At 38.5% G+C, this 489354-nt stretch overlaps 4 protein-coding genes and 3 pseudogenes across 19 annotated transcripts; 1 reads left to right on the forward strand and 6 right to left on the reverse strand.

Moving 5' to 3' along the window:
- Positions 1-10150: 10150 nt before the first annotated feature.
- CAMLG (calcium modulating ligand) lies at positions 10151-27058 on the reverse strand. The gene is made up of 4 exons (XM_074213533.1): positions 26798-27058; positions 23761-24218; positions 21555-21620; positions 10151-12992 (listed from the first exon to the last, which is right to left on the reverse strand). The coding sequence occupies exons 1-4, from the start codon at positions 26982-26984 to the stop codon at positions 12801-12803; spliced, it is 903 nt and encodes a 300-aa protein (XP_074069634.1). The 5' UTR covers positions 26985-27058; the 3' UTR covers positions 10151-12800.
- Positions 25497-25583, reverse strand: LOC141510590 (U6 spliceosomal RNA; annotated as a pseudogene).
- Positions 27059-34170: 7112 nt separating the features above from the next.
- Positions 34171-89773, reverse strand: SEC24A (SEC24 homolog A, COPII coat complex component). The gene is made up of 23 exons (XM_074213534.1): positions 89666-89773; positions 84036-84536; positions 75374-75550; positions 71910-71984; positions 70259-70419; positions 69782-69954; positions 67756-67858; positions 66319-66445; positions 64091-64200; positions 63020-63132; positions 60442-60560; positions 58825-58880; positions 55929-56135; positions 53419-53539; positions 52960-53118; positions 51117-51290; positions 47547-47657; positions 46747-46922; positions 45169-45306; positions 42801-42905; positions 42564-42656; positions 37996-38099; positions 34171-37172 (listed from the first exon to the last, which is right to left on the reverse strand). The coding sequence occupies exons 1-23, from the start codon at positions 89745-89747 to the stop codon at positions 37058-37060; spliced, it is 3300 nt and encodes a 1099-aa protein (XP_074069635.1). The 5' UTR covers positions 89748-89773; the 3' UTR covers positions 34171-37057.
- A 21358-nt stretch (positions 89774-111131) lies between these two features.
- Positions 111132-111856, reverse strand: LOC141506619 (non-histone chromosomal protein HMG-17 pseudogene; annotated as a pseudogene).
- A 24952-nt stretch (positions 111857-136808) lies between these two features.
- On the forward strand, positions 136809-253176 carry SAR1B (secretion associated Ras related GTPase 1B). Of its 3 annotated transcripts, none has more exons than XM_074213551.1 (7): positions 136809-136942; positions 152535-152610; positions 155908-156027; positions 158229-158294; positions 164607-164710; positions 165521-165652; positions 189928-196724. In XM_074213551.1, exons 2-7 carry the CDS (start codon positions 152553-152555, stop codon positions 190141-190143), a joined length of 696 nt encoding a protein of 231 aa, XP_074069652.1. In that variant the 5' UTR covers positions 136809-136942; positions 152535-152552; the 3' UTR covers positions 190144-196724. The 3 variants fall into 3 exon arrangements, with proteins under 3 accessions (XP_074069652.1, XP_074069654.1, XP_074069653.1); XM_074213553.1 differs by lacking the exon at positions 189928-196724 and adding an exon at positions 252557-253176 and having other exon boundaries at positions 136812-136942; XM_074213552.1 differs by lacking the exon at positions 189928-196724 and adding an exon at positions 167128-171757 and having other exon boundaries at positions 136814-136942.
- Positions 246432-431771, reverse strand: JADE2 (jade family PHD finger 2). Of its 14 annotated transcripts, none has more exons than XM_074213539.1 (14): positions 430271-430527; positions 414662-414825; positions 411329-411386; positions 407356-407441; positions 353418-353575; positions 320691-320848; positions 299283-299494; positions 298390-298557; positions 292343-292459; positions 283492-283980; positions 269105-269222; positions 261970-262098; positions 260035-260106; positions 246883-255513 (listed from the first exon to the last, which is right to left on the reverse strand). In XM_074213539.1, the coding sequence occupies exons 2-14, from the start codon at positions 414683-414685 to the stop codon at positions 254642-254644; spliced, it is 2661 nt and encodes an 886-aa protein (XP_074069640.1). In that variant the 5' UTR covers positions 414686-414825; positions 430271-430527; the 3' UTR covers positions 246883-254641. The 14 variants fall into 14 exon arrangements, with proteins under 14 accessions (XP_074069649.1, XP_074069650.1, XP_074069640.1 ...); XM_074213537.1 differs by lacking the exon at positions 430271-430527 and adding an exon at positions 430005-430264; XM_074213538.1 differs by lacking the exon at positions 430271-430527 and adding an exon at positions 429580-429691.
- Positions 431772-488961: 57190 nt separating this feature from the next.
- The window catches only part of LOC141519348 (cytosolic Fe-S cluster assembly factor NUBP2-like), a 4247-nt pseudogene continuing 3854 nt past the window's right edge, over positions 488962-489354 (reverse strand).

Raw genomic sequence — 489354 nt, forward strand, 5'->3', positions numbered from 1 at the left:
AAAGGAGGAAAAATCGAGAGAAAGAAAGAAAGAAAAAAACATAAAAGAAGTTTTAAAATGTGGAAATAACATGCTTTACTCTGCATTCAGACTCCGTAATTTTTTTCTCTGAATGTGGATGGCATTTTCCATCACAAATCTTTTAGGATTGTCCTTGATTGCTGAACTGTCAACAGCAGCTGAGTTCATCTTTGCTGATCATCTCATAACATGAAGACACTTCTCAAAGACCAAAACAGGGAGTTTCCACAACAGAAATTTCCCATGCCAAGAAATTGCAGGTCATGAATTTTTTATTTATAACAGTAATTAAATGATTCACATTTTATAGTGGCTTAAGGTTTCCAAAATGCTTTCTTCACAAAAGCCCTATGAGATAATGTGAACATTTTCAGTTCCATTTTAGAGATTTAGAAAACTGAAGCGCAGCGCGTGTCTGAGGGAGACTGTACCTAAGAGTATTACACTTTGCTATTTCCCTAAACAGTTCCTAAGCGCTGAGCAGGATATAGGAGAAACTTGATAAATGTCTACTGCAATGAATTTTTGTATCTTTGCCACCTTTCTTACCCTCCCCCAGAAAACATAAAGATGGCTAAAGAGCCTAGATTTCATTTTTCAAGAAGTAGTACAGCAAAATTGCCCTGAGATCCTAGAAGCAGAGGGTAAAATAGAAATCAAGAGAATTCACAGGTCACCTCCTGAAAGCGATCCCAAATGAAAAACTTCCAGGAATATTATAGCCAAATTCCAAAACTCCCAAATCAAAGAGAAAATTCTAAAAGCTGCCAGAAACAAACAATTCAACTATCATGGCTCCATAGTCAGGATTACACAGCATCTGGCAGGATCTACATTAAGGGCTTTTAGGGATTGGAATATGATATTCTGGAAGGCAAAGGATCTTGGTTTACAACTGAAAATCAACTACCCAGCAATACTAAACATCCTCTTTCAGAGGAAAAGATGAACTTTCAATGAAACAGGGGACTTTCAAACTTTCCTATTGAAACAACCAGAGCTGTACAGAAAGTTTGATCTCCAAGTACAGGACTCTGGTGAACTATCGAGTATCGAGGGGGTGGAAGAGAAGGGCTAACTATGAGGAGCTTAATGATATTGAACTGTTTGTATTCCTTCATGGGAAGAAGAAATTGATAATTCATATGAACTTTCTCATTTATAAGAGCTGGTAGAAGGAGCATATATAGAGAAGGCACAGGAAGGAGCAGAATATAATGGTATAATATAGTAAAAAGATGGAGTCAATGGGTGATAAAGGAAAGTACTGGGAGGAAGGGAAAGGAGATGAAGAAGAAGAAGCTAAGAAATTTCACATAAGACTCAAGAAAAGGCTTTTTCAATGGAGTGGGATGGGGGAAGGCAAGGGGGAATGAGTGAGCCTTTATTCACATCAGAGATGGTTTAGAGAGGAAATAACATACACACTTAATAGGGTGAGGAAATCTATCTTGCCCTAGAGAAAAATGAGAATAAAGGGATGGGATAAGAGGAAATGGGGTGGGGGGAATAGGTGATAGAAGAGAGGGAAGATCAAGGGAGAGGGTACTCCAATACAACACACTTTTGGACAGGGCCAGGATAAAGGGAAAGAGAGAGTAGAATAAATGACAGTGGAGAGGAATAGAGTAGAAGTACAGCTAGTAATAGCAACTGAGGGAAAAATATTGAAGCAACTTATCTGGTGGACTTATGATAAAGAAAGCAACTCACCCCAGAGACAGAGCCATTGAAATCTGAACACAGACTGAAGTAATTTTTTTTCTCTCTATTTTTGAGGTTTCTCATCTTCTGGGGGCAGGGGGGAAATCTATGTTTACTCTTATAATACATTCAATTTACATCAATGTATGACATGAAAACAATGTAGAGACTATCAGACAGCCTTCTGGGGGTAGGGAAGGGAGGGTGGGGGAAAAAACTGTAAAATTCAAAGCCTTTCAAAAAATGATAGGTAGATATTACTAGTATAAATAATTGGAAAACAAATAAAATGTTTAAAAAAATTCCCTTGTAAATTTATCTGGTCCTGGGTTTTTTCCCTTAGGGAGCTCATTCAAGACTTGTTCAATTTCTTTTTTTCTAAGACAGGTTATTTAAGTAGTCTACTTCTGCTGTTAATCTGGATAATCTACATTTTTGTAAACATTTAATTTATCAGTTTTATTGCATTGTAGTTATTTAATCTTCATTGGTTGTGAATTAGCCCTTTTTCTTTTTGATACTATTAATTAGCCTATAGTTTACCTATTGTTTGGTTCTTTTAAAAAACTACTTGTTTGGGAAAAAACACCATAAATGGTAAGACTCTAGAGAAGCATGCAATGATTTATGGGATCTGATGCTGATCAAAGGGAATAGAACAAAGAGAACAATCACCAACATTATGAGATGAACAACCTTGATGGAAGCAACTCCTCTCAGCAGTCCAGAGAGCTAGGACAACTGTATTAGACTGTATTAGTCTATATTATCCCCCAAGCAGAGGAAGAAAAAAACAAAGCAAAACAAAACACACAGGACAAAAAAACACCCCTACCCAATCTGATGAACACTTTATAAAAATTATCTTTTATGTGTCTTTCCCTTAATCCTAATTCCTCATGCCAAAAATTACTAATTTGTAAATATGCTTAACAAAATATGTATGTAAAATGCTAACCTGAATGTTCCCTAGTGAGGGGAGGGGGGGTAGGAAGGAAGGGTGGAGGGAAATTTTGTAGCTTGGAAATATGCATGTACAAATGGATGAAAATAAAAATAAATAAGAAAATAAAAAAAGAACTGGATTTTTGGACATAGAAAATGTAGAAATTGGTATTGCTTGGTTAACCATTTTTATTTTTTATTTACATTTTTATTTATTTACATACTACTAAAATAGTATTGTTGTAAGAATAAACATAATCCTCCTCCCCCCCACAAAAATAAAAAAACTTCACAAGAAATAAAGTGAAAGAAAGATAAAAAAAAAAAACAGCCAGCATCTCACCATCCAAATGTGGAACCAAAACAGCAAATGGAGAGGTTTTTAAATGTTTGGCAACATACTTTCCAGGGATGTGTACACAGATGAGATGATAGATACCCCCCCATAATGATAATGAAGCAAAGTGTGGGAGAGAGAAGTCTAATGACTGCCAACCAAACTGAAGGTCTGTAGAACCCTTGTGCTGACCTTATTGTAATGTGTGTGAAACCTGGGCAGTTTACCAGTGCCATGCCAGCAACTGGGTCAATTCCATTTTAATAGTCTTAGGAAGATTCTGAAGATCACCTGGCGGGACAATAGACCAGCCACTGAGGTTCTTCTTCCAGGTCAATTATCAAACATTCACACTCTACTGCAGAGATTGCAGTCCAGTGGGTTGACCACATTGTACAAATGCCCATGTACATTTGCCCAAAAAGATTATTTTACACAGAACTCTCACACAAGGAAAGCACTTACATGTGGAACAGAAGAAGCAATACAAGGATATTCTCAAGGTTTCTCTGAAGAACTTTGAAATCTATTGTAATACATAGGAGACCCTGGCACATGTCCATGTCCAGCATGGTATGTCCTCATTAAAAAAGACTTGATTCTCTATGAGCAAAGTAGATCTGAAGTAGTTCAAAAGAAACATGAGATGAGGGCAGCTAGGTGGTGCAGTGGATAGAGCATTGGCCCTGGAGTCAGGAGTACCTGAGTTTAAATCTGGCCTCATACACTTAATAATTACCTAGCTGTGTGGCCTTGGGCAAGCCACTTAACCCCACTGCCTTGCCAAAGAAAGAAAGAAAGAAAGAAAGAAAGAAAGAAAGAAAGAAAGAAAGAAAGAAAGAAAGAAAGAAAGAAAGAAAGAAAGAAAGAAAAGAAAAAAAGAAACATGAGATGGAAAAAATTTAGAGACATCTCCACTCCAAATGTTCAAATAGATTATTTGTGCCAGACCTATGGTAGAGCCATCAGAGCATATATTTGCTAACAGCCACAGTTGGGCACACTATGTACAAATTGACCCTATGATCATTATGTTATTTTGTTCCTCTTCAAGTAGAGCATGAAGTTCAACAACCAACAATCAACCATATAGCTAATACGTATACAGTTTATTCCATGTTGTATCTCCCATTGCGTTGTGAACCTTTTGAAGGAAAAGACCATGTGTTTTCCTTTCTTTGTATTTCCAGAGTTTAACATAATACTTGGTACATAGAAAGCTCTTGATAAATGCTATTTTGCTCTTATTATCAGGAATAAATTTGATAGTCTAGAATGAATAAATATAGATTATTCTCAAAATTGTGCAAATGCACAAAAGGGAGAATAGATATAAGTTTAAGAACTTTTAATAAAACTAAAAACATTAAGAATAATATTCTTTGAATTCTTTTTTTTAATTTTTTCTGATATTTCATTTATTTGTCTTTCCAACTACATGCAATGGCAGTTTTTAACCAATATTTTTTTTCTAGGTTTTGAGTTTTATGTTTTTCTTCCTCCCTTCCTTCCCTACCCCTCCCCCAACAAGAATTTAGTTACTATGTTTTCTAGCTCACTAAAGTAATTTTTGGCAGTTTGATTAGTATGGCACTAAATGATAATTTAATTTAGAATTGTCATTTTTATTATAGCTGCTTGGTCTACCCATGAGTAATTGATATTTGCCCAGTTATTTAGTCCTGATTTTATTTGTGTGAAAAGTGTTTTATAACTGTTTTCATAAAGTTTCTGAGTATGCCTTGATAGGTAGACTCCCAATTATTTTGTTATTTTAAAGGAGACGTCTTTTTCTATCTTCTGCTGCTATGTCTTGTTAATAATATATAGAAATGGGAACAGCTAGGTGATTCACTGGATAGAGCCCCAGCCCTGGGGTCAGGAGGACCTGAGTTCAACTATGACCTCAGACATTTAATACTCACTTAGCTATGTGGTCTTGGGTAAGCCACTTAATTCCATTGCCTTAATCAAAAAAAAAAAAGAACAGATAGGTTATCAATGGAATAAAATTGTTTCTGGCAGAAAACAAGGAAATGAATTCTAATAATAATATGACCTCTGTGAGTAGTATGAACAAACACAGCCATGACTGTCAGGCCATTTCATGTGGTCCAGACAGCCCAGGATGAGGGAAGCAAATAAAGAGAAGATAAAGACTTGGGACAGAAATATCAAATAAGATCTTTCAATATTTGTTGAGGTAAAAAGTGATGAAGGCTTGATCACTACTGAAATTCAACAAAGGTAAACTTAGGCACATTTTTCTCCAAGCAAGATAACAGTTTATTAGCAAGGTATAAACCTGTTGACAAAGAGGGTCAAATGGATGTCCCTCTTAGGCCAAAAGACCCTGAAGAGAAAATACAGCTCCTAAGCATTGAGCAAAGAACAAAACAGGGTAGGTAAGGAAATGATAAAATTGGTTATAAGGTTGGCAGCATTATGAGAGTGAGAACAGCATGATTGCTTACATTAAGAAAAGAGGGAAAATATCCATGTTTGGTCATCATTCTCCTTCTCTGTCTTAAAGGATTCTTGGATTATTTTATGGGGCTTATATGAATTTTTGATAGTGGACCCAGGATAGCAGGTTCTAACTTATGGGAGTAAGTTAAGACTCTTTTGAATTGGCATGGATGAGTCACAATGGCCAACATATCTTGAGAGAATGTACCAGGTCAGCTTGGGCCTTGAAAACTAGCACACATGCCAGGGAAATTTTCCAGAGCTGAAGTTATGAGGGATAACAAGTTTCCTTTGCATGTAGTGAAGGTGGTGCTGAGGCAATTCCCTCAGAATTAATGCTAATTGTAACTCAGAGTTTTTCTCTTATTAAAAGTGAACAAAATATTCCTGGCAGCTTTTTTGATGGTGGCAAAGAATTGGAAATTGAGGGGATGCCCATCAATTGAGGAATGACTGAACAAATTGTGTTATAGAATGTGGGGAAACACCACTGTTCTATGAGAAATCATGAGGGATGGGACTTCAGAAAAGCCTGGAAAAAACTTGCATGAACTGATGTTGAATAAGATAAATGGAACCAAAAGAACATTATGCAAACTAACAACATGGGGTGATGATCAGCCATGAGGGACTTGTTCATTTCACTAGTACAACAATCAAAGACACTTATAAAACTTGTGAGGGAAAATACCATTCATGTCCAGAGAGGCAACTATGGAGCTTAAATAAAGACCAAAGCTTACTATCTTCAATTTTTAAAAGTTATCTTATGTATTATGTTGGTTTTTCTCTCTTTTTTTCTTAAATTTGGTTTGATTCTTTAACAACATGATTGATATGGATCTGTGTTTAGCTTAATTACATATTTAGAGCCAATATTAGATTACTTTCTATTGGGGGAGGGGAAGAAAAGGGAGGGGAGAGAAGAATGTAAAACTCAAAATCTTGCAAAAAAAATGATTGGTGAAAACTACCATTGCATATAATTGGGAAAAAAATAAATAAAAATATTTAAATTGGAAAAAAAAATCAGTGGGGAAAACTAAATTTTTGTATCTAACTTGAGAGAGGAAGACTAAACATTTGTGAACTTCATTCAGAGACAGAAAAGTTTTGGTTGTTTATAAAGTACAGAATAGAATCAACTATAGAATGGAATCAAATATAAAATACCAAATCAATGTTTAATTTTTCTCAATCCAATCTAGACTGATAGCTATGTGCATGGAGAGCAGGAGATGTATTTGTGTTGATAGAAAGGGACATGATTTGGCAATCTGTTAGATGTACGATCCTTTGATTGCTAAACATAATGGCTTTTTCTCAAAACTTCTTTCTTGATCTTTTAGGTAGTTTCATCTTCTTCAACTTGATATTCTCCTTTGTAAGACCCAAACCAACCATCCCTCACACTCTAAACTTAAGCACCTCTACTTCCAAAACCTCCTCACTCTGTTCCCGTAGGTCTTTTCTCTCACTGGTGTGTTCTTCCATCAACTTTCATTTTGGAAAAAGGCAAAGACCAGCATTTTCTCATTCTCCAGACTTAGTCCATCATGGCCTCACTTGTAATCCTCCTCTTCCTTGTTTTGACTTCCCTTTTATGTGCTGTAAGTTCTTTGTGGTAGCTATTATCTTTTGGTTTTTGTTCCAGGACAGTGCTGGCACTCAGTAATCACTTAATAAATACTTTTTAACTTGTCAATTTGATATTTCATGACATTGTCTCTCTTGGTTCTTCTACCTGATTATTAACTTCTCAGACTCCTTTTGGCTTGTTCATCATGGCATAACCAGAAACACAGGTAGACACCAAAGTGCTTTCTTAGGCTCTCTTCCCTCAGTTTTTCTATCTGTTGCTATGGATTTAATAAAGAAGAAATTTTCATCTTTATGCTGATGACTCTAATATCCTAGCAAATTCCCTAATACACAACAGGTGTTTAATAAATGCTTGCTGATTAATTGATTAACTAGCCCAAGTCCTGCCCTGATTTAAACTATTTAAACAGGAAAATGATAACAAAAATTAGTAAAGGAAAATAGAAAATATATTAATATCTACTGCTTGATCATTGGTTTTAAATTTTTCAAAGTTATGTCTTTACATTATTGTTATTAATGTATAAACTGTTCTGATTCTGCTCATTTGATTCAACATCTGTACCTTTGAGTCTTCCCAAGTTTCTCTGAAATTGTGACTTTCATAATTTCTTACACAATAATATTCTATTATATTCTTATATCATAATTTGTTCAGCCATTCCATAACAAAGGGTACCCCTTAGTTTCTGGCTCTTTGCCACTGCCAAAAAACCTGAACAATACTGCTATAAATATTTTTGTACATTAATTTCTTTCTTTTTTTTTGCAAGGCAATGGGGTAAAATGACTTGCCCAAGGTCTGGATTTGAATTCAGGTCCTCCTGACTCCAGGGCTGTTCTCTATCCACTGCACCACCTAGTTGCCCCTTGTACATTAATTTTTACACAAAATAAATTTTGTACTTTTCCTTTTTCTTTGATCTCTTACAAGTAATATGTGAGATGGGGCAAAGAGTATAACTTTGGGGATATTGTTTCAAATTGCTTTTCAGAATAGTTGTTCTAATCCCAAGTTACATCTTCAATATTCCTGTTTTGCCTACTGAGTGAACTGCAACATCAGAGTTGCTTTAATTTCTAATTTGTATTTTCTAATTAATGATTAGAAACATTTTAAAATTTGTTGGTACTTGAATTTTATCCTTTGAAAAGAGACTATTGGGAGGGCTAGGTGGCACAGTGGAGTCAGGAGTACCTAAATTCAAATCCAGCCTCAGACATTTAATAATTACCTAGCTGTGTGGCCTTGGGCAAGCCACTTAACCCCATTGTCTTGCAAAAACTTAAAAAAAAAAGAGCCTATTCACATTTTTGAACATTTATTAATTAAGAATGACTTTTATTTTCCTAAATTTGAATAATTTCCTTAAATATCTTGGAAAGGGGAACTTTTATCAGAAAAACTTGCTCCACCTAGCTGTGTGGGCTTGGGCAAGCCACTTAACCCCATTTGCCTTGCAAAAAAAAAAAAATGGAAAAAAAAACTTGCTGCACAAATTTTCCCCCAGTTCAGTTTCCTTTCTGATTTTAACTTCATTGATTTTGATTTTGTAAAAGGAATTTTATTTTTATGTAATCAAAAATGTGCATTTTGCCTTCTGAAAGCCTCTATCCCTTTTTTTGCAAGTCATAAATTTCTGTTTATAGCTCTGAAAGATAACTTCTTAAATCCTCTAATTTGTGACTTTTTATGATCTAAATTTTTTATCTTTTTGGCATTGTCTTGGCATGTAGTATGAATTGTTGACCTATACTTAATTTCTGCTGGTTTTTTTTTTTTTGTTTTTTTTTTTTAGTTTTCCCCACCAGCAATGTTGAATAGAATCCTTATCCCATAGCTTGGGTTTTGGGGCATTAAGTAGGGCAGTAGATAAGACTTGGAGATAGACCTGAGCTTAATTAAATTCAGTCTCAGATACTGTGTGACTGTGGGCAAATCATTTAATTTGTGTTTTTCCTCATCTGTAAAGTGGGGATAACCATAACACCTATCCCCCAAGGCTGCTGTGAGAATAAAATGAGGTCTCTATTAAAGTGTTATGCAAATCTTAAAGTACCATATAAAACTATTGTAACTGAACATTAGGTTACCTAGGTTCATTTTTTTTTGACATAAACCTAATTTGTTTCATGGATTAACCTATTTTTAAATTAGTAGCAAATGGTTTTGGTTATTGCTGTTTTGTAGTACAATTTAAAATGTACCAGGAACCTTTCCTTCCTGCTCTTTTTCATTGTTTCCCTTGAAATTTTGATTTGTTTCTTTAGATTTGAAACAATACTTTAATATTTTGATTAGTATCACAGAATAATTTAGTCAATATTTTCATTATATTAACGTGGACTACGCATGAACTAACATTTTCTATTTATTTAGGTATGTATTTCTGTAAAAAGTTCATACATACATACATATATGTGTGTGTGTGTGTATTCGAGTTCCCATATCTAAATAGGTAAACTCTCAAATATTTTATAGATTCTGTAGTTATCTTGAAGTTTTCCTATCCCTTCTTGCTGGGTTTTGCTGATATTCAGAAATATTTGTGATTTATAAGGATTTTCTTTACATACTACAATTATGATGGCTGTTTATTTGACCATAAAGTTTCTGTAAGTATATCCTCATAACATCTGCAAAAAGCAATATTATTACTTTGCCTAAATGTATTCCTTCGATTTTTTCCTTATTATAAGTAACATTTCTAGTACTATATCAAATAATAATGAGTGATAATATCCTTGCCTTATTCCAGATCTTTTATTTCTCTTGGGTAGCTAGATGGTGCTGTAGAGCAAGCACCTGCCCTGGAGTCAGGAGGACCTGAGTTCAAATGTGACCTCTTGGGCAGGCCACTTAACACTATTTTTGTTGCCCTATGTCCAGGGCCACCTCCAGTTATACTGGTTCATAACTGACCACTAAACCCAGATGGCTCTGGAGGAGAAAGTGAGGCTGGTAACCTTAGCACACCACCCCATCATTCAAATCTAATTCACCTATTTGCTATGGCATCACTTCCTTCATGTCATGGTCTTTGTTGAGAATAAAGGACAAACATCTCTTGATTTTAGATATATATTATTTTTTAAATGTTTTATTTTCACAAAGCCTCACATTCACTCCCTCCAATTACCCCCTTCAATCAACATCAATGAGATAAGACTACATATAAAAAAAGTATCGATTTGCACTGAATTTATCACCATTTTACAAGAATAGCATCCATTTCCCTTGTCATTGGTGTTTATTGGAATATAGTTGGACACATTTCTAATAATTTCTTTCATTTTCTAGAATTATGGTTGTTGTTCTTAAAGTTCTTGCTTTCTAAGTTATCTTTACAATATTTTCATTATTTAACTTGTTTTACATCTGCTTTACTCTGTAACAATCCTTATGAATCTTACCATGTCTCCCTAAAATCATATTCATTATATCCTAATTTACCATTAAGGAAAGCACCATTAATTTTTTTTTAACAAAATTAGTGTTGAATTTTGTCAAAAGCATCCATTTATATATGACCATGTTGGCTTTATTCTTATTAATAAAGTCTATTATGTTTATAGTTCTACTGTTGTAAACTTTGCAAATATTGTCAGAATTTTACTTCAGCATTCAGTAGGGATATTTGTCTGTTTTTTTCTTACTAGTTATTCAGACCATACTTGCAGAAATGTGGTAGGAGATATTTCCATTTTTATAATTTATTGGAATTGTTCTTTAAATATTTGAATTTGCATGTAAATAAATTTGGTCCAAAGATCTTTATTTTGGAGTTCGTTTATGGTTTCTTCAATTCTTGCTCTAGTAATACACACACACACACACACACACACATATATTTGTAAATAGTTCATTTCCTTTAAGTTGTTTTTATTGGATTCTTAATAGCTCACCCAGTGTGTCAATAATTTTATCTGTTCTAAGTTTATCATTTTTCATTCTTGATACTTAATTTTCCTTTCTCAAAAGAAAAATGAGCTATAGATAATATATTTTGTTTCTCCTCTTGAAAAAAAGTACTATTTTTAGTCAGCGTTTTTTTTGTTTTCTTTAGATTTTATTAATTTCTTCTCATTTAAAGATTTTCATTTGGTGTTTGATATTTTAAAGTTTTGTTTTCTTCTTTTAGATGTATAATCAACTCATTGACCTTTTTATTCTCTGGATGAAAATATTTAAGATATAAATTTATCCTTAAGGATAGCTAAGAACTGTTATATCCCATAAATTTGGAGCTCATTGTCATTTTTTGATTAAATTTATTATTTCTATATTTTTTCTGACCCACCAATTCTTTAGTATTGTTATATTTAACTTCTGTTCAAGTCTTAATCTATTTTCAATGCTTATGTCTTGAATATAATTTCTACTGCATGATTGATTAGTCATAGGTAGTTGCCGTTATGATCTCTATTGTGGCCTTTAGAGAGGTGACATGGGAGAATGACAAAGAAAATCTGAATTGAGAGACTCAAAGAGAAGTATTAGAGCTATTTTGCCTGGGTTCCAAGGAGAGAAACCTCTCATATTTGCTCCATGAGAGGAGACAACTACATGACCCCAAAGAAGGGCAGTGGTTGGAAGTAATGGCTGAATGGTATAGAATCCCTGGCAAAGCTGGGAGCTTCAGGGATTGAAACTAGCCTCAGGTGAGCAAAGTCAAGGTTTTGAGACAATGACAAATTCTGATAACAAGGTTCTTATAAAGAAATTCCTAAACATAGATAAATTCTTGAAGCTGGAACCAAGGAGCAAAGGATTGAAATAAAGGGATGGCCCCATCACTTTATTAACTTTATTTAGGGCATGTGAAGCAAGATAAAATTGGACAAGGAAAAAAAAAGTTTCTAGATTTGAATTAATGAATTGTTCTAATATATTAACCTCATAAAAATAATAAAATATACTAAATAATTTTTCATGTTTTACAATCTTTTAAAGAAAATCAGCCTTCCTCAAATGAGGAAACTTATCAAGTCATTAAGACCTGAGTCAATAAGCTAAAAAATAGAAATCATCTTCCCATTCAGATGAAAGAAAATAAGACCACTAAATAAATGAGTTAAGGTAGATTTAAATGTCATGTTTGTGATTGTACAAAACAAAATATTTTTCAATTAAGCAATTAGAAACACAACAGATAATTTCTCAAGTCTTCTCCAATTTTATTTGTACAAATGGACTCTTTTATTTGATTAATTAAGGGATAGAATGAAAATAAAAAATTGTTTTCAACAAAGAAAAGTGAGGAAATTGTCTAATGTTTAATTACTTCCATTACTGTATACAAGGTTATAAAACACAGTTAATTTAATTTTATGTATTAGATGGACTCCTTTATTTTAAGAGAAGGAAAAACAAATACCAGAAGCAGTTCTTAGGTATGGCTAGGACAGTGTTCAACAGTTCTGCAAAGAGCAGAAAGACCTTAGTTAAATTCTCATACACCAGAAAAAAAGAATACAACCTGAAGGGAATGTAGGCAAGAGCAGTAGACACACCTTCTAAATGAGTAAGACTATTCTTCACATCAGGACTAGTACAATTGCAAAACTTTTAAACTGGGGATCTTATTCCATTCATAATCCAGTGGTTTTATAACTCCTAGCAAGTAAGAATGCTATAAAAGTATAAACTGGTTTCTTTCCCTTAGACTAGTAGAGAACAGAAAATTGGCTTTGTAAGATACTTTTATGGATTCTATAGCCTTCATGGAACTTCAGAGCCCCAAAAAATAAGCAGTTCATGGCAAAAGATGAAAGTGAAAAAGTAGACACAAAGGTCTGTGAAAACATCTCCCATTTTGCTATAGGTATCCATGGAACGACTGATTACTTCAGCTGGGATTCCAGACAATAAAAGTGCAGCAGTTAGTACAGTTGTCTTCACCTTCTTTTCACTCTAAATAGAGAAAAAGGATAAATAAGTTTAAGCACGACTTTCAGCAAATGACATCATAAATCCTATGAGAAGTTTTTAGTTGTGACATTTTTTAGCAAGATTATATAAACTGCTAGTTTAGTTTTAAAGCATTGATAAAAAAATCAAATCAACAAATGTTTACTGAGCAAGGTGGATTCTGTGTCATGTATTAGAAATAACCATTATTGTGGATATTTATAGATCATATATATTTCTATCTGAGGATGTTAATATTTTTGAAATACATTACTATTCTTTATACTCTACATTCTAGTCAAATTGATTTAATTACTTTTGCTTGAATTTGGTATTCCATTTTCAGCCTCCATGTTTTTTGAAGAGCTAATGCTTTTTAAGCCTACAATGAATCCTCTCATTTTCCATTTTTAACGTCCCTATCTTCCCTTAAAGTTCAGTTCAAATAGAACATCACCAAAGAAAATTTTCTGAATACTCCAGTTATTTTTCTCTTTCCTCAATAATCAAACATAAGCTTTTGATTACATGTTGTGTATTCCTAATTGAAGTAAGCTCAACATTAGATACTATTTTTCCTTTTGCATTTTCTAGTACCTATTTGAGCAGTGATTACACTGAATTCATAATATAATTATCCTCACAGATGAATAAATTCAATATGGGTGAACTGTTTAGTCTCACAACTAGAAAGCAACAGAATAAACTGAAATTAGTGATTGCTATAGTCTTAATTAGGACTGAAAGAAGAGTCAAAGATGACTGAAATTTCAAATCTGCGTAAGTAGGAGAAATTTAGGAAAACAAAGAATATTTGCTGGGGAACTTGAGGCCCTTCATCCCATATAGCCCTTTCCAGTTGTTTTATTAAATTGTTTATTATATATTATTTGAGCTTTACAATTTTCCCCCAAATCTTACTTCCCTCCCCGCACCCCCCTATGGAAAGCAATCTGTCAGTCTATACTTTGTTTAGCCCTTTCCATTTCTACAGTTAACAAAGGCAAGCAAAGGTGAAAAGAATTATTTTGAACTTTCCACACTTTTTTTTTTGTAAGGCAGTGGGGTTAAATGACTTTCCCAAGATCACACAGCTAGGTAATTATTAAGTGTATGAAGTCAGGTTTGAACTCAGGTCCTCCTGACACCAGGGCCGGTACTCTATCCACTAAGCCACCTAGCTGCCCCCTCCACAGACTTTTGATTGTTAAGTTTCTAATTGTGAGATCATTATTCAATGGCCTGAGAGTATACTGCTGAGATCCAAATTACTACAGTCTTGACCTAGGATAATATATGCAAAAGAAAACCATTAGAAAGATTAAGTTGAATCTAAATATAAGGATGGTTTAGAGACTCACTGAATAGGAAGTTTTCAGATGAAGAAATTAGGGCTATTTTTAGTCCTATGAAAAAATGCTCTATAGCGTCTATGATTGGAGAAATGCAAATTGTGAGGTGCTACCTCACACCCATCAGATTGGCTAAAATGACAGAAAAGAAAAATGGTAAATATTGGAGAAGAAGAAAAATTGGGACACTAATGCATTGTTGGTGGAGTTGTGAACTAAACCAATCATTCTGGAGACCAATTTGGAATATGCTGAAGGGCAATCAAACTATGCATTCCCTTTGATTCAACAAAACCATTACTAGGTTTGTATCCCAGAGATCACAAAAAAAGGGAAAAAGACTTACATGTACAAAATTATTTATAGTACTTCTTTTTGTGGTGGCAAAGAATTGAAAGTTAAGAGGATACCCATCGATTGGGGAATGACTGAACAAATTGTGATATATGAATATAATGGAATACTCTTTAAGAAATGAACCAGCAGATTTCAGAAAAACCTATATAAACTGATGCTGAGTGAAGTGCACAGAACCAGAACAATGTACATAGTAACAGCAACATTGTGTTATGATCAACTCTAATAGACTTGGCTGTTCTCAGCAATATAGTGATCCAAGACAAATCCCAAAGATTCCTAAGAGAAAATAGTATCCACATCTAAGGAAAAAATAGGAAAAAATATGGAGTCTGAATGCAGATTGAAATAAAGTATTTTTTTCCCCTTTCCTGGTTTTTCCCCTTATGTTCTGATTCTTCTTTCTGAAAAAGCTTTCTGAAACTGACTTATGTGGAAATGTGTTTAACATGGAGTACACATGTATAATATGTATCAGATTACTTGCCATTTTAGGGAAGCAGAAAAATTTGGAACTCAAAATTTTATTTAAAAATGAATGTTGAAGGGCATCAAGGTGGTGCAGTGGAGGCAGGAGGGTCTGAGTTCAAATCCAGCCTCAAATACTTACTTAGCTGTATGACCTGGGTAAAAGTCACTTAATCCCAATGTCTTGCAAAAACCAAAACCAAGGGGTGGCTAGGTGGTGCAGTGGATAGAGCACCAGCCCTGGAATCAGGAGTCCCTGAGTTCAAATCCGGCCTCAGACACTTAATAATAGCTGTGTGGCCTTGGGCAAGCCACTTAACCCCATTTGCCTTGCAAAAACATAAAAAAAAAAACCCCAAACGAAAATGAAAACAAAAAAAATACAAATGAATTTTGAAAACTATATCTGTAATTAAAAATAAACTACTTGCAAAAAAATAAAGAAAATTTAACAAGACAGCGAAATAAGTCGTTTTGAAGGCATTTATTTATTTATTTGAGTTGTATGTGGAAAGTCAACAAACTGAAGAAAAATGGAAAACGTCTACAAATATTTTTATATTAAACTACTAATGTCATCACACTTGGAATCTTAGTCCCAAATCTGTTTTCAGAGAAAGCAGAAATAAATAGCACTCAAGAATAAAGATGGGGAGGGGCAGCTAGGTGGTGCAGTGGATAGGCCTCGGAGTGAGGAGTACTTGAGTTCAAATCCGGCCTCAGACACTTAATTACCTAGCTGAGTGACCTTGGGCAAGCCACTTAACTCCATTGCCTTGCAAAAAAAATTATAAAAAAAACAAAAAAATTTTTAAAAAAGAATAAAGATGGGAAAAGCATCTAGAAAAGAATCACATATATAGTTTAGATCCTTTTGGAGGTAACAAAGTTTTGAGGGATTGATGCATGGGTGTCTGAAGAAGAAAAAGATGCCAAAGAAATGGGAGGAAAAAATTCCCTAGACTTTATTAATATTTAAAAAAGTGATAAAAAAACATTAACAACTAATGCTACTTTTGCATGCAAATAAAATCCTTAATGAGAATCACCTATTTATGCATCAGAGGGTATCTTTGATAAAGGTATTAATAGAAAAGGTTAAGTTCTTTTATAGATTACGTCTTCAGTGGACTGTATCTTAACACTATGCAAATGACATATATAGCAATATGTTCTCATATATTACAAAAAAGGAAGATGCTAATTTAAAGGCTTTTCTGACAAGGTTTCTCTCATATACATAAATAAACTCTTTCAAAATTTCTTGAAAAATATAACAGAGGTAGACTTTTTTTTAAATAACCCCCTTACAGAAAACAAGGCATAAAACAGGCAAACATGTTTACCAGAGGTATTTGCCAATGTGATGGAAAGTCAGTCCAGAATAAAAATTAATGAGGGATTCTCTGAGAATGGTGAACCTCTTCTAGATGCTTTTTTGCAGAAAATATTGTAGTGATTGCACTGAACTAACAATGCAAAATAAATTAACGTTTATATATTGCTTAAAGACTTACAAAGATTTAGAAAGCATTGAGTATACATATATATATTATATACATAATATATAATATATATATATTATCTCATATATATGATCCTTCTAAGTCATGAGGCAGGAGCTATTATTATTCCCATTCTATGGATGAGAAAACTGAAGTTGAGAGAGGTTAAAGGACTTGTTCAAAAATCAGAGTTAAAAAGGCTGGAATCTTCCTGATTCTAAGGTTTCTGTCCTATCTAAACTTTTGAGTAATTATATATGGACCGGCTGTGTTTATACAAATGATAAATTTTAGGCTCAGGTGCTCTAACAATACACTCATGATGTTAGGAGAAAGGAAGGTTTCTAATTATTATAAGAGGACATGAAGTTTATTCAGGAATGTATAGGTTCAAACTTCTATTGTTAGAGGAAAATAATGAAACCACAAATCCATTTAAGTATCTGAATATGAAATAAGCTGTTTTTTTTAATGGCAATGGAGTTGAGTAACTTGTCCAAGGTCACAGCTAGATAATTATTAAGTGTCTGAGGCCAGATTTGAACTCAGGTCGTCCTGACTCCAGGGTCGGTGCTCTGTCCACTGTGTCACCTAAGCTGCCCCCAAGATGAGTTCTAAGACATGAGTTGAAAAATAACCTGAGTGGAAATGTCAGAGTCAAGTGAAAAATTGAGGATATCAGGTTTGAAGATGGAGAAGCCTATACGTAAGTGATTGTTTCTAATGTCTTTGACAAGACAGTGATCTTTAGACTAGGAAGAACAGAACAAGCTTGGTCAATAGAAAAATGATACCAAATGAGATGTAGAGAGATGTATACTAAGAGAGCTCCTAGCTATACTTAATGGAAGTCTAATAGAAAAATATCTCAGGACATTTTACAAACGAAAGAATGAATTTGTTTAAACTACTTTCAATGATTATTAAAAGATTATGGAGACGGGGCGACTAGGTGGCATAGTGGACAAAGCACCAGCCCTGGAGTCAGGAGTACCTGGGTTCAAATCCGGTCTCAGACACTTAATAATTACCTAGCTGTGTGGCCTTGGGCAAGTCACTTAACCCCATTCGCCTTACAAAAAAAAATTATGGAGAAAAGAGAGATGGAATAAGAATGTAAAGGGCAAATATTCTAATTTTCAAAAGGAAAGAAAATCGAATATTGGTTGGCAAGTTTGCCTTTGAGTCATGGCAAAATTCTGGAATGTATTATTAAAGGGATGGTTAATGAATAGATTAAAAAGGAAATGCTAATCACATAGGACCAATAAAGCTCCATCAAGAATACAGTGTCATCTACAGAGCAGAAAAACAGTGGACAACTGGATACTATGCTTCTTTTGATGTCATCTAAGATATTAGCTGAAAGAGATCTTGAACCCCTCTGAGATTTGAAGAAAAGTTCTGGACTTGGAATCAATAAGACTTGATTTCAAATAGTCCCTCAGATACTTGCTGCTTATGTTACCCTGGTAGTCAATTCATCAGACTAGTCTCATTCACTATTTTGACAAGGTTGGAAGGTCTGGTAATTTAGGGGAAGATGGTAAATATAGCTTTATCCAGATTTTAGTTAAATATTGAAAGTCACTTAAGACTGACTAGTCATCCACAAACTTGCGATGTGAACTAAATAACATAAATATGAAAACTGTAAATAGTTGGATGATCAAGTGCAAAGTACAATAATTAAAGATTTGATAACAACTTGGAAGATCTCCAATTAGTGCTTGTGGCTTCTAAGTCCAGGATATTAGCCATTTTAAACCAATAATTTGTCTAAAAGTATGGATAATACAAAGCTAAGAGGGGGTGGGGAAGGAGTAAACAAGCTGGGTGACAGGATCTAAAAAGATCTTGACAAGAAAATCATTGAACTGAATCTAAAGAAGTAAAATTTAATTGGGATAAACTAAGTACGTTAAGGAAAAAAACAATATATACAAGAAGAGAAAGGAGGAGGGGAGACTCATAGTGATTAATCTCTTAAAAAATCACAGCTTTTTAGGGGATAAGTTAAACATGAGTCAAGAGTATGATGTTATTATCTCTATATATTATATATAAAAATAGAAAAGTTATTATAATCGTAGCCTTCATTAAGAGAAACGCAGTATCCAATTGCATGAACTATTTTTCTGCCATGGTCAAATTATAAAGGTAGGCAGTGACAGGTTAAAATGCTATCTCCTCGGTCTTTTAGGTTTCTTGTAAAAAAGGGAAAAAAAAAATCACACCATACTTTTATTATTTAGTTTTCAATTTCTCACTGAAGAATTGAACAAAGCCATCTGCTTTGATCATACAGGAACTTTGGCCTCAAACAGCTTTGTTTGATTCTAGGTGTAACATATTAAGAAGGACATTGATAATTTGAAGAATAACCAGAGGAAAGAGGCCAGGATGGTGAAGGGCACTGAAATTATGCAATGTGAGAACTGTCTGAAACAGAGTTTGCTAGTAATCAAGAGAAGAAGAAAATCTGAGGGGCCATAATAGCCATCTTCAAATATCAGAAGTGGAAAACTGTTAAAGACTGTTCTCCTTGGCTCTAAAAGTAGAATGAGAACTAGGAAAAATGGGTAGAAATTATAAAGGTTTGTAATGAGTAAAGAAACCTTAACAAATGAGCTATTTTTTTTTTTATTTTTATGAGGCAATTGGAGTTAAGTGACTTGACTAGGAATCTGAGGCTGGATTTGATCTCAGGTCCTCCTGACTCCAGGGCTGTATTCTATCTACCATGCCATCTACTGCCTCATAAATAAGCTCTTCTAATAGTGTAATGAGCTGTTTTCAGAAGCAATGTTTTTTCCCCTAAGAAAAAAGTCATCAAAGCAAATCTGAATGACCACTAGTTGGATATATCATAGAAGGAGTTTATGTTGAGGGATTTTTAAAACTAGTTGGTCTTTGAAGCCCCTTCTAACTCTGAGGCTTTATAAATAAAGATAATAAGGAGCACAAAAGTTAACAATTTTAAGAAGGCACCCAACAATATCAAATGATATAGAAGGCTCAAGAAGAATAAGGGTTGAAGTTTTTTTTTGTTCAAACATTTGTTTCTTCAGTGATGATCTTCACTTTATCCTCATAGAAAACTCATTGGTTTTTACCTTAATATTTCATTTTCATAGATCTTTCCACTTATTTACAAATAGCCTGACAATTTACAATTGTCTGACAGAAACCAACTGTCACTGCTCAAGAAAATTAGATTAGCAGACACTCCAGTGGTAAAATTGTTTTTATATTGATAAAATATTGCCCTCCTTTCTCCTGTACTCCAAACCACAATATATTTAATACAAATGAATTACTATGGGTCTAAATCGGCTTGATTCAGCTATCAGTCAAAACCTTTTTTTATAGCAAAGATATACTCTTTGTCTCTGTGTACAAACTCATGAACATAACGCACATACAAAGGACAATTATAAATAATCTAAGTTGGGGGTAGGGATTCTTTTTTCTGCCAAGGGACATTTGTTTATAACACATTCATGGAATATATTTGGTCAAATATTTAATAAATTCACTCCCCCAAAATGCCTATATTTATTGCTTTTAATTCCTGCCTGCAGTTGCCTTGGCAATGCCAGACCAATAGTCAGGCCAAAGTTCCCTGTTTGATCTAAGCAGTTGACTCAAAATGAGAAGCAAAAGTTCAATTCTAAAACTAAATAATAAAAGTATGGTGTGATATTTTCTTTTTTAAAAGAAGAACCTACGAGACTGGGTAGATAGCATCTTAACCTGTCACTATTAGTCATTCTAACAAATGAAACAAAATACCGTATTTACCAAATTCTGAAAAAATGACTTCATTGAAAAACTTTAGAGTAAAAAGATTAAACATAATCAACTTATGCAGATGTATCCTAGACCAGAAATAATATTTAATTGTTGTAAAAATAATTCTCAGTATCCTGAGTTATTTAAAATTCAATTTTTGAAAAATGCTTAAGAGAAACTGTGTATCTCTTTTCTTTTTACTTTCTATATTTACAAAATATGAAATAAAATTTCATATAAAACCCCTAACATTTAACAGGTTAGAAAATAACAAATCAGCAGGTAACAAACTAGAAATGTCTGTTTGATGTTTCTTTCAATGTCTGAAGTTCAGCTGTTTTAACCTTCATTTTTATGTTTTAATTTAGCTATAGTTGATTTGTATAAAATTCTGGTTTTGCTAATCTTCCCTTATCATTCCTCAATAGTTATTTCTAGTGAAAAAAGGAAAAAAGGTAGCAAAATCAATCAACACAATGGTTGTGTCTTATGTAAATTCAACATTCTACTATCATCTCCTACCTCATATGAAAGAGGGGAAATAAATTTTTTCCTTTTTATCTTTTGGTCCAACCCTTGTATGAAAATTAATTTTTGAGATAATTTTAGTCATTGAATACCAGTGCCTGATTTAGTAAGTATTGACTTAGCTGTAGAATTTTAATTCCCTGAACACAAGGATCATTTTCAGTTTTATCTTTGTATTCTTTGTGCCTATTTCAGTTTGTAGCATAAAGTAGGTGTTCAATAAATGTTTGTTGAATTAAATTACTGATTCTGAAGAACATGATTCATTTCCCAGAGTTCTTATTAAGAAGGTGTTATGAACACCTTCATAGTCTGGTAAAGTCTATAGATTTCCATCTCAGGATGTTTTTAAAATGTATAAAATAAAATATAAGCTTACAAAGAAAAACAATTATGTTGAAAAAGTTATCAATTTTTTTTTTAAATTTACAGACTGGAGTGTAAGAATTACAATTTAGAACATCTTGCAACATTAGCTTTTTAATATTACTTATTTTTGAACATACTTCCAAAAAAGTAAATTAAAAGACTTGTACTCATTTCAGGTGTAACTAACTTACCTTTGGGAAATACTTAGATAATCCCATGAATGCAAGTTGCAAAGTAAGAAATGGAGCAAATATGGACTATAAAGACAAAAAGAGAAAATTAGCTGCTAATGTACAAATTATCCAGCAATTATATAAAGTCAAATTATAACAACTACAAAGTTCAACTTAAAAATCACATAAAATGTTTAGTTTTAGGTAGTTTTAAAGAATATTGTTCCTAGAAAAGCAAAGGTTGAGAAAGACAAGGAAATTTTATATAATTTTTGTTGCAAAATCTCTAAGTCAACATTTGAACAAATGTCAATTTTTTAAATAAATTTCCACTTTGACTTAAAGAAAGTTTTCTCTTATGAGATGGTTTAAAAATTGGGGCAGCTAGGTGGTGCAGTGGATAGAGTGCTGGTCCTGGAGTCAGGAAGACCCGAATTCAAATCCAGCCTCAGACACTTAATAATTACCTAGCTGTGTGACCTTCGGCAAGTCACTTAACCCCACTGCCTTGTAACAAATAAATAAATAACTTTAAAAAATATTTATGTGGAGATATACACATAAATACTCTTGTGTACAAATCTATATGTATATACAATATGGTTATCAGTGTATATTATGTTTTATGTGTATATATACAAACATATATGTATGTGTATACACACACACACACACATATAGGGAGTGAAGAGGGAGGTGTTGTAAATATATTTTATGCAAGTCTTTTTTCAAAAATGTAAAAATTTCAATCAGAATTTATTTTCTTCTTTTTTGGTTGTTTGCCAGACAATGGGGTTAAGTGACTTGTCCAAGGTCACATAGCTAATATTAAGTGTCTGAGGTTGGATTTGAATTTAGGTCCTCCTGACTCTAGGGTTGGTGCTCTATCCACTGGGCCACCTAGTTGCCTCTCAATCCAAATTTATATCCTTACAAAGTCATAATTTAAAAATAGCATATCTCATCAGGTCTCAAAGCCTATTTATTCTTATTTCTGACATAATTTTAGCAAAGTTGGTTATCTGGTTTTCTAGCCCATAGAAGATTAGAAGGGGATTATAGAAATACTAAAACAATAAGATTTAAGAACTTTAAAAACAGAGGAATCTGGAAAGTTAATTTAATGATTAATATCCCTACATATTGCAATACCTTCTAAAGATACCACTACCACTAGATTATAGATATACAATCAAGGATAGTGAGTAATTACATATTAGCTGCTGTTTACAAATTTAGCCAACTACATTGTCATTTCTTACTGGGGAACAATCAACACTCCTAACTAAAAAGGATTTAAAATAGAAAATTCACATTTTAAAGAGAGGCAGACCAAATATAGAAATTATGTTCATGGGATTAGTTCCTAATTAAAAAAATGAATTATCAAGAAAAATTACATTCAAAATATTTAAGAACATAAACAATTCCATAAAAATCTTTTTTTAAAAAAAAAAAGGATGCAATGCTTAAAAGGCATATTCAATTATCTAGAAAATTAATTTATTCGAAAAATCTTGTTCTCTAGTTATTCCAGATGCAACTTTTTTAAGGAAGCAACACAGAAGATATGATCTTACAAAGACCCAAAAGTTTTGAAAATAGTTCTAACATAGCTATTGTAGAAAAGCTATTCATTCCCTCTTGTTAAATTTTAGAGTCGTGTAGAGTACAAAAATATTAATATTTCTGTTCCATTTATAGCAATATACTTCATCTTTAATATTTATAATAATCAGATGACTTTCTAACTGAATACACATAATCTCAGGTATAGGGAATGTTAATTAAGAAACACCAATATTTCCTAGCTTCTCTGCATTTGCTCTTTCACTGTAGAACATAATTACCACAGTAGATTTCATTATCCAGCATTCTGTCAATTTAAACTATTGAGTAACAAGATCTCAGATACTTCACAGTAAAAGATAACTGATAATCAAGAGAAAAATAGTTTATGTAATACTCAAAATAGTATGGTTTCAATACATTTGAAAAATGGTTTTTAACATATGGCACACATGATCTCTATTTAGAAAGAATATTTCATTATGCAGAGCAGTGCCATACTATATAACTCTTGAATAACAGAATTTATTTCTCATTAATAACCACAAAGTTGGTAATATTATTTTACTAATATTAGTAAAGAACTCTAAAACGGATCTTAGTTTTAGATTTGAAATATCTGGTAATTGCTAATATTTGAGTGTTCTTTTCTTACCAAATATTTGCATACAAAAGCCCGAACTCCAAGGGCAAGAAAAGCACATCCCACCAATCTGAAAATTCGAAAAGTATCAAATTCTTCCCCTGTATTTCCATTCTCTTGACTAGGTTTCTCACTAATCAATTGTTTTCTTAACTTCATTGCTTCATCAAATCTGGAAAGATACTGGTCTAAGCCATGCTGGGAGCTTCTCTGGACAGTTTCAGTTGTAAGATCTCTTTTTCGATGTCGGAGTTCAAGGTTACCTTCATTACTACCCTCAGGTGGATTGATTAAAGAGTCCTTTTGATCTACAAGTTGGGTTCCCTTGATCTCTGTAATGCCACCCTGGTGGTCCACTGTTCCTGTGCCAGTTGAATCACCCAGCACCACTCGCTTTGAAACCGAAGGAACAGGGAGGGAGTTCAGCTTATCAGTGTCACGCTGCTTTGATTCTGTGTTCATGTCTTCTTCTAAGGAAAAAAAATAAAGTATGCATGCTATGTGACTGTAAACACAATATATGTTAATATATATAAAGGGCTTGTCGCTGAGACAGGGAGCCATTAAATATATTAAAAAAATATGACTGAATCCAATTTATTAAAGACTTTGCAAAGAGGACATAAAACAAATCCTCAGATACAACATCTAAGAAAATTAAAACAAGACTGAAAAGTTATGTTCTTTTAGAGGATGAACTACAAGCTTCATGGGAATGGATTTCTGTTCTTTTTCATCTAAAATTTAAAATAATTATTGAATTTGGATTTCAAATTATACAGGGTGTGGCTAAATCAAACAGTACTTACTTATGTGATCTTCCTGTTGCAGAATTATATATTCTGACATATTCTTAAAGATTTTAAAATGCTAGTCTTTCCAAAAAAGACATGGAAAGATATTTCAGATTTGTCAAGTAAAAAAATGGGTGTAACAAAATAGTAGTAATTTAATAAAGGGGGAAAAATACAATTAAAAACGAAGTTTCATCAATTGACAAAAAAGTATTTTTACTTCTGACAATTTTTATATAGTACTTTAAAGTTTACATATGCTATCTTATTTAATCTTCACAACAGACTTGGGAGAGAAGTGTGTTAAAGTATTATTCTTGTTTTGGAACTAATTCAATTTCTGAGCTTCAATTAGATTATTTCCAATACAAGAGATACATTTATTGCCTTGGGTACAATGAATAGGCCTTTCTGAAGATTTGAGTTCAAATCCATGTGTCAGACACTTACTAGCTGTATGACCCTGGGTACATTGTTTAACTGTTAGCCTTAGTTTCCTCATCTGTAAAATGAGCTGGAGAAGGAAATGGCAAACCATACTAGTCTCTTTGCCAGGAAAACCTCAACTGGGGTCATGAAAAGTTGAACATGACTGAAATGGACAAACAGCAACAAACTTTATTGCCTTAAATTTTGTAAGGCTATGTTTTATGGTTCTATAACTGAGTCTACCCAAAGTACTGTTACTTTTTCACAAAAACACATAAATCTAAAAAAAAAAACCACATACACATAAATCTATCATCAGTTTGCAGGTGGTGATAAAGACCAGGTCATTTCTTTTCTTTTTTTTTTTCAGGTTTTTGCAAGGCAAACGGGGTTAAGTGGCTTGCCCAAGGCCACACAGCTAGGTAATTATTAAGTGTCTGAGACTGGATTTGAACCCAGGTACTCCTGACTCCAGGGCTGGTGCTTTATCCACTACCGCCACCTAGCCGCCCCATCTTTTTTTTTTTTTTTAAGGAACGCTTCTCGAATTTGTTGTCATCCTTGCACAGGGGCCATGCTAATTTTCTCTGTATAGTTGCAATTTTTTTTTTTTTTTTTTTTTTTAGTATATGTGCTGTAGCTAGCACCAGGTCTTCTTAAAGGAAATGTTTAATGCAATGTGAAGTACAAACTGGGGGAAATATGGATTAAAATTAGTTTTTAAATTTGGTTTGTAAATTACTAACTTCTAAGTTTCTAAAGAGTAAAGACCACGTCTATTTTTTCTTTATTTTTACAAGGCAATGGAGTTAAGTAAATTGCCCAGGGTCACAGTTAAGTATACAAAGTTATCATTCACAGCTATTCCAACTGAAGAGAATTATTTCATTAAGTATCATTATAACATACATGCCTTGCTAACTGATGCCTGTCCTAACTTCTGGAAGAGGACCATGACATCAGGGAAGTGATGTCATGACATGCCCATGAATTCACTCTGAGTGAGGGGATGCTGTGCTGAGTCACCAGCCTCACTTTCTCCTCCAGAGACATCTGGGTCCAGTGGCCAGATGTGAATCAGGATGACCGGAGATGGCCCTGGGTGGGGGGCTGTCAGGGTTGAGTGACTCGCCCAAGGTCACACGGTTAGTGTCTGGGGCCAGGTTCTCTTTCCCAGGGCCTGCACTCGGATGTCATACAAGAGAACACGCCTTTTAAGATTTGTGGCATCCACAATAACAACTCTGACTCAGTAAGACAGGTTTTAGGCTGGGTGGTCTGGAGCCGAAAAAGCACAATAACTGCCAGGCTTTGTTCTCCACTGCCCAACCGAGTGGGAGAAAAGGGAACGAGAAGAACACAGGCATCTCCCACAGCTACTAGGGAAGAAGAGGCCAGCTGAACAGCAGCCCGCCCCATGCCAGCACTCCCGCCCCATGCCACCACTCCGCCCCATGCCAGCACGCCCGCCCCACGCAGCAGGCTCGCGGCTCGCGGGGTGATAAACGCAAGGGGCAAAGAGGAGCCGGGGAGGAGGAGAGGCTGCAAACAACAACCGCGGAGGAAGGGGGGAGACGCGGGCGCCGGCCGCGGTCCCGAAAGGCTCCGGGGCCGGCCGCGCCGTCGGCCCGCCGGGGGGGGCTCCGCCGGGGAGGCCCGGGAAGCGGCTCCGCTGGGGCGGGCGAGGCGGCAGGCTGCCCGCGGGAGAGGGCATGGGAGGCCGGAGGCCTCGGTGCCGCCGGGGCGGGGCGGGGCGGGCCCTCAGGGCGCAGGGGGCGCCTCCCGCGGGCTCTCGCCGGGGCCGGGGCCCGGGCCCGGCTTCTCACCCGTGCTGCTCCCGCTCCGGTGGAAGCCCATGATGCGGTTGATTCGCTGCTCCGAGTTCATCAGCAGCTTCCTTCGCCTCAACTCCGCCCGGCGCTGGGAAGCAGACAGACCGCCGGCCTCCGAGGCTCCGGAGGGCCCGGGGGGTCCGGGCCCGTCGTCCCCGGAAGCCACGGCCAACGGCTCCATCCCGGCCCGAAGCGGCGCCGCGCAGAGCGGCGGCAACGCTCCGCGGCTCCCCTCGCACAATGGGCCCCGGCCCCCGCCCCCGCCCCCGCCCCCGGGCCCGCGCATGCCCCATTCTGCCCGGGCCTCGCGCGCGGCGGGCGCCGCGGCGGCGCAGCCCCGCCCCCCGCCCCCCGCCCCGCCCCGCCCCGCGCGCGAGCGCACACGGACGCCTCCAACGCCTTTCCTCGGAGGAGCCTCGAGACCGCTCCCCGGCCCCGGGCCACGTGACGCAGAGCCGTCTCCGGCACCGCCCTTCCTCCGGCTTCCGGACCTGAGGCCTGGTCCCTAGAGCTGCTCCTGCGCACGTGGCCGCCGTCTCCGGGCCGCGGGAGGGGCGTGGAGCCCGGAGGCAGCTTGTCAGTCAGGCCTGGGGGCGGAGGCCCGGCCCTTGGGCGCTGCGGGCGGGCTGGACCCTCTGCCCTGCCCGAAGACCCGGGGTCCCGCCGGGGCGCACAGTGGCCCTATGGGGAAATCGGGAAGAAGACGCTACTTCTGACCTGGGACAAGCCAGTTGGATGAGAAACTCTTAATGTGGCCTCGCGTGCTGTCTTTAGGGGTTTTTTTTGCAGGGCAATGGGGTTAAGTGACTTGCTCAAGGTCACACAGTTGGGTCATTAGAGTGTCCGAGGCCACATTGGAACGCAGGTCCTCCAGACTGCAGGGCCGGTGCTCTGGCCACTGCCCTGTGCGGCCTAGTTTTTTAAGAAATTCAATACACTCCAATCAATCCGCGGGTCCTTCAACCCTTAGGAGCTCAGGAATTGTATAAACTCCAAAGAAGCCATTAGTTAAAATGGTAAAAATGAGATAAAGGCCAAATTTGGATGCATCCTGTAATAATCATTTTAAGAGATTTTCTTAAGATTGCACAACTCTGTTGATCTAGGTAAAGTAATTTGAGGAAGAAACAAGAACGTCCCAGCTTTATGATGTGAGCAATTATAGAATTTGTCTGGAGAGCCAACTACTTCAAGCCCCTCGCTCAAATCTCCCCTGATGGTCTTTTTCTAGAGATTCTCTCTAGAATCATCTTTAACTACATTGGATGAAAAGAAAATCAGACTTGAGTTTTAGTTAATGAGCCTCTGAGACTGAGATCCTGGATATTAATTACATCTTTCAGTTATTTGTCAGTGCTAAATTTAATAAGAGAGTATCAAAAAACAGTTTAGATGTGATTCCTTGCAAAGTGGAGAAACTGGGAAGGAAGCAAAATCTTCTATTGACTACTTGGAAAAAATTAACCATCCTCAAGAGTTGAAATCTAGGTGTCATTCTCAATTCTCTGTTTCCAGCTATCAATTCTGCCTTCTCAATATTTCTCCTTTATGCCCCTTCTTTCCTCTGACACTGCCACATCTTGATGTAGGACCATTACCTATACCTAACTCCTGCATAGTAATCCTATGGCTGGCCTCCCTGCCTAAAATCTCTCCCCACCTCACTTCATATTCCACTCAGCAAAGTGATCTTCATAAAACACAACTCATATCTTTTCATTTCCTTATATTCTACAAACTCCAGTGGCTCTTTGCCTCCAGAGTCAAATATGAAATCCCAAGTTTACAAAGGGGAAAAAATCTGTTAACAACTTAGAGAAGTGGTGCTATGAATAGGTTCCAGAAAACTTAATATGACAATTGTTAAACTACAGAGGTGAAGTTAAGTAGTCTTCTAATACTATCAAGATTGGTCAATTCAATTTCAAGATTAGTTCATTGTTCAGTTTATAGATATGAAGCATCACAACACAAAAAAACTTACAATAGCCGCACCAAACGAAAACTTTACAATCTTGAGAGATCAGAGTCATACACAAATTTGGCAACCAAAATATTAAACACATGCAAAAGCAGCATAATTTTTTGCATGACAAAAGTATTTAAAGTTTTAATTTGATTTATCTTTTATATTTGTGTATGTTTAATAGGGTAGCAGTCATGACTTAATGTAATCATGTCCCTTATATAAAATCTGAAAAACTTAGAAGAATTTTGTATACTATCTGATCCAATTCAGCATTTTACATATGAGGAAACCGAAGCCCAATGAAGTGAAATGCATTTGCCCCAGATTATATAGCTAAATACATGGCATAATCAGGATTCAAACCTATGACCTTTGACTTCAAAGGCCATGTACAGTCATTTCACAACCCCGTGTTATTTTTATTTTAAAAGTTTTTATATATATCTTTTGGTTTTTAGGGGCAACTAAGTGGAGCAATAGTTCTGGCCCTGGAGTCAGAAAAATTCATCTCAGTTCAAATCTGATATCAAAAAAAGCCCCCCAAAATAAAAAACCTGATCTCAGACACTTAATTGTGTAATTCTGGGCAAGTCACTTAACCCTGTTTACCTCAGTTTCCTTTCTGGTAAAATGAGCTGGAGAAGGAAATGACAAATCACTCCAGTACCTTTGCCAAGAAAACTCCAAATGAAGTACAAGGAATTGGACACATCTGAAAAAGAATTGAATGTTTGTTTTCTGTCACCATAATTTTCCCCAAAAGTCCTGCTTTGTCCCAGAAAGCCACCACATAACAATATTTTTAAAGACAAAAGAAAAATTAAACATGGAAAAAAAGCTGAAAATATGTGTAAATGTGGATTATGGACCTCTCACTTTAGGAAAGGTAGAAGTGTCTTCTTCTAAACTCCTCTTTTGAGCCATACTTATCTTTTAATATTTTATACCATTCACTTTTGATTGTGTATTTGTTTTGATAACTGTAGTCAATTTGTGTATTTTTTCCTTGGCTTTCTTTACCCTGTATCAATTCCTGTAGGTCTTTTCATGCATCTCTTTATTCACTCATCATTTTTTTTTAATAATTTTTTTTTAGTTTTTTTGCAAGGCAAATGGGGTTAAGTGGCTTGCCCAAGGCCACACAGCTAGGTAATTATTAAGTGTCAGAGACCATATTTGAACCCAGGTACTCCTGACTCCAGGCTCGTGCTTTATCCACTGCGCCACCTAACCTCCCCCATCATTTCTTATAGCACAAAAATATTCCATTACTTTCATATACTGTAATTTGTTTAGTCACTCCCATTTGATAGTTTCCTACTTGTGTCTAATTCTTTGCTATCATAATTATAGTACTTCTATATTTTGTTATATATATGGTACATTCTTCTTATCAATGGACCATTAAAGGAATCTTTAGATCAAAGGATGTGGGAATTGCACTTTACTTGTATAATTCCAAATTAATTTCCAAAAGGGTTATGCTTATTCACAACACTACCAATATGTATGTATATATATATTCCTACAAGCACCCCCCCCATACAAATTAGTCACGCCTATCTTTGGTGTTCTTTAACAATTTGCAGGATGTGAGGTGAAATCTCAAGGTTATTTTGCTTTGCATTTTTTCTTAATAGTGTTTGAGAGCATTATTTTTATATATTGTTGCTCATTACTTTTGGGTTAATTGGTGATTCCAAATTGACTGCAAAGTCACATAATTTTAGTACTTGTTTTTGTCTTTTCAAATTGTTCTGCAGTAAGTGGAAAGGTTACTTGAACTATTATGCAGCTTTGACCAAGTTACCTCTGGCAGATAAGTGGATTACAACTTAAACTACTCTTTACTGACCATTTAAAAAAAATTTATTAAGGCAATGGGGTTAAGTGACTTGCCCAAGGTCACACAGCTAGGCAATTAAGTCAGAGTTCACATTTGAACTCAAGTCCTCTTGCGTCCAGGGCTAGTGCTCAATCCACTGTGTTACCTAGCTGCCCCCTGATCATTTTTTTCATTTTAAATTTATTTTCAATCTTACAATTTTCCCCCTAATCTCACTTCTCTCCCCCCAGCCTACTCAGAAGGCAGTCTGTTAGTCTTTACATTGCTTCCATGGTACACATTGCTGATCATTCATTTTTAATGAATGACATAACTTAAAAAAAATGTTTTGTTATTGGGTTTATCTTTTTTTAAAAGATCATCAAAACATTTAGATTTGATAGTCTAGTTAGACTAATACACACACACACACACACACACACACACACACCTCACTTAAATGTAACTTGAGCTTTAATTAATCTGACATTATAGCCATTAACAAATGTTAGAAACAGGCACAGAAATTATTTTCAGAGCTACAAAAACTATTGCTCCCATACTGACAAAAATCAGAGTGATTGGATATGGGATATTTTCATCTCGCAGAACAATACTACCCTTTATCAAAAACAACCTTGTACAACAAATAAGTACACTTCAAACCTGCCTTTGCCATAAATGCTTTTTTTTGCTCAAATTCCCTCCTCTTCATAAAAACTTCAGTTGCCTAATTATCTCCTATCTTTAGAAAATCTTAGTCTTCCCAAAGAAAACTGCTAGGGTGGTAGTTGTACTTTCATTACTAATTGGTAAAACATATTAGTGATGTGTTTAAGCAGAAATACCTAACTGGTATCCCTTTATCCACTTGGCAGAGTTGGGCTAGGTTCTTTGCAAGGCAAGAATAAGGGAATGATGGGCCATATGAGTCTTCTCTCATAGGCTCACACATGAGTTATAACCTAGCAGCAAAACGGAATATTGCATTAGAAATGGCAGTTTGTTTTTACTTAATCTTTTTCAGTTTGCACTCCATTTAAAAATTTTTCTATCTTAATTCATACTCTAGTGAGGGAGGCTAGGCCAAAAACCTGATATAGGTTTCTTTCCACCTCTTGACAGACCACCTACTCCTTGGTCGCCTAGTAAGTCTGTAAATTCCAAGTATATGGTCCATGGCCAATTCAATACAAAATGGTTCACATTAACAGTTTAATGTTGACAGTATCTTCTTTATACTAATCTTGAAAAGTACTCTAGTTTTTTTTGGGGGGGGGTTCTTGTTTTTTTTTTTTTTTGTTTTGTTTTTAGGTTTTTGCAAGGCAAATGGGGTTAAGTGGCTTGCCCAAGGCCACACAGCTAGGTAATTAAGTGTCTGAGAGCAGATTTGAACTCAGGTACTCCTGACTCCAGGGCCGGTGCTCTATCCACTGCGCCACCTAGCTGATCCTCTAGTTTTGTTTTTATAGATCTAAGAATTTGAGGTTAGATGCTATGTATATTGTTCCAAAACTACTATCAGAAATGTGATTCAAACCCCAAGTTTCCTGAGCCCAGTTCTGGTGCCCTTATTACTAGTCTTCCCAATTAAACAATCCAAAGCTATTCCACATCTTCATTCCTTCCTAGTAACTCACTCCTGTTAAATGGCATCTGAATTCATGTCTCCTGCACTCTAATAGTATCTAGTAGCAAGGTACTAAATATCATGAGGAAATTGACACATATACAGAAGTCCAATAACATACTGCATGTGGAATTTCTTCAGCTTTCTAAAGCAGTGTTTTTCTAAAGTCTAATGATCCCTAGGTCAAATAATTCTTGGATCTAGATATACTTATGCAAAGAAAATATGTCATTAAAATTATTTTAAATTTTATCTCTAACAGAATTTAAAGTGTGGTAGGCATGATATAGTCAACATTTTAGAGATAGAAAGACATGGTTAAATCAGGCCTCAATACTTTGTAACTTGAGTGAGTTACAAACTTGCCAGTGGTCTGGAAAACAGACTGTTACCAATTAATTGGAAGTCTCTACTAGTGAAAAGAGTTTATGGGGCGGCTAGGTGGCGTAGTGGATAGAGCACCGGCCCTGGAGTCAGGAGCATCTGAGTTCAAATCCGGCCTCAGACACATATTACCTGTGTGGCCTTGGGCAAGCCACTTTAACCCCATTGCCTTGCAAAAATTAAAAAAAAAATAATCTAGGAAAAGAGCTTACACACTATATACACTTGTAGTCTAGACCAACACCACAAAAAAAAAAATTAGTATGGTTAAGTATAATAGATAAGAACATGAAGATTTTGCAGATCATATCACATATATGTACTTTTTATTACTTTGAATTTAAGCCTCAGGCAAAATGAGCATTTCTGTATATTCTCACATATGAAGTACTATTTTTCAAATGTATATAGATGCTATAACAAATACAAATTCATTTTAAAAGGTTATTGGATTCATATCAATTCCTCAAGGGACTGATTTCATGGGGTCCTATAAATATAACACCAAAAGGTGTTCTCCATTTAAAAAGTTTGAGACCCATCAAAATATTCATAATTAAAACTTTGCCTCAAAAATAAGGACTATAACTAAGAGCTGATGCAATAGGTTCTAAGCCATTCACCCTAAATCTAAGTTTAAAAGTACATATATGTAGATATTTTTTGAGTTCCACAATGATTATTTCACAAAAAGTATGGAATATAGAAAGGTATCTTTCTCTCTCAAATATGCAAAGCCTGGATAAGAATTCTAATTGCTTTAAGAATAAAATAGGGGGTGGCTAGGTGGTACAGTGGATAGAGCACCGCTCCTGGAGTCAGGAGTACCTGAGTTCAAATCCTGCCTCAGATACTTAATAATTACCTAGCTGTGTGGCCTTGGGCAAGCCACTTAACCACATTGCTTTGTTTAAAAAGAAAAAGGAGTAAAATAGATGTTTTGTATTTTAATTTTGTTGTCCCAACCTGCAATTTTCTTGCTATAAGATGATCTCAGTGAAGAAATTTCCTCTACCACAGTTCAATAGCTTCTCAGCAGTGCATAATCTTAGAGATTAACTCAGACTCTTGAGAGTATGAGTGATTTAATATGATCCACAGCCACTCTGTGGGTGTGGGGAGTATGCGTGGTGTGGTGGGATGGGCAGAAAGTCCTTGAATTTAGGTCTTCTTGAGGGGGATCTATCCACTATGTAAGTTCTTTACCAAGAGTGGATAGATGGATGGCTCAATGGATCCATTTAAGGGGGAAAAAAAAAGCCATACTGTCACACTACTCACAATCTCTTTTCAGTGCACTTTAGCATACAATTTTTATTTGATTCCAACATTCCTGAGGTAGCTTAGTGTTTTACAAATGAAATTTAGACATGAAGATTCAATGTACTCAGTGACTATGGGAAGTAACAGTCTAACTCTCAAACCTAGATGTGGGACTCAAAGTTCCTTCAGTTTTACTATTTCCCATAAATATATAAAGTATAGTACATACTGCAATATAATTCAGATTTATTTGTTTTACAGTATGGTGCATCTGAGTTCAAATGATTGGTCATCTGTTATAAGATCTTTCAAGTAACTTTATTGAGTAGCCAAATTGATGTTAGTACAGATAAAATAAGAATCTGCATGTGTTACAAATGACTCTTCTTTTTACAGTGAAAATTACAAACTATAAAAAAAGAGAACAAGTAAATCTTGGCTCTTAATGTTTCAAAGGGGCAAGATTTAACACATCACACTGAAGAACAATACATATTTAGATTTGAGAACAAGAATTTAATGTTACAATATTATACACTACTTTACAAAATTAAAATTTACTAAAACTTACTATAAAGATTACATTTTAATATGGAACAAAAACATAAAATCACATTTGATGGTCCCCTAGATAATAGCTGTTATGCATCTTTGATTACTGTTAAATGAATAAAATAAATTTTATTCTAATTATTGCAGAACAGTCTATTAGACTCAATATATTAAATTAAAAAATAAGGAAAATATATGCAAATTAAGATTACTACTTTTGAATGAATACTAGTAAGTCAAACTTATATATTATTTTAAAAATCCCAGAAACTAGAAAAATAGAGTGCATTTGCTGTGGTAGGACTGTCATTACTCAGGAATAGGTAACAAACTTGCTTTGCTTGTTACTTTTTGCAGTTGTAGAGCTATAGAAAATGCAAGCATTTCTAATAGTTTACAGCTACACTGAAAAATATGGCATTGTATAAATATTAGTCTGTTTTACAAGATCAAAATGTAATAGAAGATGAGACAGCAGGTCATGTGTCCACCACTGGGAATAAAATTAAAAAAGAAAACTTCATATTGCAAAGAATAATTAAATATCAACATTTTCAAAAGCATTCTAGTTCCAAATGGTTCATTCATTCACTGTTATAGAAATTACAGACGAAACATGGGAGAATCCTAAATCCATCATTACCCTTGGATTGAAAGTTATAATTATTCTAGTCCACACATAAATTAGACAATATCTAAGATATAAATTAAAAAAAATAAGTAGATTTGTGAAATATGCTAACAAAGCAGGTTGAGCAAATAAGAACCATTCCCACCATAGGGATGTTTGAGGAATGAGGAGGATTTCTCTCCCTGGATGGGAATATCTCCTACCCCAGAAACTTTTTCCTTTAACTTCTCAAGGGGCTTAAGAATTGAAATAATATGCAATTCTTATTTTTATAAGAATTTTAGTTCTTTTGAGAAATGTCAACACATGATATGGTGAAATAAATTTTGTTACAGAAAAAAATACCTAGTTAGTTATAATTTGGAAGTACTACAGATCAAATGAACAAAATCATAAATTACACATTAGTAACAACTGTCATAAAGCTTCCAGTACAATGGACTTGAATACTGAAAATAGAGACTGACACTGCTTAGGGAATAGCATAGATCTCTTTAGAAATAAAACCTATTTTTTCCTTATATCAAAGCAATTCAGTTAAATTTAATTCATACTGATATAAAGCTTAACTACTACTATTCATCTGGGGATCAATCTAGGTCAATATTGTAAACACATTTATACTGCATACTCTGCTGGGTATTAATAAAAGCAAATATCATTTACTAAAGAGTTGTTACAAGGAAGATGAATTTATGAAAAATCCTCGAGCCAAATTCTTTAATTTTTATCACTGCATTTTAATTTTGTTAACTAAATAAGTAAACAAAATGCCTTGAATAGTTTTGACTTTAACATTTCCTTTGCTGAACTGAAACCCATTATTCCGAGTAAGTCCTGAAACCAGATTTTTAAAAAAAATTAACCTCAGCAAATGAAATTTATGAAAACTTTAAAAAATATCCACTGAGTTATACAGCTAATTCGTGCTTTAACAGATTTTAATTTCCAAGAATAAGATTATTTATGCAATATTTCCAATTTCTTCATTCAAACTTCCAAAAATCACCTTAAGTTTCTGGTGTAGATGAAACAATATTAAACATTCTATTAATTTCACCAAAATAGTATTTTTATTATTCATTTTAGGTCAAAATGTTGATGAAATAAAAGGGACAGACCAGAACCATATCAAATAAGTCACAAAGGATCAAGAGCATTCAAGATTCACACCTCCCTAATATACAGGCATTACTCCTTCCCATTATTAGGAAAAAAAAAATCACAAGAGTATTTATGCCTACAGAGCTCAGATTATTTTCAATGCAGAACAAGGTTGAATATAGAGTCCAGTCTTACTGCAGTCAAATCAGATAAACACTTAATTATAGTTTTTGCTGCATCAGGGCTTTGTCCTTTAAGTATAAAGAATACTGATGGATTTAAAAGCTTGAATGTACTACTTCACATTTTCCCCTTGAACTAAGAAAAAGTTAACATTAGTTCTATTTAACATGATAACCCTTTTTTTTGCCTTTCAAAAAAAGGAGGGAGTATCAGATTTTCAAATATCCATTTACTTATAACTGGATTAAACTTTTCATTTTTTAAAAGGTCTTTTCAGTGGATATAACTTCCCTGCAACACTTATTAGTCATGTGAGGTTTTAATTGTAGCAGCAAAAAATTCAGCAAAAATAAAAAATAAGAATATACATTTTGAGCAACAAAGAAATCTTTATTTTACAAAATGTACTTTGTCTCAATATTATCTTTAACTTATTTCAGTCTACAACCACTCAAACATAATTGGCAGCAAATAAAAAGTGCCCAATCATATTTAGCTATATTTTGATTTGAAAAATACAGTATCTTTAGATACATGTTCGATTTTCTTTTGTGGTCCATTATTTGCTGTAGTTTCACAGTGAAAACATCTTAATCACCACTCTAGGCCACAAAATTAATAAAAAAGTTTTTTAAAAGAGGGCATTACAAGCTCAAGTATTCTCCAATCTAATGATTTTCCTTGGGAAAAGATGATCCACATTCCTCATTTGTTCATTTATTCACTTGCTGTTGTATATGTAGGAGAAACTCATAATATGATAAGGTAGATTCTGTTCTATCTTCTACCATATACTGAAGGAAAGTTGCTTTCATCGGACTCTCATCCCTAAGGAATAAAATGAGAATATATTTATGTGACTTCATTTAATAATGCTAACAAAAGTAATAATAATATAAAATATAACAATAATTACAAATAAGTCCTTCATCAGAATAAACCATAAGTACTATTATTATATCTTGTGTACAATTATTTCAAGATTTTCTTCCTGAGTAACAATTCCATGTTAATGAAAATCCCATGACTTGAAGAAATAGATATCAGAATGGTCAGACCTAAAATACTAGCAAAAATGTTGAGTGTAAAGTTCTTTTTTTCAGTTTGTTGTTTTTTTTTTTTAGGTTTTTTCAAGGCAAATGGGGTTAAGTGGCTTGCCCAAGGCCACACAGCTAGGTAATTATTAAGTGTCTGAGACCGGATTTGAACCCAGGTACTCCTGACTCCAAGGCCGGTGCTCTATCCACTACGACACCTAGTCGCCCCTGAGTGTAAAGTTCTTTAAACACTAAAGAATTCTTAAAATTTAATTTTTTTAAACTACTTTATAACTATTCTATATACACCATGTTTCAATTTTCTCACTTTTTGAAATGGAAGGTTCTTGCAAGTAGGGATTGTTTCATTCAATGTAATCATATCCCCAGAGCCTAGCATATACTAACTACATGCTTAATAAATACTTATTATTGATATAAAAATTAAGGTAATATTTATCTTCTACAGGATAATTTTCTTCCTCATTGTCTTTTTTACTCTAAATATATTTCTGCAGCCATCTATTAAAAGTAACAACTATGACTTAAAATTCAAGCTCTTATACATTTTCCATGCTCAAATGATAAAAAGGAATAAAAGAAATCCAACTTACCTTATTATATAAAGTATTGGAAAGAATGGCCTATGTTCTCTAAGCCATGAAATAAAATTTCCCATTCTGGCAGATTCTGCTGTATCAAGGTCTGGAAGATATGTCTGTTGAATAAAGATCAAACAATCAATTGATCCAAATTACATATAACAAACTCCTATGTTCCATGTACAATGTACTAACACAATACTGTGAACTAAACACTAGGCAATGAAGAAAGACAAAAACACAGTTCTCACTCATAGTTAATAAAGGAGACAACATATAAATGACTGTTAAAAATATATACACAGGATAAACTGGACACTTGAGAAAGGACTTGTTAGCTTAAGGAGGACTGGGAAAGTCTTCCTGTAAAACGGGGAATGTTAGTTGAGACTTGAAGGAAGCCAAACAAATCAGGAAGTAAAGATGAGAATGGAAGGAATTCTAGGCATGGGAACAGCCAGTAAAATGCATGAAGTCAGGAGACAAGAGTATTTTGTTTGAGGACAAACAAGGTCAGTGTTAATGGACTGAAAATTGTGTATGTCTACATATATGTATATATACATATATGAAGAAGACTGAAAACATGGGGGGAAGAGAAAATTGTAAAGAGCTTTGAATACTCAACAGAAAATCTTCTATTTGATCCGGGAGGTGATAGGAAACCACTGACATTCAGTGAATAAGGTGCCACTGGTTCTTGTTAAAGAGGGATGGTTTGGAAAGATCAATTTGACACTTGAGTAGAGCATGGTGTGAGAAATAGACCACACAAAGGGTTATTCTAATGATATAGGTGATGCCTATTCCAGAGTGCTGAAGTGTCAGAGAAAAGAAGGAAGCTTATCTTATTAAGAGTGATAGATGTTCACTAAAAACAAACTAGATGATTTTGATTATTAAATTAAAAAGCTTTTGCACAGACAAAAACCACTGTAACCAAGATCAAAAGAAATGTAGTAAACTGGGAAACAATCTTTACAACTAGTATTTCTGACAAAGGACTCATTTTTTTTTAAGGTTTTTGTCAGGCAAATGGGGGTTAAGTGGCTTGCTCAAGGCCACACAGCTAGGTAATTATTAAGTGTCTGAGCCCAGATGTGAACTCAGGTACTCTTGACTCTAGGGTCAGTGCTCTATCTGCTGCGCCACCTAGCCACCCCAGAAAGGACTCATTTCTAAAATATACAGAGAACCGAGTCAAATTTGGAAAAAAAAAAAGCCATTCCCCAATTGAGAAATGGTCAAAGGCTATGCAAAGGAAATTTACAGATAAGGAGATTAAAGCAATCCATAGTCATATGAAAAACTGCTCTAAATCATTACTTATTGGAAAAATGCAAATTAAAGCACCTCTGAGATAGCACCTCACACCTCTCAGACTGGCCAATAAGACCAGAAAGGACAATGATCATTGTTGGAAGGGTTGTGGGAAATCTGGGACACTAATACATTGTTGGTGCAGCTGTGAACTCATCCAACCTTTCTGGAGAGCTATTTGGAACTATGCCCAAAGGGCAACAAAAATGTGCATACCCTTTGACCCAGCAATACCACTACTGAGTCTATACCCCGAAGAGATGAGGAAAAAGGGTAAAAACATCATTTGTACAAAAATATTCATAGCAGCCCTGTTTGTGGTGACAAAGAATTTGAAAGCAAGTAAATGTCCTTCAACTGGGGAATGGCTTAGCAAACTATGGTATATGTATGTCATGGAACACTATTCTATTAGAAACCAGGAGGGACACAGATGGCTAGGTGGCGCAGTGGATAGAGCACTGGGCCTGGAGTCAGGAGTACCTGGCCTCAGACACTTAAAAAAGAGGGACAGGAATTCAGGAGAGATTTGCATGAATTGATGCTGAGTGAGATGAGCAGAATCAAAAAAACATTGTACACCCTAACAGCAACATGGGGGGTGATAATCAACCTTGATGGACTTGCTCATTTCATCAGTGCAACAATCGGACAATTTGGGGCTGTCTGAGATGAAGAATACCATCTGTATCCAAAGAAAGAACTGGAGTTTGAACAAAGACCAAGGATTATTATCTTTAATTTAGAAAAAAAACCTGGTATCATATTGTCTGATCATGCTATCTCTTTAATTTTATGTTTCTTCCTTAAGGATATGATTTCTCTCTCATCACATTCAATTTGGATCAAGGTATACCATGGAAACAATATAAAGACTGGCAAACTGCCTTTTGTGGGGGGTGGGGGGAGGGAAATAAGATTGGGGGAAAAATTATAAAACAAAATAAAATCTTAAAAAAAAAGATAGATGTTGTTACTAAAGTAAAATAGATTGGTTTTGGCAACTGATTATATATGGAGGAGTCACCTAGGTTGTAAACCTGGATGACTAGGAGGATGGTGATATTCTTGACAATAAGAGGGACCCTGAATAAACTTTTCATGTATATTCACATATGTGTCTGTGTGTGTGTGTATGTATATATATATATACACACACACATATATGTATATATATAAAACATTTACATTAAAGAATACTAATTATTGATCTATTAAAGCTATTAAATCTAGAACAAGTTATTCATTCAGTAAGTATCTTCTTCATAATGCCATATATTACAAATAGGATCACTATTCTCAAATTTTTGAGTGGGTTTTTTTTATTTTTCTTTTTTTAAAAAATTATTTAAGGCAATTGGGGTTAAGTGACCTGCCCAAAGTCACACAGCTAGGTAATTGTTAAGTCAAATTTGAGGTCAAATTTGAACTCAGGTCCTCCTGACCACAGCATTGGTGCTCTATCCAATGTGCCACCTAGCTGCCCCCATGTTTTTCAATATACACAATACCTTTAGTTGTTTTGTCCAGGGACTGGAAATACTAGTACATATTACCTTTCTGGACGATTTTGTTATTGTTTCTTTCACTGCAAAGAGGATCAATGATATCATGGATAACTTGAGAGTGAAATGGATTTAAATGAGGCAGAGTTGCACAAATTCATCAGTCTTTTTTTTTTTTAAGGTTTTTGCAAGGCAAATGGGGTTAAGTGGCTTGCCCAAGGTCACACAGTTAAGTAATTATTAAGTGTCTGAGACTGGATTTGAACCCAGGTACTCCAGACTCCAGGGCCAGTGCTTTATCCACTGTGCCACCTAGCTGCCCCCATCAGTCTCTTTTTAAAAAATGTTTTATTTATTTCAGGGAATGGGGTTAAGAGTGACTTGCCCAAGCTCACACAGCTAGGCAGTTATTAAGTATCTGAGGTCAAATTTGAACTTGGGTCCTCCTGACTCCAGGGCTGGTGCTCTATCCCATGCACCACCTAGCTGCCTCAGTCTTTCTCTTTCAAAGCAACTGAAATTCGATGGTAAGGAAAAAAGTAAAAATTACTGGTAATGGCCTGAGATGCAGTGAATAACCATGGTGTATTTGATATTGGCCCAAACTCTAAGGACTTTTCAGTGCCTGCTTCAGCCACCTTCATGGCCATTGGAGCAAACCGTTCTCATCACCCATTCTGCTGGTGAAAATCTTTATATGCTTAGGGTAGATATCCCTCTAACCTATGATTATCCTCAACTTGGTTTAATGTGACTGCCAATACAGTTTGCCAGGGTGTGGTTGCTGTGCATGCTACAGCTTCTTAGAGCCAATGGTGAGAGTTGGGTGAATCAAGTGAATATCAAAGGTAAATGAGAAGTCCTGAAAAAGGCTTGGTAAGAACTCACACTAGAGGATCCAGTCCTACTGAATACCCACTACACCCCTGGAGGACTTAATATATCATCTATCACTCATGTTTCAATAATAAAATAGTGATGGTGAAATCATCCAGGTTCCACAATGATGGGATTTTTATATATACATATATAATATATATATACATAAACTTGAAAATACTAAAGAGATTCAAAGATTCTAAAGTATCTAAATTAAAACACAATTTGATGTACTATCTCTCTCTCTCTTCCTAATATCCTCTGAAGTTTTAGTTGCATAACTGCTTCAAATTTTAATTAGTAACTTTGGGATAATATTTACTTGTGCCAATTACCCAATTTCTTTCCCTCAAAGAGGAAGTAACATGAGCTACTGAAAGAGATGATAACAGTACAAGACTCCCCTTATAATTCTCCCCACAAATTAGGAATTTCAAGATATATAATCTTACTAGATATAATGATAGAAGTTCTGCATAAATACTGACTACTTATTTTAAATATATGAAAAACAGTTAAATATCAGCTAAGGAGAGGCAATTAGGTGGTGCAGTAGGGCACCGGCCCTGGAGTCAGAAGGACCTGAGTTCAAATCTAGCCTCAGGCACTTAATAATTACCTAGCTGTGTGACCTTGGGCAAGTCATTTAATCCCATTGCCTTGCCCCCCAAAAATAACCTAATTAAAAAAATATCAGCTAAGGAAAATGATCTAAAGAATGCATTTAAATTTTCATCAACCTGGATTGTTAAGACCATTTAAAATACAAACATTTAATATTAGGAGAGAAGCATGATAATTTTTAAATTTCAAAATAGACAAATATGGCATAATTTTGAATTGCTCTGTTACAACACTACACTGAGACATTCTTACCATATTCAATGGTAGAGATGCATAGTTTGGAACTCCAAGGACTTGGCTGAGAAAATTTTGTCCACAATTTTTCCCAACCCACAGCATCATTATCTGGCAATCAGAAAGAAGATTCAATTGGTATCTATTAGAATATTGAATCTGCTCATTCAAACATTTAACCGTTTAAGATATATGACCAAAATACATGAAAGTATAACTATTCTATTCCGAATATGTGCCAATCGGACTACTCACAGAGCCTGCATCCATAAGGAAAGCTCCATCCCTGCTCAATTTCTCCACGGATAGCTGCAGAATAGGTGGCTGAGGTATAGTTTTATCATTGATGTTGAGGGCTCCCTAAAAGGGTTGAAAAACCCCAATACTGTCAGTAGGAAAAGATTCTAAATCAATTAATCAAAAGACACTTTGTTAAACATCTACTTAACGTACCAGGACTATGTTAGATCTTAGGGAGAAAATGACAAAAATCAAAGAGTTTCTGACTTTAAGGAACAGGAGACAGGACAACATGACATGACAACACACACACACACACACACACACACATACCCTCTCTTACCCTTATTCAATAAACTCCAGTGCATATGAATACACAGTAATTGGGCTGGGGGTACTAGTCTATAGTGATGAAAGACTTCATGTAGAAAGTGGTGCTTTAACAAAGTTTTGCATTAAGCAAGAGATTCTAAGAAGAGTAAGGAATCAGTTCATTTTAGTTATGTGTGATCACTACTTCAAAAGAGTAGCGACAGAAGATGGAGATGAATGTGATATGGATTTTATTAACCTCTCCCTCACTTTTCTATTAGCAGAGGTGTGTGTGTGGGGGGTACAGACTTGGTTTCTGTGTTAAATTTGCTGAAATGCCCCTTTCACCTTTTTTTTTATTCTTTGTTTCAATACAGAAATGGCCTATAGAGAAAGGGACTTAGAAGAGTGTTAAGATTTAGAAAAAAATGTGACATGATAAAACTTTCAAATCAGTATAAAAGGCCACATCAATAAGCAAATCAGAGGAATACGAAAGTATCTTTTCCCACTACAGATATAAGAATTAATGATTAGACATAGACTGATCTATTATAGATTTACATATCCATTTATAACATAAAACAGATGGAACTGATTAAAAAATTAAAAAGTTTTTACAGAGACAAAATCAGTTCAGATAAAATTAGACAAGAAACTGCTAAATGGGAAAAATAATCTTTGTAGCAAGTTTCTCTGATAAAAGGCTTGATATCTAGAATATATATAAGAGCTAATTCAAATCTTTAAAAATGACAAGAATTCCTCAATAATTAAAAGATGTGAATAAACTGTTAGTAAAGGAGGAAATATAAGCAAGCATAGTCTTCAAATTATTAATAATTATAGAAACACAAAACAACTTTGGTGCATGTCAAAAAAAAATTCTAATTGTTGGAAGGACTGTGAGAAAAGAGCTATGAATTGGCTCAATGATTCCTTAAAGCAATTTGGAACTATGTTACATTAGTAACAATTTAGTGTCTATTCTTTTAACCCAGTAATAACAGTATTTAGATTATACTCCTAAGAGATTCTAGAGAAAGAGAAAAGACCCACAGGTACAAAAATCTTTGCAACTACTTTCTGTTGAAGCAAAAAATGGAACAAAGGGAATGCCCATGATTAAGGAATAGCTGAATAAATTATTGCATACAAATATGAAACATTATTATTGTGCTGGAAACGAAGGTGATATAAAAGCCAAAATAAACTAATAAAAGTTTAAAATTTAAAAAATTCCACTACTAATATCCTTAGCTCCTCTCATCTTAAAATCTCATGAGCATTAATAAATATTTACATTGTGACATTCAGTTAGCAAACCAGAAGTGGTAGTTTTTCATTCATTTCTAAATTATTAAATTATAAGGACAAAATTGTATATATACAGCTTAAAGATACTAGTATTATACAACAAAGGATAAAAATTTATTAAATATAAAAAAAAACAATTTATAAAAGTCAATATCTCTCTACAAATATAAGTAAGCCTAGTTAATTAAAACTAATAAATTTGAATAACAAGATTGACTAATGGTTACCATTTTGACAAATTCTACAAAAAGTATCATTAGTGTTTTCTGATTCTTAATAATTTTATTCAAGTTTACTACCCCTTCCTTCTTCCTCTAATTACACAGAAAAGAAATAGTTTACTAAAAATATCTGGTTTAGAGTTAGGGATTCTTTATAAACATTAATAACATTAATCACAGATATCCTATTTTTGTTAATGGAAATTAATTCCTTAGCCTCTGTAATAGATTTTCCTTAATTCATAGATACTATTATAACAACCTACAAGAGTTGACCTTACCTTACCAATTAAATAACTGGATAATGAATGAATGTACATTTCAAATCAACTTTTTTTGGGGGGAATTCTTAAATTACAATTATAATCTGAAATGAACTAAATGAGTCACTAAACCAAATTCTGAGTCTTCAGAATTCTGAAAACAGAAGTTCTAAGTTTAAAATAAAAGGAATGAAAACCTTTTCATTTCTTCTTTAGATTCATTATTAAGACTTCTGAATGCATGGATTAAAGTAATAAAGGCAAACTTACCTCATCAGAGAGATTGTCAACTCTGTACAGATTGGGGTGGGTCATGAGCATTAGGTAAACCAGGGGTTGATTTTTTACTTGACACATGGCAAAAATACGTTCATCTAGACGAGCTGTAGTCCCAGCTTGAAATGACTTCTGTGAGCAAAACATTTCAAACCCCGCCACACACCAAAAATTAAAAATTACTTACATTTGTTAAATACAGATGAAAGAGATATTTTCCAAGATTTACCAATGATAAGACCATCAGAAAGGACTGGTCATTTATTTTTTTACTTATTTGCATAATCTTTATCAGTAAGTCAAATCTAACCATCACTTATAGTCATTCTTATAACTGCTATGAATTACATATTTTGACAGCAGACAAATAATGTGACTTGTCTCCATTTCCTCATCTGTAAAATATCTACTATAAATCATTTTACCTGACCCACTATGAGGAGTTTTCATAGCTCCTGATAGAACTGACAGAAGAAAATGTGAAGGTGAAGAAAAGAAAGCAATTTAGATTTCAGGTAATGGATTTAAAATAAGATTGTGAATAGGAAAATGGACAGTTAATGCATATATAAGACATGTACAACTGTTTGTATTTACATACAAACATATATTTATACAAAGAAGTCAGTAGAACTTGGTATATAATTATAGGAGTCTTTTAGGGCAGAAGGGAAGAGAGAGGTACAGAGAATTTTAAAATTAATCTAAAGAACTGAGTCTAAGGGTATAAGAAGATAACTCACTGATAAAAGAGAAAGTGAAAAGAATAATGATTTGAGGCAAAGTAAAGACAATGAACATAGACTGCTATATATTAAATACCACCAGGTGATGGCAAAACATCCAATTATAGTCTACAAACAAATATAAATATCAATCTGGGAAAATGTAAGAAATCAAGAAAGAGCACATGGATTCTCACAGGATAAAAAGTTTAATTCAGATGAGCAGATCAACTTTAAATATTAATGTACAAAGAGAGGCTCCAGAAATGAATGCTGTACACAAGATGGTTTGATAGATGAGAGGGGAAGCAAAAAGGAGGCATAAAGTGTTGCCATAGGAGAAGCAAACCTGTAAAGTATCATATAAGATAAAAAAAGATGCAAAGAATCAAATGGGGGAAATGGGAGAGGGTGGGTGAGGGAAAGGTATCAACAGTGGCAAAATACTAAGGTTAAAGAAGGATGAGAACAGAAGGAACTCCAGATTGGTTAGACCTGATGATCAATGATCTAAGCTAATTGGTTCAAGCAGGCTGAACACATAGAAGTGACAAGCAAGAAAATTATGGTCTGAGAAGAGTATCACAATACTGAAGACAAGAAGAAAAAATAAAAGGGCTTTAGAAATACAAAGTGTCAAAGATTGTTAAGATAAAATAATCTTTTATTTTTAGTAGGTTAAGAACTGCTAATTTGAAAATTATAGTCAGTGATGAGGCTCCTTATACTTGGCACAGAACTTCTTAAGAAAAAGTAAGAGTAGAAATAAAGACACAATAGAAATTAAGAAAATTTTCTATACTAAAAAATCACTTTCTATATTAAATATCTGTCCCCTTGAACTTACCTGTTTAAGAAGAGCTAACACGAAAAGTGGGAAGAGACGTAAAGAAAAGGGAACCAAGAGACCAGGTTGTTGACTACTTAAGACTGAAGAACGGTAAGCAGACAGAGAATCTATTATGGCATTTACTAGGGCATCACGAGCATCACTTAGACTGGCAGTAACAGACCTGTCAACAGCTGGGGAAAATAAAGAAATGGAAATGATTATGGCAATTACAAAATCGGTGTTAAGGGTGATCATTAAAAAATTAAATTACCAAAAAAAATTCCTAAAGAGTATCTTCTGCAGAGGAGGCTTTTTAAAAAAAATATTTTATTTTGTTTTCCAATTATATACAACAGTAGTTTCTACCTATCATTTTCTGTAAGGTTTTGAATCTTACAACCCCCCCCCCCCCGCCCAAGGCAGTCTGATAATCTTTACATTGTAAAAGAGAAAAACACTTTTAAAAGTAATAAAATTAGGGGAAAAATAACCATCTTCTACTATATGTAGAGGTGAATGCAAATTAGTCAGTCTTTCCCACATTAGAAAAGAAAAATAAAAAAAATTACACTATGGAGGAGGAGGAAAATAGAGTAGGTAGATGTCTAGACCACTGTCTTTTTCTACTACCATTAACAAAATGTGGAACTTTGCAAAAAAAAAAAAGTTTCATAACAACAAATATGTCTATGGAGCGAACTGTTAAAAAGGGTTTCAAAATTTGTTAATAAGTTATCTATGGAAGGTACTATGATCTGGTGATATAAAATAATGTCACTAGAAAATTATTAGAGTAGTTTATCAACTACTCTTACCCATATTAGCCAATAATCCTGAAATTGCTTGAACATCAGCTCCAAGGTAGACTTCATTCAGTGTTGAAACTACTGGTAAACACATAGTATGTACACGAATCCTCCTTTCACCTTTGGGAAAGAAAAGCAAATAAAGGTATAAGACTTAAAACTTAAAAATATGATAATGGGAATGAAATTAATTCTCATGTTTAGAATTAGAGCCCATCCTGAAATGTACTACTCATATTTTCTTTTTTTAGGTTTTTGCAAGGCAAACAGGGTTAAGTGGCTTGCCCAAGGCCACACAGATAGGTAATTATTAAGTGTCTGAGGTCGGATTTGAACCCAGGTACTCCTGACTCCAGGGCCAGTTTTTTATCCACTGCGCCACCTAGCCACCCCCTGAAATGTACTACTGATCTTTAATAAGAAGAAAATTAATTACAATTAATTACAATCCTTAATTACAATGTGTTGTTTATCCACTGTGAAGTTAAGCTGATTTCTATAGATTTTATCGAGTGTACAAAGTTCAGTGCAATTACAACACAAATGATGGCATTTAGAGGATTCACTAGTAGAGTTCTACTTGGATATCATTTGGGATATTTTCCACAATCCAAGTGAACTCTTTAAATAAGTATATATTTCTCTTTTTCATTCCTTGCCTGTGGTTGATACTCAGCAGATTAATGAAGAAAGCTCTCTTGATGGACACATCTGTCATATAATCTTATATAATTATAATGTTATGTGTGGAAAAAATTCTTGTCTTGCTTGATCTATTAATTGGTCTACAGCAATACTCTGTCAAATCTATGGAAAAGGGAGAAATTTATGACCAAGCAATAAACAGAGTACATTACAAATTTCAAAATGGATAATTTTAACTATATTAAATTAAAAGATTTTGCACCAATAAAACTAATGGTGCCAAAATTAGAAGGAAAACAGAAAGTTGGGAAACAATTTTCACAGTGAGGGGTTCTGATAAAGATCTCATTCTAAAATATATAGAGAATAGCATTAAATTTATAAGATTACAAGTTATTCCCCAAGTAATAGTCAAAGGACATGAAGTTTTCAAATGAAAATTTTGAAGTTTTATATACATATATATATATATATATATATATATGAAAAATTGCTCCAAATCATTACTGATTAGAGAAATGTAAATTAAAACAACTATGATGTCCCACCTCACATCTATCAGATTGGTTAAGATGACAAAAAGGGAAAATGATCAATGTTGGGACATCAAGGATTGGGACTTTAATGTATGGTTGGTGTGGTGAATTAATCCAACCATTCTGGAGAATAATATGGAATTATGTCCAAAAAGCAATAAAACTAATCAGCAATACCAACACTAGGCCTATATCCAGAAAAAAAAAAATCACAAAAAAATGGAAAAATTACTTCGTGTTCCAAAACATTCATAGTAATTCTTTTTTGAAGTAGCAAAGAATTGGAAATTGAGGGGGATGCCCATCAATTGGGGAATGGCTGAACAAGTTATGGTATGAATGTTATGGAGTACTATAGTTTTATAAAAAAATCATGAATGGTCAGACTCTAGAGAAGCATGGAATGAATTACAGGAACTGATGTTGAACAAAGGAAGCAGAATCAAGATGACATTGTACACATTAACACAATTCCCTTGAGCTGATCAACCTTGATGGATGCAGCATTCAGGGAGCTAGAACAACCCAAGGAGACTTGCTATGGACAGACCTGCTATCCACATCCAGAGGAAGAAAAACAAAGCAAAACAAAAAAAAATCCAACAGTATCAGAATGAACATCACATTCACTTTTTAAAAAATTTCTCTTATGTTTTTCTTTACTATCTCATGGTTTTCTTTCTTTTCCTTTAATCCTAATTCCTCATACAGAAAATGACTAATCCATAAACAAGTTAACACAAATGTGTATGTACAATATTCATCAGACTGTCTGTTGCTGAGGGGATGGGGGTAGGAAGGAAATTATGTAACTTAAAAATATGCATTTGCATGTGGATGAATTTTGGAAAAGCTTTCATAAACTGTAATTAGAAAAATAAAATGAAAAACCAATTTAAAAAAAAGAATGCCTTGAAGAAGCAATGAAAATTACTAAATATTGACTCTTGGATACATGTCTTTTTAACATTTTCTATGACAAAATAAAAAGTATATATATAAAGCTCCTCTGCTACATACCAAGGTATGATGCTATCTTGAGAAAAAGCATTCGTTTGATGATTTGAGTTGCAAGATGAAACAAGCCACTTTATCAAGAAATCCCACAGTGAAAGAAAAACTATGATTATTCATATGAATTTGACAGATACTTTCATGAAAATGAATGAAATAAGTCTGTCATTACAAGGAGAGCATTCATCAGTATTTGTTACCAATAACAAAACTTGAGCCTTCAAGTACCAATTAAAATTTTGGAAAATCTGTACCCACCACTGTGAGCTAGACAGCTTGCCAATACTTAAGAGATTTTTCTGATGAGATCAGAAGTAATATTAATGAATGTGATCTTTTAAAAACTGCATTCTGAAATGTGGCAATATTTTGCATTGAATCAATATTTTTCAAATGACCAAATGAATGTTACAAAATCATCTTGGTAATCCACTGAAAGTATAAGATAGGGGATGAAAATAAGTGGTGCAGTAGATAGAGCACCGGCCCTGGAATCAGGAGGACCCGAGTTCAAATCTCATCTCAGACACTTAATAATTACCTAACCGTGTGACCTAGGGCAAGTCACTTAACCCCACTGCCTTGCAAAAAAAAAAAAAGTATATTTTGGTATAGTATCAAAGAATAACCACAATTATCTGAAAAGCTTATTAAAGTACTCCTTTTTCCAACATATCTTTGTAAGACCAGACTTTATTATTATACTTCAACCAAAACAGTATCACAATAAATTGAATGCAGGAGTAGATATGAGTCTCCAGCAGTCTTCTATTAAAGCCAAACAACAGAGCTTTGCAAATAAGCAAAACTTAACCGCTATTCTCATTATATGCTTATTTTTTAAAAAAGAAACCAGTTATTCTTTTAAAATAACAATGTTATTTATGTTAACACATAATGGGCTTATTGTTATTTTAATGAATTTTTCAATTTTAATTTTTTTTAAAATTTTGCAAGGTTTTTGCAAGGCAAGAGGGTTAAGTGGCTTGCCCAAGGCCACACGGCTAGGTAATTATTATTAAGTGTCTGAGGCTGGATTGAAACTCAGGTACTCCTGACTCCAGGGCCAGTGCTCTATCCACTGCCTCACTTAGCCACCCCTTATTTTCCTTAATTTTTTACAATTTTTTTCAGGTTTCTTAATTTCTAGCCAATGTCAACTCTAGGACTACTTGAGAAGAAGAAATTAAAATTTTTTAAAAAGAAGCTCTCACCTACTCTACCCCTTCCATTTCAAGCACGAACCTCAAGTAGTATGGAAATAATCTAAATATGCTAACTTTGTCAAAAACAGAATTACCTAGAATTCAGCAAATTTTTTGTTTCAGAAACTCCAGAGTCAGGAACAATTTTCAGAACTCTATAGTCCTTTCAGTTTGCTCACCTTTGCTCGATGTATATAACAGTGCTGACTGAAAAGAAACCATTTGAATGTCAGTAAGATTTTCTTCCACTGACATCTGTACTGCATATCCAGCATCTGGGTTTACATTGGGTAAGGACAGCAAATCTGTTGATCTTACAAAGAAATTGCCATGGAAGGTGTGAATGGAAAGACCTAGGTGGGAAAAATTTTAATTTAGTAGAATTATCATTAAAATAATTTCCATACTATTATGTGACTATTTAAATCTTATTCTATAATAAAATTTGAATATAAGCTTTTTTTAAAGTTTAAGATGCATTAGTAACATTTTTTTTAAATTAAAGATTTATTTATCTTGAGTTTTACAATTCCCCCCCAATCTTACTTCCCTCCCCCCACCCCACCCACAGAAGGCAATTTGTCAGTCTTTACATTGTTTCCATGTTGTACACTGATCCAAATTGAGTGTGATGAGAGAGAACTCTATATCCTTAAGGAAGAAACGTAAAGTATAAGACATAACAAGATCAGACAATAAGATATCAGTTTTTTTTCTAAATTAAAGGGAATAGTCCTTGAACTTTATTCAAACTCCACATTTCTTTATCTGGATACAGATGATATTCTCCATTGCAGACAGCCTAAAATTGTCCCTAATTGTTGTACTGATGGAATGAGCAAGTCCATCAGGGTTGTTCATCACTCCCATGTTGCTGTTAGGTTATATAGTGTTTATCTGGTTCTGTTCATCTTGCTCAGCATCAGTTCATACAAATCTTTCCAGGTTTCCCTTGAATTCCCATCCCTCCTGGTTTCTAATAGAACAATAGTGTTCCATGACATACATATACCACAGTTTGCTAAGCCATTCCCCAACTGAAGGATATTCACTTGATTTCCAATTCTTTGCCACCACAAACAGGGCTGCTATGAATATTTTTGTACAAGTGATATTTTTACCTTTTTTTCATCATCTTTTCAGGGTATAGACTCAATAGTGGTATTGCTGGGTCAAAGGGTATGCACATTTTTGTTGTTTGGGCACAGTTCCAAATTTCTCTCCACAAAGGTTGGATGAGTTCACAGGTCCACCAACAATGTATTGGTGTCCCAGATTTCCCACAACCCTTCCAACAATGATGATTGTCCTTTCTGTTCATATTGGCCAGTCTGAGAGGTGTGAGGTGGTACCTCAGAGAGGTTTTAATTTGCATTTCTCTGATAAGTTTAGATTTAGATTTAGAGCAATTTTTCAAATGACTTTGGATTGCTTTGATCTCCTCATCCGTAAATTGCCTTTGCATATCCTTTGACCATTTGTCAACTGGGGAATGGCTTTTTTTTTTAAAATATGACTCAGTTCTCTGTATATTTTAGAAATCAGTCCTTTGTCTGAAACATTAGTTGTAAAGTTTGTTTCCCAGTTTACCACATTTCCTTTGATCTTAGTTACAGTGGTTTTATCTGTGCAAAAGCTTTTTAATTTAATGTAATCAAAATCATCTAGTTTATTTTTGGTGATATTCTCCATCTCTTCCTTAGTCATAAACTGCTCCCCTTTCCATAGATCTGACAGGTAAATTAGTCCTTGATCTTCTAATCTGCTTATGAATATAAGCTTTTGAAAAAAGATCAGGCTGTTTCTGAAAGATTTTAGGAATTTATTAGCAAAAAAAAAGAATGATATAAATTAACAGCTGTAATAAGAAACTGCCATTAAAATCAACAACTAAAGGAAGCACAACACGTCACATTTATGCAAGTGCACGCGCGCGTGCGCACACACGCACGCACACACACACACACACACACACACACACAGAGTAAAAGTTCTTTTCCAAGTTAAATGTTATTTCCTGACCTTTGGTACATCTTATTCTCATGACAGCCTCAAAACCAATCTTCCTGGTTAGATATCGTTTCAACTCCTTCTGTAACTTCTCTACTTGAACTGGGTTATGTTGATGATGATAAGATGGATAGTAGTAGACACTACCTGCTGAATATCTTGAAATACAACCTTGAAAATATAAAACACAATCATAAATTTTTAGAATGTAAGCTTATTGCTACTGTGATTACTGGTCACAAATCTTAATCCAAGGCTGTTCCACCTTCCCATTTAACAGAATTTTCTTCTATGACTTTAAATTATAAGATAGAAATTTCTTTCCCTTAAATTACCACACAAGTAAAATAAGAAAACAGGTCATTAAAATCTGAATAGTAAAATTTTTATAGCATGTTTATATTCCTTTCTATTACACTTAATCCCCATTACAAAAATCTACAGTAATTTAGATAATTTTAAATAACCTACCTAATGAAGCCAAGTCAGAAAACTGCCCACTGAGAAGAAACAAATCCACTGCTACTTGTTGACCAGAACAATCCAAGGCTAACTTCTTATAGAAGTCAGTAGATGGTGTAAGATGTATTTCCTGTTAAGTTATTAAATAAAAATGATTATATCATTCTAAATAATAACACAATTCTTGTTCTAGATAATCTCTCCCTAAATAATTTTAGGCTGTTAATCTAAAACACACAAATCTACCTTCATAAAAGTAAATTATATTATTAATAAAAATAATACTATGCATAGCACTTTTTAAGTTGGGCGAAATGCCTTGAATTATTATTCCCACATTACGGAAAAAAGAAAGTCAGGTTCAAAGCAATTGAGACTATAACAAGAATGATTTAAACCAGGACTGACTAGCAATATAAAATTTCAAACTGTATTATGGTTATAATCATCAAAACAATTGGGAGTAGAGAAGAAAAAGAGAGACTGGATAGTGGAACAGTTTAGGAACACAATGGAATATATAGAAGCAAACAAGCACAGTGACATAATATTTGATAAACTCAAAGATCCCAGCTATTGGAGCAATAATTCATTATTTGACAAAATTAGTGGTAAACTGGAAAGTAGTCTAGTAGAAACTAGGTATAAACCAACACTTTACAACAAGAAAAGCTTGTACCAAGACAAGCTCAAAATGAATACATGATTTAGATAAAAAGGGTGATAACTTTATTATTATTATTATCATCATTATTATTATTATTCTTAGATCATGGAAGAAATCTATCAGAGCTAAGGATAGGAGAAGAGTTTATGAACAAACAAGACACAGAAGGATTCACAGGAGGTAAAATGGTTACCTTTGATTATATAAAATTAAAAAGGTTTTGTGTAAGCAAAACTAACGCAACTAAATTTGAAGGCAGGAGACTAGGAAAAAAGTCTTGCAGAAAGTTTCTCTGATAAAGGTCTCATTTCCCCAGTTGAAAAATGGCCAAAAGATATGACTAAGCAGTTTTCAGAGGAAGGAACCCAAGCTATCAATAGTTATGGAAAGAGTTCTAAATCAGTAATAATCAGAGAAATGTTAATTAAGACAAGCAGAGGTACCAGCTCGTACTCAAATTGACTGGTATGACAAAAAAATAAGAAAATGATAAATGCTGGAGGGGCTGGTGGGAAAACACTAACATAATGTTGGTGAAAATGTGGACTAATTTAACCATTCTGGAAAGCAATGTAAAATTCTGCCACAAAAGCTATTAACCTTACTTTCAAGTAAGAGATATCACTACTAGATCTTTATCCCAAAGAGACCAAAGAAGAAGGAAAAGGGACCATATGTATAAAAATATTTATATCAGTTCTTTTTGTGGTGGCAAAGAATTAAAATATGAGGCGATGCCCCTTAAATGAGGAATGGCCAAATAAGTTATGGTTCATGAATGCAATGGAATACTACTGTGCTGTTAGAAATGATGAGGAGAATAGCTTTAGAAAAACCTCAGAAGACTTGTATGAAGTGATACATAGGGAAATGAACAGAACCAAGAGAACAATGTACACAAATTACAGTAATATTATAACTTTGAAAGACTTAGTAACTCTGATCTACATAACGAACCAAAATAGTTTCAAAGGACTATTGATGAAACATGTTATCCACCTCCAAAAAGAGAATAGATAGATACAGAGTGAAGGATGAAGTATCTTTTCTTTACTTGTATGTCTCCCCCCCCCCCGCAGGGGAAGAAGATAGCTAATATGAGTAAATATTTTACTTGTCTACATATTTGTAATTGGTTTCATTTTTCTTGCCTTCCCAATAGGTAGGTTCAAAGGGGGAGTAAGAAAGGTGAGAATTTGGAACTGAAAAATAAAATAAAAAAGGATTTAAAAAATAAATCCAGATCTGTCTAACTCTAAGTTTAGTATTCTTTTGTCATTCTATCTTTCAATAGCTTAGCAAAAATATTAGCACCACATCCTTTTCACAATGCATTACACAGTAGTAAACATATCAGAATCTAAGATTTGATTTGTCTCTGGTCTCTGTACAGGTTTCTCTTTCTGGGCAAGCATCTGAAGCATCCTCAGCCTATGTCACTTTGGGGAAAGGACTTCTCTATAGCTTATTGGAAGCTTAATGAAGTAGGCAGGGAAGATTAGGTTGAATAAAATCCTACAGGTTTTTTTTGTTTTTTAGGTTTTTGCAAGGCAGTGGGGTTAAGTGACTTGCCCAAGGTCACAAAGCTAAGTAATTATTAAGTGTCCCAGGCTGAATTTGAACTCAGGACCTCCTGACTCCAGGGCCAGTGCTCTATTCACTGCACCACCCAGCTGCCCCCAAAATCCTAAGCTTTTTAAAAGGAATTCAATGAGTATACTCAAATCCAAAGAAATAGTGTACCTACCATCCCTCCCTCAAATGATGGGGGGAAAAATAAGCCCCACATTGAAAGGTATAATACATGAGCACAAATGTGACAATGGAAAATAAGAATTGCCAATTTTCTAACCTTAGCAGATGATCTTTGGTTGGGTTCTTCTCGGGATTTTAATGCTCCTGCTCCAATTGACGGAAGCTGTGTTTGGAAAACAGAGATTCGACCACCAGTAGGAGACATCAACTTAAAGGCACTCTGAAGGGCAGGTCCCAGAGCACTCTGTGTTTCCAAAGATTTGGTAAACATTTGTGGTAATGTTTTCAGTAAGTCTTGAATAAGCTGGAGAAATGAAGAACACACTGGAATTTCATTACATTTTTAAAAATTCACTAGTTAATAAAATAGGTAAGACAATCATTGAAGAAAGCAAGAGAATCTGCAAGTGGAACATCAAATGAAGAGCTTGTCTTAGGTCAACATCATACAACTATCAAGTGATACAAATTATGTTTAAAAGTTCTTGCAAATGGGGTGGCTAGGTGGCGCAGTGGATAAAGCACTGGTCCTGGAGTAAGGAGTACTTGGGTTCAAATCCGGTCTCAGACACTTAATAATTACCTAGCTGTGTGGCCTTGGGCAAGCCACTTAACCCCATTTGCCTTGCAAAAACCTACCCCCCCCCCGATAATGTAATACACATATAATAGATAAATCCCATGGATTCAATTTCTACCTTAGATCTGATGATTCTCAAAATCTATCTCTCCTGCTACAATCTCTCTGTTGACCTCTAATCTTGAAACAACTACCTTTCACACAACCTCAAATTATATGTTTATAACATGTCTACAGTGGCAATCCTTACTTTACCCCTAAACCCTTCCCACCTAGTTTCCTTACTGTTGCCTTTTTTGGGGGGGCTTTTTTTTTCTTTTACAAGGCAATGGTGTTAAGGGACTTGCCCAAAGTTACACAGCTAGGTAATTATTAAATGTCTGAGACTGAATTTGAACTCAGGTCCTCCCGATTTCAGGGCCAGTACTCTAACCATTGCAACACCTAGTCTCCCCCCCACCCTTTACCTTCAAGGGCAATACCATTCTCTCAGTACCTCAGGTTCACATGGCTCTTCAGTTTCCCACATCTCTCATTTTCAATCAGATGCTGAGGCCTGTGGATTTTACCTTTGTAAAATATCTGAACCAAGTCCTCTTTTCTCTTGATACTGCCACCACTTTGATGCATGTAGCCCTCATCATCTTAAATCTGGTCTATTCCTAAGTAACTACTAACTACTCCTAACTATTCTAACCTACTAGTGGGTCTGCTTTCCTCAAGTCTGACCCGATTCTAATCCATCTTTTATTCAGCCATTAAAATGATTTTTTAAAACTGCAGATTCAACTGTTGTACTCTAACCCCACCCCAAAACTCCAGGAGCTCCCTATTGCTTTCAGAATCAAGTACAAAATCCTCATTTGGCATCCAAACCCCTTAACAATCTAGTCCCTTCCTTCCTTTTCAGGACTTATTGTTCCATGAACTCTAAGACACTCTCAGTCTTGGGCATTTTCTCTGGCTTGTCCCCCAAGCCTGGAATGCTTTCCCTCAACTACCAACTTCCCCAAGCTTCTTTTAAAGTCAATTAAAATCCTATCTTCTATAGGAAGCTTGTTCCAAAGTCTCCCAACTCTAATACTTTCCCTCTCTTACTTCCTACTTCTATACAGAGCTTGTTTGTACATATTTGCTGTTACAATCTCTCCCATTAGATTGTAAAGTGTTTGAGGGCAGGAATTATCTTTTGTCTCTTTTTGTATCCCCAGCATCTGGCACACACTACGCACTGAATAAATGCTATCAGATATGATACTCTAAAGAATGCCAGGAAATATAAACATTTATCCCCTCATAAACATAAATAGCAAGTCACCTCTAAAATAGCTTTCACTGATTTAAGATAGCAAATTTGAAAGCTAGCAATTTCAAATTTTAAAAGTGCAAGTTCAGCTACATAAGTGATAGGAGAAGAATTATGATAATCGTAATAGCAAGTATTTTTACAGTGCAGTTAAGTTTTACAAAGAAATTTATGTTATTTCATTCAGTCCTCCCAACATTACCAAGGAGGGGCTTCATTTTACAGATGAGAAACTGAGGCAAAAAGATTAAGTGATTTGCCTGAGGTCAGACATAGTGACTTGTGCAGTCTGTTTAACTCCCTCATTTGATTTTCAAAGTCTTTTTTGAGCTCTGTCATAGCCTGAGCCCAATTTCTGTTTTTCTTGGTGTCTTTAGATGCAGGAGCTTGTGCTTCCTCATTTTCAGACTGAGTGTTTTGATACTTCTTGGGCTCATAGACAAAATATTTCTCAATGGTGTTCCTCTTGTTTCTCTGCTTGCTCATTTTCCCAGGCTTAGCCTGTTTTGGGGGTGCTTCCTGAGCTTTTGGGACACTCCCACAAGGGTCTCAGTGTGTGAAGCTCTGTCCGCCCTCCTAGTCTGTGAATGACCACAAGCAGACCCCTCTGCCATGGGGCTGAGTTGGGGGGGGGGGGGGGCCTGCTGTTCTATGGGGGGGCCTAGACTGCGATCTGGATCTGAATATGGTCAGAACCCCAGAGTCCTGTTCCAGGGGCAGAGGACAGAGCTCTGCAGTGTTTTTCTGATTTGTAAAATGCACAAAGAAAACAGTATGACTGGGGTGCTTTTTAAAACAAACCAATACCTTAACTCAAGAGATCCTTTGGTTCTCAAATGGCTGGTGAAGCATGAAATATTCTATTTATTTATCAGGAAACATATCCACCTGTCACTATAAAAAGAACTACTTTGTTATGCAATAGTTCTACTATATCAATCTAAATACAAGTATGATATATGATAAATTTTATCCACTAAACACTTTAATATAAGAAAGACATCTGTTTCAGAAATGTTAAAGTCAATATTTTATCACTCCTCTTAAATTTCTTATTGCTTTAAAATGTTATCATAAAATATATACTGATATAAAAATGATTCTTACCTCTTTATTTTCATTTAAATTTACAAGTAAGTTTTCTGGCATCGGTATGAACACATCTGAAAATACAAAAGTTTCTTTTTTAAAATTAATGATTTCTAAGCTACATAAAAATGATGAAATGATTCATCCTTAAAACTCAAGGATGCAACATTTCTGTATTTGTCAAAATATGACAACATGAGGACTAAATTTTTACTTTCTGTATTTTTAAACTTCTCTGATATTAATAAAGCCCTGAAATTGAATAATTTTTGAAATTGCAAAGAAGCTGGGCCTATGATTTGCTTTTGATTTGCCAAGAAGTGACTACTGATTCACCTAAAGAACTGTTTCTAAGGTCTAAGGAAGTATTTTGCAATAAAATGCTACTCATCTCTGCCTGCTCCTTAGAAGCCAGTCATAGGCATGTTCTTGGCACATACAATAAGCAAATGTGAAATAACCAGAAACAGGTGGATGTTATGTCACTGCACTGAAGTGCTGCTGTTTCCCAACAGCTGTGTAATTCAAAAAGTACTCACATCTCTCAATAAGAACATTGCTATCGTAGTTTCTAAAAATTATATTGCTCAACATAGCAAACTGTAGGGCAAGGTCCAAGGATAAAAAACTGTTTACCACATCACGTGTGATACTTTTGATTAAAGCTTTAAAGCTTTGTAATAAAAAAAATAAAACGTAGCACTTTAGCTTTCATCAATTTAAATTCAAAAACATTAATTTAAACTTTTGGTAAAGTGATATCTTTAATGTATAACAAGCATTTCACATAGGAAGCATTTATGTTGCCTTTTATCTTAAATTCTATAATCTCCAGCACTACTTTTCAGGCATCAAAATATAAATTCTCTACATTTTTATTTTGCTAAGAGCTAAAATATTGTCTACATTCTTAGAGCTTGAAGGGACCTTAGAGAACTTCTAGGCAAACTCTTTCATTTTACAGATATGAAAATTAAAATTCTGAATTTTTACTAATGAGATCATATTTATCTTGAAAAGATCAGATGACTAGAAATTAAACAATGAATATCAATTCCCAAAAGCTCTTATAATTTACATCCTGTTAAATTCTCACCTCTTCAATATATTGTCTTAATATATTCACAATACATTCAATATACTGTCTCACTATAGAGGGTTTTAAACATGATTCTAATGAATTGAGAGTCCATTGTTAATTTATGCTAATTTATTAGAAAGGGTTAGCATGGTACAACAGAAAAAGGAAGGTTGATATCAGCAAGACTGTTCCTAATCCCAGGTCACTTTCCCCAGTTACACAAATTATCACTAGTCAGCATGTCACTATCTTAATAGGATAAGTAACATCAAATAACAGCTGTGATGCCAAGGTATATTGCATGAATTCTACACTGACTAGCTCAGGGTGTGCCTTCTCCCACATAAAGGAGACTTGGGTAACCTGCTGACTCCCATTCACCATTTGTCAAATAAAGGAGGTTGGATTAAAGGATCATCAAGATCCCCTTTAGCATGACATATTATATGATTTACATGCAAAATTTAGCATTTAATGCTCAGTATAATATCCTATGTAACTGATTAATATTTTTCAAGAAATATTATTTTTAACCTTTAAATTCATAAATATACCTTCAATATCTGAAACTATTAGCATCTGAGGTTGAGAGAGACCTTCTTGAAGACTGTAGAAGTGGATTGTACTGTCAAATGTTATAAAGCCAATTTTTGTTCGAGTGTTACCAGGAAGCCTAAAAAGAAGTTCATAAGGTTAAAATTTCTATCATAACTTTGCACCCAAATAGTTCAATGACAGGAGATTAAATACCTGTTATGAATTTCAGAAACTTGTGGTGGGCAACTTAGCATACTAGAAGAACACTAGGCCTGGATCAGAATACATTGTTTTAGTCCTAAATCTTGATACTCATTTGTAAAATCCTTGGTAAATCACAACTTTTAAAGTTCATTTTTTTTTTTAGGTTTTTACAAGGCAATAGGGTTAAAGTGGCTTGCCCAAGGCCACACAGCTAGGTAATTATTAAGTGTCTGAGGCCAGACCTAAACTCAGATACTCCTGACTCCAGTGCCGGCGCTCTATCCACTGCACCATCTAGCCACCCCTAAAGTTCATTTTTTGACTGTTAAAATGGGAGTAAAATATTTGTACTATTTATCTTACATAGTTTTATGAAAAAAAGTGATTTGTGAGAATTATAAAGCTCTGCAAAGGCAACAAAGCACAGAGGGTTGACTTTGGATTCAGATCACTTCAATTCAAGCCTGTTCCATATACATAACTGTGTGATTGGGCAAGTCAATTAACCTCTAAATTCACTGAGAACTATTTAAGGCTATAAATTTCAGATAAGCTGATTTGCACTGATAGAAGGAGTTTCCATAATGGAAGTTAATGAAAATCACAGGTCAAGTACAAAACAATCTCCATTCCCCCAATAAAAACTATAAATATGAAGCATTATTATAAATACATAACAAATATGATTTTGGAGATAAATCATAGTCATACAGCATTACTACTACAGTACTATTGTAGCTCTACTATTTAGTTCAAGTCGTATACTCAATCTGTTAGCCAGAATTCTTAAAAGTTTGATAACATATCTTTTTCAAAATAGCAAATATATTTTAACTCTACAAAGTAATAATCTACATACAAAAAATTGTTTCAAATCATTTATTCCTTTTGTTTAGCTGCATCTGACTCTTTGTGACCCTATTTGGGGTTCTCTTGGCAAAGATACTAGAGTAGTTTGCCATTTCCTTCTCTGGTTCATTTTGCAAATGAGGAAACAGGCAAACAGGATTAAGCTACTTGGCCTGAGACCATAGCTAAAAAGCTCCTGAGGCCATATTTGAACTCAGGAAGTCTTCCTGCCTTCAGGTTCAGTACTCTATCAACACCACTTAGTTGTTCTATTCTAAATAATATTGATTTAGGGGTAGCTAGGTGGCTTAGTGGATAAAGCACAGGCCTTGGAGTCAGGAGTACCTGGGTTCAAATCCGGTCTCAGACACTTAATAATTACTTAGCTGTGTGGCCTTGGGCAAGCCACTTAACCCCATTTGCCTTGCAAAAAACCTAAAAAAAAATATTGATTTGATTTATGATAACATTTTTAAAATTTCAGATAAATATATTCTTTTTTGATTATATACTATATTTTTATGTCCAAGGTAATAGAATGTTGTCTTTTAAAGCATTTCTTTTATGTGATTATTGATAGTTATCAATTGCTTTGATTTCTTTTTTCTTAAACTTTTTAAATTTTTAAAAAATTTTATTTATTTAAGGCAATGGGGTTAAGTGACTTGCCCAAGATCATACAGTTAGGCAATTATTAAGTGTCTGAGGCCAGAATTGAACTCAAGTCCTCCTGATTCTAGGACCAGTGTTCTATCAAACTGTGTCACCTAGCAGTTCCTTGAATGTTATCTTTTAAAAATAGCAACTTTCTTATTTTTAAAAGATTTCCCTAAAAAGCCTAACAATGTCTAAAATCAATTAATAGAAAATAAAACCTTTTATTTAGATTTCCTGCACTAGAGAAAGACTGTAAATTAACAGTAAATGAAAGAAAGTATATAAGCCTGTGCATGTGCATTTGTGTATATAAATAAACTCTAATATAGTACTATACTTAGGATAGTTCCCCTTATTTCTCATGTGTATATGACATAGATACCATATATCTTGAATATTAATTAAACAAAAGTGCTACTGAAAAAAAATTCCAACAATGAAGAATAAAATTGAACTTCCATATGTTGCTCATCCATAAATGGTGGCAATGGTGCTTCCTGTTTCCACTTCTCTCTCCCTCTGCACAGGATCATTATGTTCTCTTGTTCTATCATATATTGGAGCTGTACTATATTACTGTATAATTACTGTATAATATTATGGTCTGGCTGAGGAACCTGACCAATATCTGAAACACTGTTTCAACAAGGAAAAAAATTCTGAGTTTCAGACAAATGGGTAAGTCACTTAATTTCTGAGTCTCTGTTTCCTCAGCTGTAAAAGAAAGGAGTTAGAACAGATGAACTCTACTGTCCCTTCCAGCTTTAAGTCCTATGATCCTGTGACAACAATGAACTTTTGGAACCCAACCAGTAAACTGAGGGATTAACACTTAACACATCTCAGGTTTGGGTTAAAATTCTATTGGCAAAACTAAAAACTTACGAATCTAGATTGTCCAGCAAACTCTGGCAAACTGAATTCAAATATCCAGTTTCAATTGCATTGTGAGACACATCAAACACAAAGAGATACACAGGAGGCTGAGGGGGACGTAACTAAGGAAAGGAAAAAAAACGGTTTTACTAAAATATATCCTCATTTCTAAAGAAAATTAGCTTATAATTATTTCAATTATAACTTTATTATATCTTTATATAATAGAGCTTCATATAGAATCATTTTTTAAACAGAGAATGTAGATAATTTAATAAGTCATGAAAAAGAAACATGAAAATAGTAGAATAACTACATAATTTAGTGTTGAATCGTTAAAGTAAAAATTCTTGTGTCCACAATTGGTTTTGTAGTTAAATCTATTTCAGCTATGGGTTCAATTAAGTTTACATGGAACTTCTTGGAACTCAGATCCAGGTGCTGGTGCTCTATGAGCAAAGTAAAACTGATCAGTTTAAAAGAAACATGACATATCCAAGTTTAGAGAATTCACCCCAAATGTTCACATGGATTATCATGTGCAACCTGTGGTAGAGTATTACAAGCTTGAATTGGTTTGATCAGCCATAGTCAGACATACTAATTTGACTCCAAACACACTAAGGTCATTTTGGTCCTCTTTAAGAACAAATTGAGAACAACAACCAAGCAATGCAACTTCTTAATTCAAATGAAATTATAATGTAGTTCTATTCACCTCCAACAATTTTATTAATGAGGATAGACATGAAATATTCAAATTAATCATTACATTTAAAAAATTAAGTGAGAACAAAAAGACAGGCTTTCTAGTCTATCTCTTAGATAATAACTACCAGTTTTAGTTAAGCATCTCCATCAACACTTGGCAGATAAAATCCTATCATTAAATAGGAGAAGAAATTATAGATTACTCTTGAAAACTACATAGCAAGATGGTTCAAGTTAAATAGGGATTAGATAAACTAAATAGTATTATAATAAATATGAATTAAAACTGTTAATTCAAAACCCAATACAACATTTGTTAGAACCTAACAACCAAATATAGTAATTAAGTTAGAAAAAATAAAAACTTACCATATATTCTGAAGGAGCCATAAACTCAATAGTAGCATTTTGAACTTCAGGTCTTCTAAGAGGATCTCCATATACTCTGGTCACAGGATTGAACATAAATTCTTCAGGAACTGTATATAATGATTAAATGATAAATCAATGTGTAAATCTCATTTGTCCTAATGTTAATTCAAATTTAGAATAAAAAAAAATACCAAAGATTTAATGATTATCTATATACAAATGATTCTATCTAAATCTCCAAACCTACTCTTCTCCTGTGCTCCAGTCCCACATCACCAAAATGTTTGCTGTGTATTTCCAACTGAATGACCTATATGTTCCATAAACTCAGCATGTTCAAAAGAAGAACTCATAATCTTTCTCCTAAAATTCTCCCTTCTTCTTAACTTCCCTAAATTTGTTGAGGGTTCCACTATAGTCCTCATCATCCATATTCAGTTTTAGTCATCCTAGACTAGTCTCTCTTCCTTATATCTTATTATTGGATCAATTATCAAGTTGAATAGCTACTACCTTCAAAATATTTCTCATATTTAACCTTTTCTCTCCACTCATGTGGTTACCAGTCTTATTCAAGTCCATATCACCTCCCACATGGTCTCTTGTACTCTTTCCAGTCCAACACCTAAAACACTGCCAGCTTTGCATATCGCTCCCTTGCTTAATGAAGCTCCACTCCTTAAAGTCCTAGATGATGTGATTTTCACTCATCTTTCTAGACTTAGAGCACATGATGCATCTTCATGCAATCTACATTTTCACCATGCTGTCCTACCTGCTACTCCCCATAAACAAAATTCTATCTCCTTGCCATAGGATGCTATCCATGGGTGGGGAGAAGGGAGATGCATTCCCTCCTTACTTCTGGTTCATAGAATCCCTAGTTTCTTTCAGGATACAGTTCAAATGCTTATCTCCAGCAGAATGTAAACTCTTTGCTTCATTTTTTGTCCATTGTATCCCCAGTTTGTAGCAAGGCGCCAAATAAATTCTTGCAGAATGAGTGAATAAAGGTTCAAAGTTCAACTTCACATTTTCCAAATGTTAAATAATTACCTAAAATTTATGTATTACATTAAGATATACAAAAAAACTTTTCATTTATTTACAAAGAATCTCAAAATAAAACTGAAAGGTAGATACTATAGGGCTATAAAACTGTGTATACTCTTTGACCCCAAAATATCACTACTGGGTTTGTAACCACAAAAAAATCAAAGAAAAAGGAGGACTTACATGTTCAAAAATACTTATAATACCTCTTTTTGTGGTAGAAAGGAATTGGAAATTGAGGGGATGTTCATCAATTGGGGAAAAGCTGAACAAGCTGTAACATGATTGTGATGGAATATATATGGAATATATAAGAAATGTTGACGGGGGGGTTTCAGGAAAAATATGAAAAGACTTATATGATGCATCATAAAGTGAGAAAAACCAGGAGATCATTAAGTATAGTAATAGAAACGCTGTAATGATGACAACTGTGAAAGATGTGAATATCCTGAGCAATACAATGATCTGAGACAATTCCAAAGGATTCATGATTTTAAAATGCTATCCACCTCCAAAGGAAGAACTGTGAACTCTGAATGCAACCTGAAGTGTTATTTTCTCACTTTCTTTATTGCTTTTGCAGTTTTTTGAAATAGGCTAATATAGGAACACGCTTTTTTTTTTTTTAGGTTTTCTTCAAGGCAATGTGTTTAAGTGATTTGCCCAAGGCTACACAACTAGGTAATTATTAAGTAGCTGAGGCCAGATTTGAACTTAGGTACTCCTGACTCCAGGGCTGGTGCTTTATCCACTGCACCACCTAGCCACCCCTACAAAAGTTCTGGTGCTATCCTATCACTTACATTTAAGCCAAGTGTGTGTGTGTGTGTGTGTGTGTGTGTGTGTGTGTGTGAAATCCTTTTGAGTTGTTGAAATTATAATGGATGACATCAATTAATAAAGACTAAGGAAGATGATTATCAGTAGGTAGCAGGAACTCAATAATGAATTTTTAAAAATTACATAATCTTTGTCTTATTGTTTTGGCAGAAGCAGAGACAACATGGAAAGAAAAAAGACGAAAGCTTTCTCTGAAGATTATATTCAATAAATTGTTCTCACACCTCTCTTCTTTCTCAATATGTGTCTTAATCAGTGACTAAGTAAAAAGGCATGGGGACAGCTTTTGAATAAAAAACATTTAAGAACCAGTATTTTAAAAGACATACCATCATTGACTCTATAACACAAATTGCACTTCCATCTCCTTTGGTCAAGAAAACTGACAAAAGGGTTGATGTATGTCCTACAAGAACGGCATCTCACAATTGTACTGGAGGTAACAACAGGCAATTGCTGAAACAAAACAAAAAATCAGTTTTTTTTTTAAAGAACAAGAGTTCTTCATTTTTAAAGGTCAAATTATTACTCTCTGAGTAATACATTTCTTCGCATTAACAGTTGTGAATACTCAAGAAATATAAATAAAAAGTACAAGAAATTTAAAAGCATCTTCCAAATAAATTTTCATACCCATATAAAGCAGAAAAAATATTTAACAGTAAAATTTTAAAATCCTAAATACAAAGTCTAAGAGTAAATATTTGTCCTTCATTCTCGAAGAAGACCATGACATCAGGGAGGTGATGCCATGACAAGCACATGAATTGGATTTGAGTGAGGGGTGCTGCACCAAGTCACCAGCCTCACTTTCTCCTTCAAAGCCAGTGACCAGATATGAATCAGGATGACTGGATGTGGGGCAGAGTTTAAGTGACTTGCCCAAGATTATACATAGCTAGTAAGTGTCAGAGGTTGGATTTGAACTCCTGTTCTGATTCCAAGGCCAGTGCTCTAGCCACTGTACCATCTGGCAGCTAGGTGGTGCAGTGGATAGAGAACACACTTTGGAATCAGGAGGATGGGAGTTCGACTCTTACTAGTGGTGTGACCATGGGCAAATCACTTAACCCTGATTTCCTCACATCCAGAGCCATCTCCAGTAGTCCTAATTCATATCTGCCCACTGGTCCCAGATGGTTCTGGAGGAGAAAGTGAGGCTTGTAACCTAGTATAGAACCCTCTCACTCAAATCCAATTCATGTGCTTGTCATGGCATCACCTCCCTGATGTCATGGTCTTCTTCAAAAACGAAGGATAAACATTATTATTATTATCTAAGAGCAAATATCAAGTTTCTAAATGTGTCCTAAGTGAAAAGATTGATTTAATTCTTATGAAAGTATTTTAATGAAATCAAAATTTTTCTTATTAACATGCAATTTAATTCTATAATTTTCCAATTTTATGTCTTTTCTACATATTATATAGTCAAAAGTCAGACTAAGCTAAAGAAGAATCCACTGAAATAGTCAAAAAGAGAAAACTGACATGTGTACCCATAATTAAGTTTAACCCTCCCATGGTTTAGTTGTAAAACCACATGCCACAATACTCCTTAGGCTTTCCAATAATTTATTTATCCCCTAAATGGGATTAAATTTTGAAAGAATAGCAAAAGGCAATTAAAAGTTATCACCCAAGTTAATGGAATTATAATTAACAAAACTCAACACAGTATTTCAGATATTATCAAGAAAAACACTAACACATCATCCATATAACTGCTTAACATACCATCAGTCACTTTTAAAAGTTTAACATACCAATAAATCCTTGAAAGGATGTAGCAGTAGCCCTAAAGGAAGTTTGGCTTTGTTCAATAAGGCCTGAGTCTGAGGAATATTAGTCAAAGTACATCGAAACAACCTGTGTGAAAGTATATAACATGTAGTTGCTTTAAATATTTCTATAAAAATATAATTAAATATTAAGAATAAAACATTTTTTATTTTTCTTTTGATGACCGATTGAATAATATTAAGCAAATCCTCTCCAATTTCACTAAATATTTAAAGAGGGCATACAATTTATATTCTCATGGTCTTGCTTCTATTTGGCTTAAACAACTCTCTATCAGGTGCAGAATCAGGTGAATTGATACCATTTATTTTTTGATATCTCTGTATACATTATTGGGGGAGGGGAAGGATGGACCTAAGAAAGGAATTCCTAGGGTAGAAACTTTATGATTAGCAATTCATTTGGTAATATTATTATAGTCTTGGGAAAGCTGCTTGGGGAAAATTAAGAAATCGCCCATGGTCATATCAAACAAGAGAATGTGCATATGCTAGCTTGTCCATGGTCACAACGGACAAGAGTCTATGTCAGAAGCAGGAGTTGAATACAGGACTTCTTGACTATTAAAGTTAGCTTTTTTTAAATTTTAATGTCACTTTTTACTTATATAATTACAGATAATATTTGAATTTTAAGCAGCTCAGACACAAGTCTCCTCTTATTACCTACAGGATCTTGCGTAGGTCAATAAGCTTCTCCCAGTATCCTATTTGTCAAATAGGGATAATAGTACCTATACTACACACATGTCACATATGACAATGTTATTGTAGCAATCAGATGAGATATTGTATGTAAAATATTTGAATTATAAATGCATATTAACATTATTTAATAAGTATTACACAGAAGACCTACTCTGATGATTCATCATGGTGGCCTCTGGATGGAATAGTAAATAAAAAAATTGGACTAGGTTTCAGGGGGACCTGAGTTTGAATCTTGACTGAACTTCAATCTTCTTATCTTAAAAAAAGGGGTTCAGATAAAAAAGCAACCACCTTCCAGAGTTTTCTGAAGATCAAATGAGATAACAAAGGTGAAGTGTTTTGCTAACTATTGTGAAGGGGGAATGACCTAATTAAGAGTCAAAGGCTCATCAGTGAAAGTTGATCATGGCAACTCATGAAACTATTTAAAGCAGGAAGAAGAGGAGTGGGGGATTTGTGTCAATTAACATTATTGAAAAGAATATACACACTGATGAAAATAAAAATATTTTGAAACTCAAGTATATCATACTCCAATTTAGTCAACTTTTGATAAAATTATTTTAAACACTTAAATTATCTGATTTCTATAAAACAGAAATAAAGAAAAAACAGGTCTAACATTTTTAATAACTAAAATTTATAGAGCACTTATTATGTGCCAGGCATTGTGCTAAGTATTTTATTTGGGTCATCATAATCCCAGTTAACATTCTCTTAGATGAAATAATTTTTTTTTTAAAGACAGGATCTCTCCATCCTACTCAGACTGAAAATGTAGGGGCCCACTCACAGACCCAATTCCAATACTAATCAGTATAAGAACTTTTATGGACTTGTTTTTGGCTTAGGCTGGTCTGACCTTTATTACATCACTCAGTCTCCAATTCCTGGGGCTAACATATCAATGATGAAATTTATGTGGACATTTGATCATCATAGTTCACTGCATTTCAGAATTTTTGAGCTCCCCAGTAGCTGGGAATAAAGATGCATGCCACCTTATCTGGCTGATTAAAATGATATTAATATTAACAGCAAACCTAACAAAAGGCAAGGTTTGACATGTTTTTAGATGAACTGATACTAATAGATAGTGGCAACTTGGTTTTACATTATGTTTGTTTCATAATTGAATGCAACACATAACAAAATGTATCTTTCTTAAATAAAAACTACTTAAAGAAAAGCTTTATAATGATGCATATTACATCTAAGAAGTCAGCACTGAAGCTTACTGTAAGTTACCTTTCATAAGAAATATTGTTAAAAGTCTTACTCTGGGTTACAGTTAAGTTTCTGTATATCTTCATGCAAGTTTGGGACAGGAGCCTTCAAAGGGGTTGTAGGAAGCATATTTCTTTCTTGAAGAAGATTGATGATTCGTAGTCCTTCTGGATGTAGACTTAGCCCACCCATGCTTGTGGTTAAATGATTAGCACCTAAGGGAGACTAAAAATATAATTTCAGAATAAGTAAGTTTTATTAAGTGTTCAATTTAAGGTAAAAGTGGATATAATGCAATGTTAAAGGGTTTGGCTATTTAATTCCTCTGACAAATAAAAGTGATTTTTTTCCAGGTCAATATTTTAGCTCTGGAGAAAACAAATATAAAAATGAAAAAGTAAAAGAAGTTAATTACCCTAACCAATTAGACAAATAGAAAATATGGAAAGTTATTCTGAAATTTGCCAAAATATAAAATTCTTCAAGCTAAAAAAGAGAAATGGGGAAAAGAAAGAAAAAAGCAATTTACCTGAGAAAATGGCTGAAGCCCACTAGTGTATTGCAAGGCTGTGGACGGTTTTCCTGTCATATTAGGGGTGGATGTATTTTGATATCCAGGTGGTAAGGAGGGATATGAATAGCCAACATTTCGACTCATTTTGGGATTCTGATTGGTAAGTTGTGGGGTTGCTAAAAGAAAAAATAATAATTTTGATATAGAAATAATAATTTATTAAATAAGTCAAAGAATCCTTACTTCTGTCAAAATCAAAACAAGGAACCAAAGTTATAAAGTTATAGATTTACCCATGAGTACTTTGCTCCCATGAGTTTAAAAATTTGATTTTGTGAATTAAGTCAAATAACAAACATCTTCTACATCAGACTAAAATAACTAAAAGTAACTTCAGTATAATATATACTTTAGCTGTCACACAGAAACATACAATATTTAATAGTCAATTTAGAACTGACATACATAACTAAGGTAAATGGATTTCCTCTCCTCTCCTATATTCTCTCGCCCGTTTGCTCTTGCTATTCCTTTCCATCTAATTTTTCACCTCACTAGGTTCAAGGAAGCAAGGCAGGGCTCTCAGTGGCAGTGAAGAACAAAGAAGGATGAACTCGATACTGCTACTTTCCCATTCCTGTCCAATTTTCCCCACATATCTGAGAGGCTGATTCTATCCCTGTGATGAAATGCCCAGGAAAAAGTGAGATTACTTTTCCTTTGAAAAACAGATGTACCCAAGTATTCCATTTAACCTTTAAATATAGTTTCCATTATAGGCTAAAGGAAGGGAAGAGAAGAGAGAAAGAGAAAAGGGAAATGACTGAAACAAAATCCTTAATCCCATATTTCCTTCAGTTGCTAGCATAGAGATACCAGGAAAACTTCAGAAAGTAGTGCTCACTTTATCATATTTTAAATTTTATTTATTTATTTTTTTACATTTTTAAGTTCTGAACTGTCACCCTCTCTCCCTTCCAACTCTGTGGTAGGATAGGCCACCATTTCTCTCTCTCTTTCTTGCACATGTGTACACACACACACACACACACACACACACACACACACACACATACTCTCTCTCTCTCTCTCTCTCTCTCCTTACACCTCTTTTCCCTACCTTGGGAATATTGAGAACATTTTAAAAAATCTGTCCTGAATTAAAATCTTGAATAAATTCCTCCCATAGGAACTTAATTTTTTATAACATTTTTGCATAGAATTTAAGAATTTGATTTCTTGAAATAAGTCAAATGACAAACATCTCTCTATCCAATTAAAATAAATGCAGTAACTTCAGCATAATGTATGTTACAAGTATATTATGAATTAAATAGGCTTTTCTAAAGCTTGTCTAAGACTACCCACAACCATTTAGAACATTATTTCTATGAGCAAAAACCCATTTATTAAGCATTTACCATGTTCCAGACACTGGAGATACAAATACAAAAGCCAAAGAACCATCTTGCCCTTAGGGAACTTAGAATCTAATAGGAGAGACACTGATCAGCAAAGGCACATATTTTCTGCTATAGATACTCATCTTTCAAATGACCATTAGTAAGTTGGAAACAACTTGAAAATTCAACTGATTTTCATACAATCTATTAAGTTTCTATTCAAGAGAAATTTTTTACAGTAGGCAATTTAAATTGTACCTTACCCATGAAGCCACCTCCTTCAAGTGTATCATAACTGTTCTCAACCACAGAGCCATTATTAGTAGTTGATATATCACCTAGAAAAGGAGTTCACTGAAATCATTTAATGGCTCAATATCAAAAATGATTATTCACAATTTTCCCCAAGATTTGAACCATTAATTAAAATATAAGAACTAAATAGTTTTGTAAGAGAATTTCATAAGACTGTGTCATCACCTACATAAAATAGTTTGCTGAGCAAACTATTAGTTATATATCAAACTAAACAGCTATGCCAAATATATTAAATAAAATTGATATTCCATTTTTTTTAGACTTTTTCAAGGCAATGGGGTTAAGTGGCTTGCCCAAGGCCACACGGCTAGGTAATTATTAAGTGTTTGAGGTCAGATTTGAACCCAGGTACTCCTGACTCCAAGGCCAGTGCTCTATTCACTGCGCCACCTAGCCACCCTGATATTGAATTCTTTCAAAGATTTAAATATTTGCAATCTTATGTAGTAAAATGCCTAAATAACTAAGTAGTTTGCTTTTTAGCTTAAATTTTTTTTTAAAGTCTAGATCATTTAGACCAGATTTGGCAGTGGCCCTTGGGGTCCAAACAAGAGGCCCAGTTGCATTTGTTTTTGTGATTCTCAGTGGTGTTAGCTATGCTGTATTTCTGAACATATACTGAATTCTATATGTGGGATTTTTGTTGGGCAAAGTGGCCCAGAAGAGTTAAAAGGTGGGACACTCCTGATTTAAACAATACCTCAGTGGAAGAAAAAATAAGTTCTCTGAAGGCAAAAATCCTATTTTCTCAGAATACATATTGATAATGCAATTCTAAAACAAGTAGGCACTTAAAGAACTATATCAACAACTCCCAAGGAGTTTCAAGAAGAAATATTATCAAAATTATTAAATACTATGTGGTGAAAGAAACAAAATGGTAAAAAGATAAAGCTAAATAAACTGAAATTCAAGGCTCAACCATCTGAGAGATCATACCTTTCAAAGCTGGAAGGAGCCAACAGAAGCTAATGAATGCAATATTCTTATTTTATAAAGAAACAGATCCAGAGAAGTTAAATGACTAAATTATGAAGAATCATATACTATATAATTATGACCAAAGAGCATGTTATTCTGAGCTAAAACTGTCAGATTAAGTCTTTTTATTTTTTCAAAGTACAGTACACAATCAAAACAAAATTTCATAAGAGTATAAGAAGCATTACATTAATCATAAACAAGGATACCTGGTTTGAAAAGTAAAGTTTCTTTAAAAAGTCGCCTGACAGTACTCAAGTTCCTAAGGTGTTAAATTAAGCAGAACAACCTAAAACTACCCCTATATCTGGAAATATACTGATTGAAGTGTGATCTTTCCAATTAGTAAAATCCCCCCTTGGATTTAGTCATGTCAGATATAATTAATAAAAAAAAATCAATTCCAACAATAAAGTTGGGAAATTGTAAATCTTTTTCAATTTGAATGAAAATTTTTATTTAACTGAGTGCTGAGATTATAAAATTCTTTTTTTATTACATAGCACCTACTTTCAAGAACAAGGGTTCTTAATCTAAGTTCCACAGATGCCAAAGGGATTTTGTGTGGAGATGTCATGGAACTTGTGAATAATGGGGAAAAAAAACTGAATCTTTATTTTCCTTAGCATCAAAATGAAAATTAGAATTTCCTTCAATTATGAATTTAGGCAACAAACTATCATTATAAGAAGCTGTCCATAGGTTTAATTTAATCATTAAAGGGGTTCAGGAGACAAAAAGTTAAGAACTCTTGTTCTACAGCAATTGTGACAATTATTACTTCCTTTGCTGGTTTTAAATTACAACACATCCTCATAATAGTCTTTTTTTTTAAGTTTTTTTGCGAGGCAAATGGGGTTAAGTGGCTTGCCCAAGACCACACGGCTAAGTAATTATTAAGCGTCTGAGGCCGGATTTGAACTCAGGTACTCCTGACTCCAGGGCCCGTGCTCTATCCACTGTGCCACCTAGCCACCCCTCATAATAGTCTTTTAAATCTATTTGCAAGTTTTGCTTCCCCAAATCATAATGCTTTAAAATAACATTATTTAGATTCATAATTTTACCTGTAGTAATTGCTGCCTCAAGGAAGCTGGAAAAATATCTGATGCAATTCACAAAATACAAGTATTTATTAAGAACTAAGCAATGCAGATATATTTTTAAATGCTATATAACAGAAAGCATATAAATTACTAGTAGTAATTACATAAAAAACATAACTGCAGGTTATTTTTTTAATATTTTTTTTCTCTCCTAATCTTTTTTACTTTTTTCCTCTCCTAATCTTTTTTTATTTTGGAAATAAAAGTGAAATAAAAAACAAACTGCATCCATAAAAATAAAATTAAAAAAATAAAAAACAACAATACAATACCCTAAAAATCAGTAAAACGTACCTGGCCATAGTATAGACTTACTTTGCATGATTATGCTTATCTATTAAAAGGATTTTTTCTCTTTTTAATAAGGATAAGGAAGAGAGGTTAGAGTAATAAGAAGGTACAATGATGATGCTAAAAGAAAAAATAAAAATTTTTTTAAAAGTGCACAGAGAAGGGGCAGCTAGGTGGCGCAATGGATAAAGCACCGGCCCTGGACTCAGGAGTACCTGGTTCAAATCTGGTCTCAGATGCTTAATAATTACCTAGCCGTGTGGCCTTGGGCAAGCCACTTAACCCCATTTTCCTTGCAAAAAAAAAACCCTTAAAAACCCTTAAAAGTACACAGAGAACAAAATGAAATCCAGAAGAAAAAACAGCCAAGTGGGGGAGTTTTGTACATTTTTTTTTAGATTTTTTTTTCCAAGGCAATGGGGTTAACTGGCTTGCCCAAGGCCACATGGCTAGGTAATTATTAAGTGTCTGAGGTCAGATTTGAACCCAGGTACTCCTGACTCCAAGGTCAGTGCTCTATTCAGTGCGCCACCTAGCCGCCCCCAAGTAAGGGAGTTTTGAAAGCAATGTGCTAATTTACTAAATAAGTTTAAAAAAAAGAGATAAGCAGTACATATTCATGGTTTGAAATAAAAATCTTTTTTTCTCATGTTCCACTTTGCATATGGAAATGCTCATAATTTTGGTGACTATTAGATTTAGAATTTTACACACTAAATTAAAAAAACAATCTTACCCCTCAGACCCAAAATAATTCTAGATAAGTTGTATAATGGTAGAATATGTACTAATGAACTAACTCATCTCAAAGAAATAAAGGTTTGGAATAAGTTCATTCTTCTAAATGAGATAGTATATGTAAAAAAAATGTGTCGAATAAATAGGTCTATAAAAGCATAAAATTTTATTATTATTCCACAAAGAGTCAAATTATGAGCTTCACAAACTTAATATGGACAAGACAAAAATACCAAAATGTTACTTCAGAACTTGCTGTTTTAAAAAAGCTATTTCTGTTATGATTTGCTTACCTTCTTGGTTAACAGGTGAGTTAAGCTGTGGTTGGGGTGGAACACTGTTCGATGTTTTCCTCTGGGGATCTAATGATTTTACTGGAGGTGGGCCTCCTGATGGAGGAGGTCCAAGTGGAGCTCGAGTAGGTTGATAAATTGTAGGTAAAGGTTGATTTGTTGGTGGAGGTACAGACCCTATAGAAATATTGGTTTTTCACATTACTTGCATTACATGTAAAAGAAACATAAATCAATAGGAATAGTTTTCCTTTATGAAATCTGGAACTATTCCTTCTCTCAATTTTCAAGTAGTAACTAATTACAGAAATATAAACCTCTACATACAAGACCAATTTGTTAATTTAATGTTGACCATTCTATTTCATTATACTCTAAGTATTCGAAGTATATTTAACCATTTAAAGTATATCACACCTTACAATTCAGAATGAAATCTAGGTAGTCAGTACAATCAACTTCTTTGTCCTACATGCTTTAACCTATTTTCAGTTATAATTCATTAATAACCCTGTGAACTTATCAAGTCTTTACTAAATATTCTTAGTGGAAGTCAACATTGTTTTTGCTAATGTTAAAAAAAAAAGCTTAGCAAATACTTAAATTTAATAACAAGGCTCTATGTAAAATTTCTAAGAAATACTGTCATTATTCAAAAACTTTCTAATGTTTTTCCTATAAACTAAAACAGACTCATGAATTTGCAGTTTTCATTTATCATTTTCCTAAGTCATTAAAGTTTACTTATGATATAGAATATATTTAAATGGTTTTAATCTAGATTATAGTTCTCATTATTGTATCCTCATGGTCCTGTCCTTATACAGATTCTATTCAATGTTTTTATAAATAACTTGCATAAAGACATACTTTATCAAATATGAGGATGACATAAACAGGTATGATAGCTAATAGTCTGGAAAATAATATGGAGACTCAAAAGATGTCAATAGGTTAGCTCAATCAACTGAATTTATATATGTAAAAGTAAATACAATCTTAAGCTTGGGTTACAAAAATCAGGCACATAAGTGCAACATTGTTTAGTTGTGACTAGCATGTTATCATATGGAAAAAACCTGGGATGTTATAGGAAGGAAGGTTGGTAGAAGGACAGAGGAATATGAATAATAACTATTCTTCTCTCTCCCCTGCCCCTGCAACCACTGGGAAAAGAAAGGAAAGAATTTCATTACATTATTTTAAACATAAAAAAGAAGTTCAGAAAGACATAGACAAGCAGGATAGTTTGGGAAGTACAATGCCAAATTTATTAAATGCTTTCTAAAAAACAATGAAGTTGTATGTAGGAGATTCATGATTTCATACACAATCCTTTTTCTATTCTTTATGGAGATGATCATTTTGAAAAATTCATAAAAAACAAGAAAAAGAAAAAGATCTAGTATTTTTAGTAGACTGTAATCTGGATAATAACATAACATTAAAGCTCAAGTAGTCACAATATATTTTATCTAGTCAGACCACACCAAGAGTGGTCCGATCAATTTTGATGAACACATTTTAGGAAGGCTTGATAGAAATATGTGTAACATGATAGTACATGTTTAACCTCTATCAGATTACTTGCTATTTTAGGGCAGGAGGAAGAAAACTTTACAAAAATGAATGTTGAAAACTATCTTTACACATAATTGCAAGAATAAATAAGGGCTGATAAGCTGAAGTACATCTATAGATGAGTAATTGAGATAGTGAGATAACTTGAAATCACATCACAGAGGAGCCGTCTAAGAAGTTAAGGATGTTTTGCCTGAAGAAGAATTGAAGAAATGGAGAACATAATAAGTGTCTAAAAATCTGAATGCTTGTCATATGGAAGAAGGGTTTTATTTGTTTTCTTTGGTCTTAGAACATTCAAGCAAAATATGCACACATTAAAAAGGGCTACCTCAGAAGACAGCAGAGGTCTTCAAGTGGCAGTTGAAGGTCAAACATACTGAAAAGGATTCCAGCTCAGGTACAGGTTACCTCTGCAGTTCAATTCAATTTTGAGATTTTATGGTTTTATGAAACTGGAATCAATATCTCACAAACTTGAGGTTTCTAACTGGGATTTAGGAACAAAGGTTTTAGTCCCATGTCAGCTTTAAGCCCTTGGGAAAATCAATTTTCTTCTCTGAGATTCATTTTCTTCCTTTGTAAAATGAGGGTAAAAGATGAGATTATCTGTGATTTTAAAATGTTCTTGCTATTATCAATTACTTTGATGCAAAGAATTTTCTTAAAAACTAAATCAAGAAAAATGCTGCATTCCTCCCCCCCCACACACATGTAAGTTAATCAATTGTTTCTCTCCCACAAGGCATTAGGAGATATGAGGAAGGAGGGTAGAGGGAGGTCAATTACAAAGCACATTATTCAGCAACCTTTGTGGCTCAAATAGACTTGATTTTTTTCCCCTATCACTGATGATCAATGGTTTACCCAGGATATATTCTATGTGTATCAAACATAGTTTCTAATTCATTACTAATCTATATAATTAAATTTTAAAATTCTACGTAATGTTAAACACAAACATGTATGTATAATATTTACCTGACTATTCATTGCTGAGGGGAGTGTGTGTGTGTGAGAAGGGAGGGTTGAAGGAAATTAGGTAATTTGAAAATATACATATGCATGTGAATGAATGTTGAAAAACTTTCATAATATGTAATTGAAAAAATAAAAGACTAATTGAAAAACAATTCTATGCAAAAATAATGAAAATGATTTTTTAAAATAAAGTGACTAAAGAATTTATATTTAAAATCTTTCAATATGCCTGTTTAACTCTGGAAAAAACTCAGAAACTACAAAAAGATGAATATAAAACATTATTTCATTAATAAATTTGTAGCTACTTACAAGGTTAATGAGTCTCATTGGCAAAAACTAAGACAAAACCTACTTCCATTTAATTCTCTTATCTGTGACAGTACTCGCATGTTATCTTTGGCAATACAAATAAAAAAAGAACAAAGGGGTAAGGTCCATGGCCAACTCAGCAAAGCCTACTTGAACAAGAATTTAAAATACGGTCATAAAAATGTAACAAACTTACATTTAATATAGAGTATATTAAACTAATTAATATCTGAAAGTGGAAAATGCACTCACTTTTATTCAGAAGTCCTAGTTTCAAATCCTAGTTCTGCCATTCTCTACATCTACAACTTTGAGTAAATCATTTAACTTTTCTGATGCTCAGTTTCCTCATTTGTAAAATGTGAGGGCTAAATTTCTAAGATCTTTTCCAACTCTAAATTCCCAAGATTTATCCATAGCAATGCAATGAAAGAATTCTATTACATTGTGTACACAGAAAAACCAAGATATAGAATATTCTATATTTTGTCTAAATTTTGTCCACTATCTTAAGATAAATCATTATAGTGTGGAAATAACCTTGGATACAAAAAGGCAGGTAATATCAATTAGGAAAGGTTTCAAGTACAAGTGTGATAATGACATTTAATCTTCATCATGGACCAATCTAGATAAGTTCCAAGAGGCTTATCAAGAGGTATAATACTAGGTGATTAATTTTATTATCCAAAGTTATTCTCAAAGACTAACAAAGGAATTCAAATCCAGATCAAAGATTCAATAGCCAAAGTTTGGAAAAAGAATATTTTGTGTCTTCCAGTCTTTAAAACTTTCATAGAGTAACAGAGTATACACAGAAGCCAGTGGAAAAGAAGGGGGGGAGGGGGACAGGAGTTCAAAGAGGAATGAATGGCTTTCTGATGGAAACAACAGAAGTCTAGGAATATTAGCAACATGGAGAAAAAAATGAACTTTTTTTGTTTTGTTTCTGCAAGGGTTAAGTGATTTGCCCAAGATCACAGCTGGGTAATTATTAAATGCCTGAAGCTAGATTTGAACTCAGGTCCTCCTGATTCCAAGGTCGGTGTTCTATCTACTGTACAACTTAGCTGGCCAAAGAATGAACTTTTTAAAAAGGATATTACTTCAAAAAAAAGGGATACTTTTTAAAAAGTATGACATTTATATTCTAAAAGAAGTCTCACAGAATTAAAAATGGATTAACGAGTAGAGCTGATTCATCTATCACTACTAGCCACTGTTCTATCTCTTCTATACCTCTCCTTCCTTTTATTGCCAAATTCTTTGAGAAGGCTTAATTCTGCAAATGATTTCCAACCTCATCATTTAACTGCAACAGTTCTCTACAAAGTTACCAATGATCTCATAATTGCCAAATCTGATAGCCTTTTCTCAAGTCTAAATTTCTTGACCTCTTTGCAGCATTTAATACTCTTTCCTTTTGAGGCTTTTCTAATACTGCTCTTCTGCTGGTTTTCTTCCTAGCTGGGTGATTATTCCTTTTCAGTTTCATTTGCTAGATCTCTATCCAGGTCAGGTTTGCTAAATGTAGGTTTCCCCAGAGTTCTGTCCTGGCCCTTCTCTTCTTCTATATTATTACTTTACTAAATGATCTCATCAGTTCTAATGAATTCATCAATCACATCTAGGTAGATGAGTTTCAGATCTATAGATAAGCCCTAATCTCTTTGCTGATCTCCAACTGCCTACTTGTCACAACCAGATGCCCCCTGGATTTAAATTCAGCACGTCCAAATTCATTATCTTTCTCATAAAATTTTCCTTTCTTCTTAATTTCCCAATCCCTATTGTAAATATCAGTATCCCTTCTGTTATCAAAATCCAGGTAATCATCTATAATTCTTCATTTTCTCTCACCCATATATCCAATCAGTTGCCAAATTCTGCTGTTTCTATCTTTATTACATCTCTAATGGACCTCCCTCTTATAACATTTGTCTACTACCTGATGCAGGGTCTCATTAATTCCTAACTATATTATTGCAATAGCCTTTTCATTGGTCTCCCTGCTTCAAATCTCTTCCCACTCCAATTAATCCTCAGCTGCCACATTACATTGATGTTCCTTAATCATATGTCTAAGCATGCAAATCCCTCTCCCCTCCAATTCAATAAATTCTAGTAGCTCCTTCTAACTCCCAGAATCAAACATAAAATTCGATCTGGCTTTTGAAATCTCTTATAACCTAACCACTACCAACCTTTCTTATACCTTACTCCACATACACTGCTATCCAATGACAATAGCTTCCTGCAGTTCCTCACACAATACACTCCACCTCCCAATTTCATGTATTTTTACTGGCTATTTCCCCATGCCTGGAACTCCCCTCCTTGCCATCTCCAGCTTTCTCTGGATTCCTGCAAGTCTCAGATAAAGTTTTATCTTCTATAAGAAGTCTTTCCTTATGCTCCTTAATCTTAGCATCTTTCCTCTGAGATCAAAATCAGTTTTTCTTATATTTATCTTATTTGTATATTCTTGTTTGCATGTCATCTCATCTCATTTGACTGTGGGATCTTTGAGAGCAGTTTTGTTTTGCTTTTTTTTTTTTGATAAGGGAGTCTTTCTTTATATCCCTAATACTTAACACAGTATCGTGTGCATAGTAGGCATTTAAGAAACATTTGCTGCCCACAGACTTATGTATTTCTTCATCTCCCTCCCTTTAGTGCTTAAAAATGTATTCACTGGGCAAGAAGCAATCTATTATTCTGAATCTCAAAATTTTAAAGTTGAAAGGGACCTTAAAGGTCATCTAAGCCATCAGAGGCAGTTAATTGGTGCAATGATGGAGAGCTGGGACTTGAGTTGGGAAAAATCTAAGCTCAAATCCAGCTGTATGACACTGAGCAATCACTTAACCTCTCTCTGCCTCAGTTTTGCTACCTCCCAGGGTTAGTTCTAACAAGCAATTAGCATATGGTCTGACACACAGTGAGTGTTTTATGAGCACTTATTCCCTCCTGCTATCTAATACAGACACATGGCTTGGAGGGCCTTGCAGAACTTGGTGGTGTGGGTTGCTTTGTTGTTATCAATGGATATTGAAATTTCATGTGTACCCTTGAGGGGCTATTGCTGGGTGATGTGGCCGGGACATCCCTGATCTGATTGGTTTTTGTTTTGTTTTTTGTAAGGCAAATGGGGTTAAGTGGCTTGTCCAAGGCCACACAGCTAGGTAAATATTAAGTGTCTGAGACCGGATCTGAACCCAGGTCCTCCTGACTCCAGGGCCAATACTTTATCCACTAGCCACCTAGCCACCCCAGTCTACTGGTTTAATTAAAATATGCATTATTAGGATCAAGGAGGAACAAAAAAGTAGGATAGAAGTAGCCCAGGGAGATTTCTGACACTTGACAGAGCTATCCTCGGAGTATTAAGGATTCTAAAACTACATTTTGTTGGAATCCATTTTGGCTTTTACAAAAAAAGGGCCTAAACTTTAAAAAAAAAGGCAAAAAAAAAGACTACACAAGAGTCTGCCCATCAAAAAGCTTCTTAGTAGCTCTTCTCAACTAAATGCTATCAATTTTTTTTTTAGATTTTTATAAGGCAAATGGGGTTAAGTGGCTTGTCCAAGGCCACACAGCTAAGTAATTAATTATTAAGTGTCTGAGACCGGATTTGAACCCAGGTACTCCTGACTCCAGGGCCAGTGCTTTATCCACTGCGCCACCTAGCCGCCCCCCCTTGAATGCTTTTTAAAAAAAACTTACAATAAATTTTCTTTCAGGTGCCTTATAGTTTGATATGGATACAACCTAATGAGTCCTATAACAATGCAAAGTGATATTCAATCTTCATTTGAAGAATGCAACAATAATAAATGCTTTTGAGTCACAACAAAAGAAAATCACTATCACATATCAGTAATAGCTTCAATCTACCCAGTAGATTGTAAAAGAAGTATCCATTATAATAAAATTAGTGGTCTGTGATGCATTTAAATAATAAAAGAAACAAGGGGGCTCGGCTAGGTGGCGCAGTGGATAAAGCACTGGCCCTGGAGTCAGGAGTATCTGGGTTCAAATGTGGTCTCAGACACTTAATAATTACCTAGCTGTGTCCTTGGGCAACCCACTTAACGCCATTTGCCTTGCAAAAACCTAATAATAATTATAATAATAATAATAAAAGAAACTTTAAAATTCAGGAGGCTAGACATTCAAAGACTGCTTGTGGCAGTTTCTGAGAAATGGCAGCATGAAACCAACAACAAGGAACTATTACTTTGATATTTGAAAGTAGCAAAGGAATTCTTAACCTGGGATCTGTAAACTTTGGTTTTTCTAAAAAAAGAATTTCTTGACTAAATGTAGTTTTTTTTTGATAATTAGTTTCCTTTGTAATCTTCTGTATCTTATTTTATGCATTCTGAAAAGGGGTCTATAAGCTTTACTAGATTCCAAAGGGAGCCATGATTCACAAAAAAGTTTAAGAATCCCTAGTTTCATCCAATACCCTCCAAGAACAAAGAACATAACTCCTCTTTGATTTAATAGTCTTTAAGAGTTGCTCTAGCCAGGAGCCATTAGGTGGCACAGTAGATAGAACACTGTCCCTTACTGACACTCTGATTCCACAAGGAGTCAGGAGGGCAATTTCATCCTCAAGACACTTGACACTAACTGTGTGACTCTGGGAAAGTCATTTAGCCCTGACTGCCTCAGAGAAAAAAAAGAGTTGTTATAGCCAAAAATTGCAACATTCTGTTATCAAATTGCTTATAAACCTCTTCAAATTTACTACGGTTGAGTCTCAGATAAAAGATGTACATCTGTCACTACGCCTATAACAAAAACATTTCCAGCTCTATTAGACCTCTTCTGCTTGGCTAAACCTTTAAGAACCAATGGTCTCCTGAAACCACAGCTATCAGAAGAATTATTAAGGATAACACCATTCAGTAAATTAAGACTAAAAATGAAAACCAAGTGTTCTAAAGGAAAAATTCAGCCTTGCCAATAATCAAACCTATAATTAATTTCCTTCCAATTTATTTCTTGTACAAGACCTTGGTCTACCTATGCTTTAGAGTTTTCATCACTCTTCTGAGGTTCAGGATAAAACAATGGCTAAATTAACATAGTACAGAACAAAAGGTAATTGTTCTTCTATGCAGAAAATAATGATGGTGCTTCAGGACTCTAGAGAAACTAGATAGACCCTTATTGTGCTTTATCCCTCTCTGTATAAGAGACAGAATTGGAGTTCAAAAATATCCTTTCAACTTAACTACTCTCAAACTAATTTTGTCAGAATATACTAATTAAAATTATTCTCCATCATAGAGTAGATAGAAAGAATATAAAGCAGAAGGAAATTTACTATTTTCGTGTAAAAAAGAGTTGGGAGGTATTTGAAATGTATCAGAATGAGGATACAGTTTTGATCATTGAAGAATGCCAATTACATTGTTTCCCCTTTAGAAAGAAGTCACCCCTACTGATACTTATTTCAAAGTAACATTAATATATAGAATCTGTATGACAGGCTTATTCTAATAGAACATTTTAGGAACATGTTAATCTCAAAAAAGAAGCAGCATGAATTAAAAATTCATGTCCTAGAGAGAAAAAAATTATTGTATAAGTTATCTGTTTGGTAGATTTTTCTCAATTACTTGATATAAATTGGATTCTTAAGTAGTTTTTTGACTGAATCTAATTAACACGAAAAATAATTTTCAGATTTTTTTAAAAGAGTAGGTATTTGAATTTAAATAATCCTATTAATAATATTACTTTTTAAAAGTCCAAATGCTTCTATAAGAACTACCTGTTTTCATGTAGTTGTTTTGAAGTGAAGGAGCTCCAAGAGAAACATACTGATTATTTCTTGACAGATTCGTACTCCCGGATAAGGATGGTTGGGTCGATGCAGGAACAAAGTGATTTGTTTTTGATTCCACTGTTGGGTTACTATACTGCCAGTTTGAAGATAGGGAGGGATCAGATCCATAAAGAAAGTTATTAGAAGATGCTGGTACAGCAGCTGGGGTTTGAGATGAAGGCGGTGGTGGCACTCGGGGACCAGAGACAGTAGACTGCAAAGGTACTACTGGATTAGGTTCCAAAGGAAGTCTATTGAGAGTCTGCCTAGGTCCCTGAAAACTATTTAATGAAGAAACATTCTGAGAACCACCATAATTATATGGTCCAGAAGTTGGGTTCAAAGGAGTCTTTGCTGGTATCTGATGAGGGTAAGATCCTGGAAATGGAGAACTGTATCCTTGGCTCACTGAAACTTGTGAATTCATCAGTGGGTTTTGTACAGGACCTTCAGAGAAGAAAAAAGAAAAAAAAATCAAACGTAATATATTCCTGCAAAAAGATAGTTTTCATGTTTTAAGAAAACTTTTATACAAATAACACAAAATTCAATACAATAAAAATCAATATTCCTGAAGTCTAAATATTTATAAACTGAATATTATAAAGATTTTTAAAGGTTTTTTTTTAAATCTTAGAAATAAAAATACTTATTTCAGTTTGGATGTAGGCATTAGTCTTATTGACCTTGGAAATGCATCTCCCAAAGTATTTTTCCTACAATGAAGGTATTTCTTATATCCATCTACAAACTCTGATTTATAGTTTAAGAAAAGATAACCTCAGACAGAGTTCTTCAGCCTATAATTGGAAGGAATTTCCAAAAGGCAAAAATTGACTACCTCTTAGGTTACTCTATTAAAGAACTCTGATATTTAAATGTAATGAGGTATTTTGATTATGAAATGTTATTTGGGCTAATCAAAGGTCTTTTTTTGCTTACACCTTGGTTTGGGTCCATTTTCCAAATAAAAGTGGATACTGGATTGCCCAGAAGATGAACAATAACCATAAAAAAATTCATGTAGTAATGCAAATCTTTCTCACAACAAACAAAATAATGTAACTAATCATCAACATTCAGAACTAATAGTAACTTATTTTATTCACAAATCTAACAAGTTTGGATATTTGACTCCTAAATCAATAGAGATTAGAAATACATTTTTAAAGGAAAAAAGGGCATTTATGTAGCATTAAAGGCTGAAACTATGAATTATAAAATGACTTCATTAAGATCAACTAGAACTACAAAGATACAACCAGTTTTAAATTTTCTTTGCATATCTGGAGAGCCAGGTTAACATGTTTTCTTCCAGTCTTTAAATTTTCTCAGTTTTTTTTTAAGAGGAATAAGATTTCTCCCCCATGGATTAAATAGTATGATTAAGAGAAAGACAGATAATGCACTGAATAGTTCTAACACTGGACCTGGAGTCAGGAAGATATAAGTTCAAATTTGGCCTCAGGTATTGCTAGTTATGTGCCCCCGAGAAAGTTACTTAATTTTTTCCTCAGTTACCTCATCTATGAAATGTGAAGAATTATTATAACATCTATCTCACAGGGTTGATGTGATCAAATGGACATTTTAGGGTTTTTTTGGGTTTTTTTAGGTTTTTTGCTAGGCAAATGGGGTTAAGTGGCTTGCCCAAGGCCACACAGCTAGGTAATTTCAAATGGACATTTTAAAAATGCTTTACAAAACTCAAAAGTACTACAAAAGGCTAGTTGTGATCATTAATTCATATATTATTATTAATTCATATTTTACAGTGGTCATTCTGTCACAGTCACAACAGTAGCAACTTCAATTCTTCTATATTGTCATTCTATATTGAATTACATCCCATTGAAATGTGGAGTTTTTACTAAAATTCTTGGTTAGCAAATGCTTAATTAATTGGAAATTAATATCATTGACATCTAAGCCAAATCAGAATTAACACAGTCTGCTTTTTTCTTTATCTAAAGAAACACCTTTTCAGTACTGTGGTTACAATCACAAAATAAAAAAACAGTAACAACAAAAAAATCTATTGTCTTCATTGTCAATGAGAGAGTTAGATACTAAAGGGATCCCAAAAATCTCAATTAGAATCTCATGGAAGTTCAAACTTCTAAATATTTTGGAGATCTTGGAACCATATAGTTTTCAAAGAGAATATAAACTAAAGAGGGTATTTATTATGATTTAATATATTTGTGCATAATGTATACAAATATCTTCAATTCTGTCACTAACACTTTAAAAATGTTTTAAAATAATTATAATAGTTTTGTATTCTTAAAGTTTACAAATGCATTAATAGATTTTTGCTTCTTATATTAATTCTAATTATAGATTATAACAAAAGCAACAAGCTTTTTTTATAAGCAAGGAAGTGTATTATTCTTGAAACCTGAGAAACTTAAAAGTGAGAACCTTTAATTATTCCAACTTCACTTAAGAAAATAAGTAGCCTAGAGATAAACCCAATTTACATAATCTTTGCTTCCCTTAGTTTAATGAAATGAACATATTGTTCAATTTAGCTCAAGATGTTGTTGCCTTTTCTTCCACTTTTCTTGCTTCTGCCTACACACTACCCTACACACAAAAGGACAATTTGTTTTTGTAGTAAATGTCACTGTATTACTTACAATGTATAACAAATTATACATTATTACAAAACATATTACAATTATACATGATTATAAATTATGATAAAATCATAATTTTAAAATTATCAATATTTTATATATTGTAAGTGAATTCCTCTTCAAATCCTACCTTATAATATTAAACTCCTTTTTAATCAGAGGTGATACAAAGTCTAGAAAGCACAATACTAGGACTATTAAATTTTTGCAAACAATATATTAAAACAGTTCAAATACCAAAGATCAACTATTAAGTTAGAAAGGAATTACCAATTGTCTTCTCTCAAGTACATTCAACTTAGTCACATTTGAGGTCAATTCTGGGAATCCAACACAAGCTATAAAATGACAAGATATCCCCATTCCAAAGGACAAATCTATCAAACTTATGGTGCCACATATATACTTTAAGCAGAAAGGTTAGGGAGTTGATTATAATTATTTTCCAATCTGCTTCTAGGAACTCTCCTCACAAACTAACAAGGGCCTTTAGACGTGTCTCTGGATTTCTCTACTTCGTTCATAAATTAAGCAGTATGTCTGGAGAGGATTCTCAGTCTGGAGAGGATTCTCAATCTCTTGGAATTCTTATCCTCCTTTGATGTTGATTTCCCTAGCTACTAGTGCTCTCCAGTCTCAGAATACTTTGTACTTACTATTTTCATACTGTATTTCTTAGTAAAATTAATCCATCAGCAAGTACTAAGCACCCAGTATATTCCAGGCACTATGCTGTAGGGGGGATACAAGTACAAAGAATAAAAGAACCACTTAGGGAGTGAGTTTACACCAAATGGTGAATTAAGTTATATAGAAAAACAGATATAAAGTTGTTAAATACAAAATAGTCTGGAAGGGAAGGTACTAGCAAATGGGAGGTCAGGATGAGGAAAGGCTTCAAATGCTAAGGTTATTTCAGAATCTGCAAAAGATGGTGGGCCTAAGTGCAACTCCAATCTCCAAGAGACCATGAAGATGGAGTTTCCAGCTTGCAGAAAGGATAGAAGTCCAATGAGAACTGCATCTAGAAAAGTGGGAGGAAGAAATAATGTCTACTGAGGCTGGAGACATAGACTGAAGCCAGGCTCTGTAGGATTTGAAAGATAAGCACAGTAGATCCTAGAGGCAACAGGAAGTCAATGGAATTGATCGATCATGAGAGTCCTGCATTTTTTTTAGGGTTTGTTGTTTTTGTAAGGCAAACGGGGTTAAGGTGGCTTGCCCAAGGCCACACAGCTAGGCAATTATTAAGTGTCTGAGACCGGATCTGAACCCAGGTACCCCTGACTCCAGGGCCGGTGCTTTATCCACTATGACACCTAGCCACCCCCAGATCTGCATTTTCAAGAAAAAAATTATTTTGGCATTAATGTTTGTTTATAGCATGGTCTGGTTGTGGGAAGTGACTTATAGGCAGGTTGACCAAATAGTATCTGTTGCAATAATCTAGGCAAGGGGTAATACAAAGAAAACCTTAACTATGGTTATATGTGAGAAAAATAGCCAGATATGAAAGATATTATGAAGATTAAAAATGATCAGATTTGGCATTGTCAATGCCAAATGACCATCCTTCCAAATCACTCAGTTTCATAAACCCTGTATTTTTCCCGGACTGCTTTCTCTTCCTAGCTCTACACATCAGGAGAGTGGATTTAACAATGTCAATTGAAGCAAACTGGATCAGGAAGTTTGGAACAGAGAAAAGACCATCAGTTCTGGCAATTAAGATAATATTGAGGGGGCGGCTAGGTGGCGTAGTGAGTACCTGGGTTCAAATCCGGTCTCATACACTTAATAATATTGCCTAGCTGTGTGGCCTGGGGCAAGCCACTTAATCCCATTTGCTTTGCAAAAAAAAAAAAAACCCTAATACATATATATATATATATATATATATATATATATATATATAATATTGATAACGCGAGAGACAACAGTTTCAGTGTGTAAGTTCCTGGTTTCATTTTTGCCTCAGTATCCCCAAGGGCCCCGAGGCGCTGGTGACTTGAGAGCTAGTCACAAAATGGGTAAGATCTGGGTTCCGTGTGACCCCGCCCCCCCCCCAGTTCCTGGAGCTCTCAGTGCCCCAGGGAACTATGACAAAGAGGTTGCTCCTCTCTCCGGATAAAGTTTCCATAACCACAGTCCAACATATAGATGAAATGCCTGGCCTCAAAGCTATCTCCTCCTTCACTTCATAAGAAACAACCCAAAGTCTAGCCCAGTGCCGCGGAGATAACAGGCACTTAAATATTTGTTTAACCGAACTGGAAAAAAACAAAAACAAATCCGCAGCTGAAGTGCCGACAAATTGAAATCTCTGAGGGCCTCAGTTTCCTCTTCCAAAAGCATCTCAAAACTTTCTTCCAACTGGAAACCCAATAATGCTATTAATTCTAGGCAGGTCCTTAAGAGTAGCACCAGCAAGGTGTACCCTTGGAATCTCGACTATTTACCATCCAATTCGTTTCTTAAAGGAAAACCGGCGGTCGGCGTGCTCGGCCGCCGGGCAAGCCTGCCTGCGAAGCCGGGGGCGCAGGTCCACACAGCACCTGGGGAATGCGAGCAGCTAATCCCCAGGCGTGCGGGACGAGAACCGGAGACTTCCCCCGGCGGCGTCCCCGGGGCTCAGGTCTGGACGAGAAGGGTGCCCAGCCTCGCCCGGGATGGGGCGCATTCCGGGCTGGGCAAGCAGCGGGGGGCGGCGCCGCCGCCCCGGGCCGGGAACCAGGGGCACTTGGGGGCGAAGAGTCAAGGATGGCATCCCAGGCTCTCGCACCGGGGGCCGGGGCCCCGGGGGAGGGCTCGGAGCCCCAGGCCCGGTCCCCGGGACCTCCAGCTCCGACCCCCGGGCAGGCGCGGGGGTCTCGGGGCCGCGGCGCGGCGGGCGCACGCATCCTCCCTTCGCGCCCGACCGGACGGGGCACTCACCGTTGCTGCAGGGCGGCCCCGCGGCGCCGACGGCCCCATTCTGCGCCGGACAACTGGGGCCGAGCCTCGCCGGCTGGGCCATGGTGGCCGCGAGGGCTGCTCCGGCCGGGCCCGGAGGCGAAGGTCAGCGAGGGAACGGGCGGCGGCGGCGCCTTCACAGCTCCGTCCTGCGGCCCGCGGCCTCCCGGCCCCGGGGCCCGCGCCGTCGGAGAGGGGAGCGGGGTGAGGGGGTTGGGGGAGGACTAGGGGAAGGGAGGGGGACGGAAAAGTAGAGGAAGAGGAGGCGGGGAGGGGACCGGGGAGAAGGGAGGCCCCGCCGGAAGTGCCTGTCAGCCGCCTGGCCGCGCAGGCGCACCACGTACACGTGGCACTTCCTGCTGGTGGGCTGGGACTCGGTGGGAGGCGCCCGGGGCTCCTTCACCTACCTCGCCCGTTCGCCCCGTGCTCCGTGCGTCACGCGTGGATCGAGAGGCGGAGGGAGAGAGAGAGGACTCTGGCCGCCACATCACGGAGCCGAGCCCTTTGCCAGCTCATCTGGTTGTGCTGCGGACGGAACTTTTTGGCACCAGCTCCCTGTGTGGGCCACTTCCTTTCATAGGTCAGAAGTTGGAGAGGGCATCCGGAGCCGCCCAGCCCAACCCCATTTTATAGTGAGGGAAACTGAGACCCAAGGCAGCTTGCTGGCGTTCCTGGCAGTTTGGAGAGTCGGGGAATGGGGAGAGGCGCAAGTGCAGTATGCCAAATGCTCTGGACTTTCACCCGGCCACCCACCCCTTTTCACGTAGATAAATCATTCTGGTTTTGTGCCTTGTGTCTCCATAGACTAAAACGTTTGTGAAGTTCTTTGAAATCTTTGTATGCACAGCATTCCAGAAGTAGATTTTATATTTTGTTTTTAAGCTTAGTATAGCAATGTCTAACCTTGAAGGATGGCAGAGAGTCACAATAGGGGATATGGGTATTGAGACCACTCTCTGACACTACAGACTCAGACATCTGACTTGGGCCAGGTTCAGAGCTGGTGGAACCTGTTTTCAAAAGGTCTAGACCTCTCTGTTCTTATATTCTTTGCATCTTTAACTCCACTCCCCTTCCCCTGGACAGTTTTTGTTATTGTCTCACATCTAGAGTTCCCATAAAAGGAGACAATTTTTTAAAAATACCTAATATACATTATTAATCAGAGATAGGACAGTTAATTTATTCCTGCCTATAAAAGAAATGCCAAACACAGAAAACTCACAGGGCATGTTTGATAAAAACAAACTTAAGGAGCAGCTAGCTGGCAGTGGATAGAGCGCCAGTCCTGGAGACAGGAGTACCTGAGTTCAAATGTGGCCTCAGACACTTAATTTACCTAGCTGTGTGGCCTTGGGCAAGCCACTTAACCCCATTGTCTTGCAAAAACCTAAAAAATTTAAAAAAAATTAAAAAAAAACAAACTTAAGGCACAATGTAATTATATAATTCTGTGAAGCTAATACTTAAACTCCATGAAATCATAAAGTAGTTTGTAGTATAACTAATCAGGCATTTTATATTTCCTCTTGGCATCGCACCATATAATTTATTTCTGGTATATTTGTTTGCTTTTTGCTGTCACAAGCACAAGTTCTCATTGGAACCAAGACATTGGAACCTCATAAACTTGACTCTAAACCTGAACACCATCTACCTGAAGAATCATATTTGGTCATCCACTTTGGAAAACAAATGAATAAAACCAGCAGAAACCCAAGTGCAGATTCAAAGTAAGTCTATGCTCTTCACAGAGAATTGTAAAAGGATCATCTTGTATAAGAGAGCCAAATGTATAGGAGAGCCAAAAGAAAGAATACAATACTTCCTAAAAGGAAGAGATGCAACCAAGACCCTAAACAGGAAGCTTTTTGTTCTTTGAACTCTGGCAGACCCTACCCAACCTGAAAAATCCTTTCAGGGCTGGATCACCACATGGTCAGGTGTTATCATTGTTCAGTAGCATCTAACTCTTTGTGATCCCATGGACCATAATACACAGACCTTTCTATCCTTCACTGTCTCCTGAGTCTGTTTAAACTCACGTTCCTTGACCCTATCAATCTCATCCTCTTCCTCTTTTCCTTTTGCCTTCAGACTTTCTCAACTGGGTCTTTTCCAGAGAGTCCAGTCTTCCCATTATGTAACCAAAGTATTTAAGTTTCAGTTTTAGTATATGACAGTTCAGTGAATAGTCTTAATTACTTTAAGTACTGATTGATTTATTATCCATGCTGTCCAAAGAGAAGACAAAAATCTTCTTTAGCAACTACAATTCAAAAGCATCAATTCCGTGCCACTCAGTCTAATTCTCATACATCTCTAATAGAATAATCCTATATTTGACTATTTGGAACTTTGTCAACAAAATGAGATCTCTGTTTTTTTAGTATACTGTCCAAATTTGCCTTTTTCTTCCAAGAAACAAGTGTCTTTTAATTTCATGGCTACAGTTGCCATCTGCAGAGATCTTTAAGCCCAAGAATATAAAATCTGACATGTTTCCATTTCTTCTCCCTCTATTTGCCAGGAAGTGATGGGACCAGTTGTCAAGATCTTAGTTTTATTTTTTTTTTATGTTAAACTTCAAAATAGCTTTTACTCTCATTAAGAGGTTTCTTGGGGGCCGCTAGGTGGCGCAGTGGATAGAGCACCGGCCCTGGAGTCAGGAGTACCTGGGTTCAAATCCAATCTCAGACACTTGATAATTACCTAGCTGTGTGGCCTTGGGCAAGCCCCTTAACCCCATTTGCTTTGCAAAAACAAAACAAAACAAAACCAAAGGGAAAAAAAAAGATGTTTCTTAATTCTTCTTGCCATCAGATCCATATTGTCTGCATATCTGAGATTGGTGATATTCCTTACAGCAACCTTAAATCCCACTTTTAATTTATCCAATCTGGCTTTGTATGATGTACTCTATATAGAAGTTAAATGAATAAAGTGAACATATACAGCCTTGACATACTACTTTCCCAATCTTAAACCAATCAGTTGTTCCATGCCCAGCTCCGTTATTTCTTGCCCCACATAAGTTCCTTAGGAGACAGGATGATTTGGTACTTCCATCTTTTTTGAGGACTTGCTATATTTTGTTGTGATCCACAGAGTCAAGGATTTTACTGTAGTTAATGAAACAGATGTAGATGTTTTTTTCTTGAGCTCCCTTGCTTTTTCCAAAATCCAGCAAATATTTCAAATTACATGTCTAGTTCCTCTGCCTCTTTGAAAACCAGTTCACACTTCTGGTAATTATCAGTTCATATATTGCCAAAACCTAGCTTATAGAATCTTAAGTGTAACCTTGTTGGCATGTGGAATGAATGCAGTTGTTCAATAATTTGAACATTCTTTGGCATTGCTCTTTCTTGGATTGGGACATAAATTGAGCTTTTATAATCCAGGGGCTACTGTTGAGTTTTCCTAATTTGCTGGCATTTTTAGTGCCACACTTTATTTTTTTATTTTTTAGGTTTTTTTGGTAAGGCAGTGGGGTTAAGTGGCTTGCCCAAGGCCACACAGCTAGGTAATTATCAAGTGTCTGAGGCGGGATTTGAACCCAGGTACTCCTGACTCCAGGGCCGGTGCTCTATCCACTGCGCCACCTAGCCGCCCCCAGTGCCACACGTTAATAACTTCATCTTTTAGGATTTTAAATTGCTCAGCTAGAATTCCATCACCTGCAAATAACCAGAAGCAGGCCTCAAAGCATATAATGCTGATTACATTGAAACAGAGACACACATACATAGAGTAAAGGTAAAGGGCTGGAGGAGAATCAGTTAGGCTTTAGAGAAGTAAAAAAAAAAAGCAGGAATAGCAATTATGATCTCAGACAAAATAAAAAGCAAAAATAAACCTAATTAAAAGTGATAAGTAGAGAAACTGCATTTTGCTAGAAAGTAGCAATGACAATGAAGTAATATCAATATTAAATGTGTGCATCAAATATTATAACATCCAAATTCTTAAAGAAAAAGTTAAATGAGTTACAGGAAGAAATAGTGAAACTACTAGTGGAGCATCTCAACTTTCCCCTTTTAGTATTAGATAAATCTAACAATAACAGCAACAAGAAAGAAGTTAAGAAAATGAGTAAAATATTTGAAAAATTAAATATGACATACATCTGGAAAAAACTGAATGAGAATAGAAAGGAATCTATTTTTTTTCTCAGCGGTTCAGGGATCCTATATAAAAATTGACCATAAGGGCACTAAAATCTCACAACCAACTGCAGAAAAACAGAAATATTAAATGCAGGCTTTTGCAGATTATAATGCATTCAGTAGAGGTCTGTAAAAATATAGACTGAAGGGGCAGCTAGGTGGCGGAGTGGATAGAGCACCGGCCCTGGAGTCAGGAGTACCTGAGTTCAAATCCTGCCTCAGACACTTCATAATTACCTAGCTGTCTGGCCTTGGGCAAGCCACTTAACCCCATTGCCTTGCAAAAAAAAAAAAGCAAAAAACTAAAAAAAAATATATGGACTGAAAATTAATTGGAAACTAAGTAATTTAATCCTAAAGAATGATCAAAGAACAAATTATAGAAACAATAATTTTATTAGAGAGAATGACAACAATAAGAAAATATATCAAAATTTATAAGATGCAATCAAAGTAATAGAAATTGTATGTATCTAAACTCATATCAATAAAATCAACTTAAAAATTAGAAAATAACAAATTGAAAATTCTGAAGATCAAAGGAGAGGTTAATAAAGTTGAAAGCAAGAAAACCGATCAACTATTAAGTAAAACTAAGTACTAGTTTTATGTAAAAAAGCAATAAAATAGTTTAACTTGGTTAAAAAGGAAACCCAAATTACCAATATCAAAAATGAAAAGGGTGAATTTTACCACCAAGGAAGATTAAAGCAAGTATTTAGAGCTATTTTGTCAAATTATATGTCAATAAATCTTTAAAATTTTGCTAAATTGGATGAATATTTACAAAATTATCAATTTCTGGATTAACAAAAGAGGAAACAGAATGCCAAATATTAAAAGAATAATTCCAATACCATATAAATAGAATAGGCAAAAAAAATGAATCCTGCCAAATTCCCTTTATGTCACAAATATGTTGCTGATACCTAAACTAGGAAGAGAAAAACAAAGAAAAATGATGAAATAAAGCATATGAGATGTAAAATTTAGAAAATCCTAGAGAATCAATTAAAACACTAATTGAAAGAACTAAAAACTCTGGTCAAATTACAGGATATAAAACAAAAGCTCCACATAAATTATCAGCATTTCTATATATTACTAACAAAACACAAAAGGAAGAAATAGAAAGAAAAATTTTAAATTGTAGACAAACTGTAGACAATATAAACCACTTGAAAGTCAGCCTGCCAAGACAAATCCAGAAACTATATGAACACAATTAGAAAATATTATTCACACAAAATCATATCTGAGAAATTATAAAAATATTAACTGGGGCAGTTTAGGTAGTACAGTGGATAGAGCAGTGGCCCTGGACAATTAATAATTACCTAGCTATGTGACCTTGGGTAAGTCACTTAACTCCATTGCCTTGAAAACAAAACAAAACAAAACAAACTGCTCATAGGTAGGTTGAACCAATATAATAATAACGACAATTCTATCGCAATTAATTTACTTATTCAGTGCCATACCAATACAACCACTGAAAAACTATTCTATAGAACTAGAAAAAAATAATAACATATTTTATTTGGAGGAACAAAAGGGAAGAATATAAAAGGAATTTATGAGGAAAAATGTGAAGGAAGTGACCTAGCTATATGAAATCTCAAACTATTATAAAATGATAATCATCAAAATAAGCCGGTACTAAGAAATAGAATAGTACATTAGTGAAATAGATTAGATACACAACACAAAGTAGTAAATTGCTATGGTAATCTAGTGATTAAACACCCAAATGCAAGCTTTTGGGAGAAGAATTTACTATTTGACTAAAACTGATGGGAAAACTAGAAAACAATTTGACAGAAATTAGTTATAGAGCACCATCTCACATTGTATACCTAGATAAGGTCAAAATGGATACATGGTTTAGAAATAAAGGGTGAGGGACAGCTAGGTGGCATAATGGATAAAGCACCTGCCTTGGAGTCAGGAGTACCTGGGTTCAAATCCAGTCTCAGACACTTAATAATTATCTAGCTGTGTGGCCTTGGGCAAGCCACTTAACCCCATTTGCCTTGAAAAAAACCTGAAAAAAAAAGTAAAGAAATAAAGGGTGATACCTAAACAAATTAGGGGAGCATGGAATAGTTAACTGTTAGATCTATGAATAAGGGAAGACTTTATAATCCAACAAGAGATAGAGAGCATTACAAGATATAAATGGATAATTTTGATTATATTAAATTAAGAAGTTTTTGCACAATCAAAATCAATGCAGCAAAAATCAAAAGAAAAGCTGGGAAATTTATCTCTGATAAAGATCTATATATTTCTGAAATATATAGAGAACTGAGGCAAATTTATATGCATACATGTCATTCCCCAGTTGATAATGGTCAAGGAATATGAACCAGAAGTTTTTAGATGAAGATATCAAAGCTATCCATAGTTACATAAAAAGTACTCTATATTACTTTTAATTAGAGGAATATAAATTAAAACTACTCTTGAAATCACCTCACACCTATCAGATTGGCTAATATGGCAGAAAAGGGAAATGACAAATATTGGAGGGATTGTGGAAAAATTGGGACATTGATTCAATGTTTTTGGAGTTGCAAACTTCAATCATTCTGGAGAGCAATTTGGAACTATGCACAAAAGGCTTTCACATAGATCAGTGATTCTTAATTATTTTCTCTTCAATCTGTCTTTCAAGACAGTTCATTTTGCAATGAGAGATCTTATATTTTCTTTTCTTTTATTGTTTCAACTTTGCTTTAATTTTTCTTGTAATGTCATTATGGGAGAGATGGCCTTGGTGAAGTTTCCTCATTAAAACACTCTTATACACAGTTGTGAGAAGTGACCTTTGGTAAAGCTTCTTCATGAATATATTCTTGTCTCACCTTATCTTTATTTTTTTTTATAAGCTAAAACTGATTTCCATATCATACCTTCTTGAAATGAGGTAATTTCAAGAAGAATTGGATTGGCTCTGTTTCTGATTGGATGTCTCCAAATTTGTTCAGAGGAAATGAATAGTGAGGTTTTGTAAAGCATCACTTTTGATAGGTATAGATTAGCTATGAATAATTATGGTAATAAGTGATTGAAAACTCTAACTTTCTAATAGGATAGAGATTAGTTATGAATAATTAGAATAATAAAGATTGAATTTGCTTTGCTCCAGTTGGGTAGTATTATTAAGAAGATAGTGAGCTTGTTTTCCAGCCAATGGTGGGATAAGACAGAATGTAGAGGTACGGTTAGTATCATTATAAAAGAGACCTGTGAGCTTCTATTTTTGGACACTTCCTAGCTAATGCTGCTTGAGCAGCTGGGGGCTGTGTCCCCTTCTCATGAGAAGAAAAATAAAAAGACTCTTTCCTACCTTTGACTCAGATTCCAAACTCCTTGATTCCTGTGGTCATTATCCCACCCAATTAAATTCTATTTGATCCATTCTAATATTTCAGGAGTTTGTTGCCTGGGCAAAGTTTTGTACCTCTTGTTCCAAGTTATCAATTCTCTTTCCAGATTCTTTCTTCCATACCTCTCATTTCTCCTCAATTTTCCCACTCATTTACAAAAAAATATTTTAAGATTAATTTTTTGTACTCTTGTATTTTCCTTTTCAGAAATTTTAGTTAAGTTTGTGCTCAAGCTGTGGTTTCCCTTGAGATTTTGTTTGTAGATATTTTGGAGTCATTCTCTATTGTTTGTGTCTTGAACATCCTCATCACTAAAAAGACTCCTTGGAGTAAGTTTTTTTGTCTGTATTCTTCTAGTCTATTTTCTGATTTCATATTGTATGTTAGGACTGGACTCTGCAATACTTCTGGAGGAAAGGTGATCCTGCTGCTGCTTTCTTAGGGACATTGTGTATGGGGACCTACAATAATAAAGCAAAAAGAAAGGAAGTTCAATACTTTTGCTAGCTCTTATATAAGGAACTGAAACTGATATTTAATATAAACAACTAATCTGTTATTGAGCTGCTGCTTAAGACAACATGTGACTCATGAAATTGTGTTGAAAGTTAGAAAATATTGTTAATAATTTCTCAATTCTATTCTTCTGTCTATTCAAGAGCATGATTTTTAACATACATAGATTTCTTCTAAATTTTAATTTTCTTTGGTGTGAGAAATTGTTTAAAACCTAAAGCAATAACAAATTTGAAAATAATATAATTTTTTAATATATGTGTAGAATAAACTTGCACTTTGTATGTGGCAGGATAGATATTTGATCTGAGAGGTCCAAGGTGAAATTTCTACCTCTTCAGAGAATGGGCTGCCAAGTATTAAGCAGGCTCATCAGGATCCAGTGCCATAGTAACTGGGCAATCTTTACTGGACTAACTTTGGTTTCCTGCTAGAATAATTTGTCTATTACACATCAAATATTTTTAGTCTAAGAATTACCAGGTATTAAGAATAAAAGGAACTTTACTCAGTACTGTCGAGGGGGCATACACTTTGTAATCTCCACTAAAAGGCTGATTACATAAAAGACCCATCATGAGTAGCTAGTAACCTTCCTTATCAAAGTAAGCAGTAAACAAAATTGGGGGAGTTATACAGATTAGAATAGACCAAAAAATAAAGAAAAGTAAACAGACTCTTCAGTTTGGGAGAAAGATAAAATAAAATAAACAATCTGAGAGGGGGTAAGAGAGTTCTCAACAGTCTCTAGGGATTCAAGCTATGAGAATCAAGGGAACAAGATAGTGACTGACTTCTCCATATTTCTACCTGGAAAATCTTCATTCTGCCCTTTAAAAGTTCATTCTGATCCCTTTCCAGTGCCTTCCCTAAATTTCTGTCCCTTATACAGGTACATAAGCATTGTCAGTGTAGCAGTTTCTGAATTAATTGGGTCCCAAGTCAATCTGCATATATGGCATCACAGAGCAGTCTCTCAGAAAATACTTGAATAAAAGTGGAGATTGCATTCTAAAGGTCCCCATAGCTAATGTTCTTCAAGCATCTACTAGTAAACACTTGATAAGTCACAAAGTTTGTATGATTGCATTTAAAATTCTCACATGTAGTTGGTACATCAAAATCTTAGCCAGTTCATCAGTGTAGGTACCAGAGAGCCCCAGAAATCTCCACAGTGGGTGGCTGACAAAATAGAGTGGGGGGTACTTTGAAATAAGACTCCTCCATCTTCTTTAGGACACAGAGAAGATAGGAAAATAGTGCTGCTCTCAGTTGTATATAGGCTGGTATACAGGACTGGTTCAGCTGAATTTCCAAGAGGCAGAAAGAAATTGGTAGTACTACTCCTTTTTTTTTCTTTTTTCTTTAATTTTTTTAAATTTATTTTTTATTAAAGATATTATATGAATTTTACAATTTCCCCACCAATCTTGCTGGTAGTACTACTCCTAAGGTGGCTACTAGTAATATTGCAGCTGCTACCTGATATTAAAGTGGATAGAGGGGGACAGCTAAGTGGGGCAGTGAATAGAGCACCAGCCCAGGAAATAAATAAAAATAAATAAAGTGAATGTAGGCTGAGATTGCTGGAGACTAGCAGTATTCTAAGTTTTGTAAGAAATGGGGGGTGGGGTGGAGCCAAGATGGTGATAAGAACAGATCTTGTCTTAGGCGCTCTCTCATAAAACTTATGGGCTAAGGACTCTAACTAAATTTTCGAGAGACAGAACACACATAGGGACCCAGTGAGGCAGTTCTCCTACTCAAAGTAACCTGGAAAAGAGGAGAAAGGCTCTGCTCCCCAGGGTTGGAAGGGCAGTCCGCCAGAGGGGTGGCCTGCCAGAGCTAAAGAATTTCAGCCTCCTGGAGGCAGCCCCAGAGCGCTGGGAGCTGGGGCTCACAGCAGCAGGGGAGTTACCTGAGCTACGCCCCGGGGAGCACCAGGCACAAATTGGGGGAGCAGCTAGGGGGGTACCTCCGCCAGAGTGAGTACATGAAGCCCAGCTTTTAGGGCACACAGAGAGCAGCTTGGCCAGTAAATGCTGTTCGAGGAAACAGAAGCAGGCAGAGCCAGTAAGCAGGAGCCCACAGGGCATGAGCCCATTGAACCTAGGGAGGGGAAGTGAAGAGAGAGACTGCCGAGCTCTGCCCCTGGAACAGGATTCTGGGGCTCTGACCACATTCAGATCCTGATTGCAGTCTAGGCCCCCCCCATAGAACAGCAGCCCCCCCCCACCTCAGCCCCATAGCAGAGGGGGGCTCATATGGTCATTCACAGACCAGGAGGGAGGACAGAGCCTTACACACTGAGACCCTTGTGGAAGCATCCCAAAAGCTCAGGAAGCACACCAAAACCAGGCTCAGGCTGGGAAAATGAGCAAGCAGAGAAACAAGAAGAACACTATTGAGAAATATTTTGCATGTGAGCCCAAGAAGGATCAAAATACTCAGTCTGAAGATGAGGAAGCACAAGCTCCTGCATCTAAAGACTTCAAGAAAAACAGAAATTTGGCTCAGGCTATGACAGAGCTCAAAAAGACTTTGAAAATCAAATGAGGGAGTTAGAAGAAAAACTGGGGAAAGAAATGAGAGAAATGCAGGAAAAACATGAAAATGAAGTCAGCAGCCTAGTCAAGGAAATCCAAAAAAATGCTGAAGAAAATAGCATGCTAAAAACCAGCTTAGGTCAAATGGATAAAAACAATTCAAGAAGTTACTAAGGAGAAGAATGCTTTAAAAAGCAAAATTGGCCAGATGGAAAAAGAGATAAGAAAACTCTCTGAGGAGAACAAATCCTTCAGACAAAGAATAGAATTCAGGGAGATTGATGAATTTACCAGAAATCAGGAATCAATACTTCAAAACCAAAAAAATGAAAAATTAGAAGAAAATGTGAAACATCTCATTGAAAAACAACTGATATGGAAAACAGACTTAGGAAAGATAATTTAAAGATTATTGGAATACCTGAAAGTCATGATCAGGAAAAGAGCCTTGACATCATTTTCAAAGAATTACTACAGGAAAATTTCCCTGATATTCTAGAAGCAGAGGGCAAAATAGACATGGAGAGAATCCACCGATCCCCCCGAGAAGAAGATCCCAAAAAACCAACCCTTAGGAATATTATAGCCAAGTTCCAGAACTCCCAAGTCAAAGAGAAAATATTACAAGCAGCCAGAAGGACACAGTTCAAATATCATGGAGCTGCAGTCAGGATCACACAGGACTTAGCAGCAACTACATTGGAAGCTCGTAGGGCTTGGAATATAATATACTGGAAGGCAAAAGAGCTTAGAATGCAGCCAAGAATGAACTACCCAGCAAGGCTGAATGTCCTCTTCCAGGGAAAAAGATGGACTTTCAATGAATTAGGGAATTTCAAACGTTCCTGTTGGAATGGCCAGAGCTGAACAGAAGGTTTGATCTTCAGATACAGGACTCAGGTGAAGCATGGAGACTGGAGGAGAGGGAGAAAATATGAGGGGCTTGATGATGAACTGCATGTATTCCTGCATAGAAAAATGACACTGATAATACTCATATGAACCTTCTCAGTTAATAGAGCAGGTAGAGGGAGCTTTTATAGTTGAAGCACAGGAGAAAGCTGAATTTGAAGATAAAATATGGTATAAAAATGGAGTCAATAGAAAAAAGGGAAATGTAATGGGAGAAAGAAAAAGGAGAGGGGGGGGAATAGGCCAAGATATTTCACATAATAAGATTTTTCTTTATTACAATGAACTACTGCAATGATATGGAAGGGGGGAGGCAAGGGAGAATGAGGGAATCTTTGCCTTCATCAGAGGTGGCTAGGAGAGGAAACAGCATATATACTCAATGGGGTATAGGCATCTGGAGTAAGAAGGGGGGGGACTGGGGGAAGTGGGGTGATGTGAGTGATGGAGGAGAGGATGGACCATGGGGGGAGAGTGGTCAGATATAACACATTTTCTTTTTGACTTCTTACAAGGGGCTGGGATTGGATGGCCCGTCCGGGACCATAGGGCCTGGTGGATGCTGGGTAAGGGGTGGTATGTGGGTTCAGGGCCTCTTGGCCCCAGAGCTGGGGATCTGTCTGCTGTGCCATTCAGCTACCCTACAGCAGAGTCAGAGTGAAAGGAGAGAGAAAATATAGTACATGGTAGTGGAGAAATACAAAAGGAGGGAGTTACAATCAGCAATGGCAACGGTGGAAAAATATGGAAGTAACTTTTGTGATAGATTTATCATAAAGAATGTGATTCACCCGCAACAGAGTTGTTGGTGTTAGAACAAAGACTCAAGCACATTTTTTATTATTATTGTTATTTTTTGGGGGGTGCAGGGCAAATGTGGCTGGGTGGCCTACCTGGGGCTGCATAGTAGGGTGATGGTTGAGTGTCTGAGGCCGGATTTGGACCCGGGTGCTCTTGGCTCAAGGGCCAATTCTCTGTCCGCCACCCAGCCGCTCCTACTATTACTACTATTTTATTTTATTTGGGGTCTTTTTTTTCTTTTTTTTTGTTTTTTTGCAAGGCAGTGGGGTTTGGGTGGCTTGCATGTCATGCAGCTGGGTGATTGTTGGGTGTATGGGGCCGGATGTGGGCTCTGGTGCTCATGGCTCCAGGGCTGGTGCTCCGTCCATTGTGCCACTTGGCCATACCTACAATTATTACTATTATGTTTTTTAATTTGAATTTTTTCTCTCCCCTTTACTTTATCGCTCAAGTGTGTCTATATTTATGGGGGGAGGGGTATTGCATTTACTCTTTTTTTTTTTTTTAGGTTTTTGCAAGGCAAATGGGGTTAAGTGGCTTGCCCAAGGCCACACAGCTAGGTAATTATTAAGTGTCTGAGACCAGATTTGAACCCAGGTACTCCTGACTCTAAGGCTGGTGCTTTATCCACTACGCCACCTAGACGCCCCCTCATTTACTCTTAAACAAGAATATTTTATTAATGTATAAAAAAACATTATTTGTACAAGATGAGAATAAATATTAAATAAAATAAATAAACTATCAACCTAATCCCCTCCCCTCTCTAGAGGCTGAGATGGTGCATTGGGGAGGAGAAGGAATAAAATAGCCTACCATGTGTTGGAAAACAAAAAAAAAAAAGGAAATTCTTTCTGAAGAGTGAAAACAGCTGCTACTTTTGAAAGATTTCTTCAAAAGTAAACTGGACAAAATTTCAGGAATAATCAATGTAAATCATACAGTATATTTACTAGACAAATCTATTGGAAGTACACAGTCCAGAATGTGGGCTACTTGAGGGCAGATCGTATATTTCTCATTTTTCTTTGTATCCCCAAGTGTCTACCATATCACCTCACCTGTCCTTGATAGATGCTTAATAAACGTTCTTTGAATTAAAAAAACAATGGAACCTGGAGCCACAGAAAGGAAGGATGCTTAATTCTGACACTGTTAACTCTTGTAACTCCCCTTTGGTTGTTGAGCTGGAGAGCAAGCCCATTTTCTCTCATTGTTCTTCCTCATGTTTTCTTCCTTATCAACTGTTCATGATCTAAATATGAGGTTCTGAATACACATACCCTATTTTCTTTATTACTTAACAAAATCACTAGTTTGAATGGTTCTGTAATTATCCCTGCCACCTGTCAAAGATCAGGAAGGGAATAAGCATTTATGTAATGCCTACTGTGGGCTAGGTATTGTGCTAATCACTTTACAAATATTATCTCATTTGATCCTGACAACAACCCAGCCAAGTAAGTGATATTATTATAACCCATTTTATAAATGAAGAAACTAAGGCAAACAGAGTACCAGATTTCCCCATGGATAAAATGCAACTTAATTTGGAGGCCCAAAATTTGAAAAAAAGTGGGTGACATAAAGTTATTGAACTCAAGTTTTATTCATCATAAAATTCATTCAACTCCTCACACTGTCAAAACTCTCATCCATTAGCTTGTCCTCAACTATGTTGATGAGGAATCTTAAGGGAGGCTCTGCCTGCTCTCTTGCCTGTGCTCTGATCTGGGGTTGACCACAAACTCTCTCTGGGCAAGTGGGCAAGTCTAGTGTGTGAACATTTGCTCAGTTCATTCTGGTTCATGAACCTGAAACACCATTTGTGTCCTCCTTTGAGATCAGTCACTTCTTTTTCATCAGCATTTCTTCAGGCCTCCTACTGAACCATCTTTGGGGACACAGGAATTCCCTTTGCTCTTCAATCCCATCTCTTCAATTCCCTCTCTAACTCAGGCTATTTGGCTGCCTTGCCTCTCATGGACTTCTTCTGCCAGAGTGTTTTCAGTAGGGGTTCTTCTTCCAGTAGCCAGGATCAGATTGTTTTCTCAGTTGGAGGACGGCCAAACTGACCTGCAGCAGCACGATTTCCATTCACTTTTGCAAACTGGATCACTCTTAACTTGAATTCAGCACTGTACAAAAATCTTTTCTGAGCCATTTCTGGGCAGAATGGGGAAATGTAACCTAATATATTGGTAGCAAATGTGAAACAATGAGTGCAAAGACAACAAGTATGAAAAAGCAGAAAATACAAGTAAAAAAAATCTACAGCAATGGGCATAAAGTATGAAAAAAATGAGAAACGCAAGTAAAAATATCTACAACCACTGTATAAGACAGTCCCAGTTTTTAGACCCCAGATTTTTCTAAAAAGAGTGCACCTTATACATGGGGACATACAGTAAGTGACTTGCCCAGACTCTCATACCTAATAAATGTCTGAGGTTGAATTTCAGTTTAGGTCTTCTTGACTCTAAGCCCAATATGCTTATCCACTGTGCCACCTAGCAGCTTAGAGGAAATTTACAAGATGGCAAAAAGTTCCATATGTGGGCATGATCTATTTCCTTTCATTTTTGCTGATATTTAGTAAAATATATAGTCAGAATACAAGTGCTGTGTATAATGAAGAAAGTGATGACCAGAGAAGAACCCAAATAGACAGAATAGGGGTTCATGAGCTGAATATAAATTGAAGACTTCATATTTTATTAGTTTGAGTAATATTCTTTGCCATCCCATAGCTTAATTCTAGGACTGTCATTGAAGCTGTGAGATCAGGCAAATGAAGCAGACCAGGTATTTTCAGGTTAAAAGTCCCTGAGGTGAATAGGAATATTACATCCAACCTTTTAGAAAGACTGACTCATGCATGTACCAAAGTCTGATAGGACCCCGAGGCAGGTGACTCAAGTGGATTTCTGAACACTCACATCTTATACTTACTTACTGGAGAACTAATTATGTGTCATATTGCTTTTCTTCAGACTTAAGAAATTCAACACTAGACCAAGTGACTCGAAGACACTGGTGTGGGGACCAAAAAAGGTTACAAGTGTTCTTTTACACACAGTGATCTATTTAAAACACAGATTGTGTTTCGAACACAAAACATATTTTCCTAATGTCTAGAAGACAGGTTTCACTTCTCCCCCATTATTCTTTGGTACACTTGATGGGGGATGGGAGGTAGCTAGACTTTCCAAATGACTCTCTCTTTGATGATGTCCCCTTAGATGTAAAGGTGAGTTTCCTGTACATCATTTAACATTAATATTTGTGTTAACTTTTACAAATATTTACTTCAAAGGTGTAAATACAAACATACAAACTTATTCCCCCCAATACTCCCCCTACCCCTTTTTACCACTCAGTCTCTGGAGAATATTTTAGGTTCAACTCCAATAAAGCACAGTCCTAAGTTCCAAGTCCAAAGTCAGGCTTGAATCCAAGGTACCTCAACTTCTCTAGACTTCCTGCCAGGTTACATAGCCACAACAGCTTATTTGTATTACTGATTCCAAAGTCACCGGGCTCTAATTCCCATATCCAGTGAGGATCACTACTCTACCTGAAACTCAGAAGCACAAAGAAAACCAAATGGCAACAAACAATCCCATCAGATTAGTAGGGATCCCTTCTCTGTCCCATTGAGTATCCATCATATACTGCCAGAAAGGACTACTATGTTTATATAACTGGTCACCTAGTCCTTTCCTCACTTCAACCATCATGGTCACAAGGTTATACCAGTCTAATAAAACTAATTAATACTAAATATAAACATGATTTAGGATTTTCTGATAGTTCAAGTTTGGAATTGTAATAAAATGAGACTGGTAAACTAACTTGACAAAAATAAATTTCCTTAACAGCTGAGCTGGTTTACCTTCTTTATTTTTTAAAAAATTTTTTCCCATTTATTTATTCTTATTTTGTACAAGTAATGTTTTTTTATACATTACTAAAATATTCTTGTTTAAGAGTAAAGACAATACCCCCTCCCCCCAAGAAAATATAGACCCCCACATAAGCGATAAAGGGGAGAGAAAAAAATTAAAATTAATAATAATAATAATAATAATTGTAGGTATGGCCAGGTGGCGCAGAGGACGGAGCACCCTGGAGCCAGGAGCACCTAAGCCCAATTCTGGCCCCAGACACCCAACAATCACCCAGGTGTGGCCCCATGCAAGCCACCCCGACCCCATTACCTTACAAAAACCAAAAAAAAAAAAGACCCAAAATAAAATAAAATAGTAATAATGATAATAATAGTAGGGGTGGTTAGGTGGCAGACAGATCACTGGCACTTGAACCAGGAGCACCCGGGTCCAAATCTGGCCTCAGACACTCAACAATCACCCAGCTGTGCGGCCCCAGGCAGGTCACCCAGTCCCATTTGCCCTGCAACACACCCCATAAAATAATAATAATAATAATAATAATAATAATAATAATAATAATAATGTGCTTCAGTCTGTGTTTCAACACCACCAGCTCTGTCACAGGTGGATCACATTCTTTAGGATAAGTCCATCACAAAAGTTACTTCCATTTTTTTCCACCGTTGCCATTGCTGATCTCAACTCCTTCCATTCATACTTCTCTACTACCATGAAATATATTTTCTTTCTCCTTTTACTCTGTGTCTGCTGTAGGGTAGTTGAGTGGCACAGCAGACAGATCACCAGCCCTGGGGTCAAGAGGCCCCGAACCCACATACCACCCCTTACCCAGCATCCACCTCGCCCTATGGTCCCGGACGGGCCATCCAATCCCAGCCCCTTGTAAGAAGTCAAAAAGAAAATGTGTTATATCTGACCACTCTCCCCCCATGGTCCATTCTCTCCTCCATCACTCACATTCCCCCCCTTCCCCCTGTCCCCCTTCTCTCCTTCTTACTCCAGATGTCTATACCCTATTGAGTATATATGTTGTTTCCTCTCCTAGCCACCTCTGATGAAGGCAAAGATTCCCTCATTCCCCCTTGCCTTCCCCCCTTCCATATCATTGCAATAACTCGTTGTAATAAAGAAAAATCTTATTATATGAAATATCTTAGCCTATCCCTCCTCTCCTTTTTCTTTCTCCCATTACATTTCCCTTTTATCTATTGACTCCATTTTTATACCACAATATATCTTCAAATTCAGTTTTCTCCTGTGCTTCATCTATAAAAGCTCCTTCTACCTGTTCTCTTAAATGAGAAGGTTCATGTAAGTATTATCAGTATCCTTTTTCTATACAGGAATACATGTAGTTCATCATCAAGTCCCTCATATTTTCCCCTTCTCCTCCAATCTCTATGCTTCACCTGAGTCCTGTATTTGAAGATCAAACCTTCTGTTAAGCTCTGGCTATTCCAACAGGAGCATTTGAAATTCCCCTGGTTCATTGAAAGTCCATCTTTTTCCCTGGAAGAGGACATTCAGTTTTTCCTGGGTAGTTGATTCTCGGTTGCATTCTAAGCTCTTTTGCCTTCCATTATTATATTCCAAGCCCTACAAGTTTTTAATGTAGTTGCTGTTAACTCCTGTGTGATCCTGACTACAGCTCCATGATATTTGAATTGTGTCCTTCTGGCTACTTATAATATTTTCTCTTTGACTTGGGAGTTCTGGAACTTGGCTATAATATTCCTGGGGTTTTTTTTTTTTTTTTGGATCTCTTTCTTGGGGAGATCAGTGGATTCTCTCAATTTCTATTTTGCTCTCTGCTTCTAGGATATCAGGGAAGTTTTTCTGAAATAATTCTTTGAAAATGATGTCAAGGCTCTTTTCCTGGTCATGACTTTCAGGTATTCCAATAATTTTTAAATTATCTTTTCTAAATCTGTTTTCCATATCAGTTGTTTTTTCAATGAGATGTTTCACATTTTTTCTAATTTTTCATTCTTTTGGTTTTGAAGTATTGAGTCCTGATTTCTAGTAAAATTAGCAATCTCCCTGAGTTCTATTCTTTGTCTGAAGGATTTGTTCTCCTCAGAGAGCTTTCTTATCTCCTTTTCCATCTGGCCAATTTTGCTTTTTAAAGCATTCTTTTCCTCAATAACGTTTTGAACTGTTTTATCCATTTGACCTATGCTTGTTTTTAACATGTTATTTTCTTCAGCGTTTTTTTTGGATCTCCTTGACTAGGTTGCTGACTTAATTTTCATGTTTTTCCTGCATCTCTCTCATTTCTTTTCCCACTTTTTCCTCTATCTCCCTCACTTGATTTTCAAAGTCTTTTTTGAGCTCTGTCATGGCCTGAGCCCAATTTCTGTTTTTCTTGGAGTCTTTAGATTCAGGAGCTTGTACCTCCTCATCTTCAGATTGAGTATTTTGATCCTTCTTGGGGTCACAGGCAAAATATCTCTCAATCGTGGTCCTCTTTTTTCTCTGCTTACTCATTTCCCCAGCCAGTGCCTGGTTTCAGGGGTGCTTCCTGAGGTTTTGGAACACCACCACATGGATCTCTGTATGTGAGGCTCTGTCCTCCCTCCTGGTCTTTGAATGACCATAGGTGTCCCCCTCTGCCATGGGGCTGAGGTGGGGGTCCCTGCTGTTATATGGGGGGGCCTAGACTGCAATCAGGATCTGAATGTGGTCAGAACCCCAGAGTCCTGTTCCAGTGGCAGAGGATAGAGCTCTGCAGTCTCTCTCTTCACTCCCCTCCCTGGACTCAATGGGCTCATGCCCTGGGGGCTTACTGGCTCTGCCTGTTTCTGTTTCTTGGATCTGGGCTGCCTTGGCCAAGCTGCTCGCTGTGTGCCCTGGGGGTTGGGCTTCACGTGCTCGCTCTTGCAGAGGTCCCCCACTGTTCCCCCAAGTTTTGCCTGGTGCTCCCCGGGGTGTAGGTCAGGAAACTGCCCCCACTGCTGTGAGCCTGGCTCCCAGTGCCCTGGGGCTGCCTGTGGGAGGCTGAAGTTCATTTGCTCTGGCGGGCCACCCCTCTGACCCCATGGAGCGGAGCCTTTCCTCTCTTTTCCAGGTTACCTTGGGTTGGAGAATTGCCTCATTCGATCCCTCTGTGGGTTCTGTCTCTCGAAAATGTGGAGTCCTTAGTTTATAAGTTTTGCTCCAGAGCAAGTGAGAAAAGGTCCTCTACTGTTGCCATCTTGGCCCTGCCCCCTGCTTTCCACCTCTATTTTTTTCCCATTTATTTATTTATTCAGGTTTTTGCAAGGCAAATGGGGTTAAGTAGCTTGCCCAAGGCCACACAGCTAGGTAATTATTAAGTGTCTGAGGCTGGATTTGAACTCAGGTACTCCTGACTCCAGGGCTGGTGCTCTGTCCACTGCACCACCTAGCTGCCGTTTGGTCTTCTTTAGACCAGTTACCCCCTACCCCACCATCTCTTCGAGGGTCACCAAACTCGCCAAACTTAGGAGTGAGTCAGTTGACTTAACCTACTGCAACTCAGAACTCCAGAGTTCAAGTGAACTGCCTCCTGTGTGGCAAGGATTACAAGTATGGGATTACAAACCTGACCTATTAAATATTACTAAAGGAAAAAGAAGTGAGGTTTCAGATGTGAGGTAGGATACATGTCCCTTGTCATAATGTTTGAAAATCAAAGAGAAAGGCAAATGTGAGAGGACTAGGGTTTGTTTGGGGTTTTTTTAGATTTTTTTCAAGGCAATGGGGTTAAGTGGCTTGCCCAAGGCCACACAGCTAGGTAATTATTAAGTGTCTGAGGTCGGATTTGAACCCAGGTACTACTGACTCCAAGGCTGGTTCTCTATCCACTGTGTCACCTATCCACCTCTGGACAAGGGTTTTTTGAAACAACTTTCTTGGACTACAGATTCCTTGTTTTAGCTTCCTTACCTAGAGGCAAAAGAAATACCTGCCAAGGGTAGTAGAACTTGCTAAGTGTCTGAGACCATTCAAGTCCCCATATGTCCATGATTTACTAGTTAGGAAAGTTTTCATATTAAGGTAAGGAGTCCTGCCTCCAGAGAAGCTACTTATATATCCTGCTGTATAAGGGAAAAAATAAATCCCTTCTTTGTAAAATGTTTAGCAACTTATCCCTTCATCAAACCAGAACTAAAGATTCGACTTGTACTTCCAACAAGAAGGAAAAGGATACCTTACAATTAGATGAAAAAAAATTTAGTTTTTTATTTTTCCCCAGTTACATGTATAAAAAATTTGAACATTCATTTTTAAAACTTTGAATTCCAAATTCTCTCCCTTCCTCCTGCCCTACTCTATCCCTTTAATAAGAAAGCAAGCAATTTGATTTAGGGTATAAATATGTAGTCATATAAAACATTGCCATAATAGTCATGTTATGAAAGAAAACATAGAACCCTCTCATAAAAAAAGAAACCTCAAGAAAAATAAAGTAAAAATAGTATGCTTCAATATGTATTCAGATATAATCAACTCTCTCTGGGGATGGATAGCATTTTTCATCAAAAGTCCTTCAGAATTATTTTGGGTCACTGTGTTGCTGAGAAAAACTATAATTCACAGCTGATCATCCTATAATTTTGTTGTTATTTTGTACACATTACATTTCACTATGCAACAGCTGATGTAAGTTTTTCGATTTTTTTTTCTGAGAGCATCATTTCTTTTATTTATTTATCTATTATTTATTTTATATTTTACAAGTTTTTCTAATCTCGCTTCCCTCCCCCTATCCCCCACAGGGGCAGTCTGTTAGTCTTTACATTGTTTCCATGGTATATATATATATATATTTTTTTTCAAAGTATCCAGCTTTATTAAAGATGCTTTTCATAAACAATCATGGTAATTCAGGCAGGACATGGGCTACGATCTGCAACAGTATACAACAACTTTCAAACTCCCCTCCTCCATGGACTACCAAAACATAAAGTCACTATAAAACCCAATGAAGAGTCTTTATTTTATACTTTAAACAGGGAAAGTTTAGAGTGAGGGTGGACACTTTCACATTTAGCCTATGTTGTTTAACAACTTTTCACTACTCTGACTTTGAGGAAATGAAAACTGTAGAATTCTTAATTGGAAAAGATCCCCAATATGAAAGGAACTTCGGCTCTTTTGGGGAGGCCTCCTCGGGGCCATAATTCAAGTCCAGATTACCTGAAAGACTGGTATCAAACACAATTAATTTGGGGGGTAGGGAAAGGAGAGAAAAAGGGGCAGATCCTGATAGGACCCTAGGTTTAGAGGAGTCAAGTTGATGCTTATGGCAGACAGGGAAGAAGTACAAATTTTTGAAGTTATCCATTGAGGGTATCAGTGATCTTATCTATGTATCTGGGGTATGTGTGAACCTCCTCTTGGTATTCAAGAGAAGTCCTCTCAAAAACTAGGAGGGGAAAAACACCCCACCTATTTCAACCCAGCTTCTGAAACATCCTATCTGTAACATCTGCCCCATCCCCTCAAAACAACAACAAAGCCTTCTGTGAGCTAACAACATAGCTTAAAAAAAAAGTAAAACAAAATTCTGCATTTTTATAAAACTTGATAAAAAATAGTATTTCAAACTGTACAGTCACCAGAAGTACACAGTTACAAAAATTCACACAATTCACTTGGCATCTCCAGCACCTTCAGCTTTCTGTGCCTGGTCTGTTTTGGCATCTCCATTCTCTGCAGGGTTGTTCCCATCCTTACCGGAGTCAGCCTTTGCCTTTTTCCCTTTGGGTAACTTCTCTCCCTTCTTTGCAGGTGCCTTTTTTGGTTTGGGCTCTGGCTTCGGAGGAGCAGGTTTGGCGGACAACCGCGCGGATTTCCTCTGTGGTTCGTCCTTCACCTTGGTCTTGTCCCCCTTAGCAGCTCCTTCGGCCTTTCTCTTGGGCATGGCGGCGGCGGCGGAGGGGCAGTAGTGGCGGAGTCTGGCGCGGGATGCAGCGGCGGTGGCGGGGGTCGCTCCCGTCTCCTCTTCCTCCTCCATGGTATATATTGATCTAAGTTGAATGTGATGAAAGAGAAATCATGTCCTTAAGGGAAAAAAATAAAGCATAAGAGATAGAAAAATTATATTAAAGATAGAGGATTTTTTAATTAAAGGTAATAATAGTCTTTGGTTTTTGTTCAAATTCCACAATTCTTTCTCTGGATACAGATGGTATTCTCCCCCAAAATTGGGCCTGATTGTTGCACTGATGGAATGAGCAAGTCCATTAAGGTTGATCATCACCCCCATGTTCATGCAAATCCTTCCAGGCTTCCCTGAATTCCCATCCCTCCTGGTTTTTAATAGAACAATGTTCCATAATGTACATATACCACAATTTGTTCAGCCATTCCCCAGTTGATGGACATTCACTCAATTTCCAATTCTTTGCCAGCACAAACAGGGCTGCTTTGAATATTTTTTGAACAAGTGATGTTTTTTACCCTTTTTCATGCTCTCTTCAAGGTATAGACCTAGGAGTAGTATTGCTGGATCAAAGGGTATGCACATTTTAATTGCCCTTTGGGCATGATTCTAAATTGGAGAACATCATTTCTTATAGCAGAATAGCATTCCATCATAATCACATACTACATTTTGTTCAACTATTTCCCAAGTGATGGACATCCCTTAAACTTCCCATTCCTTGCCCCCCCGAAAATAGGTACTATAAATATTCTTGCATATATAGGTACTTTTCCTTTTTTGTTTTTCATCTTTTTGGGGGGTACAGACTTAGTAATGACATTGGTAGCTCAAAGGGTAGAGGCCTTACAATTAGCCATTAATAAAAATTTGTGGATCTTGTTTCTCTGAAGAGAAAGAAGCTGTTTGTCTTCTAAAGAATGGTAGAGTGGACCTACAGAGCTATTGGGTAAGAGGTCATTCAGTAAAAGTCAGAAGAAGATTTGAAAATTATTAATAGTCATTTCTAGCTCAATGATACTGAGTCAGCTGTTTGTCATTCTGATCACAGTAACAGGGCATGTACCCAAGACATAACATAGAACCTCCTAGGACTTATCAAAATGAATGACAACTACCCACTTTGGGAGACTCATGAATTGATATTGTCAGAAGGAACATTAAAAGTGTTCCTCATATTTATGAAATTTTGGACAAAAATCAGAAGACTACAAAGACACAGACTGTTTTCCTCACTGTTATTCATTCAAGGCAAGGGATAAAGAAAAGAAAAATTAATTTGAAAAGTTGAATACCTGCTTAATAAAATGGTAGTTGAGAACAGGACTTGGATTTTTTGGACAAAAGCTTAAAATATAAGGATGGAGTACACTTAATTCACATCTAACTATAGAATTATTCTACCCACTCCCCACCCCCACCATGACCCATGGCCTCTTTAGGTTACATATTGCAAAATAATATTAGGATAGACTTTAGTCTGAAGTCCTTAGTCTAATCTAAATGAGAAAGCTTATCAGTTTTTAACTATCAATTGAGACACAATGACTTGCATTGAAATTTTTTTTTAGTTTTTTTCAAGGCAATGGGGTTAAGTGGCTTGCCCAAGGCCACACAGCTAGGTAATAATTGTCTGAGGCCGGATTTGAACTCAGGTACTCCTGACTCCAGGGCCAGTGCTCTATCCACTGCACCACCTAGCTGCCCAAAATTTTTAAAAATTATCTTTATCGAACACATAAATATTTTTGCCCAGATCAGTTCAAGAAGTACTATCCCCTGTAATCAACTGATTAAGAGCAAGAGTTTTTTTTAAACAAAAATATTGATTCAGTTAATAGACGAGTTCAACTTTTGCCAGGAAAAACAAAATCCTTCAAGTGAGTGGTTAAAAAAGGGATTGAATAGTTTCAGAAAAATCCTGTAGGTTTAAAAAAAAAGTCACAATTGTGCTGCCTGACAAATCAAAGCCATTTACTAGTCTTTGTTTGCTTGTGTGATATAATATTTATTATGGAATTTGTCTTTGTTCTTGAAACATACATTGTATCTCAAGCATGGCTGGCCTAGAGAGATTTTCAAAGGCAGAATGCATTTCTGCCCCTTCGGATTTCCTCTCAACAGAGATGATTGAAATGATTTAATCAATAAATTTGTCTCTGGAAAATTTATGCCCCAATCACATGATATTGAATTTTTCTTTATTATAATAAAGGTTAGTAAAAATGCATTTGTGACTTACACATTTAATCAAAAAGACTTTAAATTCAAAAGGATGGGGGGAAGACAAAAATCCAAGAGAGAAGATAATAGTCAAACTTTCAGCCCCAAAGATCTATACAAAAATATCAAAGTTTAGGCAACAAGCAAGAGGAACTTGAAGTCCAGAAGCAAGGAAGTAAAGTTGACCCATATGGATCATTGAGACTTGATGGGAGTATGAAACTTACAATTTGATTGTTTCTGACTCTAGATAGGTATAGTTCATACAAAAGAAACAGTATAAGTAAAAGAGAAACAGATGATGGAACATTGTATAAATATAGGGGTGTAAGTCTGGTGCATTTGTATAAGACTCTACTTATTAGCAGAGAGAGTGATTACTCAATGTTCTTTGTGTGATATAATTCTAGTATTCTATCTATGGAGAGAAGAAAAGGTCAGCCTTGTGACCTCTAAATCTTGTTCCACTCAAGTGGAGAATCGAACTGAGAGGGATTGGCAATATTACAGAGGTAACTGTTCACACTGTCCTGCTAGTCACATTTAGACAAACCTGGTAGATATATAAGGCAGCTGGGTGACTAGATAGATAGAATGGAATCAGGAAGACATGAGTTCAAATTTGACTTCAGACACTTACTAGCTATGCAATTCTGGGCATAGAAACTGCTAGTCACATGACCCTGACAGTATAAAACTGGAGGAGGAAATGGCACTCTTTGCCAAGAAAATCCCATGAATATATGGTCCATGAGGTCACAAAGAGTCTGACAAGACTGAACAACAGCAACAACAGCAACAATATGGATACATAAATAACTAACATAGGCAACATACACACCCTACATAAAGAAGGCATATTTGTCAACCAGTTAAAACCAGTTTGATTGGTATGGCCTCAACCCTCCAGGATGATATTGCACCAAGGCTATTAAATGTTTGGATCCTTTAAGTGGAGTGTGGATTCTTCTTCTATCTCTCCTCCATGCCACCCAATATGGTCTTGGAAGCTGCAGAATCCCTTGCTAGTAGCTGTTCTCCTTCCCTTGGGAGTAGCGATCAGTAGGTTCTCTGTGGGATGCTGCTTTTCACTTGAACTCCCCTGAATTACATTACTCATGAGTGAAAATCTAACAATCAAGAGAATATTTGAGTAAGTTCATTGAATGGAGAAACAAAAGCAAATATATTTCCAGATCATACTACAGTTCACCTGGATAGAAAAAAAGATCAACAAAGAAACTGAGAAATATCTCAAAACTTTTATAGAGGCATGATTTTAGGAGGGATGTGAGATTTTTAATTATCCAGATATCTGCTGAAGTTCTTTCTGCCAAAAGCAGAAGAGTTGGCTTCTTGGTTTGTTTTAGTGAAAAAAGTTATCTCTCATAAAAAGATTGAGGAAACAATGAAATTCTATTCTGAATTCTTATTTAACAGGAAAGAGAAGGATTAGAAATGATGGGAACCCTGTGGGAAATGGGAGTGACCTCTCCCTCTGAATTATGTGACAGAGGATAGGCAGTCTGACATGCATAGATTTCAAATGTTTACAAGTGAAAATAGGGAATAGCCTATGACTACAGTTCCTCAGGGCAAGTCAGCCAAGGAGGAGTGGGAAATGCCCAAGAATGAAACTAAAGAGGGGAGGCTAGGTAGCGTAGTGGATAAAGCACTGGCCCTGGAGTCAGGAGTACCTGGGTTCAAATCCAGTATCTGGGTTCAAATCTGGTCTCAGACACTTAATAATTACCTAGCTGTGTGGCCTTGGGCAAGCCACTTAACCCTGTTTGCCTTGCAAAAACCTAAAGAAAAAAAAGAATGAAACTAAAGAGATGAATATCTGGAAAGGGAAGAAGTGATACAAATAGCCAATATTTTTATAAATAACTTGGATAAAGACATAGATGGAATTAAATTTTCAGATGGCAACAAAGCTTACAAAGATGGTCAATATACTGCTCAACTGAGGGAGGATCCCAAAAGATCATGACAAATGAGAGGATTGGAACTAGGAAGATGAAATATGGTAGGTGTAAATTTAAGGTTTTACACTCAGATACGAAAATCAACTTCACAAGTAAAATACAGAGAAAGTATGGTTAGAAAGTAGTTTGTTTGAAAAAAGATCTCTAGGTTCTAGTGTTTTGCCAGCATATGAATTTCAATATGAATTATCAATGTGATAAGGGAACCAAAAAAACTCATATCTTGGGCTACATTAAGAGAGTCATTAGCTTCCAGGAAGAGGGAATTTATACTCCCCCTGTACCCTGCCCTGGCCAGGCAGCTTGTTATGTTCAATTGTGGGAGGCAGAGTTTAAGAAGGACACTGATAAGATAGTGTCCAGAGGAGGAAAAGTAGGATGGCAAAGGACCTTTAGTCCATGACATATGGATTAAAGTGTTACAAGGTTTGTAAAACACTTTAGGCTAACAAGTCTGTGAGGAAGATGCTTTTATTATCCTCCTTTTATGGGTGAAGAGATTAAGACAAATAGGTTAAATGACTTGCTCAGGGTCACACAAATGTGTCTGAAGTTGATTTGAATTTAGGTCTTCTTGTCTCATCAAGCCCTCTATCCACTGTAGTCTCTGCTGAAATAACTGGAGAAGTCTAGCTTGGAGAAAAGACCTTAGAAGACTTGATAGATGTCTTCAAGTATATGAAGGGTTGACATAGAGAGGAGAAGTTTGTTCCCTTGGGTTGCAGAGGTAAGAAATAGGAGAAATGGAGGGGAAGCTGCATAGAAGCAACCAGGCTTCAGTCAGGAAAAACTTCCCTTCAGTAATAGGAGTTCCAAACTAGACATCATATTGGGCTGCCTCCAAGGTGATATGTCTCCTCCTTGGGGGGTCTTCAAGCAAATTCCTTTGAGGACTAGATGGCCACTGAATTCCTTCCCATTCTTCAAATTCTGTGATTTTTATGATTCTTTGATGAATGTATTAGATTGATTGGAAGAATCTGAAAGCTAAAACTGTCCATTAATCAGTGCCAGTGTTTCAGTACATTTTTTTTTAGGTTTTTGCAAGGCAAACAGGGTTAAGTGGCTTGCCCAAGGCCACACAGCTAGGTAATTATTAAGTGTCTGAGACCAGATTTGAACCCAGGTACTCCTGACTCCAGGGACAGTGCTTTATCCACTACGCCACCTAGCCGCCCCCAGAACATTTGTTGAGTATGTGAATATGCATAATAGGTTAGAGTATTAAGCCAAAAAAATAAAAAAGTTCTGGTGCCATCCTAAGAATGTTTAAGAACTAATGAAGTTTTAGGGTTTTATTTTCTATTCTTGGAAATGCTATAATTGTTAAGTCATTCCAGTGACTTCCCCCTCCCCCCCCCCCCCCCCCCCCCCGCCTTTAAAAGTATATAGCTGGAAAGATGTAAAACTAGAGGGTAAAAAAGGCAAAATGACCTGGTGTCTTTGGAAGTCATTCAGACAAGAAGTAAAAACAAATTTTTAGCATTTAGCCAACTACCTCACTTGTAGCAGTGTTGGCTTTTGCATTTTCAAACAAGACCTTTGTGCTGTAGGCTGATAGTGAGAGCCAGGCTGGAAGGTTTAGGAACACTAAGAAAGTGATAAAACACTAGAAACTTACTACATTTGATAGTGAGATTTGTAATTACATACCCAAAGCAGAGATCTTGGTGTAAGATATATTGGCCTTTTAAGGCCATTTTCCAATGAAGTAGCTTAATGATGAAAGGAGCCTAGAAGTTATTCCTTTGTAAAGGAAAAGATTTATATTCCTTGTTAAATGATGTAAGATATTGTTACCACTAGAGAGGAACACTGATACCTAAAAGAAGTAGAAAGGGAACTTGGTTTTTAATAAAAACAACATATATATATATATGTGTAGAAAGATGCAGCTTTCAAATGTAATTTGGACAGTTTTGAACATAAAAATGAACTGTTATAAAATGTAAAGACAAGAACATGGAACTCATTACCTGTCAGACATATGGATAGGTGAAGAATTTATGAATAAAACAAGAGACAGAGAGCATTGTGAGATGGAAAATGGATCATTTTGATTACATTAAACCAAAAAAAGGGTTTCTACAAATAAAACTAATGTAGCCAAGCTCAGAAGGAAAGTGGAAAATTAGGAAATCATTAGACAGTTTCTCATATAAAGGTCTCATATCTCAAATATATAGAGAACTATGTCAAATTTACAATATATCATGCCCTAATATGAATAAGCAGTCTTTCAATGTAGAAATCAAAATTCTACATAAAAATGCTCTAAAACATTATTGATTAAAGAAATGCAAATTAGCGGTGGGTAGGTGGCGCAATGGATAGAGCACTGGCCCTTGTAGTCAGGAGTACCTGAGTTCAAATCCGGCCTCAGACATTTATTAATTACCTAGCTGTGTGGCCTTGGGCAAGCCACTTAATCCCATCGCCTTGCAAAAACTAAAAAAAAAAATGCAAATTAAAACAATATTAAGATATTTCATACCTATTAGATTGGCTAAAATGATAGAATGGGAAAATATCAAATATTGGAGAAGATATGGAAAACCTGGAACACTAATATGCTGTTGGTATAACTGCTTCAACAATTTTGGAGAACAATCTGAAATTATACCCAAAGAGTTATAAAACTGCGTATATCCTTTGACCTAGTAATACCACTACTAGGTCTGCTTTCCAAGGTGATCAGGGAAGATAAAAAGAATGTTTCTGTTCTTAAATATTTATAGTAACTCTCATTGTGGTGGCAAAGAGCTGGAAATTGAGATATACCCACAAATTGGAGAATGACTAAAAAGTTATAGCACATGATTGTTATGCAAAACTATTGTGCTGTAAGAAATGATGAGCAGATTGATTTTAGAAAAAACTTCGTAAGACATGCATGAAATAATAAAAAGTAAAATGAGCAGAACCAAGAGATTATTATATACAATAACAGCAATATTACTTGAAGAACAACTGGGAATAACCTCGTTATTTTGAGTATTATAAATACTCAAATCAAGTACAAAAGATATGTGAAAGAAGCTGTTATCCATCTTCAGAGAAGAAATGATAAATAGAAGTATGTGTAGTATGTTTTTACATAAATTTATAAATCAGCAACAAAGAGTGGCCTTTTCTAGTGAGAGCTGAGGAGGAAAGGGAGGAGGAAAGGGGATATTCAGTTTATAAATTAAAATGAACAAAATTAAATTTAAGAAAAATATGAAGACTCAAATTTCCTTCTGAACAATGAAACCATGATGCCTCACTTGTGTGGAAACAGTTTAACAGGCAGAGAGTAAAGAAGTAGTTTCAAAAACACAAATAAATAGTGGAATATGTTGAAACCTTCAGAAATATAAACATCATGGATACCTCAACTCATTTACTTCTGACAGGGTTCAAAAGGATAAAAACCTTTAAAAAATTAGATATAAAAATTTAGAAACTGGAATGATTAAAGAATTCTTGATTTGGTAGGGAAATTTGGAGGTGATGTCACTTTTTTTTTTTTTTTAGATTTTTCAAGGCAATGGGGTTAAGTGGCTTGCCCAAGGCCACACGTCTAGGTAATTTGTGATGTCACTTTTTAAGTGAAAGGCTAGTAGTCACTGAGAATCAGGAACCTTTCATTTAAACTACTGAAATGCAGGAGAGCTGAGCAAAGGAACTCAAGGACAATTGAAGACCCAGGAGGGACATAGAAAAGTGCTGGGGCAGTTCAAAGCAAATGACTCCTAAACTAGTGAAGACAGAGTTGATTTCATTGGTTACAATTTTCCATAATAGTCAAATTCATCTAGAATTAGAGAGAGGTGAAGCTTCTTAGGGTTTGTAGGGCCAGAGTAAAGCAAAGGGGGGGGGTTTACAGTTTTGGCATCTCATTATACTGGTTTAAAAAAATTGCATTTCGATATATATAGGATGGAATGATGGGACCCCATTTGGTCTCAGTAACTGAGGTCCTGTCAAAAAAATCAATTTGAATTGTGTTGTGAACTCCACTCTGATTGGCTAAAAGAACATTTAGGTTAGTGAATAGCTGTCTGGGCTGATCTGTATAATCCAGATATTGCCAGTTTGATAAACCTCATGGTTCTTTCTTTGACTTACAGGGATTGCTATTCATAATAAAAACTAAGACTTTCTAAACACCCATTTAAGAGTGATAATAAATTGGAAAAGCTTATAAATGCTATGTTTGAGTAGAGAAAAGAATGATAAAGAATGGTGAGGATAAGCAGGAATCAGAAAATTATATGTGGTACAGCTATTCCTTGAAAAGTCTGATAACATTGATATCCTGTCCAGACTTGTGAGCTACCCTTAGCATATGATTCACCATCACCCCAGTCTGCTTCTTGCCAAGTTCTTTTTAAGTGTGTGTGTCCCTTTTTCACCATAGATAATAAGTTCATTTTTCTAAGAGTATGATTTGGGTTTATGTATATATTTGAGATGTATTTTATTTTATATAAATATTTGTATATATACAGTATATTAATTACCTACAATTAAATATTAGTATCTATAATATTATTTCTTTGGCTCATCATTAAATAAATGAGTATATTTAAAATCTAAAATGTCATTTTGTGGGTGATTTGCTGAATAGGTAGAAATTTCATTACATCATAGTTCAAGAGTTAAAATGATGTTTAGTTTTCCTAATAATTATCTGACCCAGAAATTTATACCTACATTTCTGGTATGCATCCAATCTTATCAAAGGGTACAATTTTAAAAATTGTTGTAGCATATGTGTTAATATTTTATCAGTAATTTTTAGGGATGTTGGTTTATGGTTTTCTTCTGTTTTTTGGTCTCTTTCTGGTTTAGGTTCTAGGGACATATTTGTCTGAAGAAGACTTTGGTCAGATTCCTTTTTTTCTTACATTGTGCAAAAAGTTCTTGTGTTTGATAGAATTTACTTGGGAAAAATCTGGTTCTGTGGCTTTTTTAGTTTGGAAGCTTATTTATGTCTTATTCAATTTATTTTTCTGAAATTAAGTTATTTCAGTTCTCTATTTCTTGCTCTGTTAATCTGGGTATTTTATATATTTTTTAAAAATATTGATCCGTTTTATCTAAGATATCCATTTTTTGGAGTACAATTAGGTAAAACAAATTTTGATATTTTCCTTTATTTCAATTTCCTTTAGTGCAAATTCTCCACATTTTGTGCATTTTTAAAGAGACTTCTCTAAAAAATTTAGATTATTTATTTAATTAGCTCCCCACCCCTGGCAAAAAAAAAAAAAAGCTCCTAGTTGCCAATTCAGTGGGGTTTTTTACTTTCAATTTTCTTTTTTTGATTTTCAAAATGTTTTGTTTTGCTGTTTAAGATGGAGCTTTTTGAAGTGCTGCATTCATAGGGATTTTTTTAAGTTGTATGCCCAATTCATTGACATGTTCTTTTTATGTTTTGTTGAAAAAGATATTTATGATGTAAACAATTACCCTAAGGACTGTCTTGGCCCTAACCCAAGTTTTGGTAGGTTGTCTCACTCTTGTAATTTTCTTTAGTGAAATTATTTATTTTTCGTATGATTTGGTCTTTGATCCATTACATCTTTAGGATTAAATTTAATTTTAGGGTTTTAGAAGCCCTAAATGAATTGCTACAAAATTTAATCCTAAAATGTAGTGGATCAAAGTGTTCAGTGGATTTTTTGCATACTGCTTTTAATAGATCTGGGCATTTTTTACTAGGGATATTTTGAAATAAGGTATTCAGACTTTTTTTGAGGGGGGAAGAGATTATGGTTAATAGTCCAGTGATTTTTAGAATTTCTTTCCTTGGCTCATTTTCTAAATCACTTAAATTTTCTTCCTTTTTTCAGTCTTTTGATCTTGTTCTTATGTTTCTTGTATTACTGGTCTATTCAAATGTTCATGGAGTCCCTACTTAAGTAAGATTTTGATCCCTCTTTACTAAGTTTTATTGTCTTACCACTTCTTAAGAGCTCTCATTTTATTTATAATATATGTTTGATCTTCTTATTTCACTTCTTTCAGGAATTCTAGCAGACATTTTAGAGAAACCATATTTTTATCTGAGTTTCTGTCCATAGTGGCTGTGGAGTTAGTGTTATTCTCCAGATCTGAATCCTGGACATCCTTACATTCATAAAAATTTCTTTATGGTCAGTATCATCTTTTTATTCGTATTTCCAGCTTTCCTTCCAAAATTATGAGTTTTTGTCTAGAACAGGTATTGATAGTACCCTACGATGGGATGATGGGTCCCCATTTGGTCTCAGTCTATCTGAGGTCCTGTCAATGGTTCGCCTTTCTGCTGCTGTCCATGTTGAACAAAATATGGGCAGGTCCCTGTCTTACCTGTATCCTGTAGGTATGTTATGTTGAGCTGTTCAAGGATCTCAAGAGTGGCTCAGAACAGCAGTTCTAAACTTTCAGAGCTCCTAAGGTTTGCCAATTGATTATTTCCCAGAGTAGGAACTTTATCTACTTAGTCAACTCCCATCCCTGCATTTTGTCCCAGAGCTCATTAAGCCTTGACTGCCTAGAGGCTTTCTGAGTTGAGTACTCTGAAGCAGTGAAAACTGGAAGGCCTCCCAGTCCTGTACTTGTTTCATCTTCATCCCTATGCTTGGACCCCCTCCTTAACGCCTGAAAGATTTTTTAGTTCCTCCCCTTGCTACTTGAAAGTACTTATTATAATTTTCTTCTTTATTTTTATTTTATTTTTTTTTTAGATTTTTCAAGGCAATGGGGTTAAGTGGCTTGCCCAAGGCCACACAGTTAGGTAATTATTAAGTGTCTGAGGTCAGATTTGAACCCAGGTACTCCTGACTCCAAGGCCAGTACTCTATCCACTGTGCCACCTAGCCATCCCCTTCTTCTTTATTTCTTAATCATTCAATCTGGAATTCTCTTATCTTTTATATGTGATTCTCCTTTCTAGCATTTTGACCAGAAGAATAGGATTTTTTAAAAATAAAACTAGTCTTCCTATCTTAAATGATTTCTATTGACTTTATCTTTGCTTTATCAAGTCAATATTACTGCTTTAGTTCAGACCTCAGATACTAATCTTGGAGGCAGAAATATTAAAAAATTCTTTCTTTCTTTTTTTTTAAGGCATTTTTTTTTAGATTTTTTTCAAGGCAATGGGGTTAAGTGGCTTACCCAAGGCCACACAGCTAGGTAATTATCAAGTGTCTGAGGTCAGATTTGAACTCGGGTACTCCTGACTTCAGAGCCAGTGCTCTATCCACTGCACCACCTAGCTGCCCCAGAAATATTAAAAAATTCAAGGAAATATCTAGTACTTCCTTGACTAGGGCCTCTTACCAGACTGAAGAACCAAACTTAAATATCAGTCCTGATGCAGTTATGTGCTCCAGGTATAAAATATCGTCTGTCATACTAAATAATTGGGTCTAGTTTTGGGGACCCAAGCCTCTAGTTTGTACTCCCTGCCAATTCACCACCTTCCCCTGACTACCCACTCTCTATTGTTGGTGGAGAAGGAATGATACAGGGAATTATGGGCATAGGAAAACACTTCCTCTTGACTTTCACCTTTCAATTTGGCCAAACTTGATGATGTAGGTGTGACAATCATCTTCCACAGGAAATGATGTATTGGACTTAAGGGTCACACACATGGAGACAAGAAGGACTGGCTGCCCATGAGCAATGAGTGCTGGCTGTCTTGGCCCCTCCTTGGAGGATCCCCCCACCACCCCACCACCACTGTGGCATGTGTATTGGAGAGTACCTGGGGTCAGGTGCTAAACCACTCCCAAAGCACCACCTCGTCCAACCCACTATGGGAATGAATTTAAGTCTGGGGACTCAGAAGAGAAGCTCTTTTCTCTCCTTTTTTCCTTAGAAGGATAGACCTTTTCTTCCTCTCTCTAAGCTAGAACCATGTGTTTCTGGCCTAGTGAACTATGGGCCTCTATTCCTTAAATGGTGGCACAAATTTCTCTAGCAACAGGAAAACAGCACCAATATTGTCCTAATACCACAAGCTCCTACAAGGTAGAAACCCCAAACCCCAAACAACTTATATCTATGGTTATCAAATATTTACAATTATTCTTCACATTCCAATGATTCAGAATAGATTTCCTCAGAGAAAAATCCCAATTTTACTACTATTTCTTCCCATTAATTTCTTTCATTCAGTTAGAAACTCTCATTCCTAAGTCCCTTTTCTTCTCTGCCTTCTTTTTCCTTTGTTTTCCTTTCATCCCAAACTTATTTTTTTCCACATTCTTTTTACCTACATTTTGAAAGGTGTTCTTGATGCTATTTTTATATTGCTGTTACCTCTTCTCCTGCCCCCAAACTTCTAGAGGCTTCAAAATTATTTCTCTCTTGAAGCAAGTACAGTTAAGCTAAACAAATGAACACATCTGAAACTGTATTATTCCCTATTCTGCTCATATTGCCCATCACATTTTTGTCAAAAGGCAAGTCCTCTGAATTACAATTGGTCATTGAACTGGTAAGAAGTCTAAAGTCTTTAAATCTTCATTATTTTCTTATATTCATATGATTTTCTTGGGTTCATTAAAACTTGGCTCTTTTCAGAAGATGGCATCACTAACGCACTCTCATCAGTACTGATTATTTTCTCTTAAGAGTCCTGACACACTAAGGCAGGAGAACGAATTGGCATGCTTTTTGCTTCCCATGATTACTTCTAGAACCTACATCTATCACCACCACTCAACAATCTCTCTCTAAAGCTAACTTCATTCTGCTTTATCACCATGTTCAAATCCTTTTTTGTTGCATGGGGGGGGGATGGGAAGGGTTTAGGTCAATCTGTTTTCTTTCTGAAGGAGTTCAGAAATTGACTCATAGTCTTTTTCTTCAGATCAACAATTTTGTCTTCATACTTGGAGACTTAAATATATGTATTGATATCTTTTCTTAAATTTGGTATCACAGTTCATCAGTTTACCTAATTTCCATGCCCTACGATCAGCTCCAGGGATTATTATACCCTATCTGCAGTGATCATTCATAACAATTCCACCTTTGTAATTTTAAATTCAGAAAATTCTCCTGTCTAATCACAGTCCTTTGTTCTTATAACTATCACTCAGTCTCATTATTTGTAACCATCTATCATCACTACAATCTCTAATCCCTCCTTACTTTTCTATGAATGAGAGAGAGAGAGAAAAGGTCAGCTGACAAAATATAAGTAGATGAATAAATATGAAACATATAGAATTAAGATAGAGTGATGTCTGGATCGGGGAACAGTACTAACAACTTTGGGGAAAGGAGAAGAAAGATTTGTTTTGCAGGAGATAGCACTTGAACTGACTTTTGAAGAGTGTGCTAAGGGCTCCAGAAGTGAAGGAGAGAGAGAAGACAATAAGTATTTATATAGTGTCTACCATGAGTCAAGTACTGTGCTAAGTTCTTGAAAATTAATATCTCATTTGATCTTTACAACAACCCTGGGAGAGTAGGTCCTATTTATTTCCCCCACTTTTACAATTAAGGAAACTGAGGAAAACAAAAGTTAAAGACTTTCCCCAAAGTCACATAGCTAGTAAGCATCTGAGGCCAAATTTGAACCCAGGTTTTCCTGTCTCCAGGCCTAATGCTCTATAATACTGTGCCTCTTAGCTGCCTCCAAGCTGAGGGGGAAGAACAATTCAGAACTAGGGGACACTGCAAAGGCACAGAGAAGGGAGAAAAGATAACATGTATAGGCAATATCAAGGAGTTTGACTGGAATATGAAAGGAAGTCATATTGTAATTATTCTGGATTTTTTTTTAAATAGGTAAGGAGTAGTTTCTTGCTTAGAAGTATCTGGTTATTTTTTATCCTTGATGCCATAAGCAGGAGATGCCAGGTATTGGTCTGAGGTTTATCCAGTTGCACCAAATAAGAAGTAAGAGCATGAGGTGAGAAAGTTTCTGCAAGAGATCCATCATGCCCAGAAGAGATAGACTAATCAGCTCTAGGGGGTCAGAATCCATAAACTACTGGATTTCTGAATTTTCACAAATCATTACATTTCTAAGTTAAAACCCTCTGAAATATGTTTCCCATCTATATTTGAAGGCTTATTTCATGCCTTTTTCTTTCACAAGCTTTCCATTCAAACCAAACTGGACAATTAGTTATTCTATGAGCTTGGTATTCTCTTTCCTGCCTTCACTCACACACACCCCTTCAAACTTTCTGCTTTTCCATCTCAGATTCTTGCTTTCTTTCTTTTTTTTTCTTTGCAAGGCAAGGGGGTTAAATGGCTTGCCCAAGGCCACACGGCTAGGTAATTAAGTGTCTGAAGTCACATTTGAACTCAGGTACTCCTGACTCCAAGGCCAGTGCTCTATCCACTGCACCACCTAGCCGCCCCTCTTGCTTTCTTTTAAAGCTCAACTCAGATCCAACTCTTCTGTGAAACTTACATGGTTCCCCCCTCTTCAATTTTCCTTTTAATATTATACTTATTTGTGTATTAGTCACACATGAGGTTCTTGAAGACAGGGACTGTTTCACCTTTGTTTTTATATCTCGAACTCCTAACATAGTTCCTTTTAGGTAGTAGGGATAAGGCTTAGTTCTCTTACTCTGCAACTTAAGTTTTAGAGAATCAACTAAGAGCAATGAGAAGTTAAATTACTGGCCTAGAGTCACATAGTAGGTATCAGAGGTAAGACTTGAACCCAGATATTCCTGGCTTTGAGACTGGCTCTCTATTTTCTAAAATATATTGATTGACTTTGGAGGGTTTTACCAGTTCTTCACAAAATTACTATAATATATTCTCTATAACTGATCATAAAGACATAGAATCATAGAGCTAGAGATAGAAGGGTCTTCAGACTGGGTTCATTAAACACTTTTCAATTTGGCCAAGTATGAAGACAAAATTGTTGATCTGAAGAAAAAGACTATGAGTCAATTTCTAAACTCCTTCAGAAAGAAAACAGATTGACCTAAACCCTTCCCATCCCCCCCCCATGCAACAAAAAAGGATTTGAACATGGTGATAAAGCAGAATGAAGTTAGCTTTAGAGAGAGATTGTTGAGTGGTGGTGATAGATGTAGGTTCTAGAAGTAATCATGGGAAGCAAAAAGCATGCCAATTCGTTCTCCTGCCTTAGTGTGTCAGGACTCTTAAGAGAAAATAATCAGTACTGATGAGAGTGCGTTAGTGATGCCATCTTCTGAAAAGAGCCAAGTTTTAATGAACCCTCAGACTAGTTTAATTTAACAGATGAAGAAAATCCTATGGAGTATAGTAAGGTAATAGAGGTGATAAGTGTTAGAAGTTGTACTTGAACTTAGTTCTTTTGACTACAGAGTCAGTGCTTTTTATGTTACAGATTTCAATTATCTTCATGGTAAATTTTTTTTGCAAATATTTATTTTAGGCATTACAATATGAGATGACTACAGAAATTAGTAAATGAGACCTATAATCATCAATAGACAACCTATAATCCACTTAGTAAAAATCAAGTGGATAAAGAATGCCTATGGTTTATATGATAATATGTGTGTAGAATTTGACAATTTGGTCTTTTATCTTCAAAAGTCATTGTGCATGCATGATTCAAGAGGACTCATGATGAGACATCCATTTGATAGATTCAGACTATAGACTGAGACATTTTTTGGACATGGTTAATGCAAGAATTTGTTTACTTGGCTACACATGTTTACAACAAGGGTATTATTTTTCTTGATTTCTCATTGGGGGAGGAAGGTAGAGAAGTGAAAGAGAGAGGTGAATCTTTGAAAATAAAATAAAATTTAATTAAGAAAAAGACATTGTGGATGAGCAATGAGCTCAGTCCAGAATTTAATAGATGGAGAAGAACAAATGTGATTGCTTTGGGGAAATTGCATTGTACTTTTTCTTTTTATAAATTTTCTTAATTTGAAATTTAAACAACAAAATCTAAATATCAAAACATTTTTATATATACAATGTAACATAAAAAGATAATTCATTATGAAACTGCTGATCTTTATTTTATACCACTTGTTTTTTCCCCCAAGTATATAATAAATTATACCTATTTCTTTTTTCCTTTTTAGGTTTTTGTAAGGCAAATGGGGTTAAGTGGCTTGCCCAAGGCCACACAGCTAGGTAATTATTGTCTGAGACCGGATTTGAACCCAGGTACTCCTGACTCCAGGGCTGGTGCTTTATCCATTACACCACCTAGCCACCCCTACCTATTTCTTTCAAAACATTCCTATTTGAACTTGGAGGTTCTATATCATATTCATCAACTTGGAAAGGGTGATAAAAAAGGAAAATAAACAATATTGGAGGAGTTTTAGAAAAATAGGCATATTAATGTCCCATTGGTCTAATTCTGAAAAGCAATTTGGAAATAATATGCCCCCAATTTTATCATACCCTTTGACTCAGTGATACTATTACTTGGCCCCTACCCTGAAGAGATTAAAAAAATAATAAAAGGACCCAGTGCTTTTTGTAGTAGTGAAGAACTGGAAACAAAATGCCTATCAATGAGGAATGACAGAACAAATTTTTTTATATTAATGTAGTGGAATACAGTACTATAAGAAATGATGAAAAAGACAGTTTCAGAGAAACTTGAAAAGACTTGTATGAACTGATGTATAGTGAATGAGGAGAACCAGCAGAACAATTTATACTACATTAATAACATCATAAAAATAAACATCTTTGAAGGACTTAAGATCTCTGATTAATATGTTATTATGATTCCAAAGGGACTGATAATAAATCATACTACTTACCTCCTGACAGAAAGATGGTGGACTCTGGATACAGAATATTTTTTGGACATGGCCTGGATGGGAATTTGCTTTGTTAAAATATGGGAACAATTTTATTTATTCAAAGACTTTTTGAAAACACAGATTTCAATAACATTCTTTTTTCCTTTCTTTTTAAAAAAATTTTTCCATTTACATGCAAAAATAGTTTTCAACATTCATCCTCTTGCCAACTTTGAGTTCCACATTTTTCTATCTCCTTTCTCTACCCCCTCTCCCTGGCATCAGGCAATCTGATATAGGTTGTACATGTACAATTGTGTTTAACATATTTTCGTAATAGTCATGTTGTGAAAGAAGATTAGAGCAAAGAGGGAAAAACCATGAGAAAAAAAGAAAAAAAGCACAAAAGAAGTTTTAAAAAGTGAACATAGTATAAAGAACAGACTTTTAAAAATGTTTTTATTTTTAACATTAATTTTTAAAAATTTAGTTCAAATTCTCCCTCTTCCTCTAATTGCTCCCCCATTCATTGAGGAGGCAAGTAATATGATATCAAATATGTATATGAAATCATGCAGTAGATATTTCTATACTAGCCATGTTGCAAAAAAAAGACAGAAAAGTAAAGAATGTGACAAAAATATACTTCAATTTGCATTCAAAGTTCATCAGCTCTTTCTCTGAGGTGAATAGCATTTTTTATTCTGAGTCTTTTGAATTGTCTTGAATCATTATATTGATTAGAGTAGCTAAATCTTTCACAGTTGATTATCATTATATTATTCTTACTGTATACAATGTTCTGGTTCTGTTCATTTCACTTTGCAACAAGTGTTTTCAGGTTTATCATAAACCATCTCCTAGACAATCTTACTAGTATACCACAAGCAGTTTGATGGCAAGAAATTACCATTTTTCATCTTTACAGGCCTAGGTACTAGCTCAGTGTTTTATACATGGTAGGCACTTAATAAATTTTTTTTAACTTAAATTAAATTGGTTAAATAAGGAAATAGAAATGAGAGAAACTGTAACTTATAGGATCATAGATTTAGAGTTAGAAAGCAATTTAGAAATCATCTATTCCAACTGCTTAATTTTATGGATTAAAAAACTAAGTCTAAGACAGTTAAATTACTTGTCTAAGGTCATGCAGGCAACAGCTAAGAGATCTAACCTCTTTGAACCCAGAACTTCTGACTCCAGATCTATAATGCTCTTTCCACTGCACCAAGCTGACTAAGTCAGCAAAGGTTAAGTGGTAAATTAGTCAATAACTCCAAACAGATTACATTTCTAGTCCTGTTCTCAGATGTCTGTTCTTGGTAGAGTTTTCTCTTTTCTATAACAGACTTCCAATGTTGGTTTGTATGTTGACATTGATCTAGGAAAAAAAGATTTAATTCTTGACTTTTTTCTTTCTAAAAATAGGGATTGATTTATTCAAGTTTTCTTTGGACATTGTTTTGGTGTAATCAACATCACTGAGTGTTTAGAGAACACTGATGGGGGAAGATGAGATATTTAAAAATAACCTGAAGACTAGCTGAACCAATGTAAAATAATAATTATTAATATATTATAATATATTATATTAATATATTATATATCATGTAATATGCAATATATATGATATAATATATTATATATATAGACTTGCTTGAGTGATAAAGGGGAGAGAAAAAAATTAAAATTAAAAAATAATAGTAATAATTGTAGGTATGGCCAGGTTGCTCAATGGATGGAGCACCAGACCTGGAGCCAGGAGCACCTGAGTCCATATCCAGCCCCATACACCCAACAATCACCCAGCCGTGTGATATGCAAGCCACCCCAACCCCACTGCCCTGCAAAAACCAAAAAAAGAAAATAAAGACCCCAAATAAAATAAAATAGTAATAATAGTAGGGGTGGCTGGGTGGTGGACAGAGCACTGGCCCTTAAGCCAGGAGCACCTGGGTCCAAATCCAGACTCAGACACCCAACGATCACCCTGCTATGTGGCCCCAGGCAGGCCACACATCCCCATTTAACCTGCACCCCCCAAAAAAAACCAAATAATAATAATAATAATAAAAAGTGTGCTTGAGTCTTTGTTCCAACACCAACAACTCTGTTGTGGGTAGATCACATTCTTTATGATAAGTCCATCACAAAAGTTACTTCCATATTTTTCCACCATTGCCATTGCTGATCGCAACTCCCTCCTTTCATATTTCTCCACTACCATGTACTATATTTTCTCTCTCCTTTCACTCTGACTCTGCTGACAGATCCCTGGTTCTGGGGCCAAGAGGCCCCAAGCCCCCTTACCACCCCTTAGGCCCAGCATCCACCTGGCCCTGTGGTCCCAGACAGGCCATCCAATCCTAGCCCCTTGCAAGAAGTAAAAAAGAAAATGTGTTATATCTGACCACTCTCCTACCATGGTCCATCTTCTCCTCCATCACTCACATCACCCCCCTTCCCCCTGTCCCCCCCTTTTCTTATTACTCCAGATGTCTATACCCCATTCAGTATATATGCTGTTTCCTCTCCTAGCCACCTCTGATGAGAGCAAAGATTCCCTCATTCCCCCTTGCCTTCCCCCCCTTCCATATCATTGAAATAGCTCATTGTAATAATGAAAAATCTTATTATCTGACATATCTTGGCCTATTCCCCCTCTCCTTTTTCTTTCTCCCATTACATTTCCCTTTTTTCTATTGACTACATTTTTACACCACATTTTATCTTCAAATTCAGCTTTCTCCTGTGCTTCATCTATAAAAGCTCCTTCTACCTGCTCTGTTAATTGAGAAGGTTCATATGAGTATTATCAGTGTCATTTTTCTATACAGGAATATATGCAGCTCATCATCATTAAGTCTCTCATAGTTTCCCCTTCTCCAATCTCTATGCTTCACCTGAGTCCTGTATTTGAAGATCAAACCTTCTGTTCAGCTCTGGCCATTCCATCAGGAACATTTGAAATTCCCCTGGTTAATTGAAAGTCCATCTTTTTCCCTGGAAGAGGAGATTCATTTTTTCTGGGTAGTTGATTCTCAGTTGCATTCCAAGCTCTTTTGCCTTCCAGTATATTGTATTGCAAGCCCTATGAGCTTTTTTTTTGCAAGGCAAATGGGGTTAAGTGGCTTGCCCAAGGCCACACAGCTAGGTAATTATTAAGTGTCTGAGACTGGATTTGAACCCAGGTATTCCTGACTCCAGGGCTGGTGCTTTATCCACTACCGCCACCTAGCCGCCCCAACCGCTACGAGCTTTTAATGTAGTTGCTAAGTCCTTTGTGATCCTGATTACAGCTCCATGATTTTTGAACTGTGTCCTTCTGGCTGCTTGTAATATTTTCTCTTTGACTTGGGAGTTCTGGAACTTGGCTATAATATTCTTAGGGGTTGGTTTTTTAGGGTCTCTTTCTCGGGGGGGGGGGGAATCAGTAGATTCTTTCCATTTCTATTTTGCCCTCTACTTCTAGGATATCAGGGAAATTTTCCTGTAGTAATTCTTTGAAAATGATGTCAAGGCTCTTTTCCTGATCATGACTTTCAGGTATTCCAATAATTTTTAAATTATCTTTCCTAAATCTGTTTTTCATATCAGTTGTTTTTTCAATGAGATGTTTCACATTTTCTTCTAATTTTTCATTTTTTTGGTTTTGAAGTAATGAGTCCTGATTTCTTGTAAATTCATCAATCTCCCTGAGTTCTATTCTCTGTCTGAAGGATTTGTTTTCCTTAGAGAGCTTTCTTATCTCTTTTTCCATCTGGCCAATTCTGCTTTTTAAAGCATTCTTCTCCTCAATAACTTTTTGAACTGTTTTATCCCTTTGACCTAAGCTGGTTTTTAGCATGCTATTTTCTTCAGCAATTTTTTGGATTTCCTTGACTAAGCTACTGACTTCATTTTCATGTTTTTCCTGTATCTCTCTCATTTCTTTTCCCAGTTTTTTTTTCTAACTCCCTCATTCGATTTTCAAAGTCTTTTTTTGAGGTCTGTCATAGCCTGAGCCCAATTTCTATTTTTCTTGGAGTCTTTAGATACAGGAGCTTGTGCTTCCTCATCTTCAGACTGAGTATATTGATCCTTCTTGGGATCATAGATAATGCATTTCTCAATGGTGTTCTTCTTGTTTTCCTGCTTGCTCATTTTCCCAGCCTTAGCTTGTTTTGGGGGTGCTTCCTGAGCTTTTGGGACACTCCCACAAGCGTCTCAGTGTGTGAGACTCTGTCCTCCCTCCTGGTCTGTGACTGACCATATGTGCCCCCATCTGCTACAGGGCTGAGGTGGAGGGGGCCCCTGCTGTTCTATGAGGGGGCCTAGACTAGGATCAGGATCTGAATGTGTTCAGAGCCCCAGAGTCCTGTTCCAGGGGTAGAGGACAGAGCTCTGCAGTCTCTCTTCCCTCCCTCAGCTCAATGGGCTCATGCTCCTGCTTACTGGCTCCACCTGCTTCTGTTCCTGGATTGAGACTGCCTTGGCAGCTGCTTTCTGTGTTCCCTGAGGGCTGGGCTTCAAGTGCTCACTCTGGCAGAGGTCCCCCCCCCCCCAGCTGTTCCTCCTATTTGTGCCTGGTGCTCCCCAGGGCGTAGCTCAGGTAACTCCCCTGCTGCTGAGAACCAAGGCTCCCAGCGCCCTGGGGCTGCCTCCAGGAAGCTGAAGTTCTTTCGCTCTGGCAGGCCGCCCCTCCAACCCCGGGGAGCAGAGTCTTTCTGATCTTTTCCAGGTTACCTTGAATAGGAGAACGGCCTCATTGGGTCCTTCTGTGGGTTCTGTCTCTTGAAAATAAGTTCCTTGGTTTCGAAGATTTATGAGAGAGTGCCTAAGACACAATCTGCTCTTGTTGCCATCTTGGCTCTGCCAGTAGTGATATTGCTGGATCAAAGGGTATGCACAGTTTTCATAAAACTTCTTTTTCCTGGTTCTCCTATTTTCTGTCTGATTGCTTCTCTCCAAATTTCCCATTGCTTCTCTCCAAATCAGGCCCATTCACTCTGGGGGTCACTTCTTTTCTTCCTTTTTTTTTTTTTTTATAATTTTGCTCGGTCATCTTATTAGCTCCCATGGATTTTATTATCTCTTTGCAGATTGACCATTTATCCAGCCCTAAGCTTTCTCCGTATCTCCATTCTCATATCTCCAACTCTCTATTAGACATCTGAAACTGAATGCCTCATAGATACCTTAAACTCAATATATCCAAAACTGAACTCATTAACTTTTCCCTCTTCTGTGGAGGGTGCCATCATGCATCCAGTCTCCCAACCTGGATATTATTTCTGACTACTCATTCTTTCTCAATCCTTATCCAATCTGTTGCCAAGTACTATTGTTTCAGTCTCTTCTGACATTGCTACCATCCTGGAGCAAGCCCTTATCATCTCACCTGGACTACTGAAATAGTCTGCTGGTTGATTTTCTTATCTCAAATTTCTCTCTACTCCAGTCTTTCATTCAGTCATCAAACTATTCTTTCTAAAGCACAACTCTAACCATGTCATCCTCCTGTTCAATCAACTCCACTGACTTTCTATTATCTTCAGTGTTAAGTACAAATCTCTGTTGGTTCTTAAAGTCCTTAACAACCTGGTCTCTTTCTACCTTTCCAGTCTTTTTAAACCTTATTTCCTTTTATGAAATCTAAGATTGTGTGTGTTCTTTTTTACTGTTCCTACCATAAGACAGGTCAATTTCCAACTTCATTTATTTTTTAAGTGACTGTATCCTATGCCTGATATTATTTTTTTCCTGTCTGTGCTTCTTGGTTTTCCAGGCTTCCTTCAAGTCTCAACTAAAATCCTATCTTTCACAAGAAACCTTTCCTGGACTCTTTTAATTTTAGTTCCTTCTCTCTATTGATTATCTCCAATTTATCCTATAAACATCTTATTTGTACCTAGTTGTGTGCATGATGTCTCTCTCATTAGATTGTAAACCTCTGAAAGTAGGGATTGTTTTTGTCCTATTTAATTCCAGAACTTATATTTGCAAATCTTACCTTTTTTTTCTCTGATGTTCTCCTTCCAGTTTTATCTTTAAATGTCCTTGGGATATTTTTGCTAAGTTAGATCTCTCACTATGTTTTCTTCAGACTGGCTTTTTTACTCTAATTCTTTCTTAGTGTTTTACAAGCCACAAAACTATAAAATTATATAACTCATCTATTATATAATAGATTTTGGATAGACACTGCAAATAGACAATGAGTTGAGCCTAGAATTTAGTAGGGAGAAGAACCAGGCAAGCTGCACTGAATTTGAAAAATTTGAAAATTGTTTTAAGGTACCTAAACTTTTGTTTGTGAAACAAATGCTTGTATTTTAAATGTTAATATTATATTATCATTGTCTATGAGTCTTGGAATACCATAGCTTCTGAAGACAGGTATTAGCAGACTTCAAGAATATTACAAACAGAAATTTGGAAGGGAAAGTAGAGTAGAATGTATCAACTAACAAATGTATGAATGGGAACATGGTCCAAGATGGTAGAATAGGGAATGCTCATTTTTCCAGAGTTACTGATAACCAATGGATAGCACGTATCATTAGTATTTTCTAGATAGCAAGAGACATAGAGGAAGGACATTTGGGTAGATTTCCTAAGTTGAATTTATGGTAGGATATGGAAAATTATTGCAGAAGCTGTTAGATCCCTATGATGAGGTCACAGATTCATCCTAACTTGGGAGTCATAAACTAATTTTTAAAAATTGATAACTATATTTCAGTGCTATTGGTTTGCTTTGAAATTCTATTTTATTTTTATGTATTCACAAACATCATTCTGAGGAGGTTCATTGATTGCTCAAAGACACACACAAAAGTTTAGAATTCTTACTACTATCTCATTAAGTATGAATGTTAAAAATAAGTTCAAGGCACTGTTCTGGCACAAATATACAAAAAGACCTCTACCATTTTGTAGTGTTGGACAGTATTAAGTCATCTTTATATATGGTTCATTATAGTCTACAAAACACTTTCTGACTTTCTCTATTCCTGACTACTATTCCACCTACTATGAGGGGTGGAGTAGATCAAGGTATACAGACCTAATACAAAAGTTTTTCTGACCTCTCTTAACACATTTAGTTGGAAGGAAACACACTTTTATAAACTGAAAGGATTTTAAAGCACAGGAGATATTCCTGAGATAATTATTTCAAGTACTGCTATATCTTATTTCTGAATTAAGGAAACTGGAATCCAAGGACTTACTCAGGGTCACACCCCAATTAATATCAGAGCCAGAACTCCAGGTTTCTTGATTACAATCAACTGCCTTATTTCTTCAATCTTAAGTTAATTTGTGCAAAATGTTGTTGTTGTTGTCGTTGTTTTAGGTTTTTGCAAGGCAAAAGTGATTAAGTGGCCCGCCCAAGGTCACACAGCTAGGTAATTATTAAGTGAACTCAGGTACTCCTGACTCCAGGGCCTGTGCTCTTATCCACTTCCCCACCTAGGCGCCCCGAAATTTTTTTTTTTTTTTAGTTTTTTTCAAGGCAATGGGGTTAAGTGGCTTCCCTAAGGCCACACAGCTAGGTAAGAAAATTCTTTTTTTAAAAAAAGAAATTCAAAAAGTTCTTATCATTAATTCAGTTATACTGTTTCCATGAGAGGCAGAGTGGTGCGATGGAGTGTCCTGAATCCTCTCGGTTAGATAATCTCTAAAGTTTCTAGGGTTTCCAAAAGCCCAGCCCAACAGCACCACGAAGACGACCACCACCCGCTCACGGCTGGCATTTATTTATACAGCACAAAGTGCTTTGCAAATTTTATCCCATTTTATTCTTTCTAAAACCCTATTGTATCCGTTTAGTAGATAGAGAAGAAGCCGAGGTGAGGCGATTTGCTCACACCCGGCCTTCAGGTGGCGCGCTAGAGAGCGTGGCCGCTACTTGAATCTCCCAGGAAAGAGGGGGTCGGAGAGCAGCTCGGGTTGGAGGCGGGGCCGGGCAGGCGTCCTGCGTCGGGATTGGTGGTGGAAACGAGGCCGCGGAACGGATGTCGCAGCGGCTCCGGGCGTCCGTCCGGCGGAAGGCAGCGGGTTGCACCCCAGGCAGGTCGGAAGGCGCTGAGCGAGTGGCGGGGCTGCCATCGGGCTGTGCTGCTGGCTGATTCTCCGAGGCCGAGGCCGGGAACCGCGTTTTCCGCTTACAGGTGAGGGAACGGCTTTGCCCGATCGGAAGACCGCGTGTCCGTTAGCGCCGGCTCCCGGGGCCGAGGCCGCGGCCCGCCCGACACGCCTCGGACCCTCGGCCGCCCGGGGCTCTGGCCCTCGCCCGTGGGCCGGTGCGTGCCTTGGCGCCAGGCGCGCCTGTCGGAGCGGCGGACAGTTCGGCCTGGGCAGCCGCGGCTTTTGGGCGGCCCCGAATCCCGAGCCCGGGGGCAGCGGTGTTCGGCGCGGGTAGGGAGGCCTCAGCCCCTGCCCGAGGGTTGGGGGGAGTCCTAATTACGGCAAGCGGCCTCCCTCTCCTGTGTAAAAGAGGGCTCAGCTAACAGTCCCTGCACTGCCCGTCCGGCAGGACTGGTGCGAGGCGCGTCCTGGGCATTGCTGAGCTCTAGACGCGATACTAATAAGCGTATCTGACCCCGACGCAAGGTTTCCAGACCTTTAATAACAAGGACTTAACCTTCCCTTGATTCCATTTATTGTTAGTTGTAGAGTACGAATTCCATACAGAGCGAGAAAGGACCTTAGAGATTGTCTAACCTTTTTATTTTACAGGAAATTAAGGATCTGAATGATTTACCTAAGATCATACAGGTGGTGTAGCATCTCTCTTCTCACCATTCCAAATCCACGATTTCCTACTTCACCACCCATTTTTGTCTTGTCTCGTAATATTAGTTTTTTTTTTAAGATTATTAGGTGGATTGAGGGGTGGCAAGGTATTCAGACCTAATACAAAAGTTTTCCTGACCTCCCTTAACACATCTAATTGGAAGGAAACACTTTCATAAAAACTGCTATAAAGATTTTAAAGTACACGAGCAGTTGTAGAATTGTTTTGAAACATGTTCTAATGCTCTAAAGCGATGACATTTTTTTCAGAAATGAACCTAGTTGGGAATTTGGGTGTTTTACAAAAAATTATTTGAATTGATGACACCTGAAATCCTTTTCGATGGTCCCATAGTAAGGATTTTATTTCCAATGCTTTTCTCCACCTGAGGAAAAGCATATTCATTTGAAGGGGGGGGAATTCAATTTGTATCAGTATAATAAATCTCATTAAAACATTTATAGGAGGGGGCGGCTTAGGTGGCGTAGTGGATAAAGCACCGGCCTTGGAGTCAGGAGTACCTGGGTTCAAATCCGGTCTCAGACACTTAATAATAAAAAACATTTATAGGGATGAAGTAATTTGAAGTTAAGACTCAATGTCTCTGTGTATGTATGGGTGTGTATTCTAGGCTGTGTCTGGTAGATCAATTTTTCCATAGTTCATTTTATCAGTGACCATCTACCTCCAACCCCCAAGAATGCCCATTTTAACAAACCCAATAAATTTTCCTTAGTCTACAGTTAATAACAGCATGTTTTGAATGAAAAGGACCAGTTTTTAATTTGTAAAGTAGTATAAAATTGAAGCAAATAATGCTTTCTGAAATTTTATTGTTTAATTAGTCCTTGTAGTTTTATGTTGTAGTAGAAATTTAGGTATGAAATATGACTCTAGAATTCAACTTTTGTAAATTCTACTTCATTAGCATTTGAAATAGTGGTGCTGTTTTGAATCTAAGAATCAGAATTTCATAGTTTGATTCAGTTTCTCTTTTCTACATACTTGCCTAGAATTCTTTAAAAATTTTCTCTGCATAGGAAAAAAAAATCTTCCAGTAAGAAATTTTAAATCATTTTTAGAGATACTTTTCCTGATTCATAGTTTTGTAATACATTTCTAATTGGAAAGTTTTCAGACATTGTGTAACTTTTTTTCATTCAGCATGAACAAGTACTCAGGAACAGTAATAATGATAACATATTTTTGTAAGGCTTTAAAGTTTTCAAAGGGCTTTATATATAATATTTCATTTGAGATGGACACCAACACTGTGAGGTTAGTACTTCATGTATTTATAGATAAGGAAACTGAGACAGAAAGTTCAAATGACAGTCATTCAGCTAGTTAAGTCTTAAGAGTCATGCATGAACCTGTGAGCTCTACTGACTCTCAATTCCAGCATTCCATTTACTCTATCATAGAGTAACTCTGCAGAAATAGGCAGTTTATTTTTAAAAATTATTTCTTTAAGTTGCTATTTGCATTTATAGTTTGTTTTTTCCTTTGTACCTATTTTGTAAAAAAAAGTAAATTTTTTAACAAACATTTACTAAGCACTTTGTATACAACTTTGTGCTAGGTATCTATGGGGATGGATACTAAGTTTGGCTAAAACTTAGTGTTTCCTGGATTTTACAGACTAGTTGGGGTACATACAATATTATATGAAAAGGAAATCAGATAGTATTGATTACTTTATCATATATACATATATAATTATGTATTTTTGATTATAGTATTAAACTCCCTTCCTTAAAAAAAACTGCCTTAGCTGCTAAGCCAAACTAGCATAGTCTCATAAGTCTGGGTTGCCTGTATATTTACTAAATAGATAGAATGATAAGACTTTATCATTTGGTAGGGGATAATTTAGAGTAAGACAGATCTTTGTGGGAATAAAGTAATCATATGATTATAAGACTTTTTAAAGGCTAAGGTCCCCTTTCTAGCAGCTGGAAAAAGGGAGTTAGCTAAAGGTTAAGTTCCCTTTACCATTTTAGTGGATAAACTCTCATTTTTTCTTGAGAGACCAAATTGAGTAATGAGATCTTCTAAGGCTGGTAATTAGAAGAAGGGGCTCCCACTAAGCTTTCTAGTTACAAAAGTTACCTGTAGAACAAGGACTTCTGGGGTAATCTCACTTTGACAGCTAGATGCTTAGGAGAAATGCATTTATCAGATGACCTATCTAGTCCAGTTGAATTATGTTAAAAAATATTTTGTAATATTTTTATTCCTCTTTTCTGTTATAAAAATAAACTCTAACAATCACTCCTTTTCTCTGACATCTGAGGAATTAGATAATTTGGTTTGATATGCAAATGCTAATTTTGCAAATTAAATCATAAATGTTTGTTAACTTTGTACCTCAGTTTCTTTTTATTTCAGATAATTAATTTTAACATATAGTTAAATTAGAGTTAGAATTACAAAGCTAAGTACTTTGAATACTGATAGATTAATACCCCAAAGAAAAAAGGACTTTTATATATTGTTTTTATATGTAAGTACTTTACATAGTTCTGTTTATATTGTCAGATTCTTCTGTTCTTTCATATGAGAAATAATCTTGATTTAATTTCTTTAAAACTAAGTTGCAGATTGGGTACTGATCTACTTTATTAGAAGTTGTTTCTTAATGGAAGTTTCCTTTACTGATGAAATGATAGGTCTGGTCCAAAAAAGAATCTCAATATTTAAGTATGCTACAGGAAGAATATTGTTGGAGTTTGATATTGAGACAAACTAGTTGAGCTAAGGCAGTTCAGTTGCATTCAGTCACAGTTTCTCTTTAAGGTTGAACACAGTTTCTTTGAGTAATTTTAGGAAAACTAACTTCCTTATTCCTAGGCACTCTACCTTAGCTATGACAGTCTTGGCTGTCATAGCACATTGTTGATTTATGTTGAGATTATAGTACACTAAAAACTCCTAAATACTTTTCCCATTATCTTTCTAGCTGTTCCTGCTTTTTCATATTAATTTGTGAAATTAATTTTTTTGAATTGAAATGTAATGTTTTACATTTATCCCTACTAAAATTCATTCTAATAAATTTGGTTAAACATTTAGTTTGTCAAAAATATTTTTGAAATTTGACTTATCCAGATTTTAGCTATCTCTTTGGATTATCTGCATATCTGATAAGTATGTCATTATGTATTTTTATCCATATCATTGTTAAAAATGTATCTGTCTAGTTCATGTCTCCACCTTTATCCACAACAATAGTATGAAATGCTTTTTTAAATGCTTGATTAAAATATTGCAAAACTATTTATGGCAATCCTTTCTTCTATCAGTTTAGTAATCCTGTCTAGAAAGGAAATAAGGTAAATTTGGCATGACCTTTTTTTTTTTTTTTTTTTTTTTTTTTAGTTTTTGCAAGGCAATGGGGTTAAGTGGTTTGCCCAAGGCCACAAGTTTAGGTAATTATTAAGTGTCTGAGGTTGGATTTGAACTCAGGTACTCCTGACTCCAAGGCCAGTGCTCTATCCACTGTGCCCCCTAGCCACCCCCTGGCATGACCTTTTCTTGCTGAAACCATGCTGGTTTTTTGTTATTACTGTTTTCTTTTTTAGAAGTTCATTAATCATGTCTTTTATAATATATTCTAAATTTGCCAGAAATCAAAGTCAAATTCACTGGCCTGCAATTTGTAGACTCCATTCTCTTTCCTTTTTTGAAAATTGAGACATTTATTTTTTCTAGTCCATTGGCCATATCTGTTCTCTTATAAACATTTATTTTTTAATGCTATTTTTCCTATTACATGCAAAAATAACTTTCAACATTCATCTTTTTTTTTAATTTTTTTAGTTTTTTTCCAAGGCAAATGGGGTTAAGTGGCTTGCCCAAGGCCACACAGCTAGGTAATTATTAAGTGTCTGAGGTCGGATTTGAACTCAGGTACTCCTGACTCCAGGTATGGTGCTCTATGCACTGTGCCACCTAGCCACCCCACATTCATCTTTGTTTTTTAGGTTTTTGCAAGGCAAATGGGGTTAAGTGGCTTGCCCAAGGCCACACAGCTAGGTACATTCATCTTTTTAAAAATATATTTCATTTATTTATTTTTCCGACTACATGCAGCGATAGTTTTCAACAATCATTTTTTTTGCAAGATTTTGAGTTTCATATTTTTTCTCCCTCCCCCTCTTTCTTTCCCCCTCCCCCTGATAGAAAGCAGTCTAGTATAGGCTATTCATGTTTAACCATCAGCATTCATTTATTTGTAAGCTTTGGAGTTCCATATTTTTCTACCTTTGTTTCCCCCCCCCCCCCCCCCATGACAGTGAGTAATCTGATGTAGATTATACATGTACAATTTCTGTGAAAGAAAAATCAGCACTAAAGGGAAAAAATTTATGAGAAAGAAAAAAAGTTAAAAAACCCCCAGTATTTTAAAAGTACATTTTATTCCTCTCCTTTTTGTAATATTGCTTGTATTTCCCAAAATAGTCTCCTTCCTCTTCCCAGAGAGGAGTTAATTTTTAGCAGAGTAAAAAAAAAAAAGGGAAAATAGTGAATCTAATCAGTCTGTCAACCAAGTCAAATATTACATATAGTTTTTCATATCAGAAATCACCCACTTCTGCAAAAAAGGATTTGAAGTGTAGTTACATTTCTCTTCTTTGGTGCTTAGTTTAGCTTAATCATTATAACTTTTTAGCATTCAGGTTCCATTGTTTTTGTTTCATTGTTCTTCTAATTTACATTATAATCATTATACATGTATAGTTTTTTTCATTTTTCTGATTTGCTTCTCTTTGTATCAGGCCATAAACTTCCAATGCTCCTTTGTAGTCATAATTTCTTATAACATGGTAACATTTAAGTGCATCTGCATGTTTTAACCATTTCCTAACCTTGGAGCATCTATTTTATTTCTGGTTCTTTTGCTACTTCAAAAAAAATATAAGAGGTGATTAGGGAGGGCATCATGGAGTAGGCATTTCATTTGGACCTTGAAGAACAGGGTGAGATTTCAATAATCAAGTAAGCATAGCTGGATTGGTATAACCAGAGTTACAAAGATAGAGAAGAACCAGATGTGCACAATGTCAGGTAGTCCAGTTTGGGTTATTGCAGTGTTAGAGAATGTCTAGATCGATGTGAAGCTGAATAGAGGTTAGGGTCATATTGTCAAGGACCTTGAGTGCCAGACTGAAGGACCATAGATTTTATAGCAGATAGTTGAAGATGTTTGAGCAAAAAGTAGATGTGGTTCAAGTGGTTAGAATAATATTGTGGAAAGACTAATCAAGTGGCTTTTGTACAGAATCCAGGAGGAAGAATGTGGTAGCATGGAGGAGGTTGTTGGCAGAACTCTTGAAGTGTTTAAGTAATAAAGGTGGGCTACTGAGCATATAAATAAAGGGATTGATTTTAAAGATATTTCAAAGGAGTAATCAGCAGAATTTGGTGAATGATTTAATGCTAGAACAAGGGAGAAATAAGAGTCACAGGTGCCTGACTTAAGGATAATTTATAATTGTTTTAAGAAATATAAAATTTAAATTAGGGCAAAGAATCATGGATTTAAATATAGAAGAATCTTAGAGATCATTGGATCAATTCTTTCATTTTAGAGATAGGGAATGTTGAGGGTTTAGAGGTAGGTGTAAATTGAAAGGTTCAATGATGAAATAAAACCTGAGTAGTCTCTCTTTACACACCTTTAATCATTTGCCTCTCATTTGATTTCATAAATGTATTCTTGTTATAAATATTCCAGTTCTCAGCTATATTATTATTATATATTGAGTGAGGTAATGGGTTATAAAAGGCATGAAATAAAAATCAGAAGACCCATATTAAGTGCTGTCTCCTTCACTAGCTTGCTGTTAGTAAGTAGCACATCCCTCATCTCCATCTGAAAAAGTGGTCATGATTAATGCTTGTCACAACAACTCTAAAAGAAGTTAAAATGAGATTATACGAAAGAAGTTTGTAAGATATAGGTACTTTACAAAAGAGAAGTATTGTTATTATCATCATTTGAAATAAGAATTGAAATTAGTCTTTTCTGATTAATTCTAATGAGTAGAATTACAGAATTTCAGAGTTAAAATAAATTTATCTACAGATTGCTCCTCCCTCCCCTACTTGAAAATCAGTCATTACAACTTTTGTTTGGAGACTTTTGAGGAGAAACTGATCCCATTTTTTGATAACTCTCATTGTAAAGGTTTTCTTAAATAGGATTCTTTTTTACTTTTACCAAACATTGATTGAGAAATGAATGCTATTGTTTTCCTTTATACTTTGGAATATTCATAAGTTTGGACTTAAAATATAATAAAATAGTGCATAACTTTTTTATTTTATGAATTAAAAGATTTGTGTAAATATGTTATGAATATAATTAAAAGCAGTAATTCCTTGTCTAGATGTCCAGCTAGCACCCAGACCAGCATGCACTTCTTCCTTCTTTGAAAATCTGCCAATTGGTGTTGGCATTGTCACCTACCCAGTTTTGTAACCTTAGTGGAAATAATAACAACGGTGATGGCATAGTTTACAGAGTACTTTTCAGCAACTGAAATTTCCAGGTCCATGAGGAAGGTTGCTACAGTCACAGTTATCTCAGTTTTACTAACAAGGACAATAAGTGACTTGCTTTATGGTTCTGCAACTAATAAACGTTAGTGATAGGCTTTGTAGTTGGGAAACCCTGTTGCTCACTGTGCATGCCATTTATTTGGTAGGTGAGTTTAGAGTAAGTCACTTCAGTTCCCTAGGCTTTGGTTTCCTCATCTCTAAAATGAGGGGTTGGAGTAGTTATTTGTAAGGGGCTCTTCCAACTTTAAATTTGTGATGCTGTCTGTCTTTCACCTGCTTCATTCAGTCAGTGGTTAAGTCTATAAAGAGAGGACTAAACATGTCATTTCACTGGTATAGGGAACTCTTAGAAATGATGTTTTTTGAGATTTAAATCAGTCATTATTCATTTCTGTCTTCTACTTGAACATATTCGGATAAAGTTTGGTATTGGAGGTTAAGAATATTTATTGACTACATATTTTTGGTTTTGGTCCATATACTATATAGTTCATAAACTTTACTTGGATCTCTAAAAATGTTTTAGGCTCCATAATATGGATAATTACTTGCATATGGATTGTGGCATACTGACTTTACCAGCTATGCTATAGCACAGGTTGGAGCTCTTATGCATCTTGACTCTGAATTTAATACAAGCATAGAGCAATTTGAGTTTGGGTGTGAGTTTTTGTATTATTCTATATAGTAGAATTTGTAAAATTCTAATCTGGAATGTACCTTTTTAGGAGGATTTTACTGATTTTTTTTTTCCTAATCTTAGTTTCCTTATTACTTGATTTTAAATAATAGTTCACAATTATGTAGCATTTTTCAGCTTTGGAAAGAACTTTTATCTGCATTATCTCATTTGATTTTTAAAACAACTCTATGAATTTGATGTTTTATTATTCCATTTTACAGATGAAGAAACTGAGACTCAGAGAGGTAGTCATGGATTCAGGATTTCATGATTAGTTTTGGTGTCAGTATTTGAGCCATGTCTTCCTGAAGTCAAGTCCAGCACTACATCTACTATGATACTTGTCCCTCTTATTCAGTTATTGTCATGGAGATGTGGTAGAGAGAATCTTCAAAGATTTCAACACTATGTTTAGGGCAACTACCTTATTGATCCTATATAGGAGAGGAAGGACATCAACAGAGAGCTTTTATATATGTTTCTCTAGTCTCTTGGTATGTTTCACTTATTTGGGGACACTTCTCTATTGCTCTAAGCCTTGTGTCATTTCCATTCAGGGATAATTTTGTAGGATTTTTGCTATTAAAATTTTTTTTTAAGTGTCAGTAGCATAGAATCTCAGGCATAAAAGGGCTTCAAAGTTTAGCCCATATCTGAACAACTATGTACAAATAAGATAAATTGGAGACAACAGAGAGGAGGCATTACTATTAAGAGGGATCAGGAAGGCATTTTCTAGAATATGGGATGTTAGCTGAGGCCTGAAGGAAGCCAGGGAAACAGTTGCCAGCATCACTGAATCACTGAGTGGAGGGGGGTGGGGGGGCATATGTAGAGTAGGAGAATGGAAGGGAACAAGCATTTTTCTAAGTGTCAGGCACGGTATTAAATGATTTACAACTATTAAAAGCTGTAATTTCTTGTCTAGATGTCCAGCTAGAACCTAGAGCATTTGATCTTATGTTGAAAGAAGACCGGAAAGGTAAGAGGCATCCAGGTTGTGAAAGGCTTTGATCCTGGAGATGATAAGGATCCGCTGGCGTTTGTTGATTGGAGAGTAAAGGTGAAAACATGGTCAGATCTGGATTTTAGGAATATTAATTTGACAGTGCAGAATTCTCCGGAAATAGGGAGAAACTTGTGCCAGGGAGATGAGCCAATAGACAATTGTAGTAGTAGTCCAGGGGTAAGGTGATAAGGGACATGGCAGTGTTCCAAGGGATCAGGGATATATGTGAGAGATGGGTAAGATGAACAGATATTGCCAACAATTTAGATATAGAGGGTAAGAGTGATGCCTAGGTTGCAAGTCTGGACCACTGGAAGGACTCTATAGAGTAGTGAAATCTAGAGAGAAAGGAGAAGCAGGTAATTGACAATGTCAAAGCTTCAGAGAAGACAAAGGCCATTAGATTTAGCAATTAGGATGTAACTGGTGACTTTGGAGAGAACAGTTTTGGTTAAATAATGAGATCTGAAGCAGTGGTGAGTGGAATAGTGAGTTAGGGAGGTGTAAAAGATTGCCTTGCCAAAATGAGGGTCCAGTGAGAAGGTTTGGAGTTGATGGAGGCTTTATGATTTGCACTGGTATCTACACTGGTGAGAGATCACAATGTGTTTTGAGTATCAATCTAGGTAACTTAATATATTTTCCAAACTAGAAATCTTAACTAATGCCTCTTCTTTCTTTGGCTCCTTGTAAATGACAGTGTCACATTCCATGTACTTAAAATTACTTTCAAAAGCAAAATATCACATGTTGACCTTTCTTTGAGTTAATGTGAGAAGATCATGTTTTTAAAGATTTTATTACCCATTTTTTTCCTACTTCCTTTTGAGAACTAATACTAGTCAATTGTTCATGATTTGTAATTTGAACTATGGTATTTCTGTTTTTTTAATCTATAAATGCAATCCTATCCAAAAATGTCTACATTCCAAGTTTTTATAACATGACACATCTCAATTCATTTCATTTTAATAAATATCTCTTAAATACAAGATTCTTAAAACTCTTCTATTTTATTGAGTGGAAATTAGCAAAATAGATTACAGCCTGGATAGTCCTAAATGGAAACTTTTATTGACGGGTGTTTATTGTTGCTTAGGGATGAGACAAAGGATCAGTGAGTATGATTTAGGTTGGACTATGGCCTTTTCTTTAGCTCTTATCTATTATTTTTCAACTAAGTTCATGTCATAAAATGAAACCTTTATACATTAGGAATTCCAGAGCAAGAGCTTTATTCATTTCTAGGCTTTAAGCATTAAAGAAAATCAATTTAGAATTCAATCAACTAACTATACTTGTCTTCTCAAGGTAATAAATTAGAAAAGTGAAATCTTTTGGTGGTATTTTAGAAATTTGATAGGGCCAAAACTTAACATGAACAGCATATTCCTGGTACATAGTGGGTACTTAATATATACTTGTTTTTTTGTTGTTGTTGTTTTTGTTTTTTGGGGGGGTATTTTTTGCAAGGCAATGGGGTTAAGTGGCTTCCCAAGGCCACACAGCTAGGTAATTATTAAGTGTCTGAGGCCAGATTTGAACTCAGGTACTTCTGACTCCTGGGCCAGTGCTCTATCCACTGCACCACCTAGCCGCCCCTTAATATATACTTGTTGATTGATTGTTTATCTTTTTAGTGCTTAATCTCCCTGGCCTGAAATTTATTTCTTCCTACTTCCCCTTTTAGAGTCTTAGTTTTCTTCCCATCTCGTGTGTGTCTGTGTATTGTGTACACGTTGTCTGCCTGGTTAGATTGTTAGTACTTTGACGTTAAAGGTTTATTTCATGCTTGTTTTTGTAGCCCTAGGTCCCAATCTCTGGTCCATAGTAAGTACTTAATAAGTGCATGTTGATTGATTAGAAATAAAGGGTTTTTTTTATTTTTTAATTTTTTTTTGAAATAAAGGTTTTAAGGGGGCAGCTAGATAGCCCTGGAGTCAGTAAGACCTGAGTTCAAATATGGCCTTAGACACTTAATACTTACTTGACTGTGTGTCCTTGGGCACTGTTTTTTTTTTTTTTTAAAGATTTTATTTATTATCAGTTTTACAATTTGCTCCCTAGTCTTGCTTCCCTCCCCCCACCCCCCACAGAAGGCAGTCTGTTAGTCTTTACATTGTTACCATGGTATACATTGATCTAAGTTGAATGTGATGAGAGAAATCATATCCTTAAGGAAGAAAAATAAAGTATAAGAGATAGCAAAATTACATAATAAGATGGTTTTTTTTTTTCTAAATTAAAGGTAATAGTCTTTGGTCTTTATTTAAACTCCACAATTCTTTCTCTGGCTACAGATGGTATTATCCATTGCAGATAGCCCGTAATTGTCCCTGATTATTGCACTGATGGAATGAGTCCATCAAGGCCAATCATCACCCCCACCACCATCAGGGTGTAAAATGTTTTTCTGATTCTGCTCATCTTGCTCAGCATCAGTTCAGGCAAATCCTTCCATGCTTCCCTAAATTCCCATCTTTCCTGGCTTCCAATAGAACAACAGTGCTGCTCTATGACATACATATCCCATAGCCTATTAAGCCATTCCCACTAGCAGAGTTTTGTAGTCTTTGTCTTCCTGTAGCTCTTTCAACTTCTCTAAGTTTTTGGATGCCATACCATTGGGTGTATACATATTTAGTATTGAAGTTACTTTATTGTCTATGGTACCTTTTAGGACAATAGAGAGTCAGTCCTTCCTTATCTCTTTTAATGCTATCTATTTTTTTTAGGTTTTTTTTTTTTGTAAGGCAAACGGGGTTAAGTGGTTTGCCCAAGGCTACACAGCTAGGTAATTATTAAGTGTCTGAGACCCCATTTGAACCCAGGTACTCCTGACTCCAGGGCCAGTGCTTTATCCACTATGCCACCTAGCTGCCCTAATGCTATCTATTTTTGCAGCTGCTTTGTCTGAGATAAGGATTGCTACCCCTGCTTTTTTCACTTCAGTTGAAGCAAAATATATTTTGCTCCAACCTTTTACCTTTACTCTATATGTATCTTTCTGCTTCAAATGAGTTTCTTGTAAGCAGCATATTGTAGCTTTCTGGTTTTTTGATCCACTCTGCTATTGGCTTATGTTTTAAGGGAGAGTTCATCCTATTCATATTCAGAGTTATAATTCCCTCCATGCTATCTTTCCTCTGTTGGTATTTTCCCCCTTTTTTCCCTTTATCCATATTCCCCAGTATTTTGTTTCTTAATACCACCACCTTCAGTGTGTTTGCCTTCCTATATCAACCCCCCTCCCCTTTCTTTCCCCTTTTCCCTTTTCCCCTTCCTCCTTCCCTTCCTTCTGTTAGTTCCCCTTTTTCTCCCCTCCCCCTCCCCTTTTCCCTCTTTAATATTTGAAAGGTAAGATAAGTTTCTTAACTTAACTGGTGTGTAAATTAACTTTAAGCCAAGTCTGATGAGATGAAGATTCAGGTCGTTCTCACCTCCTCCCTTCTTCCCCTCTATTACAAGAGGTCTTTTGTACCTCTTGATATAATGAGATTTACCCCATTCAATCTCCTCCATCCTCCCATCTCCTTACTGTCTCCCTTTTTAAGGAGGTATATTGTTTTTAAATCATTCTATCTGAGTCACAGAAAAATTATGAGTGTCCAGTTTCTTCTGGCTAAATATATTCTCTCTAATAGAGTTACAATTCTTGAGAGTTATTAGTCTTTTTCTAAAGTAGGGATTTAGCTTGTTTCATCTTATTGGATAGAAGTGTTTTTCTTTACTTTTCTTTTTTTTACCCTTTCATGTGTTTCTTGAGCCTCCTGTTGTCTAAATTTTCTATTTAGCCCTGGTCTTTTCATCAGGAAATGTTGGAAGTCTCCCAGTTCATTAATGTCCATCTTTTCCCCTGGAAGAGAAGGCTCAGCTTTCCCGTTTAGTAGATTCTTAACTGCATTCCAAGCTCCCTTGCTCTTCAGAATATCTCATTCCAGGCCCTTTTAGTCCCTTAATGTTGATGCAGCCAGGTCCTTACTGTGACTCCTTGGTATTTAAATTGCTTCTTTCTGGCTGCTTGCAGAATTTTCTCTTTTATCTGATAATTCTAGAATTTGACCACAACATTTCTTGGTGTTTTCATTTTAGGATCTCTTTATGGTGGGGATTGATATATTCTTTTTTAGTTTTTGCAAGGCAGTGGGGTTAAGTGGCTTGCCCAAGGCCACACAGCTAGGTAATTATTAAGTGTCTGAGGCCGGATTTGAACTCAGGTACTCCTGACTTTAGGGCCAGTGCTCTATCCACTGCACCACCTAGCTGCCCCAAGTTGTCCCTTCTCGATAGGTTCTTGAGGTCAGTGGTTTTACTGATGGGGTATTTTACATTTTCTTTTTTTATATCTTTTGGTTTTATTTAACAGAATCTTGTTGTCTCTTGAAGTCATTAGTTTCCACAGATTCCATTCTTTTTTATTTTTTTTTTTTGGTTTTTGCTAGGCAAATGGGGTTAAGTGGCTTGCCCAAGGCCACACAGCTAGGTAATTATTAAGTGACTGAGACCGGATTTGAACCCAGGTACTCCTGACTCCAGGGCCGGTGCTTTATCCACTGAGCCACCTAGCCACCCCCATTCTTTTTTTAAGAGAAGAATTTTCTTCATTTACCTTTTGCAACTCCTTTCCCAATTGGTCAATTCTAGTTTTGAAGGAGTTTTCCATTTGCCCAGTTGAGGATTTGAGAGAATTATTTTCTTTTTGTATATTTCCAGTTGTATTTTCCAATGTTTTGTTTTCTTGTTGCAATACATTAATTTTCCTCTTGAGTTTCTTTTCCCAACTTTTCCAGTTGATTTTTAAACTCCCTGATTTCTTCAAGGAACTCTTTCTGTGCTAGAGACCAAATCATATTCTTCTCAGAAGTTCTAGATCTCTCTGGGTTAGAATCTGGTGCTTCTAATTATTTCTCCATGGATCCCCCTTTTCACTGGTTTTTCTTCATTCTTCTAGGATCTTGTTTGGGGGGGGGTGAACTGGCTCTCATAGGTTTGCTTTTGAAGATCCTGGAGGATTTGTTCACTTGGTTTAGTAATTCCAAGGGCTGGCCAGTAGGCTGGTTGCTTTCTCTGGAGTGATTGAAGCTCTCCCAATACTGGAAGGAGGGAGGAGGGGCAGCAGACCTTGAACAATGGGCTGGAACCAATCTCCTTTTCAGCTGAGTGGGCTCCTTAGTCCATACCTGTGCTTGAGGGGATGGGGGTGGGGGTGGGAAGGCTCCCATTTGTTTCTGAAAGAATGCTCCAAAAGTATGGAGTTCTGGTAGTACACCAAGCTGGATGATTTCCAGGCTGCAGACCTCCCCTCCCCCTGGCTGAAGACTCCCTGCTAAAGTTGGTTCTCTACCCACCTCTCAACAAAGTCTAAAATAAAAGTCTAAAGCTAAAATAGCTGGTCCTTTGGCTCTGCCCCGCCCCCCCCCCCCCCCCAGTGTCCCCGCACTGATCCTCTGGTCTCCTCCTGTTCACCCATGGTTCCCCGAGACTGACCTTCTTCTCCTAGCTTCTTTTTCTGGGTTTTGTTGATCCGAGTTTCTGTTAAGAGGTTTCTTTCATGTTATTTTTGAGGGGACACAGGGAGCGCTTAATGTGGTGCCTGTCTTCTCTCAACAAGTTTGATCCCAAAATCTACTTTTTTTTAAAATAGCATGATAGACTTGTGAAATTAGATAGAAACACTTATTTACAGTTTCTCTCTGACTTGTGAGAGAAACTAACTTTATATTGGATAATATTAAAATTATGCAGAATAACAATTGTATTGTTTGGTAATTAATTATACTTAAATTAATCAATTTTCCTAAGATCAGAGAATTTAAGTTTGAAACATTAGATATCATTTGGTTCAATCCTGTCATTTTACTAGTGAGCAACTGAGACAAAGAATGGTTAAGTGTTGATTTACCAACAAAGTCATCTTATTCTAAAACTAGTGCTCTTCCCACTGCATTATGCTGACCCTGTCAGTGCAGAAATGATTTTTAACTTTATAAGATATGATCACAGTCATTTATTTTGTATACAAGCACACACAAACACACCTCGGTATTTCAAAGATTTGTCATTTCCTGGTTGTGGTTATGCCTTCACCCATATAAAATACAACTCCTCCATAATTTAGTGGATGGTCTTTGGCAGTTGCTGTGATTGGAAAAAAAAATCATTCTCCAATGACCAGTCTGGTAAATCTCTCAAGATTTAGCTAGGCTGATCCTCAACAGACCCCTATATGTCCATGAAGCAATGAAAAATGAGGAAAGGGCTTTGTGTATGTATATACATATACATATGTACATAGGCTTAATTACTTTTAATCATATCTGAGGATCACTTATCCAAATAATCAGTCTTGATATATGTGACTTCCATTGTGTAGTTATTTCTATCTACATAATAATTGGAAAATATTTATTTTTTAATTTTATGGTAATTTAGGTTTGTTGTTACTCTTATTTACTCAGTCAAATGGTATCATATTATTGAGTTTCTCTACAGATTGTTTTGAGGTAGTCTGACCCTCTCTTGAACTCTCCATTACATAAGGTATGTTTGCAGCATTGACTTGTAAATAATTCACTCAGTCACAGTACACTAGAGTAGATTTTAGTATTATCCTCAATCTGTTTGACATGAAATACTACAATGATGATTTTGTTTGAAAAAAATATATCTTGATATTACATCCTTCAAAACACAGCATTTATTTTTCAGACCCTTTAAAATCTGGATATGTCCTTCCTATACGACTGGCTTTACAGTGGTTTCAGCAGTTTACTACAGTTTTTAGGTAATGTTGATCTTTTTCTTTCTGGGCTTCTATTATTGACCTTTTCTGATCCCTGTTGATGAAAATTAACTAATATTTAAGTTCTTATTTTCACAATGTACCTTACTTATGAACTGTTAAATAAGACTTGCCTATTTAATTGGTGAATGTATGTTTTATTTGGCATAGTGTTAGAATATATAGGTCAGATATCAAATCCTAAAAGCTAAAACTATCTTAATTTTTTTTAATCTTACTGAAAATTTCTTTCAGTAGAACATAAAATCCTTGATTGTTGGAACATAGAGATTAACCCCCCTTCATTTGAGTGGAGGAAACTGAGGACAGGTAACAAAAGTGTCCTTTTTCAGGCTGTGTCAGAGCTGGTATTTAGAATATTGGTTTCCATATTAGGTTATATAATTTTAGATATGAAGTAAAATGTTACTTGAAGTAATAGGGTCATAAGTTTCATATAAAAATCATTCATTTATTAGAAGATTGTATTTTAAAAATTCTAGGAGCTCTCTTAGAATTTTATCATCTAGGGGTAGCTAGGTGGTGCAGTGGATAGAGCACTGGCCCTGGAGTCAGGAGGATCTGAATCCAAATGAGACCTTAGTCACTTAATAATTACCTAGTTGTGTAGCCTTGGGCAAGTCATTTAACCCCATTGCCTTAAATAAAGAAAAATTTAAAAAAAAAGAATTTCACCATCTATATTTACCATTTTAAAATGGGAATAGTAATGTTAATGGCATTCATATGGGTGATCTTTATATAAAACATTTTATTAAAAGATCAAATATTAAAAGAAATGTAAGAGATGATTTAGAACTGAATGGGCTATCTTTTTACAGAAAAGGAAGCCTTATCTCAGAGATGTTAAATGAATTTGCCCCAAGCTCATACAGGCAGTATATCTTAGAGCTGGAATTTAAGCTCTGTCCTTCTGACTATATATCTGGTAATCTTTTACTATACTAAATTGTTTCTTTCAGTCCAGATCATAAGATTGTGGTTGTAGAACAATTATTGTAAGGGACCTTAGAAGTCAATAAATCCAATCCAATCTAATCAATTTATAGATAAGAAAACTGAAGTCTAGAAAAGTGAAAGTATCACCTCTCCCCCACCCCCCACATGGGTACTAAGCTTGAAAATTCAAAGACAACTCCAAATTCTGAGATTTTTCCATTATAGCTTCACATGGGCCTCACAATTGTAGTTATGTTGAGTAGGCAGCACATGTATGCTGAGAAATGAAGTGTCAGTAGTCATGTGCAAATAAGAGGCAGAGGTAGGACTCAAAACTGATAACAGGACCTACTGCCAAGCCATACCTGATCAGGAATTCCCTTTGCCCTATTACTTGCCAACTGGCTGCCTTTACTTTAGTGATGCCAGTATACTTGACATTCCCAATCACCTCCTTGCCTTTTTTACATACCATTCCCTTGATTCTTTCTCAAAATATAGCTTTTCCAAGTTTTCCAAAGTTTAACTCAATTTTATTCTTACCCATATTATTAATTTATCAACATAGTTGATATTAATGCAGCTCATTAGTGTTGTTGTCTAATCCAGATAGTACATTGTATTGAGGACAAATTTGAGCCCTGGAGTGGAAAGAAAGGGACTTAGAGTTGTCAGAGATGACATAATGAATAAGTTAGTATGGTAGTAGATCAGAGATTAGATCCAGGTTTTCTGACTTGTAGTCAGGCTGTACCATTCTCCTTCTCTCTGACTCAGCCATACTTTATTTTTGAGTTATGATTTTTTTTTTCTATTTGATTTTGTCCTAATATATAATAAGATAAAGAGGAAAATATATGCTTTGATCCACTAAACTTGGAGAATATAAGTCTTGGTTCTGCTCTCTTGGATCAAACAATAAGTCTCTTACTTGACAATTCTTCAAATACTTGAAAATAGCTCTTATGTCCTTCTTGAGACTTCTCTTTATCAGGCTCCACATTACAGTTCCTTCAGCCAAACAACATCTGAGTGAAGTCCCTACACTATATATACAGATATTTCTTCTCTTCATTTTATCAATATCCTTCATAAACTGAGGCTTCTAGAACTAAACACAATCCATCTTTTTATGCGATAGATAACTAGGAATTTTAACATGAAGCTTTTAAAACTATTAATAATAATGATGATAATAGCTAACATCAATGTAGAACTACAGTGTTGCAAAGCACTTTACATATATGTCATTTGATTTTGATTTTCTAAACAACACTATGATGTGTTATAATTCCCATTGTATATTATAAACTGAGAAAACAGGTTAAAATTATATAGCATGTATATATATATATATATATATATATATATATATATATGCATATATTGAGGCAGAATTCAAAGATCAGAAAATCAGACTTCCTGATTCCAAGTCTAGTATACTGGGCCATTTAGTAGCTGCCATTGTTAAAAATTTGCTGGTTTGCAAGTGACTGGAGGAATTCATAAACACAGTCTCATTTCCTAAAAACATTTTATGGAACAAGACCTAGAAAGTGTATAATTTTTCATGAACTTATTCATGATTGACAAGTAGGTGATTCAAAACTGTGATTGCTTAATACTCTAGAATGTTCACATATCTGATTATAGAAATCATGTTATAAATCATAAATTATTGAATTATACTTTCTATTATCACATTTAACTGAAATTTTACAAATTAATGGTTTGATTTTTGATTTCATAATGATAATGTAGTCTCATAATGAGAGACTTACCCATACTCTTAGAATTTGATACTGCACTTCCTGACCCTTAGTATGATAAAGCCTCATTTTTAAAAATTTTTTTTTAAGTTTTTGCAAGGCAGTGGGGTTAAGTGGCTTGCCCAAGGCCACACAGCTAGGTAACTATTAAGTGTCTGAGGCCAGGTTTGAACTCAGGTACTCCTGACTCCAGGGACAGTGCTCTATCCACTCTGCCACCTAGCTGCCCCTAAGCCTCATTTTTTTTTACCCTCTTTTTGCTTTGTTTTATTACACACTGACAGGGAATAGATTTATGTATCTAGATTTTAAAATACGGCTATTTTGAAATTGAGAGTAGATTTTTGTATATGAAAGATTACCTTGAAAATTCACAAATGCATAAAGGGTTGTGGAAATATCTTTTCTGCTTTTTTGAGTGGATAGAAGTTTATTGAACAGAAAAACAAGTTTTAATTATTTTAGCTAGCTAAAAACTATTGATAACTGTAAATAAAAGAAGAAAAAGCTATCTCTCATTGATGCATCTATGAACCTAATATCAGTTTTGTCAATTGTAATTTCTCTGCAGGACTGTACAAGAAATCTGGTAAATTAGTATTTCTTGGATTGGACAATGCTGGAAAAACAACCCTACTCCATATGTTAAAAGATGATAGGCTTGGACAACATGTACCCACATTACATCCCAGTAAGTGAAGGTCCTTTACTGATGGGCGTTTTAGAAATCATGTGGTTCAATTCTGATCACACTGTTATAACTTAGGGTATAGTAACTATGTTGAACCTGCTTATGGAGAGTTTGGTATGATTTTTGATGAAGTCAGAAATCCATTCTACCAGTTAATACCACTCTGCAACTAAAATAATTAATTAAAGGTTTCTATTTCCTTTGTTCTTATGTCTTCTGGGTCATATAGAAGTTATTTTTCAGGGTCCAAATGACATAGCTGGAGTAAATCATAGAATACAGTAACTAGATGAATGAAGTAACATCCTTACTTATATAAGTCATCATGAATTATTAATCAGTTAGTTTCTTCACTATCACAGTCATAATGATGTTTAGTTTAGAAGAGTTTTTAGATAAGTAGGTGTTAAAATGTAATGATGATGAGGTAGTATGACAGAATGGATAGAATGCTGGGCTTGGAATTAGGAAGACCTGGCTGCAGATGCCTTATATATTCACTAGTTCTGTAACCTTGAGTAAGTCACAGTCTACCTCATTCTTAGTTTTCTCATCTATAAAATGGAGAAAATAATGCATGTGGTTCCCACCTGATAAGACTGTTGAGGATCACATCAAATGTTTGAGTCTGAATTTGAACTCAGGTCCGCCTGACTCCAGGGTCGGTGCTCTATCCACTGTACCATCTAGCTGTCTCTTTTCCATTATATATGAAAAAACTTAGGTTTTGTGACTTGCTTTAGGTCATATAGTTGGTAAGTAGCAGAACTGTTTATGACTCATACCCAGATCTCCAGATAGGTAGTCCAAACTCCTTTCTCTAATTTGGAGGTCAGTCAATGTACCTTGTCATGTTTATAAGGTCAAAGGCTTACTTCAAAGTATTAAATAACATTCAGTGATGACATCACTTGAAAAAAATCTAATAAACAGATGATCTCTGATCTTTAGTGAGGGACCATGGACAAGAATGGTACATAGTTCAAAGATAAATTGTGCCACACAATCATTGCATAACTCCAAGTATGTTTCTTTAGTCCCTTCAGTATGAAACTACGTAAAAGTGGAACAATAGCAATATTTACCTAAATATAATTACTTAGATGTAGTAAATGTTCACACAAATGTTTGCACAACAGAATATTGTTGAAGAGATTCGGGAAAAATATTCAATATATTGGAATAAGCTGAATTCTGCTTAATCCCATCATACTGTGTCTATTCTATCCTTTTGGTGGCTAAGTAAGATTTTTCCAAAATTGTCTTTCTTCAGAACCAAAGAATTCACTCCTTTTTCTTTTCATCTACTTGCTAATAAATCTTCATATATATATTGCTCTACCACTTTATAAGCCCAATTTTCACTAAAATATGGAAGGAATTGAGATTACAAGAAAATAGCTGATATGCTTCAAGGTATTGAGTTTTTTAATATCCTGTCTCTACAAATCCAAAGGAAAGTACTACTTCATTGTCAGATTCTACAGATATGGTATAAAAGGCCTTATAGGAAGTTGCAGTAGATAGCAACACTATATGCTACAGTATATACTATTCTGGGGCAGGGACAAAATATAGTGGACACCTAGTCTTTTTTGCTGGAAAGCAGAGTTATTAATATGTTGTCTACTATAAGAATATACAGTCATTATTTTTTCTTAAGAGAATATCTCTTAACTTAGATATTACAGAACACATTTGTTTTGCTGAGGTAATATTGGTAAGAAATTTTTTAATAAGATCAGAAAAATACTATTATTATAGATCATCAATTGAGATTTGGAGAGTAATTATATTGTTAATGATGAATTTTGATGTGAAGCACTTTGTCTTCTCTATATAAGATATATATATATATATCATTAAAGAAGTAGACTATTTTATTGGTATAATTTAAGATAAGCTGAATATGAAATTGGAAGATTATGATGATTTATAGGAAGGAGAAAGAAAGAAAAATTTAGGGAGTTATATGTTAAATCCACAAATGAACAAATTTTCTGTTTAATCTTCCATTTCAACATGAGTCCTGCTCTTGACAAGGTGAAATGATAAAAGTATAGTTAACTAAAAACAAAATAAGCTTTTATTATTTTGCTTAGCTCTTAATATTTAATATTTAGTCATTACTTAGTAGAGCAGGTCTCTATTATACAATGTTTATGGTCCAATATGATGTTTATAAAATATTTGTTGTTTAGCATCAGAAGAATTGACCATTGCTGGCATGACTTTTACCACTTTTGATCTGGGTGGACATGCTCAAGGTAAGCCATCATTATTTTCTTATTACTTTGTCTAAAAAAGACCACTCACTTGTAGTACAAGATGACTTCTCATTCCATTCAAGCAAATGCAGGAATCTGATCTTATAATTCAGAATTTATCATCTCTCTCTCTCTCTCTCTCTCTCTCTCTCTCTCTCTCTCTCTCTCCTACGATATTATATTTTAAAAGCATCCCAAACAACCCCTTTCTTTAGTTTTTGAGTTAGTGTGGAGTTGCTACTTGATTAAAAGCAGTATAAATGTGATGTAGTGCAGTTTTGAATGTTGTGCGCATCCTTTTAAATTCAGTTTGTAATTTTTTTTAATGTAAGTGGTAGTAAATGGTATACTTTCATTTTAAATTTGTTAAAAATTGATTTTGCAAAATAAATTAATATGAAATAATATCTAAAATCCATTTCTTTTTTTTTAAAGAAAGATTTTATTTATTTTGAGCTTTACAATTTTTCCCCTCTTCTTGCTTCCCTCCCCCCACCCCCCACAGAAGGCAGCCTGTTAGGCTTTACATTGTTTCCACGGTATACATTGATCTTAGTTGAATGTGATGGGAGAGAAATCATATCCTTAAGGAAGAAAAATAAAGTATAAGAGATAGCAAAATTTACATAATAAGATAACTTTTTTTTTTCTAAATTGAAGGTAATAGTCTTTGGTCTGTTCAAACTCCACAATTCATTCTCTGGATACAGATGGTATTCTCCATCACAGATAGCCCAAAATCGTCCCTGATTGTTGAACTGATGGAATGAGTAAGTCCATCAAGGTTGATCATCTCCCTCATGTTGCTGTTAGGGTGTACAATGTTTTTCTGGTTCTGCTCATCTCACTCTCAGCATCAGTTCATGCAAGTCCTTCCATGCTTCCCCGAATTCCCATCCTTCCCGGTTTCTAATAGAACAATAGTGTTCCATGACATACATATACCACAGTTTGCTAAGCCATTCCCCAATTGAAGGACATTCACTTAATTAAAGGTAAATAGTCTTTGCTCTTTGTTTAAATTCCACAAGTCTTTTTGGGAGATAGATGATATTCTCCCTCGAAGATCCCTTAAAATTGTCCCTAATTGTTGCACTGATAGAATGAGCAAGTCCATTAAGGTTGATCATCTCCCCCATGTTGCTGTTAGGGTGTACAATGTTCTTCTGGTTCTGCTATCTTGCTCAGCATCAGTTCATGCAAATCCTTCCAGGCTTCCCTGAATTCCCATCCCTCATGGTTTCTAATAGAACAATAGTGTTCCATAACATACATATACCACAGTTTGCTAAGCCGTTCCCCAATTGAAGGACATTTACTTGATTTCCAGTTCTTTGCCACCACAAACAGGGCTACTATGAATATTTTTGTACAAGTGATGTTTTTACCCTTTTTCATAATCTCTTCAGGGTATAGACCCAGTATTGGTATTGTTGGATTCAAGGGTATGCATATTTTTGTTGCCCTTTGGGTGTAATTCCAAATTTCTCTCCAGAAAGGTTGGATGAGTTCATAGCTCCACCAACAATGTATGAAATCCTTTTCTATAGTATTTTTATTAGAGGGGAGTTTCTCTGAGGCATTTATAAAATATTTAAGAAATTTCATAAGACTAATGTCAGAAATGTTTGTTTGAGAGGGATGATGAGAATTCCTCTGAGACTTTAATAAAATGTTTAAATTTCATAAGACTAATATTGAAAAAATGTAATTTTAGTTCATTTTGCAAACTTGAAAGCTGAAATAATTTTTTGAATTATATAAAGATTTTATTTATTTTGAGTTTTACAATTTTTCCCCTAATCTTACTTCCCTCTCCCCAACCTCCACAGAAGGCAAGTTGCCAGTCTTTACGTTGCTGAAATAATTTTTAAAATTTCTTATTTCTCTCTTTTTTAGAAAGGCATTAAGATCTCTTGAAAAATAAATTTTTAAAAATGATATGTCACACATAATGGTCTTTAGATTTTTATTTTAATCTGTGTTTGTTGCTTCTGAGGATGAAAATAGTACTGTTATTTTAATTAATTATAGAGATTCATAGTCTGCTCAGGTGAAAATCCTCTTCCCTTATCCCATCCTCTCAGTTCAATACTACTGCTCCAAAGTCCCTTTTGTCCTAGTCCTCCCCTGTTGTACAACACTCCCCTTTTATTATGTTTCTTGGAACTCACTACTTTAATCCTTAAAGAACAGGGGAAAATGCTTATTATTTCTGTTGTTACTGTCTTGTTAAATTAATGGAAGTTTGGTTTCCACCAGGAGACACTAATCCGTAGCCACCATCTCACTTCAGTTCTCCTTGCTCCTTTTTTCATTTACATTCCTCCATGCCACATTTTCTTCCCAAACACTGAACCAGGAGGAGGAGTCAGCAACCTCGTTGCCACTGTCACTTCTACATATTCTTTCTTTTGTCATCTCTTAACAATTATTAGGTCATTTGAGATTTATTCTATTTATCTTTATTATCTGGTTCATATCCTTATTGCTGAAATCTGTTGGTCTCCTGGTTACTGTTTTCTTTCTTAAGGAGTTCAGGAGCAAGTCTTCTTCCTATTTCAATCTTACTATTGTTCTTGAAGTACATTATATATGTTTTCTGGATTTCTAGGTCATCAAACTTCTCACTCTACTTTTGCTACCTTTTGGGATTGTTCAATCTTAATCTTATCACTGTATTGTTCCATCTTTATTTTTTATTTTTTAATTTAAATTATTTATTATTCCAATGACATGTAAAAGCAGATTTCAACATTCTTCTTTTTTTTTTTTTGAGTTTGAGTTTCATATTTTTCTCCCTTCTCTTCCCCCTTCCCTTGTCTGTGAGTAATATGATATTAGGTTATATATGTTTAACTGTGTTAAACATAATTCCATATTAGTCTTGTTGTTAAAAATGAATCAGCAAAAAAACAAAAAACTATGAGAGGGTAAAAAACCCCATAAAACAAATTTTTTGAATAGAAAATGATATGCTTTGGGTCTGCATTCAGACTTCATAGTTTTCCTCAGGATATGGATGGTATTTTTCATCACGAGTTCTTTACACTTTGATCTTTGTTCTATTGAGGAGAGCTTACATTTATCATAATTGATAATCTCACAATGTGTATAATGTTCTTCTGGTTCTGCTCACTTCAAAGTCTTTTTTTTTGGCAAGGCAAATGGGGTTAAGTGGCTTGCCCAAGGCCACACAGCTAGGTAATTATTAAGTGTATGAGATCAGATTTGAACCCAGGTATTCCTGACTCCAGGGCCGGTGCTTTATCCACTGCGCCACCTAGCCACCCCTCAAGCAACTCTTTTAAGGCTTTTCTGAAGTCTGGCCATTCATGATTTTTTTTACAGTTGTTTCATCTTTATGATCCTAAACTGTGAAAGTTTCTCCTCATAATAATTTCTTGTTGTTCTACCTCTTCCTTTATCTTACTTCTAAACCTGTCCTTTGTCCTTACTGAGACCTTTACCTCCACTACATTCCCCTTTTCTCCCTGATTAAATTTATGAATAAGAAATTCAACTATCTTTCAACCATGAATCTTTTGCCTCTTTGGTGGTTCAAGTGGATTCACAAAGAACTGAATTGAAATCTGACTCCAGCCATATGATGCTGGGCATGTCACATAACCTCTTTTCTGCCTCAGTTTCCACAAATTTAAATGGGGATAATAATAGCACCTACCTCATAGGGTTGTTGTGAGTATTAAAAGAGATGATATTTATAATGCACTTAGAACAGTGCCTAGCATATACAGGGTTCTTAATATATGCTTATTTCCTTCACCTTGACTCCCCTCTACCTTTGTTCCTGCTCCTGTGCTGCAGAATGCTAATGGAGAAAGTTTCACAATACACTGTATTCTGCTTGGGTCTCCTAAAAATTTAAATTAGTTAAATTCAACTGAGGTTTCTAGGCTATATACCAGTTCTTTTATTCTTCTTTGTTTGTTTCTCTGTTACACAAGTGCTGTTCTAGACCTTCTCTTTCTTCAGACTTCCTAAGAGCTGTTAACCTCCCCTCACAGGTGACATTACCCCCTACTTGATTAAGAAAATCAAGATCATCTGTCCTGAGCTTCTTTAACTCCTCTGTTCTATACTTCAAACCCCCCCCCCCCCTTCACTTTGATATTCCATTATCTGAGGAAGAGTCATCCTTTTTCCTTGACAAGGCCAATCCCTCTTGTGCCTTTGATTCTATCTCTTCTTGTTTTTTTTTCTAAGAGGTAGCTCATTATATTACTCACCTCTCTCTATAACTCTTCATCCTTAAAAAAAAAATTTTTTTTTTGCAAGGCAAATGGGGTTAAGTGGCTTGCCCAAGGCCGCACAGCTGGGTAATTATTAAGTGTGAGATCGGATTTGAACCCAGGTATTACTGACTCCAGGGCCGGTGCTCTATCCACTGCGCCACCTAGCCACCCCATCCTTAAAAAAATTTGAACCTTCACTTGACTATATCAGTCAAAATTCTGCTTCACCACCACCTACCCCAAAGCCTCTTGAGATCTGACTATTTACCCCACAGTTTAGTCTGTAAGCATTTAGTAAGTTCCAGGCACTGTTAAATACTGGGAATTTTTTTTTTTTGCAAGGCAAATGGGATTAAGTGGCTTGCCCAAGGCCACACAACTAGGTAACTATTAAGTGTCTGAGGCCGAATTTGAACTCCGCTACTCCTGACTCCAGGGCCGGTGCTCTATCTACTGCGCCACCTAGCTGCTCCTTAAATATTGGGAATTTAAAGAAAGGCAAAAATAAGTCCTTGCTCTCAAGGAACTTAAATTCTTTGTTGAGAAAGGGGACAGCTTCAATGCAAAGAAGTTGAGAGATCAGAATAGGTCTTCTGTAGGAGGTGGCATCTGAGCTGTCTTTTAAAAGAAGCAAATGACCTCTAAGGCAGATATTAGAAGGCTCAATCCAGGTTTGAGGAGCAGTCAGTTCAAAGGCAGAAAGGTTAAGTATATGGGAAGTAGTCAGTAGTCTACTTTGGTAGCAATATGGAGGGCACAAAGGGGAGTATAAAATCGATTTGAAAAGATAGAATAGAACATTATGAAACTCTTTAAATGTTAAAGCAGGGGGCAGCTAGGTGGCACAGTGGATAGAGCACCGGCCTTGGAGTCAGGAGTACCTGAGTTCTAAATCCGGCCACAGACACTTAATAGTTACCCAGCTGTGTGGCCTTGGGCAAGCCACTTAACCCCATTTGCCTTGCAAAATCCTAAAAAAACAAGTAATAAATGCTAAAGCAGAAGAATTTGTATTTTATACTAGAGTCATTAGGGAACTTTCTAAACTCAAGCTCCCTTGAGTGGCCTGGTCAGACTTTGTATTTTAATAATTTCAGTTTGATCATTCTGTGGGGAATGGAATGGCTAGGAAAAAGACTAGAGGCGAAAAGATTAGTTAAGGTAGGAATGGAAAAGAGAAAATACTGATTGGTACCAGTGCTGACTGCAGCCCTTCACTACTCAGGTTGGCCTTTATAGTCTCTTATAAGCTAGTTCTAATCTACCTTGCTGACTTAATTTACTCTTATTTCCCTGATTTCAACTCTACTTCCTGAAGTTAACATTTTGCTTCCTGTGTATTCACCTGTATATGTACCTGGTACTTGGAATCCATATTTTTTTTCATCTTCCAGAATCTATTCTTTTTCCTTCAAACCTCAGCTCAGATGCTACCTCTTCTATGGAGTTTTCATTCCTATTTCCACCCCAAGCTGCCCCACTTTCTAATTTTCTCTCCCTCATTAGCTTTTTGTTTTTTCACTTCTTGGTCTACATATTGTGTTTTCTAATATATACTTCTTTAGGACTAAGGACTGCTGTTTTCATCTTTTTATTTTTGGTATCTAGTGTCTTTAGTAGGAACTTAATAAACATGTATTAAATTGAATGAAGAAGACTTATCATTTCTTTGATTTCTGCCCATTACTGGCAAAAAATTTTTCACCATTAGGGATGAACTGTTGAGCGAACATTTTAAACTCTTTAAATGTTTTAGAGAGATTTTCATTTCATAAAGTCACATTGTTTTCATATGTGAATGGTTTCTTATCTTTAAAAAAAATGACCCCATATTATGAGAGGAGAAACTGAGAAATTAAGACTTGCCATTGATCTTGGAGGGTTTAAATGAATGTTTCCTTACTTCTCGTATAGTTTTTAATTATCTATGCCATAAAATCATTTGTAATTTAATATATAAATATATACATATGTGTATATAGTAACTATGTGTCATTTGCTTGAATCATAATATAAATTTAAACAACCATGTCTAACTTTTTATTGTTTTCATTAGCTCGAAGAGTATGGAAAAACTATCTCCCTGCTATAAATGGCATTGTTTTTTTGGTGGATTGTGCAGACCATGAACGACTGTTAGAATCAAAAGAAGAACTTGATGTAAGTTCCTTGTCCAAACATAAATAACTAGGCAAAGCAAATAAGGAAATGTTTGACAGTTCAGGTGTTTGCATATATAGTTTTCTACAACTCTAGGATGAGACCACTTACAAGTATTGTGACTGGGAGTGGGAGGATGGGGTGTTTCTCCTACTCCTAAGGGAGAGATCAGTCTTAGTAGTTGACCATGATACTTTTATTTCTGAAGATGGACCATTATGTATAATCTTCAAGTTTCAATGAACTGAGCATTTTTGGAGTGCCTTGCCTGTCAGAATTACATCCTTTTGCCATTTCTTGAGAAGATCTCTAGATTGTGAAGATTATTTTAAATTTCTGAGAGAAAAAAAAATTAAGGGCATTTCTAGTTCTACATCATAAAGATTTTTTTCAGACTATTAGTGCTCTATATGTAAGATTAGCTATCAGTTGCCTCTGTATAATCTAAGAAAATCACTTCTACTCTCTGTCTACTATTTTCCCCACTTGTAAAATGAAGCAGTCTTCATTTTTTTTCCCATTTCCAACATTATAACTAAATATAGTAGTCTTGGGAGAAGCAGAGTAAGGTTGAAAGGAAACTAGATGGATAAGAAGAGGGTTCAATGATAAAGTATTGACAGAAGAAATCCTCTTCACAGAATCTTTCAGTTAAATAAGATATGGCCAGCGGTTTGACTAAAGATGACTAGATTTTTGAAGTAGGGGCTTGACTACTTCAGAATCCTAGTAAATTAAATTAAAAAGTAAATTAAATAAAAACACTTTATGATAGACCTATCACAACATGAACTTCCTTTTTCTTTGCAGTCTCTTATGACAGATGAAACAATTGCTAATGTGCCTATCTTAATTCTTGGAAATAAGATTGACAGACCTGAAGCCATTAGTGAAGAACGGTTAAGAGAAATGTTTGGTCTGTATGGTCAAACAACAGGAAAGGTAATTATTTTTTTCTCATATCAACTTAAGAGTTTACTAATTCTCCGCTATATAAATATTGTCTTAATTAATATTGCCCAATTGCACAAACACACTCATTTAGTTGTTTCTTAAGTCACTGAAAATCTGTCACCTATGCTAATTCAATTCAACAACTATTTATTAAGCATATGAGTTCTTTTAAATAGTCCTATCCTCAAGAACCTTGTGTTTTACTAGGTCTAGTTCATATTTTTTCTGCCAAAGCTTATCTTTAGATCATTTTTTCCTACATTTTACTTTTTTTTAAGTAAAATTTGGAATAAATGAAACTTAAACCAGAAAAAAAACTCCATGAAATCTGATAATTTGGGCTATATTCTTACAACCTTAGTTTTTAGTATGTTTATCATTAAGAAAAATTCAGTACTTGAAGAGTTAATGAAGTAAGCCCTAGCCCCTTTTCCTACTGAGTTATTAATAAAGTTTCTTTAAGTATAAAGTTCCTCAGGGTAAAGAACTACTGTAACATTTACATATGTATTATTTTCAACACTATGTATTTCAATACATATTTATTCTATTATATTCAAGATACTATAAGGATGAAACACAGTACAGCTTCTGCTCTCAAGAAATATTAATTTAGTAAGGGAGATAAAGATATGTATATAATCCTTATACATGTTATAGTATTTAGGTACATATCAGAGGACAAAAGGGTACATATCAGAGGGCATCAAAAAGGAAGAGTGCTTTTCAAAGCTGGCTGTGGGGGAGGAATGAAATTAGAGGAAGGATAAAGAATTAAGGAAACAGTCTTCTATAATGCAGTCTGTTTTTATTAAGAGAAGCAAACTTTCTGTCAATTTTTCTAAAGTATTCTCAAGTCAAGACAAACAAGCACTTATGAAGTGCTTTCTACTTGCCAGGCCCTGTGGGAATACAAAATGCAAATACAAAGACAGTCCTTCTTCTCCAGGAGAAGACAAAAAATAAATGGAAACTGAAAAGGGAGGTGGGGATATGTGAAAATGAAGGTACCCAGAAAGGAAAATTGTAGAGAAAAGCCATGGAACCAGAGAGCAGTCTGGAGAGAAATGAAGTAATAGCTGGGTGGGAAGTCTTCTTCTTGGAGGAACCAGTTCTTTGGAGGGAGAATAAATATGAGAAATGTCCAATATGTTTTTATCTTGAGTCTCTCACCTCTCCAGATTTGGGTATTGGTGCAATTTTTTTTTTAAAAGTCATCCTTTTAAATCTTGTATGGTTCTTTGTATTATTTATTGGTTTCACTATGCCATGGGGGACTGAAATGCAATGTCTACTTATATTTGAAAGGAATATCACCTATATTTAGAAATGAAGATGTAAGAAACCACTGATTTTTTTTTTTTTGCTTCAATTTTTTTAAAATGCATTAAGAATATTCACTTTGTATAGTGCCACTATTTTGTCAAGATTATTTCAACCTAATGTTTACTTTTCTCTTCTAGGGAAGTGTTTCAATGAAAGAGTTAAATGCCAGACCTTTAGAAGTCTTCATGTGCAGTGTGCTAAAGAGACAAGGCTATGGTGAAGGCTTTCGTTGGGTGGCACAGTACATTGATTAATGCCAAATTCACCTTTATCTGTGTCTGATTACTAAGTCTGCTCAGTTATTTGATCACTCAGCATACATAACTTGAATTCAATAGACTTTTGTTGGTTATAAAGGATAAGTTTTTTAGATCATTAATATTATATCAACTATTAATTGTGAGTGTGAGGATTGAAAACTGATTTCAGGCAGGTTTGGATATTACATTGTTAGCTTTCTAATCCTATAAAATAATTTATGTTCTTTTACAATTTATAATTTGATATTTGCACCCAGCTCCATTTTTGGACAGAGTGACTTTCCAGTCCAGTATGTTTGAATGCACTTTTTAACAGCTAAAAACTACAGATATGTGAACGGTATTTAATGCTCATCATGTTAAATTTTTTATGTACTTTTTTGAAACTGGTTTTATAAATTTAGACTCTATAACCACCTGTCTTTAAAGTACAATTAATAATTAGCTTATTAATTGCATGATGCCTTACAGTTTTTAATAATATTCTTATGCAACGTCATGCAATAAAACAAAATCTAATTTTTGGCATATTTGGTGGGGAAATGTTTCATTTTAATGTGTCTTAGTGAGGATGTTCTTTGAAAATATAAGTAAGTGATATTTAATGGATGATAGGAGATTGTTTTAGCAGACTTGATATTATAAAAGTTCCAGTGGGCTTTTGAATTCATATAGGAGGACTTTTGTGGCAGATTGCTTCTCTCACCACTTTCTTCTCTATGAACTCTGCATATTCTTTAGTCAATAGTGCCATGTTAATACATTTTCAAGTAGTAAAATTGTTTGAACTCCTAAAAGAAAATAACTTTCTTGGCTTATCACATGCTCAATTCTTAGTTTAGTAGCCCATAGCTTTGTCACTGTTGTTTGATTCTGAAGAACTTTTAACTGTGTTGGTACTGATTTGAGGAATATGACTTTATTGTAAGAAACAAGTCACTGATCTCTATAAATGATGGAATCCCCAAATCAAATTAGAGGCAGTCTCCTTTGTACAATTTTAGCTTGGCAGCTTGCTTGTTTGCCTTAGTTAATGAAGAGAAATGGTTTGTATTTAAGTTTTATCATCAAGACATTTTACTCTGTATTTTTTACTTCTTGTCCCATTCTTCACAGCATTGAAAGACAAATATTTCTTGCTATGGAAAAAAACTGAGCACCTTTCTTATCTTCTAATTGGGCTGGGTTTTTTGTTTGTTTATAGCACCCAGGTTTTCATCTGCATGTAATGTTTGTTATTTTCTAGTCTCTCCACAAGCCTTATTTTTACAGATACATCTTGTAAGAACTTGGTAACTTTATCAAGATCTTTTTCTATTTTCTCACATTCCTTTCATTAGTACAGTAAGACATAAAGATGAATAGATAATGCTATATATATACTTCAAGAGAATTTTAAAGCATATGACTTTGTTCCTTATTATACAAAAGTCTTATCAGAATTTAACTCTGGTATAATTGAAATTAAGTGTTTTCTTAAGTAAGCCTTTAAAGGCTTAATCCTGAGAGAAGCCTTATAATACAAAAGTAGATAATGTGACCTTTATTCCAGATAAACATACAACAGTGCTGCTAGTGAGGTGTTTTACATTTTTACATAGGAAATCTAAACTTTGGAATAATTTCTTACCTTGAAATTGGATTTTAGTCTTCAAGTTAAGTTTCTTATTCAGTTCCTTTCCAAGCAAAACTAAAAGGGCTGTTTCCTAAAACTGATAATGCTTCAGTTTCTAACATTATACTGGATATTATTATAAAAGGAGGTTGCCTTTAAGGTGCTAATTGAATCTGAACAAGGCATCAGTGGGTAACACTAACTCCCCTTTGCTGATGGCATCTCAGATACATTGAGGACATATCTTTCTCCATTTCTTTTGGTGTCATTGTGGTTTAAGAAGTTAATAACTGACAATGTAAATAGAAAACCACATTTCTTTGTATAAAATAGACTGTTTAAGACTTGGAGTACTCTTATTGTGTAGTTCACACTTGGTAGTAAAGCAGCAGACAGTTCACTTTATAAAAAGGATACATAAGCAGCATGAGCCTTCTGCCCAGTTGGGGTTGGAGTGGGGGGGTATTGTGATTCTTGTGATCTAAGCCTGTGGAAATGAAGCTGGACAAAGCAATGATAGGTGAAATTACCCATCTTTCCAAAAAACATGTCTGTAAGGCTTTTTCTAGTTGATCCATGAGGCAGCTTTGAGAGGGGACCCCACCCCCACCCCCAAAGCTATTTAGGTTATTTCCAATACATATGAGCAAATAAGGTAGCAGAAAAGAAGAGTAGAAGAATACGTGTGAGTATACATGTGACATTTGGAGATAAATATTAGCATATATGCAAATTTTATACTTCATATTATACAGTGCTTGTATAAAATGTGGTTCTAACACTCTTGTATCCATGCAAATTGGATTGCAGACTGATCAAACATCATTTAGAAAATTTAAGCTAATTTTGAAAATATGTATAAAAACTGTACTTATAAATTATTGCAGATTGACCTTCACAGCATGGCCTCTCATGTTTCATTGACTGCTATTAAATTTATTTTGGGATTTAGGCTGACTAGAAAGAAAGACCCAGTTTAATATTTGAACTCATCTGCTTATTTTTAGATGGAATAGATTATAGGATTTTAGAAATTTAGAGACACGAGACATTTCTCAAGGTACCTGGAAGAATTTTCCCTTCCATCTAATCTCTTATTAGTTTACTTGAAAACCAGTGTTGTCTTATGTGTGCCAAAGATTTTTTTAAAAAAGTATATTTCCAAATAGTACCTCTGTAAATCTGAGTTTAAGGATTATTTGCACACATGTAGGCACTGCCATTTATAAAATATGCCCTTAAGAGTAGAATTTCATATCCCTAGTTTTGAATTGACTCACTTCATTGCAGGTTCCACAGGTGAATTTATAGTTGAGTGAATAGGCTCACAGTTGTCATAATAACTTCCTTAACATCAGCAAAGTGATTTCACTTCTCATATTCAAAATTCAGTATTTTTACAGGTTTCAGAATTTAACTACTAGGAAGTCAGCAATATTTGTAGAGTGTTTTGACTAAAGCATTTTAGGGGTAAATGTTTACATTTTCTGAATTCTTGCTATTTGACAAATTACTGGTATGGCATTTCATTAGTCACAGGATTAAATTGACATGACAAGAAAGTGAACAAAAGTGCATCTGGAAAATACATTTGAAAGAAAAGAAAAAATTTCACCTCACATACTTTGTTTCCATTTTTATTAAGAGTGTACTGATTTTACTAAGAATTTGTTTTGTCCTTTTTTACTTCTGGAAATTGTGGATTTGTATGGTGGAGAAAAAAGTCTTAAAGATAAGTATAAGTTGGCAGATAAAAAATAGTTAAAAGATTAATGGGATATTACGTTTAACTTGGGATAAAATAAGATTTATTACTCTAAGTTTGAATTAATGAGGTTTGACTATAAATTCAAGAGGTCAGGAAATTTTAAGCCATAAACTAAGCTGAATTCTCAAAGCCACATGTATATGTACCCAGTTATTTCCATTAATGTCCTTCCTCTGGAAATGTAAATGACTGCTTTTAAAATTGACAGGCTCTTTGAAAAGGTGACCATGTCATTCCTATAAAGTATTTAGGATTTTGTTAGAAATGTTTTATTTATATAAATCTGTCTGTCTATCTGTCTATCTATCTTCTTCCCTTTAACATCCAAAACCTCCCCCCTCCCCCTCCCCTTTCACCATCCAAAAATGAGATGAAAAATATTAGCGTTTCTATTAGGATGCAGTGCTAAACTGTGTTCATGGTATTACATTTTAGATGTGCCCTTTACCTTATTCTCTCCTATTCTCTCCTTATTTTTGTCCTCTTAAATTAGTACTTTTATGTTCTAAAATGTGATTGTGCTGACATTTTATTTAATAGTACCATTTGAAATATCCTGACCATCACATAGTATCTTGAATTTATTTAAAATTTTGGTCAGTCTTTCAAAAAAAAAGGTTAAACACAACCAAGGCATTCTTAAATTTTTTCCAAAGAACCACCTACCATATTGAGTTTAGGAGGGGAAGCAGAAAGGTTTTTCAGGTGGTTTTGTCAAAAATTATTTCTAGAAAAAGGAACATTTGAATGAATAGACTTTTTTTTAGGCTTTTGTTTGAAATAAAAATTTTTTTTTCTTTCAAAATGTGTGGTTAAAGTGAGTAACACTTATACTAACTTTGAATGTAAAAGCCACTTTAGAATGAACTTTTAATTTCTAGAATTTCACATGGTTACTGTTTTGTAATAGCTGCTCAACCAATACATGCACATGTGGCTAAGTTTGTTTTAAGCCTACTAGGAAGTATTTTTATTTAGAAATAGACACCTGGAGAGGGAAGCCAATGATTTGATTAATCACTAACCTTTTTTTGCACTTTTGTATACCACTGCTTGCACTAGTATCTAAGTGTGGAATTTTAACATTTATCATTTTGGAATGTGAATAAATGTCTTAAACATAATTTATATAAAGAATTTGTTTACTTTTATGTATTTGCAGAAGTGTAGCAAACAGATGGATGGATGTTTTTGAACTTTGTTGTGTTTTGATTATTCTGTTCTGTTATCTCATTGAATACTATGAATTTGAGTGCCAGGAATAGCAAAATAAAACTAACCTGAACAATGAAGAATTCTAGTGAGAGTTCCATTTATCATTAGATGTTTAATAAATATTCTTTGTTAGAATATGAAGTAATGTCTTTTCCTAGCTAATATCGATTTCATTTGGCCTTTGAATCTAGTGCCTCATAACACTTGTTCAAACACAAATTTCCAGCTTAATTTAAAAATCTAATCCATGATTGAATCCATTCAGTGTTAAATGACAGTTGGAAAAGTAAGACAACAACCATTTAGTTTTCTCTTTATCAAGCAAAACAAGCATTGACTAATTTCCCTGCTTGGACAACTGGACTCAATAACCAATTCACTCAAAATAACCAAACTAATGTTATGTTGATGTATGTTCCTTAAGTTAGAGATCAAGAAAAGTAGAAAATGAAGAAAGAGGGGTGGCTAGGTGGCGCAGTGAATAGAGCACTGGCCTTGGAGTCAGGAGTATCTGGGTTCAAATCCGACCTCAGACACTTAATAATTACCTAGCCATGTGGCCTTGGGCAAGCCACTTAACCCCATTGCCTTGAAAAATATAAAAAAAAATGAAGAAAGCATGTTAATACCAGGTTTATTTATTTGCCTATATCTCTTTAACTAACTTAACTCTAGCACACAGGATGATAGACCTTTTTTGGTAGATTTTTTGTAATTGATACTTTTTCTGAATATCAATGAATATGGATGGATCTAGGGTAATCAGGCAGTATTGTTAGTTCCCTAAATTTAAAAGTTTTCAGGCTTTTGACTTGTTCTCCTAAAAATAATTATTGAGTTAAGATTTTTGTTTGATTGTGATATCCAAATAGTAGGCATACTAAAATAATAAGATATAGAATTAGGTTTATTCAAAAACATTTTATCTAGCTAGCTCCTAACCAGGTAATTGTTATCAATCAAACCTTAACTAAAAGTAGTGCAAATACCCTGTGGGAAAATTGGAGCACTTTGGATGAATTACAGTGAAAAAATGATATGCTTTGCTGTGGAATTTAATTGATAGCATTGTCTGTTGTTAGGGATTTAATAAAGTGATTATAGACTTTTATTAAACCCTTCTGTTCCTCATATTGACAGCCCTATTAACTAAATTCTTTGTATTATAATAACATAGAACTATAAACAACCTAGCAATTCAGTGAAATTTTTTTATTGTATGAAAAGTTCTTCTATGAATAATTTTGAAATTTTGATTAAAAGGATAAATCTTCTGTCATATCCCTCTTCAATACATACATACATACACATACTTATATACATATTCACCTGAAACAACTGCTAATCTGATACTTGGGGAAAGTATTTGGGCATCAGAATGAAGCCCTTCTCTTTGATTGAAAAGCAAAAACAGCAGAACTTTTAGGGTTATCCCTAGTTCACTAACTTTTCCATTATTCCAAGAGGTTAATTTTGCAAAATGAAGAAGAAATTAAATAAGTGAAAGAATAAGTTTTTTAAAAAACCCTCTTCCTTCCATCAGTCTGAAATCCAGGTTTATACACTTCAAAATAGTGGTCAGTTGAGGTCAGTGATGGGTGTGTTTTTATATGTTGACACAGATTCTGTTAGCATTTTGTTGTTCCATTTAAACAAGAATGTCTTTTTTTTAAGGCTGTGATAAAGATCATTTGGACTTCATCAAGGATGCAGCAAGATTTTCTTTCCTGTGCATCTGGGCATAAAACACTGTTTTTCTATGATAAATTTACATTAAAAAACCAAATGAAGCAGTGTTTGTGAAAATACTTGTGTAGTGGAAACAGCTTTGGTTTTCACTGAATTATAGAATGCAAGAATTGGAAGAAACCCCCAATTTCACCTAATCTATTCCTGACCAAGAATCTCCTCTACAACATGCCCAACAAATGGTCATCCAGCTTTCAAAAGATGCATTCTTCCAAAGTAATGGAGTAAAAACTGCATGATTTCATAGATGTCACTTTTCACTGTTGAATTTACCAATTATTAACAGAAAGGGTATATGCTTTAAATTGAACTACATATTTGATAAACATTCCATGTATGGCTTCATTTAGGATGATGACAAAAATGTTTATGTAGTAGTGTTAAAGAATTTTGTTTCATATTTCACCTGAGCTTTTGCCTTTTTGCATTTTTTTGTATTTACTTGTTTTTAATCATTTGAATCTTTATTCATCTTGCATTATTGCATACAAATTAACTATGTTTATTTGAATTCTTCATATTTGTGTTTAGAGTGTTGTTGTTCAGTTGTTGGATTTGTGTTTGACTCTTTGTGACCCAATTTGGATTTTTCATACTAAAGATCCTGGAATGGTTTGCCATTTCCTTCAGCCATTTTTTAGATAAACTAAGGCAAACAGGGTCAAGTGATTTGCCATGGTCACACAGGTAGGACATTTCTGAGGTCAGATTTGAACTCAGGAAGATGAGTCTTCCTAACTTCATCACTGACACTATCCACTCTCCACCTAGATGTTCACGTACAGTATAGAATGTAGTGATATCCAATTCCATTCATGTACTACAGATTGTTCAATTGTACTTGAATCTTTGGTCACCTGATTTGTTTTCAGCTTTTTTATTATCGCAAGTAATTTTAGTGTAATTATGCCATAGCCAACTCATGTTCTAATATTCATTCCCTTTATTTAGCCTTACTTACCCATTCCAAATTCCCTTTAAAAAATCTGAGTTAGTCTGGAAGTACCCTGTGCAGTTACTTGAGTTTCTTTAGGTAACCCCCTTTTTTCCTCACTGGGATGGTTTCTAATTTACATCTTCACAATTTTATTTTTGAGAGCTTTTCTTTCTTCTAGAATTCTAGACCATGAAATTATATCCTTTTTTCCCAGAATTTTGAAATCTCTCCTAAAATTTATGATCGTACTATATCTTCTTTATCATGAATTCTCTAAGGTGAAGCAGTCACTTTCCTACAAGATTATCACTGTTTCTACATCAATAAATAATTCTTCCCTTCTTGGTCAGAATTTAGATCAAAATTGTACTTTTCCTTGTCATTTGCTCCATGTTTGAAAGGATTAAGACAAATTACTCTGCTTTTGTCAAATTGAGTGCTCCAGATGTTCAGAAAATTGAAGTTTTCCATCAGTAATATAATATGCCTTCATGTCAGGCTTGAGATCTGCTTCCGAAATTCATCTTTTTTCTCCTCTTATTCAGGTGATCTATAGTATACTTAAGTGAAAAGATTGTTTCTGTTTCTTCCTCTTTTCATCTTTATCAAAGTCTTCTCTGTCATCTATTTTCCTCTCATGTCTCTAGATTTTGTATAAATTTTGAGTATATGTTTTTAAAATTAAATTTTGTTTTTGGTCAGCAAAAATGTATCTTTTCTTCCAGTGTTACCTTTCTCCAGTAGCATTCCATCATATTTGTATATATACAACTTGATGAGCCATTCCTCAGTTAATGAACCATCCCTCTCATTTTCCAGTTCTTTGCCACCACAAAAAGAACCACTATAAATATTTTTATACATCTTTAGAGTTTGTTTTATTTAGGAATCATTCCTCCTTTAAACTACCTTCCTTATTCCCCCATCCTTTCTACTTTTTCCTTCCTCTTCACATATTGAGTGAAATTTTTTTCTGTACCCACCTATGTGTGTATATTCATAACTACTTTGACCCAATTTAGATGAATATAAAGTTCAAGTGCCACTGGTTCCCTCTGGTAATCCTTTCCTCCTGGTTTGTATAGTTTTGTACTTGCCCTTGCCAATTTTGTGAGAGTATTTTCCCTCCACCCTTTCTTTCCCCATTTCCTTGTAGTTTGTCTTCCCTCCCTTTTTCCTTTTAAGATCATCAAAACACAACCAAATCACTTCCAGGCTAATTTTGTCTTATTAAATTTCTTCCATAACTTATGATAATGAGTTTCTTAGGAGAAATGTGTCATCCCCCCCTTATTAGAATGTTATTTAGAATGTAGGCCCTCTTATCCTGGCATATAACCTCCTTGCACTGAAATGCTCTATTTGGGGCATTCCTAGACATACATGTGTCTTTTCGACCTCTCTCAGTGGTCTTATACCAATATGGTCTGGAAGAATGAACTTGGTTTTTTGGGTTTTTTGTTTTCAAGGCAAGTGGCTTGCCCAAGGCCATACACACAGCTAGGTAATTATTAAGTGTCTGAGACTGGATTTTGAACCCAGGTACTCCTGACTCCAAGGCTGGTGCTTTATCCACTATGCCACCTAGCCACCCCTTGGGGGGTGGTTTAGAGTTTATAATCAGGATTTGGTGTGGTGCACATTATAGATCTATTCAGAGATGTTATGGGTAGGGAGCCTATTGTACTTCTTCCTACTACTCCTCATTGGCTCCACCTTTATCTCTATAGCTTTTTAATATACTGTATTCTTCTGCTTCCTCTTATCTATTCTGTTCACTTTTAATAAATTATGTCCTTTAGGAGATATGGAACTCGGAGATTCTTAGTCCCAGATCATACCAAATTTTATTGATACTTATGAGGTCATATTTGCCTCCTTGATCAAGATATCTAATTCACCTTACTACCCATATTTTGTGAATTTGGTATATATATGTCTGAGGATAAGAACTTCATTGTTGGCTCTTTTCTTGGGTTTGGGGTCCTGTATATTACTATAGCTAATATTCTCTATGTTATCCCACTTGACACATGAGCAGATTTCTTTTGCATCTTCCCTTTTGAATTTAAAGTCCTTCAATTAAAAGCTGGGTGGTATAGAGAACAGGGTGCTGGCAAGTCTTTGCCTCAGCTGATTAATTTTTAAAATAAGCATGGATTTAAATGACCTCTTTGATCCTTTTCAGCTTGCTCTAAAATTTTGTCCATGATTGCTTTTGATCAGATTTGCCAGACTCTGATAAATATATTATAATATTATTTATTACGTTTATTATTCACAGCCTTCTAGGGTTTTTGAGGAAAGTGGTTTATCAGCTGTAAAGTAATATAAATGTGGTTTATTATTAAAAAAGAAAATGTTACATAAATGTTAACTGTACTTTAATGTGAATCTGTGATTTCAGTTATATGGATCTCTCCTCCAATATTGCAGGTGGCAGCCCATCTACCTCATAGTTTTTTTTTTTAAGTTTTTTTTTTGCAAGGCAAACGGGGTTAAGTGGCTTGCCCAAGGCCACACAGCTAGGTAATTATTAAGTGTCTGAGGACCCATTCGAACTCAGGTACTCCTGACTCCAGGGCTGGTGCACTATCCACTGTGCCACCTAGCTGCCCCCTACCTCATACTCTTTAATTCTTGTATATGTCTTTCCATGAATTTTTCACAGTGGGCCTAGGTGTGGAGTGTGTTAGGGGATCTCCCTCTAGATCTCTTGGCATTACTTGAGTACAAATGGAGTGTGTAGGATGTATATTATCTATTGCTTACACAGCATGACCGACCTACTCCTCTTATGGTCATGCACCACTTTGCTATAATAACTTTTTTTACTTCTTCTGGTGTGCAATTCTTTATTGTCAACATGCTATATTATATTATGTTGTCATGTAATTCTCTATTTTTCTGGGACTATGGTATTTCAAGATTTATAACCAGAACAATATTGATGGGCCTTTGTTTCTTTAAGAAGTTTTGCTGTTTTAGTTACCTGTACCATATAATTTTTCAAATACAATTTAGCCACTTTGTTCTTCTTTTGTTCCTCCTATTTATTTCTGGACTTAGGTCTTTATCTGTCTGCATTGTCTGTCCTGGTATAGATGGACCAGTTCTGCTGGTTGTCCATACAGTTGTGAATCATTATCTAGATAATAGACAATCTTTATCCACTTGGTTTTTCCCATAGACAAGAAAAATCCTTTTGATTGATCACTAATCACATTTAGCTTTATGCAAACAGTGCCATCCCCAAACAGGAGTATCTGAAGCACCTCACTATAAGCAATCTCCTTTTTCATTTTAGACTGGCTCACCTTTCTATTTTATGCATTGCTTTATTGTTTCATTGAATAGAAGTAATTTTGATTGAGGTTCAACTCATGTTGTAGTAATAACCAATGAAATCCCTCCCAACACTGAAAGTATGTGTGGATTCTATGACTCTTTCAAGGGATCTTATGTGATTTTAAAATGTGTTGGAACATTTAAAATGGCGTTTTTGTTTCAGCTGAGTTGAATATAAGCTATAATCCTTAACATTTTAGAAAAGGAGTATTTAAGGAATGTAGTCTGAATCAGTTTTCACCTTGTTGCCCCTCACTTGATTGTGATTACATTCCAGTGCTACTGCCTCATACACAAAACTATCTGATCCCCTTAAATACTTTCAGGAATCCTGTGACTCTGTAAGTAAGTGATCCGAGGGACCAAAGATGGGATCCTTTGTTGGGGGAAATGACACCTACAAAGAGAAGTGATAATCCAAGGTCACATGGATTGAGAGCTAAATAAATGTTGTAGAGAACTCTATGGGAGGACACAAGTGGAAGAGCTGGATATACTGCTCAGTTGATGGAAGTGGATAAAATGGAAGTAACATTTTCCTTACCTCTGCATCTCCTAATACCTGTACCTCAACTTTTGTGACCACAAAGAAACAGGTTGCTCAACCTTGATTCTGATTGGAAAGTTGCAATTCTTTATCCTACTGGCTCAGAGGGCTCAAGCAGCTGACAGATGTGTGAAGCTATTTAGAGAACATGTAATTGAACACTGGCTATGTCACAGCAGGCCAGCTTCTATTTTGGTCAAGGTAAACAAGAAGTCAGAAAACAGACTGCCTGAAATTCAGGGGCCCCTTTTCTGAACCCTGCTAAGTCTAACAAGGAAAATTCTGGTTTGGTTAGGACCTTAGATTTCAGTTTGCACCTTGAATGAGCAAGTCTCCCCACTTCCTTGGTTGGCTTGTAGTTGAAACATATTCTTAATTCAATAAATAGTTATTAAGAACTTTGGGTATTAACAGCATAAACTGGGGCTCCTAATCTCAAGGAACTTCAAAGTTTGATTGAGGAGAAAATGAAACCGCAAGTTTACTTAGCACTTTACAACAAAGGAATTTCAAACAAAGCCATTTAGCAGTGCAAAACAAAATAGGTGATTGTATGCTGCAACAAAACAGGTTTGAACAACTTGTATTTTGTGATCCAGACCAAAAGATAGAACATCAGCTTTGGAGCTAGTAAGAGTACTTTATTTCCTTAATGAATTCAAGTCTCCTGGCCCAAATGAACTGTATCCTCAGTTTGAAAGAACCAGCATGTTTTTGCTGAGTCATTGTGTGTGATATTTGAAAGACTGTGGAGAATGGAAAAAAGTTCAAGATTAGAAGGGGTGGCTAGGTGGCACAGTGGATAAAGCACCGGCTTTGGAGTCAGGAGTACCTGGGTTCAAATCCAGTCTCAGACACTTATTAATTACCTAGCTGTGTGGCCTTGGGCAAGCCACTTAACCACGTTTGCCTTGCAAAAAAAAAAAAAGATTAGAGAAGGGCTGAGTTTCAAGAAGAAAAGAGAACTGAGTGAAAACTGAACTTTTGAAGTTGATTTTTAATTTCTAGGAAAATTTGAAAATGCATCATTAAAGACGTGGTTAGTAAACATACAGAAAAGGAAGCAATGATTATTGCAAAGTCAGCATGGCTTCATCAGCTACAGGTCATTCAGACTAACTTTTTTTTTTCATGGTTACTAAACTAATAACTAGTAGATCAGGGGAGTATTGTAGTTATAATTTTCTTAGAATTCAGCAAAGCATTTCATAGAATCACAGAATTTTAAGAGTTGAAAAGGGACCAATTTGCCCAAACTCAATGAGGAGAGAACTAACACTTCTCAAGGCAGTTTCTTTTGGATAACTCTAGTTAGGACATTTCTCTTGACCATCAGTCCTAAATTTGCTTCTTTACAATTCCCACTCATTGCTCCTTCTCTGCCCTCTGGAGCCTAACAGAACAAATCTAATCCTTTTCCACAGGACAGTCCTTTAAAAACTGGAAGATAGGTATCTTGTTCTCCCCGAGTCTTCTCCGAGTTAAATTGCTGCTTTCACCAAATGATCCTTATATAACATGGACTTAGATGAGGCCCTTCACCATTTGCACCCACTCTCCAAATGATCAATATCCCTGTTAAATTTGCAGCACTAAACTGAAAATGATTCTCCAGTTTAATGGCCACTAAAGAGTTGACTATTTTTGAAAGCATTTCCTCTGTTAAGACTACTTTAGCTTTTATAGCTTCCACACCACATTATTGACTTGGATTGAGTACATAGTCTATCCTTAGACCTTTTTTCAAACAATTATCCAACTGTGATTGCTCTATCTAGATCATCTAAAATTGATTTTGTGAATGTTTAAAACTCTACACTTATTTTTTATTGAATTTAATCCTAGAAAAATCATATTCTAACCTGTCAAGAATGTTTTATATCCTGACTGTCTTTGTGTTTTAATTATCCTTCCCAGTTTTGTGTCATCTGCAGATTTGGAAGGAGTTAGCCAGTAGTTGATAAAAACATTAAACAAGCAATAGTCCTTTGGGCTTTTAATATAGACCTACCTAGGTGATATTTAACCATCAATGAAGAAAGGCAGCATATACAGTGGAAATTATTGGGTTTTGAGTCAAAGAGGATCCTGACTCTGCTGCTTGCTGCTCATGTGACATTAGACAAGTCATTTTACTTTTCTGGACCACAGATTCCTCATCTGTAAAATGAAGAGAATAGATTCAAGTGGGCTCTAATGTTCCTTCTAGCTCTGAGTACATGATCCAGTGATTACTCTTTTGAGTCCATTCATTCAAACCAAAATCTTTGCCAAAAAAACTTCAGATGGTATTACAAAGGTCACAACTCTCACAAAGATGGACATGATTGAAACAACTGAATAACAAAAATTCAGTTCCGAATCCAGTTGTATTATAATTGTATTATTATCTCATCTACCTCTTTCTACCTTTCCCCCAAGACTATCCTTTATGTTAAATCAGGTGCCTGGAGAAAAGATTTAAGGGGAACAAAGTAGCAGTGTTAATTTAGGCATTTGAAGGACTATCACATCTTTAAACATGCTATATTTTCATTGAGTATCCTTTCCATCCTTTTGATGAGTGTCCTATTCTTATTTTGATTCAGTCTTGAATCTGAACTATCAGACTGGCCTGAATCAGGCCTGGACTAAACTACCACTTGTCAAATATGTGTGTTAAAGTGGAGCTTCCTTTTGAAATAGGGCAACAAGATGACTGCTGAGATTCCTTCCAACTCTAAAATTTTGAGTCAGAACCTGGTTTCAGCTGACATGTATAAGTCATATGCTTCCCATGAGACTTGGTCTCCGAAAGTGTAAAGACAAGCAGAATGAAATAAGAATATTTTCACTTTCTCTCCAGACTGATATTGCAAGAGTGAATTATATACTCAAAACAATAGCAAATCATCAATGTATGATTAGAAAAAGATTATTTGGTCATATAGTGAGAATAAGGGATAACAAAACCTGCTTGCTTCACTAGGACTCAAAATGTTCTGAAAGCTATAGGAAAGTTCCATTTACATTGGAGAGACTCTTCAATGGATAAATAATGGGAACAAAAAGGTAAGAGTCCCACATTATGAGAAGGCATAGAGCTGTGCCACTGGAAGGAATATTCCCATTTATGAAATGGTAGATCAATTGGAGCCTCATGATATATTCCTCCTCTCCAGTCAAATTTGCTCTCATGTTCCTTACATAGAATACTCTGTCTCACATCTCAATGCTCTGTACTGACTTTTCCTCAATTCTGGAATGCATTCCACCTTTAAAATCTGGAATCCCTGCCTTCAAGATTCATCTATATGAATTATTTTCAGATTTTTCCCACCCCTAGCTTCCCCAAATTTTAGTACCCTTTCTCCCAAACTACCTTGTACAGAATTTTATTGCATTTTAATTGTTCCTTTAATTCTACAGTATCTCCCTACTCCTGTTCATCAGCCATTAAAGTGATCTACCTAAAGTACAGAAGTAACTATGTTACCCCTCCTTTTCTCCCCGTAACTCCCACTCAATAAACAGTGGTCCCCTATCACTTCGAGGGCTTTAAAAATCTTTCATATCACATTCCCTTTTCCAGGCTTTTTACACTTCATACTTCCCTCATCCCCCATTTACTCTATGATTGAGGGACACTATTGCTATTACTCAAACATGACACCATCTCCTGACTGGGTATTTTCACTGACTTCTCTATCTCCCAAGCCTGAAATGTTTTCCCTTTTTTTTCCTTTTTTTTTTAACTTCCTTCACATCTCAGTTATAGTCCCATTTTCTTCAAGAAATCTTTCCCTCACTAATACATTGTTGGTGAGCTGTGAACCCATCCAACCTTTCTGGAGAGCAGTCTGGAACTATGTCCAAAGGGCAACAAAAATGTGCATACCCTTTAATCCAACAATACCACTGCTGGGCCTATACCCTGAAGAGATGATAAAAAAAGGGTAAAAACCACTTATACAAAAATATTCATAGCAGCCCTGTTTGTGGTGGCAAAGAATTGGAAATCAAATAAATGTCCATCAATTGGTGAATGGCTTAGCAAACTGTGGTATATGTATGTCATGGAACACTATTGTTCTATTACAATCAAAGGGGTGGGAATTCAGGGAAGCTTGGAGGGATTTGCATGAAGTGATGCTGAGTGAGATGAGCAGAACCAGAAAAACACTGTACACCCTATCAGCAATTCAGCCTTGATAGACTTGTTTGTTCCATCAGTGCAACAACCAGGGACAATTTGGGCTGTCTGCAATGGAGAATAGCTTCTGTATCCAGAGAAAGAGCAGAGTTTGAACAAATTTCAAGGATTATTCCCTTTAATTTAGAAAAAAAACCCAACTAGATATCTTAACTGTCTGATCTTGTTATCTCTTACACTTTTTGTTCCTTAACAGATTGCTTTCTGTGGGGGTGGGGAGGGAAGTAAGATTGGGAGAAAAATTGTAAAACTCAAAACTCAAATAAAATCTTTAAAAAAAACCATTTCCATCTTTTAATCTTTGTGCTTTCCCCTTGAGATTACTCCCACTTTATCCTGTATATACAGTCAATTTTCAATTTTTGCTGGGGTAACATTCCTAGAAAATGGTTAAAAAAAATGAATGTTGATGCATTGAACGTATAAAAAATAGGGGGTTAGTTTCCCACAAAAACTAATCTTTTATTAGGTTTCTGAAAACACACTTTTCTACAAATAATTTTTTTTAGGTTTTTTAGTTTTTTTTTTTGCAAGGCACATGGGGTTAAGTAGTTTGCCCAAGGCCACACATCTAGGTAATTATTTAAGTGTCTGAGATCAGATTTGAATCCAGGTACTCCTGACTCCAGGGCCGGTGCTTTATCCACTGTGCCACCTAGCTGCCCCTACAAATAATTCTTTATGGCAAAACATTAATTCTGATAATATGCACTTTTCCTAGTAGTAGCTATGGAGAAAAGCCAAAAAATGTAGCAAAAATAAAACTGGTAACATGCACAACATTTTTTTTCACTAGTAATTCTCTAGAATTTTTAAACCAGTGCTTATATCTCAATTAAAAAGAAATAAGCAAACATTAATTTTAGATAGTATTCACTTTTATAATGCATGAAATCTACAGTACCAAAAATAAAATTCTAACAACTACAAAAAGTTTACCTTCCACTGTGTCAAATTGTGGTGTTGAGGGCATTACACTGCTGTAAACCTCTCTACCTTGGCTTTCCTCTGAAAACCAAGGGAGAGGTTTCTGGGACTAGTTGCTACTATTAGGAGAAGCCAAGATTGGCGAAATCTCTACATTACCTTCAACACTATCCTCCATAGTTGATGAATGGGGTTGGAGATTGTGAAGGATGCATACCTCTCATTTTCTTCTCTATTATGGACATAACTGCAAATGCAAAAGTGAAAATGAAATAACATCAAGTAAATGCTTGAAGTAGTGAAGGTGAAACATAAGAATGCTGAGGAATGACTCTCGTGTGTATATTGTTTCTTCTACTGGATTGTGAACTTGAGAGAAGTAAATTTTTTTTCTTTATATCCTCAGCACTTAGCACACTGACATATAGTAGATGCTTAACAAATAGTTAATAATTAACCATATATGCACTATATGGACAACCTGAGATGCTTGTTGGAAATGATCTGAGACTTCTGGAACAGTTAGAACATTTGACCAATCCTTTGTGGATCACTCTAAGGGATGAAAGGGCCATTATCATCTAACTTCTGTTTTACATTGTGCTAAGCCAGAAATAATGGCATATCCAGACATAGAAACTAGCACAGAACCTCTTGCTAGTACCTCTCTGTGGTAGAAGAAAAGCTTAGTTTCTGTAAAGTCCTTGTGTGGGGCATAGCATGGTCTGTTCTTAGAAACATTGAAAGGAAAAGGAGAGTGGAAAGATAAGCCTACTACTTTTTTTTTTTTTGTATCTAGTAGCTTGAACTCCTAAAGATTTAATGCTAAGCCTTAAGCCTTCTCCGTTATATTTGGATATTGACCTTAGTGTTTATTCATTAGTTGTTGAAGGAATTGCTGGCTTGAACTATAGGAAAATACTCTTGGGTGAATACTTACGTGAGAAACTAACTTTTCCACTTTCTCACTGTCTCAGTAAAGCATTACATTCACTGTCCCATTTCTAGGAAAGGATTCAGTTATCTCCTAGAAAAGAGATCTAGTAGTAAGGGTTTTCTTGAGGAAATGAATATTCAGTAGCCCAGAGACACTAACCTTGATGAGGGGATGTATTGAGGACAGAACCTTTTTCCTCTTGCATACATTCTGGTCAATTTCTTTAAAATCAATTTTATTTTAAGTTCTAAATTCTCTTCCCCTTTCCTTCCACCATTTATTAAGAAGGCAAGAAAAACAAAGTGTGTATAGTTATGTAAAACAAATTACCTATATATAATCATACACAAAATAAATCCTTGAATTAGCTTTGTCAATAAGCAAAAAAGAAGAAAATATTTATTTTGCACTCTAAATTCATCAAGAGCATGTTTCATTGTGAGTTCTTTGGAATTGTAGTTGGTCATTTTATTGGTCAGTGTTACTAAGTCTTTCAAAGGATGAGCTTTATAATATTGCTATTGTATAAATTTTTCAGGATGCAAGCAAAAATTATCCATTACACATGTTTGGTGTTTTTTTGTTTTATTTTTTAATAATTCATTTACACACAAGGGCTTGTTCTTCCACTTAACCTTAGGCAGGAATTCATACATCAATGGCACCTTATAATAAGAGGTGGGGCTATAGCAGTCACAAATCTGGAACACTAATCATATTCAACCCACTGAGACCACTGCTGAAACTGTTTTAATGAAAAGGTACACACAAAAAAACCCTCCAAATAAAAATAGGTTAATTATAGTGATAATAATTACAAACAACTGTAGAGTACTTTACATTTGATTTACATGTTTTAACTCATTTCATCTTTACAATCTTGCAAGGGAAGTAGTTATTGCCCTCATTTTACAGATGAGAAAACAGACAAAGTGGCTCGCTTAGGTTTGTATAGCTAATATCACAGGCAGGGTTCCTCTCCCTACTCAACCTGCATGTATCCAAACCAATGAGCTCTCATCTGAGTAAATTAGGTAACAGAGTGGACAGAGCAGTGAACTTAACAGAAATACCTGAGTTCAAATCCTGCCTGTGACATTAGCTATATTTGCAGAATTGACTTTTTTTTGCAAGGCAATGGGGTTAAGTGGCTTGTCCAAGGCCACACAGCTAGGTAATTATTAAGTCTGAGGCTGGATTTGAACTCAGGTACTCCTGACTCCAGGGCTGGTTCTTTATCCACTGTACCACCTAGCTACCCCCAGAATTGACTCTTAAGGATAATAGGAGATTTTTTTGTCCTGTGATTTTTAATTTACTCATGTATAAAATAAGGGGGTTGGACTACTTACTGGCTATTACATTTTCAGATGGGATGGTTTAGGTGACTGCTGAGCTTCCATACAACTCAAATTTTATGATTCTGTGACAAGGTGATTTCTAAGGCCCTTTCCAGTTTTAAACTTACTTAGCATCTTAAGATTCCCATCTGCTTGCTATCTGGGAAGAGGCTTGGGGCAGGGTAGAAGAAACTTTGGACAGGAAGCAAGAAGACCTAGATCCTAATATCAGTTTTATCACTAGCTCACTGTTTAACCTTGGACAAGTCATTTTCTTACTCTAGACCTCAGTTTACCTGTTGATAAAATGAGGTCCATTTATATACTATACTATCTATGCAACCCTGGGTAAATTGATTAAACTAAGACTCAGTTTCCTTACCAATAAGGCTGATCAACATTTATGAAGCAGCTCCTATTTGTCAGGTCCCTTCCAGCTCTAATATTCCTCTAAATGTTTCCTCTATATGTTTATAAAGTGAAAGAACTTTAGGAAAAATCTCGTATGTATGAATTGTTATTAAGGGGGGAGAGAGAAAGAAGACTTAAGAAAGCAGTACCTAAGATACCTAGTACAAGATTGATACTAAGACATTTTGTCATCTGAGCCAGTTCTTTGCTTTTGTCATAAGCCCCTTCCTTTGTATTTGCTGTTATCAGATGACTATCAATTTAGCTAAAGAAGTCTTTAAGTATTCACTATATGTGTGCAAGGTGCTCATAGGAACATAAGGATAAAGAATTCTACTGATTCCCTGAATTGAAAAAACTTAAAAATCTAATTCTCTTTTATTCTGGTGTGATTTTTCACTAATATAACTATTAGAGATTTCATTGTGTAGAATTTCTTTTTTTTTTGCAAGGCAATGAGTTTAAATGGCTTGCCCAAAGCCACACAGCTAGGTAATTATTATTAAGTGTCTGAGACCGGATTTGAACCCAGGTACTCCTGACTCCAGGGCCGATGCTTTTATCACTGTGCCACCTAGCCGCCCCATTGTGTAGAATTTCTGTGTAAAATATTCACTCTTTGATCCAGCAATATTATGGAAGCTGAGGAGATCACCAAGTGCAATAGTATAGAGGAGAAGAGAGGAGGGCTCATGATGGCCTCTTGATCACCTCTTCTGGTTAGCAAAGATCCATTTAGGGAAATAGAGGAGAATCAGGAGAAAGCAGTAACATGAAAACCTAGAAAGGATAAGAAAAGAGAGAGATTGACAATGTCAGAAGCTATAGAAAGGTCAAGAATTTTCAGTTGTTTTTTTCAGTTATGTATGACTCTTTGTGACCCCATTTGGAATTTACTTGGCAAGAATAGTGTAGTGGTTTGCCAGTTCCTTCTCCAATTGATTTAACAGATTTAAAAATTGAGACAAGATTAAATGACTTGCCCAGGGTCACATGACTAGTAATTGTCTGAGGCCAAATTTGAATACAAATTTCCCTTACTCCCCTCCTGAATCACCTAGAATGAGGATTAAGAAAAAAAAAATCCATTAGATTGGCCTCATAGATAACTTTGAGAAGAGTAGTTGTAGTTGTAGTTAAGTGTTGGAATAAAAATCCAGAATGCAGGGAGTATGGATGAGAGGAGAGGAAGTTGGAGACATTGAACCTAGACAGTTTTCGCAAGAAGCTTAGCCACTAAAGATAAGAACAATAGGATGATAGTGAATTGGATGGGGGATGTAGGGAGAATGGACAAATTTATCCATTTGTAGTAGGGAAATATCTTGTAAAAAGAAAGAGCAGGGAAAATAGAGGGGGCAATCTGCTGAAGAAGATGGGATAGAACAGGATTAACCTGGCTTTACAATTTCAAATGAGAGTTCAGAATGAAAATGGTATGAGATTACTTTCAGGAAGAAGGGGACCTACAATTGACCTTGAATGAAAGGTGAGGATGTTTGTCCTTCATTCTCAAAGAAGACCATGACTTCAGGGAGGTGATGCCATGACAGGCACAAGAATTGTATTTTGCAGTGGGTGGGTGGGGGGTGCTGTGCTAAGTCACCAGTCTCAGCTACCGTGGTCCAGTGGCCAGATATGAATCAGGACGACTGGAGATGACCCTGGATTCGAGGAAGTCAGGGGTAAGTGACTTGCTCAAGGTTACACAGGTAGTAAGTGCCAAGCGTCAGGCTGTATTTGAACTCAGGTATTCCTGATTCCAGGGCTGGTGCTCTCTATTCATTGCACCAGTACTTTTTCTTCAGCTAGTTGCCTTGAATGAAAAGGATGTCAAATGGCATAGGAGAGGCGCGATGGAACACATTTAGAGCATGGGAGAGGCCTTCATGAGTACATGGAGGTGGGGGCATGGAGAACAGTGAGGAGTCCAATTTGGCGGAAATAAAGAGGAGTAGAATGAAATTAGCCTAGAATAAATAGATTGAGCTGGATTGTAGGGAGCCTTGAGTGCCAGGCTAAGGAGTTTATATTTTATCCTATGGACAGTAGGAAGCCCTGGAGGTTTTTGAGTAGAAGAGTGACAAGGTAAAGCCCGGGCATTAGGAAAATTATTCTTATAACATGTGAAGAAGACAGAAAAGAGAAATTGGAGACGGGGAGATAAATTAGAAGGCTTTTTGTACAGCTTTAGGATTCAAATGATATAACTCCTCCATGTGATTTTTTTAATCAAGTGCAGGGCAACTTCAGCTCCTTCTACACAACAGTTTTTACTCTCTTTGATAAAAGTGAGTCTTTAGGAGTATTAATATGTCATTGTTGCGTCTCTGACTTAGTTACTGACTGGCTCAAAGCAGCCAGACAATGTGGAGGGCAGAGTGGACTCGAATTCTGGGAAATGGGGCATTTTCTAGGACAAGACAAATAATTCTTTCACTCAGCAAAAACATTTCTGGAAACCGGATCACTCAAGCTGTTTTTCTAATAGCTGTTTATTTATAGTCCCTCTTCCTCAAGGATAAGAACGTTCAGTAATTATATATTGTCACAACCAGCACCAGCATACACTAAGGAACATCAATAACTTCTTCATGGAGATCCCTTCTTAAGAAGAGTAGGGCAGGTTATATTACCCCATTCCTAAGAAGTGATTAATGTTAGTTAATAATAATTCGTATTCCTGCTTTTATTCTCTTCCTCTATAATCCATCCTACTCACCATCACCTTTATCTTCCTTAAGTACCTTTCAGCATATTTCCCCTCTACTCAGAAATCCCTTGTGGCTCCCTATTGCCCCCAAGACAGTCCTGCTCATTATATCAGCATGCAAGATCCTTTACAATAAGGCAAAAGAACCTCTTGAGAATATAAATGACTGAGGGGCAGCTAGGTGGCGCAGTGCATAGAGCACTGGCCCTGGAGTCAGGAGTACCTGAGTTTAAATCTGACCTCAGACACTTAATGATTACCTAGCCGTGTGGCTTGGACAAGCCACTTAACCCCATTGCCTTGAAAAAGACAAAAAATATATATAAATGAATGAATGCAACAGAATCTATTAAGTACTTCCTTTTGTGTGGGTTATTATACTAAGTATTGGGGAAGATGAGAAAGTCCTTGTCCTCAATGACTTACATTCTCTCCCTTCACCTCCCAGAAGGTGGTGACCAGAGAAAGGTTTTGGTCTGAGGTGTGTCATAGGGATGACCACTTGATACATAAGACAATCGACATTCCTTTTCCAAAAGTCCTGATAATATAAACATCTTGTTATACTCTTTCATGAAATATCTTTGCTTTGAATTAATAATGTCTTTTGGCTGACTAGAAAAGCTAAACATGTTGGTGAGGACTCGTGAGCCATGACTTAGAGCAAATGTGGACTCAGGTTCCTTGAATCTTGTCTGGAGGGCCCTTGTGCAAGTTGTGGAGAAGACTTTTTCTCAAGTGGTTACTTCTATATTAATTATTAGTAATTATTTGTTGATTGAAAAGGTTATAATAGTTCCTGGCCAGTGGAATCCTATTCTCTGATCTCATGTAGAGTCTACTACCAGCCCATATGGATAATGATATTTGTCCTTCATTCTCAAAGAAGACCATGACATCAAGAAGGTGATATCATGTGAATTAGATTTGAATGAAGGGTTATAGTGCTAAATCACCAACCTCACTTTTCTCTTCCAGAGCCAGCCAGGTCCATTGAGCAGAAAGGAATTAGGACAACTGGAAACAGCCCTGGATGCAAGGCAATCAAGGTTAAGTGTTTTGCCCAAGGTCACACAGCTAGTAAATGTCAAATGTCTGAGACTGGATTTGAACTCCTATCCTCCTGACTACAAGACCAATGCTCTATCCACTGCACTATCTAGCTGCCCTACCAACCCATATAGAAGAAGCTAGGGGGGGATAGAGGTGGAAGAGCCTGTTTCTGTAAAAGGCATCATGATATATAAAGAAAAGATTCTGTTCCCCCATTTAGAACATGCACAGTTCGGATTGTTTCTGATCTCCTTACGAGATAGAGAAGAAGAAGCCTTTAAATGGTTACTAAGGTGGAATGGAGAAGACTTCTTAACTGGTGAAGGCATTTTCTTTTCTTTCCTGACTGCATTTAGTGAAGGACATGCTGTCTGTCTCTTCAGGATGGCTGGGAGGCGTTGGGCTCTCCCCACCTAAGGTCTATATGTGGCTCATGAATTCAGCTTCTTTTATTTGCCTATTTGGATCTGTTCTCTTGATTTTAGGTTCAGAAAAAGAGTTCGCTCTAAAAGGGTGCAAAGTTGAAGTAAAAAATAGACTGAAACCTGCAGGCACTAGTTATCTGGGACTATTCTATATTCCAAAGAGTTTGGTTCCTGGGGTGAGAAATTTTCTTTTGAAGAATACAGCTAAGGCTTTGAGAACAGCCAGACCCTCTTTATGGGAAAAAAAGTCACTAAAGCTTTTTTTCCTTCTGAGTTTATTCTGAATATGTAAGGGATGAGTCCCTTGCCTTTTTTGAAAACAGTTATAACAATAAATCTCTGGGCTTTCATTGAAGAGAGAGGTGTCAGAGCCCATTCTTCCTCTTAAGTGGTCATGCCTTAGCTGAAGCTTCACAACCCTGTGATCAGGGGAGCCAAAGTATCCAACCAGAGTTGATATGCCATGTGCAAACCCAATACAAGCTACATCAGAGATTGCTTTCTATTGTGTGATAAATGGAGAGCAGTGGGATATCTCCAGAAGGTTTCTAAGTTTGTATATACCTTGGTCACATGTAGGCATACTGTTCTACATGTATTCTGGACACGTGTTTGTTCTTGCATGTTTTCACTCTTATCAGGGATCGTGTGAGTATTCTGAGGACAGTATGGAGAAAACAGTTTCTTGCTAATTTTCTTGCTAGACTATTTCATGAATATCTTTGCTTTGAATTGGGTCTTTTGGTTGACTAGAAAAAACTAAATACAGTGGTGAGGACTTGTGAGCCATGGCTCACTTAAAACAGATGTGGACCCATAGGTTCCTTGAATCTTGTCTGGAGGGTTCATGTGTAAATTGTGTGGGGGGGAGGCTTTCCTCCTAAGTGGTTATTTTTATATTCATCATCGGTAATTGTTGATTGAAAAGTTTACAGTAGAAAGAATTATAGATATGGAATCACAGAATCTGGATTGGGATCTGGGCTTTGCCAATTATTATCTATGTAACCTTGAGCAAGTCACTTATTTAACTTATTTATCTATTAAAATAAGGAGATTGGCAGAAAATTGGCAAAGATGATAAAAATGGAAGAAGTTCATTCTGTAAGGACTATAGGAAAACAACAGACAAATATACTATTATGGAGCTATGAATTGATCCAACTGCTCTGAAAAATTTTCAATTATGTGAAAACAGTTATTAAATTATCCTTATCCTTTGACCCAAAGAGTGACTACTGGACACATATCTCAAGGACATGCCTCATATACCTATGATATACTAAAATAAGCACAATAGTACTTCTGGTGGTAGTAAAAAACTGGAAACAAAGTGAGTGCTCATACCCATTGATTAGGGAATAATTGAACGAATTATGGTTGTATGAATGTAACAGAAAATTTCTATGTTGGAATAAATAATGATTATAAAGATTTCAGGGAAACATGGGAAGATTTGTATGAAATGATACATAGCAAAAGGAACAGAACCAGTAAAAAATAGATAGCATGATGCAGATAATTAAATATAAAGGACACTAAAACAAAAGCCAATCTGAAGTGATTGTAATGACCAACTTTGACCATGGAGGAAAATGCCTCCTTCCTTTCATTTAAGAGGTTGGGAGCACTATGGGGATGGACTATGATGTTAGGCAGTCTCTATGTTGGTTGGTTCTATTGAATGATTTTTCTTTGTTGTGGAGGAAGGTACTCATTGGATAGGCTATATTCATTCATATCTAAAATGTCAAACCATTGACAAAAATGACTTTTTTTTAATAAAGTAAACTTTTAAAATCAATGGGAATCATTATTCTTATTTTAAAGATTAGGAAACTATGACTTAGGGAGGTAAATTGACTTTCTGAAGGTTGTACAGCTATTGAATATGAGAAAAAGCCTTAGTTGCCCAGTTAAAAGCAAGGCAGCCAAGTATGAGTACATCTGGGCTGCAACCCAAACAAGGCAGTGCCCCTAGACAGAGCCTAATCTTGGTTTAAGGGGGTGGGGGGGAAAGGGCTGTAATTGCATGTTTAAAAATAAAACCAGTAGCTAAACTATTTATAGGTAAAGTAGCCTCCTGGAAGTACAGGAAGCCTTAAGTAGAAATTTACTTTCTTGGTCACATAGCAAAGAGTGCTATGGAACACATGTGTGTGCCAGAACACAGGCAAATATTCTCTCCTCCAAAAACATATACAGAGTCAAGAGCAATTGGCATACAGCCTGCAAATTGCTAGAAGTTCTATTCCTGGCCAGTTGCTTACCTTTGGATAAATGTCCATCTAAAGCTGTAAGTAGCACACAAATGGAGCTTCTATGCTAGAGTGGGCTAACATTCAGAGGGTCTACCTTCTCCTTGGGGAGTGCTAATTCTGAGGATGGACTTCCTGTCTATATGGCAATAAGAGTCTTCCTGAACAGTTGTCCTATGCTGCTGTAAGGCACAATTACCCTTCAGTCTGTATGCTAAGGGTCCCATCCCATGGATATTCTTAGGGTCTGCCTTTTGCTTACCTTTGTAGGAAGGAGTAAGCATGATCTTTTCTCCTGCAAAATAGGTTATGCCTTCTCTCAGTATAACTATATTTGCCATCAGATTGTCCTTTGCTACCATCATCTCTTCAATTATTTTTGCCTCAGGTGTGTATTATTTGAATATCCACAGACTCAAATCTAGAGTCAAAAGAGGGATGAATGATGTTATTAAAGGTGACCCTGGGAAATTATTTAGTCCTGTGCCCCTATCCTGGTCCTACTCACCCATCCTGGGAAGCTTTAATTTCTACACACTTGCTCTCTACTTCAGCCCATGCTTCCTTTGTCTCTGACATATTAGGCTCAGTCCTGATTCCACACTATCCTATCTCCCTAGAGATAGCATTATGCTTGATATGCAGGAACTACTTCATGCATATATTATATAAATATACATATAGATTATAGAGAATATACCATAGATACAATTCTATTGCTTGTACTATTGACTGTACTTTTTATAAACTTCCTTTCTGATAACTTCCTTTTCTCTCCTCCTATCTCACCTCTGTCTGTAACCCCTTCCCTCTCAGAATCACAAAGTCTAAGAATTGAAAGGGACTTCAAAAACCATCTAATCCAATTCATCTAAGAAACCACTTTCCTATCTAGCTATGATATCCAACCTTCTCTTGAAGACTTCTGGGGGCAGCTGAATCTTTTTTTTTACATGGAGATGCTGCCATTTGTCTTCTCTGTGTGGTCCATTCTGACTAGTTCTGCTCTCTGGAGCCAAGTAGAGTCATCTGATCTCTTTTCTGTATGACAATACTCCAAATATTTGTAGATAATTAATTGGTCAATATTTATTATGTGCCTACTATGGGCCAGACACTTGCTGGATAACCCTTGTGTTTTCCCTTCATTAGAGTACTATGCTTTGAACACTATGCCTCTTTTTTTTCTTAACATTTTTGGGGGTTGAGGCAATAAGAGTTAAGTGACCTGCCTAGGGTCATAGAGCTACTAAGGGTCTAAGACCAAATTTGAACTCAAATCTTCCTGACTTTAGGACTGGTGCTCTATCCACTGTGTTTCTTAGAGATGCATCTATGAGACTCTTAATTTAAAAACAGATTAATTTTCCTGTTTGCTGCATTATACTGAGAGGTCATGCAACCCACTAAAACCTCCAGATCTTTTGTTTCACATCACCTCTTTTCTAAATCCAATTCCCTCAATACAAGAACATAACTGATTTCTTTATTCTCTCGTCTCTTCCTCCTTATTAATTGGTCTGTTTTCTCTTTCATTTTTCCCAGTTCCCTTATCTTCCCTGTTTCTCTCTTCTTTCACTTCTATTCTCTCCCTGATGTTCTTCTCCCCTGACCTCTTTTACATCGTCCTTTAGTCAATGTTGTGTACTAACGAGGACATTTGACTTGGAGTGAGAAAGACCTGAATTTTCAAATCCCTTCTCAGGCACAGGTGAGCTTGGACATGCAGGGGCACCTCTTATACACTGTGCTTCAGTTTCTTCATTGATCAAATGAGGGGATTAGATATTTATGTCTGTTAAGGTTCTCTTCCAGCTCTCTCCTAGCAAGAAGCTAAACCCAGGCAGGGAAAGTAAACAACAGTTGAACTTCTTCCCTGATGTCTGAGATGTCACTTGTATCCTGACTAAGAGTGGGGGTGTGAGGGCAGTGATGAGGATCCCCACAGGGAGTGATGCCTCTTGAAATAAAAATGCTGTAACTTAGCATGTCCCCAAGCTTCCACCAGATGGCAGCCCAGGCCTGAGTTAGTGTCTGTGTCTGTGACTGTAGGGTCAGCCCCATCCCCTGACAGCTTCCGGGACAGCCGGGAAGTTTGTGCTTTGGAAGCTTGGTGGCATTATCATTGGCTGACTCTGAGGTTGGAGGAAATGTCTCTCCTGACAGCCCCAAGGTCATGGATATGTGCTCCCTTCAGGCAGGAGCCTGTGAGTTCTCTGAGAAAATCCCGAGTGTAGACCTAGGAGAGTGGGGCCTGGTGGGCCCTCCTTCCTGCTGGGGCTCCTACTGGGCTTGTTCCAATACTGGGAGCTCTTAAACCCGGCCTCCTCCCCACCAAAGGGGGGCAAATTCCACCCCCCCCAATTCCTCAAAGCCAAATCAATTTTAATTTATTTTGTGAATAATAATCATGATGAAAATGATGCTCCTGCTACTTTCAGATGTGTAATCTGTTCATGCATTTATCAAACATTTATTTAGTGACTAAAGTATAATGAACATTAGGCAAGGCACTAGGGTGATGGATGAGATATAAAGTCTTAATAAGGTATTTGCTTTTGTGGAATTTACAGTCTTAGTAAGGGGGTGGGGATAAAGCACAGACAAAAATAATTCCCAAGTAAAACATCAAAAGTACATTAGCAAGGTGCAAACAAATTGCTATATAAGGTCTGAGGGGAAGATTTTTTCCTAAGTTGGGGAAGGGCTATATGGAGGAGGGAACAATTGAACAGGAGTTTCAGGGATATTTAGGAGTTCAGTAGAAGAAGGGCAATACACATATGAAGAAGGAAGAGTATAGGTCATGTTTATAGTAGAAAGAGTGGTCCCTTTAGAGTTAGGTAGAAGCGGTGTGGCTAGGTGGTGTAGTGGATAAAGCACTGGCCTTGGAGTCAGGAGTACCTGGGTTCAAATCCAGTCTCAGACACTTAATAATTACTTAGCTGTGTGGCCTTGGGCAAGCCACTTAACCCCATTTGCCTTGCAAAAACCTAAAAAAACCCCCCCAAAACCCAAAACTAGAATAGGTAGAAGGAAGTAATATGAGAGAATGCTAGGAAGAGAGAATGCCAGTCTGTGAAGGATTTTGAAAGCCAGTCAAAGGAGTTTAAAGTGACTCACTAGGTCATAGGAAACCACTAAAGAGAGTTGAGCAGAGAAATGACATGAACAGTTATTTCTTTCTCCTAGGCTGTTGTGAGAAAACTTCTCTGTAAACCTTAAAACAGTCACTGTGAAAAAAAATAAAAAATAAAAGTCACCGTGTCTTGTTATTGTTATGTATAAGGAATTCTGTCAAAGATTAACCAATCATTTAATCAATAAGCATTTATTAGGCATCTATTATGGGTCTGGCACCTTACTCAATAATGGGTATAAATATAAAGATAAAATAAAGATAAAAAGTGAATGAGCCTTACCTACCTTTAAGGAGCTTATAATCTATCACGAGCAACAATATATATACAAAGAAAATAAATAAAGCGTGGTTGGGTTTTGAGAAGAGAAGGTTAAGCATGAGCAGCTGAGAGAATTCAAAAAGGCAAAAAAAAAAGGTAAGAGGTAGAATCTGAACTGAACTTTGAAAGAAGTTACAAAGGGAAGAAGGTAGAATTTGAAAAATTCTGTTATTGGGGTATTACAGTGAGTCTAAGCCCTACTAAGGATGTTCTGTACAATATAATGTGACTTTAGAATTAGAGGGGAATTGGTGTGAGAGAGATCATGGAGGTGGAATTCACAAAATATGGCCACAATGGGCTTGTTCCTCTATCTTCCCTCTCATATCTGAAGATAACCTCCAAGTGCCAAAGGTGGGAGGCAGTATGGTGAAGTCAGAAGAGCAAGTTTAGGGGGAAAGAAAATAATGGTAGCTGTTGGTTAAATTTGAGATGCCAGTGGGACAAATGGGTAGGCAATTGGAGGTGTGGAGTTGCAAATTCAGAAGAGAGCCAGGGAAATCGATATTTATTTAGAATTTATCAGTATAGAAATAGTTGTAGTGAAGTGAGAGAAAGAGAAAGAGGAGGGGAGAGGGGAGGGGAGGAGAGGGGAGGAGGAGAGGAAAGAAGAGCAGGTATTCCTAAGGGAATACCCACTTTAAAGGATTAGGAATAGGACAGTGAGTCAGTGGAGATAGTGACTGGGACAGCTAGGTGGCATAGTGGATAAAGCACTGGCCTTGGAGTCAGGAGTACCTGGGTTCAAATCCAGTGTCAGACACTTAACAATTACCTAGCTGTGTGGCCTTGGGCAAGCCACTTAACCCCATTTGCCTTCCAAAAATCTAAAAAAAAAACCAAACAAAAAACCATGTAGATAGTGAGTGACTGCTGGTGAGTCAGATTAGAGGTGATTTAGCAGAGGATGGTGTCTTTTTAGGGGCCATAGAAGAAAAGACAATAGGAAGGTTATCGGTGTCAAATGCTAAAGAGAGTTCAAAGAGAATGAAGCCTGCAAACATACATGGGACTTAAAGAAGGTTCACACTGGTGGACATTATAACTTTATTGGTACTAGAAATCATTACCTTGCTCCTGAGAGGGCAGGCTTTGGGAGAAACCCAACAAGTTCCTCAAACAAGAGGCTTAGATCTGAGCACAGTCTTTGATCCTGAGAATGGGAACCACTCTTAGCCATAAAATTAAAACTCAGAAGGGGTCAAATCCTCAATAAAACCAGTTTTCCCAGCTAAGAATATTTTTTTTTTGAGGGGGGATTTTTTTTTCAATCTCAAAAGTGATAGGTAAGAATGTCCTATTGCTTTAATGGAAAAGGATTCTAGGGGTAGATGTCTACATTGAATGAAAGTTGTCCCTATTCCAGAATCAGCACCTGCTGAGGCATATTATGAAGGTGCCTGTATTATATATGTGTTATGGATTATAGATAGAGAGGAGGAGCTTCAGAGGGCCTGTCATCTGACTCCTTTGACTATGAGGCTCACCCAAGTCATACAGGAGTATATAACACTGCTTTTTTGGCCAGTTTCCAGCCAGTTTCTTTTTAAACAGCTCTCCTTCCTCCATGCAGACCTGAGAAGAATAAATTGCTTGCTCAGCACAGTCCCATTAGAACACACCCTCCTAAAGCTATTAAATATGACTCCCCTTATTAAATATTGTTCCCCATTTTGGTCCAACCAGACTGATTTTCTTATTGTTCTCACCACAGTCCATCTTCCATGTTAGTAATGCACATCTACATGTGATGTAGAAATCAAAGCACAACTCAAATTGTCTTCAACCTGAAGACTTTCTTGTTTTTCTCCCCCAGTTCCCACACTGCTAGGGTATTCCCCTCCTCCTCCAAAAATTACCTTGTAGTTATTGTGATGTATATTTATGTAGAGGGAGCTAGATGACACAAGTGGAGAAGTTCTGGACCTGGAGACAAGAAGAACAGAGTTCAAATTCTTCCTCAGATTCTTAGACTAGTTATATGATTCTAACAAGTCATTTAATCTCTATCTGCCTGTCTCAGTTTTTTTTTTAATTAAGATATCTTTTTTTTTTTTTTTTGCAAGGCAATAGGGTTAAGTGGCTTGCCCAAGGCCACATAGCTAGGTAATTATTAAGTGTCTGAGGTCTGATTTGAACTCAGGTACTCCTGACTCCAGGGCCAGTGCTCTACCCACTATGCCACCTAGGTGCCCCACCCCCTGTCTCAGTTTTTATAACTGTGAAATGTGGATAATATGGCACCAACCTCTTGCCCTGGCTTCTTGCTCTGTGTATGTGGGGTCTTTCCTCATAAGCCAGTCACCAAATTTAAAAAAGATCTATTGCTTTCAGTCTTGATTGACTCCTCTGATTCTTCCGTGAATCTCCTTTAAGTCCCAGCATGAAACTACTTCAGGAAACCATTTTGCTTTTGGGCAGGTCTATTAGAGTTTTTTTATAAAATGCCTTTTTGAAGTGTTCTGACAGCCCCTCCAATACCTGAAGACAGTGATGAAGGCTCCCTTCTGCTCTGAACCTTCTCTTGATGCCCCTGGGAGAAGGAGCCCTTTTAATTCCCTATAGCTCAGGAAGAGGGAGTTTATCAAGTACTCTCCTTCTCTGACAGAAGGCCCAGAGCAATCTAAACATGTGGTGGCAAGGATCATTAGCCATCAAAGGGAAAAGTGCAGGGAGCCAAGATGGCAGAGAAGCCGGACTTCTAAGTTCTGCTGGGCTTCCCTTAGAAACAAACGTTAATCAAAGGGAAAGTGCTTTAGACTTTGAGAGTAATATGGAGGTCATAAGTAACCCTGGTTTGAAGTTTGAAGGATTTTGAGGCAATTTGGTTCAGTCCTTACAGAGCTGAGGAAACTGAGTTAGTGGTTCTCCAAGTATGGTCTGGAATTCCTTGGAGGTGAAGGTTGGGGAAGTCCCTGAAATCCTTTCAGAGAATCTGTTAAGTTTTTTTTAAATGTTATTTTAATTTATTTTTTCCAAACATATTCAAAGATGGTTTTCAACATTCATCTTTTTGTAAGATTTTGAGTTCTACATTTTTCTTCCTTCCTCCCTTCCCTCCCTGCCCACAGAGTCTGTGAGTTTTAAAATTATTTTCATATTAATACTAACCTATTTTAATTTCTATTATGGTAAATATCTAGAGATATAATTCATACAAACAAAAATTCTTGAGAGGGTCCTCAATTTTTAAGAGTGTGAAGGGGTCTTGAAACATGAAAGGTTGAAAACCATTTAGTTGGAGAAATGACAATCATTTCCTATCAGCTAAATGTTCTCAGGGCATGTAAGAAGGCATCTAAGTAACCAAGAACCATATTAAAAACTCTCAGGTTCTCCAGAATATGGTTGGCAACTTCTCCCCATTTGGATTCTAGGGTTACCCTTGAAGGGCAGTGGTAATATTCTAGTGCTGTGTGCTTGAGGCCCCATCCAGATAGTTAAAGAGATAGCCACAAACATTCTTATCACCACTCAGTTCACTGCTGGGTGTGACATAGCTGGTAGAGGTCAATGCTTTGCTTGTTGGACACAGTATCTTATCATAAGGTCAATCCACTGACGGACTGTTCAAGCAGTTTCCTCTTTATCGTTTGGCTGCTGGATCTCTTGTGGTTCTTCTGACTTTTTAAAGTTGAAGCCTGGCCCTTTCTATTTTGATACGCATTCACCTAAAATCTGGAAAGAACAAAGAGGCAAATAAGCAGAGGCACCATATGTTTATGGACACCTATCAACTCAGAATGAGAGAGCAGACAGGCTCTCTCTCTGTCTCTGTCTTTGTCTCTCTCTCTCTCTCTCTCTCTCTCTCACACACACACACACACATACACACACACACTCCCAGAGCCTCACATAATTCCTAGTTCCCCTTTGCCTCCCACATATGAAGCCTTTTGTATGATATCTTAGTTTTGGCTCAGCAAAAAAACTTTTCTTCACCATTAACTCATTGTTCAGAAAAAAACAAACAAACCTATACATGTTCTGAATTGTAGAAACAGGCTAACCAAATCCCACCATGTGGGAGTTGGTAGGAGGCAGAGTCTTCTACATACATTCTGGGACCTGAACCCTCATTATCCAATCCCCCTATTACAATTTCCTATTAATTAGGGAAATGGAAATTAAAATAATTTTATCTTTCACTTCTGTATTGGCAAAGATGATAAAAAGAGAATATTATCATTGTTGGAAGGGCTGCAAGAAGAAATGCACACTGGTGCATTATTGGTGGAACTGGTTTGTGTGATCCAGTCATTTTAGAAAGCAATTGGACTTGTATCTCATAAATAAAACTAGACCTATATTTGAAAGAAATCAAAGAAGAAGGAAAAAGATCAATATGTACAAAAATATAGCAAGCCTATTTGTTGTATCAGAGAAATTGATACAGATATCAATCATTTAGTTGGAAATGGCCAAACAAATTATGGTACAGGATGAATTTACTAGGCAAATGAAAAAATTAAAAGTTTCTACCTTTCATCTACCATATTAACAAAGATGACAAAAAAGGAAAATTGCAATTCTTGTAGGGGCTGCATTGTTGGAATAGAAAATTATTTCAGTATAAGAAAGAAATGATGAAAGAGTTGGTTTCGGAGGAACTGATATAAAATAAAATGAGCAAAACCAGGAGAAAAATTTGTAGAGTAACAACACTGTAAAACAAAGAAAAGCTTTTCAAAAGATTTGAGAATTCTGAGGAAATTCTGGAGGACAGATTGAGGTAATATGCTGCTTACCTCCTGAGAAAGAGGTGACAGATTCAAGTTTTGGGACATGGCAAAGATGTGGATTTGTTTAGGATGACTCTACTCATTTGTTATCAGGGTTGTGGGTTTGTTTGTTTGTTTTTCTCTATAAGGATTTGAGAGGGGAAGACAACTAAAAATAGTGCTGCCCACCAAAAAGGGAGAAAAAAGAACCACAGAAGCAAATTTTACATGTGTAGAAAAAAAACAGAAGGAAGTACCAAAAACAAAAATAGGCAGAACTGTTTGGAAAGTAACATGTTGAATTTATTATTTAGTTAGAATTATGATCCATGTGCAGTGACCAAGTACAGTTCTAGAAGACTGGTGATGAAGCATGTTAGCTACCTCCTGAAAGAAAGATGCAGAAAAATGCAGAATAAGACATTTGCAGACAAAACCAATTTAGGTATTTATTTTGCTTGTCTGTGCATATTTGTTTAAAAAAGTTTTATTTTTCTTCATTTCATTTTTGGGGTAGGTGGGAGGCAAAGAGGTGCTAAGAATAGGGTAGCCAGAAGAAGATGAATAATGAAAGAAAAGAGGGTCATTGAAGCATTTAAAAAAATTCACAGAAGAGAATAGAAGTAAGTCCAGAAAGAATCAGACAGGCAGGACAACTTGGCAAATTATATGTTGACTCTACAGGGTATCCTAAAAGTTTTGGTGCAATTTTAAACTCAACAAACTGTACATAATAGAGATTTTTAAAAATATTTTATATTTTTCTTTTTCTTATTAAGAGAGCTGGGTCATGGAAAACACTGACCTAGGTTCTGAATTAATTTAGATTATGAAAGAAAAATTATTGTTTGGGATTACAAAATAAGTCAATTTAGAACTCCCGAGCCCCTATTCCCACTTGTTTGAGACATATCCTGCTCTCTATTTACTCTGTATTTCAGAAGTTCTTAAAAGAATAAAATGAAATACATATGATTATAAAGGAAATCAATTATGTTGAGGTAAAGTTATAAAAGTATTTTAAAAACAAGTTTCTGGGGGCAGCTAGGTGGTGCAGTGGATAGAGCACCGGCCCTGGAGTCAGGAGTACCTGAGTTCAAATCTGGTCTTAGACACTTAGTAATTACCTAGCTGTGTGGCCTTGGGCAAGCCACTTAACCCCATTGCCTAGCAAAAACCTAAAAAAAAACAACAAAAAAAATAACAACAACAAGTTTCTGGATCTAAATAAGAAATCCCTGCTCTAAACAAGAAAAAGGGTTTAAAAAAACCCCCACCTATACAAAAATATTCATGGCAGCTCTTTTTTGTGTTGGCAAAGAACTGGAAATTGAGGGGATGCCTATCAATTGGGGATTGACTGAACAAATTATGGTATATAAAACGTGATGGAACACAATTGTTTTATAAGAAATCATGAAAGATGGGACTTCAGAATAGCCAGAAAGACTTATATGAACTGATACTAAGTGAGATGAGTAGAACCAGAACATTATATACACGGACAAAACGTTGAGTGATGAGCAACTATGATGGACTTGATCATTTCAGCAGTACAATAATCAAAGAATTCTAAAAGACCTGTGGTGAAAGATGCCATCCATATCTACAGAGGGAACTGTGGAGATTAAACGCAGAACAAAGTTAAGTATCTTCAATTTTTAAATGTCTTATGTATTTCTTATGTTTGGATTTGATTCTTCTTTCAACATGATCACTATAGATCTATGTTTAGCATAATTATACATGTAGAGCCAACATTAGATTGCTTTCTGTCAGGGAGAGGGAAAGGAGGGAGGGGAAAAAAACGTAAAGCTCAAAACTTTGCAAAAAACATGGTGAAAACTATTGATGCATGCTGTTGAAAAACAAATAAATAAAAATAAGAACTACTCTATTTGATAATTCACAGGTAATCAATTTTTCTGTGGCCTTATGGTTTATTAGTCACAAGGAAATAAAAATTGCAAAGAAATTCTTCTGGAGTTCTCAATTGAATCTTTACCAAACCTCTTCTTGCTTACCCCTTCATTTCTCTGGATACTTAAAGAACAGCACCACATCTCCTGCTCTTAAAGGTCGTGAAGGGAATTAAGGAGAGCATTTCATGTCTGGTACCCCTTCCTTGAGGAAAGGGATATTTTAGATATTAGAAAATAGGGAAAGTTTAGGAGGAGTTTAGTGAGCAGCTAAAATGAGTTTTTTGTTTGTTTTGTTTTTGCCTTTTCATCTTCTGCTAAGATTTTCAGAATCTCCTCCTGATTCTTGGTCTATTTGCTGGCTCATCTTTTTTTTTTTTTTTTCAAGGCAATGGGGGTTAAATGGCTTGCCCAAGGCCACACAGCTAGGTAATTTAGTGTCTGAGGTGTGATTTGAACTCAGGTACTCCTGACTCCAGGGCTGGTGCTCTATCTACCTTGCCACCTAGCTGCCCTTGCTTGCTCATTCTTTTTTATTTATTTTATTTTTTTTGCAAGACAATGGGGTTAAGTGGCTTGCCCAAGGCCACACACCTAGGTAATTATTAAGTGTCTGAGGCCGGATTTGAACTCAGGTACTCCTGACTCCAGAGTTGGTGCTTTATCCACTTCGCCACCTAGCTGCCCCCTTGCTTGCTCATTCTTGATGAACTCATTACTCATTCAGCAGTCTGTCAACAAGCATTTATTAGGCACTTAATGTAGCAATACAAATGATGATGATGATGTTTGTCCTTCATTCTCAAAGACCATGACATCAGGGAGGTGTTGCTATGACAAGCACATGAATTGGATTTGAGTGAGGTGGGGCTGTGCTAAGTCACCAGCCTCATTTTCCCCTCCAGAACCGTCTGGGTCCAGTGACCAGATATGAATCAAGATGACTGGAGATGGCCCTGGATATAAGGCAATCAGGGTCACACAGCTAGTAAGTCTGAGATTTGAACTCCCTCCTCAATGCCAAGGCCAGTACTCTATCCTTTGAGCCACCTAGGCAATACAAATAAAAGCAAAATGAAAGACAGTTTCTGCCCTCAAGAAGTTGACTTTCTAATGGAGAAAACAGTTCATGAAAGGAAGGTGAAGAGGGAAGGGAAGAAGGTGCCTGGAATGAGAGCATGATGACCATGTCCTGAGGAGTGCAGCTTAGAGAGAAATAAATGAAGGTTCTAAAAGAATCCATATCAAAAATAAATTAATTAATAAATAAAAAGAAAGAAAGGATTTATACAATCTGAGGGAGGAGTCCCAGAGGCAGAGGATACCTATTCAGTGAACTTTCAGGATAAAGATGCTTCTAATTCAACTGTTCACTCCTGGTCTTCTCTGATGGGAATGCAGGTCTTAGTAGTTCTATGGTAAACCCAGAGCCCCTAGCTTGTCTGCCTCAGCTTTCCTTGCCCTTGAGCTTGATATCTGAGGGGAGGGCTCTTTGTGGCTGGGGCCACAGCACCCGATTGATCCGACAGCCCAACTCTCTAAAGTCAGTTGTTGCTAATCCCCCTTAGCAAGTTAGTATCCCGGTTTCACCTGACAAAAACTAATTACCTTTATTCACCTGGATTGCAGGACAAATGAAGAGGAAGGAACAAGCATTCAATCTCCAACGTCTATGTCCTGGCCTCATCATGTCTCTGTTCTCTCACTCATCCAGTGCTGTTTCCTCAATTTGCACTCCTTCAGCCTGCCAGAGAGCCTGGCTACTACTCACTCCCAAAGGCTCTGAAGCCCCTACTAAGGTGCTCATTAACAATCAGCCAGTGGACACAAATAGCTCTTAGCAAAGACATTTACTGTGATACTAAGAGTAATAGGAACAAAATATCTCTCCCCATATATCTGGGGTGCGCCTTCCCCAAAATTCATTGTGTCAGAAAAGTGGGAATTAACCTTAAGTTCAATAGCTGTCTGGCACAAATGTAGGAATTTGCATGACTCATTTGGCACTGACGAGTTTCAAAGTTTTTTCTCTCCCTTTCCAATACTCTCTGAAGCTCAACTCTTGATTGTTGGGGATCTTTGTTGCCAAAGTTCATATCCCTTCTAGCTGCATCTGGTCTTGAATGACTGCCTCGCTATATACATCTATCTGGAGAGTGTATCTCTTTTCAACAACTGTCTCTTGCCTGAATTTTCCCTAACCCATGACCCTTGAAACCTTTAGATAAGAGAACTTCTTTCTAAGTGAATTACTACGAACACTATGACTGGTGGGCTGGGTCGGGGAGGAGGGGAAATCCTTTCCTCCCTCCTAGAGGCAGAGTTGACTAATTCCCTGACTTTTGCCTCTCAGATTGTTTTGCTTTCAAACTGACTGGATCATGTCTTTTAAGGGTCACCAAGGGTGTGACCAATCATTGTCTGAGTCTCTTCTGACTCAGAGAGGTGTTTATGTTTCATAAAGAGATATAATGCCTTGTTAATACATTAAGCTTTTGTCATCTGTGACTATATTCTGTGACTGCCTCAATTGTGCTGGGGGGGTGGAGATCAAATCCCATTTGAATCCTCTGGACCTTGGACAATGGGATATAAGACATGATCAGGGAGAAGTAGGCTTATCAAACCCTTTTCAGAGGGTTGCTCATCTACCTTTGATATCCACATCTCATCTGTAAGAAGTAAAAGTGCTGACTTTTCAGAAACATAGTGCTAAATTGGTCTAAGCTATAGGCCTCAGTTTCTATTTCTCAAGAGTCAGGTGAGCATGAGAACCTGGATCTTCGACTAGAAAAATTATGTCATCCTAACCTAATAAGATATAAACAAAGACTAACTTTCCTGGGAAAGCTTAGGTACATCTCCCTTCTCTTCGGACCATCAAGTTTGACCAGTTGTTGTAAGGGTTGGCAGAAAAGAGGAGGGGGAATGGATTGTGGTTTTTGTGATTTTTTTTTTAACCCTACTTCAGCTTCTGTAATTTGGCTTTTCCTGCTCTTTCTCTCTCATAGTTAGGACCTGCCCCGCTTTTTTGCAAGAACCGAATTAAATTTTAACTCTTTGCTGCCACTTTGAGAGGACTCCCAGTAGTCATTTTGGGTTAGGGTTTAAATTCCCCTGCACAATTTTTGGGAGCTCATCCTGGGATAGTGGTCTTAGGGAGAGAAGACCCCTGACTCAGCTCATGGGCAGGCACCTGTTGAGAGTTTTTTTTATTAGATTTTCCAAGGCAATGGGGTTAAGTGGCTTGCCCAAGGTCACATGGCTAGGTAATTATTAAGTGTCTGAGGTCAGATTTGAACTCAGGTACTCCTGACTCTAAGGCTAGTGCTCTATCCACTGCATCACCTAGCCACTTAGCCACCTACCTGTTGAGAGTTTTACTCCAACAGTCCTTGATGCTGGTCGTGGAGTCTCCCTCTCCCCGAGACAAACCACCTGAAGCGGAGTAACTGAGTGGAAGCCAAGACTAGGAACGGATCTAGAAATTTCCCGGAAGGAAACCTGGCTGGTGGAGTTGCAGTCAGGCAATTTATATGCTTTTAACCCAGAGGTATGCAATCTGGTGAGTCATAAGAGTAGTTGGCTCACTGGAGCACCAAGTGCTCTAGGGTGACTGCTGGTGGGTGGGCGACCCCCACTGTGAGCCTAGAAGAGACTAGGACAATTTGTTGAGTCATAGACTCGGAGGTGGGAGGTGCCGGCAATGGACCTCATGCTAAATTATGGGGAAAAAGAACAATCTGAAGTTAAAGCTGCAGCAGGAGGTTAAGAAAGACCAAAGGACAGTCCATTAGGCAGCCAGTTGCAAGATTGGGACCAATCACCAAAATATCAAAGTAAGGATAAGAGAAAAGCTAATTAAATATTGTTATTTCATATGGGTTGATAAAATTTGGGTGGCGGAGTAGTAATTTGGCCTGAATATGGCCCAGCCGAAGAGTGGGTATGTCAAAGGTTGAATTTATTTGTGAATGACAGGGACCCACTGAACCCCAAAAGAGCTATATGCAACTCTCTGGCTCCCGGACACCCAGCTATTCATAAGTAAAACACAGGAGGAGAAAAAGGAGGAAAGAGAGGTCCCACCTCACCCATGGGACCCCCTCCTTGCTCTCCCTCCACTCTATTCATCTTTACCATCAGGCGCAGCTTTAGCTGGAACACCAATCCCCCCTTCTCTCTAGAAGTGAGCATTAAATGATTTGGGGCAGAAGGGATTAGAGTGTCCTAGGAGAAGTTGCAGTTTACTGAAAGGGAGGTAGAATATTTAGGCAGAACCCTCCCGAGTTGAAGGGATGTGGAGATATATATTCTCAAGCCCAAGAATAAGCAGGCTTGGAGGAAATTTCTAGGATTGATAGGGTATTGCAAGAGTTGGATCAACTCCTATGCAAAGGCACTGCATGAATTAGAGGAAAGACCAAGATAGGATATTATGGGATTCAAAAGATAAAGGGAGTTTTAAGCAATTAAGAACTATTTAGTTTCTGCCCTGGTACTGTTGTTGCCTCCCCAGCCAAGCCATTCTACTTATTCAGAAGAAGGGGTGGCCTTAGGGGTACTAGCATAAATAAGAGGAGGGCAGCCACACCTGGTGGCCCTTTTATAGAAATTAGGTTTTATTGTGAGTATACCACATCAGGTGAGGACAGTTTTGAACCAAAAAGGTGGTTAACGGACTCTTGCATATTAAAATATGAAGCAATTCTCTTAGAAAGGGATGATTTGATACCAACTCAGGATCATGACCAGAGTCCAGCCGAGTTTCTGTCTGCTTCCCCTGAGGATTCTGAGCAATTAGAACACAGTTGTTTGGAAGTTGTGAATTTTCAGACTAAAGTGAGAGAGGATTTACAGGAATCACCCATTCCAGGTGGGAAAGATTGGTTTGTAGATGGATCCTTGAGGGTGGTGGAAGGAAAAAGGATAAATGGATATACTATAATAGATGGGAATAAAAATACAGTTGTTCAAATGGGAGACCTTCCAAAAAGATGGTCTGCTCAGACTTGTGAACTGTATGCACTGAACCAGGCATTAAAAGGATTGGAAAACAAAGGAGGGACTATCTATACTGATTGCAAATATACTTGGGGAGTGGTACACATATTTGGGAAAATATGGGAGGAGAGAGGAGTGATAAATAGTAAAGGAAAAGATTTGGCCCACGGTGCCCTAATAAGAGAAGTTTTAAATAATTTGCTTAAACCCCCTGTTATTGCAGTAGTACATGTCAAAGGACATCAATCAGGGAACTCATTTGAAGCTAGGGGTAACTGCCTTGCTGATGAGATGGCTCAGAGAGCTGGGGATGGAAAGCTTGGAGGACCAAAAGGTATGTTATTACTAATACCAAAGATTCCTTCATGCACCTCTCCACCATTCTTTACCGATAAGAAAAAGCAGAAAATGTTGGACTTGGGGGCTAAGGAGTCCAGTGAGGGGCGTTGGCATTTGCCCGATGGACAGGAAGTGCTGAACAAAGCGAGTATGAGGCAAGTCTTGCAGACTTTACATCAAGGCAGTCATTAGGGAGTCCAGAATCTGTGTGATATGGCCTTAGCCAAGTATGTGTCTCCTGGCTTCTATACAATAGCCAGGCAATTGGTAGATGGGTGTCTCATTTGTTGAAGGATAAATAGGGATGCCCAGCACCAAACGCTGGCAGGGGGATGGCCTCTGGGAATTTGACCCTTTCAGAGCATACAGATGGATTTTACTGAGCTGCCTCCTGTTGGCCACCTCAAATACTTGTTGGTCATAGGAGACCATTTGACCTCCTGGGTAGAGGCCTTCCCTCTTTCAAGGGCAGCTGCCCCCATGGTCAGCAAAATTCTGCTAGAACAAGTAATTCCCCAGTATGGTATGGTGGACAGGATTGATTCAGATCAAGGGACACACTTTACTTTCAAGGTTCTCCAGTCCCTGGCTCAAGCCTTGGAAATTTCCTGGGAACTACATACTCCTTGGAATCCGCCCTCTTCTGGCAAGGTGGAAAGAATGAATCAGGAAATTAAGAGACAGTTAACAAAGTTGTCTCTTGAGCCACAATTACCTTGGACCAAATACCTGGCCCCTTGCATCGTTAAGTATCAGGACAAATCCTAGACGGGTTATGTCCTTATGAGATGTTGTATGGCCATCCATTTCTTGGCCCAGGTGAACAGTGGGATCCTAGTTTAGATAATAAGGATAAGTTTGTCAGGGAATATATATATAAAGGTACTGGTCCAACATTTGAAAGACATTCAACTAAAAGGACTTATTGCACAGACTCCTCCTTTAGGGTTTGCAGTCCACAAATTTGAACCAGGTGATTGGGTGTTAATCCGGATGTGGAAGGAAAAAAAGTTGATTCCAAATTGTGAAGGACTGTTTCAGGTTTTCCTGACCTCAAACACTGTTGTGCAGACCCAGGAGTGAGGTTGGACCCACCATACCAGAGTAAAAAGATTTGTGAATCCACCAAAAGAATGGACTGTGGACTCTGAACCCAAGAATGAATTGAAACTGCATTTTAAGTGAGTATAGAACTAATGGACTCTCCAACACCTCACCCAGGAGGTGGAGGATTCTTGGTATTCTCCCCTTTGTTATAATTTTGTTATCACTCCTTTGCTTCCTAGCTGGTACATATATATAACATATGGGATTTCCATATGGTTCCCATTCCTGGGTGCAATTACAGTGTCACTCCCTGGGGTTGGCCCCCTTTGCTTTCTAGGCTCTGGTTAAGACTACAATCCTGCAGAAATGTGCCTTAGATATCATGTTCTGAGAGTGTCCCTCTTAAATTTGAGCCTATTGTTATATCAGGCCTCAGTTTTAGACACCTTCCTTGAAGAGGAAAACACTTTTCAGAACTTAATTCAAACCATTGCTAATATTTTCAATGTAACTAACTGTTGGATTTGTGGGGTGCCTCAAGGATTGAGCACATGGCCATGGGTGCTGGTTCCACTTGAACCTGTTTGGTTATTGAGTAAAAAGTCCTTAGTACATAGTGGAACTGCATTTTGGAATGAGAAGGAAGAACACCAAAGGTCACTGATAGAATCCGTGACAGGGAGATATTGCCTTAACTAAGCTGGGAAGGGACTTGACTTAGGACAAAGTAGTTGCAGGTGGACTTTCTCTGCTAAGGTTGACAAAATACAATTAGTGCCAGATTGCAGTAGGTACCAGGCCCTTGGGATTGGACCCGTGTACAGTGTAAAGATGTCATACTGGCAAAATGGATGAGAATCATTGCCAGTATATACTCAGTGGAGTAGGAAGATGTAAAGGTGACCTATCCATAGTAGAATGTAAAAAGTATAATCAGAACAATGGTCCCTTGATTACTCAGCTCCAAAGTTGGAGATGGGTAAATGACAATGGATGGGAAGGGTTCCTTATTACTTTTTGGAATGACTGAAATAGAGGTGGAAAACCTTGCATTGAGAGATGTAGCTGGGAGGAAGGGCCACAATTGTGGAAATGTCAGTACAAAAATGATGGGCAGACAAGGTGTGATGGAGGCCCTCTAGGGGATCAGGATACACAGTATTACCCTGTAACAGAATATAATCAGACCAGGATTTTCCAGGAAAAAGAATCTGACTCTAAAAGGGCATTATTGGGTATGTGAGCAAACAGTCTATGCACACCTCCCACTAAACTGGACAGGGATCTGCTATATAGGATTAATTAGATCTAAGTTCTTTTTCCTCCCAGATCAAATAAGTTCTTTAGGTGTTCAATTATATGATGACATAGGTAACCAGAAATGGAGTATAGATACTTCTCTAATGATAACTGGAGATGCTAATGGTTGGGGGAATGCCTGGCCCCCACAAAGGATAATTAAGGAGTGTGACCCTGCTACATGGGCACAAGATGGGGGTTAGGGATACAGGACACCAATCTATATGTTAAATAGAATCATTAGAGTTCAGGCTGTAGTGGTAATTATAACTAATCAAATGGCAAAAGCATTGGACTTATTGACAGATGAGATCACCCAAACTAGGGAAGCTGTACTACAACATAGATTAGTGTTAGATTATCTGTTGTCTGAGGAAGGGGGTGTTTGTGGAAGATTGAATTTGTCCACTTGTTGTATGAAAATTGATGACAATGGAAAATTGGTGAAGGAGATCACCACAGAAATTAGAAAAATAGCCCATGTCCCTATCCAGACTTGAAACTCTCCCTTTAATACTTCATGGTGGACTTGGTTCAGAGGGAGCTGGTGGCATCAATTAGTATGGTATGGATTTCTAGTATTAGGAGTCTCGATAATCCTCCCTGCCTGTATACCATGCATGATATAGTTGGGTACTAATACAGTTTATAAAATCCTCCCTCAAATTCTTTTGGCTGAAGACCAAGCCCAAATGCTGATGTTAAGGAGAGCAAGTTGGACTCCTGTAAGCCAAGATAATGGAGATGAAGAAATTGAACAGCATTGTGAGAAGTTATTACAAAAATTGAAGCAGAACAGGTGATAGAATGGGTGAAAAGTCAGCAGAGAATATAATAAAAAGAGGAGGGATTGTAAGGGGCAAAAATACTGACTTTTCAGAAATATAGTGCTAAATATAGTGCTAAGGCATAGGCCTCAGTTTCTATTTCTCAAGAATCAGGTGAGTGTGAGAACCCATATCTCTGACTAGAAAAATTATGTCACCCTAACCTTATAAGATATAAACAAAGACTAACTTTCCTGGGAAAGCTTAGGTATACCTCCCTTCTCTTTGGACCATCAAATTTGACCAATTGTTGTAAGGGTCGGCAGAAAAGAGGAGGGGGAATGGGTTGTGGTTTTTGTGGGGTTTTTTTTAACCCTGCTTCAGCTTCTGTAATTTGGCTTTTCCTGCTCTCTCTCTCTCTCTCTCTCATAGAGAGTTAGGACCTGCCCTGCTTCTTGCAAGAACCGAATTAAATTTTAACTCTTTGCTGCCACTTTGAGAGGACTCCCAGTAGTCATTTTGGGTTAGGGTTTAAATTCCCCTCACATCATCCAACTATCACCCATGGTTCCAAGACACTGTGGTAGGCTCAGTGGCCACAACTGGGTGAAACCATCTCAATAGAGGGACTAAACCATGTTGAACATAAACAACAGGCTCCAAACCTGTGGGTGGGTCAGTAGGTTGTCTATTCCAAGCTTGTGAAGACTTCCCTGGTGGAATTATTCCAATGGCCATGAAGGTGGCAGAAGCAGGCACAGTGGAGTGTTTAGTCAGACATTGAAGTAACCTTTCCTGGGCCAACACATAACTTGATTTTTGTCCTGCCACTGGACTTCACTCTGGAAGAGTGAGGCTGATGACTTTGTTCACCTCTGCGCATTTAAATCCAATTCACATGCAAGTCTTCTTCAAAAAAGGATGAAAAACAGCATAGGACAATGCCTATCACTAACTGTATTTAATGCTTGTGAACATAATAATGTCTCGATTTCTGTCAAAATCATTTTGAAGTTTATAAAATTCTTGGTTATATCATAATTAGCTAATGTCCAAATATTTGATTCATAAGGGTATTTTTTTCTCAGTTTCCCCTTATTTTTTTTTTTTTAGGTTTTTGCAAGGCAAATGGAGTTAAGTGGCTTGCCCAAGGCCACACGGCTAGGTAATTATTAAGTGTCTGAGACTGGATTTGAACCCAGGTACACCTGACTCCAAGGCCCGTGCTCTATCCACTATGCCACCTAGCCGCCCCTGTCCCCTTGATTTTTGCTGGTGATATTTTTGTATATCACTGGAATGATATCTTGGAAATACTTTTTTGTGAGTTTATGTAGTAGCCTGTTACTTTGACAATATTGTTAATTGCTTCAATTACTTTTTTGTTGATTATCTTGGATTATCTATATACATGATTTTATCATTTAAAATAGTTGATTTATCTTTTTCATTGCTAGTGCCTATTCATTTAATTTCTTTTTCATATCTTATTGTTATTGTTAATATTTCTAAGACTATGTCAAATAGGATTGGTGAAAGTAGATGGTATCATTTATATCCCTTTTTAGAGTTAACATTTCTCCATTGCATAACTAGCTTGAGGTCTCAAAAAAATATTTTTATCATATTTTTTCTGTATATGAAGCTAAAATAATAATGATTTTATTTATTTTTATGGATCTATTTTGTTTTGATACAATATACCTCCTGACAAATACCTCTTCAATATTAAAATTGGTATCTTTTCAGTAAATGTTTTTCTAAAACATTTCTCCCTAATAGAACCCTCAAATCAAGGACTTTCTCTGCACCTAATGATATATACAGAGTCCTTGCCTTTTCTCCTGTTGATAAGATTTATTACGTTAATACATTAACTGTTTTCTTAATAATAAATCATTTTTTCATTTTAAATAAATCATTTTAAATCCTACTTATTTATAATATATTGTTTCTACTGTAGATAGGAATTTTGCCTTTGGAATAACTTTTCATCTTCATTCTTTTTGGTCATTTCTTCCCTATCTCAAACACCTTCTTTATTAATAAGCTTGGATATATTTTAGATTTCTCTTCCATTTTATGTTCATCATAATTGTATATTTTTAGTTCAAGATTTAATTTGTAGGGGTGGCTAGGTGGTGCAGTGGATAGAGCACTGGCCTTGGCGTCAGGAGTACCTGAGTTCAAATCTGACCTCAGACACTTAATAATAACCTAGCCATGTGACCCTGGGCAAGCCACTTAACCCCATTGCCTTGAAAAATCTAAAACAAGCAAATAAAGATTTAATTTGTTATAATTACAGAAAATTATATACCTATTTAGAAATAGCCATAAGTAATTAGAGGGTTAAATTATATTATAATTTGAAAGGGTTCCTTTATTCTAGGGTTTCTTATCTATAGCTTATAGAGATCTCTTTATTTGTAAAATCGTAATGAAATGATATCAACTATTGTTGACTTTTGGATATTCCTTTTTAAAAATTAATTTATTTTTATCCTGAACTTAAATATCAAAAAAAGAACATTTCCAAATGTATAGCAGAACAGAATAGATTGTATATGAAAACTATGAATATTAGTTTCATATTGCTTGCTTTAAAACACATTTTATATATAATAAATTTCACATATTCTTTTCAAAGTTTATCCCTTGTTGGTGCTTCCTTCTATACAGCTTTCTGTTTCTTTTGTGCATTTAAAAAAGATTTTTCAGTGTTTCCCCTTTATTGTTATTGCTACCTTTGCCTAACTCCCATTCCTTAGTTTAAAAAAATCTGAAAGAAGAAAAAAATCCTTGTAACTAAAAAACATAATTAATCAGAATAAATCTACATAAGCAGTTACTTCCAGAAATGTGTTTCTTTCTACACCTTGTATATACTACCTCTCTATTAGGAGGTGGGTAATATATTTCATCATAAGTTATCAGGAGACATGGTTGGTCATTCTTTTGATTGGAGTTCCCAAGTCTCTCAAAGTTGTGTCCCTTTACAGTGTGTTGTCCAAGTAGAAATTGTTCTCTTGGTTCTACTCACTTCATTCTGTATTAATTCATACTTCCCAGAATTATCTGAAATCATCACTTTTGTCATTTCCTTCAGCACAATAATAGCCCAATTCATTGGCATATCACAACTTAATTGATTTGATATTTGATAACTTGTCTTCAGTTACTCTCTCTCTCTCTATCTCTCTCTCTTAAATTTTTAAATCTTCCTCAGGATTAGAACATTTGCTTTGCTTTCAATTTTTCCTACTCTGTGGCATCCTTCAATTTAATTCCCTTTGTATAGCTCAATCTGTTTCCTCATAGAGTTTAATATACTTTTACTCTTTTATGTGTGTTCTACCCTTCTTTGTTTAAGATGAGTGAAGATCATTGGATGTTCTCTCTCCCCAATCCCTTCCTCCATGTTTGCATACATGGTTAATCTCCAATTAAGAGAAGTAGAAAGTCTCATCCCATTCATAGTCTTTCTATGGAAGTTATTTCTTAAACTTCCCTTCTCTTTCCCTTCTTAGGACCTTTAGAACAGGATTAATCTACCACTGTCTCTTTTGTTTTTCTTATTTAACTCCCTCAATACCATTTGAAGAGATTAGGGTTCTGAAGAGACTCTTGGTTCTCCCCTAGTAGAGTGTTAGCACTTGATAATCATATGGTTCTTTCTAATTGCTCAAAAATTGTTCCTTTCTAGGTTTTTCTTGATTCTTTTGATGCATTTAAAAATCCCTATTCAGTTGGTTTTTTCTTTTTTATATATATTTTTAAATTGCTCTCATGATCCCATTTGATACCTTTGAGGCAAAATTAATTGGAGTGGTTTGCTATTTCCTTCTCCATCTCATTTTAAACATGAGACAGCTAGGTGATGAAGTGGATAGAGCTTTGGTCTTGGAGTCAGGAGGATGGGAGTTTGAATCTAGCCTCAGATACTTGACTCTAGCTAGCTGTGTGACCTTAGGCAAGTCACTTAACCCTGATTGCCTCATATTCAGGGCCATCTTCAATTGCCTTGATATAAAATAGCAGAGAATAGTACTGGGAAATTCAAATTCAGAATTCAAATCTTGTGAGTATAAAAGGTGGCACAATGGCTCGAGTAGCAACATTGGAGTCATTTGAACTGAGTACAAATCTGACCTCAGAGTCTTACTGGTTGTATAATCCTGGGCAATCACTTAACTCTGTTTCCCTGTTTGTTCTTCATTATCAAAGAAGACCATGACATCAAGGAAGTGATGCCATGACTTGCATATGAATTGGATTTGAGTAAGGGGGTACTGTGCTAAGTCACCAGTCTTACTTTCTCCTCCAGAACCATCTGGGTCCAATAGCCATATATGAATTAGGGTGACTTGAGATGGCCCTGGATGTGAGGCAATCAAGGTTGCATCACACAGCCAATAAGTGTCTGAGGTTGGATTTGACCTCAGGGCCTCCTAAATCCAGGTCTCACACTCTTATCCATTTTACCATCTATTTGTCCTGGCCTCTATTCCATTAATGATTTTTTTTCCTCCCTATGATTTTAGGGTAAGTTATTGTTTGTAAGTTCATATTTTTTTGCCTTTTGGAAAATCACATTTATATTATAAATGAGGGATTTCAAGACCTCTCACTTATAGGAGAAGCTTCCAGGGCTTGTGTGATACTGGCTATGGTTCCTTGGTACTTGCCCTGCTTCTTTCTGAATGCTTGAATTAGTTTTTCTTTGATAGGAAAATTTCCATTTGAGACATGATATTCCTGGGACTTTTTCTTTTGTGTTCTTTTTAGGAAATAATTAGTGGATTCTTTCCTTACATTGTCCTGTGGATCTAACAGATCTGAACAATTTTAATACATGATTCCTTGAAGTATAGAGTCTAGGCTCCCCCCCCCTTCAAAATAGTTATCTAATATTTATAGTGATTGAGATGAAAATTTTCAGGTCTAATTTCCCCCCCTAAGAATGTTTCAAATATCCTTTATTATTGAATATCTATCTTTTTTTTTTCATTTATGGTTAGGCTCATAATTTCAGGGTTGGTTAGCTAGAACTCTATTGCTCTCTGTTTTCTCCAGAATACATTCTATTTCCTCCTGTATTTTCTAGTGGATGGAGTCTTGTATTATTTCAATTTCTTCTTCTTTACATTTTAAAGTCTTTCTCTTGGTCACTTATAAAATTTGTTGTTTCTCAATGGAATTAAATCAAACCACTATGTGTCTTGGAGTTTGCAACTTCAAATTTTTTTTTTCTATAGGCAATCTATGAATTCTTTCAGTTGACAGTTCATTTTTTATATTCAAATGCTCTGGGTGGTTTTCTTGTGTCATTTCTTTCATTGTAGAGTTTGATTTTTTGACTTGTCATGGTCTTGTAGTTCTTTAATCCTTAAATTGTTTTTATTCATCTTGTCATTGAGATTAATATATTTTGCTAAATTGTTGTATACTTCTATATATTTGCAATCAATTATCCTCTCTTTTTTTTTACTTTGGTGAAATTTGAATTTGGGGATTTCTATTCTCCCAATAATTTCTGTTTGCAGGTCATAAATTTTGTTTTTCCGCAATTCTTGTTATTTTATTTCTTTATTTAAGAAAAAAGTGCTTTGGTTCCATGCTTTTTTCAAAATCCACAGGATCCTCTGTTTCATCAGGTACTGATTTTCTTTTTGTTCTACAGTATTTATTTAAAGATCCCCAAATTCTTTTTATGAGATTTGGAGGCCATAATTTCCTTCTGCTATTATTGGCTTATCCGTTTATGTTCAAGATCTTTTATTTTTTTTTTTTCCTTTCTGAGGGTTTTGGCAGCTTCAATCTCCCCTCCGTATTTTCACTTATTTTTCACTTTATTACTTCCACTTCTCTAATGCTGTTTTGCTGAGGATTGGATCTCAGGATGTCTCAGCCTCTTCCCAATCCTGGGCAAGCCAGGGCTCACTGACCTAGATCTTTGTGTAGGTGTGGCCCCAACTGGATGCCGAGTTTCTTTCCTTTAGGCTTAATAGTGTTCCTCATGGCCCCCTTCACACAGGGTCTTCTCTCTGTGCCTCTATTCTTTGGTCCACTGCCACAGAGAACCACCACCCAGTATCATAGCCCAGGCAAATCTCTGCCAATCTGAATTGGGATCTCTTGCTTGGGAGGAGGAGATGGCTTTGTCATAAGCAACAGACATAGGTCCTGCCACATTCCTACTGTTGCTCTGCTCTCCTGCAGAACTCTGTGGCAGCAGAGTAGGAATCTTGACTCTCTCAGTCTGGACCCTTCTGCTGCTTGGACTCCGTGGTACCAGTGGAAGGTGGGGCTTGTGGGGTGTGCATTGACTTCTGTGGCCCTGGCACTGGGAGCAGTGATGGGTGGTGGGGAAGGAGGGTAGGGATGATCATGCCTGAGGAGTTAGGGAATATGGCCTTCTCTGCTATTAGTTCCTTGAGTTTTTACCTTGTTTGGGTTCTTGGTATTGGTATTCTAGACCATAGAGGAAGCTGAAATTGCCTTACATCTGGTGCATCCTTCCTATTTTGGAGAGGTTTGAGAGGATTCTAGTAACAGAGAAAATGTCTATTCATCCATTTTGTTGTTACATATCCTAATCTTTGTCTCTCCTTGACTTGTTTTCCAGGTTGTTTTTTTAATATTGGAGGATTTACATTTTTTCTATTTTTAAAATTTTGATTTTATTCTGAGATTTCTTGCTGTCTCATGGATAGCATTTCTAATTTTCAAAGAGTTCATTAATTAATATTTACCTCTTACTTTCATAAGCTCTTCTTTCCTTAATTTTCTTTCTAAAAAATCATTTTAATTAAGAAATTAAACATAAATTAGAAAATCATTTCTATATACACAGCAGAATACAAAAAGAAAATTCTATATGATACTATGAATCTATATTGCATTGTTTACTTTTTACAAAAAGGCCTACATATTACTTTCAAAACTGTCCTACTTATCTGTGCTTCCTTCTGAACTTCTGTTTTCTTGTGTGCATTGGTTTCTTTCTTTTGGGGAAAACTCTACTGGAACCTTTCCTTCTCTTAATCCTGTCTCCCTAATTAACCAAGAGAAATAAAAGGGGGAAAAATCTTGTAACAAATATGCAAATAAAATGAATTTACACATTGATCATATCCAAAGATGTATTTCTGTACCTTGTCTGTATTCATCATCCCTTCCCCGCTTTTTCTTTTCTTTTTTCTATTGTTTTTTGAATTTTACAATTCCCCCCCAATCTTGCTTCCCTCCCCCCCGCCAGAAGGTAGTCTGATAGTCTTTACATTGTTTCCATGCTATACATTGATCAAAATTGAATGTGTTGAGAGGAAAAACCACAACCTTAAGGAAAAAATAAAATATAAGAGATAGCAAAATTACATAATAGGATACTTTTAAAAAAAAAATTAAAGGTAGTCTTTGGTCTTTGTTTAAACTCCACAATTCTATCTTTGGAAGCAGATGATATTCTACATTGCAGAACCCCTAAAATTGCCCCTGATTGTTGCAATGATGAAATGAGCAAGTTCATTAAGATTGATCATCAACCCCCATATTGCTGTTATGGTGTACAGTGTTCTGGTTCTGCTCATCTCTCGCAGCATTAGTTCATGCAAATCCTTCAGGTCTTCCCCTTTTAAAAAAAATATTTATTTATTTTTCTAACTGCATGGTTTTCAACAATTATTTTTGCAAGGTTTTGAGTTTTACATTCTCTCCCTCTCTCCCTTCCTTCCCCCCTCCTCTGACAGAAAACAATCTAATACAAGTTATAATGTATAACTACATCCTCTCTCTTACAGAAGGTCTTCATCATATATCTGAATGACCATTTTTATTATGTAAGTAGAATTAGCCCTTGACTTGTAATGGAATGAAACCAGTAGGGACCTACAGAAGTAAATGAGAATAGAAAAGATCTTGTCATGCAAATAAATAGGCTAACAAATCATAGTTGTTAGCTGAATGAAGTGTTTTATCTTGGTTATGTGCAAAATTCAAATAAAATCCAAATACCTGTGGGCACTGAAATGACCTCTCTATTTTATGATATTGGAAGTTCTTTGGTCAGAATATTTTTTTATATATTATTTTTCCCCAGAAGTGCCTACTCAGAACTGGCCAATGTGTTGAATTGTTTTGATTGATTATACTTGTATGTTAAAAGGGAGAGTTCTTATTTATCTTGTGCAGTGGGGACTGGGTGTTGAGTTCCTGCCTAGTGATAGAGATGTGGGGAAAAAAAGGAAGAGAATCAATAATAGATACAATTAAAAATAGGAAAAAAATAAGTTTAGAGGGAAATATGGGAGTAGTTTTCTGATGAGGTTAAATTTATAATTTTTTTATTTAAGAAGTACATAATAGTTTCCTCTTTGATTCTTTAAATATTTGTATAAGTTAAATATTTAAGTTAAATACATAATAAAATTATTTGAAAGATAAAATAAAAAATTTTTTGTTCTTTGTGATACTATTTGGGATTTTCTTGGCAAAGATATTGAAATGGGTTTATCATTTCCTTCTCCAGCTCATTTAATAGATAAGGAAACTGAGGCAAAGAGGGCTATGTGACTTCCCTGGGATCATACAAGTAAGTATCTGAAGTCAGATTTGGGTGCTCTTTTTTCTTTTTTAGCTTATTCATCTTTCCACTCTTAGTTTTTGGGTGGATTGGACAACTCTGCTTGGCCTCATTGTGGGTCAGTTGTGTTCTGGCACTGTACTGGCACTTCACTAGTCAATCCTCCACTCCCTCCGATATCTTTGAAGTTCAGAGGATAAATATTCATAGCTCTTTAAGGCATCTCAGAACAGAATTCTAGGTACCTTAGAACCTTGGGATGCTAGTCTAAGGGAGGATTGCTGCCCTGGATGCTGTTGTTCCTGGTGTCTTCTAAGATCCAGAGGGTGATTTTCTGACTCCCTGATATTTTCAAGTAGGAGCCCTCCATGCTCTTTCTGTTTTCAGTTCTGTTGGCTCGGCATGTCTCTGGATCATTCTCTGGAGGCTATTGACTTATTTGACAATCCTGGTTCTGGCTCTGCTATTACTTTTTTATTATTTCCTATTTCCTGGATAAATTTTCATATAGTTTTGAGGTTGAAGAAATCTTTAGTTTCTTATTGCATTTCTTGATCATTTTTTGGTCTGGTATGCTTTTTAGGTTTTGCCAGAGTGAAAATTGGACTGTCTACTTCAGTTCATGCAGACAATTTGGATAGAAGTCCAACTGCTGATCTTTATATTTGAGAAAACTAAGGCCTAGAGAAAGAAAAGTACATGCACAAAGTCACATAGATAATAAAAGGGTAGATCTGGGATTTGAATTCATATTCTTTCTCCCCAAATCCATTGCTTTTTTCATTGTACCATACTGTATGGTCTCTGGTCTAGGTGGCATAATAGTTGGTAGTGTCAGATTGTCCTGTGACTTTCAAACATTTGATTTTTTTTAAAGATTTTATTTTACAATTTTCCCCCTAATCTTGCTTCCCTTCCCCCCACCCCCACAGAAGGCATTCTGTTAGTCTTTACATTGTTTCTATGGTATACATTGATCTAAGTTGAATGTGATGAGAGAGAAATCATATCCTTAAGGAAGAAACATAAAGTATAAGAGATAGCAAAATTACATAATAAGATTTTTTTTTTAAATTAAAGGTAATAGTCTTTGGTCTTTGTTCAAACTCCACAATTCTTTCTCTGGGTACAGATAGTATTCTTCATCACAGATACCCCCAAATTGTCCCTGATTGTTGCGCTGATGGAATGAGCAAGTCCATTAAGGTTGACCATCACCCTCATGTTGCTGTGAGGATGTACAATGTTCTTCTGGTTCTGCTCATCCTGCTCAGCATCACTTCATGCAAAACCTTCTAGGCTTCCCTGAATTCCCATCCCTCCTGGTTTCTAATAGAACAATAGTGTTCTATCACATACATATACCGCAGCCAAACATTTAATTTTTGATTTTGTTTCTGTTGGAGTTTGGAGCTGTTGTGGGGATGATCACCCAGAAGTTTCTGGATGTTGGAACTATTGATGTGGGTGACCAATTTAGAAGTTGTTAAATTTTGGGTTGGCTCAGTAGCAATTGAAGTTTGGAACAGTTGTCATGAATGATTGGCTTCATGGTCACTGAAAGCTGAATAAATGGAAGTGGAGTGGTAAGTTTAGCAACAGATATAGGTGTTCAATCAAACATCTTTTAGAGTCTAAGACTGTGTAGAGATTTGACTATGATAAGGTTGGTGGTGGTTGGGACAAGAGGAAAGGATGAAAATATGTCCCTTATGTGTGGTAAGACAAGTCATACGAATGAATTGAGAATAATGTAGGTGGGAAGAAGGGTTCCCCCTTCTCAATGACAGTGCTATTGATCCCAGTGGATTAACCTAGGTCAGGTGTGCAAGTTCACACTTTAGCCTGTCTCCAGAACTGAAGTGAACCTAGCAGACTCAGGCAGGTGATTGTGAGACTAGGAAGCTGTTACAGGTAGGTTGGATTTTTGCAATTGGACAATTGTAGTGATAAAAAGACAGGGGTGAGATATGTATGAAGTAGATTGGTTCAGGCCACTTAAATATGAAGATGGGAGGGGCTTCAAATTTTTCAAAATTCAAATGCTTCTTTGAATGTCTATCTCTTTTCTCCATAAATTACACTATTTTCTTGAGTAGGGAAATTCTGATTTATGGGTTCTTCATTGTTGTTATTGTTGTTGTTCACATATTATATTCCAATTCTCTTACCACATCCATATCTTCCTTGAAAGGTTTGTTATGATATTGATGTTTCTATGTTTATTATCACATTCTTCTTGTATCTTGTAAATTTTTCCTTGTAATTACAATATTGAAATTTAATTTAATGAGTCTAGGATAGTTTAATCTTTGGGTTTTTATTATTGCCATCCTGTGGATTATTTTTCTATTTGTGTATTATTTATTTTTTGAATTTTGTAAAATTTTATTGTTATTTCCTGGAATATAGTGTTTAAATTTTTCCCCATTTATGAGATATCAGTAATCCTTAGATTCCTTTAATATATTTCTGAGTTTATTTTTTCACTTGTACTGCATTTTCTAGAATTCTGTTTTCCAACCTAGCAAGCCTATTGCTTATTTTTTCTGCTGATCTTTTTTTTGGGCGGGGCTTGCAAGGCAATGGGATTAAATGACTTGCCCAAGGGCACACAGCTAAATAAGTATTAAGTGTCTGAGGCTGGATTTGAACTCAGATCCTCTTGACTTGTTCTATCCACTGCACTACCTAACTTGCCCCACTGCTAATTTCTGGGAAAAAATGTTCTTTGTTAGTTATTTCTTTTCAATTTTTTTTACATCTTTAAATTTTAATTTCTCCCATGATTTAAAAACTTTCTTATGAGTTCTTTTATTTATTTTTGTGATTTTATCAGTATTAACTCTTCCTTAATTTAGTTATGTCATTTACCCATTAAAGTATAATCTTCTTGGAAACTTTGCAACGTTTCTTATTTTGTTTTCATTGTTTTTGTACCTTAGCTATTTCATTTGCTATGTAGAATTTTCTTTTATTGATTGTAGGTCCCTAGGCACCTCCTGGCCTTTTTGATGTGGTCGTTTGTACTGACAATTTGATGGCTTCTTGACAGTGTATGACTAATTTGACTTATTCTGAATAGTTGCTGCTTCATAGACATTAATGTTTCAGATTAGTGTAGTATACCTGAGCTTGACATTTTAAAGGAGCTTAAGATGACTAGGAGTCTGGAGAGCAAGAGAAAGGAGAGGGCCTAAATAGAGATTCTGACTCATTTGCCTGGAGGGATTTCTGCATGTTCACATCACCTCACAGATAGTGGTTAAGTGACAATAAAAGAGTGGTAAGGAGTTCCTAGGCCAGGTGACAGAGTTATTAGAATTAGTGAAAGTCAGAATAAAGAAATGCCAAGGGATTAAGAGCAGCAAAATGTAGGAACCAATCCCAACTTTACCCTTTGCTGGTACTGGGAGTTATATGGATTGTTTAGGTCAAGGGAAAGGGGGTTTGATACCTACTTATTTTGAGTACTTTTCTCATAAAGTAGACACTCAAGCTAGAAGCTGTATAGGTTCCTAAAGAAGGTATGTTTTCTTACACTATCAGTTGCCAATTACAGTTAGTATGTGCCCTACTTCCTTCATTGACATAATGGGTTGGGCTCGTTATGAGCTTAAAAATGTTAAGAAAACATCATAGGTCCAGGAATTGGAGACCATGCCAAATTTTGCCAGCAGCCAAGTCTGGTGAAAAATGACCTGTTTTACCGGGTATTTCAATAATATGACAGTAGTCAAGAGGAAGTAGTTTATCTATTGATTATTCCATACTTAGTAAGAAATATGGCAGGGCTAATTAATATTAATGGATTAAATGATATTGGAATGCTAATCATTATGTTTCCAGTATTCCTTCACCTGAGATAAGAAAAATAGACTATTCATACTTATTACAAGAATTATTTTCCTTTTTTCTTTTTTTCACTTTTTTGAGGAAGGATATGAGAGAGGCGAAATAGCAATAGGGTTGGCAAAAAAAGAAGAAAAGATTATCATTGAAATATTTTTTAAATGCCCAAAAGAGAATGGAAAAAAAGGCCAACAGGAAATGAAAATAATCAGTACAGTTTTGAAAGTTAGATGTTGAATTTATTGTATACTTAAAAGGAAAAATAAAATCATATGTGATAAAAATTTCCAGTATCATATACAATTCTCTTTTTTTTCTGTTCTACTTTGAATATGGAAACATTCATTTTATTTGGTATTTGTTAAATTCAGAATAGAAAAGAGCCTGGAAACTGGAAAAAGAAAATTAGTTCCAGCTTGGATATATTACATTTGAGATGCTTATGAGAAGTACAGTTTGAACTGTCTAAAAGGCAATTAGTGATAAAGCTCAGGAGAGAAACTAGCTCTGGATTTGAGAATCATTTGTTTAGAGATGATGATGATGATAATTGAACCTATGAAAACTGATGCCGGGTAAGATAGTATGCAGGAAGTAGAGATCTCAGAACAGAGGATTGGAGAATATACACAGAGGTCATAGCATGGATGAGGATCTAGTAAAGGAAACTGAGAAAAATGATTAGACAGGAATACCAGGAGAGAACAATGTCATGAAAACCTAGAGAGGATAGAGAACATCCAAGAGGAGAAGGTGATCTGTAGTTCAAGAACTGTAGGGAGGAATGAGGATTGAGAAAAGGTCAGTAGACCTTTGGTGACTTTAGAGAGCACAATTTCAGTTGAATGAAAAAGTGAGGAGTCATGTTAAAGAGCCTTTAGAAGTTAGTGAGGGAAAACTGGAGGCACTCTGTATATAGATGGTTTTCTGAAGGAGTTAAGCTGAATAAGGAAGGAGAAATAAAGGATGATAGCCATGGGAGATGGTAGGATCAGATGAGGGTATTTTGAGAAGAGGTTAGGAGTGAGTAGACAAGATTTTGAGGATTAGAAGGAGAATGAGGATAATGAGGGAGCAAATCAATGGAAGATAAGAAAGAATAGATCAAAGGTGCATGAAGAGAAGTTGGCTGTGGCAAGGAGAGGTGCTACTTTAGCTTAGCTTTACCTTCAGTAAAAAGATGGAGGAGTATGGGATTTGAGGGTGAAAGACAGTACAGAGTTGGAATGCTTTGCCAAGGGGTTGAGACAGGGAAGGGAGAAAATTGCAGCTATGCAATAAGTGGGAATTGTGGAAAGAACTGAGCATTGGAAGCAGTGAGGTCATGGTAAGGATATAGAAAAGGATAAGAGATTATAAAGTATGGGAAAAGATGGAAGGATGAATTATTATCATTAGATGAATTTCAGAGCTCATGAACACGGAAGAAGAACATTTTGGGGTGATAGTGACATCAAGGGTATGATTTGTGTATGGATAAGGTGGAATGAAGGAATCATGGAAAATGAATAAATAGAGGAACTGGAAAATTAGGGTACTTGAGGGAGTTTCACTATGCATTTTGAAGTTTCCTAGTGGGAGTTGAAGGTAACAAGAAAGACTGAGTTAGGGGGCGGCTAGGTGGCATAGTGGATAAAGCACCGGCCCTGGAGTCAGGAGTACCTGGGTTCAAATCTGGTCTCAGACACTTAATAATTACCTAGCTGTGTGGCCTTGGGCAAGCCGCTTAACCCCGTTTGCCTTGCAAAAAAAAAAAAGACTGAGTTAGACACTGAACTGACTTAGGAAGGAAGGAAAATTTTCTGAATGTTGCTGGGTAATGACTACCAAGATCTGGAAAGGGTGTTAAATTTGCATAATATGAACCTTGAATTGTTGATGTAGTTGATGAATGATGGTGGTAGAAGGAGGCTCTGAAAGTGATAATGGGGAGCAGGTCTATCCTACCCAGCAAGTCAGAGACATAAGAGTCAGTCCAGTATGGAGGCAATATTAGAAAGGGTAACTGTAGATGTAATCTTCAGGAGTGAGTCAGGTATCTGCCAGTGTCAGAAAATAGAGTAAGATAGGAAAATTTTAGGATGAAAGGAAGTTTGTTATTTATGGAAAAGGTATTCTAGTGGACACAGTGCTAGGGACAAATAGATCTGAAGTGAGACCACTGGGGCATTTGGATTAAGATGGGTAGGAATAAGGGAGCAGTTGGGCTTTGGCAATCCCTGAAATATGGAGTATAAGGGTGAGGGAGCTAACTAACCATCCAAGAAAAGTATCAGTGACTGGAAGGTTTTGTTGAAAGAAACAGGTGATTCAGGACTATTCCTCAAGATCCAACCTTGGGGCAGGTGATGTTTTATTCTGAGACCTCAGAAGTCCTACTTTACAAGAGGCAAAAGAAAGAGAGACCAAGAATCTACTCAGTAGGCAGGAAGGTGTCTATGTGAGATTGGGCCAAGAGATGAAAGCTGGGAGATAGTTGTTTTGCTTATTTACTGTTTTTTGTTAGTTTTTATTTTCTTGTATTTTTTAGCCATTTTAAGAGCCATTTTTCTTTTTTTGATTTTTTTTCTTATTTTTAGGTGGCATAGTACTGAGCCTGAAATTAGGAAGACAAGTTAAAATCTGACCTCAGACTCTTACTATCTGTGTGTCCTTGAGCAAGTCACTTAATCTCTGATTACCTTAATTTATCCAATTATAAAATGGGGATAGGGGCAGGTGGTGGCTCAATAGATTCAAATCTAGTGTTGGGAAGACTCTTCTTGAGTGTGAATCAGACTTTTTATAACTTTGTGACTTTGGGCAAGTCACTTAACCTTATTCAGTTCATCATCTATAAAATGAGCTGGAGAAAGAAATGGAAAACCATTCCAGTATCTTTGCCAAGAAAACCCCAATTGGGGTCACAAAATATTGTACATGATTCTAAGAATTTAGCTTAGAGTGCCTTAATAAATACTAATTCGCTTCTCTTCTCTTCTTTTCCTATTGCAGAGTCTTACTCTCTGCCATCCTAATTAGAAAAATGGCACATTAAGGGTTAGATGGTGCTTTTACCACAACAATCCTGTGAGGTTGGTAGAGTGGGAATTATTTCCACTTAATGGAAGAGAAAAGTAAGATGAAAAAGTAAAATGATTTATGCCAGTCAATATCAGGTTACTAGTCAATTGTTGGCAATCAGATGCAGGAGTGAAACCCAGATCTCTTAATTCCGAGTCCAGTTATTCACTGTACATTGCTTCCTTCCCATGTCTGTCTTGGGTTCTTTTTTTTTTTTTTTGTATTCTTAGTAAACTTATCCACCATGGTCTCTCTGGCATTTGATAAATGCTCTCTCTCCCTATGTGGTAGGTAGTGAGTATAAGAAGAGCTGAGAATGTGAGTGTTCCCCCACTAGATTTTTTAATCTAAAGGAATGAATTTTAAAACTATTAGAACTGGAAGAGATTTCAGAGTCATTTATTGCAGTCTAAAGGGACCCCAGAAGTCATTTTGTTCAGTGACACATTACTAGATTCAAATGACAGGGAACTCACTACTTGAAAGTCTGATAAAAGAATTTTGGGCATAGACACAGTGTTATCAGGGAAATATTTGGAGAATTTTGGAGCTTCTGTTTCTTTCTATGTAAAAGGACCAAATGACCTCCAAAAGGGGTGGCTAGGTGACGCAGTGGATAGAGCACTGGCCCTGGAGTCAGGAGTACTTGAGTTCAAATCCGGTGTCAGACACTTAATAATTACCTAGCTGTGTGGCCTTGGGTGAGCCACTTAACCCCATTGCCTTGCAAAAAACTAAAAAAAAAATGACCTCCAACGATCTTTCCCATTTCAATATTCACTTTATTAGTCTGTGATACTGAGGATGTTTCCTGAATAGGCCCAAACTCGTCAGCTTGGTTTCTGTAGTTGATAGCATGTGTGTGTCTGCGAAGGAAAAAAACCCCCAACAAAACAAGTTATTGATAGCCTTCCTTATGTAATCCAGATGGTACTGCCAGAAAAATCCCTGTGACAGGAATGGCCTCCTGCCTAAGCTGGATGTGCTGCCTGCATGCTGCTGATATTGGGTTGGTTTATTGTTGATAAACACGGCAATGAAGAAATGGAACTCATGGAAGAATCCAGGCTTGAGCCCCTAACTTCTGATGTGAATCTGGGCAAGTTCCTTTCTCTCCCTAAGCTTCAGTTTCCCTGAGAAAATCTATAAAACAGGGAAGTTTGGAATATATGGTCTCCAAAGATTCTACAGGCTCTGACATTCTCTAAATCACGTGGGAAGTGAATGGGGAGGAGGTTGTTTATAGAGTAGAAATGAGATTGTGAGGAGACAGAGCCTGGATCTAGGAGAGGCACCAAACTGAATAGCTTTGTCCTGGTGAAAGTGATAAATGTTCCTTTTGCCTTATCTCCATATAGATAGCAGCTAGATGGTATGATGGATAAAGCATAGGGGGAGGGGAGAAAAAATAGTCCTGGGCAGAAGTTGAGTCCTGGATTTGAGTTCCACATAACTTTGGGCAAATCATTTCCTTTCTCAAAGACCTAGAAATCAGTTAATCCAGTTCCCTCCTTTTAAAGAGGAGGACACTGTAGGCATTTCCATCTTTCATAGGCTCAGGAGAAAAAAGGCAGAAGCAATGATGATGATGATGATGATGTTTTGTCTTTCATTCTCAAAGAAGACCATGACATCAGGAAGGTCACATCCTGACATGCAAGTGATTTGAATTAAGTCAGGAGGACCCAAGTTGAAATCCAGCCACAGATACTTGACATTGACTAGCTGTGTGACCTTGACTGCTTTGCATCCAGGGCCATCTCCAGTCCTGATTCATATCTGGCCACTGGACCCAGATGGCTCCAGAGGAGAAAATGAGGCTGGTAACTTAGCAGCCCTGCACTCAAATTCAAATCACTTGCATGTCAGGATGTGACCTCCCTGATGTCATGGTCTTCTTTGAGAATGAAGGACAAACATCATCATCATCATCATCATTGCTTCTACCTTTTTTCTCCTGAGCCTATGAAAGATGGACATGTCTACAGTGTCCTCCTCTTTAAAAGGAGGGAACTGGATTAACTGATTTCTGAGTCTTTGAGAAAGGAAATGATTTGCCCAAAGTTATGTGGAACTCAAATCTAGGAGTCTTAACTTCTGCCCAGGACTTTTTTTTTCTCCCCTCCCCCTACCTAATAAACCACATCTTACTTTTAAAAGACAAATAAAAGGTTTCAAATGAATTAAAAAAGGAACAAAATAAAAGAAAGGAAGAATAAAATACAGAAGTAATTATAAATTATTGTATTGTGCCAGTGCACTTCTGTAATTTATAGATTGTTAAAAATGACTGCAAAAAACTGTGGTATATGTATGTCATGGAACACTATTGTTCTATTAGAAACCAGGAGGGATGGGAATGGAATTCAGGGAAACCTGGAGGGATTTGCATGAACTGATGCTGAGTGAGATGAGCAGAACCAGAAAACACTGTACACCCTAACAGCAACATGGGAGTGATGATCAACCTTTATGGACTTGCTCATTCCAATCGGTGCAACAATCGGACAATTTTGGGCTGTCTGCAATGGAGAATACCATTTGTAGCCAGATAAAGAACCATAGAGTTTGAACAAAGTTCAAGGACTATTCCCTTTAATTTAGGGGAAAAAAACCCATATCTTATTGTCTGATCTTGTTATCTCTTATACATTATGTTTCTTCCTTAAGGATATGATTTCTCTCTCATCACACTCAATTTGGATCAATGTACAACATGGAAGCAATGTAAAGACTGACAAATTGCTTTCTGTGGGGGGGTGGGGGAGGGAAGTAAGATTGGAGGAAAATTGTAAAACTCAAAATAAATAAAATCTTTAATTAAAAAAGAAAGAAAAGAATGTAATAACAAAAAAAATGACTGCAAAAACATGGTTGTAACAAAATTATATCAGAGCTTTATACTGATCATTTTCTCTTCTTTTTAAACTGAGTTTTCATCACCTTTAAATATTTATTTATTGGAAGATGTCTCCTCTTCTTTCATATTTGCGTATATTTTCTCTATGTTAGAACTTTGATTCAGAGATTTTTTTCCCTTAGTTAATTGTTTCCCTTAGTTGTTTCCCTTCTAACTCTCACTGCATTAATTTTGAGTGTGCAAAACTTTTCATTTTTAGGTAATCAAAATTGAACATTTTATCTCCTATTTTTTTTCTAACTATATCCTGAATCCATTTGTACTATTGTTTAATGTGAGATGTTGGTCTTAATCAATGGTTTTGCCAATCTGCATTCCAATTTTCCAAGCAGGTTTTGTCAAATAATGAGTCCTTATTCCAATATTTGGAGTCTTTAGGTTTATCAAACTATGCTTAATTATCCCTGATTTTAATGACCTGATACTTTCCTTTTTTTTTTAACCTGTAACAGATAGTTTCAATGATTGCCACTTTAAAGTAAAGCTTAAGATCTGATTAGGTCTCCTTTATTTCCCAATTTCCTCATTATTTCCCACTGAGATTCTTTTTGTTCCTCTGGATGAATTTTTCCTAGGTCTATGAAGAAACTCTTTGATAGTTTGGTATGGCACTAAAATTATAAATTAATTTAGATAGTATTGATATTTTTATTATATTGGCAATGTCCAACTATGAACAATTAGCATCTCTCTAGTAATTTAAGCTTCCCTTTACTTCTGAAAAGGGGTTTTGAAGTTGAATTTATTTATTCTTATGTATTACTTTGTAAGTTGGTCTCCTGGACATTATATATGTTATGTAGTTAATTTGAAAGGAATTTATTTTTCTATTTCTTCTTGCTAGATTTTATTGGTAATACATAAAAAGCTACAGATTTTTGTGTGTCTACTTTTAATTTATAGAATAAAGCAAGCATTTCCATAACATAGTATAATAAAAAAGATGATTGCAAATAAAAGTGTAAATCTATAATATACAACTTGCTGTTTCTTTTAAATATATATAATAGTTATTTTGTACATTTTTTCTTTTATTTTATTCCTCCTGAGATGTCTACCATTAAACACAAAGATGTGTGTAAAATCATTCTATACATACTTTTATTTATCTGTTCTTTCTCTAGATGTAGAGGGTTTCTTCATTTATCTTTTGTAGTTAATTTGAGTACTTATAATAGTCAGAATGACTTCTTCACTCAAAGTTGTTCTTAAAACAACATTGCTGTTATTCTATACAATGTTCTCTTAGTTCTGCTCATTTTGAGTTCATTATTTCTTAGAGCACCATATTCTATCAAAATCATATACTACAACTTCTTCAACCTTTTCCCTTTGATGGACATTCCCACAACTTTCAGTTCTTTGCCATCAAAGAGAGCTGCTTGAAATACTTTAGAATATATAGGTTCTTTTCTTTTTGGCCTAATCATCTTTGGAAATAGAGCTAATAGTGGTATAGGTGGGTCAAAGGGTATAGGCAGTTCTATAACTTCTTGAGCATGATTTCAGATTGCTTTCCAAAATGATTGGATTAGTTCACAATTCCACCGACAATGAATTAGTCTTCTAATTTTTCCATATCCCCTCCAACATTTGTTGCTTTCCCCTTCTATAATTTGAGCCAATCTTATATGTGTAAAATATCTCTAAGTTTGTCTTACTTTGTATTTCTCTAATACATAATAATTTAAAGCATTTTTATATGAATATAAATTGTTTTGATTTCTTTTTTAGAAAACTACCTGTTCATATCTTTTGACCATTTGTCAATTGGGGAATACCTTGTATTCTTATAGATTGGACAAAGTTCATTATATATTTTACACATGAAACTTTTATCTGAGAAACTGTCTATATAATCCCCCCCTCAATTTTCTGCTTTCCTTCTGATCTTGACTATATTTGTTTTATTTGTACAAAACCTCTTTAATTTAATGTAATCAAAATTATCCATTTTATTTCTCTCTTGTTTATTTTAAATTGTTTGCCTATCCATAAATCAGATAAGTAATATGTTCCATGTTCTTAACACTTTCTTGTAATATCTCTCTTTATGTCATGTATCCATTTTGACATTATTTTGGTAAATGGTTTAAGATTTCAGTCTATCCCCAATTTTTGCTGTACTACTTTACAGCTTCCCCAACAATTTTTACCAAATAATGAATTCTAATCTCTAAATCTTAAGTCTTTACAGCCAACAAATACAAAGTTACTAAATTTGTTTGCTACTAAATTTATTTTCTCTAAATTGTGTGTTTACTCTGTTCCATTGATCTACCTTTCTATTTCTTAGCCAGTACCAGATAGTTTTGATAATTACTGCCTTATAATATAGTTTATTTTTATTGAATTACTTTTAATTGAATCCCGAAGGTGCCTTAATTAAACCATCATATCTGCACAGTGATAATTTTGTTTCTACTTAGCCTATTTTCCTCCAAATTTCTTTATTTTATTGCTATAGTGAGTCTTTCTAGAACTCTATCCAATAATAGAGATGACAAGGAACATAATTGCTTTATTCTTGAACTTATTTTCTTAAGTATCTTTCCTTTTATAGATAATTTTTACCCTTGGTTTTAGATAGATTTGGTTTACCATATTAAAGAGAGGTCCATTTATACTTATGCTTTTTAATGAGTTTAACATAAATTAGTGTAGTTAGTCTAAAGTTCTTGTAATTGTCATTTTTGAGGTGTTAATCCCTAAAGAATCAAGGAAGGAGTTTTTATTTTTGATCTATGAGGATTTATGAAGAGAAGCAGAAAGAAAGTGACATGTCTTTCTTTTTTAGGTCTGTCAGTTGTATTGTGAAAAGATACTTTAAAGAGAATACTTTCCAGCTAATGGCTGGAAAGAACATAAGGAAGACAGGGAAAGGAAGGGATCCTATCTTACTTGGTATCTTGAAAGATGTATGGATAATATATTGATATTTCTTTTTATGAGAAGAAACTTTACATACTTACATAGTATCTTTTTCAAAATTTAATTTTATTAAATTTTCTTTTACCCCAGAGACATACAAAAACAAGTCTCAACATTTACTTCCAAAACCTTGAGTTTCAAATTCTCTCCCTTCCTCCCAGCCCCTTCCCTCCTCCGCCATTGAGAAAGCAAGTTACTTGGTGTAGGTTAAAAATGTGTACCCATGAAACACATTACTAAAATAGTCAATTTTACATGTTATCTTTGAAAGAGATTGACATGGGATAGTTTTTACAAGAGGTTATTTGCCCTTACAGTGAGTTTCAGGTCATTCTAGCTGTGACATATTTCAGAAATAAAATATTGTAATTATTTATGTCTCTGTTTTAATAGATTTCATTTGTTTATAAATTGTGCATTCAGTAATTTTAATGTTTTATTTGATCATAGGAGAGTAAATAATATAAAGAAATATGAGTGATTACTATTGGGATAGGAGATTTCTCTAGTTTATTTAACAAATAATATTTAATGAAAGAGTAAGCTTGGTTAATAGATGGAGTAGGGGCTTGAACTATCTGATTATTTAATGAGAAAGAAGTTGCAATTATTAACTATATGAGATTGAAGCAAGCTCCCAATAAAGCAATAATTGAAGCAACCTCCCTCTGCCTCTGTTCCTTCTTTGTTCGGGCTATGACTAGTACTCTAGTTCCATTTAACATCAGTTAGCTTTTGCAAAGGGGTATTTACTTCAAAGTTATAGCATTAACAAGCACACAAAAAAACCCTTTAGGATTAAGAAAACCCATGTCATGCTTTAATTTTCAAAAAAATCTGCTAAGATGATTGAGCAGTTCTAGAAAGTTGTCTTGACTTTCCAGTATAATGTAATAAGTAATAAGTTGTTTCAAGTTTTAAGATGCATTTGTTGATGTCTGCTTATGAGTCTTTAGTACTTTACATATTTTCTCTGTGGTGAAGAAAGTAAATAGTTGTTATATCTACTTTATATACTGCTTAACTTTTCTAAAAGGAACTGTTGATTTCTTTTAGGGGAGACTCTAGGCTTGTACTTTAAGGAATTTCCTCTGGAATTACAAAGTGGGAACAAAGCAAGTTGGTGTTCAAGGAAAAAACCTGGTCCTTTCTTTCCGGGTTCAGAACTAAACAGATTGAACCCAGAGTGAGGGGTGGTTTAGGGGAAGGGTGATCTTCCTAATTGTAGGTAACATTTGTGTGGCAGGGGCTACAAAAAATCCCCTCCCTTCCCCTGAGCAAACATAATAACTAACTTTTCCACTCTTTGGGGGAGATTTTCTGGGAAGCATCTCAAGGGTAATATGAATAGCTCTTCTATCTGCCTTGGTGAGTTATGGGTGAAGAAAGTACCATCTTAAAAGTGCCAAAGGAACTACTAGAGCTAGATGATGCAGTGGATAAAGTGCTCTATCTGTAGTCCAGAAGACCTGAGTTCAAGTCCAACCTCAGACCCTTACTGACTGAATGACTCTGGGCAAGCCACTCAACCTCTGCTTTCCTCCATTTCTCCTCAGTAAAATAGGGATAAGAATAGCCTCCCAGGATTGTGGTGTGGGACAATTGTATGGTGTTTAAACATAATGCCTGGAACATATCTGTTAGTTGTTGTTGTTATTATTATTATTATTATTATTATTATTATTATTAATCTTATACACATTCAGAAAAGAGAAAGAGAAATGAAGATTGATATATCTAGGCAGAACTTCTGGAGAAGGTTGTAGCAAAGCTGGGCCTCAGAACTTGGGCAAGATGTGGAGAAAAAGAAAGGGCAAAGTCCATAGGAATCCAAAATGGGGCATGAGAGGAAGTGGAGGCAGCCACAGGACCTGAGCCAGCTTGAGGCTCACCTCTATGTCACCAATCTTGGCTTGTGTTGGGTATAATGAGGACATGAGGTGTTTTGGAGGGAAAGCTGAGTCTTTTTTTTTTTTTTAAAGGTTTTTGCAAGGCAATGGGGTTTAAGTGCCTTGCCCAAGGCCACACAGCTAGGTAATTATTAAGTGTATGGGTCGAATTTGAACTCAGGTACTCCTGACTCCAGGGTTAGTGCTCTATCCACTGTACCACCTATCCACCTCGAAAGATGAGTCTTGGGAAGTACACGGAAAAGCCTGAAGAGGTAAAATAGATTAGGTCTGAAGGATCTTAAAGATGGGATGTTTTGTCAATAGGCAAGAAAGAGGCAATGGAAGCAGTGCTTTGGGAAGATTACCTTTTGATTTTTAACCAAGTAGCTATAGGCCAGTCTTATTAATTATACAATATGTGACCCTTCAGGCAGGGACCTTGTGACTTTATTAACAAGTTAGAGGCAGTGTTTTATATAAAGGAAAGCTTCCTGAACCAGCTCAGCACAGAGTAGCTGTGACCCTGGAAAAGTGTCACCCCTCTCTCTCATGCCCTTCTTAGTTTTCTCACCTGAAAAATGAATGGGGTTGTACTGGATGGTTCTAAGGCCCTTGCCAGCTCTAAGGCCCTTGCCAGCTCTGACATTTACTGCTCTGAAGTCACAAAAGTTAACTGTGTTTAGACTTTTCTCACTCTCCCCCCTACCCACCCACCTACTCTTCCACATACACACTTTAGTCTTTAAGGTACAGATAATCAGGTGGCTCTTCTTTTGAGGACGGGGTCAAACATGGCATGGACATAGGGGACAAGGCTTGAGGTTTACATATGAATTCACCAAGTCTCTGCTACTAATTTAAAACCAATGGAATTTTCTCCTCTCTGAAGGCTCTCCTTGGACAATGCTTTTCTGACATCATCATGCCCCATCTTCCTTTTCCCTTTGAAGCTTGTTCTTGATGCTCAACCAAATATTGTTTGGATATACCACCTCCTTTATAGGAGGAAAACCTTGTTTGTATCTCCCCAAGAGGCTAGGAGATGTTGATTTAAGGGTCTGGGGCATATGGAGGGAGCAGCAGGAGCTTGAACCCCTGAACATTTGGTCTAGAACAGGGTCCTGACCCTCCTTGCTTCCCACAGGGTTTCTACCTACTAATATTCTGGGGAAGAGATTGTTAAACTGAACATCAAAGGCAAGTCTTGGAAGGAAACAGAAAGGGAAGTCTTCCCCAGGGTATATAAGGAAAGTCTCAGTAAAGTGATTTCTTGTTTGTACTTCTCTGGATGAGAACATAGTCCAGTGAGCAGACTCTTTCTAGGAATGGCTCATCATCCATTAGCTAGGGATGATACTCACTTTGTGGGTCTGTTGGGCTTCTTGTTTCTCTTTTCTTTCCCTCCAGTAGTCTACAGTGTCCATGTTATTATTTATCTTTGCCAACTAAAAGTGAAGTTAGACTCTCAAGGGACTTCATCCTTAGTAAACCTGAAATCTAAAGGGATCTGAGATCTTGGGGGAGATCCACCTCCTTCCAAACACATGCTGATGGAGAGGAGGAATGGAGGAAGAGAGGAAGGCAGAAAAGAAAGGAGGAAAGGAGGGAGAGAAGAAACAGGGGAAGAAAAGAAAGGGAGGGAGGGGAAGAGGAAAAGAGGAAGGGAAAGGGATTAAGGAGGAAGAGTGAAAAGAGGAAAAGAGTAGGGAGCTAGGAGGAGGAAAGAAGGGATGAAAGAATAAGGAAGGCAGAATGGGAGGAAGAGAGAGGGAGGAAAGAAAAGGAAGAAAAGGAGGAGAAAAGAGAAAAAGAAAAGAAAGGGAGCATATGGTGAGGAGCCATCACAGTTGCAATTTCCAGTTCACCAAGGCTTCCCCGGTTGTCCTTTGGGTTGGATTTCTCTGAACATGTGGTGGAACTGAAGGAGACCATTTTGTTTCCTGGGAAACAAATGTATGGTAGCATTTGAAGCAGTCACCTGAGCTTCTCTTCCTTTCCCTCCTACACCCACTTCCCAGTAAGAATTAGAGTTCTCAGAGCTCATTGAAAGAGAACATGAGCATTAAGAGATGAGGAGAGTGTGTGAGCCTATGGCGCATGAGTCGTATGCATTTAAATATGTGTATATGCCAACTTATTTGGCTGTGTAGGTTGTACATGTATATAAATGTGTATCAAAGTATGATTTGTTTTTAAGTATGTGGGATGAAGTATGTTGAAGGGAAATTGTGTGTGTGTGTGTGTGTGTGTGTGTGTGTGTGCAGGTATGTGTGAGGAAGTACAGTTGATTTGCTTGTGGGTGTGGGTCATATCTAGTAGGTAGTAGGGTAGTATATAGGGCTTTAAATTCTTCCCATAGAAAGTGTCTGTGACTGTTTCTGCTCTTTTCACCTCTTTTATTTCTTTATTGTTGTTCAGTTATATTTAATTCTTTGTGATCCCACTTGGGGTTTTCTAGTGTGCCATTTCTTTCTCCAGATCATTTTACACGTGAGAAAACTGAGGCAAAAGGGTTAAGTGCTTTGTCCAGGGTCATACAGCTACCAAGTGTTTGAGAACAGATTTGAACTCAGGTCTGACTCCAGGCTCAGCACACTCTATCCACTGTGCCACCCTCCTCTATTCCTACTTTCATTAATATTCCAAGCCAGAGGCAGAAATTGGAAGAAAATAGAACCTGGTTCTTTCCTGCTACCAGATCTCATTTCTTTCAGGAAACTATCCTAGGCTAACCTAATCTGGGTCTATTCACCCTAATTACTCCAGTCCTGTCTTACTTAGTGATTATATGTAAAGAGAGCCAAGGATAAACCAGGAGATGCCATATTAGGTTCCCTTCTCTCCATTCCCCTACCCCCTCAAAAAAAAAAAAAAGCTTTGGAGCTCCCTATGTTGCTGTTGCCTGAAACTCCATCACAAAACCCTTTGAAAGTCTCCTTATCACATTTTGCCTTGAATTTTGTTATATGTGTCTTTGTTTCCTCTTACTCCAGAGGCTTTAAACTATGAGGGCAGGGGCACCAGGTCTCACTGATTCTGACATCCTCCTCAGAGCCCAGCAGCAGGGCTTTCACAGAGTATTTGATAAAAACTGAATGTTTCATCCATCACTCCTGTGAATGAGAAACCTTTAAGAATCTCTTGCTAAAATGTCATTGGGGTGGTCACTGGCGGGTGGAGGCTATTCCTTCTGAGGTCCCTATGAGCTCTGATATCCTCTATTTTGTGTCTTCAGGCTTCTTTTAGTTCTGCCACTCTGAATCCTAGGTCAGTAATCCTCTGAAGGTAGGATGATGTCTTCTTCCTCTGTATTTCTCAGTCTATTCCAGATATGAATGACATATAAAAAAGCCAAATGAAGCTAGCATGTTGAGGAGGAAGGGCTTTGGAGGAGGTAAAAGGGACTTGGCTATGAAACGTCACATTCTGAAAGACCAGTATGGTGAAAGCAGTGTGCCATTGGAGAAAGAACTGAATTTGGAATCAGAGGATCAGAGTAACTTTTATGATGTTGGACAAATCACCTGGCTTCTCTTGGCCTCATTTTCTTCATCTGTCAAATGAAGGGGTTGGACTATATTAACTCAGAGATCCATTCCAGCTCTAAAGCTCTGATCCCATGAATGACAGGTTTAGGAATGACACTCCTCCCTCCCCCCCCCCCCAGTCTTTTGGGGGTGAAACTCCTAGACCTGGTCTAAAAAACTGAAGCCTTGAGTTACCCCCCCCCCAGCTGGCCTGCCCCCCCAAGTGCTGTACCCTAGGGGCCTCTACTTCCTAAGTGGAAAATGAGCTTGCCCTGAGTTTCCCCTTTTCAAACATCTTAAGATTCCAGGCTTGGTCTCAGGCAGACAGTGGGACAAGTGTCCTGGGTATAGGATTGTTTATCGAGACATTGCTGCTGAGTCATGGCTGAGAACTGGCAGCCAGCGGCAAGGGGCTGAGGGTCAAGGCCAATTTTCTCTTTGCAGGTGAGACATTCCAGGTTACTTTGGGTAGCAGGGTCAGGCAGAGGAAGCTGGCAAGGCAGATGGGCACAAATACAGCTACTCAAAGCCCCTTAATTGTATTTGGATGTAGCACAGGATGAACTGGCTTTTTTTTTTTTTTTTTTGCACATAACCAAACCACAGCCCAGTATTCATAATCATAGATATGTCTGCAGTGCTGAGAGCCTATCTCTATAATTCAATTGGCTTAGGACACTGGGAAGGAGAAACAAAGAAAACTCAGTAGCTTCCTTTAAAGGGGACTGACTATCCCTTGGGACTCTTGCCCTCACGGAGGGTGGGGGGGGTGGGATGCAGGGCAGCAAATCCATTGCTTGTATTTGTGGCCAGGACCTAAGTCCCCAAGCTCCATCCCTCCCATAAATACCTTTCCCATATGTTCCTGGGAAGTGGTTTCCCCTTTAGAGGGGGGATGATACAGGGGGTCCTTTGGTAAGAGTTCTGTCTGTGACATTCTCCAGCCTGCACGTGGGCAGAAGCTTGCTCTCCAGGGTCCTCTCCTCAGGGTGGAATTATAGATCACAGAGCAGCTGCTCCAGAAGGAGCCTGAGACTTTAACTAGTTCAACTCCGGCGTTTTATAGAAGCGGAGTCAATTGAGCCAAAATGCTGGCCAAATGGCAGAGGCAGAGACAGATCCTGGACTAGAACTTGTCTACTTGAATCGAACTCTATATGTTATGCTGCCTCATGTTTGCATGACCTCTGCCTTTCTACCCTCTTCTTCCCTGCTGCTAATACAGATGCCTCCCCTCCTAAAAGACAAATTTAAAAAAACTCACTAAATTCTATCATCCTCTCATGTTATCTTTCCTCCTTTTTCACAATCAAACTCCCAGAAAAGGCAGAGAACTCTCCTTTATTTTTCTTACTCACTTTCTCAATCTTTTACAATCTGTCTTTGGCTTTCATCACTCAGTTGCAAGCACCCTCTTTCTTTTTCTTTTTTCTTTTTTTATTTAATGGGGTTAAGAGACTTGCCCAAGGTCACACAGCTGGGCAATTAAGTATCTGAGGTCAAATTTGAATTCAGGTCCTCCTGACTCCAGGGCTGGTGCTCTATCCACTGGACCACCTAGCTGCCCCCAGCACCCTCTTTCTTAAAAGAAATTGTCTTTTCTTCCTATACCACCTTCATTTCAAATTGTATTCTTACCCCCTTCTGTGTCTAGAGTCATTCCTTCTGACAAAGAAAATAAAATTTACACAAAAAAAACCAAAAGTTACATCAAGCAAGCATGATATTAGTATGTGTGTGATGTTCCATACCTAGGGTTGACTATCTCTGCCAAAAAAAAAAAAAAAAAAAAAAGGAAGAGCTTCTCATCTCTCCTTTGGGAATAAGCTTGGTCACTATAATTACACCTTTTTTTGGAGGTTCATTCAATTACCTTGTTATATGTGTGTATATTCTTTTATGGTTCTGCTTCATTCTTCCTCAGTTCATATACTTTCCCATGCTTTTCTATATTTTTCGTATTCATCAATTGTATATAGTCTTCTATTATATACCTTAGTCAATTTGTTTAGCTATTCTCTATTTATTTCCAAAAATACTATTCTGTTGTAGCATATGTGGGAACTTTTTGTCTTTGACATCTTAGAAAAATACCTAGGAATTTTTTACTTAAAAATACAAAATATAATGTTCTATTGTAGCATTATGTGGGAACTTTTTGACTTTGACATCCTAGAGGAATGCCTAGGGATCTTTGATTTAGAAACAAGTAAGGACATTTTCATCATTTTTTTTAAAACTGTAATTTCAAATAGCTTTCTAGAAGAGTTTGACCAATTCATATATCTACCAACAATGCTCTAGTTTGCCTGTCTTTTCACAATATATCCAATATTGATTATTCTCATCTTTTGTCATCTTTGATAATTTGCTGTGTTGTGAAGTGAAACTTCAACATTTTAAAATTTGGGGTTTCTTTTGAAAAATGTTTGTTCATGTTCCTTGATCATTTATCTACTGGGAAATGGCTCTTGGTCTTAGATATCTGTATTAGTACCAATAATCTCTTAATTGCCAAATATAATGACCTTTTTTGAAGCATTTAACATTTTGGCTACCCTCTCTTTTTAGATATGCTCCAATCTGGGTTTTCATGACTTTGCTCTCTCTTGGTTCTCCTCCTGCCTTATACTCCTTTTCAATTTGCTAAATTATCATTCATATTCTACTTCCTAATGTTGAGTATACACCAAAATTCTATAGTGGACCCTTTTCTCTGTCTACATGCTCTCTCAGTGACTTCATTATCTCTCATAGATTTAATTATTCTCATTATGCCAATGACCTACATGATCTACATACTTAACCCCAGTTCTCTCCAGAGCTCTAGTCCTGATGATGATGTTTGTCCTTTTTTTTTCTTTCCAAGGCAATGGGGTTAAGTGACTTACCCAAGGTCACACAGTTAGGTAATTATTAAGTGTCTGAAGCTGGATTTGAACACAGGTCCTCCTGACTCCAGGGTCAGTGCTCTATCCACTGTGCCACCTAGCTGCTCCTTGTCCTTTGCTCTTTTTTTAAAGATTTTATCTATCTATCTATCTATAGATATCTATCTATCTATTTATTTATTTATTGTAAGGCAAACAGGGTTCAGTGGCTTGCCTAAGGCCACACAGCTAGGTAATTATTAAGTGTTTGAGACTGGATTTGAACCCGGGTACTCCTGACTCCAGGGCCGGTGCTTTATCCACTACGCCACCTAGCTGTTCCCACCCTTTGCTCTTGAAGAAGACCACAACATCTGGGAGGTGATGCCATGACAAGCACATGAATTAGATTTGAGTGAGAGGGTACTGTGCTAACTCACCAGCCATACTTTTTCCTCCTGGTCCTACATCAATAAGAGATTTTTGAATATTTTGAACAGAATATCCTACTGGCATCTCAAACTCAGAATATGGAAAGTAGAATTCATCTTTCCCTATAAAACTATCCGTTTCTGAAGTCCTGCATTTCTGATGAGGGCACCACCATTCTCCTGTTCCTTCAGGTTCATAACCTCAAAGTATGCTGTTAGGTGGATGAATTCTGTGGAGAGAGCTGGACGTGTACCTGAGTTCATATCCAGCTTCAGACACTTACTGGCTGTATGCCCTCTGCCTGCCTCAGTTTCCTCATCTATAAAATGGGAATAATAATAGCACTTATCTCCCAGGTTGTTGTGAGAATCAAGTGAGATAATATTTGTAAAACATTTGGCAAACCTAAAGGCAGCATATAAATGCTAGATTTTCCAGTCTTATTATATATTATGTCCCTTTACAATTTTATAGTTTAGCCAAACTAGTTTTCTTGTTCCTTACACACAATATTCTATTTCCTGTCTCCATGTCTTTGTACAGACTAGCCCCCCAAGCCTTCCTGACCTCTACCTCTTAGAATCCATAGTTTCCTTTGAAGCTCAGCTCCAGTGCCACCTAAACATGAAACCTTTCCTGATTCCCCTACTTTTGAGTGCCTTCCCTTCCAAAGATAATGTTGAATTTATTTAATATATGTATGTGTATGTATACATCTCCCTAATAGATTATAAACTCCTTAAGGGCAGGGACTTTTCATTTCTTGTCTTTGTATCCCCAGTAGGTATTTACTAAATGCTTGTTGATTGGTTAGCTATTTTAGTAATGTGGTTTAATAGAAAGTATTAGAAGTAGTCTTGGAGTTGAAAGATATGATTTGGAATCCCAATTTTTATATTAGTTCTGTTGAGACAGATTCCTTTACCTTTTTTAATGTTAGTCTCTTCATCTATTAAGTGAGGTTCATATGTAGGAACATTTACTGAGAGCTTCAAGATACCTTAAAGGTCATATAGTCTAGGTCTTTGGTTTTCTGTATGAGGAAACTGAGGTTCCACAGATTATAAATAGCAGAGGTATGATTTGAGGTTAAGTCAACTCGATGGTGCAGTGGAATCTGAAATCTTGAAGACTTAAGTTCAAATCAGACCTCAGACACTTTCTAGCTATGGGAACCTGAGCAAGTCACTTAACCTTCTTTGCCTCAGTTTCCTCATCTATACAATGAGCTGGAGAAGAAAATGGCAAGGATCTTTGCTAAACAAATCCAGATGGGGACACAAAGAGTCTAACACAACTGAAATGATCTCTTGCACAACCTTCTTCATGGGGGAAAGAACTTTGTAAATGGAAAAGCAATGTTGAAATGGGAGCTATTATTATTTTAACAAATTCTGAACTAATATTAGCATCAGACCTCATTATGAAAGATAGCTCTGTGACACTTGCTTATGTATGAGGGGAACAACATATGGGTGACTGTCTGAACTGTCCTAAAATGTGTTGCTTATTATGAGGATGATTTGGCTTCTTTTCTTAAATTTATGTAGCACAGTGTCATGTGTTGACATGATTCTAAAGGAATGGAACACTGGGAATTGGGGTAAGGCTCTTCAAACTGTATCATTCAGTGAGAAGGAGTTGGGACTGGTTTCATTCAGGCTTTTTCATTTACTTCCTCTGTGACTTTTCAAAGTCATTTAACCTCTATAAACCACAGCTTCCCTATCTGTAAAACATGAAGGTTAGTCTACATTACTGTTAAGGTTCCTTTTAATTCTTGATCGATAATCTTCCTTACAAAGAATTAAAATGGTCCATGAGTAGACTGTATCCTCTACTGTTTGGCTGAGAAGATGACTGGTGTTTGGGAAATAATTTGGTTTGTCTAAAGTTTTATTTTCTGTCACATCCCTCACATACAACTCAAGATTCTACAATTTGCATATCATCAAATCTCTTGTATTTTGACTCTCTTATGGCTGATATGGATATACATATAAAATATATATGTATATGTGTGTATGTGTGTAAATATAGATATATAAAACATACCACATTTACATGTTGTATACATGTATATTTGTGTTCACTCGCATATTTATACACACGTGTGTGTATATATAAAGATATCAACAGATAGATACATAGATAGATTAATAGATATGCATGAATTTCTAATATCCATGATCCCATTAAGTTTTATCTGAATGTATATGGGCTTTTCAGGGAGGACTAGTAACTCTTTCATGAGGGCTGCTGAGCACTTTTCAGGGCTGGTTGTCCACCTTTGGAGTCCACTTGATTCACCCAATTCTCACTTGTGACTTCAAGAAACTGTAGCATACATATAGTGATCACACTCTGGTAAAAACCATCTTGGCAATGAACTAAACCCAATTGAGGATACCTAACAGGTGAAAGCTTTCCCTGTGGAATGGGCGGATGAGAACAATTTGTTTTAAGAGTCATGAACATGACTGAAAGCAGGAACTGCAGAATGCTTAGAGCTGTCCAGACATTGAAGAAGGCAAGTCATCCACTGCACCCTGAGCCATCACTCGTCATCTTGATTTTTGTCCTGCCACTGAATTTCAGTGACTCAGGAAGAAAGAGAGGCTGATGACATTGGGCAACTCTGCTTCACTTAAATCCAATTAATGAGCAAATCCAGACATCACCAATGATGTCATTGGTTCTTTTTGACAAAAAAAGAAAAACAACAACAATAAGTTCTATCTGGTATTCAACCTTGATTCTTCAAACTGTGCATTAAGTCTCTTGCCTTTGCTTTTCTTCCAGGACAGTGTCTGGAAGGCTATGACCAATGTGTCCAGGAAATTTGGTAGGAAAATTCTTGGCTTAGGTTTTAATTGGTAAAAATACAGCTCTCTCTAGCCTCAGATTTTGCTACCAACAAATGTACATAATAAAAAAAAGAAATTTGGGCTAGGTGGAGAATCTTAGATATGGTTCAAATTCACTTTCAGCTATGGATATCAGAATCTCAGGAGTATGTCAGATTATTTGAACCCTAAGGTTTATGGTTTTCTGTGACAAAAATCTTTGAGCTCCAACCTTGTAGAAGAGCAAAATGGGTAGAATTCCAGGTCTGCAGTCAGGAAGACTCATCTTCAAATTTGGCTTTAGATACTAGTAAGGCACAACCCTATTTGCCTCATTTTCTTCATCTGTAAAATGAGCTAGAGAAGGTAATGGTAAACCACTCCAGTGTCTTTGCCAAGAAAATCCCAAGGAGGGGGGCACAAAGAGTCATCAAAACAACAATAACAGCTAGATATTGGGATTTAAAGGGAAAGACCTAAAGTTAGCTTCAGGACATTCATTGGTTTTTAATAGCTGGGTATTGACTCTGACAAAATAAACTATCAGTCTGCTCTTCTTAGGGAGAGATTTTCAACATTTTTGTCCTTGTGTACTGGAACTGAAATAATCCCTGAAACATGGGAAAAGTACCCAGTGGGGTTGTTATACTCAGTCCAGTGAGCCCCATGGAACAATATGCCCAACAAGTAGGAAGTCCAGTGATTCCAGAAGAGCACACCTAGGGACAGTAAAGTGATGAAATTACCACCAGAAGACATTAGGGAACCATAGTCCTGCAGGTGTGAGTAGCTCCTTCACCAGTATTACCCATAGGTGGGACTCTCATTTGTGACCATCCTCTTGGGATTCATTCTCCCTACAGGTGGTATATTTATTTATGGGAGAGTTTTGCATAGGGTTAGGGAAAAACTTTCCATTGAAAGTCTTCATTTGGGGTGGCTAGGTGGCTCAGTGGATAGAGCACTGGCCTTGGAGTCAGGAGTACCTGAGTTCAATTCTGGCCTCAGACACTTAATAATTACCTAGCCGTGTGGCCTTGGGCAAGCCACTTAACCCCCATTGCCTTGCAAAAACTAAAAAAAAAAATGCCAATGCTTTCTTTTAGGGTTGGCTAGGTGGTGCAGTGGATAAAGCATTAGCCTTGGAGTCAGGAGTACCTGAGTTCAATTCCCGCCTCAGACACTTGCAAATTACCTAGTCGTGTGGCCTTGGGCAAGCCATTTAACCCCATTGCCTCGCAAAAAAAAAAGTCTTCATTTGTTAATTTCTTTAAATGTCTATATTTAATTAATTTTTCTGAGAAAAGAAAAAATACATTATGAGGAACTTGGAGTTTTGAATAAATTTGGATTCATGGAGTATATTGAATTTACTTTGGGCAGGGTTGCTATTTTGAGAATCTTGAGTGAAAAAGGGAGATGCCAAAGGTGTTACACTGCTTTTTCTTTGGTTTCTGAATCTGACCTACTTTTCCAGTTTTAACTTACACTAATTCCCTTTATGCCTAGAATATCCTCCCACTCCTCCAACTACTCGGTTGAAAATAACCTGTCTTAAAGAGCTAGTTCCTGTGTGATTTCATGGATCTCCAAAGTGAAACATAACTTTTCTTTCGTCAGACCTCATATAACCCTATTTTGCAAAGCTCCCATGCACTTCTTTCTTTTTTTACAAGGCAATGGGGTTAAGTGACTTGCCCAAGGTCACACAGCTAGGTAATTTTTAAGTGTCTGAGGTCGGATTTGCACTCAGGTCCTTCTGACTACAGGGCCAGCACTTTATTCACTGCACCACCTAGCTGCCCCTCCATGCACTTAATTTAAAAATGCTTATATCATTACAATTCCCAATAGCACCCCCCCACTCAAAGAAACCTCTATTAAAAATAATAATAAACTGACACATTGACCATGTCTGACTACATTATACAATTGTAGTCTACTACCTTTCTACTGGGGGGGGGGGAATGTTTTATCAGTTCTCCTTCAAGAACTTAATATGTATCACTCGGGATTATATGTATGATATGTATCTATATTTCTCTGTCTAGTCTTTCTATTTTACCTTCCACTTAGATTATAAACTCTGGTCAAGGAGGTAACTTTAAAATATTGAAGCTTTCTACCTCTCCAACAGCAGCACCATGGACAGGGATTCTTACCTAGTAGGTGCTTAAGAAATGTCTTTACACATATACTCATATATTTTATATATATATGTATATATATGTATGTATGTTTATATGCACACACATATACATACATACATACACATCTCCTGAGCTCTTTGAGGGTAAGGACCAAGTCTTATTCATCTTTGTACCCATAATGCCTTATATACACTAGGCTTATTTATATATATGTCTAATAAAGTAAAGCTTATTTGATTTCAGCTCACTTTCTCCTTTTGTTAAAATTATATTTAGTTAGGATCTTTTGGCTTTACAGTATGTAAATTTCAGGTAAGTTACATCCACAGTAAGACCAGAAGTGGGGTGTGGGGTGTTTAGGACTAGCCCCTCTGGTGTGAAGACTTGCTGAATCTTTTCAGGGCTGCATGCTCACCTTTGGTGTCCACCTTTACCCAACTCTCCCTTGTGCTATAAGAAGCTACAGTATGCACAGTGACCACATTCTGGTTAAACCATCTTGGCCAATGGTTGAGGGTAAACCAACAGGACTCCAAAACTTAGTGACTTAGGGAGATGTCTACCCCAAGTGGTGAAGACTCCTAGATGGTATGGGCAAATGAGAAGTTTGTTCCAATGACCATGAAGATGGCTGAAGCAGGAACATGGAGCCTGGTCAGATGCTGAAAGCTGTCATTCTGGGGCATACTCTGTTGTCTTGACTATTGTCTTGCCTCTGAACTTCATAAGGATGATGAATTAGTGCAATTATGTCTCACTTAAATCTAATTTCTGAGCATATCAGGACATCACTCTGATGTCATTGATGGCTCCTTTTTTGAAAATGAAGGACAAACAAGACCAGCAAAATGCCAAATGGTGCTGATAATTTTTGAGATGATGTGGATATGTTAACTTTAAAGTTCACTGACAACTTTGAGATGATTTGAATATGTTTAAGAACTAACCCCAAGGTGGCATAGATAAGTCTTTTCCTTTACCAAAAACCTATAAACATGAAATTTCAAACTCCTGAATCCCTTCCTCTTCCCCTCAATATTCTTCCATCTCAGTTGGGTCTGTGTTGCTGAGTGCACTCAACTCTAATCCATGGTTCCATGAGTTACTCTTCTGCTTTCCCTCTCCCCATTCTGGACCTCACTCCTGCCTGTCTTTTTCCACTAAACCCATTCCTGTACCCACAGTATCTGCTTCTCTATTACCCACCCCCTTTCACTGCTTGTCTCTGTATTTTCTGTGATATTTGTCCCTACAGCCTCTATGCTTTATTAAAATGTGACCTCACTTTCCACTACCATTATGGTCTTTCCCAAAGAGTACCTAAAGAACTGGGCATGTCTACTCTAGTTCATAAATCCATAAATTAGAAATTCACTCCTTTTCACTATTTCAACTCTTCTTTCTCTGTTCAGGGGTTTTGTGGGGAAACTCCAGTCATATAAAAATAAGTCACAGGATAATAGTAATATCTTCTCCTTGAATGACTGGACATTGGTGTCAATAGAGGCCTGAGTTGTAATAAACTCAGTAAATCAAACTTTTTATGTGACTTTGGACTCCCCTTTGGTCTCAGGTCAAATCTTCAGGTGGCTAAATCACCAGTTGCAACCAGTCACCAGTTGATTTCTATGCAAATGAGAGGTCAAGATTCCCTTCATGCCTCATAACACAAGTGATTTAACAGGTAGAATGGGATCCCAGCTAGCTTTTGTTCTCAGAGACCACATTTTCCCATGGGAAGTAGGGTTGAGGTTCTCTAAAGTCTTTATCAAATGAGGTGGAAAAACCTCTGCTAAATAGATGGATTTAGATTAAGGGTGAGAAGTGAGGCTCAAAAGAGGCCTCTCCTAGGGCACTTAGGATGGGGGCTTTTCTTCTATTCTTGAATCTTTGTCTAATACAATAGACCTGGAGGCAGCTAGGTGGCTTAGTGGGAAGATCTGGAGTTAGGGAGTTGATTTCAAATCTCACCTCAGCTATTTTTCCAACCTGTGTGACCTTGGGCAAATCTCTTAACTTCTCTGTATTTCCTCATTTGCAAAGGGTGATTGAACACAACAGCTTCAAAAAATCTTCTAGCTCTCAAGCTATGATCACACGACTATCTTGTATAAGAGACAGGTTAACACTTCCTTACATAGCATGGATTGGTCTCTTCTGGGATGTGCATTAATCTTGTGTTCCCAGTACTGAGGGCAGCAACCATGGTTTCTTCTATCAAATGATAGTCAAACATGGTGGAAGACATAAAATGAGACTCAAGACTTTTAATTATTCTTAGAAAGTAAATGGAGGCCATAGCAGGTAACTACTGTGGCAACCTCAGCATTTCTTGCCCTGCAAGCTGACCTAGGGCCATTCTTTGAAGACAAAGAAATGGAAATGTTAAGTCCATGCCAACCAGTCTCAGTTCTGCCATTCATTGGTCTGTTTCCTCATTCTAGAAAATGAAGGATGGTGGGATAGATGATCTCTACTGTCCTTTTCAGTTATAACATTCGATGGCTTTAAATATGTAAAATATCGTCAAGTGGATACTAATCCTTTCCTTTCTCATGTCTTAGCTGCATCTCTGTGGCTAAAGGAGCTTGAAAACCTGCACCGATCCCAATCTAATCATAGTTGTATGAAATGCACTCTTCAGTGTTCCTCTCCAGATGAGCAGTGGCATTTAAATTTCTTTGTTCCACCTTTAACCCTGGGGGTTCCTGGACCCCATGCTGACATATACACCAATTGTTATTCTATGTCATGTTTTCATCTTAATCACTTCATTTTCACTTTTCTACTCATTACAGACTTTGCCTCTGATCGTTCTGCTGCCCCTTTCCTGAGATCTATGTGATCTTAATTGTACCTGATGAGACCCAAGGACAAAGGTCTTTGTCTTATGTCTCATCTCACCTGCCCACCTGATGGAATTCTCTGCCTATACCTTTTCCAGGAATTCTGCTAGTTATGCCTTCAGAAGCTGTAAAAGCACACAAGAGCTGGGCTATTTGCCAAAGATACTTACCTGCAGCACTTCCCCTGATTTCACAAAGACTGCCTTAGGTGGGTGTGTCTGAGGCAGGACCTTAAATCTTTCATGAAAATTTACTGTAAGACACCCCATGTGTACATAAGTAGTCCCAGTCATTCTCCACCTATAGTTTTATCCAAGTCTTCTGAGCTTCAAATCTGAGATTTTGGCCCAATCAGATCCTGCTTTTTCAACAAGACCTTGCTAGGAGTTAATTTATTTTGGGTCTTAATTTATGTAAAAAAAGATAGCAGCAATAATTATAACAGATGACAAGGGCACTGTTGGCTACCCTACTTTGACTGAAACTAGTGCATGTTACTATGATGGGCTCTTTGAGCAGGTAGCATGGCACAGTAGGAAGAGTCCCTGATCTAGGCATGGGACCTCAGATTAGACCCTGGTTATCACTCACTAGGATCTGTCCATCTCAACCCTCAGTATGACTATGCAACTATAACATGAGGTGTTCACAAGACTGGAGGTTTAGAAGAGACCTGAAAGGCCACTGAATTCAACTTTTTTTTTAACTGGCGAGGAAGCTAAGGCACAGGGAGGTTGTGACATGCTGAAAGTCCCAGTGTTGGGGGCAGGACTTGAACCTTCATCCTCCTGACTTTTCTATAGCCTCTGAGGCTAGGTCCAGTTCTAAAATGATGCTGGGCATCCCCTTTTCCTCGATGAGTCCTGCCTGTGAAGGAGTTAATCCAGCTGCTCCTTTTGAAGTCTGCCGACCACACAGACACCACCCAGATGCTGATGTACACAGAAAACATTGCTTTATTGACTGCATCTGCCAACACACTGAGGAATGCGAAGGTTTTCCAAAGCTATGGGCCGTGGTCCCCATGTGTATTTAAAGCATACACGGAATTTGATGATGGCAACGCTGGCAGACAGCGTTATCACAAGGCAACACAAACAGCATGCATTACATGGCCACACAGAATGAATTGGGTACATTCTATTGCTTTAAGGATTGCCTAACATGGAAAATGTACAAAAAGGAGAAATAGGTCTTTGCATTAATGAAAAATACATTTTTTCTCTACAAAGGAATCTTTCTAATACAAGAAAATAAATATTGCAACATAAGCCAAAAATAATTTAAAATTGCTCTTTTCAATATATTTTCAATATTTCTCTTTTATATTAACAAATGGCACATCACTTTCTTTGAAACAAAGAAAACAGAAGGCTCTCCTCCTGTGACATTCATATCATTTCCCATCACTGATGTGGAGCGGAATTTCTTTATGTTAAATGGTATAAAGTTGGTAGGAATTTCCTTAAAGAACAACCAAAGGTGAATCGCCCTGGCGACAGAAGGCTCAATCTCCTGGAGCCTCTCAGCTCGGGCCAAGGCCAGTTTGCTGAGCAGGTCTCCTGAGGGCACCCCCTCAGAGCCCCAACCCCCTATTTCCCCAGCCCCAGGCAGCAGCTCAGTCAGGATCAAATGGCTCGTGCTTCCTTGTGCTAGAAGGCACGGGGGATTCAAATCACTGTCAGAATTCCTTCTCACAGGTGCAAATTGCTCTCCTAGACAGACAGATACCCAGCCATCCATTCTGTAGGAACCCTAGTCTAGGCCACACAAAAGGTTTTAAGGAAACTCTTGATGCTAGGGGTGGGGGAGAAAGGGGCACTGTGACTTTTTAAGTGAGTCTCCCACCAGCCCCTCCGACTCAGTAGGTATTTACCCACATGTAAACCCATCTCCACCATTTCTCACTTCCCCACCTTGAATTCTGGTGTGGCTTCTTAAAGGATACAAAGTCCTCTATAGTGCAAACATTAATTCTTGCAGTTCATACAGTATCTGAAAGTCAAAGCTCATTTAATAAAATAAACCATTCAAATCTTTTTTTTAGTTCATCCCAAAATACATTTATAGTACAAAAAATATTTTCAAGTTTTTCTCACCTGGGAAGAATATAGGGGTATGGGGTGTGTGTATGGGGGGTACTAGCCTGAAGATCTCTGGAGTGTTATAATGGAGCAGCTTTCCAGGGGAGGGGGCAGGAAGATTGAGTACCAGCATTCCACCCTGGCCAGTGTGAATTACTGAAGGGAAGGGAAGGGTCTGTAAACACCCACTTGAGTTGCTGGCAGGCACTACTGACCATGTGGACTTCAACTTTTTAACTGTATTTGGGGACCTTCTGCTGAAAATTCAGGTAAAAAGCACCTGCTCCTTTCCCCTAGTGCTCTGACATTCTCCCTGGATTCAACTTTGCTCGGGAGAACATGTTTTAGTGAGAATCATCCTATTACAATGAAGGGAAGACCAAGAGAACACAGCATTTGATAGAGCAGGGACATGAGAGAGGGAGAAAGTGTGTCCCCATACTTGAGGGTGACTTCAGGAGTTCCATCCCCTTCCTCTCCCTTACATATTATTCAGTTCCTCAATATATTCTCATTTGATAACCTTATTAAGCAAGGCTGAACAGCTCAGACTGGATTCTAGGAAAGAGGCCCTATCCTGGCTGATCCTCCCTTTCCTCCTCTAGGAGTTTGGTTGGGCAAGGTAGTTACAAAGGGTCTGGGCCCTTTGAAGTGTGAGCAAATCACTGTGCCCCTGGTACCTTAGGGCAGAGATACCATCGGTCTAAGGCATGGTACCAATCCTATGGTTTGGTTTAGACTCTTCCCCCCACCTCTCTACACTTCTCCAGTCATCAAGTCCTTGGGTTTCCAATAAATGAAACTTCCAGATCTTCCAAGGAAAGAACTTTTGCTCAAATATAGCCCTCCACTTCCCCCAGCCCCCAAGCAGGAAAGCTTCCTTTACTCTCCAGAGTACATACACAATATCATACAAGATCCAGGATGACTCCCAAGTCCCTTAGTAATCCAATCCTCCTTTGCAGCCCACCTCCTCCCCCTTCCCCACAAAACCCCAAGGTGCCTAGCTGCTACTTTTGGTTGTTCTTTAAGTCGGTCCCTTTGTGTCCGGTATGGTTCAGGCAAGAGATGAGGTTGCAGGCCAATGAAGCTGTGTACAGGGGTCTGTGTGAGACGGTTTGCTAACCATAGCTGAACTGAAGTACACGGAAGCAAGGTCCATTAAAAGGCAGCAGATTGATTATTGTTTTGACTCATTATACTAGATACGGTACTAATGCCTACCAAGCCTGTTGAAGATAAAACTAAATCCTATTACTGTGTTTAACATTATCAGAACACACTGAACCTTCTGAATCCATTAATTCTCTCTCCTAGATTCCACAGAAGTTGGAGACTGATTTTGCACAACAAAATTTGTCATTGTTGACTTTTTTTTGGCTTTAAAGACCCACATGAAATTTACTGAAAAGGCCAACAAATGTGCAGCCAATGTACCTGGTGGTGGATTTGTTGCGAAGAGTCAAGATTTAGCCATGTTTCCAATCGATCATCATTCTCCTGGCTTGTGGGTGAACCACAATAGGGAACCAGGACTTTTTCTCGATGGTTTCATTGTCGGCTACTCCCCAACCTGTGAGTCTGAGAAAGTTCTGAATGGATTATGCCAAGCATCAGAAATCAAAATAACCAGGGTCTGTACCATTCCAGTGGCAAAAAAAAAAGGGGGGGAAAAAGCATCCTCTGCGGAAAGCTTGGATTCTGATGTCTTGGTTACATGCTATGAACGTATTCCTAACTCCTTTGTTGCCAAATAGCTCCATTTCTTAAAAAAAAAAATCCAGGTGACCAATTTCTGGGTCCAGGCTGTGCTGCTGTGTTATTGTCAAAAGATTCTTTGGCATCCACAAAATTATTCAACTGATTCATTTGACATTTGCAAGGTTCTTGTTTGAAAAGTTCTGGTTTTGTCAGTTGAAGAAGTGTCCCAGGTGTAATTCTTAAAAAATAAAAAAATTAAAAAAAAAGTTTCACTGAATTTTGTTGTGGTTTTTGTTCCCTGAGCTGTCAATCACCCTGGGGTCACTCCAACCAAATACATTAGCGCAAATCAACTGTGACCTTGGAAGCCAGAACTGAAAGGATGGGGTGGGTTTAAGTGCAAACACAGGAACTTGCCTGACTCATAGGTATCATCATGGGTTTTTAAAAAACTTTTAAGGCTTAGAAGGGGCATTTCTATGCACGAAAATCTTGTAGGTTTTAGAATACTGACTTCAATGAATCAACCCTCCCCTTTTTTCTTTCCCCAAGGAGTTCGCAGGCTTGTAGGTAGGAGCATTTTTTTTTCCAAAAAGAAACTGAAGGAAGAAACTTGTAGTCTTAGTAAGACTGGAAACTGCTAGGAGGCCAGCGATCTGACTTGCTTTCCAATGCACAGGACAGGGACTATAAGGAGGCTTTAGCTGTCACCTGTTCCAGGAAGGAGACTTTGCTTTTACAGTGAATGCATTCAAGTTTTAATTTATTCTGTTTCCTGTTTTGCAAAGTGAATGCCTCCACCTTTTCCCCCAGCCCCCTCCCGGGTCCCATTTGGCTAGTGGATTCACCTGAGTAAATGTCTCTTGAAGCCAAGGGCTGGGGAGCCCCTCCTGGGGGTGCTTTTGTCCCTTGGGTTAATTCCTATGGCCACTCAGGCACAGTGCTGGGAGGAAAGGGGTAGCTGGCGCAGGGTGGCTGGAGCAGGGTTGGCCCTCAGCCCTGGCATGGAAGCAGACTGAACTGGAAAAGGTGAGAGGAACAAATGGACAAGGCTTCTATTAAGGAGTGGTCCCCCCCCCCCACCCTTAAGTGCTTTCTTCAAATAAGCTCTTTGTGCTTTAGAAAAGTTAGTTCTGTTTTAGGATTCGCTTATTCTACTTCCTTGGGTGTTGGGGGGGTGTTGCCTTGCTGTGGAGAGGGGTTCAACTATACCCCTGGAACCTGACTCCTGACCCAGCCTTTGGACCGGGTGCTGAACCCTGGGCAAAGCAGTTTACTTGTCTTTGCCTTGAAATAATGCCCATAAGACTGTCATCCCTGCAGAAACAATGGGTACTGGCAATATCAGACCTCGTTATTGATGCCTTGGGCGACCCCGGATGGGGCCAGAGCCCCCAGTCCCTGAATGCCCGTGACTGGCATTTTGCTTCATTGGGTTAAAGTATTAAAGTGAAATTATTAAAAGGGACGACTTTTGTCACCCAGGTCAGGGGAGTGGAAGCTTTGATGTCCTATGTCCAGCATACAGAGGAGAAAAAGACAACGGTGCTCGATTTTAAACTATAGATATAAAACAAATGGAAACTCCCACCCACCAAGAATGGAACCCTTTGTTATGTGATACCAGGCAGAAATTGAAAATGGCAGTTGTAACTGGGTTGAGGCCTCTTAAGAACTGTCACAGTTGGCTATCTGGTTGAGTTAGGATGCCAAAACACTCATTCTGACCACCTCCTCCTTTCCAGAATCCTTCTGGCTTAGCTGGACCCGGCCACTCCCTGGCTCAGAGTCCGAGTCGCTCATTTCTGCATCGGAGAAGTAGCCGTCGGCCTCATGGTCAAAGTGCAAGGTGACCTTTGGCCTTTCTGTGGCCGGAGGACGGGCCGTGGCCTCGGGCTTTGGGTTGGGCGGCTTCCTAGTCTCTTTGCCCTCCTTTGGCAATCTGAATCTCACTACTGTTTTTGGACTCCCCAACGAGCCAGGCACTTGGATCGGGCTGTTAGTCTCAAGCGAAATTGTGTCTACAGTCTCCCTGTCCTCGTGTGGGGAGCTCCTGGAGCCTGCCAGGATACTGGAGTCATGGGCTTTGGGGCTGGGAGAGTGGTGAGAAGGGCCCCGTTTTGGAGTCTTCCGAACTTCCCCACTGGCTCCTTTGGGTATTCTGGCTGCCCCACGAGGGGCCTTGCTGTTCCCCGAGTCGTGGTTCAAGGGTTTCATGGGGTGGTCTGGTGGGGGAGTCCACTGGCCAGAGTCCTCTGTGTGGTCTGAGGGCATGGGGCCGAGGCTGTCCCGAGGGACCTTCTTCTTATTGGCTGGCCTTACTTTGCTCTGGGCCTTCTTGGTAGCATCACTGTGCTTGAAGGGAGACTTGAGGGAATGGTCCATCATGATACTCAACAGGGTCTCCTCATCCTGGAGCAGCTCCTCTGAGAGAAGCCCAGGTGTGTTGTCCTCATGGTGCCCATTGTTCAGGGACCACTCACTCATGGCCATGTTCTCGGTGGTGATCTGTACCGACTGGGCCAACCAGCTGTTGAAGAAGGTTCCATCAATGGGGAAAGGGCTGGACAAACCTAGGAGGGGAGAGAGAAGAGGGAGATAAGAGGGTGGTTGGGGAGTATAAAGCTACCCTTGGTATATTCAATGTGATGGGACTTGGGATCCCCTTCTTTTGGGGTGCTCATTAATTGGAGAAATCAACTTGCTGCTCTGCCTGGTTACTCCCCCACTGAAGATGGCCACAAGGTTTTAGAGAAATCTGGAAAGGATGGAAAGAGCTGATCCAGAGGGAAGTGAATAATGATACTGTAAAGACAGGTAATCTTGATTGGGAACTCCAGTTGATGCAATGACCAGTCAGAGTTCCAGGGGATAGTGGTGAAACATGTTATCTACGTTCTGACAGAGAGACAATGGATTTGGGGTGAAGCTTGACACGTATATGTCTATAGGCACATATGCACACACTCACATATGTACATATCTATCTATATCAGAATGGGAACACTGGCCCATGGGCCCCAAAATCATATAGTCTGGCACTGTAGGTGGGACTCACATTAGGGGTGGGTTAATTTGGTTAATTTTAAGTTGATAATTTTCTATGGCCCTCGAATGATAGTATGAAAATCCAATTGGTCCTTGGCAGAAAAAAGCTTCCCACTACTATATCTATATCTATACTAAGAATGATTTTATTTTTCTTTCTCAATTGGGGCAGGGGGAGAGAAGGGAGGATTTTCTTTGATTGAAAAAAAAAAAAACAAGACTTGGTTTGTGGTCCAATCCTTTCCCTCTCTATTTCTGGCCAAGTTCACATCCTTCTTATAGCACTTATTATCTGTGAGGCAGATAATAATGAGGCAACAGGATATGGAAAGACTTGAAAATAAGTTTGAATCCTTGGCTCCAAATTTTACTAAACTATTTAACTCTGGGCAAATTCTTCCAAACTCCTTACCTGCAAAATGGTAACAATAAAAGGAGTCTTTATGTTTAGAACAACAGGAAGTATGTCTTCGGGTGAGGGTGCTCATCTAGATTTGACAGTGTGCAGCTTCCTATTTTAACTCCATGTTCTTGTCAGCATTAGGTGCTGATCTCTATTGTTTCTAGGCTGCCCAAGGATAGGAGAGTCCTGTGACAAATCCCCAGCCTAAGAACAGCTTTTCCCAGTACCTATATATCTCACAAAGCAGCTGTGAGCAAAGTTCACTATAAACATTAAAATGTTTTAGAAAGGGGACATTATTATTTGATTCTTATACTATTTGCTATGCTCAAATACCTTTTATTATATCTTTGTATTATTTCTCTAGCTAGATTATAAATACCCTGTGGGCTAGGGTTGTGTCACACACACACAAAATCTCATTTGCTAATGTAATGTCTAAAAATGTTAAACTATTTTTTTTATTTTTTTAATGTTAAACTATTTTTAAAGAAAAGCATATTTTTTTGGGGTGGTTATGTCTACACCTCACCTTCCATATTAATGCTGCTCAGTACATGGTTTTCCAACCACGTGGAAACCTGTTCAGTCCAAGTCTATCTTCTTTCTGGCTCACACAGAGCATTTTAACCAGGGCAGAACTGTGGTGCTCATTACCAATACAATTCTTACAGACTTCTTGTATATACCCTGAGAGCAACTACATACACTAAAGTCTCAGAGGCCCAGATCATTTGTGAGGACAGGTTAGAAGTCCTTTCTCCCCTAATTGGTATCTGCTCCGAGAGACCAGCATTAGAGAGGAGTTGCCAGTTATACCAGGAGGATGGGCACTGTGCATTCCAAGGTAGGCTTGACAGGGTTACAAGATGCAGCTCAGGTACCAGCTGCCACAGTCACTGCCAAGCTGACCTTGTTCCACTGTCTTTGAATTATTCCACATATATAGAAAAATTTAAAGCAATTTCTTTTCAGCATCCCCACAAATGCATAGAGTTCCCAGAATGACAACACAGACAAGTCTTGTCTCTCCAGGCCATGAGGGGGGATAGGAGTCTAGGTTACTGAATGACTGATTGACAGCATGCACTTTGAAAATCACACGGGGAGGGCTGTTATCATTGGCTTTGTCCTTGTCCTTGTATTGCCAATTGGGGCTTTTAGTACAACTGATACATGATAGGTGCTAAATAAATGTTTGTAGTTTTGTGTACACAGACATACATACACACACATGGCCCCATCTTTTAGAATGTAATCTCCTTGAGAAGACTCTTGTCTTTGTATCCTCAGCACTGAGCACAGGCAAACAGCAGGTGCTTAATAAATACTGACAGGTATTTCTTATATTCAAGCCTTTCCTGCGCTGTCCCACTCCTCTGAAGGACACCTCACTAAGAACTCTTAGAGGCAATCTAGTCGAACCCACCCAATTTACAGGTAGAAAGATTGAAGCCCTTGGGAAAAGAGGCTTGTTCAAGGTTGCAGAGTCCTAGGGTTTAGGAGGGATTCTGAGACCACCTGCTTTAGCCTACACCATTATAACCCTCCAAAAAGGTGAATGGGAGCTCATACTGCCTTCTGAAGCAACTGGGAACTCTTTGAATCACCAAAATCTTAGGAACCTTTACTTTCCCTCAAACTCTGATGCTGCTGTCCTGTCCTCTGAATTCCTCCTAACTACTCTGGGAGGACCAGGCAGCGTGGGGCTGAGCCAGTCGGCTGCTTTAGAGGGGCGAACTTGGAGTAAGAGGAAAACAGATTCATACTTGAAGTAAGAGTGTCTGATCTCTGTCTCACATGACAGCCCTTCAAACACCCAAAGATGGTAATTATGTCCCTCTTAATGCTTGTCCTCTCCAAGTTAATTATCTTCAGTTCTTTGAACTGACCGCCACCCCCCCCCCCCGCATGTTCTTGAGGTCTGTCCTCCTTTAGGTCCTCTTCTCTTGGAAGACCACTAGTTTATCAATATCCTTAAAAGGAAGCCCCTCTCACTAGAAGTCAACATTCAAGGTTGACCTAGCTGGAGCAGTGAGACCTATCACCATATCCAATCTGGACCTTCTGCCTCTCTTGAGGTGGCCTAAGACATCATTCACTTTTCTGCCCAACTCATCAAACCACCTACCTTGCCTTTTTCAGAAAATCTGATATATAGCCATGTCACCCCCATCTCAACCAGGTGAATCAGATTTGTTGACCCCTACCCTTCTCCTGCCTCCCAAATGTTAAGATGTCACATTTAAGATGTCATTTCATATTTTTGTGGGGTTTTTTTGCAAGGCAATAGGGTAAAGTGACTCACCCAAGGTCACATAGCTAAGTAATTATTAAGTGTCTAAGGTCATATTTGAACTCAGGTTCTCCTGACTCCAGGGCTGGTGCTCTATCCACTGTGCCACCTAGCTACCCCCATTCCATTTCATATTTTTTTTTAGGTTTTTGCAAGGCAAATGGGGTTAAGTGGCTTGCCCAAGGCCATACGGCTAGGTAATTATTAAGTGTCTGAGGTTGGATTTGAATTCAGGTACTCCTGACTCCAGGATCGGTGCTTTATCCACTACACCACACCCTCTGGCTGCCCCTCCATTTCATCTTCATAGGATCTGGCCTAACTTTCTAGCTTACTGAGGGAGATCATCCTGGATCTTGATTCTATCATTCAATAGATTAGAAATCTGACAAGTCTAGGCCCAAAGACAGATTCCCAAGATACTGAATTAAACAACCCTTCTGACTCCAGTCACTTCTACTATTCTTTTTACTATGCCACAAGCACAAGAGAAATCATATAATTTGACACCCACCTTCATTTACAAAAGGGAAATAGAGGACCAGATATGGCTTAGTCGAGAGGGAAAGTTAGTTTTGGAATCAGAGAGACCTAGGTTTGAATTCTGGCTTAGCTTGCTTTGCAACAGTGGGCTAATTCCTTAACCTTAAATTTTTCAGGCCTTGGTCTTTCTCATCCATAAAATATGTATGATATGAAAACCATCATATAGTAAGTAATACTCATCCTGCTTCCCTCAGAGGGTCATTACTTTGTAAAAAGCACTGTTGAAAGGGGACCTATTATTATTTCCATGTGTGCTTTGTACATGAGAGGCATTTATTTTTGCTTATTTAAAAGCATTTTGTATGATTCATGAAATGTCTTTGAGTAATGATTCTTTGGTAGTGGACTTTTTGTCACCGGTGTGGGGTGGGGTGGGGCAAATCTTCTTGGGGTTTGTGGAGCAGCATTGGCACAACATCCTTCAATCACCTTGTCTATGTACTTCTGCCCACAAGGGAATCAGGAGATGGAACTTCTCTCTTAACTGGTCCTTGGATAAAGAATTTTGCTTACTTAATACAGCCTAGTTCAGTCCATTGAAAGAGAAATGAAAATTTCCATTGTGTTAGAGGTTTATAATGGTCCTGTGTTTCAGGGCTACAGCAGGGGAGGAGTGATGTTGTCAGAGTAGCTTGGGGTCTCTGGTTATACATATTATGGATCCCCATCAGCCCCGAGGGGAAGACTGGCCACAGGAGGTATGCACTGCCTCTGGCTAAATCTGGCCAAATGTGAAATTCTGCATTGGGAGATCTAAGAAAGACATCTGTGGACAAGGGCATAGAGAAGTGGTGGTAGTACCAGTTAAGCCAGTGGCTTGCTGGGGGACTTTGGGCAGGGACCATCTCCTCTTCTGGGTCTCAGTTTCCCCATCTGTAAAAACAAATGTGTTGGCTAGCTCAAAGATCTGCAAGACCCATATGGTCTGGATAGCTATGGCTTAGGTTAATTCTCCCCAGCTCTGGCAGTCTCCATGCTATCTTATTAGTTCTCAGTTCTATGCTATCTGCTGGCTCCAACAAGTCTATAAGATTCCAGCATCTTTTGAGCTTGCACTCTATAACACCTAACTGCTCTTACCCTGGGGATGGTGCCAAGGCACTGATTCTACCTGCTGATCAGTCTTCTATACCTGACACCGAAGGCATCAATGAGACCCCTTTACCACCCACCTGCCCTCCTCGGGCCTCTCTGCTGACATGGAGCTGGGAGCAGAGATGCTTTCCTGTTGAGCTTGGCTCCCTCCCCGGGATGCTGGCCCTCTGACTCTTGTTTGGAGAGAGAGGACTGTCCCTGCCATAGCTCAGTCATTCAGCTCAGATCTGGCTTTTCCCTCTTCAGCTCCCCAATGCCCCCTCACCAACTTCATGGTACACACATGTTGTGACCTGAAGGTGCAAACACAGGGCATGGTATGTTGGAATTCAGAGCCAGGAATCAAGAAAACAAGCTCAGTTCAAAGAGACAGTGAACAGGATGAAAGACCCACAGTTCAGGGATGAAGGGGATGAATGGGGGCTCTAGCTTGGCACCAGTCCCTGACTGTGGGGAAGGGGCCGGTGTCTCTGGCTCCATTCCCAGAAGCTGATTCAGAAGGGAGGGACTCAGAAAAACAGAAGGCACTCTCTCTCACTGCCCTGTATTTGGGATGGGAACCAGAGGATCAGAGGAGCCAAGAGAGGAGGACTTCAGTCAAGTGCTGACTTGGATATACACTGAGTCTGTCCCAAAGGAAGTCACTTGATTTTTCCTCTGGATCTGAAGCCAGAAGGGCCCTCAGAGGAGGAAACCAAGGCCCAGAGAGGAAGTTGCACCTTCCATAATTGGTATGGTCAAGGTTCAATCTCAGGCTCTCAGACCCCAGATACTGGATTCTTTTTAACTGCATCCCAACCTGGACTGTACTTATCAACTGATGTCCATGGATGAGAAGTTATAAAAGGATAGAGAGAAATAATTGAGGCCTGTCAGCACAAAGGCACCAAAGACCCCTGGCTGAAACTTGCCATTAAATTTCTATATTCACTTGATTGCAAAAACTAACACTGCCAGGTTGGCTGGACCCCAGTGGACTGCCTGCATCTGGGCACTGACTGGCCTGCTGGTCACCAAGAGTTTTTTGTCCCCAATATTGGTTTAGTTAGTTATGTTAGGCAAGAAACTTCAGGCTTTCCTTAACACAGTCAGTTTGGCAAGCTCCTAATCCAGGGATGTGAGGTGAGAAAATTCTCCTGATCACAATGTCCTTGGGATTGAGAAAGTAGAAGGAGACAGGGTCTTGGTTCAGACCACCTGTGAATGTCTGCCCCAAGGGCTCCCTTGCACTGGCCTCCATGAACCCCCTTGGATCAATGGTCCCCATCCCCCAGCATGCTGATGGGAGCCACACACTGCAGAGCTCACTATATTTGTAATCTCTTAGGAATTTATGTCCCTTCTTGGAGCCTCACCTCAGCCATGGTCTCCTCAGGTGCTGCTGTCTGGCTGCTTTCTCTCAGGAATAGATGCTCAGGATAGAGACATTCATTTTGTTCTAATTGGGGGGAACTTTTGGGGTTGCCAGGCCCAAGAAACATGGATGTATGTAAGCATGTGTATAACATGTATAAATGTGTGTATGAGTGTGTAAGAGAGAGAAACAGAGACACAGAAGGCATATGTGATGTTTCATCACTGCAGCATCTTCTGGAGGACTTGCTGAGGATCTGGCTCCTGCAGTGGGTCCAGGCCACTTACCAAGCTGCCCCAGGACCAACTCATTGCCTGGTTTCATTTTTTCTTTCTTTTCAGGGCTGGCCTTCCTGCTATCCCTTCCTTTCCATTTGGAGTCATTCTTCTTCCCCTTGCTTCTCTTCCCAGTTTGTTCTGTGTGGATGGCACAGAAAGAGAGAGGGAAAGAGTTACTCCACACATATTTTCTAGGGGAGACTGTCCCTTCTTGTGGGGATGTGTGATGCACAACTATGGGCAGAGGCCTTGCTTCAGCCAGGGAGACCTCGAGGAGCTCCCAACCAGAACCTGGGCACTCAGGGCCAGTCCATGCAGCCGTCTTTTCCTTTGTGTCCCTTCCACATCAGAGAGGGATACAAATTCCACCTTCTGAGAGAGGTTGGCTATGAGACTTGGAGACAAGAGTTGAAGAATTCCTACGCTAGGGTAATCTTGGACAGCTGTCTTGGAAGAAGGGAGGGGGTTGGAACTGCAAACTCATTGTCTGACAGGAGCTTGTGCTTACCCCCTGCTTAAAAAATTCCCCAAACAAACTCACATTAAACATTTCCACCATTTTAGGATGTTCCCTAAAGTTGAATTTAAGCAGATTTCACTTGAATACAGATATTGGGTCTTTCCTTGGTCTAGCAGACCCTGCTTTGTACAAGCAGTTTAGCAAGCCCCCGTGGCCGCTCTGGGAAATGAGAGGCCTGAAACTGAGACCTCTGTTTCTTAACATAGCCTTATGTGAGAAACAAAGAAAAGAACAAGAAAATAAAATAGTACCAAGTCTAGTGTGATACACACACACATATGTATATAGGCTCACATCCTAGTTTTACTAGACAATGAATGAGATTTAGATAGAGAGGGAGCTAAGGGTGGGGGGGCATTTGCTCTGTGTATGTTAACATGAATGAATGAGCAGCCTTGTACAATGGTGGCGTGTTTGGGAACTATTAAGAGAGAGACAGGGTGAGGCTGAGTTTGCATTTGATAATGATGGGAAGATACTTGAGTAGAAGAATTTAATAAAGTATATGTCACATTGAGCTGTGAAGTCTTCTTTTTCCTCTTTTATTTTGATGTAAACCAAGAGAGTGGTCAGCTCCCTCAATCATGGATGACAGGGGACATAATCAGTTACTATAACAATTCCATACAGTTCTTCCCAAAGGCATCCCCAGGACTGGGGCAAAAATCAGAGAGGAAATCACTCAAGTTTCTGAACTGGAGGAAGTGGGAAACACAGCTCCTCACTATTGGGTAAAGGGCCCATCTGAGTAGGTGGTCATCCTAAGCCAACCTGCAGTCAAGTGATGTCTGAAGGTGAAAGAAGTAGATCCTTTGTCAACCCTGAGCCCAATCTGAGTCTGGGGTCTATAAATTTGCTTAAAAATATTTCGCTAACTCTATTGTGCATTGTGTTTCATGGAGACTGAGGACAGTCCTCTGGAGAAAGGCTAGTGAAAGCTAGGGGAGTTTCAGGCAGAACAGCAGGAGGAGGCCCTGGGAGAAGGTGTTGGCCACACCTGCTGGGACTCTTGGAGAGTTTTAGGAGAGTGACATTGTGGAACCACAGTGAATACCTGACTCCTGAGTGACCTGAGGTTATGTAGGTCGGTAGGGGAGGGATGGCAAAGTGGCAGGTGTCAATAACTTTCATTGCTCAGTTATAGGCTCTTAGTTCTATTTGTTTTTTTTTCTTTGAGTTTTTGAACAACATGTTTGCAAGGGGAATTTATAGTAAAGTATACCACAGTGAATTTCCTATAAATTCCCTGGTATGAACCATGAGGCAAGCAGATGAGAGCCATCCTCTTCCCCCTCTGCTCCAACCCCCTCCACATTCATAAGTTGATGGGTTTTTTGGTGACCCATTCCTTTCCCTCTACAAACCCAAGTTTCTTCATCTTAAAAGTATGAAAAATGCTTGGATTATCTACAACTGAGTGGTTGTAAGGAACACATACAGTTATTACCTATCTTAATGAGCAAAGAAATGTGAGTTATTATTGCTGTTGCTATTTCACATGTTGAACTCAGAATGATGTTTCAATCAGGAAAGACTATTATGCACACTTTGGTATTTTCACCAAATGTTATTGCTTTCAGAGAGAATAAAATAATTAGAAGTTGGATGGCAACTCCTCTAGCTTATTGTGTGTCCCTGTCAAGGGATGAATTCCACCTGTCCTGAATCCTCGCTGCCTCACTGATGAGGCCTTTGTTCTGGTACTGACACAAACTGATGGCTAGCTCACACACCTGAGCTATACCTTGGTCTTGGTCTTGAAAAGGGAAGGTTAGATATGGGATCTATGAAGAGAATGGATAGAAAACTATGGATAGGGATTTACAAATAGATATTTATTCTGCGCCAAAGAGAGGGGATTATGCATCCTATAGGGAACTCTATAAGGGCTTGTTGGTCTAAGGGTCAGAAGCAGAACAATCACTGATGATCTTTGGCATGTATTAAGAAGTCAGCTTTTGGAGGGTCAGATCTGCACCTAGCTGTATTTATATCCCCAAGGATCTTGTTGTATCCAGGACTCTACAAACAGTGGGTATCTTTGCTCACTAGTCAAGGCAGAGAGAAATGGGGGGGGGATAGAGAGAGAGAGAGAAGGAAGGACCAGGGGACTGTCCTCTTATCCATCCACATCATTAGTCCAATTGCTTCCTAGCTACATACAAAACATTAAATGTTGCCAAGAATAAATCCTACTTTCTTTCAACAGATACTTCTGAGATATCTATGTTTATAAAGACAAACCCTACTTTCTCCAACACTAAACAGAAGCTTTACTGAACTTGCTTTTAACATAACATAAAACCTTGGGATTGGGGACCTTTAGAGGCTGGGTTTGAACTGCACACAGCTCTGCTATTTACTAACTTGTATGACTTTAATCTCTCCGGGTCTCAGTTTCCTCATCTATAAAATGCTAGGGTTGCACAACATGAGCTCTAAGGTTCCTTTCAGTTCAAAAATCTATGATCCTCTTGAGAACATCTGGTAGCTTTTTGGGGGGAGGCGGGGGAGGGAGGATAGCTCAGACGGGCTTGAAGTCTAAATATTGGAGATCTTCCACTTAAAAAGAAAGGGTAGCTTTGCTCTGTTCCAAAGAGTAACTCAGGAGGCAAGGAGGACCCCAAAAGGCAGAGGTAAGGACGGAATGTACTTCCTGCACAGACGACAGCTTAGGCAAAGGGAAAATGTTGAGGAAGGAGAGACCCTTGCCTATGGAGCATCTGAAGGGAAGTAGTTTCAATGAGCCTGACAAGCTCATTGGAAGCCAAGTTATGAGGGGCTAACCAGCCTCTAGGCTTGTTGGCATGTGAAACCCCTTTATTCTATACATAGACTCAGAAATGAAGAAGTCATAAGACTCTAGGAAAGGCCAACATCCCAATAATAAATGATTTGTTAGGGTGCTTGGGAATCCTAACACCTTGGCATGACAAGGTTGATCAGAATAACATAACCAAATAGTGCCCAGCATACTGAAGGACTCAAAATGGAGCAGTCATCCCCCACTTCACTGAGCTGGGGCCTCCCAACCTGGCTGGGGTCCTTAAGGAGCAAGGCCAAGGCCCTGGGGCTGGGCGGAGACCTGGGAGGGAGGGAGTGGCTCTCCTGTTTCCACAGCTCCAACCTGCTTCATAGAGGGAGAAGAAGGAATCGTTGCCTGTCACGTGAGTCTTTGGGATGGTGAGGACTGGGTGGGGAAGGCATTCCTGATTCAAGAAGCACAGATTGGAGGACAAGCAAGGTGCCAGGCATCAGATGCTTCTCACTAAAGTCAGGTAATATTTTCCCACTGACTAGGAGAAAGCTCAGCCTTGAAGGCTTCTATAAACCACCCTCAGTCTACATTTCCAACCTCATCTCCCACCACTCTCCTATATGAACTACCGGCTCTAGCAAGCTGGTTTCTTCCCAATCACCCCCCCCCCCCAATACTCACTGGCACACCTCTGACAGAGGTCTTTCATATTCAGAAGAGCCAATATGGTGGAGCTCAGTTTCCTTATCAATATAATAGGGATTATTGTACCTGTAAAACTTACTCCAGGGGGTTCTTGGGAGAAACAAATGGGGAAATGTTTATGCATTCATTGCAAACCTTAAAGGGCTTTATAAATGTTGGTTGTCATCTTTGTTGATAAAACATATTCATCTCTTATTCTTTAGTTGTTTCCTACTGAGTCTTGTCTTCCCAACCACACTGTGAGCTCCCCAATGGCATTTCCCTTCATCCATCATCCCCCCATCCCCTAAGCCCACCTATTCTCCTTCCTCATCACTTAGTCTGGCCCCACTGGAATTGCTAAGGAAAGGCCCGATCAGTTGAAAAGTGAAGTTAAATGAGAGAAGATCAAGAAATTCTGCAGATAAGGTGGGTATGGATGGTTCCAAAGAGGCAGAAGAGGAGGGCAGCAGAAAGAGCCCTGGGCTGGCAGGTAGGGGATCTGGGTTTGAATTCCTTTCTGGCACAACAACTTGTATATAAACTTGGTCAAGTCACTTAAATCTCTCTAGAACATGGTTTCTTGATCTTGTAAAATGGAATGTTTGGATTGGATGACCTCAAGCTCCTTCCATCTTTAAATGTAGGATCTTATCTTAGATTATATAATATTGAAGAAGGAAGGGATCTCAGATCATCTGGGCCAAGCCCTTTCTGGGATGACAGAAGAGCTTGGACTCCATCTACTGAGGTCTCCTGACCACTAGTCCTGAGCCAGATGCCATACTCAAGACTGCCCAAGTCTGCCTCACTTTTCTTCGGATGCTCTTACAAGATCAACCCTCCCACAACTAGCTCCTAGTAGGACTTTCTCCTTCACTGGCCAAAGGCCAAGTCGAGTTGTTGACTGTAGTTCTAGATTAGGTGATTCCCCTCAGGGCGGACGTCTCCTACTTTACAGATGAGGAAACTGAGGCAATGGTAGCCAAAGTTGAGAAGAGGCAAACTTAACCTTGATGTGAACATCCTGACAATTAAGGCTTTGCAAAAGCTTGCCCTGGGAGGGAGGGAGACCTCCAAGCAGGGGCTAGATATGCTGCAGGAAGGGTTCTTCTGGGGTATGGTCTGGCCCGGGTGGTCACTGAAACTCTTCCATCCTTGCTGTGATATAGTCACAGTCGATAATGATAGCACTAGCAAGAAGGGCTTTGCTCCAGCCTGTTGCTGATGGCTCCAGTGCCTCTAATAAGTTCCACTGCTTTGTGTTAAGGTATTTAAGAGGGGTAGGCTGTAAATGGGAACCCCCCAGAGGAGGCACAGACAAACCAGCTTGAATTAGCAGTGTGAATCAATTCACACTCCCATGCCTCAGTTTCCCTGCATATAAAACAGATGTGAGGATTCCCTTCTCTTCTCTGGGGCAGAGGAGAGTCTCAAAGGACTACACTCTGCAGAGGGAGGAAAGTGCTGAGGTCGGCCATCCTGTCCCCACTTTCTAACTCAGGCCGCAAACAGCCTCCCCAATGGCCCCCCCTTTCCAGCTTCAGCGTGGTCCCTGGAAGGGTAGTCCTATTAAACCAGGCTCCTCTGGGACAAAGCCCTTCCCCCACCTCCTCTCCTTAACCTCAGTCCTCCCCGCCAGCTTTTCCCAGGGAACCGGGAGGGTGGTCTGCTTCAGGGCCAGGATCAGTGAGCTCCCTCTATGTACGTGGCTTCCCGACTCAACAAGTCAGAGGGAAGCTTTGTGAAAGAACACTCCGTCCCCAACAGCTCGGAGACAAGCCCTCCCCTCCCCTTCCCCCCACCTCCCCCTGCCCATGTGACCCAGTTTGATCTGGGTCCAGACCACAAACACAACAACTGCCGGAGCCGCTGGCCAAGGGGCCAGATGCTGGAAAGGGCTCTCAGCTTAGGGCTGGGGCCAGGCATGGGGAGGGGGGAGCCCAGAGCATCGCATCTCGGGCTTATTAATAATAAAGACAATGCTGGTGATTAGCAAGAGACTGAGCCAAGTCTGACTCCCTGACTCTGGGAGCAGGGCGGGGGTGAGGGTCTGAGGTGGCCTGTGGAGGACACCATCTCCAACCCCAAGACTGCCCGGGTGGGTTGTTCTGCATGGGGCACTGGGGCTGGGACTCCTGTGGACTATAAACCACTCAGGCTGTCAGGACCCAGGGACATGGCAGCCAGAAGCCTGAACATGCATGCTCAACCTCTGATTCTCTCCCAAGGCTGAGGCAGACTGGTCTTGGGGCCAGGACAACTGCTCTTCCAGTTTGCCAGCCCAGATGTGTCCTCTGGCCCACTGTTCCCCACGGCTCTGAATGTGCCCCGAGTCTGGATGGGAGGAGACGCTGAGGAAGGGAAAGTGGAGAGGGAGCTGTGTCCCCCCGCCCCAGTCTTCTTGGAATTCAGCTCCGAGCTCTGCCTCTGGCCAAGCCCAGGACTGCCTGAGACTGGTTTTCTAGCAGATCCGGCCAGCAGTCCCACCCTAGCCATTCCCTAGGGGGCAGTTCTACCCAGTCCAACAGTTCTGTACTTAATCACAAACAATGCTCTTGAGGGAATCTGCAGGGGCTGGTAGCTCCTCTTGTTTCACAGAAGGCAGCAAAGCCTCCACCAGCATGTCCTTCAATTCTGCCTCCTCCATGAGGCCTTTCCTGCCAGACCAGGCCAACACTGCTCTCGTCCTGCCTGCCTTAAGCTCTTAATGCTCATTCCAGAGCAGTTTCATTCAAATTACCATTAACATAATACCACATAGCTACTCTATGTATCCTCTTCCTAAGAAGGCTGGGAGCCCCGGAGGGCAGGACAGAAGTCCTTTTCTCCTCTGTCTCCCCTGGCTTGGGGGCCCCCTTGACCCTCCACAACACAGTCAACAATAGATCTGAGCAGAGATGCCATCAATAAATGTCTGCTAATGAACTGTCCTTCCAATCTGAGGACCCTGATCCCCAACCTTGCCCTTCTCCCACCCCCACCCCCCAACCCACAGTTTACTTATACACCTGCAACTGGCTGAAATCTCCTAGGGTTAAGAGCACTTGGTCCAACACAGCCTAAGTGTCAGACTGGAAAGGGGGAGGAGGTCCTCTGATTATTCCTGCTTTGTCTAGGGGCTGCAGAGGCTTGGCAAAGGGTTCCCCCAGCTATCTCCAGTCCCAGGAGAGGGCTCCTACCTCGATAAAGATCCTTTTCAATAAGTCTCATCTGAAGGTGGAATATTTGTTCCTGAAGTTTGCAGATGGAGTGTTTCATTTTCTCTCGCCTTGTCACCATGTAGCACAGGTTTCTAACCTGAGGAGACATAAGAAAGATATCCCATCTTACAGAATGACTATGAGAACTACCCCCTCTCCATTCCCTGGGGGTCACTGAGAAATGGGAGGGCAGCGGACACTGCTCCCACGGGTCTCCCTGAGCACCTGCAGTCCTTCTCTTGTTCTGTGTCCCCTGATATTTACCCCCATGCTCATGGGCATGATGACCAAAGCCAGGGCAGATCTAGCTCACTCTGCCACTCTTTATCAGTGTGACTGTGGGCATGACATTTAAGCTCTCCGAGTTCAGTTTCCCCACCTGGAAAACAAAAGGCTAAAACTAAATGACATCTGGGATCTCTTCTACCTCCAGATCTTTAATCTTATGAATAAGCTAATTCCCAACCATAAAACTGGCTGTCTGGGGTTCTGGCTCCACTCTGCCTGAGCTGCAAATAAGAGGTGACTTTCTGAGTTTTAGGCTCTTCATCTGCAAAATGGGTATCTTGAAAGGAGAAATGTGTATTGACTCTACCTTATGGGTGGTGAGGAAAGAACTTTAAGAATCATTAAGTGACACAGAAATGTGAGTGGTGGTTATTGTTATTGTTAAAATAAAAATAGCATCAGAGAGGCATCCTGGATAGAGTTTCCATGAAGAATTCTTGTGACTCCACTTTGGGTTTGAACTTGAATTGTGGCAAGAGGTTTTCTTCCTCCCACTTCCCTACCTCCATCCCTCAAACTTGGAAACCTTCACTGGCTCCTTACTTTTTGGGGGCTGGCTAGGAGGTCCCAAGGTATTTGTGAAGCCCTGCTCTAAGCTGTAACATTGAAATGTTTTTACTGTGTATTGATATTTTAAGGTCAGGATCAGGCTTTGGCAGGAAAAGGCAAAGGAGATTGGGGATGTCAAACACAAAGTGTTGATATTTGCTATCTGAACCTTGCTTAGGAAGGCCAAGGTTTGGGGTTATAGCCCACAAGCTCCTAGCATACTGTGCCACCCCAGCAGTCACATTTGCTAACAGGGACTAGAAATTCCCTTGCCTGAAGGCCCTCCAGAGATACTTTAAGTGCCAACCACAACTGCTGAGTGAGTTAAGTCTGCATGAATGGGAAATGTCTACCAGGGTCTCATTCACAAAATTCTTCATTCTCAGAGCTGGAAGGGGCCACCCTGTCCATTATCCTACCCAGCACAGGTACTCCACCCCTCAGCCCTGACAGGTGGCCTTGAATACCTCAGGGGCCCTGGCCCAATCTACTCTGGAGCAGCTCTGATGTTATAAAGCTCTTCCTTCTATTGAGTTGATACCAGCTCCTCAGCAACTTTTAACAGCTGAGGCCAAACAGAACTTGCCTCCTCTTAAGAAAAATATGGCAAACCTGGTGGTGGGGCCTAGCCCCAAAGTTCATTCCCACACTGCTCAGCTGTGTCTTTAACTGCTGGTCCACCCTAAAATCTGGCTCTAGAGGAGAGGACACTGAATAAGGAATCCACCCTTTGCCATTCTGCCTGGCCTCAGCCTGGGCAGTCCCCTTAGGACAAGATTCCCGAATAGCAGCTGCCACTCAGCTAGCTACAGGGACAGACTTCTAGGCCTAGCAGAACTTCATTAGAATAGTGATGCTCAGGAGGCTAGGTGGCACAGTGGATACAGCACCGGCCCTGGAGTCAGGAGTACCTGAGGTCAAATCCGGCCTCAGACACTTATAATTATCTAGCTGTGTGGCCTTGAGCAAGCACTTAACACCATTTGCCTTGCAAAAACCTTAAAAAAATAAAAACAGTGATGCTCATCTGAATTTGAGTTATTCTGAGACTCAAATCCCAAACTTCACTGTCCACGGGATATAGAGTCCAGGTCCAGGAAGTGACTTGCCTTCTCTGCTGGGAAGACAACTCCCTCTGACCACCACATCTCAGGACAGTCAACCACCATGGAGATCAGATATCTTGGCTTCCACAGGTCCAAGATATAGGAGGGAGGAAACCATGGCCCATCCTATTCAATTCCATCTATCACCTTATGGTTACAAGTCAAAAGTTCACCCTTGTCATCTTTGTCCCACTAGGACTGGATCAGAAATCCCAGTGCAGAATCCCAAAATCTTTGGTTGATTTATGTCTACCAACAAAGTGAGCTGAATCCATTCAACTGTGGCTCCCAACCCAACCTTGTCAGCACACCCTCTGTTCCAGTCAAGCCAGTCTTATTACTTTCTGCTAGTATTTATCAGGTTTTTTATAGGATTATAAATTTAGAGTTGGAAGAAATTTTAGAAGTTGAGTCTAGGCCTTCATTTTACAGATGAAGAACTAAACTCAGGTCCAGAGAGGATGACTTGTTGAGGTCATGCAACCGTTAAGTATGTAGGATTTGATTTAATCACACAGCTAGTTAGCATTTGTAGCAGGTCTGCTACATAGACAATGCCACACTAAGTCTTCCCTCCTGCTGGTGCTCCTACCTGGAAACCTTTCTTTCTCCCATCAGTCCACTCAGTCCTTTGTTTCAGATCCTTCGACATCCAACTTAGCTTCCTATCTCCTCTGTGCAGCTTTCTCTGACTGCTCTGGGCACTCTCCCATAGCACTACCTATGCCCCTCAGTTTGGCGCCTGTTACACAATGTCTGGTATCATTCTTGGTTTCCTACATGGGTTCTTATCTCTCCAAGCAAACTGTGAGATTCCTGAAAACAAAAGCCTGCTTATAGGACCACAAAATCTCCTGCCTATGCCTTCTCTGCCAAGGTCGGGCAGAGGAAATACTCAGTAAACTATGTCTAACTGACGGGTGATGAAGGGAAACTCTTGGCTAAAACCTTTGGTTTATTTTCCTTCTTGTCTAGTAATCAGATTTTACTTCTTAGACTAATTCAGCATGAACATGTTAAATCTGAAAATGGTGGGAGGAAGAAAGGAGGCAGACAGCTGGGCATAGAAGGCCACAGGGGTGGGCTGCTGTCTATAGCTATGTGTCTCTACCCCTACATACACTTTTCCAGTTTGTGAATCTTTTATTAACGTCTTCCCACATTACTAAAGCTTCAGCACTTAAGAGTATAAAAAATAAACACTAACCATCATTACAGTAAATTCCTCTCATCAAATGATGACTTCAGTACAATTTTTCTTTTCCATATTAAAAAAAAAATCAAATGGGGGGAGGGAAGTGAAGAGGCAATTGATTAATAGCTAAGAGAACTATTGCTAGGAAATTATTTAAAGACTGTGGATCATTCTGGGGAGTGGTCAGGTTCTGGGTAAGTTAGAAAGAGCAGAGTGGAGTATATGGAGAGGATGGGGATGGGGGTTGAATATGGAAAGGAAGGAGGATACCTAGGGGAAGATCTTTTGAGACTGATTTTGTGTTCAGAGCATTAGGAAGGGTGGCTGAGTGAACGTCTTGGGAGCTATTTCTAGGTGGATGAGCAGGGAATGGGGTCTAGGCAGAGCAACTGATTACTGTCCGGGGAACAGGCCAAAGAACTTGAAGGCCTGGGGGGGTCCCATGGCCATGAAGCAGGGTCAGCTTTCTGGGAGCTGGGATACCCAAGTTCTGGCAGACATATAAGTCTGACTGGCAGAGTCCTTAGCCCTGGTAGTTTTCATAGAGAAAAATGGAGAGCTGAGGGAGAAAGAAGCTAATAGACCTGGATCCTAGACGTGAGTATGATTAATGGGGTGTGTGTGCATGTGCGTGTGTACATAACAGTCAAGTAGAACCTTTGGGACCTTCCCAAACTCCAGGGATGGGATGATGTGTGAGCTTTCTCCAGTAAGGGTTTTGCTTAGGGGAGGTTCTCAGCAAGGGGCTCTTGTCCCAAAGCTGCTCCCGGATCTTCCTAGCTCTTCCATAAACCATCTGTTGCCGAGCTTCTTGTAATAACACTCCAGCTGCTCCTAGGTCCTAGGAAGTCACTGATTAAACAGAGCTCTGTGGAAGGAGAAAGTGCATGTGTATGCGCACACACACACACACCAGACACACACACACACACACACACACACACACACACACACACACACACACATCCTGATAAAAGTACCTGCCTGGACAGATGACACCATGGCTCATTTACACCACAGCATTTGTTATAGTCTGGCTTTAAGTGGTGCATTTTTTTTGGTCATCTGTGAAAACAACTAAGGAGAAGAGAAATCAAATCCCTGCATTCTGAGCTGTTGCTCTTTGGGGCCAAGTCCTAGGTCAGTATTTTCTAGGAGAACGAATAATCTGAGGTAATTATAAGAAGGGGCAGGCCAGCGGGATGTACTACAGAAAGATACAGAGTGTTTCCCAGGGGTCCCCGACCCCTCCAACAAACCCAATTTGCAAGACGACCTTGGCTCAGAATCCTGGCCATGAATGGGAAGAAGGGGGAAAGGAATAAGTAGGTGAGCTCAAAGAGGAGTCATCCCTTCCAGAGCTGCTGACATCTGAGCACAGATGCTCTTCCCCAGCCACAATCTCCTTTCCTCCTAATCCTCTCCCAGCCCTCCTGCCAATCACTCTCTTCTGCAGACTCATTTTTTTTAGCCTTCAAACAGTACTTAGGCTGTAATCTCTCAGGAGCCTTTGGGGGCTTAACAGTGACAGAGCATTCTCTGCTTTTTCTTCTGCTGCTTCAGGAGCAGCCTTGCGCATCATGAGCCTCTCTATTTCCTCGGTGCTGGGCTGCTCCTGCTTCAGGGGCCAGGACCCAACAATATGCCCGAGCCATTCCAGGTTTGTTCTTCCATCTTCAAAGAGTGAATGGGGATGAATGTCTCAATGGATGAGAGCTTCGGAGATGTGTGATGTAAATAACCAATAAACATCAACACTGTGGGAATGATTAAGAAGCATAATCCAGGGGGAATGGGAAGAAGCCAGGGAATGTGATGAATGATGCTCTTTCTGAGCTATAAATTGGAGGCTGAGAATCCAAGTGGTAACAGGACCAGCCTGTGCCAGTCATTGATGAAGTCACTAAAGTTGGTATTTGGCCTGATCCCACTCTCTCTATTCTTTCCTACAGGGCTTTGTCTGCTGGTACTGTCAAAAATGGAAAAGGTCTTTGGATGGTGAAGTGGGGATGTGGATTCTAACAATGACTCTGCCTTAAATCACTGACTGACATTGAGCAAATTATCTCATACCTTTGGGCCTCAGGTTCCCCATCTGTAACAGACAGGGTTGGTTTAGATGACCATTAAGATCCCTAGGATGAACTAGGATAAGCTTAAACACTAACCTTTCCCTGGACTCCCTGCATTTTTATAAGCCATGACAATAGTGGGGAGGGCTATTAAATCCTGGCCATCATAGGTAACTAGATATTAGCTCTATTTCACAAGGCTTTGACCTGAAGGGAGCTTCTTCTTTCCCTATAACATCTCTCTGGATACTCTCATCAGCTTCTAAAGGATCAATAGTCTACAATGCAGATGATTTCCAGATCTACATATGCAGCTCTTAAATTATCTGAGCTCCAGTCTGGCATCACCACCTGCCTGATGACTCTTCCCTTAGATATCCTATTGATATCTCCATCTTCTTTCTCTTGATCTATCCTTCTTCCAAACTTCCTTATTTCTACTAAATATACCAAAAATCTTCCAGTGAGAGTTCTGAAGTCTTAAGAGTGATCCTCAACTCAACCCCCACCAATCAACTGCCAAATCATGATAATCCTACATATAGAAATACTCTAGTATTTTTCTTCTCTCCACTCATCTGGCTGACAACTTAGTTCATTTCCTCATCTCCTCTTGCCTAGGTTACCTCAGTGGTCTCCCAATTGAATTTCCTGCTTCAAAAGTCTCTCCCTTCTCCAGTTTATCTTCCAATAGCTACCAAAAGAATTTCTTTCAAGTACAAGTCTTTCAATGTTATTGATCAAGCATCTTCAATGGCTCCCCACTACCTCCAGAATAAAAAAACAGATTTTTGACCTTCAAAGTCTTTCACAGTTTGTCTAATGTACCACACATTTCTCCATTAACTCTTCTCACACACTCCATATTGAAGCTACAATGGTTTCTTTGGTAGCTCCCAAAGTTGTCACTCTATCGCCTATCCTTTGAATTTTGAACAGGTTGCTCCACATCCAGGCAGAGACTCCTTCCCTCTTCCCCTTTGCCTCACACTGCTCTCAGCTTCTTTCAAGGCTTGATCCAGTTACCACCTCTTTTGGAAAGCCTTTCCTGATTAACTTCATTGTTAGTGCAATCTTGTACTTCAAATTAGCTCATATTTTATGTTTGCTTAAGTGATGCATCCCCTCTTCCCCCAACAGAATTTGCAGGGGATGGTTTTTTATTTTGTTTTTGTGGCTTGCACATAACAGACAATTAAAAATGTAAGCCATATTGAATTCAATATACTTTTAATAGAATCATTTTAGGCAATGGAAAAGATTTATAAGTTCAGGGAGGGAGGGAGGAGATAATGTGAGGGTATCTTTACAAGTGTCCCTCAGGATGCCCTGGACTAGCAATGGAAAGAAATGACTTGCTGCATATTTGTACATTTAAAAAAATTTATTTAAGGCAATGGGGCTAAGTGACTTGGCCAAGGTCACACAGCTAGGCAATTATTAAGTGTCTGAGGTTGGATTTGAACTCAGATCCTCAACTCCAGGGCTGGTGCTCTATCCACTGTGCTACCTAGCTGCCCAACTTGCAGCATATTTGAGAAAATAGCATCATTCTGGCCACATGCCCAGGGGTATTACTCTAAATTTACAGAATCTTCAGTTCAAGTGTCACTCACTCTCAACTCTCCCTTTGCCAAAAATTAGTTTCCTTTTACATGATGGAGGCAAAGGTAGTGTCCATATAAAATGCATAATTCTTCCTTAAATATTTTTTGTCACTTGCCTCTTCCAGTCTCATATTTATAACAGATGAACTTCAAAATTTATAGAATTATTTCATAGAGTGAGTATGGAATGTCTCATGACAATGTGTGGAGCAAGCCAGTGGACATTTTTAGCAGAAAGATTTGGGGGTGGGGCATGGTCTGGATCTGTGGTTTCCCAAGGTGGAAACTCCTCCACTGGTACAGGTCAGCAACTTGGGACTTAAGAGAGTTGTCTGGGGTATGGAAAGGAAGAGACTTGCCCAGGGTTACACAGCCAGTGTGGGTCAGAGGATGGACAGAAATTTAGGCCTTTTTGATTTCAGTATGTTTCTTAGAAAAAATTTACTGATCCAGAAAGAAGACTCCAACTCTTCTCCTCCAAGGGACTTCTTGCTTCTGGGGCAGAAACAAGAACCAAAACATTCTCTCTAGCCAGAGGATGGTGCCCAAAGGCAAACAAAGGGTAGTAAGACTTCAATGGGCTCTCACAGGGAAATATTTCCTCTAAGTCTTGAATTCATGTGGAATAGGGAGTGATTATCAGAATGACCCAGACCAGTATCTCTTGGCCAAAAGGACTCACCCAGTGTCTGGGCATAGGACAATGATTATTTCCCCAAAGCCTGGATACAGTCAGATGTCCAAAAATTCCGATGTTTGCTAACTGGATTCCAAGAGAGTAATCTGAGGGCAGATTGTCTATCTACTTTTAGGTGACCATGGGGTTGAATAAAATAAAACAGTTGGATAAAATTTAACACATGAGCAGAACTTTTCAGGGAAAACAGAAGTGGATTATAAATAGGTGTATTTGGTAAGGGTTGTGGAGAGAAAAATCCTTCAAAAAATCTTCTTGGGGCATTTAGGTAATGGAGTGGTTAGAACAACAGCTGTGGCATTATGAAGACCTGAGTTCAAATTCAGATTAAGATACTTAATAATTGCTACGTGACCCTGGGCAAGTCACTTAACCCTAAATGCCTCCAAAAAAAGAGTATCCTTGCATAGTTGTTTGTTTAGCAGAGACCTGTTCTAGCTCCTCTATCACTCTTACTTACTTCAACACTTATAGACCTCTGATTTTTGTCTGTCTGGGTATCTTTCCCACTAAAGCAGCAGCAACCATTCCACTACTGAATGGACTATCTTTGGGAACAGCCATGTGGTCATCTTGGTAATAAGCACTCTCTGGGGGTTTCTTAGACAACAAGGACCACTCAGTCACCAGGCTGTACTTAAAGTCTCTTTTGTTTGATAGATCCTGCCAGTGCCCTCCACTGCTCAGTCCTTCTCTCCCCTGCCCGCCCCTCCCACATGATGAGAAACTAGCATCTAATGTTAGATGAGGACCACATAAGTCCATCATTCGCCTCCCTGAAAACATACTTTTGTCCAATATAGGTATAATGCAAATTCTTTGTTTTAAACAAACAGGAAAATATAAAGATACTGTTTTACCCATAATAAAATTGGGTGGTGATTATTTTTTCACAAAAATTCACCACAAGATTTCTTCAAATGGGGGCAGCTAGGTGGCGCAGTGGATAGAGCACCGGCCCTGGAGTCAGGAGGACCTGAGTTCAAATTTGACCTCAGTCACTTAATAATTGCCTAGATGTGTGGGCAAGCCACTTAACCCCATTGCCTTGCAAAAAACCTAAAAACAAAAGATTTCTTCAAATGGGAGTTCCTTTAGGTACCTTTAAGAGGGGACCCAACTTATAAAAATACACTTAAAGGAACACTTTCTGCCTCAGTTCCCATTACATATACTCCCACCTCCCAATATATTTAGTACTGCAGTCAAAAACTGTTCCCTGTCCCTGTCCCCCAATCACACCCTATCCTTCCCACTTTGGCACCTTGGCCAGAAGATTCCTCCGATTAGAATGCATCTCTAGCTTTGTCTTGCTCAAATGTAATGATCCTTTAAATCCTAGCCTAAATGTCCCCTCTTCCATGAAACCTTCTTTGACTCACCTCTGAACCCCCATAGAATTATTCTCTCTGTCCTCCATGGCCTATCACATCCACTTTGTATCACAGTTAGCCCTGACCTCAAGAAGGTGAGCTTCCCAAGAGTAGGAGCCAGGTTTTGTTCATGCTCTTCTCCATAGCTAAGCCTGGTATCGAAGTCCTGTCCAGAATAAATCACATTCTAGTTCTCTCCTTATTCAACATATTCTTTCTAACCCTTCCTTGGCTTCTTCAGGATGAAGTCCATTAGTGACTGAGTCCAAGGGCAAAGCTATACCCAGTGAAAAGCCCAGAATGACGACTGGAAAGCAAGAGGAAAGGGAAAAGAAAGGTAGGGGTGGCAAGAAGGGGCCACTGGGGTTGGGCCAGAGGACAAAGGGCAACAGACTGCTCAGGTGCCAGGCTGTTTAATTGCTGCTGCAGCAATTGATAGTGTCTTCTTTTGAAAATGCCTTTAGAGAATAGTATTTTTTCCTTTTCACAAGGTTCTCTTGAGGTAGCTAGGCAGGGCATGGCAGGTAGGATTATTCCTACTTTACAGATGAAGAAAAGAGAGGAAAGAAGAGTTAGTGCTGGAAGGGTCCCCAGGCATCTAGGTCAATGTGCTCATTTTACAAATGAGGACTCTAAAGTTCAGAGAAATAAAGTGACTTGTTCACAGAAGCACCATGGTGCAGTGGAAAGAACCCCAGAGTCAGAGGATCACAGTTCCTAGGAAAATCAGGTTATCTCCCTAGCTTTAGTTTCTACTTTTGAAGAAAGAGTCTTATAAATCTTTTGTTAAGAGAAATGAAAGGTTATTGAGTATGGTTGAAAGTTAGTAATTCAGAACTGGGGATTTGAATCCAGATCATTTGGTGCAAAATCTACTATTCTTGGAGTATTTGAAAATATAGAGCCACTACTTCCTTCCAAGGCCCACCTTTCATCTGAATAAGTGAACCTGTTCCTTCCATCTCCTCCATCACACTGTCTCCTCTTGTCATCCTCAACCTGTTACTTATTTTCACTCTCTCCCTATCTATTGGCTCCTTCCCTAATGCCTTCTAACAGGTTCTCTACTAATATGTTTTCCCCTTACTCAAAAAGCCTTCATTAGATCCTTCCCTCCCTGCCAACTCTTGTTCTATATCTCTTCTGCCTTTTGTGGACAAGCTACTTGAAAAAAAGCAATCTACAAGGGATGCCTCCAGATCTCTGCTCTCACTCTCTTTTTTAACCCTTCATAATCAAAGTGTCCATCTCCCCCTTTAATTCTGGTTTCTGACCTCACTATTTCACTGAAACTATGCTCTCCTATGTAATCAATGATCTCCTGATCACCAAACCCAAGGGTCTTTTTCTTAGTCCTCATTGTCCTTGACTTCTCCAATCACCCTATTCTCCAGGCTCCTTTCCTGGACTCAATGATCTTATCATTTTACAAGATGAAATCAGCTGAAAACTCACTCCCTCAGATCATCTGCCCCCCCTTGACTGCAGATTCCATGCCTTGACTTCAGGGTGTCATCAAGCTGGGTAACAACTCACTCTCCACCTCAATCGCTCCTTTCAGTTTCTTTTTAGGTGTGGTCTTCCCCCACATAATTTTGAGATCATTCAAAGCAGGGGTTGTCTAGGTTCTAGGTCTTTCTTGTAGCTCCAGTGCTTAACACAAAACCTTAGATACTTAAGGAAATGTTTAGTGATTGACTCTTGACTCTGATATTCTCTTCTCTCTAGGACTTTGGGACTCTATTCTCTCCTGTTTAGAGCATTTGCTATCTATCTATTTTCAACATCCTTTGCTAATCTTCATCCAGGTCATGCCTTTTAACCACAGGTGTCCCCTTCTCTCTCTACTTTCTATGGTGATCTCAGCTTGGATTTAATTAGCATCTCTTATCCTGATGATTTTAAGTCTCCCATCCCTTCCTAAACTCTCTGTTGATCTCTAATCTCACATCTCTCTGCCTTTTAGAATCTCAAACTTGGATGTTCAGTAGATATCTTAAACTCAACATGTCCAAACTGAACTTATCTTTTCCCCTTAAACCTAACCCTATCCTTCCCTCTTACTATCAAGCCAGCCTGGTTTCCTTACCTCCTCCATCCAATGCGATGGATGCCAAAGTCTGTAGATTTAGCCTTTGCACATGCTCCCTTCTCTGTTCTGACACTGTTGTGTCCAGATCTCTGCTCTCACTCTTTTTTAACCCTTTATAATCTGGTTTCTGACCTCACCATTTCACTGAAACTATGCTCTCCCATGTGATCACCAAACCCAACGGCCTTTTTCTCAGTCCTCATTCTCCTTGACTTCTCCAATCAATCACCCTATTTTCCAGGCTCCTTTCCTGGACTCAATGATCTTCTTCACCCCAGCCATAGTGCAATGGTGGTCTGCCCACCTCCAGTCTCTCTTCATTCCAAACCCAACTTCCATTCTAAAAATGCAGGTCTGAACTTGTTCCCCTTCCCCTTAATAAACTTCATTGCTCCTCATTTTGCTCCCCAATTTCCTCCTGGATCAAACAGAAAATTCTCTTTTGACACTCACAACACTTCTTAATATAGTCCACTCCTTCCTTTCTAGTATTCTTACACACACTCTTAGATTAAGAACCATACTTTGCAGTTCCTCAAACAAGACTTTATTCTGCTCTGGGAATTTTGTCTGGATGTCTCCCATGCCTGAAATGTTCTCTCTGCATTTCCTCCATAATTCCAATCCTTCCTTCTTTTCAGTATTTCCCATTTTCCCCTATTTATAGTTTGCACATGTTTGCTTATCATCTCCTCATTAGATTGTGAGCTCACTGAGGGCAGGAACTTTTGGTTTTTTGTGTATGTAACTGACTGGTTAATAAAAAAATAAACGATAAATCTACTGACTTAAAAATTAAGAGATTGGTCCAAGATTATCTACTGAGTTGGCAGAACCCTCAGGCTCATTCCATACAATCAAGGAGGCTCCCATTCAAGTAGGAGACCCGTGGGGAGGGGGCTGTTGCCTGGGGAGTAACTGAGTCTGGCACTCTGAATTCTTGGAGCCTTTCCCAGAGGCAATGAATGAAATGAGTGACTTGAGGCTGGTACCTCCACATCCCTGAGCAGAGAGCCACTCTGGGTGACATTCAACAGGCAATCCTTTTTCCTCTGGCTGAGATCTAACATTAGACAGTTTGAAATGGATGTTCAGCTCTTCTGTTCCTGGAAAGCAAGCAGCCCTGTGGAGGGCCCACACTCACTGTATCCCAGCATCAGAGGAGAAGAGCTTGACTTCCTCCACTGTCTTCCTTTTATAGGAGTAAATGATGCTCAGCAAGAGGAAGGGACTTGCTCAGTCTAATGGCTAGCCAGTGACAGAGGTGGGAACAGGACCCTCATTTCCTATTCAAAGTCTAGGTCTTTGCCCACCATGCCCGGTGCTTTCTTTAACTCACAATTTGGAATTTATTCCTTCTAATACACCATTCCTCTCTGATAGCTCAGGGGCCCTCGGGAGGAAGGATGGGTGAATTCTTTGCCAATGCAGCTCTCTGGGCAAGCACAAAAGTCATGTGGCCATGCTAGGATGATGTCATGATTTCTGGTTGTAACATATCCTCATTTACCCAAAATATCTCATAATGGAATTCTTCCTTTTTCAACAAATCCTTGTTTTCTTTTATTCCTCTTTTTTCATCTCTCTTGCCCTCCCCTCTCTTTCCATCTCTCATCCATTTTCTCCATTCATTTCCTCTTCATTTCTTTCTCCTACTCTTCCCTCTTCCCTATCTCACAGTTCTCCTATCTACCTTCCTTTCTCCTTTCTTCTCCCCTCCCAACTTTCTGCCATTTCTTTTCTTCTTGTCTTTCCATTGCTTCTCCCTTCTTTACCTTTCCTTTTCTTCTCCCCTTCCCAACTCTTCTGCTCTCCTCCTCTTCCTCCTCTTGTCTCTTTCTCTCACCCATTTTTCCCTCTTCTTTCTCTGCATGTTTCTTTCCCTATCTTTTCCTTCTCATTTTCCCATAGTTTCTAACTTCAGAAGAGAGGGGCAGAGACCATGGGTGGGGATGGGAGGGACACTGGGAAGGCCCTGGACATTCTGCTCCAGGTTATGCCCCCTTCACTTGAGTTTGCACAATGTTCATTCCCTATGTCCAATATACACATCTATCAGAGACTTCTCTGAGCTGGACCCATGAACAGGTGCTTTATTAAAGGGGAATGGTCTCACAGTTCCCAGAGCTCTCGACTCTTGGCACTAGAATTCATCTGCCATAATTTTGGAACTCAAAGTGTCCTTCTCCCCCTTGCTCATTTCCTGATGAAACACCATGTGGCTGTGCTGGGATGCTGTCATGGTTTCTGGTGGTAACATCACAGGCTGGGAGGTAGCTCCTTGTGTCACTGTAGAGGATCCAACTGCCAAGAACCTGGGGAAGATGGGGCCAGTTTTGTTTCCTGGCCAGGGCCTTGGCTTGGGAGGCAGAATGAGGTTTCCGTCCCAACTTTGCCACTAATTAACTAAGCGATATTGAATGAGTCATTTCATTTCTCTGGGTTTCCACTTCCCCATCTGTAACATGGGGAAATATAAACCCTTGTCCTGCCTCCCAAAGCTGCTAATGTAGGATGTTTCACACAAACATAAAACCGACAGCATTGCATGCTCCTGGTCCAAGCTGCGGATTCTCATATTCTTTAATTCTTAACTTAGCTTAATTCCTCTATTCTGAATGGGACAAACTCTGCAAGTTCAGAGAATAAGAATAATATTTAGTAACATTTATACAGTACTTTTAGGTTTACAGAGCACTTTTACAACCATGATCTCATTTGGTCCTCATAACAAGGTGGTGGGTGCTATTATTATTGTGATTAGTCTCTTCAAATGATCCCACAATCAGGGAAATTAAAGCAGACAAAGGTAAGTGACTCAGCCAGGGAGGTCACATTTGAACTCAGATCTTCCTGACTCCATGTCCAGTGCTCCACCCACTACACTAATTTCTGAAATCCTTACGCTACTTTTGCTTCAGAAATCCAGTACAGGGCTCTAGGAACAAATTCTTCTCAGCACCCAAGAGGATTGGAAGGCTGGACGAGATGACATGTCAGGTGCCTTCTAGCCCTGATATGTGAGAATCATACTATTTCTTAGAAATATTTGTTGCTTGTATAATTTACCTAGTACTTCCCATTTTGAGTCTCTCCCTTTCCTAATCCTCAAAGTGAGAGGGTTGTATCAGAAAATCTCTAAAGTCTCTTTTACCTTGATACACCATCATCTTCTCCATACAAAGAGTTCTATTTCCAGGAGTGGAGCAGAGCTATAGCCCTGAGGACACAAGTCCCCAAGGACAACTTGCCAAAAGTTGTCTCCCAGACCATGGGCAACCTTTGCTACTCCCTCACTCTTAGGGCTGAGGCAAACAGTTTTCCTCAAGGGGAGCTGGGGCTGGGGACCAGGGAAGGTAGGACCAGGGGTTGGTAGCACGTACTCACCCGCTCCAGGTCCTGCCGAAGGTGCGTGAACAGCTTGAGCCGCCGGTATAGGATGTCTTGTTCTTGCTGAGCTAAGTTGTCCACCTCATCCGTTTTGGGAGTCAAGAGGGGTTTGTTGCAGTTAGATTTCCTCTTGAGCTTCCAGTACTGGTAGACAAAATCCACAAGGGTCTCCGAAAGGTCCAAGTTCTCTGCCACCTCTTCAGGCTTCACAAGTTCATAGAAGGCTTCTTCCAGCTGTTGCAGCTTCTGCTTCCTCAAGGTCACCTTTTCCAAGTCTAAGGCCGCCTGGCTGGGCTCAGACACGGGGCCAGCCTCTCCCCTTACTCCCCGGGCCTCCTCAGGGGGCTTTGGAGCCCCACTACTATGCTCTAGGCAGAAGGACTTGAATTTCACTTCATCATTATCGGCTAAAATAGTCCTCATTTCCAGGCTGTGGTCGAAGGCGCAGGTGACATGGAAAGCAGTGATACAGGATGGCATAGAACACTGCCAGGAGAGAAAAGGACACATTGGATTCCACCCAAAGTACATGGTCTGGAGAGTCAAGGAGACATGCAAAGGGAGCTGACTAGAAGGAGAAAACCCTTCCCTAGGCTGGGTAACCCTCTGGCCACATGCCCTTTTGCAGGGAGCAGAGGGCTCAGGTAAAGGCCTGGGTGGCCCAACCTGATGTCCTGAACTGAGAATCAGTCTAACCGGAAAGCATTCAATTACTGTGTCCAGTGCATGGCATGAAAGGCTTTAGAGCTCCTCCAGGAAGCTGTCCTTGTCTAATGGCAGACGACACAGGTCTTTCACTTATGTCAAGTCTAGGAAACACTTGGGAATTTGAGTCACTCAAGTTAAGACTTGGTTAGTTTTGAGCTCACAATATTCTCAGACCTGTGGGATTTGTAGTATATTATAGCAACAATAAGAAACCCACCTACTCATGCACTCATTTTAGAAATGGGGAAACAACCCCTCTGGGGGGTGAGGTGACTTATCTAGACTCACATAAGTAGAAAGTTAGAGAACTGAGATTTGAACCCAAGTCCATAGACTTCAAACTCATTTTTTCCAATGAGCTGGATCTGGGTGGGGCCCTATCATGACCATACTGAACATTTTCCCAAGCAGAATGGGAACGTTCCTATCATGAATCCCTAGGAAGTCAGTGTGGACACACCGAATTAGCTAAATAAGACCAGTTTGGATCAGCAGTGGCTGGTGATGGCAAAGCCCCCCCCCCCCCCCCCGCCCCAGTCCCTTTATCAAGCTATTAACAAACATTTATCAAACTTTTATTAGAGGCTATTCCCAGCAAAGTGTTGAGAATAATGTGGGAAATGCAAACAAAACAGTCCATGCTTTCCAGAAAATTACATTCTATGGGGGAAGATATCATGGATAAATACAAGAACAAATATAAAACGAATTTCACATATAGTAGAGAGGGAGGGCAGTTGGGATTCTAGAAAGGCTTTGAACGTCAAGTGACCCTTAATTTGAGATGGATGGAAGCAAGGAATTCTCTGCAGTGGAGGAGAGAAAAGGGACCATTGGAAGAAGGCAGATGCAGGGGGTGGGGGGATGGAGCAACATGTATGTTGCTGTATGAGAGAGTCTGGGAAGGAATGGGTTGTATAATTAAGCTAGAAATGTTATTATGATCACCCCAATTAATGCATAGAAGCAGGGATGATCCTCGACAGAAACTGCATTTATTTTTAAGTCATACTGAAGACTATTCATATATAGAACTAACCCTTGCCCACCAGTAACAGTCCAGTGGTAATTTTCACTCTGCATCTGTGTGTGGGGCAGCCTCCTTCAGAGGATGACTCTCCTTTCAAAGACTCTGAGCAACCTTGAAGTGAGGCCTTTTGCATGGAAGTTCACAGATTCTAATTGGCTTTTGCTTTCAGAAATCAGAAGTGACCACAATTCACTTAGCAGACCCTACTAACAACTGAGGCACACCAGGTTATCAGAGTGGCAGAGCTCCCCTCCCCTTGAAGAGAGTTGCTGTTCACACTCTGTCCATCCATGCAACCAAACTTCCCACCCACTTCCTCAAGGAAGCCGGCTGCCCAGCCAGAGACCGTTCTGTCCTAAGCAGCCAGCCCTCCTGCCTCAGCTCCATTCATTAAAGGCAGGGCAGTGGGTGACTGTTTAAACAACAACCCACAAGAAACCTGCCCACCGCAGCTGTTAATGGCTACTTAAGCTACACTAATAAGCCATTTCTGAGGAGCTGATGACTGGAGATCCCAGATTTAGAAATTTTACATAAAGCTACTCTTTAGGAAAAGAGGGACTTGCAGAGCTGGTTAGGGCCTCTGCCTCCTGATCTACTGTGGTGAAGTCACAGGACTACCAGGTTTAGAGCCAGTGGTTCTGGCTTCAGAGACTGACCTTGGGATTATGAGCAAGCCCTGTCTCAGGGGTGTCTGTTCCCTCTCTGTAAGACAAGGGAGGCAGATTTGGCTATTTACAAAAACACGTTCTCCATTTTTTTGGTAAGATGTAGACATTTAATGACAATGAGGTGGTTCAGTGGATAGAGCATTGGATGTAGAATCAGGAAGACCTGAGTTCAAATATAGACTTACACACTTACTATTTGTATGACCCAGGGGAAATAACTCAACCCTATTTACCTCAGTTTCCTTGCTTGTAAAATGGGCTGAGGAAGGAAATGACAAACTATTGCAGTATTTTTGGTAAGAAAAATTCCAAAAATGGGTCCCAAAGAGTCAAATATGCCTGAAAATGACTAAGCAGCAATATGGGAGGATATTCTAGTTCTAAATTCTAGAATAACTGGTGAAGTCCCATGATGGGAACCTGTTGTCTAGCCAGAGGGAAAAATGTAATCTCTCAGGCAACTGACTGTGAATCAGAAATGACTATAGATATTATGCCAAAGACAGATTTAGTGTCTTTTTTTCCCTTAGGGGGAACCATTCTGATTGATTGAGTTCAATAGTTTATTTTGCACCGGGCAAAAGCAAACCATTACATAACCCCTTATAGAGTCCTTGGAGTAGCACTCCTACCCTGGGCAGGGCAGCCAGAACTAACTGGCCAGGCCAACAACCAAGGAGTGATGGATGCATGGTTACATGGCAGACACTGAAGGTCCAACTCCCTTGACTTTCTTCACCCTTCCCACCCCATGCATCTGCAACAAGAGGGGCATTTCAGATGGCATCAAGTTTTTTTATAGAAAAATTTTGAGCTTTAGCTGTTGTTTCTCTTTCAGAGTAATTCCATGCTATACCCTTCACCACTGAGCTTTCCTCTGTAATAGGATTAAGCCAAACCAAATAGCAACTATGTCTGAGTGTATACAGCACCCCATCTTCAATTTTCTGTGTCTCCAACAAAAAGGAGTTGCATTTATTTCCTTGTCTCTTCTCCAGCACCAGATTCTTGAAAAAAAAGAAAGACATAAATACCCTCTTTTCAACTTAGCCATTTTTATTCTGTGCTGTCCAACATCTTAACAATAAAGTATGTCAGTGACTTCCATCTTTCCCAGTAGGTCTCATTCATCCAAGCTTTTTGCCTTTCTTTAGAGATCCCAAGCAAAACCAAATTTGGGATCTTTTCTGAAAAGTGATCTCCCAGGGTGGCTAGGTGGCGCAGTGGATAGAGCACTAGCCCTGGAGTCAGGAGGACCTGAATTCAAATCCGACGTCAGAAACTGAATAATTACCTAGCTTGGGCAAGTACTTAATCCATTGCCTTCCAAAAACCAAAAAAAAAAAAAAAAAAAAGCGGGGGGGAGGAAAAGAAAAGCGATCTACTTGCACAGTATCACTGAATTGTGAAGAACAAGGACTAACTTCCCATAACCCCAGACTCCCTAAGCCTACCTCAATCTTCTCTGATTTTCCGAGCCTTCTGCTTTTGACTGATCAGGTAGGCTTTCTCTATCATCAACTCTATCCTATCCTTCATGGCCCAGCTCCAAGCCCACCTTCTCCAATAAGACTTCCATGGCTACCTCTGCTCATAGGGACTATGCCTGGCTCTGAACTCCTATTATATTTGTCACATACAGCATTGTTGTCTAATTGTTTAAAGGGTGTCTTGCCTCTCTACTTAGCCGATCTCTTATGTTCCTCCAGGTGCCTAACACAATGTAGTAGTGGGGAGTAAAGAGGGAGAAGAGGGAGAAGAGGGAGTTCAGCTCCTTGGGCTTACAAAATGTTCACTTAGAGCCAGTGTAAGAGATGGTCAGAAGCTGTGTGAGCTTTGGGTTAATCACTTTTCCTCTTTGAATCTCTGTTCCTTATCTATAAAGTGGGGGTAGGTGCACTTCCTACTTTCCAGGATGATTGTGAGGAAGGTGCTTTGTGAATCTTAAAGCATTACAGAAAATGCTAACTTTGTTTTTTTCCTGACTCATATAAAGAGCCAGTTTTCTTGCTTTCCCCAAATTTATTCCCTGATGCATCTTCTTTCTTTCTATTCTGGGAGTGTGATTTATTGCTGCCACTTGCCATGCTAGACTCCCTAACAATGAACCCCTATGACAGGGGTAACAGCAATGATTAGACTTTGAGTCTGGAGCTTGGGCATCTAGAAGACTTGGAGGGAAAGGCAGATGGCCCATCAGTGGAGACAACTGGATATGTAAATCACCAAAACTATGGGACTTCTACAATGCTGCTTCCAAGGAGTCAATTTTGTAGAGAGAACCATTCTTATGGGTGGTTTTGCAAGCCATAAGTTTCCCTGATTGAGTTTTCTTGTCTGGTAGCCAAAATGGTAATTTCATTGTGCAAGCTAACCAGTGAATGACAATGTGTCTCTACTGGAAGAACATCTGGGGATGCTTAAAACTAAACCACTGGAAAGTTTCATGGTGTGGTGATAAGCTAATCTGCCTCTATACGACACAACAAAACTGGACCCTAAGAACAGACAGTCTCAAACTAACCAGGCAAGCTTGGACCATAAAAAGCATACAGCCACATTTTTTCCTTTCTTACATCAACACAGAATTAAAATCTCTTTTGTTTCTCTGGAGGTTCCATCTTCCTTCCTTCTCCACCATAATACTGTCTATATGCAAAGGTTCTGAGGGTTTCAGAGAGGTCCGAGTCATTCTCGGTTGTGGATGTTCCATAATCATAACAAAAGCAAAGCTACAGAGGTCAAAAGACAGACTTAATCTGGATTTTCTTTCTAATTAACAAATTTTCCTAGCCTTTTCCTGCACAAGTGCAATAATCGTAGAATCATAATTTTACTACCATAAGACACCTCAGAAATCATCTGGTTCAACTCTAGCATACAAATCTGAAGAAATTAAGGGAAGGAGGGTTTAAACCTGCTCTTTCCCATTGCATCTTGATGCCTCCATTGCTGATGTTAAGCCTGAGATAATAACTAAAATGACCTCATTTATAAAGTGAAGATACTAATAGTGGCCATAGCCATCTTCCTAGGGTGTTGAAAGAAAACTAATGTTCTTTCCTTGACCAAGCCCAATGATCCTCCAGGCCTTGAAGCCCTCGGAGGTAGTCTTCCAAGGTAAAATACTGCCATGTTACCTTGGGGAGATCCCAATGGAAACTTCATTCAGATTAAGTTCCTCTTCTATCAGATGATAAGTGGTATCGTTGTTAGTTTTCTACTCAAAAAGAAAATAAAAAAAGCCAAAAGCAAATTAATTAATAAGTCATTGGTTACTTAGCAGGAACTTCTGGAAAAATCCAGGGGTGGGCATGACCACCCCCTCCTTATACTGCCTTGCCACCATGCCTCTGACTGTTGGGTACAAGCCTAACTATTGTTTGTTCCTCTCAGGAGGCAGGAAACAAACAGAAAGGTGAAGTCGAGCTGCTCGTGCCTGCCTCTTAGAAGAGGAAGCCAGCTTCAAGTCTCCACTCAGGTACTCTGCTCTTCCTCCACTCCAGAATTATTGTGCCTATATTTTATAATTACTTTTCTGTACCCACAATGTTGGGACATCACAGTCACCTCATGGATGTTGGTGGAATGCATGGATGAATGGACTGTGTGGGTCAGAACCCTTTCATTTTCAAGATGGAAAGTCAGGAGACTCAGAGAGGTGAAGGAACCCAGGCTGAGTCCTGTTTTTCCTCCTGTTCCCTTGCCCGTCTTAACCTGTGTGATCCCAGATTCAGGACTTGTGTGTGTGGTGAGAGGCAGTGTTGCACAGAGCAGAGAACTCCTGAAAGCAAGGTCCAAGTCCTAAAGACCTTGGTCTTCTCCAAAAGGCTAAGCACGGGACTCTGTACACAGGAAACACTGGCTGAGACACAGCTCTCGTCGGGAAAGGGAAGCTGGATCAGGGCAGATAACTCTTGTTATCTGGGAATTCCTATCAACCACAGGTTTGGGCAAATCCCTACTTGCTGGGGGTTCCTGAGGCTGTGGAAAATGCTGGGATATGTTATTCTAACTGACTTGTGATCTTCAAGGAAAAGAAGAGTGGATTGAGCACTGAACTTGGATTCAGAAAGCTTGGGGTAATGTGAATTTGGTAAGACAATTAGCCTCTAAATTTCTCTCCTTGTCTGCAAGATGTGGGGGGGGGGGGGATAATATTGTACTATTAATTAAAATTACTATTATAATATTGCTGAGGCATAACTAGGTGGCCAAGTGGATAGAGCACCAGCTCTGGAGACAGGAAGATCAGAATTCAAATCTGTCTTCAGACACTTACTAGCTATGTGACCATGAGCAAGTCACTTAGCCCTGATTGCTTCCAAAACAAAAGAAAGCAAAAATATTACTGTAGTAAGTGATAACCAACCTCACAGGATTGTTGTGAGGATCAAATGAGATAAGAGATATGAAGTACTTTGCAAACCCTAAAGCATCCTATAAATGTGAAGTCATTAATTAATCTGCTTTTGACCTTTCATTTGAACCTGGCCAAGGACTATCTTCAGATGTTTTTCCCTCTATGATGAGCAAAATTCTTGTTTCTAACAGTAATAACATTAATCATAACATATTAATAAGATCATGATATTTTGATGCTTTGCTCATCTCTCATATGACATCAGTTATGGGTTCTTCTAACAAGTCTACAATACTGATAATTTCCATTGCCATTATCCCCATGTAAGGCTCTTCTTACCTACTTCCTGGCTAATTGTAGGAGTCCCACAATGGCCTTTCTACTTCTGATTCATCCTTCAGATCACTGCAAGATTAACTTTCCTTCACTATAGATATGGTTGTGCCAATCCTTTGCTAAAATATCTTCAGGGTTCCCTACTATCCACTGAGTAAAAACTAAACTCCCCTGTCCAGTATTCAAGGCTCTCTATAATTTGTGCCATGTTACCTTTCTCAAATTACTCCTCTCCATAAACTTTATGCTCCCAGCTCAATGCACTATTTTTTCCGCTCTCCTCCTGCTTTTCCTGCATTCCCACCACTGTTTCCTATGCCTGAAATGTCTTCACTATCCACATTTGCCTATTGAGTTTCTTTCCTTTAAGATCCAACTTGAATGTCACCCCTTTCAGGAAGTCTTCCTTGATTCCCCTAGAAATAATAACTTCCCTGGAAATAATTACCTTACTTATATTTCACTAATTTTCTATTCATATAATGCTATGGATGATGTTCGTGTTTTATTCCACAATTCAAATGTGAGCTCCAGTAAGACAGAGGCCATGTCTTATCTCAACTCTCTTCTCTAACACCAAGCAGAAGACTACCCACACAGTGAATGATTAATATGTTTCTCTTAAATTGTACTGAATTTTCCCTAATAAGTTCCAGCTTGGAATAATCACCCAAGCTTGCCAATTTTATTCTTTCTTCCTTACTCATTATTTCCCAAGCCTTGAAAGATCCCTCCCCTCCCCACCTCCTTCCTCTGGCCCTTCCTGTTCTCTCTGTTTCACTTCTAGTCCTACCTGTGATGGGTTTTCCTGGGCCATCCCAGACTGTACTGGGGCATACCTCCCTCTTCTCTGAAGCCCTGCACAAATGGGCAGCCACCCCAGAATGGCAGAGGCAGGAGGAACCTCAGGGACGCTCCAGTCCAGCCAGTGAGAACGCTGAAGCCCATGGAGAGATGGGGAATTGGTTAGTGGTCTCCCAGAGAGTGAGAGGGTGCTGTGCAAAGTCACAGCCTCACTTTCTCCTCCAGATATGAATCAGGATGTCTGCAGATGGTCCTGGATGAGTAGGAGACCTTGGGCTTTTTAGACTAAAATTTGTTACAAGTCACAGTTTAGAGACCTGCTATGGGCATATCCCCATCCAGAGGGGAAAAACCCATGAAATCTGAATGCATCTCATGTTCACTTTTTAAAAATTTCTCTTATGTTTTTCCTTCCTATCTCATGGATTTCTTTCTTTCCCCCTAACTCTAATTCCTCTTACACAAAATGACAAATATGCAAATATGTTAAAACCCAAATGTACATGTACAACTTTTAACTATCAGACTGTTCACCACTATGAGGAGTGGGGGAGGGAAAAGAGGGTGGTAGAAAAATGTTAACTCATAAACTTGCAAATGAATAAATGGTGAAAAACTACCATAGTATGTAATCAGAAAAATAAAATAAAATCGCAATAAAAAAACCCACCAAACAAATCTCAGTTTAACCAAGGCATATCACATGACAGAGCAGAAACATAAGCTCCTGGAGAAGGGAAGGCACTGTTTCACTTTTATTTTTTTGTCTCTCATGACTTTGACACAAAGGAGAAACTTAATAAATACTTGCTGATTGACTTACTGTTGACTTCAGTTGCCCAGAGTGCAGTGATGGCCCAGGCAGGCTCCATTCCTGGGCTCCTCCCATCCCCCCATCATCCTGCCCTCTCCCTCCAGGCAGTCAAGTGCGTCTACCTGAATACATGTCCCCGTACACTCCCGGCACAGACTACAGGACAGGGCCCAGCGGCTTGCAGGGATGTGGGAGATCTTGGTGATGGGTTCCATCTTCTCTGGACATCCAATACTGACCTGGGAGTAACACAAATCAAGGATTTGAAACTGTGGTACTGCAGGCCCAAGTTCCCTGACCATTTGTGTGAAAACTCACTTCTAAGAAATGTCAAAGTATTTACAGTCATTTTAAAACAAGAGAAAATGTAATATAGTGAAAATGGAGTTCTGTGGGTGAGGCATGGAGGGGCAGATATGGGCCATGCTTATAAATGCTGAATCTTCCTGCTGCCGTAAGAACTCCCCTTCCCTAGTGCATCAGGTTTTCAGAGGTCTTTTCTTAGACTATTTTAAAGCAGGCAGTGAGAAGATGATTTCCCTCATTTTACAGGAGAGGAAATTTAGGTTCTTCGAAATTAAATGATTTTCTCCCATCTGGAAAAGCCTGGAAATGATGGAGCTGAGCTAATGCAAACTTGGGCCTCTAGACTCTGGGTCCAGTGATCTTTTCACAGTCTTTTTATACCTGTACTATAATACCTTTCCTCTACTGCATCACTGTCTCCATATGGAAACAAGGTGCCTCCCTGATTTGACTGTTGGCTACCTGAGGTCAAGCTATGTTCTGTTTTTCTGCTGTGTGATCCCCTGCCACAGATGACACCAGGTCCTACCCTCAAGGAAGGTTACAGGAGGGCAAGGACTTGTGCCATCCTAGCACTCAACAAAGCATCCCTGTACACAGCAGTTGTTTAATAAACGCTTCTGAATTAAATCTTGGAAGTAAGGAGCATGGGCATGTTTTTTCCTCAAGCTAACAGCCCCTGCTAGTAGTGAGAATTCTGAATCCAAGAGAATATTCTCCTGGGGAAAATGTCCTTGCCTCATGTGAAAGAAGGCACTAAAAACATTCCACTCAGCTGACTTGCCCAAAGACATGGGATTTTCAAATGAAACAATAGGTGCTTCTACTTTTGGTAGCATAAGTCAGTGATGACTTAGTGATGCTTCCTCTTATATTTCATTACAGACCTAATACCACTGAAGAACTGAGATCTTAAGAAATGTGGAAAATAGTCAGGAATGCCGCTGTCTGTGCCTTTTAAGTCAAATAGCCTATATTTTCCTCTTCAGTGAACACTACTTCTCTCCATTTTCATTCAATTCAATAAGTGTTTAAGGAACTCAAGTATCTGCCATGGGCAAGATGTGCTGGGTGGTGGACTAGAGGGCTGGGGAAGGTCATGGGCAGACCTTCATCTCAGGAATATTTATCATGGCAGTTATATAAAGGAGGCACTGGACAGGAGAGAAATTTGATCTTGTTTGTGTCTTCTGAATGATTCACTCTGACCAGCAGAGGACCAGAAGTCACCCACAACACTGAAAAAGGCCTAGGGCAACCTGAGCCCAAGGTCTTGTCCCTAATCTGACACTGGCTTTTGTCCCTGGAAAGTTGACCTTATGAACAGTTCTCTGCAGTGCCTCCCTCACAGCATCCTTCGGTAGGAGAAAGACTGATGTAACTTCAAGATGACAAAAGATGGGAATGGTCATTGTTGGAAGATCTGGGGGAAAAGATGGGCATATTAATAGACGGTGGAACTATAAAGTGGTCCAACCTTTTTGCAAAACAATCTAGAATTATTCAGAAAGAATGAATAAAAATATCTCTATCTTTTGATCTATGCCACTGTTAAGCACATACCACAAAAAGGGCAATGCCAAAAAGAAAAATCCCGCATTCACCTATGTAGGGTATAATAACACTTCCTTATAGCAGTAAATAACTAGAAACAAAGTAGATGCCTATCAGCTAGGAATGACTAAATCAATTGTGATATGTGAATACAGATATGCCCTAAAAATACAATATGAAGATAAGGATATAAAGGCTTATATGAATTGATGCAAAGTGAAGGAAAATAATGATATAAAAGGGAGGGAGAGGAAGGAGGGAGACCTTCACAACAACAATCAAAACTGAAGGTTAAGAAATGGAAATGACCAAACTTGGCCCTGAAGGGCCATGAGAAGGCCCCTATCTTGTTTGTTTACAACAATGGGAGGACTTATTAGAATATTGTTTACTTTTCTATATGTTATTTAGTTTTGCTGAATTTTTCTTTTTTCAGTCTATTTTAAGAGATGACTCTCTGGGGGGAGGGGAAGGTAAAGGGGTATGATAGGAAATATAGTTGATACAAAAACAAAAATAAAAATGTATTCTAAAAATAATAAAAGTACCTGGGTTTTCTTTTTTGTTGTTTTTATTTATTTTTATATTCTATAAAGAAAGCTAAATTTAGAGTCCTGCAATCCTGGGTCCCTTTCTCCAGGTTGCCCCTGGAAGTAGTAAGAAAGGATGATTATGACTCTCTTCTTAGCAATAATTCTCCTCAGCACCCCCTAAACCCCAACTTTCTCCTTCTAATTTGCCACCAGGGGACGCTTGTGGTCCTGTCACCTTTTATCTAATGAGGTGTTAAAGTTTAATTTAAGGGATGGCAGAGAAGCCCTACTCTTAGCAAAAAGTTAGATTCCTCCCTTTCAGCTTTGTAGGAATAAAGGTGTCCCCCATGGGTCACAACAGGGGAAATTCAGTATCTCTTTAGGATTTCAAGGGAAGGGAAAAGTCTTCTAAGCAACTATAGTTCCCTATCCCCCAGGTTTCTAACAGACTGGCTATTCTGTCTGCTTTTCCTACCCTTAGAAGAAAAAGGGTTATTTCCCACAACACAAATAAAAATGGATACATCCAAGAAACCCAGCATGGGGATTTCATCTGACAGTTGAGAGTTCTGGCCCAGAATGGGCCAACTTTGACTTCATCCATGAGTTCAGCAAAATGACAATGCACAAAGACAGTGACTGTGTCTTTGCATCCTCAACCCCTTAAAACAATGCTTAACAACTGTGGATACTTCATAAATAGTTGCTGAATTAAACTATGAGCTCTAACCCAATTAGGACTAACACTGATTTAGGAAAATTACAGCACCAAAGATCCAGAGCTGGAAGGGACCTTAAAGGCCATTTCATAGATAAGGAAATGGAAACTGAAGCCCATGGTCATGCAGGTAATAATTAAAAGTCTTAATATTTGAACATAGGCTTTCTGACTCCAACCTGTTCACTGTTTAAGTATGACAGAACACTCAGTATTATTGTCATTATTATTGTTGCTATTTATACCATTCTTAGTGCATTAAGCTGGAAAAAGTGGCAGAAAAAAGGCAGAATTCCGAGAAGGATCTCTACCTCTAAAAAAAGGGATCCTTTAGCTGGGAAACCTACATAGACTACATTAGCCTAGAGGGGTACAGCTTCATCTTTCTTAAAAGAGACCAGAGGCTTTAGTGCCAAGAGCCAACCCTGCCCCCAAGGGCTCACACTCCTATCTCTGGCCTTTGCCCTACTCCACTTTCACTCTGTTCTCAGATCCCAGAGACAACAGGCAGCAAACTCCAAGAAGCCCAGTTCAGCCTGCTTGACCAATCAGCAGCTGAGCTGGTGAGGCGGGGCCCTCAGCCAGGGCCTGACTGGGCAGGGGAGGAGGCAGGCCAGGCCCCAAGGTGTTAGGAGAGGAGAGAGAGATGGATGGATAGATGGATGGATGGATACATGACTCAGCAACGTTCCAGGCAGGGCCTGCAATCCACCTTCTCTGGGCCTCTCCCCCTGCCCCATCCCTCCCTCACCCTGGAGATTTCCAGAATCATTTTAAGTCTCTGATGGAAAAAAGCTTGAAGGAAGTTTGTTCCAAGTGTGATAGAAAATCCTCGCTTGAAATCAGAGACTGTTAAAGATGGAAAGGGTCTCATCTTCCAATTTGTAAATGAGGAGGTTGGACTAGACTTTTCCCAAGTGCCAGAGAGGGGAAGAAATTAATTTTGAATCCTATAGAATCTCAGGATCATCATTCTGTTTTTGTTTTTAGGTTTTTGCAAGGCAAATGGGGTTAAGTGGCGTGCCCAAGGCCACACAGTTAGGTAATTTAGTGTCTGAGGCCAGATTTGAACTCAGGTACCCCCTGACTCCAGGGCCGGTACTCTATCCACTGCGCCACCTAGCCGCCCTAGGATAATCATTCTGAATATTACCTTACCATATACTACTCCAGTTTATTTATGTTCTATAATTTCTATAATTTCTATAATTCTATAATTCATTTTTAATTATTTATTTAATTTAAATTAATTAAATTAATTAATTATTTTTGCCTTAAACATGTATTTTATTCACCTTTCTCTGCTTTATTAACTTAGAAAAAATGAGTAAGAGAAACTTGCTAGATGGAGCATACCTCCTCTTTCTGAGTATGGTGGCCCATAGATAAATGAAGCATGTACACATGACTGGGCCCCTGTCTTAATTTGTCTGGCCTAACTATAACTTTTTGTTATAAAGGAGGATTTTATGAGAATCTGTTTATTGGGAAATGAAGTGATTGAGGGGAAGAAAAGAGGGTGACAAAATATTTACTTTCCAAAAATAAAGCAAAGCAATCAGAATGGAAAATCAGCTAATGGAAGAGAGCTTGAAAGGATGTGAAGAAGCTACCACAAACCAGTGGATAGGACTCTGTCAAAAAGAACAGATTGAGAGTTGGAAGAGGCTTTAGAGGCTAAATCCCTCATTTTGCCGTTGAGAAACTGAGGCACAGAGAGGTTAGTAACTTGTCTAAGATCACAGAAGTCAATCCTGCCCCTTTCTGACTGCCCTTGTCATTCAGTCCTTTCAGTTATATTTCTCTTCTTGGGGTTTTCTTTTTTTGTTGTTTATTTATTTTATATTATTATAACAATCTTGTTGTGAAAGTAATCATAAACCCTCCCCTCACCCCCTAAAAAAAAGATGAGAAACCTTAAGAATAGTGAGAGAAGGAAAAAAAAGTGTACTTTAGTCTGTGTTCAGATTCCAATGGCTCTCTCTCTGGGATGAGCTGCCTTTATCATAAGTCCACCAGAGAAGTTGCTTCAATATTTTTCCCACAGTTGCTATCACTAGCTGTATCTCCCTCCTCTCTATTCCTCTCCACTCTCATTTATTCCATTCTTTCTCCTTTCATCCTGTCCCTGTTCATTAGTGTGTTGTATCTGAGTACCCTCCCCCCATTTGGGATTTTCTTGGAAAAGATCCTGCAGGGATTTGCTATTTCCTTCTCCAGTTCATTTTACAGATGAGGGAACAGACAAACAGGGATAAGGGACTTACCCAGGGGACACAAAGCTGAGATCACATTTGAACTCCTGACTCCAGGACTGGTGCTCTGTCCACTATGACACCTACTAAATTATATATCCCTTGAGAGAAGAGACCTATATCTTCTTTTAATTTTTTTTAAATTTAATTTTGTTTTTGTAAGACAAATGGTGTTAAAGTGACTTGCCCAAGGTCACACAGCTAGGTAATTATTAAATGTCTGAGGTCAGATTTGAACTTTCTCCAGGGCCAGTGCTCTATCCACTGAACCACCTAGCTGCCTGAGACCTTTATCATCTAAAAACTATATCTCTGCCCAAAGTTTGAGAGTTTTGGAAAAAAACACAAGAAATTAAGTTCAATCAATTGAACCTAACATTAAGGCTATATCATGCACCAAGGATTGTGCTAGACATTGGGAATACATAAAGGTGGAAAAGAAAAATGAAGTGCTTCGAAGGGCACCCAGGTAGTCCCAGAGCCAGCTCCAGCTCCCAGGTCCCTGACACTGCTGGTGTCATCCACTTTCTCTTAATTCTCTAGCACTCTTTCCTCCCAACCATAACAGAGAACTCAGCATGGTTCAGTTAAGGTGCTTTCTCTGGCCTGGACAAGATTACCTTCAAAATACAACAGAAAAGAACTATTCTTTTAGAAAATACATTTTCTTTTCCACTCAGGACAAAGATTTGCGTGATTTCCTTCTGGTTAACCTCACAAAGAAGCCTGAGGAACACTAAGGTGGTTCATCCTTCACCCAAGTGGTCTCTTAACAAAGGGCTCTGAAACATGATCTCACTCACCTCAGGTATCCACAAGGCACAGCTGACATGCACCCACTTGGTCCCACTCCGTGTTGGTTTAAGGGCTCCCCCTCTTTTGGGGCAGAGCAGACATCTGGGTTGCACACCCAGAGCACAGGTCCGGCAAAGCCAGCTTCCCGTGGGGACTTTGAGAATTCCATAGCAGGCCTATACTCCGAGGGATTGGAGAGGAGAGGAGAAGATTAGTCATCAAGTCCAGACCTAGCTCTCACATTCATCCCCCAACATTCCAGGAAGTGATGGTATAAGGAGGGCCCACCAAGGTTTCTGCTATGGTGGCAAGAGATCAGCATCCTCATCAAATGAGATGTTTCAGGACATTCTCCCCAACTTGCCTGAAACAAGAACACCTGGATATGCCCATCGACTGATAGATCACTTTATGGGGTCCACTGTTCCAGTGCTTTCTCTATAGCCTATGGTTCCCTGGGGCAGAGGAAAGCTTCTAGGTCACGAAGGCAGAGAACACCGGGGGAAGACGGGCTTCCAAGGAAGAGCTCGATTCTAGGTGAGGGTGTGAAATGCAGTTCCATTCCCAAACATATTTTTATTCTTGAGCAGTCACACACACACACACTCACACACACACACACACACACACACACACACACACACACACACACACACATCTATTTCTCATACAAATCTCTTTCACATTCCTTCCCATGGTCTTCTTATGAGATGATGTTTCAATAAACAGACTTGAAGCCGCCATAATCCAACACACCTTTCTTTCGTGTAGTCAGTCTCATGGTCTGGGGTTTCCTCCATGCTTATGTTGGTATCCCATTCCCCCCCCCCCCCCCAATCCACTCACTGAATGATGCTTATCCACTCTTGTGGTTCAGGACCTGTCCCGGGCTGAGGCTCACCTGATGGACACACACATTGCACTTGTCACAGAACACCATCTCATTGCCGTCCTCGCCCTCTGGTGAGCGGCACACGTCACACACGACGTCCTCATCATATTCAATGCCCAGCCCCTCCTCAGTCTCGATGGCCATGTTCATGTTCTGGTGGCACAGAGTCTCTAGCTCCTCCAACACCCTCTCCATGGTCATCTCATCCAATTCTGGCTTTTCTGGGGAAACAGAAAGAATTTTCTGAGAAGGAGGTCATAAGGGGAGTGTTTCTGATGGGGCCCAAACTGTTCCTAAGGGAACTGATGATGCCTTCCTTGGAAGGCATTAAGTCAAGCTTCAAGGCAAAGGATATTTAGGAAAGATATACAGATCTTTCAGTTTCTAGACCTGATTTTTATAATCAACTGGTTATGTGCTCTGGGAGAAAGCATGAGCTAGTGGAAAGAGTGTTGATTTAAATCAGAGGACCCAGTAAAAATCTCTGCTGTCACCTTGGACAAGTTGTTAAGGTTTTCTGGGACTAAATTTCCTTATCTGACAATCTAGCCAGGTAGTTTCTATCAAAGAAAGAAATACCTACAGGTTGCATATCAACTTAGAAAACAACAAATTGACATTATCTAGGTGATTGTGCATTTTCATTTATTTTATTAAACATTTCCCAATTACAATTTATTTTGGTTTAGCACCTTGGGAGTTTGATGTCTCTGAGCTAGATGATCAGTAAGGACCTCTCTGAGAGTCGATCCTTAGTTTTACTTTGAGTAGGCAGCTACCCCCGGAGGCTGTAGATGCTCAGAAGGGTTCTGTAAATAGGTCGAAAAATTCCCAAGAATGAGCCTGACAAACACCTGTCTGGATTGTCTCAGGCAGGAGGCAGGCATGATGACCATCCCCAGGCTCTCCTCTGGGCTGGTTCAGACTGTGCTCATACTTATTTCCAAGGTACTGCATGGAGATGAGGAATTTGGATAAGGTGTGGTCCCTGCCCCCTTGGAATACCCTGTGTTTTTGTAGGAGAATTCTCACAGGCAGAGATAATGTAATTCTTATCCAGTTTAACCCAAGATAGATTCTCTTCTAGGAACCAGACTACTTTTGCTGCAGACTACTTTTGCTGCATTTTTTTTGTTTTGGAATGTCTTTCCCCTCATCCCTGCTTACTGATACCTCAGTTCAAACTTAAGATCCAGGGGAAATTGACCTCATTCATTCATCAAATATTCATAAATCACAAAATATGTGCTGAGCGAAGAACCAAAGACAGCTATGGGAGTCAGGACAGAAAGCTTGCCTTGGTATCAGGAAGACCTGGATTTAAGTCCTGTCCCTCTTACAAAGTGTTACAAACAGGTGGCTCATCTGTAATGGTAGGAGTTTTGCCCCTGGAGATGCCTACACTAATGAAATCGCAGGTCTTGTCCGTTTTTTTTTTTTTATATCCCTGTGCTGGGTACTAGGGAAGTTTAGATAGTATATAGTTCCTGTTGAATATAATTAATATGTTCCTAGGCAGGCCACTTTATTTCTCAGTTCCCTAGGTCACTCTCTTAGACCATTAGATGCCAGTCTGCATGGCTGGGAATCTCCTTATTATGAATTCCTTATACCAAGGAGATCACAGGGTCGGGTCCAAAAATACCTTAACTCAGGGTGGCTAGATGGCACAGTGGATAGAGCACCAGCCCTGGAGTCAGGAGTACCTGAATTCAAATCAAGCCTCAGACACTTAATAATCACCTAGTTGTGTGGCCTTGGGCAAGTCACTTAACCCCACTGCCTTGCAAAAAAAAAAAAAAAGCCAAAAATACTTTAACTCAAACAAAACCATCTAACCCTCCAGAGTGTTAATAGTGGGAAAGAGCTCTGGAGTTGGGAGTAAAAAAGAACTGATTCTGAGTCCTGGTTCTACCTTGTGATCTTGGAAAAGTCACCCTTTCTCTGGGAGCATGCATGACCTTCCCTATCTGTAAAATGAGAATAGTTTGCTTTATACATCCTAAACTGGGTAGCAGCATCAAATGAGGTAATAAATTGGGAAGGGTTCTGAGGAATGATGGGATTCAAATAAATTAGCCTGTTCACCAATCTCAACATAAAATTAGGTATTGGTTCTGGCAAACTGGGGTGAACTGGCTTAATCCCACCAGTGGTTCTAAAACGGAGAAGGTAGGAAACCTGATATCTTTAAAGCCTGATATCTTTATTTACCAAACTCCATCTCTGTTCCAAATTCTTCCCTTTTCATCCAACTCTCACCTTTCCTTAGCCCAACCTAGCATTCCTGAGGACAAATTTGTTTGCCTTATTTCTCCTGTCCTTTTCTTTGAACCTAATATCCTGAAGAGTCAAGAATCTAAAGGAACAAACTGATGAACACTAGTTATCAGACAGAGCTGGCCTGGGAGGAGACTTGGAGAGGAGAGACCCTGTCACATCTAGTAGTTCTTAGATCCAACATATGGCTGGTGGGCAAGGTGACATCTTCAACCTAGACAAGGGCTGGGGATATCCAGCCTTCTAAGAATAGTTCATATCAGGAAGATCAACAGGTTTTAATTAAAGCAGCCAATTCTTGGCCCTCATAAGATCCTTGGCTGTTGCTAAGGTCTGGCCATTCTATGCTCCTGAGCTTGAAATGGGTAAATCAGGAGGGAAGAAAACTTCCATCCCATTGATGGATGGAAAAATTCAATTTCAAATTTGAATTGCAAATTGCAAAATCAAATTCTGCACAGAGAAATCCAACCGGACAGCTTAAATGCTGGAAGGTCAAGTCTCTTAAAGACTAACAATAATTCTTAGAACTTGGAAGACTGACCCTTTTCATGTCAATTAAATAAAACTGAAAGTCTGATGCCAAAAGTTCCAATTAAGTCAAATTTCATCTCCTAGCTCACTACCCATTTCTGGGAGAAATGGGATTGTTTTCCTCCCTTTCAGACTCTTGGGAACTTCTACTTTTTTTCCCCCAACTCTCCCATCACTAGCATAGTTACTCATCATGCATACACATAGAGGAGAGAACAGACCTGTAGAATTCAATGGTTCCATCTCCCTGCCTTTAAGGAAGGCCACACATAGGGAAAGAAATATAATCTTCTTTAGTAATTGATTCCAATGTTTTTCATAAATCTTTCCTGAACCCTTTACCTACTATGATAATAATAACAAGTTATATACTGTTTTACATTATCTCATCTGAGTCTCACAACCACCCTGTGAGGGAGGGGCTCTGAGCTTCATTTTACAATGAAGGTGAACTGAGGTTCAGAGGGTTTTTTTTGGGGGGGGGGAAGAGAGTTTTTGGGCTTATTTAAGGAAAAAAATTGTAGATTCTAAACATAACATGAATTATGTTGCTATATAGCAGAAGCAGTGGCTCCAGATGGTAGGGAGCAAAAGGAAAGTTCACTGTGATTGTGGTTTTGGGGGTGGGGGACCAGTGGGGAACTTGCATTATTTGGCATAGGCAAGTCTCTTCACACCATTTTCCCAAAGATCCTTCAGTAGCTGGGTTGGCACCTTCTCACCCGGGCCTGCCCAGGCCAAGCTCTCCCAGGCAGTCCCATGGCCAGGGAGCTTTCACATGGAATGAGTCACCCGCCCAGAGCAGGCAGGGGCCTGGCCAGACCCATCTCCCTGCTGCCCCCCAGCCCCCTCCCCTGCTCCCTCGGGCAAGCCCTCTTTAATCATTAACCCTTTGAAGCCCAGAAACACCCACTGGCCTCCTCCAATAAGCAAAGCTACAGGGAAATGCAGGCCCAGCAGGTTTTTCCTCCTCTTCTCTGTCCTCTTTTCTTCCTTCAGAACTTGCCATCATCGGCAGGGAAAAGAACCCCAAGAGCTCAAACTTAAGGGGAATCATCACCACCCCTATCTCACCAGCCAAGTGCTTTTGGTCCTAAGGGTGTGAAGCCTCCGATGCCTACCACGGGCAGTGGTGCAGACCTTCGAGGGCCAGCACCAGTATCATGAGGGAGAATGGGTTTTCTCTCTCTCTCCCCTCCTCCTTTCCCCTGATCTTCATCCCCACCCCATTTCCTGTTTGCCCCTAGTCCCCACACTCATGTTCCCTATGCTTTTACTTCCTCTGGGAAAGTTCCCCTCTCAGATCTTCCAATGCCCCACAGTGCCAGGGGCAATGAACTGATGATGACTAGGGCCAACCAGACTCCAGGGGCTTTAAGGCTGAGAACAGAGCTGGGAAAAACCAAAGAGGGGCAAGGGATCTAGCAGGGACCTCAGAGGCCTTCGGGTTTAACCCCTTGTTCCAGAGAAGAGAAAAATCGAGGACAAGGAAAATCAGATGACTTGCCCTAGGTCTCACAGGTGGGATCAGGAGGTGAGATTTGAACCTAGGATCTCGACTCCTCAGCCAGTGCTTTTCCCACCATGCTATTTCCTCTCCCTCCTTGGAAATCATCTTGTCTAAATAGAAAAGAGGAAAAGAGACTTGTTCAAGGTTACCCTCAGGGAGGAGACAGTCCATACAGCAAAGAACAGAAACAAGGTTCTCAGTCTCTTCCTTCACCCAATAGATCTCCAATATAATACTACTTAAAGTGCAATGAGATATATAATACTAATATCAGTAATGCATTTCTACAGTGATTTCCTTGAAACAGCCTTATGACAAGGAAATGCATTACCATCCCTATATGACAGGTGAACAGGAAGGGCAAAGTGCTGTAGCCAGCCAGGTGACAACATGAATATAAAGCTTCTACTCTACCTGCTCAAGTGGCCACAGATGAAAGCCAGATAGATCTATGGAAGTGAGCCCTGGGCTCACCCTGGTTTCTATAACTTAGGGAACAATGGTAGTGTTTTCTTCCTCTCCAGTTTTCTTCTACCCCTTGGTGGTAGAAATCTAAGAGGATCACCATGACTGGACCAGTTCATTTTAGGAACAAGGATCTCCTCCCACCTGAGGGTTTTTCTCTGTATCAGGTACACCTAAGTACCTGGGCTGAGGAGAAGACAAAAAGGAGGGGACCTAGTAGGTGGGGAGGGATGGGAGGTGGTCTGGAGAGAAATGTGAAACTGGACCAAGTTCCCTGTCTCTGTGGAGTATCTGCTTTATTCCAAGTGGAAATTTCTGTTACCTGCAAATGTATCTTCTTTCCCTGGCCTCATGCCTGTCAGCACACATGGCTAGCTAGGCTGTAAATTTTTCAGTGATATGGATACCAACAGGCCCCAAGAGCTATCCATACCCCAGGGCTGAGAGCCAGGGTGGCTGTCTGTTCCCTGGGCTTAGCATTCAAATTCCACAGTCAACAAACAGTGAGAACATAGGTCAAATATACACAAAAACACAATTAGTCTTCTCAGAATCTCTGTCCTCAGCTTTTAGTTTCCTAAATATTCTTATCTCAACCTTCTCCCTACATAGTGCCTACTGTAGTTATAATCCTACTGATAGTAATGATTATGAGCCTTCAAAGAGAAGGCAGAAATGGAATTTTTAAGATGAACTATGTGCAGGAATGGGGCAAAAAGAAAACCTTTACCCCTCCATAAAATAACACATAGCTGGTAGAAAAGTTAAAAACAATGGATTGAATCACTTCATTCTCTATGACCATGGGAAAATCCCATTACTTCTCCAGGTCTCCGCTTCTCCATCAGTAAAATGAGACTCTTGGCTCAGATGACCTCTGATGTACTTGCTAGTGTATTTAATCTATTTTCAAATGCACACTTCTAGTTCTTTTCTTACTCTAACACAAGAAGAGTAGGGCTAAGCTGACCATTCCTCAGGTACATCTGATTTCTCAGGTACATCTTCATTCAAGGCAAGATGGTGAGAGGAAAAGAATACTGGATTGGCAGACTATAACCCAGGTCTCATTTTTGCCTTCCTATTTACTCTTCATTTGATCTAGGGCAAGTCAAAGCAAAAGGCTCTACAATCCGATGTTTTATAGAGGATGCCTTAACTTCTTTTAAATTAAGGGCCTCAATTTCTTTATCTGTAAAAACGAGGGAGTTATATTTAACGATCTCTTGGTTCCTTTCCAGTTTTAGATATATGATCCTACAAGGTACAGCTTTCAAATATTGTCCAGGAAAACGGGTGCCTGATTAAATGTAATTGGGAAATGTTTAGCAAAATAAATTACAATGCAACCTAGGTGATGTTAATTTATAGTTTTCTAAGTCAGCCTAAGGCCTGAAAGGATCAGTTCCCATCTGAGTTTGGCAACAAGGCAAATCATCTGCCCAAGGTCCAACACAGATAGTGTTGAGTTTGGAACAAAATAGGTCTTCACATGAGTTCTGTGAGCTAGAAAGATACAGCTGAGGTCAATTAGCTACCAAAAAATTAAGAAAAGATAAGGTTCAAGGTTTGGGGGTAAAGAATTAGGAAATACCTCTAGTAACTGGCAAGTTACCAAATCTGTAAAATGGGAATAATAGCAATTGTACTTTCTATATAAAAGCACCTTAGGAAGGAAAGACTCAATAAACCCTACAGTGTTACATAAAAGTTTGTTGTGGTTGGGTTGTTTCAGTTCTGTTCAACTCTTCATGACCCCATTTGGAGTTTTCTTGGCAAAGATACTGGAGTGGTTTGCCCTTTCTGCAACGCATTTTACAGGTGAGCAACTGAGGCAAAAGCCTAGGGTCAAAGAGCTAGTACATGGCTGCAGAAGATCTGAATTCAGTCCTCCTGTTACTAGGCCAACATTCTATCCATTATGCGTTTTACATCAATGTTTTTATTATTATTTTCTTAGTCTACAACAACCTCTATCCAAATCAAAGCAGGAAGGAGAAATTCTCAAAAGAAGATTCTCCTACTTCTTTAGTAGTTCTATAAGTCCAAGACTTAAAAATCCTAACTTCTAGGTGTTATTCAACAGTAGCAGGATGTCTAGAGGATTTAAGAATCTTAACATTTTCCCAGAAACGAAGAGGAACAAGCAGCCCAAGGACCCCAGACTTGTATTCAATCCAGAAGTGCTAGGCTTTTTAAATTCTGGCAGGAGCAGAGTGGGGCTGTACTAGCAAGCAGGTCTTTGTTGGGGTAAGGTGAGACAACAGCAACTTTACTCTAACTGTTCAGTGGTGTAGCAAAGCTAAAACAACAACCACCAAAAACACCCAGAAAGCATCGTTTTCTCAAAGGTTTCCAAGTGGAATCTTGCTGCTCGGCTAAAAGATGACCAGATTCTATGGCAGTTCTTAGAAGGGATCTCAAGCTCTCTTCTAAAAGCTGTCAGGAGGGTCACTGCCATCTAAGGAAATGGGAAATAGGTTCCAATCCTGGTTCTGCCATTTATTGTCTATAGTCCAAAGGGCTTGCAATGTTCTTTCCAATTTTCAGATTTGTTAAGATATTATTGTATATAGCAACAGCAATATTTAAGAACAACTTGGAGCAACGAGGTCATTAGACTATTATAAATACCTAAATTAACTATAAAGGACATATAAAAATACTATCAATATCCAGAGAAAGAACTGATAAATATAAGTATGTATATAATAACTTTATATAAATACATACACAAACACATTTGGGTCTAATGCATCATGTCCAGGGCAGAGGGATGAGGGGAGAAGGGAGGGAAACAAAAGGAAGTTACATAATAACTTATATTTTAAAAGGAATAGCAAGTTGTACAAAATAGATTTGGAGTTTCTTTGTGCCATCATCTTTTTTATTTTACTAGGTTATAGAAATACTTTTTTTTAGGTTTTTTGCAAGGCATTGGGGTTAGGTGGCTTTCCCAAGGCCACACAGCTAGGTAATCATTAAGTGTTTGAGGCCGGATTTGAACTCAGGTCCTACTGACTCCAGGGATGATGCTCTATCCAACTGCACCACCTAGCTGCCCTAGAAATACTTTTTAAAAGCATAAAAATAAATAACAATTTTTTAAAAACTAAAGACTATAACATAATCTATCCAGAAGGGAATGGAGATCATATCTGGAAACCATATTAGTCTAGGGAAGTTCTACAGGGGATGAAATGGCCATGTTCAAGTATCTAAAGGACAATCACATGGAAGAGTGATTAGATGTGTTTTGCTTTGCCCCAGAGAGCTGGATTAGGAGCCACTAGTGGAAGTTGGAGAGAGGAAAATTTTGGCTGCTGTAAGGAAGAACTTCCTAGCAATTAAGGCTGCTTGGAGCTCAATCGGCTGCTTCAGGATGGGTTTAGTCCCTTCTATCTGGAAATGGAGAATAAAAGGCTTGTGTAGAGGATGCCTTTTCAGGTTGGGTTGGGTCTAGGTGACTTTCCTCAAGAGATGACCTCTAGGATCCTGTTATTACATGGAGTTGGGCTCCACTGGACAGTGGTAGGAAGGAATGGAGAAGAGAACACAGCTGAAAGAGAAGGGGGGGGGGTGAGACCACACATCACCTCTCTCCCAGGACATGCTGATCACTTGGAATCTCATCACAATGCAGACTGACTCAGCTTTGGATATTAAGCACTCCCAGGTCCCTTTCCCCATTTATTGGGGCGCAGAGAACTCACCTGCCCCCAAGGCTTCCCTTTAGATAGGACTGGAATCAGCACTCTGCAGGTAACTCTTTGTTGCTCAGCAGCAGTTCTGCTTCATTTTAGTCTCACATATATGGTAACACTTCCTTCCTCCTCCCTTTTTAGCTTCCCCCCAAAAAGTAGGTGCTTAACAATTGTTTATTGAATTAAATTCTTAGGAAGGGGAACAGACCAAGCCGAATGCTTCCCCAGAAGAGTATTTCTGAAATGCTCAGCCTTCGGGAACCCTTACAGATCAAAGCAGACTCCCTAAAGGCCCACGTCAATCAATCTATGCACTTACCAAGTTTCTATGAGATGTCTCCCCCCAAAGAATCATCTAGCACACGACTAGTTATAATAGCAGTCCCTGACTCTCTTCTTGTCTGTTCCTATCTATTTTGCTAAATGAATCTTCTCAAAACAGGGTCATAGTGGACAGAATGTTGAACTCAGGTATCAGGAAGATCTGAATTCAAATCCTCAGACTCTTACTAGTTCTATTGCCCAGCAATTTATTTGACCTCTCAGCCTCAGTTTCCTCATCTATAAAATGGGGATAATAGCACTGCCAGACTTGTGGTGAGATCAAAAAGTAAAATGTTTTACAAACTTTAAAGTACTACTAGCTAGTTATCATCATCACCATCACCATCATCTTCAGTCCTTATTATTAAAATGAGGATAATAGTAGCCTTACAAGGTTATTGTGATAAATGGGTTAATGTCATGAACTTTGTAAACCTTAAGTTATTATTATTTACAATCACCATCATCATCATTATTTTTTACTTCTTTGCTCATTCTCCCTAAGCACCCTTACTCACCTCTCTGCCTGTCATATCCTGTAACTTTTAATATGGAATTCCAGGATCATCAACATAGAACTTGAAGGGGTCTTAGAAATCTTCTGGTCCAATTCCTTCATTTTACAGATGAAGGAACCAAGAACCAGAAAGATTAAGGGACTTTCCCAAAGATGCAGCTTCCTTTTCTTCAGTCATTAGTTGAGTCAGAGCTCCGGAGGGCCTCTTCTTGGTCCTATCAGAGGGTCTGGCCATCTTTCTGACCAGACTATAGAAATAGGGGAGTAGGTAGGAAAGTTGTTGACTGGCTCCCTCCTCCCCTTTTGGGAGAAGGGACGAGTCTTGGCAGTGGGCCATGTGGCAAAGGTAGGATTGAAACCCAGACCTCCTTTTCCAAACCCAACATTGCTTCCACTGCCTCTTGCTCTTTTCTGTGAATCCTGTCCCTGTGGAAAAGGAATGTGTCCTTTCCATCTTCATCTTCCTTAAGTCTGCTGATTACTCAGTAGTCCAACTGATAAGAGCTGAAGTCTTTTCCCTCTCTCACTCGACCCCCAAATTCCTTCCCTTACCCTCATTCTTCTGTTACCTCTTCCCAGTGGTGACACTTCAGACTGGGAAGAAAACAATGGGGCCACTGTTATACCAGTTTCTAAAGGTCAAACCACCAGCAAACTGTATTGTATCTACTTGTTAGGAGACAGGGAAGCCACTGTGTTTGCCAGAGAGGAAAGGACTGGTCCAAGAGAGAAGCAGGGAGAGACGCTCCCGGGAAGGACTTCAAGAGGCTATAGGAACAATGCCCCCCAGACCCTGGCAAAGGGGTCCCTGATTAACCCATGGCACCCGACTCCTGAGTCAGACAAGGCTGCACACCAGCCCAGGCACCCCTGCTCAGTGGTCAAGAGCAGGAAACAACTGGGACAGAAAATCAAGGTGTGAGACCCATTCCATCATTCCTTCAGGCTGGCAGGTCAGGGTTATTCTTTGAGTCACTCCGCTACCTACCCACCCACCCACCTCAAAGCCGAGCAAAACAAGACCATTGTCTATATCGGCTCACCCTGGAAATGCATCCCTCTGACTTCAGAGTAGGGCTGTCACCAGTCAAGGAATCCAATGATTTGACTACCAATAGCAAAGAAAACTGGGGACCAGGATGCAGTGCAAAATTCCAGATTCATCAATAAACCAATCAAATCTGAGCAATCCCTCTAACCCTGGAGAACCTTAGTATGCTCAAAAGAAAAATAGGGGCAATAATCCCTATACTGTCATCCTCAAAGGGAGGTACAGAGAGGCTCAAATGAGAGGCTGAATGGTAGTAAATGCATTTATAAATTCTAAAGTACTGTATAACAGACATTAGGTGTTTCTATTACTGGTTTCCTGGCAATAGTATTGTTTCCTAATGCTTCTAAGGGATAGGAGAGAACTATACAACCCAGGATATGGGGGAATGCCTTTCAGTGTCACATGTCCCCACCTAATACATTATCAAGCTGCTTATTTATTTTCCCAGAATATCTGAACTTTTTAAAAGGCATATTCTATTTTTATTTCATTTTATTGCTATCTTCTATAAAAATCATCTCCATTTAACATATCTCTTCCCTCTCTCTAACCAACAAGCAAACACTTATAGAATGGGGGAGGAAAATAAAACCAAATGACCATCAACTCAATCTGACAGTGGAAGCAACATTCCACACCCATATCCTGCCTCTCCCCTGCCCCTACCTCCCCCCCCCAACTCTTCTTTTTCTTCTTTTCTTCATACAAAAAGCAGGAAAGGGAAGCAAGAACTGCAATGCAGCACCATTTCCTATAGGCATGCCTCCCTTTATACAATGGATGTGTTCTGAGGAAGTCAAGTCATGTGTCAGTAAACAGAATTCCTTTTTGTAAAATCACAGTATATTAGAACTGGTAGGTAAGTCAATACTAAAGCCTCTCCTTTTTCAGAAGAGGAAATTGAAGCCTGAAAAGGTTAAGTGAGTCAGTTGTTCCAACAGCTACTAAGTGTTGGAGCCAGAATGTGAATTCAGGTCTTTTTATCTCAAGGGCAATATTCTTTTCAATACTACATATTTATTTCAAAAATGTTCAACTGAGTTCAAACATTTATGAGACTTCCTATATACACAAATGCTTATGGAGTTTTGAAAAAAGAAGTTTGGTGCTTGTTTATAAAGTGAAGAAACCCTTCTTTTCTCTGGTGGTTCCTACTCCTCACCTTGACTGATCACTTTCCAAAGTCTGAACTTTGATCTACAGGTTTACTTAAAGAAGGGACCCCCCCTTGTACATTAACAAATGAAAGCTCAGTTTGGGACATTTCCATCTACCACCGTTCCAATGGTCCGTGGGTCCAGCAGGCCCTAGATTATTCTTCTCCTTTTCACAGCCTGGGATATAAGGAAGCCTGGTGCAGAGATGGTCCTTGTCTACTCAAAAACAAAAGGAAGAGAACCTCCTTGTCTCTGTAGGTCCGACTCCTCCATCCCAACCACGGCTGGCCACATCATGGGCCTAGTGCCTGCATCTGAGGTCACACAAAGCCACCTTCTCCAAAATATAAATGGACTTCACAAATGCACCTTTAGAAGATTCAGAGCAACTAATCATCACCTGATGTGTTACCCTCTGACATCAGTTATCCCTGAAGCTTAAGAATAAAGCCTTCGAGAGACTATTTTACCATCTGGTGTCTGCTTTCCCTATGTGGTTTGGGGAGCAATTTGTATCCAAAATGCCCTTCATCCCAATAGCAGTGAGGATGGTAGCCCATGTCAACCCAAAGAAATTCATCAAGAGTGAGTTCTTAGCCTTTCCCTTTCCCCAAAATTCCTCTATCTTTGTCCACTCTCCTTTCTGTGAAGGGGTTAATGTTTCCCCAAGGCTTTCTCTTTGCAGACCCCAGCCTTCAAAAATAACAATCTGGCATATGTGGGAAGCAGGGATTCTTAACCTTTTGGGGGTTTATGGGCCTTTGTGGTAGTCTGGTGAAGCCTTTGGACCCTCTTTTAGAATAATGTTGTTACATGTATAGTAAGACTTGCACAAAATGATGAAGAGTGAGTGAAGTGAGCTGAACCAGGAGAAAACTGTATCAAGTAACACAATATTGTTTTAAGAACTTTGACCTCTCAGTGGTTCGGAGAGTTAGGACAATGCTAGGAGATCAGCTAAGGATAATGCTATCCCCATCCAGAGGAAGAAAACTAAAATGAAACAAAACCAAAAAACCCTTCAGAATCTGAATGGACACTGCATTCACTTTTTAAAAATTTCTCTTATGTATTTCTTTCCTTTCTCATAGTTTTCTTTCTTTTCCCTTAATGCTAATTCCTCATATCGAAAATGACTAATTTGTAAATATGTTAAACACAAATGTGTAGGTACAATATTTACCTGACTGTTCACTACTGAGGGGAGGGGGGATGGGAAGGAAATTATGTAACTTAAAAATATGCATATTCATGAATTTTGATTTTGAAAAACTTTTATAACATGTAATTGGAAAAATAAAATATCAATTAAAAATGAATTTTTGAGTAACTAAGCCATTGACTATTATATTGTATAATAATAGTAATAACTATAATATAATACTTTATAATATTGTATGATGATGAATTATATCATATTACAAAAATTATATATAATATATATATATATATGAAGAATTCTTGATCTTCAAATATTCTAGAGTAAATTCTCAGCAATAGCTTCCAATCTTATATAAAGTGACCAACTCAGGATTCACCTCTCCTAAATCTCCTAAAAACATGGAGTCCTGAAACATGGGGTCTTGCAAGCAGAGACTTGCAAGGGAACACTATTCCACCAGGGACTTAGACGTACTTTCTGTGACTCTAGGTCAAGATGCTGACCCAGAAGGGAACATGCAAATGCCTAAGGGCAGGAGAAAGAAGACCCAAACAAGAGATGCCACAGGGCAGAGTTTGCTGCTAGAAAAGACCCATATATCAAGTTTCCTTGGGAGATTCTCTTTCAAGGTCATGGCTTTGCCACAAGCTTCTGGGATGCTAGAGAGAGACTCCACTCAAAGAGTTTAAAAGATGAAGATGATAATTGTTGGAGGGATTTCAGGAAGAAGGGCACACTAATTCACTGTTGGTGGAGCTAGGAAATGGTCCAACCACTCTGGAAGGCAATTTGGAATTCTATCCAAAAAGTCACTAAACTGAGGAAACCCTTTGACTCAGCAATAACACTATGAAGAAAATATTCCAAATTGCTCAGAAAATGCAGGGAAAGGACTCAAAATTGCAAAATATTTATAGCAGAACTTTATGTTATAACAAAGTACTTTAATTGAAGGAATTGTCCATTAACTGGATTAGTGGCAGAACAAATTGTGCCAAATAAATGCAATGGAATATATTATATGACAAATTCAGAAAAACTTGGAAAGACTTGTATTAACTGATGCCTAGTAGAACCAGGACTTCAGAATTTTGATCAATAATGATCTATCATCAGTCTAGAAGACTGATAGTAAATCATGTTTTCCATCTTTAGGGAGAGAAGAGAAGGACTAGCAATACAAATCAATAAGCATTTATTTATAATGCAACTGCAATCTGCCAGATATTGTTCTAAGACTTAGGAATATAAATACAAGTGGAAAGATAGTCTCTGCCCTCAAGGTGCTTATATCACATCATATCCCATATCATGTCATACTATAATGAGGAAAACTACATATAAATGGAAATAAAAAAAGAGAAGGGAAGGAAGAAGGTACTCAAGTGGGGTGCAGAATGAGACATATATAGTCTAATCTGATCAGTGGATCAGTGTGTTCATTTGTTTTTGGCAGATTACTTTTATCTATTTCAAGGGAAACTATCTCCTACCTACCTTCCTACCTTCCTACCTTCCTACCTACCTTCCTTCCTTCCTTCCTTCCTTCCTTCCTTCCTTCCTTCCTTCCTTCCTTCCTTCCTTCTTTCCCTCCCTCTCTCTGAGGAAAGAAAGAGATTCTTAGAGTCCTATTATTTTGGACCAAACCTCTTAATAAAAGCTGTGCAGATTCACATAATTTCAAATTCTGTGTAGATGAAGGGAGCAATAAAGTACCCAGACTCTTACCTGTAAGAGAAAGTATTCCACTGTATACCTTACACAATCATTATGGTTCTAAAACATTGGGTATAAATGGAATTTTTCAGAACCATGTCTGATTTTCAATGCTATGCAGGAGCTTGCTATTTAAGGAGGGTCTTTTGCAGAATGTGGTGCAGTAGAAAGAAGATTGGATCATGGTAAGAGGAACTGAGTTAAATTCTGATTGTGCTACCTGTGTGCCCTTGGATAGGACATGTCAATCATTTCTCTGGGACTGAGTTATCTTATCTGTAAAGTGAGGAGTTTGAATAAATGATCACAAGAATGTCCCTTTCTAATGCTAAATCCTAAGGTCCTATAATCTTTCTAAATTGAGATTTTTTACAGGAATAGCTTTTTTAAAAGGATAAATCTGGCCCTACCTTCCAGAAGAGATCAAGGCAAAGAAATAATGGAGAAGAAAGTTTCAACAAGGACTCATTATAGATAACAGAGAACAGATCCCAGAATCAGAAGCTTCAACTTTATGTGACCCTAACCAAGTAGCAACTCTGTAAGGATGTAAGTTACAAAGCAGGTCCCAATCTCTGTCAATAGGATACGTTCCTTATACCAAAATGCGGTTTCCTATACCGATATGATTCCTGAGTTCAAATATGGCCTCAGACACTTACTAGTCTTGTGACCTTTTGTCTCAGTTTCCTCATCTGTAAAATGAGCTGGAGAAGGAAATGGCAAACCACTGTAGTATCTTTGCCAAGAAAATCCCATATGGAGTTACAAAGAGTAGACATGACCAAAATGAACTAAGAACATACCAATAAAATCAAAGGCAGAGTATTTAAAAAAAATCTGGATGAGAAACCATGTCTTCTCAACATATCAATTGAAATGTCTGGCCCCTTGGCCAAAGAATAGAGCCATCTGGCAATAGAGCAGATGGGGAGTGGACTTGGTTGCTCCAGATCTAAGGGAAGGACCAGCCATCTCATCAGATTGACCAAGCTTCCTGGCCTCTCCAGCTTGATTCACCAGCCCAGGTAGGAACTAGAGGGATGTGTCTGGGAGCCCACTCCCCCCCCACAAAGATTCAAGTTCTGGGTATATTTCTTCAGCTATCAGAGCTTCTTACAAAGACCCTCTCAGCAGCTTCTTCCTCCTCATTGCCTGCATCCTTTAACTTTCCCATCTGCTGGCACTGACTCAGCTTTTCTTCATGGAAAAATTCCCATCATCAACCTGGGAGAGGAGGAGTAGGATCATGGAGTGGAAAACTAATGGAGCCAAGGACTTGGGATTCAAATCTAGCTTTGGAAGGTTATCATTTATAGGACTTTGAGGAAACTATTTCAACTTTCTTATCTATAGATGGAGAAGGCTGAGCTCAGTGGCCTCCAGTTTAGACCTCTGGATGATCTACTGACTTCCTCCAGGACCCTGCTTGTCTGTCCTGGCTATCTTACCATTTTCCTGTCACTGTCCTACAGGTGTTTTTTCCTAGAAGCAGCCGTGAAACACGTTCCTCTGCTCTCAAGAGGGTCCTGCCTAAGGTACTTGTTCTCAGGACCCTGCACCTCTTCTCCCTCAGTTTCCTTCTCCTGCATTTCTCAAGAGACAATATTTATGTTTTTTAAGGAATTCCAGAGAACAATTAAGATGCTATTTCAGGCGGACTGCTTATTATGTGAAATAACTATTACATGGTGATTACAGTCTGGAAAATAGGCTTGGAATCATCTGGTTTTAAATGTCATTAACCTCCTCCACTCTTCATTTTATTAAGACCAAATGAAATGTACAATTTAGAGTTGTCTTTTGAAGTCTATAGACCTCTCCCAGTTCTACCTGTCCTTCATCTCTAGAGGGAGAGGGGAATTCAATCAATTCTTCTGGGCCTCCATTTATGTCTGAGGCTCATTCCCAATCCCCCTCCTGAAAAAACCTGGGACATAAATAAACATTTATGAGCTCACTGCAGACTGCAATGGATGGGAGATTGATCATATGGATCTATGCAAGAAAAAGCCATTAAATTGTTTATGCCCTTTGACCCAGTGATCTCACTACTAAACTTGCCAAGGAAACCAAAGAAAGAAAACCCTGTGTGAGCCAAAATGTTAATAGCAGTACTACTTATGGTAGGGGGAAAAAACCTCATAAAATCATCAATAATAGAAAAAGTAGTTATCCATAGAGCAGGAGAATGGTTGAACAATATTACATTATATTAAAAATAATGTAATATATTTTTTCCAAAGGAAATAATGAATGAAGAATTCAGAAAAAATAGGAAAACTTTCATCAACTGATGTAGAAATAAGTAAAAACAGAATCAGGAAAATTATCCATAATGACAATAATGATATAAATAAAAAACGAGGTCATTAAACTCATAGTAAGGACAATAATCAATATTAGTCCCTAAAGAGAGATGACACAGCCTTTTCTTCCCCATAGGGTTGGACCATGGGTGCTAAAAATCAGATTAGGTTATTGGGTCATTTGATTTTACTTACATATTCTTTGTGAAAAGGAAGGATTTGAACATAGAGTTAAAAGGAAATGGAATCATGAAATATCTGTAGCGAGAAAAAAGGGATCAATAAAAAAATTTTTTAAGGGGGGGGGAAGGAAGAAAGTTTAAAAGGATAACTAACATAATGAATAGAAAGAATCAGAATACAAAAAGACCTCTATCCTATGCTTGAGTAGGGACAGAATCTAAGATGAAAAATCATGAGAATGCTTGGACTAGTTAGACAACAGTTTGTATGAAAAAAAAATCTGTGGGTTTTGAAAGACTGTGAACTGAATGAGTCATTGGAGCAAGAAAGTTTAACACCATCTTGGGCAACAGTAAGCAAAGTATATTGTCCAAGACCAGGGAGTTCCACTGTATTCTGATACACCTTCTCAGATTCTAACATACACTAAAGATCAGTAGAAAGTATCTTTGGGGCAGCTAGGTGGCACACTGGATAGAGAACCAGCCCTGGAATCAGGAGTCCCTGAGTTCAAATCTGGCCTCGGACACTAGCTGTGTGGTCTTGGGCAAGCCCCTTAACCCCATTGCCTTGCAAAAACCTAAAAAAAAAAGTATCTCTGAAGCTCTTCTCCTGCAAGCAGAAACCCCCCAACTCAGAGCACCTATCTGTGTGTATATATGACCCCAAATCACAGAACACCAGAAAGGACATGAGAGATTAATTCACAGTCCTCATTTTATAATACAATGCTTTAGTGGTTGGGGAAATTCCAAACCCATTCTTCACAGTTCCAACTCCCAAGCCCTTCTCAATTTGTCATGCTGTTTTGGGAAGACACTATAGATGAATAATTGAATAAATGTTGAACGAATAAATGAATGACAATTTCATGTCACATATACAATACTCAAACATATTCATTTACTCCATATAGAATTACTAATTACACATGAATTCCCAGGATGGTATGTGGGTCACTGGAGCTACAAAGATGAATACAAAACTATTCCCAGATGGGGCAGCAAGGTGGTACAATGGACAGAGCACCAACCCTGGAGTCAGGAGGACCTGAGTTCAAATTTGACCTCAGACACTATGCATGACCTGGACACATCACTTAAACCGATTGTCTCCAAAAAAGAAAAAAAGAAGGGCACAAATAACTAGAATACATGCTAAAGGATTGAATGTCATAGGGATGGTGAAAAGAGTAGTATAGGGATTTTGTGTCCAACTTGGGAAAACAAGGAAAGACTTCATGGAGGAGCAGAGAGTAAATGAGGAAGGGAAGAACATTCAAGGTGAAGGTGATGAAATTAGACCACTGGCTCTTTGACAAGTAGTGACTCTGTATTCCTCCCACCTCTATTCTCCACAGGGCTTGACAAAGAATGAAAAACACATCAGGGTTTTGATAAACTGATTAATTCCAAGCAATGACTGCACAACACTGGGGTGGCCTCCAGTCACAAGTCCTTTGTTAGGTGTCTTAGGCCAGAGAAGCCTAAAATGGGAGAAGTGACTGTCAAAGGACCTTGGGCTCTGAGGTAGGGGCTACAGGTCAAGGTCAAGAAACCTAAACTCCTGTAGCTCTGCTGATCCCCCAAGCCCAATGGCTTAGAAAAGTTTCCAGACAGTCCTGTCATTCCTTGGAGACAGCATCTAGGAAAAGCCTAAGCATCTCATCTTTCCAAAGTACTCCCATGTGCCAATCCCTGGCTATACCAGATTTGGTTTCCAATGATGCAGATGCCATTTATGATAGATTCATGGCTTCCACTGGAGTGGGCTGTGAACTTGGCTTGCTTTCTAGTCTCCTTGTAATGCTGAATGTCAAAGCATGAAGACCATTGGCCACTTTTGCAGGCAGGGCCTTAGAGATCAGCTTCTAGGGTTCATGAAACAAAGATTGACTGGAGTCAAGGGATGGCCCGGCTCTCTGAGAATGGCATCTTCCATTATTATCCATCTGCTTTTCACTTCTCTAAGAATGAAACATGGATGGTCTCAGTTCACTAGTCAAAAGAAGGGAAGATCCTATGGAAGATGGCAGAAATGATCAGACTAGGAGTTAGATCTTGTAAGGAACTGTCTTTTGCCTCTATTTCTCTCCCCATGCTTGGTTAGCATGATGCCCAGCTCATAGTAGGTGCTTCAGAAGTGCTTACTGACTGACTGTTTACAGATTGGGAAACACTGGCCCAGATGGGGAAGTTAACTTGGCCAAGGTTACAGTCAGGAGCAGAGACAAGATCAGAACTCTTGACTCCCACACCAAAGGTCCTCCTTTAAACCTCAATATAAAAGTATATTGAATAGTTAAATATGCTACTTGGAAAAGGAAGACTGTGATTCAAATTGTGCCTTAAACTCTTATAATTTGTGTGATTCTGAACAAAAATATTAATCTCTCAGTCTCATTTTCCTCATTTTACAAAAAATGGAAATAGTAATAAAACCTGTCTCCAATGACGCTTATGAGAATTGAATGGAAAAAATGTATGCAAAATTCTTTGCAATCATAAAATGCTATATAAATCTGGTCCAAAGATAATGATACATGCAAAAATTATGTATATGTTTTATTCCATTCTAGAATAAGCTCCATGAAGGCAGGGAATTTTTTCTGAACTCTGTAGAGTTTCCCACTTAAATTTGCCCCATAAATTAGGAGATTTATATGTATTTGTGGTTGAATTTGTAAACTCTAGGGAATGTTTGTTTAAGGAGTCAATGAGAATCCTTTGGGTTTCTTGCTTAGGGAGGATGATAATGGAGATAAGAAACCAAACGTCAGACATAAGTCACCAGAACTAGGGATGCTGAGGATAGATAAATGTCAAGAGAGTATTTACCCCACAGTAGAAAGCAGAATAGCCGGGAAGGAGCAATATTGAAGGAGAAAAGTAACGAGATGATTATGATAAATGGTAAGAATGAAGATCGTTTATTTTGAAAGCTATGCCCATAAATGAATAGGGAATTTGTTTACCTGGAGCTCAAAGAGTCCTTAAAAATTATCTACCTCAAATACCTAAATTTTACAGATGGTAATCTGGAGTTCAGAAAGGGAAAGGAATCTCGTCCAAAGAAAAGTAGTCCATCAGCAGCAGGGTAGGACTAAAACTTGGGCTTGCAATCTTCCAACCTCTTTCCCACCATACTTGTTTTGTTCTTTTATACTTCTGCCTACTTAAGCATAAATTTGAACCCCATTAAAAATCAACTGGTACTTTTTTGTTGTGAAAAAGAATTGCAAACAAATTAAGTATCCATCTACCAGGGAACTGCTAAACAAACAGAAGAGAACATAATGTAAGGGAATATTACTGGGTTATATAAAAAGATGAACATGAAGAGTAAATGGAAGCAGGGGAAGGCTACTAAGAACTGATAAGAAGTGAGGTGAGCAAAACCAGGAAACAGCAAACAGTGACTATAGTATACATGGGAAGTATAAAACCCCCCACAAAAACAACCCATGAGATTGAATGCCCTATAAAGAGATGAAAAAATACAATACCCTTTCTTTTTTATAGAGGTAGAAGAAAAAGATTTATGAATGTGGAACATTGCTTATATGGTCAGACTGGAGTGTTCACCCCCCCCCCCCCCAGACACAAACACACACAGAGTTTCTTTCCCTTCTGATCTTCTGCTCTAAAGCCTTCTAGCAACAATATCCCCTATGGGATCATGGAGCCGGGAGAGACCTTAGTCCAACTCCCTCATTTTACAGATTAGAATACTGAGGCCTAAAGAGTAACTTGGCTAGGACACACAACAACAGGGATAAAGCCTGTGACTCCAGGTCCACAGCTGAAGCCCATATATTTGAGGGTGTTCTGTATGCTGTCTTTGCCTTCCCAGCTGAAGTGTGCTTCAAGAACAGGGAAAGCATATAGAATTCTCTTGTATCACCGATCCAGTTGCCTTTACCTTCCCTCCACCCCACCACCAAACATGAAGCAAAGAACATAGAAGACGTTTATTAACGGCTTAGTAAATACACAAACGGCAGCCAGAAAGACAGACAGACAGACAGACAGACAGACAGACACACACACACAATGATATAGCCATGGCCAAGTATCTTTCCTGCTCCCTAGAGACAAGACCGTGGCGATAGGGACAGTTACCACCATCCTCCTCATCTCCAGATGAGCCTAACCAATGAAAAATCTGGGGTTCATGGATAAGAATTAGGCTAAAGGTTATCTTCTGTCTCACCTCTTGTTTTTCCAATTACTGCACTGGGTCATCACTTCATTCATTCTTTGCCAGAATCCTAAGAATCATGACCCAAAACCTTACAAGGGGACTCTGAGAGCTGAGGGTCAGGACCACTTATTCAAGGAAGAACTTGAATACCAGAAGCTGTTACCAGAAATAAGCTTCCTAGTTTGGGAAGTGGTGGGAGGTATGTTTAGGAGAACCCTGATTCTGCCATCCCTTGGTCTCGACTCATCAGATTGGCAGAACTCCCCCTCCCAAGTCATACACACAGGCAGCACACATACCCATTTCCTTCAGCTCCAAGTTGACAAGCTCCAGCCAGTAAGCGTCTATCTCGTCCAGGTCATAGCGGGAGTAGGGTCTGGTGACCTCACTGAGCTCAGAGCCCGAGTGGCTGCTTGGGGAGATCTGGCCAGAGGTATGCTCCAGAAGAGGGAGGACCCTAGAAAATAAGACGGAAGACAAAGTATAGGTGAGGACCCTTGAGTCTAGAGAAACTCAATCTGGGAAGGTGGATAAACACGGGCCATAATTATCATTAGGAAAAGCTAGAGATGCTATGTCATGTAATCAACGGCAGCCAAAAAAAACAGGTTGGACCTTGGGCTGCATTATGAAAAACAGGGTTTCCAAGAATAAGGAGGTAAAGGTTTCACCATACTCTTGTCTTTTTTTTTCTCAAAGAACTTGGTTTAAGTGACTTGCCCAGCTAGATAATTATCAAGTGTCTGAGGCCAAATTTGAACTCAGATCCTCCTGACTCCAGCATGTTCTATCCATTGCGCCACCTAGCTGCCCCATACTCTGTCTTGTTTTGACCAAATGTATAGTTCTGGAAGTCAAGCAGAATCAGAAAAACCTGGGTTTTAATATCACTACTGATAGAAACTCAACGGCAAGGGGCAAAGATTAGAAAAGAAGACAGGAAGATGTGGGTTCTATCCAGTTTCTGACACACAGTGTGTGATCCTGGCTGAGTCAATGGGCCCCTAGTTGTCCCAGATAAGTCTCCAAGGCTTTAAGTTCCCATCTGCAGGGACCACTCTGCTTTGGTAGAAGGCGGTTTGTTTCTCTGTTTATGAAACTACAAGTTCAAGGGGAAAAAATACTGATATGGTGAAGGATGTTCAGAGGAGGGCAACAAGTATCTGGAAGGGCCTTAGCTTTATGCTATGTGAGGATCTGCTGAAAGAATTGGATGTTTTCAGTATGGAGAAAAAGATTAGGGGTAAGAGGATGGAAAGATAATTGTTCTTGAGTATTTGAAGGATGTCACAGAGGAGATATTTGACTGGTTTTGACCCCAAACCATGAGCACTGAGTTGAAAGACAAGCACAGGTTTGATAACCACAGTCAGTTGAGCCACAAAGTTTGGTCAGATATAGCTAATGATGTCCCTCCCAACCTCCAAATTTTTGTGATTCTGTTATGGAGCAAAGAACCCTGGGCTAGAAGTCAAGAATCTAGGTTTTTGTTCTAGTTCTAATGTTAATTAAATGTCCCTACCCCTCTCTGAGTCTCAGTGATTTCATCTGAGTTTCACCTTTGACACATATTAGTTCTATGAACTATAATAATCAAATTCATAGCATCACTATGAAAATCAAATAAAATGTGAAACATTTTGTAAACATTTAAGTGGTATTGAAATATTAACTGTTTATTATTGCCTAATCAATGAATTTGAGTGATTATTTTATCTTTTTTGGTCTATAGGACTTCATTGAAGTAGATTCTAGTAGGTACAATTCATTTGTAACATCTGATTTTTTTAAAATATTATTTTATTTTTCCAATTATATGTAAAGACAATTTCCAACATTATTTTTTTTGTTTTATTTATTTAAGGCAACAGGATTAAGTGGCTTGTCCAAGGCCACACAACTATGCAATTATTAAATGTCTAAGGCTGGATTTGAACTCAGGTCCTCCTGACCCCAGGGCGGGTACTCTATCCACTGCGCCACCTAGCTGGCACATTTTTTATAAGATTTATAAAGATTTTGAGTTCCAACATTTTCTCCCTCCTTGTCCCCCTCCCCCATGCCAAGCAGTCTGCTATGGGTTGCATAGGCACAATCATGTAACATGTAGTCTTGAGAGTGGCCTGGGAGGCACCAAGGTCAAAGGTCATTTCAAACTGTCCATTTCTGAGATGAAAGCTAGACATTTCCCTGATATCACAGCAAGCTCCCACGCCGGCTCCCTCTGCAGTTTTATTGTCATCGGTAATAACGTCCCATAAACCAGAACTAGAAGTAATTCCCCACTCCAGAAAGCTAAAAAGTGCTATATTTGAGTTAGAGGGTACAGGCCGACAAAGTCATTCAATAAATCTATGCTGAGCAGGCATCCCGCTGCCCATGCCACCCTGTGTCAGTGATGAATCTGCTTGTGAGGACAGAGCAATAGTTGGATGAGCAAAGGATAAAACATGGGGTTTAAAGGAAGGTTTAGTTAACAGTGACAAAGTTATTCTAGAAATATACTCAATAACCTTCAGTGGCTTCCTGCTGCCTCCAGGGACAAAAATAACCCACTGCTTGGCCTTCAAGGCCTAGTGCCCTTCTCCCCGCGCCTTCTGCTTATACCATACTTCAGGAGGGCTTTTTGTGCTGGTGGCCCAGGCGCCCTGTATGCTCCGTGAATAAGAGAGTCCCTCTCCGGGCTCCTGGGATGCAAGGCCTTCCCTGTCCACCCCCCCACCCCCACCCCGAGGCCTTCCTTCTGGAGCCTTCTCCCTTGTCCTGTGTCTAACTTGGCACCCCTCTGCTCCTGTGGGCACCCCCTTCAGACTGGGAGCTCCCGGGAGCAGGGGCGTTTCTTTTTGCACCCCCCCCTACTTAGGATGGGGGCTGGCAGAGAAGATGCCCCTGCAAAACCCTGGTTCCTGGAAGGCCCTGCAAAGGTGCCCTCCCTCTCCAGGGGCAGCAGCCTCCGTCCAACCCGGCTCGGGTGGCGCATTCAAATCCTGTGGGCCACCGTCTACCCGCCCCCTTCCCTTCTTCAGCTTCTCCCAATGTAAAATGAGGGGAGATGAAATGGCTATGATCTTCCGAGTCCCCTGACATGCTGGGCTCTAGACTCTAGAAAAAAGAAACACGTTTCCTTTTGCCAAACCCACACACTCCTACAGTTGTTCTTCTACCACCCGTGGGGGGGGGGGCTGCTACGCCCCTCTCCTGGGGCCACCCCCAGGGCTTCCATTCCTGCTTGTGTTCTGGCTTCGAGGCCTCTCTGGGCCTCTGCTGCCATGCTGGGCTGGTTGCCATGGTTATTCCTGCCGAGTCTGGGTGTCCAGACGGGCAGGGCCCCAGAGCTAATGAGGGTCCGCTCAGCCGGGCTGGCTGGCTGGCCCAGCGCAGAGCTTCCAGCAAGGCCCCGGGAGGGGGCAGGGGGCATTCACATGGCCCAGCAAGTGACTCAGAGCTGGAGGTCGAGCCACCCCGGCTGATCCTGGGGCTGGCAGGGGGCCAGCAGCCATGGGAAGAGGCCTTGTGCCCATCCACAAGGCAGCTGGGAACGCACCCCCCCCCCCCCAAAGGGGGGAAAGAGAGAGAGAGAGAGAGAGAGAGAGAGAGAGAGAGAGAGAGAGAGAGAGAAGGGTGGGGGAGAGAGAAGGGGGTGGGGGAGAGAGAAGGAGGTGGGGGAGGGGAGAGAGAGAAAAAGAAGGGGATAGAAGGAGAGAGAAGGAGGGAGGAGGGAGGGGGAGAGAGAGAGCAGAGAGGACAGAGAGAGGAAGAGAGAGGGAGAGAGAAATATTTGAAGGAAGAGACATTGGGAAAAGAAAGAAGGAAAGGAAGGAAGGAAAAAAGGTTAAGAAAGAAAAAAATCACGCATGGACTAAAAGAAAGAAAAGCAAAAAAGATGGAAGGAGTTTTTTAAAAAAAAGTTGAGAGAAAACCTTTAGATTTGTCAACTCAAGCATTTTTCTAGGAAAACAACCAACAAACCTCTGTGTGGAGAAAATGGTGGCAGATGTTATCTTTTGGGGTAAAGATTTTTGAAGTTTTTTTTAACTTCTTGTTTTAGCACTTTCAAAAATAAATATTTTGTGGTAAAAAAATAAAAATAAAGTAAAAAGATATGAACACCCTTGGGTAGCTGCCCAACACCTACCAGGTTAATAATAATAATGCCTTCACATTTAATTTAGCCCCTACAAACATTATCCCATTTGATCCTAACTCTGAGAAGTGGGTGTTAAATTTGACAGTTGAGTAAACTGAGGTATGATATTATGACTTGCCCAGGGTCAGTGTTTGAGACCAGATTTGAACTTGAATCTTCCTGACTACAGATCCAAACCACTGCTTTCTTTTCCAGTTTAGGATTTAGAGATCCATCAGCAATGAGCAAACCAGGAAGCCAAAGCCTGGGATGTCCAGAAAGGAAGGCCAGGATCCTATCAGGAGCAGCATCTTCACTGAAGGAGTCATGATCATCATCTCTCCATTTGGCTGGCTCTCCATCTCCACTTTTCACCTGCCTCAGCAGAAACCCCTACATCAACAAGGTGGAATGCAATTCCTGAGTCTGACATTGTCTAAAGGCATTTTCTCCTCCCCTTCCACTTTTCAGCATTGAGCACTAAACTTGCAAACAACAGGAACTTAATACATTCCTGTGGTGAACCTGCCCCCTTATCAAGGTTTCTCCAGAATCCTAACCTGTGGGGTGTAGTTTTCAGAAATAGAGAGGGGTCAAATGGAGGATGGGTCAGTGGGTTAAGAGCATGCCCACTGAGGGAGAGGAGAAACCTGGAATTGAAAAGCAAGACTGGTCTCCTCTTTGAAGCAGAAGCCTGCTAGCTCCAGCTCACTGGCCTGAGGCTTCACGCTTGCCTGGGAAGCGTGCACAGCTGTTCACTCCCCTGTGAACCCCGGCTGCAGGAGTCCACAGGCCTGTTGCTTGCTCATTGTCAGCCACCTGGAGACGTTTCCTGAAGAGTGGCCTCCAGAGACAGGAATCCTTGGAGGGAGGAGGTTCCCCAAGGCCTCAAGGTGCAAGAGAACAAGGCATTTCCGGAGCCACCTGGGAGCTTTCCAATTGTTCTGACTTTTCTGCCTCTTCTTTCCCCGTGGGGAGGAGAGAAGGGTCTGGAGGCTCTAACATTCATCCTTTCCCAGAGTTAACACCGTGTGGGCTGCACCGGGCCAAAGAAACAGAACTTCATTTCAGCCACACTGCTCTGATCTAGACTAAGGAAAACTTCCTATCAGAGAGAAGTGGAAAGGAAGGGATGCTAGCTAGCAGAGGCAGCTCCATGCATGGAAGGCCTTCAGGAAAGGAAAGGGTCCTAGAACATCCTTGACAGATGACATTCATTCATTCACAGGAGTACAGGATTAGTGTTGGAAGAGACTTTAGAGTTCAAGGTCTTAACCTGGGATCCATATGTCCATGGATAAACTTTGGAGGGTCAGTGCACTATGGTGAGGAAAAAATGACATATTATTTTTGCCACCTTTTAACTTAAATTTAGCATTTTTTGTTCCAGAAACAAGACATTCCATCTTTCAGTTCCAGGCATTCTCTCTGGTTCTCTTCTAAGCCTATAATGCTCTCCTTCCCTCCTCTGTTCTGACTACTGACCTCCCTGGTTTCTTTAAGCCCCATCAAAAATTCCACCTTCTGCAGGAAGTCTTTGCCAACCTCCTCTTACTTCCAGTGCCTTCTTCCTGTTAATTCTCATTTATCTTGTACATAGCCTGTTTTGTATATATTTGCTTGCAGTTGTCTCCTCTATTAGATTGCAAGTCCCTTGAGGGCAGGGACTGTCTTTTGTCTAATTTTGCATCCCCTGCACAGTGTCTGATACATGTAGGTGCTTAATAAATGTTGACTAGGGATGGCTAGGTGGTGCAATGAATAGACCTGAGTTCAAAGGCCACTTCATAGATACATAGCTGTGTGACCTTGAGCAAGTCACTTAACTCCATTGCCTCACAAAACAAAACAAAACAAAAGTTGACTAAAATATCTACAAAAAATAATCTGGAAAAGGGGGGTTTGATGGCCTTTACTAAATTGCCAAAAGGGTCCCTGACAAAAAAAAAATTTAAGAACTTAGAAATAATCTAATCCGACCCTATCTTCTGTATTGCAAGGAAGCTAAAAGAGCTTAAGTGACTATCCTGAGGTCACATAGTTAGCCAAGATTCAGATCCAGGCTATTTGACTTCAAATCCAAAACTGCTGCTCATTTATCATAAAGGAAAATGGATCCTTTCTCTGCTTCCTACCAAAGTTTGCTCACTCCAGCTCTAGAAAAAGAGTAGCCACTTGCTCATTCATGTATTCGACACTACATTGACATATGCTAACTGAGCTGTCCTGTGAGTTAGGCCAAGATGAATAAGGACCTGTCTCTGACATAAGAAGTTTGTAGTCAAGATAAGAAATCATGAATAGAGATGCCGACTGGTCAAGGAGAGGGCAAAATCTAGGGATAGAAGGGATCTTAGAAGCCTCTTCCTCCTAGAGATGAAGATCTGAGGTGAATGAAAGTTTAAGTTGACTTGTCCACAGTCCAACAGTCAGGAAGCAGGGCATCTAAGCCAGGCCTTCCAGATTCTAAGAGCATCATTCTCTTCACACTATGCTTTGTCTTCACTGGCTTGGAAGGAAGACCCAGGATGAAGTCATAAATATTGAGGTAATACGGGCAGGGGGAGGTCCGAGGCTGGGAGGCATCAGTTTGGTCTGGGTCATCAGACTAGAGACCTGAGAAAACTGCTTATCCCAATGTTGTTGGAGAGGAGGAAGACATTGATGGAGTGGAAAAGCAAGAAAAAAGGGAGAGTAAGGAAGTGAAGGAGAAGAGGAAAAGAAAAAAATGTTGAGGAAGGGGAGAGGAAGGAAGGAGAAGAATGAAGACTGGGAGAAAAAGAGAGTATCAGGTAAGGAGGGTAGAAAAGGGACAACAGTTATCATGATTCTGGTGTTTACATTGTTAGGGTTCTTTTTTTTTTTCCTGAGCACAGATAGTTCCATTTGGATTGCTGTTTGACTCTTCCTGGCCCCCATCTGTGGTTTTCTTGGCAAAGAGACTGGAATGATTTGCCATTTCCTTCTCTAGCTCATTTTTGACAAATGAGGAAACTGAGGCAAACTCAGGAAGGTGAGTCTTCCTGGCTCCAGGCCCAGCGCTCTATCCACCATACCGCCCTCCATTTGGTTAGGAGCTTTGAAGATTTGGGAGGAGAAAGAGATCAGCACTCTGGACGGTTTGTGGAGATGGGGTTTTCTTATCTTGCCCAAGCTGGAAGGACAGAGATCACTCACAGGCTGGTTCACCCCTCCCAGGGCAGCCTGGGAGCCAGACTCAGTTCAGATACCTGACTGGCTCTAGTCTAGCTCCACTTACAGCTCCCAAGTTCTGAGATCCCAGCCTCAACTTCTCCCAGGCACAGCAAGCCTACATCACCATGCCCAGCCACCATTAACTCCTGATGAATTCTCTGAATGGAAGCCGAGCATAGGAAAATCATCTACTGAACTGAAGGAGCCTCAACTCTGGGATCATGGCCCTAGAGCTGCAGGTGTAACCCCCTCATTTTGGCAAGAAGTCACCCAAGGCCCAGGAGAGCCAATGACTGCTCTAGGCCCCACTGAATCTGGAGTCAGTACTCCAACAGAGAGTGGTGACAATCTGGATGGCTCCATCCCTACAAAGAGAAAGGGGTTCCCCACAAAGCCCAGAGCAACTCTTGAAGAACCAGGGTCTTATGTCTGGGTGAATCTGGACCCAGAAGCTCCCTCCAGAGGTGCCTGTGTCTGTGACTAAGAAGGCAGGATAGCTCTCCCCCTGAAGCTGAAGAAAACAGGTGAGTCTGAGCAGAAATAATAAGGCTAATGCCATGAGGCCAAAGGGAGGGGACCATTTATTTTCTCCTCAGGAATTGGACAAAAACTGCAACTCAATCCAATAAAAGACAGTTATAACCTCATTGCTACCACTCTCACTCCCATCTGGACCAGACAGATGAGAGAGAGGAGGAGGGCATGTCCATACTCATTCTAAGATGACCCAGTTTTCTGGCCACCTGAAACCTAAGCTTTAAGCATGGTGCAGATCTATGATGAGGTACTGTGTGATGTCTGAGGGCTGAGGCCCCCTTCCTCAACATAACTCAAATCCAACCCAATCAGCTGAAGGTGGGCCAGAGCCCCAACCAATGTCACTGACTAGCTCTAGCAGGTTGATGGGGATGAGGGAGGCCAGGATAGGGACCAACTTGATGTTTGGGAGAGCTCACTTCCCTAGCCTGAAGGAGACTCCAGTTCAATTGAAGCAAATGTGGTTCTCAGACTGAAGGCCAGAGTCAGCCACAGATCCAGCCCAAGTTACCACCACACCCCCAGGGAGGCTGATGTTGATTTTTCCACTCGAGATGGTTGAGTTCAAGCCAAAGGATGAGAGATGTGAGAGACAACATATAGACATTCCAATATATAGGGATGTGACTCATGGCCAGGGGGTGGCCAGAGGCCTGAGGCCAGAAAACCTTCCCAGGATAGTGTGGTAGGCCAGGGCTACCCAGGAAACAAATACTCCTCTTTGGTAAAATCTGGCCAAAAGCCCAGCAATGACCCCTGCCACTGCCCCCCCCCCCACCGAAACTGAGTGAAGAGATCAGTGTGTGGTAGGAGAAAACAGCCCTGAACCAAAAGTCAAGGGTCTAGGCTCAGCTCTTATGTCAGGGAGACCTACTGATGAAAGGGAAGGGACCTGGATTTGGAGTCAGAGGTTTTGGATTTAAATCCCAATTCTCCAGCCCATTGTCCTCAGCTATAAAAACCACATACCCTCCTCCTGGGGTGGAGAGGGATGGTGAAATAGGGAATGGTAAGATGGCTTATAATGGCAGGATAGCTCTTGACCTGAGCTGGAGAAAATGGTGAACCTGGGAAGGAGTGATGAAGTGGAAGGGGATGGTCTAGAGGCCACCAGATGGTCTAGCTCTAACATCTATGATAGCATTAGACGAGTCCCTTCCCTTTGTGTACACTGGTTTCTTTCTCTCTGAAATAGTGATGATGAGCCTGATAAACAGCCTCACATGTCATCCTGACAGCTACCTCATCTGTCCAGACCCCTAAGCCCCCAAGCTTAGAACAGTCTCTCCACAAACTATCTATCACCATACTTCTCTTTTGGGGACCATCTCTTCTAGAAAAGTCTAAATCTTAAATTATAAATGATCTCTCCTTTTAATGTTTTTTTGACCTATATAATGTATAAATAACATTAAATGGAATGAGGCACAGGTGACATTTATATTGCACTTTTAAAGTTTGCAAGGTGTTTTACATACTTAGACTTATCAAGGGAGTTCTCAACAATCTAACCAGCTTTTTCTGGAACTTCTGATTGTATCTAGCAATGCCCCTTGGCACCTCATAGAGGGCAGGCATCAGTGATTAGGACTGGCCCCGAAATGAATGGGTTGGCCAAGACTCTTGAAAGGATAGATTGTTCCTGTTGGAACAGCCTTCCCTTTTGCACTGGGGGTTGCTCCCATCCCCATCGTGACTGACAATTGGGTGTCTAGTTAACTTCACTCTAGAATACAGGGGTCTTAGTTGTCTGGAGAAGGAATTTCCAAGGCAGTGTGAAAACAGAATCTAGATTTCTAGGTAGAGGAGAGAGCTTTCATAGGCAGTTCTAGTCTCAGAGGTAACCTAGAGAGAAATCCCAAATTTAAGGAGTCCTGGAATTCAGCCTGCAGACCTGAGAAGAGAGTTGGTCTTTGGTATCACATGTCTTCATATTGCTCTGTCTTCACTTCTCCTTGAAGAAACAAGTCATGATATAAGAAAAACAAAAACCCTTAACTGTCTTCTTTGCTACTATCATAAGCTATCACACAATTTTAATGGGAACAGGGGTGTCTAGGAAGACTTTTCTTCTGGGTTAGGGGTGGGACTTTGTGAGGGGTCCAAATCACAGGGTAACACTCTAACAATAATGCTGGGGGGGGGTGGTAAGAGGGAGACAGTGTAGGAATCTGTGAGAAAGTGTGACTTACTGTCTAGGAAAGGTAAAGGAGAATCACATTGATTGCTTGTGGGCTATTATGAGCCCTTTATGTGTTTTCCAAATTTGTTTATGGGCCCCTGTGTGTCCTTCAAATTTTATGCATTTTCTGTGGGGTAAAATAAAGGTTGTCTTAAAACACACAACTACATTTATTACTGTGTGTACACGGGAGGAGGGGATTCCTTTTACCCATATCTGTGGATAAGAATTATATTCTGAGTTTTCTCAGACTAGACTGGAGTGTGTCAGAGAGGGGAGGCAAATCAAATTGTTTGCTCTTTCAGGACAGCCCCTAGGACCATGGGTATTATCTGGGTGCAACCACAAGTGAGGGAAACCTTAAGCCTTGCAGACTACACAAAGATGATCTTATTTGAACTTCACAACAATCCTATGAGCTAAGTTCTACAGGCATTATTATCTTCATTTTTCAGAGAGCAGAGCTTCCCCTGTAGACAGATCAGAAACTATCACTCATGCTGTTTGAGAAACTTGAGAAATGGGTGTCAGAGAAAGGATATGAACCTGCATCCCCTGACTCTAAGCCCACACTCCATCCACTGCAACATGTTCATACCTCTCAAAGAGACACTTAACTGAAACACACTTCTCATTCTTTTATTAGACTATGAATGTGAAGATGGAGACCATGGCCATTCCATCTTCTCTCCCCAGGGCTGAGCACAGGGTTTATATACTGAAGCTGCTTAATGAGCACTCAGTGAATTGAATTTTTGTACATTATAAACCAAGACAAAAAAACAAGCCAACTTAAAAGAACCCATCCCCAACCCAATACCCCCTGGAGGTTTTCACTATCACTCTTAGTACAATCAACTGATCCTTCTGGAAAGCTAGGTAGGTAGGCCTACATCTTTCCTTAAAGTGGCAGCAGCTACTGCAAGACACCTTCAGTCAAACCTTAGTACCCAGGAAAACAAGGCCAGTTAGTCTCTAAGGGCTGAGGTTGGGGTGCACATCAAGTTAGCAAGCCTCTCTTTGGGCACCATGAGGAAGGGTTGTTCCACCCCTCCCTACTTGAATGTCATTCCTGAGTCACCCCCAGGAGGCCTGGAGGGCAGGTTCTACCTGTCTGCCCAGAAAGTTTGGCTACTGCCACGGGAACAAGCAGACTGGCACTCAGTGAAAATGACTAAGAATAATATGCATTTCCCACAACACTTTTTTGGATGTCTGGGATGTCATAGGTGAATGATATGTGAAACACAGTTGGTCTCCCAATATCCTTGCTCCTCTCACAGGATCCTCCATCTCCTGACACCACGAGACTTCACTACTCTCCCTTAAACTTGAAAAAATCTCCCTCCTCATCTCTATCTTGTAGTTTCCCTGATTTCTTTCAAGTATTGGCAACCACCCTATTTCTGCAAAAAGCCTTTCCCAATAAATCTCTTAATCCTAGTGTCTTTCCTCTGGAATTACCTTCAATTTATCCTAGGTTAGAATTAACCCAAAATCAATAAAGACTTAGGTGCAAATCTCACTCTTCAAACTATGGTACCTTCCTTGGCAAAGCCACTTCTCTACCTCAGTGTCTTCCACTGTAAAATGGAGATAATAATGTACCTACCCTGCCAGACTTGTTGTAAGGATCAAAGGATCTTTACTATTGTAAAGGATCTTTACTATTGTAAAGAAGTGACCATGTAAATGCTAATTATTATGATTATGTTTATAGTTATGATTCTATGATCACATAAAGAGCAGGTACAAGATTTAAGTCCAAGTTTCCTGAGTTCTGATCTAATATCTTTTTCAATCTACCACATATGACTGGAGTTGCTTTCTTTGTCATTTTTTTCATGATTATATCGATTTCTTAGTTCTGAGCAGAAAGAAATTGCCTTGGATACCTGCCCCTTCCCCATTAAAACTACATACTTACTATAATTGTAAATGGATGACTAATTGGGTACTTTTAAAAACAGGATAAAAATCAGCCAATAAGCTCCTGTTAATATAGAACACAGAAATATCCGTTAGGTGAAGCCATGCTGAAGGGTTGTCTATGACTCAGATATCTCGCCCACCTAAAAATGTTTTTGTTTCCCAAGCTACAAACTTTTATCCCCTGCTTATTACTGGCTTCCTTTTTCAACAACAATAAAAATTGGTGGGCCTCTATCTAATCTGAATTTAGAAAAGGAAAAAAAATTCAAGTTCTAAATATGAACCAGGGGACCCTGATGTCAGATAACCTCATATTCCTCTGAAAAGGCCAGTGGTGACCCTGCCACTGATCCCAAATGGAGGGTAATACACTCACGGGAAAGGGCTGAATTTTCAAGATCTGCAAAATGGGCTCAGCACTCATTTCCATGGGAAGCATATGGTTGTGCCTTCTCCTCATTCAAGTCCAAGTACAGGTTTGAGCTCACAATAATACTGACAATGGGGGTCATCACAAACTTTTCTAGAGTTTTTTAAGGTTTAATAAGTGAATGAATAAAATAATGAAATAATGGGTTTGTGGGTTCCCTAAGCAAGGAGGCTTAGGAAATAGATGATGGAAGAACTAGATGCTGGGGTGCAAATGACAGAGGATGGGATTATTCCCTCTTAAAACCTGTAACAGCAGGGAAGAAAGCCAGACAATCCATTATATAGCCTATATTTTGAGAGAGTTGACCTCAAAGGCAGAGGTAGGGTTGTAGGATCCTAAGGACTATTCTACAGAGAAAAATCAGTCCAGGAGGAATGGGAATCTCCCACAAGAGAGGGATAGGCAATGTGGCTTAGTGGATAAAGGAGTAGTCTTTTTTTTTTAAGGTGTTTTTTTTTTGCAAGGCAAATGGGGTTAAGTGGCTTGCCCAAGGCCACACAGCTAGGTAATTATTAAGTGTTTGTGACCAGATTTGAACCCAGGTACTCCTGACTCCAAGGCCGGTGCTTTATCCACTATGCCACCCAGCCGGCCAAGGAATAGTCTTAAAATAACAACGACCTGGGTTCAATTCCCTCCTCTGATAAATGCTAACTGTAACTCTAGGTAAGAGCCTGAACATTCTAAGACTATAAATTACAGGGAAGATGCCAGTCTATATTTTCCATACCAGTGAAATCACAGATCTGGAAAAAAAAAAAGAATGAAATTCTAAAGAGAATTTTTCAAAGAGAAACAACTTTGATGAAGAAGGAAAGGGAGAGTTATCTGAAAAAACCAAGATGGATGCACAGGAAACCAACCAACTTAGATTATAAAAAGACATTTTTAAGAGACAGAAGAAGCAAGGCCAGGTGCCAAAGTGGAATATAATAGTATTAGGAGTGCTAAAGCTCAGAATGAGATGAGGCTGGCAATAAAAGATAAGGAGAACAGAAAGGGTTTGTGTAATTAAAAGGGAAAAATAAGGAAGATGAAAGAAGGGATAAGACTACTACTTCACTGGGTGTGTGGGACAATGATACTTGATGACAAAGAAAAGGTAAAGTTGTTCAAGTCTCATTTTGCTTTTAGTCTCTTATCTTTGGGCCCCCAAATCCAGAAACAAAAGTCACTAGGAGGGAACTGATGCTTATGATAGGTGACAAGATAGTGATTAACAGTTGTCAATGACAAAGAATTCAAGCCATTTGACCCAGATGAACCACATCCTAGAGTACTGGAAGAACTAGCAAATATGACTGCTAAGCCACTGTCAGGAATGTTTGGAATAATCGTGGAAAGGCAATATATAGTAGCACATACAACAACATTCAAAAGGAGGAGAAAATAGAATTGAAAAACTTTTCCCCAATAAGTTTGACACTAGTTCCTGGTAAAAATCCATGAATATTTTATTAGAGAGATGGTTAGATTGAACACTTAGAAAAGGAAGTAGTAGTTACAAAGATCATAGCTTCATCAAAACTAAGCTTATTTCCTTTTTTTGATCGAAGAATGCTACTGTTAGAGACTACCAAAATTTTAGGGAAGTCCTCAATTAAGTCTCTCATATTATTCTTGAGAAAAAGATGGGAAAATGTAGGCCAGAGGATATTATCATTAGATAGCTTATGAACTAGGTCAATGGGTAGATCCAAAAACTGGTTTTGAAGCGATCAAAAAAAACCTTTTGGAAAGAGATATTCTGCAGAATGACCCAACAATTTACACCTGGCCTTCAGACTTTTATAACTTTTTTTAACTGATGACTTGAGAAAAAAAGGCATAGGAGGCTTATTTATCAAGTCTTCAAATGGGGCAGCTAGGTGACCAGTGGATAGAGCCCGGGACCTGGAGTCTGGAATACCTGAGTTCAGATGTGTCCTCAGACACTTAATAATTACCTAGCTGTGTGGCCTTGGGCAAGCCACTTAACCCCATTTGCCTTGCAAAAAAAACCCCAAAAAAACAACTTAAAAAAAAAAGTTGAAAGGGACAGCTGCCATACTGGCACTTGGAAAAAGGCCTTGACAAAACTAAGAAATAGGAATAAATATAAAGGCTTACACTTCAATTTTAAAAAATCAATTTCACAACTGGGGGAGATAGGATTAGACAGCAGGGCATCAGGAAAAAATCTGGGATCCTGGTAGACTAATAAGCTCACTGGGGTCAAAAAATGGGACAGTCTTCAAAAGAACAAATGAATGTACTTTTAGCTATCATAAAGTGAGGCACAGATTATTAATAGCTAATACTTATATAGCACCTATGTGCCAGGCACTAGGCTATATTCTTTACAAATATTATTTCATTTGATCCTCACGATAGATATTATTATCCTCATTTTACAGATGAGGAAACTGAGGTAAACAGAGATTAAGCAACTTGCTGCCAAAGATCACCTAGATGGGTGTGTCTAAGGCTGGATATGAACTCAGGTCTTCCTGACTCAGAATCTAGGTGCCTTATAGGTCTCTATAATTTGTCCTAGTCATATCATATTTGGAGTATTGTGCTCAATTCTGGGTACCACTTTTTTGGAAGGGTGGGCATCCAGGATGAAGAAAGGATGCAAACTCACAATAGGAGTATTTTTTAAAGGAAATGAAGATCTTTAGCTTGGGGGAAGGGAAGACTGTGGTGGAGGTGGGGTGAAAGAATCACTCTCTTTGAAGATCTGAAGGTCTGTTAGATGACAGGGATTACACTTGATCAGATTGGTGCTGGTAAGCAGAATTAATAATAATAGGTCAAGGTTATAGATGAACAAATTTAGACTTCACATAAAGCAGTTAAGAGAGATTAGCAGTTGAAAGGGTCCACCTCCAGAGGTTCACCCCCACTGGAGGCTTTTGAGTAAAACTGGAAGGCAGAATATTTGCTGGAGATTTTGCAAAAGGAATATTCCCTTTCAACTCAGAAATTCTTTCCTTTAGTGATTCTGCTTTTAACCAAGACTTCCCTGGTAATACCAAAGGGAAAATCCAAATGAGGAGGTGGCTCCTAATGTAGAAGTGATGAGAATTTGTCACCTCCCTCAGGACTTTCCACAGGGCCACTCTCCTATCACCCTGACCATAGATCCACCATTAACCTTTGCTATAAATTGGGTATTTGCCAGCTAAAAAGAAAAATCTGGAAATATGGCAAATCCTCTCTTGTAAGGACTCCTGGAAGCTCTTCTCCATAGCACTGGGGGGGGGGGGGTGATGACGACACAGAGGACGACTCTACTCATTCATTCATTCCCCACCAAGAACCCTTTCCCCATATTCTCCCTGGGTCACAGACCTTGGGAGGAATAAAATTAGTTTTCTTGCTCTTCTGAACTGTGGGTGGGCTACTTCATCTCAAGGTAAAGAGTTTGCTGAACAGCAATGATGTAAAGCTGTCAGGCAGGAGAGAGATTTGTTCTTTAGGATTCTAGAGGGTAGACCAATTAGAGGAAGTCACAGGAAGGCAGGTTTCAAGTTAGGTCTGAGGAAAACCTTAATCATTAGTGCCATCCAGCAGTGAAGCTGTATGACCTCCTCCTTTCAGAAGATGTTATCCTAGGATTATTGAATGTAGAACTGGAAGGGGATCTTAAGAAATCATCTCTTCCAACTATATCATTTTACAGATGAGGAAACTGAGACCAAGAAAGGTAACTACATAAAGCTAAGACCCATGAACACCACATGGGGTGGGGGATCCCAGGAATGGGGAGGACTAGCTGCCTCTCAGAGCTCTTCTACCTAGGAATTTCTATGGGAGCTTCCATTTTCCAAGCATTTTTTCTTTTACCACCACCAGCACAGTGGGGAAGATAATGCAAGGAATATTATCCTCATTTTACAGGAGGCCTTGGAGGCATGAAGTGGCAGAACCACCCTGGGTCTCTATATCTTGTTCCATTCTGTGTTTTCAAGAGGTGCATCAGTTTTCAGAATGCTCCCTCTGGGTCCCTCAGCCAAGGTTTGTTCTTCTTCCGGACTCCAAGAGGCAAATCCTGTGGCTGTGAAGCAGACCTGTCCTCCCCCAGTAATGCTTGCCAGAGGAGAAAGCCTTTCTGAGAGTGAGATTTCCTTTGACCAGACAGCATGCAGGAAGGGGAAATCCTAAGCAGGAGGCAATCCTGACTCAAAAGTGCCCCAAAGCTTGGTTCCTGAGAAGGATTAGGTTGGCAGGAACTGAAACTGGATTCCGGGCACCCTCTGTTCCCTAACAACCCACACCAGGAGAAACTCCCTGGCTCTGCACCTGGAGGGCATCTGGGCGGTAGCTGCCCAGGTAGCTGCACCTGTGTTCTTGTCTATGTGGCCCTAAAGGCCGATCTGAAACCTATTTACATTATGGTTAGTGGAATGCCCGGAGCTCCAAGGAACTCATCTGCAACAGGAAGAGGCTGAACTAAGAAGCCTTCTGGCTTTATTAATTCAATTTAATTCTAAATATTTCTCAAACACATCAGGGATGCATAGATGACTAACACAGGATCCCTACCTTGCAAAAAATACTATAATGAATAATGCTAGGAAATGTATCAACTTATACTATGGAATGCATAAAATGGGCAATAAGTATTTAAAGCAAGGCTTCAGGGAGAATAGAGGACCTGAAGTCATTCCTGGAGGACAAGTAGAGGTGAGATAGGTATAGGGAATGTTAGTTATTAAGTACCCACTTGTGGCAGACATAGTGCTAAGTGTCAAAAGAAAAGGACAGTCTGCTCTCAGGGAGTTTACAATTAAATGGAGAAAGACAAAAGGAAATTTAAAAAAGGTGGGGGGGGCAGAGGAAGGAAGATACCCAGTTGGGGACAGCTGTTGACAGTAGGGGGGGAGAATATACAGCATAAGAAAAGATGGGAATGTATGTATAGGCAGGAGATACTGGTCCAATGGGAGCAGAGCAGAGAGGTGGGAGGTTTTTTTAAAAATTAAATTAAAACTTTCCTCTAAACTAACAAGTTCCTGGAAGTAAAAAATTTCTCCTGTGCCCTGAAGTTCTGAAAAAGTCTGAGGGACTGGCAAGCTTAGTGAGTCAAAGGGGTGTGATCTAGGACCCAATCTGATCTTATTATGCATCCAGAAGTCCAGTATGCAGAATGAAAGAAGAGAGATGAGTGCTTCTTTGTCCTGATCAAAGCACAATTTTTGGGATATTAAAAAATAATTAGTTCCTAAGCTTTGTTTTTTGGGAGGAAAAATGGCAAGATAGAAATCATAGCTAGAATGGGGTGACCAAGATGGTGAGAGCCACTGGACAAATAGAAATTAGCTTAGCCTGAAGACATCGTTGGGAATGTGAAATTTTTCTTCAACCAGCTAAGGAGGATTGGTTCTGCTTGTCCCAAGAAGTCACAACTTGAAACTATACAGAGAAGCAACAGAGAGGCCAATCTAGCTAGCTTAATTATTAAGAAAAACTTCCTAACAATCAGCTCTGTCCAAAAGTGAAAGGGATAATCATAAAAATCAGTTTCCCAATACTGAAGGTTTTTTCATGTGAAAGCCCATGGACTCTGGGTAAAACAATTCCTATTGAGGTACAGGTTATACTAGATGCAGGGATGTGCTGGTAAATGTTTAACAACCATTTTTTTCACAGAGGGGGACATTACATTTAATCTGCTTTATTAACATTTTCTATCAGCAAAACAATAAACGATGCCCTCATTTGCAATGTCTGCCAATTTTTGGAGGTGTAAATACTTACACTGAAAATTTAATAAAGAGATCCTTCTCTAGAAGGCCTCAGAATGCCTTTGAGGCTGCTATTGACTGGGATGCGGGCTTAGGCCACTAATATTGCAAGTGGAGGTGCAAGATAAAGTGTATCATTATCCCAGAGGGTGGGTGAGACCCCACTTTTCTCTGAATAGGAAGAGCCACATACAGCCACAGGAGGGTTGGATGGCAGGCATTTTGCAATCATTAGCACCCACAAGAAAGGAACCCTTGGCCCTTTAATAGCAGAACCCACTCTCAACTTCCAGTGGGGTGGGCAGAATTCCCAGTGGCTCAGGCAGGAGGTCACCAGCAGCATCTGCAATGGCAGCTAACAAAATGATCTTTCTAAAGACTTAGCTAAACTGATTTATTTATAGGCAGGAGATGAGTCTCATTTAGAAGGAATGTAGATAAGGAGAAGGTGACAGAAGAAAAAGCCCCAGTGTGAAAAGGAGGGGTGGGGTGGGGGGTGAGAAAGCTTTTGCATTGAAAGGAAATGCAAGCAGAGTGATTTATCACTGATTTCCTCTCACCAGGCAAACAAAACACCTACAATGCATTTGCTTTGGAAGATGCAGAGAAAGAAGAAGGGTGATTTCCAGGCAATAAACCCTGAAAGTTCCTTTCCTTCTCTTCCCCCAAATCTCAAGCCTCTTTCCCTCCCAGCTCCTACAGGTCCGGAGGTCTGGACAGAGACCAGAAGCTGGGGCTGCATTCTTGCCTTTACCAGAAGGGATGGGGTTTAGACTTTGGCAGACCAGATACAGGATGGGGGATGTGAACTTGGCCATGGGCTGGGAGTGTCACCCAGGTGGGGGGGAGTGGACTTGGGGGTGCCCCAAAGGGGCTCTGAGTTAGTGTGGGGCCAACATGACCAGCTTTAGATGCTTCTTCAGCCCAGCCTGGGCACCTTGAAAAAGCAGCTAATTGAATATTTCCTGTGTTCTGAGTTCCAATACAGAAGAGAGGAGATAGGAAGAGCAGACAATGAATATGCCTGGTCATGAGGACAGAGTTAGCTTAGGAGACAACTGGCTCTCACACACAAAACTATCAAAATAGAAGACTTGAGACCTGAAAGAGAGGTCAAAGGTCCTCCAGTCCAACCTATAACTGCCCCAGGTAGGATATGTATAGAGTAGCTAGGTCAGTAAGCAGAGCACCAGCCCTGAAATCAAGTCAGGACCTGAGTTCAAATTTGACCTCAGACACTTGCTAGCTGAGTGACCTTGAACAAGTCACTTAAACCAGATTGCCTCACCACCAAGGCCATCTCCAGTCATCCAGATTCCTATCTGGTCACTAGACCCACATGACTCTGGAGGAGAAAGTGAGGACCGTGACTCAGTATAGCATCCCACACCCACCCCACTCCAATCCAATTCAGGTGCATGTCATGGCATCACCTCCTGTATGTCATGATGTAGTCCTCCAAGAAAGACCTTGAAAGTATTATTATTCCCATTCACAGAAGAATAAACTGAACAGAAATTTTTTTTGAAATTTGCCAAAGGTCAAAGTTTGAAGAACCATTGGAACTGAATTTGAACCCAGATCTCTGAAGGTCCTAAGTCCTTTGCTCAGTGTTACATCTTCCTGGGGTGAAAAATCTGTAAGAACCCTTTTTCTTTTTAGTTTTCTCTCCCTACTCTGGGTAAACCAAGCTCCTGACTCACCATCATCACCATTATAGTGGATAAAGTACTAAATTTGAAGTCAGGGAAGGACTGAGTGTAAATTCTGCTTGGGATGTTAGTTATTTAGTGGTGTCCAATTCCCCATGACCCCATTTGGAGATTTCTTTCTTTTTTTTTTTTTAAGATTTTTTTCAGGGCTATGGGGTTAAGTGGCTTGCCCAAGGCCACACAGCTAGGTAATTATTAAGTGTCTGAGGCCAAATTTGAACTCAGGTCCTCCTGACTCCAGGGCTAGTGTTCTATCCACTGCGCCACCTAGCCGCCCCTGGAGATTTCTTGACAAAGATCCTGCAGTGATATGTCATTTCCTTTCTTTCTACAGCTCATTTTACAAAAAAAGGAAAGTAAGGCAACTGGGGTAATTTACATGCCCAGGGTCACCCAGCAGGCATCTGAAGTCAGATTTGAACTCAGAAAAATGAGTCTTCTTGACTTCAGGCCTGGCACTATCCACTGTGTCACCCACCTGCTCTCCAGTTCATCTACATGGTGCCCAGAACTGAATTTAATGAGGATCAAATACAGTGACCTTGTCCCCTACTCATTTGGGATAAATGAGCTGCAAGAGCTTTAGACTTGATGGTTGCCTGTCACACTGCATGCACATTGATCCTGAAGTGTACTTAAATCTCCAGATCTTTCTCAGAGAGCTATTGTCTAACCATGTCCCTCTTATCTTGTACTCCTGTACTTTCTGAATCCAAGTGTCAGCTTTTTATTTACTTTTGGTCCAGATCTCTAGTGCCAGTGGTATAGGGTAGACTTAGTATGATAACTGTTCACCAGCATAAAGAAGTCCTACTCTGCTACTTAAAAGCTTTAAGAACTGCTTTGAGGCTCAACTTACCAAAGGTCACAGGCTATGATTTGTCAAAGGCAGGACTTGACACCAGTTTATGCCAGCACTCCCTAGCATCTCTTAGCTATTTTTAATTGGCAGTGACTGGTGTGTGGTACTGCCGCACTATAGGGGGAATACCAAACAGAAGCTGAACTGAAATAGAAATCTAATTATCTAATTAATCTACTCACCTTGTTTCTACTTGCTACTGATTTCTAGATATCTTCCTGTACTTTCCTGGCTAGTTGACTCAATTACTTGTAAAACTAATCAAGTAGATTGTAGGGTTCACATGGTAATTGCTTTAGTAGAGAAGAAAGCAGTCCAGATTGGCTATCAGGGAAGGTTTCATGGAGGAAGACAGGCAGGAGCTAAGTTTCAAAGGATTCATTTGAAAAGGCAGAGAATGAACAAGAAAAAAAATCCAGTGGATGGAATGAACTGGACAAAGGCTGCCCACTGATAAATATATTCTCCAAAGAGGTCACAGATAGAAATATACACCTAATAGTGACAGTGGTACTCTTTGTGTTAGTTAAAAACTATACATAAAATGGATGCATATTGATTGGGAAAGGACTCAACAACAATGACATAGGAATATAATAAAATGTTATTGTGATATAAATGATGAATATGAAGAATTCAGACAAGTATGGGAAGTCTTACATAATTTAATATAATAACCATAATATAAATGAAAAGAATAGAAAAGAATGAAAGTGAAAATGTACAATTGTAAGAGCAAAAGTTGGAGTAAGAGAAAAGTCGCCTCCCTTCCTTCAATATTGGGGATGGTGGTGTGGGAGTGAAAAGAAACCAAATGACACTGTGAACATAAATTCTGCATATGCCCATCTGACTGATTCAGTGTATGAATTAGTGCTGAACTATCTTTTCCTCCTTTTTATTCTTTGTTACAAAGTATATCTAGCTGGGGAGAATAGGGAAACTGATATATTTGAAATGAAGGTAAAATTTTTAAAAATCAATATATGAGTAAAGGATAGAAGTGAGTCAGGAGCTTAGTTTACCCAGAGTAGGGAGAAAAAAAACTAAAAAGAAAAAGGGTCCTTACAGATTTTTCACCCCAGGAAGATGCAACACTGAGCAGAGGACTTAAGTCCTGCACAGATCTGGGTTCAAATTCAGTTCCAATGATTCTTCAAACTTTGACCTTTGACAAATTTCAAAAAAACTTTCTGGTCAGTTTATTCTTCTGTGAATGGGAAAAATAATACTTTCAAGGTCTTTCTTGGAGGACTACAGCCACCAAAGCAACTGTATTTATAAGTTTTTTCTCCTACATACGATCTTCAAATGATTTTCCTTAATTTGTGGACTTTTAGAGGTCCTCCATTTTCCCCTAGTACTATTTTTCCTTTAAGAAATCATGAACAGACAGACTTCAGAATAACTTGATAAGACTTACATTAAATTGAGAGAAGTGAGCAGAGCCAGGAGAATATTTTACATATTAACAGCAACACTGTGTCATGATCAACTATGATGGACTCATCAGTAGAGTGATCAAAGATAATTCTAAGGGGCGGCTAGGTGGTGCAGTGAATAGAGCACAGGCCTTGGAGTCAGGACTACCTGGGTTCAAATCCGACCTCAGACACTTAATAATTACCAATTACCTAGCCGTGTGGCCTTGGGCAAGCCACTTAACCCCATTGGACCTTGAAAAAAAGTCTAAAAAAAAAAGATAATTCTAAAGGACTTGTGATGGAAATATCTAAATCCATAAAAAGAACTATGAAGTCTGAATATAAACCAAAGCATTCTATATCCCATTTAAAAATTTTGTTTTATGCGTTATTATTTCTCTCTTATGATTCTGTCCTCTTTCACAATGTGACTAATATGGAAATACATTTAATATATTTATACATGTATAACCTATATCAGATTGCTCACTGTCAAGGAGAGGGAGAAAAAATTTAGAACTCAAAAGTCTTACAAAGAAATGAATGTTGAAAAAATAAATAAATTTATATAATTAAAAAAAAAGTGTTCCTTTTTCAGCCCTGTCTCTTCCCTAAAAGGGACAAAGGATATAGGTGAGAAATTATATAAGATTAATGGAAGTATAGCAATTTTTCTCTGGAGTTGAAAGGGAATTAAGTAAGACCAAAGTCCTTTTGAACTGTTCTTACGGGCAACTGGAGCCTCGTACTAACTAGGGAGAAGAGAGAACTGGAAACAACAGAGGTAGATCAAATTAAGTAACCAGGAATATCTGGGTTACAGAAGAAAAACTGGTGGGGGTGGGAAGGTGAGGGAGGTGAGGAAGGGGTGAGTGGGATGGGGAGGGGTGAAAGAGCAAGGGAAATGATAACTAAGTCTGTACTATAGAAAGGGATGAAACTTTGTCCCAAAGGTCAGAACTAGCAAACTGAAGTTGCAGGGAGGTAGTTTCTTTTCTTTTTTTAAAATTTTCAAGTAAAATAAGTTTATTTTCATTATAAACAATAAAACAAATAATACAAATGCACCAACAAGCATACAAAACAAAGAGTAAAATAATGCCTCTTTAAGGAATCAGAAGCAAAATCAGAAGCAAAATTAAAAAAAAAAAACTTTTGTTCTTGGAGGCTTAACTCTCTACTAAATGCAGCTGTCCTAAAGGGGACATGGCAGACTTCTGAAGCTTGGAGAGATACCCTGGGATCTTTAAAGCAGACGTTAAACAGCAAACTTGTTGATAATTTGCTCAAAACATTGCACTAACAGATAGACGAAGTATGCTTAGAAAACATTAGTAGGAGAAAAGTCTGGGTGGCTGTTATGGATTAAAAACTCGGAGTCAACTGCATGATACAGCAGTTTAAAAAAATGAACATATTAACTTAGGCTTTCTCAATGGAGGAATAGTGTTCAGAATAAAAGTTACTGTCTTGCTTTACCCCCTGCCCTGACCAGGCCACATTCAGAGAAGTGGTCCCATTTCCAGACACCAGATATTACCTAGGACATTAGAAAAATGGAATATAACCAAACAAAGAAGCCGGATCATAAAAAGAATGGTAACCATGACAGATGAGTTTTAGCTGGAGGAACTAAGGCTGTTTAGTCCAAAGAAGAGGAAACTTGGGGGGGGGGAAGGGGTGGGAGTTCAGGGATGGGCATCACAAAACTTGTATTTAAAGAACTGTTACTCATGTTTAGAGGGGGAGGTGGGTATTAAACTGGTGCCCACAGAGCAGAACTGGTAGCAATAGGAAGAAGATACAGAATGAAGATGAATGAAGTTTGATGTAAGGAAAACCTAAGGAACATAATGGAGCTGTCCAAACGTGGAGAGAGGGTGACCTCCATCACTGTAAATCTTTGATCAGAGGCTGAATGAGACACTATACAAGGATTCCTACATAGATTAAATAAGGGTTCGATGAGACAGCTTCTTAGGTCTTGCAGTTCTAACATTTTATTAATGAACTTCTTGAATTGTGTTCAAGTTGGCCTAGATGTTCTCTTGGAGTAAATTTCTGGCTAGAAGTCTCATCACACCCAAAACCCAGGTCTACTCATTTTAGGGGGCTTAGGAGTAAGTGACCCAATGTAGACAGACTTGAAGCTCACTTTTACCTTGATGGCCAAGGTTATTTCCTTAGAGGATCACACTAGAATCTGAGCATCTGATCCAAAAGAACAACCAGGTGGGCAATGATAAAACCACCCATCCCTATATACACTTATTCAGAACAGACCCTTCCCTGCCTGTCTGGTAGTTTTCTCTTCCTGGGAGAATCAACAAAGCAAGAAAACATTATTAGGCATCTAGCATGTGAATGTGCTGATTACTGAGCAGGATAGGATGCTGGAGACACAGTAACCCTTTTTAAAAAGAGCGGGGGGGGGGGAACCCCAAGGACTAAGCATTAACCTAATCTTGCTCCAATTAGAGTTTTCCAAATCTCCTGGACTGTTTATCACTATGTAAAAGCATCTGATACTCAGCAGATTAGATGAAAGCCCCAATACTAATGTTCTAGTGTCATTCATTTTTTTTAAAATGAGGATAAATCTGAGTCACTCATGAAATGAAATGATAGGACATCAAACCAGATACCCATCTCAATACCTACTGGAGAGGCACAGATGTTGAGACTTGCTCAGAATCCCCTGGCTGAGTGATACTGTAGTCTGGAAAGACCACTGGCTCTGGGTTCAGATTCTGCCTGTATGACCTTAGACAAGTCCCCAGTCAGGCTGCCTCCATTATGGTTATCCTCCTCACCTACCCCCAAGAGTCTTACAGGTGAACCATATGTTGCCTAGAAGCAGGCTGACAGGTCATCTCAGTCATATACACACTATATTGTCTACACTGCAGTCATCCTTTTCTTCTCCCTCCAACTGGAACCTTGGATGTAGCTCCTGGACACTGGACTGTGAGGAGTGAGTTTTCTTCAACTTACCCTACAAACTAGGTCTTCCAGAATGCTTCCAAACCATGCCTTGGTGAGGGCTACCATTACTAGGTTAGAACCTAGGGTTGAAGTTCATCACTTGTTCTACTACTCTAAGATAATATTAATTATCTCTCCATGTAGAGACTCAAGGCTGTGACCTGTCTCTCTATGCCGAGAGGGCCTTCAATAGGAGCATGGTACCAAGCTGTTGATTTTTTATCACAAAGAACAGACATAAAATATAAGGAAAAGTAACATGTTCTAAAGACAATCTGGCAACAACAGAATGTTAGAGACTGAAGGGTCAACATCAGAAGTCATAAGAGGGAACTTGGTCTAAAACAATCTGGCCAAGGAAATGTAATTAGACAGCAGCCCAATCACTGACTCACACTATATATCTTCCTCTCTTGGCACAGAAAAACCTGAACAGCCCCTTTTAGACAGAAGGACTGATTGGAAATTTTCTAAGTGAGGTCATCAATTCTCTTGGATCAGCTAGCAAAAAAGCAGGTGTGAGGCTGGCTAGGCAAAATATCTTGGCAAAGACAACTCCTAAAAAACTAAAACAAAACAAAAAAAATTAAAAGACTCAAAATCCTCTGACAAGCCTCTTCCTTTTCCAAGACTCCCGGGGAGCAAAGTTTCAGTTATGTTAAAGAAAAATATATTGTAGACAAAAGTGAGGGTTGGCTGAAGCCTAAAGTATGTTGGGTATGGTGGAGGGGAGGAAAGTCTCAATGTAATGCACAGTTTGGGTAAAATTAAAATGATTCATTTCTATTGTACATCAATTTTTGGAGATCTTCTGGAAGGGACCTTAAAAGACCATGCAGTCTAAGCCTCTCTTTCTAGAGATTAGAAAACAAAGGTCCAGCAAAACTGTGTAACTTACCCAAGATCACACAGATAACAAGTAGCCAAGTAGGCTTTAAAGCCAGGTCTTCTTGATCCCCAGGCCAATGCTTCTTCCAATACACCATGCAGGAGCAACAAGTACTTTCTACCAATAACCCAGTAAAATAGGTAATGTTAATTGTTAGTATTCCCATTTTACAGATTAGGAAGCTAAGGATGAGAGGCTAAGTGACTTGCCATGTTCCTATAGCAAAAAATAATGGAGACAAATTTAAACCTTGATCTATATGTTTCAAGTCCAATGTATGAGCCCAATGATAACAAATTCAAATAGAAATGAGGTTAAACACAAGGATCTTCATTGGCACATAATGACTTAGAAAACCCCATACTAAGGTTATCCATGTTCTTTGTATTTTGTTATATTGAAGCTTGTTAAATATTTCCTAATTACATTTTAATTTGATTTGCACATCAGAGAATGTTTCCTATTCCAGTGAGATCTGCAGGCCATATGTCTGACACCTTTGCACAGGCCATGCAGTGCCAATCAAAATGCATTTACAGACTAATGAATGATGGGTCATGCTTTGGTCTTTCTACAGACATTTGTTTGCTCCTAGCAGTTCAATACCTGGAATGGGATGTTCCTCCTTGATTTAGTCTGATGATGTAAAGAAACCTTGAATAGGATTCCAATCCTGAATAAGCCCCTGATAATTTATGTAACCCTATTTAATGAAGCAACTACTATTTGGAATTGCCTCCGGTAAAACCAAGGAAATTTGAAAGTATAAATTCTTTAGAGAAAAGAAAAGATGCTATTGCTCTGCTAGCACCATTAGAGCATCTGGAATTAATTACCTCAGCTTGTAAACATCTTCAGAATTATTTTATTAATGAAAGAGAAAGGCGGGGAGACAGGGACAGGGAAAGCGAAAGAGAGGAAGAGACAGAGAGACATAAAGAGAGAGAGTCTCAGGGATGGAGAGACAATCATTTACAAGATTCTAGTACTAGACAACAGCAGTCTGGTAAACAGACAGGCCTCAGATGGGTGGGCTCAGGGATCAGTCCTTATCTCTGGGGGGAGAAGGGAGGCACCCTGTCACACCCAATTCAGTCTAGACTGGGGAAATCAGGCACCCGTCCCAGCACTATCCCCGGCCCAAACACTGCTTTCTATCTCTCTGAGAAGCGAACAAGGACAGTTCAAGTAGAACAGGACTTTACATGGAGGGAGGGTGTGATCACTGAATTTAACTGAGCCTGAAGGTCAGAAATGACACATGGGTCTAAGTTAACTCATGTGGTTCTTATCCCTGAAAGAACCAAGTCCACAAGTCTGGTCTGGCAACCCAGGAAGAGAACCTTGGGATTAAAAGTAGAAAGGGAAGACGATCATGGGACTATAGATTTCTCTTTTAAAGGGCCCTTAGCAACCACTAAGTCAAATTCTCTCATTTTATAAATGAGAAAAACAGAGGCATGGAGAGGTTAAAAGATCTGAGTGTCTGAGATGGGATCTGAATACAAGCTTGCCTGCATCCAAGTACAGTATTCTACCACTATACAATGCCATAAATTTCTGGATAAAAGCCAAAGAGTTCAACCAGTAGGCATCCCACAAAGGTTAAAATAAGGAAATCTCCAGTTTCCAAGAGTATAAATCTATACTGAGGAAGGAGGTGGGCTTTGCTTTCTTCAAGGGGCCCTTCAATCACTACTTCAGGGCTCAGTGCATTCAACACCTTAAGTTGGACTAACTCTTCAGGTGGGGTTTAAATGACCCCACTACAGACTGAGACCAGCCCTGGCTAAGGACTTGACAAGTGCTCAGTTCTAAGTGAACTTGGTTCCTGACTTGTGTTTGATTCTAAATTCTGTTCTTATTACTGTGATCTTTCCTCGGTTCCTTGTGGGTTCGAACTGCTATCCAGGACTCAGCTTTCAGGCTGGTGTGCTCCAACCTCCTGCATCTCTCCTTCAATGTTTCTTGCCTAAGGCAGGGTCTACCACATGAAGTGTGAAGTGTGATTAGGTGTCCCCTATTCCCACCCCACTCCATGGAAGAAAGAACAATCCCTAGCTGGAGTAGGTTCCAAACTGAGATATGAATAAGTGTAAACTGAAACTCCAGGGTTGGCTGCCATTAAGTGACCTTGGGTAAGTCCCCTAAACTCTTTCCTCATCTGTCAAAATGGGGGGGGGGGGCAGTGCTCGAGGATGATAATGATGATACTCATTGTTGGAAGAAACATCTAAGGTCATGCAACCCAATCTGAACCTGACTGAGAATCTTCACTCAAAGAAAAGTAGTCATTCACACTCACACTTGGACTCTGGTAATATTCTGCTTAACTATATTTTGATGAAATTAATTACCTTAGCTCTGTGACCTTGGGCATTGGCTTACAAAAGAAAATCAAAAACAAAGAACAAACAGGAATGATACCTAAATTTATGAAAATCAATGGGAAAATAGAACTCAATGTCTATGCAATTTCCAAAAGCATGTCTATTATAAAAAGCAAGCTAACATAGAATATTCCTTCACTGCTACTCACTGATCTCCTGGTTGTTGATGCAGAGGTCCTTCAATCTCTGACACAACTGTGACTGATATTGTAGGGTGCTATCAGGGAACAGCACTCTCCCCTACACTGGATCCAGCCCTTTGCCTGACTAGCCCAAGGGCACATGCATTACAAGATAACACCAGAACATACTGGAAAAGTCACCCAGGTCTCACCAGAGCTATACTACTCTGTCCTGATTGAGATCTTAGGTTTTATCTGTCTTGGGCTCTTCTTCTCTCCAACAAAGTTAGTCTTATAACAAGAGTTTAAGCAAAATCATCCCAGAGATCTGGGTTTTCCTTGCTTCTAAAACTCTGATCCTGTCATGTCTCCTTTCCAAATTGATCAGGGATGTCAGCACTTGGAAATCTTATTCAAACAAAAGATGGAAACAGGTTACAAAAAAAAGGTGTGGAAATAAAGTCATTGCAAGGACCGACAGAAAGCTGTGGAGTAAGTCAAACCCAGCATGTGGAATGGTACCAAGATAAATACAGAACATGCCTTGGTCATAAGTCATCACCAGGTGATGCAAGAGGAAACCAAGATGAGCTACTGAACTCCAAGCTGTTCTCCATCTTTCCTGTGTTATTGTCATTCCTGAGATCTTGCACCAGGGCAGTCATTTCTATCCTCTTCAGGCAATTAGGAAAAAAAGGTCAGAAATGGAAGGAGCATGAATAATCCTTGTGTTTTAATTTCTATTGATTGCTTAAAAGCCTAGAGGTTTAGCTCTTGACTTTCAAAGAAAACAGAAAGCCCATTAATAGCACACAGGGATTAAAGGCCAGAGAGGTGCTAGCAGAACTCCTTCAAGCCAGAGAGAGCTCCCTGCTGACACATTTGAGCAATCATCAACACATTCTTGGTCTCTAGTGTTAGAGGAGAGGTCATCAGCACATAACCTTCAAGAGACAGCATTTGGAGAATGTCAGAAGGCAAGCTGAGACTGTAGGGTTTCTGAAACTGTAAATAACCTGCCAAGATCTCCCTTTGATAAGGCATAGTGATGCAGAAGGATTTGTGACCTTAAATAAGTCACTCCACAGCTCCAGTGTTTCTCATTTAAACTGGAAGTGTCCAGAAGCATGGGTGAGAAGAAGCTGACATTGGCTCGGTCACTAAGTGACCTTGGGCAAGATCCCCAAGCTCTTTGAACTTCAAGTTCCTCATCTGTCAAAATAGGTATGATGATGAACAGCCTAGATTCTCACTGTTGGAAGGAACCTCTAAGGTCATGCAACCCAATCTGAACCTGACTGAGAATCTTCACTGAAGGATGCCCACTACTAGGACCCTATAATCAATTTCCTTTTTTTTGTTTTCCTATTTTGTTTCATGCATTTTAAAAAAGTCATTTTGGGGTGTCTAGGTGGTGTAGTGGATAAAGCACCGGCCTTGGAGTCAGGAGTACCTGGGTTCAAATCCGGTCTCAGACACTTAATAATTACCTAGCTGTGTGGCCTTGGGCAAGCCACTTAACCCCATTTGCCGTGCAAAAACCTAAAAAAAAAAGTCATTTTGAGAAAGAGGGTCCATTGTATCCAAAAACTACTAATTTGATCCAACTTTCCTCATTTTCCAGATCAAGAAGCTGCAATCTACAAAGAAGGGTTTGAATTGGAAGTCTAGTCCTCTTTCTAAGCTACCATGCTGCCTGTCTGCCCTGGACCCTGCCTGGGAAAGATGGGGAAGTCTTGATCTATGCAAGATAGGAAGAACAAAAAAAAAAAGCAACCAAAATTAAAACATATCTTTCCTGTCTCCCTTTGCCCCAGGGACTTCTTCTGGACCAAGGGCCCCTTCAGGCCCATCAAAATGGAGTCTGCCTTTGAGATGTCACCTCACACAGAGATTAGCCCATGCTGTCATTTCTCATCTGGAAATAACCTCAAATCTGCCTTTGGCATTACAGAAATACACTTCTGCATCCAAGCTGAAATGACGTGTATATCAAAGACATCTAAAAATAGTTGCCCCCAAACACCCCAGTAAGCCAAATTATGGTCTCCCTTCGATCATTTCCTTTCTGTTGTGTCTAGCTTTCTCATCAAAATTTCAGTTTTTTTAAAATTTTTACTCTTGGGAACCAAATGCACATGTATGAAACTTTACTCCAAGATATGTGAGGTAGTGCTGGTTATAAATGGGAGTGATATGGTGGCTTTGGAGGGGTCTCCTGTATCAAATTTTTCCTCTTACATGAAGACCCAACAGTCAAACGTGAAAATCTCTCTTAAGGACTACCTCATTCTATTAGTTCAGTGGCAAGAACAATACATCAGACTCAGAGGACCCGAGGCTGAGGCTTTCTGCCTGCCTTAAGACCTTGGGCAGGTGACTTAGTTTTCTCATCTGTGAAATGGGAAGACTATACTAAATAATCTCCAAGGCCTCTTCCTGCTAAAGTCCTATAATCTCTTTGGTAGAAAGACATAACAAGAATAAAATTTATAGGTCAAGTCAGAGGGAAAATATGAAAAACTTGAAGTACCAGGCTAGCCTCCATAAGGTTCAGAGCCTATCAGTCCTTGACAAGAATACCCATATCCTAGCCCAAGCATCACCAAAGCAGGCCAAAAAGCAGAGAACTTTTTAGTAAAGTTGACATGAATAATTCCGGTCCATTCCTCTTTCTCTCTAATACCACTATGAAATGTCAGAGCTGGAAAGTCACTCTGTCCAATTCCCACATTTTACTGATGAGGAAGGGATTTGCCCATTTTATATATGAAGCTATTGGCCAAGCCAGAGCTCATATTCTGGACCTTTACATTGTACCAGGAATGTTTAGGTGCAAAATGTTCTAGGAGAAGACACTCAGCACCCAATTCCTTAGTTTTATTGGAACTTTCATATTTTCTTCCTCATATCAAAGGCCTGGAGTATAGCAGACTCTAAGGTCAGTCTCAGCTGCTATCAGAGACCTAAGAATCACCCTGCAGCCTGAGGAGTGTTTAAATTCTTTTTAACTTTAACATTGCCTACTTAATTCTCCAGGTGAGAAAGGAGAAACATGGGAGCATGTCTAGTAGAAACAGCACTGCTTTGGTAGCATATTCTGACACCTCCCTATTTGACTGCATAAGTGACTCAATTCAGAGAGCTGATCTTTAAAAGGAAGGGATGGGACAAGAGAGATGAATTTAAGATCCTTTCTGGCTTGAAATCCATGGTCCCCTCATGTAGTCTATTATCTAGTCTCATCTGTCTCTCTGAATTTGGTCAAGTCCTTTAACTTCTCTGGGCCTCAGACTGCATCGGTAAAATATGGATATTACCAGCAAGACTAGGGCAGCTGGTGGCACAGTAGATGCAGGGTGCAAGTCTGGTGTCAGGGAGAATCACCTTCCCTAGTTCAAAACTAGCATCAGATACTTGTGCAACCCTGGACAAGTCACCTAGTCCCATGTGCCTCAGTTGTCTGTAAAATGAGCTGAGAACCATTCCAGTATTTTTGCCAAAAAACCCCCAAACAGGATTACAAAAGTTAGACATGATTAAAAATGAGGGAACAAAAAACTGGCCCTTATTCACAAATATCCTACTCTTGAGTCACTTCATGGCAAAGAGGTGGCCTTGATGAACATAAGATCAGTTGAGTCCTATTAGGATGGAAAGGTAGAAAGAGAAGTCCAGTCAGGAACAGCCTGTGTATTCTTTTCAAAGAAGCAACCAATTTAAATCTGAATAAGTTCATCACCAAATTGACTTCAGAATCACAAATGGCTCTGCCATAAACCATTGTAGAAGGCTGACTGGAGATTAGGATCTGGTGGCAGAAACATAGGATGATAACCAAGAACCCTTGGTCTTTAGGAGTGTTGCTGACTTGGCCACCCTCTCAGGAGAGTTGTGAAGCTCAAAGAAGATAGGAGAGGCAGTGCATGAGAGTAAATAGAGCTGAACTGAGTCCTGGAGGCAGGGAGACCTAGACTTAAATTTATGGAAACAGTAACCAGTTGTGTGACCTTGGGTGAATTGCTGCAACCTCCTTGGGCCTTCATTTTCTCATCTATAAATGAAAGGGTTGGACTAGATGGTCTTTGATGTTCCTTCCAGCTCTAAATCTATGATCCTAGGACCAAGTCTAGCCTCTGATTAATACTATCTCAGCATGGTGACTCTGGACAAGTTACTTCACTTTTTCTGTGTCCCAGTCAACTCTCTGTTGCTAGAGGGAGTTCCTAAATCCAGAATTTCTATACCTTTCTTATTCCTAGACTTTCTTTAAGTGAGTGCTAGGTCTCTAAAATGAATATCGACAAGGTCCACATCACTAGAAATCCACACACATATACCAGGGGGTCACCAGAGCCCATTCCAGACCTTGCGAGTCAATATTCCAGTGCTGCACAGACAAACCTAGCATGAGGTATGAATATAGATGATTCTTAAAATTATCAATCAAGCTGGGTAGCCACCAAGAACTGGGGCACCAAGCAGGAAGCCACAGATTCACTCACCTCACCACAGGCTCAGGGATGGCTTCTGTGCCTGCTGGAACCTGTACACCTTTCTCCCACTCCTGCCGCCAGGGGTCTGCCAAGATATAGTATTCATCCGGGCTGAGCTGATAGGAGTCCGGGATTTTCATGGCTGTGATCAGGTCTGTCCGGAAAACCTGGACAAAGAGGTGGAAAGAGAAACGGTTTGAAACTGAGTCAGGGAGAAGAATGGTGGGGCTCATAATCAATCAACTAATAACCATTTATTATGTTCCTACCATTTGCCCCCCAAAAGGCAAAACATTCCCTGCCCTTAAGGAGCTTACAATCTAATGGATTTAAAGTTAGAAGGGACTTTTGAGACCATCCAGGTGGCCACCCCTTTCATTTTACATCTGAGTGGACAGATTTGCCTACACTTTAAAGCATTTGAACACAAGTTTAGTACCCTATCTACCAAGTATGTACTATGTAGAAACACAAGAATGTATAAAACAAAGTTCATAAGGAAGCATAAATAGGATAGACTTGAAAGTGAAATTTATTTTATACCTTTTAAAAAAAGTGGAATGAAATGTTCAAATGTCATAATATGGTTTCCCTGCTTATTTTTCTTAAACATTTCTTTTTCTATTTTTGTGTTCTCTGACACCATGGTTGCTACTTCTATTATTTTTGGATTCACCTGAGGCATAATAAATTCTTTAAAAAGAAAGAGGGAGGAGAGAGCACAGGGGTATTAAAAGGGAACCAGCTGGATCAAGAAAACCTGGGTACAAGAAAACCTCTGACATACACTGTGACCATGGGCAAGTCACCTAATCCACTGTTTCCTAGACCCCCCCCCCCCCAACCTTAGTATTCCAGGCCACTCAAGTTCCATGTCAAGTCCTCATAAAGGAGATTTTTTCTCACAGAATTCCCTATGCTACTAGTCTGGAACAAAAAGGAAAAGAAACAAAATTTTTTAAAAAATGGAGAGAATGGTGCTCTTCTTTACAGAGAGAAATCCAAAGATTAAGTGTACAGTCCTGCAGTCTCTCCTGGGAGCTCATACAGGGTTAAGGAATCAGAGAATAAAGATTCTCTTCAACACAATGAGAAGCAGCTCAGTGAGTTTTGGTTTTCTAAGAAACTGAGAAATCTAAAACATATCATTTCTCTGCTTTTTGAAGATAGGGAAATAAAATCTGTCCAATAAATGGAACAATAAAATGCTCCACAGACATAGAGATACCATGGAATATATTATTACCCCTCCCATTTCGTGGCATTTTTGAAATCCAGTATTTTGGTGTTTGGAAAAACCTGAAAAAAAATTTCTACTTTCAAAAGTTGATTGCCATAAAAGACAAAGTTTGTATTATACTTGAAAGAATTTTGGATTTACAGTGAGAAGACTTAGGTTTATGAATCTTGGTCTACAACTACTAGATGGGGGAGTGTGTGACCCTAAGCAAGTCACTTCTTTGGTTGAGAATCATTATCTTCTCAGAGTTCCTGCCAGGTAAGCTAGGTTGATTTTTTTCCCTCAAAGGGAAGGAAGTTGTCCCTGAGATTTGATTGGTTTAGTTACCTGAGGCAGCTAGGTAGCAGTGATAGAGCTCTGGGCCTTGGGTTAGGAAGACCTGAGTTAAAAATCAGCCTCAGACACTTGTAGGACCCTGGGCAAGTCACTTAATCCCAGTTTGCTACAGTTTCCACAACTCAAAAATGAGAAAAACAGTCACATCCACCTCCAGGGTTGTTGGGACGAGCACCCTGCCCTTGTACTGCTTCGTATTAAGTAGGAACTTAATAAATACAAGTTTCCTTATTTTCTTCTTGCTAGAGTTTTCTGGACATCTAAAAGGCCATCCTGGAAGAGTCTACTCCACTCAGACTTGCTTGGTAGATATGCCACTAACCCTGTTATAACTTGCTGACTGAACATATTTCTGGAAGAAGACAAGAATGGTGGGACTGGACTCATGTTAATTGTGAGATGGACTATGAGTATTTCATTTAATTCTAATGTCAAACTTGAATGACTATACTAAGTCTCAATAAGGTCTGCACATTGAATCAGCTGAACAAACCTATGAATATTTTTTAAAATTTTATTTATTAAAGGCAATGGAATTAAGTGACTTGCCCAAGGTCACACAGCTAGGCAATTTTTAAGTGTCTAAGGTCACATTTGAACTCAGATTCTCCTGACCCCAGGGCCAGTGCCCTATACACTGAGCCCCAAACCTATGAATCTTTTTATTGTTGCTGTTCAGTTGTTTCAGTTTTATCAGACTTTTCAAGACCCCATTTGGGGTTTTGGCATCTTCTTGGCAAAGATCCTGGAACAGTTTGCCATTTCCTCCTCTGGCTCATTTTATAGATGAGGAAACTGAGGCAGACAGGGTTAGGTCACACAGCCAAGAAGTGTCTGAGTCTGGATTTGAATTTAGGTCTTCCTGACTCCAGAGCCTGACTGCACTGTACCATCTAGCTCCCTAACCTATGAATATAGTGGGATATTATGGTAAGAAGTAACAAATATAAGGATTTCAGAAAAATTCAGGAAAATTTTTATGCACTGATGCAATGTAGTGAGTAAAATCAGAAATAGAATTTATACCATAACTATCTGTGTATAAATAAAAATATCACTAAAAGGAAGCTAAACTCAAGGTGACTGTAAGACCATCAGTCCCAGAGAACAAATAAGGAAACAAGTTTCCCTTCTCATGGCAGGGAAGTAGAAAAGCTACAAATTTTCACAGAATATTGTGTATTCTAATGCAATGCAATAACTACAATAGTAGGGGGTGATCTTTGGTGGGGGAAGATTCAATTACTTTTCTTCGTTACAAAGGAAGGTTCAAGTGGGGGTGTTAGAGGAGGTAGGCATATCCAGAAATGGCTGTACTATTAAAACAAAACAGTAATAAAATAATAAAACAAGTGTTTTTCAGAGGGATTTTTAATATGGTCAAAACTAAGCACAGTATTCCAGATATAGCTTAACTTGGGCAGAATAGAATTTGCCTTTTCCTCCCTTTGTCTCTTACCACGTCTTTCTAAAGTGAAGTCTAGGGTCATATTAATTTGTTTTGGTTGCTAATGTCAGCTTTCAGGTCATGGAAATCCCCTAACATTCTTTTACCCAGGCCAGTGACTAGCCAAAACTTCTTGATCCTGTACTTGAAAAGTTGATCTTGTGAACCCAAGATGTAACTTTACATTTATCCCCATTAAATCCCATTTTTTCTTGATTCAGTCCACACCAATACCTTAGTGAAACCTTTTTGATTCTGTCATTTAGCAAGTTTATCAGTTCTTATAACTTCAGATCATTCACAAATCTGACAAAACTACTTAGGCTTCCTTAGATCATTAATAAAAATCTTTGTATCAGAGGGCTTAAGGACAGATCCCTGGGGACCTTTATTAGACAATTCCTCCCACACTAACCCGAACTCTTAATGATTGCTCTAAGAGTCCCATCATTCCCAAATTATCTGATCTGCAAGTCTCCGAGACTAAGAGACTCTGTAAGATGTTTTGCTGAAATCCAAATAACTTATGTCAATAACATTCCCTGATCTACCAGTAGAATTTTCTTGGGAAAAAGGGATGAGATTGGCATGACCCACACTGGAAATGCAGTTTTAGTTTCTTGATTTCTCAAAGAAGAAGGAAAGCTGGAGGAAAAGCAAGACTAGGTAGTCTTAAATGTCCTTCTGATTCTAAGATCCTCTGTAATTCTGTCACAAATCCACTCAGGAAAAGTGCTCTCATGTTCATCTTGAAAAGTTTTAAATTACCTGTTTAAATGAAGTCTCTACTTTTATCCATTTCCCATTTTTCAGTATGAACAACTTGTTTAAAAAGATTGGACAAGGTTGCTGTAATTTGCCTGCAGGGCCTGCTATGACTCTTCACCATTTTTTAAATTCAATGCTAATTTCGCCCTTTGTGCCACCCAGTTATCTCTGATTTTGAATCGACTTCTACATCTATAGCTAGTGATTTCTTGCCTGTTAAGATACAGCCCATTTTGGGGAAAGTTCAAAGTTTGCCACTTGCAATTGCTTTAGCCTTTTGAAAAAATACAGAGAAGAAAACAAGAAAGGCCAAAAAGGACTCACCAACAAGTGGGACAATTTTGAAAGTTACATGTTGAATTTGTTATATACTTAAGAAAAGCAAACTCTATGTAATAAAGATTAGTACGACCCTGTGTTCTATTCTATGGAAATGCTGATTTTAGTTGATGTTCCAAGTTTAGAAAAAAAAATAAATTCATTTGGTCCATAGGACCAACCAGTGCTTACACAATACACATTTCTATGGGAGGGGGAGGAGAGGAGAACGTGGAAAGGGTTTCTTAAAATCAATTTCAAGAAATAAAAGATTTTTCTCCAAAATCATCTGCTAGCTGATTATGGTTTAAATATCTCAGTGTCATTTCATGCAGAATGGAGAAAGTTACCTGCTAGTGAAAAGTGATGATTTTTACCTCTCACTTCCATCTGTTATTAAACCAAATAATCTTGGAGTCTTGCAATAGCCTAGACATCCAAAGCCTTCTTAACAGCCTTCTTCAGTCTCATTCCTGCTTCACCTGTGGGGGGCAGGGCCAGAGCTGATATCTTAAAATTCCATTTAATTGGAGAATAAGCAAACAAGCAAGGTTGAACATCACTCAGGGTCAAAAGAAACCATAAATTAAAGAAGGAATACTATAGCCAACAAAATAGTTACCATTGGGAGAATGCTCAGACCAAAAGCAGGAATTATACATTTAAAACAAAAAAAAACCCCAATAACTAGGTAGAGTATTGAGGTCAGTTCACTTAATCCTACCAGGGCTCATCTGATAACCCAATTAAGGACAAGTATAAACATATCACTACTAGTTGGGGTCTGCTCCTTGCTAAATAATAGTTGTAGCTTCCTCAGTTTTGGTCTTGTGCTTCATATTCAGTAAGAATGGGAACCAAAATAGATATATAAGAGACTCCTGAAGGAATTTAAATAATGACTGTAAATAGCCCTGGAGATCCTAGGTATGAAAAAGATCATGTCCTTTGAAGACAATGTCAGCATTTAAATATTTCAAAAATTTAAATATTTTTAAAATAACCTAATCTTTAACTACAACAGTTGTGTGAAAACTTGTGAAAATATCAAGATTAAATGCTAATTGAATTATGCAAATTAAGTGACTAAAATGTCCATACCTTTTAACCTAGCAATTCTACCACAAATAGACTTATACTCCATAGAGATCAATGATAAGAAGAAAGTGTCCATATAAACAGAAATATTTATTGCAGTATTTTTTTGTGGAAGCAAAGAATTGGAAACAAAATAGATGTCCATAAATTTAGGAACAGCTAAATACACATTGATAAAGGTAATGAGACAGAATTTACATGAACTGACAGTGAAATAAGGAGCATCAGGAAAACAAAATATTATGACTACAGCAATATGAAACAAAAAAAGCAAAAAAACAAGTGAATGTTGTAAAATTATAAAGAACAAACATGGCTCCAAAGAAGAGATACCCTCATCCTCTGCAGTAGAGGAGGTTGGAAGGTGTTACATTGCATATATTTCCAGACTTTGATAAGTGTTGGTAATTTTTTTCTCCTTTTTCTTTTTTTAAAAAATTCTTTGTTATATGAGATATCTCTCTGTGGATGGATAACTAGAAGAAATTTTGGTGAGGTAAAAAACAAAATAAAATATTTAAAAATAGATTGAATGTTAAATAGAAGTAAGGTGAATAAGATTTCATAGTCCTTACAAGGTGTGTATCTTCTTATTACTGTTTACATAAAATTGAGTTTCATCTGCCTTCTTACTGAGTCCTGCATCTCGCTCAGCTTCACTTGGACTTTATTTTAATGTAATTAAATGCTGCCTTCTTAGAAATGGATGAACCCTCCTGCTGGTAAATGCTGTGGAGTTCTTGTTTTTCATTTTAGCAGCTTCTGTATTTCCCCATCATTTTCATCAAACCAGTGTTGGTGTTTGTGAGTATACTGGCCCAACCAGATCTCTGAAAGATGCCCACTCATTTTTCTGCTCCACCGTTGCCAACTATGTGTTGGCTCAGTTTTCCCTAAAAGTTAGCAACAAACTAAAGACACTCTAATCTCTTGACATTAATTCTTCTAGTAGTCATTTTGTCTTGGTAGTGACTATTTAGCTTAAGAGAGGAGTCTGTGATCCATCCAGCACTCTGCACCACATATTACCTTTGTCACTCTCACATCCTATCTGTTTCTTCTCTTTACAATCATGTAGTCTTCTTTTATGATGCCCCATAGGCTATTTATGGGCTATAGACATATAGTGCATCTCAACTCCTTGGTGCTGATGGAGCTATCTTCTTGTGCTAAATGATTCTTGAGAGATAGTTTGAACACTCCATAGTGTTCTTAACAGACCATCATCAATCAATGCAGAAGCCACTGATTGTTCACTTCAAGTTGAAATCAATCAGTACCTAGCTGAAGTTCCAAGTAAAGAAGAGATTTTTGAATGCTATTAGGCTTCTTTCAAGTGGCAAAGCACCCAGTGCTGACTCTATTCCAGCAATGAACAATAAGATGGGGAGTCCAATATTCATCCAAAACCTGACTGAAATTTTCTGGGTTATATGGCATGAAGAGGTTATCCTCCAAGAATTCAAGGATGCCTCCATCATCCATCTCTATAAAAGTAAAGGGAATAGATTGTCCTGTGACAATCACAGGGGTATTTCTCTTTTAGTTGTTGCTGGGAAGATTTTTGCCAGAGTCCTTCTCAAAAGGTTGATCCTTCACCTGGAAGATGATCACTTCCCTGAAAGCCAAGCTAACTTCAGAAAGGGTAGAGGATCAGTCAATATGGTGTCTGCTGCCTGACAACTCCAGGGAAAATTCTGAGAATAGAACAGAGGTTTGTACACAACAGTTGTAGATCTGACTGCCTTTGATACTGTCAGTCACGAGGGTTTATGGAAAATTATGTCAAAATTAGGTTACCCAGAGAAGTTCATCAGTATAGTATGACAATTTTACAATAGCATGCATAACTGGGTTCTGGATAGTGGATGATGCTCTTGAGGGATGTGTCCTTGCTCCCATACTTTTTAGCATGATGTTTTCAGCCATGTTATCAAACGCCTTCAGTGAGAATGAACATGGTCTCAAGGTCAGCTAACACACTGATAGCAAATTCTTCAACTTGAAAAGGATACAAGCCAAGACCAAAGTGAAGGGAGTATTAGTGCATCATCTTCTGTTTGCAGATAATCAATGAAGCCTCTGAAGCTGAGATGCAACAAAGTATGGATTAATTCTCTGATTCTTGTGCTAATTTTGGTCTAACAAGTAACACCAAGAAAACACAGGGCTCAATCAGACAGCACTGCACCATCCATATGTGAAACCATCGATTGCAGCAAATGGAGAAGTTTTGAGTTCTGTGGACAAGTTCACTTACCTTGGCAGTGTCCTTTCCAGGGAGGTATACATTAACCATGAGGTTGACACTTACATTGCCAGAGCTGGCTCAGTGTTTGAGAGGCTCCGAAAAAAATTATGGGAGAGAAGAGGTATTAGATTGACTACTAAACTGAAGGTCTACAGAGCCATTGTGCTGATCTCATTGCTATATGCTGTGAAACTTGTACAGTGTACCAGTGCCATGTTTGAAAACTGAATCGCTTCTAATTTAAATTGTCTTAGGAAGATTCTGAAGTTCACCTGGCAGGAGAAGGTACCAGACACTGAGGGCCTTTCTCAAACTAAACTGCCTAGCATTCCAAAATTACTGTGATGGGTTGGACATGCTGTTAGAATGTCAGCTGTACACTTACCAAAAAGACTATTTTTGTGGAGAACTCACACAAGGGGGTCAAAAGAAGAGATACTTAGATACCCTGAAGGTCTCATTGAAGAACTTTAGAGTTGATTGTGTAACATGGGAGACACTGGCACAGGACCACCCAGCATAGCATACCCTCATCAGTGAGGGGGCTGTGCTCTATGAAGAGGGCAGAATTGAAACAGCTCAAAGGAAACATGACATCTGTAAGTTTAGAGTGCCTACTCCAGGTGTTCACATGGACAATTTGTGCCCAACATGTGGTAGAGAACTCTGAGCTCATATTGGTCTGATCAGCCACAGTTGGACACATTGTAATTTATCTTAAACATAGTGTTGTTGGGCAGAGCCAAGATGGCAACAGAAGAAGAGCCCCTCTTAGGTGCTCTCTCTATAAAATATTTCAAAACTCCTAAAATAATGACTCTAAATTTTTGAGAGACAAAACCCACAAAAAGATCCAGTGAGACAGTTCTCCAGACAAAGGTAACCTGGAAAATAGTGTAAAGGCTCTGCTCCATGGGGTTAGAAGGGCAGCCTGCCAGAGTGAAGGAACTTCAACCTTCCAGAGGCAACTCCAAGGTACCTGGGAGCTGTGGCTCAGGGCAGCAGGGCAGTTTCCTGACCTATACCCCAGGGAGTACTGGGCACAACTTGGAAGATTAGCTGGGGGACCTCTGCCAGAGCGAGTTCATGAAGCCCAACCCTCAGGGCACTCAGGGAGTAGCAGTGGCCACTGCAGGCCAGATCCAGGAAACAGAGGTGGGCAAGCAGGAGCCCCTAGGCAACTGAACCTCGAGTGCTCGGCCTATCAAAGGTAGGGGAGTGGCGAGAGACTTCTGAGCTCTGTACTAGGTACCTGGAACAGGACTCTGGGGCTCTGATCACATTCAGATCATGATCACAGCCTAGGCCCCCATAGAACAGTAGGCCTCCCCCCACCTCAGCCCCGTGGAAGAGGGGTGTGCTTGTGGTCATTCACAGACCAGGAGGGAAGACAGAGCTTCACACACTGAGATCCTTGTGGGTGGATGTCCCAATAATACTCAAAGCTCAGGAAGCACCCCAAAACCAGGCACAGGCTGGGGAAATGAGTAAACAGCAGAAAAAATAGGAACACCATTGAGAAATACATTGTCTATGATCCCAAGAAGGATCAAAAAAGACTGAGGAAGTACAAGCTTCTGCATCTAAAGACTCCAAGAAAAACAGAATTGGGCTCCTGCTATGACAGAGCTCAAAAAAGAGTTTGAAAATCAAGTAAGGGAGATAGAAGAAAAATTGGGGAAAAGAATGAGAGATGAAGGAAAAACATGAAAAAGAAGCCAGCAGCTTAGTCAAGGAGATCCAAAAAAATGCTGAAGAAAATAACATGTTAAAAACCAGCATAAGTCAAATGGATAAAACAGTTCAAAAAGTCATTGAGGAGAAGAATGCTTTAAAAAGAATTGGCCAGATAGAAAAAGAGATAAGAAAGCTCTCTAAACAAATCCTTCAGACCTAGAATGGAGCTAAAGGAAGCTGTTGACTTTATGAGAAGTGAAGACAAAATACTTCAACACCAAAAGAATGAAAAATTAGAAGAAAAATGTGAAACATCTCATTGAAAAGAACAACTGATCTGGAAAATCAGAAAAAAAAGATTCAGGAAAGATAATTTAAAAATTATTAGGATACCTGAAAGTCATGATCAGGAAAAGAGCCTTGACCTCATTTTTAAAGAATTCCTACAGCCTAGAAGCAGAGGGCAAAATAGAAATTGAGAGAATCCACTGATCTCCCCCAGAAAGAGATCCAAAAAAAAAAAAACAACCCCCAGGAATATTATGGCCGAGTTCCAGAACTGCCATGTCAAAGAGAAAATATTACAATCAGCCAGAAGGACACAATTCAAATATTGCGGAGCTGCAGTCAAGATCACACAGGACTTAACAGCAACTACATTAAGTGCTAGTAGGGCTCAGAATATAATATTCCAGAAGGCAAAAGAGCTCAGAATGCAACCAAGAATCAACTACCAAGCAAAACTGAAATCTTCTTCCAGGGAAAAAGATGGACTTTCAATGAACCAGGGGAATTTCAATTGTTCCTGTTGAAACAACCAGAGCTAAACAGAAACTTCGGTCTTCAAATACAGGGCTCAAGTGAAACACAGAGTGGAGGAGAAAGGTAAAATATGAGGGACTTAATGATAATGAACTGCATGTATTCCCGCATAGAAAAATGATACTGATAATACTCATATGAAACTTCTCATTTAATAGAGCAGGTAGAAGGAGCTTTTATAGATGAAGCACAGGAGAGAGCTGAATTTGAAGATATAATGAAGTGCAAAAATGGAGTCAATGGCTAAAAGGGAAATGTAATGGGAGTGAAAGGAGAGGTGGAATAGGCTAAGATATTGCATATAATAAGATTTTTTTTATTACAATGAGATATTGCAATGATATGGAAAGGGAAGGCAAGGGAGAATGAGAGAATGTTTGCTACCATCAGAGGTGGCTTGGAGAGGAAACTATATATATATATATATATACACACACACACACACACACACACACACACACACACACACACACACACACACAATCAATTGGGTATAGAAACTAGAATGAGAAGGAGAGGAGGATGGGGGAAGGGGTAGGATGTGAGTGATGGAGGAGAGGGTGGACCATGAGGGAGAGTGGTCAGATATAACACATTTTCCTTTTTACTTCTTGCAAGGGTCTAGGATTGGATGGCCTGTCCAGGACCACAGGGCCAGGTGATTTCTAGGCCTTAGGGGTGGTATGTGGGCTTGGGGCCTCTTGACCCCAAGTGGTGCAGTCTTCTGCACCACTCAGCTACCCTACAGCACATTTAAGAAGAGGGACAGAGTGAAAGGAGAGAGAAAATATAGTATATGGTAATGGGGAAGTACAAACGGAGGGAGTTGCGATCAGTAATGGTAATGTGCAAAAGTATAGAAATAGCTTTTGTGATGAACCTATCATAAAGAATGTGATCCACCTATGACAGAGCTAGTGGTGTTGAAACACAGACTGAAGCACATTTTTTATTATTTTATTATTTTTATTTTTTTCTCTTTCTTTTATTGCTCAAGAGGGTTTATATTTTTGGGGGAGCGGGTATTATGTTTACTCTTAAACAAGAAAATTTTGTAAAGTATAAGAAAACATCATTTGTACAAAAATAAAAATAAATATAATAATTAAAAAAACACAATGATGTCATCTTGGTCTTCTTAGATAAAGGACAAAAACCAACCAACCAAACCATCTTCTTCTTAAACAATAAGGAAAGTAATGAAACAAATTGAATAGAGAGGCCACCTGGTATATTCTCAATTCCTTTCTGCTTTTCTTGGGTTTCCAAGTATTCCAATCCCAATGTTGTCCCCTATACCTTGACAAAGGCAGTATAAGCTACTCTTCAACCATCACTATTCCATGATATGAAATAATAATAATAATAATAATAAACGATTGGCATTTATATTTCCCTTTAAGATTTGCAAGAACTTTGTAAATGTCATCTCACTTGATTTATACAACAATCTTGGGAGTTAGGTGTTATTATTATTCCCATTTTATAGATAAAGAAACTGAGGCAGACAGTAATTAAGTGATTTGCTCAAGGTCACACAACTAGGCTCTACACCAGAATTTGAACTCAGGTCTTCTTGACTCCCAAATTCAGTACTTTTTACTGTATTATCTAGTTACTTCCAATAAATTAAACAAAAATAGCAATACAGAAACTACATCTGACAAAGCATAGAGTATTTCCATTGTATATACTATATCCTAGGATTACCCCATCATCTTAGGATTACCCCATCTCTATTCTGAGGAAGGTCTATTTCATTTTGTTCTAGTTCTTTATTTTTTAGTTTTTGCAAGGCAATGGGATCAATTGGCTTGCCCAAGGCCACACAGCTAGGTAATTATTAAGTGTCTAAAGTCGGATTTGAACTCAGGTACTCCTGACTCCAGGACCCGGTGCTCCATCCACTGCGCCACCTAGCTGCCCCATGTTCTCTACAAGTTTAATTGATTTTTCAATTATTTAACTTTCTTGACCTGTCATTTATTTAATATTTAGGATGACAGGCAAATTTAATCTCTCTAGGCCTCAGTTTCCTCATTTGCAAAATGGGCTTAATAATTTTTTTCTTCCTGCCACTCAGGCTATTGGAATTAAATGAGAAAATAGATGTAAAGTACTTTATAAACTCTGTAGTGGTATACACACACACACACACACACACACACACACACACACACACACAAAACCATTTTCTCAACTGAGGCCTAGAGAGATTAAATTATTTGCCTGTCAACTAACTATTAAATAAATGGCAGGTCAACAAAGTTAAATAATTGAAAAATCAATTAAACTTGCAGAGAACAAAATGAGACCTTCCTTGGACAGAGATGGGGCAATACTGGGATATACTATATACAATGGAAATACTCTATGCTTTTCCAGGTGTAGTTTCTGTATTGCTATTTTTGTTTTATTCTTTTTTTGCCAAAAAGTGTTCAGTAAGAAATATATAGCATTACTGTGATATAAAGACAAAAGGTAACAAAAGTATGTTTTTTAAAAAAAATATTTCTACAGCACAATTATGTCACTTTATTCTTAAATGGTTCCCTGTTGTTTCTACATTAACATATAAAATCTGCAGCCTGGCATTTGAAGCCTTCTACATTTTAGCTCTCACATACCTTTTCTGTTCTATTTCAAATTACTTATAACTATGCCCTCTTTTTTCTAAACAATTTTCTACTCAGTTATTTGTTTCTTCATATACCATAGTTTCTGCCTACTTTGCACAGGCTTTCTAATCCACCCACCAACCCCTGCCTCAAATATACTGCCCTATTTATTTCTACCTTTTTAGAATTCCCAGCTTCCTTTCTTTAGACTACCCCTAGTTACTTAGTGATTTCTCCTTCTCTTTATCTTTGCAATCTCTTTTAAAGCTACTTTGTCCATAAAATGTTTATAGTAGTAGTTCTTTTCTGGTGGCAAAGAACTGGAAATTGAAGGGATGTCCATAATTTGGGGAATGGATGAATAAATTGTGGTATATGATCTACTGTGCTATAAGAAATGATGAGAAAGGCATGCTCAGAAAAACCAGGAAAGTCATACATGAACTGATGCAAAGTGAAAAGAGCAGAACTGGGAGAACATTGTACAAACTAACAGTAATAGGGTACAATGATCAATTTTGCTACTCTCAGTAATGCAATGATCCAAGTTCATTCTGAAAAACTTATGAAAAATGCTATCCATCCCCAAATAAAGAACTAATGGCATCAAAATTCAGATCAAAGTATACTTTAAAACATTTTTATTTGTTTTTTTTATTTTTGTCTGTTTTCTTTTACAACATGACTATTATGGAAATATTTTACATAATTACACATGTATAACATATAAACCTCTTGCTTTCTCAATGAGGGAGAAAGGAGGGAGAGAGAATTTGAGACTCAGTTTTAAAAAGGAATGCTGAAAATTATTTTTACATATAATTGGGAGGGAAATAAAATGATAAATATAAAAAATGTAAAAGGTACTTTGTATATGCCATTTACTTACTTAATCTGAATATAAATCACATCTGCACAGAGGATAGGTAAGCTATGCTTATCTATGCATCCCTAACACTTAGCACAGTGCCTGCAGCTTTTACGGGGGGGCGGGGGGGGGGGGGAGGAGAGAAGGAAAGGAAGGTGAGTTCTTTCCATTTAGAAGGCAGTTCCTAAAATCCAGGTTTTCCCTGAGTCTCAGTCACTGATTCACATACATTGTAATCCCAGGGTTACCTAGAGCATATCATCTTTTGTGCAGACACAAGCTTTCCTTTGAGCTTTCTGCAGCTCACATGAATCTTACTAGTAGGGGGGCAACTTCAGCTTCCAAGTCAGTCCAGTCCATTCCTTGATGTCAGTACCTTTGATTCAAGGACTTGCCTGTCGTCTTTTGTCCCTTTACAAGGCTGAGGGAATTATCCAATTCTTCAATACAAGAAGATGGGCAAAGATTTTTGGAGAAGTGACCAAATGCACCTGTGTGCACATACACACACACACACACACACACACACACACACACACACACACTATCTCTGGCACTGACACATGCACAATGTTCTTCCTGACTCCAACGTTTCTGCAGAACTGGGCCCGTACCCTAGTTTTTCTAAGGACCCTCGTTTTTTCTAAGGCTTACAGGACCAACAAAAGTTACAGAACATCCTGCTTGAACATCCCAGCTACAATATGTAGAACCCTGAGGCTTAAATAAACATATTTCCAGCCCACAGAGTTTCCCTTAGCTTTGACATGGGAGTGGGGGTAAGGAGAAAGGAAAACATTGATAGAAGAAGTTAAGGTATGCTGGTAAGCTGTCTGAAAATTTAAAATAAGTTTAATCTGCATTATTATTAATACTTCTTCCATCACTTTTTTATTTTTGGTTTTTGTAAGGCAATGGGGTTAAGACTTGCCCAGGTAAAATCTCAAGTATCTGAGGCTGGATTTGAACTCAGGTCCATCCTCCTGACTCTAGGCCCAATATTCTATCTACTGCATCACCTAGCTGTCCCTTCCACCATATTTTAAAGTCTAAATAATCAGCAAAACAAAATACATCAACCCTGATTTTGTAGCCTTTGTCAATTTCTGAAGTACCCATCTCACACTAAAAATGTGTCAACTGATTCCTCATTTGAGCTGGCTCCAACACATAAATGCCATAGGGAAAATGACTGCTCTAAAACAGGGGCTAGGAACATCCAGCTGTGAGTCATATAAGGCCCATGAAATCATTTGGTCTAGTGCTGCCATGGTAACCTCAGGTGGGACTCAAAATTCGATAAATCTAGGAATTTTTAGAGGTTAATTAATTAAATGTTTGACTAAATATTGACCAAATATCCAAATGGTCCTTGGGAAAAAAAACAGGCTCCCCACCCCTGGTCTAAAGTCACACAGATGGAAGTAAGAACCTGGGTTTGACTAGTGCTCTTTCCAGTAGTTCACAGTAATGAAACTTAGCTAGAACCCTATAGAAAAATTATAATTCCCCTGCCAAAATGGGGACAGACCACAATACATACTTCCTCAGGTTCAGAATTAAAAAAACTTAATCTAATAGATATTTTTCTGGTATGGAAGTTGGAGGTTAAGTAAATTCCAAAGATTAAAGATTCAGTGGGGGTGGGGGGGAATGAAAGACTGTGAACAGATAATGAAAAATTTCTCTTCTTCTATAACAAACAGCTGGGGAATCCACTAGGTCAGAAAAAATAGAATATCAGAGAATGTTTTTGTATCAGACATTTTTTACTTAATTGTTTTTCTTTAACACAATAAAAGAATTATAGAAAGGAGAATGTAAAATAATGATGTTATAAAGGCAAAGTCATTCCCCACCAATTTTGTGGACACAGCTACCAATCCTTGGTTATAAATTTCCCAGTATGGACTTTACCTGGGTTGTTATGGAGCATGTAATTTGTTATAAAAACACCATAAAAATGTGAGCCATTTATCATCATCATCATCATCATCATCATCATCATCATCATCATCATCATCATCACTACTACTACTATCACCTTTCAGCAAGATTAACTCTAATTGGAACTTGAAAAAAAAGGAAGGTTTCCCAGAGTTTCACTGCAAGCTGGACCTAGAATATAGATGCATGACCCCAAGAAAGTTATAACTACAAATCTCACTTAAAGGGCTTTAAGGTTAACAAAAGTCCTGGCATTACCACTGTCAAGTTGCTGAATTGCCTATCTGATGACTTTCTACTCTCTAGATCTCTGTGACCTTTGATACAGCAGACCACATTTACCTCCAGAATATTCTCTTTCATGATATGGCTTACTTAGTTTTCCTCCTAACTCATTTGACTAATCCTCTCCTCAGTCTCCTTTGGTGGTTCATCATCCATATAACTTCCCTAACTGGGTGTGTTCCCCAGGTCTGTGTCCAGATGCCTCTTCTATTTTTATATTCTGGTAAAATTGTCCACTCCCATGAATTTAATTATCAACTCTTTAACAATGACTTCTGCATCCCTACAATATATCCTAAAAGTCTGGGTTTACTTTGATGTCCTTAACTTCAACCCAGAGTCTCTAAGTCAACCAAACTTCAAAAACACATTACAAACTCAGTATCCCAGAGGCATCTTAAACATGACTAAAACAGACCTTGTCTTTCCCCTAAAACTGTAGCCTCTTCTAAATTACTCTATGTTGAAATACAGACTACTGGATAGGCATAGCCCACATATCTAACAAATTACCAAATCTTGTCATTTTTACCTCCATAACCTGTAATGTAAAGTAATATAACTGCCCTCTTCTTGGCCATTCAATCTAAAAAACTAGATTTATTGAATTTTGAGTCCCACCACCAAATGATTTCACATGCCTTCATCATCTCTCACTTGGTCCATTTTAATAACCTAATTGGTCTTCCTGCCTCAAGTCTCTCTCCAATATAATCCATACTAAGGCAAAGATCTGACCATGTCACTGCTCCACTCAATAAACTTCAAAAGCTCCTATTGCTTCTAGGATCAAATAGAACTCTTCTATTTGGCATTTAACGCACGTTACAACTTGCCCCAATCTATCTTTCCAGCCTTAAAAGGCAACATTAAAATGTTGCTTTCCTCCATATACTCTTATGTTCCAGGCAAACTGGTCTTCTTTATCCATGATGCTCCATGTCTTGCCTTTAAATTTATCCCCTTCCCCATGAACTCCCTCCTCTCCAACTCCTTCATGAATCCTGTTTCCTCCAAAACTCAGCCTAAGTACTACCTTCTCCAGAAAGTTTTTCTTGGCTCCTTTCCTGCCCTCTACATTATTTTTTATTTATTTTTGCATCCATTTTGTAATATGTACATGTTGTTTTCACAAATTGCACAAAAGCTCTAGAGGGGACCCTCACTCTATGCCTGGCCAATAAAAGGCACTTAATAAAAGTTGGTTCAGGTGATTCTATATTTTTATAAGGTGAGGATAAGGGAGGGTAACTTGAGTCACAAAGCCAATGGTCAACAGAGCTGGGATTTGTTCCTTGCTTCACATTCAGTATTCTTACCATGCTGCCATGTTTTCTTTGACTCAAATGTCCACAGGTAAGAGGGACTGATATCACCGAGTCTGTGCCTTGGTCCTGGTACCTAACTATCCCCAGACATCTCGGGGGCACTCAAGGCTCTAGAGACTTTGCAAAGGCTCAGCCCAACATCTATCTGGAAAGCTACCTAGAAAAAATATGCACAACTTGTCATCTAAATGTCTTTTTGTTTTGCATTGCCAAGGATTAGGCTGAGGAAAAGACTCAATTATTCTACTTTAAGTCTTGTGAATTATTTATGAAAACTAAATAAAGAATAAATTGGACACTGATGAACTGGAGGCCTAGCGGTGGTGGGAAAGCTGGAAAACAAGCAATTTTCTTTGAATGTGAGTGTTTACTATTTGCTCTCTTACTGCAGAAATTGACAAATTGTCCTTAAAGGTCTGCTGCTTAGCAACCCAAGTTCTGCGGATGTGCTGGGAAGATGCTAATTGAACCTTCTTCAAACAATATGAACGACTGTTTAAAGGGCTAAAACTAATTTAATAAGAAAGCCAAGCAGTTCCAAAAATACTGAGACTGCCTGCCATTGGAAACTAAACTCTGTAACCAGGAAAAGGGAATAGAGACTGTCTTTTGTGGGATTTACATGTGTTAGAACAGGAAGGCAACTGCATGGCTTCTCTCTCTTCTTCCTTTTCTCTTGAGATAGCAAGAACTCAGTAATCTGATGACCCACATCTGCTCTCTGATTCACTATATCTCCTCCAAGTCTTTCCTTACCCTCTCCAGCCTTATAGAAAAAGATAGACCTCCTCTACACTCCAGAATTAAAGATTATCAAAGTTGAAAGGAACCAGAGATTATCAAATCCTGCTCTCTTATTTTACAGGTGAAGAAACTGAGACCCAGAGAGATTACATAATTTGCTCAAGATCACACAGACAAGGAATGACACATTTAAGAATTAGACAGGAATCCTCTGAAATAATCTCACTCTTTTTCAGTGTACAGTGCTATCTTTTCACCCTTTGTATTCCTTGCCCATATTTAACCATAAATGCTTCAGAAATAGAATGTAAACTCTGTGGGGACAGGAACTTTTGTCTTTGTATCCCAGTATCCAATAGTGGGTGGCACATAGCAGGTACTTAATAAATATTTGCTGAATGATTGAGCAAGGATCTCTTCAACATACTGGAGGGCTTCCTCTGGATCTTTTAAAGACTATGCATGGGGGACACAGTGGATAGAACACTGGCCCTGGAGTCAGGAGTACCTGAGTTCAAATCTGGCCTCAGACACTTAATAATTACCTAGCTGTGTGGCCTTGGGCAAGTCACTTAACCTCGTTGTCTTGCAAAAAAACTAAAAAAAAATAAAAATAAAGACTATGCATGCCATTGGCATAACTTGGAATTTTCATCTGTTAACCCATGCTACCAAAGCCTACTTCTCTCCTGGACCATATACTTCCTGGATTTTATGTCTCTCATGCTACTTTTTATATACAAATCACAATGGGTGATATGCTGCAATCTAGATGCTTCCACCATATAACTCTTTATTGCCTGCAAAGTCATCTATGGAGATTGTAATGGATTCAAAACTGGTACTTCAATGATGGGCGTGTATATCAGGAATGGTCTGGGAATATTTGAAAGTCTGCACAATTTCCCAAATGTAATTCCACTTGATTTCTTCTCATAAGTCAATTCTGGGTCCAGCTCATTGTTAATATGAAGAACTTTTCCAAGAAAAACACACTAAGAGACTGACTCAAATGGACTAGACTTCCCTTTCACTGCATGTTGGAATACCTATTTTTACATTTTACAGGTGATATGAAATGAATTGTTCAAATTCACACACTGGCTGTTAAGTGTCAGAGCTAGTATGTGTATCCTTTGATTCTGACCTTTGCATTGCATTCTTTTCTTCCATTTGCTGCTTTTTTTCTCTAAGTGATTTGTGAGGTAGAACTTTTGATTTCTTTGGATATAATAACCTGGGTTTAAAGCAAATAACACAATGTTATCTGTAAAGAATATCTGTAAAGAATATCTTGGAATCCTTCTTTCATATGAAAATTACCACCCATGACAGTGATGAGCATGAGCATATGTCTCCCTGATTTATTCCTTATGATATCAATAGTTAGAAGATGATTAAAATTCTTGCTTGCATTTATCAAGGAAATCTTGTATGATAAGACATATAAGAATAGCACCATTGGTGGATAGCCTTAGAGCTTCATTTTGCTTTACTATGTCAATTAAAAATAGGAATCAACAAATAGATCAGAATCTTGCATTCTATAATTTAATGAAGATTTAGTCTGCTTCAAAAAGTATCTACAAAAAGTCTTCTGTTCTCTTATGTTTTCATCAAGAATACTCTAAATACAAGTGTAGGTCATTCTCATAAAAATTTAAAGAGAAGAGGAAACTTGGCATATGGGGCAGTACTTGCAGATATTGAACAGTCTTTATCTTCTAGTCATAATGCCATCTGTCATTTTCATTCCCAAATCATCTGGTATCTTTCTGTCTTTCTTAAAAGACTGATTTCTCAACACTCACAAAATTATGTTGCCTCTAGCACATATTTTTTTCTCTCTGCTTGATCTGGTCTAGATGCTCTTCCTAACTTCATCTAAATATTGACAGTTTCAATGTCAATCACATTGTCATTACAGTTTATCATCAATGATCAAAATACATAGTTATAGATATGCTAAAAAATCTGTTCTGTTTTTTTGTCTATTTGTTTTCATCCTTCTAATTTCATCATGAAGTACTCCTGGGATGATCTAGCTAGTTGTGTTTCATGCCAAGCTTTATAGTCACATTTTTCTTCTTCATTGTTCCTCATTATTTTGTGAGATAATAGTACTAGTAACCTTTAGTCAGCCTCTTTGTAAAGTCTTACAAATGACTTTATACTTTAAACTGCTATTGCCCTTGGTTGCCATGATTATATATCCATTTGACAAAGACAATTAAATATTTGATCATTCCCACCTCTGGCTGAGGTGATTTCTGAGCTCTTTTTGGTTTCCTGTGATGACTATTTTATTTATAAAGGTAAATTTTTTTTTAGGTTTTTGCAAGGCAAATGGGGTTAAGTGGCTTGCCCAAGGCCATACAGCTAGGTAATTATTAAGTGTCTGAGACTGGATTTGAACCCAGGTACTCCTGACTCCAGGGCCGGTGCCTTATCCACTTTGCCACCTAGCCGCCCCTAAAGGTAAATTTTCTATAAGAAATGGTATTGTTAAAAGTCAAATTGTACTTTTATTCATTTGTTATTTTTTCTATGAATGTCTTGGATAAATAAGCCAATCTGAGGGGCAGCTAGGTGGCACAGTAGATAGAGCACTGGCCCTGGAGTCAGAAGGACCCTAGTTCAAATTGGACCACAGACAATTAATGGCCTAGTTGTGTGACTTTGGGCAAGTCATTCAGAAAATAAATTATTCATTAAATAAAAATAAAATAAAATAAAAACAAAACTATAAGTCAATCTGAGCTTCTATAACTATATGTAGTATCTTCTCATCTTGTCATATCTAATTTGGCATTAGTTTTTACCTTTGATCTAAGTAGTCAATGGTCTGACTATACTCAAAAGGCTGGTTCTGGTGACTTCCATCATTGACCAGACATTGCCTTTCTATTAAGAAAATCAATTTCGCTTTTGTGAAGGTCATTGCTTGCCATTCATCCCCAACTTGCACCTCCAAATTTTTCCTTGGAGATATGTATGAGATTTTGGTCTCTGATTTCTTAATTTCATAGCATATTTTCAAACCTATTTTCACTAACCTCTTCTGTGTCTTTCATTTCACTGAAGTCACCTAAATGTTAACATGGTAGAAGTATTTTGTCAAATTTTTTGTAAGACTTCTTTTCTTATTTATTTGCTATAAAAGAAGTTTGTAGGCAAACTACAGTTATGTTAATTACCAAGTATTCCATGCAATGCTATTTCATATTGCATGTACATACAATATTAAAACACCTTGTGTTTTAAAACTTGCTTCTCCAAAAAAGAACAGATGAACTACTCTTCCACTTAAGGGTTTATCTTATTATAACTTCTGGTTTCATTTATATCAAGACTGTCAATATTGATATGGCTCAATTCATTAGCTCAAGAATAAGTATCTCACATTTAGAATAAATTAAATTAATATTAACAGCTGGTCCACATAGAAAAGAAATAAGCAAGGCAATTTAGACAATTACATGAGAATTTAATGTGTAGTTGAAAAGTGGGATGAACTGGAAACTTTCATATAGAGTACTTTTTTGTGTGTTGTCCTGTGTAAACAAATATTTCCTTTTTTGGTTGGTTAGGTCTACCATGAAAAAATTAAAATTTTCTAAATTGAGAGAGAAAACATGGCACAGCAGCAGAGATCCAGTCTTTGAATCATTAAGTCCTGAGTTCTAGGTTCTGTCTGAAAAATAGTGGCTGTGTATTCCTAGGCAAGTGCCTTAACCTTTCAATGCTGCAAGCAACTCTTAAAGACAGTAAACTTAACAACAGTTGCTAAGGATGGAGACAATTTCCTCACTGGGAATTCCCCACCACAATGAACCAAAAGAGAGAGAGAGAGAGAGAGAGAGAGAGACAGCCTTAAAACTGTGATTCTTAGCACTTTCTGTCTTCCATTACAGAAGAAGTAAAGGGCATACCATGTGACTAAAGCCCATTTCATAGTCGCTATTTTACAGTTTGCCAGTCAAAGAATTCATCATCTAGAAGCCAATATAATAAAGATGAACCTCTCCATATTCAACCAGACTGATCTTTTATACACCAGAATTCATCACTAAGAGCTCATTAGAAGCCTTATCACCTTGGTAAAAGATAGGAAATCTAGCACTTAAGGTCACCTGCCCAAAGGCATTAGAGAGTAGGTCTTCAGTAGACCTAATGTATTCAAGTATATAAAAAAATAACCAATGAGGAGATAGACTTGCTTTATTCTATCTCAGAGAATAGAACAAGGACAAAAGTTTAATGAAGTTAGACCTATGGAAAACCTAGATTTACAACTAAATACCTAAATGTCCTGGATGGTTTGATTTTTATGGTCTTAAGAGACTTCAAGCTCTGGCCCACTTCTTAGACTTTGTCACTGCTTTGGTGTGTGACTTAAAAGGGGAAGGAAGGGAACCAAGACTCCCTGTAAATTCATCCTTAGATCCTTGCTAGACCCAGCAGACATATGCTTGAAAACAGAGCTCCCTGATTTTGCCCTGTAAGTACGTCATCTCCTCAACACACAGGCTTTGCGAAAGGACTAGTTTTGAAACAAATTATATTAACTCCAGAGGAAAAAAGTCTTTAAAAACTAATACAGGGACAAGCAAACTGAAGAAATGTGGCTCTGTGACCTCTCATCTGAAAACGGGACAGTTGAATGGGTGCCAGATTTCTGTTTTTAAATCATAGCCATTTTTTATTTGAACAGCTGCTAAATGAAACAGCACAAATCAGTATTTTTCTTAACCTGAAGAAACAGTAAAATTTTCCTATTAAAATGCTATAAAAAGGGGCAGCTAGGTGGCGCAGTGGATAGAGCACTAGCTTTGGAGTCAGGAGTACCTGAGTTCAAATCTGAACTCAGACACTTAATAATTACCTAGCTGTGTGGCCTTGAGCAAGCCACTTAACCCCACTGCCTTGAAAAAATCTAAAAAAACAAAAACAAAAAATGCTATAAAAAATATCTTTCAGGCTTGGAGATGAGAGATGGTGTCTTGGTCAAGAGCAAATTTTTGCAGTTAAACTTAGCTTTTAAACTCTGTAGAAGAGAGTTGAGAATGGACATTCCAGGCCCAAACTTAGATTAAATTAATACAAGTTTTTTTTTTAATTACTGAACATCATGTTTCTAGCCTTTTGTTGAAGGTAACACTGATCTCCTTTCTCTTAAAGAGAATTCATTACATCTATTTCTCCTGCAAGACAAATCCCAAAGGCCAGATTTCAGATTTCCTTTGTATCTGTTGAGATCTCTCTTGATTCTTACTAAATGTGAATTAGACTTTGGATGCTTTGGCTTAATGATTCCATTGTAGCTGTGAAAGAAATCAACAATTAGAAAAATAAATCAACTCCCATTCATTCAAACCAATGCAAAAGACTATAGCAACTAGTCAAAAGAGATGGAGAATGGGTTTGGGCAAAACAGGGTTGTGTGTACGTGTGTGTGTGTGTGTGTGTGTGTGTGTGTGTGTGTGTGTGTGTGTATTTATAGATGTGTGTGAGAGTGGGGGGAAGGGTGTGCAGTGGACAAATTCAAATAGCTACCACAATGAGAAATGGTCAGTTTATCTCTCAATGTCAGTCCTATGATTTCTCCTTCTGTTCTAGATAGGACTCTGTTCTAGATAGGAGCTCATTCAACCCTAACAGACAAATTCTCACCAAGTGATCACTCAGTCTATGCTTAAACATCTTCAGTGACAGAGAACTCACCAAAGTCCAAGGAAGTTCATTCTAATTGTTGGCACTTTGTCATCATCCTTTTACAACCAGCTAAAATCTGCCTCCTTTAACTTTTCAGGGTAATGAATTCCTAGGAGTTATTTAAACTTAGGTACAGGGTAAAGTGGGACTTGCTTTTAATGTGCTTTGAAGGAAGGATCTTTGTTTTAATATTTGAAATGTGTAATTAGTTTGTTTCTCCCTTCTCTATTCCTATATTTATTTTATAGGCTTTTGCATTGCCCTTCTCAAACTCTGTCTCTCTAAACCAACCAGTCTTAATTCATTTAGTCAACTCTTAAATAGCCCTGATACTATACTACTTTGTAGTTGTATGGACATGAATATTTACATGCTATTTCTCTTCTACACCAACTCTACCCTTGAACAAAATGTAAACTCTCCAAGAGCAGCAACAGTTCTATTTTTGTCACTGTATTCCCAGTACTTAGTAAAATATAACATATTTAGTGATAAATGAGCAATCTTCTCAAGACTTCACTTTTATCATCTGTAAAATGAGAAAAATAATCTCATCCTTGCCTTCCTCAAAGGGCTATTACAAGGAAGATGAGCCGACAGAATGAATGGGAAGGTGATTTGTAAATTGTAAAGGACTGTGAAAACATGGGGTGTTAGACTTTTATTGCAATTATAGGTTTGCAACTGGTGTCCCAAGTGTGGCCCTAAAAGATTAGAATGCCAAGGGATGCCAGAGCCTCCCAGAGAAACTTCTTCCCTTCTTAGAAGACTATCCCTACCCTTAATACCTTCTACTACACTGCAAACCTATTCCATCTGGTTTCCCCTCAATGGAGATGGTAGATTTGAAGGATTAGCAAAGACAAACACAGACAGCTATCAGGCCCAATATTCTTCTTGCTCTGCTTTGTTCTTCTTCCCAAAAGGACCATCTGTAGACCTAAACTCTAATCAGAACAGAAATCCCTGAAGGTCCTCAATGACACAAACCAATGTATTTGTCCGACTCATTCTCTTGCCTGGGATGAATTACTTGCTTTCTAGGAATATAGGATCACAGATTATAGACTGGAAGACACCTTAGAGACCATTCAATCCAACTCCTTCCTTTTTATAGATGAAGAAATGAAGGCAAAGAGGTGTGAGGTGATGTCCAAGGTCTCAGAATGAGATTGCTAAAGTCATTCTTCAAATCCATTTCTTCTGTGCACTTTTCATTATGCCACACAAACGAAGCAAAGGAGCAAATGGATAACCTGAAAATTCCTTGTCTCCTAACATCTTGTATATGGAGAGATCAAGGCCAAGAACAAGAAATGCATTCAGTCAGGGTAACACAAAGAGTTGGAATTCAAAACTAGGACTAATGATGTCGAATCCTATGATTCCAATTTTAAAATCCAACGTTCCCATGTAGATGCTCCTTATGTTCCCCTAGGAGAAATAACTTTCTACCCAATAACTGAGTTCTTCATGACTTTTTTTCTTGGATAGCTCTATGAGATGGAACTATAAAGTTATTAATTAGTCTGTGAGACCTCTCTCATCATCCATCTCTCTCTCACTCTCCCCTGACCTTGTAGAACACTAAAAACCTGAGATGCTCACTCTGTTACTTAACCATATCCTGTCTTTGCTAGTTCTTCTAAGTCAGTCCTATCTCCTCAGTTTGGGAGTTCCCCAAATCTTGGGGCCAGGCCTGTCCCACAACAAAGCAGAAGGGTGGGGGCAGAGTGCAGCTGCTCATTAACCACTTTTAACTAAACCAAAGTAAACTGCCTGGATACCAGAGAAAACAATAGAGAAGAATGACCTACTATTAAAAAGTTTTGTTTTTACATTACTGTCATTTCTAGATATAACTGTCACTTCCCTCCTCCCTCCAAATCGAATCCTTTCCCTTGTAACAAAGAAAAATAGTTAACCAAATATAATCAAGTGACCTCATCTGACACCAGAACAATATTCTGCACCCAGAGTCCCCAGATTTACTGCCAAGAAAAGAAAGTATGTTCCATTTTATGTCCTCCAATACCATTCATGGTTTTCCAGTTAACCAGAGTACATTATCCTTATATTGCTATTTTGAGTCTGTTTATTTCGCTCTGTATCCATTCTTAAAAATCTTCCACTAAGTTTTTCAGAATTCCTATATGTACCATTTCTTACTAAACAATAATATCTTATTATATTCATATACCACAGTCAGTTCAGTCATTTCCCAGTTCATCTCCATGCCCAACTCTTCAGTTCTCTGCTTCCATGAAAAGTGCTTCTCTAAGTAACGGGACATAAATAGGGAGCGCTTTGAAGGAATCACTAGGTTAAAGGGTAGGAGCAGTTTAGTCATTTTTATTGCATAATTCAAAATGAAAAACTAACTCCTGGGATTCCCAACAGTTTATTATGGGCCTGTTTTCCCTTAGCCCCTCCAACATTGACTATTTTTTAACTATCTTTGCCAATTTGGTGAAATCTGAGTTGCTTTAATTTGCATTTCTTATTAGTAAATACAAATTAGTAAATTAGTAAATACAAAAATGTTCCTTATGATTGCTTAACTATCTTTAATTCTTTTTGGAAACTGTTCCTATCCTTTAACCATTTACTACACTAATGGAAAACAATAATGCTTTTTAAGATGAAGGTCTAATTTCTTCTTTCAGTGCCCAATTTATTTTAGTTCCTATGCTCCCAGAGATATTCTTTCTTTTCAGGGTATAAGGAATATCTCATCACTTTTACTAGGTCCTTGAGAACAAGGAGGGAAATCCCCAGGCACAATTCTAGATTCTCTTCTTTTTCCTCACCCTTTCTCCAGCGCCTGAAGTAAATCAACATTATTAACACACACTTCTAAATAAACAACACAAATCCTCTCAGGTGCATTCTGGATACACTTACTTCACAGTGCATTCCATCTAATGGCAACACCCAATACCATTTAGAAATCTCACAAGCTCCATCCGGATCACCCAAATCACAGCACAAACTGGCGACATCTGTTAGGTTTCAAAACCACCCATAAGACATACCTTCACAAAAAAGACTGGAAGCCAGAATGTCTGAGTTGCAGTTCTCCTATCTCACTATAAGCTCAGACACTTCCACACTATCCAGGTTTTTTTGTTTCTTCTATAAAATGAAGGGGTTGGATTTGATGACCTCTAAAGTCCTTTCCAAGTCTAAATCTATGAGCTGACGACTTTGGCCTTCCAGTGACTTCTAAGAAATCCTATGGCAATGTCTATTTATAGCCACCATCTAGCTCTTAGCACTTGCATTCTGACTTATTCTATTAATTTCTTTTTAGATTTTTTTCAAGGCAATGGGGTTAAGTGGCTTGCCCAAGGCCACACGGCTAAGTAATTATCAAGTGTCTGAGGCCGGATTTGAACCCAGGTACTACTGACTCCAAGACTGTTGCTCTATTCACAGAGCCACCTAGCCGCCCTCTATTGATTTTTCAAATGAATATTCTCTCCCTGGGAGCTATAAGGACTTCTCAAGTTGGGGGCAAGAATAATTTCTTCTTCTTAGATTGCCCAGACTACAGAGCACAGAGGAGATTTGTAAATAGTTGTTGATTAGGTCAGCATAGATGGGCACACAATGTAGGTGTAGATGAGGGAGACATTTCCTTAGTCAGCCAACAGCAAGCAGTAATCACCCATAAACTTTGTTATTTTTCACCAACAGAAAGAGGTAAGGAAGGAGGAAAAGAAGGAAAGGAAATAAACATTTATATAATATCTCTTATGAGCCAAACACTGTGCTAAGGAGTTCTACAACAGTAGAACTACAAAAGTAGAACTACAATAGTTCTATGTTAATAAATAGATAATTGACAAGTTAGATAAGAACAGATCTTTGAGAATAGTCAATAATACACACAAAAGTTACATTTGTCTTTGAAATATAGTGAGATTTACTAAGTGTATATGTTAAGAAAAAAGGTCTCATTTACACAAAAATAATGATAGCACTTTTTGTGGAAGCTAAGAAATGAAAACAAAGTATATATATGATCACTGATTGGGGAATAGCAAAACAAATTGGTACAAGAATGTAATGGGGGGCGGCTAGGTGGTGCAGTGGATAAGAGCACTGGCCTTGGAGTCAGGAGTACCTGGGTTCAAATCCACCCTCAGACACTTAATAATTACCTAGCCGTGTGGCCTTGGGCAAGTCGCTTAGCCCTATTGCCTTGAAAAATCTAAAAAAAGAAAAAAAAAAGAAAAGAAAAAAGAATGTAATGGAATATTTTTTTTTGTTCAGTCATTTTTCAATCATATCTGACTCCTTGTTACTTACTGGCCCCCCAATTCAATCTCCTGCTCATTTTATGATAACAAAAACAAGTCAAACAGGGCTAAGTGACCTGTCCAGAGTCACATAACTACTGAGGCAAGATTTGAACTTAGGAAGATGAAACTTTGACTACAGAACCAGCATTCAATGGAGCCACTTAGCTGCCCAATGGAATATGATTGAACTATAAAAAATAACAAATATGATGACTACAGAGAAGCTTGAAAAGAAATAAATGAACTGATGCAGAATAAAGTGAACAGTCACAGAAACAACATACACAATGAATACAACAATATAAATGGAAAGGACAACTGAAAAATAAATGCTGTAAAATTACAAAGAATATGCATAGCCCCAAAGAAGAGATCTGAGAAGCCATACCCACCTCCACTTTTATGCAAAGGTAGGAGGCTCATAATTGTGGAATACTTTTAATATTTTCATACTTTTAATGGATTCATTGGTTTTGTTCCTCCCCCCCTTTCTTTTTCTTTAATTCTTTTTTTTTGGTCATTATGAGAGACAATTCTGGGGCAGAAGGAGAAAGAATATTGGGAGAAATTTTTGTGTTATAAAAACAAAAGATATAAATATTAATGTATTTTAAAAAAAGAAATGAAGACACAAACACTGCTGTGGCTCTCAAAAACTAAAAAGGAGAAACTAGAACAGGGAAGAGGAACTATGACAACCACAGGTAGGACTCAAAATTCAATAAATCTAGGTTTTTTAGGGGTAAATTAATTAAATATTTGATATAGCAGACTAATTTTTTATGTTTTAGCCTTTGGTAGAAAAGAGTTCCCTGCCCTCAAAGAAGAAGTGACAAAAGGTACTCTTTCCTATGCTAAATATGCTTCCAGAAAAGGTTCATTTCTTCAAGGTCTTTTCAATGAAACATAAATTTAGAGTTAGAGGAACTTTAGATTTCACATGTATAATTGATATCATATTGTTTGCCATCTCAGTGGATGGGGAGGTGAGAGGGAAAGGACCGGGAATTCAAAAATTTTAAAAAAGGTATAATAAATTTAAAAAATTAATAGTAAATAATAATGTTTTTAAAAGGAACCTCATTATGCAATCATGAGTTAATTAAGACCCAGATAGGTTAAATGATTGACATAAGACTACACAAGTAATAAGTGAAAGAGACAGGATTTGAAACTAGAACCTGAGTTGAATTCCCAACACTGACAACTCATTAGCTGAGTAACAATGAATTCAAACTGATCTCTTGGAGCTTCAATTTTCCCTTCTGCAAAGTGTGGATAATATCTGCATTCCCTGCCCTATTTCCAGGAAAGAGCTTTGTAAACTTTGAGGAGTAATGTTATTGTGATCATGACTAGAAAAACATTAAACAAAGTTATTTCAAAGAAAACCAATCTTAAAATACAAGATGGGGGAGTGGTTCAAGAGGGGACAATAGAGGGAAGAGTATAGTAAAATACTAGCACCTCTCCCTCTTCTCCCTCAGCAAGGCCAAATCATTCCCAAATCTGATAATCTACTTGAAGATAATGGAGGGATTACCACACTTATGGACATTCCCCCTTCCCCAGATACTGAGAGGGTCTCTGCCCTGACTTCTCACTTTAGTCAATTTTCTCTGGGAAAAAAAAAAATCTTTGTTTGCAATGAGCAGGTTTGAAACAGAAGGTCCAGAATCATAGCAGTAAAGGTCAACTCTTACTGGATCCAGGGTTCCTAGTCCAGTCTGATGAAGTGATCCAAGGCATCTCATCTCCAGTCTTCCTTGCTTCTGACAGTTCCTGCCTCTACCAAGCTAGCCCTGATGGGGATACTTTAGTCTGTCACATGCATTTTAATGACAATCACTGCCAGAAATCAGGTCCCTTGTCCTCCAGTCTCACAGTGTCTTGCATTCACATATTTTTAAGTATAAATTTGTTGCCTCCAAGAGACTGGGCCCCCATCTGTTGACTCCTCTAGTTCTCCTTAGACATAAAACTAGATTCCAGCTGAAATCAACAGGAGTCATCCCTTGTTTTAGGCTTCTGACCTTCACTAATGGAACATGCTTCTTACTCTGTGGGTAAATGGTCTTCCAACATAGCAGAACAATAAGAGACTTATGGAAGGAGGAGGGCAGAATGTAATCTGTGTCATCTGGTCTGGTTTCCTAGGTTGGAAAGTGGAGTTAGTCTGGGCAGACACCTCACCACCAGTCCTGCCAGACCTTTCTGATACAACTCTGCACATCTTTGCGGTGGTCCCTCCCCTTCCAGAAGAAGCAAGTCATCATTACATCTTTTGTGACCTGGCCTCTCTGCCTTGAGGACATTGGCCAGAGGCTCCATCTCAATGACCATGGTCATTAGTCGTGATAAAGTAGTGTACAATCATGGAAGACTGGAGGACGCCTAACATATAACTATTATCCCTCAAAAGTCCCTGAATACCAATTTCCTCCATGAAGCCTTCTGGGACTAATCAGGGATCAATTTCTCCCTTCCTCTTCTAATGACAGTCCTCACTCCTATAGTGTGGCTAAAGTTCTTTTAGTTTCTTTGGTTGATTAAACCAGAACTCTGATCTTAATAGTGTGGGGAACCACAGTGAGGACACTCCATCTCCCAGATCACAGCACTTGATTGCTGTCTTGGATCATCTTAGCTAACTTTAACACTGTTACTCGATTTACACAGGGTAACAAAGCCAGTATGTATCAAGAGTAAGACTTGAATCCAGTCTTGCTAATTCTCTAGTTATTATTACAGTACTTCTCACTAAAGCATTCCCCATGTGTTTCCTGTTGACCTTGAGCTGGGATTCCCACTCTACCTCACAGTACAACCTGACCCCTCTAGAAACCTATACTGGGAGGGTCTCCCAGGACCTACACAAGAGTCAAATACCATGGCCAAATATGAGAAGAGATCTCATTGATCTCAAAAACAGCTAGAACAGCCTGCTCATTGCAAACAAAGTTTTTTTTTTTTTTTTCCAGAGAGGTCCAAACCTCCTCCTTTCCAGAGTTTGCTTTCTAAGGAAATTAACTCTCCCACTCTCCCACTTTCAGAGAGGGGAAAAAAATGGAGACTCAAAGTACAGACACCAAACATCAGAGTCACAAATTTGAGACAGAGCTAACTTGCCCAGAGGCAGAACCCAGGACTTTTGATGCTCAGCCCAGTTTACACCATTACAATATTTTTCCAACTTTTTTTTAATTTCACATCCCATCAGTAAGGATGTTTGAGCATTTGTTCATAATAAAAATGTATATTGATGTATTATATATACACACATTCCTGGGATTCACTCTGTTCAACTGAAAATAAAAACAGGTGCACTTGTCTATAGTGACTTTTGATTCATCTAATCTGCATTATGATCAGAAGCATCCCTTTATCCTTCCAGTCATCTTAAATTTACCTAATTAGTATATCAGGATCTGTCTAAGTACCGTCCCTTGCCATGATTAACCCCCTAAGACCCAGAGAAAGAGGGAACTTACCCCAACTTCATTTTGGCCCAATAAGTCTTCCTGTAGATAAGGTAAACCATTTGGCCAAAAATGGAATATGAATCTCCCTTAATCATAGTGGTACAATCTGACTGGAAAAGGTCCATATTAGGAGAGAGTATGGTTATATAATTAGGTCAGACGTTCAGTCCTTATTTGGGTATGGAATCCAGGTAGCCAGCTACATACCTTATTTATAGTTGATGAAACCTATCTAAGTCTTAGATTTGGTATGATGCCAACTTTGACCTCTGCCCCTATAACTGTCCAGGTTAAGGGGCAGTTCAGGTGGTGTAATGAGGCAGTCAGATACTGCACTGCTTGCGGGGTAATGGCAAACAGTGGACAGGCGAACAAGGAGTGTGCTGGACAAGGGGGAGAAGCAGACTAGGAATTTAGAAAACTGGTAAGTAAACTTGGGTTATTTGTGGACTTGACCCTGCAGTCTTCTACCAAGGCTATACAATAAAGGGTATATATGTCTCAAGTTTCCTCTGAATAAAGAACCTAGATAGCAATGAGGATGGAATTTGTTTGAAACATCCTGCTCACTTTGATTAGAATACTTCCAGAATTTCTATTGGACTAACCCTGAATCACCAAGTCTCTGACAACACTTTCCACCCAAGAACCACCGATCTCTACTGCCATACATTTCTTCCCCTGCCCAAGCTATTGCTAGAGAATATACTGAATAATATGCTTGCTTTTATATTATTGTATATGCTGAATAAACCTACTAGAGTATATCCTGGATCAGCCTGCTTGTTCTCCTCATAGTGTGGGTCTTACAGCACAAGATAAAACTAGCATCTACCTCCTAAGATTTGCTTCAGAACTGGGAATATGACACAAGAAGGAAGGCTTCCCCGCTTCTCAGGGGGATGCCTGTACTTGGACCAGGGGCTTGCCCTGAACCTCTTGTCCTTTGGTTATCTTCCCCTCTGATCTCATAAACAAAGATCTTGATTACTCTAGAGTACAGGGTCTACCTCCAAAAGACACCTGTGAAATTTTCTCAATGACACCTGGAGTGGTAATTAACTCATAATTGCTCTGAGGGTTAACAGCTGGAACATAAGACTGGAGTAGGGGTATGTGGGAGGCTAATAAGTAAAAGGCTGCTATGATTGTTTTAAAGAAAAGTCCCATAATTGGCTATTACCTACCTCTTCAAGAAGAGGTTCTTAACATTTTTGGTGTCAAGAGCCTCACTGACTAGTGAAGCCTCTGAACCCCTTTCCAAGAACTATGATTTTAAATGTATAAAATGGAGTACATAGGATTACCAATGAAATCAACCATACTTAATTAAATTATCAACATATTTTTCTTTAATGCTGCTTTTTAATGGCCCCAGATTTACATCTATGTTCTTCTTAAACTATATATGTGTCTTTGGACAAGTCACTTCTCCTAGGTTGCATTTTTCTAATCTATAATTTAATTTCTAAAATGAATATATTAAACCAGGCTATCCAACCTTACTTTTAAACGGTTTTATTGAAACAATAGATAATCTATTTTGATTTGCCATTTTAGTGAAAGCTCTGTGGTAGCTGGTAGCTCAGCTTTGTTTACCAAAAAATTTAGTAAACCCACAGGAGATCGCATAAAATTGGGGTCATATACGGCTTGCATTTTGGACAATTCTGTATAAAACTCCGAGACTCCTTCCAGTTCTCACAATCTAGGGCCCTTGAATATCTCTTCCAAATTTAAATTATTACCATCCTCCAAATCTCACCAGATGCCCAAGTCAGAGCCAAAAAGGAAACTCACATATAAGTGGAAATACAATGTAGTGTAGAGTCAGAGAATCTGGATCCAAATTCTGCCACTGGGGTCTACTACCTGAGTTAACTTGGGCAAGTCATTTAATCTATGAGAAGACTGAATTAGATGGCCTCTGGAGTCCCTTCTAACTCGAAATCTGTAATTCCATGTTCCCAGGAAAACCCCACTCAGGACAAAGATGCCATCTCTACAATATCAAGGTGGGCTACTGTGCTATGTCCTCAGGACTCACAAGTGGACTTGGCATTCAGAGGTAGCATAACTAATGGTGGCCAAAAGGCCCTACATGAACATGAATCATTCTCAAAGTCTCCTGGTTCTGACTTAAATGAACTTCCAGAAAATAGAATGGATTTTACCAGAAGCTTTAAGTGTAATCTGGCATATGAGCCATATGAGCATCATCAGGTCCTTAGCAACAAGGTTACCTGAAACATTCCAAACCAAAATGAGAGGTTACCTCCCATCAACACTCACTGGAGAAACAGGCAGTGCCCACCAGCCAGGCAAAGATAGCCAGAAGATCAAATAAGGGGTGAGCAGTAGCCAAATTAGATCCCCTCCCCACCTTGGCTGCATGAGGGCTTCCCTATTTCCCTGTCCATGTTAGAGAAATGACATAAAAAGTCTCCTTACATTTCCAATACTGATTGTGTGAAAGGAAATAATAATCTACTCTGAACCCATTGCTCAGAGAGAAAAATTTAGTATCAGTCAGAAACAAAACCTGAGGCAGGAGATTTAAGGTCATAGTGATCTTCCTTCAAATCTACCTTTTCAGGGGCAGCTAGGTGGGGCAGTGGATAAAGCACTGGCCTTGGAGTCAGGAGTACCCTGCCTCAAAATCCGGCCTCAAACACTTAATAATTGCCTTGGGCAAGTCACTTAACCCCATTGCCTTGCAAAAACTAAAAAACAAAAAAAAAAAGAATCTACCTTTTCCAGATCAAAAATCCGGAAATAGTCATTAATGTTATTCTCTTCTCCTGATCTGCTCTCCCAAGGGAAAGATATTTCACTGGATAATATTTCAAGGATAGATGCTAACCTCCCTCCACAACAACTGAGGAGCACAGACTTGGCTTGCAGATGGCTCAATTCTGCAAATGTTACTACTGACTGTTATATGCATAGGACCATGCCAAGCACTGGGGAGAAGAGAGGATGACTTGCCTTTAGGGAGTTCCCAATCTCTGTTAAAGAGATAATGCATACAGAAAAAAAGAAATAAGAGGCAACATGTGGAAGTCAGCTACTAGTGAACTATGTGAGTCTGGGTCTTAAGTTCTCATGCTTAGAGAAGATGACCTTCAACATTATGTGATTCTAAGAGAACAGCATGAGGTGATTAAATGCCCATCTAAAAAGTAAAACCAATGAAAGCATCAGTTGAGAAAGGAAATAGTCTGTGTGGACTGGAAAAGCAAGAAAATGTTTCAGAAAGGACAATGACCTTGAGCTGAAGCTAGAACTCTGATTTTGGAACAGGTCTTTTTTTCATGAAATTTCAGAAATCCTACGCAAGGTGATTCCTAAAGATGATTTCTAAATTTGACCCCTTGTCAAGCCCATCAACTGTTCCCCAAACTCTCAATGCAATGGGTCTAGAAATCTGGCCTGAAATCTAAGAACCAAGGTTGGATACATGGTAATGGCCAAAGGAACCTGTAGAATTCCTTACATTCTTTGACATTTATTTAGTCATCCAGTCCCTAAAACAATCTCATGAAGGAAAAGAGGGGAGTTACAGTAAAAACGCAGTTTAAACTATTGGGAAAACTGGAAGTTAGTATGGTCGAAACTTAGAATAGACCAACATCTCATACCCTATACTAAGATAAGATCAAAATGGGTGCAGGATTTAGACATAAAAGACAATATTATAAGCAAACTAGAAGATCAAGGAATAGTTTACCTGTCAGCTCTATGGATAGGGAAGCAGTTTATGACCAAGGAAGAGATGGAGAACACATCATTAAAAATAAACTAGATAATTTTGATTACATTAAATTGAAAAGCTTTTGCATACACAAAACCACTATAAAGATCAAAAGAAATGTAATAAACTGGGAAACAATTTTTACAACTAGTATTTCTGACAAAGGACTCATTTCTAAAATATATAGAGAACTGAGTCAAATTTATAAAACAAGCCATTCCCCAATTGAGAAATGGTCAAAGGATATGCAGAGGCAATTTCCAGATGAGGAAATCAAAGCAATCAATAGTCTTATGAAATATTGCTCTAAATATTTACTGATTAGAGAAATGCAAATTAAAGCATCTCTGAGGTACCACCTCACACCTCTCAGACTGACCAATATGACCAGAAAGGACAACAATCAATGTTGGAAGGGATGTGGGAAATCTGGGGCACTAATACATTGTTGGTGGAACTGTGAACTCATCTAACCTTTCTGGAGAGCAATTTGGAATTATGCCCAAAGGGCAAAAAAATGTGCATGCCTGCCCTTTGATCAAGCAATACCACTACTAGGTCTATATCCTGAAGAAATCATGAAAAGGGCAAAAACATCACTTGTAAAACAAATATTCATAGCAGCCCTGATTCGGGTGGTAAAGAACTGGAAATCGAGTGAATGTCTATCCATTGGGGAATGGTTGAACAAATTGTGGTATAAAAGAACTATTGTTCTTTTAGAAACCAGGAGGGGGGCAGCTAGGTGATACAGTGGACAAAGCACCAGCCCTGGAGTAAGGAGAACCTGAGTTCAAATGTGGTCTCAGATACTTAATAATTAACTGTCTGTGTGACCATGGGCAAGTCATTTAACCCCAGTGCCTTGCTAAAAACAAAACAAAACAAACAAGATTAGTTAAAAAAAAAAAAAAAAGAAAAAATCAGGAGGGATGGGAATTCAGAGAAGCCTGGAAGGATTTACATGAACTGATGCTGAGGGAGAAGAGCAGAGTCAGAAAAACACTACACCTTAACAGCAACATGGGGTTAATGATCAATAATAATGGACTTGCTCATTCCAAAAGTGCAACACTCAGGGACAATTTGGGGGTATCTGTGATGGAGAATACCATCTGTATCCAAAGAAAGAATTGTGCAGTTCAAACAAAGACCAAAGACTTTTCTAATTTTTTTTACAAAAGTTATCTTATGGGGCGGCTAGGTGGCACAGTGGATAAAGCACTGGCCCTGGAGTCAGGAGTACCTGGGTTCAAATCTGATCTCAGACACTTAATAATTACCTAGCTGTGTGGCCTTGGGCAAGCCACTTAACCCATTTGCCTTGCAAAAAAAAAAAAACCCTAAAAAAAAGTTATCTTATTATGTAATTTTGCTACCTCTTATATTTTATTTCTTCCATAAGGATATGATTTCTCTCTCAACACATTCAATTTGGATCAATTATATAGCATGGAAACAATGTAAAGACTATCAGACTGACTTCTGTGGGGGGGTGGGGGAGGGAAGGGAGATGGCGGGGATATTGTAAAATTCAAAAATAAATTTAAAATTTTTTAAAGAAACAGTTTGGGGGCAGCTAGGTGGCGCAGTACATAAAGCACTGGCCCTGGAGTCAGGAGTACCTGAGTTCAAATCCTGCCTCAGACACTTAATAATTACCTAGCTGTGTGGCCTTGGGCAAGCCACCTAACCCCATTTGCCTTGCAAAAACAAAACAAAACAAAACAAAAACCAAACTAAAAAAAAAAAGTTTGAAGATCATCAAGACATAGACACTTCTCCAAGGTCATTGAACAAGAGTGCTTAAAGAACTCAGGAGAACCTAGTCAAACACACTGTTTTACAAATGAAAAAAGTAATGATTTGCGTGACTGCACATGTATAATCAACATCAAATTGCTTACCTTTTCAAGGAGGGGAGAAGGGAAAATGAAAAGAAGCAAATTTGAAACTCAAAATTTTTTAAAATCAATATTTAAAAATTTTTACATGTAATTGAGAAAAATAAGAAACTAAAAAAAATTGAAAACAAACAAACAAAAAAGAAAGTAAGAACAAATGAAGGAAAGAGATTTGTCCTAGGTAACACAGTAAATTAGTGAATGAGTGGGTATTTGTAACCACTTCTGCTGACTCCAAATCTTATGGCTGTCTCTCACACAGCAGACCACTGGAGGGGAAATCCAGGGATGTTCAATGAATAAGTGATTGAAAGAATGACTCACTTAGTAGTCTTTTTTGGTGGGCTTTGTGGGGCACTTTTTTCCTAATTCTGGAACAATGTAGTCATATCTAGGGTCCTAAATATGCCAGAAGGAGCAGGGTCTCCTCTGGAATCTGGGTACCTTTACTTTCACAAACACGCAAATGGTCTCAAATGGTCTCTAATTTTAGTTGGGGAAAGTGAAAAAAGTGCTGAGCTGAGAAACCAAAGCATCAGGGGACTTTTCAGTCCCATGCAAATAGTTCCCTCCTGCCAGCCTTGGCCTAGACACCTGCTTCCTCCCTCAGATTAGGGACTGAATCTGTCTATGTAGGGTGTCTAAAAGTGGGGAAGAGAGGATTTCAGTCTCTGGGCTGATGGCAGAGCACATCCCTTCTCCCTTTTGTCTTACAATCTTATATCAAAACAACCATCCCCTGGGAGGTCCAGCACCTGTTACTTCACCCCCCCCCCCAAACCAACACAGAGATGCAAAGAACTGAAATTATTATCCCATTTCACAGATGAGAAAACATTAATTCAGAAAGGGGAAGGGAAGGGTTGAGAGGACAGAACTTGAAATTATAAAGGTCTAGAATTAAGACACATTGGATGGGGCTTTTAAAAAGGCACAGATGCATTTGTAAAGAGAGCTGCCTCCTTTAAGTGGTCCCTGTCCAGTGAAACCACTAGCACAGTCCTTGGATCATGAAGTGAACACAGCACTCAACCTAGATTTAGGCAGTCCTGAGACACTAGCTGTGTGCCCCAGGCAAGTCACTTCCTCGGTTTCTCATCTGTAAACTGGGCATAATATTATGACCTACCTCATAGGATTTCTGTGAGGATCAAATGAGATGCTATGTCAAGTGTTTTACAAACTTTTTAGTATTATAGAAAAGGCAGGTGCAAGGTAGAATGTGGTTAACTATGCAGAGATGACTCCTCCATATTCAAATCTTTCTTATAAGACCCTGATCACAACCCATCTCCTCCAGTGAATGTTTCCCTGACTATACCAGGTCCCATTGATCTCTCCATCCTCAGATGCCTGCAACAAAGTTTGTGTTTGCTATAAGTTGTATTATGCTGGGGAGGGGAGAACATCGAAGAGAGTTCATAACCTGGGTTTGAGTCTGACTCTGTGTAACCCTGGGTAAATCGCTTAACCTCTCAATGTCCTGGAATATGGATAGTTGCTGATCTGCCTGCCCATAAGAGTTGGTCCAGCATGCTCTCTGAAGGAAGGTCTGGACCAAAACAACAGCACCACCACCATCCATTGTATACAGGGCTTGTGTTATTTACCTACTATCTCCTGTGGCTGGGATGAGGATGAATGAGATAATAGATGTAAAGCACTAGGTAAATGTCAACTACTGTAATTATTTGTCCAAGACAAAATGAATTCTCTTTCCTCCCCCAAACACACATTGCTTCCAGAACTTCCCTATTTCTGCTGAATGCCCCACCACCCTTCCAGTCCCCAAGGTTTACAACTCCATGGTCCCCTATAATGTTCACCAGCCTCCTAAAGGATCTCCTTGTTTCAGGTCCCCTCCCCTGGCCATCCATCTTCCAAGCTAAACAGACATTCCTAAAGTACAGGGCTTACCCTGTTACCCACTAGATGAATGCACTCACAGGTTCTGTTACCTCTACAACAAAATACAAACTCCTCTGTCATTTAAAACCTTCCCCATCTGGTTCCAACCAATCTTTCCAAGGTTGTTTTGGATTCTTCCCCTTCATGAACTCTATGATGGAGTCAGACAGGACTTCTTACAAGATATTCCTCACTTATTCCAGTCTCAGTGCTCTCAAATATTCTCTTCTATGCCTAGAATGCCTCTTAATCTCCACCTATTATAATTATAAATAACCTTACAATCCAGCTCAGTCATCACCAACTTCAGGAGGCATTTTTCTGATTTCTCCCCTCCCTGTACCAATTCTCAATTACCTTGTAATTGTTTTGTATGTGTTTACAATTATCCCTTCCACATCAAGCCTTTCCCTTTCAAAATTTCAATATATCAATGGTCGAAAAAAAGAAATTAAACGAGAATTTGAGGGGAATTTTGTGAAATATGCAGATAGCACTCATAGGCCACCAGATACTTAACCTAAGTTTTGGAATAAGGTACCATAAACGCTCCATTAAAAAAAAAGGAAAAAAGTTCAGACTTTGGTCTGATGCATAGAGCGGGTCAAAACATTTTACTTGGGATTGGATTTTCCAGATCACACCATACTATGCTCCTAAACCCTGTGATGTAGAGAGGATAATTTTATTGATTTGGTTGTTTATTCATTATTATGCTGTCTCCCTCAATAGAAAGTAAACTCTTTGAGATCAAGAACAGTTTCATTTTTGCCTTTGTATACTCAGAATTAATAAAAGTCTTCCTGATTGATGGATCCAGGACGCTTGATGATTTGGCCAGATGGATTTATCAAGCCTAGATCCTCATTCATTCATTCAACATTTATAAAGGCTTACTATGTCCAAAGTTATCCACCCAACAGTGCTATAATTTCCCCAAGGCATCTCCCCAAATCCTCAATCTCTTTCTGGAGTGATTTGCAAAAATAAGTATATTCTAGGAAGGCCAAAATAGAAAAGTACTCTGCTTTTCCCAAGAAAAGTACTTCATCGCTGATTTTTTTTCTTCTTCTACAGCATTAGTAACTTTCCATATAATAATAGACAGAAAAAGTGCTAGCCTTGAAGTCATGCCCAGAACTGGGGTTCAAATCCCACATCCAGCACACTAGAGCCATTTAACCCTTGAGAAAGTCACTTAACCTCTTCAAAGCTCAGTTTTCCCATCTGTAAAACTACGCTTATAGTATCTATCCCATGAGGTATCTGAGAAGCTCAAATGAGATCACTTGTGTAAGAGGAAAAGCACTATCTATGTAACTGCTATTAATATTCAACAAACCTTTCCAGAGGATCTATCCCATGAAAGTCAGCCTGGGAGATCCTGACCTAGACAAGGAGATAAGACGCATCCCTCAAATGACCTATCAGTCTAAGACTCATGAAAGCAGGCTGTTACAGGATAGCTCCTGATATATGCCACAAGAATGTTTCAAGCAAGGACTGGAGGAGTTCAGAAGAGGCAAGGGTCTCCAGAAGTCTAGTGTCCTATTTTCTCTATAAAATCTGAAAAGAATGGTCTCCCCCAAATCACAAAATCTGAACAAGAATAGTTTCACTGCACCCTGTCAGAGGCCAGAAATTCAAATCTCTTTTTACTATGGGGATCTTGGATAAATTACTCAGCTTCTCTGGACTTCAGTGCCCTTGGGTAAAATGGGGGAGTAGATACAAGTGACCCCAAAGGAACCCCTTCCCACTTGAAATCTATTTAGTGAGGATTGAGCTAGCCTACCTGGAAGAACTTCACCCTTCACTCTCCCAATAATTCCCTATCTTTATCCTGTATTACTACCCTCCAGGTACTCTATACTGCCCACAAATCAAACTATTCCTATGCCTTTAAAGTTTATTTTTCCTGATTCCTGGAATGTTTCTCATCCCCCTATTTGACTAACCCATCTTTTAAAGTCAAATTCAAATATCACTTCCTTCATGAAGCCTTCCTTTATCCTCCAATGATATACTGATAAACATAGCACTTTGTACTGCTCCAACAAATGCACAGAATAGAGTAAGCTCCTCATCTCCCTTACTCTCCATGAGAACAGGGACAAGTTGTAACCAGTAGCTATAGAGGGTTGTGGCATGTACATTAGTATGCATGCGCTTGTTCTCTACTCCTGAGGGTAGTAGCTCAAGGTCACCTGATGATGGTTGGGGAAGTCCCCCAAATCATCAAGTTGAATCCCATCTCTATCTAGACCTATATTAAAGTGGATGAGACCTTAGAGATCCACATTTCACAGAAAAGGAAAGAGTGAGGAAGCAACTTACCCTGCATCAAAAAACAAGGTAGAAGCAGAGCCAGGGCTACAATCTTCATCTCTTGGCATCTAGCCTTCAAATCTTGCTGATTGGACCATCTTTTACTGGTCTAACCTTCTCATTTTGGTCTATTTGTATATTTGGGGAATCATTTTTTTCTTATATACTTAACAAATCTCCAGCTCAACAAAACAAACACACAAAAAGAAGTAAGATAATAAATAAAATCACAATACCCCTTATTTTACAGATAAAGAACCCGAGTCTTTCCCAAGATCATGAAAAGTATCAATGACAGGTTTCCTGCTCTCAACCAATCAACAAGTACCTACTCCTTGCCAAGCAGTGATCTATCCCTTGAGATGCAAAGACAAAAGCAGAATAGTACAGGCCTTCAAGCAGAATATGCTGTCATTTCAGTGGCATAGGCAGATACAAAACACATGCAAAGCAATTATTAGGAAACTTTGACAGTGGGGGCGGGAGAGGAAAAGAGCAGCTGGAGGAGGGTAGAGGACCAAGAAAGACTTCTTTCAGAAGATAACACTGAAGCTGAAATGGGAAACCAGGGGTTCGAGGAGGATTAAGAGATGAAGTAGGAGACAGAATGAAGGTCAGTCTGTCTGGACTGCAGAGTTCATGAAGGAGAGTCATGCATACTAAAGATGGAGCCAGATCATGAAAGCTTTAAAAGTCAAACAGAAGAATTTATATTTGATCTTGGTGGCAGCAGGGAACCATTGGATTTTATTGAGTAGGTGGGTATGTGTAATATCGTCCCATCTCTGAAGTAGAACGACTCAAGGAACAGAGACCAATTAGGAGATGGTTGTAGTAGTCTAGAAGAGAAATGATGAGTGTGTGAACTAGAGTGGGGCCCTGGGAATAAAAAGAAGGGGACTTAAATAGGATAGCTGTAATGAAAATATAAAGGTGTAGGTCTGGCAATAACTTAGATTTGGGGGAGGGGAGTGATGAAGAATGAGCAGCTGAGTCTAATAACAGTGTGATGATATAAATCTGGATGCCTAAAGCAGGGCTGACCAACCTTATTTTTTAAAATTTTTATTGAAACAAAAGACAATATATTTTGCTTTGCCGTTTTAGTGAGATCTCTGCAGTAGCTCGGCTTCTTTACTAAAGCATTTAGTAAACCCACAAGGGGCTGCATAAAATGGTGGCATTTTGGACAGCCTTGACCTAAAGGATGGTGGTACCCATGGCAAAACTTCCATCCCTGTAAATCAAGAGGATATAAATTTAAATCTGGCCTTGGACACTTACTAGCTGTGTAACCCTGGGCAAGTCACTTACTTTGTCTAAAAAAAAAAAGGAAATACAAACTGCAGAAGAGTAGTAAGTTTGAGGTAAGGATATCTGTATCCAAATTCTGGGATCAACAAAGAAGTCAGGACTAGACATTTTCTCCAATTTCATAACCTCTCAAATCTCTTCAAAATAAAAATCATGAGAAAGAGATAAAAAGTTTCTTCAGGTTAAGATACCAGGAAACCTAAAAAGTAAACAATATGAAGAATTAGTGGAGAAAGCCAATCCCTATCCTTATTTCAATACCTCTCTCTTCTGGCAAGGTGGCACAGGGATCCACTCCGCAATTCCCTAGCTGGGGCTGAAATTTCTGCAAGCAAACCTCTCTGTGCAGGACTTCATCCCATCATTCTAAGGCAAAAACAACAGAATCTGACTCTACCCTGAAGAGGGGGGTGAAGTCGTAGAAAAACTGACACTGGCTCTGCTTGGGCTTCAGTCTGTTTGCTATTCTGCAGTAGCACTCCATTAGAAATAAAGACAGGGGGTACTAGCTGGCGGGGAGCTCCATTAAGCTGGAAGGAAATGGGACTGGCATTGAGCCAGGGTTAGGTCTTACTCCCCCCCCCCCCCTTAGAAGTCACTTGAAGCAGTGACTAAAACTGGTGAAAAGTGAATTCCATAGCACAATAAGTGGCTGCTCCAAGTGCCAGTCCTTGGGGAAAATCATCATCAAAAGGGAAGGAGTCAAAAAGTGAGCAATAAGGGGATATAAAGGAGGGGAAAAAAACCCTGTAATTATAAAAAGTTCTTAAGACTAATTACAAAAGAAAAGATAATCACCAGGACAACTAAATAAGTCCAAATACCTCTGAATAAATATAATAAACAGAAGAAAATAAATCAACACTTGATGAAGTAGATGACCCAGTGGATTCCCAACTGAACATGTACATGAGGATGTTCCTGAATGGTTCAACAGGGAAAAAATAATCTGAAAGCAGAATTTGTGGCCCACAGAGAAATTTTTTTTTAAATTACCAATTTAAAATTAATTTTAGAAAACTAAAAAGAAAAACAATTGGCAAGTCTTGAATCTAGGATACAAATGCCTAGAGATGAAGGATACTCTGGGAGAGAAGCAAAAAGCAAAAGAAGACATAATAAGAACAACAATAAGAACACATAATCTTTAAATAAGCAAAATATATTAATCCTGAAGACAGGATATATAGTGAAAACTTAGGGATCATGTCTCAAGAGGAACACAAATACAACACCTGAAAACCATAATATAAGAAATATTACAAGAAAACTGACCAGAACTTTTCAACACAAAAAAACAAAAGTAGAAATTTAAAGAATCCACAAATTCCTCTGGGAAAACAAAGCAAAGCAAAACAAAACAAAAGAGTATATGCAGTAAACTTCAAGACAGATTGTGGTTAAATAAAACAGTTACAATGAAATGCAATAAATTCTTCAAGGTACCAGAAGAATATAAATCAAAAGGAAAACTAAATTTGAATAAGAAATGGTTATTTTGTATCTAGTGTTCCAAAGAGCTAAGGATCTGAAGTTACAACCCAAGGTGACATAACCTGCAATCCTAAATTTAGTTATTAATGGAAAAATGTTGAAAAGTTAGGAAAAGAAAAATCATTTGAAGCCTTCTTGCAAAATGAGAAATGAATAGATTATTTGTTTTGCAAAAATCCCAGGAAAGATAAACACAAGAAAGAAAAGAAATACAGCAACCAAGGAAAGTACAAATGGTAAAAAAAAAAATTCTAGGAAAAAAACAACTTGAAAGAAAACAACATATATTGAGTTAAAGACAACAACAAAATACTAAGTGTGAGACCCTAAGAGATTTCTTTCTAAAAGCAAACAAGGAGATTACACTAAAAGCAAAACTTAAATAGCAGAGATATATACACAGAATAAAAAAGGAAGATCTAGAATGAAATATACTAAGCCATTGGATGAATCCAAAAATGGCAGGAAATGCAATCATACCCAAAGCACAAATGCATAAAGAGATAAACAATGAAACTACATTATGCTAAAAGGAACCAAAGACAACCAGCTAGTATCAATATTAAAATATTTGCTCCAAATACTTTAGCATCTAAATCCATAAAAGAAAAATTAACCTGATTTCAAGGAAACTTAGGTAATACACAACAATATTAGGAGAATTTAATGTCTTTCTCCTTCTCTCTCAGATTTGGACAAATCTAACAGAAGGATAAACAATATATTGAATCTCACTGAAGACATTAGAGCTTAAAGATTTTGTTATCTTCTAAATGGGACTGGTAAAAAACAAAACATAATTTTCAGTACCCACATGGAACTGTTACATAAATTTAACATGCATTAAGGCAAAGAAATATTGCAAATAAATGTAAAAAATACAGAAATAGTAAAAAAAACATTCTTTACAGAACATAACTCAGTAAAAATATTAAGAGCTCAAGGAACACAAGCAAAAGTTACAGAGCCAAAAGGAGGCTAAACAATGAAATCCTAAGTAATGAGTGGGTCAAAGAATAAATCATAGAAACAATAATTACATGAAAAAAATTATAATGATGAAACAACATACCAAAATTCTGGGATGCAGCTAAAGCAGTCCTCAGGGAAAAATTATATCCCTAAAAACATATATTAACAAAATAGAAAAGGAGAGGATTAATGAACTAAATATGCATTTTTTAAATCAGAAAGTCAATAAATGAACAAATCTAAGATAAGCACAAAAGAAGAGACAATGAAAATTAAGATAATTTAGAAATAATAAACAAAACCAAGACTGGTTCTTGGAAAAGACTAATCCTATTGAGACATCTTCAGCCAAGTTGATTTTTACAAAAGAGGGCAGAAAACCAAATCAGCAAAATAATAAGTGAACAAGATTGAAATCTCAACAAAACCCCAAAGAAGTAAAAAGAATGGAGCCTACTTTGCAATATATGCTAACAAAACTGAAAACAAAAAAGAAACAGAGGGATACCTTTTTAAAAAAATATCTACACTACAGATGACCACATTGTTTTAAAAGATTATTTTTAAAAAAATTAAATAATCCAATCTCGTGAAAAGAAACAAAACTAGTTGTAAATGATCAAAGAAAAAAACCTGCTCATCTTGACTGAGTCATAGGAATTCTATCAAGCTTTTAAAGAACAATTAGAACCAATACTATACAAATTATCCTCAAAAACTGAGAAAGTAACCTAATAGATTCCTTTTATGAGACAAATATCGTATGAAAAACTAAGCCAGGGAAGGTTAATATAAAGGTGAACTACAGACCAATGTCATTAAATAATATTGATTCAAATAGTTTTAAAAATCCTGTCAGATTATAACAACTCATTCAAGAAATAATTTATTATGACAAAATTGCACTTATAACAGGAACACACAGATTTTTCAACATCAGGCAAACAATACTTTAACAAAGCACATTAAAAAAACTATCAAACTCACATGATTATCTAAAGAGAGATGCTAAAAAAGCCTTTGATTTGTCAAATATAATATAATATTCATACTTAAAAAATAAACAACCCAACCCTACAAAGTACAGACATTGAAGAAATTGTCTTCAATATCAGAAAAATTATCTTTCCAAATTCAAAAGCAAACACAATATTTTGTAGACATAAACTAGAAGTTTTTCTTAAAAATATGGAAATAAATTAAGAATGTCCACTCATCATTATCATTTGGTCAGTTAGACAAGACAAAGAAATTAAAAGTATAAAAGAGAAGATAAAACTACCCTAATTTACTGATGACATGATTTACTTTGAAAAATCCTATGGAATTAGCAAAGATACTAATTGAGATAGCAGCTCAGGAAAGTTTCAGCCTACAAAACAAACCCACAAAAATCAGAAGTATGCTTATATAATAATCATGAAATCCAAGTGATAATAATAGAAAGGGAAATTTCACTGAAATTATCTACAAAATACATAAAGCATTTGGGGATCAATCTATCTGCCCACAAAATATGTGTATAGATTAAACTATAAGATGTCCCTTAAATAAATAAATAGCTGGAGGAATATTTAGTGTTTGTGGCTGGGTCATGCCATTATAGTAAAAATGATCATTATTAAAGAGCTATTTTTCATAACTTAACAATATTTGTTTAGAGAAATAAAAGATCTATATATCAAAGGAAATAATGAAAAGAGGGAAGAATTTCCTTCTAGATTTCAAACTATATGTAAAGACTGGCAAATTGCTTTCTGTGGGGGGTGGGGGGGAGGGAAGTAAGATTAGGGAAAAAATTGTGAAACTCAAAATAAATAAAATCTTCAAAACTGCTGGGGAAAAAGATTTCAAATTATATTATAAAGCAAGAGTCATCAATACCATTTAGTACTAGTTTAAAATAAAAAGAAGCAAAGAAAATAAACCAATGACAAGAGACCAGGGAGAATTAGACAAGGGAGATTTAGAAATAATGGAAATCAATAATCCACTGTTCGATAACTGGAAAGCTTAAATTACTTAGAAAAGAACTCTCTATTTGCTTTTTTTCCCCCTTCAAAAAAATCTACTGGGAAAACTAGAAACAATTCTAGCAGAAATTAGGCTTAGATCAATCTCTATACAATATTCTAAAATAAATTCAAAATAGATGTGACTTTAGTATTAAAGATCACACAACAAAAAAAAATCAAAAGAGAAGTAGATCTTATATACCTTCTCCAGTTATGGGTAGGAGATAAATTCTTTTTTTTAGGTTTTTTTTTTAGGAAATAAATTCTTAATCAAATAATTGATAGAAGCAATTACAAAAGATTAAGTAGCTAACTTTTATTACTTGAAACTTCATGAAACCAAAGCGCTGATAGGAAGAAAAATAGATGGAGGAGGGGGGAAATTTTTATATCAAATTTCTTAGATAAGGGTTTAGTTTTCATGATTATATATAGAAACAACAGATACATATGAATCCAAAAGCCATTCCTTACTAATTATGAACAAAGAGTTTTCGAATTGCACATTTTTAACAACTTCATGAAAGAATGCTCCAAATAACTAATAAGAGAAAGGCAAATCAAAACAATTCTGAGCTTTAACCTTATAACCTCCAAATTGAAAAATGAAGATAATAATTAATATTGGAAGGGTTGTGGGGAGATAGAAAAACTAGTGTATTGTTGGTGGCTCTGTGAATCAGTACAAACATTTCTGGAAAGCAATTTGGAATTATGCAAATAAAGTGACTAAAATACCCAGATCCTTTTGACCCAGAGTTTTTAATACTAGGCTTTAAATCCAACAAGGTCAATAAAAAGAAGAAAGGTGTTAGCAAAGAACTAAAAACGAAATATGATACCCATCGACTGTTCAATGGCAAAGCACATTGTGATACATGAATATAATGGAATATTACTGTATGAACAACAATGACTAACAGAGAAACCTGGCAAAATTTACATAATCTAATGCAAAGTGAAGTTAAGAACACAAAATGAAGTTAGACAAGAACACAAAACACATAATTATTACAATGCAAAGGAAAGAACCACCACAAAATAATCAAAAATGAATGATACCCTAGCCTTTGCAACAATAGTAAGTCCACAAGTGTGGTACATTGCAAACATTTTCAGACTTTTTTTGATATACTGATAGACTTTAAAGATTGCTTTCCTCTTATTTTTCTTTTCAAAAAGTCTTTGTTAATGGACTCCCTCTTGGAGAGGAGGTCAGGGAGGAATATGAGGAGAAATTCTGGTGATATAAAAACAAGACAACAAAAAATTATTTTTAAAATTTAAAATTCTAATTTTTAAATTTTAAAAGGAAAGATAATAAGTTCTCTTTTAGATTTATTGAATTTGAGATGCTCAAGAGACATTCATTGTGAAATATCCAAAAGGCAGTGAATGACTTAGAACTCTATTAAGACTGTATATACACACACACAGATTTAGGAATTGTTTATGTGGAGATACCCCCAGAACTCATAAGGTATACACAAGAAAGTATGGAGAAAAAAGAGAACCTTAGGATATACTCACATTTGGGAAGCATGACCTATATGATGATCAAATAAGTTAAGGAAACAGAGCAAAAGTCAGACAGGTAAAAAAGAGAAACAAGAAAGAACAAAGTCATGAAAACCTGAAGTGGACTTTAGAAAAAAGTGTCAAATGACTGCAATAAAGTCAAGAAGGTTGAAGGGTAAGAAAAAGTCATTAAATTTGACAATTAAGAATAGAAAGTGACAGAAGTATGGTTGAGACCAGACTCTAGAATGCAGAGAAATTAGAAAATAGTGATAGGTGGTAATGTAGGGGTGAAGTTTTTAATTTCTTTTTTTTCTTCTAGAGACCTGAGGATGTTTGGAGACAGAAGGGAAAGAACCAGTGAAAAGACAAAGACTGAACATTGGAGAAAGAATAATGATCAGGACATCTGCTAAAGATGAGAGGGAAAGAGGCTGGAGAATGCCTGTAAGTTTGGCTTTGTCTAAGAGAAGGGCATCTCTTCATCAGAAACTGGAGTAAAGGAAGAGATAGTGGAGGATGATGCCAAATAGGCTTGAGATGAAGATTAAAAGAGGAAGTTCACAGCCAATCCTTGGTCTTTCAATTACTCCTTACTATCTTTTTTCATTAAAGCTAAATGTATTCTCTAAGCCTTAACATGCAGCCTCCACTATAATTTCCTTCCAAAAAAATCACAACCAATCAATCCTTTTATTTTTTGTTGACTGACTCTATCTTACTTTGCTTGGTGGTTGTTCCTAAACTTCTTAGTCCTTCAAATCGTAATCTCCCAAATTCCCTAAAATTGTGCAGATGTCACCTTCTCCTTTACCAAGAACTCAAAAATGTTTCTGTATCTTCTCCAGTCCTCTTCTCCTTTACTCCTATCTCTGAGGAATAGCCAGCTTTTCTTTTGGTCAAGGTCAATTATTCTCTGATAGCCACAATCCTATCACATAGTGTTTTCTTCAGGAGCTTGTTCCTGAATCACTCCTTTTCTCCTCTCTCATCTTCAGTCTTTTTTTTTTAATCTATTGTCTCCTTTCTCCTGGTCTACGAACATGCTCAGGTTTCCCTAAATTTAAAAATAAAATTAAAAAACCCTTCCCTTTACCATGTCATCCCCTCAAGCTATCATCCTATAGCACTTCCTTTCACAGCTAAATTCTCTGCCTCTACTTCTGTATTCCCCCACTTATTTTTTATTTTTGCAAAGCAATGGGGTTGTTATGTGGCTTGCCCAAGGCCACACAGCTAGGTTATTATTAAGTGTCTGAGGCTGGATTTGAACTCAGGCAATTCTGACTCCAGGACCAGTGCCCTATCCACTGCACCACCTAGCTGCCCTCCCCCACTTATTTTTAAAACTTTTATAGTCTGGCTTCTGATCTCATCCCATCCCTGACTGAAACTGTTTCTCAAAAGTTGTCAGAGACCTTTTTAATAGCTATCTCCCATGTTTGTTTCACAGTCCTCATTCTCCCTTTTGATACTGTTGTCCACCTAGTGTTCCCTCCCCTGGATTCTTTGATATTATCCTTACTTGATTCTGCCACCTATCTAAATATTCTCTCTCCCTTAATAACTATATGGATTCAAGTACAACCTCTGTATTATTCAAAAAATGCTATTCTATCTAAATCCTCCCAGATGTCCCTTAGGACATCTCAAACTATCTTCTCCCCCAGAGCTACCCTCATCCTAACTTCCCAAATTACACTGAGAGCATCCATCCCTGTCTTCTCATGACCAAATTCCTAAGCTTGGAATCATTGTCTTTATTCTCTTTTAATGGCTCATTTCTTAACGACTGCCAAATCATATCCAGTCCATCCACCCTCTTCTCTATTTATATAGCCATTGATCTTGTTCAGACTCTCCTTGCCTCTTTTCACTTAGGTTACCCTTGCAGGACATTCTGAAGGCGCTACTTCCAACCTAGCATCCACATAGCTGATAAAATATTCTATTTCAACCACTTGTCAATTTCTTGTTCAAAAACCATCAATAGTGCCTTCCAGATTTCACAAGCCAGCTCCTTCCCTTCCAGGCCTTTCCATTCCTCCTCTTCAAGCATTCTAGGCTGAAGTGGATCCCTAGCTGTCCAATACATTCTTACATAGACTGTTCCCATGCCTGCCATGGGTCCCTTCCTTATCTCTGCTCCTTTGATGCAGGAAATTTGTTACTTATTGTTCAAGGTAGTCAGATAGCACAGGAGATAGAGCTTTGGTGCTGGAGTAAAGAAAACCTGAATTCAAATGCAGCCACTCCCACTTGCGAACTGTGTGGTCTTGGGGAAGTCAGTTGGCTTCAGGTTCCTTGACTATAAAATGGGGATAATAAGAGCAGCTCCCTCTCAGTGTTGTGATTAGGAGACTATAATTGTAAAGAGCTCAGCACATAGTAGGTGCTTTAAGACATATTTATTCCCTTTCCCTCCCTTGCCTCAAAATGCCTTAGAGAATGCTTCTCTAGGGGAATCTTCTATTCTCCAAGTTTGCTTTGCATAGAGTAGGTGATGAATAAGATCACAAGATTCAGATTTGGAAGAAACCTTGGATAAATGCCTATATAAATGAATTGAAATCAGTCAGATGAAACATAAAATCAGACCTACCTGACAGGCAGGGGCAGTCCCCCACCTCAAGCATTGGACTTTTACTGCAAGAAGGATCTGGTCTATGCTGGGGTGGGGGGGGTGATAGCACATGCTATACCAGGGCTCTGCTGCAGTTGGGAAAAATTAGCCTTGCTTGCATATAATTGGCACATGCCCACACAGACCCATGCCTATTCTCAGGCAATTTGCACATTAAAATGTCATTCACTGCTCCCCTATAGGCTGTTATGTCTCTATTTTTCTCATGTTTTTCTTGGCTCCCTATCACCCTCCCACCATCTCTGGCCCACCACAAGTTATAGAGAAGAAAAAGAAGAGGCTAGATGTAGGGGAAGGTGGGTGGTGGAGGGAACAACTTAGGGGAAGGGCGGCCTCTGAAGGCTGAGCTCCCCCACCTCCAATCCCTTCTCCCCAGCTTCCCATCACTAAACACTGAAGGACCTCTCAGCATTGTGCTACAGAGGTCTCTCATACAGAACTGCAAGAACAGTGGCAATCACTGCATAACAAAGGTACTCATGTCTCAGCTTGAACCATGACAAGCTACCTGGAAAACACATCTCCTGGTGGAGGTCTGGAGTTCAATAAGAATGTGGAGGAAGAAACCAGCACAAACTATGACTAAGACTAGGAAAATCAAAGTGGGGACTTGGGCGAAGAACAAGTCATAGCTGTGGGATTGGGGGGGAATCCAAACATTTGATTTTGAAGTCAAAAGTTCCAGATTTGAACTCCAGCTCCTTCACGTTACATCTGTGACCTTTGGCAAGGTCATCTTATCCAGCTCCATTACTTACCTCACAGGGCTGTGGCAAAGATCAAATGAAGGTAAAGGAAGATGCTTTGTCATCCTGAAAGCACTACGTAAAAAATGAACTGTTATTATAGAATACTCCTGCATGCTTTCTCCCCATCATTGCCACAGAGAGAATTTAGTTTTCTCTCTCACAATGACTTTGGGAGAGTTGTTTGGTATTTTTTTTTAACCATAAACTCCTTGGGAGTCCAGAGCTTCAGATATTAAATGACTAATAGTTAACATTTATATACCACCTTAAGGTTTAGAAAATGCTCTACAGTGAAAAGAGCATTGGCCTTAGGGTCAAAGGACTGTGTTCAAATCCCAACTCTGATGTTTACTACCTATAGTGACTTGAGCAAGTCACACAACTTCCCTGGGCCTCAGTTTCCTCATCTATGATATGAGCTTTAGAGCTATGGTGTCATTATCTCATTTGATCCTCAAACAACCCTATGAGGTAGGTACTAATATTTTCCTTCATTTCATAGATGAGGAAATAAAGAGGTTAAGGGACTGGTCCAGTCACAGAGCTGGGAAGTGTTTGAGAAGGAATTAGAACCCAAGTCTTCCCAATTCCCAAGTCCACCATTACTAGTCCACTGACTCCCCATGACCATGAACATAAATGGAAAGATACCTGGATTTAAGTCAACAGACTTGATCTGACTCTCAGGAGCACTAAGTTTGAGAGTTTGGACAAGTCATTTCCCCTGAGGGCCTGCTTTTCTGTCAGTAAAATGGGGAAAGGGAGAGTGTACTAAATCTACAAGTGAAAGCCAGATCACATTCCAGGCACAGAAACAGGTAGACCTAACTAAGCTTTGTGATCACGAAGAGGTCAACATCTCTAAGACTCAGTTTTCTCTTCTGTTATAAGGGGATGATACCATCAGATAAGAGTGTTGATGTTAAGGCTCAGATGAGATCGAAGTCATGCCAAGTGCTATGTAAACCTGAGCACAGGGGCCTCTGGCCTCTAGTCAAAGGTTAAGGCTCAGAAAATATCTTCCTTTCTCACTCCCCTCCCATCCCACCCCCCCACCCTCTAACATTCTGTCACCAGGAAGAATTACCCATCAATGTGTTAAACTCCTCTCTTATTTCTAAATTTTCTTGAGGGTACCCAATTCCCAGAGAAGCTTGATGAGTACTGAATGACCAGGAGACTTCTGGCTTTCTTCAGGACCAGGCTCAACCTCCCCTTTCAGATATTCTCTGGTCTCTGGTAGAATGAGATCCGCTCTGAGCCATGATCTCTTTCCTGGGGTAACCCTAAAGGAAAGAACTCTAGACTGAGAATCAAGATCAGAGTCCTAGTACAGGCCTAGCATTGACTAAATGAGTGACTTTGAGCAAGTTTCTTTGTCTGTAAAATATGGAAGATGGGTGATCTCTCAAGTCCCTCAAAGAGATGAGACTGACTGCCTTCCTAGCTCTTCTCTCTGGCTGGAAAATGTTCCATTTTTTAAATAAAGAACTGCCTGCCCATCCTAAGGGGCCACCTTAAAGTTCTCTTGCTGCTTTTGTGCCCCTTAAGGCTCTCCTCTCCTTCCCTTAAACTCCTACCTATCTTGGAAACACTTAATTTATGGGCACCTAGAGATCATCAAGGCCAAACCCCTCATCTACAGATGAGGGAACAAACCCAAGGAGATTGACCTTCTCAAGATTGAGCAATAATAGAGCCAGAAACTGGGTTCTCTGAACCTATAGTCAGTAGCCCATTCAACTGGTACACAAGAATATGCAAAGTATAGGCTATTTAATTATTTCTTCTGTGTGTCTTACCCTTCTTCCACATATCAATCCCCCCCCCCCCCAGTTCCTCCATCTTCACTCCAAGCAATAAGGAACAGAACTCAGACTAGACAAGTGTTCCATATGGTCTTGCTGAACGCATGAATGTTTGATAGGATTAATACTGGCCTCTGAACTATGAAGAGTTTTTGGGCCTGATAAAAAATCCACACTTCCTATTTCTCTTCATTCTTCAGGGAAAATGACCTGTTCTAGTCCTAGCTACAGTCCTGGGACTGGGGAGATTTCAGTCCCAGGACACTGCAAGGAGGAAGTCAGACACACCTCTGATGGCTTCTTCTCTTTTTGTCTGGGCCAGCTGGGCTTGTTGGTAGGTATCTTGGAACATCTTGAATTGGAGGTGATGTGACCTAGAAAGAATGAATAGGGAAGGTTATCCACAGAGAAACTCCCCAACACAGAGACCTGGCAAGTTTCAGAGGGCCCCATACCACCTGGAAGAGCAAATCATCAGCCCTAGACAAAGAGAAGCCTATAATTCCAACAGTAACAACCTTAGCTACACACTGACCTTTTGTGAATAAACTAAATAGAGTGCATGTTAAAGTTGTCTAAAAATTAAAGTTTAAACCAAGTTAAATAGCAATTTATTTCCGTGGAATAATAAAGACTAGTTTTGGGAAAGCCAAAAGAGCAGTAACTAAACCAAAAGGTCTAAGTAAGCTGTTGAAAACTCTGAACTTTCTTGAGAATAAGTAGACACCACAAAGACCAAGAGTCATAGGATGTTGGATAGAGATCAATCGGCATTAAATTCTGGTATGTTTCTCTAATCTATAAAGTTAAGACTTAGGAAACATTAATCTATATCCCATGCCTATATATCCCTCTACCAATTTCAGTTGTTACTGAGGACAACTAGAGATCCAAGAAACTTGAGGTCCTCTATGCTGCTCTCAGCTCTCTCCATGACTGTTTGAAGGACCTTTCTCCTGTTCTATGCCTCAGAGTTTTCATCTATAAAATGGAAATATTGTCACTCCCCTTTCCCTATCCCATTGTCCTTTTGAGCTTCAGAAGGATCAGGTTAAAACCTGGTCACAGTTCCCAAATATGGACTAGGAGGTATAACTTCAGCACCACATATAGACATTGGAGGACTTGTTAGGTTTAACTACATGTGTCCACCTTAATGCAAACAATCACCATGTTCCTAAAATGTCATCACACATTGGAAATGTATAACTTGGCTATGAGGTTCCTTTTAAGGTCATACTAGGAACCCAGACATCTATGGAAGAAAAAGGGTTTTGAGAGAAGAGATACTTAGGATATAATCTATTTCTAGCTCTTCAACCTCTGAAAACAGTATGTGGGAACTTTTATAACCTCTCCATTCAGAAATTTCTTATCTTCCTATAATCCACTTAGAAGTAATAAAAAGAATAATCATAAGTTTCCACTTAGTTTCTTTTAACCAAGTTCCTACCAAAGGGCAAAAAACTCCTACCTACTCTAACAATACTTCCTTCTACTAAGTAAAGTCATCAAAAAAAGGTCAAAGTTTTGTTTACAATTGTAACCAATTACTGTAGTAGGAGGGAAAAGTTTTTCTTCATTCGTTTGAATATCAAAGTCTACTGAGATAAAGGTCTGGAGGCCTCAGAGGATCACAGGCTTAGACTAAATTTTCCATTTTAGGAAAGAGAATTTGGCTTTTCTCCAAAGGGGCAAATACAATTCAAAAAGCCCAGAGCTAAAAGTCCCCTAATCAATAGAATAACTAGAAAGGCCTAACTTCACACAGTAGGGGGAGAGGCTAGGGCAGTCTCCTCCTTCCAGGCAAGTGGCCACAACTGCACGGGAGCTCAGTTGGTCCAATGTCTGAGGGGAAGAACAGGCACCAACACAGATAAAGCCTAGCTTGACTCCCACACACTTAAATGCATGCTACCCTTCCCTCAATTTTTCATTAGCCAGCTAGACTGGTTCACTACTACCCATCTTATCCTGTTCTCTTGTACCTCTTGTAGGTAACTGCTCATACCTGAAAAACACTCCAGTGGAAAATGATGTCTGTGTATCATCAAATTTTCCTCTATGTGTGTATGGGTGTGTGTGTGTGTGTTATCTTTTTTGTGTTAATATTAAGGCTTCAAGGGCAGGGATTAGGTTTCATCTTTGTGTATCCAATATGCAACCAGCCTCAGCTTCCATGGATTCAATTATCATCTATCTCTCTGTTGCTGATTCTCAAATCTACTTATCCCTGTGCTGTCTCCTATCCAGATCTCCAGTCTCTCCTCCACTCAGCTGTCCAAAGGAACTTTCTAAAGCACAGGTCTGACCATGTCATCTCCCCACCATTCCCTCAGTAAACTCCAGGTATCTGTAGCTTTTCTAGGGTCAAATTAAAAAAAAAAATTATGTTTGGCATTTAAAGTTTTATAGAGCCTGCCTCTTCTTTGACTCTCAACTTGTCCAGTTGTTGACTAGCTGGCTGATCTGAGTTTACCTAGATCAAGAAAGAAAGAGCATAAACAGAGATGGGAAGGAGAGGAGGAGGAAGATGGTTAACTGGAAAAGAAAGTGAGAGCTGGAGGGGTATTCTTTCCTGAGGTAGAAGGATTTTCTTCAATTGATGCCTCCAGTTTACATACACAACTTTGTTTATTTACTATGCTCCAAAGCCTTCCTCTATCCAAACTTCAGTGAGTGGTAAATCTCCCTAGTAGTCTGTGGTAAAGACCCCAAGTAGTTTGTGAGCTTTACACTAAGATGAATGGTATTGTGAAAAGAGTTCAGCCTTAGAAATCAAAATCCCTAGTGGGTTCTAGTCCTCCCTCAAAGGCTTCAGATTGACCCTGGACAAATAACTTAACTTTCAGCCCCTTTTATCACCTACAAAGGTGAGGATATTGAGCCCTGCCTATAGAACAATTCCTTTAGGTCTCATTTTACAGAGGCCTAAGAGGGAAAAAAAGCTACTGGGCCCAGGCTACAGGCTAGAATGCAGGTGGCTGAACTCCACTGTCAAGAACTTGGTAAATCAGGAGATAGTCCACAAGGATGAGACTTTTTTTAATGGTCTTTCAAAAAATTTTTAAAAATTTTTTTATTTAAGGTTATGCAGTTAAGTGACTTGCCCAAAGTCACAGAGCTAGGCAATTAGAGACCGAATCTGAACTCAGGCCCTCCTGATTCCGGGGGGGCCGCTAGGTGGCACAGTGAATAGAGCACCGGCCTTGGAGTCAGGAGTACCTGGGTTCAAATCTGACCTCAGACACTTAATAATTACCTAGCCTTGGGCCTTGGGCAAACCACTTAACACCATTTGCCTTGCAAAAACCTTAAAAAAATAAAAACCCCACTGCCTTGAAAAAAAAAAACCTAAAAAAAAGTCTATGCTCAAAAAAAACCCAGATTATTGTTATCATGTGATTTTTAAGAGATTTCCAATCACTACTTTAGACTAGTTACAGGGTTCTTCCTTGGCAGCTGATACTCCAGCACAATACCAAAATACTTTCTTTTTAACATGAAACCACTGGTAGGAAAAACTCTGCTTCTGTTCTGTGATAGCTTGACCCAGCCTCAGTTCTCTTCTGTGAGAGGAAGGGGATGTGTTCCCTTTCATTAGTGATAGTAGGTATCTAAAAGAGGAACCTTATGGAGTCTTTGCGCTGTAGGAATTGTATCAACTATTCAGTCTCTAACTTGGTCAAGACATCTCTGTTTCTGGGGTGCAGATACTTAAGTTTTCTCCCCAGATCAGCATAATTCAACCTCCAGAGTCTTTCCTGTTTTTCTCTCTCCCCCTCTCCAAGGCGCTCATCTTTCCCCCTACAAACCTTGTATTTTATATCTCTCTATGTATACTCATCCCTTTCCCCCATGGAATGTAAGGTCTTTGAGCAGAGAGGCTTTTCTATTTTTGTCTATTCTCCAGTGCCTAATAAATGCTTGATTTTTCCCTCACTTTGTCCCTCTCCCCCCCGCCCCATGTCCCTCCCCAAACCCCTCTCCTGGAAACCTAGACAGCAGGTTCTATTTGGTGTGTTGCCAGGTTCTGCCCAGACTCAAACATGGGCACCAGGACATCCTGGGTACAGAGTCCAGTGGTTGCTGTCATTTCAACTTCTTGAAAGACCCGAAGTCCAGGGACAATTGACTGCAAAGTGACCAACTAGGGCAGCTCCACACCCCACCTCCCAGAAAAGTCATTATTCAACACCTTCCCCATGGGAGGTTGAATAGCTTAGTTATCATGTTCAAAGCCTTGAATTAAAGGTCTTACTGTCAGTGGTGTCAGAGTTATCACTGCTGATGGAGTATTTTCGCCTCTTTTCTTCCATCTGTAACAAAAAGAAATTGAACATTACACTTATTGTTCAGGAAACTCATTACGGAAGCAAATCACTGTTATCTCTGGGTATCAGCACACCACCCAAACACTCATCCTCAGGCATTCAAAAGGAAGCAGAATGTACCACTCCCCCTCCCCCTCCCAAGAGAGAAGAGGGGAGGCTTGGGCCTTAATTCTGAAGTCAAAAGCTCAAGCAGATCCAGGCCTCTCCCACCCTCATTTCCCTCCCCATAGGGAATTTTGCTCCAGCTGGAATATCTGCTAAGGATGGAGAGAGGTCTGGTACCAGGAGCCAGTGCAGCAGAAGAGATAGGGGAGAGAAGGTTCGGCAACTCCTTTCAGCATGTGGAGCCGGGTCCTCTTAGGCAGAACAGGAAGTCACCTGTGGTCTTTGGAAACGTTCTGAACCATTCAGTCCACCAGCTGTTGTACTGGGGGAAGAAAAGCAGCAGCAGCTTCCAGGTTTAGTCTCACACCTTTAGAAAGGTACCTGGCCACTTCTCCCAGCAAGGCAAGCAAAAGGAAGGACAGCTGCAAACTAGGGGAGTAAGAAGGGAAGCTCGCTTTAAAAGCCCCTTTTATCTTGGGAAAGGAAGGGAATTATTTACATTACAAAGGTATCTTTTCCTCTAGGTTCATTCATTCATTAACATGTGTGAAGATCCAGGAAGGAATCCAGAGTGGAATTCCAGCCCTGGGAAAGGAAATAATTATAACAGCTAGAATTATTTTTGTGCTTTAAAGTTTTCAAAGAGCTTCAATTGAGCTTCATAACATTAAGATAAAAATCAAGCCCATTTTATCGATGAGGAAGAGCCTAGAAAGGTAAAAACTTGCCCAAGTTCTTACAGTAAGCATCTACAACAGGAATCCAATTCAGGTCTTCCAGATTCTAAGCCCAGGCCTCAATCCAGAAAGCCACCTTCCAAACAAGTCTTCCAATTTCAAGAATCTGCTCCAAGAAAGCTAGCCTCATGATTAATTCTGAACCAAGGGGAGTGATTTAGAGATTTAGAAGATTCTTGTCCAAGTGCACAGCCTCTGAGGTCTTTTCCAACTATAATATTCTGGGATATTGTGAACAATGGAGGTGCTATTCATTCATTCAAGAAATGTTACTACTACAACTTACAGAGTCCTGTGCTAACAAAGCACAAAGATTCAATGAAAACCAGATCAATGGTTTCAATAAGCTGATACAGGTAAAGGGATATAACAAATTCACAACAATAATGATCCACCCCAGGGAAAAAGTGAATGAAGAATTATCCAGATTACATAATATGCAATGGGACAGAGAAACTTCATACAGCAGCACCCCAGTATGTGTATCTTGAACAATTATTGCAAAAGAACAATGAGTTAGGCATAGGATTTAATAGGAAGAAGGAAGCCAGGAAGGATACCTTTGGGGAAATCACAAAATTCTTTTGGGAATCCCAAATAAAAATCCATCTTTTTAACGTCAATATCCACTAATGGCATTGTATGACAGTGGTACATGAAACACTACTATCTCATAAGAACTGAAAATGAAATCACCCAGAGGACAATTAAAAGGCCCATGGTGGATATGAATAGCAAAATATCACAAACAGAATTACTTATGAAAAGTTAGGGGTGTTATCAGAAAGAAAAAAAAAGAGTGAAATAGGTACGATTGTCACAAGGTAAGAGGGAGAAATAATTTCTGTCTGCTCCCAATTACTATCCTCTCATATCTTCTTTTTTTTTAGTTTTTTTTTTTTTTTTTTTTGCAAGGCAATGGGGTTTAGCGGCTTGCCCAAGGCCTCACAGCTAGGCAGTTATTAAGTGTGTGAGGCTGAATTTGAACTCAGGGACTCCTGACTCCAAGGCCAGTGCTCTATCTACTGCACCACCTAGCCGCCCCTCATATCTTCTTAATGTCAAGAAAAACCAAAGGAGGATCCCTGTACATTGGGATTTACAACTGGTGGGAGGATGTAGGCAAGAGATGCATGAAAGAGACAGGTATCGATGGATTATGATCTGCATTTTGGAAGGAAAGATTCAGATTTCATCCATCTAATATTTAATCTATATTATAGGAGACTGGGGCACAAGAGAGTACAAAAAGAAAACAGAGGGAAGTGTGCAGATGTTCTCAATGCATGAAATCTGAGGCATGTCTCCCTATCCTCCCTGTGATTCAAGTGAGTACCTGAGAGATGAAGAGTCAAATATTGGCTCAAGAGGGCAGACAATACTGACTGGGGCCTTCTGACCTAATGTCAAAGAGCACAAGAATTTAACCATGAAACTAATACAACCAGAAAATACTTCATTAAGAAAATGACTTCTTCATAGACAGCCAAGTAACCAAGGAAATAAATAGGATATCTGGAAATCTGCAGCAAGGTGTGTAAATATGACTACATAAAGTCATTTCTGCTTCTGAATCAGTCCCTGTTGCTGTTTGCTTTTCTGTACATTAGAAGGTGGGAAGAATGAGTTCAAAGCTAGTTAAAAGGCAGATAAAGAAGGAAAACACAGGCAGACTTGCCATAAACAGACTAAGCCTTTCCTGGTACCTCTGGTGACTTGAGTGGGTAGCAGAGCAGCCAAGCTGAGCCCCAGGAGCTAGACACAATCATAAGGCAAAGGAATGACTAAAACACTAGAGGACGACTAAGATTCTTATTCCAGCAAGTACATGGTCCAAGAGAAATTTGGAGTGTGTTGTTTGTCTTTCTGCCAGTATTAAGTGGCAGCTACAAGTGCCTAAACAGGTCTCTGTCACAGAAAGGACAGCAGTAAGACACGTCTCCTCTGCCATCTAAAAAGGGGAGATGCGGGAGGCAAGTTGAGACAAGATATGAAGAGGTTGAAGTTAAATGAGCAAGATCCCAGAAAGAAAAGAATGAATAAATGAATTGAGTGAATGAATGAATAAAAGGAAAGAAAAGTGCTAACCATGTCCCGGTCACAATGCAAAGCACCAGGATACAATCCTCAAAAGACTTGTCAGATTCCACAAGATGCTTCCATTTTAATAAAGAGAGATGACATAAATGGGGAGCCATTCAGAGAAAGGCATTTTGGTCTGGAAAGACCTATGAATGGTAAATGGGACCACAAAGCTGGCAAGTGACAAGCACTTTATAGGAACAGCCACAAAGAAGATTTATACTCCAACAACCAGTGCCAGAGGTGGGAAGGTATAAACAACTGGCAGATCAGACATTGGGAAGACTGAAGGAATGGGGGGTGATCTGGGGCAAACTGGAGAGAGTGAAGTCTCACCAATGAAAATGGTAGTGATTCCATGGCTGGAGATTCAAAGCAGCTACAGGGTGCTGTTCTGAATATCTGAAGCTAAGTGAGGGTTCTCTGTAAAGGTGAGGAACTGGGCCTTCATGGAGGAGGTGGTTTCTTCTTCTTTAGAGAACGCTCTGGCCCTTCAGGTGCTATTAGGAAAGAGGAGAGCAATAGTGGTGAAAGATGAGTCACTATCAAGTGGTTGCTGCACACTGTTACATAAACAAGAGGGAGATTATTGTCTTCTAGGAACCTGTATCCAGAACACAAGAAAACACCTTCGAGGACTTGTCAAACCTATCTATTGCTGGAGACTCATGTGAGAGTAAGTGATGTCACCAGAAGTAATCTAGAAAGCATTGCTAAGGATGATGAACTGCTGGTAAAGAAACTAAAGTATGTAGGATTTTTTGTTTTGTTTTGTTTTGCCTTGTTTGGTAGCATTATTAAGAGAGATAGTGTCTGGGCAGCTAGGTGGCACACTGGATAGAGCACCGGCCTGGGAGTCAGGAGGACCTGAGTTCAAACCTTATCTCAGACACTTAATACTTACCTACTGGTGTGATCATGGGCAAGTCACTTAATCCTACAGCCTTGCAAAAACAAAAAGAGATAGAGATAGTGTGGTATAATGGATAGAGCTAGCTTTGAAGCCAGGAAAAACCTAAGTTTCACCTCTGGGCAAGTCACTTTTCTCTTTAATCCTAATTTTAGCTCCCTAAGACTATAAAAAATAGAGAAGACACAGGCCTAAACTGGTAGAATCAGTTTCCTCTCCCCAGAATTTGGAGTAACAGTGAAATCACAGGTGCAGTCCCTATTCCTATCCCTACTAATGACTGAAATTAGGGGCTTGAGAAAAGAACATTTGAAAAGTGAACAATTGGCTAAGAATATGGAATCTCAGAATAGATGGACACGTACCTAAGAAGAGATAGTAAAAAACAAAACAAAAAAACCATGTGCCTGGTTTTGTAAATCTCATCAAGAGAGCTTTAAACCGAAAAGGAGAGGAAGGGGGGAAAAACTCTCACATAAAACTGATAAATTGGCACACAGCATGGGAGTGGAACAGTAATTAATGGGAGAGGATAACACAAGGCAATAAAGTCAAATGCCTCAGATAGATATCTATATACAAAAGTTAAAAAATAAGGGTAATAAACAGGTTTGAGTAGAGATCCTAATGCAATGAAGAAAATTTCACCTCCTAAGCACCTTAAAAATATCTCAAAAGACTAAATCATATGTCAATTCACTTCTCAGTTTCTCACAATCTGATTTCTAACCTACCACTAGACTGAATTTGTTCTCCCCAAGGCTACCAAAAATCTCTTAATCGTTAATCCCATCTTTTCTTAATATTCATCTTACTCAACTCTCCAGCTATTAACACAGTGCCCCCTTCCTAAATATTTTCTCATCCTTTTGTTTTATCCTCACTGGTTTCTCTTGGTTCTCTCCTCCTTTTTGATCATTCCTTTTACTTCTCAAACCCCCAAGCATGTGGTATCTGCCCAAGGTTCTGTCCTGAGCCCTTTTCTCTCTAGATAGTATCTATGCTGATGACTATTAAATGTATTTATTCTGCCCTAATTCTCCCCTGAACTCTAGTCCTGTATCGCCAGCATTTAACAGACAGCTCAAACTGCCTCCCCGTACCACACCCCTCCCTTCCAAATTTCCCCATTTAGTTGAAGGCACTATTCTCCCACTAGGTATCTAAGTTACAAGGTCAGACATTCTTAACTCCCCTCTCCCCCACTGCCCAAATTCAATTAGTTGCCAAGTCTTATCAGTCTGCCTCTCCAAGTTCTTGCATCCATTTGTCCTTCCCTTTCTACTGGCTCCTTCCTCCTCCACTGAAACCAACCTTAAAAACCTCTCATTTGATCCTGACACTATTAGCTATTAGCTATCATCCCATCCCTCTCTAATTCTCTGCTGGGTTCCTAATTCCTCTCCTCTCACTCAGATCCAAACCTCAATGATCTGACTTCCAGTCTAATCTTTCATGTGAAACTTCCCTCTCCAAAAAGGATTCACATTGCCTTAATTGCTCAATGAAACACCCTTTTCTCAAGCCTGACCGTTCTTGGTCTTGCTCTAGCATCTGATGGTTAATTCCCCTCTCTTTCTGGATCTCTGCTCTTTATGCTTGTTCTCTAAAGGGGTTTCTAACTTCCTCTCAATAACCTTTGCCTATTGTTCTTTGTGTCATGTTCATTCACCATGGATGTCCTCCCTCCCAGTTTTCATGAGTTCATTTATCGTCCCTTTACAGATGATTCCTAGACACCTATCTCCAATTCAAGTCTTTCTTCTGAGCCAGTCACTTGCTTCTAAATGCCTCAAATCATCTGAGCCTGGAAGTCCCATGGGCATCTAAAACTCTACCTTCCCAAAGATGAATTCATCATCTTTGCCCACAAACCCCTGCACCCTTCTGGGCTCTTCCCCTAGTCACTTCGAAATATCAGCCTCGACATCAGCCTCAACTCCTCACTCTCACTCTGACTGCTTGTTGTCTTGGGGAGAGTGAGGAAGAAGAGGGAGGAAGGGAGGAAATTTTCAAAAATGAATGCTGAAAACTACCTCTCCATGTAACTGGGGGCAAAAAAAAATACTATTAAAGTATAAAAGAAGTTTGTTGATTCATCCTCATACACTTCAGTCCAGGTCTTCACTAGCCACCACTTGTTTGGATTATTTCAGTAACAACCTAAAATAAATACCCTTCTAAGTAATCTGCTTCTAGCTCAGTCTTGCTCCTCTTCGATAGATTCTTTCCTCATCTAACAAAACAATCTTCTTAAGCTCTGACCATGATACTCCACTCTTTGATCTTCAGTGGCTCCCTATTACCTCCAAGATAAAGTAGAAATGCCTCAGCCTGGGAACCCTCTTCATTCTGTCTCCAATCTATCCTTCTAGACACATATTCTTTTTACATATTTTAGATTCAGTCAAACTAGCCTCTTATTTATTACCTTTATTCAGTGTTCCATGATCTTTCTCTTTGCCTTTTGTACAAGGAGGCTCCATGCCTGGAATGCCTCCTTTCTAACCTCCACCTCAGTTCCCTCAAAGCTCAGCTCTGAGGTCACCTCTCAAAGCAAGTTTTTCTTCATATTCTCCCAGCCCAAGTGATCTGTCCCTCTCCTGGAATTGCTTGTATTTAATTATTTGTCTATACTGTATCCCAAGACAGTGTGAAAATCAAGGCAAAGACTAGTCCATTTTATATTGAACAAGTGTTAGTCTGAATTGACCGTAGACAGTAGAAGCTTTGCTGCCTTCAGTTAAGAGCAAGTCTCCAGGTAAAGAGAATAAGACTCCTGGAACTGGCAGATCTAATTGTTGGTGCTATGTCTATCTTAGAAAGACTGAGGAGTGCTGCAGAAATGGTGATAAGCCAACTCTCAGTTTTTACCCCCCAGTAAACTGAATGATGGCATTTACATCCATTAGTCAAGATGCTTGACTTTTATTCCTGGAAAAACCCCAGACTTTATTTTATAAGCCAGTTTGTGACCACTTAGAAAATGAAGCAAGGATCACTTGAGTGCCAGTTCATATCAGACTGACTTTATTTCCTTTTATGAAAAGGTTGTTAGAATGGTAGAGAGGCTTAGTAAGGCTTAAGTTAATAGCAAGCTAGCCTAGCTGACTCTGTAACCCTAGGCAAGACACTCCAGCAACTCTCTTAGATGATATGGATGCACAGAAGCTGAAGATACATGCATTGGAAGAAGGAATTTTCTATCTTCGGAGTTTCTTATATAACTAAAGTTATGGTCTAGTCCCTAACCTACCAGATGAGTAATGGGGATGAGGGGGTCATGAAATACTTAGTATCATAAAATTTCTTCAAGGAATTTGACCAAGATGCCCTTGTTTATAAATGAGATGGAAAGATGTTAGCTAGGTTAAAGACAGGTGGGTTTAGAATTAACTGGATGAATGGAAAGAGTAGTCACCTGTACATCTCCAGTGAAACACTCTAATCCGCCTGGCCTGATAAAATACTAGGCAACATTTTTTTTTTTAAATCAATAACAGCATTTTTTTTTGTTAGTTGAAACAAAGCTGAAAGCACTAACAATGATGTTGGATAAAGGAATCAGGACCCACAAATATCTCAATAGGCTAGAATGATAGACAAAATCTTATTAAATGAAATTTAACTAAGATAAAAGTGAAGTTCTCTGCACAAGTACATAAAGAAAACAGTATGGCTAGACAAGAATTCTTATGAAAAAAAATCTGGGGATTTTAGTTCAATATGCAATAGTTTGACACAGAAGTCAACAAAGTTAATATAATCCTTGGCTTGGTAAGCAAACAGCTGCCCACCTAAGATCACACTTAAAATACCCTACTCAGTTTGGGGCTTATTTGAGAAAGTTTATCAATCATCTGATTCAAGAAAGGGGACAAGGGCTGAGGAGGTAAATCCAGAAAAGCCAAGGAACTTGACATTAAGCAATTTAGGAAGAAATCTGAAGGAACTAGGGATATTTAGCCTGGAGAAGAAAAGTCATTAGGCACATATGATAAGCTATAGTCAAATATATGAGGGGTTGTAATTTGCCTGGGTGGGAGGGCAGAACACGGGCAGAAGAATAGGTGTGTTAGAGAAGTAAAGTTTTGCAGAAACCTAAAGGAAAAACTTCTAACAATTGGAGCTGGTCCAGAATAGAATGGGCTGAGTCAGTGAGCTGAACTTTACTGGGGATCTGCAAGCAGAAGTTGCATGACCTTCTCAAGGATGATATACTGGAGGATTCCTATTCATGTATGGGATGGTATCTCAAGCTCCCTGACAACTCTCAGATTCTGGGATTCTAAGTTCCTAAAATTTTTACTTAGTTATAAGACTTTCAACCCAGAGCTTTAACCTAAATTCTACTTTGTACCTAAATCCACGTCCCTAAGGCTTCTCTTACTCTGTCCTCAGGGGAGGCTCTATCTTCTGAAAAATGACCTTTCAGGTACTCCAAGCTGGTTATTACATCATCTGTATACGCCTGTCCCAATTTACACAGTACCTAACCTGGCTTCTACCTTCCAGCAGAGAAACCACTGGATATTTCTGAAGTACTTGGGGAAACATTCAAGAGTACATGTGTTATCCAAATGAAGGCGATTAAACAGAGTATATTTTGTGGTGGCTTAATTAAAATAATTACTAGGCTTTGCAGAAAAGATGGCTTGCCTTTTTACCGGTGTGTTTTCCCTTTGAACAGTTTTCCAAATATCTCTCCAACTTTTTCACAACCTAAGGGCTCATTCTATCTATAGTCACAGAAACAGTCCATCACTTGAGGCAGCCCAGAATCATTTTCCTCCCTTCCAGGCATCCAAATCTACTCCCCAGTACAGTGAAGCCACTTGAGAGCAATGACTAGGAAGGACAGGAGGTGGAGGAGTGGGATATCTCCATCTTCAGTGCCTTGGTAAAACGTTCAGCCCAAAGCAGGTGATAAATAAATGTCTGTGATTTTGAATTGAAGGATTAGCTACTAATAATTTCTATCAGACTGAAGTATGGGGAAATTGTTGTGCTCCCTTCTCCCCCTCCCCCAGCACATTTTCACTTTAGTCTAAGGAATAAGCTCTAGACTTGGACATAATATATAGTAGAGAAATAATAAAGGATTAAAGGATGTTTCTAAAATCTAGTTCTGTTATTATGCTACCAAAGTGTGTCCTTGGACAAACTCCTTTTCTCCACTAAGTTCCTTCCTGTTGAGAGAGAGGGTTGGAATAAAAAATATCAAAGATTGCTTAAGAAAATCCTGAAGGAAGGGTTTTTGAACTTTCAGAAATCATTACCTCTTGGGAAAAGCTCCAAAATAATTACTAGAATCACCAACAAAAAAAAGCCATGACAGAGTCATGTGGTCTCTGAAAAAAACTATGTGACAACGAAACTATTTCTTTGCTGGAAAAACTTTAATTATTAGAGAGTGGATTCTTCTATTATGCCTACATTTTGCCTCCCCATGATCTCAATCTGCTATTAAGCCCTTTGGAGCTACACATAATCCTTTTTCCACATAATCCTTCAGATGAAAGAAGAGTGCTGTCCTGTGTTCCCCTCAAATCTTTTCTCCCCTAAAATGGAATTCCCAGTTCCTCCAACTGCTTTTTTTCTGATTAGGTTACAATTCTTCACTGATAGGTTCTTCGGAACAGCTCAAGTTGTCTGGTGGGTTATGTTTGTCAATATTCCTCTAACAAGGTGGTGCAACTGGAATCCTGTTCTACATCTAATACCAATATGGCAAAGTCTACCTACATCTATATAGGTAGGCTGTGCATCATCCCTCGATCTCAGGGATCCTGACAGCTTCAAAACTGAGAGTTCCAGGAGGGGCTAATGGGTGGACAGAATTTCTTCACCTGGGAGCTGTCTAGATAAGGAAATCACAGGTCCTATCCCTATCTCTATCAATCTATATTTAGCTAGAGTGGCTATTTCATCGTTGTCTTTTTATCACCAGCAGAGTGCCTGGTATATGGTAGCATTTAATAAATGATTGTTGATAGATTTCATTAGATTTAAATGCACACTCATGCACAATTATGTGGAGATGGAAATAAATATTTCTGCCCACTGGACTTTATGAATCCTTCAAAGTGAAAAACACAAAAGCACACTTCTCTAAGGTGTGATCCTGTCCTGATGCAAGAGCCTTCCTTTTACTAAAACACAGGAAACAAAGCTCTGTGTTGCCTGGCCCAAGTACGTGAACTTGTTTATGATACTGTCTCACCCTTCCTTCTCAGAACTTCACTTTTCTCCATTCTCCATCTTTAGGAGGAAGTTGAACTTGATTTCTGGAGCATGGAAATATTCCTGGATCTCAAGTCTGAGCCTTACAACTCACTAATATTCAAAACGCAGGTAATTCTGGGTCCCCTTGAGCCTCAGTTTACCCATCTATAAAATGGAAGAGTCTGAATGATATCCTCTAATTGGACAATGATGATCCTATGCCCTTTTCAATTCTGTTGATGTGTGTTTTCTCTGCCAGCCCTTCATTCCAGGGTATCCACATTTCTACCTGGGCTCATGGCACCTGTCATCACTTCTACCTGAAGTTCTGGACTGTCCTCTGCATCACATGGCTAGTTATCACTTCTACAGGATCTTAGGGTGGTCTCTCTCTACCCTCAGTGATTCAGGATGGGCTCTCACTGCCTGGTCCATGAGAATGGGCCACAGCAGGGATAGGAGGAACAGGACTGACTCTCTCATGGTTTACATGGGCTTCACCACATTTCTGGAGCAGGCTCCCAAATATTTTCTATTTGGTTTTATTTGGTCAAGTTCTTGGCTAGTTATCAACGTCAACTAAGTAACAGGGCTACAATTTGGGGGTAGATGTTCTCTTGGCATGGAGCAGTCATGGCCACCAAGGGCTGCCCATCTTAGCTGGAGCCCCTTTTGTGGACTTCGGCTGTTTCTGAAATGTTTACAGAGCCATCAGCTTCCCAGTTCCAGGCCCCTTTGAAAGGCCTTTCCCCAAATAAACTCAAAAACCCAGCCACAAGCATACCCAAGAACACCCTCCAGTAGACTGGGCTAAACTGTAGGCTTTTCAGACCTTTAGGCTGTGGTTGCTGCTCCCCTCCCTGAACACATGAAAATGACCCCAAATTCAAGCTTCCCTCTTGTTCCTTCCCATGGGAAAGGGTGGGGGGACAGATGCCTTCCATGAAACTTGGGAGTAATGTCTGCCTTTCTTTTTAAAAATAAAGCCATTTGAGGAGATAATTTACAATTCCAGACACAATCTTTTTAAAAGAAACAAAACTCTCTCTGACCATGCCAGGAAAGACTGAATAAGATGTTAATACAATTTAATGCTATTTCGATGGGGCAAACCTGTTCTTGGGAGCCCTTTGTGATAGGAAGGATGGAATTACGCAGAAAATGAGACCTGTATATTCTTAAAACACTTTATGATGGGGGTCAGAGACCCCAATCTTTCGTATACCTCATTAACTCTAATATCTTCCTGGAGACAATAATTGTGGTTTGGAAAACAGCTTAGTAAACATTTAACAATGTCTCTGAAGATCTCTTGGTCCTGCTTCTACACTTTGAGGCTCTGCTGAAGATTCTCCCAGTTCTAACCTTCTCCCCTCTTCCCCCCACCCAACTCAGTCACAGAGGCTAGGAAATAGTCCTCCTTTTCTATTTCCTATCATACATCCAGATAGGAATGCATGCGCAAGGTAAGCTATAGTTTTCCAGTCAAAAGGAGGGAAAAGGGGCAGCTATGTGGATAGAGCACTGGCCCTGGAGTCAGGAGTACCTGAGTTCAAATCAGACTTCAGACAATAATTACCTAGCTGTGTGGCCTTGGGCAAGCCACTTAACCCCATTTGCCTTGCAAAAACTAAAAAGAAAAAAAAAAGAGGAAAAAGTGGGAGGCCATAATATATCTCTCCCAAATCTCGAGTACTACAGATCAGCCCTGAGCCCAATTCAGCAGGGCTTTCCATCACTCTTGGAGTAAGGCCAGGATGGAGTTCTTTGGCTTTCTGACACTATGCTCTGAAGCCAACAAGCAAATTTTATGGCTCAAAGCCCAAATTCCCATTTAAGTAAAGTCTTCCTCAACTAAGGGCTCTTCTACTGATCTCTGCTCCACAGTGTCATGTGGGTTTCAGAGGTAAATGGGGACCACCTGGCAGTTTCACCAACTCAGTTTGTTTGAGGAGACTTCAGAGATCATTGAGTTCAATCCCAGACCTGAACAGAATTTCCTCTCCAATATCCCCAATAAACAGGGGTGGGGGTGGGTGAGGAGGGTGTCATGGAATCTCATGTGAAGACCTCTGGTGAGGTGTTACTCATTCCATTTCACTTTTGAATGACTAATAGGAAAAGTCTCTTCATACTGATACCTCAATTCCATTCCATATACTGATGATTTCCAAAACTACTTAAGTCAAATTTAACCTATCTCCTGACCTTCCACCTCACATTTCCAACTGACATCTTAAATTCATCAAGTCCAAAACTAAACTCATTATTTTCCTCCTCAAACCCTCTCCTCTTTCTGAGTTCTTCATTACTATCAAGGGTACCACCATCCTCCCAATCATCCAGATTCATAACCTAGAGGTCACCCTTAACTCCTCACTCTATCTTACCCCCATAGCCAATCTGTTGTCAAGTCCTATTATTTTTACCTTTAGGCCCCCTTCTCTCCTGCTACAGTACTACCACTCTGCTTCAACCATTCATCAACCCATGCCTCCTGCATTATCACAGCCTGCTGGTTATTCCCATGACTCAAGTCATTCTTCACTAAGGTGTCACACTGATATTCCTAAAGCTCGGGTCTGACCAGGTCACACCCCCTTCCAGTGGTTCCCGTCTTCTTTTACCTTCTACCCCATCATGAATTCTGCAATCTCCTACCCAGTCTCCTTGCCAATCCTTGTACAAAGCACAACTCCTTCTACACCGAACTAGTCATTATTCCCCACACTTGGAATTCTCTCTCATTTCTTGAGTCCTGGCCTCAGTGGCTGCCTTCAAGATCCAACTAAATTCTGCTCTACAAGCAACTTTTCCCAGGGTCCTTTAATACTGATTCCTTCTTTCTGTGATTACCCCCATTTAACCTCTCTATATTGTCTCTGCCATTAGAATGTCAGCTCATCGAGAGTATGGATAGTTTTTGCCTTTCTTGGAATTCTCAATGCACAGGGCTAGGCTAATAGACGACAATTAAATGCTTGCTAATTGACTGAAGGAGTCTTAGAGTATGTCCTAGACACTGTTCTCTAGTGATGGACTCTGCAGAACATAGTGTTATACCAGAGCTGCAAGGTGTTTCCAGTTAGAAATTATTAACTCCCCACCAATATGTAAGAAATAATCATTGCTTTCCCCTGAACCAGTTTGGCACAATAGTAAGCAAGATCTGGTTCCCTAGGTATACAGGGATGACTGAGTGAAGTAGAATGAGAAGCCAGACTGATGGCATGCCATATTAGTAAATCTAATAGTTGTTGAATATTTCCAACTAGTTTGTGAAAGAATAATTAATGATGGTGTGTGATTATTTTCGAGGCTACAGGGAAATAAGTTGGTATGAGAAGTCTCAGACTGTAGAATTAGTATCCTTGGAATTGTGTGAGAAATGGATTCCGGCCCAGTTCAAGGTAGGCAACTTTAGCCTAGGGAGTTTCAAGGCTTTGGGTCCCATTCAACTATAAAGACAAAGTAGAGTTTCTCTAGTCTGGTTGCCTACAAATAGCAAAACCAGAACACCCAGGGATGGAAAAGCCAATACAATGAATCTAAATGTTAGCCCCAGTTTAATGGTTTATGAATGGTTTGTCTGGTTCTGGTATGATGTTACACCAACACCAGCCACCAAATGTCAACTTACTTTTTGTCAGGCTCAATTTGTACCTCTGGTATTGTGCACAATTTGTGATTGTGCTACTTACTGTTCATTTATTTAAGAAAATTAGGAAAGCAAAACTCTCTCTTGGGATGAGAAAAATATTGTGGGAACATTTGGTCCATGCTGGGCCCAAACATCACCTACTTTGCCTCTTTAAGTGCCAACAGGAACCTCAGCCAAACACCCTCAAAACAAACATTTATTATTGCTTGTCTCAGGGACCAAAACAAGTGCTTCCCTTTTGGAGATATTTGCAGCTGAAACTCAAAACAACAGTAACAATTGAAGCAACTGAAATACCCAAAATTAACCCAAGTAAAACAAAACAAAAAATGTTTATCTTTTAAATGCAAACTTTCTCAATAAGTGGATTGGAGGAAAGGCCATCCTGGTTCTATCACTAGCTGTATTGTATGACCTTGATCACATCCTTCCCTTCTCTTGTCCTCATTTTTTTCATCTGGAAAATGAAGGGGTGGAGAGAGCATTCAGGATTAATCTAGTTCAGTCTGCCTTCCAGTCAGAGGGCAGAACCCGGAGTAATGGAAAGAAGTTGAAAAGAGGAAAAATCTGGGTTTCATGTTAGGAAGATCTTCCTAAAAAAATAGAGATACACAAATGTGAAATGGACTACCTAGGGGTGGCGTAATGGATAAAGCAGCACTGGCTTTGGAGTCAGGAGTACCTGGGTTCAAATCCGGTCTCAGACACTTAATAATTACCTAGCTGTGTGGTCTTGGGCAAGCCACTTAACCCCATTTGCCTTGCAAAAACCTAAAAAAAAAAAGTTGTAAAAAAAAAAGAAATGGGCTGCCTCAAGAAGAGGGCTTGCTCCTCACTTCAGGTCTTCAGGTAAAGATTGGGTGACCACTTGTTAGGTATGTTAAAAAGGATTTCTTTTTTTTTTTTTGATCCTCAGTGCTTAGTGCAGTGTCTCTAATCTCTAATCTTGTAGGAGTTGATTGATTGGTGTAAATTGGACTAGATGGCCTTCCACTCTGGGTCTGATAGTCTACTTACATGCTGACTTTAAAGGCTCTTTAATCTAAACAGTAGCACTTACACATTTCTGTCCTCATCTTTGCCCAGACAGCAGACAGGGTTTTATTACTCATTGGTTTCCCTTGTTATTATTTTATTCTGAGCAATCTAGTTCTCCCACAAACCCAAATCTGAGATATCAACCCAGGCTATGCACTAAACCTGAATGCTAACTAAGGCCAAGGTGGAGGAAACCTCTGTACCCTGAATTTCTTAGGAACAAACTAAACAGGTCAAATTGGCACTTCCTAACACCTGAGAACTTCAGCCAAGTGTCCTACTGGGAATATTACCAAAGGGGGGGGGGTTAATCTCATTGCCTTGCCTGTGGCTATTTACCCAGGGACTACCTGTCAGGCTCCAGTTTTCAAACATTAACTGAAAGCAATTTCAGAGAAAGGGAACCTGTACCCCAGCTGTGAACAGCAATATCACTATTTAACAAAAATATGGCTCCTTCTTTCTCTAGCAAGTTTATTGCAGCCTGAGGCTGAACTCTGGTCAGCTCTTGGGAAATAGTCCCCCACTTTCAAAAGAGCTGGCTGACATGCCAACAGAAAGGATCTGAGCCACTTCAGAGCAGGGGAAAAGCCCCATTTGAGTATGGGTTCAGGGCCAGGGTCTTGTGAGTCTGCCCCTGGAATCATTGAGGAGATTCCTTAATCAGTAGAAACTGAGCTCCTGACATTTTTCTTCACCAAATTTCTCAAAAGTTGTAGCTTCTAGAAGGTAATTTTTTTTTTATCTCCTCAGATAAGAGTCCAAAGGGGTGCAAGACCCAGTCTCCAAACTAAATCAGAAGCAGGTTGTGTTTTGCTTTTGCTAAAGAATAGAGCAGGATGAGGAAGAGCCAGGTGCCAGTGGGTCACTGCCCTTAGTCCCTCATGGAACAGCAAGCGTTACAGAAATACATATGCGCCGGGGCAGGGGGCCCTCTGCCAATCTTTTGAAAAGTGCACAAGCTGCATCTCTGGTGCCTCCAGCTTGCCCCTAGAGGAAAGGAATGGGAGAACAAGCTGGCATGATTCAGCCCACAGGAGTCAGGAGGCGGGTCTGTGCAAGAAGGGAGTTCAGTAGGAAAGAAGAGGGGAGAAGGCAGAGGGCTTTGGAGGGAAGGTGGGTCCTGGTGGTGAACCAAGCCTCAGGGAGTCAACAAGCCTAGTCAGAGAATGGTGGTATAAGGCTGTGCCAGAGGATGGGCATGCCTAACACCTTCAGTGAGAGTTGGCTGCTTGGTGATAGGCAGAATTGGGAGGGGTGTCTCACAAAGGGGTAATCAGAGAAAAAGAATGTGTGTGCTGTGACTATCTCGGAGAAACCCCAGAGTTGACAGGGTGGAGGAGGGAAGGGTTGTCTCCAGGACCAGTGGGAGGCAGTGAACCCTAGAAGGCATGTTTCACAGGGCTGTTTCTTCCTGTCTCACAGACATCCCCTTCCCTCGGTGAGCAGACTGCTGGGGGGGGGGGTGAAGGAGACACCACACGAGGCACAATATTGGCTCCTTGTTTGTGAAGACTCGGCAATGGCCTCGCTTGCCACAAGTACCAATCCTGTGGCATCGGGTAGGATGACCAGGGTGACGGAGAGGGCAGAAGCACTTGGGAAGTGGAGAGGGCTACAACAGAGCTGAGAGCATCAACCCGGGAGGAGAGAGGGAGAGAAAACCTCTGAGTGTGGGAGGGAGGAGGGAAGGAAGGAAGGCAGGAAGGAAGGAGGGGAGGAAGGAGGGAGGGAAGGAAGGAAGAAGGGAGGGAGGAAGGAAGGAAGGAAGGAAGCAAGGCAGGAAGGAAGGAGGGGAGGAAGGAGGGAGGGAAGGAAGAAGGGAGGGAGGAAGGAAGGAAGGAAGCAAGGCAGGAAGGAAGGAGGGGAGGAAGGAGGGAGGGAAGGAAGGAAGAAGGGAGGGAGGAAGGAAGGAAGGAAGCAAGGCAGGAAGGAAGGAGGGGAGGAAGGAGGGAGGGAAGGAAGGAAGAAGGGAGGGAGGAAGGGAGGAAGGGAGGGAGGAAGGAAGGAAGGAAGGAAGGAAGGAAAGAGGGGAGGAAGGAGCGAGGGAAGGAAGGAGGGAGAAACGAAGGAAGGAAAGAAGGGAGGGAGGGAAGGAAAAAAGGAAAGGAAAGGAATGGAAGTCTAAAAGACACAACTGCAGGAAACTGGGATGGAGGAGCTCCTCGGTGACATTGCCGCAGCGGGGCGGGTGTGGGACTGGGTTTTAATCAGGTGGGATTTCCTCAGGATCCCAGCTCCCTGTAATCTTCTTCCTTCTTTTTTGGGGGGCGGGGAGGAGGTAACAGCAAGGGGGGCAGTCCGGGCGTCCCAGGCCGCGCCTCGGCCGCTCCATCCTCCCTGGAGGTGGGAACCTGGAGAGAACGCCGAGGGAAGGGGAGCCGGGCAGGGGGCGCCGCCCCCGAGAAGCGGGATGCAAACGGTGAGTTAGCAGGAAGGTAAACAGCCACGCCCCCTACAGTCAGGCCCCTCAGCTGCGCACGCCCGCCGCCGCCGCCGCCGCCGCCGCCGCCGCCGCGGGTACATTTCCACTGCACTCCCAGCCTAGCTCCTCGCGCCCGCCCGGCCCTCACGCGGCTGCCGGGGGCAGGGGGCGGGGGACACGCGCGCGCCACCCCGGGACCCCGCCGCCCCCACGCCTGGGCCGCAGCCCCTCCCAAGGGGCGTCAGCACCGGTCAGCCGCTAGCCGGCCGGTCGTCCGCTTACCTGGGCAGTGCCGCCCACCCCAAACACCGAGGATCTTTTTCCTCCCCTTCGATCCGCACCCCCCACACCCTCCTGCTCCAGCCTCCAGGGCTCGGAGTGCAAGTACTCGGGAAAGCCGTCCGGCCTGGGCTCGGGGTGGGACGGGGGCCGAAGGCGAGGCAGAATAAGGGGGCGTGGGGGGAAGCCAGCGCAAAGCGGAGGAGAAAGGTATCTGGGCGGCGCGAGAGCCCCCAGCACGTGAGCCGAGGGTCATGTGCACCAGCCAAAGCCCGAACACCCGGGCGCCCGGGACGTGCTGCGTATCAGCAAAATGAGACTCGGGTCGGGCGGGCTCCGAGCCCCCGGGTCCCCACCCCGGCCTCCTCCCGCACACGCAGCCCGCCTGCCGTCCCTCTCCATCTCTCCCGCCAGCTCGCTCGCCTTCTAGCTCGCTTTCCTGCCCGCCCGCCTCGCCAGCACACCTTCCTCTCCCCGACTCCCGGCCCCGCCGCCCAAAGCCAGGCTCGGCTCCAGTTCGAACCCTGCTCCCGCCGGCCCAAGTTGTAATCTCCTACCAAGCCCGAACCACCTCCAGTCTCCCCCCCCCCGCCCCCGGCTGCACCGCCCCCGGCCCCTAGCCCTCCACAGCCCCCCACCCCCCATCCCTGCCCCCTGGCCCGGCCCCCGGGGTGGATTTGCCGCAGTCATTAATAAGGAAGGTTTTTAAAGCTCACCCTTCTAAAAGTTGTTGTTTACATGCCTCCCCTCTCTGCCTCCCGGTACAGTACTCTTTAAAACAGGACTGACCAACATGCGCAATCTCTCCCTCGCTATGCTGTGCATCCCCACCGCCCCCCCCCCCCGCTCGCACCAGCTTCCTTCAGAGAGAGAGAGAGAGGGGAGAGAGAGAGAGAGAGAGAGAGAGAGAGAGAGAGAGAGAGAGAGAGAGAGAGAGAGAATGCAACTAGGAGAGAGATGAGATGGAGGAGGAAAAGAAGATGAGCCCCAAGGACAGAGAAGAGCGGGGAAGAGGGAGAGGCGCGGGAGAGGAAGGAGAAGTCGACCGCGGATCCGCTGCAAAAATAAAATAAATCCACAATAAAGCCTGGAATGGCTGTGACGCGCATCCATTCATCCCCATCCCCACAGCCCTGCTCACCAGCAGCGGCGGCGGCGGCGGTAGCAACAGCAGCTCCAGTTCGGTTTTACCTTGCGGGGAGGCGTCCTCCAGAGTTGAGATCCCCTCAGGTTAGGAGGACAGGAAGGGCAGGGGGGAGGGAGAAAGGGATGCTCCCGAAATTAAAGCACCTTGGGGGAGGGGGCCCGGAGACAGCAGCGGGCGGATCATCAGCCACTTATCAGTGCAAAAATAAAAAATAAAACCAGCCGGCTAGACCCCCCCCCCCAAACAGCTGGGGACCGTACCCCGCTGGCTCCTCAGATGCCTCCTCCAGCCTGGGAGCGAATTCAAAGTAACTCCATAGATGCGAATGCCCCCCCCTTCCAAAAAATTGCTTCCAACTGCGATAGCCTCGCTCTGCACAATCCACCACCCCTGTGTATGTTTCTGTTTCTTTTTAAACCAAGACTTCCTTGTGATCTCTTCAGAAAAAAAAGTGTTGGGGGGGAGGAAAGGGGAGTAGCCACTTTTCCCCCTTATTCACTCAGATCTTCTTTCTTAATTTTCCTCCTTCCCCCGCCCCCCACCCCCCACCTCGCCCTCCAGGGCTGCTGCGAGTCCAGGTAGCACAGCCCCATCTCCGGGAGCGTGTGTGCGTGTGTGTGTGTGCTGTATTGTGTTGCGCGTATGTCGCGTTCCCTCCCTGTCCCCGGCCCCGGCGGGCCGAGGGTTCTCCCCGGCCTGTCCTCCCTCCTCCTGCGCCGCGGCCGCGGGGAGCAGCGGACTGATCGCACTCCGGGCAAGTTGGCCTTGATCAGTTTCGCAACGATCCCCGCTCACACACACACACACACACACACACACACACACACACACACACACACACACACACACGCACACACACCACACGTACATGCACACACAACAGCAGCGCACTTTATTTCAGACATGCGCGCGCGCACAGCGGATCTCCCGGCCCGGGCGGTGCCCCTCCCCCTCCTCCCTTCCCGCAACCTTTAAAAAAAAAGCTTATACTTAAAAAAAATCTTTTGGCGCCATATTAATGACGTACTTAAAATTTGCCATTTCTCCCTGCGTCAAAAATACGTTTCTTTGCACAGCTCGGATCGGAAGGGACACACGCCGGGCACCAGGGCTGGCCTGGATAAGCCCCCTCCCGCCCGGTGGGCGGGCGCGGAAAGCCCCCGGACCCGCAGCCCCGCGCTTTAGGAAAGGCCGGGGCGGGGGGGCGGGGATCACCCGGAGGCGGCGGCGGCCACCAGGGAGCGCAGAGGGGTGCTCCTTCCCCAGCCCCCCGGCACGAACTTCTTGGGGGGAGGGGTACGAGAAGTTGGGGGGCCGCTTGAAGAAAAGATGAGAGGGAGACCCGGCTAGGTAGGGGAGCCCCCTTGGCTGCGGTTCCCCGGCTTCACATCCGGAGGGCGGGAGGCGGGTGGGGGTGGGGAGGCGTGAATCTCGTCCTAGCCCCAGCTTCGGTTGCCCTTGTGTGACCCCGCCCCTTCGCTCACCCCATCCCACTTCTTCCCAACCCCCTACCCCAGTTCCCTAAAGGGTTAAAAAAACCCAACTTCTAAGTGTGTGCTCTTTAAAAGGAAGCTGGACGGCCCTGTCCCGGCTCCCGCCCCCTCCCCCGACTCCTGCTCCCCTCCTCCTCTCCAGAGCCACCTTCTGCTTCCAGACTTGACCTTGTAGTGCACAAACAATGCACTTGAGTCGCTGGCTGTTTTCTAGAAGAGCTCCCAGGGCTGTGGGCCTGCCAGTCTGTTTGCGGATGAAAGCCGTGGCGCTTCCAGTATCTGCCTGGCCACACCCACCCCTGCCCGCCCGCCCGCCCGCCCGCCTGCGAGTCTCCCTTCCCTCTAGGAAGAACTGTTATTAATGGGGGCCGCGGGGCCCCACAACCTGCTCCGGCGTCCCCCATCCCCACCCTCTCCTCGCCCCGTTCACACCCACTGTGTGGGGAGGAGAAGCCTTCCCCGCCCCCAACGTGAGGACTCGGAGCTTCTCCGGACACCAAAACACAACTTTCTTTCCTTCCCCTTTTGGCTTCACCTCAAGATGATCCAGTAATTCGAAAAGAACTCCCTTCCCTTGGAGGAGGAGGAGGAGGAGGAGGAAAGATTTGTGAACTGCGATGGGAAGGACAGTCTCTTAGAAAGTTGTTTATGGTCTTCAATTCCCTTCCTGAAGATAGATATTCAATTTACATAAGATGACATTTATGTGACAATTAGGAAGATTCTCTGATGGAATGTTATGAACACATTGGCTTATAGGAGAAATAAATCCAATGATAAACAAACTGATAATAACAGCACAGATCCTCTAACAGGACAACTTGTCGACACAACAAAGGCCAAAATGATGGATGATAAAACAAGCAAATTTTGCAATAAGAAAAATATAATCTCAAAGGCAACGTTTGACTTCTTCATTCACAAAAACTCCAACAAGCTTGGGTCTGCTCCATATCTAAAGAGAGGAGGGGAAAAGCAGGGATAACCTTGGAAGGGAAATCAAAAACATTGTCAAAGAGGAGCATCTTTTATGTGCCTAAAACTGTAAATTGATTTCCATATACCCAAGGTCAACAAGTAGAAAGGAATGTAGCTGATTCCTTTAAAAAAAACCAAACCTCTGTCCTTATTGACTCACCCCCTCAGGGTCTTTGTTTCCCTATTAGAGGTGATCTTGAAGGGCCTCAGTCTTTTGCAATGGAAAAGTACCTTCTTAACCTCCTGTACCACGTTGGTTGGTTAGACTAGGATGAGTTGATAGCAAAAAGGTGAATAGTGTCATATTAGTGCTTTCTGCTCTGTGGAAAGAGGGATTCTTCCTTGTGGGGCTCTGTCTCAAAGCATCATCCAATGTCTAAGGGAAAACTTTAACCAGAGCCCCACCCTAGTCTGCTTTAAATCCGTCTGGAGTTAGGAGACCTAAATTATGGAATCCCAGTATTTCTGGAGCAGGAAGCATTGTAGAGAGCAATCTATTGTGATTGGAAAGTTAACTGGATTTTGAGTTATAAGATCTGGATTCAAAATCCTCACCCTGCTTCTTACTATTCTAGGCTTCTGATTTCTTATTATAAAGGTAGGAAAATAATCTCTGAAGTCCCTTCTATCTCTGTCCAGTGCTCTGATAATCAATACTGGAGTAAGATTCCCCTCTACAACATTTTTGACAGTTCAGTCATCCAGCCTTTGCTTGTAAATCTCCTCTGGTAAAAAATATATGAAGTCCAAGGGTAGAATATTCAACTTCGATAGTTTTCATTATTTGAAAGTTTTGCATAGGATCTAGAATCTGAACCAGAAGACATTCATTTAACAGGAGAATAAACTGAGACTCTAGGAAGTTAAATGATTTACCCCAAATCACAAAGCCAGTAAGTAAAAAAGCCAGAATTTGACTCTAAATCCCAATTCAGTGCCCCCTCCACCACTATTTGCCTATATTGAGTTTGAACCTGCCACTCTGCAACCTTCTGCCACAGCTCATTACCATCCCCCTTAGATGTAAAAGGGAGGAAAGAGTCGACAAACAATTTGATTAGGCCACCTAGAATTTGGAGTTCTCATTCTAAACTGTGAGGATTTCCTACTGAACTCTGGTTATCCCAAGACCCTTCAAATATTCTAGTTCCATGCTATTTGGAAGGTTAAAGAAATTAGTCTAGTCAGAATACCCAAGTCTCACTGAGGTCATAAAACCAGTACCAGTATCATACTTTATCAGAATTTACTAGGAATCTTCAGGGTCCAACTAGAATTTATCCAATTAAGTCTTAATTTCTCCCAGGGTGGGAAGGTGGAAAGGAAATATAGCAACTTCCAGGTCCCCTAGGACCATATTCCCAAAATGTAAACATCATTCATGGCTAGAATGACACAGAAATGCAATCATTTCTAATAATAAACATAACAACAAACAACAGTCATATTTTCTCTGCACCTAACGGAGAATTTTCTGAATTGCCAGAAAAAGTTCTGATTCTCTCAAGGAGAATCATTTTTTAAATCATTACCTTCATCATTCAATTTAGTTCAATGAATATTTATAAAAAAGTATGTTTTGCAAGTCTCAGTTTTAGGTGGGAGACATACAAATGTATCAGACCAGGTCCATTTCTCTTTCATATGTACTGATCCTATGTACTAGTTCAACAGAAAGAGACCAGGCAGAGAGGCAGGGGATTATTAGGGCAGAATGTGCTCTGTGTGTGTGTGTGTGTGTGTGTGTGTGTGTGTGTGTGTGTGTATTATTAGCAGACATGGTCACTATTTTTCATATTTTTGCTTAACTATATTTCCTTATTACAAGGAAGAGATAAATTCCAAAGGAGAAGGTGGTGCACCTAGGACAAGAGTTGTTTCAGAAATTATTGTGATGGAGAAACAAAACTTTTTTAAAGCATGAAGTTACTCCCTTTCTGGATCTCAATTTATACACCTGGAAAATGGAGGCAATAATCTAGGTGTTTTTTTTTTTCTCCCTAGAGAGGCTGTGAAGAAAATATATGTAAGGTACTTTGTAACTCATAAGCTTTGTATATTAGTCAGCTATTATTATGATAATTTCATCTGTCTTTTCTTTACAATTTAATTGAAAGTTTCCCAAAGGCAAGGATTTTCTTTCTAGGTAAATTGTAGCCACTTACCAATTTTCCTTAGCCACCCACATATTATCTCTACCTTTTGAAGGTCTACCCATTCCTAAAGCCCATTTCTTAGAAGCTTCTTCATATCCCTCAAGATTTGGAGATGACCTTTTCCTCTCTGGACTGCAAATAGCATTTTGTACTTATTATATTCTGATATAGTTTAAAATTATTGTGAATAGTTAACGGAGTTTTATTTTCCCTGTTAGATTGTAAACCCCCCTGAGGGCCAACACTGAGTTTTAATTATATTTTTATGACCCATACTACCCAAAATTGGGCCCTGCACATATTAGGCATCTTAATAAAGGCTGTGAAATTAATTAATTGAAGGTAGAGTGTGATGAGCTAGGCTGCTCCTTTTCTTTGGCTTGGGTATCAGTTAATTCACTGCAGCAATGGCCCAGACCTCTTAGTAACCCTCTCCCAAAACTTGTTCTGTTATTAAACAGTAATTTGAGTCCTGGAAGAAGAATTGGGTTAGATTAGCAATTGAGATGGTCAGACTGCTATTTAGAATTTTTTAAAAAAATTCTTACTCATCTGGAAGTAGCCATCAGAAGACAAAACTATTTGATTTAATAGTAGCTCATAGATACATACATATATATGCATATATATATATATATATAAATTCTTTATGGTTTACAAAGTCCTTTCCTCATAATAACTCTGCAAGGTTTGGTAGGCTAAGTATTTCCTTATTTTACAGAAGAGGAAACAGATTCCCAGAGTAGTCAAGTGATCTGATGATGGTCATCTAGCTAGTGTTAGAGATGAACCCAGGTTTCCAATTTTGACTCTTTGTAATGGTCAAGATGAAAGATCTGAGGACCCACCTTTTTTGTGACTGGCATCCCTTTTCACCCTGGAAATCTGGAGTTCTTCACAAAACACAGATCATCCCAGGACCCCTTTGGTCCCTTTAATTATGGAAAGTACTGCACACTTCCAACTACCCCCTTCCTCAAATCTGACCTTCCCCTGTACTATAAATTGACTCTTCCCTCTTCCCAAATATATTCTGCCTACCTCTGTCTTTGCACTTTGGATTATGTCGTAACTCTCATATCCACCTTCTAGAATGGGCTGATTTTGCCCAGTACTACCTCATCTTCACCATAATTTGGACCTTGATTGACTCAAAGTGACTGTAAATAGCACTTGTTTCTGCTTTGACCAGAAAAACCTGAGGGTCTTCTGCTCCCAGATTGATTTTTTTTTTAATTTCTTTGAGTGGGACAGCTAGGTGGCACAGTGGATAGAGCACTGGTCCTGGAGTCAAGAGGACCTGAGTTCAAATCCAGCCTCAGACACTTTTTTAAAATGACTTCTATTTTATTTTAGTTTACTTGGTTTTTGCAAGGCACTGGGGTTAAGTGACTTGCCCTAGGTCACACAGCTATTAAGTGTCTGAGGCTGGATTTGAACTCAGGTCCTCCTGACTCTAGGGCTGATACTCTATCCACTGCATCACCTAGCCCCTCTGACCACAGACAATAATTGCCTAGCTGTGTGACCTTGGGCAAGTCACTTAACCCCATTACCAAAAATAAATTTTTTAATTTAATTTATATTATTATCATTATTTAGGTTTTTGCAAGGCAAATGGGGTTAAATGGCTTGCTCAAGGCCACACAGCTAGGTAATTATTAAGTATCTGAGGCAGGATTTGAACTCTTGACTCCATTGCACCACCTAACCACCCCAAAAATACATTTAAAAAGTAAAAAAAAAATTTTTTTTGAGGATAAAAGAGGCCATTCTTTGCTTCATTTCTTTCTTACTTACCTCAGTCACTGAATGGGCATGTCAAACTGAGAACTGTTAAAGACCTCAGAGGTCTCCCTCTGTATCTAAGGCTTTCTCCAGGCTTTCTGATTAGACAACTTCAGAGGAGAAAATGATTCTGGTGATTTTGAACGGCCCTTCCTCACTTAAATCCAATTCATTTGCATGTCATTGCACCACCTCCCTGATATCATGGACCTCTTCAGGAACTAATGATAAACGACAACCTCTGAGTGTCCCACTCCTCGTTCATTAAAAGGACTAAAGTGCTGGATTTGGAGATTGAAAAACCAGGACATAATTATAGGCAGGTCATTTCATGTCTTCCAATCTCAGGCTCCTCATCTGTTAAATAGGAAGAGAAATAGCAAGTTCTTAGAATATTCACAAAGGGTGAGAATCAAACAAGTATTGAGAAAGGACCCCAAATCCAACACCCTCATTTACAAATGAGGAAACTGAAGGTTGGAGTTTAAGTGACTTGCCCAAGGTTGATCTGATGGTGTCCTTCATTCTTTTTTTTTTAGGTTTTTTTTTTTTTTTTGCTAGGCAATAGGGTTAAGTGGCCCAAGGCTACACAGCTAGGTAATTATTAAATGTCTGAGACCAGATTTGAATCCAGGTACTCCTGACTCCAGGGCCGGTGCTTTTATCCACTGCGCCACCTAGCCGCCCCTTCATTCTTTTTTTTTTTAATTTAAATTTATTTTTATTAAAGATATTATTTGAGTTTTATATTTTTCCCCCAATCTTGCTACCCTCCCCCCTCCCCCCACAGAAAGCACTCTGTCAGTCTTTACTTTGTTTCCATGTTGTACCTTGATCCAAATTGGGTGTGATGAGAGAGAAATCATATCCTTAAAGAAAAGTCTAAGAGGTAACAAGATCAGACAATAAGCTATCTGCTTTTTTTTCTAAATTAAAGGGAATAGTCCTTGCACTTTGTTCAAACTCCACAGCTCCTTATCTGGATACAGCTGGCACTCTCCTTTGCAGACAGCCCAAAATTGTTCCCGATTGTTGCACTGATGGAATGAGCAAGTCCTTCAAGGTTGAACATCACTCCCATGTTGCTGTTAGGGTGTACAGTGTTTTTTCTGGTTCTGCTCATCTCACTCAGCATCAGTCCATGCAAATCCCTCCAGGTTTCCCTGAAATCCCATCCCTCCTGGTTTCTAATAGAACAATAGTGTTCCATGACATACATATACCACAGTTTGCTAAGCCATCCCCCAATTGAAGGACATTGACTGGATTTCCAATTCTTTGCCACCACAAACAGGGCTGCTATAAATATTTTTGTATAAGTGATGTTTTTACCCTTTTTCCTCATCTCTTCAGGGTATAGACCCAGTAGTAGTATTGCTGGGTCAAAGGGTATACACATTTTTGTTGCCCTTTGGGCATAGTTCCAAATAGCTCTCCAGAAGGGTTGGATGAGTTCACAGCTCCACCAACAGTGTAATAGTGTCCCAGATTTCCCACATCCCTTCCAACAATGATCATTATCCTTCCTGGTCATACTGGCCAATCTGAGAGGTGTGAGGTGGTACCTCAGAGAAGCTTTAATTTGCATTTCTCTAATAATTAATGATTTAGAGCATTTTTTCATATGGCTATGGATTACTTTGATCTCCTCATCTGTAAATTGCCTTTGCATATCCTTTGACCATTTGTCAAGTGAGGAATAGCTTTTTGTTTTAAAAATATGATTCAGTTCTCTGTATATTTTAGAAATGAGTCCTTTGTCAGAATCATTAGTTGTAAAGATTGTTTCCCAATTTACTACATTTCTTTTGATCTTGGTTACATTGGTTTTATCTGTGCAAAAGCTTTTTAATTTAATGTAATTGAAATCATCTAATTGGTTTTTGGTGATGTTCTCCAGCTCTTCCTTAGTCATAAACTGTTCCCCTTTCCATAGATCTGACAGGTAGACTAGTCCTTGATCTTCTGATTTCCTTATAGTATTGTTTTTTATGTCTATGTCCTGTAACCATTTGGATCTTATCTTGGTAAAGGGTGTGAGGTGTTAGTCTAATCTAAGTTTCTTCCATACTAACTTCCAATTTTCCCAGCAATTTTTATCAGAGGGAGTTTTTATCCCAATGGCCAGACTCTTTGGGTTTATCAAACAGCAGATTACTATAATCATCTCCTGCTTTTACACCTAGTCTATTCCACTCATCCACCACTCTTTCTTAGCCAATACCAAACAGTTTTGATGACTGATGCTTTATAATATAATTTTAGATCGGGTAGGGCTAAGCCACCTTCTTTTGCACTTTTTTTTCATTAAGCTCCTGGCAATTCTTGGGTGTCCTTCATTCTTGAAGAGGACTATGAATCAGGGAGGTGATACCATGACAAGCACATAAATTGGATTTGAGTGAGGAAGTGCTGTGCCAAGTCACCAGCCTCACTTTCTCCTCCAGAATCATCTGAGTCCAGTGGCTAGTTACAAATTGGGACAGCTGGAGATAGTCCTGGATGTGAGGCAATCAGGGTTTAAGTGACTTGTCCAAGGTCACTAGTAAGGTCCAAGGTCAGCTAGTAAGTGTCAGAGGCTGGACTTGAACTCCAGTCTTCCTTTCAAGGTGAGTACTCTATCCATTGTGTCACCTAGCTGCCCCAAATAAAAAAAAAATAGACAGTATAGGCTACCTTGGAAGGTTATGTCACAGGAAATAAAAGATCTTTATCTGTCTATTGGAGTTAGATTAGATTGCCCCCAAGATTCTTTCCAACTCTAAAATCCATGATCCTAAGTACTTGGCTTTCAATTTTCTCATGTATGTCTTATATTCTCAACCAGACACTGAACTCTCTGAAAACAAGAATTTTGTTTTATCTCTGACAGTACCCAGGGATGAATGCAGAGCAGAGGTTCAGTAAATACCTATCAATGGATTGATTTGTCTGATGGGTGATTTTTAAGTACAGGAGGAGAGTAATTCTTCATCAAATATATTCATCTTCCTTTTCCTCACTTCAAAATTATAGAACATTGTCTTCTTTGGAGGAGAAAGGGATCTGAACCTATGATGTCTTTAGTATAGGGAGAATTCTCTATCAATGAAAAACTGACCACTTGAGTCATTGAGAGAGGTTGTCACTAGAACAAGTTTACTTAGCCAATGTGTATTGGAGGGAAGATGTGAAACCAGATCTTCCTGAGAGAGGCTCTTCATCAGTCAATAAATTAACAACCATTTTTGAGCACTTATCAAGGGGTGGGGGTGGGGGTGGATTGTACTTACCAATGGAGATACAAACAAAAAGAATAAAATCATCCTTCCTTTTAAGTAGATGACATTCTTAACTGGAAGATAAGAATTTTGTTAAGTATGTTCAGAATATGGAACCTCTGGACCAAAATCTATTTGCAGAATACTCTCCCTTTTAGTGGAGATTAACAGTGCTCCATGCCTGATGAGAGTAAAGTTGACAACTTAAGAGAAGAGAAGCTCATAGGCTTCTTTGATCTTTTCCTCCCTTAAGGGACCAGAAGAAAATCTGGAACCAATTGTCTTTGTGAAAACTGTAAGCCAGAAGACCAAGCTATCTCTTCTTTCAAGCTCTTGTCAACTCCTCCAATCACCAGACTTGAGAGTATTGAATAATATTATTCTCCACCAATGAGGAAAACTTTATGTAAATAGATTTTGAGCTACTGGTCACAAATACAAAGAGGAGTTATACAAATATAAGGTAGTTAAATATACAGTTGTTTGGAAAGGAAGGTGTATTAGGAAAAGCTTTGATGTAGAAAGCAGACCTTAAAGCGTGTCTTGAAGTTAGAGATAGATTCTATGAAACTGATGTGACCTAGGACATTGGGGGAATGTCAGCTCAAACACCTCAAGGGAGGAGAATTTATGGAACAGAAAGAAGACTAATTTGTCTGGACCCCAGAGTGGTAATTAAACAATGGGGCTGGTACAACTAAGTGCCAGAGGGCAACAGAGCTTTAAAAGTGAGATAGATGAATTTATGTTTAATCCTAGAGACAATAGGAAACCACTGGAATTTACTGAGTAGAGATGTGACATGTTCAATCTCTGCTTAAGGTAAAATAGCTTCTTTTTAAAAGTCTATTTTTATTTATTTTTGTTTTCTCTCTTGCACAGTGCCCCAAACCCCACCCCCATAGAACATTAAAAAAAAACCTCTCAGGATCCAGAAAAACAAATTTAAACATTGTCTATATCCAAATATCCATGTCTCATGCTAGATTTCAATTCCGTTACCTCTCTGGCAGGAGGTAGCTATCTTCAGTCCACTGAACTCATAATTTATTATTTCTTAAGTTGTCAAAGTTTTTTTCTCTCTATAACATTGTCATTTTGTAAACTATTCTTCTAGTTCAGTTCATTGCCATAGATAAAAGAGGTCATCACAATTTTCTCTGAAACTATATTTTATCAATTTATCTGGCATTAAAAATATTTCATTATATTTATATGCCGCAATTCATTTAGCTATTCCCCAATAGATATTCCCCTTAGTTTTGAGATTTGAGATACTAGGAAGAGAACTGTTGTAAGGAGTTTTATACATATTAATTATTTTCCTCTTTCTTTTAAGGCAATATTCTTTTTAGGAGGGTATAGATCTAGTCACACTATAGTTGGGTCAATGGATGTGGAAAATTTAGTAGCTTTGGGGGCATAGAACCAAATTGCTTTCTGGAATGAATGGAATAATTCCCAATTCCACCAATAATGCATGATTAATGTATTATTCCCCTCCCCCAAGGAACCCCTCTAACATTTGTCAGGGAAAATCACTTTGGCAGTTATATGGAGTTGGAAGAGTCTTGATTAAGCTAGGAAAACTAATTAAGAGGCTGTTTCATCAATCTAGACAGTAGTAATGAAGGCCCGAACAAAGTGGTCACTTCTGAATATTGTGAGTGGAGAAAAGGAGTTAATTCAAGAATGTTGGGGAGCAGATATATAAGATTTGATTATATTCTACAAATTGTTGTCTCTCACCAGTCACGTGGTAGGGGTAGTTGAAAATGTCTGTTGAATTGAATTGAGCAAAAATTCCTGAGACCAGGAAACAGGACCCTTCTTACTAGACTATTGATATAAACAGCTGTACTCAGAAAGTCAGTGACTGCTAAGGTAGAGGCAATAACTGAACCACCTCTAATATAGTCAAAATCCTAGAATTTTAGAACAAAGGAGGCCTAGTGACTGGAGGAAACTCATTGATGGGTTCTTATCTCATTTATATACCAGATGAACCCTTTCATCTTAGGGAGGGAGCAGCTAGGTGGCTCAGTAATTAGAGCACCCACCCTGAAGTCAGGATGACCTGAGTTCAAATCCAGCCTCAGACACTTAATTGCCTAGCTGTGTGACCTTTGGCAAGTCACTCAACCCCATTGCCTTAAATAAATAAAATTAAAAAATCATCCTAGGGACCTACTTCATTAGAATAGAAGAAAATGAAGTCATTCATATCCATTGCTCCACTCTCAGTACCACAAGTTGCCATTTAGGACCATCATCTCTGTCTCAAGATAAGCAGAATAAAGAAACTCTAGGAAATTATTGACTTAGGAGGAAACCTAGGTAGTTTTTCACTGACTTACTGGTGATTTGGGGCAGGCCCCTTCTCTTCTCTGGGATTCATTTTCTTCCTTTGGAAGAGGGTGAAATAGATAATCTTTAAGTTCTCTTTTAAACCATAGAAGAAAGGAAATAAACATTTATTTTTAATTTATTTTTATTTTTTAATTTTAGGTTTTTGCAAGGCAAATAGGGTTAAGTGGCTTGCCCAAGGCCACACAGCTAGGTAATTATTAAGGATCTGAGGTCGAATTTGAACTCAGATACTCCTGACTCCAGGGTTGGTGCTCTATCCACTGTGCCACCTAGCCACCCAAAATAAACATTTATTAAGGATCTATGATGTGCCAGGTTCTTGGTGAAATGCTTCACAGATATCTCATTTGACTCTTACAACAACTCTATGAGGAAGATGCTTTTATTATACCTGTTTTACAGTAGAGGAAACTGAGCCTGGTGTCACATAAGCTGCCTCTTATGGAAGTAGCAAACTGAATCTGGGGTCTGGGATCCTGGATTCAAATCCTACCAGTATAACAATGGGCAAGTTATTTGACCTCTTAGAAACTCAGTTTCCTTATATCTACAGTGAAGTTAATAATACTACTTTACCAGGGTTGTAAAGAAAATACTATATAAACATGAGTGGTTTAGGGGTTTGTTTGGTTTTTATTTTTGGTAGGGTAGTACTGTTAAATGACTTGTTCAAGGTCCCACAGCTAGTAAGTATCACGTATCTAAGGCCATATTTGAATTCAGGTACTCCTGAATCCAGGGCCAATGTTCTATCTACTCTATCACCTAGCTGCCCCTTACTCTTACTCATAGTAATCTGTGGTTCTCTCTGTCCTTCAGATAGTTCAAAACCAGGTTCTCAAACCTCCAGTTTCTCACAGGTGGCTCCTAATGGATTCAAGTTATGATTGATTACAATGATGTATACATAACCTTTGGCTTGTAAGAAGAATAAGTCAACCAACAAGCATGCATTGGGGGCATAGCATACTCAATAGAGAGACTAGGCACTATGGAAACTAGAGGCAGCTTGGTGGCACATTGGAGTGCCAGTTAGGAAGACTCATCTTTGTGACTTCAAATCCCATCTTAGACATTATCTAGCTGTGTGGCCCTGAGCAAGTCACTTAATCTCATTTTCCTTATCTCAATTATAAAATGAATTAGAGAAAGAATGGCAAGCCACTCCAATATCCTTGCCAAGAAAACCAAGAATTCATACTTAAAAAATCCAACTTTACAAGAATAGAAACTGGAGAATGTTTCAGACATACTTACTTGGGGATTGATAGTTAAGATGGGAAGTCAGTCCCTTTTACACAGTAGTTGCTTTATCAGTGGCTAATGAATTGAATTGAACTGACAAAAATTATGCCATCCTGGTATGTCATAAATTATGCCATTCTTAGCCCAGCTCTACCACTAACTTGCTGCTGTATAGATTGCTCCCTGCTTCTGTTTCTTAATTTTCTCATCTATAAAAATGGTAGGGCAGGGGCAGCTAGGTGGCACAGTAGATAGAGCACCAGCCCTGGAGTCAGGAGTACCTGGGTTCAAATCTGGTCTCAGACACTTAATAATTACCTAGCTGTGTGGCCTTGGGCAAGCCACTTAACCCCATTTGCCTTGCAAAAACCTAAAAAAAACACACAAAAAAAACAAACAAAAAAAAAACGCTAGGGCAGAGTAAGGAATGTGAGATATAGGGGAAAATGAAACAAGTAGATCTTTAAGGTTTCTTCCAATTCAAAAAATTGTTGAATCGTCAGACTGGAATAGACCTTGAATCTAACCCCTAGCTGGGTAGCTGGACAAGAAGCCTCTTTATAATATTCCTGGTAAGTTGTCATCTGGCCTATATTTAACAAACTCCAGTGATAGGGAGCTCACTACCTCTCTCCTCTCTCTCTCTCTCTCTCTCTCTCTCTCTCTCTCTCTCTCTCTCTGTTATTCAAGCATAATCATGTTAAACACAGTTCCATATTAGTCATGTTGTAAAAGAAGAATCAGAACAAAAGGGAAAAGTCAAGAAAAAGAAAAAACTTTTTAAAAAAGTAAAAAAAAATGTGTTTTGATCTGCACTCAGACTACATAGATATTTCTCTGGAAGTGGAAGTCATTTTCCATCATAAAACTTTTAGATTTATCTTAGTTCTCAGCAATACAGTGATCAAAGACAATTCTACAAGAACTTACCACATCTTGAAAAAATTCAACCTCCTTTAGTCTTAATTCAGTCTAACATAAAATGTCTTTCAGAGATTGAATTACACCAGCTATGGGACAATTGTCCATTTCAATTTTTGGCTAAACAAAAGTCAAACTGATGTTGAAAGTTCCTACAAAGATTTAGTCCATGATATTTTATTTGGTAAGAGAAAACTTTCAGGAGTAGTTATTGCCATAAAAATTTATTTTTCAGAACAGGTTGAGGTTTTATTTCAAGGAACTCTCACAGTAAAAATCAGTTGGTTGCCCAATTTTGTAACCTAACCCTGCACCCTGACTGCAACCTGGCCTTGACATTGAGTGTAGTGTTATCTGAATTTGTCTTCAACCATTGTGAGAATTCAACACTGTACAAAAATTAAATTCTTGATTCACCAGTCACAGAATGGGCATTCTAAGTTGTTTCTTTGGCCATGGGGATAAGAGCCATTTACATTCTCTCCTGAATCTTGTGACCAAAACCCATTTAGCAATGGCCAGGGTTAGGGCTCAGACAGTAGTCAGAGTTAATGGTCAGTCTGGGGCTAAAGTTAGGGCTTAGTCTAGATCCTGAGTTAACTGCTTTGACTCACAGAACACAGAAACTGATCTTCAAATTCAGAAAATTAATTCAACTTAACAAATCCTGAGCCCCTAAGTGTGCTAGATGAATGAAGTTTGGCCCCTGCCCTCAAGGAGCTCACCAGATCCTAGTAGAAGAATAAGACAAATAAATAAAAAGTGCTGATAAGAACATGACACAATTTCAAGATGCTCTGCAAGGTCCAAAAAAGAAAAAAAGAATATTTCTAGTTGAGGAAATCAAATAACCATCTACATTTTGATTCATTAGAGAGTTGAATGCAGCTGGAAGCTAAGTGGATGGAGTAGGTCTAGAGTCAGGAAGACCCCAGACACAACTAGCTGTGTGACCCAGAGCTAGTCACTTGATATCTAGTTGCATCAATTTCCTCAATTGTAATGTGAGGATAATAATTGTGAGGATGAAATGAGATAATATTTGTTTTAAAAAAGTGCTTAGCTCATAGTCTTAATAAGTGTTTATTCCCTTCCCCCATTACAGAATGACTAGATTCAAAAGAATAGTCATTAATGGCATTATGTCATCTTGTTGTTGTTGTTGATCCTTCATTCTTGAAGAAGACTAACTATCACAAGGGTGATGTCTTGACTTGCAAACAGATTGACAGAGCTGTGCAAAGTTATCAAACTCACTCTCTCCTCCAGTCATGAAAATCCAGTAGAAAGAAATGTTAAGATGTCACCTTGGAAGGTCTTAGGTAGAGTACCCAGGGATATGGGATTGCTAGTGAAGGGAACTACCTTAGAAGTTTTTAAGTCCAACCCCTTCATTTGACAAATGAAGACACTAAAAGCTCAATGATGACAAATCACAAGATGACAAAGGTAGTAAGTGGCAGAGTTGGATTTGAACTCAGATTTCTGAACAAATTCAAAACTCTTTCCTTTGCATCACAAAGGATCTTTTAAGTCAAGGACTCAGGTAAAATCTTAGATGACATCCTTAGCAGATGATACAAAGCTGACTTTGGCAGCTAAGACAAACTGGAATCAGACAGGAATTGGATCCAAAAAACTCTTGACAGATTAGAAAATTGAGCAGAATCTAATAAAATGACATCTAAATGCAAAGCCCTACTCTGATGTATTATTGTGGGGGGTGAACACATGATCTGATGTTTTCAAAAACTATGCAGATGAATGGGAGCCCAACTGGAAGCAGGATGGCTGGTTAGGGGGCACAACTATCCCTTTCTTTATCTTCCAAGCCAAGTCAACGAATGTTTATTAATCATTAACTATGTTCTAGGTCTTCTGCTAAGTGCTAAGGTAAACTATAGTATGATAAAGAATAGAAAAATAGAAAGGTAAAAAAATAGCCTCTGTTCTCAAGACATAACATAACAGCCTGGGGGACAATATCATGCAAAAAATCATATAGGATATAAATAAGATACACTGGAGATAGTCACAGAGGGAAGGCACTAGCATTAACTGGAAAAAACTTCTTGTAGAAGGTGGGATTTTAGCTAGAACTTGAAGTAAATCAGGGCAGCCGAGAGGTAGAATTAAAGAAGGAGAGCATTCCAGGGATGGGAGACAACCAGGAAAATGTTTGGAATCAAGGAGGCTCAGGAAGGCCAGTCTCACCAGATATAAAGAACATGGACTAAGGTGCAAAAAAACAGGAAAGGTAAGGAGGGGCAAGGTTATGAAGGGTTTTAAAAATCAAACAAAGGGGTTTCTGTTTGATACTGGAGACAATAGGGTTCTATGGGAGTTGAACTGAATATGGGAGAGATATAATCAGAACTGCTCATTAGGATAATAATAAAAATGTTAAGCTTAATGAATGAAGCAAAGAAAGAAATGAAAAAAAAAAAAGAAAAATGAATGAATGAATTTAAAAAGCACTTCTTATGCTGTGTTAAGTGATGAGGTTCCAAATAGAAAAATAAGAGTCCTTGCTCTCAAAGAGCCATATTTTAATAGGGGAAGACACCTCATTTAAGTGTAACTGCTGCGAAAGTAGGTTAGCAACCCTTGTGGCAAATGTGCTTTGGCATCTTCTTCTTCAGGTGCTTTAGTGTCCTCCTTTTTAGGCAGCCACATGTACTGAAGACCCAGAAAAGAAAGTTCTCTCTACCAAAGTCCTTGGCAATATCAAATGGTTCAACTTCAGAAATGGATATAGAAATGACATTAAAGAAGATCTATTACCATTTGCCTTGCTGTCATACTTTTAAGGATAACTGTGCCTTTCCTTTATAAGCTAACACTTTCTATATGTATTTTACTATACATAAAAAAAGCAAAAAGAAACAATTTCAGAGCCTCTTGGAAAAAGATCTATAACTATTCAAAAGAGTTTGGCTTGACTAGTCACATAGGAAAGACAAGTAATTTCCCTCTGTTAATTTTGTCCTAAATATCCTGTATATTACTAAATTTGTACATATTTGTTTGCTTGTTTCCCTCATTGGACTGTGAGCTCCTTGAAGACAGGGACTGTCTTTGGTCTTTTTTTTTTTTTGTATCCCAGCACTTAGCTCATTCCTGGGATTTAGTAGAAAATCAATAAAAGCTTATTGACTAACTGATTGAACAATGCCAATTTATCTGATTATGACAGGTATTTTGATGAAAAACCTCTAGAACACCTCCATCAGTATATATATAGGCAACACAGGAGGACAATGGAATGAGTCCTGGAATTGATCAGGAGAAGGAAATTGGTGGTCTGGATTGCCTTCTAGATATTGCAAATCTCCTTTAATGAGCCCAAGTTTCCAAATTAAATAAAAGCTTATTTTTTAAAACATTTCTTAAACATTCTGCCAGTGTTGCTGTAAAGCAGTCTCTAGAGAATTGAAAATAACTATCACACAGAGGGAAATGGAGATGTTTATGGTGGGTGTGAGCAGGCTGAAACACATAACCAATGAGAATTTAGAAGAATAACAGAAGTAAAAGATTGTCATCAAGGAAGTATATAATAGGTCAAGATGGTTTGATCACATGCTTGAGCAAAGAAAAGCCAGAGTGCTCCCTTGATATCCTCATGATGTCAAGAGAAATCAACCAAGTTTGTTGGACCCTCCCCTTTCTCTCCTCTTCTGCCTTCCCCACCCCCATAGACCCTGGTGAACTTACGGGAAGTCACAGTTTGTGCAAGCAGGATCTGCATCACTAAATGGAACTTCCAAATTGATGAGACCACAGAGCATAATGAAAAATTCTATACAGGTTTTAGCATTCAACTCAGCAAGTACAAGATGGTTTGGTTAGACAGAAGCTGACAGCATCTAAAGTTGAATATTCAGCCCTGGAGTCAACATTTTAAGAAAAGTATTGGCAATTGGAGAATGTTTAAAAGAGAACAATCATAATAGTGAAGATTCCCAAATCCATGCCATCTGGAAATGAATGGAAGGAATAAGGAATCTTTAAACTGGAGCAGAGAACACTTTGGGAGAAGAGAAAAAGGGAAGACTGGAGAATTAAATTCAAGTATTTAGAGAGATGTGCTGTGGAAGAGGGATTAGAGTTTTTCCATCTGGTTTCAAAGAACAATACCAGGTTTAATGAGTAGAAGTTATAAATAGGCAGATTTATCATTGATGTCAGGAAAAGATTCCCCACCCCCAGCAATTAGAACTATCCCAAAGTGGCATGAACTGTTTTAGGATGGAGAGGTTCTTCCAATTTGTCTAAGCACTCCTCCATATTCTTTGCCAGATTTTCATCCAAGCCATGATGGTTAATTATAGTCCTGGGCCATCTTCTCTTCTCTCTCTCTCTCTATTCTTTCACTTGATTCTTCTGAGCTCTCATCAATTCAGTTATCATCTCCAAGAAGATCATTTTCAGTCAATTTGTCCAGCCCTAACCCCTCTCCAGACCTAGAGTCTCCCACCCCTACCTGCCCACTGGATGTCTCAAACTGGATGTTCCATAAATATCTTAAAACTCAACATGGCCAAAACTGAACTCATTATCTTTTATCTTCAGACTCTCCCTTCTTCCTAATTTACATATTATAATCCTTCTGGTCAACTCGGTGGCAACCTAGGTGAATATTCACCCTCTCTCACTCTCCATGTCCAATTAGTGGTCATATCCCATCCTTCTATGTCTGGAACATCTCTTGTAAATGCCCCCTTTGCTTTTCTAACACTGCCACCACCCCAGTGCAGGTCCCTGTTTGATCACCAGGTTCAAATTCAAAATACTCTTTGGCATTTAAAGCTCTTTTCTAATCTGTGCTACCTTCCCCCCACCACACACTATTTTACATCTTCCCCTTTCCCTCATTATGTATTCCTTAGTCCAGTGGCACTTCAAATTATGCTTAATAGGCATTTAATAAATGCTTATTGACTGGCTAATTGGTTCCCACTCATTGTGGGTCTTCAAGCAAAGATCAAATGACTACTTTGGGGGGTTTATTGTAGTGGGGATTATTTTGGGAATAAGGGTTAAACTAGAATGAATACTGAGGGGGAGGCTAGGTGGCACAGTGGATAGAGCACCAGCTCTGGAGTCAGGAGTACCTGAGTTCAAATCTGACCTCAGACACTTACTAATTACCTAGCTGTGTGGCCTTGGGCAAGCCACTTAACCCCATTTGCCTTGCAAAAACCTAAAAATATAATAATAAAAAAATAAAATAGAATGATCACCAAGGCCCTTGTATTTTTGAAATTCTGTGGTTCTTTTCATTGAGATGACATTTGATATGAATCAAATTCATAACTTTGGCATGATAAGGTGTTTTAACCTTTGAGTAAATGAATGAACTGCAGACTGAATTGTAAAATTCAGCTTTGAATTATAAATTAAGCTCCTTTGAATGAGGTGGTATAGTGGATAGAGCATCAGGCTTGTAGTCAGAAAGATCTAACTTAACCTCACCTTTAAAATGAAGACACCTGCTCTAGACCTGTAAAATGGGATTAATCACTATACCTACCACATAGGGTTATTGTGGAGATCAAATAAGATTATATTGTAAAAAATTCTTAGCACAGTGTCTGGTAGGCCCTAGATAAACGATTACTCCTTCCCTTCTTTCCTCCTTCCTTGAAAGCTAATAGCAGGAAGAAGTAAATTGGGATTTGTTTTTCAATGGCTGGACAGTAAAAATGCTGCATATTCTTTACTGGGCCAAAAGAATTAACACAATTTCTCCAAGTAACTACTTTAAAACTAGCAAATAATTTACTGATTGGGGAGAATCTTGGATTAAATCTGGCCCTTGAAGCCCCTATGATAGAGATGCCCTGAAAGAACAAGATCTCTTTCATATTATTTTTTTTTGCCAAAATGCTGGGCAGCGATTCTATCTGACACTGCATGTTTCACTCTAGACCTACAACAAAGAGAAAACTTTTTCCAAATAGCAGAGCAGTTTTCTTTTGTGATGGCTGGATTCACAGTGACGGTAGGGCAGCCTTATGGGCTCCTGACCTTGCTCAGACTCACACTTGGTGACTCAATCTGTTTCAGTCCCAGAAGTGGGCAGAACCTTGCCTGATTCTCAGAACCAACAGCCTTCAGCTCAGGACTCAGAGCAGGGAACCCTCAGTTCCTGCCCTGGGCATCCACCTACAGCCCTCCTCCCCACTTACTCTTCTCAAATCTTGACTTCATTCTCTATTGTCTGTACTAATTCTATAAATAATTTGACCTGGCAGCTCATTATAAGATGCTTTTGCAAAAGGTATATTTTCCTGCCTCAGGAAAGGTATATAGGTTATAGGTGACCCTCAGTTCCCAAAAACTTTTCCAGGGTAACACAAACTATAGTTTGACTCTGGGTCTGGTGATAGTCTAGTAACCAGCCTAGCTAAATAGGGTGAGACTCATCACCAGAAGGTTGGCCATCAAGTGATAAAATCTTAGCCACAGCAACTCATGAAAACATCAACTAAAGTGTGCTTCTTGCCAGAGGACCATCCACTGCTGAAATCACTGGTCATAAGATCAAAGATGTAGAGTGGAAGGAAGGCAGAGGCCATCTAATTCAATTCCCTCATTCTACTGATGAGGAAACAGTCTGAGGAAGGCTGTCACTCTCTTTAGTCATCAGGTTGTAAGTGGCAGAGGTTGGATTTGAAATCAGGTCTTTTCACTCAACCATGGATCTCATACACTGTGAAATATCAATGTATGCCTTCTTGATGAAGTCATTTCAGATATAATTTAAAAACAAACATATTTGCAAAGTACACACTAATGTATACCTTCTTAATTAAATCATACACATTGCATGAGTAGAAATGGGTCAGTGGGTGGAGGATGGAGAAATCACTGAAAAGTTGATGAAAGAGATGAAGAGATGAAAACTTGATCTAGATAAAGAATTATACATGAAAAATAAAAAAGTTGGCTTGATACAAATGATGATAAAGAAGAAAATAAATGACCTTTCCAAGTCATTAAGAAAGCCAAACTAAACTTTTTTCATCTTATATTCTTGGTAGGAATAATAATAGTAATAACCCATTACACAATAAACTGCATAAACTTATCCATAATAATTGCAACTTACCTTTATGGAGTGGTTTAATTCTTGCAAAATGCTTTAGATACATTTTCCCATTTGAGTCTCACAATAGCCTTTGAGATAGGTACATCCCACCCTGTCTTCAAAGTCCTTTACAGTATAGCCTTCTCCAGTAGACTAGTGTTTAATATCCAGTCCACAATAATGGCAATTATATCTTTTGTGTTTATAGTAATTTACCTTAAGAGGCAGGTAGTACAAGTATTATCATCTCTGTTTTATAGGTGAAGAGACCTTTGGAGTTATTGTCTAATATCATGCAGTTACTAAATAAAAGCTGGGATACAAATCCAGATCTCCTGGCCACAGGTAACATTATTTTCAGTACATTACTCTTTTCTTGCCCTAGACATTCATTCGACACAAATATTATCCACTTTTCAGTGCTGATACTTATCTTTCCAGCTTGTTTAGTCGTTTCAGTCCTGACTCTTTGTGACCCTATTTGGGGTTTTCTTTTTTTGTTTGTTTTTGTTTTTGTTTTTTTCTTTTATTAAATATTTTATTTGAGTTTTACAATTTTTCCCCCAATTTTACTTCCCCCCCCCCCCCACGGAAAGCAATCTGTCAGTCTTTATTTTGTTTCCATGTTGTACATTGATCCAAATTGAGTGTGATGAGAGAGAAATCATATCCTTAAGGAAGAAACAAAAAGCATAAGAGATAACAAGATCAGACAATAAGATATCTGGTTTTTTTTCCTAAATTAAAGGGAATAGTCCTTGAACTTTGTTCAGACTCCACAGCTCTTTCTCTGGATACGGATGGTATTCTCCATTGCAGACAGCACCAAATTGTCCCTGATTGTTGCACTGATGGAATCCCTCCAGGCTTCCCTGAATTTATTTGGGGTTTTCTTGATAAATACACTGGATAGTTTCCATTTCCTTCTCCAGGTTATTTTACAGATGAGGAAACTGAGACAAACAGGATTAAGTGATTTACCCAGGGTCAACAGCTAGTAAGAGTCTGAGGTTAGATTTGAATTTGGGAAGATGATTCTTCCTGACCACAAGCCCAGCCTTCTATCCACTGTACCATCTAGCTGTCCCCTTTTCAGTTTGACCAGATCCCAAAAGAAGTCCTTTTGGGTATTTATTATCTGAGGGACACTAGAAGAGCTACTGTAATTATTCTTCATTTCTCTCCTTCCTACCACAGTCCACCATTTCAGATATATCCCTTTGCACTTTGTCAAAGGAAAATACCTAGAATTCCCTCAACTTAAAGATAGGAATTATCAGCTATCAACATCTTAATATGAAGTAGTCTATCAGAAATTTGCAGGCTTTACCCTTGAAGGGATATTGTTACAGTGAAACTCAGAACTGAAAAGTTATGTTTAGAAGGGAGAAGAGTTACAAGTCTAGAGCAGAGACATGAACTAGGAAGGGGCAACTAGGTATTTGGCAGTACCTTTAGGGATAGGGAAACCACCAGGATAGATTATTTAAAAAAAAAAAAGAGTTGGAAAGGTTCCCCCCCCCCAAATTAGTTCAGTTTTCCTTCCCTAGCAAAAAAGGTGATTTAAAATGTTTTTCTTCTACCTTCCAAATCCCTATACAGGGAGGGGTCCCCTTGTTTGACTCAGTACTATGATTTAGAGGTGATCTGGGGAAGGAGAGGCTACACACTGAGTTTCTGATGCCTAGCCAGTGTTAGACTAAGCCTGTTCCTTCCCAGCTTGGTAAACTCAGTCTTCTCAACACATTAATCTCCATATCAGGAAATGTTTGCCAGACAGCCAGCACTGTGCCCATAGCTATTAGTGAGCTTTAGACTCAGAGACTGACTTCAAGTCTTATGCACCCATGAGTCTTATTGCCCTAATCTTTAGCTCAGTTACTTAAACCATAGGTAGCCCTGGATGATATTCCCTTATGTCTAGAATGGATACTTTACCCTCCCTGTCCCATCCTCCCCAAATCTATTCTATGAAATATTTCTTTTTAGGTTTTTTTGCAAGGCAAATGGGGTTAAGTGGCTTGTCCAAGGCCACACAGCTAGGTAATTATTAAATGTCTGAGATCGGATTTGAACCCAGGTACTCCTGACTCCAAGGCCGGTGCTTTATCCACTACACCACCTAGCCACCCCTGAAATATTTCTTATCAAATAAGTTGGAAAAAGAAATACTTCTCTTTCTTTTTTTTTTAAATTTTTATTAAAGATATTATTTGAGTTTTACAGTTTTCCCCCAATCTTGCTTCCCTCCCCCCACCCCCACCCCACAGATAGCACTCCGTCAGTCTTTACTTTGTTTCCATGTTGTACCTCCATCCAAATTGGGTGTGATGAGAGAGAAATCATATCCTTAAAGAGAACAGAATTCTCAGAGGTAACCAGATCAAACCATAAGACATCTGGGTTTTTTTTTTTTTTTTTCCCGAATTAAAGGGAATCGTCCTTGTACTTTGTTCAAACTCCACAGCTCCTTATCTGGATACAGATGGTACTCTCCTTTGCAGACAGCCAAAAATTGTTCCCAATTGTTGCGCTGATGGAATGAGCAAGTCTCTCAAGGTTGAACATCACTCCCATGTTGCTGTTAGGGTGTACAGTGTTTTTCTGGTTCTGCTCATCTCACTCAGCATCAGTTCATGCAAATCCCTCCAGGTCTCCCTGAAATCCCGTCCCCCCTGATTTCTAACAGAACAATAGTATTCCATGACATACATATACCACAGTTTGCTAAATCATTCCCCAATTGAAGGACATTGACTGGATTTCCAATTCTTTGCCACCACAAACAGGGCTGCTATAAATATTTTTGTACAAGTAATGTTTTTACCCTTTTTCCTCATCTCTTCAGGGTATAGACCCAGTAGTGGTATTCCTGGGTCAATGGGTATGCACATTTTTGTTGCCCTTTGGGCATAGTTCCAAATAGCTCTCCAGAAGGGTTGGATGAGTTCACAGCTCCACCAACAGTGTAATAGTGTCCCAGATTTCCCACATCCCTTCCAACAATGATCATTATCCTTCCTGGTCATACTGGCCAATCTGAGAGGTGTGAGGTGGTACCTCAGAGAAGCTTTAATTTGCATTTCTCCAATAATCAATGATTTAGAGCATTTTTTCATATGGCTATGGATTGCTTTGATCTCATCTGTAAATTGCCTTTGCATATCCCTGGACCATCTGTCAATTGGGGAATGGCTTTTTGTTTTAAAAAATATGACTCAGTTCTCTGTATATTTTAGAAATGAGTACTTTGTCAGAATCATTAGTTGTAAAGATTGTTTCCCAATTTACTACTTTTCTTTTGATTTTGATTACATTGGTTTTACCTGTGCAAAAACTTTTTAATTTAATGTAATCGAAATCATCTAATTGGTTTTTGGTGATGTTCTCCAACTCTTCCTTAGTCATAAACTGTTCCCCTTTCCATAGATCTGACAGGTACACTAGTCCTTGATCTTCTAATTTGCTTATAGTATTGTTTTTTTATGTCTATGTCCTGTAACCATTTGGATCTTATCTTGGTAAAGGGTGTGAGGTGTTGGTCTAATCTAAGTTTCTTCCATACTAACTTCCAATTATCCCAGCAGTTTTTATCAAAGAGGGAGTTTTTATCCCGGTGGCCTGACTCTTTGGGTTTATCAAACAGCAGATTACTATAGTCCTCTCCTTCTTTTACACTGGTCTATTCCACTGGTCCACCACTCTATTTCTTTGCCAATACCAAACAGTTTTGATGACTGATGCTTTATAATATAATTTTAGATCTGGTAGTGCTAAGCCACCTATGTTTGCATTTTTTTCATTAAGCTCCTGGCAATTCTTGACTTTTTATTTCTCCATATGAATTTACTTACAATTTTTTGTAGCTCATTAAAGTAATTTTTTGGAATTTTGATTGGTAGGGCACTAAACAGATAGTTTAATTATGGTAGCATTGTCATTTTTATTATATTAGCTCTACCTATCCATGAGCAGTTGATATTTGCCCAGTTATTTAAATCTGATTTAATTTGTGTGAGAAGTGTTTTATAATTCTTTTCAAAAAGATTCTGAGTCTGTCTTGGCAAATAGACTCCCAAGTATTTTACACTGTCTGAGGTTACTTTGAATGGAATTTCTCTTTCTAGCTCTTCCTGCTGTCTCTTGCTAGTCATATATAGGAAAGTTGAGGATTTATGGGGGTTTATTTTATAACCTGCAACTTTGCTAAAATTGCTAATTGTTTCCAGTAGTTTTTTAGATGATTTCTTGGGATTCTCTAGGTAGACCATCATGTCATCTGCGAATAGTGAGAGTTTTGTCTCTTCCTTCCCAATTCTAATTCCTTTAATTTCTTTTTCTTTTCTAATTGCTGATGCTAACATTTCTAATACAATATTGAATAGTAGTGGTGATAATACTTCTCTTTCTTAAAGACTCATTTTCAGGTTCTGCCTGCTCCGTGAAGTGTTCCTTGACTTTTCCCCAGTTGAAAGTCATCTCTTGCTCCTCACATTTTTAAGAGCCCTTTGCCTGGACCTCACCTCTGTATTTATCTCACTCTTGCATGGAGTCAGTATTTTTTTGTGTCCCTTACCCCTGCTAGATTGGTGTCTTTTTCATATTTTTATCCCTAGCCTGTTTTTAGTCTATACTTCATGAATGCTTGTTGAATTAAATTGTTGATAGGGCAGGCTCTCTGGAGGGACCAAATATTTGAAAAAAAATAGGATTAGTTTTGAAAACAGAATCCAGGAAATATGACCGTCTTCTCCTCCATTTCCTCTGCCTCATGTTTCTACATATGAAAACCTAACATAGTACAGGTCAAGAATGATCAGTTGATTTTTCTCTGCTAATGGGGGACTAGATGAGGGCCATAGAATGGGAAAAGCCTTAGAAATGGATTTGAAGTCATTGGAATTCAATTTTAAGGTAATTCAGAGTTCAAGAATGCCCCAAGAAAAAGGAGAGGGTAACTTCCTTAAGGCTTATCAAATTCCACCTTTATCATCATCAGATAATTTCTTTAGAGTTGTAAGGGACTTTAGAGGTCATCTAATTCAATCTCCACATTTTACAGCTAAGTAAACTAGGTACAAGAGAGATGAAGGAGCCTTTTTATCCAAGGTCACAAAGTTTAAACTCAGCTTATTTGATTTCAAATCCAGCTACCTTTCACTGTGGAATTATAGGATAGATAGATCAATGAGAGTTTCCAAAATTACCAAATTGGACATTTTCTCTCTTTCTACAACTTTTAATATTGTTGACCACTCTTTCCTTGTGGATACTCCCTGGGATTTCAAATTGCTTTTCTTTCTCAGTTCTCTCCCAGTTCTCCTCCTACCTGACTTAGCCTCTTTTGCTGGCTCACTGTACATAGTGTGTTCCCTAACTGTGGGTTCCTCAAAACTTCCTCCTCCTCTCTCTCTCTCTCTCTCTCTCTCTCTCTCTCTCTCTCTCTCTCTGTCACCCATCTCTATCACTGTTTCTCTCTCTCTTCACCCTTTCTTTCTCTTTCCTTTCCCTTCCTCCAACCCCTCCCTCTGCCTCCCCACCAACACACTCAGAGCTTCATCAATTCATATATACATACATATGTGCATATGTAAGTGTGTGTGTTCTCCTACTCTTTTCTGTGAGCTACAGTTCCACATCACCAGTTGCTTATTGGAAATTTCCAACTAGATATCCTATAGGCATCTCAAATTTAACACATATATATTCCAAAGAGAACATTTTCCCTTAGAAGCCACCCCCATCCAAACTTTCTTATTTCTGTTGAAGGCACTACCATTTTTCCAGCCTCTTAGGCTTGTAACCTTGACTGCCAAGCTTCATTCTTCACTCTCATTCATCCAGTCAATTGGCAAAGCTTGCCACTTCTTCTTCCAAGCTATCTCTTGCCTAGGACCTCTTTTTGATATTCATACAGTCACCACTTTAGGTTAGTTCTTCATCACGTCTGGCAAAGATCTTGCCATCATCTCCTCATTGGTCTACCTATCCCAAGTCTTTTTCTTTTTTTTTAGGGTTGTTTTTTTTTTTGCAAGGCAAATGGGGTTAAGTGGCTTGCCCAAGGCTACACAGCTAGGTAATTATTAAATGTCTGAGGTCAGATTTGAACTCAGGTACTCCTGACTCCAGGGCCAGTTCTCTATCCACTGCACCACCTAGACGCCCCTCCAAGTCTTTTTCCATCCAAGTATCCTCCACATAGCATCTGAGAGCTTTTCAGTTCTGACTGTCTCCTTTCTACTTAATAAGCTCCAGTATCTCTCTATTTCCTCCAGGAACAAATATAAATTACTCTGTTAACTTTAAAAGTCCTTTATAACTTTATCCCAGCTTATTGTTCTGGTCTTATTGTAATTACTTCTCAGCCCATATCCTGCAATGCAGTCAAACTGGCCTCTTTATCCAACCTCCTGTTGTGTCTTGGTACTGAATGTCCCTCTTGCTTAGAATGAGCCTCCTCCTCTGCCTCATACCATCCCTCGATTATTCCAAGATGAAGCCTTCTACAGGAAGTCTTTATTCCCTCCACTTCTAGTGCCCTCCTGCTTCCCTCCCTTGAATTTATTCTGTTACATGTGTATATAATATCTCTCTATATATAACAATAGTGGCTGGCCTTTATAATGTTTAAAGATTTGCAAAAGCACTTTACAAATGTTATCTCATTCTATCCTCACAACAGCCATAGGAGTTTTTATCTACCCATTTTACAGATGAGGAAACTGAGATAGACAGAGATCAAATAACTTGCCCAAGTTTACAGGCTTTCTAGTTACCTAGCTGTCTCATATACAATGTAAACTCTTTGTGAGTGGATTTTTTCATGCTTTGTATTCGTATCACCAGCAACAACCTTTGGTACATAGTAGGTGTTTAATAAGTGCTTGTGATTCTAGATATAAGATAGGTATAGGAAGGATGACAATATGCACCAGCTGGGATATTGGGGTGTCTGAAGGGTACCCAAAAACAGATACACTAATTTTGGTCAAGTCATTTATCTTGTTGAAACCTATTTCCCCATTTGTAAAACAGAGAAATATCCCTATCCTGCCCACCCTAGAACTTGAAGAAAGTGCTTTTGGAAGCTGCAAAGTACCAGAAAACCTAGAAAGCATCAGTTCCATGTGAGGGTTTGTTATTGTTGTTAATGTTATTATACCATTATTTTTGGAGCTGAAAGTATATTCCTTTTCCCAGGCAGATAGATGTGTTCCCTCTAGAACAGGGGTGGGGAACGATTTTTCTGCCGGGGCCATTTGGATATATTTAACATTATTCACTGGCCATACAAAATTCAAAACTTAAAAATTAGCCTGCCATATTAGGTCAAACATTTAATTAATTCATTCCTAAGAAGCTCCTAGATTTATTGAATTTCAAATCCAGCCTGCCATTGCCTTGACACCACCAGGCCAAATGATTTTGAAGGCCTTATATAATCCATGTACCAAACATTCCCTGCCCCTGCTCTGGACTCTCAGGTTAACCTACAGAGAACTTGGTGCCGACCAGTACTATAAATTTATCAGTGGGCAGAAATGTAGGAAGATTACAGATTTCCAATCTGTGAGGTACTGATCATTTTGTATAAGTGAAGAGAGGATTAAAACCCCCCCTTTAACTTCTCAAAGCCCTTTTACAAGGATTTACTGTTTCCTTTGTTCTTTAAAGCAGTCTCTTTGAGTTGGTAGGCCAGGATTTATTGTCCCCATTTGACAGCTAAGCAAACTGAGAAATAAGGGGATGGAATTTGCCTCAAACCATCAAGCTAGAAAGGGGAAGAGCCAAGACAAAACCCAGGCCCCCTGACTTTCTAAGTCTGTTCTGGGGAGGACTTTTTGAATTCCTCTTTTGGTTCTGGTCATCTTTTTATTCTTCTTGGTCTTCCCTTCTCAGTCTTCCTCAGTCTGATCCCTCATATGCTGACATTAAAGAAACTACTCCTTTACAAAGCTTCAAAGGCTCCCCAAGGAGTATTATTTGGGGCCTAGCCAGGCTGCTGATAATTAGGTATTTCAGGATTGCAATAATCAAGTCTAACTAGCTATAGCCCAGAATAGCAAAGGGAACTGGGGCTTATAGGTTCCCATGAGCCAGGCTTTAGATCCTGTAGGGAGGGATCATCAGAGCCTGATTCTGCAACGGCTTCTTATTCTGGCCCCAAACCAGTGTTCCAAAAGAGGGCCACTGGGATGAGGAGGAAGCTGAAGAATAGCTACCCTAGGAAAATGATTTGAAGCAACTAGAAATATTTAGAGAAGAGAAGACTTAGCAGAGAGATAGTAGCTATCTTTAAGGATTTGAAGGGCATTCACATGGAACAGGGATTACTTATTCTGTTTTGATAAAAATTAGAGCAATGGGAAGAGAAGAGGGGAGAAGCGGACTTGTATGTCCATACGGATTTAGGCTTTAATTAATGACAACTTACTAACATCTAAAGATAGAATGAGCCACCTTTCAAGGCAGTGAGTTTACTTCAGTCAGAGAAGTGAGAGAGAGGATTCTTCTTTGGATGCAGTTGCACTAGATGACCAAGTCTTAGGTACCCTCCATCTTTGTTATTCTCAGATTCTAAGAAGTTCATATTAGTCAGATCTCTGTTTATGTGACTCCTAATCCATAGATTCTATGCCTCTGACACCTTCACGGTGTTCTTCTGATCTAGCAATACATTTTCTTAAAATGAACTATGGTAAATGACACGTTTTCTAGACAAAGTATGTCGCTGCCCCTACTCCTACTCTGATGGAAAGTTTGGATTGGGAATTAGGTGATCCAGGTTCTAGTCTAGATTGTTGTTGATCATCCTTCCTTCTCAAAGAGCACCAATGACATCAGGAGGGTGATGTCTTGACTTGCAAGTGAATTGGATTTAAATGAGGCAGGGCTGTGCCAAGTCATCAGTCTCACTCTACCCTCCAATATCATTGGGAATCCAGTGGCAAGACATAAGTCAGAATGACTGGTGATGGCCTAGGGTGCAGTAGAAGATCTTGGACCTTTTTAAGCCAAGGTCTTTCCTGGGTCTCTGAAGCAACATCCACTCAGTAGTTAGATGAGGTTAAGACTTGAAGCAAAAGCAACAGCTAGGTGGAGAGATCATTGGTCCTGGAGTCAGGAGGAACTCAGTTCAAATCTGGCCTCAAACACCTAATAATTAACTAGCTATGTGATTTTGGGCAAGTCACTTAACTTTATTGCCTTACAAACAACAAAAAAAGAATTGAAGCAAAAACATGGTCTACTTTGTCTTTACAAAAGAATCAGTCAAGGAGGGGAAGATCCTTAGAGTTTTACTTTGCTACTATCTCACTCAATCTATGTCACCTTGGACAAAATCCTTTTTACTTTGAGTCTCAAAGGGCAAATTAGACAAAATGATTGTTAAGGTTCTTTCTAGCTCAGATATTCTATGAATGGCATTTTATGAGTATCTGCTACCCTGTGGGGCTCTTTTCACAATCTCTGTGATTGCCTAAACTAAAATTCTCTTTTTTTTGGCCACCACTTTTTTTTAATTTATTTTTTTATTCTCATTTTGTACAAATATTTTTTACATTAATAAAATATTCTTGTTTACAAGTAAACAAAATAGCCCTCCCCCCATGAATATAGATAGACTTGCTTGGGCGAAAAAAGTAAAGGGGAGAGAAAAAAATTAAAATTAAAAAAAAATAATAGTAATAATTGTAGGTATGGCCAGGTGGCAGAATGGACGAAGCACCAGTCCTGGAGCCACAAGCACCCAAACCCATATCCAACCTCGTAAACCCAACAATCACCCAGCCATGTGACATGCAAGCCACCCAATCCCCACTGTCCTGCAAAAACCGAAAAGAAGAAAAAAAAAGACCCAAAATAAAATAAAATATTAATAATAGTAGGGGTGGCTGGGTGGCAGACAGAGCATTGGCCCTTGAGCCAGGAGCACCTGGGTCCAAATCTGGCCCCAGACACCCAAAGATCACCCTGCTATGTGGCCCCAGGCAGGCCACCCAGCCCCACTTGCCCTTCACCCTCCCCCAAATAATAATAACAAAAAAATGTGCTTCAGTCTTTGTTCCAACACCATCAACTCTGTCACAGGTGGATCATATTCTTTATGATAAGTCCATCACAAAAGTTACTTCCATATTTTTCCAACATTGCCATTGCTGATTGCAACTCCCTCCTTTCTTATTTCTCCACTACCATTAACTATATTTTCTCTCTCCTTTCACTCTGACTCTGCTGTAGGGTTGCTGAGTGGCACAGCAGACAGATCCCTGGTCCTGGGGCCAAGAAGCCCTGAGCCCCCATACCACCCCTTAGGCCCAGAATCCACCTTGGCCACCACTTTTTTAACATGTTATTATATTTCCATAGTAAAAGCAAGCTCCTAAGAGAAGACACTGTCTTATTTTTGTGTTTTTATTCCCAGCACCTAGCACTAAGCCTGGTTCTTAGTAGGTACTTAATAAACATTTATTTACAGATCAGTTAATATGAATAAGATTACTTGAACAAGGTGGCCACCTGGTCAATCCTCTGAACCTGTCATTTGTGACATTCTTTCAACTTTAATTAATATGAATTCTGCACAGTGCTAGAATGTTAAAGATAGTAAATTAATCCTGACACAGTGGTGTGATGTGGTGATGCCTTTATCCCAGAAGTGAAGGTCTCTTTTAAAGTCCCCACTAAATATTCCCTTGCTTCATTATCTTGCTGGGTTTTTTTTTTTTTTGCCTCTATATCTGACTTTTTACTTCCACAGCCCTCTTAAACAGAAAGTAAAGGCTAGAGAAGTATTGGGGGAAAAATATGCAAAGTGAGGCATTGTGGTTATTGTTTGTGGCTACCGGAAAACCCAGGTTTTGATACAAGCTATATATACTGTGAACGGGCTCAGCAATAGGAATTCAGCTAAGAAAATACTTACAATGCTTGATGATGAGCTCTTAGAACTTTTTTGTATTAATTAGTTTGGAAGGAAGAGATTGGTCAGGTGTGGAGTGCACAGCATAAAGAAATAATGGGGTAAATTGTCACGTAGCCTTTATTCTTGTCCCTTCTCTTAGACCCCATAACAGCAGAAATTAGCCCTCTAGTGGACTAAAGAACTAAGTCCAAATACCTTGGTTCTGAAATAAAGTGCCTTGAAAACACATCGAAGTTCCTCCTTTCTCTGAAAACCAGTCTTAAACCATCACATTATCTTTCTTGCTCAGCAATTTATTAGATATTTGAAAATTCTGTAACTGAGAAGAAGGCACAGATAAGCAGGGCAATTTTTTTTACTACCATGTTAAGTTTAAAATATACTTTTTTTAAAAAGGGTAACAAATTCTCATTTATCATGTAATTTTCTTGTCTGTTCTTTGTGTATTGAAAAGTTCATGCTAAATTCCTAATTTTAAAAAAAAGAAAAAATGTTAAATGAGTATTTTTCTTTTCTTCTTTTTCAATGAGAACCCCAGTCATTTCAACGGTATTCTGCAATGATAATCATGGTGTGTGGGAAAAAAATCATAGTTAGCATTAGAACACTTACATTCAATTCCTGGCTCTATTGCTTACTATTTTGGACAAATCAGCTCTCTTCATTGGGCCTCAGTTTCTGTTATCCAATGACAAAGGTAGACTAGCTGATATCTAAGATCACTTCCAATACGTAATCCTATAATACTGGAAGTGAAAGTACTTTATTTTTTTTTTTCAGTTTGTAGTATTTTATTTTTTCCAGGTGCATGTAAAGAGAGTTTTCATCATTCATTTTTGTAAGATTTTTGATTCCAAATTTTTCTCCCTCCCTCTTTTCCTCCCCTTTCCCCAAGACTAGGCCAAACATGTACTATCATCTTGTTAAACATAATGGAAAGCTATCTCTTACAACCACACCAGGAAGTTCAAATGCTTCCTTTTCTATTCTACCCTCCTTTTGAATCCTTTTCCAATCCTTTCAAAATCTGGGGTTTACCACAAATATTCTAGAGTTTGCTCTCTGGTCACTGTTAAACTGATAACTAATTTCTTTGATTATCCTGCAAAAGTTTTCACTGCTTCAGAATACAGAATCATTTACTTCTCTCTTTGACCAAGATCTCCTCACACCTATGGTCAACCATCAACCCTAGTGGTGGGAAGTCCTCTGAGAAGTGGATTCAAATGATGAACTAAAGTCTCAGCTCCAAGGAGATGCTAAGGACCTCAAGCCACTGTGACCAGAGGTATTTCAAATCACTCAAGCATCATTGCTCTTAAAACTAGAATAGCTTTCCCCAGAAACCCAAGGAAATCTTATTCTGGGATTATAAATTACACTCTTAAAACCAGTGGGTTTCAAATATCATTCTGCCCATGATAATGAAGAAAACCAAGGAACAGAGAATTCAAGCAACTCACTGAAAGTCACACAGCAAATGTGGGGAAGAATCAGTATAAAACCACATTGACCACAGCCATTCAGACTCTCTTTCCCCACCAGAGAAGCAGCCCTACCCACAACAACATTCCTTCTTTTTATCCTTCTCATTTCTTAGGAAATAGAAGGTTTTTTAAGAGTTTTTTTTCCTTTTTCAGAGGAAGGAGATTATGATCTAAAGAAATAAATCCTAACACTCAGCCTTTTCTCTAGCTCTCCTAACCTAGGAGACCTCAAGGTTGAGGGCAGATCCCTAGGCATGATAGCAGTTACTGGTGCTGATGAATCAACTTCCTCCCTTTCAAAGACCAATCCAGACCACAGAGATTTTCACTCCACATTGCATTTGCTATCCTGCCTGGTTTCAACTCCATCTAACAAGATGCCCCCATGCTGGCTACTTTTTGGTGTCTCATTCCCCCATGCACCCCCACTTTCCTGCTTTCTTGTGTGTATTGTCTCTCTCTTTAGTTTGTAAGCTCCTTGAGGACAAAGACTTTTTTTGTTTTATTAATTGTGTCCCCAGTCCTTAACATGGTGCCTGGAACATGGTAGATGTTTAATGAATGTTTGTTGGGCAATGCAAAGATCTAAGATAAGTGGAGAATGCTCTCCTCATCCAAATAAAGAACTGGTGGACTCTGAATGCAGATTGAAGTATATATTTTTTTCACTTATTCTATTCTTTGTTGTTTTTTTCTTTTTGGTGTGTCTTTTTTTTTTAAAGGTTTTTGCAAGGCAAATGGGGTTAAGTGGCTTGCCCAAGGCTACACAGCTAGGTAATTATTAAGTGTCTGAGACCGGATTTGAACCCAGGTACTCCTGACTCCAAGGCCGGTGCTTTATCCACTATGCCACCTAGCTGCCCCTTGGTGTTTCTTCTTTCACAACTATGACTAATATGGAAATATATTTTATATTTTAGCATATGTATAATCTATACATTTTAGGAAGAGTGGAGGGGAAAGAGGGAGTAAAATTTGGAAATTCAAAAATCTTGTAAAGATGAATGTTAAAAATTGTCGACATGTAATTGGGGAAAAAATAAAATATGACTAAAAATTTTTGTTGATGATCAATGTGATCTATTGTTTAGCATGCCTGTAAATGTAGAGCCTACATCAGACTGCTTTTTGTCATGAGTAGGGGTGGGGGAGAAGGGAGCTTTATACAAAATCTTGCAAAAAAAAAGATTGGTAAAAACTGCTGTTGCATTTGGTTAGAAAGATAAATAAAATATTTTGGATTGATTCAAGACATTAAATTCTGTTGAAAGAACATGCATCCCTTTGCCCTACCTTGCCTTCCTTACTATTTCCAATCCTGAAATGGTAGGGAAATCGATCAGAAGAAGCACCTTTTCTCAAACATCTCTGCAGGACAGGTGCTTTGTCTTCTTGGGACAGATGAGAAACTTGCTCAACTCAGTTTCTGGTCAGAAAAAAAGAGAACTTTTGGATGCCAAGAGGACATTGGACTTCAATTTGAGCCAATCCCAATTGGAGGAGTCTAGATACAATTTGAATACTTCACTTGTTTATCACATTTTGTACTTTTCTGAGGGTGTCATATCCATCTTTTCAGGGAGGGAGAGAAGGAGACCATTATGCCACTTTACAGATAGTGAAACTAATATTTATTGAAGTGACTTGCTCAAAGTATCATAGAGCTAGGACTAGAATATGGGGGCTTTGAATTCCATGCAGGTCTTCTTATCATGATAGTACACAATGTTTGGAAACAGGACTAGATTCATCCTGTTTCACAAGAACATATGTTGTATTCAGAATGGCAATTTCCCTCTCCAGGTTAATCTATTATTATCTTTATTATTTTTAATTATTTAATTTATTTTCCAATTGCATGCAAAGATAGTTTTTGTTATTTTCAGCATTCATTCTTTTTCAAGCTTTTGAGTTCCACATTTTTCCCCTTCCCCCCCTTCTTTCCTCCTTCCTCCCCATGGTAGCAAGCAATCTAATATTACCTTTATTTCTTTAATGGAAAAATTTTTTCAAATGAAGATCTTCTTTCTCTCCCTCCCACTTCCCTTCTTCCATCAGTTGAGAAACCTAGAAAAATCCTGTTATAAAAATGTTGCCAAGCAAAACAAATTTTTACATTGACTGTGCCTCCTTCCTGCTCAAATGATGTCTCAGTCTGAACCCTTGAGTTCATTTCTTTGCTATCAGGAGGTGGATAGTCTGATTCATCATGAGTTCTCTGGAATTTTGGTTGGTCATCATGATGATCATAGTACCCAAGCCTCTCAGAGTTGATCATTTGGACTTCGTTGTTGTTGTTGAATGAATTGTTCTTTACTTCTACTCACTTCACTTGGCTTCACTTCATAAAAGTCTTCTCAGCAGACTTCTCTGAAACTGTCCCCTTCATTTCTTAAGCATAATAGTGTTTTATCTCATTTGTATACCAAACCTATTCAGTCATTTCTTCAACTGATGGATACCTCTTCAATTTCAAATTCTCTTCACTGTGAATAGCTGCTTTAAATATTTTCATACATATGAGTCCTTTTCCTTTTTCTTTGATCTCCTTTGAAGAAGGAACCTAATAGATGTATCATCAGGTCAAAGAATATGCACAGTTTAATAGCTTTTTGGGCATAGGTCCAAATTGCTTTTCAGAATAGTTGGACAAGTTCATGGCACACTAATAGGGCATTAATGTAACTCTTTTACTATAGCTTCTCCAGTATTTGTCATTTTTCCCTATTTTTCCATTTTTGCTAATCTGAGGGATAGGAGGTAGAACCTCAGAGTTGCTTTAATGTGCATTTATTTAATTATAGTTGATTTAGAACTTTTTTTTCATATTACTAGTTTGGATTTTTTTCTTTGAATACTATTTATATCCTTTGACCATTTATTAGTTGAGAAATGGTTTTTATTCCTATAAATTTGAATCCATCCCCTATATATCTTAGAAATGAGACCTTTATCAGAAAAACTTGCTACAAAGATTCCCCTCACTCCTGCCACCACCAGGTACCTACCTACTCCTTTATAATTTTAGCTGCATTGATTTTATTTGTGCAAAAACTTTTAAATTTTCATATAATTAAAACTTTCCATTTTATCTTCTCTGATGTTTTCTCTCTCTTGTTCAGTCATGAACTCTTTTAGATATGAAAGGTAATTTCTTCTTTACTCCTCTAATTTGTTTATTTTGTCATCTTTTATGTCCAGGTCATGTATCCATTTAGTGCTTATCTTAAATATATGGTGTAAAAGACTGGTATATATCTAGTGCCCAAATGCTTTCCATTTTCTCCAATGGTTTTGTTGAGGTCTTGCCCCAGTAGCTAGGATCTTTGGTTTATTGAACATAGGCTACTGTGCTTGTTTGTTTTTATATATTATATACATAATCTGTTTCATGTCTTGTTTTTTAACTAGTACCAAATTATTTGGTTGATGACTGTTTTATGGCATAATTTGACATCTGTTGCTACTAGGCTCTTTTCCTTACCATGTCCTGCCCTTCTTTCTCTTGGGGAGAAATTCTCTTAAGTAAATAATGTCTCCAATTATTTAACTTTTTATTTGCATAGAGTGTTTTTTGGGGGGGTATACATAGGGTTCCTATGTATGTACCTCTCTTAGCAGAAAGACTCCAAAATATTTTATATTTCCTTAGTTCTTCTTTTTTTTTTTTTAGGTTTTTTTTCAAGGCAATGGGGTTAGGTGGCTTGCCCAAGGCCACACAACTAGGTAATTATTAAGTGTCCGAGGCCGGATTTGAACTTAGGTACTCCTGACTCCAGGGCTGGTGCTCTATCCACTGCGCCATCTAGCCTCCCCTCCTTAGTTCTTTTCAGTGGATTTTTTCTTTCTATCTTTTCCTGTTGTACTTGTTGGTAATTTGAAGAAATACTGATGATCTATGTGAGTTTATTTTATATCCTGCAATTTTTAGTAGTTGTTTGTTATTTAAATTTATTCTTAGCTGATTAAGTAAAAAGTTATATTATCAAAAAGTGATCATTTCCCCATTTGTCTATACTTATTCTTTCAATTTATTTTTCTTCTCTTATTGATATAATTAGCATTTCTAACACTATACTGAATAGTAATTGGAATAGTGTATATCCTTTCTTTATCCTTCATCTTATTGGAAAGGTCTCTGGTTTATCCCCTTTACATATAATCCTGGTTCTTGTTTTTTTTTTTTCTTTTAAAAGTTACTACTGGGTCAGCTAGGTGGCGTAGTAGATAATGCACCGGCCTTGGAGTCAGGAATACCTGGGTTCAAATCCAGTCTCGGACACTTAATAATTACCTAGCTGTATGGCCTTGGGCAAGCCACTTAACCCCATTTACCTTGCAAAAACCTAAAAAAAAAGTCTACTACTTATTTACTCTTAACATTTTTTAAAAAAATTGTTTTTGAGTTTCAAGTTCTCAGCCTCTCTTCCACGCCTCCCCCACACACTGAGAAAGTAAGCAATATGATATGGATTATACCTGGGAAATTATGCAAAATATATTTCCAGATTATCCAGATTGCAAAAAAAGCAAAACAAATCAAAAAGAAAATTATACTTTAATTTGCTTTGCACCCCCTCCAAATAATAAAAATAAAAAATGTGCTTGAGTCTTTGTTCCAACACCAACAACTCTGTCATGGGTGGATCACATTCTTTATGATAAGTCCATCACAAAAGTTACTTCTATATTTTTCCAAGGTTGCCATTGCTGATCGCAACTCCCTCCTTTCTTATTTCTCCACTACCATATACTATGTTTTCTCTCTCCTTTCACTCTGACTCTGCTGTAGGGTAGCTGAGTGTCGCAGCAGACAGATCCCTGGTCCTGGGGCCAAGAGGCCCTGAGCCCCTATACCACCCTTTAGGCCCAGCATCCACCTGGCCCTATGGTCCCAGACAGGCCATCCAATCCCAGCCCCTTGCAAGAAGTAAAAAAAGAAAACATGTTATATCTGACTACTCTCCCTCCATGGTCCATCTTCTCCTTCATTTACATCCCCCCCTTCCCCCTGTCCCCCCCCCTTCTTACTCCAGATGTCTATACCCCATTGAGTATATATGCTGTTTCTTCTCCTAACCACCTCCGATGAAGGCAAGGATTCCCTCATTCCCTCTTGCCTTCCCCCATTCCATATCATTGCAGTAGCTCATTGTAATAAAGAAAAATCTTATTATATGAAATATCTTGGCCTATTCCCCCCTCTCCTTTTTTTCTCCACTTACATTTCCCTTTTTTCTATTGACTCCATTTTTACACCATTATTTTATCTTCAAATTCAGCTTTCTCCTGTGCTTCAACTATAAAAGCTCCCTCTGCCTGCTCTATTAACTGAGAATGTTCATATGAGTATTATTAGTGTCATTTTTCTATGCAGGAATACATGCAGTTCATGATCAAGTCCCTCATATTTTCCCCTTCTCCTCCAATCTCTATGCTTCACCTGAGTCCTGTATCTGAAGATCAAACCTTCTGTTCATCTCTGGCCATTCCAACAGGAACATTTGAAATTCCCTAGTTCATTGAAAATCCATCTTTTTCCCTGGAAGAGGACATTCAGCCTTGCTGGGTAGTTCATTCTTGGCTGCATTCTAAGCTCTTTTGCCTTCTGGTATATTATATTCCAAGCCCTACGAGCTTCCAACGTAGTTGCTGCTAAGTCCTGTGTGATCCTGATTGCAGCTCCACAATATTTGAACTGTGTCCTTCCGGCTGCTTGTAATATTTTCTCTTTGACTTGGGAGTTCTGGAACTTGGCTATAATATTCATAGGGGTTGGTTTTTTGGGATCTCTTTCTCGGGGGGATCGGTGGATTCTCTCCATTTCTATTTTGACCTCTGCTTCTAGAATATCAGGGCAATTTTCCTGTAGTAATTCTTTGAAAATGATGTCAAGGCTCTTTTTCTGATCATTACTTTTAGGCATTCCAATAATTTTTAAATTATCTTTTCTAAGTCTGTTTTCCATATCAGTTGTTTTTTCAATGAGGTATTTCACATTTTCTTCTAATTTTTCATTTTTTTGGTTTTGAAGTATTGATTCCTGATTTCTGGCAAATTCATCAGTCTCCCTGAATTCTATTCTTTGTCTGAAGGATTTGTTCTCCTCAGAGAGTTTTCTTATCTCTTTTTCCATCTGGCCAATTTTGCTTTTTAAAGCATTCTTCTCCTCAATAACTTTTTGAACTGTTTTATCCATTTGACCTAAGCTGGTTTTTAGCATGCTGTTTTCTTCAGCATTTTTTTGGATTTCCTTGACTAGGCTGCTGACTTCATTTTCATGTTTTTCCTGCATCTCTCTCTTTTCTTTTCCCAGTTTTTCTTCCAACTCCCTCATTTGATTTTCAAAGTCTTTCTTGAGCTCTGTCATTGCCTGAGCCCAATTTCTGTTTTTCTTGGAGTCTTTAGATGCAGGAGCTTGTGCTTCCTCATCTTCAGACTGAGTATTTTGATCCTTCTTGGGCTCATTTGCAAAATATTTCTCAATAGTCTTCTTTTTCCCAGCCTGAGCCTGTTTTTGGGGGTGCTTCCTGAGCTTTTGGGACACTCCCACAAGGATCTCAGTGTGTGAGGCTCTGTCTTCTCTCCTGGTCTGTGAATGACCATATGTGCCCCCCTCTGCCTTGGGGTTGAGGTGGGGGGGGCCCTGCTGTTCTTTGGGTGGGTCTAGACTGGGATCAGGATCTGAATGTGTTCAGAGCCCCAGAGTCCTGTTCCAGGGGCAGAGGACAGAGCTCTGCAGTCTCTCTCTTCACTCCCCTCCCTAAGTTCAATGTACTCATGCCCTGGGGGCTCCTGCTTACCAACTCTGCCTGCTTTTGTTCCTGGTACTCGGCTGTGTGGGCCATGCTGCTTTCTGTGTGCCCTGAGGGCTGGGCTTCACGTGCTCACTCTGGCAGAGGTCCCCGCCCCCCCCCCCCCCCCCCCCCCCCCCCCGCTGTTCCCCCAATTTGGTCCTGGTGCTCCCTGGGGCGTAGCTCAGGAAACTCCCCTGCTTCTGTGAGCCAGGCTCCCAGCGCCCTGGGGCTGCCTCCGGGAGGCTGAAGTTCTTTAGCTCTGGTGGCCACTCCTCCAGCGGGCCGCCCCTCCAACCCGGGGAGCAGAGCCTTTCTGCTTTTCCAGGTTACCTTGAATAGGGGAACTGCCTCACTGGGTCCCTCTGTGGGTTCTGTCTCTCAAAAATTTAGTTAGAGTCCTTAGCTTATGAGTTTTATGAGAGAGAGCCTAAGAAGTGATCCTTTCTTGTCGCCATCTTGGCTCTGCCCCTCTCCACATGTTTTTCTAAAACCATTCCCTCATCATTTTTTATAGCACAATAGTACTTCACAATCATATTCTTCAAACTTTCAGCCATTCCCCAATTGATGAACATCCCCTCAATGTCCACTTCTTTACCATCACAAAAAGAGCTGCTATAAATATTTTTGTACACATAGGTTCTTTCATTTTTTTCTTTTAACTCTTTGGGGTACAGACCTAGTAATGGTATGTCTGTGTCAAAAGGGGTTCATGGTCCTATTTTCCTTTGGGCATAGTTCCAAATTGTTCTCCAAAATGGTTGCATCAGTTTACAGCTCCTCCAATCATTCATTACTGTTCCTAGTTTTCCTCATCCCTTCCAGCATATGTCATTTCTATATTTCAGAAGTGAAAACTGAGAAGTTTTTTTTAAAATTTGCATTTCTCTAGTCATTAATGATTTAGCATTTTCTATATAACCACTAATAGATTTGATTTTTTTCTTCTGAAAACTGCCTGGTCACATTGAGAGAATCAAATTGATTCCTTTTTTTACTATTGTCAACCTTTTTATATAGTTGCTGAAGTTAAGTTCTATATCCCTGAGTGAAGTTTAGTTATTTCTAGTAAATCATCATTTCAAGGGAATCAGATATATTTTGTCTGGCTTGCTTTATGCAGGTGGATGCAACCAATCAGCATCCCCAAGTACCAAAAAATTGCTAAATCTAAAAATAATAACTATGCTTACTATAAAAACCCTTGTGATTCTCTCTTCAGTATCTTTGTGCCTGCTGAGTGGCCTTAGAATTGATTTGTTTTGCAACTGCACACTTTCTTAACAAATCTTGTTACTCAGACTTTGTTTCCTCAGTTTACTTCATTTCACTCATGACAATTGGTGAGCTATCTAGGAAATCAAAAAAGGACCCTGGGCTCTAGGGGCCGAAGAACTCCTTAAAAGTGCTCCAGTTACTTTTCCTATTGAAGGACTTCTCTGCAGAAGACTGTCTCAGAGGTGGGACTCCCTTTGATCTCAACTCTTCCAAGCTAAGATCAGCTTCCACTTCTTTGGACAGAGATAGCTAAGGTAAGTCTCCACATTGTTGTAGAAGTCCTTTTTAGGGAACAATGGTATCTGGGATTAGCATCCCAAAGAGAACCCCCACCAAAATTCTTATAATTTGGGATTGTGGACATTCCTGGTGGAGAGACTAAGAAGCATATAATTGGTTATGTGAAATTTAGCCTAAAACTGCAAGAGATTCAGCTGACAATTTGTTTTGACCTCAAACTGGTACCTTTGAATATTGTAAATGAAAAGATTTAAGGTTAGTGTTAGGAAATAAATATCCAAATCAGATGGAATATTGATTTTGCTGGACTGCCCTTTCTGATGGCACATGCCTGGCACACCTGCCAAGTTTGCCTCTAATTTGTCCTGCCTTCTCCCTCTTCTACTGGCTATTACTTCTACTACAACCACCTCAATCCCCCCCTCCAATTCTGCACCCCCATCCAATTCTCCTATGCTCATGAATTAGCTGGAGACTTAATTTCTCTTGAACCTAAAGGGCCTATAACTGGTTTCTTCCCTCTTCAAGAAAGGCCTTAAACATAATTCAGATGGTCATGATTTATATCATTAATTTTTCAGTTCCTCTAATCTTTCTACCTAGAGAAGGGATATTCCCAAATTTGACAGATACAGAAGCAATTATCACCCAATTCCAGGGCATCTTTAGGAACTATATTCTCATCTAGGGGGATATTGTTGACCTGATGGAAATGATAATCTCCTCCAGTTATAAACAAAACAAAAAACCTATCATTAATGAAGCTGCTAATCTGGAAGTTCTGGCAGGAGGAAGGGGCCTGCTGGCACTGTGAGTTTCCCAAATGGGCTATAACAGAATCCACAATGGAACCCCAACAATCCTGCTGATTACATTAGACTACTTTAGAGTAGAAAATCATTAAAGGTATGGAAGCATGTGACATCTGCTCTGAACACTGGAGTAAATTCCAGGAGACAATTCATGAAGAAAATAAAATCCCTAATTGATTTTATGGTAGGTTATGCAAAAGCATTAAGCAGTAGGCAAGTGTAGATCCATTCAACGTGTGAGTTGAAAGAATTATAAATTTGATCTTTCCTAGCCAGAAATATGAGTTTTCATAAGAGTTACCTAGGCTGTATCAAAAGACAACTTTACATTGTACAATATATTTATGAAGGAAAAAATAAGGAGAAAAAGAAATCTGAACCAAAGGGCTAAGCCTCTATCTTTGCCCCTGCACAGGTTGTATCAGGAACCCACAAGTGAATGATTTTTAATGATACAAAAAGATCCATATTTCCTGAGAATATAGAAAAAAAAGAAAAAAAATGGAAATTCAAAAATATAAATTGCAATGGGCCTAGAAATGTCCAGGAGAATTTGACTGCATAAAGGTATAGGGAAAGGGGAGGGTCTTGAAAAGACTCTTTTGTTTTCCCTAATTCTGGTGTTCTTGCCCTAATTATCCTCATCCATGCCTCTACTGGAACTGGTGAACCCATATCACCCTTAAAGTTGGTGATGTAATCTATGACTGCTTAATACTGAAGCTTCTAATTCAGACTCTTACTGTACCTCAGAATGTTATTGGAGTCTCATGAAAACCTTGGAGTGTTTCTAAATTGTCTTATTGAGTGGATGGTATCTGTTGATCCTCTTTCTATTCAACACTTCCTCTTCCTTATGCCCAAATCCCCTATAAATCTGTTGGGCTGAGGTGGACTTTGTAAACTGAGGGCCATTGACTGGGTTTGTTGTAAAGATGCTTCTGAAAAGAAATTATTCCCCACTTTGGTCTCCTGGCCTGCATTGATTCTGACTGAAACACCCACTTCACTGATTCTGTTTTATTTCAGATTTTCTCCTGCTTAAGTGCGATCCCCAAATTTTACACACCCTTATAATCTCCCTCAGAGCTCACACTAAGTTGAGCATGTGAACAAGGAGCTTAAAACCATGATTCTGCCCAAATAAGGATGTTCTTCTTTGGCTTTGTTCTATCGGCACAGCAGAACAAGGTGGGGATTACATAGATTTCCTTTCCAAATGTTTTTGGGTCCCTCCTCCCTCACATCCCAGCAAGACTTTTCTTTCAGTACACACATCTCTATTGGGAGGAGTTACTTCTCTTGCATCTTATATATACAAGATCTACAGACAAGGCTACAAGAAACCCATGCCATGGGCACTGCAGTGCAGACTGGACCTTTGGGCTTGTTAGTGTATGACTTTCATCCAGAGGTAAGGTCTAGATCATGAATTTCCAGAGGACCTGTGGAACTCAACTCTCTTGGCAGGTCCAGCATCAAGATTAGAGAAATTTACTCCAGTGTTCAGAGCAGATGTCATATGCTTCCGTACCTTTAATGATTTTCTACTCTGAAGTAGTCTAATGTAATCAGCAGGATTGTTGGGGTTCCATTGTGGATCCTGTAATAGCCCAAATGAAACCTGGCCCACATACTGCTTAATAATGTTTTTGGTATGGTGTCCTTTGTCCCATTTGTTTGTTGCCCTTTTCTCTCCTTTCCACTTCTTATAGGAGAATCAGAAATAAACAACAACATAATGCTATTAGCAATCTCCATGGGGAAATGGGGCAAATTTTGTACCATCTCAATGAACTTGGACCTTATGAATGTTCGCTTTGCCATCATATTCACCATGATCCAGGGGAAGTCTTTTCCATTATGGAAAAGAAAACTCTTCCCCAACCAGAAGACTGTTATCACTCAGATTATTTACATGGGACCTTTCTTCTATTTCTTTTAGCCACAGATAATCTTAATAAAAGGATGCTGAGGGGCAGGTAGGTGGTACAGTGGAGAGAGCACTGGTCTTGTAGTCAGGAGTACCTGAGTTTAAATCCAGCCTCAGACACTTAATAATGACCTAGCTGTGTGACCTTGGGCAAGTCACTTAATCCCACTGCCTTGCCAAAAACCAAAAAAAATAAAGAATAAAAAAAAATAAAAGGATGCTGAAAATCTCAAAAGCCATTTTCCTTTTCCCAAGAAAAACCAAATCAAGAGGGGCGGAGCCAAGATGGTGACATGAAGGGATAGAGTCTTAGGAGCTCTCTGATAAAACTCATAAGCTAAGGACTCTAACTAAACTTTTGAGAGACAGAACCCACAAAGGGACCCAGTGAGGCAGTTCTCCTACTCAAGGTAACCTGGAAAAGAGCAGAAACGCTCTGCTCCCCAGGATTGGAGAGGCGGCCCACCAGAGCCAAAGAACTTCAGCCTCCCGAAGGCAGCCCCAGGGTGCTGGGAGTCTCAGCTCACAGCAGCAGGGGAGTCTCCTGAGCTGCACCCCGGGGAGCACCGGGCACAAAGTGGGGGAACAGTGGGGGGACCTCTGCCAGAGTGAGCACGTGGAGCCCAGCCCTCAGGGCACACAGCAAGCAGCTTGGTCTTTTGGCAGCCCAGACCTGGAAACAGAAGCAGGCAGAGCCGGTAAGCAGGAGCCCCCAGGGCATGAGCCCATTGAGCTGAGGGAGGGGAGTCAAGAGAGAGAGACTGCAGAGCTCTGTCCTCTGCCCCTGGAACAGGACTCTGGGGCTCTGACCACATTCTGATCCTGATCCCAGTCTAGGCCCCCCCATAGAACAACAGGGCCACCCCACCTTGGCCCTGTGGCAGAGGGGGGCGCTTATGGTCATTCACAGACCAAGAGGGAGGACAGAGCCTCACACACTGAGACCCTTGTGGGAGTGTCCCAAAAGCTCAGGAAGCACCCCCAAAACAGGCTCAGGCTGGGAAAATGAGCAAGCAGAGAAACAAAAAGAAGACTATTGAGAAATATTTTGCAAATGAGCCCAAGAAGGATCAAAATACTCAGTCTGAAGATGAGGAAGCACAAGCTCCTGCATCTAAAGACTCCAAGAAAAACAGAAATTGGGCTCAGGCTATGACAGAGCTCAAAAAAAGACTTTGAAAATCAAATGAGGGAGTTGGAAGAAAAACTGGGAAAAGAAAGGAGAGAGATGCAGGAAAAACATGAAAATGAAGTCAGCTGCTTAGTCAAGGAAATCCAAAAAAATGCTGAAGAAAACAGCATGCTAAAAACCAGCTTAGGTCAAATGGATAAAACAGTTCAAAAAATTATTGAGGAGAAGAATGCTTTAAAAAGCAAAATTGTCCAGATGGAAAAAGAGATAAGAAAACTCTCTGAGGAGAACAAATCCTTCAGACAAAGAATAGAATTCAGGGAGACTGATGAATTTGCCAGAAATCAGGAATCAATACTTCAAAACCAAAAAAATGAAAAATTAGAAGAAAATGTGAAATATCTCATTAAAAAAGCAACTGATATGGAAAACAGACTTAGGAAAGATAATTTAAAATTATTGGAATACCTGAAATTCATGATCAGGAAAAGAGCCTTGACATCATTTTCAAAGAATTACTACAGGAAAATTGCCCTGATATTCTAGAAGCAGAGGTCAAAATAGAAATGGAGAGAATCCACCGATCCCTCCGAGAAAGAGATCCCAAAAAACCAACCCCTATGAATATTATAGCCAAGTTCCAGAACTCCCAAGTCAAAGAGAAAATATTACAAGCAGCCGGAAGGACACAGTTCAAATATTGTGGAGCTGCAGTCAGGATCACACAGGACTTAGCAGCAACTACATTGGAAGCTAGTAGGGCTTGGAATATAATATACTGGAAGGCAAAAGAGCTTAGAATGCAGCCAAGAATGAACTACCCAGCAAGGCTGAATGTCCTCTTCCAGGGAAAAAGATGGACTTTCAATGAACTAGGGAATTTCAAATGTTCCTGTTGGAATGGCTAGAGATGAACAGAAGGTTTGATCTTCAGATACAGGACCCAGGTGAAGCATGGAGATTGGAGGAAAGGGGGGAAATATGAGGGACTTAATGAGGATGAACTGCATGTATTCCTGCGTAGAAAAATGATACTGATAATACTCATATGAACTTTCTCAGTTAATAGAGCAAGTAGAGGGAGCTTTTATAGTTGAAGCACAGGAGAAAGCTGAATTTGAAGATAAAATATGTTGTAAAAATGGAGTCAATAGAAAAAAAGGGAAATGGAATGGGAGAAAGAAAAAGGAGAGGGGGAATAGTCCAAGATATTTCACATAATAAGATTTTTTTTTATTACAATGTGCTATTGCAATGATATGGAAGTGGGGAGGCAAGGGGGAATGAGGGAACCTTTGCTCTCATCAGGGATGGCTAGGAGAGGAAACAGCAAATATACTCAATGGGGTATAGACAGCTGGAGTAAGAAGAAGGGGGGAGCAGGGGGGAAGGGGTGGGGATGTGAATAAAGGAGGAGAGGATGGACCATGGTGGGGAGAGTGGTCAGATATAACACATTTTCTTTTTTACTTCTTGCAAGGGGCTAGGATTGGAAGGCCTGCCCAGGACCATAGGGCCAGGTGGATTCTGGGCCTAAGGGGTGGTATGGGGGCTCAGGGCTTCTTGGCCCCAGGACCAGGGATCTGTCTGCTGCGCCACTCAGCGACCCTACAGCAGAGTCAGAGTGAAAGGAGAGAGAAAATATAGTATATGGTAGTGGAGAAATAAGACAGGAGGGAGTTGCGATCAGCAATGGCAATGTTGGAAAAATATGGAAATAACTTTTGCCACGGACTTATCATAAAGAATGTGATCCACCCGTGACAGAGTTGTTGGTGTTGGAACAAAGACTGAAGCACATTTTTTGTTATTATTATTTGGGTGAGGGTGCAGGGCAAGTTGGGCTGGGTGGCCTGCCTGGGGCCACATAACAGGGTGATCTTTGGGTGTCTGGGGCCCAATTTGGACCCAGGTGCTCCTGGCTCAAGGGCCAATGCTCTGTCTGCCACCCAGCCACCCCTACTATTATTACTATTTTATTTTATTTTGGGTCTTTTTTTTTCTTCATTTTGGTTTTTGCAGGGCAGTGGGGATTGGGTGGCTTGCATGTCACATGGCTGGGTGATTGTTGGGTTTATGAGGCTGGATATGGACTTGGGTGCTCGTGGCTCCAGGGCTGGTGCTTCGTCCATTCTGCCACCTGGCCATACCTAAAATTATTACTATTTTTTTTTAATTTTAATTTTTTTCTCTCCCCTTTACTTTTTTCGCCCAAGCAAGTCTATCTATATTCATGGGGGGAGGGGTATTTTGTTTACTTGTAAACAAGAATATTTTATTAATGTAAAAAAAATTTGTACAAAATGAGAATAAAAAATAAATTAAAAAAAAGAAAAACCAAATCACTCTTAAATTTAATCAAACCTATTATTAAGATTAGGGCCACCTTATTAAAAGTCATTATTCCCAGCAATTTGGAACTATGACCAAAGGCAGCCAGACTATGATCCCTTTGATCCAACAAAGCTACTAAGTATGTATTGAAAGAGATCATTGGAGAAGAGAAAAGGACTTCCCTGCACAAAACAATTTATAGCAACTTCTTTGTGATGGCAAAAAAATTAGAAATTGAGAAGATGCCCATCAACTGGAGAATGACTGAATAAGCTGTGATATATTATTGTAAAGGAATTCTATTGTGCTATAAATAATGATGAACAGGCAGGTTTCAGAAAAACCTGAAAAGCCTTCTACGAACTGAAGCAAAATAAAATGAGCAGAACCAGAATATTGTTCATAGTTACAGCTCAACTATGCATAATTTAGTTCTTCTCAGCAACAAACTAATCCAAGAAGATAACAAAAGACTCATGATGGAAAAAGCTATCCACATCCAGAGAAAGAATTGATGAAATCTGAAGGCATACTATTTTTACTTTATTTTTTTTTCTTTTTTAGTTTATTTCTTCTTTCACAACATGACTAATTTGGAAATTGCTTACTGTTTTAGGAAGCAGTGAGAGGAAGAAGGGAAGATTGTCTTTACATATAATTGAAAAAATAAATGCTATTAAAAAATTAAAAAGTCATTACTTCCCTCCAGAGTTTCCATTTCTATGTGAAAAAGAAAGGTCCTAGTGCTATTCTAAATTTAGGTAACATAGATAATTGTATTAATACTTTTCATTTTCCTGATATTTTTATATTAAAATTTTTTAAATTTTAAATTAATAAATAAAATGTAAATAAAACAAATTAATTTTTTAAAAATTAAATTTTAATAAATTTTATGTTTAAATATAAATATAAAATAAATTAAATATAAATATAAAATAAATATAAAAAAATTTATCTTTGCCAACGCCATTCTCTATAACAGTATCAAAGACTATAAACCTCTATGTTTTCCTAAACTACTTTTCACAGAGTGGGTATAGTTAGATAAAGTTGGAGACCAATACTATAAAATGTGACAGTTCTTAGCAACTATAGTAGACATAAACTTTCTCCTTCTAAAATTTCATGGGATTTTGTGAACTTTGGTCAATTTTTCATTTGTAAAGATCAAGCCTACTCTTCTCTGTCCCCCCAAGCTGGTTTGGCACTTGTGGAATTGCCTACTTGACCCCACCACTTGAAGTTTTTAATCATACCCTAGAATTAGTAAGGCAAAGGTCTGTCAGAAACCTGAGAGCATAGTGGCATAAGCAATAAAAAAGAGAAGATGGGGCGGCTAGTGGCGAAGTGGATAGAGCACTGGTCCTGGAGTCAGGAGTCCCTGAGTTCAAATCCAACCTCAGACACTTAATAATTACCTAGCTGTGTGGCCTTGGGCAAGCCACTTAACCCCATTGCCTTGCAAAAAAAAAGAGAGAAGATGCTCTAACTAATGGGGACATAGTGTCAATCCCAGCCCCCCCCCCCCCCAAATCAACAAAGAAATAGAAGATAATTCTTTTGGTCCTTTATTCCATATATAGAGCTAGAATAAGCAGTTAGATGTCTCTCCCTTGAGATCGGGAGATTGGTACAGATCAAAAATGAATCCATCTCTTCCCTACAAATTGAGGAAATTTTTTAGTCCAAATGATTTTACAAAATTCCAGACCTCCTTGCTGTCTCTCAAGAGGAGCCTGTTAATCATTCCGGCTGTTTCTACATTGATCAATCAGGAGAAATTGTAACAAACTTTCATAAAATCCAACAAATTATAGCAGAAACAAAACTACCTCCCCCAGGTGACCCCTATTGGAATCCTTGGTTTATTTGACCACAGGGAAATTACATGATAACCACTCTTGGTAAAAGGGGTCCTTATTGCCCTCTGCCTTTTGATTCTTTTTAGACTCTCTCTTAGGTTCTGTGTTAAAGACTATCTCAAGATATCCCCCAGAGAAGCTCAAGTTAGTATGCTCTGGTGATTATACCCATATGAAAAACTCTATACTACTAGCTTTTAGATAATGACTCTTGGGATGCCACCCATGGATCAAAGGGAGACTTGAGAGAATTGGATCAATTCTATTTTTATCATTGTCAACATTTTGTATAATTAATGAAGTTAAATTCCATGTCCCTGAACTAAGCTATTTCTGTAAACCTTGCCATTTCAAATCATACTAAAGTATCTCTGATTGAATTAAAGAATGAAGGTGGATGTAGCTAACAAGCTCTGGAAAGTCCCAAATTAAAGATGGAAAATCTAAAAATAGCAACAGTTTTTCACTGTTAAAAATCCTTGTAATTCTCTCTATCTGCTGAAGGGATTTGGAACCAATTTATTTTTTCATTGCATGTTTTGCCAATAAATTGCATTGCTTGGACTTTGTTTCCCCAGTTTATCTCATCTGCCTTGTAACAATATCCGTTAACAAAGATCAATTGAGAAATGGCACTTATTTTTATAAATTTTACTTAGTTCTCTACATGTTCAAGGAAACTGGAAGCCTTTATTTGAGAAACTTGCTGTAAAATTTTTTGATATTTCTTCATTGTCTATGGTACATTTTAGTAAAATGTAGTTCATCTGATAATCTCTTTAATTGTCTATGTTTGCTTTTGCTTTGTTTGAGGTGATGATTGCTACCTCTGACTTTTTTTTTTATAGTTGAAGCATAATAGATTTTGGTCCAATTCCTAATTTTAATTCTGTGGTATGTCTTTCTGTTTCAAGTTTCTTTCTTTTTAACAACATATTGTTGGATTCTAGTTTCTAATCCATTCTATTATTTGCTTCCATTCTATAGATAAGCTCATTTCATTCATATTCAGAATTGTGATTTCTGTATATTTTCCTCCATCCCATTTTCTTTTGTTTATCCTTCTTTCTCTCTCTTTTTTACCTTTCCATCCACCAAAGTCTTTGCTTCCACTTCCCTTAGTCTCCCCTCCGTTTTATATCATCCTTCCCACCTTTCTCTTATTCTCATCTCCTCCTATTTCCCTGTTGGGTAAGATAGATTTCTGTACCCAACCATGTGTCTGTTTATTTTCTTTTTTGAACCAATTCTGATAAGAGTACACTACTCACCTAAACCAGGAAGATTTAAAACAGAGAGACAAAATTATAGACCTATCTCCCTGAGGAATATAGATGCAAAAATCTTAAATAAAATCTTAGCAAAACAATTACAACAAGTTATCATTAGGATAATACACTATGACCAAGTAGGATTTATCCCAGGAATGCAGAGTTGGTTCAATATTAGGAAAACTGTTAGTATAGTTAATTATATCAATAACAACCTATCAGAAAACATATGATTATATCAATAGATGCAGAAAAAGCTTTTGATAAAATACAGCACCCATTCCTACTAAAAACACTAGAGAGTGTAGGAATAAATAGTTTGTTCCTTAGAATAATAAACAGTATCTATCTGAAACCATCAATAAACATTATATGTAACGGGAATAGCCTAGAGGCATTCCCAATAAGACCAGGTGTTTCATCTTTCCATATCAGAATGTACTAGAAGGAGAGAGCAGGAAGTGCAAGTGGAGTCTAATGAGAAAGAAGAAGCTACAGGGGCCCATGAAAACTGCCTTCTGGTGTGGGTTCTTCATCCACTACCCTGGGCCTTGCCAACCCCTTCTGACTCTCTCTCTCACACTCTCTCAGAGAGGGCCACAGATGTCACTTAGCTAGGTGGCACAATGGATAGGGCCTGGAGTCAGGAGGCCTGGAGTTTGAATTCGGTCTCTGCCATTTGATACTTCCTAGCTGTTTGTGTGTGTGTGTGTGTGTGTGTGTGTGTGTGTGTGTGTGTGTGTGTGTGACCTTGGGCAAGTCACTTAACTGTGATTGCCTCGAATCCAGGGCCATCTCCAGTCATCCTGATCCTAATCTGGCCACTGGGCCTATATGGCTCTGGTGAAGAAAGTGAGGCTGGTGACTTAGTATAGCCCCACCCCCCCTCAAATCCAATTCTCATGTGCTTGTCATGGTATCATCTCTCTGATGTCATGGTCTTTGAAGGAAAACAAACAAAACATCAGAATGTAAACAGTTTAACTTTACTGAATCTCATGATTTCGCTTTGATGTTTGCCTTTTTATGCTTTTCTTGAATCTTGTATCTGAAAGTAAAGCATTTCTATTGAGCTCTGGTGTATTCATCAAGAGTGCTTGAAAGTCCTCCATTGTATTAAATATCCATTTCTTCCCTAAAGGATTATGCTTAGTTTGGCTGGGTGGTTTGTTTTTGTTTGGAATTTTGTAATCTTTTGCCTTTAGAAATATCATATTCCAAGCTCTTCACTTTTTTTTTTTATTGTGGAAGCTGCTAATTGTTATGTGATTCTGACTGTGGTTCTCCTGACTGCTCACCTCCTAAGTTCTTAGGTTGAAAAAGTTCTCTCTCTGACCTTTAGTCGACTCTGTTGCTCCAGAATTTGTTTTGAGACATCACTTTAAAGGTGTCTGGAAGGTAATTTTGGGAGAGTTCATCAGAATTGCTATCTCTCCTTTGTCTTTAAGATACTATTCCCCACTAATTTTTAGATAGAGAATTTTTTATGTTAAAGAAAGAATCATTTGTTCCAATGCATTATAATTTTTTTTGTTTTAAATTTATTTAAGGCAATGGGTTTAAGTGACTTGCCCAAGGTCAAGCTAGGCAATTATTAGGTATATGTGGTCAAATTTGAACTCAGGTCCTCCTGACTCCAGGGCTGGTGCTCTATCCATTGTGCCACCTATCTGCCCCCATTATAATATTTAAAAAACCAAACAAGAATGGGTATTTTATCTTGTCAAAACTTTTTATGTATCTATTGATATAATCATATGATTTTTGTTGTTCTTAATAATATGGTAATTTATGTTTACATTTGACCACAAAGTGAAATATACTGCATTCCTTAGGGTGATTAAAATCTAGTCATAGTGTATAATCTTTTTGATTTGTTCCCATTTTATTTAAAATCTTTACAAGAAAATTCATTAGAGATGTTATTCCACTTTTCCCCTTACTGCTTTTGACACTCTTTGGTCTAGGCATCATGTGTCATATTTGTATCACAGAAAGAATTTGGTAGAACCCCTTATTTTTTTTTTAGGTTTTTTTGCAAGGCAAATGGGGTTAAGTGGCTTGCCCAAGGCCACACAGCTAGGTAATTATTAAGTGTCTGAGACCGGATTTGAACCCAGGTACTCCTGACTCCAAGGCCGGTGCTTTAGCCACTATGCCACCTAGCCGCCCCGAATCCCTTATTTTTCATATTTTTTCAAACATTTAATTTAATGTTGTAATAAAGTATTCTCTCAATGTTTGATAGAATTTGCTTATAAATACATCTAGTTCCAGGGTTTGGTTTTTTGGGGGTGAGAGGAAGGAGTGGGGGGGTGGGAAGAATTTCATTGATGGTTTTTTAATTCTTTTTTTGCAAGATTGGATTATTTGAGTCCTTTATTTCTTGTTCTGCTAATCTAGGCATTTTGTAGTTTTGTAAATATTCATTAATTTCATTTAGATTTTCATTTTACTTGATATATGCACTTAGGTATAACATTACAAATAATTTCCTTTAATTCTCTTGTATTTGTCATGAAATCACCTTTTTCATTATTGATAAAAATTTGGTTTTAAAAATCAGGTTAATTAAAGGCTCATCTGTAATGTGTTTTAAAGAAGTAGTTCGGGGCAGCTAGGTGGTGAAGTGGATAAAGCACCGGCCCTGGAGTCAGGAGTACCTGGGTTCAAATCCGGTCTCAGACACTTAATAATTACCTAGCTGTGTGGCCTTAGGCAAGCTACTTAATCCCAATGCCTAGCAAAAACCTAAAAAAAAACAAAACCAAGAAGTAGTTCAATTGTTATTTTTGCTTTCAATTTTTGTTAATCTCTTCTTTGATTTTCAGGATTTCTAGTTTGACATTTTATTTGGAAGTCTATAATTTGTTAGCTTATCAGGTTTTTTAAGTTGCATGCCTGCTTTTTTTGATCTACTTTTATCTCTTTTTTGTTGATGAATGTGTTAGAGATATAAATTTTCCTTATGGCTCCATTGGCTTCATCCAAAACTTTTCAATATGTTGTCTCAATGCCAAAATTAATGATTGCTTCTATGATTTGTTCTTTGACCTAATCACCTTTAGGATTAAGTTATTTAATCTCCAATTAATCTTTAATATTTTCTTCTATAACCCATTATTGAATATAATTATTATTTACTGAATATAATTTTATTAATATTTTATTGCATTGTGTAGTCTATGAAAACTGTGTCTAATTTTTTGCTTTTCTATATTAGTTTTTGATGTTTTTAATTTTCTAAAATATGGTGAATTTTTTTGGGGGGGTTTGCCAGGCAAACGGGGTTAAATGGCTTGCCCAAGGCCACACAGCTAGGTAATTTTAAGTGTCTGAGACCGGATTTGAACCCAGGTACTCCTGACTCCAGGGCCGGTGCTTTATCCACTATGTCACCTAGCTGCCCCAATATGGTGAATTTTTGTGAAGGTATGATCCAAAGCTGAGATATAAGTACACTTCTTTCTATTTCCATTCAATAGTCTCCTTAGCCCTATCATGTCTAGTTTTCTAAAATTCTATTCAGATTCTTCATTTTTTAATTTTTATTTAGATTTATTGAAATGTGAGAAAAAGCCTTGAATTTTCCCAGGATTATAGTTTTGTTTTCTAGTTCTCCTTAAAACTTTAACTCTTCCTGAAAGTGATTGAATACTATGTTATTTGGTATATAAATGATTAATATTGATATTAATTCATTGTATAAGATACCTTTCAGCAAAATGTAGTTTTTATCTCATTCATTTAGGTCCATTTTTGATGTTGCCTCATATGAAATTATGATTGCCAACCCTACTTTTTAATTTTAACTGAAGTGTAATAGATTTCACTCCAGCTCTTTATTTGAACTCTGTGTGTAATTTTCTTTTTCAAAGGTGTTTCTCTAAATAACATATTATTGTTTGCTGCTTACTAATCCTTTCTACTTTGTTCTGTATGAATTTATCCCTTTCACATTTATAGTTATGATTGCTAATTGTATATTTCCCTACAACCTATTATCTTATATTTTTCTTTTTCTTTGGTTCCCACTTCTTATAAAGAAGAAGAATAGAGTAATCAGTCAAGAAGTGAACTCAGTACCAAGGCTCTAAATTTAGTGTTTTCTAGGTTTAGTGTTTATTTACCCACCTATCTTCTCTTTCCCCTCACTTAGAACCTAATTTTACTCTTTTTAAAAAAGATCCTCTTCAAATTCCACCATCTTCCATTAGTTTTCTTTTCTCCCTTTATCTTTTCTTGTTTCTCCATTTCCCTCATATTTTCCTCTTGAGTGAAATTTATTTCTGTACCCAATTAGGAGGATGTGTGTGTGTGTGTGTGTGTGTGTGTGTGTGTGTGTACTCTTTCTCTTTTGAAAAATTCAGATGAAAGGTTTAAGTGTTGTCTGCTCCAGCTCCTTTCCTTCCTTTTTCAGTCTTCTATTTTCATATCCCAACTATAAAAAAGTAATTTTCCCCTCTTTCTTTCCCCTTCCTCTGACTTAGCATATTCCTTCACCACTCTTCTTTGCATTAATCTTTTTAATTGTTTTCTTAATTTTACAATTTTTCCCCTAATCTTGCTTCCTTCCCCCACCCCTCACAGAAGGCAGTCTGATGGTCTTTACATTGTTTCCGTGCTAAACACTGATTAAAACTGAATGTGTTGAGAGAGAAATCATATCCTTAAGGAAAAAATAAAATATAAGAGATAGCATTATTACATAATAAGATAATTTTTTTTAATTAAAGGTAAATAGTCTTTGGTCTTTGTTTAAATTCCACAATTCTTTTTTTGGAGATAGATGGTATTCTCCCTCACAGATCCCCTAAAATTGTCCCTGATTATTGCACTGATAGAATGAGCAAGTCCATTAAGGTTGATCATCACCCCCATGTTGCTGCTAGGGTGTACAATGTTCTTCTGGTTCTGCTATCTTGCTCAGCATCAGTTCATGCAAATCCTTCTCTGAATTCCCATCCTTCCTGGTTTCTAATAGAACAATAGTGTTCCATAACATACATATACCACAGTTTGCTAAGTCATTCCCCAATTGAAAGACATTTACGCGATTTCCAATTCTTTGCCACCACAAACAGGGCTGCTATGAATATTTTTGTACAAGTGATGTTTTTACCCTTTTTCATGATCCCTTCAGGGTATAGACCCAGTAATGGTGTTGCTGGATCAAACAGTATGCACATTTTTATTGCCCTTTGGGTATAATTCCAAATTGCTCTCCAGAAAGGCTGGATCACTTCACAGCTTCACCAACAATGCATTAGTGTCCCAGTTTTCCCACATCCCTTCCAACATTGATCATTACCCTTTCTGGTCATGTTGGCCAGTCTGAAAGTTGTGAGGTGGTGCCTCAGAGTGCATTAATCATTAAGATCATCTTTACAGTAGAGCAGTCCCATTCCTTCTATGATTCCTTGTGATGAAGGGATACTTGTATTATCTCCCTATATTAAAATGCAAACAATTTGTCCTTCTTTAATCCCTTATGATTGTTTGCTCATGTTTAATTTTCTATGTTGTGTTTGCCTTTGATGCCTGTGTTTGTTTTTTACATTTTCTACTCAGCTCTGCTTTTTTCATTAGGATTATTTCGAAATTTCCTATTTCATTAAATACCCAACTTTTGTCCTATAGGATTCTACTCAGTTTTGCTGAGTAAGTTATCATTAATTGTAAGTCACTAACTTACATTTTGGGATATTTATTCCAACTCTTCAATTCTTTATAATGGTGGCTGCTAAATGATAACTGATTGTGGCTCCTTCCTTGAATTTTTTTCTGTGATTGTCTATAATATCCTTTCTTTGACCCGAAAGCCCTAAATTTTAACTATAATATTCCTAGCAGTTTTCACTTGGGGGCTTCTTTCAGGAAATGACTAGTGAACTATTTATCTACTTTGTCTTCTGATTCTAAGAGATCTGAGTAGTTTCTTTTATTATTTCTTTTTTTCTTTTTTAAAGTTTTTATTTTTTTAAGGCAATGGGATTAAGTGACTTGTCCAAGGTCACACAGCTAGAGAATTCTTAAGTGTCTGAGACTGGAATTGAACTCTGATGCTCCTGACTCCAGGGCCAGTTTTCTATCCAATGCACCACCTAGCGGACCCTATTATTCCTCTCTCTCTCTCTTTTTAAGGTTTTTGCAAGGCAAATGGGGTTAAGTGGCTTGCCCAAGTATCTGAGGCTGGATTTGAACTCAGGTACTCCTGACTCCAGGGCTGTGCTCTATCCACTGCACCACCTAGCCACCCCCTCCCCATTATTTTTTAAAATATCATTTTTATATTCTCTCTTTGTTCATGGTTTTCAAGTAGTTCATTGATTATTAAATTTTCTCTCTTCTAATTGTTTTGAAGTTTAGTTGTTTTATGAAGTAGCTTTCATTTTTCTTCTCTTTTTCTGTCCCTTGAATTTATTTTAATATTTCTATTTGTCTTTTTGGGTTACTAGCTTCTATTTGATCAATTCTAATTTTTTAAGGAGTTTTTTTTCTTGCATTAGGTTTTTTATTTCTAAAGGAGCTGGTCATTTTTCTCCATTCTCCTTTTTATTGCACCCATTTCTTATTTTATTTACTCTATAATTTATTTTTTGGAGAAGATGGGGGGTGGGATTTCTTATTTTAGGAGTTCCTTTAACATTACAAATCATTCTTGAGCTATGTTTAATAATGAGGAAATTTTCATCAGTTAACATCAAAGTTATGATACAGTTAGAGATACATTCATTTAGACTACCTATATTTCCAAGTTATCATATTAACTTAATGGGCAAATGGTACGTATAATATTCCAACTATACCACTCAGTAAGAACCTTAAGATGGCTAAGTAGATTCTTGGATAGCATTTTGGGCTGAAGTCAGGAAGACATCTTCTTGAGTTTAAATCTGGCCTCAGATACTAACTAGCTGTGTGATCCTGGCCAAGTCATTTAGCCCTGTTTACCTCAGTTTTCTCATATGGAAAATGAAGTGGGGAAGGAAATGACAAACAACTCCAGTACCTTTGCCAAAAACCCCCAAATGGGATCACAAATAGTCAGACACAACTAAAATGACTGAACAAAAAAAATTAAGAACCTGGTATCCAGGAAAGATGTATATAATACTCCTAATAGTCTTAGTCCTGGAGGTAGAGAAGATGATGTCTATCTCATTATGTAAGGATTTTTATACAGTTAGTTACATCTTAAAGTTAACATGCCCTCCATGGTCCTATCTTGTTAGAAGCATCAAAAAAACTGAGTTACATTAACCTTAGTGGAGCCACAAAAGCCCACCATGAGAAGAATGCCAAGGTTTGACATCTTGCTAGGGCTGGTAAAAAAACCAACAAAACCAATGTCCCTAAGATAATGGCTACCTGGTCCTTAAGGAAGTCTATTTAAATAATGGAACTGCAAAAATGTCTCTTTTGCACCAAGGACTTCTGAATGACAGAAGGAATTTTCTTTGTAGTTCTTTACATGACATTCTTCTGGTTACAAGTCTTTAAGCAAAGAGTTGTATTCAACAGCAGTAAAAAGGAATCACAATAGGAAAAAACTTGAGATACCTTCATTAGGAGGTCTGGGCCAACATTCCATCTTGGATCTGCTGAGCGATAGAAATAAAGGCAAAGAAAGCAGAGCTTTTAGAGATTTCTTAAAACATTCCTCTAAACTCTGTGAGTTGAGGATCTAGGGGCACATAGCCCAAAAAAGGGTACTTTTGTGTTCTTCCTCATTTTCCTTAGAGAAAAGATTAGTGCAGTAGGAACAGTTTGGACAAATGAAACCAATAATATAATATTCTCCACAATTCCAATCACTTGTGACTTTCCTTCTTCTTCTTCTTCTTCTTCATCTTCTTCTTCGTCTTCTTCTTCTTCTTCTTCATCTTCTTCTTCATCTTCTTCATCTTCTTCTTCTTCATCTTCTTCTTCTTCATCTTCTTCTTCGTCTTCTTCTTCAT

Source organism: Macrotis lagotis, chromosome 1 (assembly GCF_037893015.1).
Source record: "Macrotis lagotis isolate mMagLag1 chromosome 1, bilby.v1.9.chrom.fasta, whole genome shotgun sequence".
Taxonomy (NCBI): domain Eukaryota; kingdom Metazoa; phylum Chordata; class Mammalia; order Peramelemorphia; family Peramelidae; genus Macrotis; species Macrotis lagotis.

Excerpts from the sequence above, each read along its gene's own strand:
- CAMLG (XM_074213533.1), bottom strand. The coding sequence starts at position 26,984 with ATGGAGCCGTTGGCCGTGGCTTCCGGGGACGACGGGCCCGGACCCCCC. Across the intron at positions 24,219-26,797 it reads CCGGAGCGGGAGCAGCACGG|AAGAAGACATGAACACAGAA; the intron begins GTGAGAAGCCGG and ends TTTTTTCCTTAG. Across the intron at positions 12,993-21,554 it reads TATCTAAGTATTTCCCAAAG|AGTGAAAAGAAGGTGAAGAC; the intron begins GTAAGTTAGTTA and ends TTCTCTATTTAG.
- SEC24A (XM_074213534.1), bottom strand. The coding sequence starts at position 89,747 with ATGGCCCAGCCGGCGAGGCTCGGCCCCAGTTGTCCGGCGCAGAATGGG. Across the intron at positions 84,537-89,665 it reads GGGGCCGCCCTGCAGCAACG|GTCCTGTACAAAACCCACTG; the intron begins GTGAGTGCCCCG and ends TCTTCTCTGAAG. Across the intron at positions 63,133-64,090 it reads TGGCTCCTTCAGAATATATG|TTACGTCCCCCTCAGCCTCC; the intron begins GTAAGTTTTTAT and ends TCCTTTCCTTAG.
- SAR1B (XM_074213551.1), top strand. The coding sequence starts at position 152,553 with ATGTCCTTCCTATACGACTGGCTTTACAGTGGTTTCAGCAGTTTACTA. Across the intron at positions 156,028-158,228 it reads TGTACCCACATTACATCCCA|CATCAGAAGAATTGACCATT; the intron begins GTAAGTGAAGGT and ends TTTGTTGTTTAG. Across the intron at positions 164,711-165,520 it reads AATCAAAAGAAGAACTTGAT|TCTCTTATGACAGATGAAAC; the intron begins GTAAGTTCCTTG and ends TTTTCTTTGCAG.
- JADE2 (XM_074213539.1), bottom strand. The coding sequence starts at position 414,685 with ATGGAATCACTACCATTTTCATTG. Across the intron at positions 299,495-320,690 it reads CTTGGAGCTGAAGGAAATGG|AAAAGCCAGAATTGGATGAG; the intron begins GTATGTGTGCTG and ends CTGTTTCCCCAG. Across the intron at positions 255,514-260,034 it reads GCAAGCCACTGGCTTAACTG|GTTTGTCCAGCCCTTTCCCC; the intron begins GTACTACCACCA and ends CTCCCCTCCTAG.